Raw genomic sequence first — 569068 nt, 5'->3', positions numbered from 1 at the left:
CTTAGACAGTCATTCCAACATGCCTTACAAAGTACATCTGAAGATTCAGCAGATGAACAGGGTCTTTTGTACACATTAATACTAAGCACATCAGCTCTATTCAAAAATAGCAAGAGAAGGAATTAGTAGTTACCTTGATGAAGAAACTCTTTCAAAGTTCTTTGCATTAGTTTGACTTCTAGTGTTCCGCAACCACTGTGATCTTGTTAAGGGTTAAAATCATGGGTTTGTAAGCTGTCAAAAATTGAAATTTATAGATAACAATAAGCTATGAAAATATCAGCTGCCATCATTTTGGAAAACAGGGCACATCTCAAACTTGTATTAATGTGCTATGAGGTGCTACTCAAAATATTCAAGACTGTACTTACACCCTAATGACATCTGACAAGCTGCCTGTTGGTTCTTCAGTTGTTTGTTTGTTGATTTTACTGACATTTCTCCAGCACAAGTGGCTGGCATTGTCAAACCTTCTGCTACCATTGCTGGTGTTGGCCTGAAGTCAAGCTCGCTTCAGTAGCTTTTCTGAACAAGCAGGTGTGATAAATCTTCTCTATAGCAAGTACTTCTGTGCTGCCCAATTTTACTATGTGGTCAGTCTCCATAACTCAACATTCATGCCCAAGAGGGGATTCGAAACCAAACCTCGGAGGGAGCGGCTTCGGGAACTGTGGCATAGCGCCTCGACTACCTGCTTCTGGCCGCCCCTGTTGAACCAGGGGAGGGAGGAGGACTAATTTCTTCCTCACCACTGTAGCAGCACCGTCATGTTTATACTGGAGGAACAGAGATGGGGAAGTAGTCTGGAGTACACAACAGTATTCTTATGAGTGGAGCGCTGCCAGCCTGTTACACACCATGCGTTTACTCACAACTAATTTAGCAGAACACGAAATCTAATTTGGAAATTCGAATGCAATGTTTGATACTGTGGTTACATGTTAAGCATGAAGCAATTTTGCTAAGCCCTTCAATGGCAGTTTCCGAGTGTTTTATTCTTCCCGAATTATGGAAAAAAATGGTTGAACATTACTACAGTCAAACATGTCCAATACCTACAGTGGCTAGAAGTATTCCGAATGGGTAAATACACTGCGAGTAATTACAATGGATAAAGACATTGCTAATAAGCCAGGCATAAGTTGCGCTTCGACGTATTTTTGCTATCCGTTTCTGAGTGATAGTCAGACGTTTTGGTTTTTGAGCTATGAAACACCTGTTTCCGCCTACATGAATAACAATTAAACTCAGACCTGCACTTCTGTTTGACAATACTACTCGCACCTCGCACACTATCACTTTGCCAACCTTTATTTGCTGTATAATGCGTGGGAATCCATGTTTCATCTTAGTAAACTACTGGTCGCTTTGATTCTGATGAAATAACAATGCCCTCTCGTCCGCACAAAACAAAATGTTAATTTTGACACCTTCTAAAACGAAAATCCATAGACAGAACATTGCTTCTAAGGGTTTCCTTGCTAGCTTTGTAGCTCACTTCTGTTTGTCAAAAGTTGTGCAGTTTTCAGAAAGTTCGTATTTCTTTCTATTGTTCATAATGCCATAGAAATTGCTGCCTGATAATACATTTATCCATATAGTCGGTCACATATTTATTGTGAGCTTCTTGCTTCTGCTTCTTCTTCTTCTTCTTCTTCTTCTTCTTCTTCTTTTTGGGCACTAGTTTAACCGTAGCCTCGCTGTACCTCATCATGTGATCTAGTTCCTGGCACTGCCGTGTCATCACTTCACCTTTCCAGGCAATAGGTATTATTGCGTTCTCTACAACGAAAACTACAGAATTAGTTTTGGTAGTTGGCCGAGGGAGTCAGGATTGGTCAGAAGCACTTTCATTGCATTTCGCAAGAACAGAAGAATTGGTGCGTCCGAATTTCTTGCAACTTGGGATGTAATAGGTAAGTGCTTTTCATATAACGTACAATTATTATTGCGATTGCACGTTACTCATAAGTTAGAATTTTTCTTATGATCTGTTACTTCAAATATTTGCAAGTCGGCAAATAAGCATGCATCATCCCAATAGCTAGAATGAAAATAAAGTGAAGTGATACGGCGATGACTAATTTGTTACCCCTTATTCCATAATCAGACACAAAAGAAGTGACACATGGAAATTATCAGATGTCGAGTGTCAGTTCTTTGAAATGAACACCCGCAGTGCAGTGAGTTAATATATTTCAACTAGTATTAGTACCCATTGATGCCCAGGTGTGTATTTATTGCATTATTATGTTACTCGCTTATTCTTCCTCTCTCCATTGTCTTCTGCCCCACTCTTTGACCGTTTCACCTGTGTCTGTAGTGAAATTTGGCCTGAAATTCAATTTCACACAGTTCAATTCTTATGACTTCATCTCCTGAATAGTGTATTCTGCAGTAATATAATTTTCCGTTTACATGCAGTGTAATATCAGGAAATTGTTTGCGAAGTGTGTCACAAATAAAGTTAGTACACTGACATCAACAGTTAGTTTCACATAATTGTTCTTTACAGGCTGGATTGAAACATGTCCAACGGTAGAAAAAGACTGTCTGGCAGTGAATATAAGAAAAGACGGGTGCTGAAGGAAGATGACGATAGAAGGAAAAGGATGCACTACAACGATATTTCAAGCCAAGGAGAGTACGACCTAGCAGCGGCGAGGGTGGAAAAATAGATTCTGAAAGTACAGAAACTAGTGGAGGTACTGCAGCTACATCTTTATCTTCAGGACATGAGCAGAAAGTTGACGAACACAGTACTGCGACCACCGCATACAGTAGCAATGCTGATGGTGGACCATCCACAACATGTTCAACAGACCTCATCTGGACTCAAGACCTGCTTTGTGACGAAAGCTCCGAGATTGAAACATCTGGCAGAACTGAAATTAGGCGACCCGATTCGGAAAATACCGGAGGAACATCAGCCGAGGTACTCACCACCAGGGAAGGGATTCTAGGTGAGCCTAAACTGGAATACATAATTGACTCAGATCCCAGAAGATGGCCGGAAATTATTACCTACTGCCAAACGACTTTGGTCATGTGAGGTCCCCCTGAGCGCATTAAGGAAGCTGAAGAATGTCCTAAAAATGTGGACAACCTGCGTTTCAGCCCTGTGCACTACAGCTATTCTTTGAAGAATTTAGAAGAAGCAGACAGACATTGGTTGGTGTACTCAAAGAGCAAGGATGCTGTGTTCTGCTTTTGTTGCAAACTTTTTTCGTCATGTACAGTAAAAATTGCAAAGAATGGTATAAGCGACTGGCTGCACCTTATTTCATATCTTGAAAGTCACGGGAAGTCTACCAAGCATTTGAATTCACATAAAAAGTGGAGCATGTTTTCCGAGGGACTGAAAAAGTCATGAACTGTCGACACCCATCATCAAAGGCTTCTGAATACTGAAAGCGTACATTGGAAAAATATTCTTGAGCGCTTAATAGCAATAATTCATTTCCTGGGTCGACAATGTCTGTCTCTGAGAGGAAGTACAGATACACTCTTTCAGCCTGACAATGGAAACTTCTTGAATTATTCCCAAAGTTTGATGCTGTGATGGAGCACCTGCACAGAACAAGGGTCATCATTATCTTGGAACCGAGCGAGGTGGCGCAGTGGTTAGCACACTGGACTCGCATTTGGGAGGACGACGGTTCAATCCCGTCTCTGGCCATCCTGATTTAGGTTTTCCGTGATTTCCCTAAATCGTTTCAGGCAAATGCCGGGATGGTTCCTTTGAAAGGGCACGGCCGATTTCCTTCCCAATCCTTCCCTAACCCGAGCTTGCGCTCCGTCCCTAATGACCTCGTTGTCGACGGGACGTTAAACACTAACCACCACCACCACCACCATTATCTTGGAAAAGAAACACAGAATGAAATAATTCATCTTATTGGATCATCTATAACCAACAACATTCTATTAATGATGAAATCTGCAAATTATTACAGTATAATTCTGGACTGCACACCAGATATTTCAAAAGCTGAGCAGATGACAGTTGTGGTACGTTTCATCCAGGAGACAAGACTTGACGGGGTACACGATGTCCGAATTCGGGAGCATTTCCTGGGATTTCTTCCAGTGCCCGATTCTTCAAGCTCCACTTTGACGCAGGTCATACTCAAGTTCTTGGAAGATAAAAAAAGTCCTATTGTGTAATATGAGAGGGCAAGGATATGGCAATGGAGCAAACATGAAAGGAAAGAAGTCTGGTCTCCAGAAAAGAATTTCAGATATGAACAAGAGAGCATTTTATGTACTATGTAGCAGTCACTCATTGAATCTTGTTGTAAACAATGCCCCTATGTCTTCTGAATATGCTGTTTCCATGTTTTTGATAGTGAAAAGCTTGTATGACATCCCAACATCGAATGGAGGACGAGAAGAAGTCTTGAAGAATATCTGCCTAACCTGTTGCAGAAGCCACTGAGCGATACTAGATAGGAAAGTCGCATCAATGCACTTACTCCCCTGAGGTTTCAAATTGGAGGCGTTTATGATGCACTGGTTCAGATATCAGAAGAATTCGATGGCATTACCGCTCACGAAGCAATGTCACTTGTGAATCAAATAAAAAATTACACCTTTCTCACTTCTCTGGTAATCTGGTACGACCCTCCAGACCGTTGACGTAAACGTTTCTGAGGCCGTGGAAGTGCTTGAGAAAACAAAAGCATATTTTGAGACCTGCAGAACAGAAGAAAAGTTTGTGTCTTTCTAGACGGATTCCAAAGAATTGGCTACAGAATTAGAGCTAGAAGATCTAACGTTACCACAGGTAAGTGTTTCCCGGCAACAAAGTAAGAAGCCAATACACTTTACCTATGAAGGAAGGGATGAGACAATAGATGACCCAACAAAACGTTACAAGATTGAATTCTACTGTTATCTTTTAGATATAGTAACCACATTTTTGGATGAGAGATTCAATCAACTGAAATCTCATTGTGATTATTTTGATTTTCTCTATGACATCAGCGAGCTGAAGAATGCACCTCCTGACAGCCTGGACACAAAGTGTAATCTCACAGCGATTTTGCAAGATCATGAGTCAAGCGACATTGGTGCACTGGAGTTGAGGGAAGAACTAAAAGTGCTTTCAACATTGTTGAAACCTGGAATAGGTCCAAAAGAGACTCTGAAGTTTATAGGAAGACATAATTTTCGCCCTAATGTTAACATTGCTCTGAGAATTCTCTTAACACTCCCAGTGAGAGTTGCGAGTGGAGTTTCTCAAAACTGAAATTGATAAAGACATACCTCCGATCAACGATGAGCCAAACTTGTTTGAATGATCTTGGCAACAATATCAATTGAGCATGAGCTTGCAGATGACTTAAATTACACAGATGGTGTGAAAGAGTTTGCACAAGCAAAAGCCAGGAAGGTTTGATTTGTCTCGTGTTTTTTTTTAAATTTTTATATTATGGTCAGTGTCTTGGTTATTTACTGTGTTGTTTCTTATTTTGTTTAACATTAAATAGTTATTGTAAATATATTTTGTTTTCCATTGAATTCATTATCTGTTCACAACCATTGATAAGATTTCACACACATTTGAACATTTTTGTAAACTCCCAAGGTTTATTAAAATTAGCTAGATTTCTTCAATCAGGTTTGACTCCATTTTTGAGCTGGTGCCAAGCAACTGTTTTGTACAAATCTGTAGAGAATGTCACCCATCAATCGCAATTTTTGTTTTTATTTTCCAGATTACATCAATTTCGGGCACAGTGTGGCTATTCTCAATGCTTTGAGTTATGTTTACATCTATACTGTCGTGCTGAACCTAACTCTCAACAAGACGGTTTAGATGTAAGCACATATCAAAAGCTTTGAGACTGGCCATTCAGTGACCGAAACCTAGATAGATCTGAAAAGTAAAAACAAAAATTGTGATTGATTGCTGACATTTCCTACAGATTTGTTTAAATAAAATTCCACAAACGTTTTGTATAAAAAAAATTTAGCAGCTTGCACTGGGTGGCACTTGGACTTGCGCTGGCCCTGCTTCGAGGTGTGGCATAAATTTCCTGATCACCAGTCTGTGTGCCAATTTAGAAAAATGTAAGTTAATGAAGATGAGTAGGAAAAACAATCCTGTAATATTGGAATACTTTATAAGTGGTGTGCTGCTTGACATAGTCACATCGATTAAATGTCTTGGCGTAATATTGCAAAGTGATATGAAATGGAACCAGCATGTAAGGATGATAGTAGGAAAGGTGAATGGTCAACATCAGTTTATTGGAAGAGTTTTGGTAAAGTGTTGCTCATCTACAAAGACTATCACATATAGAATGCTTCTGCAACCTATTCTTGAGTACTGCTTGAATGTTTGGGATGCTCACTAGGTCTGATCAAAGGAAAACATTGAAGCAATTCAGAGACACGCTGCTAGATTTGTTATCGGTAGCTCTGATGAACACACGTATTACAGAGATACTTTGTGAAGTTAAGTGGGAAACCCTGGAGGGTAGATGGCATTCTAAGAGGAATTGTGGTTTGTTTTTCCCTTGATCCATTTGTGAGTGGAAAAGGAAAAGAAATGATTAGCCGCAGTACACGGTACCATCTGCCATACACCATACCGTTGCTTGCAGAGTAAGTTTGTATGTATGTATGTATGTAGCTGTGGATGTAGAATGTGTTGAATTAAATTCCAAACACTCTCTGCAGTGACTCATGACGTAAAGGCATGTGACATTGTTGATGGTGATCTGTCCTGTGGATGGGGATGTTAATCTCCGTAGCCCCTCAGTGCTATTCAGGAGCAGCACACTATGTGCCAGCAACAAGTTTCACCCTCTCCATGTGCTCATCATCATCCAATGGAAACATGACACCACACTACACACATCCATTACAGACACCTACATTTATCAGATACACTTAAACATACAATTCTCACAGTTCACGAAGGAAATGTATCATTTTGTGCAAAGGACAGAAAATTGGGTGGCTGAACCTGTCCTTCAGGGCCTCCCAGCCATCAGTGCTGTACAACTTTACTTTTTAACTTATTCAAATAAACACACACTTGTGGCCTAGAAATATTATTCTTTTTCCTTTTTTTCACTATGAAGGCTTCCTTTGGCTTTCATTGATCTGTAGAAAGATATCATACAAAAAAGTCTTCCACTTTATCCTGCCATTTTCGCTTCACCAAACAAAATGCAAGCTTCAGCCACTTTGAGTGTATCTGGCTAAGTTTAGGTCTGTCTCAAAATATTGAAACTTACGAAATTTACTTCAGAAAAGACACTAACTACACAAAACAAGTCATAGAGACAGCTGGCTTCTCGGTACATTAAGTGACTGCACAAAATTCAGTATATTGTTATCCCGAATAAAATCTGCCCCAGACCAAGACCTCAACAAAAACAGTTTAATTAAAGAGCAAAGAAATGCAATGGTAGCTTGCACTGAATACTGTCCAGTTGCTGGTCAAACAAAAACATTAGGAAAACTTTAATGTAAATTCCAGACTTGGATGCAAATCTAACCTATGATTGCAGTGGTGGCTCATAGATATCACACCAGTACAACTTCATTTCCTCATATGCTCTCATCTCGTCAAATGATGTCCTCATCTCCTCATCAAAAGCAGGTATATCTAACTTAATATAGATGGTTACCGTATACTGAATATTAAAAAAACCCGCATCAAGTTTTTATTAAACAAAATCATTTGAAGCTATAATTGTTTATTAGTTGCAACTAATACAGCGAAAATCTCCATTTTACAGAGGCGCCAAACTGGATTATCTTATTGCTTCTTTTGTATTTTCGAGTCACATTGCAGGAATTCTGTCTTCAGGTTCAATACACAGGTATGTTTTTATGGATTCCTTAGCCACGATATTATGTTTGTACACACCCCAGCTTTCTGTGCCACAGAAAATTATGCCATAAGTAAATAACTTGTTAGATTTGTTTTATAAGCAAACTTGAATGTTTGGTTACAGTTTCGTGTAAAAGGCCTTTTTCTGATTTGGTGCATCTGTCCACACTGCTCTGTACTGTGCCAGGTTGATTCAGCACCTCCTCATTAATTTCTTGATCTGTATAATGTTCAGCATTCTGTTGTAGCACCACCTTTCAAAGGAGGATAGGTTGCGGAAGATTGGAAAAGCCATTATCTTTGAGACCTATGCACTAGTCAGTCTTACCATTTTCAATGTATTTAGGGAACATGGTGAACACTGACATAGTTCACCACCAAAAGTTGATGATAAATAGTTAGGACCAGTTTCAGTCCTTACACCATCATCAGGTATCAAAAGACATTTACAACAGCTTACATGGTGGTATAAAACCTATGGCATCAATTCCCACGAAACATATCTTGAGTGAGTGTTGCCATGTAGTGAAGTATATTACACTGACAATTTTGTTCGCCCTATATAACCAGCCTGGTCCTAACATTCTGTATAGAAGCACTCAGGTGTAACAGTTCTGATACTCAATGTAGCACTTCTGCTACTAAATGTAACTGGGTTTTATCTTTTGATGCTGTCAACTGTCAGGATGAGCATTCTAAAGCATTCTGTCAGGGTGAAAATATTAAATAAATTAACGTTTCTCTCTTAACAACATGTGGGCAGGGTGGGTTCTTCCTTGGCTCGGGTATGAGATAGAATGAAGCAGCATTTTTACATAAGATAACTTTTATTGAAAGTTTCGTACAACTGTATCTTACTGGATGTTCTGGTTTTTGTTGGTAAAACAGCTGCTTACTTTGAAAGAAACACCAAAGATAAAAGAGGAAGAGGAGATTAGTGTTTAACGTCCTGTTGACAACGAGGCTATTAGAGATGAAGCACAAGCTCAGATTAGGGAAGGATGGGGAAGGAAATAGGCCACGCCCTTTGAAAGGAACCATCGTGCTTCCAAATGCGAGGCCAGTGTGCTAACCACTGCGCCACCTTACTCGGTCCAAAGATAAAAGACAATTAAAGATTCACTTAAGTATCATATTTAAGATAAGTGAAAAAGGAGATGAATGGAAACTGCGGTTTCTGGCTAAGCTTGCAAATTTTATTTACCAGTGTTATGAGCATTATGGGAGTTCAAAAATGTACTGAAAAAATTCAGAAAATAGTAATTTTCAATAATATTCTTGGAAGTGGCAGTTTGCAGCCAACACCTTGGAGTAAGAGCAATGAGTGTACCAATCCAGGGATTAATTCCGTCAGGAGAACTAAAGGAGCCACGGGAATTCATGGCTGTCCCCTGTATGGACCATGCCTGCTTCTAGAGGCTGGTGTTACCAGATTTTTGTAGTCCTTGACAGTTTTTTGAAGTTGGTCAGTTTGTTCCAGAATCAGAAGCATCTGCCAAAAGCACTGTGAACAAATTAGAAAATGACTACCTCCAAAAAGTAGGGAAATGTAAGATTTTTTTGTGTGATATAAGATCTCAAGTTATGGCCTCAGTTTTTCAACATGGCTTGGAGAGGCATAAAATAAGATGTATGAAAATTTTTCCGTATTTCCCATAAGATAATCCCAGTGAAAAAAGTTATGATGGAGTTAAGCGGATTGTACCAAACTTACTGCCATAGAAGAGCACACACATTCAGCTGATTACAAAATGCCTTTTGAGGAACTCTATAACAATTTATGATGAGGCTATTGGTTTTTTGTCTTGGGAATTGATCTCTTATGAAACACCATTTACCACCTTCTTAGAGGAGAAATTGGCCTTTAGAACCATGGAATAACAAAAGGCATGATGCAAAACCAATGTCTTGAAAAATTCATATGGGGACCTCATTGTTGAGGTGGCTAAAGAAAGATCTAAGCATTACACAACATAAATATATTTCCTCCTAATGCATACCATTTGATTGAATCAAAGCATAACATTATTTATTTAAGACCTCAACATCAGTGAATAATGTTACACAATGAGCTGCAAGAAACGGAAGCATGGTCTGACACACGGTGGCAGTTGAATAAATGGTGGCATTTGATTGTGATTTAGGAATAATGAGGGATTAACTTCTTTGCTTAATGTTTATCAAACTATAGAAAGCCATGCAAAAGTACAGCTGAGAAGTGGCACTCGTGTTTTGTTTCTGCATGTTATCTTAATCGTAAGCACTAAAACAATTTTATTCTCAATTTTGTTTTGCATTTTGTGTGTGTCATCAAAATTATACACATCTGTGGCACATTAAAAGTGAGGCCAATGGTAAGTATTACATGGACGGGGTGGGGAGGGAGGAAGGGGGAAAGGGGGGGGGGGGGATGGGATCAAATAAGCACATAGACTTACCTAGGCGATGACTGGATCTATGAATGTTCGTTTTCGCATACACATTAACTTATCACTATTTGAAAACCGGAAACTAGTATAGAGTAAAATGTCAGCATGAAACTCCTTACAGTAATTAAAAAAAAAATTTTGTTTCAATAAATTCGAGAACCTTGTACTGTCATAGAAAATGATAAACTTTTACTCAAAGTAATGAAATAATGATTGAGGCTGATTAAAGAGGACAAACCTCTTATGGATTTTCTTGATCTATGAAAATCTAACAATGTGATAATGAAAATGGGAAAGGACAAAGAAATGAGATGAAAAGGACACTTTATCCTTTAATTAAATAAGTACAAATATATGCTAAAAAGTGAACAAAAGGTAAATAAAATCATCGTTAAACCTAGTAATCACATAGTGAAAATGAATTGACGTAAGATGTGTGTGCTCTGTTATGTGGAGAAATGAAACTGAATTCAGTCTCATGAGAGGTTAATTTTAGTAATGACAATAATTTATCAAAACTTGGATGTTACAGAAGGACTGTAATTAGTTAAGTAAGTTATTTTACATGACACCTTTCATGTTAGTGGGGGGATCTATGATGTAATATGCTGTTCCACCTCTTCCTCTCAATGGGATGAAAGATGTTCATGTAAAAACACTGTTTAGGTAGTTAGCACATAGAGAATTTTCCACTGTGCACGTGCTGATTTGACCAATGTGCAGAGTTGGAGCGAGACACGTGAGCACAGAACATCACCAAGGCGTGACACCGATTGGGTGACTTCATATGCTGTGAAGAGATCTCTTAGGCTTTGGCAACATGGCTTGGCAGTGTTTTGAAATGCTGACTAAAATTATAGTGCCCAGAAACAGTTGAAAGAAGCTGCTCTTTTCTGGTAAATATGAGATCTGTCCACCAAATACTGTAATTGTTATATAAGAGCAACAGAATACTGAAGTGTTCTTTAAAAAGCAGTTACATCATTTTGTAGCAAATTGGCATAGATGCGAGATATCTTACAGTCCTCGATCCTCTGCAGATGAACAAGAAGTCACACACTACTAGGAGTGGCACTACATAGCAGATCCACAGCTTCAAGACACTATGAGAAGGTGACCATAAGAAAATAATCAAGGTATCCGTTCCCATGAAAAGCATCAGGGTGACCGATCATTAGTGAAGTTGTAGAAACAGTTACAACCCATAGCTGAGCCGTTTTGACACTTCAGTTCCTTTACCTTTCATCTGCTCTGTGACACCTTTTCCTTCATTTTGCTATCTTTTTTCTCTCTCCACCATAGGCAGATCTCTCTCAACCTTGAGGTTCAGGGACCTCTCCCCCTCCACCTCCCATTTCCAACCAAACCTGTTTTCCTTGCTGAAGAAGCAAAATATGGATAAAATGCTAAAAGTATTATTTTATTTGCCAAGTATTTCTATAAACAGTACTGTCCAGCCTTTCTGTAACTTCAATAGAAAACCCCATCATAATAGAGTGACTTATTTTTTAATTTTGGATCATTTCTAGTCTATACTCACATTACACTACTTACTATACTTTATTATTTCTGTTTACCACATGTACATTAAATACATTCAAACTGTAACATTTCACTTTCATGTATCTATGACAGTAATATTTCAAATTCTTTGCATAGTGCTTCTCCAGCAGAACCTGCTTTTCTGCTGATATCAAAGGCTGCTTTGTTATTTCCCAGTGAGAAAAGTACTCTTGAGAAGTCCAGCTGTACTGCTGTAATTACAGACTGTAAGTTTGGTTAAGGAACTTAAAAAAATAATGTAGTCATTTCAAAAACAAACAAATAAACACACACACACAGAATATTCTTTCTGCATTTGATTACTCTAAGCTCTAATTAAAATGTTGCAGAAAAAGGATATCAGAGGGCAATGGTACTCCAAAGTCTCTACAAGCACACAAGAGTAGAGCAGCTTGAACTGGTCTGTGCAAGGTTAGAAGCAGCTCCACAACACGTGGAAATTCTCCCAGTGACAGATACACCAACAGCGCTTTATTCTGTAACATTTAAGCATACGACATAATATAGTGAGGTTGATGCAATCACTTGAGGTTACTGCACTTACTCAACAATGAATAAATATACTCTCTTCACTTCATCAAACAAACACTGCACACATTAAATGCTAAGGCATCCAGAAGGAGAAGTTGTAAGAACACTTTAGTCATTTTCAAATTTAAAACAAACAATAAACAATGAGGACTCAAAAATGAGATCGACAGTTAATGCAAAATGGCTAAGCAGGCATGGCTAGAGGACAAATGTAAGGATGTAGAGGCTTATCTCACTAGGGGTAAGATAGATACAGCCTACAGGAAAATTAAAGAGACCTTTGGAGAAAAGAGAGCCACTAGTATGAATATCAAGAGCTCAGATGGAAACCCAGTTCTAAGTAAAGAGGGGAAAGCCGAAAGGTGGAAGGAGTATATAGAAGGTCTATACAAGGGTGATGTACTTGAGGACAATATTATGGAAACGGAAGAGGATGTAGATGAAGATGAAATGGGAGATACAATACTGTGTGAAGAGTTTGACAGAGCACTGAAAGACCTGAGTCGAAACAAGGCCTCGGGAGTAGACAACATTCCATTAGAACTACTGACAGCTTTGAGAGAGCCAGTCCTGACAAAACTCTACCATCTGGTGAGCAAGATGTACGAGACAGGCGTAATACCCTCCGACTTCAAGAAGAATATAATAATTCCAATCCCAAAGAAAGATGTGAAAATTACCGAACTATCAGTTTAATAAGTCACAGCTGCAAAATACTAACGTGAATTATTTACAGACGAATGGAAAAACCGGTAGAAGCCGACCTCGGGGAAGATCAGTTTGGATTTCGTAGAAATGTTGGAACACGTGAGGCAATACTGACCTTACCACTTATCTTAAAAGAAAGATTAAGGAAAGGCAAACCTACGTTTCTAGCATTTGTAGACTTAGAGAAAGCTTTTGACAATGTTGACTGGAATACTCTCTTTCAAATTCTAAAGGTGGCAGGGGTAAAATACAGGGAGCGAAAGGCTATTTACAATTATAAGAGTTGAGGGGCATGAAAGGGAAGCAGTAGTTGGGACGGGAGTGAGACAGGGTTGTAGCTTCTCCCCGATGTTATTCAATTTGTATATTGGGCAAGCAGCAAAAGGAAACAAAATAAAAATTTGGAGTAGGTATTAAAATCCAGGGAGAAGAAATAAAAACTTTGAGGTTCACCGATGACATTGTAATTCTGTCAGAGAAAGCAAAGGACTTGGAAGAGCAGTTGAACGGAATGGACAGTGTCTTGAAAGGAGGGTATAAGATGAACATGAACAAAAGGAAAACGAGGATAATGGAATGTAGTCGAATTAAGTCGGGTGATGCTGAGGGAATTAGATTAGGAAATGAGGCACTTAAAGTAGTAAAGGAGTTTTGCTATTTGGGGAGCAAAATAACTGATGATGGTCGAAGTAGAGAGGATATAAAATGTAGACTGGCGATGGTGAGGAAAGCGTTTCTGAAGAAGAGAAATTTGTTAACATCCAGTATTGATTTAAGTGTCAGGAAGTCATTTCTGAAAGTATTTGTATGGAGTGTAGCCATGTATGGGTGTGAAACATGGACGATAAATAGTTTGGACAAGAAGAGAATAGAAGCTTTCGAAATGTGGTGCTACAGAAGAATGTTGAAGATTAGGTGGGTAGATCACGTAACTAAAGAGGAGGTATTGAATAGGATTGGGGAGAAGAGAAGTTTGTGGCACAACTTGACTAGAAGAAGGGATCGGTTGGTAGGACATGGCCTGAGGCATCAAGGGATCACAAATTTAGCATTGGAGGGCAGCGTGGAGGGTAAAAATCGTAGAGGGAGACCAAGGGATGAATACACTAAGCAGATTCAGAAGGATGTAGGTTGCCGTAGGTACTGGGAGATGAAGGAGCTTGCACAGGATAGGTTGGCATGGAGAGCTGCATCAAACCAGTATCAGGACTGAAGACCACAACAACAACAATAATAATGTATGAAGCATGAATTTTTACACTGTCACTTTATTTCAAGGAAAATGTCATCCACCAATCTCCTAACTACATTTTACGACAACATCAAGTGAAATTATGAAGATCGTATGCCATACCGAGCTGAAGTCACTCACTGATGACTGGATTCTGCAGAGCTATCAAATTGTGTGGATGTTGATTGCTGATCTAAATACGTCCACATATTTTCTATGGGATTAATAATATCAGGTAATTTAATAATGTAGTGTTATCTAAATTAGAAACGTATTTGTGTGGCCCTTTGAACAATGCCATTTGTAAGGTTCCTTATATTGTTATGTAACAATACGAAGCAGGGTAGCACCTGTCAGTAGCTCTGTTTAAGACACACACAGCTGTAGCTGGTGAGTTTGCTTTCATGTAAGGTATGTGCTTGCCTGTGAATTCTTCATCTGCATAAGTTGTGTTGAAAAATGATATGGCAGAGGCTGCAATATTAATGGTGTATTATGTTAAATGCTGGAATGGGAAAGTTTGTGCTGTTAAGTGCTACCCGTTAATAAATCAGCATGAAGTGCCAACTTGAAAGGTAAAATGATGCGTAGCAATGATTTCATAGTTTGTGTAAGTGGTGCGAATGATGTGGGAAGCAATGGAGCTGGTGACTGCATTGAAGCTCTGAAGAATTTCCTTGAAGAAAATAAGCAGAAAAATATGACTGCCATTACTGTCCCGCATCGGTATGATCTGATCAACAACGTGTGTGTAAATAAGAAAACAAATATTACAATTAAGGCACTATATTCAAACTATGGAAATTGTTCAATTTTAGATTAGGAAAGTTGGATAGAAGTCAACACACTAACGACAGATTTCATTTGATTTATGCAGGTTAACGTTATTTGTGTGAAAAATTAAATCAAATAACAAAACAAAGGATCAAACTGAAAAGCCTTATATATAAAAACAGTTCGTTCACAAGAGAAAGAAGTCCTACAGAAACTTTTTTGGAGTAAAACAGCCTTCACCATGTATAGGTGGAGGCGAAGTACTTGACAACTACATCATAAATGACAGTAAACTCAAAATAATATCACAAAGTGTCAAATATATTACCAACAAAATAGAACAAATTGACGAATTTTTAAGTGTTAGTAATCCTCATATTTATCTTGTGAATGAATCAGAGTGCAAAACTAAGGAAGTGAGTAACATTAATTTAAGTAATTATAAAACAGCCACTGTCTATTGTAGGAAGCAGCAAAGAGGTGGGGGTGTTGGTATTTATGTCAAAATTAATGTCCAGTGCAAAAAAATTGGTTGGGCAGATAAACGTGCATGTGAGATGTGTTTTGAAATAGTAGCAATAAGAATAAAGCTTAGAAACAGCTGTTTAATAATAGCTAGTCTGTACAGATCTCCTAACAGTAACATGAAAAAATTTTTCTGTCCTTTAGAGGAACTAGTTGACAAACTCTCACCTCATAAAAAACAGACTGTAATAGTAGGGGATGTGAACATAGACTCCTTAACTAATAGTATAAATTATCTTAAATATATTGATATGTTACAGTCCTATAATTAAACCCATGTGAATTCAACACCAACAAGAATTACATCTGACTCTCAGATATGTATTGATCATGTTATTACAAACTTAAGAAAGGAAGACCTTGTAGTTAGAACTGTTGAGAATCACATTTCGGATCATAGTGCTTTAGTCTTAGAGCTTCTAACAGAAAAAGAAATAGTATCTGACAGGGGTCTATTTACCTATAAAAGAAAGCTTGACTATCGTACATTAAAGGAAACCCTGGCACACATAAATTGGCATCAGTTAGGCCTATATTAAATAGAAGATATCAATGAAAAGTAGAACAAATTTTATACAACATTAACCCATTGTCTTAATCGAGTGTGCCCAGTGGCCAAAATACTAAAGAAAACTGACAGTTCCAGGAATCTTAAATTTCCCTCAACATGACAAAATTAAAGGAAGATATGAAGGACTTATATATTCTTTTCAGACACACCAAACTGCAGTACTTCCAATCTAAATACAAAGCCTGTAGAAAAACCTACAGGGAAGCACTTACAATATTAAAAGCACAGATGTATGCTGAACAGATGAGGCAATCTAGTAATGTTATGAAAACGGTGTGGAGTATAGAAAATAAGGAAAGAGGAGGGAGTGACAATGCAGTGTGCAATAACATAAGTGACAATGAAAAATTGCTGAGTGACCCAAAGGAGGTATGTGAGAGATAGAGCAGTTTAGTAAGATGAAATGTCGGGTGGCTAGGGCCTCCCGTCGGGTAGACCGTTCGCCTGGTGCAGGTCTTTCGATTTGACACCACTTCGGCGACCTGCGCGTCGATAGGGATGAAATGATGATGATTAGGACAACACAACACCCAGTCCCTGAGCGGAGAAAATCTCCGACCCAGCCGGGAATCGAACCCGGGCCCTTAGGATTGACAGTCCGTCACGCTGACCACTCAGCTACCGGGGGCGTACGTTTAGTAAGATGAGTAGGGAGGATGTGATCGACCCACCACAGGTGCTAAATCCCAGTAATGGCAGTAATTCATTCTTCCTGATATGTGTTACAGAGTTGGAAATTTCCAACTTAAAAGCAAATACATTCAGTGGCTGAGATAACATCTCAGTGAAATTTCTGAAAGAATGCAGTAATGAATTAATAAAGCCACTACAACATTTAATAAACAGCTCTTTCAGTCAGAGGTCATTTCCTGACCTGTTAAAAGTCACTGAAATAAGACCGGTGCATAAAAGGGGAAAACTACAGATACACAAAACTATATGCCTATTTCATTGACATCACTACTTAGTAAGTTGTTGGAAAGGTTACTTCTTGAAACTTCCTGGCAGATTAAAACTGTGTGCCCGACCAAGACTCGACCTTGGGACCTCTGCCTTTCGCGGGCAAGTGCTCTACCAACTGAGCTACCGAAGCACGACTCACGCCCGGTCCTCACAGCTTTACTTCTGCCAGTATCTCGTCTCCTACCTTCCAAACTTTACAGAAGCTCTTCTGCGAACCTTGCACACTCCGCTGCAGAGTGAATATCTCATTCTGGAAACATCCCCCAGGCTGTGGCTAAGCCATGTCTCTGCAGTATCCTTTCTTTCAGGAGTGCTAGTTCTGCAAGGTTCGCAGGAGAGCTTCTGTAAAGTTTGGAAGGTAGGAGACAAGATACTGGCAGAAGTAAAGCTATGAGGACCGGGCGTGAGTCGTGCATCAGTAGCTCAGTTGGTAGAGCACTTGCCCGCGAAAGGCAAAGGTCCCGAGTTCGAGTCTCGGATGGGCACACAGTTTTAATCTGCCAGGAAGTTTCATATCAGCACACAGTCTGTTGCAGAGTGAAAAATCTCATTCTGAGGTTACTTCTTGATCAACTAGAATCATTTTTCTGTAAGTACAATGTATTAAAAAACTGTCAGCATGGTTTCAGGAAGGGCCAGTCTACAATAACAGCTGTAGCTACATTTTTGCAAGTTGTATTGAATAAACTTGATGAAAGAAACAAAGTTATTGGCACTTTTATAGACCTATAAAAGGCTTTTGACTCTGTAAATAATTCTGTTATTCTACATAAATCAGAAACTTACGCAGTCAGAAGAGTAGCATTAGATCTGCTAAGATCATACCTTGCTGACAGGAGACAATGTGTAAAGTTGTATTATACAACTGGGAGACATACACAAACAGTAAAATGATCTTATAGAATTCTTAACTGTGGAATTGCTCAGGGAAGCATTATCAGACCTTTTTTGTTTATTGTGTACACCAATGATATAATAATTCCACGAAATTCAAACATAGCAAATTATGCTGATGCCGCCTCCTTCATAAGTTGGGGCTCTACAAAACAGTTACCAGTGCAAAATAATGCAGAGAACATTAGCCTAATCACAGAAAATCTCACTAAAAACAAATTGGCACAAAATAAGGACAAGACAATTCTGGAGGAGTTTCTGCTTAATTATAAATCAAGGCAAGTGGATACAGAACCAGAGCTATCAGTTGAAACAATTGATAAACATAAATTGTAAAAGAAAATATTAAGCATAGTGTAATCAATAGTGAAATCTATAATTGTAATACAACAAGAAGAGAGTGTTACCACATAAAATTTAGAATAAAAGAGCAACAGATGATAGTCCATTTTCTGCTGGAAGACACTTTTATAACAGATTGCCAAATAATATAAAATTGTTAAAAGGAAACATATTTAAGACAAAATCAAAGCAACTGTTAATTGTTAATGCTTGTACTCCATCAAAGATTTCTAATGTTATTGTGTAGAATTTATCTTTACTTCTAAACATTTTTAATGTTCTCGTGTTTGTAAATGGACTATGTCCACAACTATTAAGTTATTATGGCCAAATAAAGCATTTATTTATTTATTATTATTTATTTATACATTTGATTTAACACATTGATCACTATTAGTGATAACATGAACCAATAGTGGCTAGTTCCATACTCTAACCTGATGACAAGGTTCCTTTCTGACCTGGACTATAGTAACTAAATAAAATGTGTTTACCTACTGTGACTAAAAGTATAGAACAATGAGACCATATGTTGTGGATCTTACAATGGGAAATGTCACAAAGGACTTCGAATATCACACCATCTTCGGACTGAGCCCATCCACTACAGCAGCAAAAGAAAATATGTGGCGGGTTTACAAGCAAATGCTTCACAGCACCTAAACAATTCATCAAGATTTGTGTTGGACAGAATTTTGTGAATTATATAGACAATGAACTTTTGTTGTGAGTAAAGTACTTTTAATTGTGCTACAGAATAACTCAAACTGTAAAGGATGATTCTGTAGGAGAGAACATCATAAAAACCAAAAATACTCAAATTAGATTAGCTGCAGAATTTGATTCAAATGGGATAATAGGGAGGGTACGAGACAGGTAAAATGAGAGATATGACCTTTGTCATTTAAGTTTTTACGAATGTCCACTAGATAGGTGGGATTACTGAGATGCAACATTACTAATATTTTAAAATTTGTCGCTTGTTATTCTTAAAACAATGACATATAATAACTTGGCCAAGAAATTTGTTTATGAGAAGCATTTAAAGAGATAGTATTGTGAAAAAATGACACTTCAAAGCATGAATTTTATGATTTTTGTGAAAGTTAAATCAACAATAACCCCTCAAAATGCTTCATACATTTTTTGTTAATCAATTGCCTTGAGATAAGACTATTTGAAATCGGTTTGCAGGATTTAATCATGGTCATGGGATGAATTTCATGACAGTCAACCAAAACTAGTTGTTCCAAACATCAACATTGTGTTCTACATGACTGAAAAGGATCGGCATGTGATTTGCAGTCAGACAGAGGCAGCCTTCGGCACATTGAAGACTGCAGAACATTTGATATCTGTGTAAACATTTTTCTGTAAGAAAAAAACTGTTTCTAATCGGCTCCATATAATTTATCCAAAGCTCTAAATCAGGCTCATGTCAATTGGTGTAAGGAAATGTTCAAAAAAATTCACAACTGTTAACAGAAGTTGAAACTTGGATACATTCAAATGGGCAGCAGTATAATCAACTCTTTCGGAGTTCCAAGATGAACCAACATAAAAAAAAGTGGTTTGTTCATGAAGCACATCCAACAAAACGATCACTTGTATCTGTAGTTTCACTACAAAGCTGTCAAACAGCACATCAGATTAATCTCTATTTGTCCATATTAACCCAATTTGTCATGAAAGCTCTTCTTTACATGTAGATTTTACAAGGTGTTTATTTAGAGAAACATTAAAATGATTTGTAACAAAAACATGTTTTTCTCTCATTATTTTTCTAAAACTTAAAAATCAGAGAAAAATATAAGAAAAGAAAAGAAAATACAAAGTAATAAGGGACTGAAACACACAAAAAATAAGACATTACTACTACAATGTAGTTGGAGAAAAGTACATGCTTTGGAATGAGTCCTCACTAATGAATGCTGTGGAATGAGTCTCCATTCATGAAATGAGTATTCATTTACGGAATTCTTAAGAATTGGGTAATAGTATGTACATGGCTGGATTAGTTGAACAATGGATCAAGTCAGTGTGTGTTACCAGAATGGACTGTTTACCTTCCTCTATTTATCCTAAGATAAACTTTGAGATTTGAGTGCTTGAGTGAATTCATGCAAGATGTGCACTGTTTCTCAAATGACAAATCCCTCAAGAGGTATATCTCACCATTGTTACAGCTGTAGCGTGTAGTATTAAGACAGTGAGAGAAATATTTTGAATCTTGGGTGCCTACAGGAGTAAGAGAGAGATGGTCACAGAGCCTAATCGATCATGGCACCAGACAAGAATATAATGTAATTTAGATGAATGACAAAATATCTTTAGGGCTAGAGGAAACAAAATGTATTTCATCTTCAACAGAAATTAACTAAATCATAGTCATAGTTCAGAAGGTAGAATAACTAAGCTTGCTGTATATAAAATATAGCATAAAAGGAATTGTAACTACCACTAATGGAACAAAAACATGGTCTTCATTGATGTACAGATTAACATGGAAAAAATTACAGACACTGGAACAGTAATACATAACTTTGATTCGAAAAAGTAAGTTTAACTACCGGAAGGGTCACTGCAACGAAGATATGAGCAATACAACTGAACCAGACCAAGAGGCAAAATTTCTAGAATGTCAGAGAAAAGTAATTCCTCTCCCTTTCTACATTGGTAAGACCGGTTGTGCAAAAGATGGAGAGAGGGGACTGAGAAGGATTTTTAGAAGAACGATAAAAGAAAGGAGACCGCGACAACTCGTGCATGGATCATTTTAAGATATCACAATCATTTCTTTCTACAATATGTGATACTGATAGATAATGACAGCCAATGATAAATGAATTGCAGGTGCAGGTGCAGGTGCAGGTGCAGGTGCACAATCCCAGCAAGGACAAGAGGCTTCTGTGGAGTAGCAATGTCAATGAAATTTATAAGTGCAGAATTAAGTGAATGAGGACAAGAGACTGGACTTCTTGGAACTAATCAAAAAGCTGGAGAAAGCAACTGCTAAAACAGGCACTTGTATATGCTAACACATATGCAATATCATTCCAACCACAATAATTCATTAGATGCATTTGTTCATATTTTACAGTTTCACAACAAATTAGTCTAAATGAGGGTTTAATTTGTCACATGTTAAAGTCATGGATGCACAGAAAACATTTTCCACAAAGACAGTCTTTGCATTTGTTTTCTATGCATTCTGCCCTTATGGGCCAAATTCTAGAGCCATAGTTAAAATGGTAATGTTCATTGAAGTGGTTAATCATGGTATATGATTTGAAATAAGATGTGCATAAATAACACATTTCCAGTGATAAGCAATTATATCTATGCTATTGCATTCATAAATAAATTAGTTATGATCATTTTCTGCAAACAGTTGGAAACCCAACTACTGAGACAATCACAGTCAAAAAGTGCTCAAAAAAGCTTTAGGACAAACTCATGACCTGCCCAGTCCTCCCTGCCCCAATTACAACTTCTTTCTTGATACTCTTTTTAGAAAATGAAATTGCTATCTACAGCTATCTGCATAATGGAGTTACAGTAAACTTGAATTCTCTGTGTAGTTCAGCAGAGCATGCTGTGTCTTCAGTCATGAGAAGGACATAATAACTTCTATACACTGTACACTGTTTAGTTTCCCAACATGCCTCAAAAGGTCATTTCAAGCTTAGATCATGTGTGCATAATTAATCATTAAATTCATCATGGGAAGTTGCTCACCAAATTGGTGAACACTGCAATGACATAATTCGAACCAATACAGTGAGACACAAAATTTTGAGGATTTGCCTCTTGTTCACTAGCAGTCAACAACACCAGCTGAAGACTGTATGCTATAAAGTGTGGCTTGTATATATTGTGAGGAAAATGCAACAGAACAGCATGCTGCCTTTTTGGAGGCAAAGGCGGCTCAGAGAGTTGCAACTGTCTCCACATGATCAATTTGAGCTTTAGGCATCCATATGAACAACAGTAGAAACAATCCAACACCAGGTTGTGAAAAGCAGGTGTGCTTGGTAATGCCTGGAATGGAATCTGGATCATTAACTGGAAGCTGCCTTCACCCACAGGTGCAAGATCTGTCAGATTCGTAATGATCAATGCAGATTAATGTGGTGGTGGCGAGAACGAATGCATGTCTCAGGGCACGCAGTCCTACTAGTTTGGCAGAGAGGTGGATCAATCATGTTTTGGGCTGGTATCATGTACAGGTGTTACATGCCTCTTGTCACTATAAAAGGTAATATTAGGGCTGAGCAATATCAGGATAAGATCCTCCGACCTAATGTCCAGCCCTACAATAAACATTCTAGGAACATGAAACTTCCTGGCAGATTAAAACTGTGTGCCCGACCGAGACTCGAACTCGGGACCCTTGCCTTTCGCGGGCAAGTGCTCTACCATCTGAGCTACCGAAGCACGACTCACGCCCGGTACTCACAGCTTTACTTCTGCCAGTATCTCGTCTCCTACCTTCCAAACTTTACAGAAGCTCTCCTGCGAACCTAGCAGAACTAGCACTCCTGAAAGAAAGGATATAGCGGAGACATGGCTTAGCCACAGCCTGGGGGATGTTTCCAGAATGAGATTTTCACTCTGCAGCGGAGTGTGCGCTGATATGAAACTTCCTGGCAGATTAAAACTGTGTGCCCGACCGAGACTCGAACTCGGGACCCTTGCCTTTCGCGGGCAAGTGCTCTACCATCTGAGCTACCGAAGCATGACTCACGCCCGGTACTCACAGCTTTACTTCTGCCAGTATCTCGTCTCCTACCTTCCAAACTTTACAGAAGCTCTCCTGCGAACCTTCTGTAAAGTTTGGAAGGTAGGAGACGAGATACTGGCAGAAGTAAAGCTGAGTGTACCGGGCGTGAGTCGTGCTTCGGTAGCTCAGATGGTAGAGCACTTGCCCGCGAAAGGCAAGGGTCCCGAGTTCGAGTCTCGGTCGGGCACACAGTTTTAATCTGCCAGGAAGTTTCATATCAGCGCACACTCCGCTGCAGAGTGAAAATCTCATTCTGGATTCTAGGAACAAGTTCATCTTTCAAGACAGTAATGTATGAGCACACTATTCCCATCATGTAATCACTTTTGTCCAGTACCAGCAGAAATCAACTGAATAGAATGCTGATATTAACTCAAATGAGCATGATTGGGGCCAACTGAAACCTGCAGCGAATCCTTGTAGGATAGGAACTGTCTTCACACATTGGACGACCTAGGTAGGGCTGCTGTTGCAGAGTGGGATGAGCTCGAGCAGCAATGTCTTGGTTGCCTTGTGGACAGCATGCCACATATAATTCAAGTGTGTTAGAATAGACAAAGTGGAGTAGCATGGTGGTCAATGTTATCAACCAGCAGACTTCGATTTTACAGATGTGCAAAGGTGTACACTTCCAAACAGAATCCCTTTATTCTGGATATTTTTGTTTCTACTTCACAATAATTTTTTTCAGTTTCATAAGAGTTGTTCTTTCATTTTTGTTCCCCCTGAATCAAAGCTAATGCATGTCCAAAGATATGCAGGTGGTGCAAAAATTTTTAAATAATTTAGTTTAGAGAATTTATCAGAACTGCTTTACACATGTCCCCCTCTTTCTTCATAACCAAAGTCTCAGCATAAAATTTTTTTATCAACAAAATCACTGACACATTTCCACATTCCTATTTAATTCAAAGTAACCTAGTCAATTCCATGGTATCCATCATTCTCACCCCCACAGCAGTGAGCAGTATCAGGGTAGGATCCTCCAACTTACTGTCCAGCCCTTACGTCTGTCATAACAATAGATCTTAAACCAATGTTCTGTGGGTATGAAACCTTATTTTAGATCTTCCTGATTCTTCTACAACTACCTTTGTATCTCCTGTAGGCATTCCACTTAATTCTTTTCTTAATCCCTATGGAGCAAAATTCTGTGGAGAGGGGAAATGGACGACAAGAGAAGCTAAAATTGGTATACATTATTTGACAAAATGTATGCAGACACTCTTGTGTAATTCATAATTCACCACTAGATGTCACAAAACGTGGACCCACCAGCATAAAAGTAGATGGGGCACATTGTGTTGCCAGTAGGAAAACAGTAACACAAGAATGGATCATTCGCAAGAGCTCGGTGACTTTGAACATGGCCTAGGCACTGGATGTAACCCAAATAACAAATCCAGCAGGGACATTTCAAGCCTTCTAAAGCTGTTCAAATCAAGTGTTGGTGATGTGACTGTGAAGAGGGTATGCGAAGGAATAACCACAGCTAAACCAAGAACTGGTAGACCTCATGTACCAACAGACAAGTATCATCGAGCATTGTTGGGGGTGGTTGTAAAAAATCACATGGAATCGGTGGAACAAATCACTCATGATTTTTCAAATGTTACCTGCAGTCTAACTAGCACAATGACTGCATGTAGGGAACTAAAAGGAATGGGGCAGAATAATCAAGCAGCTCCTCATAAGCCACACATTTCTGTAGTCAGTGGCAACCAAAGCTTATGGTGATGTAAGAACAACAACACTGGATAGCATATGACTGGGAATGAGTAATGAATCACGCTGTACTCTGTGACAATCAGATGTAAGGGTTTGGATTTGACAAACACCTATAGAACATTCTCTACCACCATGTGTAGAGTCAATGTGATGTACGGAGGTGATGTTACAGTATGGGCGTATTTTGCAAGGTTAGGTTGGGGTCCCTCTATTTCACTTAAGAAAATGATAAATGTGGAAAGATATGAACATTTTATTGCATTGTGTACTGTGTACAGCAGAGGAAGAGTTCAGGGGCAATGAGTGGTTTTATTAGCGTTACAATGCATCATCATAAAGCAGCATCTACAAGGCAAACGTCTGTGGACAGTAAAATTGCTGAAATCAACTTGCCTGCCCTGTGTCCTGACCTGATCCCAATGGGACACCTTTAGGAAGAGTTACAATATCGACTTCACTCAAGAATCTAACACCTAACGTTACTAACTTCCCTGGTCTTTGGTGAAGCAGGAGCTGCCATTCCTCCACAGACAATAAGACATCATCGAAAGTGTCCCCAGCAGATTTATAACCATCATAAAGGCAGGTATGATTGGTTGGTTGATTTGGGGGAAGGGACCCAACAGCGAGATCATCAGTCAGATCAGATTATGGAAGGATGGGGAAGGAACTTGGCTGCGCACTTTCAAAGGAACCATCCAACCATCCTGGCATTTGCCTGAAGTGATTTCGAGAAATCAAAACCTAAATCAGGATGGCCAGAAGTGGATTTGAACTATCACCCTCCCGAATTAACGTCCATGTGCTGACCATTGCTTCAGCTTGCTTGGTTCACAGAGGACAGAACCACCCTATACTAATGTCCACTAGAAGGTATCCACATACTTTTGATCTGCACTTTGGCTACATGCATGAGGCACGCAAAACACATCTTTGCTTACACATAAAAGATCATCATCAATCAGTCAAATATATTTTAGCTGTCTGCAAAATGTAAAGAAAAGTAGCCAGTGTTATTACACCACTTATTAAACATCATGTTTCACACGATACACATTCATTACTACCCTGTATCAATAATATAAAATTTCTGATTCATTTTTAAAGCTATAGAAATCAGAGTCTCTGCACTATTAATGGAAAGTATGCTTAACATACAGCTTTTGAAGCAGAATGAACGTGGAATTTATGTTTGCTGTTTGTAGTTTTCTGGGTAATTTTCATAAAAAAACTTTCTTTCAGAAAGTTTATCCTACTTGAAGTAGACTAAGCCTCTTTACCAAAACAACTAATGGCATTAATGCAACAAATATGAACAAAATATTGTTAAATCCCAGCTTTATGAACACAGAGGTTCCTCCATCTGTATGTGAAAGGAAAGATGGGAGAGCAGTATAGATGTGGAATAAAGCACAAAGTAAACTGACATGCATTAAGTTGTTGAAATAGGGCCTTCAAAAAGTAACAGTATTAAGAAAAGGAAAGTTGCCACTTACCAAATAGTACAGATGCTGAGTCGCAGATAGGCACAACAAAAGACTGTCACAAATAAATAAAGCTTTTGGCCATTATGGCCTTCATCAACAACTGACACACACACACACACACACACACACACACACACACACAGACACAGACAGCTCATACACATGACTGCAGCCTCAGGCAACTGAAATCACACTGGGGGTATGGAGGGGACTGCGGCAGGGAGGGGGAGGGATAGTAAGGCACGGGTGGCGGACAATGAAGTGCTGCAGATTAAACAGAGGTTGGTGGGGAAGGGGAGGGGATGGATAGCGGAAAAGGAGAGAAGTAAACAGACTGAGTGTGATGGTGTAATGATGGCTGTGTAGTGCTGGAATGGGAACAGGGAAGGGGCTGGATGGGTGAGGACAATGACTAAGGTAGGTTGAGGCCAGGAGGGTTATGGAAACGTAGACATATTGCAGACAAAGTTCCCACCTGCGCAATTCAGGAAAGCTGGTGTTGGTGGGACAGATCCACATGGCACAGGCTGTGAGGCAGTCACTGAAATGAAGGATGTCACATTTGGCAGTGTGTTCAGCAACAGGGTGACCACTTGTTTCTTGGCCACAGTTTTTCGATTGCCGTTCATGTGGAGAGACAGCTTGTTGCTTGTCATGCCTACATAGAAAACAGCACAGTGGTTGCAGCTTAGGTTGTAGATCACGAGACAGGTTTCACATGCAGCCCTGTTTTTGGTAGTTAGTGACCAGACTGGAGTAGGTGGGGGTTGGAGGATGTATAGCTACTACAGGGGTATGAGCGAAGATAGCTCCTCAAACTGGTGGCACTAATGTGCATTTTGTGCAACTGTTTCAGCGTGATGATCGGCCTCATCTTAACATGTCTGTTAGGCACGTTAACATGGGGCTGGGCAAGGCGTTGATGGCAGAGGGCATGGGTCACATCTCAGTGATGCCAGTTGGATCGATCAGTACCTCAATAGGTGTGGGAAGGGGAGGCTGGCAAAGCCTATAGGTGACAGTGTAGGGGGTGGTTGTGGGATAACTCATGGAAAAATTCCTGTAGTAGTTGGTGTTAGAGCTGCACTTTTCTTAGATTGAAGTCAGCTGATACGTATACCTGCTTAAAGGAAGTCCCTCTAAGGGCTCACCTTCAGAGGATATAACGTTTCCAAGTAGAGAAGGAATTAGCATATTTCATCAAAATATAAGAGGTATTAGAGATAAAGTTTGTGAATTGCTTATAGATGTTCACTCTGAAATTATTCGTATATCAGAGCACCACTTAAATAATTTGACAATTCAGAGGCTTCCTTTACCAGGACGCAAATTAGCTGGCTGTGTTTCAAGGAGTTCCTTGTGGGATGGGGCAGGGGTTATGTACGTAAAAAACAGTATTCCATTTGAGTCCATAGACGTATCACAGCACTGCACTGAACAGATATCTGAATGTTGTGCAGGAGCAGTTGAATTTAGTGAAACTAAACTTCTAATTGTTGCTGTTTATAGGCCCTCTAACTCTGACTTCAGAGCATTTCTGCTCAAGCTAGAGTGTTTTCTTGATTCCATTTCTAGGAATTACCAGAAATTAGTTATATGTGGTGACTTCAATATAAATTTTGTATATGATGGTGCAAGAAAAAGGATGTTGGTAGATCTCATAAATTCATATCATCTGATGCAACCTGCCCCCTCCCCCCCAGACAAGGGTGCAGGGGAACAGTAGCAAAGCCACAGACAATATTTTTATTCATTCTTCATTACTAGATGGGCATTCTGTTAGTAAAAGAGTGAATTGCCTTTCAGACCATAATGCTGAAATTTTAACACTAAATGGCTTTAGTACTCATTTACTTACAAACTACAAACATCACATATCCCATCAAAGGCAGGGCTACCTGTGAAACCAGTCATGTGATCTACAAGCTAAGCTGCAACCACTGTGCTGCATTCTGAGTGGGCATGACAATCAATAAGCTATCTCTCCGTATGAATGGCCGCAAACAAATTGTGGCCACGAAATAAGTGGACCATCCTGATGCTGAACGCACTGCCAAACATGACATCCTTCATTTCAATGACTGCTTCACAGCCTGTGCCATGTGGATCCTTCCCTCCAACACCAGCTTTTCTGAATTGCACAAATGGGAATTCTCCCTACAATACATCCTACATTCCCGTAACCATCCTGGCCTCAACCTTCGTTAGTCACTGTCCTCAGTCATCCAGCATCTTCCCTGTTCCCATTCCAGCACTATACAGCCATCATTCCATCACACTCAGTCTTTTTACTTCTCTCATTTTCCATTACTTCCCCCCCCCCCCCCTTACACCCCCCCTCCCCGCCCCACTCTTCTTTCTCAAGAATAAATCATCTGGACTCCTTATTGCACTTGAGGAAGTAGCTATTGTAGAATAATACCTTCTGTGCTGAAGTCCAAAGATGATCTGCCCACTTGCGGAAAATCTCCTGCATCTCCTGCTGTGGTAATATGGCTTTGGCCAACCATACAGCTTGCTCCCACATACTGTATGAGAGCAGGTAACGGCAAGCATCCAGGCCTTTACCAATGAGGCACAGTAATTGTATGCCTTCACCAATATTTCCATTGGCAATTAGATTAGTGGCCACTAGTTTTATAGTGCTTTGTGCTGCTCCTGTTGACTGTATTGTAGAAACAAGGCAGGCCCTAAAGAATTAAAATGTTATCATTCTTTCATCCTCTGATTAGTGAGTCATAAAAGAATTACTCATAAATGAAGATATACATAATAAACTTCTGACAATGGATAACTTTAATTTTATAATGAGCGTTATTTTCATAGGTCTGAACCTGATAAATATAGATGATGAGAGCCTTCTCCATTAAGTTCTGGTATTGTCCATTTGTCAATAATAAGAATGTAAAATACATGAATAACTCCGTATAATATCTACAAACTCTATTTCAAAGCATAAAAGAGGGAAAATGGTTGAGAGGAAAACACATGCTATAAAGTGGAAACAAAAAAAAAATATGGAAAAATTATAAACTAGAAAGCTCATTACTTGAAAAAATAAAAACAAGATCACTGGCACATAACCATAACAGGAGTTTTAGTTTAAAAAATATTACTTGCAATCCAAGGTCTCAGAAGTTGCACAGAAATATGCACAGGACTCATTGGTATGTTACCAAAGGAAGGAGTTATAGTGAGTGTGGAAATTTCATCATGGTTAGATTACAGATTAGATTTATTATTCATTCCACGGACCCACAAAAGAGGGGATCCTCCTGCATGTGGAACATGTCTGATAAACACATTACAAAAATGTAATTAGAAAAACTCGAGTTTCATTAATTTTAATGATCCTCAGGCAGTCAATAAACAATAAAATTATGTACGTCAATTAAAATTAAACTTATAATATTTACAGGTTTAATACTTACATCTGCTTTCATTAAATCCATAATTCACACAGTAGCTAGTTACTTGGCTATTACAACCAAGTATTGTCAAAAATTAAAGTAATTATTCATTTCAATTATCCTCAGTTAAGGACAGTCAAATTATGTACAAGATTTAAAATTAAATTTCCACTATTTACAGACTTAAGACTTACATTTGCTTTCCATACATCCATCATTCACACAGTACGTAGTTACTTGGCTGTTACAACCAAGTATTGTCAAAAATTAAAATATAATAAATTTTCATTAAAATGGTTTACTGCACTTGTTGAGAAATTCAAGGATGGAATAGAAGGAGTTGGCCACCAAAAATTCTTTTAAATTATGCTGAAATTGTGCCTTGTCTGAAACTAAACTCTTAATGGTTGCTAGTAACTTATTGAAAATAAATACTGGACTCCTTTCTGGGCGGGAGTAAGTGATTTTAAATCTTTATGTATATTGTTCTTATTCCTAGTATTGATACTGTGTAATAAGCAGTTAGTTGGAAAAAGAGATGTATTATTTACAACAAACAGCACACTGTTATAGGAAACGATCAGAATGTTATTATGGAAAACAGTTAGCACGTCATTAAAGAAAACTGCATATATCCTAGAAATTTCTGGAGCAGATTATTTAAATGGCTATTCAGAACATTTATGTAATAATAATATGAAAGTTTTACTTACTTTATTGCATCTGTGTAGTAGTTCACATTATCAAGATCAGTTTCAAGTAACAACTGTACTGCCCTATCCATTTCTCCCAGGAGAATCAGCTGTTCTATTACTTTCTTTGTATGAATATAGTCACCTCTTTTGCTCTCATGCAATGTTACTCTTTCCAACTGTAGTTTCTGTCAGAATAATCACACATTCATATTACATAAAAACTAAAATCTCAAGCATAAATTTCTGTTACACATACAAAAATGTGTCTTATTTTTCAGTTTCTCACCTGGTATGTGTACGGTTCACATAAAACATCATAATATGAATCAAGGGGCTGTATATGAGGATATCTATTGATGCGTTTAGTATCCATAGATGTTGGCGAGCCTGAACCAGCAGTCATATCACCAGAAGCATGTTGCTCCACGTCTCCAGTTTTACTTGAAGGAGAAGAACAATTTTACAAATATTAACACAGCCCTACTGTCACAGACTGCAGATTTCATAGTTAAGTCTAGTGACTTGCAGACCATAAGTTATTATTTATGCCAAATTCTGAAAGATTTATTAGAGTATACAGTGCTCAATATTTTAATGTAGTCTGTCAGTTCAGATTAAGTTTGTGCAATGACTGAGATTTGTTTGTAAAGAATATAATTTTAATTTTCAGCTGAGTAGTAAGATTTATGCGATAGCATAATTTGTATCTATATCAAATTTTTCCCACTTGTGTATACTGTTGACAGAATAAAATGTGCTGTTATTTTTAAATTAATGAAGCATCTAGTAAAAAGTTAATCATTTACTTAGTATTTTATATGAACTTGTAATGCATATCTTTCAAACCCTTCTGCCAACAAACCCATATTTAGTGGTAATGAAATTTCTACTTTTCAAAGAAGCCCATCTGTAACAGAAAACTTGCTCCAACCCTGATGGCCTCAATATATACTCTTAACATCCTATGATAAAACAGTCATGTCAATTAAATATCTTACAATGAGGGCTCAGAGCAATATTAGTAAATGACCACATGAAACAATTAGTAGAAGATTAAATACCAGATTGAGGGAATTTTGTTAACGTGTATCTTACATGTGTCAGTAATGGGTAATTGTGAGTCTCTCATAACCTCAGCTTTTCTACTCAGTGAAGGGAAATAGATCAGAGTGCTCTATGCAACTCTGAAATCAGACAAGTCTATATGCGGTCCTAACTTCCTCATGCATTACCATCTTTCCTGTCAGCAGCAGAAAGCATTAAGGGATTTGTGAAATTGAAAGTACTCAATATTAGTTATGTTTGGAATTTTACATCATCTAAGTTAACACAGTCCACAATAAATGGAATATTTATTCCAAGATCAATTTTGTAATAGTTCTTCTCTGCTGCAAATTATCCTTGTTGCTCAGAGTACAGACTGTGATCTTTCATTCAATTATTTGTACTACATGCTTACAACAGAGTAGTAGCTATACCAAGCACCAGTACTGGCATGTTTTGTAAATGGTCATAGTTTTATAGAAAAAAAGGAACCAGGAAAGGATTGACGATTAGAGTGTAAAGTGCTAATGACAATGAGGTTATTAAAGATGAGCTAAAGTTCAAATAAGAAAAGAATGATGAAGGACATCAGCCATTACCTTGCTTTAATTAATTCAGGGAAACAACATCAACAGAAATTTGGCTGGCTGAATGGGTTTATGAACCCTGCTGCTCCCAGGTGCTTGTTTGAGTGCCATAACTAGTGTACCATATTTTTTGGTGATTTCAATGAAACACTTGGAGTGATATAACAACTCACCGCAACAAATTTATACACTTGGGTTCTTAGCATAAATAACTGAATTCAATTTGAAAGAAAGACAGATTATGGAAAAAGGAACATTCATGGGGGGAGGGGAAGGGGAGGGAATATCTTCACTGTAGTCTATTAAAACTGACCTTAGGTGAAAGCAGTCAAAAAGCAAAGTAGTCTCTTCTGGTCAGTGAATGGAAGAAATTACTGATTATGATACAGTCCAAACACACTTTTAAGCAAAGGCTTACATCAACACCATCATGTTATCCAACTATATTCTGAGAAAAAAAAACACACACACACACACACACACACACAGTAAATATAAAAATTATGTTATACTTCAAGGGAAAATTTTATTACCCATAAGCATTTGAACCCGATATCATAAGGGACTTTGGTTATACTTGGAGAGCTATCACTTATTTTTCTATTGGATCCTTCACAATTTGAACAGGAAAGATGGTGGGTTCAGGTACTGCAGTACCTTCTTATGGCTGAACAATTGCTTGCAGAGTTATTTGTAAATTTTCTTCTCAATGCAGTCACTCTTTTGATGCACAAACAGAGTCTGCAATTACAGCATCACAAATACAATAATACTAATGCAGATATATTAATAGAGTTCAATGCCTCCTCCTCCTCCTGTATTCTCCCCTTGTCCATGAAGTGTCATAACCTCCTCCTGAGCATTCACAACTACAGGGAGTATTAACTCACTTCAGGATACTTTTAAAAAGAAAGAAGGCTATATGAAACTAAGATCAACACATTTATTGCAGATACCTTTTGTATCTCCCATTCCATATTTTCTGTTACCTTCTGGATCTCTATGCCATTTATTTATTTACTTTCTCTGATTTTCCACTTGTGAAAACAACTCTTTCATCTCAAGCATACGAGCCACAAACCTCTACCAAAAAGCAGATGATGCCCTGGAAGGGAAAGGGGGGGAGGGAAGGAATTTTTTACACCTAATATAATTTAGTCACATTATCCTCATATATAAAACAGAAAATTCAGTTTACATGGTTAAGGACCTATGGGTCTAGTTCTAATTGTTGCCATCATCTCTATAAATATTACTTCACAACCTGCAACCATAACTTTATCCACAATTTATGCTGAATCCAGTTTCAGCAGATGCTGGATTTAAGAACTAATCAATTTATGCATCTCCACTCACTTTGTTTCACATGCTCAAGCTGTATCATTTTAATCATCCTGGCCAACCATTACTTTTCTTAATCAGCATTTAAATGGTCTGGATGACAAATGTAGCTCACCACTTGAAAAATCTTCAACTTAATAGCAGCAACATTAACCATTTTCTCAAATTATTAAAAACTGTTAACTATTCAAATTTGATTTGCTCCCCTTCACTGCTACAGGGGCTTGCGGGTATTTTTTTAAAATCTGATTCTTCATGTAAACGACCACCAACAGAAATTTTTTGTCTAGTACTTATTAACTGCACACCAAAGATGGAAGGACACAATAATCACAACAGTCATTTTGTAATAACTATTTTATGTCAGGAAATATAAAATATGACACTTTCATAGATACAAGTTGCCTCCCTTTTATGTCTATCTCTTATAAATCCTCAGAAATGAAATACTTGCAGCCAAGGACTATATTTTAGGTACCTATCAGTATATTTGCTTTCTGCAGCCGTGTAGGATCTGAACTCTGTATTTTTTGTAATGTCTTAATTTCTTCTGTGGTTTATTTGTTCTTTCTGCAGAAACTATGCCCATTTTCTTGAGGTTAATGACTTCTTTTCTGGAGATATCTGTGCATTTGTGACCACATTAAACACATCAACAAATTACTAGGTTTTCCATGTTCTGGGTGTGCTTTTCTCTCTCATCTGTATACTCAGTTAATGAAAAGCTGTTCCAGTTGATGACATACATTTTATTTAAGTCCATAACTGGTTTCTGGTTCCATGTCTAGGATGTTTTCAAGTGGATCTGAAAACTGTCTGTTGTAAACCACTGTCATATGATTTGACATTGTTTCACAACTTCACAATTTTCAGATACACCTGAAAAGGCCTAAATGTAAAAGCCAGAACCAGCTGTGAACATTAATTAAATCTATAACTTCAACAAATAATACCATTTTAAATTCAATACCAGCCATTTTATTAATTTTAATAATTCTGGCCCTACAGCACATTCTTCCATGCCCGACTTATTTATTTATTGACTTGGAACATAAAGACCATATGGCCCCTACCCAAACCAACCAGGCATTATTTACCTTTTATCATTACATCCATTTTGACATAGCTGTTGCTAAGAGTTTTATTTAAAATATTAATCTAGAAGACACAGTACAACAGATACAGGTACAACATGTGCAGTACAACCACAACAGCCATAACAGAAAAAAGATTATTCTCAGAAACAAAAAATCATTATTTGGCACAATCCCTATGTCATTTCTTTATTAAAACCACCAATCTCATCTAAACAACAGACCATCTTTAGGTAATTTCTCTCCTCCTCCTCCTCCTCTTCTTCTTCTTCTTCATTATCTATTTCCAGTTTCTCAGGTCAGGTTGTGAAACAAACACCTCTGTCTCTCCATAACATCTCTTTCGGTTTTCCTCCCATCTTCTCAGTGAACTCCCTCACTATATCTGCCCATTTCTTTCTGTGTCTTCTTTATGGTTACTTTTGAATTAACCTTTCATAAAATATTTTTTGTGGCACTCTCTCCTCTCCACTTATCATATGTGCACACCCCTTCAGCTTTTCCTTAAGTTTCGAGATTCCGGTCCTTATTCTGATCTTCTCATTTCTGACTCTATCCTCTCTTGTCTTCCACTCAATATCTCTGGAAAAATTTCATCTCTACTTTCTACATTCTTCTCTTTTCCCTTTTTGTTGTTTGTTTCATGTACCAGCTGCATATGCTAGAACAGATTCATAATAAGATGAATATAGAATATTTTATCTTCTGCCAAGACATCAACGTTCCACAAAATATTTCTTATGCTCTAGTAGAAGCTGTTTGCTTGTTGTACTCTTTTCCCAAGTTCATTGGCTAACCTGCCACCATTTATGATCACACTTCCTAAGCACTTGCAAGGTTGTCCTTAATACCAGAGGGTGGCCTGTTGTTTAACCAAAACTGGAGTTTTAATAAGGAAGTGACATAATAATTTTTTAACCAAATCATGACTGTTCTGAAAAAGAATAGTTTTCCTATGGTCAAGGGGTAGAGTCTTTGACTAATATTCAAAACTACCTGGGTCCTGGATTCATGAAAGAGGGTGGAAGAGCAAACAAGAGTTTCAGAGCAACATCTTGGCCTTGGGGTGGGAAACTGCCCGTAAAAGTTAGAAGAATCAACAATAACCAACAACACGAGGATACAGATGGAAATGGAAACCACTGCATTAAAGACAAACAATGTGTATCCACAGGGCATGTGGCCTGTAATTGAAAATGTGATGATGATGATGATGATGATGATGATGATGACAATGATGATGATGATGATGATGATGACACAAGCTTCAAGATAAGTTTCCCATTTGGATTTCTGGGAGGAGGTTGCCAAGGAGGCGAAAAAGATTGAATAAACCAACTAAAGTGCAACATTCTATGAACTGCAGTTTGGAATGCTGGAATGGGGTAGGGAGACTATAAAACCTTAAAAGGGAAATGCAAAGACTCAGTCTTGATATAGTGGGGATCATTGAAGTGAAATGGAAGGAAGATAGTAATTTATGGTCAGATAAATAAACGATAATATCAACAACATCAGAAAACTGTAAACAGGATTAGGATTCATGATGAATAGGAAGGTAGAGCAGACAATGAGTTACTGTGAACAGTTTAATGATGGGAATAACCCATTCAGAATTGGCAGCAAACCAATACCAACAACAGTTTCCATGTACATGCTGATGACACAAGCAGAAGATGAAAACACAGACAAAGTGTAGAAGGTTACTGAAGGATAATTCAGTAAGTAAAGGGAGATAATAATTTAATTTTAGTATTCCCAGCAGCACACATTGGAATGGAGGTAGACGAACTGGCGTGGTTATGTGGTTATTGTGGCAGAATAGAGTGGACAACTACCATGGGGGCAACTGTGATGCATAATATTATGGACAGACTCGCTGATGGAAGTGTTTCTCTGCCAGTGACAGTAAGCCAAACGGGGCAGTTCTAACGTTAAGTTCAACCACCTCACCTGGTGCCTCGTGTCATGGGCCATTTCCATGTGCTCAGTTGTCAGGCACCTGCACCTGTCATGTGCTGTGCACATCTCCATGTGATTTCAGACTTTCTGCGGGCCCGTAGATTTGATTACACGATTAGTTCTCATTTTCTCTCGTGGGCCCACTCACCAGCTTGTTGTTGAGCTACTGTTGGCCCATCCATGCCTTGTGATGACAGTGTTGTTCACTAGCATTGTCATGCCTGTGCAGATACTACAGTGGTAATGAAGGCCATTCTTATGTGTGTGTGTGATGCTTCTGTACCCCCCCCCCCCCCCCCCCCCACCCTTTTCCATTTTCAAGGTTTGTATTCCTTACTATGGTCATACAACTAGCTGTCTGAGAATACCTTGAGCTGGGCAGAAAATTTTGAGGCACATGTTTCTCTTAAACCACTGGTAGTAACTAAATTTTGTTGCCCTGCCCAATTCACTTCTCCAAGCATGACAAGGTAAAGGCAAAGTTGCAGCATTGGCAAGATCAGTGTGTCATTTTGCCTATTGCATCGAGTCACTGGGCCACCCTTTTGGTGGCGAGTCAAAGGCCTGACAGCAATATATAATTCTGTGGCCAGAGGAGTTGTTGGCGAAGGGGGGTGGGGGCACTATTTTTCATGCACTGACTTTCGTGACGCGTAATAGCAGTTGCCTTTGGACACACCTTCTCCGATTTTCTCGGTACTCAACACTCTCTTTAGGTTACCAGTGTAATCACTTGCCTTTTGGAATCTCATCTGCACCGGAACTTATCAACAATTTTTCGAATACTCAATTCAGGGCATTCCATGTTCCATAAACTATGTTGATGGCATCTGGTTTATGATCTCTATACGAGAGGAGCATTAACTAAATCTACAAATGGTTTTTGAATACCTTCTTGAGTCTGGCCTTCATTAAAAGGTGGAGAAATGCAGTTTTTCTCACCAAAGCTGCATGTTTTGGAACATGTACTTGGCAAAGATGGCCTCATTTTTTTGGCAACTGAGAACCCGAAGGAGCCTCAGTCTTTTTTCTCTTAACCAGGTTCACCAAAAGGACATTCAGTTTGTCTAGTCTCCAGATTGTCAACAGGCTTCTTTCAGTTCCTCAAGCAGTTTTTTTGCTCTGCTCCCTGTTTGGTTTCTTTTACACTGGGTAAACCTTTAACCCTGGCTTGTGATGCACTCCAGTATGACATTGCTGCAGTTCTTTCCTACTGACTTGGGATGGCACCCAACAGCTCATTGCTTATGCATTAAAGACACTTCCCAAGGCACAGTGTAATTCTTCACAGGTGGAAAAGCAGGCAATAGCTATCGTTTTCAGAATTAAAAAGTTTCAAATTTTCTTGTATGGGGCAAGATTCCTCATCATCGACCCCAAGCTGGTGGTTTCCTTATTTGGTCCTCATTCTCAGCTCCCAGATAGGACTCACCACCAATACCACCAATTGCAGAGGTAAGCCCTCTTTCTCAGTAATTATTGCTGTGAGATTCATTACTTATGGCTGCCAGTGGAGCCCAATCCAGAGTTTGATTAGCAGTAGGTTCACACATTTGCGATGGGCAATACCTGGCCTCATTCCTACACACACACACACACACACACACACACACACACACACACACACACATCAAAGCCATCATCAACCTGCTGGCACCCAAGAACCTGAAGGAGCCTAGTCTTTTTCCTCTTAACCAGGATCACCAAAAGGGCACTCTTGGAACAGAATGGATGTCAATTTCATGGATCCATTTTTGGACAGCACACGGTTGTTGGTGGATGATGCCTTATTAAAATTTCTCATACATAGCCAAGCTGTCTTCCATGTTGTTGACAGCGACTATTCACGCATTTTCAGTCACTTTTTCCACCAAGTGAGCCCCCAGGACCCTCGTGTCTGATAACATTCTGCAATTTGTGTTGCAAGAGAATTTGAAGACTTTGGCATTCACAGAGTATCCAGCATCTGATTACAACCCCATATCACCCAGCTTCTAACTGGGGGATGGGGGCACATTTATTTAAAACCTAAATGAAGATGTCTGTGCCTATATCTTCCTGTGACGATGCACTGTTGAGTTTTCTGGCTACGTATGAAGTGATGCCAGTCAATGGGTGCAGTCCAGTGGAATGTTTGCATGGGCACCAGCCACAGAGTCTTCTGGATTTTTTGCAAGCCGAGTTGCAAGACGTGACTCATTATGGCCTGCCATGTTTTGTCATCGGGATAGCCGTTTGGACTCGGTCTTTCCGATGGCAGAATGGATGACTGCCTTGTGTCATAGTGGCTCACAGAAGTCACCACCTATTTGTGATGGGTGTCTGTGAGAAGCAGGATCTGTCATACAAATCAGTTGTGCCTACACCCTGTTGGGTCATCATTGCTATGGTCTTCCATGTCAGCCAGGCAGTAGGGTTGGTTGTGACATAGTTCCAGGTGTGGGCTCCCACTTGGTATGCTCCTCCTCAATGTGGGAGGGCCCCTTTCGCACTCTCCCTTTGCCTGTGGCACTGGGCCCTAGAGACACTTGCTCCTGCACCTAACAGTTCGAATCCCATGGACTTTGACTTGCTCTCCCCCTCCCCCTCCCCCCCACCCACTGTCCTCCTCCTCCTCCTCCTCCCCCCCCCTCAGCTCCTCTCCCTGTCCAACTGGTGACTGTGGCCTCACCTACACCACTGCTGGTGGACCAAACATTGCCTCCTCCTCTGTTTCTCTCCGACCCTCAGTGGAGCCAACAGCATCGGCATTATCTCCATCACTGACTGGTCTGCTGCCTGGCTCTCCAGCACTCCCTCTGGTTCTGTGCCAGAGGTTGCAACCCGATCCTGGCATTTTCAGCCATACTTGACCTTGTCACGGGGGAGGGATTCAGTGTTCTGTAAGCCAGGGGCGCACTTCTGATACTGAGCTCAACCAATGTGGCCTCCCTTGTGCCTTGTGCCATTTCCATGTGTTAAGTTGTCACCTGTCCAAGCCTGCCATATGTTGTGTCTATTCTGATACACATCTCTATACAGTTTCAAACTTTCTGGTACCCCACAGATTGACTCACATTGCAAGTTTTCATTTTCTCTTGCAGGGTTCTCTTCCTAAGCTTGTTGTCAAGCCACTGTCAACCACTACAGTGCCTTGTGCTGATGGTGTTGTTTGGCAGCATTGTCACGTCTGAGCATGTACTAAACTAGTAATCTTGGAAATGTGATAACAGGGGAAGCTACATAAAGTTATGCTACTTGGCACTGACAAATAATATGAAAGTTACTTTCGTCCTTATGTTGTACACACCAGTATATTATGGGCAATGTTTAAATTCTACGTATTAAGTTCGTTTGTCCAGTTCATGTTTCTGATATTATGTAAAGAGGGATGGACATCACATATGTATCCACATGGATAAAGGAATTGAGAAACTCCTTGCATTTGGTGATGAATAGTAACAATCAAAACTGATAGCAATAATAAAAAATTTCATAGCAACTGATGATGGAACAATACAACTTTTTGATAAATATCTGCAAACTGTGGGACACCCACTACTGAAAACATCTTAAAAATTGTGAGAAATGACTCGCCAGCTAGACTCACCAGTTATGGCTTGCTTACACAATTAACAAATTACTTAAACATAATTTTTGTTTACTGCAGTTGATTATGCCATAAGATCATAAATTTCTTTATTTCATACTTGTTTTTGAAAAGTACAAGGATCCAAAACGAAAAATGATGAAGTTCCACATTGGGGCTCCTGTGCAATTATGAACACTACTATGAGATACTTAACTAAATCTACAGTTTTAAAGAAAAGTGTAGTCATTACATGAATGCAAAATTAGGGCACATAACAGGTATCATCAATGCTAATACATTTTCCAGCAGCCCATATTTAACTTTGGGAAGAGTATGCCTCAATGCTAACATAAACTGGACTTACCCATGCTTCATCTCAACTTTGGTCACTTGGAGATAATAAAGCGCTACAGTCCAAAAGTCAACTTCTGCAAGATCTCCAAACAACTGAGCTACCATCAAGCAACGTTCAGCTGTTCCAAGAGGACAGCGCTTCATATATTCTAGCCTTTGCATATCCACCATACTCAGTTGTTCAAAAACATCTGGATACAGAAACATGACAAATGCTTAGTGCTAAATTGATTTACTCACTATAACATACAGACAACATTAATCCTATCTGAAAGTCCTGTGTGGAATACAAGTACTGGAAAAAACATGTAAACTCTGCTCCACATGTCCTGCCACACCTATTGGTACCAACTGACTGCCATGCCATCTTCTGCCAAAGGAAACATTGGATGCAATATGGAGGGGCATGGGATCAGCACACTGCTCTCCCAGGCATAGTCAGTTTTCGTGGTCTGGAACCACTACTACTCAATCAGATAGCTCCTCAATTGGCATCATGAAGATGAGTGCACCCAGTTCCAGTCTCGCCAAAGAAGAAAAATCTCTGGCAGTACTAGGAATTGAACATGGGTCCTCCACAAAGCAGTCAGCAATGCTGACCACTCAACTACAGAGGTGAACTACAAATAAATGAAGGAGTAGAGGTAATCAATGCTAACCACTCAACTACGGAGGTGAACTACAAATAAATGAAGGAGTAGAGGTAATCACTCTCAGTGTGTTGAGTGGTGGATGGGCAAATAAACAAGATAGGAAATGTTGCAAGGCTTTCAGACAATGTCCTTTTCAACAGATTGACCACATACACACACACACACACACACACACACACACACACACACACACACAGAGCGTGTCAAAGGAGTGCAAGTTGGGTTTCACATGACTGATGTTTTCGCACTCCATGGTGGTTGGCATGGTGGATGTAACTCTGTTCGAAGTACTTCATTACATTTGAGTTTGGAATATGTTTTATGATGCTACAACAAATGGATTTTAAGAATGCTGAACATTTGTTTTGTAGATTACTTCTGCTATGCCTTTGTTGTAGATCAGGGGCAGTTAAGAATTCGATTCATGATCCCTGTCCTATCATTAGTGACATTGCACTCAGCATGACTGCACATTTGTCCTACTGCTACAGCACACTGACTGAATGTGAAAAGGGGGAAAACTGCAAATGTGCCACATTTAAATAGCAATACAATTGCACTGCATACAGCTTGGTTTTATATTTCACATGTCTCAACAACACAGATTACAAACAAAACATTTTTTCAGTATTATTTAATTATTGTTGGTGCACTGAAGACATTATACAATTTTTATCTGGTTAAATTGTCTGCATACAAAGAGTTGCAGACAATTTCACATTTCTTTGCAAACAGGTTGCCACGTAATTGTGACACATATCATTTCACAATTGAAAAAAGGTATTTCACATACATATGTTGATCAAAATATTGTAACACTTTTGCAACTTCATTATGGAGATGTAGAAATTCTACCTGATGAAGACAAAGTAGAAATCCTGGACAGTTTTAACATAAAAGGATTTGTATACGGGAATTACATTACAAATCAATCAGTTACACCAGCCCATGTACAGGGGCGCTTTCAACTGGAATCGTAAACAGGCTCAAAAGCAGCTGTAAGATTGGTAGGGTCTTCAAAACATTTAGAAAACTATCCTTGTAACTCTATCAAGGGAACAATGAATTCTTCAAACCTCGCACTTTCTTTAATGTCACTACCCGTAGGGAACTGGACTGTGTTTTTCAGAATTTGTCTCTTCCACAATGTTGGTTTCTTTTTACATGCATCCCCATCAAATCAGAAAAAAGGTGTTTTTCACATTACGATGTTTTACTGTGGCAGTGTGCAATCAAGTTCACTTAAAACATGAGGTCTGCAGTCCATTCTGAATGTTTTAATTTTCGTTTTTGCACAACTTTTTTCTTGGTGATTTCAACAACAGCAGGTTTTAAATAGAAAAATCATTCCTGGCAGGTTCCTTGATTTAACCAATGCACTTTACAGTTCTCATAGCCGTCTTCAATCAGCTGCGTGAAGTTAATTACCTGAGAAATTGTTAAACAGTTTCAGTAACCATTGTTTAACACTGGTCCCAACGTTAAACAATGGCTACTGAAACTGTTTAACAATTGCATGGAAACAGGTCAGATTCCCACAATCTGGAGGAAGGCTAAAGTTATTGCCATTTTAAAACCAGGCAAAAATGCTGATGACCCCAGAAATTTCCGACCCGTATCACTTCTCTGCCATATCTTTAAAATCTTTGAAAGAATACTCCAGGATCGCCTCTCCAGTGCCATAGAACCCTACCTAATCCCCCAACAAGCAGGTTTCCGCCCAGGGAAAAGCACTACATCTCAGGTAATTAACCTCACGCAGCTGATTGAAGACGGCTATGAGAACCGGAAAATAACCGGTGTCGCCTTTATAGACTTGACAGCCGCATATGACACCGTCAACTTACGTCTGCTAATGAAGAAGCTGTATGCCATTACCAGGGACTTTAAATTCACATCCACAGTTAGAAGTCTGTTAGAGAACTGTAGGTTCTCTGTGGAATTCCAAGGGATGCATAGCAGGTGGCGGGCCCAGAAAAATGGTCTCCCTCAGGGCAGCGTACTGGCACCCTTACTTTTCAACATATACACCAACGATCAACCACTGCCAGCTGGTACGGAAAACTATATCTACGCCGATGACCGTGCTATGGCCGTACAGGGTGACTCCTTTGAGGATGTTGAGACAAAGCTCACGGATGCGCTAGACATGCTCTGTCAGTACTACGCCGACAATCAACTCAAGCCGAACCCTAGCAAAACACAAGTTTGCACCTTCCATCTCCGTAACAAGCAGGCATTCCGTAAGCTGCGTGTCTTCTGGAAGGACACACTCCTCGAACACTGCGTTAACCCCAAATACCTAGGAGTAACCCTAGACAGGGCTCTGATGTATACACAGCACTGTATTAACACCAAAATGAAGGTGAGCGGCAGAAATAATATTCTTCGGAAAATAACGAACTCCTCCTGGGGCGCAAAGCCAGAGGTAGTGAGGACCACAGCACTAGCAGTTTGCTTCCCAGCAGGCGAACATGCAAGCAGTGTCTGGTACAACTCTACCCATGCTAAACAGGTCGACATTGCTCTGAATGAGACCTGCAGGCTCATCACTGAATGTCTGAAACCGACGCCAACAGACAAGCTCTACCATCTTGCTGGGATTGCACCTCCTGCAGTGCGAAGAGAAGCGGCAGCCTATAGTGAAAGAGCGAGGGCTGAGATGGCAGAGAGCCACCCCATCCACAAAACTCAGCCAGCCACCAAACGCTTGAAATCTAGACGCAGTTTTCTCAGAGCAACCGAAGATTTTAGCGACCAACCTGGATCTAGGGTGGAGAGATGGAAGCAGTCGGGAGAAGGGCACTGGATGGAACCAAAGGAAGAATTGGCACCAGGTTACGACGAGGATTGGGTGGTCTGGAGATCACTAGACAGGCTACGCACCAACACTGCACGGTCAAGAGATAACCTTCTGAAGTGGGGATATTCTACTACATCTAATCTCTGCGACTGTGGAGAGGTGCAGACGACCCAGCACATGTATACCTGCCCTGAATGTCCTTCACACTGCACTTTAGAGGATCTGATGTTGGCAACCCCAAATGCTGTCGACGTAGCCCGCTTATGGGCCAAATGCCTATAACATTTTGTTTCTGTGCACACATATTTGTATATATATTTTCATATGCCTGTAATTAATTTTTTTTCTGTGTGCTATTCATTTTTTTATATTCCTGTATCCATGGTGCTTCTGACACAAAAAAAAGTAACACAAAGTTTCCTTACTCTTCATTCAATGCCACAGAAAAATGTTACAAACGACAGCAGAATAATGTATATGATTTCATAAGTTTTACTATTCGTACCATCAATTTCTTCATGTGCTCCATGCCTGCAAATGTAGCACAAAGTGCTTCTAGATGTACAGAGCAATGATACCTGTCTATAGTGATTTATTGCTCTTTCATTGTCAAGCAAATCTTTAGATTCTTTCTGCATGGTACTGTAAAGTCCTTTGAAAGCAAATTTGCAGAGCCCCTTCATTATACGACTGGATAAAAGATGTTGAGGATTCACTCTCTTCTGTCATTCCCATTAAGTTTTAAAGGCTTGTGGTGATAGATCACTAGACATCCTCTTTTGTGCAAATAGCCACTGGACCTGTGAACATCCTTCACACCACACAAATAAACAACAAAAGGTAAACAGCACAGACACTACAATTCTGGAGAACTGGAGACTTGTGCTGGTCAAAAAATGCCACACACCACAATACTAAATGAAATGTCATACTGTACTGGGTGCTTCCAAGAAGAACTGAACGACACTGGGACAGGCCGAGCTTCAGCCCACACAGCCATCTCAGGTGTGGTTTTCGCACGCCATGGGGGCCATGTTGTAGATTGTGGACCTGTGCTTTCTTCAAATCATTGCTCATAGTTTTTGTTCAAGGGATCTACAGTAAATGATTCCCATCCCCCCCCCCCCTCCCCACTCCCTCATCCTATGGTTCTCACTATTGGTTTGTGTTTGCTTTAAACCAGACTTCCAAATAATTTTTCCATGGGTTTGCTTTCCTCTGATATTTTTTTCCTTAAATCCTCAGGTTTTGATGACATTTCTGGGCTCTTAATCTCCTGAATTATCAGCTTTAAATTTTCTGTCCATATTGGTGTTACCATATTGAATACACGTCAAGTCCACTTTATTGCTTTATTGCGACATATATATAAAAAAAAAGAAGTTGATGCATGCAACTACCACTGACTATACAATTCAAAAACCACAAAAATATCGTATCAAGATTAAGAAATAAAAATATAGCAAATAATATTAAAAAACCACAAACCTTCCAAACATGAAGAATGTTTCACAATTCTTTTTTGGGGTACCAACATAAGGAAAATCTATCAGGAGAACCAAAATCCAAACAACATAACATTATTTAGCTATGAAATTATTAGAGAAATTTGACTTTCATAGGACATTAATATCTTAAATTTAGAACAGGTGACCATTATAAATTATCACTCCATCTCATGTACCACTTCAGACAAACACTTAATCATGCTAGTTAGTTTAGTTTCACTCTTCTATACATACTTTGAAAACTGACTAAAGAAAATAAAAATCTAAAACAGTAAATTATGTCTCAACATACCTTTTTTGTATATGCCTGCAATTACCTCTCAAATTAAACAATGCATTACAAACTAGTGAATTCAGTGAAGATACATGTTACTTTTTCTACAGATGCTTCTTGTACTGATTACTTAATTTCCAAATTACTCTACCCATAACGATATTAAAGTAAAAAATTATCATCATAGCATACTTGCTAATTCCTGTTCTTTAAAGCCATCCTCTGAGGTGAAATCGAAATTGTATTCTTTCCAGAACTGAGAAGCAAGCAGCAGCTTCAGATTGTATGCCACCCGTATTGGAAGCAGAGAGAGGCAATACACGCACTCTGCAAAATCAGATCATAGTGTGATGTAACACAACAGACTATCAAGCAAAGGATGTATGATGGACTTAGTACAGATTAGTGAATTATTGCAACATTGTTAATATTTGAAGCCATTATGTCTCAGTTTACTTCAATTATGTTTAACTACATCTACATCCATAATCTGCAACCACTGTGAAATTCGTAGCCAATAGTACCTGTTACCAGTGCTTCTGACCAACACACTGAAGTAAGGAGCATGGGAAGCATGACTGTTTAAACACTTCTGTGTCTGCTGTAATCATTCTAATCTTGTCCTTGTGATTCCTAGAAGAGGTGAGCATCGAGGAGTTGTAACATATTCCTAGATTCATTACTTAATGTAGGTTCTTGAAACTTTGTAAGCAGGCACTCTCAGAATAGTTTTAGTCTATCTTCAAATGTCTGCCAGTTCAGTCCTTTCAGCATCTCTGTGCCACTTTCCCATGGGTCAAACAAACTTGAGATTTCTGTGCTACCCTTCTCAGTATACATTCAATATCATCTGCTTGTCCTATCTGGTATGAATCTCACACACTTGAGCAGTATTCTGGGATAGGTCACACAAGTGTTTTGTAAGGAATCTCCTTTATAGACTGACTCCATTTCATTAGTATTCTGTCAGTGAACCAAAGTATGTCACTTGCTTTACTTATGACTGTGCCTAAGTGATTGGTCTGTTTCATAAACCTACAAACTGTTACACCCAGGTACTCGTATGAGTTGACTGATTCCAACTGTGACTCATTGATGTTGCAGACATGGGATATTACATATTTTTCCATTTTGTTAAGAGCACAATGTTGCATTTCTGAATATGTAAAGCAGGTTGTCAATCTTAGCACTATGGTGAAATATTATCAAAATCCCAATTAACATTTGTGCAGCTTTTTCAGGCAGTACTTTATTATAGACAACTGCACCACCTGAAAAAAGTCTGGCGTTACTATTAATATTGTTGTAAGGTCATTATCTCTTCGTATATTTCGTCCACGACTGCATCTTCTTCTTTGGATGTTGGCATGTATATTTGTACTATCACAGTGTCCTTTGGTTTAGTTTCAAGTCTGAGTAGTATTGTTCGAGAGCTATATTGCACATATCCCTTGATACGTGAGCCATAGTTTTCCCTCAAAATTATTTGAACTCCTCCCATTCCTGATCGATCTTCGTCAGTTCCGGTGTGAATGACTCTGTATTCTCCAGACCAGAAATCACATGGTTGGGGCCATCTCATCTCTGATATGCCTAGGATATCGATTTCCAGCCATTCCATTTCAAGTTTTACATTTTCTGGCTTGCTACGCTGAAGCAGTGTTCTTGCATTCCAAGTGGCTATGTTCAAAACAGGGATTCTTTTCCTTCACGTTGTCTGTATCTTTTGCAGTCCCCACCCCGAGATCCGATTGGGGGACTATTTTATCTCCAGAAAATTTTACAGAAGATACTGACATGGTTTACTGCTAATGCTTGAGATAACTGTAGTTCTTTAATGTGGTGGTTTCCCATTGCCTTCCAAATCCTATGCCAAAATATATGAAGAAATAAGTAATGCGATGAGAAATGTTAAGGGGGACGAAAACCTGATTGCCATGGGGGACTGGAACACGACTGTGGGTGAAGAACAGGAGGAAGGAACTGTTGGCAAATATGGACTTGGAAGAAGAAATGAAAGAGGAGATCGACTAATTGAGTTCTGCTCGAGGCACCAATTAGTTGTTGCAAACACACTTTTTCAACATCACAAATGAACAAGATACTCATGGAAGGCCCCACGAGACCTGAGGAGACAACAGATTGATCACATTCTAGTGAAAGCACGTTTTAGGAACCATATAAAAGATTGCAGGAGCTATCCATCTGCAGCCACAGGCAGTGATCATAACCTGGTTCTGATGAAAAGTTCACCGAGATTCAAACGTTTGAAGAAGAAGCCAGTAAAATTTAAATGGGAACTAGAAAAAAGGAAAACTGAGGGACTGGCAAAGTGCTATGCTCATGAAACAACCTAGCTACAAATTTTCAACATGGTGAAGTAAATGAAGACTGGGATCAAATTAAATCTGGTATATATAAAGCAGCAGAAAAGATAGTTGGAAGAACTGAACTCAAAAACAAGAGGAATTGGATTACAGCAGATATTACTGATCTTATAGAAAACAGGAGATTATACAAAAATGCAACTGATAAACAAGGAAAAGCTGAATACAGAAGACTACAGAATTTAGTTAATAGAGAAGCTAGGAAAGCAAAAGAAAATTTTCTTGAAGAAATGTGCAGGGAAGTGGAAGAAAATATGCAAAACGGAAGAACTGATTTAGCCTACAGAACAGCAAATCAGCTTTTTAACAAATGTAAAACAACACTCTTGGGCACAATAGAAAATAAAAAGGGGAAAATGCTGTTTGAGGAAGACATGGTGAAGAGATGGAAAGAATATATAGAGGAGTTGTATGCCAGAACATCTCTTTTGGAGGAAGTAATAGGAAGAGAAGAACAAGTAGATGAACATGACAAGGGAGATGACATTCTGCAAGAAGAATTCGACAGAGCTCTAAAAGAACTACAGGACAACAAAGCAACAGGTATTGATGACATCCATGCAGAACTAATAAAGAATGCTGGCGACAGCATGAAAATGATGCTGCTTAAACTTATTAGGTCCATCTATAACACAGGAGAAATACCAACAGACTTCCAGAAATGTATCATTGTTCCTATACCAAAGAAGGCAGCAGCTACAAAATTTGAACAGTACCGAACTCTAAGCCTAATATCACACGCATAAAAAATTCTCACAAAAATAGTTCTGAAGAGAATTGAAGAGAAGGTGGAAGATATTCTGAGTGAAGATCAGTTTGATTTCAGAAGGGGATTGGAAAAAAGAGAAGCGACTCTGGCACTGAGACTAGTTATCGAAAAGCAATTACAGAAAAATAAACCAACTTATACTGTCTTAGTAGACATGGAGAGGGCATTTGATAATATTATCTGGCAAGAGATGTTCAGACTGCTGAGGAAAAGTGGAATAAAGTACAAAGACATCTGTGTGATACTCAGTTTCTGTAAGAATGAGGTGGCAGTGATTAGGAACTGTCACCAAGAACAAGAAGCAAATATTAGAAAAGGAGTATGACAAGGATGTGTTCTCTTTCCTCTTATTTTCAATGCTTACATCCAGGAAGCTATAGACCAAGTTCGAGAAACTACTGAGGTGGGGATCAAAATTAATGGGCAGAAGATAGACATGCTACGTTATGCAGATTATATTGCTATAGTCACGGAGACAAAAGAAGATCTAGAGGAAGTCCTCAGAACAATGGAAAAAATTCTATGGAATCAGTATGGAATGAGAATAAACAAGAAAAAGACTAAAGTGATGGTATGCAGTACAGGAGCAGAATATGAACCTCTGAGAATGAGAATTGGAAGAGAGGAGCTGGAAGTGATAGAGGAATTTACTTACCTGGGAAGCAAAATCACAGGGGATGGTAGAAGCCAGAAAGAAACTGTGAGCAGAATACAAAAGGCTAAAATTGAGTTTAATCGGAGAAGGAACTTACTCACCAGCAACAACATCAATCTGAAAATAAGGAATCATATCATGAAAGGTTTGGTTTGGAGTGTGGCCCTATACAGATGTGAAACTTGGACAATTGGAAGAGAGGAGAGAAGACGGCTAGAGGCCCTGGAGATTGGTGCTATAGAAGGATAATGAAGATCAGCTGGAGAGACAAAGCAACAAATGAAGAGGTGCTTAGAAGAGTACAGGAAACCAGATGTCTGTGAGGCACATCCAAACAAGAGGAGACAAACTTGTATGGCACATCCTACAACACAACAACATCATTGGAACAATAGAAGAAGGAGCTATTGAGGAAAGGAATCGGCGGGGGCGACCAAGGATATCATACATGGAACAGATCATGAATGACGTTGGATGTAACACATACGTGGAAATGAAGAGGAAAGCAGACAGAAGAGAAGAATGGCACTCTACTGCAAACCAACCTCAGGGTTGAAAAAAAAAAGAAAGAAAGAAAGGTCATTATATACAACATGAACACCAAGGATACCAACACAATTCCCTGAGGCACACCTGAAATTATTTCTACTTCTATTACTTAGATTAGATTAGTACTTGTTTCGTAGATCATGAATATGACACTTCGTAATGATGTGGAACGTGTCAGATTAATAAAAGGTGTCTACACAAGATACTACAGTACACAAAATATTACATGACACTTAATACTTTTAATTGTTGTTTATTTTTTTCCCCATAGTAACTGTTTCACTTTTTGTGCTCCTGTACAGAAAATTCATTTCCTTACTATATAATTTAAATATGTTGTCCTCTGCATATTTATAGCAAGACAGTGATATTCATTCTTTACTCTCTGGACTTTCAATTGTCTTCCTCTCCACAGATACGTGGCATTCCCAATGATCAGTTCTGATTCATCAAGTCATTAATCTAAGCACTTCCCAGTAAATATCTGTGTCATGTACTTAGTGGCCATTTTAAAGAAATGTAGCTCAACATCATATTACTATGACAAAAAAGAAAACAAACATATTTGGACTGTTATTAAATGCATGATGATCAAGCAATGAATGCAGTGCTCAGATTAAAACACAAGGAACAGAAAATCTTTTCTTCCATTATTTATTTATCCCAACTTATCTCCCTCACTTTATGTTCACAGAACACTCTGCTAAACAAATCAATGTTCTCGTGCTCAGAAAGAAATATTTTATTTTAGTCAAAGTCAAGTGCAAAAATAACATTCATTCATATATTCCCCTTATATACTCTACTTCTCCAAGGCATGAGACATTCAAGATAAGATACTGTATCCTAACAGATCTTCAGTCCAGTCACAAATTTTGCTTGATGTTCCATACAATCGTACTTTTGATAACAAGTGTAGGTGTGGGTGGTGCTGTGTCAAATGCTTTCCGGAAATCTAGAGATGCCATATCTACCTTACTGCCTTGATCCGTTCCTTTCAGGATGTCATGTAGGAAACTGCAAGTTAGGATTGAAATTTTGTAATTCATGCTGGCTTGCATTCTACTTGAGGTAACTCATTATGTTTGAGCTTATAATATGTTCCAAGATTCTACAACAAATCCATGTCAAAGATATTGGCCAATAGCTTTGTGGTGCATTCCTGCTATCCTTCTTATAGACTGTGTGACCTTTGATTTCCTCCAATTACTAAGCATGGTTATTTGTTCAAGGGATCTAAGATAGATTATGGTTAAAAGAAGAGCTAACTCACCTGCTAATAGGTACAGAATGTGACAGGGATTCACTGGGCTATGGAGCTTGGTTCAAACTTCTCAATTTCAGCTGTTTCTCAACCCTACTTACACTAATACCTGTATTATTCATGTTTGTGTGGTGTGATAAATATATTGGATACTACTTTGCTAAGTAACATCTGAAAATGGAGTTCAGAATTTCTGCTTTTGCTTTGCTACCCTCCTGCTTCACTATTCCTGTCTTGTCCTTGAGTCTCTAGACAATTAACTTTGGTACAGGCATTATCCTTTACACATACAACCAGCATTGCTTTGGGTTTTGTGGCATCTTTCTATAAGATTCTACTGCGGCAGTCATTGAAAGCATTAGACATTTCCCTCTTGACAGTCAAACATGTTTCATTCAGCATAGCTGTGTCTATGGCCCTACGGTTTGTCCCACACAAACAATCAATCACTTCGTAGAGTACATGTGTGTGGGGAAAATTGCAGAGATTGGTCACTGATCATACGGAAATCCCAGGCAATTTGATGAATCACACATACGATTTGTGCATGTAACATGGTTGCCTGTCTGGTTAGCAGTGATGTATGGCAATATGGCTTCTCGGTTGCAACTTGTTTGTCTAGTTATTAAGCATGGTTGTGTAGTTTGGTATTGTTTTGCTTTGCCCATGTTGAGAAAGAACTTAACTTTAGAATTTTAGTTATTCAGGGACCATGGAGCACTTCAAGAACAGAAGATGAACACTCAGATTTTGCAGTGATTAGCATTTTGAAGCTTGTGTTGTAGAAGTAGAATTTAGGGGAAGTTCATAGCAACAATCATGATACAATGGGCACCACCTGATGATTTTGAATTATTTATGAAACAATATTATTGATGTTTTTAACTTCTAAACACAATGACATACCATAATAACAAGTGGATATTTTAACACAAAAGTTCAGTGCAAATCTATATTACACACTCAAGTATCTTTAGTAGCTTGTAACTTCATGTAATCTAACACTCCCTCATATATATCTTGTGTGTGTGTGTGTGTGTGTGTGTGTGTGTGTGTGTGTGTGTTTTAGGAGGTGAGTAAATTTGAACTGTCTGTTTGCAATTGCATAGTTGTGATTTATCACTTACTTTCATTTTTCTATTATTTTCATGCATCTATATTTGGGTCTTCTGTATTGACATCTGCTTACATATTTAACAAGCCACTGTACGGTGTTTGTTAGAGCGGACCTTGTACCACAACCAGTCATTTCCTTTCGTGTTCCATTCACAGATAGAGCGAGGGAAAAGCAATTGTCTATATGCCTCTGTATAAGCCCTAATTTCTTGTATCTCACCTTCGTGGTCCCTACGCGAAATGAGTGTGGTGGCAGTGGGATAGTTCTGCTGTCACCTTCAAATGCTGGTTTTTCAAACTTTCTCAGTAGTGTTCTTCAAAATGAATGCCTTGTTTCCTCCAGGGATTCCCACTTGAGCTCCTGAGGCATATCCATAACACTTGCGCAGTAACAAATCTAGCAGCTCACATCTGAATTGCTTTGATATCTTCTTCTACTCCAACCTGGTGCAGATCACAAACATTCAAGCAGTACTCAAGAATAGGCTCAGTAGTGTCCTATATATAGTCTCCTTTACAGATGAACTACACTTTCGCAAAATTGTCCCAATAAATAGAAGCCAACAATTTGCCTACCTAACACAATCTCACATGCTTGTTCCATTTCATATCGCTTTTCAACGTTATGCCCAGATATTTAAATGGTGTGACTATGTCAAGCAGGACACTACTAATGCCGTATCTGAACATCAAGGGTTTGTTTTTCCTACTCATCCACATTAAATTACATTTTTCTACATCAAGAGCCAGCTGTCATTCACCACATCAACTAAAAATTTTGTCTCGGTCGTCTTGTATCAACATACAGTCACTTATTTACAACACATTCCTGTACACCACAGCATCATCAGCAAACAACCGAAGCTTGCTCCCTGCCCTGTCTGTCAGATCTTTTATCAACATAGAAAATAGCAACAGTCCTATCACTCTTCCCTGGGCACTCCTGAGTTATCCCTGTCTCCAATGAACAACCACCATTGAGAACAATATACTGGGTTCTATTATTTAAGAAGTCTTTGAGCCAGTCACATATCTGTGAGCCTATTCTGTATGCAAGTGTCTGGATTCTCCCTCATACAGTTTATAACAAGGGTTATGGTAATCAGGAGTGCTGCTATTTACAATATTTCTATACAAACATCTGCACTGCAAAACAAACAGTAAATACTAGCAGCTAAAACGTAAAACCAATTAATGAAAAAGCAACCAAAGACTGACAAGTGCTAAAGAACAGTATTAAACACTGGAAAGATGTACACAATCCATTTGGTGTCAGTGAAAAATTTAATAAAGTCTGTACTACAAAGTAAGCAACATTTCCCAAGAAAAGCATTTCAAAACAAGTTTAATAAATTGAAATTCCCATTTCTTTTAATTTGCATTTTGCAAGTATCTGTGGGAAAAGCGAGATCAACTGCAACAGTCATTGAACTTACAAGTTTACCTTCCATAGCAGAACTTCTTAATACAGTGGGGTTCATAGTTCTGGTTGAAACTGCTTGACAAATCACTCGTGTGTGGCGGGGTCGAGCTGGGTGACCAACTGCAGTGATATTGTATGTGACCCATCAGTGTGATCCACTGCTCATGTGTAGGGCCCTTTAAAGTGACTGGATATCATGGAGGATGATTCCCAATATGAGCTGTTCTACCAGGAACATATTTATCAAGTTAACATGAATAATAGCCAGCTACACTGTTACATAAATTGTTTATGTTTTATATTATTTACGATGAGCCTATTTCAGCATATTGCAATCGTCAGGTACTCTGTAAACACATAAGTAAGAGATGGTCTTAATATAATGGCCTTGTAGCTATGATACGAAAAGCTACAATACATCATTGGGTGTTTTTATCTTACATGCAACATCATTGCTGTCATATCTTGTGTTTTTTAGAATTATTACTTTCTCCTAGGTGTGTACTGGAGATGTATCGAATTTTACTTGGTTTCCATGTATGTTACTTTTCTGACAGCTTGGATGACAACAGATCAGTGATATTACATGTATACATAGATACCATTATAAATAAGTGATGTGTGAAATTAAATTATTTTTATTATAAAAAAACAGGACATGACGAACATTGTTACATGTAAGGTAAAAACACCCAATGATATATTATATCGTTTCAGATCACTGCTTCAAGACCATTATATTATGACCATCGCTTACTTATGTATTTACAGAGCACCTAACGATGGCAATATCCAGAAATGGGTTCATCGTGAATGATATAAAACAGACATTTTACATAGCAGTGTAGCTGGCTATTATTCATATTCATATTGATTATGTCATTAAAAGACATATTTTGCACTGCAGGCCCCAATGAACAGAAGTTTGTTAAAAAGTTGTTGGTCAATTAGTCTTTTAAACCTGAGGCTCAGTTGTTCTTCATGCTCCTCACCACAACTAAATGTTTCGAGTTACTTATTAAGATATGACACTGGTGACTGTTTACCTCGTTTTCTGAACACACAAATCCTCCTTCCAGTTGCCCTTTGTAATTTGGTAATCATTGTTACTACATCAGCCTCACGATCACTGCTACCACTTTCTATGTCGACATCCTTAAAAAGAGATCAGTTTGATTTGTTACCATTAGATTCTTTATAGTTCCATCATGAGTGGGATTCCAAAATGTTTGTTCTAGGTAGTTCTCAGAGAAAGAATTTAGTAATGTTTAGTAAGATGTCTTTTCATGCCAAACACTTATAAAACTGCAATTTTCCCAATTGATTGTTCAATGATTTAAGTCATCTCCAATGATGACAGTATTATTAGAGAACTTATGTAATAGTGAAGTGAGGTCTTCTCTAAGGTTTACTGCTACATCTTGAGGCGAGTGTGGTGGTTGATACAAGGGTCTGACTAAGTTCATGTTCACCATTGACACTGAGTCTTTACCAACCAATCTCACATGCAGCTTCAATTTCTATCCCTGTGGATTTCTAACTCTCCATTTACCATTAGCCTATCCTTTCAATACACAATCTTCAATGTGCAGTGCACATCTGAACCATTTAGGGGGACCCTATAGTACTCAACTCCATGGCACAAGTTTCACAATTTATAGTCTAGTTTGTCACACAGCCTTTGAACACTCTGATTCAAGCCTTTCACTCACCTCAAAACTCACGGGACCACAATCAGTTCTGGGGACAATGTTACATATTACAAACTTTGTTGAACATCTGTGAGCATGTCTGGCCTTCCAAACTGCCTCTACCAGTTGTTTGAATGATCCAAGTATGACCCAGAGCCCAGACAACATGCATAGTTCATTCGAGAGATAAGAACAATTCCATCTTTTGCAACTCAATGTTTATTTTGTTTTTAACCTAAAAGATTTTGCCTATTCATACTAGTTATCATGACTGGTCTCTCACACAAAGGAAATTATTTAGTAATACATATGTTGTTAAGAGATCTGTACACTGAAATTGTCTGTTTACCATTTTATGGTCATGATTTATCACTTACTTTCACTTTTCTATAATTTTCAAGTGTCCATATTTTGATCTTTATAGGCCCTGGAAGCATTTCATACAGGTTCCCAACTGATATTATATATTATTTATACATTTCATCATACACAATTGTTGCTAAAATAATCACATAGGTTTCTGTGGCCAGAGCCAGTTGACATGAAAGTTTTTGAGTCTGGTACCATGTCACAACGTAAAAAAAGAAAAGAAACTACTGGAGAAACCATCATTTCACCCATGGTTACAGTGGCTTTCTTCTGAGTATACTGGTCAAATTAAACATTAAAACAATAGATCCTCATGAAGACCACTGTAACTATGGCCGAAATGTTCGTTTCTAAAATACAGTTTTTTAGAAGAGCGTGCTGAAAAGTAACGCCTCTGAATTTTTTATGTGAAAATTCTTACAGCTTTTTAAATAAAACAAATGTTATTAACAATCTGCATCTTTATTCTTCAAGTCTACATATTTGCAGCCCTCTGTCACTAGAAGCTTCCAAATTGTACTGTATAACATGGCAGTGTGTAACGTAACTATGTTGAAGCGTAAGGAACAACATGTTTTAATCACATTTTAAATCTGAATAGTGTGTGTGTGTGTGTGTGTGTGTGTGTGTGTGTGTGTGTGTGTGTGTGTGTGGAGGGGGGGCTGGGTTTTGAGTTTCTTCTTATTTATTACTTCTTAATTTTTAAATAACTTTTTTGTAATTGCATCTCATATGAACAATGCTACATCAAGAGGGCAAGGTCATGTGAAACGTGCAACAGGAAAAATTATGTCTTAGAAGTTTTCTGAGTATAGTACCCCATCTTAATGTACGATTGTGTACTGAAAAGTAATGTATCTGAATTTTTTACATGAAAACTCTTAAACCTTTTTAAATAAACAAATGCTATTAATATTTTACATCTTTCTTCTTCATGTCTACAAATTTATTTCTCAACATAGTCACTCTGGTGACGAACACATTTTTTTCAATGAGAGACCAGTTTGTTGATACCATCACTTTTGCTTCTCCTTCCCCACTCCAATACCCCACTCCACTACCACTCTGTATAGCTTCCATACCACTTCAGTCAAGCCCATAGCAAGTGAGCTAGGTTGTATGCAGTATGTAACATGGAAGGTTATGTGTAGTGCACAGTATAAATTTGATATACTACAAAATTGAAAACTTGTACTGTGTGCATCTGTTGATTACAGAAGACACAATGGCCACATGAAACAAACAAAAAAATGAAAGTACGTGATAAAGAGATACACAATTGAAATTTGCTGTGAGGAAAAACTATAGATCTCCTAATATATGTGTATAATTAAATAATTTTGTTTCTATTACCAACAACTGATGATACCTGGTTCAAAGAGGTGACACACATTCAGTTAAAAACAAGATAAACATTCAGTTGTAAAAGATGGGATTATTCTTATGTTCACAGCAAACTCAGTTAAGCTGGTTTACATGTTAGCTGTACGAAAAATACATTGGACAATCTTTTTTTTTATAATAAAAAATAACACCTAACTGACACCAAATGTCTATTAGAGTTAAACATCATTTGTGACAAAATCGCTGGCACTAAAGGAGGGAATAAGTTGCAACATTAAGCACATGTAGGTGCTAATTGGCTGCCTTGAGCTGGTAGGAGGTAAGGTGAATTTGCTTGTGGGGGCCTGGGGCTCAGGGCACCATGTGGCCACCACGTAAGGAAAATCCTGGGATGGGGAATTTGGACACTGCATTGATTGTTTAAGAGGGCTGGCTATGCTTCAAGCAATGGGCTAGTGTCAGTCAAACTGAAAGATGGTTTCTTAGAGCACTTGACACTCAGTCAAGTATTAATGAAAATCTTAACCCATCTGCAATCTCAGAAAAATGAGGTGTATCCAATGACACAACAATATTTTCAATAACTACAGAAGTTCATATTTCACAGTGAATAAACATTTTCACAATGAATCTCTAAATTAACAACTTTTACATTCATGTTTTTTCAACGCACAATATCTCAGATGATAGCACCGCACTATAGCTATCATCTCTGAAAACTACATACTCGTATCTATTTTATTTCTGGATTTATTACATTTTATATATCTTTTCATTATCCAAATGTTTGTCAGGATATTTCATCCTTCCCAAATACGCAGCAAATTAATACTGCATGAATACCTCATATTTTGGCATACTTGTGTATTTATTTAATGAAAAGTTCACTATTTGTCCAGTGGCTATTTAAATATTAATTAAAACTGATAAAACAAAATCACTGTACTTTAAGAAGTGGTCAGTCCCACGTGTTAGCTGATACCACACTAGTAAAAGTGTGCCAAAAGATGCTTCTGACAAGCATGCCTAAATAATTGCTTAATAATATTTAACAACAATCTATTATAGTGAGTGCACTTGTGAAAAAATACAGGCTTTTTTTATTTATGGTTAAACCTCTATATTTATTGGGAATGGTCTGAGTGTGACCACATTTTTGTAACATTTCTTTATTCAAATATTGTTGTACTATATTAGTTTAGTCCAGAAGCGATCAAGATGATCAAATAATGTTTGTAGAACTTAAAAACGATGTATTTTTGGTGGGGACAGGCTTCAGCCAATGGAAAAGCATATCATAGCAGAACACTAAGAAAGTTAACTGGAGACTGGGAATTTTTCAAATCAAGATCTAGGGGAAGTGTTTCTAGACACTTCATTACATTTGTGCTTGAAAGATGCCGACCTACCTGTGGTAACAAGCAGTTCGATTGTGGAGGTGTTTGATTCTCGGCGGTGAACAGCCGCTGCCTTACATTAACTTCTGAAGGGACTTTATAATTGAAGTGATCTGGATATGCTTCAGAGTAGGACTGTAACCTTTTCCACTCGTATTACAGTACTGAGGATAGACAGATTATGAGTTGTTATTCTTTGTGATAATTTGTAAATTATGATGTTAAACTTCGAACTGTTTTGAGCTGGTGAATATTTTGTGTATTGTGATTATGAAATGGACTTAGTTTTCAAGTACATTTGATGACCATTTAGTTTGGTATTTTGCTACCATTCTCACAATGCTCTCAATGTAACTTTACTGCATTTGATAATGGTATCATCTGTCTCTATTTCAACTATATATAATAAGAGATATCCTTCCTTGAATAAACATTATTCAACATAATTCTATGTCATCTACACCAATTATAGACATTAGAACAGAACCCTTGCCATTAAATTATTCATTAATTTTTATTTTGTATTTCAGTGTATTTTATTAACTCACAATTCTAACCAATGCATAGACTATTTTACTGCAAGATCACAGCTACAGGTTATTATTTACAGCTAATTAGCTGGGGAGCATGAAAGCAGATGTACATGGCTCAACCTTATGACTACATCAAGCTATTCTTATTAAACAGAGCCGTGCATTGCCCAAGTACCTGAAGTACGAGTAGCCACAGGCAAAGGCGCAACTGGTTTGCTTATTTGGAATGCTGTTTAGAAGAGCAGCTACACTAGCAGTAACCATTAGGTACTATCTCAAAGCTTACTGGTAAGGTCTGCATCACAATCCCATAACATCTGCTCATGCTCCTTCTCAGCTCTCTCTGTTTTACTGTTAGATTTCCACTCTCATTGTGTGCCCCTTCTAATGGAATGAAGTCTGAGTCTAAGCACATTTCTGTTTTTGCTTAATCTTTGTTCTGTTATAAGTTTTGGAGGTTAGTGACACATTAGTTTCCTGTTTTACTTATAATCTAGAAGAATACATACATAAATACATTACATACCTTCAAATTCATAATCAATAAGAGGCGATGAACTAGATGTCAATGTCATGTCCATTACACGCAAACATCCATCTTGTGTAGCTAATACAGGCTTGTCAGATGCTGCCCAGTCAATGTCAACAATTTTTACCATGTCTTTTGGGCATTTTAATTGTGAAATACGCTCATAGTGCTAAAAATAAATAAATAAATCAAAATCTACTAAACTATTAATTTATGAATTTCTATTACTGTAATGTGTAAAAAGTGGTGGGTGATCAGCAAGTAGCTATATTTAAAGATAATTTGTTGTGTAAATACAAAATTCCTCATTCCAAATCATTGCAATTTGTTATGCAAATGATTCATGGAACATAAAGCTAACTAACAATAACTTTAATTTATATAAAAAGACCTAATATCATCACACTTTTAAACAGGACAATTTTCGAAAAGACAGAATATTGGAGCACACTGTTTGGTTAATATGAATGCCAATTGTTGTAGGTGTACTGGGGAAAGAAAGGCGAGACATCTACAACAATGCAAAAATTATATTGAAAGGGATGATACACATATTACAAAACACACAAAACTCAATGCTGACTGCTTCACAACCTGCACCACCTGGATCCTTCCTACCAACACTTTCCTGTTGTGTCATATATCTCTCATGTTTCTTTTCATTTATGTTGCTTTATGCTTTCCTCTTGGAACTTCATGTTGTATATTTGAGTTTTTTCCTTTTCTATACCTGTCTCATTAAAATCCTTCTGCATCTACTGCCACGTCATCTACTAAGCATGTAAAATATTGAAATGACCGATGGTCACAGAAATCTACATATTTACACCGATCTGACTGTACACAAAGGACAGCTTTATGATCTGTATCTAATTGCTTGAACCAGTGTATTACATTATCTTCCATGTTTGTGAACAGTTGCAGCAAACAGGTGTAATTGTTCGTGTGGCGCGCAAATTATTCTCGGGACTAAGACCTGGCTGAACCCTGAGATAGGAAGGTCTGAAATATTTAGTGAGGGTTGGAACATGTATTGGAAAGACAGATTACACACCGTAGGAGGTGGTGTCTTCATTGCAGGTGACAAAAATATTGCGTCTCTTGAGGTCGAAGTAGAGTGTGATTGTGAAGTTATCTGGGACACGTTTAACAGGGCTAGGAGAAATAAAGTTAATTGTTGGGTGTTACTACCGGCCACCAGGTTCCACCGTGACAGTTTTAGAATCATTCAAAGGGAGTCTACACTCTGTATCACAGAAGTACCTGGATCATGCAATATTAGTCGGAGGCGACTTCAACCTGCCTAGTATAGACTGGGATGTCTATGGATTCATTACAGGTGGTACAGACAAGCCGTCATGTGAATTACTTTTGAAAACATTATTCGAAAACTGTCTTGAGCAGCTAAATTGACAGCCAATGCATAATGGAAATATTTTAGATCTGGCAGCCACGAACAGACCAGACCTCATCGACGGTGTCAGTGTTGAGACAGGGATTAGTGATCATGATGTTGTCATTACGACTATGGTTACAAAAGTTAAAAAGTCAGTCAAGAAGGCTAGAAGTGTGTTATTGCTAGAAAGAGCAGATAAGCAGTTGTTAGCGTCCCACTTAGTAAATGAATCAACTTCATTTACTTCCGATACGATGGACATGGAAGAATTATGGGCAAATTTTAAACACATTGTAAATCACGCATTGGAGAAGTATGTGCCGAAAAAGTGGGTTACAGATGGAAAACACCCACTATGGTTTAACAGCGCAATTCGGAGAATGCTCAGGAAGCAAAGACAGTTGCACTCACGGTACAAGAAAGATTGGGAGAATGAGGACAGGCAAAAGTTATAGAGATTCGTGCTGCTGTAAAAAGAGCGATGCGCGAAGCATACAACCACTACCACCATCATACCTTAGCAAAAGATCTTGCTGAAAACCCAAGGAAATTCTGGTCTTACGTAAAATTGGTAAGCGGGTCGAAGGCTTCCATCCAGTCACTCACTGATCAGTCTGGCCTGGCAACGGAAGACAGCAAAACGAAAGCTGAAATTTTAAATTTAGCATTTGAGAAATCTTTCACACAGGAGGATCGTACAAACGTACCGCCGTTTGAGTCTCATACAGATTCTCGTATGGACAACATAATGATAGACATCCCTGGAGTTGTGAAGCAGCTGAATGGGTTGAAAATAAATAAATCGCAAGGTCCTGATGGGATTCCAATTCGGTTTTACAGAGAGTACTCTACTGCATTGGCTCCTTACTTAGCTTGCATTTATTGCGAATCTCTTGGCCAACATAAAGTCCCGAGCAACTGGAAAAAAGCGCAGGTGATGCCTGTATATAAGAAGGGTAGAAGGACAGATCCTCAAAATTACAGACCAATATCCTTAACATCGGTTTGTTGCAGGATTCTCAAACATATTCTCAGTTTGAATATAATGAATTTCCTTGAGACAGAGAAGTTGCTGTCCATGCATCAGCACGGCTTTAGAAAGCATCGCTCCTGCAAAACGCAACTTGCCCTTTTTTCTCACATGATATCTTGCAAACCGTGGATGAAGGGTATCAGATGGATGCCATATTCCTTGACTTCCGGAAAGCGTTTGACTCGGTGCCCCACTGCAGACTCCCAACTAAGGTATGAGCATATGGGATTGGTTCCCAAATACGTGAGTGGTTTGAAGACTTCTTAAGTAATAGAACCCAGTACGTTGTCCTCGATGGTGAGTGTTCATTGGAGCTGAGGGTATTATCTGGAGTGCCCCAGGGAAGTGTGGTAGGGCCGTTGTTGTTTTCTATCTACATAAATGATCTTGTGGATAGGGTGGGTAGCAATGTGCAGCTCTTTGCTGATGATGCTATGGTGTACGGGAAGGTGTCATTGTTGAATGACTGTAGGAGGATACAAGATGTCTTGGACAGGATTTGTGATTGGTGTAAAGAATGGCAGCTAACTCTAAATATAGATAAAAGTAAATTAATGCAATTAATGCAGATGAATCGGAAAAAGAATCGCGTAATGTTTGAATACTCCATTAGTAGTGTAGCGCTTGACAAAGTCATGTCGATTAAATATTTAGGCGTAACACTGCAGAGCGATATGAAGTGGGACAAGCATGTAATGGCAGTTGTGAGGAAGGCGGATAGTCATCTTCGGTTCATTGGTAGAATTTTGGGAAGATGTGGTTCATCTGTCAAGTAGACTGCTTATAAAACACTAATACAACCTATTCTTGAGTACTGCTCGAGCGTTTGGGATCCCTATCAGGACAGATTGAGGGAGGACATAGAAGCAATTCAGAGGCGGGCTGCTAGATTTGTTACTGGTAGGTTTGATCATCATGCAAGTGTTACGGAAATGCTTCAGGAACTCGGGTGGGAGTCTCTGGAGGAAAGGAGGCATTCTTTTCATCAATCGCTACTGAGGAAATTTAGAGAACCAGCATTTGAGGCTGAATGCAGCACAATTTTACTGCCGCCAACTTATATTTCGCGGAAAGACCACAAAGATAAGATAAGAGAGATTAGGGCTTGTACAGAGGCATATAGGCAGTCATTTTTCCCTCGTTCTGTTTGGGAGTGGAACAGGGGGAGAAGATGCTAGCTGTGGTATGAGGTATCTTCCGCTACGCACCGTATGGTGGATTGCGGAGTATGTATGCAGATGTAGATGAGATATGTGGGGAGGAGGGTAATGGAGATGGTTAATACTCCCCCCCCCCCCCCCCCCCCTCTCTCTCTCTCTCTCTCTCTCTCTCTCTCTCTCTCACACACACACACACACACACACACACACACACACTGTAGAACACAATATCGCAATTCAACATAATCAAAACTGGAAGTCTAATAACATTTCATAAGTTTCTTTGTTGTCCATATAACAATCAGTTTTCAGACATTGTCATAGATTCTAGTTTACATACACAAAGTTTTAGTTAACATATACAAGTGCACACATTGATATAAATAGTGAAGGTCAGAAATAATAATTTTTTTGTTGCAAAAACAAACTTATGCTATATATGCTTGTTTAAAGTAGCTGTCTTGACGTTAGATGGAAGTCTGTTATAAAATTATAAAAGATGGTTCCTACTGTATGTGCACTACAGTCTGCAGCCTTCTATCCAAGAAGGTGCCTGTTATCTAGTCTTCTTCATTTAGCTTCTTCAATGTTTCATATGTAAAAATTGCTACTGCTGTTACAATAAATCTTCTTTTTCTAAAACCATGCTGTAATTGTTAAATAGATTATGTTTGATGAAATATGCCTCAAATTGAGGTAATATTACTTTCTCTAATAATTTTCCAAGCTCTGAAAATAATGATATTGCCCTATAATTTTTCATGTCAGTTTTTATTCCCTTCTTATACACCAGTAGAATTTCAGCAATTTTCAAAAGATCAGGGAATTCTCCATGACAGAGCGTGAGCCTGATATTTATTAAATGTGTCAGAGGCTTAACTAATTCTCCTCTGCATTCCTGTAACAGCTTAGATGAAATGTCATCCCAGCCAGAAGACATTTTAGCTTGAAGTTTTGAAACGGTTGCTAGGAGATCCCTCTCAGTAATGCAATGAATGAAAAAAGATTGGATAGTCTTTGTAACATTTAAATTCGGTGTTTCATTTTTGCCAATTTTATTAAACATCTGTATGAATTTCTCACACACTTCTTTTGGGTCATTTGTTATACTGTCATTTTCTTTTAATGTTATGCTGGAGTGTTCAAGAGAATGCTGTTTCCCACATTTTTTATACATTATTTTCTGGGCTGTTGTACTAACACAGGTTGAGTTGCTTATTTTATAGGCATATTACTGAACTTTAAGGGTAGTCATTGAATCTCTGTATTTTCTTCTGAGCAGTTTGTATTTTGTTAAATAGTACTGTAACTTAGTATCTCTAAAGAGTGTGTAACAGTCTTTCATGTTCTCTCTCAGTTCAATAATGTCTGGAGGGAAATTCTCAGCTTTGTGATTAATAGCTTTGTTTCCTAGTTTTACTAAAGGACATGTTTCATTTAAAGCAAATCGATGGCTATGAACGTCTTGTTTCAGGGGTCCAAAAATATGGAAATCATATGGGGGGAGATCACAAGACTGTATGGAGGATGCATAACGACTTTCCACTGAGACTTCTACAGTGTACTCAAAAGAACCTCGGCAACATGCGGTTGGGCCCATATGTTGCTAAAATTGTTTCGAGTATGCTGCAGAAGTTTTGCTGGGAAACCCTTAAACATTGTCTATACAGTCCCAATTTCCCTTCATGAGATTTTCATATTTTGGAGTCCTGAAGAAAGACATTCATGACTGTCAATTTTCTTCAGATGAAGAGGTGCATGCCCAGCAACAATTCTGGTTCTGTAGGCAACCGCAAAAGTTTTCCCATTAAAGTATTGACTGTCTTGTCTCACGGTGTGATAAATGTATTCATAGTTATGGCAATTACTTTTGAAATAATAAACAGTTTATTTCGTTTTTCCCATCTATTTTATTTACATTTGACAGTCCCCTATAATATAGTCATAACTGTGCACAATACACTTACAGAAAAAAACTGCAGTACCAAGAAAGAGCCATAAGACAAATGGAAGTTGGTAGGTGTGTTTCTACATCTGAAAGATGATGTCTATTCAGATTTTGTGGCAGTCACATAAGATTGGTGCTAGTAGTGCCACCATAAGGATGCAAATCGGGTTTGCCGGTTGTACAGGGCTATTACAAATGATTGAAGCGATTTCATAAATTCACTGTAGCTCCATTCATCGACATATGGTCACGACACACTACAGATACGTAGAAAAACTCAAAGTTTTGTTCGGCTGAAGCCGCACTTCAGGTTTCTGCCGCCAGAGCGCTCGAGAGCGCAGCGAGACAAAATGGCGACAGGAGCCGAGAAAGCGTATGTCGTGCTTGAAATGCACTCACATCAGTCAGTCATAACAGTGCAATGACACTTCAGGACAAAGTTCAACAAAGATCCGCCAACTGCTAACTCTATTTGGCAATGGTATGCGCAGTTTAAAGCTTCTGGATGCCTCTGTAAAGGGAAATCAACGGGTCGGCCTGCAGTGACCGAAGAAACGGTTGAACACGTGCGGGCAAGTTCCACACGTAGCCCGCGGAAATCGACGAATAAAGCAAGCAGGGAGCTAAATGTACCACAGCCGACGGTTTGGAAAATCTTACGGAAAAGGCTAAAGCAGAAGCCTTACCGTTTACAATTGCTACAAGCCTTGACACCCGATAACAAAGTCAAACGCTTTGAATTTTCGGCGGAGTTGCAACAGCTCATGGAAGAGGATGCGTTCAGTGCAAAACTTGTTTTCAGTGATGAAGCAACATTTTTTCTTAATGGTGAAGTGAACAGACACAATGTGCGTATCTGGGCGGTAGAGAATCCTCACGCATTCGTGCAGCAAATACGCAATTCACCAAAAGTTAACGTGTTTTGTGCAATCTCACGGTTTAAAGTTTATGGCCCCTTTTTCTTCTGCGAAAAAAAAACGTTACAGGACACGTGTATCTGGACATGCTGGAAAATTGGCTCATGCCACAACTGGAGACCGACAGCGCTGACTTCATCTTTCAACAGGATGGTGCTCCACCACACTTCCATCATGATGTTCGGCATTTCTTAAACAGGAGATTGGAAAACCGATGGATCGGTCGTGGTGGAGATCATGATCAGCAATTCATGTAATGGCCTCCACGCTCTCCTGACTTAACACCATGCAATTTCTTTCTGGGGGGTTATGTGAAAGATTCAGTGTTTAAACCTCCTCTACCAAGAAACGTGCCAGAACTGCGAGCTCGCATCAACGATGCTTTCGAACTCATTGATGGGGACATGCTGCGCCGAGTGTGGGAGGAACTTGATTATTGGCTTGATGTCTGCCGAATCACTAAAGGGGCACATATCGAACATTTGTGAATGCCTAAAAAAACTTTTTGAGTTTTTGTATGTGTGTGCAAAGCATTGTGAAAATATCTCAAATAATAAAGTTATTGTGGAGCTGTGAAATCGCTTCAATCATTTGTAATAACCCTGTAACAGTCGTGAACATTAGTTATCTTTGAGATTGGACTTACTGAGTTGATGTTAGTCAGGAATGCCATTACGGCACAAAGACGCCACCTAAACCTCACTAAGTTTGAACAGTGTCATGTGATAGGCCTATAAGAAGCTGTATGTTCCTTCTGTGATACTGCACAAAGACTTAGGAGGAATGTAGCCACTGTAGATGATCACTGGCAGTATTGGTCACGGGGATGTACAGTCACAAGAAGAATGGGCTCCAGATGGCCACATGGCAATACCAAGAGGGAAGACCATAGTGTTCAACATATGGCTGTGGTGCATTATACTGCATCTGCAGCAGCAATTTGAGCAACTGTGGGCACAACAGTGACATACTGAACTATTACAAATCAGTTACTCTGTGATCTCAGAATGTTAACCACTTAAATATGTTACCTACACAAATGTAGACCAAAAATTTCACTACTCTAATTATTTTTTTGTGTCATGATTTTCTTCCATCAGTGTGTGTGTGTGTTTCTGATAGGAGGAATAATGATAAAAATAATAATAATAATAATAATAATAATAAAAGCAGAACCTGGAAAAACAGTGAAAAATTAAGTTTCAGTATAAGTAAAAATGTGTTGGATAAACACATTCATGAACACTTTTATGAACTGATTTTCATGTGTGTTCTTCTCTGCACACATTCTGTTGACCTATCTGGCTTAACTGCTTAGTAAACTCTACATAAATGCTGCATGATGCAATACATTGGACAACTATTGCACAATATAAGAATCTGTGCACTCTCAGTCCGCTCTGAAGTCTGCTACTTACTGGTTTATCGGGCTTTCAATGGAGACACTGAGACACTCTGGCACAGAAGGTATTACAATAAGTTTCCTAGTCACACTCAGTGACATCTTCAACACAGAGAGGTGAAATTTTTATTTTGGCAGGGTTGGTGGGGGTGAGGGATGTAAATGCTATCATTTAAGTGCCACAATCTTTTTAAAAACTAAAAGACAATGGAAGAATGTTGCACCTGCTGATTTTTGTCAGTTGTGAGTTTCCAAGTTTTGTGGAGTCTCACATCTTCTTTCAAATACTTTTAATATAATTCCAATAAAAGCCAGTGCATAAGAATTCATTAGAGAATGAAACACAGCCTGTCTATGTCTGACTGCATATTACACTCTTGATACCACACATTACTTTCACACACATGGCAATTCTGCATAACACATCATCACAACATGCTGGTCCTCTGTTGTGCTGCAGAAAAGTGATTTTTTGTGTGTGTGTGTGTGTGTGTGTGTGTGTGTGTGTGTGTGTGTGTGTGTGTGTGTGTGTTTACTGTAACACAAGGTGTGATTCCTCTTAGCACCCATTTTTATATTGAAATAAGAACTGCAATATTGGAAAAGGCAATAAGGGCAAATAAGGCAGTGCACTGTGCACTGTCCTTATCAATGAATGATGACTGATACTTTTTCACTGTTAAATATTTGATGAGCACTACTAAGACATAGCTTTTCATTACTCACACTGTTAAAAGCATCTACATCTGCATCTACATCCATATTCTGCAAGCCACCTGACGGTGTGTGGCGGAGGGGCCTTCGAGTACCTCTATCGGTTCTCCCTTCTATTCCAGTCTCGTATTGTTCGTGGAAAGAAAGATTGTCGGTATGCCTCTATGTGGGCTCTAATCTCTCTAATTTATCCTCATGGTCTCTTCACGAGATATATGTAGGAGGGAGCAATATACTGCTTGACTCCTCAGTGAAGGTATGTTCTCGAAACTTCAACAAAAGCCCGTAGCGAGCTACTGAGCGTCTCTCCTACAGTCTTCCACTGGAGTTTATCTATTGTCTCCGTAATTATTTCGCGATTACTAAATGATCCTGTAATGAAGCGCGCTGTTCTCCATTGGATCTTCTCTATCTCTTCTATCAGCCCTATCTGGTACGGATCCCACACTGGTGAGCAATATTCAAGCTGTGAGCAAACAAATGTACTTTAAACTACTTTCTTTGTTTTCGGATTGCATTTCCTTAGGATTCTTCCAATGAATCTCAGTCTGGCATCTGTTTTACCGACGATCAACTTTATATGATCATTCCATTTTAAATCTCTTCTAATGCCTACTCCCAGACAATTTATGGAATTAACTGCTTCGGTCCTATGACACTTCCCCTGCGGCACACCTGAAATCACTCTTACTTCGGAAGACTTCTCTCCATTGAGAATGACATGCTGCATTCACACGACAACTTCAGTTTCAGTTGACCTGTAAGGAATACCCTATACCAATTACCACTACAACTCTTCTTTAAGCTGCAGTCACATCTGTACACCTTGCGCCTAGACATCACATTGCCTGTACTTGCCCCACAAGCAAGTAGAGGCAAGTATGCAGTGCATGCTTCTTTCTTAACAAGTGTGCATGAGTTATTCCATTCACACGTATACAGCAGCATTCAGACTACACCAGTGATCAAGCTTCAGTTGTAGGTTAAACACATCTGTAAGAATGGCTGGTGAGCAGCAGGTTTCTTTTGTCAGAGTCAGCCAGGCATACTGGTGATGTGCACCAGTGAGGCTGCAGCATAAACATGTCCCCTACAGGCAGGATGAGGATCACCTAACATTACTTATAAGGCTAATTATACATATTTTATTTATCTTGAAAAACATGTAATGATAATGATGATCGTAAATATGAGAAAACTTCATAGTGAGGAAAAAAGTAACTTGTAAACTTGTTCATTATGAATGCATATTTTTGCTTAACTTGAAGAGCTTGCGAAACGGAGAATTACAAAGTGTGTGAAATGTCAGAATAGTCTGTTGCTTTGATAAATTCAGTTCTATAGATAAGCAAGATGCATTGACAGTGGCTCATAGGGGGAGAGGTTTTTGCAGTATATGGATATGCAAACATAAAAGAAGTGGCTGGTTGCTAATGAAGAAATGTCATACAGTAAATGTCAGGTTACCGATTCCATTTGCAAATAAAAAAGTACTTTATGGATGCATATTTATGCTACAGAATGGAGGTGGCTGTGCTACTAAGGTTTCTAATTATTTCAGAAGTATATTCTCAAATGTAAATAAGGTGATGACCTTTTGTGAAAATTTGATGTGCTGAGTACAGCAGGGTAAGGGTCTCATCATTTACAGTGTCTACATCATCAGTTATTTTAAGCTTGTGTTTTAGACCTAGATAGTCCTGAGAATTGTAACTTGTTTTTCATTACACCTTTTCCAAAATAAAACCTGGACCTACTGCTACCCAAAATATGGGGCCCCATTTCCTTTCTCTTGTCTCTCTACTACATCGCACCACTGATTACTAAGGAAAATATAAAACACAAAGATGCCATACCAACGATGATGAGGTTAGCTCCAACACTCGCAATTCTTGCTACTAGGGGCAATTACCCTAGTTCAAAGTGGAGCAGCAAATGGAGAGAACTGCAGACAGGTGCATGACAGGTGCACTTGTCTTTCACTCTGGGATGGGGAGACTCTTCTGCCTGCACAAGGTGGCCCATGTGCACAAACCAGAGCTGTGCATGCCTTTGTCTCAGTGCATGCACCACCTTGCCTCTTTGTGCAATGACCACATGCACCCACTGCACACAGAAATTTACACAGATGTAAATGAACCTTTAAGAAGACAGGGTGGCACGGTTGGTAACAATGAGCTGCTGGAAGTAGTATATTGGTGATCTGTGGGTGAAGAGAGCCTTCACTACAAATTATTTGTCACCTCATTTGTACAAAACAAATCAAACAATAATCTCATTTAACGGACACAATAACTTACAGTTCACAAATTATACAATGGTGAGTCCAGGATGAAACAATAATAATATCATGAAAAGGACAGATTGCTAGTCATCTTATAGAGGAGACAATGAGTCGCAGACAGGCACGAAGAAAACCTGCTATACATTTGAGCTTTAGGCCAAAAGTCTTCTTCCAAAATGGAAAACACACACACACACACACACACACACACACACACACACACACACACACACACACACACACACACGCGCGCGATCACTGTCTCTGGCCACTATGGGTCTAACCACAGCAGCAGGAGACAGTGGTCATGTGTGTTTGAGTTTGTGCTTGTGTGAATGTGTGTGTTTTATATTTCAAATGAAGGCCTTTTGGACAAAAGCTAAGAAATGCAGCAGCTTCTTGTCGTGCCTATCTGTGACTCAATGTCTCCTCTATATGGTGGGTAGCAATCTATCCTTTTCATGATTTTGTGGTTAGTTCACAAATTATGATTTATACAGGGAGTATCATAATCAGTAGTGAAAAATTACACAATAATAAAAGCAAACACTTTCTATTAAATGTGGGTCCACAAACGAGCTGTCTGAAAGATAACAGTGAATGCCTGGTTATACGCTGCCACTGATGTCAGTATGAAACATTGTCCCCAGTTCATACAAATGCATTTCAAATATAAACTTTTCATTTAAGTCCCCAGATTATTGGGCTCATATTTTGCCTGTGCCCTACTTTAACAATAAATACCATACTATTTCAGTAAGTTATGTGTTACAATGTACTGTACACTCATACCAGTTTAATGATGTGTTTCCATCCTGTCAGTGCATTTGGAGGCAATAATCTACTTGTCTGTACTACTGTGAATTATGAATTATTTCAAACACCCCTGGATCATCTCATAAAACTTGAAAAACCAGTACACAGTACAGTTCACTGCTCCGGTTCTTCAAACATATTAGCAGGAGTCCTGGATGCTTCCTTCCAAGATGACACCTAACAGAAAAACCTAGAGTATTAAGGCCAGGTGATCTTGGAGGCCAACTTACAGGCCCTGGTCGACTTGACCAATTTTGAGTGTTAGATGTCATCTTACATCATTAGCAAAATGTATTGGCACCACATCATCCAGGTACCATACTTCCCAACCATGGGTCACAGTCAAAATTTGAGCCCAGTTAGATGGGAACTTACTTAAATAGTTTAAATTTTAGAAACAAGTGTTCTAAGTATGGCAAAATATCACACTGTGTTCAGAGGTGGTTGTACCCAAACATTCGCAGTTATCTTTGCAAATGGCTCATTTGCAAAGCCATGTTTATTAGAATGTTTCTGTTTCTATTATCGTATAACCAGTTGCCACTGTTAATGATGATACGCTATATTTTCCTTGCTTGTGTAGTGTTTGTATCAGTGTATTTCTGTAATAAATCTAATCGAACAAAGTATGAAATAAAACTGAAATCACAAAAAATATGTTTTACTCATAATTCATCTATTTTCTTGATTTTTATATTTATCACATATATGTTGAATATAATTCCTCATTACCTTTTTTAAGTCAACAATGTCCACTCCATCAGCATATAGAATAAGTAGCTTCAAATTCCCTTTTCCTGGTGCAAATCGCATCTTCTTAATTCCACCACGTCCTGTATGAATATTTTTGGATGTTCGTGCTTTCAGATCCCAAATGTTCAGCATACCTTCCATGTCCCCTTGTACTATTTGTTCATTCTTGAATGCAATGCAAGTTACTGCTCCAACACCTGCCTGCATTTATTTTAAACAATTAATGCATGAACTCTCTTTAATTCACATTTAACACTAAGAACAATTTTTACTGTTAATGTAAATTCCTATGCATCAGAACAAAATGTAACAAAAAGACATGTAACATTGTAGTGGTGCAGATATTGTTCTAGCAACTCACTCAAGGAATAATTAAAGGCCAAGATTTAGATGCTCAATATGAAAATAGAAAGAAGACTAACATTTTCTTAAAAATTTAATAATTAATCAGTTACTTTAGAAATGCAAAGAGCATACAACACAACAAGACAAGAAACCTGCCTTTAGTTTCTGTAAATTGCATCCAAGACATACAAAGACAAAAACAGATGGAGTTAGCTTTGAACCATACGTAAATACATCTATTTGACCTCGTGACGCACGACCACTTCCCATGCACACGCATTACCACAACAGAACTTCAGCTGGCAATCAAGCGAAGTTTTAACACTATTGCAGGGACTGAAATATTTGTTATCCCAATGCCCACACATTTTCCATCAGAAGCATCAAGCCTACTACACATCCCAAACTAACTTGGTTTATGGAATCTCTTCTATAATGTGGATCTCACAAATAATTGTGTCCACACTGGAACAGAGAAAGATTCCAGTCACACCCCATCTTACAAGTCTAGTTCCTTAAGTTACTCCCCATTAGAGAACCTCTGATTTGTTAAAAAAAAAAAAAAAAAAAGAGACAGAAATTTTGGCTGGAATATACCAACTAACTGCATCAGTCTCAAAACAGCTTCAGAAAAGAAAGGGGTCTTTTGATTAGCAAGAAACATTGAACACTGACATCTCAGATAGGTTTATCCACAAAGGCCCATACTTGGCAGGGGTTTACATCTTGCAAATATGTTCTCCTGTCTAAGCCACTGGTGTCAATTTAGCAATCACTAAATTTGACAAAATACTGCTGAGTTAGAATCTGTATTGCAGCAATGTCTTCAACACAGAAAAATGCTACGTACATGCAAGCAACAAAATAGCATCTCCAAACCTGGTAGACTAGTTTATGTAGCAGTAAATCTAAACTCTGGAGATCCCAACTGCACACAAATTAGCAGACCTACAGGAGTTTCTTTTTTACAAACTATATTAAAACACAAACTGTGCTGCTAAACAGCAACCTCTAGTTAACAAGAATGCTTCCTTACTGATCAATGCTCATGGCACAATAAAACAAAATTTCTTTTCCCCAAGACACTTGTTTCCTGAAATATCCACATGCTTTCCGGAAATGAAATATCAAACAGAAATGACATTTTCATTACAAATCTGCAAATTTTGTAGTCAGATGCAAAATAACTGATCACCCTTTTGTTCTGATCTCAAAGCAGAATGGTCACACTCTCTCCCTCAGAACATGCCAGTCAGACATGTAATGGCCATTATACAAAAACTCTAGTTTGTTAGGCCACAAGGACAGAACAGTGTACTATTGATTTAAACACAACACATACACACAAAATAAAAACACAATGAAGTTTTGGAACCGGCAGGGGACACTCATCATGATATTCCAAAGCATTGACATGTTTTGAAGATAATTTTCTTCAAATTATGAAACACTTGTTAAGATGACATTGGTGTTTTGATGTCCATATTAAAGAGGGGATTATTTCTTGGACATTAAGCACGTGTAACAAAACAGCAGTAGATATGACACAGTTGCTCTGCAAATTACTTACCATTCAAACCCAAACCTCTCAAACCTATCTCAAGACAACGTAATAACTTACATAACTGTATGTATACTAGCAGTGGCATGCCTCTTTAACCTGCCAGAACTGTTTTCCTGTTGTCAATACCTTTCTATTAATATTGTTGTAACACATTCTCAGTATCTGTATGGAAGGAAGATTAGAGTTTAACTTCCTGTAATGACAAAGTCTGAGAGATGGAGCACAAGCTCGGATAGGTGAAGGAAATCAACCATGCCCTTTCAAAGAAACCATTCTGGCAGTTGCCTTAAGTAACTTAGGAAAATCGTGGAAAATTTACATCTGGATGATCAGTTGAGGATTTAAACTCTCGTCTCCCCAAATATAGCTCCAAATGCGCTAATACAATGGCAATAATCAATTTTTGATGATATAATGTGATTGTATGAAAAAGAAAATCTACTTAGTAAGTGGTGGCAGGAGAAAAACACACACACACACACACACACACACACACACACACACACACACACACACACACACACAAATCATCCCCAACAATCAGTCTTTCCTTCTCATCCCATCCGGCAAGTCTCTCCTGACCTGCAGTTCTGGGTGACTTCTGATCTGTATCCCTTTTCCCAAACCTCTCCAGTCCTTTTCCCTTCACCCCTCTTGTGTAATAAGGAAGAGTAGGAGATGTCTTGACTGCACAGCTTTTCAGTGTTACTGAGGAAAATATGCTGCAGTGGCTCTTCACTAAAGGCCACTGAACTACTGTAAAAACATTTGTGTGATCCATTAGAATTGATCAGTACCCATCCACCTTCAATTCTTTACAGAAATGAACTGCCACATGTCAAACAGCTTCACATATCTGATTACTCTACAAATGAGTTAGTGTGTTAAATATTGGATGATAAGCACGTAAAATCTTTATGGTTCAAGATGCAAACCCTAATTATCAAACAATGGAAGATCCAGGATGGAAAGTAACAATATTATCAAAAGGATAGTTGCTACTCATGATATAGCAGAGATGCTGAGTTGCAGACAGGCACAACAAAAAGACTGTCACAAAATAAGCTTTCAACCAACAAGGTCTTTGTCAAAAATGGATGACACACACACACACACACACACACACACACACACACACACACACACACACACACACACCATGACCACAGTCTGTGGCACCTGAAGCCACACTATGAGCAGCAGCAGATCATGATGGGAGAGGCAACTGAGTGGGGGTAAGGAAGAGTCTGGGGTGAGGAGGGGTAGGTACAGCAGGGTAGGGGTGGAGGATGATGAGTGCTGCCGGGGAACGTGCAGGGACCAGGTGGAGAGAGGGTATGGCAGCTTGGTGCAGTCAAGTTTAGATGGAGAGGTGGGGAGGGGATAGCAGAAAAGGAGAGAAGTAGAAACTGCGTGGGTTGAATAGAAGGCTGTGTAGTGCTGGAATGGGAACAGGGAAAGGGCTGATGGGTGAGGACAATGACGAGTGAAGGTTGAGGCCAGGAGAGTTATGGGATCGCAGGATACATTGCAGGGAGGGTTCCCACCTGCGCAATTCAGAAAAGCTGGTGTTGGTGGGAAGGATCCACATGGCACAGGCTGTGAAGCAGTCATTGAAATAAAGACTGTGTTAGGCAGTGTGCTCAGCAACAGGGTGGTCCAATTGTTTCTCGGCCACAGTTTGTTGGTGACCATTCATGCAGACAGAGAGCTTGTTGGTTGTCATGCCCACATACAATGCACCGTGGTGGTTGCAGCTTCGCTTGTAGATCACGTGACTGGTTTCAAATGTAGCTCTGTCTTTGATGGGGTAGGAGCTGTTTGTGACCGGACTGGAGTAGGTGGTGGTGGTGGGAGGATGTATGGGGCAGGTCTTGCATCTAGGCCTATTACACATCCTATGCCAACCTACTCATGGGCCAACTAGAGAAATCCTTCCTAAACACCCAGAATCCTAAACCCCTCACCTGGTTTAGATTCACTGATGACATTTTTGCGATCTGGATCAAGGGTGAGGACACCCTATCCACATTCCTCAACAGCTGCTCACCCGTTCGCTTCATCTGCTCCTACTCAACCCAACAAGCCACCTTTCTAGATGTTTACCTCCACCTCAAAGATGACTACATTGCTACCTCTGTCCACATTGAACCTACTAACCACCAGCAATACCTCCACTTCGACAGCTGCCACCCACTCCATACCAAGAAGTCCCTCCATATAGCCTAGCCACATGTGGTCGTTGCATCTACAGTGACAAGGGATCTCTCTCAAAATATACTGAGGGTCTCACTGAGGCCTTTACAGACCGTAATTATCCTCCCAACCTTGTACAAAAATAAATCTCCCACGCCTTATCTTACAAGTCACCCACCACCTTTTAACGGCTCACAGTCCGCCCACAGAGGAGTTTTCCCTTTTAACTTAGTACCATCCAGGACTGGAGAAACTGAATTACATTCTCTGGCAGGGTTTCAACTACAGGGTGTCTACGTGGACAAGGAAAAAAAATTCCCGGATTTTTCCCGGATTTCCCGGTTAAAAATAAATTTTCTCCAGGGCGAAAATACACTTTTTCCGTGTTAAGTCACCGTATACTATTCTTTGGTACTATAAAACTCATCAATCCTTTGAATGTTTATAGTTTTATATACCGACGTAGAATTTCCCGCCACTTTAGAAAACGAAACTCAGGCGGGGGAAAAAAACACGTTTTGAAACATCTTTGAGGTGCAGCAATATGTACGCTGCATATTTTCGTATTACGAAGGTATAAATTCGAATTCCACCAAATACCGCATGTTACTTTCTGAAGCATTGAAATCGAGATTTCGATGGGCTTCTGTAAGCTACTCATAACTCATGTCATGTGATGTCGCCAGCTGATGACAGCATAGGACACGTGATATAGTCAGCCAATAGCAAGATCACTCTTCAGTAGTGCGAAAACACAAATAAGAAAAGTTAATGGTTTAAATTGATATACATAGCATTCACATACAATATTGGTCTCGAAGATTAATGAGCTGGAAGAGAAGCTAAGCTTCCACATATAATGTTGATCTTTTCTGCGCGTGATACACTTTAAGATACATTATACAAATGTGCCAGTAAAATTTTTAATAACGACGTAAATGTCTGATCTTCTGGGCTCGAAATTCTTCTAAATGGCCGCCCCCAAAGAGTTGATTTTTAAATGAGGGTCAAACGCTTTGTTATTTAAGAAATTCATAGTACATTCTTGCACATAGTACATTCTTGCGTAAAAGGAAATTTGCTTTTAATGAATGTAACGTTCTTCAAACCATCATTCGCAATATTTTCCCACTACCCGTTAGAAATAAGTTCGTTTCAGCAGTTGCAAGAGAGCGCCAGATAACAGGCATCACCGCGCGATGACGCAGGAAGGCCATATGTTTGTACATGTAAAACATTAAAAGATCTTACATTATGTCGTAAAAGAAACAAGACATCAAAGTATACTTCAAGAGCATCGAAATTTCGTAAAATGCGTAATTCGTCTTAAAGTGCACATTCGTGTGTCTAGATACGGATGTAAATTTTTTTGGAGTACCAGTATTGTATTATCTCATGTTTGGTTCTTTATTATGGCATAATGTCACACGTGCACTTGAAATCAGTGAACAGTTGAAACCAGCCAACAGTGTGAAATTCAACAGTTCATTTCAAATAAACTGACTGCCTCAGCAGGAAAGATTAATGAAAGCCAAATCTCATTAGCAAACCGACAAAGATAACTTCATTGTTCTGCAAGGAGATTAATGCTTGACTGTCAGGAATGTGGAAATAATATCTGAAACTAATAACATATTTTAGCCTTCAGTAATTATGCGAACGTATTTTAATTCATTTGATATCTCCCGGTCACAAAAATCCGTTTTATCATTTAACGTGAGAGCAATAAACGAAGAGGAAACAACAAAAATACTGAACATAAACACAGGTCACGTGGAGACGACCTATCTCCCCACCTCACCTCCGACTGCTCTGCGCATCAGGCCCGGATTTACTACCTGTATATTTCCGAACCGGGGCAATATTAGGTAGTGGCGCCCAGCCACACTTCTGTAACCAGAAGCGGGAGAAAGTACTACTCATGTGCGACTCAACTACGCATGCACAAGAGCCCGCCCGCAACTGCTCAAAGGAATCTCATTTAAACAGTTGTCACGTCACTCTCACCGGAGGCAATTTGTTGTTATGAAGCACTGCATAGTCTTCCAAAAGCCTTTCACACATTTTGCTGTTGGCAGTTGCTTGTATGAGCACTGTGTTTTGTTGTTGTATATGGCGCATTTCCTTTGCAACTTACGTCTTTTTTACGTTTTTTTTTTTTTCCCTCTCTCATTCATGTTTCGTTGCTGCAATGTTATTCTGCAGTAGCGGGGTACAGTAATATCCTTTGTTAGAGTATTGGTTCTTACCACTCAAAACCAAAAAAATTTAACTTAAAACTAAAACAATGAAAAATTCCCGGAATTGTAAAAAATTCCCGGGTTTTTCCCCGGATGAAAAATTTCCCGGGTTTTTCTCGGATCTCCCGGTTGTCCTGGGTCGTATACACCCTGAACTACCTCTTGTCGTGTCCTGAAATGAGAAATCTCCTGCCCACTTTCCTTCCCACCCCTCCCACAATGATATTCCACCATCCGCCGAACCTACACAATGTACTCGTCTGTCCCTACACAACCTCATGGCTCATATCCCTGTAATATGACCTAGATGCAAGACCTGTCCCATACATCCTCCCACCACCATCTACTCCAGTTCAGTCACAAACATCACCTATCCATCAAAGGCAGGACCACATGTGAAACCAGCCATCTGATCTACAAACTAAGCACAACCACCATGCTGCATTCTATGTATGCATGACAAGCAACAAGCTGTCTGTCCACATGAATGACCACCAACAAACTGTGGCCAAGAAATAACTGGACCACCCTGCTGCTGAGCATGCCAACCAACATGACATAGTTCATTTCAATGATTGCTTCACAGCCTGTGCCATATGGATCCTTCCCACCAACACCAGCATTTCTGAATAGCGGAGGTGGGAACCCTCCCTGCAATATACCCTACGTTCCCATAACCTTCCTGGTCTTCACCTTCATTAGTCATTGTCCTCACCCATCAGTCCCCTACCTGTTCCCATTCCGGCACTACACAGCCCTCTATTCCACCTACGCACTTTTTACTTCTCTCCTTTTCCACTACCCCCCCCCCCCCCCCCCACCATCTCTGCCCCGCTCTCCGTCTAAGCTCCTGACTGCACCTACTTGCCCTAACCTCTCTCCACTTTGTCCCTGCATGCTCCCCAGCAGCACTCACTGTCCACCACTCATACTCTGCCATCCCCAACCCTCCCTGCCCCAGCCTCCTCCTTACCCCCACACAGTTGCCTCTCCTATCATGCACTGCTGCTGCTGCTCATAGTGTGGCTTCAGCTGCCACATACTGTGGTCATGTGTATGTGTGAGTTGCGTTTGCTTGAGTGTTTGTGTTCACGTGCACGCTCTGATAGACAAAGTTGATGGATGTCCTCCAGTGGCATATCGTGCCAAGCTTCGTCCAGCTGGCGCATTAGAGCTTCAAAATCTCATGCTCATTGGAGGACCCTCCCTGTAATGCTCCAAACATTCTCAGTTTGGGACAGATCTAGCAAACTTGATGGCCAAAATGGAGTTTGGTAAGCATGAAGACAAGCCGTAGAAACCCTCACGACCATTGTCATGTTGAAATGTAAGCTCAGGATGGCTTGGCAGGAAGAGCAAAAAAACAGGGCGTAGCATATCATTGACATACTGCTACACTGTAAGGATGCCACAGAAGACAACCAAAGAGGTCCTGCTATAAAAAGAAATGGCATCCCAGATCATCATTCCTGGATGTCAGGTGATATGGTTGGCAACATTCAGGTTGGTATACGACTGCTGCCTGAATCATCTCCAGGCAAGTCTTTGGCCTGAAATCTCATTGACTGGAGTACAATTGGATTCAGTGATGAGTCCTGTCTTTGAACTGAGTCCGAACAACTAGCGATGAAATGTCTGGATATGACCCAGACAACAGTGGAATACCAACGCGACTGTCGCTCACCATATGGCACGGAGACCAGGACGGAGGGTCTGTGGTGTCATTTCACTTCATAGCAGGACCCCTTTAGTTGCATTAAAAAAAAGTGTGTGAATTCCTAAGGGACCAAGCTGCTGAGGTGATTGATCCCTAGATTTACACTCTACTTAAACTAACTTATGCTAAGAACAACACACACACCCATGCCTGAGGGACTCGAACCTTCAGCAGGAGGGGCCACGCAATCCATGATATGGCGCGTCTAGTTGCACGGCCACTCCGCGGGGCTAGTTGTCATCCATGGAACTATTACAGCACAGTGGTACATCAACAATATTCTATGCCTTGATTTGTTGCCCTTCATGGAAAATCAACCAGGGCTTATAGTTCAGCAATAATGCCCATCCCAAAATGCGTAGAATTTCTAGTGCTTGTCTTCATGCTTGCCAAACCCTACCTTAGCCAGCAAGTTGCCGGATCTCTCCCCAATTGAGAATGTTTGGAGCATTATGGGCAGAGCCGTACAACCAGCTCACGATTTTGATGATCTAACTCCAACTGGACAGAATTTGGCATGACATCTCTCAGCAGGACATCCAACAACTCATCACTCTATGCCAACCCAAATAACTGCTTACATAAGGGCCAGAGGTGGGCCAATACGTTTCTAACTTTCTAAATCTGTGAAGCTCTTTCTCCTGAATAAATCATCTATTTTTGCTGAAACTGTAATCACTTGTTGTCTGTATATGTACATCACATCTACCAATTTCCATGCCATTCAAATTATTTCTTTGTGGTGAATCTTTTTCTTAACAGAGTGCACAGAACATTTCAACAACATATGCCATTAATAAGGGAGCAGAAGGGAAGGACAACAGTCAGGCATTTTCTTTACAATAGTTGAAAATTGCCACAAGTAATATCATACAGATCAGAATAAGCATCCCATGTATTTCAACTAACCAGCATTTGACTTCCCTACCAGTGAACAATTAAGCAGGTAATTTCTCTGCTGCTTACTCTACATAATTCTGAAAAACAGCATATATACTAAGATAAAATACAGCAGCCATTACAGTAACAGTTCTCTTGTTGCAGTGACAAATTAGCAGCAGTTAATCAACTTAAAATAATCAATGCTTAGAGCATGTACAAGTACCTCGGGGGGTATTTTAATTCCATCTCTGACACCATTGCCTTCCACAGAAAAATGGTACAGCTGGCTGTCAGAATCACTGAAGACAAAATGTTCTCTTGCTACCAGTTGTTTGTCGGAAGTTTCGCCACGATCTATAAAATGTTATAACCAGTTTGTGATCTGTTCTTTTTGGAAATATTTCTTTTCTGAAGTGGTGATTCACATAAATGACTATCAGGTACAACAAAATATATGCTGTGATTGATTACCTGGACCACTTGCTAAATTTGTAGGTTCAGTTTGCTCTTTTTCTTCTATATGTGCTAATTTCTTTTTTAATGACTTCAGGTTGTGAACAGGTGACCACTCCTGAAAAACAAGTCATACATTTATTTAGTAATAGACACTCAGTGATTGTAGCTCACTATAGGAAATAAGTGTGTCAACTTTTATGTGCCTTTATTTAAAATGTCAATCTACTTGCATCAACAGGAAATCTATGATGGACGACACCACACAACCACTAATTAGACAAGCATCAAAATGTAATTTGCAGAAAATATAAACTTGAAATAGCTACGCAGAAAAAGGAATTGCTCAGCAGAAGTCCTGGTGTACTACTGCATGACAAAACCAACCATACTCACCAAAGCAGTTACAGTTGGAAATTTCTTTGGCATTGTGCGAAGCATGCATAGATTTCTTAAGTCCCACAGCTCAAATGGACCATCTTTCAGAATCACAATGAAGTACTGCCTGCACAGACATAAAACATAGTGTAAACATAAAATGACAAATGATAAAATAGTAGTATTGTATTAATGCAAACTTACTTTAGTGGAGATACTTTAACAATGTCTATTGGTGTTTCTGTACTTCCTTTATCATTCCGAAGTGAAATGGAGTTTCCTGTCAGTGTGTCTGTAAGGAAAAGCTCATTGCGTACAGTATTGGATGACCCACTTGGAGTGGTGTATGCGTGTGTCAAAAAGCTTGTTAAGTTTGTCCATTCTATACCCCTGAAAAATAAATAAATAAATACATACATACATTAATAATGGAATGTGAGCTACAGTAAAAATCAGGTTTTGCAGGTTTAAGCTGAAGACATAAAGGAACAATGTACATACATGTGTAAATTACATAATGACAGATATTCAAAATATACAGGGTTATTACAAATGATTGAAGCGATTTCACAGCTCCACAATAACTTTATTATTTGAGATATTTTCACAATGCTTTGCACACATACAAAAACTCAAAAAGTTTTTTTAGGCATTCACAAATGTTCGATATGTGCCCCTTTAGTGATTTGGCAGACATCAAGCCAATAATCAAGTTCCTCCCACACTCGGCGCAGCATGTCCCCATCAATGAGTTCGAAAGCATCGTTGATGCGAGCTCACAGTTCTAGCACGTTTCTTGGTAGAGGAGGTTTAAACACTGAATCTTTCACATAACCCCCCAGAAAGAAATCGCATGGGGTTAAGTCAGGAGAGCGTGGAGGCCATTACATGAATTGCTGATCATGATCTCCACCGCGACCGATCCATCGGTTTTCCAATCTCCTGTTTAAGAAATGCCGAACATCATGATGGAAGTGCGGTGGAGCACCATCCTGTTGAAAGATGAAGTCAGCGCTGTCGGTCTCCAGTTGTGGCATGAGCCAATTTACCAGCATGTCCAGATACAAGTGTCCTGTAATGTTTTTTTTTTGCAGAAGAAAAAGGGGCCGTAAACTTTAAACCGTGAGATTGCACAAAACACGTTAACTTTTGGTGAATTGCGAATTTGCTGCACGAATGCGTGAGGATTCTCTACCACCCAGATTCGCACATTGTGTCTGTTCACTTCACCATTAAGAAAAAATGTTGCTTCATCACTGAAAACAAGTTTTGCACTGAACGCATCCTCTTCCATGAGCTGTTGCAACTCCGCCGAAAATTCAAAGCGTTTGACTTTGTTATCGGGTGTCAGGGCTTGTAGCAATTGTAAACGGTAAGGCTTCTGCTTTAGCCTTTTCCGTAAGATTTTCCAAACCGTCGGCTGTGGTACGTTTAGCTCCCTGCTTGCTTTATTTGTCGACTTCCGCGGGCTACGCGTGAAACTTGCCCGCACGTGTTCAACCGTTTCTTCGGTCACTGCAGGCCGACCCGTTGATTTCCCTTTACAGAGGCATCCAGAAGCTTTAAACTGCGCATACCAATGCCGAATGGAGTTAGCAGTTGGTGGATCTTTGTTGAACTTTGTCCTGAAGTGTCGTTGCACTGTTATGACTGACTGATGTGAGTGCATTTCAAGCACGACATACGCTTTCTCGGCTACTGTTGCCATTTTGTCTCACTGCCCTCTCGAGCACTTTGGCAGCAGAAACCTGAAGTGCAGCTTCAGCCAAACAAAACTTTATGAGTTTTTCTACGTATCTGTAGTGTGTCGTGACCATATGTCAATGAATGGAGCTACAGTGAATTTATGAAATCGCTTCAATCATTTGTAATAGCCCTGTACTTGGATCATTGATCAAGAAAACATTTATTACCTCTATTTGAAAGTATACTTCTTATACAGATTTTTTATTAAACTCTCTGAGAAGAAACAATGTTCTGTTGTTCATTTTAGTGCAACAAATAATATTTTCTGTAATTGATACTAACAAAGAGATAGATGGGCAGGCCAGTACTTACCTCTGCTCAGTACAGCCGATAGATACACATAACAGAACAGAAAATTTACATTCCTAGCTTTCGGAACTTTGTTCCTTCATCAGGGAGGAGAGAGGGGAAAAAAGGGAAGCAGGGAAAGTGGATTCACTTACTCACAACCCGGGTTATGAAGCAACAAGGAAAAGTAAACAGGGAGGCTAGCAAGAATGGAGGCATGGTTGTCAGAGGGAAGCCAAAGATATTCTACTGTTAAGTACTGTGCCAGCTTCAAACCAAAGAGGATGCATACAGAAGTAAAGAGGTATATAGTGTAAAGATAAACACAACTCTGTAGGATGAAAAGATGTGTGAATGGCTAAGGAGAAGAGGGGAAAAGGAGAAGACTGAAGAGTAAATGGGAGTGCGGTTGGTTAACTTAGGTCCAGTCCAGGGGGATGGCGGGATGAAAGGATGTGTTGGATTGCAAGTTCCCATCTCCGCAGTTCTGAGGGACTGGTGTTGGGTGGGAGAAGCCATATGACATGTACATTGTAGCAGGTTCCTAAGTCCCTAGAATTATGCTGGACGGCATGCTGCGCTACTGGGTATTGGACATCTCCTAGGCAGACAGTTTGTCTGTGCCAGTTCATGCGCTCAGCCAGTTCAGTTGTTGTGATATCGATGTAAAAGGCTGTGCAGTGCAGGCATGTCAGCTGATAAATGACATGTGTTGTTTCACATGTGGCCCTGCCTTGAGTTGTGTATGTTTTACCACTAGCGGGGCTGGAGTAGGTGGTTGTGGGGGGGGGGGGATGCATGGGGCACGTTTTGCAGCGGGGTCGGTTACAGGGGTAGGAACCGCTGAGTAGAGAAGGTGGTCTGGGAATATTGTAGGGTTTGAATAGGATGTTACGGAGGTTAGGGGGGGCGGCGAAAGGCAACTCTGGGTGGTGTGGGGAGAATATTGTCAAGGGATGATCTCATTTCAGGGCTTGACTTGAGAAAGTCATATCCCTGGCGGAGTAATTTGTTGATGTATTCGAGGCCAGGATAATATTGGGTGACAAGGAGGATGCTTCTGTGTGGTCTGGGGGTAGGAACATTGTTGTTGGACGGGGAGGAATGTATTGCTCGGGAGATCTGTTTGTGGACAAGGTCTGCAGGATAGTTGCGGGAGAGGAAAGCACTGGTCAGGTTATTGGTGTAATTGTTGAGGGATTTGCCACTGGAGCAGATACGTTTGCCACGAATACCTAGGCTGTAGGGAAGGGAGTGTTTTATGTGGAATGGATGGCAGCTATCAAAGTGAAGGTACTGTTGTTTGTTTGTGGGTTTGATGTGGACAGAGGTGTGGATGTGAGCTTCAACAAGATGAAGGTCAACATCTAGGAAGGTGGCTTGGGTTTTGGAGAAGGACCAGGTGAAATTCAGATTCGAAAAGGTGTTGAGGTTATGGAGGAAATTAAGGAGTGTTTCTTCACCATGAGTCCAGACCACAAAGAAGTCGTCTATAAACCTATACCAGGCCAGGGGAAGCAGCTGTTGGGTTTCCAGGAAAGCCTCCTCCATGCGGCCCATGAAGAGGTTGGCATAGGACGGAGCCATCCTGGTTCCCATGGCCATTCCCCTGCTTTGTTTTTAGGTCTGGCCTTCAAAAGTGAAGTAATTATGGGTGATGATGAAGTTCATAAGTGTCATACGGAATGAGGTTTTTGGAAGATCTTCAGGTGGGCGTTGGGAGAGGTAGTGTTCTACTGTCATCCTCCCGGCGGATAAAGGCTCCACAACTGTGGTACTTGACCGTGTGGAGTACGTGGCAGAAGGACTGCGTCAACTCTCCGACACCTCAACCTACATAGCTGTTACCCAGGATCCCATTCCCTCCAGCCAGACGGAGCTGCAGAAAATCCTAAAAATCCAAGGTCCCTCACACGGCCTCACAATGGCTTCCATACACCAACTCACTCCACCTGAGCCACGTACCCCTACCTTCTACCTATTACCCAAAATCCACAAAGAGAAACATCCTGTCCATCCAATTGTGGCAGGCTTCAAAGCCCCAACAGAACGTATCTCAGCTCTGGTAGACCATCACCTCCATCCTATCACCTGCAGACTCCCATCCTACATCAAAGACACAAACCACTTCCTAGAACGCCTCAAATCCATTCCCACTCCCCTCCCACCTTAAACCATTCTTGTTACCATAGATGCTACATCCCTTTATACAAACATCCCACATACCCACAGTCTCTCTGCCCTTGAACACTACCTCTCCCAGCGCCCACCTGAAGATCTTCCAAAAACCTCGTTCCTTATCACACTTATCAACTTCATCCTCACCCATAATTACTTCACTTTTGAAGGCTAGACCTACAAACAAAGCATGGGAATGGCCATGGGAACCAGGATGGCTCCGCCCTATGTCCTATGCCAACCTCTTCATGGGCTGCATGGAGGAGGCTTTCCTGGAGACCCAACAGCTGCTTCCCCTGGCCTGGTATAGGTTTATAGATGACTTCTTTGTGGTCTGGACACACGGTGAAGAAACACTCCTTAATTTCCTCCATAACCTCAACTTCTTTTCGAATCTGAATTTCACCTGGTCCTTCTCCAAAACCCAAGCCACCTTCCTAGATGTTGACCTTCATCTTGTTGAAGCTCACATCCACACCTTTGTCCACATCAAACCCACAAACAAACAACAGTACCTTTACTTTGATAGCTGCCATCCATTCCACATAAAACACTCCCTTCCCTACAGCCTAGGTATTCATGGCAAACGTATCTGCTCCAGTGGCAAATCCCTCAACAATTACACCAATAACCTGACCAGTGCTTTCCTCTCCCGCAACTATCCTGCAGACCTTGTCCACAAACAGATCTCCCAAGCAATACATTCCTCCCCGTCCAACAACAATGTTCCTACCCCCAGGCCACACAGAAGCATCCCCCTGTCACCCAATATTATACTGGCCTCGAATACATCAACAAATTACTCCGCCAGGGATATGACTTTCTCAAGTCAAGCCCTGAAATGAGATCATCCCTTGACAATATTCTCCGCACACCACCCAGAGTTGCCTTTCGCCGCCCCCCTAACCTCCGTAACATCCTATTCAAACCCTACAATATTCCCAGACCACCTTCTCTACCCAGCAGTTCCTACCCCTGTAACTGACCCCGCTGCAAAACCTGCCTCATGCATCCCCCCACAACGACATACTACAGCCCCGTTACTGGTAAAACATACACAATTCAAGGTAGGGCCACATGTGAAACAACACATGTCATTTATCAGCTGATATGCCTGCACTGCACAGCCTTTTACATCGGTATGACAACAACTAAACTGGCTGAGCGCATGAACTGGCACAGACAAACTGTCTGCCTAGGAGATGTCCAATACCCATTAGCGGAGCATGCCGTCCAGCATAATTCTAGGGACTTAGGAACCTGCTACAATGTACATGCCATTTGGCTTCTCCCACCCAGCACCAGTCCCTCGGAACTGCGGAGACGGGAACTTGCAGTCCAACACATCCTTTCATCCCGCCATCCCCTTGGACTGAACCTACGTTAACCAACCTCACTTCCATTTACCCTTCAGTCTTCTCCTTTTTCCCTCTCCTCCTTAGCCATTCACGCATCTTTTCATCCTACATAGTTGTGTTTATCTTTATACTATATACCCCTTTACTTCTGTATGCATCCTCTTTGGTTTGAAGCTGGCACAGTACTTAACAGTAGAATATCTTTGGCTTCCCTCTGACAACCATGCCTCCATTCTTGCTACCCTCCCTGTTTACCTTTCCCTGTTGCTTCATAACCTGGGTTGTGAGTAACTGAATCCACTTTAACTTCTTCCCTTTTTTCCCCTCTTTCCTCCCTGATGAAGGAACAGAGTTCCGAAAGCTAGGAATGTAAATTTTCTGTTCTGTTATGTGTATCTATCGGCTGTACTGAGCTGAGGTAAGTACTGGCCAGCCCCTCTATCTCTTTGTTAGTATTTGTTTCACATCTTTATATGAGATTTTCCATTAATCATTTTCTGTAATTGGATAGATAAAAAAATCTACTCACCAGGCAGCAGCAGGCGAACACACATATAAATATATTGAAATCTGCAAGCATTCGGAGACAGTGTGCCCTTCTTCTGGCAGGAAGGTTGAAGGGGAAGAATGAAGGGTGAAGGAATTGGACTGATGAGGTGTAGGACGTGGGGAGTGCTTGGGAAGTCACCCAGAACCCTGAGTCGTGGGAGACTTACCAGACAGGATGAGACGAAAAGACTGGTACTTTAGGACTGCACCCAATGATATTTGAAAATCTGAGAGTATAAAGACTGTGGAAGATAGGATAATACCCAAGACAGAGATCACCAACAAAACATTGCGTTTATCTTGAATATGAAAGCTGTATGGGAGGGAATATTTGACTTGGAAAGGATGGAAACAATCAAAATGTAAGTACAGTTATTTGTTAGTAGGCTTAATGAAAAGAGAAGAGTGTAGCTGAACCTCAGTGAGGATGAGGTCAATGTCAAGGAAAGTGGTGTGGTATATGGGATAGGACCATATGAAATTTAATTGGGAGAATGTATTTAGAGATTCCAAGAACTTACACAGGTCAGCTTCACCATGAGTCCATATGGCAAAGATGTCATCAATATATCTAAATCAAACCAGGGAATGAAGGCTTATGGATCACAGTAAAGCCACCTCCAAGTGACCCATGGAAAGGGTTGCATAGAAAGAAACCATCCTGGATCCCTTGGCTTTGCCCTTGACCTGTTTTTATGTCTGACCCTCAAAGGTAAAGTAGTAGTTGGTGGTTAGTATAAAGTTTATAAAAGTGAGCAAAAGGGGAACATAGGTTTGGAATCAGGTGGGTGCTGCTTGAGAAAATTTTCACTAGCAGACAGACCAAGTACATGGTGGATGTTGGTATAGAGGGAGGTGGCATCAACTGTGACAAGCAAGGTGTGTGGTGGGGGTGGGGCATGCACAGATTTCAGTCAAACTAGGAAATTGTTGGTGTTTTTCATATTGGAGGGAAGTCTTTGGACTGTAGGGTGCATGTGTTGATCAACTAAGGAAGATATAAGTTCAGTGTGTGATTTGAAACCAGCAGAGGATGTATACTGGCAACACAAAATATGCAATTGCAGAATATGCTTTACAACATGACAGCCATGATCTTGGTGCCCATTTCACCACATGTGCCATCTGGATTTTCCCCCAGACATCAGTTGGTCGTGCGGTAGCGTTCTCGCTTCCCACACCCGGGTTCCTGGGTTCGATTCCCAGCGGGGTCAGGGATTTTCTCTGCCTCGTGATGACTGGGTGTTGTGTGATGTCCTTAGGTTAGTTAGATCTAAGTTCTAGGGGACTGATGACCATAGCTGTTAAGTCCCATAGTGCTCAGAGCCATTTGAACATCAGTTTCTCAGAACTCCACATGTGGGAACTGGCGTTACAACAGGACCTTGATTCTTGCCAACCCCCCTGGTAATTTACATTAATTTCTTTGGTCTTAGCATTTGTTCACAGTAACTATTCCTTTCTTCACTACCTTTTAGTTCTCACAACTTTCATTTTTTCACGTATCTATTTTTTGCTGCCCCTCCCATTTCTATCACATACATTGCACTTAGCTTTCCATTCTTATTAACTCATACATGATGTTTCATCAATAATCTCTGTTTTGCATATTATCCTATCTTCCACCTTTAAGCTCTCAGGTTTTCAAATCCTGGCTGGTGTAGTCCCCAACAATCAGTCTTTCCTTCTCATCCTGTCTGGTAAGTCTCCTCTGACCTGTGGTTCCAGGTGAGCTTTCCGAACTCTCCCCATTTCCTACAGCTCACCAATCCTTTTCCTTCATTCCTCTTCCTTCCCCTTCAAACCTTGTGCCAGAAGAAGGAGGCACTGGCTCCAAAAGCTTGCAAATTTCAATATCTTTATTTGTGCGTTCTCCTGCCACCGCCTGGTGAGTAGACTTTTTATCTACAAATATACATTATATTTTCAAAAATTTACTATTTTCATTGATAATTATATTTTTTGATAAATAATAAGCACAAAAAATGTAACTGAGTACAATAATTCATGGCTGATGTCCAATAAACTATTCCTTCCAGCACATATTTCATTATGTCTTTAATGTTAATACTAATGTGTGTTTGCAGAGGTCGATTGCTTTATCTAGAGACAAACTCACTTGAGCTATTTTGCTGCAATGTTCCATAAACTATTGTGGTTTCCATTATTCATGTAAATCCATAATGTTTTAAAGCAGAAAAGATATCTTACGCACAGCACAACTTTCTCATCATTCACAATATGGGTTAATTCACTTCAGTGATACTATCATCGCAGGAATGATGGTTCAGAGCATCTAATAACTTATAAGCATCCGACAGCTTACATGAAACAATGGAACTCCAGGTAGGAATATCAACGATGTAGGAAAAAGAGAGATTGCTACATAGCGTAAAGAAGACATGTTAAGTTGCAGATATCCACAATTTAAAGACACGTCACGGGAAAGATCCCAGTATAAATCGACGACTGACAACTTATTGCCATGAGGTCACTTCGACGGGCGGACAAACAGGTGAAAGTTGCACTACTAGAACATGACGGCCCATTCAACTAAAACTCGCTGAATCCGGTCCTTGACGTGATCGTACACTCTTGCGACCACATCATTCTATCGGACAGTGCATGTGTGTCTCCAGTGGTTGGGCGAGTACTGGCAGTCCCAACTCTCTTGCTCGACACATGACGACCCAGAAATACTAGAGGCCGTTCCAAAGATGGTACCACAGTACGCGCTATCGATAAGCGCTGCTGTTGCAACTCACGGACAGACAAGGCGAGCAAACATAGTGGCGCCAGTGAACACACTAAGAAAACGAGACGCCACTATCACAATTACAAGATGCGAAGCTATGAACGGCATCAACACAAGCCCCACACGGCTCACCAAGCGTAACAAAGATGGTCGGGAAGCTTAAATGGAAATTATATGAATGCGTTTTGTCTGTTCTTTCGGGTATGTCAGAAGAACAGACACTCTGCATTCATGTGATTGATTCGTGTTGGTGGGCAACGAATTCACCTTCTTCAGTGCGGATACACAATTACGTCCGGCCTGCTGCAGGAATTTCCCAATATCGAACATGGAGGATGAGCATTTCAGAAAAGCTGATGGTGGAGGGGAGGACCCAGATGGCTCAGGTCTGGATCCTCCCCTCCACCACCAGCTTTTCTGAACTGTGCAGATGGTAGTTATCCTTACAACACTTTCTCCACTCCCGTAATTAACCCAGCCTCAGCCTAAGGTAACAAACTGTATACATACCCTCCACCCAACAGTTTCTACCCCCTCTGCCCTATCATCTCTTTCCCATTCTAGTCTCCAAGCTCTGTTTGCCACCCACTGCCAACCACCCACACATCTTTCCCTTCCTCTCCTTTTTCGCTCCTTTTTTCCACACCTACCTGATCCACAACCTCCAGACACTACGCCTGCTGGCATTCTAGTCCCTAGACAGTGTTCTTCTCAGCCCCCCATCTGTACACTACTATCCCTTCCCCTTCCCCTTGCCATTGCCCTTCCCCTCCCCACCCCTTCCATTCCCAGCCCCTCCAGCTAAGCTGCTTGCATCCCAAGTGATAGATGTATCCCGGGCTGACCTGCAGGAGTTGGTGGTCATGTGTGCATGAGGTATAGTTGCTTTTGTTTATGAATGGTGTGTGTTTCTCTTTTGCTGATGAAGACTGTGGCCAAAAGCTTTATGTAAGTGTTTTTAATTGCACCTGTCTGCAACTTAATGTGTCTTCTGTACAGTAAGTAGCAATCTATCTTTTCCAACATAGTCAGCAGCTTGCATGACAAAGACACAGATGGCAATGCAACATCATTATTTGCATACTGAAAGGGAAATACTAGCAATAATATGTACACTTCGGTTAACTGTACGGCTTAAAGGGTTGAAGTTTTACCTATTGACATGTCATTTACAGTAATGAGTCCTTTCTCTTAGAAGATGCCATTATCAAACACCGGAAAAGGCCAACATGCAAATATGATTGGAGATCTGACACCTCTGTGGCACTTTTTTTTTCATCAAGGGCAGCCAGATCACTTACCTAAAAAAGTTAACTCAGCCCTCCACATTCATTACTCACTCTGCAATGTTCCTTGGCATAATGACTTCCAGCTTGAAGTCGTGATTTCCCTAGTGCTTTGACCCTGCACGCATCACTACCGCACCACAGTCATTGTGGCATGAAATGAAGAGCCTTGCTCATCAACACAAATACTGGCCAGGAATACATAGAGGGAGGGGGCAAACATTTTGCCATTTCTTGCCACGATTGCAACAGCAGCAAGTGATTTCTCTGTGGGCTCTCCAGCAGTTTTGGGTCCCTTGAACTGCCTGCATCTCTATTTTTCTGGCCCCCTAATTAAGGCACTGTGGTGAAAGTATTCTCTACATTTTCTTACATGGTCTCCATGCAGTCCAATGCAGTCAATTCAAGGCTGCAACAAGGCTGTAGCCATTCCCAAGACTTCAGTTAGCTGTGTATGAAAGGCTACCCTCAACATCTATGGTGGTTTGCTTCTAATATTATCCCCCCATTGCTCACGTGTAGAAAATATCACTTTCCAAGAATCTAATTTTTTATAGTTCTTCTTCACGTCTGTGGCTCAATGATTTTAACTGACTGAATTATTTGAACTGTATAATTTTGTAGGTGTCCATGGCCAGCGTTAGCTGATATGAAAGTTTACTGGGTATGGTACCAAGCCATATTGTGAAACATTATTACTGATGATCCAATGTTTCAGCCAAGGCGACAGTGGCTGAAATGTTGGTTCATCAGTAGCGATGCAAGGGATACCAAATTTGTCATAAAAGTCCATAAATTACTCACCTGATAGTATTTTTCAGTTCAGGTATTTCGTTCATTCCAAGCAAGTAATAATTCGCGATGTCATCATCCAGACATGACGTGACAGTAATCTGAATCCGTTTTAACAGACTAATAGTTTCATTCAAGGGATAAAATTTTATTGATTACAAAATAAAAGTTCTTGAAGTTTATTTAGAATAGGAAATGTTTAATTAGTAATTGCATGAGGTAATTTATCTGTTTAATATAAAGGTGTTTTGATTTTTGTATGCTTGTAAAAAGTGTGAATTTATGTGCGGCATTTACTCTTAAACGAGTTACCACTTAGAGTGCTAAAAGTGCGCATGTACAGTTCGCTGACCTGTGAGGTGAATTTCATTTTGTGATTTTGAGCCAAATAGAGACAAATCCAGTTTCATTTAGACTTTACGTGAGATAGACACATCACATTATTACAAAAAGTCATTTAGCCCATCAGGGAAAATTGAAGCCTGTGCGCTCGATTTGAAACACGTTACACGCTAGTGCATGATTAAGCTCTCCATTAAATTGTGTATAATAATTGCAAACGTGCTTGGACTTAATACACGAAGTTTGAAATTACTTTTTGAGACAAATACTGATTTTTGATAAAAATGAACTGAAAATTTATTCAAAATATCAAGGTTCTGTTTTAATTAGGACAAACATCACCTTGTTGATCACATTGCTTAGCAACACTGTAATGCAAATCAATTCATTCATCAGAACGATTTGTGACATAATAAGTCCCATTACACATACAAACTCTTACATGGAATTTGCTGATTGAATGAGAGTATAAGAGTGTTCTTTTCCAGAAATGCCAATAAACCAGTGGTTTCAAAAGTTAAATTACCAATTGTTGTGTAACTACATTGATATTGCATTTCACTGATGAACACTATTCTTATTGATAAATGAACATTAATTGCAAGTAGATTTTCAATACTCACCAACACTGCCAAGCAGCAGTTCACATCACAACCAGTAATAAATGCCAATACAACTGAACGGGCATTTCATAATTAAAACAGAGCAATCAACTTCCAATTCTAGGATAAACTGTGCCAGGTGGAATTCTTAAAATCTTGTGGAAGTGTAATAAGGTTTATCTGAACACTTCTATCGTACATCATTATTTCACATCAACTGGACAGATTATTAGTCAGAAACGAATTCACCCACAACAGCTTGTCCCACGCCACTACTAAACTCTTCACAAGCGATCTCAAGAAGCCGGGATCAAGAAACAAGAAAAGAAGATACATCAGTACACTCTTACAAGATGATGTGGTACCATACTTTCATGTCAACGTATTTGAATTGTATTTCTACTTTTTGGTTCTGTTACCTTGGGAGCCAACTGTGGATGCAAGGTTGCTCTGACGCAGGGTACTGAAACAGGATTGGCCCATGGGAGAATTACTAGTAACTTTAAACACATTAGTGGCATGGAGCTGAAAACTATGTGCTGGCAAGCACCACTCCATCCAGAACCACAAAAATGCACCATATTTCTGTTTAAAGGACAGTTCCATCAGTTTAAGATATTGTCATTTGGTCTAAATACTTTGGTTCTTCAGTCAGTAATCAGTGAGCTGCATGTAGCTTGTTAAGTCACTTTGTGCAGCACTCTAGGTCATCATACAAGATGACACTGTTCAGAACAGCCAGTTAGAAATGGGAGCCAGTAGTTCCAGAGCAGTCAGTGCATTTCAAAGTTGACAATTGAGTGGTGTTTTCTTTGTCACATATAGTGCCGCACACAGACATAAGTTCTGTCATGGTCTGCACAGTGACATGACTAAAAGCTGTGGTGACTATCGATAAGTGAAAAGTGTGTTTTATCTATGAACAACTTTCCTTGAATCAATCTGATGCCAGCTTTCTCAGGTGCTGTAACATTTTCTGCCATATTGTGTCTAGTTATACAGTGTTTAATAAATGTATTTCCATCGAAACGTGTGTTGTTAGGGATGGATGTTACTTTAACTGCACCTATAACCACAGGCCTATAGACAGGGTCTTTGCCTATCGATAAGGAATCTATACAAACATCAGTTCTTTGGACAGCTGTATCTTTTCACCAACTGCTTAGCAACTGTATCGCTATTACTACTGTATTTGAAGTACTAAAATGAGCAGTGATTACCTTAGTACATATAGTTAAAGATGAAATATTTGTTTCAGGTTTCCAAAATAACAAAGTTTTGGCCAAACACTTCTTACAAAAAGAAAACAGAATATGTAAGCACGATATATATTTAATGAAGAATGTGCATCATACGAATAGGTCACTTAATTTAATTTGTGGAGGAAATGAGTGTCTATTGAAGGAATACAAGAAGAGAGATTACGAATGGGTCTGTCTCTATTCACATAGCAACACATTACTTCAGTTACCATCTTTTACTTGTGTAATTGTCATAAATGGCCAAATTTTGTTATCTGTAGTGAACAGTTTAATAATTGTGCAACTTTGTTCTGCTTCAGCTATTTTTTGTACACAGAATTTTGAGCTACAGTCTGATCACGTGGAATCAAGCTAAGACTACATAGCCTTATTTAAATGGTTTGAAACTGTTTCACAATCAATTAATATTTCTTTACAGATCTCATTTTCTGGTATTGCTCAACTTTCTTTGTGATTTCATTTACTTTTCCAGTGCTCAGTTCTCTGTTGAATACATTAAGGTGCATTTTTAAATCAATATTTTCACACAGGAAACTCTGTAATCATTTTTGTGCTTCATGTCCCAATACCATATCATGTTCAACAAAAGATCACAAATCGTTTTTAGCACAGAGATCTGCATTCATCACCTTTTGTAGGGAAACAAATTTCAAAATCTGTTCATTTTCTTTTGCATATTCACTCAGATTCAAGAACATAACTTTTTCTTGACTCCACTATGCTTAGGTAATGGCAGATCAGAATAATACTTCAAGGAACATGTAATTAAAATTTAATCTACCAAACAATACAAACAAACTTTCATTCCAAACTTCCAAGTCCAGTTTGATTTTTTTCTATAAATTGTAATAACTCTAACACTTACATGTGAATTCTCTCTTCTACAGAGCTATAAAGGCTAAAAAAGTTGCATTTTAATTTGATCATTATTCAACACCTCTAATTTATTGAATCAGAAACATGGAGCAAAAATGATAATAAGAATATTACAATGCAGTCCACAGATACCAAAAGATTGCTGACACTTGCTGTAGTTTCTGTCCATGCATAAAGGCTGTTAGTGGTACCCACTTTAGTGCCCACACATGCATGGACGAGACAGGAACTGAAATTGAGGGTAGCAAAGTGAAAGTAGAAACAATGAACTCTAGTTTTAAATTTTCCTTTACAAATGAAAATCAAAGCATATTGAACCAATTTAATTCTCACACCACACAAAAATGAATGATATAGTTATTAGTGTCAGTTGTGTTGAGCAACAACTGAAATCGCTAAAACTGAACAAAGCTTCAGCACCCAATAGAATCCCTGTCAGATTCTGCATCAAATCTGTGTCCGAGTTAACCCATCTTTTAACCACAATTTACCATACATCCTTGAACAATAAACCATTCCCATAAGTTAAAAAGAATGGATAGGTCACACAGTCTATAAGAATGGTAGCAGAAATGATTCACAAAACTACTACCCAACTTCTTTGACATCCATTTTTTGTAGAGACTTAGAACACATTCTTAAGCTCAAAGATAAAGAGTTATCTCTAACAGAATGACTTCTTCCATGCCAACCAGCATGGATTCGGAAAACATCAATTATGTGAATCTCAATTCTCACTTTTTCCACATGACATCCTGAAAGCTACAGATCAAGGCTGTCGGGTAAATGCAGTATATCTAGATTTCTGAAAAGCATTTGACACAGTATCACACCTACACTCATTATAAAATGTATGATCATACGTGTATGTGGTATCCAGCAAAATTTGTGATTGAACTGTGGATTTTTTTGTAGGAAGGAGAGTCATCAACAGAAGCAGAAGTAACTTGGGGTGTGCCACAGGGAAGCGTATTGGGACAATTAATGTTCATGTTATATATTAATGACATTGCAGACAATATCAACAGTAACCTCACACTTTTTGCAGCTGATACAGTTATTTATACTGATGTAATGTCTAACAAAGCTGCTGACAGGATTTTGAAGAGCTGCAAAGAGTGGCAATTTGCTTTAAATTTTCAGAAATGTAAAAATCACATAGGTTCATGTAGGTAAAGCAGGCAGAAGACTTCATTCAATGGTAGAATACTAGGGAAATGCAATCAGTCTACAAAGCACATTCCTTACAAAATACTAGTGCACCCATCCTACACTACAGCTCAAGTGTGTGGGACCCATACCAAATAGGACTAACATGGGATATGAATGTATACGGAAAAGAGCATCATGAGTAGTCACAGGTTTGTTTGACTTATGAGAGAATGTCATTGAGCTGCTGAAAGAACTTAACTGGAAGATAGACACAAACTATCCCAAGGATGTCTACTAACAAAGCGTCAAGAACCAGCTTTAAATGACAAACCTAGGAATATAACACAACCCCCTAAAATTCGCTCCTGTAGAAGACTGCGACTAGAAGATCAGATTAATTATAGCATGCACAGAGGCATTTAAACCGTCACTCTTCCTACAATCCATACATTAATGGAATAAGAAGAAGCCTTAATAAAAGGTACAATAGCAAAATACCGTCTCTCACAGTGGTTTGCAGAGTTTGGATGTATTTGTAATTGTAGTATCAATATTCACTGGAGTATAGAACCAGAGCTGGGGGAAGGTCTATTGCACAAACTTATTTCCTATGTAGGTAAAACACTCCTTATTTGAATACCTAACAATGCAATTAATACATTAGTGATACGGACATTTTAGATTGTGGCAGTGCTTGAAGTGTCATTTTTAACAGTGCCTTTTTTACTTTAAAAATATATGTAGGATGGTAAGAGCAATTTCTTGACTCTGTGGGCTTCATCAAAAACTAAAGGACAAATCACTACCAGAAAGTACAAAATACAATGTGTCGATAATGCCTTGCTATCATTTAAAAAAAAATTATCACTACAAAACTATTAGAGAAAGACAACCATGGTTTGTCATAAAACATTTACAGCTTTCAAAGATTTTTTTTTCATTTTTTTCCTTTGTTGTAGATTTGTCTTGGAGTGCATCAAAATGGCGACACACTAGGAGATGGCACAACGCATCATCTGGTACGTAGAATTCTAATCTGTGACACTGGAACTGCGGAATTAACAACACTAGTATGGGAGAGTATCACAGGCAAAAATAAGCATAATGCAGTGGTTAAAAAGTTTTAGAGAGACAGACAGTTCAAAGACATTCTTGAAAGTGGACATCACTCTGTGTCCCAAGCATGTGTTAACAAAGTGCAGGCTGCATTTTAATGTAGTTCCAAGAAGTCAATTCATTGTACATCCCAAAAATTGCAGGAAGCACTATCAACTATCCATACAACGTTACGTAAGTGGTTCTGGGTTTCTGCGTAGAAAGTGCATATGGTCCAAGCACTGAAATTAAATAAATGTCTATTGTACACATCCACGTATCCCATGCTGGCAACCACAGATGCTGACAACGACTACTTGATTAAATGCCCATTTTCATATGAAGCAATGTTCCGTATTTCTGGAGATATGAATCACCATGACATTATAATCTGGTGCTGCAAATATCCAAGCTACAAGTGAACACATCCATGATAGCCCAGAGCTTAATGTCTGTTAAGGCCTAATGCACGATAGGGTAACAAGCCCATTTTTCTTCAAAGTGAAAACCACAATGGGAAATGTTACCTGGACATGCTTGAACAGTTCCTGCTACCACAAATCACAGAGCTGCAGCCATTGTTCATCTTCCAGCACCATGGTGCACTGCCACATTTGAGTTTGAGTGTGCAGGATGTGCCGAGTGACACAATTTACAAGAGGTGGAAGGGTTGTGATGGTTCCATCACTCTTCCGATTTTATGCCATTAGACATCTTTTCATTGGGTTCTGTCAAGAATCGCATGTACACAGCACCAGTCAATGACAATGCTACCTTTCATGCACAAATCAATGAAGCAATAAAAAATGTTGACGCTCTAATGCTGACCCACACTTGGCCAGAACGCTAATATCACCTTTATGTTCTACGAATGATTGCAGCATATATTCAAATTCTGGCATAATAGATAAAAAATTAGAAAATTCTTATTAAATGTTTTACAACAAAACATAATTGTCTACCTCTAAAAATTCCCAAGTTATGATTGTATGAAATGATAGTAGGACTTTGTAGACACACTGTATGTCCAGTCACTCCTATACAGGTCACCACCCACTTGGAGGCTTAACAGGAGTTATTTATTGGCAAATTATTGATAATTTAAAATTTTCTTACATGTTCAGTATTATTGGCTGTACTCTGTACACTTTCTCATGAATTACATGCCTGAGTCAGCCTGTATTTCAGGCTAGAAGTGGTTAGGTCAAATTAAGGTTATTGATAGACCACACTTTGGGTAGCAGCATCTGCAGCAACCAATACAGTGCAGTGTCACATGTGGTGCTGGAGAATGCAAGCAGAGTGGGAGCTGGAGAGGCAATGATCTGTGTTCTCCCAGAATTCAATGTGATAGTACACAATCCTCCTCCTTGTCCTTTCCCTACTTTTACAGATTTCGGTCCACCTCGCATCAGCTGCAATGGCCCCCTCCTGTCTTTTGGTGGCATGTCCACCATCCTTGTGTGTGCCCCTCATGTACTGATTGATGAATTATAGCTTTACAGTGCTTTAACTAGGGATAGATACATATCACAGCTATTCATAGTGGTAAAATCTTGATTGACTTGTGTATCAATAAAAAGATCACAATCCAATGTTTGGGACAGGACTACTTTGTCAGTTCACTCTTGACTTCATGAGGGTGACAGAAGTCAATGAGACTGTCATTGATAACTCCCATGCTGTTGCCTACTGAGACAGTCAACAGACTGTAAGAATTTGAGATGGATTCTGTGGTGGATTTGTCAACTTCCTCACTTGAGGGATTTGTACATTCTGAATCCAACAAAGACACATGCTAACCTGGCTATGAGAATGGGTTCAGCTCCTCTCTTTTCAAGGAACTTGTCCAATGTTAGAACAACTCAGTTACACTACACTGTTTCACCCACTGTTATGGACTTGGTTATCTCCATAACCAAAACTGTCATTCATATTACAGTACCCATGATTTATTTTTGTCCTTTTTTGTGAGCAATTGTCATGGAAATAAAGGGTATTTTACACACATACTACAATGAACTTTCATTCCACACTATACAATTTCTTCAAACAAATTTCAGGCTTGCAGCCAATTGTCGTTTAACACATTGCGCGATATTGTATCTGGGCACCTGCCAAGTCACCTTCCGATAAGCCATCAGAGACTGACAAACACGTACTCCATTTCACATTATACAGCACGCTACGAGTATTCCAAGCAGGCGTCAAAATTCAAGTTAACAGACGGATAACACTTCCCGGTGGCAGCACTGTCGCTGGCGAAACCATGGAACTCAACTGTCTTCTGTGTTCCAGATGCTGAGGCCATTGGTGCACTCTGTCACTTTCGATTAGAATAAATTGTGGAGATGATGGGTTCAACACACTATCCACCTGGTAACCACTATCACAGTTCATCAGATTTTCCACCAGGTGTATTTCCATGGATTGTTCAATAATGGAGTCTCAAAAAGATGTTGCGGTGCTCATAATCAAATTTCTGTCATACTCCATTGAATGTCCATTGGAAATACAGTGTTCAACAAATAGTGGATTTGCTCGGTTGTGAAAGTGAAATGTTCTTGCTCAGTGCACAATTCTTTCACAGTGCATATGGTGTGTCCTACGTAAGCCATACCACAATGTGCAGGTATTTTGAAAATCCCAGCCTTCCACAATAACAAATTTTCCTTCACAGATCCTAAAACGTCTGCAATCTTTGACAGTGGACATAAAATCACTTTTACTTGAAATTTACAGTGGTTTCTTGATATTTTAAACGAAATGTTGCCCACAAAAGGAAGAAAATCTAAAGACTTTATTGGTATGTTCTCCTCTTTATCCACTTCCTGATTTTTAATTTTAACTGACAGTGCCCTCTTAATCTGCTGGGTGGAACATCCATTTCTTCTAAACACTGCCTTTAACTGGGCAAGCTCTTTAGGCAAACTATCTAGATCTGAGACAGTGTGAGCTCTGTGTACAAGTGTTTTAACCATGCTCACAGTTTGCAACGGGTGATTTTTCTTCTTCTTCCGTGTCCGGATGCACCAATTATATCTTCCCTTCCCAGTAATTAGCAACGTAGATTGCTTTGTCATTGACTTTCAAAATATCATCTTTAGAGCATGTTATAGACATGTCTGGGCAGATCAGTAGGTGGTCCAAGTCCTGTATTGCTCCGCATTCACACCTATCGCTATCACTGTAACCCCATTTAAATAGGTTTGATTTGCGTGGGTGATGAGAAATTTGTCCTTGCAAATAGAAATCAGTGTGAGTGGGTTTACAATAAAATGAATGCTCCAGAGACCCATTATTCTTTCATCTACCCAAAACATCCAAGAAAGCCAGACAATTATCTTTCTCTATTTCCAGGGAGAACCGAATGTTGTCGTGAATACAGATGAGGTTGTGAAGAAACTCTATCAGTTTATCTTTTCCATGACGTCACTATGAAAGTATCGCCCACATACCTCCAAAATAAGTTGGTTTAAGGGCAGCTGATCCAAGTGCTCTCTACTCAAAATCCTCCATAAAATTGTTGAACACCATGAGAGACAACGGGTTGCCCCTGAAGGTGCCGTCAGTCTGTTCAAAATATTCTTGGTTGAACATAAAATAGGTTGAGGCTAGAACATTCTGAAACAAAGCAATGATGTCTGCTTTTTGCCAATTAGTGTCACACAATCTGCAAGAGGCACCTTTGTAAAAAGTGATCCCACATCAGAGCTGACCAAATGGCCAGAACTACTCAGACGAAGAGTCCCCCAGTGTATAGATACACTCAGCTGAGTTACGGTTGTGATATAAGCACTTTCCCAGCAGTGGGGTCAGCAAAGAAGAGAGATGTTTGGCTAAATCATACATATCATATGTATAATATGCAAGCATTCCAATGTTGCTCACTATTGGACATAATGGAACACTTTCCTTATGAATTTTTGGGAGGCCATACAGTAATGGTGGTACACAACCATTTGGTCTTGACCTCTTATTGATCTCTTGAGGCAAGAAGGAGGAATTCAGTAGTGCATGTGTTTTCATTGCACTTGTCCTCTAGGGCCATAATGAGTCAGTATCTTCTCTTAGATTTCGTAGTGCAGTTCTATCTGCAGTCGTTAAGTTACTACACTGAGGAGGAACTTTCAAAAGAGCGTAGCAAGTTTCCTTTCTTATTTCTTCTGCAGCGTCTAAAGGATGGTGAGGTACAACTTCTTTAACATCACTCACAAAACTAATTACAGGTGGTGCTCTAGGTGTAGCAGCAAAATTGAGCACCTTGCTTAATACAGTCAGCATCGCATCGCCCAAATGTTTCACCATGAAACTGACAATGTAACATTGTGCAGTTACCAGTTGGGGCAATGACTGCTGTGGCAACAGATGATCAAATTTTGACATCTGCTGGAAACTTGCATCTTTTGGATCCAACTGAACTTAGCCAAAGTCACTCCACCAATTCAATCCCATAATACAGGAGAGACAGATGTGTTGCAACCTTTATATACAACTGCCACAATTCTGAAATCACATCCAGTCTTTGTTTTGTATAGCAAATCCTCTCTCTAACTATAGCATGACTAGCTTTCTCAGTTATCTTCTGTGGAGTGGCAGTCTTTATAAAATACATCACTCTGGCAAATTTTAGTATTATGCCATGATTCCAACATCTGAATAAAAAGCTTACAGAACTTAACAGTTTTGCTCTCTTACCACATCGCTTGATGAAACTTCGAATATGCGAGGTCGTCTCCTCCCCAAAAAGGTCTCTGACATGAATTTTAAAATTTTACCAGAGAATTGAATCTTCAAACAAATTTCAGGCTTGCAGCCAATCATTGTTTAACTCATTGTATGATATTTTATAGGGCACCAGTCACCTTCAGGAGAGCCACCAAAGACTGATGAAGGCATTCTCTGTTCCATCCCATATTCCAGGCATGTGTCAGAATTCAAGTTGACAGTTGCAGCACTCCTCTCTTCTGTATCATGGGGCTGGGTTAATTGACTGACTTCAGCCAAGTTCAACTGGCAAAATTTGATCATGTGTTGCCACAGCAGTCACCACAAGAGGTAACTGCATGACATTCCATTGTCAGTTTCACGGAGAAAAATTTGTACAATGCAATGCTGACTGTATTACACAAGGGACTACTTTTGCTCCCACACCTAGAGCACCACTTGTAATTAGTTTTGTGAGTGGTGATGAAGAAGTTGTACAACACCTCCCTTGGATGCTGCACAAGAAATATGAAGGGAAATTTGCTGTGCTCTCCTAAAAGCTGCTCCTCAATGTAGTAACGACTGCAGAAAGGGTTGCACTACAAAATCAATGAGAGGACACTGATGTTGTGGTACTGAAGGCTGACAAAGGTAATGCAACCATTTTGTTACCTCATAATGTGTATGAAAAGTTGTATGGTCTGCTAAGCAACACTACCTATAGGACACTTGATTACGAACCTACGGGGAGTGTGCAACGGAAAACTTCTGCACTATTGCATGCCTTTTCCTTACCTTGAGTGATCATCGAGAGGTTAAGAGCACATGGTTGTGTACCACTATGACTGTATGGCCTTCCAAAAATTTACACGAAAAGTGTTCCATTATGACCAGTAGTGAGCAATATAGGAGCACCTACATATGATTTAGCCAAACATCTCACTTTCTTGCTGAGACTGTTGGTGGGAAAATGCCAACATCACATCCACAGCCCATCTGGCTTTATCAATATACTGGGGGCTTACCATCTAAGCAGTTCTCACAATTTGGTTAGCATGTATATGGTATCACTTGTTACAAGGCCCCCTCGCGCAGATTCTTTGACACTAATTGGCAAAAAGTTTCAGGCAGCATCATTGCTTTGATATGGCATGTTCTGGCCTCAACCTATTTTATGTTCAACCAAGATTATTTTGAACAGACTGACGGCATTGCCAGTGGCAGCCCACTGTCTCTCACTGTCGTCAACCATTTTATGGAGGATTCTGGGTAGAGAGCGCTTGAATCAGCTGCCCTTAAACCAACTTTATTTTGGAGGTATGTGGACGATACTTTCATAGTGGCCTCGCAGAAAAGATAAACTGATAGAGTTTCTTCACAACCTCATCTGCATTCACAACATTCGCTTCTCCGTGGAAATAGAGAAAGATGGTTGTCTGCCTTTCTTGGCTGTTTTGGTTACATGAAAGAATAATGGCTCTTTGGAGCATTCATTTTATTGTAAACCCACTCACACTGATTTCTATTTGCAAAAACAAAGTTGTCATCACCTGTCACAAACTATGATCATGCTTAAAACACTCATACACAGAGATCACACTGTCTCAGATCTAGATAGTTTGCCTAAAGAGCTTGTTTAGTTAAAGACAGTGTTTAGAAGAAATGGATGTTCCACCCAGCAGATTAATGGGGCACTCTCAGTTAAAATTAAGACTCAGAAGTGGATAAAGAGGAAAATATGCCACCAAAATCTTTCACTTTTCTTCTTTTTGTGCGCAACATTTTGTTTGAAATAGCAAGAATTCTTTCAAATGAAAGTGATTTCCATCCACCATCTAAGACTGCAGACCTTTTAGGATCTGTGAAGGACAACTTGTTATTGCGAAAGGCTGGAATTTTCAAAATACCTGGTCACTGTGGTATAGCTTACATAGAACACACCAGATGCACTGCGAAAGAATGGTGCACTAAGCAAGAACATTTCACTTTCACAACCAACCAAATCCACTATTGCCAACCACTGTATTTCCACTGGGCATTCAATGGAGTACGATAGATTGATTCTGAGCGCAGCAACATCTTTTTGGTACTCCATTATTAAACAATCTATGGAAATACACCTGGTGGAAAATCTGATGAACCATGGTAGCAGCTACCAGTTGGATAGTGCACGGAACCCTTCATCTCCACAATTTGTTCTAATCAAAGACAACAGAGTGCGGCAATGGCTATGGCGAATAGTAAAACAGTGGACAGCTGAGCTCCGTGGTTCCACCAGCAAGGATGCTGCCACCAGGAAGGGTGATCCATCTGTCGATTTGAATTTTGATGCATGTGCAGAATACTCACTGCATGCTATATAATGTGGACTGTAGTACATCTTCGTTAGTCTTCGATGGCTCACCAGAAGGTGACTGGCAGGTGCCCAGTCAAAATACCATGTTATGAATTAAATGACAACCAACTGCCAGCCCAAAATATGTTTGAACCTTCAATTTGCCATGAAAATTTTAAAATTCATAATATGTAATATATTGACAGAGCACTGTTACGTTCTTAGTCACAACAAAGTCAAAAGCATCGGGTTGGATGTTCCCTCACTGTAAATGTACTCGGTAACCAATTAGAGAGTACAAACCACTAAATAACTGTGTACAGTCTGCTCTTCCTCTAGAGCAGTTATCAAGATAGCATTGCTACAATTCAAAAATCAAACTTTTAGCATTAATGAGATACAAATATTTGAAATTGTAAGATAGAGTTGAATTCCACAGTCTTGTTGCTTTATGTTCAGTATTTTCTAACTGTACTCTAACATCAAATATTTCATGCATTACAGCATATTAGTCTCAAATCTTATATTTTATTTCTTCTTAATAGTGAATTTGTCACTAGAAGTGTTCTCAATAAATCACACTCTGACATCATTATACTACACTGTGCAGCAGAATTAAAGGATCACTTTTTCAAAACCCAATAACTGTCTCCCATCGAAATGCATCAGTTTGAAATTTGGCTCAGAGGTGCCTACAACTTTTCATTGCAATGGTGCAAAAGTGAGGTGCCCTGTGATGTCACTCTTCAAATCAGCAACGCTTTAAACAGTGAGGTGTCAACTCAGGCAAAAAGAAGGCCATTGCTCAAAAAGTCATGAGAGCTTAAGGTGGGTTAATAACATAACATTGGCACCAAATTTCACCAAAATTCTGCCCTAAGCCACTATGGACATGCCACATGATGTGAAGGTTGTCAGATTAGATTAGATTAGATTAATACCAGTTCCATGGATCATGAATACGATATTTCGTAATGATGTGGAACGAGTCGAATTTTCCAATACATGACATAATTAGGTTAATTTAACAACATACTTAAGTTAATATAACAACTTTGTTTTTTGTTTTTTGTTTTTCTTTATTTTTTATTTTTATTTTTATTTTTTTTATTTTTTTAATATTTTTGTTTTGTTTTTTTTTCTTTTTTTTTCTTAATTTACATCTAAAAATTCCTCTATGGAGTAGAAGGAGTTGTCATTCAGAAATTCTTTTAATTTCTTCTTAAATACTTGTTGGTTATCTGTCAGACTTTTGATACTATTTGGTAAGTGACCAAAGACTTTAGTGCCAGTATAATTCACCCCTTTCTGTGCCAAAGTTAGATTTAATCTTGAATAGTGAAGATCGTCCTTTCTCCTAGTATTGTAGTTATGCACACTGCTATTACTTTTGAATTGGGTTTGGTTGTTAATAACAAATTTCATAAGAGAGTATATATACTGAGAAGCTACTGTGAATATCCCTAGATCCTTAAATAAATGTCTGCAGGATGATCTTGGATGGACTCCAGCTATTATTCTGATTACACGCTTTTGTGCAATAAATACTTTATTCCTCAGTGATGAATTACCCCAAAATATGATGCCATATGAAAGCAATGAGTGAAAATAGGCGTAGTAAGCTAATTTACTAAGATGTTTATCACCAAAATTTGCAATGACCCTTATTGCATAAGTAGCTGAACTCAAACGTTTCAGCAGATCATCAATGTGTTTCTTCCAATTTAATCTCTCATCAATGGACATACCTAAAAATTTGGAATATTCTACCTTAGCTATATGCTTCTGATTAAGGTCTATATTTATTAATGGCGTCATACCATTCACTGTACGGAACTGTATGTACTGTGTCTTATCAAAATTCAGTGAGAGTCCGTTTACAAGGAACCACTTAGTAATTTTCTGAAAGACAGTATTGACAATTTCATCAGTTAATTCTTGTTTCTCAGGTGTGATTACTATACTTGTATCATCAGCAAAGAGAACTAACTTTGTCTCTTCATGAATATAGAATGGTAAGTCATTAATATATGATAAGAACAACAAAGGACCCAAGACTGACCCTTGTGGAACCCCATTCTTGATAGTTCCCCAGTTTGAGGAATGTGCTGATCTTTGCATGTTACGAGAACTACTTATTTCAACTTTCTGCACTCTTCCAGTTAGGTACGAATTAAACCATTTGTGCACTGTCCCACTCATGCCACAGTCCCTCTTACCCAGATTTCACCCGTTACATATGTACCTGCAGAAATTTCAACACCAAATCAGTGTGGTGGCTGCTCTAGCACCTGAGGGTTAGGCAACACCTTCAGCACTTGTTGGTTGGGTTTGTTTACCTTCAGGTGCTAGAATAGTTGCCAGGATAATTTGGTGTTGAAGTTTCTGAGAGGTACATTTGTAACATTCTCAACAAAGTTGCAAAATTGGGAGGCTTAGAGGGACCCTTTGCTGTTTTATTCATGCACATGTTAACGTTGCACTTCTGTCTGATCACATCACTGGAGGGCAGAAAACAGGAAGGCTGAAAAAGCGTAAGTACCCTTTCCTGCCTCAGGTTACATTCAAATTTTGTTGAACAGTTCTGAATTGTTCTTAGTGGTTCCAACCTACAAATGAGAGCAAAAACTGCAGTCGCGCTACACTCAAAAGGGGTGCAATCACGCTCAATAGGGATGCGGGCCCACAGTGTCCTTACAGAAAGGTTTAAAAATCTGAGGTTGTTAGCAATGTTGAAAGTTGTCAAGAACATCTTGTTGTTCACTGGACTGCAAACTGTCATTTTCAATTGTGAAATATGTTGGAGTCAACAAACCAGGAAAAGAAAAGGTATCACTGACACACTTTATGGCACCTCCTGAGGCCTTTTTGTGTTGATTCTGAGCGGCAGTGCATCTGAAATGTTTTCCTTGTCTACCCAAAACCATGTGATTTCAACACTGTGTATTGCAGTTCTGACTTCCATCACAGAGATGTCAAAATAAGGGGAGAAATCTAGATAAGAGGGGCTGTGACAACCTTCTCATTATGTGACATGTCCACAGTGGTGTTGGGCATAATCGTGGTGAAATTTGGTGCCAACAGGATGTCATTACCCACATTACAGCTCATATGAATTTCTGAGCTGTGCCCACCCCTCCTCCCTCCTATCTCTATCTCTATCTCTCTCTCTCTCTCTCTCTCTCTCTCTCTCTCTCTCTCTCTCTCTCTCTTTCTCTCTCCTTCCCCCTCTCTCCTTCCATGTGTCACACCTTGCTGTTTGAAGTGTCCCCAATCCTGAGGGTGACATCACAGGGTGCCAAACTATTGCACCATTACAGAGGAAGGTTGTACGCACCTTTGAGGTAAATTTCAAATTTATGCATTACAATGGGAGACAATTAGTAGGCTCCAAAAATGTGATCCTTTAATTTTTTTGTACAGTTTACATATTCTATCTGTACCACATTCACAGCACTTGAATTTAATCTGTCTTAATGAGGAAACAATAACTAAAAGAACAATTAGTAACAATAAATGCTCACCTGACAGGACAAGTATGTAAAGCAAGTTCTTTGTCCACAGTCCCTGTTGCAGCGTTCAGCACTTGTACCAGTCCTCCAGCAGTACCCACAGCAAGTAAAGGCTGATATTTCTGCCAGTTTCTTGTAGTCAGTGGAGGACACATGCGGAGAGATGTCACAGGAGAGGCAAGTGAAGGCAACAGACCAACAGCAACAATTCGCAATGGTGGAGCTGCTGCTACAGAGTCCTATGAAATCGAATTAGAATGGAGTGTAGTAAACTTTAATTAAATGACTATAAAAGTTTCATTACTATTATTTCACTGACATATGAATTATCATATTTTAAGCCTGTTAAATTTATTAAATAATGAAATAGGCACTTGCAGAAAAGAAGTACACTGATGTTTCATTTCTCAATGAATGAAATTTCACATTAAATTTTGTTTTCTTTTGAATCTACAAGTTTAGTTAAGTTTTATTATAAGGCAACAACAGATAATGTCATTAAAAATAACACAAACACTGTGTTTCCAAACTTGATAACTACATGGGTAAGCCAAACTACAAATCCAAAGGTGCTGGATTTGATCTCTAGTTGGTACTAGGATTTTTTCAGAGAATTTATATATTTTTATCTGTCTTAAGGCTTGCAGATATGGATTCGACGTCAAACTATGAGTCCTGCTGTAATGGGATGAGTTAAATGATTTTTCAGGCCAGACAAAGACAGGAGAATAACAAGTTTCAATAGGATCCTTAAGGCTTGTAGATATGGATTCAACATCAAACTGTGAGTCCTCCTGTAATGTGATGAGTTAAATGATTTTTCAGGTCACACAAGGACAGGAGAATAACAAGTTTCAATAGGACCACTCTTCGCAAAAACACTTTGGTGTTAAAACCCATCGTCAATTTGATAACAGCTTTGTTAACTAACATTGGTAACAATGTTTTTTGTTGTTTATACCATGAATAAAGCTGATTAGTAAACAGAACACTGTTAAACACATTAATGGAACTGTCTGGACATGAAGAACATGTGGGGTGGACAGTTATGGCGAGACAGGGAAGAGGGGCCTTCTCTTTCTAATGTACAAGATATTCACTAAAATTATTACCAATGCATAGAAAGAAAAAAAATTAATGACAACAAGGCAAAGAAACAAGTTGGCTTTAGCAGTGGAAATAACGCAACAGTCCATTTGCATGTCACGAAAAAAATCATAAAATACAGATTTTGAGAAAGCTTTTGACTTTGTTGCAGCCAAACCTGTACCAATAACTCTCGAGACACAGGGAACTGGTTGATTTACATCAGTAAAGTGAAGAATGTATAAAACAACCTACATCGCAATGGTTATTTTATTTAAAATGACCAGTTTCAGTCTAGTCTTCAGAATAGCACTGTGAAGAATAGAAATCAAGCTACTTACATAAAGAAGTCAGTGACTTAAAATAAAATAATTTATACTTATTAAAATCAATGAGTTGTTACCCACCAACTAAAGTTGACAATGTCCAGAACAGTCAGTAGACCTCAGTCACAAACTGCTGCTGTTAGCAAGACAGCATTGCATTATACGGATCTGGTGAGGGCGTGTTTGTGCTGTATGATGTCAGTGTCAGCCAATGAGGAACGCTCTATATAAATTACATATCATTTGAAAATGCAGTTTATCTAAAAGTGAATAATTATAAAAAGTAGTGACTATAGGGCAGAACAGATGGTTAAATATAGTGAGCAACTGCAAAAAGATTATTTAAAAATTATATCTTTTATTCCCTGTAGTACCATCTGATGGAAATAACTTATTTAACCAGTGTAATATATTCGTAGCATCAGTTATTTAATGAATAGAATGTGTGTATAGAATAAACAAATGGATTTATGTAAAATAATTATCCTTTATGATAATTAAACAGTAATTACTTTGTATTCTGGATAACACGAAATTTAGAAGAACATTGGTGCACCCTTCTGGCCTGAACTTATCTTTGACATCTGCTGGTCATCTTACTATGATGTCTCCATGGCAATGCCATACATAGACAGCAAGCTGCGGCCAGAAGAGAGTGCCAACGTTCTTCTAAATTTGGTATTATTCAGTGCACAGTGTAATTATTGTGTAATTATCATAGATGATAATTACTTTACATAAATCCATTTGTTTATCATATATACACAGTCTACTGACCAAATAGCTGATGCTATGGATATATTATACTGGTTGCATGAATTATTTTCGCCACATGGTACTACAAGAAACAAGAGGTATCATTTTTAAATAATCTTATTACAGTTACTTACAATTTTTAACAATCTGTTCTACCCTATAGGCACTACTTTTTTTATAATTATTCACTTTTAAATAAACTGTACCTTCATAATTCATGTAAATCGTTCCTCACAGGCTGATGTTGACGTCATACAATACAAACACACCCTGACCAGATCTATATAACTCAATGCTGCCTAGCCAACAGCAGCAGTTTCAGCAACTACAGTCTACCAACTGTTGTGGACATCATCAACTTAAGCTCATGGCTGACAAAACTTTGATTTTAGTAAGTATAAATTATGTTTTTTCTAAATCACTGACTTCTTTATGAAACTAGCATGATTTCTATCCTTCACAGTGCTATTCTGAAGATGGCCTACGACTAGATCAAAACCGGTCACTTTAAATAATAATCATCATGATCTAGAATGTTTTTCACTAATTTTATTTTAATATTTGTTTCAAATACAGATAAACAAATGGAAGAAATTTATACAGAACTTTCAAAAGTAGATCTGAAAATGAACTATAAAAAAGACTGAATGGTATACAGAGGGAACACTGTAAAGAAAATTCTACAAATGAACCAAGAGGTTACGAAGGTTAGGTTCATCCCTATGAAATCCCCAAACCACCATCCCTACCCTCTGGCTCCTACCCTTGTAACTGCCCCTGGTGTAAAACCTGCCCCATGCACCATTCCACCACCACCTACTCCAGTCCTGTAACCCAGAATGTGTACACGATTCAAGGCAGAGCCACATGTGAAAGCACCCATGTGATTTACCAACTGACCTGCCTACACTGTGAAGCTTTCTATGTGGGAATGACCAAAAACAAACTCTATCCTGTGCAAGCTTCTTCATCTCCCAGTACCTACTGCAGCCTACATCCTTCTGAATCTGTTTAGTGTATTCATCTCTTGGTCTCCCTCTATGATTTTTACACTCCACACTGCCCTCCAATACTAAATTGGTGATCCCTTGATGCCTCAGAACATGTCCTACCAAACAATCCCTTCTTCTAGTCAAGTTGTGCAACAAACTCCTCTTCTCCCCAATCCTATTCAGTACCTCCTCATTAGTTATGTGATCTACCCATCTGATCTTCAGCATTCTTCTGTAGCACCACATTTCGAAAGCTTCTATTCTCTTCTTGTCCAAACTATTTATCGTCCAAGTTTCACTTCCATACATGGCTACACTCCATACAAATACTATCAAAAACGACTTCCAGACACTTAAATCTATACTTGATGTTAACAAATTTCTCTTCTTCAGAAACATTTTCCTTGCCATTGCCAGTCTACATTTTATATCCTCTCTACTTCAACCATCATCAGTTATATTGCTCCCCAAATAGCAAAACTCCTTTACTACTTTAAGTGTCTCATTTCCTAATCTAACTCCCTCAGCATTGACTACATTCCATTATCCTCGTTTTGCTTTTGTTGATGTTCGTCTTATATCCTCCCTTCAAGACACTGTCCATTCCGTTCAACTGCTCTTCCAAGTCCTTTGCTGTCTCTGACAGAATTACAATGTCATCGGTGAACCTCAAAGTTTTTATTTTTTCTCCATGGATTTTAATACCCACTCCAAATTTTTCTTTTGTTTCCTTTACTGCTTGCTCAATATACAGATTGAATAACATCGGGGAGAGGCTACAACCCTTTCTTGCTCCCTTCAGAACCACTGCTTCCCTTTCATGTCCCTCGGCTCTTATAACTTCCATCTGGTTTCTGTACAAATTGTAAATAGCCTTTCGCTCCCTGTATTTTACCCCTGCCACCTTCAGAATTTGAAAGAGAGTATTCCAGTCAACATTGTCAAAAGCGTTCTCCAAGTCTAGAAATGCTAGAAACGTAGTTTTGATTTTTCTTAATCTAGGTTCTAAGATAAGTCGCAGGGTCAGTATTGCCTCACGTGTTCCCATATTTCAACGGAATCCAAACTGATCTTCCCTGAGGTCGGCTTCTACCAGTTTTTCCATTCGTCTGTAAAGAATTCGCATTAGTATTTTGCAGCCGTGACTTATTAAACTGATAGTTCGGTAATTTGCACATCTGTCAACGCCTGCTTTCTTTGGGATTGGAATTATTAAATTCTTCTTGAAGTCTGAGGGTATTTCGCCTGTCTTATACATTTTGCTCACCAGAGGGTAGAGTTTTGTCAGGACTGGTTCTCCCAAGGCTGTCAGTAGTTCTAATGGAATGTCATCTACTCCCGGGGCCTTGTTTGACTTAGGTCTTTCAGTGCTCTGTCACGCTCTTCATGCTATATTATCTCCCATTTCATCTTCATCTACATCCTCTTCCATTTCCATAATATTGTCCTCAAGTACATCATCCTTGTACAGACACTCTATATACTCCTTCCACCTTTCTGCTTTCCCTTCTTTGCTTAGAACTGGGTTTCCATCTGAGCTGTTGGTATTCATACAACTGGTTCTCTTTTCTCCAAAGGTCTCTTTAATTTTCCTGTAGGCTGTATCTATCTTACCCCTAGTGAGATACGCCTCTACATCCTTGTATTTTTCCTCTAGCCATGCCTGCTTAGCCATTTTGCACTTCCTGCCGATCTTATTTTTGAGACGTTGGTATTCCTTTTTGCCTGCTTCATTTACTGTATTTTTATATTTTCTCTTTTTATCAATTAAATTCAATATCTCTTCTGTCACCCAAGGAGTTCTACTAGCCCCCATCTTTTTACCTACTTCATCCTCTGCTGCCTTCATTATTTCATTCCTCAAAGCTACCCATTCTTCTTCTACTCTATTTCTTTCCCCCATTCCCGTCAATTGTTTCCTTATGCTCTCCCTGAAACTCTGTACAACCTCTGGTTTGGTCAGTTTGTCCAGGTCCCATCTCCTTAAATTCCCACCTTTTTGCAATTTCTTCAGTTTTAATCTACAGTTCATAACCAATAGATTGTGGTCAGAGTCCACATCTGCCCCTGGTTCCTAAATCTCTGTCTTACCATTATATAATCTATCTGAAACCTGTCTGTATCTCCAGGCTTCTTCCATGTATACAACCTTCTTTTATGATTCTTGAACCAAGTGTTAGTTATGATTAAGTTGTGCTCTGTTGAAGATCATAATTCATGGTGAAGAAATCTGGTGGAGGTATTTTGCCAGCAGTGGACGTCATATGGCTGTTGATGAATACTAATGCACTGTGTACTTTATATTTTGAGGCTTTTCTGAAGAACAAGTGTGTCTGTAGTTTGTCTTCTGCCGGACACAAGTAAGAATTAAATTGGATGCTGCCCATCCACAAGAAGATGCACATTACTTCTCAGAAAACAACATAAGATCTTGTATCTAATGGCTTAAGGGTAGAATAATAACAATAAACACCCAGAAGACACAAAGCAAAATTTCATAGCCCCATGAAGCAAAATGAGTGACTCTGTCACATGCAGACTGAGTTGGTGCACTCTCAAGGAGCAAAACCAATCTCTTTAACAGCTTCCCATAATGCTTCATCTTGACAGCCTCCTATAATGTCATCAAGAGATTTCAGTAGTACACTCCAGTGATGGTTTGCCACCCACGAGTATAATCTGCTAGCAATGCACAATGGTAGTCTCAAAAAACATGTGGCATCGCCTTGCCAGATGATGTTTCAGTCTTTGCCTTTTTTGGCAAAGCTGCATCCACATTTCCACTGCTTTCTTTGCTCTTTTGTCTTGATGTCGCAGTGATACACCCAGCACTCACCCGTAGTGATTAGACAATAGTAGAAGTCACATGGATTTGCCTAATACAGCTGCAGCAGTTCCACTACTACCTCAGTTCAGTAGGCTTTTTAAATGAGTGTTATCAGGAAACCAGTGGGTGGCAGCCTATGACATGTTCAAAATGTCATGTAAGATGTTAAAAAATGATCCATCATTGATTTTTCTGCTATTACCTCAATTGTGATTCACTGGTCTTTGAGCATGGGGGCTTTCACAAAGGATTGGTCTGCCACTTGATTCCTCATCATTCAGACTTGTTTCAACTCTTTCAGTGAGATGAAACAAGCCTGTGTCATGTGAGGGTGCACTGTTATCATACATTTCTACTAACTCAGAATGAATTTTTCCTGTGTTACTCTTCAAATGTTGGAAATGAATTACGACACGATACTTGACTTTATCAATGGGCTGCATTGTTTTGGTTTGGGTCCTCTTATGGCATGCTTCGGTACAGTGGCTACAGACATTTACCTCCAAACAAACAAAAAACTACATAACTTTACTTTTCTAGGCAATAGTTAAAGCTGTACAACCATCCCCTCGTATTCTGTTAAGGAAAACCATTGGAAGCTGTTGTTCCCTTGTGTGTTGCATATTGAAAACATAGTTCATTTTACTGTCATCTTGGTGTCTCTTCTCGCTTGTGCTGGGAATTTCTTTTACTGATCACAGCAAATCAACAATCTAATGGTCAGAAAAAATACGAGTATTAATAGTGCTGATCAAATTCTTTGTTCTATGTGACACTCATATTTTGTTTGACTATGTCCAACACATCGGTAAATCTCACAATCAACATCTTGTCAGCAGACTTCCCACCTTAAAGCTTGCATGGTATCTACTGCAGCCTTCCTTTAACATAACTAAGGGTTTCACCTGTGAACGGGTTGAATTCCCATTACCCCCATTTGGTGCATTCACATTAATGTTGCCCAAGACAGCAAGGTGAAAGGGCATTAGGTCTTCTGCAACTTTTTCAAAAATATAATAATAATAAAACGGACATAGTATCGTATGCAATGTGAATTTTGATGAGGTTACTTCTCATAATCTGAATCCATTTGATTTCTCAAAAGCTGAATGCATCTGTATTCAATATGCTTTTTAATATCCCAAAAAGTTATCATGTATTTCAACAATGAAATGTCTTGACACCCATCAGCAGAGGTCGTGGTTTTTTCACAAACTGTATAGTACAATATTCTACGTAGGCTACAAATGAATTTCAACACATCTTAGAAATCTAGCTACACACACTGTATAGTAGTTCTTCCCAATATTTGGTATATTTCTTGCATGTTCCCAACTGTTCAACAAGATACTGTTTTTATCGCAGTATCTTCAGAAATGCAGCAATGGCAGGAACGGCAACAACAACCACAATGTGATAACAATAACTATTATTATAAATCTTGTTAAATTGGTAATGAGATGGTAACCTGGAAGGTCTCCAGTTTGTGAATCTTCTGGCAGTAGGTATGTGATACTTTGTGCAAGGAAGTGAAATACCTTTCTTGACTTTCACTGGCATCATTCATTTGTTCTTTCAGCTTCTGATATAATTCACTGAAGTTTCAACAGAAATTCTTAGCTTTCTGGTCCTGATGATATCTACTTAGGCTAGGTCTTTAAACGTGAATTCATTCAACTTGAATGCCTATGGACATTTACCTTAAATTAATTCACATCACTTACTTACATTAAGCGCTATGAGTTGGAACAGCAGTGCATTTTATCAATTTTGGACCTACAATTGTATCCAGAGTTATTTTCAGCTAAGAATAATTTATTTTTATCATACATTTTTGTAAATATCATGTATAATATCATTTTGGTTAACAGCCAACACAAGAAATCACATGAAAGGATTTAGGTAGATGTTGTGGAAACCAGAGTACTTGAAGTTCAATCTACAAGTTCCGAAATATCACGCACAATTTTAAATGAAGCTATTTGTTACTAAATGTGCAATGCGTATATACATTTACATGATGTTCTGTACTGGTTTTCTCTGAAAGTATTCTCATTTCAAAAAGAAGGTAAGTGATTTCCTTTCTCCATCATTAGTACAGCTCAAATGGGGAACTGAGGACAAAACTGGCATTAACATCTTTCTGAATCCTTTAAAGAAGTTGAAATTATTCAAAAAAACAAACTCAAACAAAAAAATTTGTATTAAGAAAACTATAAAGGGCAAGTCAAAAAGGACTTTCAAGAAGTCTCTGAATCTCACACCAATGGAAAGAGCAAGCAGTGCTACTTCTCTAGGAAAACAGAGTTCAGCGCCCTCTGTCAACGTTGATTTAACCAGCCGCGCACCGTTGGTCGGCCCTAGTTTGGTCGCAGACTTGGAGAGCATCAGTACTGAGTAACATGAAGATGTTACTTAGCCTGCGTTCTGTGAGTAGTAATAAAGAGTAAAATACTTGTATGTAGGAGGCACAAGTAGCATAGGAATCAAATTAAGTTATGTTTATTTTATTTACAGAAATAAAGTTTTCTATTAATTAGAAAGTGTTTTGTTCAGATGATTTGGTAGTCCTGCCACCGGCCATCGCAACTTCCCACCTTTTACGTCCATAGCTATACTCTGCAAACCACTGTGAGGTGCACGGCAGAGGGTATGCCCCACTGTACCAGTTATTAGGGTTTCTTCCTATTCCATTCAAGTATGGAGTGCAGGAAGAATGATTGACTGTATCTGTGCGTGCAGTAATTATTCTAATTTTATATTCACAATCCCTATGTGAGTGACATATAGGAGGTTGTAGTACATTCCTAGAGTAATATTTAAAGCCGGTTCTTGAAAAACTTTGTTAATAGACTTTCTCAGGATAGTTTACGTCTATCTTTAAGAGTCTTCCAATTCAGCTCCTTCAATATCTTTGTGACACTCTCCTACGAACTAAACAAACCTGAAACCATTCTTGCTGTCCTCCTCTGAATATGTTCAACACATGAATTGGTCACATGAGTGATTTGTAAGAAATCTCCTTTGTTGATTAATTGCTTTTCCCCAGTATTCTACCAACATCTGCTTTACCCATGACTGAACCTATGTGATCATTCCATTCCATATCCCTACAAAGTGTTATAACCATGTATTTGTATGAGCTGGGTAATTCCATCAGTGACTCATTGATTTTATAGTCATAGGATACTACATTTTTTTGTTTTGTGAAGTGCAAAATTTTTCATATCTGAACATTTAAAACAAGTTGCCAATCTTCGCAACACTTTGAAATCTTATCAAGATGTGATTGAATATGTATGCAGCTTCTTTCAGATAGTACTTAATTACAGATAACTGAACCATCTGCAAATAGCCTGGTCATTAATGTACAACATGAACAGCAAGAGTCCCAACACATTCCCTGGTGCACAACCGAAGTTACTTCTACATCTGACAATGACTCTCCATCCAAGATAACATGTTGCATTCTTCCCTACATGTTGCATCCTCCCTATCAAAAAGTCCTCAACCCAGACACAAATTTCACTTGATACCCCATATGATCATACTTTTGACAATAAGCATAGGTGTGGTACTGAGTAAAATGCTTTCCAGAAATCGAGAAATACAGTGTCTAACTGACTGCCTTGATCCAAAGCTTTCAGTATGTAATGTGAGAAAAGTGCAAGTTGGGTTCCATATGATCGACATTTTCGAAATACATGCTGGTTGGCTTTGAGGAGATCATTCTGTTCAAGATATCTCATTATGTTTGAACTCAGAATATGTTCTACAATTCTACAACAAATCTGTCAAGGATATTAGACGGCAGTTTTGTGGATCACTTCTACTACCGTTCTTGCAGACAGGTGTGACCCATGCCTTTTTCCAAGAAATGGGCACAGTTTTTGTTTGTGGGACTTACAATAGATTACAGTTAGAAGAGGAGCTAACTCAGCCACAAATTCAGTATAGAATCTGACAAGGACTCCATCGGTCCATGGAGCTTCGTTCAACTTTAATGTTTTCAGCTGTTTCTTATTTCAATTGTTTTTTCAGTGGTACAAGAAGTAAATTAAGACAGTTCTCCTGGATTTTCCTTTTTAAAGGAACATTTGAAAATGGAGTTGAGCATTTCAGCTTTTGCTTCACTGCCCTCAATCACCAGGAACTGGACACTTACTTTGGTGCAATTAACAACCTTTACATATGACCAGAATTTCTTTGAGTTTTGAGAAATATCATTTGATAAGTTTCTGCTATGGTAGTCATTGAAGGCATCACACTTTACTCTCTTTCATTTCATAATATTCTGCTATGGTAGTCATTGAAGGCATCACACTTTGCTCTCTTGACAGCCAAATGTGTTTCATTCATTATCTTCATCTATAGCCCTACACTTTTCTTTTACATCAATTATGCAGCAATCTCTGGTTCTTTAGAAGTTTCTTTACAGTGACTGTATATCACAGAGGTTTCCTCCCATTATGAACTGTTCTGCTGGGTACATCCAGTGTGTGGTCAACTATTCTTTTAAATTTGAGCCAGAGTTCTTCTACATGCTCCTGACCTGTGCTGAAAATTTCAAGTTCCTGATTGAGATATGACACTACTGATTCTTTATCTAGTTTACTGAACATATACATCTTTCTGCTTGTTTTATTTGTCCTTTGTACTTTGGAAATCATTGTTACACAACCACATCATGGTCACCAACACCAGTTTCGACGTGGACATCCTCAAATAGGTCTGGTCTATTTGCTGCCATTAGATCAAATATATTTCCATCACAAAAGAGGTTCCTAGACATCTGCTCTAGGCAGTTTTCAGAGAAAGCATTTTGTAAAGTTTTACAGGATGTCTTATCGTGCCCACCATTAACAAAACTGTAATTTTTTCCAGTTAATTGTTGGATGATTCAAGTCTCCACTGATGATTTTTTCTCTAAAGTTTTCTGTTACATCATGAGATGAGTGTGATGGGTGATAGAAGGATCCAATTATCATTTTATGCCCATCATCAATACTGAAGAATCTTGCCCAAACAATCTCACATGCAGCTTCAATTTCTACCTCAGTGGATTTGAGTTTCTTGTCTACTGTGACAAATACACCACCTCCATTTCCAATTTGCCTACTCTTTCAATATACACTTAAATTTTCCTAAAAAACCTCACTGTTATCTATTTCAGGTTTCAACCAGCTTTCTGTGCCTAGTATTACGTGAGCTTCACTGCTTTTCAGGAGCTCTCCAAACTCGCATTTTGTTGCAAATCTGTTGGCAGTTTAGCATCAGGATTTTAATACTCTCACCTATGGGTGGCATTTCTTTTGGTCTTGTACCGATACTTCTGGGTTTCCTACAGCTATTGTTATCTTTGGAAGGAGGTTCTCTAAAAAAAAAAAAACCTTGTGTGCACCCCACACACAGTCGGCTACCTAAGTAGCAGCCTCTGATGTGCAATGCACACCTGACCCTTTAAGGGGGCCCCTACAGTTCTCAACCTCAGGGTACAAGTCCAGGAAGTCGTAGCCTAGCATGCAACAGAACTTTCGAAGTCTCTGGTTCAGTCCTTATACTCGACGGAGAACTGGGGACGATGCTGCAAATTGTGAGCTTCGTTGAAACTCCATGCGCAAAGCCGATCTTCTCAGCCTTCTCTGCCAGTCCCTGGAATGACCCAAGAGTGACCTCAAACCCGAGATGACAGGCATTGTTTGTTCCAATGTGCACCACTCTATGTAGCTGCTTGCACCCTGTTCTCTCAATGGCTTCTCTAATAGCCTCTCCAACATGTGAATGAGGCCCCCAAGCATACTTACTGAGTGCACCTGGTGACCTTTCCCATCCTTTGCTGCCATTTCCCAAAAGGGTACCATCATTACCCGTATGTCTGAACTATTGATGATTATTAGGCCCCTGCCGGCCGATGTGGCTGAGCGGTTCTAGGCGCTTCAGTCTGGAACCGCGCGACCGCTGCGGTCGCAGGTTCGAATCCTGCCTCGGGCATGGATGTGTGTGATGTCCTTAGGTTAGTTACGTTTAAGTAGTTCTAAGTTCTAGGGGACTGATGACCTCAGATGTTAAGTCCCATAGAGCTCAGAGCCATTCGAACCATTTTTTAATAGGCCCCTAACCTTTTCCGTTTATCTCCTCCTGACACTGGACAAAACAAGTTCCTCCAAAAAGAGGTGAAGTGAATTCCACTGGCTCAGTTTCAGTTAAAGACAGCACTTCAAACTTGTTGGTTAGGGGGACCTGTACAACACCCTGAGTTCCCCCTGCTCCCCGTCCATCCTGAAGAGAACACCTAGATCTACCACTGACACACCACTCATGGCCAAGTGGATGAGTAATAGCAGACATTGTACTTTCTGCAGAGGAGACAGGATCCACATGAGAGGATATACGTGAAGTACGTCTGGTACAGGTATCACAGGTACACTACTCTCAGGAGCTCTTCAAACACACCAATTCACAGCAGCTGCCAGTAATCTGACTGTAGTCAGGGCGATTTTCAGCTGCTTACAAATGTCAACCAATTCCTCCTATGTTCAAGAACAGCATTCACAGTGGGACTGCATTTTGGGTGGTGCAATGTATTTATAAGGCAGCGAACAAATAACTTTAAATTAAGCCCACTGATTATCTTTTAACCTGTTGAGCTAAAACGTTGCTAATTCCCTATAAGAATTGAAGCAAATACATAAAACGAGATTTTTTTTTTATTAATTCAACACAAAAACCTGGGGTAAAAACTACTACTTTCCTAAAACGTTTTGAGGTTAATTATAGTTCTAAGCAAAGTTGAAAACAGAATTAATTTATGATAAATGCAGATAATATGTTGGGCTACTCCTCTTTAAGGGAAACCTAGATGTAACATAATAAGTTAGAAAATCTGCTACAGTAACTAAATCACAAACAGTAATTTGCTACAAACTGCTCATAGATTATGCAAAGGACAATGGTAGCTTACAAAAATTCCTTTTATGTGTCATCACTGACAGCACAGTAGTCAAAACAACATCTGGTGACAAGGATTCCAGAAGCAATGACACCTTCATTCTACACCACTCCATCACAGCTCATCACTTATATTTCTCTCCTTCCTTTCAGAGGTGTGTTACTGCTAAATGGGTTCTTTTTTTGCAGAATAGCCACAACACTTTCATTAACTGTGTATATTTACTTTGTTGCAGTGCTCCTCTCATTAAAATGGCCTCTAACCCACCTCCTACGACACCAGTGCCTACACCACCAGCTGTTGCTGGCTTTGATCTAATGCACTTTATTCAGTTTCAGAAAAATCAAATGTCACAGTTGATGATGGCAGTCCAGCAGCTCATTAATGTACAAGCTGCTGCTGCATCAACCCCACAACAGCCAGCCACATCCATGGCACCACTTCCATGCATTCCATTGTTCCGAACTTTCAATCACCAGCAAGAGGAGTGGAACGAGTACTTAGCTCAGGTCAATGCTCATCACACTACATATCAAGTGCAAGGTACTGTGAAACTTCCTTATTTCTTATCAACGGATGACACTGGAGTTTACTGCCTCACTCAGCAGCTTGTTACAACTTCTTTTGACTGCGGAAAAAGCCAGAACAGACATACTATCAGTGAGTCACTGAACTTCAGGGTTTGACATGACAGTGTTGTTTTCAATGTAGCTGTGGACAGTACTATAGTGACACAATGACTGGTGATGCAATTACTTGCAATGTGCCAGACAGCAGGATTCGTGAACAAATTCACAAACATTCTGATTCTACTTTGAAACAAGTGTTACAAACTACTGAACATCAGGACACCATGGAAAACTTTTAGGTAACTCCTGTTTGCAGTGTAATGCAAAGTGGCAAACAGGAATGTCACACTGTATTATGATATAGTATTTTAAGTTTAATAATTTCTTTCCTACTTTACATATCTTGAAACTGAAGAAATAAATGTTTACATTATAAAACATTCGAAATATCTTTGAACAGTACCTCATTCCTATGCAGGTTGCAAACAAATTCTATTGACAAATTTTTTGTCAGTGATTAGGAATTTACTTAGAGATATGAAGACAGGGACATAACGTCCTCAGTCGTTTATTATAATTGATTAAATTCATCTCGCTACTGTGACTGTAGATATACACACAACAGGGTGTCATTTAGGCACAAATCACACATGAAAATTATCACTGAGAATAAATTTTAATTCCCCTCTTATTCCTTCAGTGTCAGGATCACCTTGGTATATTATTTGTGCAACAATAAGGCTGGATGTTATAATCTTGTATTCTGGCCAACTTGGTCAGCGGGTGTGATACTACTGGATTACTATTTCTGGGAGTCACGTGAAGAATCTAGATTAACACATTTGCATGGCTGCATTTGCTATGTTTGTTTCAGCAATTGCTGAAGTTTAATGCCGAAAGTGATAAACAAGCATGTAAGATAGTCCATGACCCATCACCATACAGTAGATTGTATTTCTGAAAGCCAACATTTAGACTACTTAACTTGATGAATATATAATTGGTTCCATCTGCCACAGTTCCAGAGTCACTACTGATCTAGCTTTGTAATAAACAACTAAAAAACACAAGTTCCTGGTATAAAATTACTCACCATGTTGTTCTAACAAACCCTGAAGATCATTAAATTCCAGTGCTACATTACAAACTGTAATGTTATTTCTCGTCATTGTAATAAGCTTCTGGCTATTATTGACAACATTTTGGAATCAGTTGGTATTACAATAATTTACCATGACATAAAGAAGAAAGAAGAAACTATACACTGTATCCATAGCTCAATACACTACAAAATCTGTGCTACCATAAATAAGAAAATTTGCACAGCTGTATTTAATAACAGGTTCTTGTTACTGTCAAAGAAAATTTGCTGGAATTGATTTTTCCCATTTTATTCTAACACATATTGTTCAAACAATATTGTTTCATAATATGCACTTCAAAGTAGACTCATAATTCAGTAGTAAATGGATAGAAACATACATTTAAAAGAGGCCCAACAAGTTCCTCTAGTGTCTCCTGACGAGGAGAGAGTTTGGATCTTTTCATTTGTTCTCCTGGGCTGGTATTCAATGGAAATGCAATTTCTCCTGCAGCTACTTGCATTTCCAGTAACACCACTTTGCCAGTGCTGATGAACAGTGCTTAGAAAAACCAAAATATATTTATTATGTGACAGAAAGGGAAAACAAATGTTTAGAGTGGCAAAAAAATATACTCCAATCTGCTATCAACTTACCAACTCTTCTTTCACAAACTGGGCTTATCGCCATACCAAGAATTTTTGATCCTTTCGAATGCCTTATGACTTCACTTTGACAACGCTGTTCATAAAACATTTCTAAGAATGGATCAGACGCCAAAGCTCCAGTATCTGAAATAAATAACATTTTTCAATATAATAACACTGGCATGTTGCTTGATGAATTTAACAGCAATAATTATAGTGATACAGTATCAGCTTAAATATGTAATGGAAGCAAGCACAATGAAATACTGTGTGAGTGCAATACTCAGCAAAGTGGGAAACTACGCTATAGTCAGGCATGTAGAAATCTGAACTTCATGCTTAACTCCTTCAAGCACAGATATTTTACACAGTACAGGTAGCAGTGTAAACATTTTTCATATTCTGATGTGCTTGTATTCTAACAGAAGAATACTATTCCTTGCAAACATACTTAAAGCACTGGTTTTCAGATAAATGTCCTCAGAGAATTTTCAACATCTGTAGTTTAATAAATAACCTAGAGAGAGGGAGTCTTTTTCTTGAGTGATCAACAGTAAAGTTCAGTTTTTAATTCATTTAGTAACACATTGTGTTCTATTATGAAGGAAGGTCTGCCACGAGGAGTGGCCGTGCGGTTTGAGGCGTCATGTCACGGACTGCGCGGCCCCTCCTGCCGGAGGTTCGAGTCCTCCCTCGTGTGTGTGTGTGTGTGTGTGTGTGTGTGTGTGTTTTGTCCTTAGCAAAAGTTAGTTTAAGTAGTCTGTAAGACTAGGGACCAATGACCTAAGCAGTTTGGTCCTTTAGGAATTCACACACATTTGAACATTTTGAAGGAAGGTCTTCAGGGATGGAGAACAAGTCAAATTACCCATCACAACACACTGCTCCCATTACTTTTACTAAGAATCAATTACAACTAGTTCTAATCCACTCACGTTGATAATTGTGAGAATTACTTACACATACATACACATCAAGTGTGTCTTAAAAGCTGCCGTGTGCATTACTCTACTGTTTCAACAGGTATTTGCCACTTCTTTTTACAGTGTTTGATGGTGTCAGCCTAAACAAAAACTGATCATCACATGTTTCACACACTGATCAGCATTAATGGAAAACATCAGTTTATTTTGCATTACAATCAAAATTATTTTTAAGGAAATTTACCTACACATTCAATGGCTCAATCCCAAATTAGTCCAGTGTGATATTCAGTTTAAAGCTTTTTATTAACAGGGCCAGTAAAACACAAAGAATAAACAGTGCTCCAGCAGTATTACATACATCCCCCTCAGCACCAGCTGCCACACAAGTCAGTCTGACAAAAGTCTTGAATATGATAACTGTAGCATGCTGTATTAGTAATGTGGCTATGTGGCTTGCTTTTGATAGCTCAATAACAATAGAACTCTGAAGTTTGTTAAACATTCGTTCACTATGTCTCCCTTGTCCCGATTGCCCTTTCTAGTGTGGGAGTCCTCGTCACACTGCTTATATGCTACCAACACACAATGGCACTACTCAGCTGCTGCTGGAATGCTGGTTATGCTCCTCATTGTGCTGACTGTTAATACTTACTGTTAAACTGTATATGGAACTAGCTTACTTTAGGGTCACTCTACTGAATGGACACACAAAATTCCAGGCTCTCCTAAAAGTTGCCACACAAATTTTCTCTGCTGTTTTGGCAGACATTTCAGATTTAATGTAATGCCCAGTATCAATAGAAAAAGATGGTTTCTTCCTTGTTACAGTGGTCCATAATTAATCTAGTGTAATATTCAGTTCAGCTTATGTCCTCTAGCAGCTGGAGTACAGGTGCATTTTGTGATCCCTTTTGCTACATACTGTTAAACCAAATATCACACTAGATTAATGTGGGGCCACTCTACTGAATTAGCCCATAATGTTGCACATTAAAAACCATTTTGTTTGAAACAAAAACAGGCTACTGTGTTCTGTTGGCAATGGCTGTCACATACAGCCCTTGCTGATAAATATTTGTTTGTGCTTTCTTTCTCCCTACACATACACTAGTAAAGTTAAAGCTATTTAATGTGAAAATAAATGCTCAGCATAATTTATGTCCCTGAATGCAAATATTCTGATACATTATGCGAGTGATCAAGAAGGTACTCTTTTACTTTAGTTTTGAATACGTGGTGATTCCTAATGTCCTACCAGATATCTGACAGCAGTCTGTTACGCTATTTGTACCATAGGCTATTTGTACGATGTATAATAATGATTATAGAATCCTCTAGGGTTTCCATCCGGGTGGCTGTGTTGAAATTTCGCAACATTTTGATGAGTGTCACACTTGTTGAAACATCATTGAATTTTAAGGTAGCCGCCTGGAGCAAAGCACAAGAAGATTTCATCAGCAGTATATGCCAGGAAAGTCCACATTCACATACAATAATTATGTGGAATTAATCATCTTACAGTCTATTTAATGTGATTTGTATTAAAAGACGGCTGCATGTCAACTGATTATAGGTTAGTAACTATGGCAATGAAATATACTTAGTTTAATAATATAAATACATAGAGAAGTTTTTTGCACTATTTTGATAACTGCGTCTACAATGGCGCAGTTCCCCAACTAAACATAAACATATTATGGATATTCCAACAACAGTACATATTGTTTAACTCTCAATATGAGAGTTAAACAAGAATTGGCAAAAAAGGGATCATATAGTGAATGTAGTTGACAGTAATGAGCTACAATATTGCAAATATCAAGACACAAGAGAAATGGAAAAAGAGCCAAAGACAAGCTGATGCATGACCCATGCTCAGGTGTCTCAAATGCTAGAGCATTTTCCTTACATTGCACTTGAGTTTTAGTTGAGTATATAATTTTAACTAAAATGTTTGCAGCAAAACTTCCCTTTTCCTCATAGTTCAACAGACAACAGAACATGGATGGAGGAAGAAACATACAATGAGAGTATGAGGAAACACACACTATTGGAGAAAGTGAGATTGGAGGCATTGGGCAGATGGAGTACATTTCAAAAAAAGCCTCTGGAAGTTCAGTAATCTGTGTTACAGTCTGATAGTGTAACGGTCAACATATGTTAGGTTTGTCCAGCCTTTATGTCTTCATCTGTCACCAAATTCATTCATGAAAACAAAAGGTATCATTGTTTGTAACATTCACCGCACTCACCAATGCTGCTAATGCTACCAGGAGCAGCATCCAGTGGAGATGCAGCACACGAGACTTGACGGCGTCTAAATTTCACGCTGACGCTTCCAGATTCATGCAGACAATATAGTATATCTCTCTGACGAGCTGATATAACCTGGGAGCCAGCAAGTATCATTTGCATCATTTTATCACAATGCCATAAAATTCAATTCATTCTTCTAATAATAGCAAATGTAAAACAATAAATAAAATAAATATAAAACAGCATAAGACAAAAAAGCATGATAGACGTACACAGAATATTGTTAGAGGCTTTCACTAAAATGTCTCATTAAAAAAATATCTAGTGTCTTTGGGGCAACACACTGTACACAGAAGAAAACAAGGAAACATCAGGTAATGAACAGATGCTTTTAAAAATGGCTAGCCCAGTTTCTTTAATCCAATTATTCTATGTCACTGAAGAAAATATACGAGAAGTGAAAACAAAATGTGTAGAGAACCAGAGAAAATAACAGATGTGTGAAGTATTAAATGACTAACAAATAGCAAAGTGAGTGAATGCTGCAGGAAGAAAAAGATTGAGTTACAGATTCAGTCTCTGCACAAAGTGAGATTAAATAAAAAACTTTGGTATGAACCTCATTCAGAGGACTGGAGAAAAAAAGAGAAGAATCAAATCTGCCCCCCACCCTTCATCTGCCCCCTATACAGATGCCAATTTATACAATAATTACACTTACCAGCACATGATGCTCTTTTCAGCTGGTAATTCACACTGAAAAAATTTCAAGATTTCAATGTGTTACACAACACAAAGCAGCACTAGTGGCGCAATGATAAGCAGAAAGTCTAATTTTAAAGATGGGCTTAGATTTTACACTGTTGAAAACATGTATGGCACGGCCAGTCTAAATGTGATGAAAAATATTGACTACAACATGCAGCATAATGTTGGAATACAATATCACACACTTTCTGAAACTACTTTAACATTTTTAAACAATGGAAAATACAGGATGGAATGTAACAATATTATGAGAAGGAAAGTTGCTACTCATCATATAGCGGCGATGCCGAGTCGCAGATAGGCACAACATAAAGGCTCTCACATATATAGACACACACACACACACACACACACACACACACACACACACACACACACACACAAAACTGCAGTCTCAGGCAACTGAAACCACACAGCCCTGGCAGTGTGGTTTCAGTTGCCCGAGACTGCTGTTGTGTTTTGTTGTACCTGTCTGCAACTAAGCATCTCCGCAATATGGAGAGTAGCAACTTTCCTTCTCATAATATTATTTTAACATTTTGTCACTGCACTTCTTATACTGAAAGGCAAACTCATTCATAATTAGACCCGCATGTATACGACATAAATAGTCCAATATCAGAATGATACACTCTACCAACAAGCCTCTCATACCGCTTATAAAATGAACATCAACACTGATATTTCTTTCCATTGGCCATTCAATATGAGGTTATAAAATTATTTCTTACAAGAGAAATGCCAAAACAAATGGTGTGAACACTGTGCCTCAAGCAAGTAAATTACTTTGTCCATGGCAATTGGGGGAAAAAATGTGGTATGCACTGATTTTAAGCTCCTAAATAATCAATAATGTCTAAGCTAACATTTTAATTTCTTTAAAGTGGCCACATTTTCAGTCAACACTTACAGAAATAAAATAAATATTAAGAAAATAGAGTACCCTTCATTTCAAGGGTGAAGCACGGTTTCCTAATAGTTATTCATTTATCAGTGTTGTTAGGATTTGCAGAAATTATGTATGTGTACCCATACACTTAAATGCAAAACAAGATACTTTTAACTGACATAAATGTGGGCTGCATCTTATAAAATGCAGTATGCAATGTGTGATGAAACTAAATTCACATTTAATCATTTTAACAACATGTGGATTATAATTGGCCAAGAAAATAAATGAAGTCTTCAAACATTACACACTATGTGATCAAAAGTTTCCAGACAGCACACAGAATGTATTGCACATGACATTAGGATATGCATCCAAGGGAATCCAAGTGGATTATAATTGGTCAAGAAAATAAATGAAGTCTTCAAACATTACACACTATGTGACCAAAAGTTTCCAGACAGCACACTGAATGTATTGCACATGACATTAGGATATGCATTCAAGGGAATCCAAGTGCAGAGAAAATGTGTAACACACAAAAAATAAGAAATTCTTATGTTTACTGAGTGCTAATCTCTCAACAATTGATACAAGCACATAAAACTGAATAATATCAGCATTCTAGCTTTTAAAACCAAGTTCATTCTTCAAGGAACGAAAGAGTAAATAGTTGGGGGGAGGGCGGCTTTGAGACATGTAGATGTAGAACTGCTGTGTTCGGATGCAGGCTGAGTTGGCATCCCTTGGCTCCCAGCTTCAGGCAATGTTGGCTTCGGTCACACAGCTTGAGGCTGTTGCCAACGGGCATCACTGTGGGGGTCTGGATGGGGGTTTGTCGGGGACGGCCAGCTCGTCCCACGCATCCCCCGATCGGACTACGACTGTGGTTGCCCGGGATACTGCCCGCAATGAGGCTGATCCCTCAGCTGTGGTAGAGTGAGAGGTCGTCTCAAGGTGTGGCAGGGGGCGAAAGACATTCCGGAGGGCTGAACGGAAGGCCTCTCCAAATTGTCTGATGAACCGGTTTCAGGCTCTGTCTCAGGCTGATACTGATCTTCGGCCTGACAAGGCTGCTTGTCCTGTTCCAGAGGTTGCCCCTCAGTCTGCAAGATCCAGGCGGTCGCAGAGGGTGGACTTACTGGTAGTTGGGAGCTCCAACGTTGGGCGCGTAATGGGGCCCCTTAGGGATATGGCAGCAAGAGAGGGGAAGAAAACCAATGTGCGCCCCGTGTGCATACCGGGGAGAGCCATTCCAGATGTGGAAAGGGTCCTTCCGGATGCCATGAAGGGTACAGGGTGCACACATCTGCAGGTGGTCGCTCATGTCGGCACCAATAACGTGTGTCGCTATGGATCGGAGGAAATCCTCTCTGGCTTCTGGCGGCTATCTGATTTGGTGAAGACTGCCAGTCTCGCTAACGGGATGAAAGCAGAGCTCACCATCTGCAGCATCGTCGACAGGACTGACTGCAGACCTTTGGTACAGAGCCGAGTGGAGGGTCTGAATCAGAGGTTGAGACAGTTCTGCAACGGTGTGGGCTGCAGATTCCTCTACTTGTGCCATAGGGTGGTGGGGTTTCGGGTTCCGCTGGATAGGTCAGGAGTCCACTACATGCAACAAGCGGCTACACGGGTAGCAGGGGTTGTGTGGTGTGGGCTGGGCGGTTTTTTAGATTAGATGGCCTTGGGCAAGTACAGAAAGGGCAACAGCCTCAACGGGTGTGGGGCAAAGTCAGGACATGTGGGGACCAAGCAGCAATCAGTATTGTAATTGTAAACTGTCGAAGTTGCATTGGTAAAGTACCGGAACTTCAAGCGGTGATAGAAAGCACCGAAGCTGAAATCGATATAGGTACAGAAAGCTGGCTGAAGCCAGAGATAAATTCTGCCGAAATTTTTACAAAGGTACAGATGGTGTTTAGAAAGGACAGATTGCATGCAACCGGTGGTAGCGTGTTTGTCGCTGTTAGTAGTAGTTTATCCTGTAGTGAAGTAGAAGTGGATAGTTCCTGTGAATTATTATGGGTGGAGGTTACACTCAACAACCGAGCTAGGTTAATAATTGGCTCCTTTTACCGACCTCCCGACTCAGCAGCATTAGTGGCAGAACAACTGAGAGAAAATTTGGAATACATTTCACATAAATTTTCTCAGCATGTTATAGTCTTAGGTGGAGATTTCAATTTACCAGATATAGACTGGGACACTCAGATGTTTAGGACGGGTGGTAGGGACAGAGCATCGAGTGACATTATACTGAGTGCACTATCCGAAAATTACCTCAAGCAATTAAACAGAGAACCGACTCGTGGAGATAACATCTTGGACCTACTGATAACAAACAGACCCGAACTTTTCGACTCTGTATGTGCAGAACAGGGAATCAGTGATCATAAGGCCGTTGCAGCATCCCTGAATATGGAAGTTAATAGGAATATAAAAAAAGGGAGGAAGGTTTATCTGTTTAGCAAGAGTAATAGAAGGCAGATTTCAGACTACCTAACAGATCAAAACAAAAATTTCTGTTCCGACACTGACAATGTTGAGTGTTTATGGAAAAAGGTCAAGGCAATCGTAAAATGCGTTTTAGAAAGGTACGTGCCGAGTAAAACTGTGAGGGACGGGAAAAACCCACCGTGGTACAACAACAAAGTTAGGAAACTACTGCGAAAGCAAAGAGATCTTCACTCCAAGTTTAAACACAGCCAAAACCTCTCAGACAAACAGAAGCTAAACGATGTCAAAGTTAGCGTAAGGAGGGCTATGCGAGAAGCGTTCAGTGAATTCGAAAGTAAAATTCTATCTACCGACTTGACAGAAAATCCTAGGAAGTTCTGGTCTTATGTTAAATCAGTAAGTGGCTCGAAACAGCATATCCAGACACTCCGGGATGATGATGGCATTGAAACAGAGGATGACACGCGTTAAGCTGAAATACTAAACACCTTTTTCCAAAGCTGTTTCACAGGGGAAGACCGCACTGCAGTTCCTTCTCTAAATCCTCGCACAAACGAAATAAGTGTCCAAGGAATAGAAAAGCAACTGCAATCATTCAACAGAGGAAAGTCCACTGGACCTGACGGGATACCAATTCGATTCTACACAGAGTACGCGAAACAACTTGCCCCCCTTCTAACAGCCGTGTACCTCAAGTCTCTAGAGGAACTGAAGGTTCCAAATGATTGGAAAAGAGCACAGGGACTACCCAGTCTTCAAGAAGGGTCTTCGAGCAGATGCGCAAAACTATAGACCTATATATCTGATGTCGATCTGTTGTAGAATTTTAGAACATGTTTTTTGCTCGAGTATCATGTCGTTTTTGGAAACCCAGAATCTACTCTGTAAGAATCAACATGGATTCCGGAAACAGTCTTGACTTCCGGAAGGCGTTCGATACAGTTCCGCACTGTCGCCTGATAAACAAAGTAAGAGACTATGGAATATCAGACCAGCTGTGTGGCTGGATTGAAGAGTTTTTAGCAAACAGAACACAGTATGTTGTTATCAATGGACAGATGTCTACAGACGTTAAAGTAACCTCTGGCGTGCCACAGGGGGGTGTTATGGGACCGTTGCTTTTCACAATATTTATAAATGACCTGGTAGATAGTGTCGGAAGTTCCATGGGGCTTTTCGCGGATGATGCTGCAGTATACAGAGAAGTTGCAGCATTAGAAAATTGTAGCGAAATGCAGGAAGATCTGCAGCGGATAGGCAGGGAGTGGCAACTGACCCTTAACATAGACAAATGTAATGTATTGCGAATACACATAGAAAGAAGGATCCTTTATTGTATGATTATATGATAGCGGAACAAACACTGGTAGCAGTTACTTCTGTAAAATATCTGGGAGTATGCGTGCGGGACGATTTGAAGTGGAATGATCATATAAAATTAATTGTTGGTAAGGCAGGTATCAGGTTGAGATTCATTGGGAGAGTCCTTAGAAAATGTAGTCCATCAACAAAGGAGGTGGCTTACAAAACACTCGTTCGACCTATACTTGAGTATTGCTCATCAGTGTGGGATCCGTACCAGATCGGGTTGACGCAGGAGATAGAGAAGATCCAAAGAAGAGCGGCACGTTTCGTCACAGGGTTATTTGGTAATTGTGATAGCGTTACGGAGATGTTTAACAAACTCAAGTGGCAGACTCTGCAAGAGAGGCGCTCTGCATCGCGGTGTAGCTTGCTCGCCAGGTTTCGAGAGGGTGCGTTTCTGGATGAGGTATCGAATATATTGCTTCCCCCTACTTATACCTCCCGAGGAGATCACGAATGTAAAATTAGAGAGATTAGAGCGCGCACGGAGGCTTTCACACAGTCGTTCTTCCCGCAAACCATACGTGACTGGAACAGGAGAGGGAGGTAATGACAGTGGCACATAAAGTGCCCTCTGCCACACACCGTTGGGTGGCTTGCGGAGTATAAATGTAGAAAAAAAGAGGTATCTATCTCATATGAGGGGGACGCAAGGCAAAGAGGAAGAAAGACCATGGAAAAAAAAAATACAATCTGGGCTCCACAAGTTCAGCAATTCACCAGAAAAATTTTAAAGGTGCTCTACACACTTGTTGTGAGGTGAAAATTTAGGAAAATACAAAATTCAATCAATGTGCTGATAAGCCGAAATTAATTGACAGTACAAAAACACACCAGACATCTTCACAAGTTTTTGCACAAGACTTCTATCGCAATTCAGCTACAGAAGCCAGAATCAGAATAATGCTCCAAAGAGGCACTGACACAATTTTGCTGTAGTGCTGCTACTAGAGACCACTGACCATGCAAACAAATACATGACACTGAGTTGAATGATACAAGCAATATCACCATTTCTCTGTAAAGTCATAAAAGATCACAGTACATGGTGTGACACTCACAGTCTTGTGTGGGCATGGCAGATGTCTGAAAAAGTGTCTTTTATAGAACCAACACCAGAGCAGTATGACATGTTGACCATGGCCGTAAAAAGATGTTCCAAAATATCTGTCCCTCATGGCTGTCGAAGATCTTACATCCCTGGTTTCACATCACATCAGGCAGCCTTATTTACAGAATATAGCACCTTATTTAGAGACACACTTTCAGTGAAACAACTATAGAAACAAAAAAATCCATTTCTTCTATAAGAGAATCAAAAAGTGAAAAATGGATTAAAACAACAGAAAACCTGGGTCTGAAAAAAGACAATCATAAGCCCTGAAGACTTCTGTGATGCCTCGGCAATGATCCGACTAAGACCACTACATACCAAAACATCACCCACTAAGCAAATGGAACACAAACTACTAACTGAGCAAATCAAGCACTATGGACTAGCAACAAAGGAATGGATTCTCCAACTCTTCAATAAATGTGTTGACAGATGTCAAATTCCAAAGATATGGCTGAAGAGCTGATAATTGCTATACTGAAACCGGGTAAAGAAGGAAATAGTCCAAAGAATTTTAAACCAATCGCACTACTGTGTTGCCTTTAATAACTGCTAGAGAGAATGATTTTAAACTGTCTCTCACATGTTATTGATCCCTTGCTTATACCTCAGCATGCTGGATTCCACCCTTCAAAAAGCTGCACAGGACAATTACTCAGTCTTACACAGTTCATATAAGATGGATTTGAAGCCCGTACGGTGACAGAAGAGGTATTTGCGGACTTTTTAGCAGCATATGACACTGTCAACCACCAAATATTATTAGACAAGGTCTACAACCTAACCAAGGATTTCAGCCTCACCAGGCTCATCACCAATCTTCTGCAGAACCAGTGGTTCTTCATTGACCTCCAAGGACAGTGCAGCTGATGGAGGCTACAGAAAAATGACCCTCCTAAGAGAAGTGTGTTGGCTTCAGTTCTGTTAAATATACACTAATGACCAACCCATAGTCCCATAGCTTCTTGCACACTGATGACCTCACCCTGCAATCCAAAGCACAACTTCAGTTCAATGGAAATTACCCTAAATATTGCTCTTTAAGATCTATCAAAATATTACATAATAAACCAACCTAAACCAAACCCATCAAAGACACAAGTGTGTGCTTTCCATCTGAGAAATAGGGAAACCATCCACAAGTTAGAGATAGAATGGTCAGCGTTCAAATTAGAACACTGTGACACTCCAAAATATCTACACTCCTGGAAATGGAAAAAAGAACACATTGACACCGGTGTGTCAGACCCACCATATTTGCTCCGGACACTGCGAGAGGGCTGTACAACCAATGATCACACGCACGGCACAGCGGACACGCCAGGAACCGCGGTGTTGGCCGTCGAATGGCGCTAGCTGCACAGCATTTGTGCACCGCCGCCGTCAGTGTCAGCCAGTTTGCCGTGGCATACGGAGCTCCATCGCAGTCTTTAACACTGGTAGCATGCCGCGACAGCGTGGACGTGAACCGTATGTGCAGTTGACGGACTTTGAGCGAGGGCGTATAGTGGGCATGCGGGAGGCCGGGTGGACGTACCGCCGAATTGCTCAACACGTGGGGCGTGAGGTCTCCACAGTACATCGATGTTGTCGCCAGTGGTCAGCGGAAGGTGCACGTGCCCGTCGACCTGGGACCGGACCGCAGCGACGCACGGATGCACGCCAAGACCGTAGGATCCTACGCAGTGCCGTAGGGGACCGCACCGCCACTTCCCAGCAAATTAGGGACACTGTTGCTCCTGGGGTATCGGCGAGGACCATTCGCAACCGTCTCCATGAAGCTGGGCTACGGTCCCGCACACCGTTAGGCCGTCTTCCGCTCACGCCCCAACATCGTGCAGCCCGCCTCCAGTGGTGTCGCGACAGGCGTGAATGGAGGGACGAATGGAGACGTGTCGTCTTCAGCGATGAGAGTCGCTTCTGCCTTGGTGCCAATGATGGTCGTATGCGTGTTTGGCGCCGTGCAGGTGAGCGCCACAATCAGGACTGCATACGACCGAGGCACACAGGGCCAACACCCGGCATCATGGTGTGGGGAGCGATCTCCTACACTGGCCGTACACCACTGGTGATCGTCGAGGGGACACTGAATAGTGCACGGTACATCCAAACCGTCATCGAACCCATCGTTCTACCATTCCTAGACCGGCAAGGGAACTTGCTGTTCCAACAGGACAATGCACGTCCGCATGTATCCCGTGCCACCCAACGTGCTCTAGAAGGTGTAAGTCAACTACCCTGGCCAGCAAGATCTCCGGATCTGTCCCCCATTGAGCATGTTTGGGACTGGATGAAGCGTCGTCTCACGCGGTCTGCACGTCCAGCACGAACGCTGGTCCAACTGAGGCGCCAGGTGGAAATGGCATGGCAAGCCGTTCCACAGGACTACATCCAGCATCTCTACGATCGTCTCCATGGGAGAATAGCAGCCTGCATTGCTGCGAAAGGTAGATATACACTGTACTAGTGCCGACATTGTGCATGCTCTGTTGCCTGTGTCTATGTGCCTGTGGTTCTGTCAGTGTGATCATGTGATGTATCTGACCCCAGGAATGTGTCAATAAAGTTTCCCCTTCCTGGGACAATGAATTCACGGTGTTCTTATTTCAATTTCCAGGAGTGTAGGAATAACACTTGGCAGATCTCTAACGTTCAAAAAACACTGCATGAATTTCAAATCAAAAGTCTCCACCAGGAACAACCTTCTGAGAAAACAGGCCAGATCACAGTGGGGCAGCCAAACTGAAACCAACTGAACTTCTGCAATGTCATTATGCTACTCCGCAGCAGAGTATGCCTGTCCTGTTTAGCATAAGTCAACACGTGCCAAACAGGTAGATATTGCCCTGAATAACACATGCAGAGTTACAACAGGCTGCCAGTCGAATGGCTCTACCACCTTGCAGGAATTGCACCACTACCTGTTCGAAGAGAAATAGCAGCAAACAGGGAAAGAACGAAACTGGAACACGAAAAAAAGCATCTCAAGCACGGGCAACAAGCCTACCTACAAGAACTTAGGTCAAGGAAAAGTTTCCTCAGAACATCGGAGAAACTAACAATCACTGATGAAGAAGCCAGGCTGCAACTACAGAGGGCTGAGACATCCCAACTTCCTGACTGGAAAAGAGTTTCAGAATCTTTCCCCTCCTGGTCGTGATGAGAATTGGCCAATCTGGAAATCCTATAATAGGCTGAGATCAGATCCTGGACTAACCTGGCAAAATGGGGATACATTGAAGAAAACAAAACCCAATGTGACTGCAGGGAAGAACATGCTGTTCAACATAAGCTTCAGTGTTGATCATGTCCAGCCAACTGCACGAAAGAAGACCTTAACCAAGCAACGGAAAATGCTCTGAAAGTGGCCAAGTTTTGGTCAAAAATTATATAAATTGCACTGATCTGTCAATAATTGTGTAAACTGTGTTTTATGTATGCTCCTGACATGAGAATATTAATGGGTGAGACCTCTGGAATAAGTAGCAAAGAAGAGATTTGTATATCATGGTCACCTACATTATTTATAATACATCAAAGATAATGTATTACAGAAAATAAACAAAAAATGTTAAAGACACCTGAGTTTGAAAGTAGAAGTTCTTAAAATCACAGTGTTGTGTGTATATAAACTTCCTCTTTCTCAAAGACAGTAGTAACAGAAGAATAGTATTTACATATCAGTAAGCAAATCAAGAACTGAAGTAGGCAGGCAAACACACACACACACACACACACACACAATCTAAAAATGTAGCAGAATATCTATCTGATTGTCTAAATTCTTCATCCAGAAAAAAGGTGGCAGAAGATAAGAAAAAAATGACAATGTGCATAGATGCTGAAGGAAGAGAAACACTTAAGGAAAGGATTCAGGAGTAATGATCTATTATTATTAGTCAAGCTTCAATCTCCAGTGTAATAGTAGTAGTAATAATAATAATAATAATAATAATAATAACAATAAAAGCAAATACAAGGACTTCATTCTTCGTTTGTTTGAGAATGAGAGCACTTAGTTACTTCCAGCAAGGATTACACATAATTTCAATCCTCAACAAAACTTTTTCTCACTGAAACTGCCACAAAATGATGAAAGGAAAAAATTATCACTTAGCACATTTTTGCTGGTCATGAAGACAAAATTAGCATCAGGCATGACATTTTAATTTATTGCTTCTTTACTGCTAAATCTATTCGCAATACAGTTTGCAGACAGTATCTATATATATAGATACTATCACTGAATGTACCTGTAACATTATATCACTGTATAACATCATAAACATTTAAAAGTGTGAAAGACCAGCTTTTCCTTAAAATAGAGTGCAAATTACATAGTTTATATTCATCCAGTGTTTCCTAATAAGAGCTATTCGGATTTCCAACAAACTATAAGCATAATTTCAAAACTTTCCTTCACTTTTTCTCACCTATCCACTTAAATGCAGATAACATTAAATGCATTAACTAATCATTTGTAAAGTAATCAGACTTTGAAGCTGTTTTATATCGGGTCGTTATAATTAAACTGACAGTATTCCAAGTGCTGCAACACAGGCTGTATACATTGCAGGATGCTGAAAGACCATAAGTACGTTCATTAATCTGTACTCTCACAGAATATGCTGAAAAAAGATATTCCACTTCCTGCCACCAGATGAAAATATGGCACTGTTAACTGTCAGAATGCAGTGTGGGTGCAGACTAGTCTGCAAATATTCATTTCACATACAACTTGAAATGCCATATCTGCACACAGTAACCACTCCTGGAAATGTGATTATGGCTAAATTCCAAAACGCATCACATGGACAATAAAGTCATTCCTTTCCTGATGTTAAGACTTTTACCATTGTGACCCAATCAGCCTGAATTCAGAACTACTGATTATTATAATAATGGTCACCTACCAACTGCATGACTTTATGTCACATTTATATTGTTGAAATTAAAACTTTCTCGAAAATTTTGGAATCCCTGGAACCAACATCTTGCCACCAAAAATGTCAGTAAGAGCCAAAAATGGTCGAGATTCTCAATTACTGGAATGGATCAACTGTCTATATACATAATTAAGCTTGTAAGAATCCTCAGTGCGGTAGTTCTACTAGTGCCTGGTCAATTGTTATCAACAAGTGTCACTTGCACTCTTTTTCCACTCAAACATGGCTATTTGCCACACAAGAGTTTTTTGATAAATATGAGTTCGAAAAGAGGCTAATTCTATAATATATTCAATGTAATATTTAACAGGAATTCGTTGATTTGCTGGAGCCTGGTGCCTTGTTCACTTTGAGTGGTTCACATATGTTAATACACTTTTAAACGCAGAATTTAATATTTTGGGTTTCAGTCTGCTGTTATGTCTCCATACACAACTCGTGTACAAGAGACAGAATAGAAGATTTTGATCCTTTCATGGACTTTAGGAAGAAAGGATGATGTGGAAGAGAATGGAAGAACAAAAGGCAAAAAGTTACATACATAAGGTCAAGTACATCTTGCATAGCCAGTTGCCATTTCCAGGGTTTAGAAGCAGTGGAGATGGGAGAGGGTGATGTAAAAGACCTCCCATAGCACATTACCATTACTTTTATACAGTTCTACAGTTCATCTTTAGCAACGCTACTGAAATGGATTCCCTGCTGTCACTCAGCTGTTACCTGTTCCCTTTCATCTCCAGGTCACATTTTTAATACCTGTGCATCTCATTCATACCATTTCTCTTTCCAGTAATCCATATTCAAACATTGAAGGCCTTTTTCAAAAATTTAAAAAGCTAAAAATTCATCTGCATTCTTAAGCTACACGCATGCACACAAGTGAAAGTTCTCTCTCTCTCTCTCTCTCTCTCTCTCTCTCTCTCTCTCTCTCTTTTCCATGAAAACTTACCTGCACCAGAGGAGAAGCTGTTTTCTCCAGGGGGATAATGCCCACTGTCTGATTAATGTGCAGGTCTAGCATAAGAATTTCTCGTGCATATAATAGTAGCAAATGGTGTCGTAATGACTGATGGTACTGCAGCTGCAAGCATTCACTTACTGTCATATAATCATCGGGCCTGCATGAAGATAAATATGAATTTTTACTTGTCACATATTTTATTTGAGGGAATCAAGGAAAACAAGTGTAATATGTATGCTATACAATTTTAATGTTAGCAAAGAAAGTAGTAACAGTTGTTAGCAGGGTGTGTGTGTGTGTGTGTGTGTGTGTGTGTGTGTGTGTGTGTGTGTGTGTTATTAAAATAAAAGATACACATACATCCAATAGTCATACACTAAACCTAGACATATATCTCAATTTCCATCAGAATTTTGAGTATTAATACTTTCACTGAATGTAGAGCACTTTAGAAGTTACAACAAGGTAAAGTTTTATAAATATGATAATTGAGTACTTAATTAATAATAGACATGCTTAAAAAGATACAAGACCCACTGAGATGTCATTGAATAGCTCACTGAATAGTATGCCATAAGACAGGACAGTAATAAGTAACAGGTAATAGTTTTAGAAACAGACATTTTCTTAGATATGGCCTAATTAATGAACCTAATTAGATTAGGTATGTAAAGCCTTAGTAACAGGTAAACTGTAGTGAATAACATTGTTTTGGGATCACGAGCAGCAGGATAAATTCTCAAAATTACTACCAATGAAACTTCTATGGTTGAATATTTTGAAATAAAAGTTGTTTGGCTCTCTATCTGCATTGTCTTAGGGGATGCTGTCAACAGTACCAGTGCACTTTTCTTAAATAAAGTAATAAATAGTTCCTGATGTATAAATCAGATTAAACAACATTAGGTAGAATATAAGCAATATAAGCACATAGGCACAGTAATACACATGTTCACAAACAACAATTTCTAAAGTTCAATAATAAAAATAATAAATTTTGGTTTGTCACACACTGAATGTAGACAGGTCATTAATCTCATTAGCGAAATTAAGTGGATTTAAACATTTCAAGCCCCTAATATAATCACAGAAGAAACTGAGTAGCACCGTGGTGTAGTGGTTATGATACTAACCTGTTGCGCGAGTTCAAAACTCACCTTGACTGTACAATTTTAATTTCTATATTCAGTTCAAGTACATTCTAGAAGTAGCCACAAATAGCAAGAATCATTGTACTGGAATGTTCTGTAGCCATATATACACTGTATGTGTTCTGGCTGGTGGCAGTTTGCTCCATGCTCTTGTATGTGCAAGTGCTGAATAAACTTTCGTTAAGTGAAGTTAGTGTTCATCATTCATCTAATTACACCTTCTTCTATGTGAAATTATTCTGGTGGAGGCACTGGGTATTGGAACATGTGATGATGCACACTATCGACGACACAGTTGCTCCCAACAGGCCACGACAGAGCCGCCATTTACGTGGCGAGAAACACGAGTTCGAGCCATATTCAACAGATCACAATCTATCAGAGACAGAAGAAGAAGAGGACGTTGCAATGACAGCAACTGTGTGCCACCACATGAGACATCCTTCCGGGTTCTCTGGTGACGATGTCCAAGATCCTAACAAGTGGCTGAAGGTATATGAGCGTATAGCCTAATTTAACAAATGGGATGACACCGTGTGTTTGGCTAACGAATTTTTCTACTTGGACGGCATTGCCAGGCAATGGTGTGAGAACAATGAGGTGAAGTTCACAAGCTAGGAAGAATTCCAGGCAGACACACAATGACGGAAGTGCAAGACTTAAGATAAATTAAAGTGCAGGGTACAGTGTCCTACATTCAGACGTCTTGGAGCTGTGTAAAATAATGAATGAAGGAGGAAGATAAGGTTGCACATCTCATGAATGGTGTTGTTGAGGACATGTATCAAGCCCTACTCCTGAAGGAGGTTTCGAAAGCAGACGACTTCATAAAATGATGCATGTATATCGAGACAACGCATCAAAAAAGAATTACATGCAAGAAGTTTGAACGGCTTCCAAATGTCGTATCAATGTCTGTGATGGAGGAAGCAACTGATTTCACAAACGTTCTTCATCAGATAGTGAGAGAGGAAGTTCAGAAGGCACTTGGATTGCATGGCGAGCAAAAAACCGACACGCTCCAAGAGCTCATAAGGGAGGAAGTGGAACAGACATTGAACCCAATCTCTTGCCCTTCATTTCCCTTTAAAATGGTGAAAAATTCAGACCCAGGTGGAGTTACATTTCTACAATACTGGATGAGGAATCTGTTTGGGTACCAAGGAAGACTGGCATCTGGAGGACCCTGGACAACCAACCAATATGTTTCCACTGTGGGCGACCGGGACATGTGGTGCGCTATTGTCGAGAAAGGTGTCGGATATTTGATGTTGATGACGCACGTGCCAGAATACAGCAGACCAATCTTAGCCAACGCCAACTTTGGGATGATGAAGATGAACAAGAAGATGTGGGTGCAGGACAACATAGGTCACCATCGCCACAAGCTAGCCGCTGGAGACGATGCTCCCCAACACACCGATCAACCTCTCCATCGCCGTTTAGAAGCTCCAACCGATCACCTAGCCGCCACAATCGGGTAAACTAAAGGGTGCAACCTTCCTTGGAGATGAGGCTGCCGAAGAGAAAAATCCTCCACCGTCGATCACTACAAAAATGATACGAAACAACGTCGATATCCTCATGGATGACCGACCAGCCCAAGCTCTTGTGGACTCTGGAGCATCATATTCAGTCATTTTGGAGAAGTACCATCGCCAGTTGCAGAAAACCATATTCGTCAATAATAAAACGTCTGTGCTGAAGGAGACTAATGGGAAGTACGTAAAACCTACACGAAGATGTTTCATTCGTGTGGGTATAAGTGTCCATACACAGCCCTTAGAATTCATCATCTTAGAAGAATGTAGTCATGACGCCATCCTCGGATGGGACTTTTTGAAAGCTTCTCAGGCAATTGTAGAGTGTGGTCGCTCGAAGATTATGCTAGACGAGATGAGATACTGTGGGCAGGAAGATGCGCATCTGAGTGTGTGGAGACTATATGTGCTGGATGAAGTGATCATTCCTGCAGTCAGCACTAGAAAGGTAACTGTCGTGTGCCATGCCATGTATCAACCCATGGATCTCGTAGTGGAATGCAAGAGAAGCACACCACTGAAGAATAACTTGGTCATCCCAGCCTCTGTCATCTCATTTAAGAACTGATTCAGTGAATTGTGGACAGTTAACTGTCACCCAGAACCGCAGATCCTTACAAGACTCATGTGCGTAGAAAACACTGAGACATTAATTGAAGAACTGCTGAGTGTCATAGAAACCTCCCATGCCAAATCTGAGGGCGAAATTAGCCCTACCACTACCAGACAAGATCTACTAGCTCGACTATCACCAGATCTCACTAAGGAACAACAGAAGAAGGTACTTGCCATTCTTCAAGAGTTCTCTGAATGCTACAATCCACAGGTGAAGAGCAAATTAGACAAATCGACGGTGAAGCACCAGATTAGCACTGGAGACCATTAACCAATAAGCCAGAGAGCATACCGTGTGTCAGCAATGTAACGTCAAATAATATGCAACGAGGTAGAGAAAATGATGAAGAATGACATCATTCATCCTTGGTGTTGATTACAGGAGGCTTAATAAGATAACTAAAAAGGACGTTTACCCTCTTCCACGAAATGACAATATACTAGATTGTCTGAAGAGGGTTAAGTTTTTCTCAACTATGGACATGTACTTGGGATTCTGGCAAATCGAAGTAGATGAGGCTGATCGTGAGAAAACTGCATTCATCACCCTTGAGGGCCTGTATGAGTTTCAGGTAATGCCGTTTGGTTTATGAAATGCACCAGCAACTTTTGAACAGATGATGGATAATCTTCTAAGGCACCTGAAGTGGACGATGTGTCTTTGTTATTTAGATGACTTTATAGTGTTCTATGAGACATTGATGAACATATAAAAAGACTGATGGCGGTTCTTAAGTGTCTCCAACAAGGTGGATGAAACTCCAAGAAATTGTCTCTTTGGAGCAAAATAAATCAAAATACTTGGACACCTTGTGTCAAACGAAGGTGTGCGGCCAGACCCAGAAATGGTGAGATCTATAACAGAATTTCCTATTCCTAAAAGTATTAGAGATGTGAGAAGCTTCCTCGGATTATGTTCTTATTACTGTCTTTTTATCAAAAACTTTTTTATGAAAGCCAGGCCACTCCAAGGGTTGTTAAAAGCTGATGCTAAATTTATCTGGGGTGGTGCTCAACAAGTCCATGCAAGGGTGTCCATGCAAATTCCATTGAACGACTGGTAAAATACATCAGAGCAGACCACTGCGCATTTTCCTAAGTCTCCCTGAGCTACAATGTGAAATATTTCTAAGTGTTGTGCCTGTCATCATGAAAAAACTTTTATGAGAAAAGATGGCCACCAAGTGAGATCACAGGTATTTTCTTCGGCCGCTAAAAGAACTTATTTAAGAGGAAATAGTGTCAAATTTAAATTTCCTTTGTTTTGTGTACTTGCTGTAGTGTCCGTTCTTGTCACACAACTGATTATTAGCATCCCAGCAGAGCTTGTTCTTGAAAAAACTTGTTCTTTAGCTGAAGTCCCGATAATTGCAACATAACCTGAAATTTTGAGTGACATAAACACAAAAAATTCTCTAAGTTTTCTTGATAGTGCAAAATTCATTTAAAAAAGACAGCTACTAGTTTCATCAGTGTCTATTGCCATAATAAAAGTGTAATTAAACATTTCCAAATTGTATTTTACTACCACATTTTGTATTGTTTACTAGTTAGATAGACGCGATCTAGGCCTAAATTTTCAAGTTAATAACATTTAAAAACCTGACCAAACACGCTAGATAACGCAACTTCTCTATAAGCAAAGTAATTACAAATTCATTCTTGTGTCATTGTACCTCTAAATCAGTACAAAAAACAACAACCACCACACAAGACCTTTGTGTCATTTTTGGTTTCCACACAGCCAATCTCGTGTCCTTGACAAATTTGAAACATTCTTTAAACTTAATTATTCTTTCAAAACTGACCACGAGTCAGAAATGTGGTAACTGTTATAGGGTAGTGAGTAGAGGGATTTGTTGCCAATCTTGTAGGAAATATTTTCACTGGGTGTGTGGGGGGGGGGGGGGGGGATCAGCAGGAGGGGGGGGGGGGGATGCATGGGGAGAACAGAAGAGGTTCTCTCCTGTAACTGCAAAGTCTGCAATAGGAACATTTTGATTGGGGAACATGAAAGGAAAATCAAGTGGAGAAGAGCCTCAGGTTGAGTGAGGAGCAGAAAATGTGCAGCACACTTCAACTGAGGCCAAGAAGCCTGGGAATGTACAAAGTCTTAGGAAGAAGAAAGTGCTGCTGCTAGGTAGTAGCAATGGGCGAGGTGTAGGTCCTCAGTTACAGGAAAGTTTAGGGGTAGCATACCAGGCCACCAGTATCTTCAAGCCAAATGCAGGGCTAAGTCATGTGATAGAGGACCTAAGATCTTTACGTAAGGACTTTACAAAAGAGGACCACATAGTGATAGTGGGTGGGGCGGGATACAGTTTGGACATAGGTGGTGACCTGGACAAGATAGCTTCCCTAACTCATGGCACCAACGTACGCTTTGTTGAGCTGTTCCAGCGTCATGATCGAGCACACCTTGATGTAACTGTGAGGCAAATCAATGTGGGGTTAGGGATGGCTCTGAGGATAGCCAAATTTTCTCATGTTTCTCTGGTGCCTGTCGGGACTATCATCAGATGGGGTTTCACTAGGCATGGCCTACACCTAAACAGGACTGGGAAGGGAAGATTGGTACAGCTGATTCATGAAATTACAGGAGGTGGATCTCAGGCCACACAGTCAAATATCTGTTGTCGTAGGTCATAAAAGTAGGTCTTTTTTTAGGATAAATCTAGACAGCAGGTTCCCCTGCCTAAGGAGTATCTCCAGCAGTTTAAAAAATACTGAAACAATCACTCACAAGATTGATTTTAACACTTCAAATATCACACATACCAGATGTCATGAAGAAAAACAAACCATTGAAAAGAGTAACATGGGGCATTTCGCAGACTTAACAATCCTCTATCAAAACATGCAGTCAAAAAAAAAAAAATAATAATAATAATAATAATAATAATAATACAACTATTAGAAGTTGAGCTCCGATCTTTGAACTGCACAGTAGTTTGTATTACTGAGCACTGGTGTAGACACACAGAAATCCAACATGTAGTATTATCATTGTATGAAAGGGCAAACTCTTACTGCAGAACTGCTTCAAGGGATGGAGGATCATGCATTTATATCAGAAAAGGAACACAGTTCAAATCAAGACATGACCTCAGTACAGTAAGTGAAGACAAGCACTTTGAAATATCAGCTGTTGAGTTAACAGGGCTTGATATCACCAATAAATTAATCATTTTGTGTGTGTATAGATCTCCCAGTGGTAGCGTGGACACTTCTTTCAATACATTAACAGAAGTTCTAGATAAAGTCTCAAGTACAAAGATCAACATAATTCTGTGAGGGGACATTAATATCAACACTAAAACCATAAATGAATCCAGCAGCACCTTCATAAACAACCTTCAAAGTTTTGGCATGTCTCTATTGGTCAATAGTGCAACAAGGGTAACTACAATGACTGCATCATTAATTGACCATGTGGCCACAAATATGGACAGGGAAAAATGTGATGTTGCTGTGAAAGATCTCTGACTATCAGACCATCTCTGTCAAATAACAACAGTAAAGTCAGGCATCGAACCATTCCCTAAACTACAAGCTTACAAACAACCCTAAACAGAAATCAAAATAAAAGACTTTTCAAAAGAACTAAAAAAACAAAGCTGAGATGAAGTGTATAAGGAAACCAATGTGAATATGAAATTCTCTGAATTCTCCACATTGTTTAAATTTACTTTGAAAAGGCATTTCAAAAAGTATGCATGTCTGTATCAACATCTCACAAAAACAGATGGATAAATGACAATGTTAAATTAAATGTAGATGACACCTCTATAGACTGTGTAACAAATGCAGAATTTCTAGGAATGAATATTGATTCACAGTTGAAGTGGTGTGAAGACACAAAGATACTTGCAAACAGAATGTCATCAGCATGTTATGCCCTTAGAATCCTATGATCAGTGTGTAACATGCAGTGTCTTTTAGTTATATATTATTCACGTGTACACTCAGTTCTTAGCTATGGCATCTTTTTTTGGGAACAAATGCACAAAATATGAACACAATTTTCAAACTCCTGAAGAGAGACATAAGAATAACAGCCAAAAATACTAGTGGAGCTCATTGTAAAGATCTGTTCAAAACACTGGTGATTTTAACTGCTTCATGCGAATACATTTACCAGTCAGTTGTACACATCAAAAATAACATTGGTAATTACTGCACAAACAGCTCTGTCCATGACCAAGCAACAAGAGATAGACTCAACTCATATTTACCAAGAAAAAATAAAACATAAAACTCAAAACAGCATTTTCTACCAAGGAAAAAAATTGTACAATAAATTACCAAAACAGATTAAAGAAATTGCAAAAATACACTTATTTAAAAAGGCAGCTAAAAAGTACCTGTTATGCAATACATTTTATACATTGAAGGGTTACTTAGATAAAAGAGTAGGGGTTTGATAAAAAATGTTATACAAATAAATAAATAATAATAATGATTATAAACCATCCAACATTCCACATAAAACCTTCACTTTAAGTTTTTTTCCTTCTTTTTTCCTTTCTAGAAATACTTACCCCCAAGCTAGGCATATCACAATACTAACACCTCTTCCTCTTTCTGAGCTCCCAACATCTCACTCATCATGGAGGGATGCTAACTCAGTTTTTCAGGATAGCAAATGGGAAGTTGCGATACAGAAAATGGCCCAGAGATCACCAGTGTGTGTGTGTGTGTGTGTGTGTGTGTGTGTGTGGTGGTCAGTGTTTAACGTCCCGTCGACAACGAGGTCATTAGAGACGGAGCGCAAGCTCGGGTTAGGGAAGGATTGGGAAGGAAATCGGCCGTGCCCTTTCAAAGGAACCATCCCGGCATTTGCCTGAAACGATTTAGGGAAATCACGGAAAACCTAAATCAGGATGGCCGGAGACGGGATTGAACCGTCGTCCTCCCAAATGCGAGTCCAGTGTGCTAACCACTGCGCCACCTCACTCGGTGTGTGTGTGTGTGTGTGTGTGTGTGTGTGTGTGTGTGTGTGTTCGCGTGTGTGTGCGTGTGTGTGTAGTGAGTGAAGTTGTATGAAACAATGTATTTATAGAGTGTGCAGTGACTGATAGTGAGATATGAGTGAACAATGTGACATTACATTATTTAATAAGTTATTTGTAAAAAAAGTATTGTATACCATGAGTAAATCTAATTATTGTCTCTAACTAGAAGTCTGTAAATATTTGTGTATACAAATTACATCAAACATTGTATACAAATTAGCTTATTTTAAATTGGTCTAAACTTGTAAATATTTTGACGTGTCCTGTATCCTTGTAAAATGAGATCTACGGATGAATAAAGTTACTACTACTACTACTACTACTACTACTACTACTACTACTATTCCTGAAAGCATATGGCACCATCACTGCCCAGATCAGAACAGATCCTGCCACTCCAATCCCATCCAAACAAGTGCAAATGAGGAAGAGGGCTGCCTCCTTTTTACAAGTTTGGTCCACATATCATGCTAATCCCAAAAAATTATGCCGCTTAACAAGTGATCACCAGCCTCACTTACAATCTTAAAACTAAATGCATCATCAGAAGCACACAAAAAATCTGGATAAAACAGCATATTACATTGACTCTACATTAAGTAGTTTGCCCCCAAATTAAATTTGAATAAATACATATTTTAACTGCAGTGTCAGTTTCAGTATTTGCTCTCTGTGCCTTGGATAATAATTTCTTGCAGGAAATTGTCTTCTGCTGCAATCAGAATTTTCACTGCTGTAATCAGAAGTCAAGTATCTCTAACAATATTTAAATTAAGGGCAAAACAAAGCAAAATACTGGATAATGAACTATAACTGACAAATTTCTAGTTCTTATAATCCAATTATTGTTGTGTGTGAACTTTTGCCAACACATGCTACCATGTTCATCATTTAAATGCCTTGGTTTATCAATTAATCTAACTTAAATTAAGGATCCAATTAAACTGCCTCTCACTGGTTAGTTACACATGCAATCAAACATGTATCTAGCTTAATCTACACATATTGATGATCACTATAAACTGTATGGTTTGTGCTGCATGTGCAAAAACATGTACAATGCTGTAAACTTTTTGTGAGCACTTCCAGACTAAGTAGACATCATGTCCAGACAGGGTGCAGAGTTTGATAGTTACAAATGCTCCCAGCCTCACCATACAGGTTAAGCACATCTCTCCTGAACACAGTCTTCTTCGATCCCATCATAATGTCATACTGCATTATCACAGCATGCTCCTTACTCAGTGGCATACCACATTACTCCAAATCAGCACACCAATTCACAGAGGTTAGACAAACACAGGTAGCACGTCTTGTGGCAATACTGTGTTTGCTGTCCCACCTTGAAAATGTGTGGCATTCAGTTTTGTAAGTGTCACATGCAAAACAGATGACAAAAACCCACAAACAGCTTCCTGCTCTTAACTGTTGTATGGTTTTGGTTATCGTGACCATTGTTCACTGGCTAGGCAGATGTAGGTCTAGAGGAAGGTGTGAAAAAACTGTGTGTGTGTGTGTGTGTGTGTGTGTGTGTGTGTGTGTGTGTAAAAGGTGCGGGAGAGGCAAAGACAAAAATGAGAGAGGAAATGTGAAAAATATGGTCCCAGTACAAGCTAGCAGAACAGACCATACATAAACATGGTCACTGTCTTCTCTGGGAACTGCAGTCCAAAACTAGAGGCATGGGGCAGGGAGGGAAAGGAAAAGGAATACCAGGGCACGTGTCGGGGAGGTGGTGTAGTGCTGCTCATGGGAGTGTGCAGTGTCATGCTGTGAACAGGCTGTTGGCCTGCTAGTACTGGGAGCCTGTACTGGTGGTGGCAGATGGGGAAGGAGAGAAGTAGAGAAGAGGAAAGGATTGCATGGGTGTGTTGGTGGGGGGATAGAGGCATGTGTGAGATTGGAGAGCGAGCGCGGAAAAGGATGGAGGCAAGTGGAGGACAGAGAATAGTGAAGGCTCAGCTAGGAGTGTTATGGAAATGAAGGGTATGTCACAATGAGAATTCCCAACATAGTAACTGAGGAAAGCTGGTGTTGTTGGAAAGAAGGCAAATGGTATGTGCTGTGAATCTGTCATTGAAATCAGGCATATCATGTTTCAAGGGATGCTCACGAACTGGGAGGTCCAGCTGTCTCTTGGCCACATTTTGGAGGTTGCCATTCATGAAGAGACAGCCTGTTAGTGGTCAAACATATGTACAAAGCCACACAATAGTTGCCACTAAGTTGGCAAACCATACAGTTGCTTTCAAATGTCATCCTGCTTTTGCCGAGGTAGGAAATGTCTGTGACAGGATTGGAGTAGATGGTAAAAGGAGGGTGAAGGGAACACGACTTGCATCTAGATATACTACAGAGATATGAGCCTTGGGGCAAAGGGGTGGGAGCAATAGTGGAACAAGGATGGACAATAATGTTGCTTCTTTGGGTAGGTGGTGGCATACAACTGTGGGAGGGGTAGGGAGCATAATGGGAAGGATATTTCTCATTTCTGGACACAACAAAAGGTAGTCGAAACCTTGGCAGAGAACTTTGTTCAATTGCTCCAGTCCAGGGTGACACTGAGTAACAAAGGGATGGAAGCAGGCAATCAGTGGGTGTGTGGAGGACAGTGGTGACAGGGAAGACAAGGTGCAAAAGATCTGTTTTTGAAGAAAATGGGGTGGGTAACTTTGGTCTGTGAAGGCTTCAGCAAGATTCGCAGCATATTTAGAGAATGAATGCTTATCACTGCAGATGCAACAACTGCAGGTGAACGGACTGTTTAGAAGGGAGTTTTTGGTGTGGAATGAGTGGCAGCTGTTGTAATGGAGGTATTGTTAGCAGTTGGTAGGTTTGGTGTGGATGGAGATACTGATGAAGCCATCAGTGAGGTGGAGGTTGATATTGAGGAAGATGGCTACTTTCTACTCACTATGACCAACTACATCCTCACCCATAACCACTTCTTCTTTAATGGCATCATCTACAAGTGGAACTTTACGATCTGGACCACAGGTGAGGAGACACTATCTGCATTCCTCCAGAACCACTACACATCTTGTCTCCCATTCACTTCACCTGGTTCCTCTTAGCTCAACAATCCACCTTCCTTGATGACAACTCCCACCTCTCAGATGGCTGTCAATAGATATGTTACATGGGAAAACCATTAAGACAACATTTAACTGAAAAATGAGTAAGATGGAAATGAAGACACATTATTTAAAAATTGAAGGGCCCGATACCGAAGTGATACAAGCAGCACAAGTAAGAAGTTCACAGATGCGCTGTATGTGTTACCTCTGTTCATATGAAAGTACTACAGTTGCAACTCTGTTCTCTGTTGCTCTCCGTTCACACTACACATGTTCTATTTGGCATCCGTAGTTTGTACTGAAATGCAAAGTGACTAAGCACACTGCTAACTTTGTGTAGAAGTATTCTTAACAAATTTTCATTTCATTGTCAGTATGGATAAAGGTTAGTTGTAAAATATTAAGTGAAATGCTTTTAACACCTAACGTTTCAGACACCAGCAGTATCTGCAGACTGCTAGTGGTACTAGGTATATGTACATTTGAACTACTACAAGAAGCTACAACCACAACCTCAGGTCAGTTAGCCAAAGAGGTAGTTACTGTCACAACATTTAACTTTTCTTAATAACGCTATTGATACAACTTATTATGCAGCACCTGCATAAACTTAAATCAGGCATGCAACATCTAATCATCTAATTCACATGCACTCAGTCACATATTTCAAGGACTTTTTTGTTAGGAAAATACAGACATAACAGATGAGAAGGAAATATACAAACATTTACTACCATTCCCTTATGTGTGCTTCAACTACAGCTAAACACATATTAACACTGACCCCAGTAATAGTAAACTGCCTGTTTAAAACCTGTCCCTCCTGTTGACAGAATTCATAATGTACTGCACCTGATGATGTTGATATTTCAACCACCAATGTTTCAGTTCTTTACAGAAACTAAAGAAGCCGAGGAAGAACATGTATGTAGGACTCCAGAAGACATAAATATGAAGTAGCAAAGCTGAATGTGAAATGCTAGAAAATCCTGCATGGATATGACCAAAAAAAATATCTGCAAGGCAAATGAAGCCTTCAACCAAAAATGTAGATATAAGTGTAATGACAAAGATTCTGAAAAACAAGAGCAGGAAATATTTGCAGATTTTTGGACACTAAGTCCTTAGATATTTCAGATAATTTTTCTGGCAGGCTTGTTGAACTCAAGAAGTTCAAATGGCTCTGAGCACTATGGGACTTAACAGCTGTGGTCATCAGTCCCCTAGAACTTAGAACTACTTAAACCTAACTAACCTAAGGACATCACACACATCCATGCCCGAGGCAGGATTCGAACCTGCGACCGTAGCAATCACGCGGTTCCGGACTGCGCGCCTAGAACCGCGAGACCACCGCGGCCGGCGAACTCAAGGAGTGATAACACAGAGGAGGGAATACAATATGCACAGTAAGGAAACACAGCACAACAATAAAACTTAATGGCATTAGAACCTGCGAAGAGTTCTTGTGAAAGACAATAGATATCTTCAAGGCCCATTTCAGTCAAGCATTAACCATAAATCCTGCAGTGGGATATCATCTATAGACCAGTGTGAGACACATGCCTCCATACAAATTACCATAAAGCAAACTGCAAACTGTTGAACAGCATATCATATCAGGTCATTTTCCACACATATTTCACATTACAGCAAGCTTCAAAATTCAAACAGAAACTATCTCCAGGCAGCTTCAGCATTGCCATCATCTACAAACTTTACAGAGAATTGTCTGAAAAAAGAGATGAAGAATCTGTGAAAGGATTACCATACTGATAAACCTTCAACACATGATTTAATCTGAGTTTTCACCATCCTAGTTCTGACACTTGTGACTAATGTGACAAGTATAATTATCAGTTGCAGTGCTCCCAGAATGAATTTTTCACTCTTCAGCAGTTTGTGCACTGCTTCAGTTACATGCCGATCACATATGTTAAAGGGAGTTATACGATTTGAAATTATTTAAGCTACCCTTAAGCTGAAACTTCCTGGCAGATTAAAACTGTGTGCCGGACCAAGACTCGAACTCGGAAAGGTAGGAGACAAGGTACTGGCAGAAGTAAAGCTGTGAGGATGGGGCATGAGTCGTGCTTGGGTAGCTCAGTCGGTAGAGCACTTGCTCGCGAAGGGCAAAGGTCCCGAGTTCGAGTCTTGGTCCGGCACACAGTTTTAATCTGCCAGGAAGTTTCATATCAGCGCACACTCCGCTGTAGAGTGAAAATTTCATTCTACCCTTAAGCTACCCATACACCAGTCATTCTTTCAAGACCAGAAGCATGCAGGGTGTACCAGCAAGAAGGGTATCAGGATTTTACAGAGCATAAAAACAAGGCAGAAGAGGAAATGTATATCATCTATATACCAGTGTGAGAGACATGCCACCATACAAATTACCATAAAGCAAACTGCAAACTGTTGAACAGCATATCATCTTTGGTGAAAAAGCTTACTGAGAAGAATGCTGAAGCAGCAGTTGAAGAGTATGAAGAGTGTTTAAGGGGTGTTCATGACATACTGGACCGTGAACAAGATTGAGCTATGCTTACTACAATAAATTCATACTAAAGTAGTTTATTAACATGTCACTTATGAAATGTGGTAGTCTGGAAACTCAACTTTTTCTGACCTTGTCAAGTAATATTTCTTGTTGTAACAATCATCATTGCACTTATATTAATTTTACACTGAATGATATTCACTCAAAACAATAAAAGTGCCTTTAGGCTCTTGTACAACTTTTAGCAATTGTTGCAGATTCACTTCTTTCATTCGCGAGAGAAATTTACAGGTATCATAATACCATACTGCAAAACTTGGTTGTCACTGAATTAGAAATAATTTTATTATATCCCTTTGAATTTGAAGTTTTTTGTCTCTCAAGTAAGAAAATTCACGAAATAATTCATTACTGGACAAAGAGTAAGAATAATTTACTGCTAAAGCAGTAAAAGCAGCTAAAGACGACACTGTTCCATAAATGAAAGCGAATGTGCTGAAAGTTGCAGATGGGAAATATGTCCAGCCAACAAGAATGATATCAATTACAAAACACAGCCCTTCAGAACGAGATTTTCACTCTGCAACGGAGTGTGCGCTGATATGAAACTTCAAATGACTCACGCCCCGTCCTCACAGCTTTACTTCTGCCAGTACCTGGTCTCCTACCTTCCAAACTTCACAGAAGCTCTCCTCCAAACCTTGCAGAACTAGCACTCCTGAAAGAAAGGATATTGCGGAGACATGGATTTGCCATAGCCTTGGGGTTGTTTCCAGAATGAGATTTTCACTCTGCAGCGGGGTGTGCGCTGATATGAAACTTCCTGGCAGATTAAAACTGTGTGCCGGACCAAGACTCGAACTCGGGACCTTTGCCTTTCGCAGGCAAGTGCTCTAGCAGCTGAGCTACCCAAGCATAACTCACGCCCCGTCCTCACAGCTTAACTTCTGCCAGTGCCTCGTCTCCTACCTACCAAACTTTACAGGGGTGTGAGTCATGCTTGGGTAGCTCAGTTGGTAGAGCACTTGCCCGCGAAAGGCAAAGATCCCGAGTTCGAGTCTCGGTCCGGCACACGGTTTTAATCTGCCGGAAAGTTTCACAGCCCTTCAGATTTGTCAATTTTTTTTTTCCAGAATATAGTCATTATGTTATTCTCAGATGGAGCTTCTTGCAAGCATCCAAACAGGCATAGACTGCAGAAGATACTGCAGAAGATCAGTGCTCCAGATCAATGAAGCTATTTCAACAAGCACACAACACAAACATTGCTGTGGACAGTTGTCTGTCATCGAAGACATTGTTATCCCACTGTTATCAACAAGACAAATTCCAGTCATCAGGCAAGGCGCTCTGTTGAACTGTGACTGCAAAAAGCTACTCATGCTCACAAAAGGAATTTACATGTCAGCGATGATCATAAGCAATGTAGATGGTTAAAGAGAACTTTGGATCACTAACTGACAATAGCACCCACAACTCACATGTAAAGATGTGTGCTTAGGACAGCAGAACCAGTCCACTACAGGTAACTTAGTGTCACTGATGAAGAATTGTGCTCCACTACTCACAATGACAATGCAAAGGAGGAAGCTACTATCAGAGTGCCAGTAGTATCCAGAATGGAGACAACACAAACCAAGTGGCACATGGTAAAACACTCTACCAACATTGGGGATCATCCATAAGCACTCGTGTAAGTTGTCACCAGTTGAATGACACATTACCTAGTAGGAAATGGAGAACATGCTACAAGATGATATCACTGAACCTTCAGAGAGTCCTTGCTCCCCTCCTGCAGTTTTGTGAAGAAGGATGGTACACGATGTTTCCCTGTTGACTACCGATGACTGAACAAAAAACACAAAAAGGCCTACACACTCATGACACCCTACACTGCTTGAAAGGAGTAAGGTATTTCTCAACAATTGGTGTGAAGACAGGCCACCGGCAAGTTGAGGTCGACCAGGCTGACTCAGAAAAGATTGCCTGCATAACTCCTTGTGGCCTCTATAAGCTCGAAGTTGTGACAGTTGGACTGTGTAACACTCTAGCCAACTTCAAACACATGACAGACAACACTGCTTAAATGGATGACATGTCTTTGTCATCTGAATAATGATGTTTTTTTTGAAGACTTCTGAAGAACATCTAAGCCACACAACAACTATGCTGAAGTGTGTTCAGACTGCAGGCCTCGAGCAATATCTGAAAAATGCCTCTTCGTCAACCTAGAATATAAAATCTTGGGCACCTAGTAAACAGTGATAAGAGTCCATCATAATCCAGAGAAAATGTGTTCATACAGTCGTGATTCATAAATAGGTTCTGTATCAAGGCACAACCTTTGCAAGAACTACTGAAGGGAGACACTAAATGTTCCTCGAATAAAATGCAAAAAAGATCTTTTCTTGTTCTTAAGGAGGCACTAAAATATTATCCAGTCCTATATTCTGAATACAAATACTCTGTGTCTGACATATTTCTGTGGTGGGGTCAGTGTTGTCGGGGTGCAGCCAGCCACACTTCACTATGTGCTGCACATATCTAAATAACAGGCAACACAGCAAGCACGTGGTGCTTGAGAAGGAACCACTACTGGATGGCAGCTGACCCCTACCACTCGACTTGCTGAAATGTCAATCACAAAGTAATTTTATCGGAGTATAGCACTGTATGATGAGAACACCACAATGGAACTTCACACCAACACTAGCAGTTATGAAATACATGTTTTTCTGGTACAAATTCAGGATACAGCTGAAAAGCTGATTGTTATGCTTGCAGATTATACTTCCAAGTCTGAGAGGTATTATTCACCAGCTGAGAAAGAATGCCAAGCATTTGTTTGGGCCATCAACAAGCTCTGGTCATATTTATTTGGCAAATCATTCAACATTGTGATGAATCACCATTCTCTATGATGGCTGACTAACCTGAAGGATCCATCAGGTGAACTGTTGAGATGTGCACTGAGGCTTCAGGAATATTATGCAGGGTGTATACGCGGACAAGGAAAAAAAAATCCCGGATTTCCCGGTTAAAAATACACTTTCTCCCGGGTGAAAACACGCTTTTTCCGTGTTAAGTGACAGTATATTTTTCCTTATCAATCCTTCGAATGGTTATGATTTCACACACGGGCGTAGAATTTCGCAGCACTTTAGAAAACGAAACTCAGAGAAAAAGACACGTTTTGAAAATGTCTTTGATGTGCAGCAACATGTACGTTGTGTATTTTTGTATTATGAAAGTATATGTTGGAATTCCACCAAACACATGTTATCTTCCGAGTCATTGAAATCGAGATTGCGATGCGCTTTTGTAAGCCAGTCATAGCTCATGTCACGTGATCTCGCCAGCAGATGACAGCATAGGAGATGTGTTACTACAAGAAAAGAAAAGCTTTCACATATAATATTGGTCCCTGAGGTTAATAAGCTCCAATTGAAGCTAAGCTTTCGCATATAATGTTGATCATTTTTGCCCGTGTTACACTAAGACATAACACACAAATGTGCCAGTAAAATTTTTAGTAATGACATAAATGTCTGTTCTTCAGGGTTCGAAATTCTTCTGAACAGCTCATCATCAAAGAGTTGATTTTTAAATGAGAGTCAAACGCTCTGTGATTTTAGAAATTCATGGTACATATTCGCACATAGTTCAACTTACGCAAAAGGATATTTTCAAACCACTATTCGCAATATTTTCCCGCGACCTGTTAGAAATAGGTTCGTTCCAGCAGTTGCCAGAGAGCGCAGATAACAGGCGACACCGCGCTTATGCAGCTATCCTGACATAGGAAGCCCGAATGTACGTGCGTGTAAAACATTGAAAGATCATACGTTATGTCCTAAAAGAAATAAGACATCAGAGGATACTCCAAGAGCATCGGAATTTCGTTAACCATACAAAAATGTGAGCATTTAAAGTGCACACTTAAAGTGCACATTCGTATGTCCAGATTCCTCGACCTGATATTAAGCTTTTCAGTGTGGATTCGGGATGTAAATTTTCTTGGAGCACCAGTACTGTTTTATATCATGTTTGGTTCTTTATTATGGCATAATGGCATACGTGCTAGGAGATGAAAACAGACACTTGGAATGCAGTGAACAGTTGAAACTAGCCAGTACTGTGGAATTAAACATTTCGTTTCAAATACATTAACTGCCTCTGCGGAAAATGGTAATAAAAGTCAAATTTCTTTAGCAAACAGACAATAATAACTTCATTGTTCCGCAAGGCGATTAATGCTTGACTGTCAGAAAGGTGGAAATAAAATAAAATCTGAAACTAATGACATAGTTTAGCCTTCCGTAATAATGTGAATGTATTTAATTCGCTTCATATCTCCCGGCCACAGATATCCGTTTTGTTTTCATTTGACGTGGGAGTAAATGAAGGGGAAATAGCAAAATCACTAAATGTAAACACAGGTCAAGTGAAGACTACCCACTATAACTCAGACTGTTCTGCGCATCAGCCCCGGATCTAAGATATTTGCAAACTGGATCAATACTAAAAAAAAATCGAACTTTCAACAGTACGTTCATGTTGTAGCGCACATCTTTCTGAAAAGTCTGAAACATAAAACATGTGTGTTAGAGGAAATGTAAGGCATATTATTTGGTCTTAATTGTGCCAAAGTGTAGTGCCAAGCGTCTTCATAAAGCATTCTTCCACCGCACGTCACTGTAAAGAAAGTACACATATCTTCAACCCTTAGCTCCTAGCATTTTTTTCCTCTCTAATCTTGCTACAGCTTTACATGACATGCTTTCCTTTCTGCAAAAGAATCTATTACCTCATCAAAGTTCATCAAACGTTTTGCTACATGAAAAATCGAAATGTCATTATCTAATACTGAAAAAGCTGTTAACACAAATAATACCCAAGACTGGTGTGGTTTCTCAATCTGATTATGTCTATTTTGTCACTGTCTGCTAGATAAAACAAAATAGGCCTTTCTAATATTGCAGCAATTTTGTAACACACACCAAATAAACGAGACTGTTTTGGCACAAATGGCCATTTTTATAACACGACAGAATATAATTCATGAAGTACCAATATCAAATGCCTGTTAGGCCTACTACAAGCAAAAAGCTTTGTGTTAGGCAATAGTTTCACATTTCATTCATACGCACCAGTTTCTCAAGCATGAGATCGAAAAGTAGTATTACGAAATTTTTATATAAATTTGGAATCGTCTTATTCTTCCATAATTCGTGTGATGTCCCCGGTTCTTCTCCTTCCTCGTTATAACAATCTTGTCATCACCAATTCTGTAGCTATTCCTGCCATTGTCAAAATTTGTTCGCTGATAAACTTCACTAACCCTGCCAGAATCACAGGTTTAGTTATCCCGCAATTGTTTTCTGGTTAGGCGTTATTACGTGTTCGTCACACGTTTTCCGCGTTACTTCCAGAATAGTACTGAAGCGGCTGCTAGCCGGGGACTGTACAACTGGTCCTTACTAGTGCAGCGATCTGGCCAAAAATTTTCTGTCAAAATTTCATTTTCTTGGATACACCGAGAAGATAATACGTTATCTTTCTCACCTGTTAGTCGTTTATTTCCACTCTGGTAGTCTGAATCTATGGATTTCGCTAGTAACTAGAACAACGCTGATCATTCGCAAATCCAATCAAGAACATAATCAAACAGCGATTGGCATTCATCCGTTCGAGCTGAGCTCGTATAGCCCCGTTCCCCTTTGTCTGCGGAAAGTTTATTTCTAGATGCGACGACGATTCTCCTGACAGACATAACGTATACTATGCACACATTCAAAAATGATTCATTCAGAAATCAACTTCAAATGTGTTCAAAAACCAAGAGGGAAGCGTTTCAAAACCATATGAATAATCGATAAACAAACGTGCGCTGGATGCGAGACGCTTTGTGAAACAAGGTTTTTTTTTCCTCAAGAATACAAATTTGGTGCCCCCTTTTCCCGGTAGCATCTAGCTGCTTGCTGTGACTGATTGCACAGCCAACAGCCACATTCCTGTAGCCAGAAGCGGGAGAATCTACTACTCAAACGCGACTCGACTGCGCATGCGCAGGAGCCCACTTGTAACTGCTAAAACGAATCTAAATGTAAACAGTTGTGACTTCACGCTCATCGGAGGCAATTCGTTGTTATGAAGCATTGCATAGTCTTCCTAGAGCTTTTGACACATTTTGCTGTTGGTGGACGCTTGCATGAGCACTGTGTGTCGTCGTTATATATGCGCATTTCCTTTGCTATTTAAGTTATTTCCGTTTTTTTCTCTCTTTTATGTTTTATTGTTGAAGTATTATTCTGCAGTACCGGGATACAGTAATATCCTTTGTTAGAGTATCGGTTCTTACCATTCAAAATTACAAAAATTGAACTGAAAACTAAAACACTGAAAAATTCCCGGAATTCTAAAAAAATCCCGGGTTTTTCCCGGTTTTCTCCCGGATGAAAAAATTCCCGGGTTTTTCCCGGATCTCCCAGTTGTCCCGTGTCGTATACACAAAAGATGCCAACTGCTTTTCAAGCAATACTGTGGCAGAATGCAGCAGCATGAACAAAAAATGAGTCATCACTACATTAAATGATATTGATTCTGAGCAAAGAAAAGATCCAGCATTGCCGAAAACCAAAGAATGAAGAACTGGCCACAGGAAAATTCCAATTAATAAACAGAACATGATGGTTTGCAATCCCAGTTCATCTACAGCCAAGCTATCCTGAAGTTTTCTCATAACTGTCAAACACCTTGTCACATGGGATTCACGAGGACTACAGACAGAATCAGATGCAGGTATCGCTGAAGTGATCTCTACTGATCCATGGGACACTATGTGAGCCACTGTAAGAAATGCCAGCGACAGAAGGACATGTCACACTTACATCTAGGGAATATGGTACTAATTCCACCACACCGGAATTGCCTATCTGTGGAGTTTCCTAAAGTCAACAATTGGGAAACAATGTATAACAATCTGCACTGACTACTTGATCCGCTACGCTGTCAACAAAGCTGTACCAACTGCTGAAGCTCCTGAAATTGCAAGGTTCCTTGTAGAAGACACCATTTTGATGCACTGAGCACCCCCTGAGTGATGATCTCTGATCGTGCAAAAGTTTTCCACTCAAACAAGTATCAAAGATAATCTCATGACAACCTATGACCCACACGTAATGGTCTCACAAAACACTTCAATAAAATGTTGGTAGATATGGTATCAATGAAAGTTGAGGTCGAACAGACAGGTACTGGGATACAATACTGCCTATTATGACATTAGCATACAACAAAGCGAACAAGACATTATAGGCTTCAAACCCATTCTTTCCGCTCCACAGTCGTGAGGACAAAACAACAATGAATGTACTGCTCCCATTTCAACTGGACGATACTCAGAGTGACTATGTGAAACACCTAATCACCAGGACTAAAGAAGCAAGACAGCTGGCTCACATGCAGACCCTGGACACCAAAGAGATTCACCAAGAGGGCTCTAAAACCGAGCACCAGCGAGTAGAATACAGCTTGGGAGACTTGGTTTGGATTTTTACGTCTGTGTGGAAAGTGAGACTATAAGAAAAATTACTAAAGTGCTACTTTGGGCTGCACTGTATCCTTTGTCTCTTGTCATATGTCAACTAAAAAGTCAAGAATTAGGACTTTTCATCAAGAAGACGAAAACACAGAGACATCATCCATGTCCTCTATATGAAACCCAACTACACTCCTGAGGTGCAGATAAGCAATGGATGCTTCTCTTTCAAGGAAACTGCAGTCTCACTTGACGATTGTGAACCTCCAGCGGTGAAGGGGCCTTGTCAATGCTCATCATAATGAAGATGATGTGACAACATGACCAGAACACAAGAATCTTCCTGTGCTGCCACACAGAGGACCATTGACAACTGACAAGAAATAAATCCAGAGTGCTCTAGTCTGCTCTAAACAGAACTCCTGAAACAGCAGGTCACTGCTTTTCAAAGAGTAACAATAATGCTACAAGCTGTGAAACATGCAGTGCTGTGTAGTGGATAGTGTTGAGGGCAGGCGTGCTGCAGCTTGCAAATACAATCCTGACCACTAGTAATTATTTGTAATTTAGTATTTATCTTTTCCAGAAAAATTCGCAAAATTTCTTATGTTTGTATAACTCTCAGCACTCTACATCCAGGAGCTCAGTTCTGTTCTGTTCTGGATGTATATTGGAGTTTGTAATAAACGAGCTTTCAGTGCTATGTGTTGTACTTCACTGATGAGCCTGCTTGGATCTGATTTTGGTTATGATGTGACCATACTAAATTACACAGAAACAAAATCTTGCCTACTGCAGGTACATACACTACTTAGCGATGCAATGGGGCTCTAAAATTAGTTTTCGTTTCAACTTACTTCCACACCTAAATAATACACATTTTAGATGTATTTGTAAAATCAATGCTGACGTGTTCTTGCACATAAATATTTCTGTATTGTACAGGAGATACATATCAAATATCATGATGCAAAATGATCCAGTAACAAACACAAAAAATTACACATACACAATTTCTCTAACAATAACAATCACTTTCTCAATAAGCAGCCCATTATTTTATTCTGTGAAGAATATCCAAGTTATCACTGCTGGTACACTAGAACAAATCTGATACCACTTTGCAAGAGGAATTATCTTACAGTGTCCCACAGCTATTTACAGAAAATATACATCCCTAAATTAAATGGATTGTACTTCACAGGTGCATTTATTTTGGAGTGTCTTACCATCATAGTCTTTCATCCAGCTCTAAAATAACCTAAACCATTTCTGCTGCTCCACAGCCTCATAGCAAAATTTGTTCCCACAAAATGCATTACCATCCATTTCAGCTCTCAAAAAAAATCATAGCAAAAACAAGTACAGAAACAGTGGTCATGAGCCTGGGTGATTTATAATCAAGTGCCTCCACAAGTAATGACCAGTCTTATACACTTGTTTAACTAGTATAAGAGTCGCAACAGTCAGCGACAGACTATCTACGAGGGTCACTCCAAAGAAATGCACTTTTTTTTTTAATCCATCTTTTATTCTATATATTTTACAGTTTTACAGTGTGTAGATACATCCTTTAGGAACAATATTTTCATTTCTCCACATAATTTCCGTCCCTCTCAACTGCCTTATCCCACTTGGAACCAGCGCCTGTATACCCGCATGGTAAAATTCTGGACCAACCTGTTGGAGCCACTGTTTGGCAGCGCGCACAAAAGAGTCATCATCTTCAAACCTTGTTTCACGAAGAGAGTCTTTCAGTTTGCCAAAGAGATGATAGTCACATGGAGCCAGGTCAGGACTGTAAGGCGGGTGTTTCAGTATTGTCCATCCGAGTTTTCTGATCGCTTCCATGGTTTTTTGACTGACATGTGGCCATACATTGTCGTGCAACAGCAAAACATCATGCTTTTGCCGATGTGGTTGAACACAACTCAGTCGAGCTTGAAGTTTCTTCAGTGTCGTCACATACGCATCAGAATTTAAGGTGGTTCCACTTGGCGTGATGTCCACAAGCAAGAGTCCTTTGGAATCGAAAAACACCATAGCCATAACTTTTCCAGCAGAAGGTGTGGTTTTAAATTTTTTTTCTAGGGTGAATTTACATGATGCCGCTCCATTGATTGCCTCTTTGTCTCTGGTGAAAAATGATGGAGCCATGTTTCATCCCGTCACAATTCTTCCACGAAATTCATCTCCACAATTCTCGTACGGTTCCAAAAGTTCGCTGCATACCATTTTTCTTGTTTCTTTGTGAGCCACTGTCAACATCCTGAGAACCCACCTGGCACAACCCTTTTTTAACACCAACACTTTCAGTATTCTGCAAACACTTCCTTCCCCTATCCCAACATAGCGTGAAAATTCGTTCATTATGATGTGTCTGTCAGCAGTCACCAATTCGTGAACTCTCTGCACATTGTCCGGAGCGTGTGCAGTACGAGGCCTGCCGCTGTGAGGACAATCCTCAATATCGCCGTGCCCGCTTTCATCACGTAACCTGCTTGCCCACCGACTAACTGTGCTGTGATCGACAGCAGCATCTCCATACACCTTTTTCAACCTCTTGTAGATGTTTCCCACTGTCTCATTTTCACAACACAGGTTTTAATGAAATAAAGCTTTGAGCCATCCAAGAATTTCCCTTAGTTCAGTCCAACTGGTAGATAACTTCCCTTAAATCCAAGTTAAAGTCCCAGCTTAGTAAGAAATTTGAAATGTCATAAACTTTCTTTAAACTAATGATGGGGAGGTCATTCCATCACTTTCCAGTATCTCTCCATGTCAGCATTTGAGAAATAAACATATGTAAAATAGCTCTCCAACAGGAAACTTGTATGTCAAACATTTGCTAAAATGTAAGCCTCTTCAGTGGCCCCAACTATCCTTCCCACTTATCTTTACTTTGATCATTTTCTACAAAGACTCACTGGAATTTATGACTACTCTACACTGCCACAAATTGCATACATTCTCTTCACACTCTCTGAATGAAATGTTCTTTCCCCTACCTGTTTAATCACATTTTGCTTCAAATTACTTATTTCTTGTTTAACACTATAGTTCATTATAGAATTAACTTTCACTGTAGTATACCTACCACATGGTGTGCTTTGTTTTCTACTATCTGGTTTTATTCTTAATTATTAAACTCTAATCTGTTACATACACATCATTAACTATTAGCCTTTTATTTAGATGCAGAGATTGAACTAATACAACACCAATTTCATGACTGAGGCACAATCTACAATAAATAAAATTGTGGAACTATTCTATGTTTAATTTTCTCCAAAGATGAGATTCTAATAGGCTGACATTTCTGGATACTTCATATGCCTCCCTTATATAAAGTTGAGTCTCTCTTTTAGTTCAATATTACATACTGCCTCCTCCCAATACCAACCCAACCCAACCTTTTTGGTTTATGGAAAGTAACTTTTACTTATCTGAACTTAAGAGGGAAAAAATTGGAAATTAGTGGTAAGTTCTTATGGGACCAAACTGCTGAGGTTAACTGTTCCTAAGCTTACGCACTACTTAATCTAACTTAAACTAACTTATGCTAAGGACTTGTTCTTCCAATGGGGGAGTAATCATGCGCACCATGACAAGGCACCTCAGACCGCGCAGTGCTTACGAGGGAAAAAATAACTAATTTAAATTATTAGAGGAACACAACAGTGATGAAAAATTACAAAAGGAAAAATTAGTTACAAAGGAAGTATTTTTAAAAATGGATACTGACTAACCGTGGCTTGTTTTCACCAACAACAAGCTCCTTCATAAGTTTCCTCAGTCTGTCTCGGGTACGTTGTTTCTCTTCAACCCCAGATGATGATACATTTGATGAGCTACTCTTGCTTGTATTTGTGGACTGTGCTGATCGAGGACTTGAAATGTAGAACTTTCGGCCATTTGACGATGGAATTTTGTCAAGTGTGAAGTCATCAACAAATAATATACAATCAGAGCAGGCAACTGAAATTTTTGTAAAGTGACACAAATAGATTAATCATATTGCTTTCATATCTCAAACCATCTGTATTAATCAGTACTTCTGAGTATACGAAATAAATGAAACAATTTGAACTATGATAATTAAGTAGCTATGTCACATGAAAAAAATTGACATACGTTATATACACTAACCTAAACAGGCAGTTTCAATCAGGAACATTACACTCATAACAACAACTTTATGGCCTTCAGCCTGTTATGAATAATCCCCCCCCCCCCCCAATGAGAAATGCATTGTTGCTGCCAGCTGTGTCAGATTTTTTTTTTTCCTACCTTTTGTTAAAAAAATGTATAAAAACACAAACACGACAACAGAGGAAATCCTAATATTTTGGCAAGTACAAAGGAATAAGTATTTAGATATAGCAATCACAGAATCTAATTTCAAAGCAGTTGGTATGTTCATGACTTTAACAATAACAGGATATTTGAGTGATTTCTGGGAATCATCTTAAAGTGTTAATCATGGCATTTTATGCTCATAACAAGTTTTTTTCCTCATGAATTTCAGTGTTTAAAAACAATTTGAAAATGAAATTAAAATAATTTGAAAGCCCATTAAAACAATCCATTTGAGTCATGTGATGCCTGAGCTAGCAAGCTACTCCTACTGTTGTGAAGTCCATTCACAATGATTTCTTGTTTTGGAATTTATGTTTCAGAAAACAGGTTACAAATGGTATGTAATACCACATTGTACAAATACATTTATAAAAACTCCTGAAAAATTGTTTCTGAGTGTTCCAAAGAATGAGAAGATGATTAAAATGTGGTTGCAACTCACTCGTACACATCCAAATGAGATAGTGGTCATTACTTGTGTTTTTTTCTGTGAGTATTATTTTGATGTAAGGAAACACACCATATGTGCATGTTGTCACATGCTGGATTTGTAACACAATGTTTACAAGATAGATCCGCAATTTGGATCAAATTTTTTTCAGTAATATAGTTATGTAAGAGCTTTAAATTCTATATCATATTACACTTTTTAATATCTATTTCCATTTATTAGCTTCATTTTACATCTGATACATTTGAGATGAATGACAATGATGGTGTTAAGAAACTGTATTTCAAACCCAAAATACCTCTTATTCTGAAGAAATCGTTTAACGATTTCTGACCACATTATTCTTCCCAAATAAGCTATTGAATACAATAATTTGGCCCTTCCAACAGTTTCAATTGAACCTGTTATAAAACTATATGATTCTGACAAAGAGAAAAATTGAGCACTGCATGGAAGTTACGAGGAAATGTAATAAGACTAGCACATTACAATGCAATGAAAGGTGATCCTTCTTAAGCACTCTTAAATCATTGTTTTTCAGCAGCAGTTAAGTATTCATTAGAACAACAGATGTTTTAAAGCGCTACTGCATATTTTATAGACATAATTTTCTTGTTATTAACTCTTGAAGAGATATAACATTTCATCGGTGTTCAGGCCGCAGCAAAAATTCGACAGTTCACGAGGCCTATGATGGACGATCTAGGGCTTAGAATGCCTGGAGTGTACAAGATACCATGCCAGTGTGGTTGTTACTATGTCAGCCAAACAGTACGCACTGTGGAGCAACACCGGACAGAACACGAAAGGTGCTTACACCTACGCTATCCAGAAAAATCAACCATGGCAGAACACACTTAGAAAATGGGCACCAAATTCTACTCAACGAAACATCTGTCGTTATGAGGATGAAGGGATTTTGGGATAGTGTCATAAAAGAAGCTATTGAAATAAAAACCTCTGAAAACACCATCAACAAGGACAGCGGTTTGCAGCTCAGCGCAGCCTGGGACCCGGCCATAGCAATGTTAAAACAGGCGAGACGGATGCGGGATGAAAACATTACCATATATGGCGAGGAAGAGAGCACCAGTGACGTCACAGCCAGTAGTGTGGCTATATAACAACGCAGCCACAGCGACACAGCAGTCATTCTTACCACTTGACAATGACTGAGGAGAGCTCGGTCGAAAGCTCATGGGATTTTAACCACCTGACGCGGCTGGAAGCCCAAGAAAATTTTATTAATTCATATTGCCGTGAAACCATGCATTCATACATAATTTTCATGTGGTTTAAATTAATGACCTGGAGGAACAGAAAAACTATAATGTGTAAAGCTGTTGAGGGAAAACAATGATACTCTGCAACTTCCTATGAGTGCCATTACATGGGATGAAATTTGAAAACATGAGTAGTTTTGGCAATAACAATAGCAATTAACAGTCATAATTATCTTCTGAATGAAAAAGTTTCCACTGTGTTTTATTGTGCATGCTTTCACAAGATGTCCTCAAAAATTTTTGCAGCATGGTCCAAGCAAATAATCATTGCAGATTCCCTCAGTTATAAGACAATTCTGCAACTTACTGCTGTGTCACACCATTTCTGCCCAGTCACCATGCAATGCAGTTTTCATGTTTCCTATTTCTGGAACGTAAAAATACGGGTTGTTTTTGAAGAACAAAGAGACCATAAATGAATCAACTTGAGGAAGTTTACCACTAAAAGTCTTCACAAAATTCCTTCCCGTTGTTACATAAAAGCTGTAAATGCATTTTCTATCCTAAATAACTAAACTGTTTGCATAAAAAGTGTGGAAAACACTAGTAACTTTGGCTAACACTCCTGTGAGAGATATATAGCTTAATCTTACTCCTAGCCTGTGACGTCACTATAGCTTCAGCCAATAACAGATCATGTTCCATCACGTAACCAAATCATGAAATTTAAGGATTTTTAAGCTTCAGTTACATAAAAATAACATATTTTCTGAGAGTATTGTCCAAAAATGCTATCTGAAAGTTATAATAATTCAGAATCTTTGACAATGAAAGCTACTCATGCAGGTGAAATATCAGGATATTCATACGGAAACGTCAGCTGAAGATACCAAGATGAAAGCCTGCATATATACATCAACTGGCAGTTAGTTCCACATCAAAACTGCCCTTTGCTGCTTCCTCTAGTACTATTCAAGTTATTTCCTGGTGCATTAATTCGTATCCCATTACACTGTCCTCCTCCTCTTCCTCCCACTCCTACTCTTTCTTTATAGTTTTACATACATTCCTTTCCTCACCGGTTCTAGAAGAACCTCCTATCAAGTTCACTAAATTTCCAGCATTCTTCTGTAATATCACATTTCAAATATTTTGTTCTTTTCCACTTTTGCAGCAGTTGATTATTCACTTTCATACAATTTAGGCTCCAATTCGTACTCACAATTTCTTTCCCCTACTAATGATTGTGTATAGTACCATTAGACTTCTTTTTACAAGGAATGATCTCTCTGTCCATGTTAGTCTGTCTCTTGTGTTCTCCTTGTTTTACTTCCCAGCTGACATAATTCCATCACTTCACTGACTTGTTGCTAATCTCATATCTGCTGCTCCTCAATACTTCCATTTTTCTTTGATTTATTCTCCATACACATTCTGTGGACGGTACACTGTTCATCCCATTCATCAGGTACTGCAATATATTTAGCAAATCTCATCACTGATATCATTTCCTCCTAAATTTTGAACTTTCTTCTAAAGCTTTCTTTTATATCTTTCATTGCTTCAACATACAGATGGAACAGAGGAAGAGAGAAACTTCATCCCTGTCTTGCACCCTTTCGAACTGAAAGTCTTTTATCTCGCTCTTTTATCTTCCTCTTATTCCCTCTTGGTTCTTGTATAATGTACATAGTATAGGTAGAAATGTACAAAGTATTTTGAAAAGATTATTTGTAATTTATGCCTATCTAACCTTCATGTGCCTGTACACTGTCAACTATGAATAAGACAACACAACATTCATATAACAGCATAACACAAATTAAGGAAGGACAATTTCATACTTGGTTAGTATAGTCTAGTATTTCATGCTCTCAATACACTTCAAATACTGTATTTTATCCACATATTACATAACTGAATATTGTAGAAATAAATTGTAATTTAAAATGCAACACTTTAAGCAAAAGCAGATGTTTAGTTTTTAACAGCAAACTCACATGCCACCTTCATTGCATTAAACGGATCAAATGAGAAGCTCACGAGATTTTCTGTATATGTCTTCTTCCACAGCTTTGTCTTGTTTCTTATGTCCCATATAATAAGAGAATAAGGGGGATGAAGAGCAGCTAACATGGTGTTCCCATGGTCATAAGCTGATACCCATGACATATCTGAAAACATGTGCAATAAAATTATTTAAGAGTAAAACTGACTTAATGAAAGCTGATGCTCATGACACTGGAAAACATTAGTTCACTGTTGGTAATTATTTTTAAAGCTACTAGACAAATTGTATCATTGTTTAATACACAAATTAGCACTTGATTAGAAAAGAAAAATTTAATAACTGAACAACCATAAAAAGCAGATGCCTAGAAAGGTATTCAAATTTTCTGAAATACAATACATTTAACAAGCTCACAGCACAAAATATTAGTCACCCATTTAAAAGTGCACATTGGTTGTTTTGGAACTGGTAACTGTTGGCCATGATGTATGATGTATGTCATGGCAGTGAAATGTTTAGTATATTCGTCAGTTGTATAGAATCAGTGTAGTAAGATGCCTTAATGTGGAGACATGACACTGCCACACCACCTGAATTAGCAAAATGCATTAAATCACCCAAACGACATGGGGAATCACATCGGCTCTCTGCCACTTGAATTTAATGAAAAGATTTGGTGTACTGGCCAGCCTGGATGTGGTTTTTAGGTGGTTTTCCACGTCCACCTACGTAAATATCATGCTGGTTGCTGTGTCTTGTATAAGATACACGATGCACAACACTTTGTAAAATGACGTCACATTTGACAGAGAAAGTATACTAGATGCAGATTGAATGGGTGCATGGATTCCTCCTTATGGAGGGGGGCAGGGGGAGAGAGGAGCTGCCAGTAGCTTTTAAATGCCTTTGGGAGTGGTGACCTGATCATAATATTAGCCTATCTCTAGGTATGGTTGTTTCTCAATACCACAAGAGAAGCACCATCCCAGTGCTGACTTGATATTGGATGGGTACAGGACACTGGGCAGGAAGGAAGGATCAGAGTGTGTCAAGAAGGAGCTGTCATGGTCAGATGTGCCTATGACTACACTGTGAGTGAAGTTGACCACCTTGTCAGTGACAACTGAAGTCAAAACCAAACATGGATTGCTACTGTCTGTGAATGTAGATCGAGTTCAGTCGGTTTCCAAGTGAACATTGTGAAGGGACTGTATGCAATGGACATGGAGAGTGAATATCTCAAAAATAACCATTCTTCACAGCAGCACACAAAGTTGCATGTGTTCAAGGTATCAACCAACAAGGCAATTGATCAGTGGCTAACAGTATGAAAATAGTGTGGTCTGCCAAACTGCAAACTGCCTAATCTTAATCTCATAGAAAATTTCTGTGACTGTTCGGAACAATGAGTGAAACGCAGCAGACAGCCCCACAGTTTTATAGATCTACGGGATCTAATCATGAATGAGTGGAGGAGTGGTCTCAGTTGGATATAGCATATCTGAACAAACTGTGGACACTTCTTCACCTGACTAAGGCCATTATCAAGACTGAAGTTAGTGTTACACAGTATTCATGAATGAATGACTTCAGTTAGATAAGACATACCTCAAGGAACTGTGGGCTTGCCTTCTCCTCATAGTAGAAAACACTCTTAAGTTCTTTGTATCTAGTGTAGAAGTTATGGCTGGTTTGACCTTTAAATAGTGACTGGGACAGTCACTGAACGTAATTTCACATACGCAGGATTCTGAGAAATTGCCTTTATTTCTTTGTGTCAAAATCTGTAACACAATTCTACGCTTCTGTTGAAAACAAGTCTTACTTTGTATGGTTTGAAGATGTTGTAATTTTTGGGGCTATATTATCTCAAAAGTGGTGGGCCCTTTCATTGTAGAGACCTAATGACCTGCCCCCCCCCCTCCTCCCCCCCCCTCTGCCCCTGCCCCACCCCATCACCATCACCATTTTCCAACTTCTACCAAGCCTCTTTTACTTCCTCTGAAGAAGGAACATATTACACTGAAAGCTGCAAGTTTTATTTCCTACTGTAAGTGTTGCTATTGGTAGTACTAGAAGCTGCATCACCTAAAGGTTAGTACTGGTCATCACATTGTATATTCTTCAGGGAGGAATTGTAGGGAGAGTGGGAATGGTTTATTTTGGAGGTTAGAAAAGATGGGGAGGAGGGAGTAGGGACCCTATGTTTATGGGAATGAATGGATGCAAAGATTAAGCTTCAAATGTTATCTTCCATTTCTTCTTGCAACAGGTGGCTCAATCTCAACCTACAGTATGAATAAATTACCCCTTCTCACCAAATTTAAAGCTTCCCCACTAATTCTCTTTCTTATATGAAGAAGGAACATGTTTTACTGAAAGCTAGAACTATTGTTTCCTATTGTGGCTGCCAGCATATTGGAAGTTGCATCATCTGCTCTGTGCTGACCAGCCTTTCTCCCTTCTGGCAGTTGGTAATTGGTATTGGCTTCATTTCAGTCTTGGAAAGACTAACTCAGAGTAGACTAACTCAGAGTATTACTTATAGTAACTCACTATGTTACACATACAATGGAAGTGACGAAAGTCATGGGATAGCAATATGCATGTATGCAGATGGCAGTAGTATCACACACTCTAGTTATAAAAAGGCAGTACATTGGAAGTGCTGCCATTTTTTCCTCAGGTGATTCATGTGAAAAGGTTTCCGACATGCTTACGGCCCCAAGATGGGAATCAACAAACTCTGAACGTGGAATGGCAGTTGGAGCTTGATGCATGGGACATTCCATTTCAGAAATCATTAGGAAATTCAATATTCTGAGATCCATAGTGTCAAGTGCATGCCGAGAATTGCAAAATTCAGGCATTACTTCTCACCACAAACAAGAGAGTGGTCGATGGCCTTCACGTAACGACCAAGAGCAGCGGTGTTTATATAGAATTGTCAGTGTTAAGAGACAAGCAACACTGCATCAAATAATTGCAGAAATCAATGTGGAATATATAATGAACATATCCATTAGGATGGTGTGGTGAAATTTGGTGTTAATAGAGTATGGCAGCAGATGACTGACGTGCCTTCACTAACAGCGCAACAATGCCTGCAGTGCTCCCCCTGGGCTCATTACCTTATTGGCTGGACTCTGGGTGACTGGAAAACCATGATCTGGTCAGATAAGAACTGATTTCAGTTAGTAAGGGCTAACACTAGGTTTGGGTGTGCTGCAGGCCCCAGGAAGCCATGGACTCAGTTGTCAACAAGTCACTGTGCAAGCTGGTGGTGGCTCCATAATGGTTTGGGCTGTGTTTACATGGAATGGACTGGGTCCTCTGGTCCAACTGAACCAATCATAGATTGTAAATGGTTAAGTTTGGCTAGTTGGAGCCTATCTGAAGCCATTCACAGACTTCATGTTCCCAAACAACAATCAAATTTTTAAAGATGAACCACAATTGTTCACTGCAGGTTTGAAGAATTGAAGAACATCCTGGACAGTTCAAGCGAATGGTTTGGCCTCCCAGATCATAAGACATGGATCCCATTGAAATTTATGAAATAATTGTGAGGTCAATTTACACACAAAACGCTGCATCGGTAACACTTTCGCAATTACAGATGGCTATAGAGGCAGCATAGCTCAATATTTCTGCAGGAGACTTCCATGCACATTGAGTTGCTGCACTGCACCAGGCAAAAGGAGGTCCGACATGATTTAGGAGGTATCCCATAACTTTTGTCACCTCAGCCTATCTGAAGCCATTCACAGACTTCATGTTCCCAAACAACAATCAAATTTTTAAAGATAAGCCACAATTGTTCACTGCAGGTTTGAAGAATTGAAGAACATCCTGGACAGTTCAAGCGAATGGTTTGGCCTCCCAGATCATACGACATGGATCCCATTGAAATTTATGAAATAATTGTGAGGTCAATTTACACACAAAACGCTGCATCGGTAACACTTTCGCAATTACAGATGGCTATAGAGGCAGCCTAGCTCGATATTTCTGCAGGAGACTTCCATGCACATTGAGTTGCTGCACTGCACCAGGCAAAAGGAGGTCCGACATGATATTAGGAGGTATCCCATAACTTTTGTCACCTCAGTGTATTCTATTCACAGAGGTGCCAACACCACACAGGCCATTCACTGATGTTGCTCTTAATATCTATAAGGACTCAGAGGATATTGTTTTCCTGTGTAGGCTCTAGTTTTGTTTTTAAAAAAACACTTTATTTCATAATTAGTAATTAGCTAATTTCATCCCCTTCAGTATTATCAAGCTAACAGATGGTAAAAACAATATAAAAATTATACCAGCTTCAAGAAGAAACTAGAAATAAAAATAAAAAATACATGGAAAAAACTTAAATGCCTCCATTAGTATGGGGAAAGCAACATGTGATGGCTTCCAAATAAGAGTTTCATACAAGTGGAGTAGCTACGAGTATAGCAATCGCTTTACTTTCACAAGATGCTCTCGTCATTCAAACTTTCAACTTTCTCCTGTAATATTTGAACTCTGAGGGATGCCTGCTGTCAGCATGTCAGCCACAAATTCTTTCTAATAAACTATTTTAGAAGGTAGCCTCTAAAATTGTTGTTTATTAGTAGGATCAACATCGCTGCTCTCGATACGGTCTCATCCCATGGTCTGCTGCATTTCCAGTCCATTTACAACTGTCTTTAGTACGAGCAGACATCAGGATACCAGACACTGTTGGCTGCCACACAAGTCCAGCCAGCTCCACTATTCCACCTGCTATAATCTCTCAGTGGTGTTGCGTAACTGGAACAATACTGGACACAAGGTATGTCTCCCATTCAAGAATTATTACAGTGTCGGTGAACCAATGGAAGCTGCCTATGGAATCTTCTATTTTTAAATTCAAGGTTAAATCTAATAAATTGTGAAGGTGGAGGAGAAAGGCTGATAAACTGGAAGGAAGTAAGAACCTTAAACAGTGAGTACGAGCTTCCTTCGAGGCAGAACAACATATGCCTTATGACCAACGGCATAAAATGAACAAAAATTGGTGTCCCCAGAAGGTATAGAAGTGGGCAGAGTAAACAATTAAAACTTCAACTGCCGGCCACGTAAACCTTCCCATTTCTTAGAATTTCACCTATTAATTTAGGAGTAAAGGAGACCAATCACCAAATACCAGAAGCAGTGAGCTGTCGAGAGGCACACACAAAATAAAACTTTGTTTGGTATTGGAAAAAATCGTTTGAAAAGCTAGAGTACACACACACACACACACACACACACACACACACACACACACACACAGTGTGCTGGTTGGCTCACAATGCCGGGATTGCAGTTTGGCAGGTGGATCGGACTGAGGGTTTGTGTCAGGTGGAGTGGGTAGAGCAGGAGAGAGGTGTGAGCAGGATGAGTGGCTGGGAATGGGTTGTCAGTGGCTCAGAGGTAGGCAGTAGGTGGGTAAGCTAGGAATGCGGAAGGAAATTGTGGCACATGCGTGGGCTAGGCTTTTGACACAGGTGTACCGGAGCAATTGAGGTGTGGCAAACAATGAAGATGATGTGGAGGCAAAGAATGAGAAGGGATGACAGGACAGAGGAAAGGGAAACTGCTGGGTAGAAGGTACGAGGACAGTAGGTTAGCAGAGATTGAGGCCAAGAGGGTTCCGAGAGCAAGAGACGTGTTGTACGAACAAGAAAGCTGGTGCTGGAGAAAAGGATCAAGATCACGTGTTGAATTCTAGCATGTTGTGCCCAGTGAGGGCCACTGAGTGGTTAACTTCGTTCTTGGACACAGTTTGATGGTGGACAATCATTCTGGTGGACAGCTGGTTGGTGATCACGCGAACATAAAACACTGTGCAGTGATTGAAGCAGAGCTGGTATTTGCTTTCACAGATGGCCCTGCCTCTGATAAGAGAGGATAAACCTGTGGCAGGACTGGAGTATGAAATGCAGGGTTGGGTGGATTGGGCAGGTCTTGCATTTGGATCTTCAATAAGGATATGACCCACGTGACAAGGGGGTTGGGAGTGGGAGTGGCATAGGGATGGACAAGGATGATGTGTAGGTTGAGTGGATAACAGAATACTACTTTGGAAGGCATAGGAAGCATCTTAACAGGATGCCCCTCATTTCCGAACATAACAATTTATAATCAAAGCCCTGGATACGGATACGGTTCCGCTAGTCCAGTACATGCTGATACTGGATGATGATGATTTTTTTTTTTTTTGGGGGGGGGGGGGGGGCACTCCTTTGTTGCTGCATCTTAGAGGTCGTGGGAGGATCAGAGGTTGTAGATGCATATATAATGGATGTTAGCAAATGTAATCTACTCTGTTATTTAGGTTTTGTGGTTGGGATTACTGTTAGTAGAGACTTGTCAAGATGAAGGTGATGAATTATACGAGACCAGCAAAAGTTTTGTGGCATGTACATGGGTGTAATTGATCTGAGATTATTTAAAAGGCTGCATGCCCCAAAAATATACCTTTGTGTCTTCAATGCAGTAGATTCCATTGCCTCCATTATCCTTAGACTCTTGATAATTGCTGGTTCATGAAGTTACGTGGATAATTTCTCACACAAAGGAGAAAAATGGTAACCTCGACCACAGATCAATATTACTAACAGAATGATAGTCTTTGGCTACCATAGTATATGAATTTTTTCATTCACATTCTTAGTAGTGGCTGGGACAGAACTCATGACTTTCATGTTAGACAACACTAACTAAAAGAAAGAGATCACCAAATATTTGTGTAGTTCACATACTAGGACTAGTCTTACTTTGGATAATCTGTTAGTCCCCTCTATAAAGATCAACACGGATTCCACAAGCAGAGTTCTTGCAAAACTCAGCTCGCTCTGTTCATCCATGTGATTCAGAGCACTGAAGACATCAGTGCCCAAATTGATGCTATGTTCCCCAACTTCAGGAAGACATTCAATACAGTGCCACACTGTCGTTTAGTGAACAAAATGTAAGCTTACTGAAATTGGACCAGATTTATTACCTTGCACGTTGAACTCAATATATTGCTCTTAAGGGAACAAAACTGACACGTGTAAAAATTGTGTCAAGGAAGAGGCGTAATGTACATATGATCTTGTGGATAAATTTGCAAGATATATGAGGCTGTTTTCCAACAAAGCAGTTGCTCCCTACATACCATTGAGAAATGAAATACGAATAGGAGCAAAAATAGTGGTATCACAAGTAACTTCCACCACATACAATAAGGTGGCTTGCAGAATATATACATATATAGCAGTAGCTACAATAAAAGTCATGCTCCAACCACATTGTGATCTCCCAAATTTCTTTCAGTAGCACATTATGACACCCTTCCCCTGTTTTAACAAAAAGAAATTTGTGCTCATAGTTCAAACTGATATTGCACAAAAACATTACATGTCTAACAAGCAATGTATTGTCATAAATTGAGGATGAAATTACTTTTACATTGCTATGCTTAAGGCCATTGGGAGCCATCATGCGCACTCCACGATAGGAAATCGGAGACAAAATGCAGAGAGCAGGCAAAAGCGGTAGTGTTTAGGTTACCCGAGCTAACTACTAATACCAGAGCCCTGAAAATTGCAGATGTTCTGGGCAGCTGTCCCAGTGGAGAAGTTTCACTTCAGAAAATTAAATGGTAACTCCATCTGCCACCTAGATGCTGTTGTAAGGCATCATAGTAGAAGATGACCATGAAAAGGCATGTCTTACCAGAGGCAACAAGTTTGATAGTTGCTTTTTCTAATGTTTAGAATTAGCCTTCAGTGTAGTAGATAGTTTGATCACTAATAACTAATGTTAATCAGACCCCTGAATTCCTAGAGTCTCCTGCTGCAAAAATCCTGTGGAGTCCCAAAATCTGTATCTCTCGCAGGTGCCCTCTGGGAGTGTTTGGCACTGATCCAAGTCACCACTGCCTTCACTGGGAATTTGTCTTTCTGCATCTGCTCCTTGCTGCTCGGAAATTGTAGACTGACCTAAAGCACCCCTGTCTTCCCTCTATCCTGTGTTAGCACACAACAGTATATTCATGTTCAAGAAGCATGACATCAAACAACTGTAAGAAGTTCAGTTAGCTTTTTAAGATGGTATCAGCGTCTAGAGGCACTGAAATGTTGTGTAATATCATATTTGAGATCCAGGACGTTAAAGGATATGGCATGGAGCTAATAGTTATTCTTTCACAAAATTTGATTTATTTATCATTCCACATACAATTTCACACATAGTTCCACATTTCCACACAAAAATCTCAACACATTAAACATATAACTCTTTTCACTGTCTATCTGCAACTACACACATTGCAACGAGCTTTACAGGTGCATCAAACACAGTCTGATGCAGTTAGCGCTTACACACAATATTATATAACAAGCTGTTATCCTCAAAACTTCTAGAACTTTCAATAAGTCAACACCATGGCAGTGCGATATTTGTTTTTAGATAGTTCATCAAATTTAGTTTATTCAGGACATGTATTTATTTGAAGATTTTTAGTAATAACAACTGATGATAAAGGTTAAAACATTTGCAGCCATTAAAACTGGAAACTTCCTGTAATGTTACAACATCATCTGCATACTGATACAAAAAACCTAAAAATATAAATGGTGACATATGTTTTATCTGAGTTGAAACAGTCTTTTAAAATTATTAACAAATAATTTCATTTTCTTTAAACAGGATATGCTGTTGAATTTTTGTAAACCAATGTTTCAAGCCCAAATCTTACCAGAATGTAAGTGGTATCACATACTTCACTAGTTGGGGAAAAAAAGTTCAATTAGGCCACGTTTTATTACAGAATGGAGCAGGCATTGGGAATCAACTTGATATCCTTAGTCAAAGTTAGCAAATCGTTCCTCTATGTAGAATGCTACACTAAGAATTGGATTTATAATCAAAGGAGAGATGCAATAGGTCTACTGAGATAATGTTTGCAATTATGTTTTTGAAAACTGCAAAACACATCAATAATTCACCAAATTAATTCAAGCACAGATAATGTGTAGAACAGTGTACTAGCAATAATCATTAAATGAATTAAATGCACTGAAATTAAAAGAATGGATTGATGGGGAAGAAATCAAAGAAGATACAGTGACACAAAATCATAGTGGTGCGAACTGTTTACACGCTGAACCTGTAATGTAATGAATATACCAATGACAACTGAAAATTTGTGCCTGACCAATGCTCACACCTGGGTTTCCTATTTACTGTGAGCAGATGCCATAAGAATCAGTATGATTCCACCTACGATTTCCGAACACTACCACCAGACTCCATCATGAATAGTCAGAACAGAAATACTCATATCAATTTTAAGTTCTGTTGGCAGAACATGTCACAAAAATTCTATTCATATGTGGTACTAATAATAAGCAATACAGAATACACATTGCTTATTGAACAACTGAACCTTACAGCTCTCCTAGAATTCTCCTCCCAAAACCAAGACCTTGATGCATCTATGGTCCAATATCTCTCACAAGTTTGAAAATGACAGTGATATGCAATGTACAGCCCATTGTGCTGTGTAGGGTGGCTTGGAGGGTGTAAATGTAGAAACAAACAACCAGGTACAGCCAACCAGCCGACAACAGTACTTTACATACTAACCTAGGATTGGTTTGCTGCCATCCTGTAATATAGCAGATGGAATTCCAGCAGCAACATCCCACACAATAATATGCCCTGTTGTATCTGAAGAAATCAAATTAAGAGTCACTTGCTCAGTAAGGTGTCTATTGTGAGACACATTCTCCCACAAGACCTGTATAAGGGAAGAATGAAAAAGAAGTTTAAACAGCATTTTCTATTGCAAAACAAAAAAAGGTCTAAACTTTATTACACACTAAATATAAGTTTCATTTTAAATTAAATTTTTACCTTATTCACCATTGCTTTATGTTTATCGAGACGCTGTATTGGCTGGACATTTTTTGTGTCAATAATAACAACAGTGTAGTTTGAGCCATATGCCAACAGACCATGACTGCCCCTGAAAATCAGTGGACAAAATATGATTCAGTACTAACAATGAAAAACTGATGGTTAAATGAAACAAACACTGGAAAATTGAAAACAGGTTCATATAAATAAAAACCACCTCTGAGTGTGCAATTGCCATTTCTAGGAGGAGGAGGAGGAGGAGGAGGAGGAGGAGGACGGGTTGGACATAAGTGGCAAAAAAATAACTAGTGGAATAGAGTATATGATTTTCCTACAAGTTCTGAACAAATCAACTATTTCTCAAAAGGAAAGGAACTGGCAGGGTAGCAGGGCAAACTAAAATAGTATGTTGTGCTCTCTGAATTATACATTACAAGATAGTGGTTCACAGTCAGCTGGGGTTTGGAGGAGACAAATCAGTGCATGCATGATGAATAATGAATGATAATGACAGAAAGAAAGAAACTAGAACTGTTACACGGAGGGAAACAGATTGTCTTAAGAAAAGGACTGAGGTGGTCATGGAGATGAAAAAAGAAAAGGGGGAGGGTGGTTGTGGGGGGACAGAAGAGGATCAGGTAGTGGCAAAAATATCTTATACTTAGGACAGGAAACTGGCTGGAGAACACAACATAAATCTTACCAAAACATTAATGAAATCAGAAACATACTGGTAGATAATGCAACTGGCACTACTATGAACCAACCATTTTACTAACAGAACTAATTTCATCATTTATTTATTTGTCAGTGTTTAAAAGCTCATTAAATCAAAGTTGTCCTCAATGCAAAGGTTATCTTTAAGACCTCAGTGGTTACTAGCAATAGTCCCATACTTTTTCTGTTCATTATCACTCCTTTCATTTTTGGTATTGCTTTGTAGGTGTCGAGTGCTCCTGAAGAGTTAGCACTCAAGTTATTAGTTCCTAGATACTACAACAATAGTTGGGGTGGTTATAAAAAGTATACAAATTGGATATAACAAAGTCCAAGTACTTAGGTGATCCTATTGAGATGAATCATTTAATCGTCAAGCTGTCGCCTCAGTTTCTGTAGCATCTGTGGTCATGTGGTTGCTTCTGTTAACCATTTATCACATTCTTTAGAGGAACAAAAAACATTGCCTTAACAAGCTTGACACTGGAAAAAAATTATCTTTGTTTTGATTTTTACATATATAAAGATATATTTGCATGTATTTTAATGTTTGAATTTTTTTGTTTGATAGTTAGAAAATATAATAAAAGTATCTTACTCTTTTATTTATCAAGAAATTTCTAACTCGCATAATAATCTCACATCTAACAATTAAAGCAACCGCTCAAGAGTAAATAAAAGTATTGGTTCATAAATTACCTTACCATGTAAGAAATTAAATATGGTACCTTGGAGGGCCAAATGAAACTAAATTATTGACATTTATAGAGGCGCTGGACAAGTTAAATAAATAACAAGGGGATTATAACCATGATGACAACTCATCATCTGATAATGGCAACAGAAACTGTTACAAATCTTGCTTCCAACCAAAAAACAAAATGAAATATTGCACAGTTAGAAAACAAAGTAATAATAATAATAATAATAATAATAATAATTATTATTATTATTATTATTATTATTATTATTATTATTATTATTATTATTATTATAAATATTATTATTATTAGCACCAGTAATTAAATGAGAAACAGAAATAAAATCTTTAATTCTAATGATGAGAGTAGAGTGTGTAGAAATAGACTGTTGGGTATTTAACTTTGCCAAAAATTTCTATGATTGAGTTCCTGAAAGAATACAAACTTTAAAGGTATGTCCTGGACCAACGAATGTAAAATAAACATAGTAATTTTTATGGTACTTGGATTTTACAGAAAATTTATACAAGTTGTGAAGACCACAGCTATACTGTTCACTGGAAATTTGTGCCATGTTGGTACTCAATCCCAGGTTTCCCACTTTTTACATGAGTAGTTGCCTTATCCACTTCGGCTATCCGAGCATGTCTCACAGACAGATCCAAACTTCTGCTTCCCATAGTGGTCACATAATTATGTGATTCAGGCACAGGGAGAGACTTGTTTACTTTTCTTTCAGACTTCCTTGGCTTTGGCATGAAATACATCAGTACAGTGTCTGCATTTGACAGTGTCTGTAAAATTCGATGCAATGGTCCTTTGGAGATGCATTACGGACACTGGCAAATACAGATGCTGCATTAATGTAATTTACAAAATTACAGGCTATGAACAATCACCAATTATTAAATTTATTGAAGCAAAAATCCAAGTCGATTTGGGATCACTAGAAGAGGTTAAAATTTTAAGTCATCCGAGAATGAATCAGAATTTTAAGTTAACCACAGATGCATTGGAATATGGTTTGGCTGTAAATTGTTCCAAGGAGAATTGGTTCTAAAGAACTGACAGCACCAAGTTATATAGCCTTCACTAGTGGGAAGTCTAAGCAAACATGAGTTAAATCCATTCAGCTACTGATAAGGTACTACTATCTACTGTCTGGAGTTTACAGAAGTTTCAAACATTAGTGTGGAGTTCAAGGATAGTAATATATACTGACCATAATATTTTAGCATTTTTAATGTAAATACATTGCTACACAGCTGATTCATGAGATGGGTTCTGTTTATCCAAGAATTTAAACTGGTAATCAATTATATTAAGGTTCACTCAATGCAGAGCCTGATGCATGATCCAGATTACTGTCAGGCAAGAAATTTAATGTTAAGACTTCGTCAACTATCAAATATTTTTCCAGAATTCAGGTATTTATACACTTCACATATTCCAGAATACACAACTGTTATGAACACAAGATGTTTCAAGAACCTTCCAGAAATGGGAAATGCTAAATAACAGATAGCCGCTGGTGGTCGAGTTTGAAGTGGCGACCTCAGCAGGTCAACCACCAATGCCAACCCCTATGCTACACTGCATGCACTACCACTCGTGGTAGTTATTAGTTGAAGGCATATTTCTGAACAAGTCTCTTGTTATTGTGATCTTCATCCAAAGACTGATTTGATGCAACACTCCATGCTACTCTATCCCATGCAAAACTCTTCATATTCAAATAGCTGCAACTAACATCCTTCTGAATCTGCTTACTATATTCATCTCTTGGTCTCCCTCTATACAGTTTTTATCCCAACACTTCCCTCCAATACTAAAGTGATGATTGCTTGATATCTCAGAATGTGTCCTATCAACTGATCAATACACCCATGTAACCTTAAGCATTCTTCTGAACTGCTTATCATCTACATATCACTTCTGTACACGGCTACACTATAGACAAATAGCTTCAGAAGAGATTTCTAAAGAGTGAAATGTATTGTTAAGGCTTTTGTGGCCACTTGTTTACAAATTGTCTGTTGGCTTCTGTCTCGGTTCCTTCAGCCAACGTTTGATTAACGATTTACCTAATCAGAATGAGATTTTCACTCTGCAGCGGAGTGTGCGCTGATATGACACTTCCTGACATATTAAAACAGTGTGCCGGACCGAGACTCGAAATGGGGACCTTTGCCTTTCGCGGGTAAGTGCTCTACCATCTGAGCTACCCAAGCACAACTCACGCCTCATCCTCACAGCTTTACTCCTGCCAGTATCTCATCTCCTACCTTCCAAACTTTACTGAAGCTCTCCTACCCTTTCAATTTACCTAATGTTTTTCCACAACGAGGGGCTGGCACTGTCAAAACTTCACCTCCATACCAGCAATGGAGTGTGATGCTTTGACAGTGCCAGCCACTCATACTGGTGAAAGGTCAGATAAATCATCAAACAAAAGTCGCAAACCTGAGACAGAAGCCAACAGGCAATTTGTCACTTAAATTTATATTTGATGTTTACAAATTACTCTTCTTCTGAAACACTTTTCTTGACATTACAAGTACACAGTCTATATCCTCTCCACTTTGGCCATCATAAGTTATTTTACTGCCTAAACAGCAAAATTCACCTACCAATTTTAGTGTCTCACTTCTTAATCTAAATCCCTCAGCATCACCCGACTGAATTCAACTACTTTCCATTACATTCACTTTGCTTTTGTTAACTTTCATCTTATGTCCTCCTTTCACGACATTGTCCATTCCATTCAACTGCACTACCAATTCCTTTTCTGTCTCTGAAGGATTACAATGCCATCAGCAAACCTCATCTTGGAGTATCATATCTTCCATCTTGTCTTCATTTATTTCCTCTTCCATGTCTATTGTACTGACTTCAAGTTCATTTCCCTGGTACAACCCCTATACACACTCCAATTTCCGAGTTTTCCCTTCATTGCTTAATACTGGTTTTTCATCTGAACACTTGTTATTCATACAACTGCTCCTCTTTTCTCCAAAGCCCTCTTTAATTTTCCTGTAGGCAGTATCTACCTTTCCCTTGTTATGCACACTTCTATACACTTACATTTGTCATCTAGTCACTCTCACTCACCTATTTTGCACTTCCTATCAATCTCGTTTCTTAAATGTTCATATTCCCTTTCGCCTGCTTAATTTGCTGCATTTTTATATCTTTTGCTTTCATCAATTAAATTCAGTACCTTTTTTGACATCCAAGGATTTCTAATACGTCTTGTCTTTTATCTGTGTCATCTTCTGCAGCCTTCACTATTTCATCTCTCAAAGTTACGTATGCATCTTCTACTATATACGTTTCCCCCGTTTCAAGAAATCATTTCCTAATGTTCCCTTTGAAACTCTCAAAAACCTTTGGTTCTTTCAACTTATCCAGGACCAATCTCCTTAATTTCCTATCTTTTTTACAGTTTTAATCTACAGTTCATAACCAATAAATTATGCTCAGTGTAAACATCTGCCCCTGGAAATGCCACACTTTAAAATCTGGTTCTGAATTCTCTGTCTTATCTTTATATAATCAATCTGAAACCTTCCAGTGTCTCTAGGTCTCTTCCATGCATACAACCATCTTTCATGATCCCTCAACTAAGTGTCAGCGATGACCATCATCAACTGGAAGAAAAATTATAACATCTGTTGGTTTAAAAATGCATATTTGTCGCAGAAGACACTTTTATATACGAAACGTAAAAATGACAAACTGTGGCATGCAACATTATGCTGAAAAACTTTGGTAAGTTACACACACACTGCTAACAGAACTTCTGGAGATTTATTATTTTGTGCAAATGAACAACAAAATTTTCGTTTATACAGATGTAATTGTTTGTTCAAAATCTTAAATCTCATAAGTTCTTCATCAATTGTTTCTGACAGTTAGAGAAAACATTGCATTTGAATATGTGCGTGTTTTAATATATCTATTTTTTAAATATATGGGAGAGGTCAGGGGCCGGGAAGTGGTCAGGGGGAGGGGAGTGGTCAGGGGGAGGGGAGTGGTCAGGGGGAGGGGAGTGGTCAGGGGGAGGGGAGTGGTCAGGGGGAGGGGAGTGGTCAGGGGGAGGGGAGTGGTCAGGGGGAGGGGAGTGGTCAGGGGGAGGGGAGTTGTCAGGGGGAGGGGAGTGGTCAGGGGGAGGGGAGTGGTCAGGGGGAGGGGAGTGGTCAGGGGGAGGGGAGTGGTCAGGGGGAGGGGGGGGAAGGAGTTTACATAATCTGACTCTTACAAATATCGAGACACAAAGGAATTAATGCCATGTAACTTCTAGTGAACATTGATTTGCACCAATGGGGAATGATGATAATTTGTGCTGGACCTGGATTCGAACCCACATCTCCTGCTCACTTGGCAGACACTCTGACCACTAAGCCATCTGGACACAGAGGACATAACTGTACAGACTACCCTATCATGCCTCACATCAGACCCGGAGTCTCAACTTATCCACGACACTACTGACATTACTCACGAACGAAAGACACCACATATATAATAAAGGTGATGCTGGTCGATGATCCCTTCAGTGTAGATGCACACCATGCTCAAACTCTTACAGGAATCGGTGAAATGCCACACAGGATCATGAGGACAAGATTAGAATAATTACAGCACATAAAGAGTCATTCAGACAATCGTTCTTCCTGTGCTCCATACATGAATGGAACAGGAAGAAACCCTAATAACAGGGTACAATGGGACAAACCCTCTGCCACGTATTTCACAGTGGTTTGCAGAGTGTGGTTTTTTTTTTTTTTTTTTTTTTGGGGGGGGGGGGGGGGGGGGGGGGGGAGGGTGTTTAGGGCACTCGACTACTGAGGTCATTAGCGCCCAGTCACAAATGTAAGTGCGCATATAATCTGGTAAAACTCAAGGGGGAGGAACACCAGAAAGTTCTTACAAAGACGCAGATAAAATAAAAGAGTTAGATGTCTTTGGACAAGCAGCTGCTCGAGCGTCGGCAGCTAAAATTTCCTGTAAAGTAGATGGCAGAGACAGGACAACACGAGATTGATTAAAACGGGGACACGGCAATAAAACATGGCGCACTGTCAATGCATGACCACAAGGGCACTGCGGGCGGGGTCACCAGATAGCAGGTAGCAGGTAGCAGTGGCTAAACCGGCAATGCCCAATCCGCAACCTGGCCAAAAGGACCTCCTCTCACCGAGGTGGTTGAGAGGAGGTTTTCCAAGCTGTTGGGAATGGTTTTATGGCCCGGAGCTTATTTTCTTGAAGTGACGACCAAGTATCCCACCATAATGACACAAGCCTCTTACAAACAACCCCACTAATGTCAGACGATGGGACACAAAGGGAGGCTGGCCGAGGCAGGAGGACTGCAGCCTTGGCCACAGCATCAGCAGCCTCATTCCCAGGCACTCCTACATGGCCTGGAACCCACATAAAGCTAACAGGAGAGCCATCATCAGCAAAAGAACAGAGGGATTGCCGGATCCGTTGCACCAAGGGATGGACCAGATATGGAGCTCCAACGCTCTGAAGAGCACTGAGTGAATCAGAGCAGAGTACATACGGAGAATGGCGGTGGCGGCGGACATACTGAACGGCCTGATTGAGAGCAAAAAGCTCGGCCATAAAGCTGGAACACTGGTCGAGGAGCCGGTATTTAAAGGTGACATCCCCGACGACAAAGGCAAAGCCGACACCATCATCAGTTTTGGAGCCATCAGTGTAAATAAAGGTGTTACTGGCAAGTCGCGCACGAAGTTCAACAAACCGTGAGCAATACACTGCATCCGGAGTACCCTCCTTCGGGAGCGAGCTGAGGTCAAGATGAATGTGAACCGGAGCCTGGAGCCAAAGTGGTGTCAGGCTCTCACCCTCTCTGAAGGTGGTAGGGAGGGCAAAATCCAATTGTCGAAGCAGGCGACGAAAGCGGACCCCAGGGGGCAGCAGGGCAGACATATACAACCCATACTGACAGTCAAGAGAATCAGCGAAGAAGGACTGATAAGAGGGGTGGTCGATCATTGACAACAGCCGGCAGGCATACCAACAAAGCAGTATGTCGCGCTGGTAGTTCAATGGTAATTCGGCAGCTTCAGCATAAAGACTCTCGACGGGACTAGTATAGAATGCTCCGGTCGCAAGACGTAACCCCCGATGATGGATGGAGTTGAGATGGCATAAGGGGGATGGCCGAGCAGACGAGGCTCCCATAATCCAGCTTTCATCGGACTATGGACCGATATAAGCGCAGTAGGACAGTGCGATCCGCTCCTGCAGAGTGTGGATGTTGATTTAAATGTAGATAATGGGCAGGGGCACTATTTAAATAAGGTGTGGGTAGGTTGAGAATCTGGGTCTGACAGGAGGTGTACTAGGATAGTCCATGTAGTTGCGATGACCACTGTGTCTGGATAGCTTAGTGGTCAGAGCACCTGCCTAGTGAGCAAGAGGACCAAGTTCGAATCCCAGTCCAGCACAAATTTTCAGCTTTCCCCATTGCTGTAAATTAATGCCCAATAGCAGTTACATGTTATTAATTCCTTTGTGTCTTGATTCACAATGGCTGCAGGATTAAATTGGTCTCTATTCTTCAGGACATGTCTTTTTTGTTGTCACTTCCTTTTGTCTCTCACACTTCTCTTTGAGCTGTGAAGTAGGATATTTCAGTTACAACTCCCCTTAGGATTTAATGTAACCTATATTTTCTGCATTTGTCCTAATATATGACAGAATGAGTTTATGTTGGGTAACAGGAACAGGATGTTGTGTGAAATTGTTCTAAATACCATATCTGAAAAATACCCTAAGCAGTTAATCAGATAACTGACTCATGAAGGTAACATCTTAAACCTCCTGGTTACAAACAGGCCAGAACCTTTTGATACAGTTAATGCAGAACAAGGAATAAGAGATCAAAAGGTTGGTATAGTATCACTGAATGTGGCAGTAAATAGGAATTGGTCCAAATTCAAGAGTATTGTAGGATGCACCTTAAGACAATTAAGTGCCGAGCAAGTTGTGAGTGACAGGAAAGACCTTGTCTGCTAGCGTACAAGGAACTATCATCAATCACAGGCTCAGTGTTTTCTAATAACTTGCATTTGTGCTTGTAACAAGTTTCATAGTGGAATCCTTGTCTGAAAGATGACAGGGATCTTTTTAATTATTATTTTCATTCTTTGTAGCTTGTAATTTTTGAAATGTAGCTTAAGACCACCTGCAGTGCCACAGTCACCTAGTTTTGAATATAATAATGTAAGTACCCGTACTTGCATTTGCCTCTCTGCCAGTGAACAGTGAGCTAGTGTTAGTGACACACTCAATGTTTTCTACTAGGAGGTAATTGTGTTTTCAACAAGTTCGGTACAGTAAACCCTTTTCTAAAAAAACAACATGGCTTGTTTTTAGCTATTGTTTCCATTTTAATTTTAGTAGTAGGATGGATAGGGAGTGTGCATGCTGTGTGTGTGGATTAAAGAGGAGCTGGTTGCAGTTCACAAATAACTGAAGATACTTTTAGCCACAGGCAGCTGCCTAGAGGCTGCTCCCTCAGGGTGAAGCAGCAGCAGACAAATAGGCGCATTGCATGTGACACCTCACCTATGAGTTCTGCCGCTAAGGTGCCTCCAAGTGAGCCACAGAGAGGGTGCAATCACACTCACTGCAGAGTGAGTGGCACATTGTAACACACAAACATCGCTTGAAGGAGGGTAAGTGTGGGGACTGGCCATCTGAACTTGACCATTTGCCTCACGAGTGGACAAGCAGCCACTCCTTCACCAAGGTACCGGAAGGCACATGGGTGGAAGGGTTCGTTAATTACTGGGAGCTGTAATGTTAGGAGCATTATGGAGCATAACTTTCCATAACTGGAAAGAAGTCCATTTTGTATTCTGTGTGTGTGTGCGCGCTAGGGACCTCATGCAAGATGTAGAGTAAGTCCAGAATGTGTCTATTAAGGATGCAGGATGCAGTCATCTTCAAGTTATGGTTCATGTCAGCATGAATGATGCCTGTCATCTGGATTCTGAGGCCATCTTCGGTTTTTATGGGCAGCTGGTAGAAATAGTGAAGCCTGCTGGTCTCGCTCGCAGGATGCATGTAGAGCTTACAATATGCAGTATCGTACACAAAATTGATTGAGGTCCTTTGATTTGAAGCCAAGCATGGGGTCTCAACCAGAGGCTCTGGCAATTCTGCGATGATCTTGGCTGCAGATTTGCAATGAAAAATTGTAGGATTCCCCTTGATCGGTCAGTAGTGTATGACACAACTGTAGGATTCCTCTTGATAGGTCCAGGGTACACTATACAGAGGAAGCAATTACTCATATATCAGGGTATTTGTGGAGTGCACATAATTTTATTATTACTTTTTTTATTATTTGGGAGAAGGGGCAGTTCTGAGGTCCTCTGATCGATGCTCACATGTCAATACACAGAAAATGAAATCATATCAAATATTAACTAAAAACACTTCAAGTGTCAAGATTTTAACAGCAAATTGCAGCAGCATTTTTAATAAAGTCCCTGAATTTACTGCCCTCCAGCAAAGCAACCATGCTCAAATTATACTCAGAACCAAGAGATGACTGAAGTAGAAAGATCTAAAATACTTAATGGGACATGGAACATATATCAAAAAGACAGGTTTGCCACCACAGGAATATGCAATCATCAAAAATATTTTGTGTATCAAAATCAAAACTGAGTCTGATTGCAAAATTATCTGGACACAAGTAACCGGACTAGATGAACTCAAGTTAATCACTGGTTGTTTCTACTGGCACCTGATTTTGCCATAACACTTCTAGAATCATTCAAAGAATGCTTATGCTCATTAGCACGGAAGTACCCCGATCATCCATTATTACTTGGAGGTGACGTTAACCTACCAAGTATAGAATGGGATGTCTATTGATTCAAAGCTAGTGATACAGACTTGTGAAGCAGTTCTGAGCACATTATTCAAAAACTGTCTTGAGCAGCTAGTTCAACAACCCTTACACAATGGAAATATTTTAGACCTTGCAGCTACAAACAGGCCTGATCTTATTAACAGAGTCAGTATAGGGGCTGAGAATGGTTACCATGACATCACAGCGACAGTGGTTACTGAAATTAATAAACCCATCAAGAAGACATGTAGTAGTTAGCATCCTACTTACACAATGAATGGACATCATTTTGTTCCAGTATGATGGATGTAGAGGAGTTATGAGCAAAGCTTAAACTGGAATGAGATTTTCACTCTGCAGCGGAGTGTGCGCTGATATGAAATTTCCTGGCAGATTAAAACTGTGTGCCCGACCGAGACTCGAACTCGGGACCTTTGCCTTTCGCAGGCAAGTGCTCTACCATCTGAGCTCGAGAGCTTCTGGAAAGTTTGGAAGGTAGGAGACGAGATACTGGCAGAAGTAAAGCTGTGAGCACTGGGCGTGAGTCGTGCTTCGGTAGCTCAGATGGTAGAGCACTTGCCCGCGAAAGGCAAAGGTCCCGAGTTCGAGTCTCGGTCGGGCACACAGTTTTAATCTGCCAGGAAGTTTCAAAGCTTAAACTGATTGTAAATCGCACTGTGAAAAAGGCTGTGCCGAGAAAGTGGATCAAGGACAAGACAGACCCACCGTGGTTTAGTAACAAAATTCAGAAAATGCTCTCAGTTCAAAAAAGAATACAAAAATGTCAACAGGTACAAGTTAGCAGAAATTCATTTTTCTACAAAAAGATCAATGCATACAGTATACAACAGTTTTCACCATCGTACCTTGGTAATAGAGCTTGCTGAGAACCCAAGAAAATTCTGGTCCTATGGAAATTCACTAAGTGGGTTGAAGAACTCTATTTACTCATTCACATACCAGTCTGGGGTGATAAAATTTTAAGTTTCAAATTTCATATTTAAATAATCATTCGTGCAGGAGGATCATATAGACATAACACTTTGTAATTGTCACACAGATTTCCTTATAGAGGACATAAAAATAGTCGTCCTGATATTAAGAAGTAACTGAAAGAGTAAAACAAAAATAAGTCACTACGTCTGGATCAAACCCCAATTCAGTTTAACAGAGAGTGCTCTTCAACATTAGCCCCTTCCTTAGCCTGTCTTGATCATGAATCTCTCGCCCAGCAGAAAGTACCAAGCAACCGGAAAAAAGTGTAGATAACATATGTCAGCAACTCTTGAGCATATTCTAAATTCAAACACAATAAATCTCCTAGAGACAGAAAAGCTCTTGCCCACAAATCAGTATGGATTTAGAAAGCATTGTTTGTGCGAAACTTAATTTGCCATTTTCTTGCACAATATCCTGTGAAACATGGATGAAGAGCAACAGTAGATTTCATATTTTTAGATTTCTGGAAAACATAACACAGTGCCACACTGCAGATCATTAACAAAAATCCAAGCATACAGCATAAATTCTCAGATTGTGATTGGCTTGAAGACTTCTTAAGTAACAGAACCTAGTACATTGCCCTGGATAGTGAGTGTTCATCACAGACAATCTTGTCAGGAGTGCCCCAGGAAAGTATAGAAGGGCTGTTCTTATTCTCTACATACATAATCAGTCAGAAGAATATGGTGAGGAGCAATCTGTGAACGTTTACAGGTGACAATTTAGTGTCCAGGAAAGTGTCATTGCCGCATGACTGTAGGAGGATACAAAATGAATTAGACAGAATTTCTATTTGGTGTGATGACATGTTGATTAAGTTTTTAGGCATAATGTTGCAAAGTGATATGAAATAGAATGAGCACTTAAGATTGGTAGCAGGGAAGTCAAATGGAGACTTTATTTTCTGCGAGTATTCTGCGCAAGTGTAGTTCATGACACTGCATGTAGAACACTAATGCGACCCATTCTTGAGCACTGATCCAAGTGTTTGGGATCCCCACCATGTAAGATTAAAGTAAGACACTGAAGCAAATTAAAGGTGTGCAGTTAGGTTTCTTACCAATACTCATGAGTATTAAGAAAATGCTTCATTAACTTGAATGGAAATTTCTGGAGGGAATAAAATGTTCTTTTCATGAAACACTATTGAGAACATTTAGAGAACTTTCATTTGTTGTTGACTTCAGAATTGCGCTACTTTGCCAACACACATTTTGCATAAGATCTGTTAAGTCACGATAGGAGAAACTGAGGCTTGCAAGGAGGTATGGAAAGGAAATGACTATTAGTGGTACAAGGTAACTTGCACTGTTGACCGTACGTTGGCTTGAGGAGTAAGTATGTATGTATGTATGTCTGTAAGTATGTAGATGTAGATGTGCCATGGTTTGACAGTGATGTTAGAAAGCTACTCTAAAAGCAAAGAGAGCTTCACTGCAGATTCAAACATAGCCAAAGCCTCAAAGACAAACAAAAACTGAAGAAATCTAAAATATGTATAATGTGAGCTCTGAGTGAAGCATTCAGTGATTTCAAAATTGAAATTCTGTCTACCACTCTGACAGAAAAGCCTAAGAAATTTTGGTCTTATGTTAAATCAATAAACAGATCAGAGTCACTTTGGGATGATAATGGCAGTGAAACACAGTATTACAGAAACAATCCTGAAATACTAAATTCTTTTTTCCTAATTTTTTTTTTTCATTGAGGAAGATCATATTGCTGAATCCCCTCTAAATTGTTGTACAAATGTGAAAATGATGTATTCATATAAGTGTGAGTGTGTGAGTGTGTGTGTGTGTGTGTGTGTGTGTGTGTGAGAGAGAGAGAGAGAGAGAGAGAGAGAGAGAGAGAGAGAGAGAGAGAGAGAGAAATCAACAGAGGACAACGAATGGAGCTAACAGGGTATGATGGTGTATGATTCTACGCAGATATGAGATAAAACTTGCACCTCATCTAGCAGCAGGAGTAAATGGTTCCCAGTGATTGGAAAAATGTGCAGGTCATTCCATTTTCAAGAAGCACTGTCAAACACACGCATAAAATTATAAGCCCATATCAGTGACATCAGTATGTTGCAATATTTTAGAACAAGTTCTAGCTCGCACGTTATGGAATTTCTGGAGAAAGAAACACTCTTCTTCAGGAACTAACATGGGATCCACAAACAACAAGTGTGTAAAACCCAGCTCACTCTGTTTGTACATGAGGCTCAGAAGGCAGTAGACACCAACATTCCAGGTTTATGCCATATTCCTCAACTGACAAAGCATATGACACAATTCTACACAATTGCCAAATGAAGACATATGAGTGAATGGAATATCAGACAAGTTTCATGGTTGGACTAAAGAGCTCCTAGAAAACACAAAACAGCACATCATTCTTACTGGAGAGAAATCTTTGTACACACAAGTAACTTTGGGTATACCCCAAGGGGGCATTAAAGGATCATTCCATTTTGCACAATATATGAACGATTAGTGGAAAATTCCATAAGCCCCATAATGCATTTTGCGGGTGATACTTTCATATACAGAGAAGTCGTAATGCTATAAAACTGTAACTATATGCAGGAGAGCCACAGAGGATCAAAACATGGTGCTGGAATGCAGTCGACTCTCAATATAAACAAACATAATGTATTGCACATAAATGGGCAGAAATATCCAATATTGAATGATTACACAATAGCAGAACAACCACTGGAAGGAACCATATCCAGTAAATATCTGAGAGTACACATATAGAGTGATTTTACAGTGGAACGACTGCATAAAACTAATCACACAGAGGCAGATGTCAGACAGATTCATTAGAAGAATCCTCAGGAAATTTAGTCCACTCACACAGGAGATAGCTCACAAAACCTGTGTCTGACCAATAACTGTTTATTGATTGTCAGTTTGGGATCTGCACCACACAGGATTGATATACAAAATAGAGGAGATCCAAAGAAGAGTAGTACATTCTGTCGCAGATACACTTAGTAAATGTGAAACCATCACAGAGATGCTCATCCATCGTTAATGGCAGACACAAAAAGAGAGGTTTTGTGCAACTTGGTGTCCTTTACTGTTTAATTTGCAAGGGCATACATTCATAGGAGAGTCAACCTATATATTGCTACCTCCTACGTGTATCTCACAAAAATACTATGAGGGTAACACTGGAGCTCATAGGGAGGCTTGCCAGCAATCATTCTTCTCACAACTGGAACGGGAAAGCGTAGGAAATTGCTGTAACACACACTGACAGCAAGATAGTGCTGGATTCATTAAGAAATTCAAAGAAGAAATATAATGCAAAATCAGAAGATTCCAAATGTACAGTTGGCACATAGACTTTGAATCTATTTAAAGCTCACACAGGGGTGAGGAACAAGGCACTAGCTGATAACCTAGCTAAGAAAGGATCCTGACCACAGAAAAATCAATAAGCTACTGCAAAATATCTACCCACTCAATAAAATTAAAATTAAAATTTAGAAAAAAATGGGAAATTGAGTGAGCAATGAACTAAAAAATAGGAGAAATACAAAACTGTATTTTCCTACAATCCATCAATAATTAACAATTAAGTTACCACTATGACCAAACTTTACCGCTATTTTTACTGGTCTGTTATACATATTTCAGACTTATTATATACATTTTAAATTAACTTAAGAAGTGTTGTGCATATGTAATGGTTAAGACCAAACTCTACCAACTGCTATTAATTTGCAGTTTAACAAAAAAGAGGGACAAACTCAGGACCAAGAAGATAGTGTCGGAAGTTCCATGCGGTTTTTCGCGGATAATGCTGTAGTATACAGAGAAGTTGAAGCATTAGAAAATTGCAGCGAAATGCAGGAAGATCTGCAGTGGATAGGCACTTGGTGCAGGGAGTGGCAACTGACCCTTAACATAGACAAAAGTAATGTATTGTGAATACATAGAGAGAAGTATCCTGTATTATATGATTATATGATAGCGGAACAAACACTGGTAGCAGTTACTTCTGTAAAATATCTGGGAGTATGCGTGCGGAATGATTTGAAGTGGAATGATCATATAAAATTAATTGTTGGTAAGGCAGGTACCAGATTGAGATTCATTGGGAGAGTCCTTAGAAAATGTAGTCCATTAACAAAGGAGATGGCTTACAAGACACTCGTTCAACCTATACTTGAGTATTGCTCATCAGTGTGGGATCCGTACCAGGTCGGGTTGATAGAGAAGATCCAAAGAAGAGCGGCACGTCTCGTCACAGGGTTATCTGGTAAGCGTGATAATGTTACGGAGATGTTTAGCAAACTCAAGTGGCAGACTCTGCAAGAGAGGTGCTCTGCATCGCGGTGTAGCTTGCTGTCCAGCTTTCGAGAGGATGCGTTTCTGGATGATGTATCGAATATATTGTTTCCCCCTACTTATACCTCCCGAGGAGATCACGAATGTAAAATCAGAGAGATTCAAGCGTGCACAGAGTCTTTCCGGCAGTCGTTCTTCCCGCGAACCATACGCGTCTGGAACAGGAAACGGAGGTAATGACAGTGGCACGTAAAGTGCCCTCCGCTACACACCGTTGGGTGGCTTGCAGAGTATAAATGTAGATGTAGATGTAGAATTAAATAACTGAAAGGACGACGATGGTTTGTTAATAAATCATGCTTAAATCTTAAATTCACAATTTTTTTACAATTGTTTTAATTTAATAAGGCTGTTGCACATATGACGATATGTCATCCTCAAATATAAGTACATGCAATTCTTACAAAGCCTGAATATATTCAATAAGGATAATGGATTCCTAAACATAGCTCATACAATTATTGAGACATTTATAGGCCTAATATTGGATTTCAGAAGAAAATCCACATATTTCAATCCTCATTTAAAATGTCAATATCTTGATATATTATTTCTCTAAAGCCAGACAGACACAACTATAACTTGAATTTTTAAAAGACTGTGCTTCTGTAGTAAAAATAACTTAAAGAGTAAAAAGCAATGAAATTGATTTGAGAATTACTGAATTACCAATGAATTGCACCCTGGTTTTGCTGATTTGCTGCACCTGTGATTACACGAGCTGAAACTCTTGGTATCTGAATTGGTGCTGTTTTCTGATGTTCTGATTCTTCAACAGAGGGATTTCTTTCAATCAGGACGTCTCTACGTTCCTGGACTTCTTCCACATCACCCATTTCAAAGTCCTTACTTTTTGTTAGCTGTATGGTGGAATTTGAAATTACATTTGCTGGGGGTACACTGAAAATAAGAAAAGCAAGACAAATTAAGACTTCTACTTAAACAAGTTCAGAAAAATTCAGTAACATAGAAAATAAGACTTCACAGTCCAAATGTAAAAAGAACTAAATGTTGAAAGTAATACCAATTATTAAAAACTAGTGTATCAAGCTGGACAAGCAATCTGTTCCTTAAACACATTTAAATTTATGCGAAATAATAAAGTTAAATAATAAAGAAACAATGCTTGCAATAAACATTGAAGAGGCCTGCACTTAAAAAAAAAAAAAAAAAAAAAAAAAAAAAAAAAAAAAAAAAAAAAAAAAAAAAAAAAAGGGTCTCTCCCTTTCTTTTAACTTATTGTGTGGTGACGCTTATCAGTGACCCACAGTCTCCAACAGGAGGCTTTTTTAAAAAAATCTGACTGTCAGTTAACAAGAGAAGAATCCTGAATAACTACTTTTCTCGAACAGATTTTAGTCCAAAACATCCTTAATTGCACAAATTTAACTACTAAAGACTTTTTTTTGTCTTAGGGAGGAACACTGTAATGAAAGTAGCTCACAATCATGAATCAAATTTTTTGCCACATCTACAAGAGAGTAATACTGTGTCAGTAAACTTTTTTTCTGGAATAATATCTACATAAATAAATATAATCATATTTTTTTAGTATTTCAGGAAGTTACAAGAGTTGTGCATAACAAATTTCATGGTAAACTAGTGTTTGTGATTCACAGTTAATGTGGCAAATGTTATAGCTAACATATTGTGTCACATGTAGTTTTCCCTTTGAACAGAACTGCTTACGGTCTGTATTTATTGTACATTAATGCTATTTTCATGATTTTTAGTGATTATAACCTCAAGTAAGTATCAGACAACTAGCAACTTTTTATCCCAGTTTTTTCAGTTCCCTTAACAGATATCTCATTTTGTGTAGAACTGCTTCACGTTTAGCTTAATAGCTCCAGAAATTAAAGGAGACTCAGCAAAACTATTTTAAAACTTCTGTTACTGTTCAATAAAACACTGCTCCAGCCACAATTCAGCCCCATTGTTAACACTGTTTTCTAAGATAAGACAAGTTAGCCATTGTTCGCTGAAAATTGTCCTCATTACTGTGAAGCGATTGGTCACTGCTGCCAGCGGATGTGTTGGGAAGACTTCAGAGTTTGTGTACCAAAAATCCTATCCTCTCCTGCAGATCCTGTCTCCCCTACACGAAGAACAAGATCTAATATGATTCGTCCATCTGACCTGGGATACAGAGAAAGACACTGAGCAGGTGGCACAGCCAAGGGGAGAGAGAAAGTCATGGATAGCAGAGACTGAAGGGTAACGAGAGCAGCATCTGTCAATAGCCTGCATGCTGCTCATTGAGACAGAACAAATTAAAACACTGTGGAGGGAGGCCTGAGACACAAAATGGAAGGCTCTGTGAATGGCTAGTAGCTCTGCTGTGAACACACTACATGATCCTGGTAATAAAAGCCATTCTAAGCAGCAGGAGATGTGAAAGCATATCCCCCCTTACTGACTGTCTTAGAATTATCAGTGTTGGAAATAGCAGCATCCTGGAACTCTTCAAGGATTGCATGTACAAGACACTGGAGAACCATAGATGTGACAGAGACCTTAGGACCCTGCATTGGCCGATCCTAATCCATGGTCTAGGCACAATCCAATGGGGGGCGTGGGAGAAAGTATACGGGATGCGTTCCAGTGAGGGGATATGGAGATCCCAACGGAGGGAAGTGAGATGCATGCCAACCAGCAATCCCACCCGTGGGCGGTTGTCAGGAGGGAGACATCCCACATTTGCAAAGAGGACAGGGTACATGGGATGGTCAGGGAATTGGCGAATGGCAATTGCATAAGAAAGCAGGAACTGGTTCATTCGTACTTGTAGAGGAGGAATGCCTGCTTCTGTGAGAAGACTGTCAACGGGACTAATGCGAAAGGCACCAATAGCCAGATGCACTCCACAATGGAGAACAGGGTCAAGTAGTTGAGAGTGGAAGGAGCTGCTGAGCCAGAAACCTGACTATCATAACCTGGTCTGGACAAGGCCAGAGCACTGTAAAGATTGAGGAGAGTGGTACAGTCTGCACCCCAAGATGTGTGGGCCAGGATGCAAAGGGCATTAAGCTTCCGCATGCATGTAGTCTTTAGGTTGCGAATACGAGGCAGCCTTTTCAGATTTTTACTAAAAATAAGGCCTAAGAAACGACACTGTGCTACAACATCGAGGAGCTGGTCGCCTAAATAAAGTTCTGGATCAGGGTGGACGGTGGGTCAATGACAAAAATGCATACCCCACGTTTTGGAGGGAGAAAACTGGATGTCATGGGAAATGATCCATGCAGAGGCACGTCGGATGGAACCTTGGAGCCAGCATTCAACAGATGCTACTGAGTGGGAGCTGCACCAGATGCAAAAAATCATCGATCTAAAACATACAACACTGGGGTAACCACAGACCCAACAGAGGTGACAAACCCACTGATGGCTATGAGGAAGAATCTGACACTTAGCACAGAACTCTATGTGATACCGTTCTCCTGAATCCGAGTGGTGCTGAGTGAAGTGCCAATCGAACCTGGAAGAGCCAGTGAGATAAAGACTCGCAGATAAAAATCAGAAGGGGACCATGGAAGCCCAAGTCATAGGGGGTAACTAAAATGTGATGACGCCAAGCCATGTCATATGCCTAATGTAGGTCAACGAAGACTGCGATAAGGTGCCAGCAGTTAGTAAAAGCCTGTTGGATGGCTGTTTCCAATCTGAATAAATTGCCAGTTGGAGATCATCCTGCCCGGAAGCCACAATGATAAGGGGACAAAAGGCTCAGAGATTTGAGGTTCCAACATAATCTGAAGCTAACCATCATTTCGAGCACTTTACAAAGTACATTCGTCAGGCCAATCAGGCAGTAGCTTCCCAGGCTTAAGAATAGGAATAACTATACTGTCTCGCCATTGCGATGCCGAATGTGGTTGAAGACCCTGAGGAGACGTTGCCTCTGGGGAACGTCCAAGTGTTTGATCATCTGGTTGTGGACAGAATGCAAGACTGGAGCAGTGAAGAGTTGATTATAGGGCTCAGCATGGTGTGGGTTGAAACAGAGGTGGGTCTGTTCAACTTGGCATTTCTGGTGAAGAAAGATAGCAAGATACAAATAGGACGCTGATGCCATTGCAAAGTGTGCCACGAGGTGCTCTGCAAGGACCAATGGATCAGCACACAGAGCACCTCGGAGGTTAAGACCTTGGATTGTTGACTGCTGCTGGTGGCCCAGAAGGCTACGGATCTTGGACCAAACTTACGATGAAGAGGCATATATCTCCCAGGAAGAAACATAGCACTCCAAGAATTCTTTTTTACTCTGTTTAATAAGGTAAAGAGCTTTAGCAAGGAGACACTTAAAAACAAGGAGGCTGGTCTGTGAAGGATGTCCTTTAAATCACTGTAGCACCCGTTGGCAGTCCTGGACAGTGACTGCTACATCCTTGGTCCACCATGATACTGTTGACGAAGACAGGGGCCTGTGGATAGGGGGATAGCAAATCCAGCAGCATGAAGAATAGTGGCAGAGATGCCTTGCATGACCGCATCAATGGAATCTGAGAGGGAGGTGTCAAAGTGCACAGCAGATATGTATAAAGTACAACTGACCCCACGAAATGCCCAAATTGGGGACCAGTCTGCCTGGCACCAGCATAGAAATGATAGAATCACCGGAAAGTGGCCACTGTCACAAAGGTCATCATGCGATGGCGAGTGTAGGGAATCCATGAGACCAGGGGAGGAGATTGTGAGATCAATAGCAGTAAAGGTGCCATGAGCATTACTGAAGTGAGTAGTGGGACCATCGTTGAGGAGACACAAATCGAGGTCCATAATAAGCTGGTCAATTCGGAGACCCCTACCCACGGAAGTGGCACTCCCCCACAGTGGGTAGTGGGCACTGAAGTCCCAATGGAGGAGAAACGGGGGCGGGAGTTGCTGGATTATGATAGACAGTTCAACATAAGGAACTGGCCTATCTGGAGGGAGATTAACATTGCAAATGGTGATTGCTGGAGTGGTTTACAATCTAACTACTATTGCTTCCAGGTTGGTATGTAGGGGTATCTAGTCACTAATGACACTGATGTGAACAAAAGTGTAGATCCCACCAGATGCTACCCCAACAGAATGCCCAATAACCACAAAATGTTGGAGAGTGGTCATCACGGAAGTACATTTCTTGAAGAGCAAGACAGAGTGCAGGATAGGAGGAGACAAGACACTGTATTTCTGATATGTGACAGTAGTATCCATTGCGTTTCCACTGGATGATCTTGTGGTGAGTGTCCAGGTTACACATAAAGAAGCCGAAAGGAGATCATGTCACTAGGTCACTGGTCGTCACCGACAAGGATGAGGTGACATCCATAAATAAGATGTCAGACTCAGGTTGCAAGGGGGGAGATGGCACATCTGGGGCCACTGGATTGGGGGGGGGGGGGTCGCTTGTCTTTGGACTTATGTTTCTTCTTCTTCTCTTTCAGAGGTGGAGGAGGGCAGGGCACAAGGGAGGGCAGGCATCTGCAAGATATGGGACCGAAAGAGAATAGATGACCTTGGGGCACAAAGATAGTGCATCTGGTGGCCGAGTGGTTAGAGGCTTTCAGCCTGAGAGATGCCAGGGAGGAGTCCCAGGGGGCAGCATGATCACTGGCAGGTGCCTTCTTTGCCCAGGGAGGGGGAGGGGCTCCCTGGTTGAAGGTCGTGGGCTTTCCAGGGAAAGGGGACAGGATTGGGGTAAGGAAGAGGTAGGAGAGAGAAAGGATGTAACATAGGCAAAAGTTGATGACAGTGACACTGGATGGAGTCTCTCATACTTTTGGTGAGCCTGAGCATAAGACAGGCGATCCAGGGACTTGTACTCTTGGATCTTCTATTCTCTCTCGTAAGCCGGGCAAACCAGTGAGTGAGGGGAGCGTTGGTCATGACAATTGATACACACGCAGGTGGTGGAACACAGGGGGCTTCCCTCATGGAGCGGGTGTCCAAGCACATAACCTTGACCTTCTCTAGGAGGGTATCCCTCTCAAAAGCCAGACTGAAGGTGCCAGTATCTGTGAATGGTCTTTGCAACCTTTCTGCAAACATCGAACAAAATGAACGCTGCACTGCTCCAGGTCAGCCCGGCGATCCTCATCAGTTGACAGGACAAGGCCCCTATGAAAAATCAGTCCCTGGACCATATTCAGAGATTGGTGAGAAGTAATAGACACTGGGACATTGCCAAGACGATCACAGGCACAAAGAGCTGCGGACTGGGCAGCAGAAGAAGCTTTGATCTACAGGAAGCCTGACCGCTTCTTACTAAGAGCCTCCACCAAACTTGTCCTCAATATCCTCCACAAAAAACAATAGCTTTGTGGCGGTGAATTTGTCCCCATCCATCCTAGTACAGATGAGATGGCGCGGAAAGTGTTCATCCCAAGACAGTGAGCCTGGCCCTCCTCCCATGGTGTAGGCAGGGAAGGGAAGGTTGCCGGGTCATATGAAGCAGCATTCAATGTTCCTTCCCTATTCGAAGAGACGGTCGTTTGAGAACAGCCAGATTTTTGCAGCCTGGTATGCTTAATGCGCCAAGCATCCACACTGACACCACCCACACTGATCAGGAGCTCTCCCAATGGTTGCCACCCAGCCACAGCAAGGACCAACTAGCATGGTGACCGTTGCCAGGTGTTCCGATGCTCTAAGAAGACAAGCAACCACTCCTTGGAATACATGGAGAGGAAACAGCTCAGGTATCAGTAGTGTGATCCCTGTGTTGTCAGAAGACTCAGCCAGATGGGTAAATAACAGCCCCACCACACAGTGGCTACACATGCTGTTGTACTAGCAGGATGGAAGGAGTCTACAATGGGGAAGGGAGAGGAGAAGGAAGGGTGCTGAAGAATCCACACCATGGATGCTAGGAAGGGAGTTCTTCCCCAAATGGCTCATACTAAAAAACAGAAAATTTAGAAGCGGGGGTCAAACCCCAAACGCGGACCTAAATTCCAAAAGGAATGAAAGAACAGGCAGAAGGAACAAAATTGCAAGCAATGCAGGGAACTAGGTGGATAGTCAGGTCATTATAAATCAGAACACTGAGAGAGGGGAGGGAGGGGGCATCGGGGAAGGAGTGAGGATAGGGAGGGAGAGCAGGGTGAAGAAAATGCAGCCCGGGAAGAACAAATTGGCTGCAATAGCTCGGGGCCCCGTGTGCGCCACACACGAACTCGTGAAAGGACCATGACCCCCCCCTTGGAGGTGCACCTCTTCTTCTGGGTAACTTGTGACAACATGTAGTTTTTCTTGACTCCCTTGGTACTTCATCATTTCTTCTTCTTTTCGTTCCTGTGGTGTGGTCCATTCTAGTGCTCTAGCAAACACCTCTGTGTTGCATTACATTTCTGTGGTGTAGGTCCTTCTTGTGCTCCTATGCTCATCACCTTCCCATTTTTTCAGGGTAATTGGTACTGGTTTTTCTCTCTCATGTGTCCGTGTCAGTTCCTTTCACTTCATTTTTACATTCCTTATATTTTTTTCTCTAGTGGTATTTCCTATTCACGTACTCCTACACACACTGCATTTTACACCCTATGGACAACATGCCTACTCAAGTTGCACTCATTGTTCTGTGTATTATTCATGTTTTTGAACCTTTCAGCTATTCTTGTCCTCAGTGACCTCAGTACTTCCCCATCTAGCTCTGATCCCTGGCATCTGCTCCCTCCTTTTGCCTGGTGTTTCTTTTCCAGTGACCACTGCCCCACTGGCTTTGTGGATGTCACATTGTCATGTTCCCAGTGGCCACATTGGTCAAGTGCCACCAGCATTTCGCCGATCCATGCTGTCTGTTGGCACTATCGTGTTCCCAGTGTGGTTACACTGGTATTGTCTGGTCTCCCACTACCACCACTTCACAGTCTGCTCCTGTGGCTTCCGTCATCTGTTTCCGGCAGTGTATGTGCACTTCACCAACTGGCTCCAGTCAGTCACTGCGCTTGCTCCCATGGGCCATTGGCTAGTCATCTCCGACTTTTCAATAGCTCCTTCTGGGACTGCTCCACCAGCTGGTCATGTCGGTCTGCACCTCCAGTGCCACAGTCATCCTGTATATTTTTTGTTTCAGGATTGCTCTATGCCACCTTTTTCACTGCCAGGCCTGGGCTGTCCAACACCACTGTGAATGGTACGTCTCAACCTCAGGTCACAGGTTCCGGGGTGACAGGGTCACAGCCACTGAGATATACCCTCATCCTCAAATATCCTCTGCATCGTCCCAAGGGAGGAAGCACCCCTACCCAGTGGGCACTTGTTGTCATAGCAATCTCTCTCTTTGGTTGGTTTCACCTTTCCCAGCTGAGAGATGGATTGCAGGATGTTTTGGCTAGTGTCAAGATGGCTCCTCCATCTTTTTCTGAAGGGGAGGGGAGGTATAGTAGCTGGTCGTTTGTGGGCCACTCTTGTTACCAGCACAATGTCCACAATCAGCAGGTAGTATGTTTCAGGGTCACAGATGAGCTTCCTTCAGTGACTGTTTACAAACCTCGCTAGTACCCTGCATGTTGTGGACACTGTACTGATTACAGTCTATTGACAGATTGTACTAGCAGACACCTCCAGGGTCACCAGCACCACTCCTAGGCAGTGCATATAGTGGCAGTAGCAAAGGCAATGCTGCAATCGAGGGAACTAGCTTGCAGCCGTGCGTCACGTGTCTGTCAAGAGCCCAAAGATACTTCTCCACTTGCTGTGTATTTAACTTGCATCACAACCTCCAGCAGGTATCTCTTTGCTCAGATCCAGGCCACACACCAGCCCTGTTCTGCAGCCCATCCATTAGAGCATTTCACTGAGTCTACACCACAATGTGATGCTGCTGCAGCAGCTACCAGGAGAGACACTCCACATCGTGCAGCCAGCAGTCTTTGTTGGAGCCTCCTGCTTCCTCCACCACTCGCCTTCCCAGGGCTCCATGCCACTGTACTGGTATTTCCACTGTGAAATGTTGACTTTGTACTTGTGTTCGTGTGATCATTTGACCAATTTCACTACACTCTTTGATTCTGTTACTCATATCGAATCCAGGATGATCATTTTATCTGTTACTCAAACTGTGTCTTATGTGGAACCTAACTTCTGTTGTGATGCTGTAATAAAAGTTTACTTAAATGCAATCATGTGCATTCCATCTACAACTAAGAACGCAGAAAGGATCACTGACTATGTATGCCTGTGGGCATCATTCTTCATGCTGAAGAGGCTACTCCATCAGCCATTGAGGGAACAGGGAGTGACCAACTGCAGATTGTCACACAAGTTTGAGACAAGTGATGCCTGTCATCTAAGCTCTGAGTTCATAGTTTGGTCGTTCCAGCGAGTGGCAGAGCTTTGCTCACGAGTTTCAACGAAGCTCACAATCTGCAACATTGACCCCAGAACCGATCATTGCTCCCTGGTTACGAGTCAAGTGGAAGGCTTGAACCAGAGACTTTTAAGGTTCTGTGACAAGCTAGGCTGCAACTTCCTAGACTTGCACCACAGGTTTGGGAACCGTGGGGTCCTCATAAATGGGTTTGGTGTCCGCTATAAATCAGAATCTGCTACACAGGTAGCTGATGGTGTGTGTGTCCAAACAAGGGTTTTATAATCGCAAAGAATTCACAATAAAATGCCAGAATTTGAAATACTCCCAAAACTCGGTGGAGTTCACATTACAATAGATACAGTAAGCTGGTTAAAACCTGAAATTGATAGTGATGAGATTTTTAGCGAAAATTTAACTTTTTATTAAAAGAAGAGGCTAATAGTAAATTTACCAACCATGATAAATGTTGAAGCTGCATGCAAGATTTTTTGGGCAACAACTCAGTACCAATGGCGGGCATAAACTTACAATCGGATCCTTCTATCAATCACCAGATGTAACTGAAAACTTCAGAGAAAATAAGTTCCCCAATTGTACTGTCATCATCCGAGAAGACTTCAATCATCCAATGACCAATTGCGGAAATTAAAGCTTGAAGTAGTGGCATGACAAGATGTCCTGCAAAACATTATTAAATGCCTTCTTTGAAAACTTGTCCCTTCACTGATTGGTGAAACATGGCTGATTTTGTGCCAGTCTGGAATGTTTACAGTCATTGTCAACCTTACCCACATAACAGCACTGTGGACTGTAGCAATAAGTACCCATTTTGAATATAGTGCTGATTCGTACGTGGTGTTGTGGATTGTTATTGTTAATATTATTTACTGGTCTGTGCGAAGATGCTGTATCTGGTCTTTATCACAGCTCACCACAAACTCCATTTACTCTGATGACTCCTTAACCCATTACACATTCATTTCTTGTGGGGCTTTCCCAGCAGCCAATGTGTTATACATCAATTGGAAGCTTCACTCCCAGCACATTCCCCAAAGGAGCCAAGTGTGTGATTAGCAGAGCGATGATGAATGAAACAATTTTGGTTGTGAAGAGGGCAATGAATGAAGCCTTCAAAGGCTACCGTAGCAGAATCCTACTGAATTATCTCTTACAAAATCAAAAAGAAATTCTAGTCTTACATGTAAAGAGTTAGTGGTGTGTCCAGAAATTCATGGATGAGACAAGAACGGAAACTGAGGATTTCAGAGCAAAAGTAGAAATGCTGCTGAACTACATTTTCAAATGTTCCTCTACAAAGGAAAATCTAAGAATACTCCCCCAATTTAACTCTCATACCATTGGAAAGATGAGTGAGACACATTTTTGAATAAATATTGTTGACAAACAGCTGAAATCGCCAAAACTGAACAAAGTTCCAGGGTCCGATGGAATCCCTATCAGATTCTATATCAAATTTACAGCTGAGTTAGTCCCTTCTTTTAACCATAATCTGTAGCAGATCCCACTGACAAAAAAATCATGCCAAGTAGTTGGAATAAAGTACCAGTCACACCTGCCTACAAGGAGGGTAGCAGAAGCAATTCACAAAACTACCATCCAATTCTTGTAGAATCTTAGAACATCTTCTGAGGGTAAGCATAATGGGGTATCTTGTACCAAACGATCTCCTCCGTGCCAACCATTATGAATTCCGATCATGAGAAACCCAACTCTCACTTTTCTCGCATGACGTCCTGAAAGACAGGGATCAGGGCAGTCAGGCAGATGCGTATTTCTTGATTTCTGAAAAGCATTTGACTTATTATTACACCTATGCTAATAGTCAAAAGTATAATTGTATGGGGTATAGAGTGAAATTTGTGACTGGAGTGAAGATTACTTAGTAGGAAGAACGTGTAATGTTGCCTCATATGGAGAGTCTTCAACAGATGTGCAGTAACTTCAGATAGGCTCAGGGAAGTGTGTTGGAAACCTTGCTGTTCATGTTGTATATTAATGCCTTTGCAGATAATATTAACAGTAATTCCTGAATTTTCACAGATGATGTGGTTATCTGTAACACACTACTGTCTGCAAAGTGCTGCACAAATATTCACTTAGATCTTGATAGTATCTCAAAGTGGTGCAAAGATTTAAAAGTAGAGAAATGAAAACGGCACACTTCACAAAATGAAAAATATGTAGTTTCCTAGACCTATATTCTCAATGAGTCACAATGGATGTAGCAATGTGTAGGGATATGAAATGGAACAGTCAAATATGGCCAATCATAGGTTAAGCCAGGTGTCAGACTTTAGCTTATTACGAAAAGCAATCAGTCTACAAAGGAGGTTGCTTATAAAACACTCATGTGACAACCACAGAATAATGTTCAGGTGTGTGGGACCTGTAGCAAACAGACTAACAGGAGATGTTTATTGTATACAGAGAAGGGTAGCATGAACAGTCATAGATATATCTGATATAAAGCACACCAGTGGCAAGATGCAATCAATACCTTCACTGTGCAATAACAATGGTGAAGTCACTGATGACAGTGCCACTAAAGCAGAGTTATTAAACACGGTTTTCCGAAACTCCTTCACCAAAGAAGACGAAGTAAATATTACTGAATTCCAATCAAGAACAACTGTCAAGATGAGAAACATAGAAGTAGATATCCTCAGTGTAACAAAGCAGCTTAAATCACTTAATAAAGGCAAGGTCTCCGGTCCAGATTGTATACCACTCAGGTTCCTCTCAGAGTATGCTGATAAAATAGCGCCATATTTAGCAATTATATACAACCACTCGCTCACAGAAAGATCTTTACCCAAAGACTGGATCCTGCTCAAGTCACACCAATACCCAAAAAGGGAAGTAGGAGTAATCCGCTGAATTTCAGGCCTATATCACTAACGTCGATTTGCAGTAGGGTTTTAGAACATATTCTGTATTCAAACATTATGAAGTACCTCGAAGAAAACGATTTATTGACATATAGTCAGCACGGATTCAGAAAATATCATTTTTGTGATACACAACTAGTTCTTTATACTCGTGAAGTAATAAGTGCTATCGACAGGGGATGTCAAATTGATTCCATATTTTTAGATTTCCAGAAGGCTTTCGACACCGTTCCGCACAAGCGTCTTCTAACCAAACTGTGTGCCTACGGAGTATCGCCTCAGTTGTGCGGCTGGATTCGTGATTTCCTGTCAGAAATGTCACAGTTCATAGTAATAGACGGACAGTCATAAAGTAAAACAGAAGTAATATCCGGCTTTCCCCAAGGAAGCGTTATAGGTCCTCTATTGTTCCTGATCTATATTAATGACATAGGAGACAATCTGAGTAAATGTCTTGGATTGTTTGCAGATGGTGCTGTCATTTACAGTCTTGTAAAGTCATCAGATGATCAAAATTACTTGCAAAATGATTTAGATAAGATATCTGTATGGTGTGAAAAGTGGCAGTTGACCCTGAATAAAGAAAAGTGTGAAGTTATTCATATGAGTACTAAAAGAAATCAGCTAAATTTTGATTACACGATAAGTCACACAAATCTGAGGGCTGTAAATTCAACTAAATACTTAGGGATTACTATTACAAATAACCTAAATTTGAACGATCACATAGATAATATTGTGGGTAGAGCAAACTAAAGACTGTGATTCATTGGCAGAACACTTAGAAGGTGCAACAAGTCTACCAAAGAGACTGCTTACACTGCGCTTGTCCGGCCTATTCTGGAATATTGCTGTGCAGTGTGGGATCTGCATCAGGTGGAACTGACGGATGACATCAAAAACGTACAAAGAAGGGCAGCTTATTTTGTATTATCGTGAAATAGGGGAGGGAGATAGTGTCACAGACATGATATGTGAATTGGAGTGGCAACCATTAAAACAAAGGCATTTTTCGTTGCGATGGGATCTTCTCATGAAATTTCAATCACCAGTTTTCTCCTCCGATTGTGAAAACATTCTGTTACCACCCACCTACATAGGGAGAAATGATGATCACAAAAAAATAAGAGAAATCAGGGCTCACATAGAAAAATTTAACTGCTTATTTTTCCCGTGTGCCATTCGAGAGTGGAACGGTAGAGAGACAGCATGAAGGTGGTTCATTGAACCCTCTGCCAGGAACTTTATTGTGAGTAGCAGAGTAATCACATAGATGTAGATTTGATCCATATGAGAGCATCCCAGAAATGCTAAAGGAGCTGAAATGGAGGACACGTGAAGATAGAGGCAAATTATCCTGAGAAAGGCTATGTACAAAATAGCTAGAAGCACTGCTTCCAACATATTGTTCCCATAGGGATTGTGAGGACACCGTTAGACTAACTACAGTGCAGCCCATGTGTGAATGAAATGGAAAGAAGGTCTAATAACTGGTACAATGGGAAGTACTCTCTACAATGCACCTCACAGTTTACAGAGTACAGATATAAGTGTAATGATCACTATGTCATATTTAATGTAAAAATGTATGGTCAACCATGAAACAGGACTGTTACAGGCACTCAAACAGGAATTAATGAAGCAAAACTATAATGCTGTAAATGATATCTGTCGACAATTGAGGCCAATACTTAGTGACTAGAAAATTAAGAATAAAATCTCATATCACCATATTTCCATAAATGCTGAGTGTCCATATCAGATGCCAGTCAGGTATCCTAATTCCATCTGCATCTTCCATGTGTGTAGGGTGGAATCCTGCCCCAGCAGCCATTAGTTATGAGAGATTCACAAGCACCACAGAAAGCTCAGAAAAAGCAACTACTCGGAGGACTGCAAACAATATGTATTGGGATGGGATAGATAGTGCAAAAGCCAGTATCAGAAATTTCTCAACAGCACAGACCCTGCAACTGCAGATGACTTGATGCATAGCCTAGATGATGCACAGTGAGAAAAATGGATGGAAACCATTGAATTACTTGATTTCAAAGCACTTTCCAGGAAGACCTGGGCACTCCAAAAACTATCTGAAGCCAATGAAATAAATCATAACACCACAGGTGTTTCTGCAAATAGGATTGCAGCCCATATACAGTGACACCCAGAATGTCGAGAGAAAGAGCTCATTCAAGAACAATACAACATTAACTTTGTGCATCAATGACAAACAGTGCCCCTTTAGACTGGTATTCCTCTAAATATTCCACTGTCAGAGTCACAGAAGCACTTAAGATTATAAAGGCAGGCAAGGCAACCGGACCCAACAGAATACGTATGAAATTCCTTCTACAATAAGGGACCTACACCACAAGATGGGTTTCACATTTATATATACAAATGTGATGGCAATGGGTGGGGGGTGGGGGCAATGTGTGTGAAAGGGTGAAGGATTCAAAGATCACAAATATCATCACATTGATTAAGCCAGAAAAAACCAAGTGACCAACTAAAGAGCTATTGAGCAATTTCATTGCTCAGCACCACATACATGCTGCTCATACAACAGATTGAGCCCAAAAATATTGGAACCAATCTCAGATGAACAAATAAGATTTCCACCTGCTAGAGACTGCATAGACCAGGTACTCTCTCATACAGAGGCAAGCTGTCAAGAAAATCAAAAATCATCAATTGCTTTCATAGAATTTCAATGGAGATTATGATGCTGTTTATAACAACAAAAACAATCAATTTTGACAGAATAATTAAAATGAATAGATATTAAATCTACTCACCAAGCAGTGGCAGAACACACACATAAAAGAAGGTTGAAATTAGGCAAGCTTTTGGAGCCAGTGGCTCCTACTTCAGGCAGAAGGGTTGAAGGGGAAGGAAGAGAGGTGAAGATAAAGGACTGGAGAGGTCTAGGAAAAGGGGTAGATTTCGGGATAATCACCCAGAAGTGCTGGTCAGGGAGACTTACTGCACGGAATGAGAAGGAAAGAATACAAAGGATGTTGTAGAACAAATTTGGATAATACTGTGCAGCCGTGTTATCTGTCTCATTGATAATACATTCACCGAAAAAGCTTTCAAAATAATTACCAGTTAATGATTAGCTCAACCAAAATACGCAACAGGCTGCCCCACTTTTCTTCAGTCATTATAGTGAAGACATGCCAAACACAAGGTCCAGGAGGTTCATCTATACGGTTGACTGGGCTATAGCTGAACGACATGAATCATTCGAGGTCACCGAAGATGGCTTGAGGTCTGACTTAAGGCAGCTGAGTGTCTACTTTCATAAATAGAGACTGTAGCTGAACACAACTAAGATGGAAGTACCATGCATTCATTTCTGTAACTGCTCAACAAAATAGAGCTTAATGTCAACTTCAAAGGAAAACATCCCAACCATAAGAACTACCCTAAATATCTAGGAGTCACACTGGATAGGACTCACTCTCACAAGGAGCATCTGACAGAGATCACAGGCGAATAAGGACAAGGACTAAACTGTGCAGCACCCCTTGGGCTCCAACGCAAATATGCTTCAGACATCAGCAGTTGGGTTCGTCCATTTGGTGGCAGAATACTGGATTAACACCTCATTTATGTACAAGACTGACATGGTACTAAATGACACTAAGCTCACTATCAGCAGCAGAGTAAATTCCATACCTACTGCACTGCTGCCCTTCTTAAGCCATATACCACCAGCAAAGATACGGTATATAAATGCCATCCATAGAGAGTATCATAAATTAACAACAACCCTAAACTAGCTGTACGTAATGACATAGCTGATCTGGTTTGCAGAAGACTGACAACAAGATGACCACTATTAGTCACTGCTAAAGAACTGATAAACTCAGACTTTGAAGTTCACAATGCCTGAAAACAACACTGACAAGACCAGTGCCCACCATAATGTCAAAGTTTCATGATCACAGATAAGCCTCCCGATTTCAACCAATCACACAATGTATGTATGACATTAAACTGAATAAGCACTGAGCACAACAAAAGTGCCAAAGTCAGGGGAAGGTACCATTTCCACAATGTGACTGCAGAGCCGCAAAGCAAGCAACCTGACACATTGTGATAAAATGTCCAAATGAAGCCTACATGGGACCCTTCACCAATTTCCTTGCAGCAACAGATGGCATGATTGAGTACATCCAATGCTTGGATATTAATTTGAAACTAAGTTTAGCATATAATATGTACATGTGCATATTATCTATATTACTTTTATCATTGTATGAGTATACATGTTTCATGATATTTGCCATACAATTAATTAATTAACTGCTTCTTAACAATAATAGAATTCCTGGATGAAGCAATAAGTAAAATAAAAGAAAAGTCACCACTAACCTAAAGCAGATCGATGCATGGAGCACAGAAAACAGCATTCACACTAGTTTTCAGCACTAGCTCTTTTTCTAACAGTAGTACACATATCCACAGAGACAACCACCCACACACACATTTCTGTGGTCATGGCAAGACTAATTATTGACACTCAATTATTGAAACCAGATGCTTGAGCTGATAGAGGTGGGAGAGGGTTGGGAATGATGCATAGAGATGGCAGGGGGAAAGAGGCAGGCCTTTGGAAGAATAAAAGAGTACAGAAAGTACAATGAAAAGAGGTATAGGAAGAAGGAGAGGGACTGAGGTGGAAGGGGAAAAGAGGATGGGGGGAGGGAGGGGAGGGGGGCTAAGGAGAGAAAGATTAGGAGGATGAGGGAGGGAAAGGGAAGAGAAAGTGAAGGAAGAGAGGTTTCAAAAGGGAGAAGAAGAGAAGGAGATTGCTCACATGATTTGGGAGGAGGGAGGGGGGGGGGGGGGGGGGGGATAGTGGGAGAGCACAGTGGATGATCTGAACGGAGGAGGAGTGGTGTGGACATAATAGAGAAGGAAAAAGGCAAGACAGGTTAGCTGAGGTTTAGGCCAGTGGGACTGTGAGAGTGCAGGACGTGCTGGAGAGACATTTTCCATCTGCATAGTTCAGAGAAGCTACTGCTGGAAGATAGTATCCAAATCATTCATATAGTGAAGCAGTTGTTTAAGTCATTTCTCTTGTGATGTGCAGCATGTTCAGCAACCGGATGGTCAAGTTTGTGGTTTGCAACAGTTTGGCGGTAGACATTCATGCAAGTGAACAGTTGGTTACTTGTTATGCCAACACAGAATGCTGTGCAGTAATTGCAGCGTAGCTGATAAATAAAATGGCGGCAGAACACACACATAAAAAAAGGATATAATTGGGCAAGCTTTCAAAGCCAGTGGCTCCTCCTTCAGGCAGAACGGCTTAAGGGGAAGGAAGAAGGGTGAAGGAAAGGGACTGCAGGCCTCAGAAAAGGAGTAGATTTAAAAAAAGTCACCCAGAACCACGGGTCGGGGACGACTTACCAGAAGGGATGAGAACGAAAGATATTCCTTCTTAACCCGTCCAGTAGGTCTCCTATAACCTGTGGTTCTGGATGACTTTCCCAAAATCTATCCCTTTTCCTAGACCTCCAGTCATTTTCCTTCCCCTTCAATCTTTCTGCTTGAAGGAGGAGTCACTGGCTCCAAAAGCTTGCCTCATTATAACCTTCTTTTATGTGTGTGTTCTGCCGCCTCTTTGCGAGTAGATTTTTTATCTAGTCAATTAAATTATTTTATCAAAAATTGATTGTTTTCACTGTGATATATAAAATGGCTGCTTTTACATGTGACCTTGCCTTTTATGGAAATGCCAGTGACGGCACTGCAGTAGAATGTGGTACATGGGTGTATTGGACAGGGCTTGCATCTGGGCCGACCCCAATGGAGTGACCTATGGGGTGCAAGATTGGTAGTAGGGTTGGAATAGGTGTGGGCAACAACATTCTGTAGGTTGGGTGGCCAGCGTAACACCACTTTGGGGGACGTGGATAGGATATCCCTCGCCTCAGGACACAATGATAGGTAATCTAAGAATTGGTAGAGGATGTGGTTTTTTTTTCAAGGCTAGATGATACTGGGTGCCTTTCTCTTTATTTATGCATTAACTGCTTCTTAAAAGTTTGTCAACTATTTTAACAGACATTGACAGAATTACTTGCATCACATGCTACTAACAGTCCACCAAGGAAGTTACTTCACCCACAGTCATCTTCTTACTAATTGCTGGAATTAGTTTGTGCCAAGTGTAGCTTAATGAACATTAAAATGGTCAGTGGTCAAGTAGCACTTAACAAATTGCTTGGCTTCCACATACAACACAATTCAACCCACCTTTCTGTGGTACATGGTCCAGCTGACAGTTTTGACAACTGTATTCATATATATTGGAATCTCATTGCAGTAGCATGCTGACAAGTGGGAACTTACACAATTTTTTAGAGATACTACAAATCATCTGTAAAATGACGTGAATGACAACTTAGGATTTTCAGACCATTTGAGACTTTTTCAGTAATTATTCTTACATAACAAAGGGTGAACTGAACCTACAATGCTAGATGTCAGCTTCGTACCATTATGTAATGTTAACATTGCACGCCACATCATGCTTTCGCAAACAGAAAGAACATTTCAATGACTATAACTCTTTTGCATCTATATTAGCTTGAGGAATATAAGTTGTAGTGACAGAATGATCCATAGCATGGCTCAAAGTCTTGGTTTGGTTGCGTTAAGGGGAAGTAGTATCATAGACTCTGCAGTTAATACAGGGATCCCTAGGTATTATCCATTATTTTCGGGCCGACCTATGTATTTCTATCATTGAAATTGTTACGTTTTGCCAAAAAACGACTGCAATAACATAGCTTCATTTGCGTTAGTGTTAAGGGCGGGCATACATGATAAAGCCTCTCGAAAGCACCACATAGAATAATGTGTAAGGCGCAGGGAATTCTGTTGTGGAAATTCTGTTACAAACAGTGTCTGAAAAACGTGTTAAAGTGGAGAAACCATAATAATCTGGACGATAATTGTATCTGGACGATAACTGTCTATGAGAACCAAAGTAACGGCATAACTTTATACGACAACAGCAGCGGAACTAAATCACATCATGCGTCTGGGCTACTACAACCAAATGTTACTATCTGAAAATTCATGTCCTGAAAATGACATGCTGTCATACAGTGCAGCACCAATCACTGGCAGAGTGATCGCTAAAATACTTGTAACAAGTAGTTTACAACCAAAGAATTCTACTCACTTTTCTTGAAAACAGTTTTAGGTCATACTATACATTTACTTTTTCGGGCATTTGGTTGTAATCTTGTAGCGGAATATGAGTGTTGAACACAAGTGGTACGTTATTAACTACACTGTACGACCCAAACTGTACACAAACTGAACTGACATGCCTTCCATCTACTCCCAGCCACTATCTCAGCCTGACTGAAAACAAACATGTTTCCGTGCTTGACAAGAACAGATGCACAAGCGTGCTTGCCCAACAACTCTGGAGCATGCGTGTGTAGCATAAGTTTGCGCAAGCATTTGCACTGTACAAACAGCTGATTGCTCGAAATTTAGTTATGCACGATTGCGCAAGTATTCAAGTGTGAGCGTGACTAGGCATGTGTGCCAAGAATACGGAGGTTTCTCCCAACTAGCACTCAAGCTTATTTCAAGGTGGATATTGAGTTTAGGTTCAGTTGAAAATTCAAGATTGAAAAATCAACCTGTTACACAGTTTACATCAAGCTGTAAAAATTTAGCTTGAATTAAAATAATTTTCCCAAGCTTGAAATAAACTGTAATTTCTCTGGGAGGCTGTACAGCAGATGCGCGCGCAGCATAGCTTCCATAGACGTCCACGGGAAGCGCCACAAGCGTTTATAAGCCTTGCAGTTGCACTGACTCTGCTGGGTTTACGGCCATTTTATTTTTGTGACGTGCGTTAATGATTGTTGACTGTTGTGAAGTTTGTTTTATACTGGAAAAGAGTTCGGAAAGTGTGTGGCGTCCCCTGCCTTACTGCTACACCGGGTCTGAAGAAGATATATAGTGTATTACAGGTACGCTGGTGCATTTTTTCTCATATTACAAATGTTAAATATTATTACGTAACGTAAAGAAATATCATATTCTTTTACGTAGAAAAATTGAACCTGGATGAAAGTGAAATGGATTACCAGCTAAGAAAACATATTACAAGTTGTTCAGCAAAAAGAGGTCATTTTAAACTAGCTCTCTAGTACGTGGCACTAATAAATTAAAACTTAATGTTATTTTACCTTTTTAAAATCTCGCCTTTTTATATATATCACCCTATTACATTTGTTTACTTGTAAATACTCGTGTGTGTCACACCATGAATGAATAATCGTGAAGCGTGAAAAGTTTCTTTGTTAATACAAATAGTAACGACATGGTGAACGGGAAAAGTGCATCAAGAACCAGTCACTACATAGGTGTCAGTATTTTTTTATTTACATAGCTTTGACTGGTCTTCAATTGCTCTTAATTTTGTTGTTCCCTAGGTGAAATAATACTGCAAGGCCTACTGGTTCTTCTTACTTTTATTGTTATTTGTAATGTGGCTGAAATCTAATAAAAGGCACTATTAAAATATGACAAGGAGAACATATTTTGTTCTTTTACATTTCAGTTCCACTGAACTGGTAATTTCTTAAATTCATTTCGATTTCATCTTTTATTTCATTTTGATTCAGTTTTACTCACCAAAATATAATTGTGGATAGAATAAACCATCTACATTTTTCTAAACGGTAGTTTCCTTATAAGCTTACAGTATGAGGTGTATATGATTTCAAGTAATTGTTTCTTTATAATTCAGATTAAATGGCCCTGAAACTGTTAGAAATAGTGATGTGTGGCATCTTCTTGAAGTCATCGCAAAATTACCCAAATGTCATCTTTATTTTCAAAATTTCAAACAAAAAGTTATTTCAAGTTATTTTAAAAACCCTTTGGAATGAAGTCACCAGAAGCAGCTGCTTACTCAGTGACGTTTATACTAGTTAATGATTTTTACTACATCAGTGAGTTTGAAGTTATTTTGCTAATCTGGGGCATAAATTATATTTAGGTTCATCAGTTTCAACTTTCTACATTTTTTATGTTTAGGTATGGCAAAGATTTTCTTTTACCTGTTACAGGATCATTATACCAGCAGAAGTCAGCGATATTTGATCCTGCTCTGGTCTGTGTGCTGGGGCCGGAGGGGCTTCAGAATAATTAAATTTTAATATGAAACAATTTTAAACACTTTGAAAATAAAATTTTTTAAACATACATGTCTTGATAATTTTTTTCACATCATTTCCATTCTGATATTTATTTAATTAAATAGGTTCAATAAATTCAGATTAATAATTAATAGCTTAAAACAAGCTGTAAATACCAGGCTGTATTCCACGTGTGTAGATACAGCTGGAGCCAAACTTGATAAGTCAAGCTTGAAATATAGCTTGAACTCTGCCAACTTTGATGTTTGTTTCAAGCTTGAATCCAACTAACAGGCTTGAATATTCCAGCTTTGATCAAGCTTATATACTTCAACTTTACAGCTGGAAACAAGTTTGAAGCCGGCTTACTGTGCTATCTGGGCTGCGTTTATAAGTGATTTGATTAGATATTTATTTCGCACTGTTAAATTACATTGCGTGCCGGCATTGTACTGTACTGCAAGTCGCGTCGAAGAAGATAGTATTACACGGAGAATAGAGAAGGAAGACATCAATCAATGGTAGTACCACATATACACTTGCGTCAATCCGTCTACAGCAGTCTGCCAAGCGGCCAGTACGTGATACTGTTGAGTTAGGTTGGATCTTGTGAAAGCGAAAGTGAATCGTCATCTTTCATAGTGGATTGTAGAATAGTTTTTACATACGGGACGGTCTGTAGTGCAATAAATTGTACCAACAACGATAAGTCTTTCTTCGATTTCGTAAGGACTCTGGGAGGTACTCAACAGTACATTACAAAACATTTTATTTACGATTCTCTTGTAACCAAGAGATATTTACTATGAATACCTTTTTTTAAGAATAAAAATATTCTAGTAAATAGCAGAAGATCCGACCCACAGTCAAACATAACAGTCGCAACACTCACTGCTGTAAAAGTTGTTGCCGTTTGACAGCTGGAGCGACACTAGCGCTCCAAGCGGCGGGTAAGGTGAACGTCAGACGCGTCGTAGGCTCAATGTTTGTTTGCATCCATTTCCTACGTGATTTCCGATTTATTCGAGTTATTTTCTTGCCTCCAAGAGTTTGTGTAGTATCATAAGGCATATACGTATCTAAAAATGATTCTAAAATATGCGCAAGTATGGACAAAAACCATGAATAGAGTGGCAAGCTACAACACATTCGTGAAGAAACACTTGTGACATTGGTCAGAATTGCAGCTTACCACGTTGATATCAAAACAATATAAACACACAGATTCACATGTAATAAGCACAGACACGTACCTCTACATTCAAAAGCGATCGACAGCTCGTGTATCGTTCTGTAAGCTTACTGTGTTTGTCATTGTCGCCTGTTGCCACAAGTACAACCTTCATCTTTATATTATTCTAAGTGGGACAAGCAACTGCCAAATAGCGGGAGACATATGCTGAAAACACTACAATGAGCTGATTACATTACATTTCACGAAAAACCAAATATTTGAATAATTTTCAAACAATCTGTCTGTAGGCACTTTACTTATCCCGTAATAGTTTCACTTCTGCACATTCTGACACTTCACACGCTTTTGTAACACACGAACAGCTGCACTTAATTTAACCACTTCATCGTCAAAGCAGGTCTGTGTTGGTGATTCACACGAATCTGGCACTGATACATGGAGAGTCGAACTGGCTGCTTCTGTGTCATGGGACTGTTTTACAGCTTTAGATTGACTGTCGAATCTTTGTGGCAGTTTCTTCTTCATCGTCAGTTGAGGGGGTTTATTTGGAATGTCAAACAGTGTGGATACTGCATTCCAAACGAGTTTGTTATTGTCTGCGTTCATGAACCGGTTTTGTTCGAAATGTAGCGAACAAAAGCTAATATTATTATACAGGTAAACTGGGTCTTTCTTCATAAGGTCTTCTCGTCTGCTATTAACTAGCCATTTTCTGCTCCTAAAACGAAACATTCATCATTTATACACATATAGTTTGCAAGTGAATCCTGACGATACAGTTTAGTAACATGATGGTATATACCTCCCAGGATCCTTAGGAAACCTAAAAAAAAGACAGCTGTGGTGTCTTCTTCCTGTTGTTGCTGCAATTTATTGCGCTACAAACGCTCCCGATGGTAAAAACCATTGTATAAATCAAAATAAACAATCACTATTCGCTTTCACGATCGCGCCGAACTCACAGTTCAACCTACCGGCCGCTTTGGGCGCTGCTGGCGCTGTAGCAACAAAATAGAGGCGAAGTGTCGCGACTGTTATGTTAGACTGTGATCCCACCTGTTGCAGAAAGGGGTCGTCATCATACTCAGCAACATGATGCTTCCTTCGGTACATTTCCGGTCAATTTAGTGAATATGTAAAGTAGGAAACTTGTGTAGTATGCGATACCTACATAATTTAACATACAGAATTAGACACTGCAACAGTAGCTGGAGGCAGAACCACACAGATGTGACAAAAAACGACAAAAGCAATAAAACTGTTTTTCCTGGCAGAGAAGAAACCAATTCCACAAATGTTGCTGCATATGAACCAAAGATGTCAAGATCTTAAACACATTCGCTTTTGAAGCAAACTTAATTGCATTTTCATAATTAATTTTATTCGATTAGTTAGTGACATATTACATCACATCCATTAATTACATGTATGTAATCTACACCACAGACATAGCTTTCTGCAACAGACTGAAAGCAGAGCTTGTTCAGTCATTCTGAATTAGATGATTTAATGAGAGTGTTGAATATCTCTATCTGAAACAGCAGCCGTCCATTTGTACTTAGGCATTACTCTAAGATCCAACAGCTGCAGTAGGTCTACTACAAAACCCATTTGCAGGAATATTCATAAATATGGTAGTTTGTGACCCCTTCGTTGAATAAGTGGTCAATTTAACATCAATTCACTTTAATGCTCAGCAAGAACAGTTGTTAAACAAAGGGTTTGAACATAATTTGCAATCCTGATTACAAGAGAAAATGCTCACTAGCCTTGTACCTGACTTTAAAATAGTACATGAAAACATACTTGACATTAGGGAAGATGTATGTAAGTTGGCTTTTAAAGCCAGTGACCTTATAGAAAATGTAGTACAAAATAAGACGCCAAATGGAGATCTGTATGTGATGAAGTCAATTAAGAAAAAACTTAGAGGTTACAAAGATTTAATTGTCAGGGCAGACAAAGGTAGTACTGTTGGTGTCATCTATAAAAGAAATTATGTTGCTAAGACAGAAAAGCTTTTTCAAGAGAACAACATAACTCAGTTCATCATTATCTAACTAATGCTTATAGTAAGGATGTTAGGACATCTCTTCTTGAATGAGATAATATTATCAGTCCTGAGAATTTCTACAGAATAAAAGTAATGAACCCAAGAGGACCAGCACTTTGCACATAAATTAAGACTGATAAAGAGAGCTTTCAATTCGCCAGATTGTGAATTGAATAGGAAATCTGGGTGAACCCACAGTGTAGTTTTTTGCTGCAAATAATAAGTAAAGCATTTGTATACAATAAAAATTTTTCTATTTCGAATAAGAAAGAATTAATTAAAAAACTACTTCTCTCGAAACAAAAAATATGTAGACTAACATTACCGTTGACGAGATGATAGGTGTTATCCAAGCAAACCTGTGTTCTAATGGTCAATTAACTACTGATGAGATTAGAGAACTAACTTTACTTCTTAAATTGGTAACATCCTACAATTACTTTTCTTTCAATAATGCCATGTATAAGCAAGTTGACAGGCTGGCTGTGGGCAACTGTCTCGCTGGCTGTCTGGCAGAGGTTTTTGTGAACAGTTGGGTTGGGTTGGGGTCGTTTGGGTAAGGAGAACAGACAGCGAGGTCATTGGTCTCTTCGGGTTAGGGAATGATGGGGAAGGAAGTTGGCCATGCCCTTTCAATCGCCTGGAGTGATTTAGGGAAATCACGGAAAACCTAAATCAGGATGGCCAGACGTGGGATTGAACCGTCGTCCTCCCGAATGCGACTCCAGTGTGCTAACCACTGCGCCACCTTGCTCTGTCTTTGTGAACAGTTCTAGAATGTAAATACTCTCAGCAAGCTTCTGGTCTCTCCAAAAATAATTTTATTTTATCGCCCTTATGACGACTATGTACTCATTTTACTTGATGGCCCTTTGGATAATATATATTTAGTGAAAGATACACAGACAAAGCGCTGAATTATCTGAATGTAAAGCTTCAGCTCGCCAATAATGAAATTATTTCTGACATCTTTCGTTAGCCAATAATGAAATTACTTCTGACATCTTTCGTAAGCCGATCACCAGTGGCTCAATAACCCATGGGCCATCATGTCATCCATATCAGCACAAAATGAGTTCCCACGGAGCCATGATAGACCACCTATATGAACTTCCTTTAATCTCAGCTGCTGTTGACCATGAACTATCCAATTTACAGTTCGTTGCTAGTAGTAATGGATATAACCCAAACATTGTTGGTAAGTTGTACAAACAAAAAGTAGACAACTGAGGTAATTTAAGAGGTGCTAACACTTAAATGCAAAAACACAGTCTGTTCTACTACCGTTCCTGGGTAGCATTTCCCATCAGCTCCCTAGGCTGGTCAGGAAATATAAGGTTAAAACACCTTATACCACTCATGACAAAATCCAGTATCAATTTATACATAATGAGCAGCCATATAAAGACAAATTCTCTTGTTCTTACATTTATAAAATAACATACACTCACTGTCCTATTTCAGACATAGGACAGACTGGCCAGATGTTCAGAACAATATTTTAGGAGATTATGCTCGTAAAAATGAGGCAATTACAAATAATTCTTCGTTAACTGACTAGTTGACAGCTAGCCCACACACAGAACCTGCACTAAAATATCACCGAGTCATGCAGCCAAGAACAAAAAGCTGACTTTGCTAGGGGAACTGGACATTAAGAAACCCTCTAATGTAGCTACAGTTGCTAGTCTTAATGACCAACTGATTAGCAAGAATCAGACATTTTATGATGACAGTTTTTCAAAGAGTATAATTGACACTGGCACAATTCTCCTCATAAGTATGTCAATTTATTTCCATATCCTACATTTTACATATGGAATTTTTTTATGTAACTTGTGTGTTTTGAAGACAAGCTTTTCTGTCCATATTTTTCTTATCCACTTTTAGTGCCAGCAGATGGCGTCTTGATTAGATACCTTATCTCGTCTTTGAATGTTTTTAAACGTGTTTTTTTGTTATCAGCTATTTTAAATATATTTTTCGTTTGGATGGACATCAACTGCCACTGTTTTATTTTATTCTTATTCAATGTACTTTCAAAAACGTAAACGCCACTTGGCGAAATTTCTGTCTTCTGCATCAGCAGTGTCCTGCCTACTAGTCTCAAATAGTGTGTGCACATGTGGTCATGTATTCATGGTCACTACAATTTCCATACAAGTATTTGGGTCAAGCTTGAAAGTGTGAACTTGTCTAAGTGTGGCTACTTGCCTTCGCCAAAGATAAGAATCGGCGCCTCATTCATATTTCCGCTACCAAATTGCAATTTGGCTCTTTGTTGTGAGTCTATGGCAACATCTTTGAAAATTCTTTTACTTTTGCATTTTAGGTTCACACCAAAATTTCGATTCCTTATGAGTAATGTGTTACTCACAGTTTCTATACGTAAGTACCTGTTCATTCTACTACTTTCACATAATTTTTTTTAAAATTGCTACCACCTTTTTATGCTATATAGAACCATACCCCTAATCTGCGTTCATGTGTTCCTCCCACATAGGATTTCTGAAGATGGCTCAAAAAGGTAAAACGCATCAATAAAGCTTACACTCCTTTTACAAACTATATTGATTTTTCCTGCCAACAGTATATTATGGCTGCCGCACACTGACAATAAAATAGGAGGATTTTAGTAAAAAAAACCAAAAAAGGTAACAACAAAACTGCAGCTGCAGAAAGGAAAAATGAAGAACGAAGAGAAATAATGCCTACAAGAACTTCAGTAAGAAAAAATATGGCATCTCAACATCTGGCTGGTGATTCTTTATTCTATAGACAAGGAAGGAGAAAAATCAAAGTTAGATATTAGTGGCAAGAAATATGAACATTGTAATCAAATAGAGACTCAGAAAGTTATCATTAAAGATAAAGAAATAAAGCTCAGAATTACAATACGTGAGTAATAAAAAATGAGAAGTAGAAATGCTTGCAAATGAAACATGCCCAGATATAATGTGTATAAAATCAGAATTATATTAATACCTTCAGCTGCTAACGGGCGTTGATATACATCAATGGGGACAGGTGAAAATGTGTTCCCCTACTGGGACTCGAACCTAGGATCACCTGCTTACATGGCAGATGTTCTATCCATCTGAGCCACCAAGGGCACAGAAGATAGCGCGACTGCAGGGACTATCTCGAACATGCCTCCCGTGAGACCCACATTCTCAACTTGTATGTTCACACACTACATTCGTAGTGTGGCTCAGATGGATAGAGCGTCTGCCATGTAAGCAGGAGATCCCAGGTTCGAGTCCTGGTCGGGGCACAAATTTTCAACGCCCATTAGCAGCTTAAGGTATTAATGTAATTCTAATTTCGTTCTAGACGGCTGCAGGCCATGAATGGTGTCTGTTCATTTGGACATGCCAGAAAGCACAGACACCATATCCTATAAGTATAATGTGTATAAGTGAACATGGAATAAAAGAGAATGAAATGTACAACACTTTTACTGTAAAAGATTATGTTCTTGCAAACTATTCCCACAAATCAGAATATAAGGGTAGAGGAGTAGCAATATATTTTAAACGGGTAAGAATAATGATAGCAGTATGTATGACACATACAAAAATTTACCACAAAGTAAAGAATAAGATTCTGAAATAACATGTATTGTATGCATTGAGTTAAGATTATCCTGTATGAACGGATCACCAAGTGGCAAACTAAATACTTTCCTCAACGAATGTCCAGTCTACTAGAAAAAATCAAAATTAAAGACTATACAACATATGGCTATTTTAATATTGATATGGGAAGAGAGAGAGAAAAAGCACAAATTTGAGGAGCTGCTAATAATTACAAAGTAAAGGCAGCAATACTTAAGTCTACAAAAATATCTTTGGAAACATAGTCAGTTATTAATAATATTGTCACTAACATGGATAGCAATGCATATACAACAAAGGTTCTACAAACAATACTTTCTGATCATTTTGAATAGGCATATGAAAGATATGGAAATCTATACCCACAAAAAGAAGATAAGAATGTAGAAAGAGGTATCAGGCTTTTCAATGAGCAGAAGATCAACATATTTAAAGTAATGTTGAGAAAAAAACAGTGGGCAGATACTCTTGAAGCTCAGGCAACACATGAATAATACAGTGCTTCTTGAAATTAACTCTGAGAAGGGTAACAAAAAATTACAAAAAGAAAACAAATAAAATAGAAAGTATGAAATTGAATAACAAAATCATTACAAAGAAAACAGGAGTTGGCAACATGCTGAATAATAACTAGATAGATACAGTAGAAAACCTAAAACATAAATGTAATAAACAAGAAAGTATCCAGATGACTGTTACCAATAAACCAAATCACTTGTTCCTGAAACTAGTACCTAAACAGGAAGTGACAACTGTTATAAAGTAGCTAAAGGCAAAAACGTCTGCTGGACATGAAGAAGCCTCCAACAACTTAATAAAGCAGGTGACAGCAGAAATAATTACACCACTGATGGATGCTGTCAACTGTTCATTCCATGATGGAGAATTTCCTGATAAACTTAAATTAATTAAATTAGTAACTTCATACAAAATGGGAAAGGAAGATGATCCTAGCAATTAAAGACCAGTGCCCTGCTTCTCCAAAATATTAGAATTGCTCAAAAGGCTAACTGTTCACCTGGAAAAGCAGTAACTCCTGCACACCATGGATATCAGAAAGGGGAAGCAGCGGAAACAATAATTTAATCGCTAACAGGATTTATAGCACAGGCCTTGATCAACAGAATGGTAGTCTCAAGAGTTTTTCTTGATTTATCTAACGCGTTTCACATGACTAATCATGCAGTCCTAATAAAGTAAACAGAAGATTTGTATTCATGTGCCAATAGCAGTGCTAAAACTTTCCATTAATTTTGAAGCACTTCGGTAAAACACTTTCATTTCATTCAGTAATATAGCAAAGTGGCTCATGGAAAACGAGTTAATCAACTATCTGACAAAAACTAAGTATATGGTTTTCTACAATAAACAAAAAGAACATGTAGATGTGTTTGTAGCTGATAAAAAACTGGAATAAGTAACTTGAGTTAAGTTTTTAGATGCAACAATAGACTGTGGGCTAAAATGGAAGTAATGGATAAACACTGTTTCTAATAAGCTAAGCTCAGTGACATTTTAACTAAACAATAGGCTCTGTATGCACATCAACGTCTTTTGTTCACTGTTTCTCATGGACGTTTTGAACCATACATGCAATATGGAATCACAGTATGGGGGAGCTCATCCACCACAGAAACAAAAAGAATTCATACTGCAGAAGAAAGCCATTGGAATTATATCGAAAAATAAGCAAAACGAATCTCGTAGAAACTGTTTCATAGCTCTTAATGTACTGACATTTCCATCACTTTATATATTCAAGACCACTGTGACTGCATTAAGTGATACCACAAAACTGGACATTAATGGGACTCTTCGTCCTCATTACCTAAGGAACACAGAACAATTATGGTACCTTTCATAAAGACTTAATATTTTCGAAAAAGGACCTAATTACCCTGGTATCAAGTTCATACAAGCACTGGCAAGAGACTTACAGAATGTCAAACCTATGAACAAGTTTTCTGCAAATCTAAAAAAGTTTTTAATAGAAGAAGAGTTCTGTTGTGAGGCTGAGTACAGACAGTGAGCAATAGTTCATAGTATAAGTGATAAATTTTATGTATGACATTAAGAGAAAGAAGAATTAAAACTAAGTGTTAGAAAGAAAACTAGAATTAAAACTTCTTGTGTGCAATATAGGACAACATTTTGTCACAAAATTGTATTCTTGTAGATTCTGGTGTGTGTATTGTAAATGATTATGCATTACATAACATTCTGTATAAATTGTGCAAACTATTATATGTATTATATATATTCTAGATTGGAAGGATAATGACATATCCTATGTAATAAGTACATAGCTGTACAAAAGGTAATTTATGAGGCCAATAAATACCACAATCACATCAGCCCCTTGCTGCAAAGTGGTCTATATATGAACCAAACTGTAAAATAAATGCATACTTTCTGAATGATTTTTTTCCTTATAGTAAAACATGTATGTAGTGTCTTTCGAGGTTACTAGTTCACACTGACAAGTAATTTTGAAAAAAGTTTTATTTTCCAAGATACAAGAAAAAAATTGGTTTGGAAAATTTCTGGATCACCACTCACGTAAGGTACAATATCTAGCAGTTCACTGATTATTTTACTACTGTTTAACTACATGACATACTTCACTCGTATTGTCCAGTGACACATAATCTACATCAGTACTGTTTTACTCATATGGTGTGGAACATTTTGAAACAGTTTCTGTCCTTATTCAGACACAAATGAAATTAAAACTTCAGACATTGGACAAATGATCTATCCACCCTTCAGTTGTAGAAAATCGCATAGTTGCGGATTTCACTGTGTAGGTAAGTCCCAACTGATTCAAAATGTCCCATGCTGCCTATGTAAAGGGATACTGATGTAGAATATGTGCTACAGAAAAATATGGTAATGTAATAGTTATTTGATGTAGTATAGTAGTTACTTACCGTAGTGCAGCACTCACAAAAAATAATGAACAGCTTGTTATTGCACTTTACGTGCATGGCGTATCACAAATGTGGCATTCCACTGCTTTTTCAGTAGCGTGCTAGAATCCGGATTGATCCCCAGTGCAAGCTGTCAATCAGCGATCTCCAGTAATATGTATTAGGTTTGCCTAGCAGGGTCACAATCGCATTCTGGAGAAGCTACTTTTCCTCACCTATACAGCGAATCAGCACGTTTGCTACTGTTTGTTTTATTCTATTTTGAATAGCGCAGGTTTCTCGATGTGGTGTAGTGGTGAGGCAAGGCGTATTATGAACGACAAGAGCTGCCTGTCTTGCCCACTCCTCTTTCCAGCGATCACTTAGGCTGAATCCATTTTCATCCAAAATTGTTGCGATGTCTTGGCAGATTTGTAGAAGAGTGTTGTTCTTGATCTTTTTGAGTTCACTAATGAGTGATCTCTCTGGTTGTAGATGGGGAGGAGCTAAATTGATTAGTGGAAGTAGCCATTGGGTTGGGGTGCATGTACCATTGACCCAAAAGTTAAAATGTGTGTCTGAATTCCTAAGGGACCAAACTGGTTAAGTCATCGGCCCCTAGACTTACACACTACTTAAACTAACTTACACTAAGAACAACACACACACCCATGCCCGAGGGAGGACTCGAACTTCCTGTGGGAGGGTCTGCACAATCCATGACATGGCACCTCAAACCACACGGCCAATCAGCGTGGCACTGTTAAGCCAGATCAGTGCATAATACTCTGCTGCTGAATAGACTAGACCTAAAGCTCAAGTCCATATCATGGTGCCTGAAGATTCCCATGAAGAGCTAACAAGTTTCTGCAAGATGTTCTTGTGAGTTCTGAGTTTGCAGCTGTGTTTGACAGATGATTCATGAAGCTCAGAGATTTATCTAGGGTGACACGATTGTTGGACAGTAGTTTATACACAAAGTAATACTGAGTTCTCTGTTGGCTAACTTGTTGTTGAGGTGGAATGTAGAAACTTCTGTCTTTTTGGCTCTCTCCAATAGCAAAAATTTTCCCAATTACTTTCAAGTCCTTCTCCAACATGTCCTCAGTGGTCTCTGTATCCTTACAACTTGCTACCAACGCCCAATCGTCGGCATATCCAATCTTCCTTCGTGTGTTTTCGGGCATATCAGCTATATATAAGGTGAATAACACAGGAGGCAGGACAGATTCCTGTGGGAGGTCATTGTTTACCTTCATTTGAGTGTTAAGTCTATTACCCATGATCAGTTGGAGGCATTTATTAGACAGTATGACACTGGTCAGGTTTATAGTAGTTTTGGAGGAGATCACTTTCATGAGTTTTAGAATTATGCCCTGTCACACGCTGCTGTAAGGTCGATAAACACAGCTTCTATGAATTTTGTTAACCTGAGAACATTATCTGAAAACTCTGACGAAGGTGAAACAAGTCTGTACAGCTGGTATGTGTTTAAGTATATCATGACAGATCCTGTTATAGAGTGGTCTTTCCCTAAAGTTTCTAAATTACGCTAAGGAGGCAGCTGACCTTTAGTTCTATGGAGAATAATTTCGTTATCCTGTTTTAAGATGGCGATGGTCTTAGTTCTCTTGAGTTGGTGGGTAACAATGCTTGTCTGCAGGATATCAGTGAAAAATCTGGCAAGCTTTTCTTGCATTTTTATCGAAATATACAAGAAATTCGGTATGGATGTCGTCGAAACATTTGCTTTCTCTAATTTCATTAGTTGATGAGGTGCTGAAATTTCCTCCCTGCTTAATGGGTCAAGTAGCTGGTTTCTGTGTTGTTGACTGCTTTGACGGTCTTGAGCTCTTTCTTTGTTTTGATTGAATGCTTACAGTCTTGTGCTCCTTTTGAGGATGACACGATGTGATTAGCAACTTTATTTGGCGATACAGACTCACATACGCATTCTAGTGGACTACTATCTATTAACTCCTCAACCCATTTTTCATGTCTCACACTATCGATTTTGTGAAGTAATTCATCTGCTCTCTCTCCTGACCTCCGCTTTGCTGGAATTCCTTGTACAAGTTCTCGCCCTCAACAATCGAATCAGGCATTTACAAAATGTACATGTATTGGAAAGTCAAGTGACATATAAGAAAGAGAAATTATTAGACTCCTTACAAAGCTGTTAGATATCATAATAAGAACAGCCAGCAACAAAAATACGTGCTTCTAATGCATGAAATATGTCGTCATATACTCTTGCTTTCAGTTGAGCAAGTTTAAGTTTTGCACATATTTAAAAGTATTTCTTTGTGAATAAGTTGTAGCTTACATCACTGAATCCGTAAGATTCAGCTATTTTATTTTGTAGTCGTTCATGTCTCTTCATAATTTACTAACGCTTGAAACGCAAAAATATAATAGCTGTTTATTTAATGAAGTAGAAAAATGATTAAAAACAAACATTAACTTTACGGCTTGTTTTCTAACTGCTGGGGTGCTAGTGTCATTCCATCTGTCACGTGGCAACAACTTTCACTGCAGTGAGTGTCGTGAGTGTATACAGCCCAATTCACACTGTCCGTCATGTCACGTCGAAACATTCAAAAATTAACTTCAGATGGTGGCATTAACACAGGCAATCAACAGACTGTCACGTCACGTCCCGCCAACGTATCTTGAGAAGAAAGATTTGACCAAGAAGGTTAGAATATACGCTTAAGTTTTACCCAAAAATTGCACTGCTATCGAATTCCGGTTTCAAACAGCTTTCTGTAGCTAGTATTATGTGAGCATCACAGATTTTCAGGAGTGCTTCAAACTCTGGCACTTTGTTGCTAATGCTTCACCAGTTAAGTACTAGGATTTTAATGCTCTCGGCTGTGAGGGGGTGCGGGGGCATTCTTTTGGATCTTACACTTACGATTCTGGGTTTCCTACAGCTGTCGTTTATGGACAGGATGGAGACTAGCCTAATCTAAAGAATCCTTATGTGTACCCCACACACAATTAGCTACCTAGGTAACAGCCTCTGATATGTAGTGCTCACCTGACCCATTCAGGAAACCTTATGGTTCTCAAACTAATGGTGCAAGTCCTGGAAGTCGCAGTCTAACTTTTCACAGATCTTTGAAGTCTCTGGTTCAGTCCTTCCGCTCGACTCAGAACCTGAGGTCCACGATCGGTTCTGTGAAGAGTGCTGTAAACTGTGACCATTATTGAAACAATGTGCATAAAGCTGGTCTTCTCATCCTCCTCTGGCAGTCGCTGGAAAGAACATTCACTACAGTGCATAATGGATCATGCCTAAAAGCAACATACTTTGCTCACATATATTCTATCATCAGTTATGGCCTCAGAGTCCAGACGGCAAGCATCGATTGTGCCACTGTGCGCCACAACATGCAGTTGGTTGTACCCTGTTCCCTCGATGGTTGCCTGAAGAGCTTTTCAATATGTTGGATGAGGCCCACAGGCTTATACATTGAGTGGACCTGGTGTTCTTTCCTGCCCCTTGCTGCCATTTCCCTAAAGGTTACAATTATTCGCTATATGTTTGAAGTGCCATTTAACAGACCCACTACCCTTTTGCATTTGCCTCCTCTTGATACAGGACAAACCAGGTTGCCCAAAACAGGTAAAGTGAGTCCCATAGGCTAAAAAAAATGGTTCAAATGGCTCTGAGCACTATGGGACTTAACAGCTGAGGTCATCAGTTCTCTAGAACTTAGAGCTACTTAAACCTAACTAACCTAAGGACATCACACACATGCATGCCCAAGGCAGAATTTGAACCTTCGACCATAGCAGTCACGTGGTTCCGGATTGAAGCCTCATTGGCTCAGTTTCAGTTTCACTGAAAGACATTGTGTGAACATGTAGCTTAGGGAAATTGGCGTAAAACCCTCAGTCCTCCCTGTCCCCGCCTGCCCTGCACAGGAGGCCTAGATCTACCAGTGAAGCACCGTTTGCAGTGCAGCGGGCGAATAATGACATATCATTTATGTCCTACTTGAGGTTCCTTTGGTACCAATACCACAGGTAAATGGCTTTAGGCAGTACTTGTAACACACCGATTTGCAACAGTTGCTAATCGTTTGACAGTAGTTAAGGCGATTTCCAGATGATAACAAACGTCAACCTTATTACTTTAAACTAAGCCTACTGACTGTTTTTTAATCTGTTGAATTAAAAAATTACTAATTCCCTATAAGAACTGAAGCAAGTACAGTACACATGCCGAGATTCCCATTAAGGCAGCAGAAAAACCTTTGGTAATACTTACTAGTTTCCTAAAATTTTTTAGGTTAATTATTGTTAATTTGGAAATCGATAATTCAATACTGGGTAGGCTAAATGACTCCATATTTATTTCTGTTTCATATAAAACAAAATCCAATCTCGTTGCATGGTAGTCTATGTACTCATGTACTCATGCATGACAGCAGCATAATATAATAGTTACAGAAAGGGCACAAGAAATCTCAGTAGCAGTAGCTGAAAAGGTAATTATAGCAGTCTGCAAATGTTCAAACAGCAGTAAAGAAACTCTTAATGTAAAAAAGATTAATAATATAAACTTCTATACAAAATGAAAATCTAGAACAACAAAATTTAAAGTACATAATGAAAGCATAGAGTGTGCAGCTAGTACAAAATTTTAGGTACGTATGTTTATCAACAATTAAAATAGGATTAACATACCACAGTACTAGGAAAAAGAATTAGCACAGCATGCTATGCCTTACAAATATTTATGTAGTGCATAATGGATCATGCCCTAAAACAATGGACTTTGTGCACATACATTCTGTCATGAGTTATGGTATAATATTCTGAGGTGCAAATACTCAGAACGTGGAAAATGTGTTCAGACTATAAAAACGAGCCACAAAATGGCCTATTCCATTGAGATATTAAAAAACGGAGTATTCTGATAATTCAAAGCAAATATGTATTTCAACTTTCATACAATAAAATTGAGTTATATTCAGCAAACAGTTCCATACATGATCCTTGAACTAGGTTCAGCGATTTTATGTACCTTGATAGTATGAAGAGGGGAAAGGCCTGAACTACCATGTTTTAGCAAGTAGTTGATATATAACAAACTGCCAAATAAGATCAAAAACATAAAAGAACTCAATATATTTAAAACATATATTAAAATTTGCTAAAACCGTTTTTACTTCTTTAAAGAATTCATGTAACACAAAATTATTACTTATAAATAATCAGTTTCAGCAATTACAATTACGCAAAGAGCATGTAGTACGCTTGTAAGCAACACAATACATTTTAGGTTGTACTTTACTCTGTGCTATCTGAAAACAAGGTGTATTATCAGAAAAGTCTTGTAAATCATTTTCTTACTTGAAGCATGTTCTTTCTGCCTTATTTAATAAATATGTAAACAGCTGTTCATTTAAACTGAGGAAAATGAAATATATCGAAAACTACACTTGAATTAAAAAAAGTTATAATTCCAATTTGTTTGTTTTGGAGGGGGACAGGCAAGGCAGATTACATTCAGCTGTCTTAATCCATGGTATAGGATGTTTCTGGTTTTTATATCCATTTTATATGTGACAACAGCCGTTTGGTTTCAACTTGTGTAATTCACCATCATACGATGTAAGAAGGACCACTGCTTCTGAAGAAGATATTTTTAGAAATATCGAAACCTAGATGAAGTGATAAATAAACCTTTGGTTTACGGCTTATTGGCTAATTTTTTCAACTTCTACAGATAAAAAATCATTATGGACAGTTTACCAAAAAGAGTAAAACAAAATAACAAAAGCTATTTGGTTTGGTGCTGGGGGATTGCCACCATAGTTTCACTCATCGCTGTTCTATACTATAATATGAGTTGTGACAGGTAGCAAGGGAATGTAGGCCTTATGGGATCTGAAGAAGAGTGCAGTCATAATGTTGTGTTGAGCTGATAACAGATGATTTGGCTCAGTCTTCAGGGACGTAGTTATTATTACACTTTTTTATTTACTAAAATAATGTACGGTTCATACAAGAGTGATTTAGAGGTGAACTGTAGAATTCACTATCTCAGTGCTACGAATAAAACTTCCCAGGCATACTATTAATCCCTGTGTAGAGCTCAGAATGGAATTTTGTATTCTAGTAGAAAAGTTGCTGGTAGGCTTCAGGCAGGGAATTGAAAATCTCAACTTAGAAACAAACTGAACTGTAGCTCATTGGCCACTTACATGATGTCCAAGAATATACTGTTTCGAACACGTCCAAAATTGTAGAAATATGATCTGTAACTTGTCAGAACAGAGGTACAGTACTTTGCTTGTCTTCACGATATCATCCGTCAGGGCTGCGTAAATGCTCATGTGTGTTGGTTATCATGTCAGTCAATGTTTGTTTCGAAATCAAAATAGCAAACTCTAGATCTTTGTAGCTCATATTGCCAGGAATCTTAAATCACCTCAGCCACTCATGTGGTGAAATTTCTCTCCTCATACGTTTCTAAACCCATCTTCAAATAATTACGCCAGTTGTCGAGTTCGCTCTGCAAGACGCGAAGTAAATTAATGTGGAAAAATATCTAGAATGTGTTGATCTGTCTTTCTCTTTCTAACATTTTACTTGCTATTTGTTTTTACAATATAAGCTGTGAATTTCTTTCATTTCTGAATAATTAAATTAACTTTGATGTTACAGTACGCGACTGATGTCACTTATTACTGAAATTTGTTTCTACAGCGACAGATGGTGGACGAACAATAGATTCGATCTTGGGCTTTGTGGACATACCCCATCTGCATCTATCTTTAGCATGCACAGATATTTGCGCAGATATCTGCAGAGACAAACTGTTGTGTGTGGACAGGCCTTCATAACGCATTTAAATCGAGCAGTTCACATACGGTTCCGAAAACCGTGGAGGTAAGATTCTTACCTCCATGCCGAAAACAGTAGCAAATATCTGTGCATGCAAAGGATCGCTGCACATGTGGTATTTTTGCACGACCGAAGTTCGGATCTACTGCACGCCCGCCATCTGTTGGGGTTGTTGTTGTTGTTGTGGTCTTCAGTCCTGAGACTGGTTTGATGCAGCTCTCCATGCTACTCTACCCTGTGCGAGCTTCTTCATCTCCCACTACCTACTGCAACCTACATCCTTCTGAATCTGCTTAGTGTATTCATCTCTTGGTCTCCCTCTACGATTTTTACCCTCCACACTGCCCTTCAATGCTAAATTTATCGATCCCTTGATGCCTCAGGACATGTCCTACCAACCGATCCCTTCTTCTAGTCAAGTTGTGCCACAAACTTCTCTTCTCCCCAATCCTACTCAATACCTCCTCCTTAGTTACGTGATCTACCCACCTAATCTTCAACATTCTTCTGTAGCACCACATTTCGAAAGCTTCTATTCTCTTCTTGCCCAAACTATTTATTGTCCATGTTTAACTTCCATACATGGCTCCACTCCATACAAATACTTTCAGAAACGACTTCCTGACACTTAAATCTATACTCGATGTTAACAAATTTCTCTTCTTCAGAAACGCTTTCCTTGCCATTGCCAGTCTACATTTTATATCCTCTCTACTTCGACCATCATCAGTTATTTTGCTCCACAAATAGCAAAACTCCTTTAATACTTTATGTGTCTCATTTTCTAATCTAATTCCCTCAGCATCACCCGACTTAATTCGACTACGTTCCATTATCCTCGTTTTGCTTTTGTTGATGTTCATCTTATATCCTTCTTTCAAGACACTGTCCATTCGTTCAACTGCTCTTCCAAGTCCTTTGCTGTCTCTGACAGAATTACAATGTCATCAGCGAACCTCAAAGTTTTTATTTCTTCTCCCTGGATTTTAATACCTACTCCAAATTTTTCTTTTGTTTCCTTTACTGCTTGCTCAATATACAGATTGAATAACATCGGGGAGAGGCTACAACCCTTTCTTGCTCCCTTCCCAACCACTGCTTCCCTTTCATGTCCCTCGGCTCTTATAACTTCCATCTGGTTTCTGTACAAATTGTAAATAGCCTTTCGCTCCCTGTATTTTACCCCTGCCACCTTCAGAATTTGAAAGAGGGTTTTCCAGTCAAATCTTTTGGGGTAGGAAAAAAATTTCTGTGGCAAGCGACTACACTCTGGTACAGCAACCTCAAAGTCTACTTAATTATTCAGAAACGGAGGAAATTCTCAACATAGAACATAATGCGGGAAAACCAATTTCTGTGTTATATGAAATAAAAAGAAATATGGAATCATTTGCTTTGAGCAACATTACGGATGAGAGTAGAAATCAAGCAGAATACAAGCAACATAGTTACAATACAATTCTGTGTGCAAAAACACAAGAATGCGTAATCAGTAACACAATGCGATAGAACAAGCTTCTATTTACTACGAAACAAAAATGGGAGACTTTATATCACCCAATAAGGAAACGGCATGATAAACGTGCGGCAGTCCAAGTGATGCAGCAACAAACCAGCGTCGTATTACAGTACGTTCTTATGTGAGTTTCACCGCATGCCTGAAACTGGTGGTGTAATTAGTCGACTGATTTGCTGGTTTATGTAATCTACTGATCCACACCGGTCTGAGCACTTATGGAAAGAGTCAAGATACAGTACTCAGAAACATTCTGTGCAGTACAGCTGTTCATTATTAGTAAAGGAAAGGGGACAGATTGTTCAACTCACAACTTTCGATTGAATCTCGCTGTTTCTGAGATCATCGTTTTAGCACGTGTTAATAATTGCAATACCTGAGCATGGTGATCTGCTGGGTCATTACTTTAGCATGAGTAAATGATTGTGACACCTGAGGAAGATGATATACTGCTGTCTACGTCATCACCAGTCAATGAAACGTATCATTTAAGTACCTAGGGGGCCGAGTAAATAGTAATAGTAATGTATCCATCCAAGAATCGTTTAACATTGGTGCAGGATTTATCAGCTTAGTATAGGAAAAAACTTAAATCATATAATTATATTAATGAAAGGCCAGGGCAGGAGATCGTCTGTGATCTTGTTGAAAGGACGATTCTGCATCTGCCTGAAGTGATTTAGGATAACTCTCATCAGCGTTGCTGCACGGGTCATGGGTCTTCTCCTTTCCGAATCTGAAACCAGCGTCTTAACAAATACATAAAATCAGTTGGTTTGTACAAATGAAGGAACTAAGAAACGAAACCTCTCTTACTTCTCAAAAGCAGTGTTGTGTTTGAGATGTAGAGAGAAAAGCGACAATAAGCCATTTAGTAAAACAGCATTTGACGTTTTTGCCATGCTGACATGCTTGTATAGTGCCAGTCTGTTTCAGATATATTCTTCTGAATACCAATATGTGACTGAATCATCACTCTGTAAAACTACCAACGATTCGGCCGCCAGGCAGCATTCATTATGGTGTACTATGACGGACACCTGCTATAATGACGTAAACGTCGGTCGTTTCATAGTGTTATGACGCGATCATACAAAAGTTTTACTGAAACCAATTCCAGCCACAAAATCCTACGCTCTTATATGCCAGTAAATCATGTACACATGCAAGCTGGCTAGCATGAATCATGAGAAAAGTTTTGCAACCGCTCTCGGGTATCTTTGCTCAAAGCCCTCAATTGTTCAGTTGCATCTGGCGTCAAATACGCGTGTGTTGTGGTGAAGTTGTCACTGTTGTGTAAATAGCGTTTGAAGAGGTGTTTGTGGTTTAGTAATCGATCAAGAAGGTGGTTGTTGATGTAGCTGAAATGTGTGAAAAGGGTATATTTTCTTTTGTCTGATATACGTTGTAGTAGTGTATATAGTTTTCCCGTTTTTAATTTGTTTCCTTTTGCAGAAAGTCATCATGTTCATTTTGGCGAGGATACGGAGACGTTTGGGAAGGATAATGAAATCATCGTGAAGTGCACAGGTTCTAATACTGTTACTGCCCAGTTAGGATTTTTGAAGTTAGGTCACAAATACGAAATAAAATTTGATGTGCCATGTAGTGTTTGCGACTTCAGGCCGTCCGAGTACTTAGATGTGTCATGCTTCTCGGACATTCCAAATAAAAATTGTTATCTTATTGCCGCAGTTGTTGAGAGTGAAGCTGTGCATATTGCGGTACACCTAGTAGCTTATAAGGAGAAACTGCTAAAGGAAGAGATTCGCATTACAGAGCCTACCCGCCAGAAAGGATTTACCATTCACCTGTTGGCTAGAGTGCTAGGTGTGTTACGTTTATTTCACCAATACATTAGCCTACAAATTTTTTGTTTGTTTGCTGTGTGATGTCTGCTCGTGTCAGCCGATGTTATTTAGATAAATTTTAACTGTAACACTATAAATATTAAACAGTCCCAGTCGAATCTGAATGTAAGTCTTATAAAATTGCGTTCTTTATTTGTTGTTTGAATCGCTAATCTGAAGAGACTGTCATTTTGAATTATTGAGCTTCAAAAATTTTTTGTATGTATGTGAAAGGAAAATGATGTTTCCACAGTCGTTGCTCCATTAACAAAAAAAAAAAATAAATAAATAAAAAATAAAATTGTGCACTCTTTATGATCTGGGTAATTGAATGTATTTGTTGCCTGCAACGTTTTCATATTTTTTTCATTAATCTGTAATAATCCCTTTACTCATGCTATGAGAGAAATGGTTGCATTTCATTGGTTGTTCCAAAGTTACCCTGTGTTATATATCCTGTTAATGGTCTCCCATCTTCAACCCTTAGACTCATATTATTAAGAAAAAAATCATAGTATATTTACCACTATATGCCTAGCTGTTTCTCAGACATTACATTTGTTCGACAAGTGAGATGTTCCTGGTACAGTGTGACAACTATAATATTCCTTTTAGGGAAGCTCACTATTCACAGGGTCAGTAGATGGTCTGTAGGAAGTATAAGGAACAGAAATTGTGCTATAATGTGGTAGAAGCACCACCCTTCCAAGCCCCCTCCATGAAATCTTAGTAGTTATGACAGAGTAGGACCAGTACCAGTCATGTACGAAGTGGAGGAAGAATGATCACTCAAACACCTCTGTGTGCACTGTAATTAGTCCAGTGTTGTCTCTGTTGTGAATGATATCCAGAAGTATGTTTTTAGCATCTTTACCCGATAATGACCCTTGAAACTGTGTAATTAGGAGTTCATATGATAATTGGTGCCTGTCTTTTAGCATGTCTGATCAGGCTTGTCACAATTTCTGTCGTGTTCCCCTGTGTCAAACAAACGTCTGTTCCTTGTCCTCCATTAGTCCTGTTTGGTGTGGGCCGCAAGCTTGAGCATTAATCTAAGATACGATACACAAGTGTTGAGTAAGCAGTGTCATTCGTAGATTGTCTGCATTTGAGTGGCAATGATCTTGTTATTGATGTGGTAACAGTTTCAGATTGGTTTCTCTGCGTTTCTCATTTTTGTGTGTGTGTGTGTGTGTGTGTGTGTGTGTGTGTGTGTGTGTGTGTGTGAGAGAGAGAGAGAGACTGTCCCACCACCTTTTCTTAACCTTGTGGTGCATGATTTTCACTGTCAGTCATGAGGCATGAAAATGCATACGTGGCACAACACCAGTAGGGAGTGCCCATTACAGTGGAGTATGAGCATCTGCAGCCATTGGACTGATTGGAAACCCCAGAAAAGTGACCCATTAACAGCTGTCCATTGTAGTTGAGGCTGTGTGCCACATGGCTAACATAATAAAGGAAATGTTTGGTCAAAAGTAGTGGGACAGCAAATCTAAGTTCCTATACAAGACGTATGCTTTTGTGTTATTACACTGGCAGGTGTCTGATGTGTTGGCAATTTTAGCAGACTGAAAACTTGCTCGTTATAATGCATTGTGTCCCCCCCCCCCCCCCCAAAGTTTTGCACAATGAAAATTTCAGTGCTGTCGATTGGTGCCTGGTTTACTTACATGGCAGAGTCAGTTGTGGTGTTAGATTCTTGTTCCTATTGGAAGATTACAGAAGTGTCTGATTCCACCCGTGTGCTTTGACCCATGACGTTATCAATATGGTGGAAATGGCTATTCTAAGCGTCTCTAATGGCACCTATGATGTCACTACATACACACGGCAACAAACATGAAAATACTTACAAATAAGACTATGACATCTCCCTTCTAAAATGCAATCAAACTAATGGAACAACTGTGGGAAATGGGGGTTTTAGGGAGAGTACAAGCTGAAAAACACACCACAATAAAAACAAAAAATGATGAACAAAAAAAAATTATAAAATCTACAGGAATCGGACATTTCCCGTGACCTATATAGGTCAACCACAGCTGACGATACCAAAACACCAATGCCTATAGCAAAAACTATGGAAATTGTAATCAGACAGTTCCCTTGAGCACAGTTGGTGATACCAAAACACCAATACCTGCATACAAAACTACGAAAATTGGAATTGGTCATTTCCCTTGACCTACATAGATCAACCATAACTATTGATACGAAAAAACCAACATCTACAACTACAAAAAACAAAACCACAACACCTCAAAAATTCGAAAGTCAAATATCCCTACATAAATTAAAACACATTCAATGCACAATAAATACACAATGCATTACAACTTGCAAAAAATTGACCCCCCCCCCCCCAAAAAAAAAAAAAAAAAAATAAATAAAATAAAATAAATTGGTTACCACCAACAATTTAAAAAAAAAAACACACACACACAAGGGCGCCATCAGGCACAACAAGACGACATCTACAAACACAATCAACTCATAAACTCCGCACCTTAATGACGTCACACACTGCAACACCCTTATGTCATGGTTCAAAGCAGACGAGTGGAATCTGATGCTTGTGTTGACCTCCTATTGGTTACAAATCTTTGAAATTTTCTCTATTATACATCTCAAACAGATTGCATACATTTAAAATATTTTTATTTTTAATTTTTTTAGTGCTTACCAATTGATTTGGTTTAATTCCTGTTGGAAAGTCTTAATGAAGCAACTACTCATCATGATTGTTAATGTTCTTTAGTTGCATTTGGTGCAGGCTATATATAACCCCCTGTTAGGTGCTATTCTGCATCATATGATCACATATTATAATGAACTACTTTGAAATGACTTTTTATTTGATTTATTTCAGGAAAGAACAAAGGAACTCCTTTGCTGCGTAATGGTGTCCGTTGCATAGGTGTTGAATCAATGGATGAAGATTCAGAAGCTTCTGACTGGCAAGGCTTTTGAGAAATTAATTGTAATAAAGCTCCCTCCTTAAAAATGTGCTATTGGTAAGATTATATAAATGTTTGCCTGTATTAATGAACTGATGTAAATATTTCACACATCTATTTTGTGATATCCCCTGTGGGAATATTTTTCACAGGGCTATTCAATTTGTATTTATTTTGAAGTGAAATACAAATTTAGTTTCACTTGTTACGGATTTCCAAGTTTTTTTGGAGTCAAAGTGTTGCCCTTTGTTTTTGTTACCATACATTTAAGTAAGAAGGTTTTCTTGTTAGTTTATAAGATCTTAATAATCACTGACATGCTCGAGTTCACATGTGGCTGTGTTATGGCAAGTCTGTGGGAGATACATGGCCAGAAGCCAGTGCATTAAAGTTTGTGTGTGCAGGATGTAGCTTTCAGGTTATAGAAAGTGTGCAGTATTATTCCATATTATTGGCAGAGTTTAAGAAGCTGCTGCCTGTTCAACAGTCACAGCCAGGGACAATGAGGAGTTGCATGCTTGACTACCTATGCCATTTACTGAAATAATGGAAGTCATTTGTGACTGTTAACAGTGTTTGCCCTGGGCACCAAGGACAATCGTGCACCGCCCTGGCATTTCAGAGTGGTATCGGGGGTCAGTGTCTCTGTAATCAGAGGGAGAGCTACACTTGCAGTGTGGCATCGGAGCCAGAGCCCGCAGTGCGTACGTGTAGGGTCTGAGAGACCATCTTGTGTTTGTATGGTGACTGTCAGGGGGTCGAAGTGTAGGAGTTGTCATTATAGGAAGGTTACGTTTGTGAAACAGGTGAACCAGTGGATTTGTCACATTTAAGGTTAATGCTAGGGTTGTAATCACTCTAATTTACTTGGGCATTCTCTCCCTTGTGCTGAATTGTTTTACTTGTAATTGTTTGTGGCGTACAGCTACAAGAATTCAGTTGGCTTATGATTATAAAGAAGTAGTAGGTTGATAGATCACTCTGCAACTACCTGTTCTGTCTATGTTAATATTGTTATTTTGCCTTGTTTTTTCGTCTCATAAAAATGAGTAAAGGTGAGGCAGTACCAAAATCTGAGACACAAGGCGTCACCAAAGATGAGGCCATAGAATCATTAGTGAATCAAGTAGCTCAGTTGAGGGCAGATGAATTAACTTTACGTTGTAGTTTAGCAGAGAAATGTGATGAAGTAGAGTTGGTGTACAAGGAAATCGATAGGTTGAGGGAGGTGGGAGATCAAAGACACATCTTTGGGTCAAATGTCAAGAGTTTTAATTGTAGCCAAATGGGGTAAGTGCAAAGGCAGTGCTACTAACCATGACGAAGTGATGGGGATAACAGGCATTACCAGGAATTTAATGGGAATGGTAGTAGAGGAGCTATAGATCAGCAACGGGGGTAGTATTAGAGATGGTTCAGGGGGGTAGGCCTGGTCTGTTAAACTTTAGAGGAACCCCAGATCATCGATAGGGTTACTGGTAGAGGTAGTTCAGGGCATAGGACTGGTCTGTTTAACTTTGGAGGGAACCCCAGGGCCACCAACAGGAGTTCCCAGTAAAAGTAAATTCGTAAAAAAATGAATACATAGATGGGATGTGCCATAATGGGTGTAATAAATAGTAGAGAATATAAAGTTTTGTTGGATATGGGGATGCATGTGTCAGTGTCCTTGAAAGAATTAGTATATAGGAGGAGGAGGTGGAACCCACCATGGTACAAGTTGCATGGAATATAGGATAATGATATATGACCAAGGGGACCAGTAATGATGAATTTTTCATTTGAGACTAGAGAATTTAGACAGTGTGCAAAAAGCAGCATGTCCTGGGGTTAGACTTTCTGCATCAACCTTGTACCTTAATTGACCTTCGCCGACGATGTGTAGTGTATCTTAGCGGGAGGGCATTCTGGCCGGGGGAAACTGTTATCAATGTTGATTTGCCATATGGCGCATCTGGTATATAGGACAATCCAGTTAAACCACAAGCAATTACACTAAGGCCTGATTCTCATAATTGCGTGTCAGAAGGCACTGGAAAGCCTCTGTGGATGAATGTGGACTCTCAGTTGCCAGTTAATCTTTATGTATAGTGGAATACATTATGGATAATGAAATACTGGATGCAACCTATTGTTTAGTGAAGTGAAGTATTGTACACCTACAGCATATGGGCGGAGGCAAGGTAGTACCCATCTGTATACATGATTTTGGCACTGAGGAAGTGAAGTTATTGAAAGGTACGTTGTTGCCCATGTAAGTGATTCTGGATGTGGAAGATTACCATACAGAGTGTATAGACCATGGATTAATACAGGAGGCTACTAGAACTACATTTCATGAGAAATTGAAGTATTTAAAGGGAATAGAGAGGACACTGCATGTGTTGTGCAGTTATTCAGAGGTAGAGTGGAAGCACATCCATGTCAGAAAGTGGTGATCAAGCAGAAACCGTGTTTTCAGAGATCAGATTTACAGTGGATATACTCAGTATATGACTATGTGTTAGTGGTAGCCAATTGTTATGAACAAGAGAGGCTCATTGGAGTGAAATGTTTAAACACAACCACAACTGGATTGGCCATACAATGTTTCCTTAATGTCATGTGGGAACCCATTATGGACCATTCATTAAGTCAGTTGCTAGCTGCACAAGTAGGGCAAATTACAGCAGAACAATTGTTGCAACATGTAAGAGAAAGCAGACCTCAAGTAACAACGACCTTAACTGTCACAATTTGTATTGCCAATAGTGACTGATTTTGCTTGCCTTAGCCTTTATGTATTTGAGATGACGAGGCATTCAGGGTGCTGATCCAGGGACAATTCAAGTACCAGTAGATTATAATCCCCGAGCAGCTGACAAAGAGTAGTTTGTTAAGTTCAGGACAGTTTGATAATCATCTAGTAAAGAGGAACAATGAAACTAGTAATAAGTGTATTTGTCTGTCAGTTAAGAGGCAGACATACCTTAGTATAAGACTGGTCAAAGTAAGACCCGTGGGACCAGTTCTTCACCATAGCGGAGGGCAGTGTAGTGCTGCTACCCGGTCTTTCGACATGGAAGCCACTGTTGAGTGTTGCATTAACAGCCTTGTGGCTGCCAGTGTGGTGACACGTTGTTCACAGTACCGGACGTGCCAGTGGATTGCTAACAAGGGAAAGCCCCTATTGCACCCCCACTCAGATGTAGTGGTAAGATGGCCCAGTGGACAGCTGTCAGAACCTGAACAGAGATGAAGCATGAAAACAGGAAGGTATACTAAATTGTGAAAAAAAAGAAGCAAAATAGAAACAGTGAATGGTTGAAGGACAAGAGTGCAATACAGAGCCATCTCAAAGAGTGGCAGTGTTATGGTCAGTATTGGACTGCCATGCAGGTGAGCTGTTTTCAGACTTCCCTTATGTTAGTAATTTATTTATTTATTCTGTTCACTGTATTCAAATTTGTGTCTGTGTCACGATGTAACGCCCATTTGTAACAGCAAGGTGTAAGGAAGGGACCTATAAAGACAGTTGATTCTGTACAACTACTCTGTTAGCAGCCAAAAGGAAATAGCTTCTGAATGGGTACCACAAACATTTGATGACAATGCAACAAGTCAACTGAATCCTCAAGTAGGAGACAAATCTGGCGTGTCACACGCAGCATTAGTGACTGTCTGTGTCTCATTCTGATAGGAATCTCTTATCGACACCCCTAATTTGTGTGACAGGTAACTGAGTGAGACATGCCTCCTTGTCCGATTTAAGTGTTCATATAAATGTGAATGTGATCACTCTCAAGGAAATGATGAAAACATAATAGTTTGCTACGTAAGCTGCAATAAATGAATGTAACAGTTTCAAAATCATGCTGTTTCTGTGTGATCTGTCAAAACATGTTTTTAACTATTTTGAAGTTGCTTTCCATTTTGGAAGTTTTGACTCTTGAATTCCTTTGTTGTACCATAGTTCACATCCGTCTATTTCTTGTTTTCATTTCTGTGAAACATCTGTGTGGTATCTCATCTGCTCTCACTATTCATCACATAACTTGCGATGGTAATGTATTCTTACACATGATTTGATCTACAACCAGTGTATAGTATGACAACTGCCAAGACTACAGAAAGAGAACAAACATTTCAGTGACAGGACGGATAATTCATAATGTGAAAAAATAAATAAATGAAGAGCACAAGAGAGATATGAACACAACTCGCCTGAATGGCAGTCTAACATTGTAACCACTTAACTATGACACTGTTGCTGTTTTAGCCTTCTCGATATTGCTTGTCTTGTCCTTCAACCATTTACTGTTTCCGTTTTGGTTCTTTTTTTCCCCCACAGTTCAGTATACCTTCCTGTTTCCATGCTTGATTGATGTTCCATTTTTGAAGGCTATCCAGTGAGTCGTCTTACCATTAAATCTAAGGGGTTATGCGATGGGGAGTTTCCCTCGTAAGCGAGGAATAGCAGAGGTTAGCAGTAAATGGCACCGCACAGCTGTAACGCATGTACTAAGTGGGACAGTATCACCACACCAGGGCAAGTTTCCTGCTGCCAGGTTTTAGTGAAACAAATGGGCGCTGAAGGCATACGAATAAGTCTGGATTTTAAGGCAGGGATCACTTCTTATCACCAGAAACCAGCAGCACCACCGCGATACCAGTGTGATGCAGGAGAGTGAGGTGACACTTGTTGCCACTGATGTCAATGGCTGTGGCCTCTAAAGGCTGCTGGCCTCAGCTGCATAGGGTGCTGGCTCAGTAGCTCAGGGCTGAAGCTGCCTCTTGTTCATCAACCCAGCCCTTTCCAATGTAATTTAAGCTTCCTGATGTGATGTGACTCTTCTTCAGTTCTGGATTGCTCAAATAAACTAAGTCTCCAGTGCAGTATTTTGGTATAACAGCTACGTGTTCATGTTGAACGGCTTCCTGGAAAAATGACATGATTTGAGCCTTTATGTGCTTCCATACTTCATGTAGTTTGGTGACTAAGTTCCTGCTGTGCTTTTGCTGCTGCCTCTTGCTGGTATTGTGAAGTCAAAAAGCGAGGTCATTTGCCTTCTGTAGACGATTTCAAAAGGGTGAATTGTTTGTTGGTGTGAACATTGGTGTAGTGAGCACTGAACATACGTGGTATGTAGGTGTTCTATGAATCGTGCTTACTAACAACATTTTCACAAGGGTTTAATGAGTTGTTTCCACTCGGCCACATCCTTCTGGATGAGCTGGTGTTGTCCTTAGCTTATCAATCTTCAGTGACCTGTGTACCAGTCAGAAGAAAAATTGCTAATTACAAAAGAAGGTGAACTGTATTTTAAAATCCAGTCTTTAACAAACAAATACATGCACCACAGTCTCAGCACCTTGGTGTGGGATTGGTGTCATTAATAGATATCTTGAAAAATGGTCCAGTATAGTCAGTGTATAATGATTTCCACTTTTTGTTTTTGGTAGGGTCCCCTACAATATCAAGACCTACTCATTCAATGTGTGTACTTGTTTCTGGTAGTACTTGAAGAGGTGCTTTGGTTTGCTCACATCAGTCCGCTTAATGCATGAGTCATTACAAGAAACATTTACATTTACTATTGTAGACTTCAGCTTTCCAGTTAGCTCACCAATAGATTTGTACTATTCGCAAGTTAGTTTCTCTCTTATCACTGTGTGCTGACAATAGACTATCATAACATTCTTATAACACTTGTTATCATAGGGCTTCAGGTTCAGTGATACTGTTTCCTTTAACAGGGGTCTTGTACAATATCCCATCAGCAATGTTGAATTTAGGATCTTGTTTCCAGGACTGACACTGCATGTCAGCCTCCCTGACTGTTTATTAATTCGTCTTCTCCGTTAGTTGTGAAACGTATTTTGACTATTGTGTAATTTCATGGGTCAATGAACTACTGTGAACTGGTACTCACTTAAATTTAAGGCCCATCTAGTTAACCTATGCTAGGGCCCTTCAGGTTGAGCAGCCACTTCAGTGAAATGTGATCAGTCACTACAGTGAATTCTTGGCCACCTAAGAAACATCAATTGTAATTTATGCTATAGACAGTAGTTCCCTTTCTTCCTTTTCTGGTGTTGAGAAATTGCATTCAGCTCTGTTCATAAAATGGGAAGCAAATGAAACTGGATGCTTTTCTCCATTGATTTCCTGTGATAAAATCACCCCAACAGCATCAGTAGCTCGGATGAAGGGTTTTGAGAAATCTGGATGATCCAATATGAAAGTTCTTGTCAAAGTAGTTATCAAAGTTTCCATTGCTAGTGAACATTCAGAACTCCAAGTAAACAGTGCTTTTTTTTTTCTCAGTGGTTGAGTCATTGGTTGTGCTGTGTCAGCGTAACCCCTAAATGTGTTGTCGGTTGAAATTCACAGTGCCTCGGAATGCTTGCAGGTCCTTTATATTCCTTGGTTCTGGATAGTTCTTCGCATCTTCTACCAATTTTAAGTTAGGGTGAACTCCATCTGTGATTATCCTGTGTCCTAAATAGTCTACTTCTAATTAACTGACTGACTGACTGACTGACTAACTAACTAACTAACTAACTAACTCCGCCCAAACAGGCCATGAAGGCCAATGGTACCAACTGGCTGCCATGTCTTTCTCAGCCCACAGGCGTCAGTGGATGCGGATATGGAGGGGCTTGTGGTCAACACACTGCTCTCCCGGCGGTATGTCAGTATATGAAACCAGAGCCACTACTTCTCAGTCAAGTAGCTCCTCAGTTTGCTTCATAAGAGCAGAATGCACTCCGCTTGCCAACAGTGCACAGCAGACCGGATGGTAACCCTCCAAGTTCTAGCCCATCTCGACAATGCTTAACTTCGGTGATCTGAAGGGAACCGGTGTTACCACTGCAGCTAGGTCGTTGGCAAGTAATCTACTTCAGGAACAGCAAAATGACATTTTGACATGTACAGGAAAAGATTACTGCTGCACAGTCTCTCAAATACTGCTTGTAGCCTTTCAGCATTTTGTTGCATATCTGAGCAGAAAATAAAACAAAGGAAAATCTAGGATGGAATGTAAAAATACCAGGGAAAGAAAGTTGCTACTCACCATATAGTGGATATGCTGAGTCACGATAGGCACAACAAAAAGATTCACACAATTATAGCTTTCGGCGATTAAGTCCTTTGTCAGCAGTAGACACTCATAAATGAGCGCGAGCGAGCGCGCGCACACACACACACACACACACACACACACACACACACACACACACACACACTAACGTACGCGCAAACGCAACTGCAGTCACAGAAACTGTGGTTTCAGCTCTCACGTGTGTGTGTGCAACTTTCCTTCTCTGGTATTGTTAGCAGAAAATAACATAGTCAAGGTAAACCAGACATTGAGTGGGTGTTAATCCTCTTGAGGACAGTATCTATCTGTCACTGGAGTGTTGTTGGTGCATTCTGAAGACCAAAAGGAGGACAGTTCTACTTATATACATCTGTAGGTGTAATAAATGTTTAAGCTGTGTCATTTGCATGTACTGTCGGCTGATTGTACCCACTGGTTAGGTCGCAACCAGAAGATTTTGCACAAACCAAGGTAGTTCAAGCAGTGTACAAGATTTGGCTATTGATGAATATCCAGTATAAATATTACAGCATTCCACTTCCTGTAATCAGCACGAAACCTTCAGTTCTCCTCTACACAATTTTTCCTTAAAATAACTATGGGTGATACCCAAGGTGGATCTGATGGCTCTCAAAGTTCAATAAATCCTACTTCCAGCTGTTCATTAATCTTCTTTTTGACTAAGGCTTGCTGACTATATGGAATTCAGTATAGTCATTGAGCTATGGTTACTACTCCTTGTGTATGTATCTGTGTCAAATTCGCAGTTTTGCTGGAAGATTACTCCATTCTTGGAAAACAGAATAGCTAAGTAGCATTGGGAAATTAATAGCTAAGTAGCATTGTGATATTATTTCCTGGTCCTGCAGTGATAAATCATTTACTATAGTAAGCAGTTCTTGTTTGATTGGTTGGAGTTCTTTGTCAGTTAATTTCTTCATGCTGTAAGGTTGATAATATTTTACTACCTGCACTCCTTGCTCCTTAATAGGTAGTTTTATCACATGTTGTGGATCTAGGTTTGATGCTGTTGCAGCAATATGTTCCTTGCAGCACTTCCTCCTTTGCATTGCTCATATTAGCAATGTGTACTGGAACACACAACTTCCCATTTGGTTCTTCTTTAACATCACTAACAGTTATCGCTAAACAGCTGTGCCTCTGGTATAGCAGTCACCTGATGGCTCTATTGACAATTAATTATGTCTCTTGCACTTTGGCATCTTCACATCGATATACAGAGTTTTTCATATTCCTTTGGCGATGCACTTACATTCAGTCAAATGTACCGAAATCAGCTCTAAATGGTGTAACTACATTGATACTCGGTTTGCACATTACCCTGTCTCACTCCCTTCCCAACCACTGCTTCCCTTTCATACCCCTCGACTCTTATAACTGCCATCTGCTTTCTGTACAAATTGTAAATAGCCTTTCGCTCTCTGTATTTTACCCCTGCCACCTTCAGAATTTGAAAGAGAATATTCCAATCAACATTGTCAAAAGCTTTCTCTAAGTCTACAAATGCTAGAAACGTAGGTTTACCTTTCCTTAATCTTTCTTCTATGATAAGTCGTAGGGTCAGTATTGCCTCACGTGTTCCAACATTTCTACGGAATCCAAACTGATCTTCCCCGAGGTTGGTTTTTATCAGTTTTTCCATTTGTCTGTAAAGAATTTGCGTTAGTATTTTGCAGCTATGACTTATTAAACTGATAGTTCGGTAATTTTCACATCTGTCAACACCTGCTTTCTTTGGGATTGGAATTATTATATTCTTCTTGAAGTCTAAGGGAATTTCGCCTGTCTCATACATCTTGCTCACCAGATGGTAGAGTTTTGTCAGGACTGGCTCTCCCAAGGCTGTCAGAAGTTCTAATGGAATGTTGTCTACTCCCGGGGCCTTGTTTCGACATAGGTCTTTCAGTGCTCTGTCAAACTCTTCATGCTATATTATCTCCAATTTCATCTTCATCTACATCCTCTTCCATTTCCATAATATTGTCTTCAAGTACATCGTCCTTGTACAGACTCTCTATATACTCCTTCCACCTTTCTGCTTTCTCTTCTTTTCTTAGAACTCGGTTTCCATCAAAGCTCTTGATATTCATGCAAGTGGTTCTCCTTTCACCAAAGATTTCTTTAATTTTCCTGTAGGCAGTACCTATCTTACCCCTAGTGAGATAAGCCTCTACATCCTTACATTTGTCCTCTAGCCATCCCTGCTTAGCCATTTTGCACTTCCTGTCGTTATCATTCCTTTTTGCCTGCTTCATTTACTGCATTTTTATATTTTCTCCTTTCATCAATTAAATTCAGTATTTCTTCTGTTAACCAAGGGTTTCTACTAGCCCTCATCTTTTTACCTATTTGATCCTCTGCTGCCTTCACTACTTCATCCCTCAAAGCTACCCATTCTTCTTCTACTGTATTTATTTCCCCCATTCCTGTCAATTGCTCCCTTATGCTCTCCCTGAATCTCTGTACAACCTCTGGTTCTTTTAGTTTATCCAGGTCTCATCTCCTTAAATCCCCACCTTTTTGCAGTTTCTTCAGTTTTAATCTACAGTTCATAACTAATAGATTGTGGTCAGAGTCCACATCTGCCCCTGGAAATGTCTTACAATTTAAATCCTGGTTCCTAAATCTCTGTCTTACTGTTATATAATCTATCTGATACCTTTTAGTATCTCCAGGGTTCTTCCATGTATACAACCTTCTTTCATGATTCTTAAACCAAGTGTTAGCTATGATTAAGTTATGCTCTGCGCAAAATTCTACCAGGCGGCTTCCTCTTTCTCTTCTTAGCCCCAGTCCATATTCACCTACTATGTTACCTTCTCTCCCTTTTCCTACTCTTGAATTCCAGTCACCCATGACTATTAAATTTTCGTCTCCCTTCACTACCTGAATAATTTCTTTTATCTCATCGTACATTTTCATCAATTTCTTCGTCATCTGCAGAGCTGGTTGGCATATAAACTTGTACTACTGTAGTAGGTGTGGGCTTCGTGTCTATCTTGGCCACAATAATGTGTTCACTATGCTGTTTTTCATTATAAAAACTAAAACTGTAAGATAAATTCAACAAAGTTGAATTATATAGTGTACTTATATTGTTGTATTTGATGTATATTATTTACATACATCACACATCACATATGGAAAATGTGGGTGGGGGAGGAGTGTACCAATACATAACTCATGGTGTAGTTGCTACACACCACATTTGGAATGTCTGGTTCTAACAGTACTGAATGTGTTCAGCTATTGTCCAGTGCCAGTTTTGATTAATTTGAAAGTGAAACATCTGCGTCCCAAAATTGCATACATAATAATAATATTTTAAACATCCTACTTTTCAGATGGCTGATGCCTAGATGTGAATAAAAAAATGAGGAGTAAAACTTTCTGTGAGCACATTTTCTTAAAAATGTAAAGAACTTTCAACTTTGGAGAAGTAAACCATTGAAAGATATTTATATTATAAGTGAAAGTAAAAGGGATTCTTTCATCAACCCATTTTATGTTTATTTAGTTTTAATTTCCAAGTACAATTAACTTATACAATCTTTATAATAGTGATGGGGCCCCTTCACTGGAAGTTAAGAGTAAGAGGAATGCCTTTCAAAGTGTTACAGAACTATGTTGGTCACAGGTTCAAACCCTGCCTCGAGCATGGATGTGTGTGATGTCCTTAGGTTAGTTAGGTTTAAGCAGTACTAAGCCCCCCCCCCCCTCCCCCCGCCCATGGACTATAGACCTTGCTGTTGGTGGGGAGGCTTGCGTGCCTCAGCGATACAGATAGCTGTACCTTAGGTGCAACCACAACGGAGGGGTATCTGTTGAGAGATCAGACAAACGTATGGTTCCTGAAGAGGGGCAGCAGCCTTTTCAGTAGTTGCAGGAGCAACAGTCTGGATGATTGACTGATCTGGCCTTGTAACACTAACCAAACCGGCCTTGCTGTGCTGGTACTGCGAACGGCTGAAAGCAAGGGGAAACTACGGCCGTAATTTTTCCCGAGGGCATGCAGCTTTACTGTATGGATAAATGATGATGGTGTCCTCTTGGGTAAAATATTCCGGAGGTAAAATAGTCCCCCATTCGGATCTCTGGGCGGGGACTACTCAGGAGGACGTCGTTATCAGGAGAAAGAAAACTGGCGTTCTACGGATCGGAGCGTGGAATGTCAGATCCCTTAATCGGGCAGGTAGGATAGAAAATTTAAAAAGGGAAATGGATAAGTTAAAATTGGATATAGTGGGAATTAGTGAAGTTCGGTGGCAGGAGGAACAAGACTTTTGGTCAGGGGAATACAGGGTTATAAATACAAAATCAAATAGGGGTAATGCAGGAGTAGGTTTAACAATGAATAATAAAAAAAATAGGAGTGTGGGTAAGCTACTACAAACAGCATAGTGAACGCATTATTGTGGCCTAGATAGACACGAAGCCCACGCCTACTACAGTAGTACAAGTTTATATGCCAACTAGCTCTGCAGATGATGAAGAAATTGAAGAAATGTATGATGAAATCAAAGAAATTATTCAGATAGTGAAGGGAGACGAAAATTTAATGGTGATGGATGACTGTAATTCGGTAGTAGGAAAAGGGAGAGAAGGAAACGTAGTACGTGAATATGGATTGGGGGTAAGAAATGAAACAGGAAGCCGCCTGGTAGAATTTGGCACAGAGCACAACCTAATCATAGCTAACACTTGGTTCAAGAATCATAAAAGAAGGTTGTATGTATGGAAGAACCCTGGAGATACTGACAGGTTTCAGATAGATTATATAATGGTAAGACAGAGATTTAGGAACCAGGTTTTAGATTGTAAGACGTTTCCAGGGGCTGATGTGGGTTCTGACCACAATCTATTAGTTATGAACTGTAGATTAAAACTGAAGAAACTGCTAAAAGGTGGGAATTTAGGGAGATGGAACCTGGATAAACTGACTAAACCAGAGGTTGTACAGAGTTTCAGGCAGAGCATAAGGGAACAATTGACAAGAATGGGGGAAAGAAATACAATAGAAGAAGAATGGGCAGCTTTGAGGGATGAAGTAGTGAAGACAGCAGAGGATCAAGTAGGTAAAAAGACGAGAGCTAGTAGAAATCCTTGGGTGACAGAAGAAATATTGAATTTAATTGACGAAAGGAGAAAATATAAAAATTCAATAAATGAAGTGAGCAAAAAGGAATACAAACATCTCAAAAATGAGATCGACAGGAAGTGCAAAATGGCTAAGCAGGCATGGCTAGAGGACAAATGTAAGGATGTAGAATCTTATCTCACTAGGGTTAAGATAGATACTGCCTACAGGAAAATTACATCTACATCTATATTTATACTCTGCAAGCCACCCAACAGTGTGTGGCGGAGGGCACTTTACTTGCCACTGTCATTACCTCCCTTTCCTGTTCCAGTCTCGTATGGTTTGCGGGAAGAACGACCGCCGGAAAGCCTCCATGCACGCTCGAATCTATCTAATTTTACATTCGTAATCTCCTCGGGAGGTATAATTAGGGGGAAGCAATATATTCCATAACTCATCCAGAAACGCACTCTCTCGAAACCTGGACAGCAAGCTACACGGCGATGCAGAGCACCTCTCTTGCAGAGTCTGCCACTTGAGTTTCCTAAACATCTCCGTAATGCTATCACGCTTACCAAATAACCCTGTGACAAAACGCACCACTCTTCTTTCGATCTTCTCTATCTCCTCCGTCAAACCGATCTGGTACGGATCCCACACTGATGAGCAATACTCAAGTATAGGTCGAACGAGTGTTTTGTAAGCCACCTCCTTTGTTGATGGACTAAATTTTCTAAGGACTCTCCCAATGAATCTCAACCTGGTACCCGCCTTACCAACAATTAATTTTATATTATCATTCCACTTCAAATCGTTCCGCACGCACACTCCCAAATATTTTACAGAAGCAACTGCTACCAATGTTTGTTCTGTTATCATATAATCATACAATAAAGGATCCTTCTTTCTATGTATTCGCAATAGATTACATTTGTCCACGTTAAGTGTCAGTTGCCACTCCCTGCACCAAGTGCCTATCCGCTGCAGATCTTCCTGCATTTCGCTGCAATTTTCTAATGCTGCAACTTCTCTGTTTACTACAGCATCATCTGCGAAAATAGACCTTTGGAGAAAGGAGAACCACTTGTATGAATATCAAGAGCTCAGATGGAAACCCAGTTCTAAGCAAAGGAGGGAAAGCAGAAAGGTGGAAGGAGTATATAGAGGGTCTATACAAGGGTGATGTACTTGAGGGCAATGTTATAGAAATGGAAGAGGATGTAGATGAAGATGAAATGGGAGATATAATACTGCGTGAAGAATTTGATAGAGCACTGGAAGAACTAAGTCGAAACAAGGCCCCGGGAGTAGACAACATTCCATTAGAACTACTGACAGCCTTGGGAGAGGCAGTCCTGACAAAACACTACCATCTGGTGAGCAAAATGTATGAGACAGGCGAAATACCCTCAAACTTCAAGAAGATTATAATAATCCCAATCCCAAAGAAAGCAGGCGTTGACAGATGTGAAAATTACCGAACTATCAGTTTAATAAGTCATGGCTGCAAAATACTAAAGCGAATTCTTCACACACGAATGGAAAAACTGGTGGAACCCGACCTTGGGGAAGATCAGTTTGGATTCCGTAGAAATATTGGAACACATGTGGCAATACTGACCCTACGACTTATCTTAGAAGCTAGATTAAGGAAAGGCAAACCTACATTTCTAGCATTTGTAGACTTAGAGAAAGCTTTTGACAATGTTGAGTGGAATACTCTCTTTTAAATTCTGAAGGTGGCAGGGGTAAAATACAGGGAGCGAAAGGCTATTTACAATTTGTACAGAAACCAGATGGCAGTTAATAAGAGTCGAGGGGCATGAAAGGGAAGCAGTGGTTGGGAAGGGAGTGAGACAGGGTTGTAGCCTCTCCCCGATGTTATTCAATCTGTATATTGAGCATGCAGTAAGGGAAACAAAAGAGAAATTTGGAGTTGGAATTAAAATCCATGGAGAAGAAATAAAAACTTTCAGGTTCGCCGATGACATTGTTATTCTGTCAGAGACGGCAAAGGACTTCGAGGAGCAGTTGAACGGAATGGACAGTGTCTTGAAAGGAGGATATAAGATGAACATCAACAAAAGCAAAAGGAGGGTAATGGAATGTAGTCGAATTAAGTCGGGTGATGCTGAGGGAATTAGATTAGGAAATGAGACACTTAAAGCAGTAAAGGAGTTTTGCTATTTGGGGAGCAAAATAACTGATGATGGTCGAAGTAGAGAGGATATAAAATGTAGACTGGCAATGGCAAGGAAAGCGTTTCTGAAGAAAAGAAATTTGTTAACATCGAGTATAGATTTAAGTGTCAGGAAGTCGTTTCTGAAAGTATTAGTATGGAGTGTAGCCATGTATGGAAGTGAAACATGGACAATAAATAGTTGGGACAAGAAGAGAATAGAAGCTTTCGAAATGTGGTGCTACAGAAGAATGTTGAAGATTAGGTGGGTAGATCACGTAACTAAGGAGGAGGTATTGAGTAGGATTGGGGAGAAGAGAAGTTTGTGGCACAACTTGAATAGAAGAAGGGATCGGTTGGTAGGACATGTCCTGAGGCATCAAGGGATCGCCAATTTAGCATTGGAGGGCAGTGTGGAGGGTAAAAATCGTAGAGGGAGACCAAGAGATGAATACACTAAGCAGATTCAGAAGAATGTAGGTTGCAGTAGGTAGTGGGAGATGAAGAAGCTTGCACAGAATAGAGTAGCATGGAGAGCTGCATCAAACCAGTCTCAGGACTGAAGACCACGACAGATACAACAACAACAACAAGTCTAGGGGACTGATGACCTCAGATTTTAAGTCCCATAGTGCTTAGAGCCATTTGAATATTAGATAGGACTGGAATGTGAGTTGTGTGTCCCAGGTGATTCAAATAGCCTGTTGAGAGAGCAACAGGCAGGTATCACGTTTAGTAGCAATGAATTTCAAGCAGTTCAGCCAAAATCTGATAGTAATGTAACCATGGAATTTGCAAGGATTTCGAAGAAAGTCAACTATGTACCATAGTTATAATAAAACTATAAAACACACAGTCTTTAGTGGTAACAATTTTAGCTGGTCTGTCCGTACCAGATGTAAAGAGAACCCTTGATGCACACTACTTTGATGCGGATCACTTGTGTTTATTCAACAATTCGCGGTAACGGCTTACAAGGGGAGTGTTTGACATGTGGGCTACTGATTTTGATCTAGTTTGGCAAAGTCATTCTATACCGAAAATAAGATGTGTTTTGGCTTTTTGCTAGACACTTCGTAGTCTTTGAAAAAGTTGTGCTAAAAGTTGGTGACGGGAAATCGTATTTTCATCGCAGTGCATCAAAAGAGCATCTAAAAACAAATATTTTCTGTTAATAAAATATGGAGTCCAAAGTTAACAGTGTTTGAGTTATGTAACATGCCGTGCTTGGGTACTTGCCTGCTATAAAATTAAACCATCACTGAGGATCACAAACTCAACATGACCACATCAAGAGCTTCTTGGCAAGTGTATATAACTTGATCAAACTGTTTCATATCCCTGTTGGTTGGTGTGTGTGTGTGTTTGGCTTTGCACTACCAGTTTTGAGCACATCGATTTCTGAAAGATCTTGCTTAGTCGGCAATGAATTGCTTAACGGCTTTGGATTATGCACCTAGAAATGACTTTTGTAGAAGTCGGTGAGGCTTATCTATGAAAATGAAACTGATTCCCTTCTGTCTTTTGTCAAATGTACCAATATCACTGAGCAGGTTGTATATGCCCCATGGCAAAAACCCGGGAATTTTTTCATACAGGAGAAATCTGAGAAAACCCAGAAATTTTTTATTGTTTTAGTTTTCAGTGAAATTTTTTTGGTTTTGGATTGTAAGAACTGATACTCTAACAAAGAATTTTGCTCTAGCCTGCTACTGCAGAATAATACTGCAGCAATAAAATAAATGAGAGAATAACACAAATATAAAACTTTAGTTGCAAAGAAAATGCACCATTTACAGCAGCAAAACACAGTGCTCACACAAGTGTCAGCTGACAGCATAATGTTTCAAAGACCATGCAATACTTTGTAACAAAAAAACTGCTTAAGATTCGTCTTTGTCATGGGCTTTGTTTCGATTAGTGTGACGTTACAACTTTTTACATTACTAAGAAGTCAGGGGAAAAATTGCGGATGGTGATTTCAGAAGCATTATTTCAAAGTAAATTCCCTTTTATCCAAGATAAATTATGTTGCGTGTGGGAATGTGCGATGAATTTCTTAAATCACGTTGGGTTAGACTCTCATTCAAAATATAATACTGAGGACTGGCCACTTAGAAAAATTTTGGGCACTGAGGACCAGCCATTTATGCAATTATTTAAGATTTTACCAGCACCTGTGTTTGATGTACTTAAAGGGTAATGTCTGCTGAAAAAGACCAAATGTCAATGTTTTTCATATTTATTTTAGTTCCTTCATAGAATACAAATTATTCAATAATGATGGCAGAAAGAATAATTAGCCTTCAAAAAAGTGCGAAGTTAGTTCTTGAGCAATTTCACACATAATTGTCTTCTCTATGGAAAAGTCAAAGTGCTTGATAGAACATTTCAGCCAGGTAACCCACAAAATGTTCATTGCGCAGCTGTGAAATTTATAATCACATTTGTCAGAAATATTCAGCTGTTGCAGTTTAAGTTGTGCGCTTAGGATCCTGCCTAACCACAACCTCAAAAAATTTTGGCAGTTGATGTCACATGTGCTGTATCTTAACTGTGTATATATTAATTTAAACTATTTACTTTTTCTGTTTGTGTGTTTTTGCTACTTAACAGTGATGTTCCTATTAGCAGACTACATTGTGAGTCCTATGTCTTGTGTATTGGTGTCATGGGCTGGTGAGTTTTGCAGCTCCGAGGGAAAGTATATTGTCATTTAACACGAGAAAATGTGCTTTCCCTAGGGTATAGTGTATTTTCAACTGGGAAAAATTGTATTTTGACCTGATAAAAAGTGTATTTTTAACAGGGAGATCTGGGAAAAACCCAGGAATTTTTCTTTTTTTCTTGTCAGTGTATACACCCTGCAAGTACATCAATATTATCACCTGCAAAATCAGGACGAGAAGGTGAATATTTGGCATACGAACCAGAATTGGAATCATAAGATGTAATATGAGGGAGCATGTATCATTGGATGTTAAAATAACTGTGGTTACATTGGTAAAATGACATTCTAAGTGGAGTTTTAAAGCACTGCAGACCAAGAGAGCCACTTAAAGGTTAATGAGAAAGGACTTACTGAACAGGTGGAAAGCAGACATCCAAAGAGAGGATCCAAAATTGACAAACGCTATCAATAAATGAATGTTCAACAGATCTGTCGAAGCCAGTGAATGTGCGGAGCATGCAGCAGCAGCAACAACAGCAAGAGCAGAAGCAGCAACAATAACAACAAAAGCTCTTCATCAATGGGCCATATCAGTAAGTATGCAATATAAATCAGAGGAGAGTGAGTTTCAGTTCATGGCATCATCATAAGGGGCAAAGAGGCTCAAACCGAGACACAGAATACGCCAATGTCATGTCACCAAATACATTTACAAGAAAGAAGTGAAGCTGCTGCCGATCTCTTTCAATGTCAGACCAAAGCCTTGATTTCAACTGACAACTGAGATTTTTGTCATAAAAACCAACCAAACAGGATGTGAATATAGTGTTGACATAAAACACACATTGACACATCAAGGTGAGAAGAAAATGCTTGTTGCAGTTGTTAGTGTAAATCAGGCTCGTCCAAACTGTGCCCCTTGGACACTAGCACCCGCGATCACCCGAGGCCAGCGCCCTAGGCGAATTCGTGTGTTGCGGTGGTCTGCCCGCCGTGCCTCGCCATGCCACTGTACACGCACTTAATACAAAAGACAGACCACCGCACCAGCAGTGGTCAAAGCATTGATACGACACAAAGACATTAGTCAACAGACGTAAATCTACAGCGGATCGAGATGAATGGTCAACAGCAACAGACAAAAAGCGGAAGAGCACTATTTAAACCCAAGTAGGAAATTAAGTTTTTTTGATTTAGTATGTCATCAGAATCTCATGTATTCAATAAAAGTACTCGATTGAACAGCACTTTAGTATGTTTCGCAAAGATCAGTTCGAAAATTTGTCGCAAGAGGAACACCAGTCAAAGCTTGAAGAACTAAAATAAAATTCCAAGCAGCATTACAGTGAAGTAACTGTCTGGTATTGCATGACTCTTTATTATTTATAAAGATGATAAATAAAACTATATTTTATAATCTGATATGTCACTTAGCAATGTGCCAGTTACTGAATATCAGATTGTCAGCAACAAGGAACATTTCTTTTCAGTTAATTTTATATTTGGGTTGCATTAAACCGCATTGTACAGACACAAGAAAAAGTTTCAGCTGTGTTACTTTTTTCCACTTTCTGAAAAGCCGTCACAAACACTCTCTTGCACAGCAAAGTGTCATTAAGTCATTCTTTATTTTTGTGTTTTGATGTATGGGAAGACATATGAAGTAGTTTGATCTATATTTGTAATTAATTAAAACACAAATATTCCAACAGATAAAAATTTTGTTTGTGACCACATTTCATTGTCCTTGCTAGCATCTATGACTGCTTTTCAGAGGAACTGGGGAAAAACACAGCTAAAACTAAACTTTTTTGTTGGTTTTTTATTTGGGTTTCAATGAATGAAACAATTAATTGTTAAAATTATAAAAATGCTTTAAAAACAGTATTGTACAAAATTAATTGCAAGAGCTTTTTTCCTTTCTTTATTGCCGTGGTAAGAGCAGGAAATAGGTGGGCAAAGTTTGCACGCAAGTTACAAATGCTTGCTGAGAATTGTGGAAGCAGGGAAACCTTTAGCAGCTGGGAATCACATCAAGGATTGCCTCGTCAACTCGGTGGCTTGTATTTGTCCTGTGGACCTATGTATTGTGAAAAAAATAACTGAAAATTTAGTATATGTAGTTGTTTGATTATTGATCATACCTCCAATTATTTTATTCAAAAAGAGCAAAGAAAAGTATTCCAATTATCAGATACACTGAAATGAATATCAAATGGAATAAAAAGTAGTGACCTAGAATCTGTAAAGTAGATGTGGTAGGACACTCCAGGCAGTTAATCATGGATGAGTTGTTGAAGACTCTGATCGTTGAAAGACGGCAGCTGACTGTAGCATGGTTTGTTGTGCACATCTTTTTTACCACTACAGAAACCACCTCCATTCACCTTTAGAAGTCACTAGTGGAGTTAAAATGGCGCAATTTCTTCAGAAGTAAGGAATGACATATCGCTTTTATTTTCGCCTCACAGGTGTGATTTTAGAATGCTGCCCTGCTATCAAAATCTATAAAAGGTGGGATGTAGTTGACAGCTCTTGAGTGCCTTAAAAATGTGATTTGTTGGTAGGTGTAGAGCAAGATTTCCCAAACTGTTCTGTGGAACACTGGTGTACAGCAGGAAGTGAAAAGTGCTCCACAAAAAACTAGTAATAACATGGCATATCATCATCTTCTTATGATACTATTTTTTTAAAATTTTATTATGATTTCTGGGTTATTAATCATGATTTGAAACTGAAGTAGTTATTAATCTTCGAGAAATAAATGAGGGGTTTCATCCAAGTGCCAAGATTCTCAAAGTGTTCTGTTGGAGGAAAAGTTTGGGAATCCCTGGTATAGACACATCAAACAGATGAATTTTACAGCAGAAGCATTCCTGATCTGTTTCGATGAAACTCATAGAAACAGCCGTGTGAAAATAATTAATGTTATTCATAAACAGCCTGACATAAAATTACTTTCAAAGCTTCACAGCTGGTAGGAATTTGAGACTGATGAGCTTTACCTCTATTTTGCACTGTATGGTTGATGGAAATTATTTGGTAGCTGTCCATAAAGTCCTACATTTCAGGGGAATGAAAGATAATTCAAGTTGGACGTAGTTATTCAGTACTCCAATGATACATTTAAAAGTTCATAAAACATGGAGTAAAATATGCCTTTGAATAAATTGTTTACATGATGGAAAGGAAGTGTGGCATCGATAGGTAATATCGATGATGATTAACATAATCTTTGGGACTCGGATCGCTCATCAGAGCCGCCATGTCAGGTCAGTCTCTTATTGTACCTTGTACTGTGTGCATGTGTTTGACCACTGTCGAAATATATGTACGTGCAGATATAAATGAGGACTGTTTATTTCGTATCCTGTTCCCATACTGGTGACCCCGAAGTTTCTGTCTTCCGTGCCGGCTGTTGTAAATCAACATGTTATGCCCACATTGCTCTGGCCACCTCACCCAATGCTTTGTTGGAAGATTTGGAAGCACAACAACGATCGCCGGACCTCTTCATTCCTTCGCCAATGACTGGTTCTACATTAATTCACAGTGATTCGCAACCTCCAGCCATGTTAACCTCAAACTTTGTCGCTCTACAATGGCCGAGTGCTACACCGCTAACACGAACAATGGACTCGGGTTTCGTGTCGCCGGACTGTGCTCGCCAACATATGAAGTGTGAAGTGTATAATATAAAGAACTGTGTACCTACTGATCGATCCTATAATGCTCAAAGCGATCTACGTTCGCACACGTACTTTGACTCTCGATGGGCGACAACAACAGTTACTGTCACGCCGTGTGCAGCACCACCATTATTGCAAAATGCACCCGGCCACTATCAACTGCACCTGTTCCGGTTTTGCCTCATTGGCAAACTAATAAAGAACATTTTAGTGCACACATTTCTCCATGCTCATCCCCCAAACCGGTTGCTCAAGTTTTCGACCACTTTGGTCCAAGTGCATTATTCGGTGTTTCTGCTTCCAAAATTGTGAAAATCAGTATCTACACCTTTTGGAAATTGATAATGGTGATTTCTAAGATAGGATTTATTGTAAACTCTACATATGTTCTTTGACATGAAAATAAAGTTGTATTGAAAAGAAAAGGGTAACGGTCGTTTCACAATCTCAGCAAACGTGAACTCATTTTGACGTCACACACACTATCAATGACCGCATAATCGTCTATCGGTTATCGTTAGTACTTGATACACGCCTCACAAGATTTCATGCGCGCGTGCCGGATATGTACAAAAACACGTCATTCTTGAAATGATTATTATAATTATTGCCATAAAAATGTCACGTGATGATTTATTGAGTGCTCTCTTAAGCCTAGTTCACACGATGACACTAGGTTGCAGGCAACTGCACTACCGGCCACTGTGCATGCGCACCGTGCATTTGCGCAACTCGTCAATGAAACAAAACAAATGGTTCTGAGCACTATGGGACTTAACATTTGAGGTCATCAGTCCCCTAGAACTTAGGACCTACTTAAACCTAACTAACCTAAGGACATCACACACATCCATGCCCGAGGCAGGTTTCGAACCTGCGGCCGTAGCAGTCGCGCGGGTCCCGACTGAAGCACCTAGAATCCCTCGGCCACCATGCCCGGGAAATGAAACAGTTTCGCTGTGTTCCAGCTTTGGCGACAGTAGTTGCAGGAGTTTTGAGGTCATGTGTGTTTGTAGAGTGTAGACAAACTGAAATATGAAGTGGGGAACAGAGAATAATGTTCGCTTTTTGGATATCTATGCTTTGCAAGGGTGTTTGTGGGATTTCATTGATGCTGATTACAAAAATAAGCAACATATTGTTGCTCCTGAGACCGTCACATGCGATCAGAACATAGATAGTTTGACAATATCTGAGCTGCAGGGCAAAATTTATTGAAAAATACAAGCAAATGTAATTCTAGCTGTAGAAATGGTCTTGTCTACAAGACTAAAATCCCATCGTTCGAGTTGACCGACTTTTTCTTTTAAGGAATATTGTTGACAGGAGGGAAAGCTACACAAATCAAGAAGCTACATTCTTTATTCAATATTCATCTATATAAAACATCGCACAGTGCTCCCCTTTCAGATGTGTGTGAATTTGAAATATTGCCACTGTACAGATCTGTCTTCAAGAGAGTAGTTTGCAAACCATTCTCTTCTAAACGTGGCCTGCTTCGAATAATTACTGATGTTAATGTTAATAATTATTGGTGTTAATGAAAAAGCGTCATCACCAACTAAAACCGCATCTTATAGAATGCTGAGTGTTCTCGACTGTAAGGCATGCAATGTGGTATGTAATTTCAGTTCTGGCTACAGCGCTTCATGCATTACAATATCTTTATTCCTTATCGCATAATTAACTCTATCTAGAAGAAACGTAAACAGTTCTGGTGACATTCTAAGATAATTAAAAATGTCCAGAAATTTTAGCAAGGATGCTGAGCAACCGAGCTGACTTCTTTTCTTCATCCTGTCACGAATCGAAACAAGTTTCTTATGCAGCGACTCCATGCAGCAAGCTTTAACTCACAACTCGTGCGACTTGCAACTGCCAAAACTTTCATTTCAGACACGACTCAGGAACTCACAAAACGACGAAACTGAAGTATTTACTGGTCTCGCCGTGTCTACAGTCAAATATGAAACCATTTGCGTGCAACTCATTCCACGCAACAAGTGTCACAACCCAGTGTCATCATGTAAACTAGGCTTTAGGTGTGAGTTGTTATCGTCAATAATTTACAAATTAAGAATACAGTACTCTTGTTTTATAAATTGCGGTATGCTGTTTCAGTGTAATGGAGCACTGAAAATTTGGATCAGTTCTAGTCTCTGATTCCATTCGTCAGCTTTGAGCAATGACTTTTTGGCGCCGATGAAATCGACACCAACATCGATATGCATTCATCTTTGGACTCTAGGCATTATCTTTGGCTGTTCCGCCAACAGGCGTCTAAAGCTAGCGAAATGAGGGATGCTCAACTACCGGACCTACCGATAGATGGCTCTAGCGCGTGCCGGCAAGACGTTATATAATTGACTAATTGAGTGTCCGCCATATCTGAATTTGGCAAACAAACGAAGTGTCAAAACACGGATGAAAATGTTTTTCGTTCTGCGCCCTCATAAGTATTTTATATTGGATGTTCTAGATATCTACACATCAACATAATGAAGTGTTTCTAATCTAGCGAGAAAAAACAGTGACAGTTCTGCTATGAAATTCCTAAATTCGAGTGTGTTTTGAAAGTTTGACAAGCTGACCTATAAATTGTTTACTATTTTATGAGTGCTTTACTTATTTGCCCGTTTTAAAACACTATTTAAGATTCAATGGAGGTCAACAAATTACCTTACTTGCCGAAACTTTTAACTACTGGTATAATTCGGAAAATCAAGTGCGGACAACAGTGAAGACATCTCTTGAAAACAAGTTGACATCGTTTGCTGAGGGGTATCTTTACTGACAACAGAAATTACGACTGAACTATTAAAGTATTACTTACGTATAAACAGAAAAAAATTGTTATTTTTCTTTATCTGAAGTGATGCATTGCCGATCTGCATATATGCTGACACTGTAATTGCAACATGCACTTATGAATTTGGCTCTCCCTTTGATCAGTAATTTAAATGCCATGATTTTATTAACGCCTGTACATGACACGGTGTATTTAAACTGAGTGATATGGTAGAAGCACCAGTATTTAACAGTGCTTCAGTCTTTGATACGAGACAAGAAATACATTTAAATGAGATAAACACAAAGCCCAACATTAAGGCTCCTCTTAAATGCATGACTTGTATTGGACTGATCCATGATGATGTAGGAAGTGAAGGAAGTTGTTGAAAATAACCTTGATCACAGCTGTTAATTTTAAGGTTGGCGTGTCTTAAAACTGTAATTTTCCAGTCTGACACCCAGACAATTTTAAAATTGAATTCAAAACATGTCAGTGAGCAAAATTAATTACACTTTGACTTACAACCACAGAATTAGATTTCTGTGAATCTTGGTTCCAGTCTTTGACATGGTGTCAATCACTGGAATGAGTGGTTGTCAGTATACGGCCCAAGCAAAAAACAAACCTGAAAGTGAAAGCTGCAGAAGCTGGCCAGACAGGCACCCCAATGGCTGCTACAATCTGTGTGAGACAAGGGTGACATTATATTTGAAATTTATTGTAAAAAGTTCCATATTGTCTGAATTTGTCCTATACTGACAGGACAATCTAGTCCAGTCGATTTTCTTATCGCAAAAGTACACTAGCCAATACCAGTGGCACAAAGGTAGTGCCACATTACAAACTGTCTGGTAACAACAGAAGTATTGGTGGACAATGTACAGTAAATAATATGTAATAATCTGAGAAATTCAAAATTGGTTTGAAGAAATAGGACAGTATTGGAAAAGAGAGTAACATTTTGAAAATAACAAATGACGCAAGTAGAGTTCTCAGTTATGAAAGCTCGCTTAAATTTTTTTCCCCCCTCTCTCTTTTCGATTATCAAGGGAAAAATGTGATAACATAAAAGTGCAAGAAAGTTGTGTACAATGTTGGAAATTATGAAAAAGAAAATCTCACTATGCTTCCTCCTCCATGTGAAGAGTATTCCTGTAATAATAGCTAATAGCATACCAAGAACATGAGGGTGTCACAGTGGAGATTTGTTTTCTGGTACAGACACCTGATACAACTATTCCACAACAAAACGTACTTTCAGTAGGTGTGGTACCAGTGCACTCCCATAGGATAACAGAATATTATGTCCTCCAGGAATCACATTGGGTACACCACATACAGCATAAATTGTACAGCAACTACAATGCTTTGTGAGCGAGTAATAATAGTCAGTATCTTTAATTTTAACATAACTCTTTACTCCCATAATTATTAGCTTATACGTGTGCTTGTACTACAGGTTATTGGTAAAGCAAATACTAATTGAATACGTCTTCACACTTTTAATACTTAGCAGAAATTCTGAAAAAAGTAAATTGTTTTATTACTGTATCACCTCTATGGCGAATTAAGAGGTACTGACTGGTTTCTTTGAACATTTAATAGAAGCCTTCTTTTTTACCTGCTATTGATTAAGAGCCATTCCAAGTTCTGTACAAAACAATCTCTCGCATTTTTCACGAGGTTTGTTATTCTGTACACTAATATTTCTTCTTCTAAATGGTAAATAATGATTCAGACAGTGCTGGTATTAAAGGTAATTCATGAAATAAATTATATTTAAGCCAGAAAATTAAAGGTTCCACATGGCACATGAAAAGTACCTTGCTACACACATGTATGTACAGATTCCAAAATGTCTGTGAATTTGAGTTACAAACTTTTTTAAATAGAAATATGAAGATCACAATACTTTGGGTCTGCAATAACTCAAACGTAAAATACTTTAGTTCCCTATGGGAAACTTTGTTCTTTATGTGACTCGTGCAACTGCTTTCACTCTTAATGGAAAACTAAATGGTTTATGTTAAAGTTAACTAGCAAAAAGTGTAACCATTGTTACATAATTTCTGTGAAGTAAGATTCCTTAATGTTATTTCCTTCCTTTGTCATCATAACTCGATAATTTCAGTTCCGTATGGGACATAAGAACTAACAAAATGAAATGCTTTTATTACTATGACCAAACAAAATCTTTTTAACATGTAATACACAGTTCAAATCAGCAAAAAGTGTAACCGTATAATTAAGGTAAATGTTGATGAAAATTAGACATGTAACATGAATACTGAAATTTCCTAGATTTCCACGTGTACCTGTAATCACTGTATTCTGTACTTTATAATGCTAGAAAGATAATTCTATATGATTATTTGCATTCTCTTCCCCCCACCCCCCCCCCCCCCTTTACACAGGAAAATATAATAGAAAGACATCCTAACAAAATAAGGACAAAATTCAGAAAATTAGGTTTTGCCTGACTCAGGTCCCCTTATTCTAGAATGGTTATAAAGTAATAAGAATGCTTATGATCAACTGGAACATTGTGTTCATTATAGGAAGTATTGAAACAAGAATTAACAGAGTAACAATTTTATTGCTCTTATGTTGCAGAGTATCCACAAACATTACTGTTTGAAACGTAGGGCCACTGCATACTTCATTAGATCACACCCATCCTGTGATTAAACTGTTTTCTTAAAGTGAAAAATTCAAGTTAACATAGTTATTGAGGGACATATTTTCTCACACTGAAAGCCATCTGTCAAATAAGTCTCAGCACATTTTTTTTCATTAATTTCACAAAAATCACCCGTTTTTAATGGAAGTACATATTTTGTAACACCAAACATCTTAAAATAAGCTTGTATAATAAACAATTATAATTTTGTTACAATATCTACACAGGATGTAAAGACTTAATTTTACTTCAATGTGATTCATCTTTTGAAGTTCATCATTACACAACAACAAATCTATGGACAAAATAGTTTTAAAAAATCTGTCAAAATGTCGCACCCATCTGCATGGAATGTCCCATTACATAATTTTTCCAATTTGAGCACTATACATGATTAAACAATATGAGTTTATTTAACTTCTGCCTTATACTTGATTTGTTGTTTAAAATTTTCTCAGCAGGCTTTTTTTCCACATGTTTTTAAGCGTATGCAGGAGTATAGGGATGCAATCTTACAAACAAGTTGAGTCTGATATAAGTCCTCAATCCTAATTTCATAACGGTAATCATGACCAAGGGCAGGAAATGGGTAATCTACAAATTTATTTTTAACACAATGCAAAATCTTGGCCTGTATATGTTTGTCACATATCCCCAGCAGTCACAAACATCTGAAACAGTTTCTGAGTATTCTACAACAGAGTACACGCAGTCACTTGTTTTAACCAGTTTTCCCCGTTTAACAAAATTTACAAATGCATTTTTATTGGCCATATTGGGAAAAGCATAGAGAGAATCACATTCTAATGCAGATTTAACTACTGGTGGCTTCAGTACGTGAAGACAGTCTTTGCATGTGATCTGCCATGAAAGGCGCAATGACACATACCCTGCAATATAATTGAGTATGTTTTACTTGTGAAATGAGAACTTAATCTTATCATCAAGAAGTGCACACCACTCCTCTACTTCATTTTCTACAGCACTTTCATCACTTTCTACTACATGCTTTCTTGCATGAAAATCATAAACAGGTGGCAAACAACACACATTAAAATTTGAGCAATTCTCATTCCTTGCAGTGACACTGTTACCCAAGAGCAACTTTCTCATGGCACATTTGAGCTAGTATGCATTTGGATTGTTGTTCCAACCACATCTGGACCGAATGCAGGGGAAAAAAAGCTCTATGTGGTCTTGTGACAGTTTATATGTTAGCAAATACTTCAAAGGAGATTCAACACGAAGCATACTTGTCAGAGCTATGTGCCTTACTGATTGCACATTGAAAATTATCCCAAAAGCAAAAATATTTCTTGCATGGAGCAGCAATGGAACACCAATGATTTTTAAGCTTTTGATGTAATTTTCAGTGTGTCTGAAAATACCAACGTGTTGACTGGGTGTTGTGTGATGTCCTTAGGTTAGTTAAGTTTAAGTAGTTCTAAGTTCTAGGGGACTGATGACCATAATTGTTAAGTTCCATAGTGCTCAGAGCCACTTGAACCATTTTTTTTTTAATTTAATTTTTTTTTTTTTTAATGCCAAGCCAATAAGATTTGTTGTCAAGTCTCAGGGGGCTCTTATACCCTTTACCTAATGGATTTTTGGAGTTCAGAATATCAATAATCCTATCAATATTATACAAAAATTCTACTGTTGCTTCACTTCCTTTAATATTTGGATCACCAACCCTCCACAAACACTCTATACTATCTGCCACACTAAAAAGTCTGTGGAGCTAATGAAACATTCATTTTTCTATTTACATAACTTATATGTTGTCCTGATAGTTTGTTGGCAAATGTCATACCTTCTTCTTGTTGTACCTTGTTCAATTGCTCAACGAAATGCCATCTAATAGCGCCAGTTGGAGATGATGTACCTTGTTCAATTGCTCAACGAAATGCCATCTAATAAAGCCAGTTGGAGACTCAATAGCAGATACTTCTGCTAGAGCATTTCTGGCAAACTTAATCATATGACATGCCCAAGATACAATAAACATTGTAGCTCTTAAAATCACCCTTGGAAAAATTTAAAGTACAGCCAAGTGTGCGTAAAGTGTTTATATTTACCTTGCAGCCATCACATGTAACACGCCAAACCCTAATGCCAGAACTATGCAGCCTGTCTAAAGCGGATTTTATCAGTGTGGCCTGATTATTTGCCTAATTCTTTACAGACGAATGGAAAAACTAGTAGAAGCCAACCTCGGGGAAGATCAGTTTGGATTCCGTAGAAACACTGGAACACGTGAGGCAATACTGACCTTACGACTTATCTTAGAAGAAAGATTAAGGAAAGGCAAACCTACGTTTCTAGCATTTGTAGACTTAGAGAAAGCTTTTGACAATGTTGACTGGAATACTCTCTTTCAAATTCTAAAGGTGGCAGGGGTAAAATACAGGGAGCGAGAAGCTATTTACAATTTGTACAGAAACCAGATGGCAGTTGTAAGAGTCGAGGGACATGAAAGGGAAGCAGTGGTTGGGAAGGGAGTAAGACAGGGTTGTAGCCTCTCCCCGATGTTGTTCAATCTGTATATTGAGCAAGCAGTAAAGGAAACAAAAGAAAAATTCGGAGTAGGTATTAAAATTCATGGAGAAGAAATAAAAACTTTGAGGTTCGCCGATGACATTGTAATTCTGACAGAGACAGCAAAGGACTTGGAAGAGCAGTTGAATGGAATGGACAGTGTCTTGAAGGGAGGATATAAGATGAACATCAACAAAAGCAAAACAAGGATAATGGAATGTAGTCTAATTAAGTCGGGTGATGCTGAGGGAATTAGATTAGGAAATGAGGCACTTAAAGTAGTAAAGGAGTTTTGCTATTTGGGGATCAAAATAACTGATGATGGTCGAAGTAGAGAGGATATAAAATGTAGGCTGGCAATGGCAAGGAAAGCGTTTCTGAAGAAGAGAAATTTGTTAACATCCAGTATTGATTTAAGTGTCAGGAAGTCATTTCTGAAAGTATTCGTATGGAGTGTAGCCATGTATGGAAGTGAAACATGGATGATAAATAGTTTGGACAAGAAGAGAATAGAAGCTTTCGAAATGTGGTGCTACAGAAGAATGCTGAAGATTAGATGGGTAGATCACATAACTAATGAGGAAGTATTGAATAGGATTGGGGAGAAGAGAAGTTTGTGGCACAACTTGACCAGAAGAAGGGATCGGTTGGTAGGACACGTTCTGAGGCATCAAGGGATCACCAATTTAGTATTGGAGGGCAGCGTGGAGGGTAAAAATCGTAGAGGGAGACCAAGAGATGAATACACTAAGCAGATTCAGAAGGATGTAGGTTGCAGTAGGTACTGGGAGATGAAAAAGCTTGCACAGGATAGAGTAGCATGGAGAGCTGCATCAAACCAGTCTCAGGACTGAAGACCACAACAACAACAACACCGTTGATAAAGAAATATGCAATCGGGCATATAAATTTGCCTTTAATAGAGACAAGCATGAAAACCAGAGCCTCAGATGCCTCTATTACTTCTTTTGACTGAGGCACTTCCCCACCAAACTCTAAAAAACCTGTGTATTGCTTAGTTCCTTGGTCCCAAACTACTTGCTTCCTAAGTGCCACACTGTCTACAATTAGACATGAATCGCTGAACTGGTCCCTTACAATTGGGTTCGAATCAATGTACTTAAAAACATCTTTTAAGAAGCCAGTTTCACAGTCGACACTTGCCCCCCTTTTGGGAATCAATGATTTATGGGTCAGAGGCACTAATTTTTGCAGGTATTCATATGCTGCTGGTGAATAAAAGTACACAGTCATCGCAAACATTTTCACATTTGTTGTGTATCTATTACCCTTTGACGAGAGAGAGTTGTCCACTAAATTGCACACTAATTCCACTTGTGTTCCTTTCTGATGATTGAGGAAGTTATGTAACTATTCAGGAAGATGCCCCTTCTCCTTCAATGAACTTATGATGTCATCCATGGAAAACACTTTCTTCTCTCTTCTTCGAAGTTTTTCACGGACATACTTCAGTTTACGTTTTAATTCGTGCACAATGTCTGAGAAAAAATTGCAAGTTTCGGTCGCTTGTCTTCCATTTCTACTTTCGGCTGTATACCACAATCAATTACTTGAGAACCAACTGCACTCTGAAATAAAGAAATAATTTCGTTATATATGATTGAAATAACTCAAGGCTTGATGAAAAAATATTATAAGAAAACTTTGGGGGTGTGAAAACATCCTTATACTAACGATTTCGACACAATTCGTAGCTTCTGCATTGGATAAATGGGACATGCTTTCCACGGAAGAATTCTCATTGACAACATTCTCCACGCAATCAGTTGCTTCTGCAGAGGGCAAATCAAGCACGGATTCCAGGACAGAACGCTAAAAACAAAAATATGGAACTGTATTACAAAATTGCTTAGACCTATGTAGCCTATTTGTGTCCGTACGAAATAAATTCACAAAAGTCAAAACCACACACATAGCAAGGAAATTAATTAGCTACCTCAAATGGAGAAGCACCGAGCGAGGTGGCGCAGTGGTTAGCACACTGGACTCGCATTCGGGAGGTCGACGGTTCAGTCCCGTCTCCTGCCATCCTGATTTAGGTTTTCCGTGATTTCCATAAATCGTTTCAGGCAAATGCCGGGATGGTTCCTTTGAAAGGGCACGGCCGATTTCCTTCCCAATCCTTCCCTACCCCGAGCTTGCGATCCGTCTCTAATGACCTCGTTGTCGACGGGACGTTAAACACTAACCACCACCACCAAATGGAGAAGCATCGTTGTCACTCAAAATCCTAAAATGTCGTCGTGGCTGCTTATTTGGTGGCATCAAATATGTCGGAAAGTCAAAAATTGATGGCACTGCTTCGGATCTGAGACGTTTCTTCCACGTTCCAGGGCTCACTACGTAATCATCTTGTGGGAAAAGGTTTCCGCAAAGAAAACTGCAAGACGTAGGTTTAAAATCTTTCCGCTTCACGGAAGTAATCCACTTCTTTAGCAGCTCTGGGTGCTTTAGAGGAAACCTGTTCAAAAACATCGAATTAGCAAACGCACTAAGTCTGTATTGTTGTCGTATTGTATCGGCAGACTTATCACCTGTGAAATGGTAAGTCACTTTCCTTACTCCATCGCTTCGCACAATTGAAAGCGGAACAAGAAATCACCATTTCGATAATCCTTAATTCCTTATACACCGTACAGACCGAGAGAAACTTCTTGGCAAATTCAAATATGGCGGGCAATACAGACGATAGTAATCAGCTGGTAGAGCCATCTATCGGTTGGTCCGGTAGTTGAGCATCCCTCATTTCGCTAGCTTTAGACGCCTGTGTTCCGCCATGTTCAGTCGGTTCTTTGTGATCGTTGTACGTGTTAAGGTTCATAAATGAACTATTGCTAAATGGGTGTGATTGTTGGTGCAACCAACCCGGTAATCCTCTTCTGTGGTGACCCCGAGTTGTAACGTCTTCCGTTTTCGCCATTTTACTGTGTATGCAACCTCCGCGTCGGTTATTTTCGCGTGTATTACATCGACACAGCATTCGAACAATGACTTCGGTCCAGCTCCTAACGCCGGATTTTGTGATCGACATGCCTTGTGTTGTGGGCGATGTACACCCACCAGGACTACAACACGCTGCCTCTCACTCGATGATTTCGCCGGACGTTTTCGAGCCTGCAACAATAAGCGAGGTTAGGAGTGCGCATGACTCCGGCTATCAAACGCCTTTGTTCCCGCCACATGTGCCCTCCCTCATCAACTGTGCAGTTACCTCTTACGGATCTCTGTGCAGTGCAGGACCAATGCTGATTTCTGCAAATGCTTCGTCGGACAACCCACTACCACCAGGACAACGATTTGCCACGCCGCAATCCATGCAGTATCACGCAGATACCTGCCATGTGGCCGGAACTGCTTCGTTCACAGGTCTACCTCCTCAGCATCCGACCATGCCCGCACCTGCCTCGGTTCAGCATCAGCACATGCCTTCCTACTTCGATACCTTGGCCTGCAACAGAAACAATAACTTGTTATCTGTGCCTGATCTCTACCTCCATCCCACTGCTACGCCTCAGTGTTCTGTGCTGCATCATTCACCTTATCCGCACACCGTTTTGAGTGGAGTGACTATGAACAGCAAACATTCACACATTCTGTTCCACATTCGATATCATTTCCCACACTGTGCTTCTGGACAGCCCACACTCCGCAGCCTCCCTGCAACACAGCTTTCCGCGGACTAACACGCGTTCTCAAACTTTGAACTTTTTCTCACCTGTCGCCCCCGCGCCGGATCCATTCGAGCTTCTGCTACCGTTCTTGGCACATCTCGGTGCCTCATCCGCGTCGGTCTTCCATGACACGTCAATCGGAACAGACCCGCAACGTGTTGAGCTTCCGCAACCGCAATTGACACATTACGGTGTCTCGCCAGCATCAGCCTTCTGCGTCACGACGGATCACGCTCAACCACAACGTGTCACCTTCACGCTGCCACCCGAACAGCCGTCATTGCCACAGCCTTGAGAGGCACACTCTCCTGGAATACTACAGCAACAACCTGGTTCAAAATTCTGGACGAAGTGTTCGACCATTACAAACTCGACGAGTCAACCAGGTTTCTGTGCCTCATCACCCACCTGCATGACCAAGATGACTTGATTGCTGACCTGGCCGACGCCCTGGATTCATCTACCCGGTACACTCTAGCCAAAAAGACAGTTCTACATCGGCTTGCATGCTCAACTGAGGCAGCAATATGGCAAGTGCTCCATGTCGAGGAACTAGGCAACAACAAACCTTCCCAGCTCTGGAGACGGTTACGTGCCCTGGTCAGCGCCGATCTACTGTCTGACACAGCTCTCCTCACCATCTGGTCAGATAAACTATCTCCTCACATCCACTTTGCTCTGGCTCAAAGATCTCCCGAACCTGTGGAGCAAAGAATGACAATTGCTGACAAGCTACACGATGCATCAATGCTCTATTTCGCCAGCCACTGCCTACCTGACAAGTCTCAGGTTCAGGCTCATCGTCCTGCGGCCGGGGCCATACTGTGCTGACCATTCCACTCTCTCCGGGAAGCAGTAAACAAGCAACTGGGACGTCACCGGCTCCGCCCATGATCACGTCCCCTCCTGCAACCGAAACTGCTGCGGCCACCGAACCTCGGCCACCGCCACTGGCAACGAACCTTCCGCAGGAAGTGCAACCACACTATCCGTATTGTTACTTCCACACACGGTTTGGTGAAGCAGCACGGAACTGCAGACTGCCCTGCTACTTCCCAAACGCCAATTGCAGGTAGGTCTGGGTGCCGCCTCCTGCGCACAACATGACAGTGCTCCATTCTGTCTGAGAATGATCGGATAATTTCGGACGATTTTAAATTAAAGACATTTCGTTGGGATAACTTTTCCTAGTGGACACAGGCGCCAATGTTTCACTGCTGCCTGTGTCCTTAGTGTCATCGAACATCTGCCCTCATCATACTTCACTGCAAGCTGTGAATTCAACTAAACTACAATGCTCAGGTTCAACTTCCCACGTCGTCTCACTCTCCACAAACTGCAGACTCGAGTGGACTTTTTTAGTGTGCGAAATTGACGAACCTATACTAGGCACTGACTTCTTGCAACACCACAAACTTTCACCAGACCTAGTGAGAAACACCGTGTTTCATCATCCGTCCAAGACTCACTTCCCCTGTGCTCCGTCGAGCAAAACACCACGTGACACATTGGTCTGGGCTCATCTCGTCCGTACATGCTCATCTCCGTCGACGATGTTACAAGAAACCACGCACAAGTGCCTTGTCGAGCTTGAACACGTCGCTCACCTACGCAAGGAAAACTTCGAGCTCTCACTCCGGCTCCACGAAATACAGCTCCAGCTCTCCGATGCAGCAAAGGAATTACAGACACTACAGCAAGGACAAAGCAAGGTCAGTAAATGCGCCGAATCTGTTTGCAGTCCCAGCAATCGAGCCTCCGTGTGTTTACCTCCTGCTACCCCTAGCAACTGTGCTATCAAGACTGCCATAACATGTACTGACAGTTCCGCAGGGCCACACCCTCCTAACACGGCAGCGTTTGACACTCAGCCAAACACAAGTGTGCATGCATGACGAGCGTCACATGTTCCCGAACTGACAGCTCGTATCCTGCCCCTCGCGGACAGCACCTCAAAATATGCAACTTCAGCTCCTGCACACCGCCGTACCACCACTGCTGACAACACAAACAGTGCACTTGCGCCAAGCGTTTCGCCTGCGACGGTGCTGCCACAGTCCGCGCCCTCGGACAATGGACTGACTATCGGCTCATGAGCTCTACAAAGCTCACCCAACCACGTTGCCACTGCTTATGGCCGGTGGCCATCTTGTCGCATTGACTCCTGGGACACTTTGCTGCCTCGGCTCCCGTCAGATCTGCTGAGTGGCTCTGAACACTACGACCACGCCTCGCGTGCCCCACCCGGTACACATTGTAAACAAACCGCCTCCCGTGCCGCCGGCAACATTTCTGTCGTCACCAACGGCACGGTTCACAAGCTTCGCCTCATGCCAGGTCCCTCGATCACCAGTAAACCACGTCCACTTTGTCTCGAGCACCTCTCCAACCTTAAAAACAGATTTCTCAACTACTAAGCTCTGGCGTCATTGAACCTTCTGCCAGTAGTTGGTCTACACCCATACATATGACACCCAAGAAAGACCGGTCTTGGCACATGTGTGGAGACTACCGTCGACTAAACGCACGAACAATTATGGACGCCTACCCCATACCTAACATTGCCGACTTTACCAGTACCCTTGCAGGTGCAACCACGTCTCTGTCATTGATTGCAAACGGGCCTACCACCAGATCCCCATGGCACCTGAAGACATCGAGAAGACAGCAATCACCACCCCAGTCGGGTTATTTCAGTTTCGATTCATGCCCTTCAGTCTGAAAAACGCAATCCAGACCTGGCAACGCTTCATCAACGAAGTGCTATTCGACCTAAAATTCTGCTTTGAATATCTTGATGACATTCTTGTGTTCAGCTCCTCCATCAAGGACAACATTCGACATGTGCAAACTGTTATGAACACTCTCACGGCAGCAGGCATCGAGACCAAGCAGGACAAATTGCAGCTACATCAAACCGCTGTCACTTTTCTTGGTTTTCGTGTCTCTGCTGACGTCATTTCACCGCCCCCTGAGAAAGTACAAACAATACTAAACCTACCCAGACCTTCGTCATTCAAAGAGCTCCGGCGCTTTCTGGGGACGGTTAATTATTATCGGCGACATCTACCTGTGGCTGCGGAGATTGAGGCACCACTGACGGACGCCTTGGCAGGCACCAACACTTCTGGATCTTGGCCCATTCCATGGACCCCTGCTATGACTGACTCTTTCACAGCTTTCAAAAATCTTCTTGCCAAGGCATGCACCATCGCGCATCCTCATCCCAAAGTGCAGCTTTTCATCATCACAGACACGAGCGATACTGCCATCAGTGCTGTCCTTAGCCAGACAATCGACGGCCAAACTTCGCCTCTGCAGTTCTTCTTGCGCAAGCTCACCAATGCACAACCGAAATATTCCGCATTTGACAGGGAGTTGCTCACGGTCCACGAAGCGATCAAGCATTTTAAGACTGATGTTGAGGGACATTCTTTCTATGTGTTAATGGACCACAAACCCCTGGCTGCGGCCATTACAAACCCGCCAGCTGACCCGCCTCCTTGCTGCTTCAGATACATGGACTTCATATCTCAGTTCACCATCGATATCAGACACATAAAGGGTGCTGACAATATAGTTGCTGATTTCCTTTCATGAGTCAACTCCATCCATTCGCTGTTAGACCTCCCACCGAAGAGAAAACACAAAACTTGATTTCAGACTCTACTTCTTCACTACACTTCATCCGCACCACCTTCACTGGCATTTCTGGTGAGATCTGGTGCAACGACAGTACGGGCACGTTACGCCCCCTCATCCCAACCATGCTCCATCCAGCTGTATCCAATGCATTGCATAATTTACCCCACCCCAGTGTTTGTGCATCCGCCCACCTCATTGCAGAGTGATTTGTGTCGAGAAATGTCAACAAAGACTGCCAGCAATGGGCACACTCCCACGTAACGTGCCAACGCTGCAAAGTACATGAGCACACTTCACCCCCCCCACTCCCCGTGGCGCCTTTTCGGTCCCTCCTGGGCGTTTCCAGCATATTCATATTGACATTGTTGGCTCTCTCTCTCCCCCTCTAAAGGCTTTTGTTATGTGCTCTCGTCTATTGACTGAACAACTCGCTGGGTCGACGCTGTCCCCCTCCCCAATATTATGGCAGAAACTGTTGCTCAAGCTTTCGTCGAATCATGGGTATCGCTTTTCAGATATCCAGTTATCATCACGACTGACCAGGGCAGACAATTTGAGTTGGCCCTGTTCAATGGGATTTGTAACATCTGCGACATCCGTGCATCCATACCACAGCATATCACCCACAAAGTAATGGGCTAGTCGAGCGCTGGCATCGCACTTTCAAGGCGGCTCTTCGATGCCACGACTCTCTATGGACGGAGGCCCTTCCCCTTGTGCTACTCGACATTCGTGCGATCTATAAGGAAGACCCCAAAGGCACAATAGCCGAGTTCATTTACGGCCAGAACATTGTTCTCCCCGCTGAACTTGTGAGCCGTTCCACTTCTCTCCCTAAGTCTGACTTACCTTGCTTCGTGGACCACATCAGACGCCACTTCATCAACCTCCATATCCCTCCACCAGCCAGTCATTCCTGCCCTAGTGTTCACGTCCCGAAATCTCTGGACAATTGAGAGTACGTCATGCTCTGAGATGATACTGTCCGTGCTCCCCTCCAACCTCCATATACCAGCCCATACTGAGTTCTCAGGTGCTCAGCCAACACCTATGACATCCAGATGAAAGATTCAGCTGTTGCAGTCTCTGTCAACAGACTTAAGCCTGCTCATGTTGAGCCTTCTTCTACCCCCCTTCAGGCCATGACCACACCACTCACTGTCGTGGCTCACGACACTCCGACCACTCCCTCCACGTCAGACTTACAGTTCCACTCGTTGATCTCTCCTCCGACCTTGCCCTGTACTCCGATCTCACGTACTCCGTCGAGTGACCAAATGCTCCCCATGTCGAGCTTACCTATGATCACGCCCTCGATGCTGGGCCCTTTCGCCGGTCCCTTCGACCTCTCCACCGTCGCCTGCCTCACCCTGTCGAGGTTTCTCATACCCCTCCCCCCTACCATCTTGAACGTGCCCTCACTCGAGGTGTTTGTGCCTGTCCTCCCCGGACATAATCCACGACATCTCAATAATACTGCGCGATTATGCACTGTTCGTCGTGTGTTTCTCTTCATCCAGTGCTCATGACTCAACCTCTGCCATTCCCTGCCACCTGGTGAAATGTGCCCCTCTCGCCCGACGTCGACCTGGACATGCTTTGTGTGTTCGCCACGCCCTCCTGAGACATCATTGTGGTCAGTCCATTCCACCCGCAACCCGCCGATCCACCTGTCGCTGGCACGCCCAGTACAACGTCCGACTCACTTCAATGACTTCCAGGTTCAGTGGCCAAACCTTCCTTCACGACATCTACCCACACAGCTCCCCGACGACGCTGTCAAGCTGACCTTGGTCCTGCTCCCGCAGACCACCCCTGCTGACTCCATAGCCCCCCTCCCCCCGGCCTCTCATGAGTACTCCGTACTGCGGGGGGGATGGGGGGGGGGAGGGGTCGGCTATGTGGCGCCGATGAAATCGACTCCAACATCGATATGCATTCATCTTTGGACTCTAGGCATTATCTTTGGCTGTTCCGCCATGTTCAGTCAGTTCTTTGTGATCGTTGTGTCTGTGTAAGGTTAATAAATGAACTATTGCTAAATGGGTGTGATTATTGGTGCCACCAACCCACTAATCCTCCTCAGCTTCGTACATAGGGCAGAGCCGCTACATAGAGGCAGTCTTTGAAAGCAACTGATCATATTCATAAACAAACGAATGTAACATACAATAAAATTACACAGTTCATGTGATTAATTATTTAGCCACAAATTATACTGACAAGAATTAAAGGTAACAAAAATAAATAAGAACAGAAAAAGACAAGTTGGCCTCTACATGTCTGAAGTAAATTATTGTCGCAATTTATGCAAATAAGATAAGCACAGAGAACCTTTAAACCCAGTGCAGTATAATGCATGGTGAAGTCATAATATTATGAATCTTCGTTAACTTTTAATACTAATTGTTAAATCTAATGGGACGAGTACACAAGTAACGAAATTTGACAAAAAAGTAGGCTCAAAAATATACTGAAATTGGTAAATGGAACTGACCTATATAGGTTAATTCTAGTTACCGAATCCAATCATTCCACAGTTCATTATTTAGATTGTTTTAACAAGTGTGTGTATTAAAGTGTTACAGGATTTATACATATGGTATTACTATCTTCATTATTATGAGAAAGAGAAAAATTTGAAAGCTGCACATACAATATTTATTAGTTTTTTGTAGTAGTTCTCAGATCAATAAGAAAACTAGAGATCCTACAAAAACATAGTCCACAGATTTAATGCAAAAATGTCCAAAATTATGAACCATCGAAAAGCTGGAATCAGTAACTAGAATTGAGTGATATAGAAGATCAGTTCTAGTTATTCCAATTTCTGTTATACACCACAATAGTTTGAGAGCAATTATAAATGTAGAAATGGTATTACATTTCAGTGCATACAGTTGCAAAAATAATTTACATATGAATCATGGAGCGATTGGAATCTGTAACTGGAATTTACCTGTATAGGTATTTTTTGCAGATATTCGTTTGTCATGTACTGGATTTTCTTTTAGAATTTAATATATCTGTTTTTCCACATTTTACGCTACTGTTTCGTATTTGTTGTCATTCATTTATTTTTTTCGTTTTTCTGTTAGATTTTAGTTTCTCCTCGCCCCAAACCCCCACTTTCCTGCGCCTCTCCTGTTAGGTGCAATACTTAACATACAATTAACGCTATTTTATAACAGTAAGATTTCACCACGTGCTTTACTGTAATGCAATTTAAAGGTTCTCTGTGCTTTTCTAGTCACATAAATTGCGAGAATACTTCTAACCAGACATGAAAATTTGTTTTTAATTCTTGTTGTTAATTATTTTCGTTATCTTTTGTTCGTTTCGATATAATTCGTGACTAAGTAAATAACAGTGTGAATGTGATTGTAATTTTATCATATGCTACCTTCGTTTGTTTACCAGAATAACCCATTGCTCTCAGTGATCTCCATTAGTATAGAGATCACTGATTGCTCTCATAGATCACCTATATGCAGCGTCTTTGCCTTAGGCATGACGTATGATGTCATTGCTCAAAGCCGACGAGTAGAATCGGACACTAGGATTTATCCGAAAATTTACTACAAACACAGCACCACTATCATTAAATGTAATTTAATAACACATCAATGATACAAGCTTTCCAATAGAATATAACTAGGACCGGAGTTAAACATCACATGGTTAAGTGCTAGCGTAATGAATAAAGTCGTGGTTTCTGGAGTCGAAAGTTATTGATTAGCATTTTTTTCATGTTAGCGTTGTTAACAAGTTCTGTTTCTTTTCTTAAGAATGTAATATAAGTATGTTCTGCACTATTGGATGATATATACATTCACTCTGATCTGACAACGAAGGGTGAAATAAATATCTAGCGATTTCTGGGTATGTGGTTATGCAGGAAGCTAAGAAGACAGCTTAAAAAGCGTTGTTAACAAGTTCTGTTTCTTTTCTTGAGAATGTAATATAAGTATGTTCTGCGCTATTGGATGATATATACATTCACTCTGATCTGACAACGAAGGGTGAAGTAAATATCTTGCGATTTCTGAGTATGTGGTTATGCAGGAAGCTGAGAAGACTGCTTAAAAAGCGTTGTTAACAAGTTCTGTTTCTTTTCTTAGGAATGTAATATAAGTATGTTCTGCACTTTTGGATGATATATACATTCACTCTGATCTGACAACGAAGGGTGAAATAAATATCTAGCGATTTCTGAGTATGTGGTTATGCAGGAAGCTAAGAAGACAGCTTAAAATGCTGCAACTGAAACGAGCAACAGTAACATTTACATTCTTTCTTCTCACAAAGATTTGGCTTTTTATTTCCGAATATATGTCGCCTTCCGAGTGTGGGGTTAGGCAGGACAGCTTAAACTGAGGCCAGCTTAAATTGTTGCGAATGAATCGAGGAGCAATAATATTCATATTCTTTCTTATTACGAAGTCGATAGCCGATCATGCGGTCGCCGATATTAAGCTTGACGTCAAAATGACGTCACGTTTTCGGGAATTTGTGTGAAACGAGCATTACCCTACTGAAAATTGCTGTGTACTGCTGTCACCCATGAAATAAAAGTTGGTACAAAAATCCAAGAAGATTTCAACGATTGTAGCTGTGACAACTCAATTGTCGATCGAACTTTATGCAGAAATACCACAAGGGCTTACTGCAGTGATTTTTCACACCAGACGGCAAACTCTTCTAACAACAACAACCCTCTAAGTTTAACTGAATTTTCACTCCACACGTTTTGTAGTGCCATTTGTAAATGCCGATGATTCAGTTATTGTGTTCTACACAGATGTTGTAGCAGTTTGGTTGGGATTTTAACGGATTATCACATCTATACCCGGGCCAGTGAAACATGTCACTTGACAGCTCACATGTAGTTGGCTATACTTCAACTGTGCAGTTTCAATAGCTGCCAATGCACACACCCACGGCTCCGAAGTACATTTTGTAAATGTAAATTACTATCAACGTGTATATGAGCCGTCGCATAATGTCCATGTTCAGCATTTTAGACAGTGAAAACACGTTTGGGGATGCTACAACGAAAGTTTTTATTTTTACATAACTTGCTATTACAAATTGTCAGTTTGAACTTAACTAATCTAAGAGTAGTGTCTAATTCCAAATAATAAACGTACTATCAATAGCGTTCACTTCAAACACACAAAATATACTGTGTGCGATCTATTCTTTGTGTGGTGATTCCCGCACAGCTATCCCCCCTCCTGCGATAAAGTATAGCTCCAGGAATGTATGGGTAGGGCATTTGTATTGCACGCATCAACCGGCCCTGGTGCGAACTACTGGCTTTTATGTTGTGTTTCATGGGTCTGCACGACGTATTGGGGGTTTCAGGGTTTCATTTGCTCCACTTGCCTCTCCTCCTACTGTCTTTACTGCAGTTGTGAGCGTAATTTCCTCTTGTTTTTCCTGAAACAATTCGTTGACTGATGCGAATATTTACACACACTTCATCCTTTATAGGGACATTGCCTGTTGTTTACCATTACATTGTATCTGCATCATATGTTTGTCACGACTAAGAGTCTGTACAGCCCTGCATACAATGGTCACAGAGGGGGACCAACTGCATCTGTACTCAGCATTCCATATGAGCATGTGCTGAGATCTTTGTGCACAAAAACTTATGTTCATCCTTGTCATGTTGCTGGTGATGACTGGAGTTTGGAAATGTTGATTTGTACTTGTTGCAGCAAGTATGGAAAATTAATTGCTGACGGTTCTGATGGTGCCAAAAGAAATTCTGACAGCAAACATATGGTCTCCCCATACGCCATCTCTGCTATTGAAGCTCTTATATCTTTTTTATGTATGGTGTGGAGACCTAACAGTACTAGCAGCTTTGTGGAAGTCCACTTTTCTTCATGACACGTGATAGCAGCTTTCAATGTGCTGTGCCAGCGTTCACCATTCCATTACTCGCTGGATAGTATCTGGTTATATGATGATGGCGGAACCCACACATCTTAGCCAGCTCTAGGAACAGCTGATTCGAGCTGGCGCCCCTGGTCTGTGGTAACATGTGGCGGGCAGCCAAAACATGTGATCCATGATGCTAAAAAAACTTTTTCTACTGTCTCTGCTAAGATGTTAGTGATGGGTATTGCCTCTGCCCACTGAGTATAACGGTCGATTGCTGGCAGCAAGTACCGATACGCTTCTGACTGGCAGCAGTACTACAATATCGTAGTGAAAAGGGAGAAGCAGTCTGTTGTTTCCAGAAACTCTCGCACTTGCTTATAGGTGTGCCTGCCCATACTACTTTGTTGACATGCCACATATGATTTTGCCCACTTGCAGCAACCTTTATTAATGCCAGGCCTACAAACTGTTTGGTCAGCAACATAATGCCCGTGTTTGCTCTAGGATGAGCAAGACCACGAATTCCATCAAAAACAGCTTTGTGTAGTTGCTCTGGTACAAAAGGTCTGAGTTTGCCTTGTGACATATCGCACTGGATCTTTATCTTGGCCCCTGGCTGTACCTGTTTAAATTGCAATCCAGTCAACATGCTGTGTAAATATTCTTTTAGCTGGGCATTGGTCACGTATGCTGTGGCCAGCTGCCTGTAATCTACCACATAGGACATGACTCCGACCCATGAAAAAAAAATCAGCCATTACATTTTTGACCCCTCCTACATGCCTAATATCTGTTCTGAACTGCCCAATAAATTCCAATAAATTCAAGTTGCCGATGTCTTTGGGACCAGTTGTCCCAATTTTTGCTGAAGGCGAAAGTTATAGGTTTGTGGTCCATGTATATGATGAATGGCCTGGTTTCAATATAAGGGTGAAAGAGCCGCACTGCTTCATATGCAGCTAATAGCTTGTGACCAAAAGCACTCCATTTGACTTGGGATGCCATTAGTTTGTGGTAGAAAAAACTCAGGGGCTGCCAACAATAGTCAACATACTGGTGGAGGGCAGCACCAATTGCTTGTGGCTGGCGTCTACAACTACTGCTAAAGGTGCGTCGTGTACAAGATGTGCTAACAAAATTGCTTTCTGCAAGCTGGCCTTTACCTGGTTGAAAGCTCGCTGCATCCTCGGTGTCCACTGCAGTGGCTGTCGACCTGTGGCGTGTTGACCTTGATCTGCTGTCAGTGGTTCTTGTACCTCAGCTGCTCTCGGTAGGTGCCACTGTTAGAAATTTATGATTCCTAGGAATCGTCTTAGCTGATGATAGTCTGTCAGGTGAGGAATTTCCTTTATGATTTAAATCTTGTCTTTCAAAGGTCAGGCGCCAGATGCTGAAACGGCATAGCCAAGGAATTTAAATGCGTCTGACGCAGAGTACACTTTGCTTCATTGACCACTATGCCATAGTTGCATATCCGGTCAAAGACTGCATCTTTGTGCTCTGTGGTAGTTCTGTAGAATACCAATATGTCACCCAGGTACGCAAAGCTAAAATTCAGTCATCTAAGGACTTCCTCCACAAAACATTGCCATGTATGTGCAGCATTTTTTAATTCGAAGGACATTCGTAAAAACTCAAGCAATCCAAATGGAGTTATCACAGAAGTCTTTTGTACGTCTTCATTCGCCACTGCCGGCTGGGGTCGCTGAGCAGTTCTAGGCGCTACAGTCTGGAGCCGCGCAACCACTACGGTCGCAGGCTCGAATGCTGCCTCAGGCATGGATGAGTATGATGTCCTTAGGTTAGTTAGGTTTAAGTAGTTCTAAGTTCTTGGGGACTGATGACCTCAGAAGTTAAGTCCCATAGTGCTCAGAGCCATTTTATTTTGATTTTGAACCATTCGCCACTGGTATTTGGTTATATGCCTTCTTGCAATCGACTGAATAGTGTGGAGCCCACTAGTACATTTGTGAAGTTTTAATATTTGGATCTTTGCATCTGGGTACCGGTCTGGGATTGTAGGTTTGTTCAGGGCCCAGTAATCCCTGCAGGGCCTCCAAGTGTCATCCTTCTTCTTTACTAGGTGTAGTGGGGACGCCCACGGGCTATCTGATCTGTGGATGATACCCGTTTGTAGCATATCTTTGAACTCTGCCTTTGCTGCTGCGAAATGATCGGTAACCAGTCTTCTTGGGGATTGTGAGGTTGGTTGTTCTGGTGTGGTCTTAATGTGTGTCATGCAACACTGCATTTATTTGTTCTCGACTACCCAAAGTGTTCACAGCACTTTGGCCCAGAGGTCCTGTGACGACCTCACCATCTATTTTTATCTGTGCTGGGTTGAGATTTATCTCTGCCCTCTATTGACAAATAAAATCCGCTCACAGGATAGGCTCTGAGACATCCGCCAGGACGAAATTCCACATAAATTTCTTCCTAAATCCGAGATCCACTTCTATTTCACTGTGTCTGTACGCCGCTACGGGCGAATTGTTGCTGCCGTGAGCTGAGTAGGCGTGGTTAACGTTCTTTTTTCTTAGCCTACTGGTAATGTGCTAATGTCAGAGCCCGAATCGTGACAGTGTTAGTAAACTGGCTTAGTTACTCACACATTAGAGTTCTGTTAGGTCATTGACTGTCTTAATATGGCGCTTTTGTTGAGCTTCGCGCCCTTCCGCGCCTATTGCCGACTGCAGCGCCATTTGGGAATGGACACGGGAAAGTACACTTCGTTGCATGCTCCCCAAAACGCCGATGATACCAACATGCTGAATCTTGCCTCTTCTTATAATACAGGGTGCTTTAAAAAGAAATCCCTAATTTTAAGTATAAATTTAATGGGGAAATTAATGAAAAATTACATCATAGAGTACATATCATAAAAGAGAATTCCTTCAAGTTTTATTTAATGTTAGTAGACTTCAACGTCGGATCCATTTGTTGCCCTGCACATGTCAAGACGATATTCCACTTCTTGCCATGTATTCACAAACATTTTGTACTGTCCAAACGGCTGCGACGATTCTTTCCAGTAAATGTTTGATGTTTCTGATTTTTTCACTGTACACAACATCGTTTATGTGGCCTCAAAATAACAAGTCCAGTGGGGTGAAGTCTGGGCTTCATGGTGGCCAGGGTATTGGGCCAGACCTGCCTATCCATCTTCCTGGAAATCAAGTATGAAAAGCCGCACGCACATGGATACTGTAATGAGGTGGGGCGCCATACTGATGCCTGAAATTACGTTATACTGTTATAACTGACTCAGTTTTCACAAGCCAAATAACACAATGCGCTTTCTGTTGCACAGTACACATTGTTGCTGAGTTGCTTTACTCTGCACTGCACGCAATCCTGGACTGAACTGAGGGAACAGAGGAAAAAGACTGCACTGGTGCCATCTCAAGGTCAAGCAGACCTGTCAACTGCAGGGGAGCTAAACTTGGAGAACTGATGAATCAAACACCACACACTAGACTAGTGTATATCACTTTGTACACATTCTAGGTCACATTAAAACTAGGTAGTTTTTCAAACACACTTTATTGTTGATTCTTACTTTCAGTGTATTGTCGATGTATATCTTTTGTATCTTCTACCAGTGCCGCTACCTGTTTCTGCAACGCTTCTGTCTGCTCTTTCAAGTGTTCATAACGCCTGTTGACTTCTGTGTGTCACTTTTTTGTATAGCCACAGTCTCTTGCGTGTTGCCTCCTTCGCGTAATTTAATTGCGCTCGATGCGTTTGTCTTGTCTAACGTTACATATACTTCGTCTGAAATCGGAATTATTGCGTTGATGTCAGTACTGTCGCAAGTAACAACAGCTGCTTGCACCATAACTGTTATTTGTGCCATCCACATGTGTCACTGCGTAGTGTCTGATAACTCCTTTTCACTGACGATTCTCCGTAAATGTCGCCAGAATTCTGCTGGTGTTGTGTTGCCTATCTGCTGGCTGCACAACACCTGCTGCACTTGCTCTACTGACCTACACAACCGATAAATTATCGTTTTCCTTACCCGTGTTTACTGTTGTTTTTGCGGTGGTTTCAACATGACGTCCGCGACTATAGCTGAAGCTCTAGCATCCAAACTGTTTACTGCTATCCCGAATTTTACATCACTGTCAGTCTCTTTGTTCTGGACTAATGCTAGATCTAACATTGGTTTTTCAGGCAAGAACCGCGGAGATTGCACTTTCATTCTAGGCTTGACTCCCAACTTGTATTTTTCAGCCTGTCTGTGTACTGAATCCAGTCGTGGCTCGTGAGTATACATTCTAGGTGTTTACAAATTTTTAGATTCAGATAAATTTGAGAGTGTGAAATTAACAGCATATGCTGTATAACAGGTATGATTATCAACAAGTTTATACAACCACAGCCACTGCCAATAATAATAACAACAGTAATAATAATAATAATAATAAGATGCACAATGTATCTCACAAAAGAAAGAATTGTTTTTGTGAAATTTTGTTGTTTTATACATAATTAAGTACAGTTTAGTGCAATAAGAAATAATGTGTAAGCTTTCACAACTCTCTAATTTGCATTTTTCCACAAGCAAGAGTCTTCGTGCTTTTCCAGTTTTTGAACAAATATACAAGATACCTAACAAATGTATTAGTTCCGGAATATACTTCTGGGCTGAAAATCAGATATTCTTTTGCTGCATCCACACAAAACTTGTAGTCTTTCTTATTTGATTTCGCCACTCTCTGAATCAAAGGATTTGTTCTCGGAGGCCCTAGTTCCTTTGCCGCTAACTTTTCCTCGTAATTTACTTCTTTGTTCCCAGAATGAGATTTTCACTCTGCAGCGAAGATATAAAATTTCCTGGCGGATTGAAGCTGTGTAATGGAACAAGACTCGAACTCAGGACCTTTGTCTTTGGCAGGCAAGTGCTTACCGACTGAGCTACCCAGGCACAACTCAACACCCTTCCTCACAGCTTTACTTTTCTGTTAGCATTTAAAACAAATTCCCACACAGTAAATAACCAAACATAAAGTGCCGTTTTTGGAAATGATTAAACTCGAGTAGTAATGTCTATCAGCATGGTCGCTTGACTAGAATACAAATGAGGCACTGAGATCCATAAGGCCCTAAAGCACACTGCTGTCGATCCCACATTTAAGTGAATATTAGAAAAGCCAGTGATGCAGCTTTTCATGAATTTTCATATATAGGGTGGAGAAAAATTAGGTCACGAAATTTTAGCCCTGGATAGCTAATGCCAGAAGGAACCAAAATTACTAATGTTCTGTAGGTCGACAATGCACAATTTTTAAACCATGGAAACTTGGCTCCACGTGCTCCGATTGGCCGTGGGTTTGCCTTGTTGCTGGATGCTCTGGAGAAAGCATGATTGCAAATTCTTTGTCTGCCAGAGATCATGATGTATCCAAGGCTCAGTGGTAGCACGCCAGCTTTCCACTCTGGGACCTGGGCGCGAGTCCGCTGGGGTCCCGAGACAGCCTTGTAGTTTCATGATAAGACGTACTGGGAACAAACCCATCAACAGCTGTTAGTTTGTATACAGAAAGTCTTTTACAAATTATGTCGTCCCTGAAAAGGGCCTTTTTTGTAGCTAGGACATAGTTTATTTAAAGCAGGTGCTCGAACTGGCGACCCTCTGACGCAACTCAGGCTTGGTAACATCAAATGGTGTTTTGCTGACCTCTTTCAAAGATTCCTGGCATTGCCCTGATGTGACTGGCGGCATGTTGAATGCGATCCGTTAATTTCTCTTTGTTTCTAGGTGGTTCGCATCTGGGTGGGTGAACTAGAACCTTGAAGAATCCCCATGGGAAAAAGTCCAGTGGCGTGAGGTCTGGTGACCACAGGGTCATGTCCTATGAGCACCTCTGCCAGTTACCCAGCCAGCAAAAAGTTCATTTAAATATCTGCGCCCAGCACAAGTGTTATGTGCAGGCACCTCATCATGCTGCAACTACATGCATAGCCATATGTCGAGAGGAACATCTTCCAGCAGGCCGGGTAGAGATTCTTGAAAAAAGTGAAGGTAATTTGTCCCGATAAGTCGAGGAGGTAGGTGGACCAGTCCAATCAGATGGTCACCCACAATGCCTGCCCAAATGTTGAGCAAAAATCGTTTCTGGCGTCCGTGGACGTGTGTGACGTGAGGATTTCCCCTAGGTCAGTAATGAACGTTTCGAGTTTTGTAAAGACCATCCAGATGGAAGCTGCACTCGTCGGTAAACAACACAATGGCGGTGAAGTCGGGATCTCGTGCAACACGTCAGAGAAACCACCAGCAAAACCCTCGTCCGTGTTCACACTCCGCCACAGGATTTAGGTCTTGGACAGGGTGGAAACTAAATGGATGCTGGCCATCATCCCTCAAAACCTCCCAGACTAACCAATAAGTGAGCCCCATGTTGTGTCCAACTGCTCGAGTACTTGCCATAGGTGCTTTCATGAAGAGCTCGAGAACAGTTTCTTCAAATGCAGCATCCCGTCGTGTTCGATGTCTTCCAGCATCACCATGATATCCTGCTAGCGAGCCTGTTTCGCTAAGTCGCTGGTGAATTGCTGTAAACATTTGCGGGTGTGAGTGGCGCCTTGCTGGGTACCATTCCTCGCACAACTGTCGAGCTTCATGTGCGTCACCATAGGCTAGTCCATAAACAAGAACCATATCTCGTTGTTCTTCAAACGAATACTGTGACGGAAGCTTATGTGTGAATGACTCTGACGTAAGATGATTAAAAATAAATTTTTTATAGAAGTGAGAGCTAAAGTAATGACAGCTCAAGCAGTCTTTGGAGTGTACAGTCTTTAGACTTCATCAAAGATTTCTTACATCTTGTAAAAGTTGTTGTTCAGTATATCTGTTAATTAATAAAATGTAATTTCATGATCAATGAGTAAAAACTTGCTTTATTTATAAACTCTACATTATATTTTATAATCGGGTGGGGGGAACGATTCACTCCTGCAGGTATTTTTATATGTTTTTCTCTAGTATGATCACGAATTTTCTTGTACCTTCATATTCCAGTATTTCTGCAACATCCTTAGCGTTAAACCATGGATTATTATTTTTATAAACAATCCTGTTATTATTCTGAAATATATTCAGGATTAGGTGTACTTGGAATTGGTTCCATTTATTGGGCTGATTTTTTATTTTTGTTAATAAAAAGTTTTATATGTAAGTGTATCATAGAATACAAATGAGAAAATTAACACTTCCATATATTCTATCTGTATGTTATCCAGATGATGATGTATCCACAGTCATAGATCAAGTAACCAATGGAATGTGAATTATATACACTGTGTGATCAAAAGTATCTGGACACCTGTCTGAAAATGACTTACAAGTTCGTGGCGCCTTCCATCGGTAATGCTGGAATTCAATATGGTGCTGGCCCACCCTTAGCCTTGAAGACAGATTCCTTTCTTGCAAGCATACATTCAGTCAGGTGCTGGAAGGTTTCTTGGGGAATGGCATCCCATTCTTCACGGAGTGCTGCACTGAGGAGAGGTATCGATGTCGGTCAGTGAGGTCTGGCATGAAGTGGGCGTTCCAAAACATCCCAAAGGTGTTCTACAGGATTCAGATCAGGACTCTATGCAGGCCAGTCCATTATAGGGGTGTTATTGTCATTAACCACTCCGCCACAGGCCGTGCATTATGAACAGGTGTTTTATCGTGTAGGAAGATGCAATCGCCATCTCTGCTCTTCAACAGCGGGAAGCAAGAAGGTGCTTAAAACATCAATGTAGGCCTGTGCCTTGATAGCGCCACGCAAAACAAGGGGTGCAAGCCCCCTCCATGAAAACAGCGACCACACCATAACACCACCGCCTCCAAATTTTTTGTTGCCACTAAACACACTGGCAGAAGACGTTCACTGGGCATTCGCCATACCCACACCCTGACATCGGATTGCCAAATTGTGTACCGTGATTAGTCCTCCACACAAGTTTCCCACTGTTCCATCGTCCAATATTTACGCTCCTTATACGAAGCGCCGTTTGGCATTTACCAGCCTGATGTATGGCTTATGAGCAGCCGCTCGACCGTGAAATCCAAGTTTTCTCACTTCTCGTCTAACTGTCATACTACTTGCAGTGGATCCTGATGCAGTTTGGAATTCCTGTCTGATGGTCTGGATAAATGTCAGCCTATTACACATTACGACCCTCTTCAGCCGTCGGCGGTCTCTGTCAGTCAACAGACGAAGTCGGCCTGTACGCTTTTGTGCTGTACGTGTCCCTTTACGTTTCCACTGCACTACCACATCGGAAAAAGTGGACCTAGGGATGTTTAGGAGTGTGGAAATCTCGCGTACAGACGTATCAGACGTATGAAATAAGTGACACCCAATCACTTGACTATGTTCGAAGTCTGTGAGTTCCGCAGTGCGCCCCATTCTGCTCTCTCACGATGTCTAATGACTACTGAGGTCGCTGATATGGAGTACTTCGCAGTAGGTGTCAGCAGAATGCACCTAATATGAGAAACATATGTTTTTGGGGTGTCCGGATACTTTTGATCACATAATGTATACAATCTAAATGTAGAAGAAATGTTGTTTACGTACACGACAAAAAGAGCTAAAATTTGTAATCTGCTCTATTCCCAAATGTTCACTTAATAAAATTAAACATGATTTATTTTTGTCCACTTCCTTTCAGTATTGTCAAAATTATAATTATTTAAAGAGTTAAAAAAATCTGACTTGGTTTCATTATTTTTTTCAGACCCTACAACAGTAGGAGCTGCATTATGGGTTATTCCACAATGAATAAAAGGTAAAAAACCATTCGTCATCAACATGTTTTTCGCTTCAAATATCTCCTTTCTGGAAATAGATCGTTCTACATATTTCTTACAAAAATTAAATCTCATAAATGAGAGCCTAAAAGTAAACAAATAAAAGCTAGATCAAAACAATTAGGAATAAAAGATATTCTAAACTGAGAAAACATCAATTTATTGATCTTATCAGGAATAACAATAATAATGAACTTAAGATAAAGAATAACATATTCAAATGATTCAAAAAGTTTAAATATTGGGCAATTATATGAATTGTATTTCATAAATGAAACAGATGGAGATGATATCTCCATCTGCAGGCACTTTTGCCAACTTGCAGCAGGGAGCCGAATACCTTGCGATGAGCGTCCAAGGAGAGGACACTGCAGCCATTCTGCCAGCACACAGTGGTACGCCAGGTGGACGCCCTCGCCTCGCTCAACAAGGGACACATTGCAAAGAACCTGACTGACAATGACAAGCATGCCGAGAACTGATGGACACTTGCAGCCGTTAGGACGGAATGTCAAGAATACACGGGCGAAAGTATGTAAATTCTTCTGGCCTGACAGCAGTCATTTACCTGCCTTAAAAAGCAGGAATGCCCTGACAATTCCAGCACTCAAGAAGCACAGGGAGGAGCATACATAATGCGCAGAAAATTAGCACAGGGAGGTGTTTGAAAGAAATAAGATGTATTTCTCGACAGGAAGGATGTTCCTTATAAATCATGGACACCAGCATACTCTGAAACCAAGATCAAATATGAGTCTATCTAGGCCTCATGCAGAGATAGCGGTTACAGAGAAGTGTTGTGTGGCTGCTCTCACAATAGCTTCGGAATGCAGAAAAACATCGTAAGAACATGAAATCGTAAGAAAGATATCCTGAGATAGGAAGTTATGAAATATTTAGTGAGGGTTGTAACGTGTATCGGAAAGAGAGATTAGACACCGGAGGAGGTGGTGTCTTCACTGCAGTTGACAAAAATATTGTATCTACTGAGGTCGAAGTAGAGTGTGATTGTGAAGTTATCTGGACACGTTTAACTGGGCTAGGGGAAACAAAGTTAATTGTGGGGTGTTATTACCGGCCACCAGGTTCCACCGTGACAGTTCTAGAATCATTCAATGGGAGTCTACACTCTGTATCGCAGAAGTACCCGGATCATGCTATATTAGTCTGAGGCGACTTCAACCTACCTAGTGTAGACTGGGGTGTCTATGGATTCATTACAGGTGGTACAGACAAGCCGTCGTGTGAATTACTTTTGAACACATTATCCGAAAATTGTCTTGAGCAGCTAAATCGACAGCCAACGCATAATGGAAATATTTTGGATCTGGTAGCCACGAACAGACCAGACCTCATCGACGGTGTCAGTGCTGAGACAGGAATTAGTGATCATGATGTTGCCATTACGACTATGGTTACGAAAGTTAAAAAGTCGGTCAAGAAGGCTAGGAGAGTATTCTTACTAGAAAGAGCAGATAAGCAGTTGTTAGCATCCCACTTAGTAAATGAATCGACCTCATTTACTTCCGGTACGATGGACGTGGAAGAATTATGGACAAATTTTAAACACATTGTAAATCGCGCATTGGACAAGTATGTGCCGAAAAAGTGGGTTACGGACGGAAAAGACCCACCGTGGTTTAACAGCGCAATTCGGAGAATGCTCAGGAAGAAAAAAGGCAGATGCACTCGCGGTACAAGAAAGATCGGGAGAATGAGGACAGGCAAAAGTTAGTAGAGATTCGTGCTGCTGTAAAAAGAACGATGCGCGAAGCATTCAACCACTCCCACCCTCATACCTTAGCAAAAGATCTTGCTGAAATCCCAAGGAAATTCTGGTCTTACGTAAATTCGGTAAGCGGGTCGAAGGCTTCCATCCAGTCACTCACTGTTCAGTCTGGCCTAGCAACAGAAGACAGTAAAACGAAAGCTGAAATTTTAAATTTAGCGTTTGAAAAATTTTTCTCGCCGGAGGATCGTACAAATATACCGCAGTTTGAGTCTCGTACAGATTCCGGTATGGAGGACATAGTGATAGACATCTCTGGGGTTGTGAAGCAGCTGAATGGGTTGAAAATAAATAAATCGCCAGGTCCTGATGGGATTCCAATTCGTTTTACAGAGAGTACTCTACTGCAATGGCTCCTTACTTAGCTTGTATTTATCGCGAATCTCTTGCCCAACGTAAAGTGCCGAGCGACTGGAAAAAAGCGCAGGTGACGCCTGTATATAAGAAGGGTAGAAGGACGGATCCTCAAAATTACAGACCAATATCCTTAACATCGGTTTGTTGCAGGATTCTCGAACATATTCTCAGTTCGAATATAATGAATTTCCTTGAGACAGAGAAGTTTCTGTCCATGCATCAGCACGGCTTTAGAAAGCATCGCTCCTGCGAAACGCAACTCGCCCTTTCTTCACATGATATCTTGCAAACCATGGATGAAGGGTATCAGACGGATGCCATATTCCTTGACTTCCGGAAAGTGTTTGACTCGGTGCCCCACTGCAGACTCCTAACTAAGGTACGAGCATATGCGATTGGTTCCCAAGTATGTGAGTGGCTCGAAGACTTCTTAAGTAATAGAACCCAGTAAGTTGTCCTCGATGGTGAGTGTTCATCGGAGGTGAGGGTATCATCTGGAGTGCCCCAGGGAAGTGTGGTAGGTCCGCTGTTGTTTTCTATCTACATAAATCACCTTTTGGATAGGGTGGATAGCAATGTGGGGCTGTTTGCTGATGATGCTGTGGTGTACGGGAAGGTGTCGTCGTTGAGTGACTGTAGGAGGATACAAGAAGACTTGGACAGGATTTGTGATTCGTGTAAAGAATGGCAGCCAACTCTAAATATAGATAAATGTAAATTAATGCAATTAGTGCAGATGAATAGGAAAAAGAATCGCGTAATGTTTGAATACTCCATTAGTAGTGTAGCGCTTGACACAGTCACGTAGATTAAATATTTAGGCGTAACATTGCAGAGCGATATGAAGTAGGACAAGCATGTAATGGCAGTTGTGGGGAAGGCGGATAGTCGTCTTTGGTTCATTGGTAGAATTTTGGGAAGATGTGGTTCATCTGTAAAGGATACCGCTTATAAAACACTAATATGACCTATTCTTGAGTAGTGCTCGAGCGTTTGGGATCCCTATCACGTCGGATTGAGGGACTACGTAGAAGCAATTCAGAGGCAGGCTGCTAGATTTGTTACTGGTAGGTTTGATCATCACGCGAGTGTTACAGAAATGCTTCCGGAACTCGGGTGCGAGTCTCTAGAGGAAAGGAGGCGTTCTTTTCGTGAATCGCAACTGAGGAAATTTAGAGAACCAGCATTTGAGGCTGACTGCAGTACAATTTTACTGCTGTCAACTTACATTTCGCGGAAAGACCACAAAGATAAGATAAGAGAGATTAGGGCTCGTACAGAGGCATATAGGCAGTAATTTTTCCCTCGTTCTGTTTGGGAGTGAGACAGGGAGAGAAGATGCTAATTGTGGCACGAGGTACCCTCCGCCACGCACCGTATGGTGGATTGCGGAGTATGTATGTAGATGTAGAATTCAAGAGGCGCACACCAACCTACGGCAGATGGGAAATTTGCATCCTGTGCGGAACGGCCTGACATGAAACGGAGCACTGAAATTGGGCAGTATTGATAATTTTGTCCTCCAGTGACAACGCTGAAGGAATGAATATCTCGAAGAGGAGTTGAGCTGAGAGATGGATGAGGCGGGAAATAGGAGAAGTTGGTGAGGCGGCGCCGGAGCGAAAGGACATGAGGTATCTTCCATCCTCCACTAACATCCGCCTTCCGACACTGTGATATCACAGCTTCGGCCAGGCTACCGACAACGGGCAGGCAACGCGGAGATCGTACCTGGGCCGCGACTGCTGATGGGGGCAGCCGATTCGCGGGGCACTGCTCCGAAGCGACGCGCCTGCCGAAACAGCGCCTGCCCCCGACAACAGTACACACGTCGTATGATAACGGATAATGTTGAGACAATTCTCCCCCCCCCCCTTCGTTTCCCTTAATAACTGGACCATGCCCACACCAGTAAATCGATAATCGATCCTGAGATTCGTAATTTAGTTTTGGTTTGCGTCAACAGCACTGAAGTAAATACACTTCCTTCATGTTTGAATCATCTAAAGAATCATTTTAGCTTCATACATCAACCACTTAATTTCGTACCCTTCGTGTTTGATTTCATTTAATTACTGATATCCACTAGTTGCTGGCTCCCAGTGTGGGGTGATCTCTTTGCTAATTTTCATGGTATGTAGGAGCACAGAGAAGAATTTTTGGAATTCACAAGTTGTTGATTATAAAAAAAGAAAAATTCATTTACTGAATTTGATTGGACATGTATATCAAAGAAATAAAAATTATCTGAATATTTTATCTGAGAATTTAAGGGTAAGCTAGATTCGAATAATATATCAAGGCACGGTCGAGGGAACAGCTCCTCGATATTTTAAGGTCCTTGGACGGCATCGAAGAGTAGTAGAAGCGAAGGATGGCACACGATATCTCAATTAAGACAAAAATTAATGCGTCACAAGGGTTTGTGCAGTGCAATGACAGGCAGAATTGGCGCAGTAACGGACGAAAGAGTGAAGAAGGGAGTAGGCGAGAGCGAAGTAGACAGTTCCGACCAGGGAGAGCAGGGCAGGAATGAAGTACCAAACCACAGACGCCACATGAAGCGCATGTAAGCGTTACACAATAGAAGGAAACCGTGAGATTAGTGGATGTTCACCAGCTCAGGTATTCCATCATGCAGAGGAGCATGAGATCACATAAGTGAATGAACAAAGACAATGAGGTATCGCAGGGTACGCCACAGTAGAAAAGTACCATCACATACGCAATGTGCGGTACTGGCAATCACAAGACGTTGACCAGTACTGTGATGACCCAGGGTTGCCGAAAAAAGCAGACAATCGGTGTCCACTCATTGAAATAACCATGGAAGGAATTAAGACTAGTGCGTGTCTGGACTCTGGGTCGGAACTGACAGCACTTTCGACGCCTTTTTACGCAAAACCGGTAGAAAGTGGTAGTAAATTAGCTGATATACTCGTCAAAGGAATTTCACCAATTTTTGTTTTTGGGGCGAGAAGGAAGAAGGTAGAGAAGCTGGTCATAGTGTCGCTAAGCGATGGAAGAAGTGGCTTCAAGTTGGATGCAGTTGTCATCTGTGGGTTTTCTATTTTATAGTCGGTAATAACATACTCTCGACCAGAGCGATGATCATGAACTGGACTACTAAAACCGTGATCAACTTGTTCGAAAATCCGGTGGCATGGTGTGCAGATGGTACAAAGGGCACAATCACTTTAGTAAAATGTTAGGAGGACGAGGAAATATTCAAGGTTGGCCATTAGAGCTAAAAGGTAATTTATTAGAGGCAACGTGAGTTCCAGGTGAAGCCAGTTTGCTGCCCGCAAATCGTGATTGGAATTCCACGGACACAGCTGATGAAAGAGAATCTGACAGACATGATACGACTGGTCATACTTTAGAGATCCTCGCACATGTACTATTAGGATTTAGAGGACCAGAGGCCATAAATGCCGTGACGACAAGCGCGCTGAGGCAATAAAAACGTTGTAGGTGAAGCCCTCACAGCAACAGAGAAGCTCTTGTGAAGTATAGAAGGCGAAAACGATTGCATAGTGGCAGAGGAGCACTGTGAAGTGCGTCACAGAAGTATTAATGTCGATTCGCCAGCAGTGGAAGACAATGTTGTTTCGTCCACCGTAGCAAAATGTGCAAAAGTAAGACAGTTTTCGGAGGACTGCAGATGTTATCATGTGTTGAAGTGGTGAGATGAATTGATCACGTCTCACTCATAGGGTTACCAGATTTCAGAATGCCAAAAAGAGGACATTTTCCATATTTTAGGATGAAAAAGAGGACACTTTCTATTTCTTAAATTTATTACATAACAAAAAAAAATTAAAAACATTACACACATTCACACACCTACGTATTTTTCATTTCACTGAATCTTTTTTAAAAGTTCCTTTTGTTGACACAAATATTTAAAAAAGTTCTTGCAATTCAAATTTCTAAAATTAAATTTCACCGTTGCAATCCCCTTTATAGTGTCAATAGTGAGTCTATTTCTCTCCTTTGTCCACTGTGCCTCTATTAAGGAGTACAAACTCTCCACGCAAGCATTGTGGGCTGGCAACGCGAAGAAGAATTGTGCAATTTTAATTAACTTGCTAAACTGTTCATCACTGCTACACGACTCAACATACTTGCACCACTTCTTATGGGCCGGTTCTGATTTTCCATCGTATGTGGCGATGAATTTTTTTAAACTGGAAAACTGATCAAAGCACTTTTCATCGTCAATTTTAATACATTTATTCAACAAAAATTTGATTGATTCTTCCACGTAAGACTACGATATATCTGAATAATCGAGCCACTTAAAACAAGAAAATTCACAAAATGGTTCCATCTGCATATTCAGGTACTCCAAACATCCTTCATAGAGGGTACCAACATGGCATTTAAAATCCTTCACCATCAAAGCATAACCATCATTTTCCGTTTGAAATAATCTTTCTTTCACACTTAAAGATACAAAATTTTCATCTTTTCTGTGCTGAAGAACACCACGAAGGGAATACAGTACATTCATGACATCGATAAGGCAGTTTTCTTCTTTTTCTAAGATACTAATATAATTATGAAAAATGTCAACTAAACATTGGATATGCCATAGATATAGCTCATTGATAGGGTCCATAAAAAAATTCTTTAAGACTGTTGGAGGTTTGTTTTGTGACAGAAAGAAGCATTTCAGAGCGGGAAACATCTCTGTAAGTCTCTGAATGGCTGGAAATAGTGACAGCCATCGAGTCTTGCTATGGCTGAGAAGTTGTTGGTACTCTATTTCGACAAAATCACTCAATTTCTTTTGTGATGGTTCAAATGGCTCTGAGCACTATGGGACTTAACTTCTGAGGTCATCAGTCCCCTAGAACTTAGAACTACTTAAACCTAACTAACCTAAGGACATCACACACATCCATGCCCGAGGCAGGATTCGAACCTGCGACCATAGCGGTCGAGCGGTTCCAGACTGTAGCGCCTAGAACAGCTCGACCACTCCGGCCGGCTCTTTAGTGATTCTACACGGACAGTGTATATCGAAAAATGATTATATATTTTCATTATTAATCACTGTAAGTCAATTTCAAGGAAGTTAGTTCCGTGCTGAATGCAGTTATTAAGAACATGAGCAGGACATCCCACTCCAACCAGTACCTCGTTAAGTACCCTCTATAGATTAGCAAATACATTATTTCCATCACCTCTTTTAATGCCACCAAACATTGTGTTGCAATTATCAGCACCAAACGCCACACATTTGTCCTTAATTTTAAACTTGTTAAGTGTATCAGTGAGATATGTTGAAATAGTTTCTGCAGTTTCATTTGGTCTACTTTCTATATTTAGAAGTTTAATTTGCAGTCCTCCGATCCTGTGATCAAAGTAATGAACTATAATGGGGATCATTTTAATATTCCCATGGTTGCTAGCATCTGTCGAGACACCAACAAAAGGAATGGACTCCAGATCTTTCATGATGCATTCTAAAGAATGAAGTACTAGAACTGAATTCACTATTGCTTCACAAGATTTTTGATGATATGGACGAGTTACGGAAAATTTCTCTCAACAGTCCTCTGGTACAGTCCAGATTTGTAACTGCTGTGGTGAAACACAGTATGGTAAGCAAGAGTTCCTTCAGTAGCACTTTCTTTGGTGTCCAGTTCAGCACAGGGTTTTGTAAAAAATTACTCACTTTACCTGACGAATTTGCACCTCTAACACACTTCATATGTTTTTCTGTTTTCATGTGCCCTTCCAGATCGGTGGTGCCGTGATTTGCTATAGATACATAGGTCCCTGGGCAACAAACCATACATCCTGCTTCCCATTGAACCCTTCCAGTAGAGTCAGTGTCGTCGTAACTGCCGTCTGCTTCACGTCTGCTGTGCAGCGAGCTACCTTAATTTAAGTATTAACTGTATTTTTCTCACTTGTCACTTCTTCCGTGTGTATTTGCTTTTAGGAAGCTTTAATTGTCTGGTGCTATTAATAGTGTTCCATAGATTTCGTGTTTGTTTTGAATACAGTCAGAGAGTCCCTTTAGTCAGCCATAGTGCCAGTAGAGTCAGTGTCGTCGTAACTGCCGTCTGCTTCACGTCTGCTGTGCAGCGAGCTACCTTAATTTAAGTATTAACTGTATTTTTCTCACTTGTCACTTCTTCCGTGTGTATTTGCTTTTAGGAAGCTTTAATTGTCTGGTGCTATTAATAGTGTTCTATAGATTTCGTGTTTGTTTTGAATACAGTCAGAGAGAGTCCCTTTAGTCAGCCATAGTGCCAGTAGTGCTAGTGTTTGTTTTCAATACAGTCCAGAGACAGGTAGTGCTATTTTCATTGTTTTCTACAAGAAGTGGCTAGCAACCCCAGTTTAGTGAATAAACAGCCGCCTTTAGTGAATTAGCAGTCTAGTTAAAGGTTGAACAACTCTCTTCAGTAAATTGATTCCTTAGGATGGATAGGATGTGTGACTGCTGTGTACGGACGCAGGAGGAGCTGGCCACTGTTCGCGAACAGCTGAGCGTGTTGATGGCCGCGGTCAGCCGTCTTCAGGCTGCTGCCTCGGAGTGTAGCGGCAGTGGGGAGTCTGGTGCGTCGCAGGGTACACCCCAGGTGTTACATGCTTCACACACTGTCCCTGCTGTCGAGACATCTTCGCCGGTACCGGGTGCGGTTGGGCCACCCTCTCCCCAAGGGGAGTGGCGGGTTCAGCGGCGTTCTCGGCGCACGAGGCGGAGGGTCAATGTGGAGGCTGGCCGTGTGGCATCGCCCGCTCTGCCTGTGAGTGGACATGTGGCTGCTCCTTCAGCAAGGTCCGAGCAGGCACAGGGGGGGAGGGGTTTATTAGTTATTGGGAGCTCCAACGTTAGGCGGGTGATGGAGCCCCTTAGGGAAATAGCTGGAAGGTCGGGGAAGAAGGCCAGTGTTCACTCTGTCTGCTTGCCGGGGGGCCTCATCCGAGATGTGGAGGAGGCCCTACCGGCGGCGATAGAGAACACTGGGTGCACCCGACTGCAAATTGTTGCTCATGTCGGCACCAATGACTCCTGCCGTCTGGGTTCAGAGGTCATCCTCAGTTCGTACAGGCGGTTGGCGGAATTAGTGAAGGCGGAAAGCCTCGCTCGTGGGGTGGAATCAGAGCTAACAATTTGTAGTATCGTTCCCAGAACCGATCGCGGTCCTCTGGTTTGGAGCCGAGTGGAAGGCTTAAACCAGAGACTCAGACGATTCTGCGGAGATCTGGGGTGCAAATTTCTCGACCTCCGCTATCGGGTGGAGAAATGTAGGGTCCCCCTGAATAGGTCAGGCGTGCACTACACGCCGGAAGCGGCTACAAGGGTAGCGGAGTACGTGTGGAGTGCACATGGGGGTTTTTTAGGTTAGAGAATCCCCTCCCTAGGCCCGACAAGACGCCTCCTGAGACGCGACAAGGTAGGAGTAGGCAAAATGCAACAGGGAATAACAATATTAATGTGCTAATAGTAAACTGCAGGAGCGTCTATAGAAAGGTCCCAGAACTGCTCTCATTAATAAACGGTCACAATGCCCATATAGTACTAGGGACAGAAAGTTGGCTGAAACCAGACGTAAACAGTAACGAAATCCTAAACTCAGATTGGAATGTATACCGTAGAGACAGGCTGAACAGTGAAGGGGGAGGCGTGTTTATAGCGATAAGAAGTGCAATAGTATCGAAGGAAATTGACGGAGATCCGAAATGTGAAATGATTTGGGTGAAGGTCACGGTTAAAGCAGGCTCAGACATGGTAATTGGATGTCTCTATAGGCCCCCTGGCTCAACAGCTGTTGTGGCTGAGCACCTGAAGGATAATTTGGAAAATATTTCGAGTAGATTTCCCCACCATGTTATAGTTCTGGGTGGAGATTTTAATTTGCCAGATATAGACTGGGAGACTCAAACGTTCATAACGGGTGGCAGGGACAAAGAATCCTGTGAAATTTTTTTAAGTGCTTTATCTGAAAACTACCTTGAGCAGTTAAACAGAGAACCGACTCGTGGGGATAACATATTAGACCTTCTGGTGACAAACAGACCCGAACTATTTGAAAAAGTTAACGCAGAACAGGGAATCAGCGATCATAAAGCGGTTACGGCATCGATGATTTCAGCCGTAAATAGGAATATTAAAAAGGGTAGGAAGATTTTTCTGTTTAGAAAAAGTGACAAAAAGCAGATTTCAGAGTACCTGTTGGCTCAACACAAAAGTTTTGTCTCAAGTACAGATAGTGTTGAGGATCAGTGGACGAAGTTCAAAACCGTCGTACATTATGCGTTAGATGAGTATGTGCCAAGCAAGATCGTAAGAGATGGGAAAGAGCCACCGTGGTACAACAACCGAGTAAGAAAACTGCTGCGGAAGCAAAGGGAACTTCACAGCAAACATAAACATAGCCAAAGCCTTGCAGGCAAACAAAAATTACGCGAAGCGAAATGTAGTGTGAGGAGGGCTTTGCGAGAGGCGTTCAATGAATTCGAAAGTAAAGTTCTATGTACTGACTTGGCACAAAATCCTAAGAAATTTTGGTCTTATGTCAAAGCAGTAGGTGGATCAAAACAAAATGTCCAGACACTCTGTGACCAAAATGGTACTGAAACAGAGGATGACAGACTAAAGGCCGAAATACTAAATGTCTTTTTCCAAAGTTGTTTCACAGAGGAAGATTGCACTGTAGTTCCTTCTCTAGATTGTCACACAGATGACAAAATGGTAGATATCGAAATAGACGACAGAGGGATAGAGAAACAATTAAAATCGCTCAAAAGAGGAAAGGCCTCTGGACCTGATGGGATACCAGTTCAATTTTACACAGAGTACGCGAAGGAACTTGCCCCCCTTCTTGCAGCGGTGTACCGTAGGTCTCTAGAAGAGCGTAGCGTTCCAAAGGATTGGAAAAGGGCACAGGTCATCCCCGTTTTCAAGAAGGGACGTCGAACAGATGTGCAGAACTATAGACCTATATCTCTAACGTCGATCAGTTGCAGAATTTTGGAACACGTATTGTGTTCGAGTATAATGACTTTTCTGGAGACTAGAAATCTACTCTGTAGGAATCAGCATGGGTTTCGAAAAAGACGGTCATGTGAAACCCAGCTCGCGCTATTCGTCCACGAGACTCAGAGGGCCATAGACACGGGTTCACAGGTAGATGCCGTGTTTCTTGACTTCCGCAAGGCGTTCGATACAGTTCCCCACAGTCGTTTAATGAACAAAGTAAGAGCATATGGACTATCAGACCAATTGTGTGATTGGATTGAGGAGTTCCTAGATAACAGGACGCAGCATGTTATTCTCAATGGAGAGAAGTCTTCCGAAGTAAGAGTGATTTCAGGTGTGCCGCAGGGGAGTGTCATAGGACCGTTGCTATTCACAATATACATAAATGACCTGGTGGATGACATCGGAAGTTCACTGAGGCTTTTTGCAGATGATGCTGTGGTGTACCGAGAGGTTGTAACAATGGAAAATTGTATTGAAATGCAGGAGGATCTGCAGCGAATTGACGCATGGTGCAGGGAATGGCAATTGAATCTCAATGTAGACAAGTGTAATGTGCTGCGAATATACAGAAAGATAGATCCTTTATCATTTAGCTACAAAATAGCAGGTCAGCAACTGGAAGCAGTTAATACCATAAATTATCTGTGAGTACGCATTAGGAGTGATTTAAAATGGAATGATCATATAATGTTGATCGTCGATAAAGCAGATGCCAGACTGAGATTCATTGGAAGAATCCTAAGGAAATGCAATCCGAAAACAAAGGAAGTAGGTTACAGTACGCTTGTTCGCCCACTGCTTGAATACTGCTCAGCAGTGTGGGATCCGTACCAGATAGGGTTGATAGAAGAGATAGAGAAGATCCAACGGAGAGCAGCGCGCTTCGTTGCAGGATCATTTAGTAATCGCGAAAGCGTTACGGAGATGATAGATAAACTCCAGTGGAAGACTCTGCAGGAGAGACGCTCAGTAGCTCGGTACGGGCTTTTATTGAAGTTTCGAGAACATACCTTCACCGAAGAGTCAAGCAGTATATTGCTCCCTCCTACGTATATCTCGCGAAGAGACCATGAGGATAAAACCAGAGAGATTAGAGCCCACACAGAGGCATACCGACAGTCCTTCTTTCCACGAACAATACGAGACTGGAATAGAAGGGAGAACCGATAGAGGTACTGAAGGTACCCTCCGCCACACACCGTCAGGTGGCTTGCGGAGTATGGACGTAGATGTAGATGTAGATGTAGAAAGCTCGGATATTTTTCTTGGAGTTTATCCGTAAATGCACACTTCCTCTTTGGCATGATGAGAAACTATCTTAAACAAAAGTTAAACAAAGAATGATCAAAATGTATTGTTCAGCTGAACCATGAAAAAGTCTTCACTTACAAAACTTAACTATAATTCTGTGCCATAAGCTATATTCTGAAATTCACGAAACTTACCCAATAAATTGAATACGGAAAATAAAGATGCAGCTGGATGATCAACAAGTTCCCTAAAAAAACGTGTGTCACACAACAACAAATAGCACGTAGACAATCACAGCTTCGATTTGACCATAGTTACTACCTATGGTCAAAGCAGCTACCTCGAAGGTAAAAGATACATAATTTGTATGCAATACGAATCGATATTTTCGATTTTGTGAGTGTAACAGATCGAATTTAAGCTAATAACAAATGATGCAATTCAATGACTGCAGTAAAAAGTAGATAATTTGTTGACGATACGACATGAAAACAAAAATCAAACGATCTTCATTCCCAAAACCAAAAAATGCGGACGTTAACATAAATCGCAAAAATGTATGAGGACATGTTCGCGTAAATGCGGACGTCTGGTAACCCTACTCACTCAGAAACAAGGGACATGGTAGGTGGTGCACCATATACAGAAGATCAGCCAGAAGTGTGCGTGAACAACGCAGAGCTTGATCCGATGGGAATACTTAGGAAGAGTATTCAATCTAATCAACGGCTGAGCCTGCAACAGAGACAAGAAGTGGAGAAAACAATCAAGGAATTCAGGGATACAGTCTCGATGCTACCGAGAAGATTTCGGGAAGCGGTCCATAAGTTTAGAGTAACATATGATATGCCGCCGACAAGGAAACCATACTCAGTGGCCTGGAAGCACTGTAAAGTTACCAGGGAAGCGGCTACCAGGGAAGCGATACAGGCCATGGAGGCAGCCGGTGTAATTATCGGGGGCCACATCAGAATATAAGAGTCCGCTTGCGACTGTGCCTAAGAAAAACGGATCTGTCCGTTCTTGCCTCGATTGGCTGTGTTAAATGATAAGATTGCGGCAGATGGAACAAGGCTGGAACCTATCCAGGACGTACTGCGCCAGTTCTCGGGAAAAATTTGGCTGTCAGCCTTTGATATTGCAACCGGTCTTAATTAAGTTGACCTTGATCCATCCTGCCGAAAATACACTGGCTTCCTATTCGAAGTGTAACAGTATGTGTACATCTGGCTGAAGAATTCAAGTTCGGCATTTATGAGGGCCCTGAATGGCATAATCACGCCAGAGATGAGGTAATTTTGTGTTGCCTACATCGATGACATAATTGTCGCATCTACAGCATTTGAAGAATACATGAGCCACATATTCCAGAAGAATGGCGTAACGCTCAGGCCTGACAAAGCGAACCTGTGCGCAAACAGAGCGCTCACCGGAAGGTATCTGTCCAGAAAGGTGCAGATTGGTGGAAATCACAGAAATGAAATGGCCATTCTGCATGTGAGAATGAAGACAATTCTTGGGGCTGATTTCATTTTAAGTGGGTACAGTGTCAACTTCTCGCTGATGTTGAATCCTCTATGTGCGCTGTTGAAGAAGAGCAAATAGCGGAGCTGGTGAAACGAGGAAGAAAATGCATTCGAGAAGGTTAAGATTGCTTTTGATGACAGTATTTGTTTGGCACATCCTGACTTCTCAGCACCTTTCGAACTCTTCACAGACAGAAGGACGGCAACGAAAATCTAGAGCGAGAAAATAATGGGATTACAAAGGCAGTGTTATCACAGTGGGACCATGCATGCATCCAACAATACAGGAGAGAGTTCGCCACAGCACATGACCAACAGCCAGAAATCTGGAGAGTAGAGGACTTTCTGATGTATGGCATTGGTGGAAAGGATATGGGAATTAAAAATACTGCTTTATTGGCACGATCGATCAGAGGGTAGGTTTCTTGTGGAATGCGAAAGAACAAAGGTGGGAAATTTGGCTCCCTGATGGGCTTTTGGAAAATTTAATGGAACTCTGTCAGTATTGGGGCAAAGCGATTCTGCACCACTTTCCATTGTTGCCAGATGTATCCAAGATGGCGGCGATGCCGTCGTCCAAGATGGCGGCATGTAGACTTGAAAACAGCGCATGACATCATCCAAGATGGCGGTTGTGACTCCATCCAAGATGGCGGATTTTGGTGGGAAGATAGGTCAATTCGGCAACCTCCACTACCCTAACCCCCCTCTCCTCCCCTCCCCGAGAAAAATGGGGGATTTTCAAATTCCAACAGGATAATGCATCACACTACCGTCACCTCTACTAATACATAGTTCAATTGGACTACCACGACTAACCTAAGTCATCCGACTGCCACCTCATCCTGGACATTAGAGGGAAATTTGAATTTGGGCTGGAAGATAGATCAATCCAGTGTGGTCACCAAAGGGTCCTGACTTCAACTGACCTAGTACACGGTACTACCACCAGAGGGTGCTGTTATCCCATCTGTGGCATAATCCAAGATGGTGGGGGGGCCGAAATGGCGGGAAACAGTGTAGTCGCCATGAGGTCTGGACCCCAACTGACCTAGTACACAGTACCACCGCCAGAGGGCGCTCTCTTCCACGATCCAAGATGGCCGCCATGACTTCAGCCAATGACACAAGTACCGTTATCCAAGATGGTGGGAAACAGTGTGTTCACCACAAGGTCCGGATCTAGTACACAGTACCACCACCAGAGAGCACTGTCGTCTGTTCCATGATGTAATCCAAGAAGACAGTCCGGGATGCGGGAAATGGCAGGAAAAGGACTCTGCCTGTGCTGGACATAAGTCTTTATTTTGCAAGCAATGTCTGCACCACGAGATCTAGAGTCCAACTGACCTAGTATACAAAACTGCCACCAGAGGGCGCTGCTGTCCATTCCGTCACGTAACCCAAGACAGTGGGGGAAATGGCGGGAAACACTGTGATCGCCACCAGGTATGGACCTAGCACACAATACTGTCACCAGAGCGCGCTGACATCCGTTCTGTGACATAACCCAAAATGACTGTCTGGAGGGGAAAATGGGCTGCTGCAAAGAGGAACGATTGTACTTTATTTATCTTGGAACAATTTATTTAGGGACGGATTTTGAGAAATAGTTTATTTATCACACTGACATAAAAGACTCGTCCTGATGTGCTTGGGGTCACAATACACAGTCTGCAGACCTGCAAATTACTCGTAAATAATCCAACAGATACGCTTGCTAATTGTAGACAGTCGAAATAATGCATTCCACAGCCTACACACATGCAAACTACTACACTGAAATAATTTCAGTACACAGCACACAGACCTGCAAACTGATCCTAAATAATGCAGCACACTGCTGTGTAGACACGCTCAGTACTCGTAAACTGTCCAAATAAGGCATAGTGCAGCATACAGACCTGCTGGCAAAATAATTCAACAGACACACACAGGCACTGGCCGCCGCCCCCTATCCACTGGACCTCGCACGCTCCCAGAAGTCGAAATGCATCGGCACCCCCAGTGAAATTACGCACAGGTCCTGCAAGCATGATATGGTGGCACCCCTTTCATACTCAACACCTGAGAAATTCCTCTTGAAATATGTGATCACCTAGACACCGTTGCTGACGCGACCTCACGCTAGCAAAGACCCATTTGCATAGTCCAGACTGTCAAAGGGCGTGAGTGCATTGACTCCATCTAAAAGACTCCTCAAACACGCTTCCTAATCATCAACTTTCGAAATCATGCACTGCACACAAATTCACAAAATAATACAACAGACACCAAAACAACTACTAAATCCTCAAACCATATTGCATATCTAACACTCACAGCACTTAAAGAGCAGGGAAAAATTGCATTGCACAAACACTCAGTGCATGTGAAAAACTATCATCAACTACTGCTATCAGGGTCAGCCGCCCGAGCCATTGCAGGAGTGCGTGTTATACTGACATCATGTGTGTGTCTATCTGGAAATGCACCAAGTCATCCTTGCAACCGAGTGCGCACGTGAACCTTCTCTCTCCTGCAGACCAGTGAAGACATAATTGCCTAGCGACTCACCCTCACATACACTACAGAAATCGTTACCAAATACCACAGGGTCCTTTGTTCCTCACATTCCTAACAGAACATGCAAGCTGTGTCTAGCCATGCCTGCATACCCAGCGTGGCTCACGCTTTGCTGTGGAGTGTTCGTCCTTCTGTTGATATACCTCTCAGAAACGTAAAACGTTCACACAGCTAAAAGCCAGTGCGCGCTTGGATTAACACTCTTAATCACAAAAGAATTCTCCTTCTTTGGAAACAGATCACTGTCTATGCACAGACGGGGCCGATTCAGAACTATTATGCAAACAGAATTCGAAGCAGTGTCATACAGAAGACAAAAAAAGTCATGAATTTTAGGTATCCTACAGCTACAGTTCTGTAGATTTCCTAATGCCTTAGTGGCGGATGAGTGACGGCATCCCCACCAGATATGGATGGTATGCTTCAACTTGTCTTTGAACACTTGCTTTCTCAGAACTTTCCATACTTACCTTGCCTCCATCTTGTTCAAATCAGTTTGTAGACATACCTACGTCCCATCACAAAGGATGTCTTGTGAATGAATCTAACATTATGATCGGCTCTTATGGAATTTACCTGCCAACTTACTGATGCCACCGGTGTGGAACCACTGTCCACCTTTTTTCTTCTTTCTGCAGACAAGACTTTGAGCAGCAAAAACTATTTCACACAGACTACCATATTTAACTGGCAATTAAACCCAGCAACGTGTCCTACATATCGTCAGATACGAAAAGACTCTTACTCAATCACACTACTCGGCCAACGAGGAAAAGAGCTTGAATATTAAAATGTGAAACAGATCTACAGATATCACCGCATACCCGAAATATCGTCAAATACGGAAAGACTCCTATTTAATTACACTGTCCACCGAGGACAGGAGTTTGAATACTAGAACATGAAACCAATCTCCGTCCCATCAATATATCACTGCATATTCTATCAATCTAGTAAACATGCAATTCGTATCCTGCACCATACAAAGTCAGTCCCTTTACATCATTCATACATATACCGCGAAGACAGACAGCACAGTACGTATACTCGTGGCACTAGATATTTACCACGAGGTCGGGCGGGCATCCACCCACAGCGAGTGACCAGAGAGCCCTCAGTGGATGAGAAGTCACTCTCAGAACGGTTCTACAAATTCGAGCTCTTTTCTCCTCGGCACAAACACGTTACAGTTTCTCCTCTGGACCTGCCTGCTAGCTTGCTCGCTTTTCTACACCCATCGACAGACTCTGGGATTACAAGAACACATCTAATCTCGCATGGCTTGCTAGAATATCATACCATATTCGCGGTACTTCTCGATATCAAGCACACAGCAGTATGCTACCCATCGCTCGCGCAACGTAATTCCGATGATATAGACTGGAAATTATTTCTCTACAAACCCGAAACTTTAGCGCTTATCCCTCCTGCGAAGACCTTTACGTGAGAACTCGAAATAAATAGAGAAAACTGGTATTTCCACTCTCGAATACCGATGTCGGTGATGCAATAGTTTCCAAATCATCCCCCTAATTTACAAACTCAACTAAGGTGTTCCGCATGGCTAGAGAACCAGTAAACGTATCTTCCACTTGCTAGATGCACACACCACAGTCGATATTCTCTCAACTAAATAAAGACGGGAAATGTGCGGAAACAGTCAACCGAACAATTTACATGGGAGCGAATAAAGGTCCAGCACAAACACACCTCCATATTCACTCTTCTCAAGTTTCTGCGCGATCACCAAAGCAATAACACAGTTAAGTCATTTACATTTACACAACTTCTACCGTTAACGGGAAATGTGAATCATTTGTGCACAGATCACCTACACTGCACGCATATACAGAATGATCATCCTAAGAAACCACAATCATATACAGGGTTGTCCATTGATAGTGACCGGGCCAAATATCTCACGAAATAAACATCAAACGAAAAAACTACAAAGAACAAAACTCCTCTAGCTTGAGGGGGAAACCAGATGGCGCTATGGTTGGCCCACTAGATGGCGCTGCAATAGGTCAAACGGATATCAACTGCGTATTTTTAAATAGGAACTACCATTTTTTACTACATATTCGTGTAGTACGTAAAGAAATATGAATGTTTTAGTTGAACCACTTTTTACGCTTTGTGATAGATAGCGCTGTAATAGTCACAAACGTATAAGTACGTGGTATCACTTAACATTCCGCCAGTGCGGACGGTATTTGCTTCGTGATACATTACCTGTGTTAAAATGGACCGTTTACCAATTGCGGAAAGGGTCGATATCGTGTTGATGTATGACTATTGTGATCAAAATGCCCAACGGGCGTGTGCTATGTATGCTGCTCGGTATCCTGTACGACATCATCCAAGTGTCCAGACCGTTCGCCGGATAGTTACGTTATTTAAGGAAACAGGAAGTGTTCAGCCACATGTGAAAACTCAACCACGACCTGCAACAAATGATGATGCCCAAGTAGGTGTTTTAGCTGTTGTCGTGGCTAATCCGCACATCAGTAGCAGACAAATTGCACAAGAATCGGGAATCTCAAAAACGTCGGTGTTGAGAATGCTACATCAACATCGATTGCACCTGTACCATATTTCTATGCGCCAGGAATTGCATGGCGACGACTTTGAACGTCGTGTACAGTTCTGCCACTGGGCACAAGAGAAGTTACGGGACGATGACAGATTTTTTGCACGCGTTCTATTTAGCGACGAAACGTCAGTCACCAACAGCCGTAACGCAAACCGGCATAATATGCACTACTGGGCAACGGAAAATCCACGATGGCTGCGACAAGTGGAACGTCAGTGACCTTGGCGGGTTAATGTATAGTGCGGCATTATGGGAAGAAGGATAATTGGCCCCAATTTTATCGATGGCAATCTAAATGGTGCAATGTATGCTGATTTCCTACGTATTGTTCTACCGATGCTACTACAAGATGTTTCACTGCATGACAGAATGGCGATGTACTTCCAACATGATGGATGTCCGGCACATAGCTCGCGTGCGGTTGAAGTGGTACTGAATAGCATATTTCATGACAGGTGGATTGGTCGTCGAAGCACCATACATACCATGGCCCGCACATTCACCAGATCTGATGTCCCTGAATTTCTTTCTGTGGGCAACGTTGAAGGATATTTGCTATCGTCATCCACCGACAACGCCTGACAACATGCATCAGCGCGTTGTCAATGTATGTGCGAACATTACGGAAGGCGAACTACTCGCTGTTGAGAGGAATGTCGTTACACGTATTGCCAAGTGCATTGAGGTTGACGGACATGATTTTGAGCATTTATTGCATTAATGTGGTATTTACAGGTAATCACGCTGTAACAGCATGCTTTCTCAGAAATGATAAGTTCGCAAAGGTACATGTATCACATTAGAACAATCGAAATAAAATGTTCAAACGTACCTACGTTCTGTATTTTAATTTAAAAAATCTACCTGTTACCAACTGTTCGTCTAAAATTGTGAGCCATATGTTTGTGACTATTGCAGCGCCATCTGTCACAAAGCGAAAAAAGTAGTACAACTAAAACATTCATATTTCTTTACGTACTACACGAATATGTAATAAAAATGGGGGTTCCTATTTTAAAAAACGCAGTTGATATCTGTTTGACCTATGGCAGCGCCATCTAGCGGGCCAATCATAGTGCCATCTGGTTTCCCCCTTCAAGCAAGACAAGTTTCTTTCTTTGTAGTGTTTTCGTTTGACGCTTATTTCGTGAGATATTTGGCCCGGTCACGATCAATGGACCACCCTGTATATTTTATGCCTGTCCTTACAACTAAATGTTATGACTGCGGTCAATTTTACGACATTCGGCAATTAGCGAAATATCGGAAATACACTCTGCTGAGGGCAGTGGCTCTGGAAATAGAAACATCTGTACCGTCGTTATCACTTTAGATACTCTTCTTGCATATTTAGGAACACAAACACATACATTATAAACCTCATACTCAAGGTGAATCTATCACGCATCCCCTACTACTACCAAGTATAATACTTCTTGAATAAATGACTCCAGACGATACAGGAGACGCACGCATATACACAGACATGAGGAACACTGAGCAAGCGCTCTTCAAATGTGGAGCTGATTGGAAACAATCGAGTACAGTGCTATATTACACCTCCCAATCAGTGCAATTGGGCTAGATGTTTGCAGCTGTACTACATTTACAAGGAGTTTTAGAACAGAAGGGTCATGTCATGATCGCATGGATCGAACTGACTTAAAAAAATAGATAGAATATGAGAAAAATAACCGGGAATAGGTAAAATTGACAAATATACAATGAAATGCAGGGAAACAGAGGAAGTACTTGCGTATCTTCTTGTTCGCACAGAACAATTTTTACATGGCGACAAGTATGCGGCAGCAATAGGAATCCAAGAAAACGTCGACATGGAAGAAAATGGAATCAGGGAAGCAGTCAATTTTTTTCCGTCAAGGTAGCATTATACTGTATGTCTATTGAGTTATCAGTGATACATGCGAGTTAACTACTGTATTTGACACTTTCCTGGAAGACAGAGAATCCTCCACCTCTGAACTTACTTGCATCTGCGTTAAAGGATAACAGAGAGTGGACAGGGTGAAAAGATTAAGATGGAGCTGTTACGAGGTATGATTTAATGGTAGACTAATGATGCATTCTGAAGAGGCAGAAGTTGCTACAGGTCAATTTTTCCACTGTTTTGTCTGGAGGCGTCAGTCACATGACATAGCCTGCGTTCGACTCGTATACAGCCACGTGTTCTGTATGTGATTTCTTTGATAGGAAAAATTGAGAGGTAGAATGATACTTTGCAGTGTTTGCTCATATGGTCCAGGCTTCTTGCATACAACTGTACCCTCAACAGTTGTGGCAGATTCGATGGGCATGGTGCACTTTCATGTGAACCGTGAATAACTGGAAAGAACAGATGTCGCAATTTGCAGTAACATTCACTTGTTATCATGTTCCACAAACAAACAATGTTAATTGTTCACCCACCTGAAATGTCTGCATACAGAGCATCAACCTCTTTGAAAATTTAACCGTGTCTCCAGTGCTCAGCATCAAAAGATCTCAATATAAGGGACACAAAAGTATCGCGATCTTGTGGTACAAGTGCAATTTAATCTTATCATTACTTCTATGTAACTTCTGAACCTTAATTTAATTAATGCCATGGTGTCACTCTCTAATTCATTAGGGCTCAAGTACTCATCCAGAAGTATACATCGCCAAAGAAGTACTAAATTGAGAAATGGATAGTTGTCACATTCTAGATCACTACTAGCTTCTTTGAATCGCTTGAAGAACATGGCAAGTTCTTTTAGTGTATGTTCATTTATATTGTAAAGTCTGTTTAACTCTTTTTGTGGGAGTAATTCCCTAACCTCAATCAAAGAATCACACACTAAAACTATCGTGTCTAATAAACTGTTGTGTTGGACTTTGATCTCTTGCTTCAGTGATTTTGTGAGTTACTTTGAGAAACTAACTCTCTTATAATATGCCACTAGTGCTTTACATGAGTTTACTGTCTCTCCTAACGAATTAGCTCTGGCTGCGATGTTAAAAGCTCTAAATTAAAATTATGTTTGAGCAAAGCGCTAAGACCATAGGATGTACAAGGAAGTCTTGTGGTGCCTGTCAGACATGTCACTGTATTAGAACCTTGATCTATTATGAATGGTGCTGATTTCATTAAGTCCCCATAAATTGTTAAGGAGTCGAAACGGCGAACAAGCTCCGGTAAAACGATAACTGCTGTTTTTTCCTTATGAGGAAATGGGTTGGTAAGTAGTACTCCGCTCGCCCTATGCCATAGTTCACTAATTGTGGATACAGTCACAGACTGTATGTTATTTTATGTGTGTCCTCCATCTGCGAGATATCAGTCTTGAAAGAGGATTTTTTATCGGCAGTAACAACAATAAACTGTGGAACCAGCATCTTCTTAACAATGTCTGCAATTACAATTACTCTATTCCTAACTGTACTTGGATACGGTAGTATAGCCTCCACATCAATGTCAAAATGCACTACAGCTCCTGCACTTATGAGTGCTTGGGCTACCTTTTTGAAACTAGAGCCATGAATCTTACTGAATGGTCTAATATCTTCACAGCATGTGAGTGCCACTGAATCATAAATAGCACACTTCTTGCTTGCGGGTACACAATAGTGACGCTGATCTGAGTGCTGTTTTCTTTTTTTGGATCACATACATCTCATGGTGGAAGCAGAATAAACAAGAGTGTAACGTTTTGTGGGCTTTACAGACTTCATACGTTTTCCATCTGCCATGTACAAAACTCTTTCTCTTCCAGACATTTCAAATAATGTAAAGTCTATCATTTAATTTTCGTTCTGCATTTTTTTATGGACTCAGAAACCACAGCTTTGTTAGAGTCGGTCATTTTTGCCCTAGCAGTGCTATACAACACAGCAGGCTAGTGCATTCAACTTCTGTATTATGTCATGATTAGACTTACAGTCCTGCATTATTCAGAAAAGGAGAACGAGTGGATGAGTTGCGAGCGACTGCAGCACCTCCTTCTCAGGTTCGTCACACTCGCCGTACTACAGCAGGAACTGCGATAGCGGGTATAGCACTGAAGTAACAGCGGCGTCTTCGTCTCTAGTGTATGCAACCCGCAATATTAATTTCGTACCTGCTCCGTTTCTGATCTCCGCTGGCCACATGCAACGATCTGTCTGCCCAGATATTTGCGCAAATGTTTGTACTTGCAATAGATCGCCGAAAATGGCGTATTTTCACACTACACAAATTCCAATCTGCTCCTCACCTGTCATCTGTTGATGTAAAAAAAAAAAAAAAAAAGTTTCACTGGCGAACGACTGCTTTCTCGTGCAGTAACTTCAAAGTTTTTTATCATTACTTTCATAAATACATTAATCCTTGTTCCATAGACCATGAATACAACATTTCTTAATGATGTGATATGTGTCACTTTGACATAAGTTTTCTTTACACAAAACAATTATTATTGTTATTAATTATTATTATTATTATTATATTTTTTGCAGTTTCTACTTCATATCATTTATTCAGAAATAGAAGAAATTCTATTATGGACTTTGTTCACAACTTGTGTTGCAAAAACCGAAAGCAAACAAAATGTCACAAACAGAAAAATAGATCAGAATTTTCTGCACAGTGGATGTTTAAGCAAAGCCAATTTTCGCACATAAATTTATCTCACGAGTTGCAGGGCGAACTTGACAACTGGTGTAACTCTTTGCGGATAGGTTTGGAAGTGTATATTCATAATTCCTATTAAAATACGGAAAATTTGAGGAGAGAAATTTCTCCACATGAGCAGCGGAAGATGACATTAAGATTCCTTGTGAAAGGAGCTAGAAGCATGTAGAATATGCAATTGCAATTTCGAAACAAGCATCCAACACGTGTGAGCTATTTATGCTGTACTGAAGGATGATTTCATGAAAGCAAATAAGGTACTATACCACAATTCTGACAAGTTACAGATCATATTTTTACAGTTTCAAATATGTTGGAGAGAGTATATCCTTTGGAATTATATACGTGGCCAATAAGCTAGAGTTCAGTTTGTTTCTAAGTCAAAATTTTCAGTTCCCTGTCTGAAGTGTACCAGCAACTTTTGCACCAGAATATAAAATTCCATTCTGTATTTTAGACAGGGATTAATATTATACCTGGAAAGTTTTACTTGCAATACGGTAATCGTCATTTTTACAGTTCACCTCTAAATCTCTCTTCCTATATTAGGAAGTAAAAAAGTTTGATAAAAACTATGTCCCTGAAGGCACAGTTCCAAGATTTTCCATTATCAGCTTCATACAGTATTCTGGCCGCACTCTTCTTTAGAACAAATAGTGCCTACTTTTTTTGCTACGGTGTCATGGCTCACCAGATTATGGCATAGGACAGTACTGAGTGAAAGTATGCTATCAATCCTTCAGCACTAGATTGAATAGATTTCATTACTTTGCTTAGCTCCTTTCTGTAAACAATTTTCTACGAATTTTTTTAAATTTATGCACAGTTTCCCTGTTTTGCGTTCGGCCAACCACTAGTAATTTCTCTGTAAAAAAAATTATAAACAGCTGCCTTCTTATCCCTATCTCTGTATTCTCTTCGTTTAATTTTCCACAAGCGTGTGTGACTTCTATATATTTCGATAAAATTCGATAATCAACTATCTAGAACACTGTAGCTGTCATTTTGAAATTCGCTCTGCGAAGTGTACACACAGACGAGAAACACCTGACTGAACAAATAACTGACTCAAATACGTTTTGGCGCCAGATTAACAGCGATCTCCTGTCCACAGGATCCAGTGGTCTGCGCAGATTTGATTTGAACTCACAGATTTGAGCAATTTCGCTCAAACCTCCAACTTCAAATTCCCTATTTGCGCTCATATCTGCGCAAATCTGTTATTCCCGCGCAACGAAATGTCTGCGGAGATTTTGTGAGCGCAGACTTTTGCACAGACAGCTCGTTGCGTGATACAGGCCTTACCAAGGTGAATCTAGCACCTGCCTGTAATGTTTAAGAAATAACCGCAGTTTCTTCTGTACTCTTAATTTTGGTTTTATTTTATTTATGGGGGAAGTATTTGAATATTATTTAATTTGTGTTACCGTTATGGTGGTGCCTTTTCACTTGTCATGAATTTCGCGTTCTTTAGATACTCTTTCACTTTTGCAGATACTCTTGTAAACACACACAAGATCTTTATTGTATATATGCCCCATACAAGAAGTTCCGTCTACTTCGAGTATAACTTCGCTGAGTCGGTAAACGGATTAAACCTGGGTGATCTTGTTAGTGTATGTAAAACTATCTTTGGCGTGTATGGGAAATAAGATGAGGAAAATATTTGCGTTGTGCATTAAATATGTGTGTTGATGTCCACATCGGTGTATAAAGTTCGGCGGGTGGTTATTTCTTATCCATACTTGACGATTGTTTGTTTTTAAATGATACGACGTTTGCATTTGTTGCAAAGATTTGTAAAACGAACTGTTGCATGACAGTTGTGACAGATCGTCGTACAAGTGTTTCGACAAGCCATAAACAATGCCGGATACAAGTGTCAAGCAAATATATTTAGGAAAATGCCTCAATGACTTGAAGCCCATGCTTGATTGTGGAAAAGATATTATGGGCAGAAACCCAGAAATGTGAGTAAAAAGTGTTCTTATGTAATACATGCAAACACATTTTTAACTTTGTTGATAATAGTACAGAACCAAGCCCTGTTAGCAGTGTAGAATCCGCCCGTATTGTGTGGTGAATAATCGTAGATTAAGGAGGAACATTAAGTATGTCAATGTAACGTATGATATAGCGCATAGTCTGTACGAAGGGTAATGGGAACAGTGATGAAACAGGAAAGACAGTGTCGCCCAGCTATTGTAATTTAACATGAGCGTGTAATGTCTGTCATTTTCAAAGGCTAATGTTAACTAGGTCTGTGTCTGTAAGAAAATGTAGGGATTTTTGATAATGGTTCTGTAAATTGCTGCAAAGTGGAATTAAAAACTACAACATGTATGACAAAGCTACTACAATTTTTCCTGTTAGGCCCCTATATACAATCTTTAACCCTTTTTACCTCCATTAGGTTCAGCTGGAATAATATGGGTATAAAGAAACAGCATTTTTAAATTTAATAGCTTACAGCTTATTACCATGATACAATATTGTGTGAATTCTTCATAAGTTAACTATGTGACCCAGAATATTTCTGTTCCATTTTAAAGTATGATGCCCCTTTCTTATCACAATTATCCTGAGTTGAACTATACCCAACTGATCCCATGAAAGGGTTAATTTGAGTACATAGTGTACTGTTTAAGTTAAACATACTATAATCTACTATAATGCCACATTTATCTGAACTTTAGGTAAGATTAATTCCATGAAACCCATGACAAAGCACACACAACTAAGTTTCCAAAAAATCTAATGAGAAATCAGTAATGTGAGTTACATGACAAAGATAAAACAGATAATTCTACCTCATGCCATTCAAGTAAATTTGAAATACCTCCCATAAAATCAAGTACAGAAAACACTTCAACTATTTTCCTGAGTAAATACATTCTATGTCGACTACTTTTGGGAAAATATTCTGATGACCATGCCCCTTGCATTTGGATACAAACTTCACTGAATATTGGTATTGCTTCTGTGCATCTTATGCTATTACTTGTTCCCCACATTCCTCTGCTGTATTATCACATTCACGTCAGTAGTGCACTGAAACCCATGACCTCATTATTATTTCTGGATTTGAGTTTATTCTTGTAGTACAACTAAGGCTTTCTTCTTCATCTTCAGTTTTATCATTTCCATCACAAGGCTTAGCAAAGCCAAGTTTCTTCACAACTTAAGCATTGCTCCTTTTGTTTTTCAGGTCTGTATTTTCTTCTTCAAGTTCTTTGCTCATACTGATGTGAACTTTCTTCTTCTGATTTCTTACCGCTTCCTCTTCCTTTAGTCTTTCTTTTACTTCATTGTTTGTATGCACTTCTTCAGTACTGCCTTGTACTCTTCATTGTTTCCTCTTTGAATTGATCAACTCTCTGCTGACTGTGTAGGTGATACAGCCTTAATATTTGCTTCTCTTAGTTTCTTCATGATTGATGGTGGGGTTTGTCAGTATCAGTAGGCCTACCCACAGATGTTGGCCCCCAGCACATTTTTATGCCTACCTAATTGAGTGGGTCTGGTGTATTTCAGTCTTCAGAGTTGTCTGGTGTGTCTCCACTGGTTCTATGATGACCAGTTGCATCTTTATGTATTGGATAGAAACCAGACCTCTTGAAGTCATGAATATGTACTTAGCTGTGAAAGAAACAGCTACAAGCTTCTTCAAAAGACTTGGGAATACAGCCTTATCCATATTCTTTGAGCAGGACTTGTGGCACCATTTATTCAGGACATCTTTCCAATCCTTCTTCATTGGGCAAATTCACTAAAATCCAAAGATTGAAGAGCACGAGATATATTTGTAGGAAGACAGAAGAATAGTGCCATATTCTCTTGCTGTACAGGTGACATTGTAGTTTAGATGACTGCCATGCCCATCAAAGATGACAAGAAACATTTTTTAAGTGTTTTTGACTTGATTGACAGGTACATTGAGCTATCTTTTGAATATGTAATCCTACATCCCACCAGATTCTGTAACACCATATAGTGCACCAGTTAGCCTATTTTGAACCCAAGTCCTGCGCAGGGTTCCAGCACCTGTAAAGATAACAAAGGGAGGATAATACCCAGCATCAGCACTTGCTACAAAGAGAACATTGTACTGTAATATTCCTGTATCCTCTGAATCCCTAAATGGGACTGTGTCACTCTAGCACTTCTTTAAATTTTTTATTTTATTTATTTATTTTTTTGAGGGGGGGGGGGGTACTTCACTTTTTGTAGGATCATTTGCAAGGCCTAGATTGTCAAGGTTGAAAATTTTTTCTGGGTGCCCATTATTTTCAGGAAATGTTTGCTGATAAAGTTAAAAAAATGCATTAACAACAAAATGAGAGAGCCCTTCTGCTCGTCCTTTTGTTAAAAGCTCAGGCTTTCACCTTACTAGTTCATCCTCCATTGTTGGAACCTAACAAGAAAATCATAACTGGGTATGTCATTTTTGAAAGCAATCTTTCTACTCACTGTTTTCACCATGCGTTTTAAATCTTCTCTATCCAATGGGTATCCACATTTTGGCGAGTGGACTGAAATACCAGGAATATGTTTCTCCTCTTGTTTAGAAAATGCTGTAACCCCACCAGCACCTTGATGAACAAGAGGAAATTTCTTCCAATGCCTTAGTGTTTTGTATGGAATGTTGAATTTTTTAGCTACAGCATACACTGACATTCTCTGTTTTATCTCTTCTCTGACTTTCTCAAGATCTCATGTGTGGATGCCATTTTCTTAATATATGTGTGATCTAGAAAGGAAAACTTAAGTTCATTGTCTGCTCCAACACACAGTTATACCCAAATTATGCCTGATTCATAAACTGTGATTTACTAACTAACTGTTAGCGACATATTACTATTTTATTAAAATTATGTTTAAAACATGTTTAAGGTGTACATACTTTAGTTTGGTTACTATATCGCAGATACTTTCTCAACATCACCTCTTGAACTAAAATTCCAGGTCCTCATTGCATTATTAAGAGAAACATACATTAATTTCAAAATGACAGTATCACTGTGGTCAGCACAAATTATTAACACTATATTATAGCCACCTGTGAAATGTACAACGTAGATTAAATCTGAATAGGCTATCTAGGAAGATTGGATTAAGTATTATGGAATAAAATTGTCATTTACCCCCAACTTACCCCATTATATTCAAATTACCCCAACTGCGCCTTTAGATAAGTGGAGGAAATAATTTCTGACCTACAGATACATTCATTTGAGGAAAGAAGTAATAAGGAAGGAACAGGCACATGCTCCACACCTCAATGTTAGTCCACCAAGCTTCTACTTTTGCTATATATTGCAAGCTTTCTTATTCATGAACAATTTTACGGTGTTTTGCGTTTGTGTTCAGTGAAAACCTCAACTGATTACCACATGTAAACCAATTGAAATGGTCACAGATCATGGGTAGGAGCATGTCTGCTGCAGTTCTGCAAGATTTTTGTGAAATAGGAAATTGATTGTGGGTACCAAGTGTGGGGATCAGCAAGACCTGTATGTCTAAAGATCAGAAGCATTACCTATAATTGTATCCTTCTATAACCCAAGAGACTCATCTCCTGATGTAACCAAAAACTTCAGAGAAAGCCTTAGTTCACTTGCATGTAAGTTCCCCTATCATACTGTAATCACCGTTGGAGACTCAAATCATCCATAAATTAATAGGGAAAATTACAGTTTTGTTAGTAGTGGATGTGATAAGACATCCTGTGAAACATTACTAAATGTCCTCTCTGAAAACTACCTAGAAGAGATGGTTCGGAACCCTGCTCGTAATGGAAATATTTTTGATCTACTGGCAACAAATAGACCTGACCTATTTGCAGATGTCCACATTGAAATTTGTATTAGTGACCATCACGTGGTTGCGCAGCAATGATTCCAGAATACAAAGGACGACAAAACAATTACAAGTACAAAGGTATACATGTTCAGTAAACTAGTCAAAAAAATCAGTAGTGTCATACCCCAATGAGGAACTTCAAACTTTCAGCACAGGGCAAGAGTGTATAGAGGAAATATGGCTCAAGTTTAAAAGAATAGTTGACCTTGCACGACATAGGTATATACCCAGTAGAGCAGTTCATAATGGGAGGAATCCTCCATGGTATACAGTCACTATAAAGAAATTTCTAAATAAACAGAGATTACTGTATAATAGGTGTAAGACAAAGTATAGGGCTATAGACAGAGAGATGCTGAATGAAACATGTTTGGCTGTCAAGAGAGGAAAGTGCGATGCCTTCAGTGACTACCGTAGCAGAATATTTTCAAATGATATTTCACAAAACTCGAAGAAACTCTGGTTATATGTAAAGGTTGTTACTGGCACCAACGTCAGTGTCTAGTACCTAGCAATTGAGGGTAGTAAAGCAAAAGTTTAAATGATTAACTCCATTTTGAAATGTTCCTTTAAAAAGGAAAACACAGGAGAATTGCTCCAATTTAATCCTCATACCACTGAAAAGATAATGAAGTAAGTGTTAGTTTCTGCTGCCTCAGCAATATATTCTGGGCTGTGATTGCAACATCCTTCTGTGGCTGAATAAAGCTTTAATTTTATTTTGGCGATGGGGATACTTGGAGGTGGGCATGAACTGCACATGAAGCTACACAATACATCTGCGAAGACTCGGAACAGGGAACAGTGTGCTGTGTACACGAACAGACTAAAAACAACAGGAGACCACTACCATGTGATGGATCTCTTTTCAAATTTCTTACAAGTAAGCAACTGCCCTTTGTCAGCTGTGTGTTGTCTGTAGTTCCCCCCATTGACAACACACGTATAGTTAGAATGCCCCAGTTATGCTGCTTTGTGGCAAACATTATGACTTGTGTACTTGCTTCCTTATGAACCAGCCAGTAGTGTCCACACCACAGACCTAATGCTACATCTTATTTGTGAGTGTGGGCAATATATTTCAATTGAGATTTATTGTCATGACCTTGTTGGCCCCTTGTTGGCCGCTGAAGGGAGTGGAGGGATGTCTTGTACCACACAATAAGCTCCAGAGACCTTATGAACCAGCCAGTAGTGTCCACACCACAGACCTAATGCTACATCTTATTTGTCAGTGTGGGCAATATATTTCAATTGAGATTTATTGTCATGACCTTGTTGGCTGCTGTAAGGGAGTGGAGAGATGTCTTGTACCACACAATAAGCTCCAGAGGCCTCTGTCAGCATCTGATTGGACATTCTGAGATGACACCAAATCTTTCCAACTTCTATTGCTTCACATTCCTGTTGTTAGAAGTCCACAGGTCCCCCCTCCCCTTCTCTTTCACTATTTTACTGGCTAGATTATATTGCCAGTCTCTTTTATCATAGTGCTGAAGGGGGAGTGGTGGGGTACTGCCTGTTGGATGTAGAAGTATCACTTCCACCACTAATTAAGCCCCAGGGTGTGTTGCGGACAAGTAGACCACCCAGTTGTGAGCCGTGCTTCTCACCAAAATGTATTTGCTGAGATTGTTGCTTGACAACATTTTTCATTTGGATGTCCATTCCCAGAATCAGCTTGTGGATATTGAAACGTTATCTTCCATCCTTTTACATACATCCCCTCTCAAACTAAAAATGAAAACACTAAAGAACTGTGAAACTGTGGGCTGTTGTCTATCACTCCCAAACTTTTAGAACAATAATTTCAGTTTTAACTTAGTGTAAATCACTATTTTAGATGAAATATTTTGTGGGGCAGTGTTAATTTCTGAGAAATGGAACTGATCTTGTATTTGGTAAAAGCTCTTGGGTTTCAGTACAGGTGGATACTGCATTGTTTTGAGTATTGTGTTTATCATCTCCCGGGAAGTGTTGAGATTTGTGGATATCCGTATATTTATACTACTGGTACGCTCCCTCCATCTGACTTGGGGTGGCGGGGTCTTCTGTAGTTGATAGGTATGGAGTGGGAATGGGAACGTAGTGGTAGGGGTGACAGACAGGTCAAAGACTGCGCCTGAATCTCTATATGGGCATACCAGATGCACCTTGTGTGCTGGGCAGTATTGCGTAGGCTCTCATTATATTGCTACTGATACAGGATCCCATGCCAGACTGCATCAATAACTTATGTTCATATTGGCTAGGTTCTTCATGTATCTGTGTTTCCATGGATACCTTAACAATATCACCCTAATAGCCAGTTGATCGGCAAGGCAGTTTTGTGTTCTCAAAGTCAAAAGTGGAATCTCCATTTATGGTATGCTCTGTCTCCCAGTCCCATGCACCTGGTGTATTCCTCTTAGTGTTTTGAGTGGCCACATGCACATGGGATGCTGCGTATGCCTGATCTTGTACTTAAATAGTGAAAAAACAGTGTCGAATAATTACAATATGAAGAGCGCACTGAAACTGCCAGCAATATGTGTCTACACACACACACACACACACACACAGTGTACTTATTTGCCACTCAACAACTCCTTCTGTTGTTGATCTTGTATTTATTTTTATTTGAATATATTCCCTAATTATATTCAAAGTGACATAAGCAGAAAACGATACACTGACCATGCAAAAATTGGAAAAAAAAATCAATGAATATATGGATAATGACTTAAACAGTTCCCCCTGCGGGTTCGGGGGTAAGAATAGGCCCGCGGTATTCCTGCCTGTCGTAAGAGGCGACTAAAAGGAGTCTCAAACGTTTCGGCCTTCTGTGATGGTCCCCTCTTGGGTTTGACCTCCTTTTTTCTTCCAAATTTCCGTCGTCAGTGCGTGCCATTTGGGGAAGGACACCTTACGTGGTGTTTTTGTATTGGTCCATCATGCTCCACCATCTTGCATGTTACCTATTGTCGTGGGGGGGGGGACTACGCCCAACATCTTCTGGGTGGTCTCCTCCTCGCCTTGTGCGCACTCTTCTTCTTAGCGCCTACGACAACTGTGGACCCTTTAAACACCTAAAATCCAGCACGGTAGCCAGTCCGTTGTGGTGGGGTCGTCATGTACCCTCTTGGTGGTAGCCCCCTGACCACGCAGGGATCGCACTACAGATGCCTGAGCTGTTTCCTCCCCATGCATGCCAAGGAGTATGTGCCCATCTTGTCTGGGGCACGGGGACTCCGGGCAACGGGATATCGGCCAGGTACCCGTTGCTTTGGCTGGGTGGCGCCCTTGGGGAGAGCCCTCGTTCGGAGTAGGTGGCATCTGGGCGGATGTGGCGCAATGAAGCGCAATAAATCACATCAAGCTGGTGGTCGCACGGCCACCAGCGTCTCTAAGCGAGGTAGAGTCGACTTCGATGCTGCGCAGTATGACCCTCAGACGTTCCCCTCGTTGGCTGCGCCATGGGAGGGACGCCGATCTAGTGCTAAGCGGGAGCCTTACGTACCGCAATACCTTGTCTGCAGCAGGACTGATGGTGACTCCTTTCTTCCGACGAAGCCTATGTTTTTTGTGGAACACCTGGAGGATAAGTTTGGGGAGGTGGCGGGGTTGTCAAAAATGAGGAATGGGTCCATCCTCCTCAAGACGTCCTCCCCAGCCCAGTCACGAGCGTTGCTCTTGTGTGATAAGCTGGGTGACGTCCCTGTTACCGTCACTCCCCACAGTAGCTTAAATATGGTCCAGGGGATTATTTACCATCGTGACCTCTTGTTGCAATCCGATGACGAGCTGAGAGCCGACTTGGAACGACGTGGTGTGCATTTTGTCCGTCGTGTCCATCGAGGACCCAAGACAAACAGGGTGGCCACCGGTGCCTTTATCTTGGCCTTTGAGGGTGATGTCTTGCCCGAGAAGGTCAAGGTGATGGTTTACCGTTGCGACGTCAAGCCATACGTGCCTCCCCCGATGCGGTGCTTCCAGTGCTGGAAGTTTGGGCATATGTCCTCCCGTTGCCCATCCAGCGCTACATGTCGAGATTGCGGACGCCCCTCTCATCCTGATTCTCCATGTGCACCTCCGCCTGTATGTGTTAACTGTGGGGAGCACCACTCTCCATGCTCGCCGGATTGCCCCGTTCTTCATAAGGAGCGGAAGATCATGGAATTTAAGACCCTGGACCGGCTTACTTATCGAGAGGCTAAACAGAAATATGAAAGGTTGTACCCTGCTTCCCTTCGAACATCTTATGCTGCAGCCACGTTATCGTCGCCCGCACGGGCGACGGTTGTCGCTTCATCTGTGTCGCCTTCAGTGGGCCCTCGGGGCCATGTATCTCTGTCTGCCCCCCTCGTGCCTGGGGGCAAGCCTTCCTCTCTTGCCCCCTTAGCAGTTGGGGGCAAACCCTCTTCTGTCGCTCCCCCCAAGCTTACTTCGGGAGTGACATCTGCTCCACAACCGGGAGGCTCGATTCCTCCCCCTCCTTCTCTGGCGGCGTTGCCTCCGCCGGTTCCTCTCTCACGGAAGGGGTCCCTCGGGGCTCTCCCTTCCTCCGTTTCTTCTCCTTCCCAGCCAGATGTCAGCCAGTGGCTGAAGGTTCCGCCACCTGCTGGTCGTAGGGCTTCTGCGTCGTCGTCAGCCTCCGACGCTCCTTCAGAGAAGCTCTCCCAGCCCTCTCACCCTAAGGGCAGACGCGAGAAGAAGGAACGGAATGTGTCCAAGAAGAAGGACGTTCCGGCGGTTTCAGCACCGCCTGCTGTACATAGTCCTGGCTCCGGGGATGAGGTGGAGATCCTCGCCTCTGCCGCGGATCTCGCCCTCACGGAACCCTTGGGGGCCTCTCCTATGGACTCAGCTGACTCTCCCCCAGTGGCGGCGGTTGGCTCTGAAGCGCTGTCTGCCTCTTAGTCGCATTCACGCCCTCCCAGTCCCTTCCTGCTTCCATTCTCCAATGGAACTGCGGCGGTTATTTCCGCCACCTGCCAGAGCTCCGGATGCTTCTGAGTGATTCCCCTGTTCTCTGCATTGCTCTGCAGGAAACTTGGTTTCCTGCACTGCGGACCCCCGCCCTTCGCGGTTATCGGGGATACTATAAGAACCGTGCTGCCTGTCAACGAGCGTCAGGTGGCGTTTGCCTCTTTGTTCACCACTCTGTCTGTAGCTCGCCAGTACACCTTCAGACGCCTTTAGAGGCAGTTGCTGCCAGGGTTGAGCTCTCGCCGGCTTTTACTGTATGCTCTGTTTACATTCCTCCGGATGGGGAGCTCCCCCGCCATGTCTTGGCTGCGCTGCTGGCTCAACTCCCGCCACCATTGCTGCTTCTGGGCGATTTCAATGCCCACAATCCTCTATGGGGTGGGACTGTCTCCGATGATCGCGGTCGGGCCGTGGAGCATGTGTTGGCTCAGCTCGACCTTAGCCTCTTGAACACCGGTGCTCCCACACATTTCAGTGTGGCCCATGGCTCGTTCTCGGCCATCGATCTCTCTATTTGCAGCCCTGGACTTGTCCCATCCCTCCACTGGAGGGTGCATCCTGACCTGTGTGGCAGTGACCATTTTCCCATCTATTTGTCACTGCCACAGTGTCATTCTTCTGGGCGCTTGCCCCGCTGGGCTCTCCACAGGGCTGACTGGCCAGCTTTTACTTCCGCTGTAACCATTGCGTCTCCCCCACAGGGTGACATTGACGAGGTGGTCCGTGTTTTCACCACGTCCATCATTTCGGCGGCCGAGGCTGCCATCCCCCGTTCCTCTGGCCTCCCTCGGCGGAAGGCTGTTCCCTGGTGGTCGCCGGAGATTGCTGAGGCTATTCGCGACCGTAGGCGGGCTCTCCAGCGTCATAGGCGGCACCCGTCTCTGGAGACCCTCATCGCCTTTAAGAGGCTCCGTGCCTTCGCCCGTCGTCTTATTGCACGGCGTAAGCAGGAGTGCTGGGAGAGGTACGTCTCCTCCCTGGGCTCCCGTGTCTCGTCCTCGCACGTGTGGTCCCGGATCCGGCGGATTTATGGCTCCCAGACCCCTATGGGTGTCCCTGGGCTCTCCTTGGACGGCGCTGTCTGCACGGACGCTGCCGCCATTGCTGAACGGCTAGCCGCGCACTTTGCTCAGAGCTCTGCGACTGCATCCTATCCCCCCGCCTTTCGCTCTCTAAAGGAGCGAGCCGAGCGGACGCCGTTCTCATTCCACACGCGTCGTTCTGAAACATACAATGCTCCTTTCAGCGAGAGGGAATTCCTCGCCGCCCTCGCCGATTGCCCTGATACAGCACCAGGCCCAGACAGCATCCACGCGCAGATGCTGAAGCATCTCTCCAGGGACTGCCAGAGACACATTCTCGCGATATTTAATCGCATTTGGAGCGAAGGCGTGTTCCCGTCGCAATGGCGGGAGGGCGTTATTGTCCCCATCTTGAAACCCGGTGCGGACCCACTGGCGGTGGACAGCTATCGTCCCATTACCCTCACCAACGTTTTGTGCAAATTGCTCGAACGTATGGTGGGGCGGCGTTTGTGTTGGGTCCTTGAGTCGCGCGGTCTCCTCGCTCCATCCCAGGGTGGCTTCCGTCGGGGCCGGTCTGCAGTGGACAATTTGGTGCGGCTGGAATCTGCTGTCCGTACGGCTTTTGCCCGACGTCAGCATCTTGTTGCTGTATTTTTCGATCTGCGGAAGGCGTATGACACCACATGGCGGCATCACATCCTCGCCACGTTGCATGGGTGGGGTCTTCGTGGTCGGCTCCCGGCTTTTCTTCAAAACTTTTTATTGCGCCGCTCTTTCCGGGTGCAAGTCGGTGCCACCTCTAGTTCCTCTTATATACAGGAAAATGGGGTCCCGCAGGGCTCGGTGTTGAGCGTCTCCTTATTTTTAGTGGCCATTAATGGTCTGGCAGCAGCAGTGGGGTCGTCGGTGTCTCCTTCTTTGTATGCCGACGACTTCTGCATCTCATTTAGCTCCACGACTACGGGAGTCGCCGAACGCAGGCTGCAAGTCGCCGTTCGCAAGGCAGCATCATGGGCACTGACTCATGGCTTTCAGTTCTCTGCTGCCAAGACTCGAGTAATGCACTTCTGCAGGCGTCGGACGGTCCACCCTCATCCTGACCTTTACCTTGACGGCCACCTGCTTGAAGTGGTGGACACTTGCCGCTTCTTGGGACTCGTGTTTGATGCCCGGCTCACATGGGTTCCTCATGTTACTCGGCTGAAGCAAAAATGCTGGCGGCACCTCAACGCCCTCCGCTGCCTTAGCCACACGTCTTGGGGTGCGGATCGCTGCACGCTGCTGCGATTGTACAGAGCCCTTGTGCAGTCTCGGCTTGATTATGGGAGCCTGGCTTATGGGTCTGCATCACCCTCAGTGTTGCAGTTGTTAGACCCCATACACCACTGTGGGGTCCGGCTTGCAACTGGCGCTTTTCGAACGAGCCCCGTGGATAGTCTACTGGTGGAGGCCGGGGTTCCACCGCTGCGGATTCGCCGTCATCGTCTGCTCGCCGACTATGCTGTCCACGTACATTGCTCGCCAGGCCATCCCAATCGTCGCTTGCTTTTCCCTGCCATGGTCCTCCATCTGCCCGAACGGCGACCTAGGTCTGGGCTTTCCGTCGCTGTCCGCGTCCAGTCCCTGCTGTCAGAACTGGGGTCATTCCCTCTTCTGCCTCCCTTCTGGGTCCGTACACCTACGCCTCCCTGGTGTTTGTCCCGGCCGTCCGTCCATCTGGATTTGGCACAGGGACCTAAGGACTCGGTTCCGCCTGTGGCCCTCCGTCGCCGTTTTCTTGCGCTCCTCGACTCATTTCCGGGCTGTGAGCCTGTCTACACGGATGGTTCCCTGGTTGATGGTCGCGCTGCCTACGCTTTTGCTCACGCTGCCCATGTTGAGCAACGCTCCTTGCCAGCTGGCAGCAGTATTTTTACTGCAGAGCTGGTGGCCATCTTGCGCGCTCTTGAGCACATGCGTTTCTGCTCAGGTAGGTCCGTTGTCATCTGCAGTGACTCCCTGAGCAGCCTTCAGGCCATCGACCGCTGCTATCCCTCCTCTCCTCTGGTGTCCTCCATTCAGGAGGCTGTTTCCGCCATTGCCCGTTCTGGTGGTTCAGTGGTCCTGGTTTGGACGCCCGGTCATGTTGGCATCCCAGGGAACGAACGTGTAGACAGGCTGGCCAAAGGGGCGATAGACGCCCCAGCTTTGGATATCGGCCTTACGGCTCGCGACCAGCAGCTGGTGTTGCGCCGTAAGGTACTTGGGATGTGGGCTGCTGAGTGGCGTGGCATGACAGCCCCGAATAAACTACGGGCTGTCAAGGGGACGACCGATGTGTGGCGTTCCTCCCTGCGGGCTTCTCGCAGGGACTCGGTAATCCTATGTCGGCTGCGCATCGGCCATACCTACCTGACGCACGGCCATCTGTTGCGTCAGGAGGATCCCCCCTTGTGTCGGTGTGGGTCCCGGCTGACGGTCGGCCACATTTTGCTGGAGTGTCCTCGACTGCGCACACTCCGGCAATCTTTTAATCTCCCGGGCACTTTGGCTTTGGTTTTATCCGACGATGCCTCCATGGCTGATACCGTTTTAAATTTTATCCGTGGTAGTCCGTTTTATGGTTCGATTTAGGGAGGTCCTGCGCCTTTCCCTTTCTGTGTCTATTGTCCTTGTGTCTGTTGCTGTTCTGGTGTGCCGTGAGCTGGTTGACTCTTTCCCATTTTTGATCTCGTGGTCAGTCAACCAGTCTCCGGCCATCTTCCTTTCTTCTGTTTCTTTCTGTTTCTTTCTGTCTGGTGTTCCTATGTCCTGTTCTTGTCTGTAGTGTTTGTTGCTGGATTTGTGTGCTTTTAGCGCCTGGGGGGACGTCTCCTCCCCCTTTGGTTTTTATCTGCTTCGCCGATTTCCGGCTCGCCTGATTTTGGAATGGGGGACTGATGACCTTCGCTGTTTAGTCCCCCTTAAACATCCAACAACCACCACCACCACTTAAACAGTGTAGTAATATATATGCATGAGGGTTTGAAGGGGCGAATAGGTGCTATGGAAACACATGGAAATAAGAAGGGCTTCAACATCCAAAATAAGATATGGTAAAAGACTGGAAGAATTAAAAGAATGGAGTAATGCCATGGCCAAAACTGCTATAAAATGGCATTGACATGTTTAAGAAGTGATCTCTGACAAGAAGAAGAAGAAGAAGAAGAAGGATGATGATGATGATTATTATTATTATTATTATTATTTGCAAAAGTGACTGGGACAGTAGCAAGTCAAGCAAACTAGTATTTATCCATAGTATCATTTATGAATAAAGTTCTCAGACAGAGGTGGAACGTAAGTTTACAAGTCTTGGTCTCATAAAAGGGAGAATAGTTTTAATTATAAATCAGGAACAAACAGAGAATCGGAAAAAAATGCATAGACAGTCACTGGGAGATACCAAAGACAAAGTAACACTGTGAGACCCAAAGATTTAGAATTTAACTTTTGAAAACTGTTATTAAATATTTCAGTGACTGCAAATGTGAGAAAAAATTGAATTGAAATTATATTTAGAGAATAGTGAAATGATAAAATTTTGAAAGGTATCTTTCAGGTGTTTTGAGTTATGCTCGAGTAATCACAAGAAATCCATTATAAAATTTTGCTTTTCATTTCAAAAGCTGAATAGATAAAAACTGATGACAAAAATGAATACCATCCTGCAGTGCAGCTTAAAGCAACTGCATGCGGCAGCCGAAGCTAAAGGTCTCTCCCCCACCTCTCTCTCTCCCCACCTCTCTACACCACCCAACCCCACCTCTTATACAAAAATTCTGTATATGGGTTTTTTTAGCCCTTTTCATAGGGTTTCATTTAATTGTGAAAAAGTTGTATGACTACAGGAAAGTAAGATTGACTTAGAGCATAATAACTTTAAGAATTAAGTTAACTGACTATAAATATTTATTTTTTAGCGTGAAAACACCTTTTTGTTGCTGCATTTTCATAAAGTAACTTCCTTACCTGACAAGCCGGCAGACTGCCTACAAGTTCTTCTTGTCTCACTACAATTCAAAATCCATTACTGGCCTAAGTCTAAACATGCTAATGTGGACACCTTGTCCCACCATCCTGTGGGTCCTGGTCACACCTTTGATCATGAAGAATTGCTTTGCTTCCATTCTGATACAAAACACAGGCCCCAGTTGAGGGTTTTCCAATAATGAGCTCACGCATAGCAGCTGCTATTGCCGTCGACCTGGTTCCCAGGTGGTTCGGTTTTTCAACAGGGCTGGGCAGATAAACCATTGCGTCGGGCTCTGGACTCCCTCTGCTCTATTTTTCCTTATGGTATTACCTCTCTGTTTTTGACGGTGCTTTGCTATTGTCCACAGAAAATCTCTCTTCCAGAATAGTCATTCTCACCCTGTTACGGTGTGAAGTTCAACACCTTCCCCACCAGGGCCATTGGGGTCACGCGTTTTTCAGCCAGGGATTGATAGCAAAATTGTCCGTTTTGTCTTGGCTTGTGAACAGTGCGGCTGACAACAGGCAGCTGCCAGGACATCTCTGTTCCCCTGGCCCTCTCCACACCAGCCACGGAAAAGCATTCATATAGACTTTGTGGATCCCTTCTTGAATTCCTATTCGTCTTGGTTGTGGATGTGTTATCCCCAATTCTGTATGTTCTCTGGTGTGCATCGATTTTGGCTGAGGTAACAATTTGTATGCGTTCGAGGGTTTTTTTTTCTTTGAGGGGCGTACCTTAGTATCCAATAATGGGCCTTAGTTTGTATCTCACACCTTCCAATTATTTTGTTCCAGTTACAGCATTCATCGTGTTGTGACTCTGCCATTCCACCCTCAATCAAATGGCAGAATTCTTTGCTGGACAATGCCTTCTCCATTTTCTGAGCACCTATCGCTTCACATCCATGGGGGCAGCAGAGCCCGGATGAGTTACTCCTTAGCCGGGAGCCACACACTCTCCTCCACTTTCTGTGGCCTGCGCCACACCTGTCACGGTCAAGTTCATCCAATCACTTTGTAGCAGGATCGCTGGTGTTGCATGAGGGTTTGGTTGGCAGCCCAAGTGGATATCAGCCACTGTTGCCCACCAAGGATGCTGTCTTTATGATGTGCATACAGCCGACACTCTGTTGGCGCACCACTTTGATCAGTTGTGCCCCTGGAAGCTACCAGTTCATGGGTGTGTGCCCCCTTTGCTTCAAACCAGTCATCGTCTGCTGTGGAGGCACCCCCATCCCATTCGCTGCCTCCTCCACATGTGGTGCCCTGCGGTCCAGCTTCCTGGCAGCAGGTGCTGATCTACCTCCGGCCTCGGGTCCATTGCCACAGCCTGCTGTTCCAGTCGGGCCACCTCCACAGGGCCCATTGCTACCATCACCTCAGCCATCATCATGAGTAGGTCCAGCCCTGTATCCTCCACATGGGATCTGTCTGGTGATGACAACTACTTAGTTTCTCTTAGAATGTTTCAGTATTTGTTTTATTGAAACTTCTTTTGATATATGTTTTTCTTATATTATGTTTATCAGTTTTTAGCAGTGAGACAAATAAGGCTGAGTGATCTGAAAGTCCTAGGTCTAGACAGAATTTATGTAGTATTGAGTAATGGCAGTAAAAAATGTTTTGTATTGAAGTATTCTATAGATTAGAGAAATTGCTTTTAGGAGAGTATTGTAAGGGATGGAGGCTGGGAGGTGGGAAGAGAAGGAACTAGTACTTTAACAGTAAACACGCAATTCTTTAAAGAGTCAAACTCCTATGCACAAAACAACTACATAATTCTACTTACTTTACAAATGAGTTAATGTGCTAATGTGTCATTAAGCATGTAAGTGAGAAAAAGTCTGAAATTATGTTTAAAGTTTGTTGGAACTTGCTAAGAGCCCTATCAAACACTGAATCAGTATAGTCAGGTTACCACATGCTCTGTTTTAAGAAAAAGCTAGTTTTTCATGCTTCTCAATGTTTATGACATTACATCTCCTGAAATGTGTATTGAACAATGCTATAATTTTGCAGATGCTTTCAGTATGTTGTTACATGTGGATACTGTCTGAGAATGTGTTGTGAATAGACTTAGTTGTAAAAAAGTCAGGCCTGATGCTAAGGTTTTACTGCATGAACAGCTAAAATGTAGTAAATGATAAGCTCTTTTCCTTGCGTGATTTTGCGGAGTTTTGCCAGTGAGAAAAAGTTTCATGAAGGTTTGAAATTATTTGTAAAGTTTGTTGGAAATCACTAAGTGCTCTCATTCTCAAATACTGGATGAATATGTGCTAATCTATTTGCACACAGTGAGTTCTGTTGACTCAAGACATATACACAGTTTGTAACTATAATACTTATTTTAATGTATTAAATCTGTAACATATACCTTATGAATTGATTATAACAATATTTTAAATACACTCAGTAATTAGATTAAATATTGACAGTCAAATTGGTAAAAGTTTTTAGCATAATTGGTGGTTCTATTTACATTGGAATGATCATAGTGAATGTAAGTAGTTGAAGTTTTAATGGTGGAACTTCTCACCCATTTAACATTCTTTATTCTTTGTTCTTTCTTCTTTTTGCTTTAAGTACTGAACTTCATTGTAACATTTTGTTATTAGTGTTGTTAGAATGAATTTTCAGTCTTCAGCAGTGTGTGAACTGACATGAAACTGCCAGGAAGACTAGAACTGTGTGCTGGACTGAAAATCAACCTTGGGACTATTGTCTTTCATGAGCAAGTGCTCTGCCAACTAATCTACCTAAGCAAAACCCATGAACTGCCCTCACAGCTTTACTGTCGCCAGTTCCCCATTTACCAATTTGGAAGGTGGGAGGTGAGGAACTGCCAGAAGTAAAGCTGTGAGGACAGATTGTGAGTTATGCTGGGTAGCACAACTGGTAGAGCATTTTCCCATGAATTGCAAAAGGTCCCAAGTTAGAGTCTTGGTTCAGCGCACAGTTCCAACCTGCCAGGAGTTTCATCATCATTGCTGTTGGTTGCCATTTATTAATCTACTGTCTGCTGTATGCCATTTTTGTTTAGTATCTTTCTTCAGTTTTCATTTATTTTGTGTTTTTGATGTGATGTTATCTGGCCCTTATTTTTTCTTTCTTGCCTTGCTGTTACTCCACAATATCCAACTCTATCAACTCTCCTCCATATATCGAAGAGACTCTTTGGCTGCACTTTGTGTAACTTGCATGTTTCATTGTCAGATGTCCAGAAATGCTGTTCCTTCTTATGTTTCTTCTTCTTCCCAAAATTTTATGAGTAAGGCTCAAGTTGTATTTAATGCCATGTGTAAATGGTAAATCTTTCCAGGGTGTATGTCTGTTTCTATCATTATTCATGTTTTCCTTGTGAATGTTAAATGGTGCTATGCCATGTCATCAAAACTTCCAAACTATGGATAGAATGTAAGTCATTTTTTATTTCATTGTGAACATGCATACCAATTTGTCAGTAGTGGATGACCTTGTTTTCCAGATTACGGAAATCTGCTGCGAAAATACTTCTAGAAGCTCAACAATCCCTCAAAGACGGGGATGAGGAGAAGAGTTATGTTTTACATATGAGATACATAGAAACAATGATGTATGTTCTCAAGAGAGAAGAACCCAAGAGTAATAGAAAAGCTGATTCATTAAGAGATGCATTAAAAGAAAGCGTAATAGCTGCTGAAAAACTGTCTCGAAGTCTTGAAAAACGGTAAGTATCTGACCTGTGCAAATGATTGAGGCATAAATTTCCAATTTTATTGTTATAATTTCTTGTTTCATAAATATGGTGATAAAAAATATGTACTGTATGATGTATTACATGAGCACTAGTGGAACCAGAATTGCTTCGAATTGCTTATTTTCCACTGACATGAAGATAAAACTGTTAAGTTTTCTTATGTACATGTTCACTTCTGACATGTCCATACCATGTGTGTTTCACTCCCTCAATAGGGTAGCATAGAGTAGTGGGATTCAAGTTATTGTCTAACAATCCGGATATGGGTGTTCCATGGGTTCCTCAAAAAGGGATGGTTCTGTTGGAATGTGCTGTTTCCTTCCTGTCCGAGCTTGTGGTCGCTGTTTAATGACAGGACATTAACCCTAATTTCCTTTCTTATTTCCTTGTCTCTTACTCCAGAAGATGAAGTATGGGAACTGCAATTTGGGTCATTTTGAATTGTGCAGTAGTGTTAATTTCTGTAACTAATTCATTGAAGGACCTTATTTTGCAATGAATTCAAGTTGAAAGTATCGGGCATGGTTCAAGTACTCAAAAGGTGTCAAGTCAGCTGTAGTGGGTCATAATGATAAAAAAGTGAAACTACTGAGCCTTGCATCTGCATCCACTTACTTGAAGATTAGTTCTTATGTTAAGAATATTTGGGAAAGGAAAATTTCCTGACCAACCACAGAAATAGTTTCAAGCTCAATGAATTTTTTTTATATTATATTTGTACATAATACAAAATAATGTATGTATGCAGACCTAAGAAACAAATGAAAATTTGTATCAAGGCCGAGATTCGAACCTGGGTCTCCTGCTCACTGGGCAAACATGCTAACCACTATGCCACCCTGGCACAATCCCTTTACACAACTGCACCGACTACCCTAGCATGCCTCCCTCCTCAATCCAAATTCTCTTTCACGTCTCAGCTCACTCGGTATTCCCTCCAAAATCGAACAGCATTGCAAAGGCTCTCCAGCTGTGTTGGAATGGCACCTCAGCTTCGAACAAAATGGAGGATCCTGCCTGAAACACAGTCATAGGTGCTTCAATCAAATGCTTCATTCCATAGACCTTTTCAAATCTCAAACATCTGTGATGAATACTCACAGACTGAGGCAACAAATGAAAATTTGAACCAAGGCTGCAATTCGAACGCATGTCTCCTGCTCACTAGGCAAACACACTAACCACTATGCTATCCTGGCATAGTGGCTTTATACAACTACATGGACTACCCTAGCATGCCTCCCACCTCAGTTTAAATTCCCTTTGACAGCTCAGCCCACTTAGTATTCCCCCTAAACTCGAACTCTTTTTCATTAAAGCACCTGTGCCAGGATTTCAAGCAGAACCTCCATTTTGTTTGATGCTGAAGTGCTATTCCAGTACAGTTGGATAGCCTCTGGTATGCTATCGGCATAATTGGTAATTCGGTTGAGGAGGAAGGCGTGCTAGGATAGTTCTTGTAGTTGTGCAAAGCTACTGTGCCAGAAGGCATAGTGGTTAGCACATCCGCGTAGTGAATAGGAGATCAAAGTTTGAATCCCAGCCTTGGTATAACTTTTCATTTGTTGATTCAGTCCGCATATATAGATCATAGATGTCTGAGACTTGAAAAGGCCTCTGGAACCGTATAGCTTATTTGAAAGAATAATGTAATTGGGTATCAACTTCTCCTTCCATACCCCTTTTGCAAGTGATTGGTGAACAGATGAGCTTAAGCTCTTGCGGCACTACTGCTCTTTTCATGCAACAAGTCTATTCTCTCAGGAGTATAGCAAATAAAGGCTTGAGTATGAGCCAGGCAGTCCTGTGGACTCAAACTGGGAATTGACAAGCATCACCAGTGCTTAGTAAGTGTAACCGCCGGGCATATTACAAATATAGGGGTAATGCCATCTGCATGTAGTATATAAGGAAGAATTATGTGATGGGTTTATCATTCTGAAATTATATTTGAATGTTAGTCATTTTTGAGAAGATCATGTTGTGTCTTCTGTAATAGGAGAGATGTTACTAGGATGTCAGAATTTGATAGTGACATTATTGTGGCCTATTGGGACTGAGTTTTATTGTTCCTCAATATTGCTGCTCATGCAGGTTGGGATTTCGTTACTATCATGTAAATATGTAATCAGTGGATTCAAGAGGGCCATACTCAGTGCCATGCAGGATCTCAGTATTCCTGTGGAACTAGCACCTCCTGGGACAAACTTATTGTCCTCAGTTTTGCAGAATCATGCAGCCATGTTATGCACGTGGAGTAAGGAAATGGGCTTCTTTGATACAAGACGCGTATCCTTATAAACAGTGGCTACACTTTATGTCAAACAATACAAAGGTGTAGAACCAAGCATTCGTTATGTGGGAACTGGAACTGGCTGTGTCAGTGGCTCATGATAGCTCACCTGAGCCAGACAAGATTCAGTGTTTCTAAACATGACAGTTTGTGCTCAGAAGAAACCATGCTTGCTGCTTTCAATTAAATTTGGTCTGACGGGCTCTATACCAACTATTGTAGGGAAACAGTGTTAACCTCCTAACGTTTCTGTTCCTACCACAAAACATTTAAAGCCTTACCTATTTTTTACATAATTTTACATTTTTTTGAAAATATATTGCTTGGGCAATCCGTTCCTACATTTATCTCGAAAATCTAAGGAGGTGATGCAGGTGGAAGTAGATGAAAGGTATCTACATCTACACGCACACTCTGCAAATCACATTTAAGTGCCTGGCAGAGGGATCATCAAACCACCTTCACAATTCTCTATTATTCCAACCTCGTATAGCACGCAGGAAGAACAAACACCTATATCTTTTGGTACGAGCTCTGATTTCCCTTATTTTATCGTGGTGATCATTTCTCCCTATGTAGGTCATTGTCAACAAAATATTTTTGCATTTGGAGGAGAAAGTCGGTGACTTGAATTTTGTGAGAAGATTCTGCCACCGCATTATCCTAAGATAACTCAGGCTCTTGAAAATTATCTGCAAATCGCAAACAATAGAAAATCCAGGATGGAATGTAACAATGTTATGAAAAGGAAAGTTGCCACTCACCATATAGTGGAGATGCTGAATAGTAGATAGGCACAACAAAGAGGACTATTATAAATAAAGCTTTCGGTCTGTAATGCCGTCATCAACAATAGGTCACACACACACACACACACACACACACACACACTCTCTCTCTCTCTCTCTCTCTCTCTCTCTCTCTCTCTCCCCCCCCCCCCCCCCCCCCCTCTCTCTCTCTCTCTCTCTCTCTCTCTCTCTCTCTCTCTCTCTCTCTCTCTCTCTCTCTGCAGTGTGTGTGTGTGTGTGTGTGTGTGTGTGTGTGTGTGTGTGTGTGTGTGTGTGTGTGTGTGTCATCTATAGTTGATGAAGGCCTCACAGGACTTAAGCTTTGCTCTCCTGCTGGCCCAAGGTGTTCCTGCCTGTCATAAGAGGTGACTAAAAGGGGTCTCGCACGTTTCGGCCTTTATGTGGTGGTCTGACTTCCATTTTTCAAAATTTTCCCAAAGAGCGCGCCAATTGGGGAAGGGCGCCTTATATGGTGCATTGTGTCCATCATGCATTGACATCTTTAGCCCACTTTCTCGACGTCGGATTGCAGTCCTGCCCATTCTCCATCTCTTGGGCGAGGACACCTTCCTGGGTCCATTTTCCACTATGCACTTTTCAGTGTCACTTTCTGTGCCGACGATGACAATGGATTTCTTTGCACCTGATATCCAGCACAGTAGCCAGTCTGTTGTGGTGGGGCCACCATGTACCATGTTATTTGTAGGTGCCTGACCGCACAGGGATCACTCTCCTGATGCCGTCACCGTTAACTTCCCATGTATGCCAAGGGGTAGATGCCCATCCCCCTGGGTCATTGGGACTCCCGGCAATGGCCATCCTGCCAGGTGGTCTTTGCTGCGGCTGGGTGGTGCCTGTGGGGAGGGCCCCTGGACAGAGTGGGTGGCATCAGGGCAGATGACACGCGATGAAGCGTAGTCCATCATCTCTTGCTGGTGGTGAAACACCAGCAGCATCTAAGCATTCATGAGCTCAATTCAGCACACAGAAGTACGACCCCCAATCATTCCCCTCCCTGGCCACACCATGGGAGGAACGTCAGACTAAGGATGGCAGCGGATCTTGTTCACCCTGGTACCTTGTATGTTCGAGAGCTGATGGGGAATATTTCGTGACTATGAAGCCTCAGTTTTTTGTTGAGCATTTAAGGGACAAGTTTGGGGAGGTGGAGGGATTGTCCAAAATGAGATCTGGGTCAGTTTTGATCAGAACAGCATCCTCTGCCCACTCACGGATGTTACTCGCTTGTGACAAGCTAGGGAAAGTTTGTGTAACCATCATGCCCCATAAGAGCTTAAATATGGTCCAGGGTATCATATTCCACAGGGAACGTCTTCTGCAGTCTGACAATGAGCTGCGCTCCAATTTAGAGCGGCGAGGTGTACATTTCATCCGGTGTGTCCACTGGGGTCTGAGGGATAATCATGTTGCCACCGGTGCCTTCATCTTGACCTTTGAGGGTGATACATTGCCCGAGAAGGTCAAGGTGATGGTCTACCGCTGTGATGTAAACCCCTGTATCCCTCCCCCAATGCTGGATGTTTGGCCATATGTCTTCCTGCTGTACTTCCAGCATAACATGTCGAGATTGCGGACGCCCATTGTATCCCACTACTCCATGTGCCCCACCTCCTATCTGTGTCGACTGCAGAGAGCACCATTCACCTTGCTAGCCAAAATACATGATTCTCCAGAAAGAAAGGAAAATCATTTAGTACAAGACCCTGGACTGACAGATCTACACTGAGGTTAAGAGAAAATTTGGATGCCTGCATCCTGTTACATATGACATCGTCTTACGCTGCCGCTACAACAGTCCTGGCACCATCAGCTCCGCCAACCCCAGTCACCTCTCGTAGCTGGAAGACTACACCTGCGCCCTTGATGGTGGGGGACATTTCCCTCCCTGTTGCTCCCGCACCACCTACTTCGATAGCATCACCCCCCCCCCCCCCCCCAACCATCGAGGAAGTCTGTCCCCACTTCTAAGCTGGAGAAGCGTAAGCCTTCTTCAGCTTCTCTTGCTAGGAAGGGGTTTCTTGCGTCACTCCCGTCCCAGGTTTCTGCTAGTGGGACATATGACACCCGCCAGTGGCTGAAGAGCTCAAAAGCAGCTGGTCATAGGGCTTCACGCTCATCCTCAGTCCCGGAGACTGAGCCAGTGAAGTCCTCCCAGCCAGGGAAACCCAAGGAGTAGCGGGAGAAATCCAAGAAGAAGACCCCTAAGACCAAGGAAATTGTGGTGGCACCCACACCGCTGCTACCTACAAGCTCTGCTTCTGAGGATGGGGTGGAGATTCTTGCGTCTGCTGAGGACCTGGTTCTCGTCACACCCTCAAACACAATGGATATAGACTGCTCAGGCAGTAAGTCGATGGCAGCAGGTGACTCTGAGGCGTTAACTGAATGTTCCATGCCTTCCCAGTCTCGCGATGTCATCCTCCAGTGGAATTGTGGCAGTTTTTTCCACTGCCTGGCTGAGCTACAGCAACTACTAAGCTTTACACCTGCTATCTGCATTGCCCTCCAGGAAACGTGATTCCCAGGGATGTGGACCCCTGCCCTCTGTGGCTGTAAGGGATATTACAGGAACCGTAGTGACTAAACGAGTGTCATTTGGAGTTTGTGTCTGTGTCTTAAACTCAGTTTGTAGTTACACTTTGCCCCTTAAACTCCTCTTGAAGCTGTGGCTGTCAGAATAAGGACAACACAGGAAATAACTGCCTGCAATGTATGTCTTCCTCCAGATGCTGGAGTATCCCTGAATGTATTAGCTGCACTAACTGATCAACTCTGTAAACCTTTCCTACTTTTGGGAGATATTAACACCCATAACCCCTTATGGGGTGGCACCGTGCTTACTGGCCGAGGCAGAAATGAAACTTTACTGTCTCAGTTCGACCTCTGCCTCTTAAATACTGGGGCTGCCACACATTTCAGTGTGGCTCATGGTAGTTACTCGGCCATTGATTTATCAATTTGAAGCCCAGGACTTCTCCCATCTATCCACTGGAGAGCACATGATGACCTGTGTGGTAGTGACCACTTCCCCATCTTCCTGTTACTGCCCCGGCATCGGGCCCACGGACGCCTGCCCAGATGGGCTTTAAACAAGGTGGACTGGGAAACTTTCACCTCTACTGTCACCGTTGAATTTCCCCCACATGGTACCATCAATGTTATGGTTGAGCAGGTGACTACAGTATTTGTTTCTGCGGCAGAAAATGCGATCCCTAGCTCTTTAGGGTGCCCCCGGTGTAAGGCAGTCACTTGGTGGTCACCAGAAGTTGCTGAAGCAATTAAGGAGCGTCGGCGAGCTCTACAGCAGGTTAAGGAGCACCCTTTCCTGGAGCACCCCGTAGCATTTAAACGGCTCCGTGCCTGCGTTTGCCAACGTACCAAATAATGGAAGTAGGAGTGTTGGGAAAGATACGTCTTGACCATTGGGTGCCAAATGTCACCTTCCCAAGTCTGGGCAAAGATCAAATGTCTTTCCGGCTACTAGACCCCAACAGGTGTTCCCGGTGTTACCATAAATGTCGAGTTATCTACCGACCCAAACGCGATTGCCGAGCACTTTGACAAGCACTTTGCTCGAGCCTCGGTATCAGAGAATTACCTCCAGCCTTTCGCACTGTCAAACAGCAGGTGGAAGGGAAGTCCTCTCATGCACTGCATGTCACAGTCCTCTCATGCACTGCATGTCACAGTGTATCCTATAATGCCCCATTTACATAGTGGGAGCTCCTCAGCGCCCTTGCACATTGCCCCGACACAGCTCCTGGGCCTGGTCAGATCCACAGTAAGATGATTAAACATCTCTCATCTGACTACAAGCGACGTATCCTCGTCATCTTCAATTGGATCTGGTGTGATGGCGTCTTTCCATCACAATGGCAGGAGAGCACCATCATTCCGGTGCTCAAACCTGGTAAAAACCCACTTGATGCAAATAGCTATCGGCCCATCAGCCTCACCAACGTTCTTAGTAAGCTGCTGGAACGTATGGTGTGTCAGCGGTTGGGTTGGGTCGGGTCCTGGAGTCATGTGGCCTACTGACTCCATATCAGGGCAGCTTCTGCCATGGTCGCTCTACCACTGATAATTGTGTGTCCCTGAATCTGCCATCCGAACAGCCTTTTCCAGATGCCAGCACCTGGTTGCTGTCTTTTTTGACTTACATAAAGCATATAGCATGACCTGGTGACATCATATCCTTGCCACATTGTATGAGTGGGATCCGCCATGAAGATGTGTGTCATGCATTTCTGTCGGCGTTGTACCATTCATCCGGAACCAGCACTTTACCGTAATGGCGATCCAGTCACTGTAGTGGAGACATATCAATTCTTAGGTATGATTTTCGATGTTCTTTTGTCTTGGCTTCCCCATCTTCATCAGCTTAAATGGAAGTGTTGGCAGCACCTCAATGCACTCCGCTGCCTGAGCAACACCAACTGGGGTGCAGATCGCTCCACGCTGCTGCAGCTCTACAGAGCCCTTGTTCAATACAGCATTGAATATCAGAGTCTGGTTTATGGTTCGGCAGCGCCCTTAGCATTGTGTTCGCTCGACCCATTGCATCATTGCGGAGTTCGACTAGCGACAAGAGATTTTAAAACGGGTCTGGTGACAAGCATACTGGTGGAGGCTGGAGTCCCTCCATTGAAGATCAGATGTGCACAACTGCTCGTTAGTTATGTTGCACACATTCATAGCTCTCCTGAACATCCTAATTACTGTCTTCTTTTCCCAACCATGGCAGTTCACCTCCCATATAGGCGGCCCAGGTCAGGACTAACGATTGTGGTTCATGTGCGATAGCTTCTATCTGAACTGGAGTCCTTCCCTTCACCACCTCTCCTCGAGGTCCATTCATGTACACCTCCGTGGTGTAGCTGTGGCTCGAAGCTTTGCCTGGACGTTTCGCATGGCCATAAGGACTCTGTTAACCCTGTGACTCCCAACTGTCACTTACTCTGTATTCTTGAAGTGTTCCGGGGCTCTGAAGTGGTTTACACCGACGGCTTGATGGCTGATGGTAATGTTGGCAATGTTGGCTTTGCCTTTGTCCACAGAGGCCATATTGAACAGCATTCCTTGCCCAATGGCTGCAGTGTATTCACTGCAGAGCAGGTGCCATATTTTGTGCACTTCAGTATATCCGTTCTTGCTCCGAGGAATCATTTCTTCTGTGTACTGACTCCTTGAGCAGCCTACAAGCTATCGACCAGTGCTACCCTTGCCATCCTTTGGTGGCGTCCATCCAGTAGTCCATCTATGCCCTGGACCGGTCCAGTCAGTCAGTGGTGTTTGTGTGGACCCCAGGACACGTCCGCATCCCAAGCAATGAATTTGCTGACAGGCTGGCCAAACAGGCTATGCGAAAACAGCTTCTGGAGATGGGCATCTCTGAACTGACCTGCATTCTGACTTATACCACAGGGTTTTTCAGCTTTGGGAGATGGAATGGCATAACAGTATGCACAACAAATTGCATGTCATTAAGAAGACTATGAATGTGTGGAAGTCTTCCATGCGAGCCTCTCGCCAATATTCTGATGCACTGTCCTACTTTGACTGCCCAATGATGAAATATTGGGTTACCAGACTCTTTGCCGCTCATTTTATCTGACAACGCTTTATTGGCTGATTTAGTTTTACGTTTTATTGATGAGGGTGGGTTTTATCATTTGATCTAAGTTTTAGCGCATGTCCTTTGTCCCTCTGTGCCCTCCACGCTAGCGCTTTTAGGGTGGAATTTTTAATGTGTTGCAGAGTGGCTGGCTTTTCCTTTTTATTCTCGTGGTCGGCCAGCCACTGTAATCTGCTTTCTTGTTTTACTCTCTTCTGTTTCTAGTGCCTCTCTGTTGTTTTCTTGTCCTCTATTGTTCCTTTTAGTGTTTGTTGCCTTTTCTTCGTCCTTGTGGTTTTTCCTTCCTTCCTGTTTTGTGTTATATGTCTCCTCTGTGTTATTCTCACACTTGTGGCATTGTTTTATTAGGAACAAGGGACCGATGACCTCGTAGTTTGGTCCCATCCCCCCCCCTCTTTTAAACCAACCAACCAACTGTAAGCTTTGTTTGTAACAGTCTTTTTGTTGTGCCTATCTGCAACTCAGAATCTCTGCTATATGGGGAGTGGCAACTTTCCTTTTCATAATATTGTTATCGGCAAGTAGTTGTTACGACATGTTGTTTATTACGAGGATGAAAATTTTTGATTTAAATATACAAATAAGATGGCAGACAAGATAAGTATTAAAAATCTGTTTGTGTATGATAGGTTCTGAAGTGTGGTGTGACGCACCAAGGGATCTGACACCATGGGCAGTAGTATCATGTTTCTCTCTGGACGCTCCTCTCACATGTGTCCTGCTTCTTGGAACAAACTGTGCACACTCATGTCAGATTGCATTTTTTCTGTGTTGGCTCGACGACTTCAGGGAAATGTCTTCCTGTCAACCGAAGAGGGAGGGGTATTTGTCCTAGTTGGCCTTGATTAGGAGAAATGATGCTCCCTTTGTACATTACAATTATTTTTTCTGAGAGGGTTGATATGAATCCCAGTAAGTCCTCTTTCCCTCCAGATTTGCCATACAAAATAAACGAATTCCACACAGAAATATCCAGCAAACGAGTAAAGATTTTTGTGTGATACTTCTTGCTTTGCTTTCTTTGTATTGGATATGATGCCATTCTTTGATCAGCTCGATCTACTCCTCCCATTGTGTTATTGTAGTCAAGCACAAGCTTTGGCTTCATTACTTTCCTTGGCCTTTTTTCAGTCTGCACCATATCCATAGTGTGGATACATGAAAGAAGTACCACGCATTTCTTGTTTTTCCAATGCAATGCTAGAAGTTTTACTCATCCTTCAGCTGCAATTTCCTCTATACAGACTTTTTTTATTTCTGAGAGATCATGGCATCTCTTTCTGGGCAATTTTTAATGTTCTGTAACTATCAGTGGGCTTCAAAACTAGGAAGTCTGTTAACTGTGGGGAATGTGTGAAAGTTATCTGTCATTAGACAGTAACCTTGCTCCTGGAGCTGTTCTACAAGTGTCAATTTCTGACAACATTGGAAAATCCATAAAATGTGCATCCAGTTTTGTCCCTTTCCCCATATAAATAATCTGCTAGCTGATTCACACAGCATGTAGAATTTTATTCCAAATCTTGCCCTTTTAATCTGGATATACTGTACCCAACCCGTTGGCTGTTGTACGAAAGTAGACGTTCATCCACCTTAGTGTCCTTTGAAGACCATAAAAAGTTTTTACTTTATTTTCAAGGTGCTGCTAAACTGGCCAAATTTTGTTCAGCTTAGGATTTGGGTGATTTGCAGCATCATACATTCTGTTATCAGAAAAATTAAGATACTTTGTAATTTGGGAAAACCTTTTGTAGGACATTACGTCACTGAGAAATGGAGGTTGAGAGGCTTGCCTGCTGTGACCAGTACATCTGCATTTCAGATTTTTGAACAACTTTTTGCAAACTGGGTTAGAGCAAGGGAAATTTGAAGTTCTTCACATCATGTCAGCAAAACACTACATCCGGTGGTTGAAACGCTTTGACTGATATATTTTCCTGTTTCCACCAGTATAATTTCCATCAAATCTCTCTCATAAAAGTGTTGAAATATTTCAAGTTCGTCATTGGCAAAAGGAATCATACAGCTGGGATTATAAGTGAATGGAAATCTTGGTGGAGCGCAATCAGTATTTTATCAACAACATACCACACTCTCAGATGAGATCAGTCTGTATCTGTGTCTTCCTCACATTCTTCCTCATTTGATGAAAGTTCAAAATAGTTATCACTAGATTCCGAAACAGGGGTGCCTTCCCACTGCTCTTCCTCACTGTAATAATCACTATTCCTTTTAGAAGACTGCAAGCAGATGGAAGGAAAAGAGAGGAGAGAGAGAAAGAGAAAGAGAGAGAGAGAGAGAGAGAGAGAGAGAGAGAGAGAGGCTGTGAAACAGCATGGTAATGCTGCACAACTTAAAGAGCATAAGCCAGCTACAATACACATCAGCAAAATGTGAAACTGCAAAAAAATTGTAACTAGTGACAATGGAAGGAGCTAAAACGATTATAATCTGGATGCTTATGCTAACTAGTGGCAGTGGAAGGAACTACATCATCTATTATCAGGATGCTGGTGCAGGGATGCTCGAAATTTGGAGGTATGAGTTATCTCGGGATAATATTTCTCAGCAAAACAATCTAACCCAAGTTATATTCGGATAATCAGTTAGGATGTTGTGTGGGGTGTGAATTTGTAAACCATCTTATTGTTTGGGTCCTGGAGACCAGAAAGTTACTTAACCACTCCTAGTATAGTCTAAGGAGAGTCCATTCAGTGCTGGATAGTCATATCTTGCAGGAGACTGCACTAAAGGAAGCCATTCACCACTCTCCCTCTCTCTCTCTCTCTCTCTCTCTCTCTCTCTCTCTCTCTCGCTCTCTCTCTCTCTCTCTCCTTGTTGGAATCTTCTTCAGTATCGAGGATTATAAGAATTATATGGTTGCACTTGGAGCCACAACACTGTTGAGCAACTATGTGATTGAGGAATATGAGTACCCCTTTCCCTTCTTGTCCTATCCTTCCTGAGTTAACACTATTTTTGTTATACAATCGGAGACATACTATCAGATTACATCCTTAAAAAAAAAAAAGCCATTCCCCAAGGAAGTGTACTCTTTTCCAGCCCAGTGATTCATTAATGATTTCATTCATGAATCACTTATTCATAAAGGATTTCTCATTTTCCTGTTCCTCATTCAGTCTGAGCTCAACAGCATATAAACTTTAAATGTCATTTAAGAGATTGGAACAATGGGCTTATTTTAATCATTCACATTATGAAAGGCGCCTTTTAAATTTGTTGAAAGGTAGATGTCAGAAAACTATTAATATCTTGAAATGACTTAGCTACTGTACATGGGAGAGCTGACAGTTGTTGACTTCTGCGGTTTATGTAAAGATGTAAGATATTGACAATGAAGGCATTAGACTGGTGACTAGTGCTTAACCGAACAGGTTCTGTCACAGCTGCGATCATTGACATTCAATGAAAGCACTAACTTACCTTTTGAACAGCCGTTTATTAACATATGAAACACAACAAAACCATTCAGTGTCAGAGCATGAGAATGCGTTCTGACATTAGAAGGAACAGATGCTAAGATTCACCGTCAAGGGTTGAGTAGGTCATTACGCTGGTTAATTAAAATGCTCAGTCTGAATTTTAAAAATAAATGAAATAAAAATAACATAACACAGGAAACAATGTTTTTAATTGTATTTTAAATGAACTTCATGATTTTATTGTACATATACTGATGGTTCCGCAAAGATGAGTACTCTAGGTGGCATCATTATTGTCTGATAGGAGGTCTTCAAGTTCTGTACCTGTAACAAATGTGGTGTCTTATGACATAGAACTGTATGTATAGTGACCCACATAGATCCACAGCCAATCTCCAGGCACACAGTCACAAGATGCGCCACAGAAGTCGGCAAATGCAGCGAGAAGTTTGACATCTTTCAGAGACTGCCACTCACGGATGTGTGCACAGACTCTTGTCCACCCACTCTACCAGATGGCTGACAGCTTTTAGAGATGGGCCCGGCCAGCTCTAACTCAGTCGCGTTTCCCTCCACATATGTGTTATCAGACTGTTGTTGTGAGCCACTCCATGGCTACTGTACCCATTGTATTAAGTCTTTTTCTAGACTTAATAATGTTTGTTTTCTCAGTCATCATGTGGTGGTCTCTTGTTGCATTAGAACACATTTGTGATATGTAGGGTCAGATCTTCATGTGTTTTTCATTGTTTGGTTGCCTTTTGCATTTTGCCATGACATGGAGTCTCTGATTCCAACATTGGTGCAGCAATGTAGAGAGCTCATCATGGTCGTGCAGCGGGTTTTGCTGGCATTACTCTCCAAAAATTCATCTCCTACTCCTTTTCTTCCTCAGTTCCTGCCTTTTGATGAGGTGGCAGGAGATAAGGAGGTGTACGAACACTGCCTACAGCAGCATTTTCACTCCTTCCTTTTTACAGATGTAGAGGTTTGTCATGCACTATTGTTTTCCTGCATTTCTCCCACCTTATATCAGATGTTGCTGCAGTTGGCCCCATTGCAGTAACCCTCATTGTTTTGTTTGATACCTTATGTTCGTTGTTGTCTTCCTCTTATCGCCACCACACACACGTTGTGACCGCTAGGGTTGAATTTTACCAGTGCAAGAAGCAGCCCCATCGTCTTATTGCTCCTGAGCAGTGACCCTCCTTGACCTGAGTCTCAAGTGCAGTTTTGTCACAGACAAGTCAAAATGTGGATTTCATGGTTTGTGATGTTATCATCCACTCCGCTCTGAATACGGAAGTCTGACAATGAGCCCTCCAGTTAGAGGACACCTTCCTCGAAGAAGCTTTGTCAATCGCCCAGTTGTATGAGGTCTCAAAAGCCACTGGTCAGCAACTAGAAGCCTGCGGCAGTGCAAGCTGACCGATCCAGCAGCTCCCACACAGTGCACATACAGTGCTCTAGTCGCTGCTCCCTGTTACCGCCATGTGCATTGTGTTACTCCAAAAATGACAGGTCAGTGTGTCCCCATCATTTCGCCGTCTGTTGCAAGTGACGGAAAAAAGGCCACATTGCAATAGTCCTGCCATTCAGCTGCACAGAATGTAGCATCAGAGACCATGGATATTGGGAAAGTGCCATTGTCAGGGCTGGTTCCTGATTATGATTACAGCAAGCTTTTTATTGTGGTTTTGTTTCTTGTGACAGCTGCATCTGTTGGTAGACACAGGTGCAGCAGTTTCCTTGTTTAATGCCCACACATATTCAGATCTTGATTCTCTCCAGTTGTCGCCAGTAAACAGGCACTTCAGGAGATATGGTAAACAGCAAATCCCCTTGCTTGGCGAATTCATGGCCGGAATTACCTATAAATCAGTGACTTGACCAATGTTCATCTACAGACACTAGTTCAGCAAACCTTTTTGGTTTTGATGCCTTTCAGGCCTTTGGCTTTACGGTCAGAGACTCCATGCAGTTGGCATCTGTCCAGGTTCCCTATCAGTGTTTGAAACCTCTGTGCTCAGAATTTTAGAACATTTTTATGGTAGGCATAAGATGCATCATAGGCTTTCAATCCCACAATCCATGAAGCAGTCAGCTCGTCCTAATTTTTTTCCATGTTAGGCAGAATCCCCTGGCCCTCCACTCCCAAGTCAAGGCAGAGCTGGACCAGCTCGCCTCCCTCAGGGTTTCAGTTCCCAATTCTTCAATTGAATGGGCCACACATCTTGTCATTGTTAAGAAATGCTCTGGTAAATTGTGCTTTTGCGGTGATTTTAAGGCCAATGTGTGTTCAAAGTCTGTTGTTGACATGTGCCTATTGCCACGTTCTAACAAACTGTTTACACACTTAGCAGATGGTCAGTTCTTCTCCAAACTTGATATGTCTGAAGCATATCACCAGTTACTCATGGATGATAAGTTCAAGATATTATGGTCATTAACACACAATTCGGCCTCTATCGGTACCAGTGATTGATATTTGGGGTGACAAGTGCACCAGCAGTTTTTCAGCGCTATTTGGAATGGGTAACATCCAATATTCTGTACTTTTTCAACTACCTTGATGACATTGTTACAGGATGTACTGTGAGGGACCACCTGTACGACATCTGGTGCCTTTGCAAGAACTCCAGGCCGTGGGTCTGCTTTGCAATATGCAAATTTTTCCAACCATTTGCAGAGTTTCTCTGCCTTCACCATGCTGAAGGAATGCCTCCAGGTGACACTGTGTCTGTCTACCTCTGATTCCAACAAACCGTTAGTTTTGGCTACAGCACCTTGCAGCACAGTATGGGGGCAGTCCTCACCCATTGGAATGCAGCTGGCTCAGGGCAGCCACTGTTGTTTGCATCCTAGACTCTCAGTCCAGTATAGGTCCAGTACTCTCAGGTCAAGCTGGAGGCTCCGGCCATTTTGTAGGTGGTCAACAGATTTTATATGTTTTCTTGTGTGGCACCAACTAATTACAGGGCACAACCATCCACCTGGGTCCCTGACACGGCAGCTCACAGGTTGCAGCGGTGGGCCTTGTTCCCCTCCAAACACAACTATGACATTCATTTTCACCCCAAGGGGTGGATACCTTGTCCCAGCTGCCCATTGGTCCAGACCCCAGGTTTGATCGGGAAGAGCTTGTGTGTTTTCATTTGGATGTGCTTCCTGCACCAAATCCTTGGCTTGTTGACAAGTTTACTGGCATTGACTGAGAGCTTGAACATTGGTTGCTGCATGTCCCCAGTGTGCTAGGCAACATATGGCTCCTGGATCATTGTTCTCTCCATGGCCTCCAGCAGCCCAGCCTCAGAAACTCATCCATATTGATTTTGAATTTCTGAATGTTATTTAGCTAATTGTCATTTTTGTGTTCTGCACACATGGACTGGTACTGCTCGGCCACTACCAAGATCATTGTTTAAGCTCTCCCCAAAAATTTTTCTGTGTACTGTCTTCCACTTACCCTCATTTTTGACAGTGGACCCCACTTCCTGTCTCAAGCATTTTATTATTTCTGTGTGCGGTCGGGCATTCACCATGTTCGCTCCCCTCCCTTTCATCCAAGGCCAAGCACACGGTTCACAACTTTAAGACCCAAATCAAAAAGTATCTGCAAGAGTTCCCTGCCAAAGAGGCATTAAACTTTTTTATCATGGCCTACTGGATGACTCTTGTTGGTTCCTGTAGCCCAGTGGAACTTCTCCACAGGCACCAGTGAGGGGCGCCGCTTCATCTCCTCCACCATGGATCTTGGCCGCCATCATGTTCCAACACATTGTGTTTTATGTTGAGTTGGCAGTCTGAGTGCTTGGTTTTGGTTATCACTGCCACTGGATGCTGGTAGTCATCTTGCACCGGGATGGCTGCGGTCTGTGCCCTGTGAATGAGATCAGGAGGTCCAGTATCATCGAAATCAGCTTCGTGTCCGGGTGAGCACCTCTCTTTCCCCCTTGGTCGCAATACCACTTTCAGCGGTATCCTATTTGCTGGGTGCCACTTACCCATGTGCACTGCAGTTTCCTCTTCCAGCTGCAGCAGCACCTCCATCCAAAGAGCTTATGTCTTCACAGTCTCCGGCAGTAGCTCTAGTGGCGCTCCAGCCAGAGTGCCTACCCCTCACTGGTTAGATGTCACAGAAGCAGCCTCAACCTGCAGCCATGTCACCTCCACCTTCCATACTCTGCTGTACATTGCCGTGGACCCCAATGTCGACTTTCCTGTTACCGTTTCTGTCATCTTGTGCTCCGAGGAGAATGGAAAGGGTGGCTAGGCTCTCCTCACGCGGGCTACTTTTGCTTGTATCCCCAAGTATCCAGTGACTGGGAGTTGGTCAATCCTCTTGCCTCCAGGGCCTCCACTGATGCGGGTGCCATCTCCATACTGTGGCCGTTGACAAGTCACCCCATAGCTCAGCAACACTCTGCCCCTCTCCTCCCCAAGGGAGGAGTGTGTAGTAACCCACGTAGATTCACATCTGAGATCTGGTTGCACAGTAGTAAGAGGTGCCACAGAAGACAGCAGACAAAGCTAGAAGTTAGGCAACCGTAAAAGGCCGCCACTCGTGGATGCACATGTAACCTCTCATCCACACATTCTACCAGCCGACCATCAGATTTTAGAGATGGGTTCGGCCACATGTTTATCTGAGAAACATAGAAGTAGCTATCCTCGGTGTAGCAAAGCAGCTTAAATCACTTAATAAAGGCAAAGCCTCTGGTCCAGATTGCATACCAGTCAGGTTCCTTTCAGAGTATGCTGATGCAATAGCTCCATATTTAGCAATTTTATACAACCACTTGCTCACAGAAAGTTCTGTACCTAAAGACTGGAAAATTGCTCAGGTCACATCAATACCCAAAAAGGGAAATAGGAGTAATCCGCTGAATTACAGGCCCATGTCACTAATGTTGATTAGCGGTACGGTTATGGAACATATACTGCGTTCGAACATAATGAATTACCTGAAAGAAAATTATTTATCGACACATAGTCCGTATGGATTCAGAAAACAACGTTCTTGTGAAACACAAGTAGCTTTTTACACTCATGAAGTAATGAGTGCCATCGACAGGGAATGTCAAATTGATTGTCAAATTGATTCCATGTTTTTGGATTCCAGAAGGCTTTCGACACCATTCTCACAAGCATCTTCTAACCAAACTGTGAACCTATGGAATATCACCTCAGTTGTGCGACTGGATTTGTGATTTCCTGTCAGAAAGGTCGCAGTTCATAGTAATAGGTGGAAAGTCATCTAGTAAAACAGAAGCAATATCTGGTATTCCCCAAGGAAGTGTTATAGGCCCTCTATTGTTCCTGATCTATATTAACGACATAGGATACAATCTGAGTAGCCCTATTAGATTGTTTGCAGTTGATGCTGTCATTTACCAACTTGTATCTTGTAAAGTAATCAGATGACCAAAACAAACTACAAAATGATTTAGATAAGATATCTGTATGAAGATGAAATGGGAGATACGATACTGCGTGAAGAGTTTGACAGAGCACTGAAAGACCTTAGTCGAAACAAGGCCCCCGGAGTAGACAATATTCCATTGGAACTACTGACGGCCGTGGGAGAGCCAGTCCTGACAAAACTCTACCATCTGGTGAGCAAGATGTATGAAACAGGCGAAATACCCTCAGACTTCAAGAAGAATATAATAATTCTAATCCCAAAGAAAGCAGGTGTTGACAGATGTGAAAATTACCGAACTATCAGCTTAATAAGTCACAGCTGCAAAATACTAACACGAATTCTTTACAGACGAATGGAAAAACTAGTAGAAGCCAACCTCGGGGAAGATCAGTTTGGATTCCGTAGAAACACTGGAACACGTGAGGCAATACTGACCTTACGACTTAGAAGAAAGATTAAGGAAAGGCAAACCTACGTTTCTAGCATTTGTAGACTTAGAGAAAGCTTTTGACAATGTTGACTGGAATACTCTCTTTCAAATTCTAAAGGTGGCAGGGGTAAAATACAGGGAGCGAAAGGCTATTTACAATTTGTACAGAAACCAGATGGCAGTTATAAGAGTCGAGGGACATGAAAGGGAAGCCGTGGTTGGGAAGGGAGTAAGACAGGGTTGTAGCCTGTCCCCGATGTTGTTCAATCTGTATATTGAACAAGCAGTAAAGGAAACAAAAGAAAAATTCGGAGTAGGTATTAAAATTCATGGAGAAGAAATAAAAACTTTGAGGTTCGCCGATGACATTGTAATTCTGTCAGAGACAGCAAAGGACTTGGAAGAGCAGTTGAATGGAATGGACAGTGTCTTGAAAGGAGGATATAAGATGAACATCAACAAAAGCAAAACAAGGATAATGGAATGTAGTCTAATTAAGTCGGGTGATGCTGAGGGAATTAGATTAGGAAATGAGGCACTTACAGTAGTAAAGGAGTTTTGCTATTTGGGGAGCAAAATAACTGATGATGGTCGAAGTAGAGAGGATATAAAATGTAGGCTGGCAATGGCAAGGAAAGCGTTTCTGAAGAAGAGAAATTTGTTAACATCCAGTATTGATTTAAGTGTCAGGAAGTCATTTCTGAAAGTATTCGTATGGAGTGTAGCCATGTATGGAAGTGAAACATGGACGATAAATAGTTTGGACAAGAAGAGAATAGAAGCTTTTGAAATGTGGTGCTACAGAAGAATGCTGAAGATTAGATGGGTAGATCACATAACTAATGAGGAAGTATTGAATAGGATTGAGGAGAAGAGAAGTTTGTGGCACAACTTGACCAGAAGAAGGGATCGGTTGGTAGGACATGTTCTGAGACATCAAGGGATCACCAATTTAGTATTGGAGGGCAGCGTGGAGGGTAAAAATCGTAGGGGGAGACCAAGAGATGAATACACTAAGCAGATTCAGGAGGATGTAGGTTGCAGTAGGTACTGGGAGATGAAAAAGCTTGCACAGGATAGAGTAGCATGGAGAGCTGCATCAAACCAGTCTCAGGACTGAAGACCACAACAACAACAACAACATCTGTATGGTGCCAAAATTGGCAATTGACCCTGAATAAAGAAAAGTGTGAAGTTATTCACATGAGTACTAAAAGAAATCTGCTGAATTTCAATTACACGAGAAGTCACACAAATCTGAAGGCTGTAAAATCAACTAAATACTTAGGGATTACAATTACAAATAACCTAAATTGGAATGGTCACATAGATAATGTTGTGGGTAGAGCAAACCAAAGACTGTGACTCATTGGCAGAACACCTAGAAGGTGCAACAGATATACTAAAGAGACTCCGTACACCTCACTCGTCCGCCCTATTGTGGAGTATTGCTGTGTGGTGTGGGATCCACATCAGGCGGGACTGTCGGATGACATCAAAAAAGTTCAAAGAGAAGTGGCTCGTTTTATATTATCACAAAATAGGGGAGATAGTGCCCCAGACATGATACATGAATTGGAGTGGCAATAATTAAAACAAAAGAATTTTTCGTTGCAATGGGATCTTCTCATAAAATTTCAATCGCCAGTTTTCTCCTCCGATTGCAAAAACATTCTGTTGGCACCCATCTGCATAGGGAGAAATGATCTTCACAATAAAATAAGAGAAATCAGGGCTCCCACAGAAAAATATAAGTGCTCGTTTTTCCCATGCGCCGGTTGAGAGTGGAATGGTAGAGAGACAACTTGAAGGTGGTTCAGTGAGCCCTCTGCCAGGCACTTTATTGTGAATAACAGAGTAATCATGTAGATGTAGATGCATTTGTGTTATTGGACTGTTACGTGAGCCACTCAGTGGCCAGGGTAAGCATTATAATGAGTCGCTGATAGGCACAACAATAAGACTGTTGGAAAATGAGCTTCCGGCCAGCAAGGCCTTTGTCGAACATAGAAGGCGTGCGTGCGTGTGTGGGCGCGCGCGTCCACACACACACACACACACACACACACACACACACACTCTCTCTCTCTCTCTCTCTCTCTCTCTCTCTCTCTCTCTCTCTCTCTCCAGCTGCCACAGACTGTGGTGTGTGGTGCGTATGCGTGTGTGTATGCGTATGCGTGTGTTCGACAAAGGCCTTGTTGGTTGAAAGCTAACTTTCCGACAGCCTTTATGTTGTGCCCATCTGCGACTCAGCATCTCTGTTATATGGTGAGCAGCAACTATCTAGATTCATGAAGTTTGTTGTATCAGTCATTATATGGTGTTCCCTTGGGGGACTAGAACAGCATGCTATTTGAAAAGCACTTGATAGGATGAGAGCCATCCTAACAGGAAATTTCTATTGTCCTCTGACTTTTGTCAGTGTCCTCCAGTCAATCGTACAAATGTAACTAACATAAAGAATGATTCAGAACAAGTATGTCTCTGTCCGGAGCATCCAGGACAAAGGGAAGGAAATATTTCTCTGTTGGGTGTGAGGGAATGTCGGAATGCGGCATAATGATATTGTGAATGCATCAGCCAAAGACACCTGTAGAGACAACACTGAATAAGATAATTTTGTCCCTTTGTCTGTTCTTATGATGCAGTGAGGAGAAATAATGACTCAATGGAAAGAAAAGTGGTTGCAAGTAATGAACAAAAAGCTGGAACCATTAAAGCTCGTCATTGGACTATGGAGCCCATCTTCCCAACCGTAGAGCTGGAAAGAAGTAATACTCACCAGACTCAGAATAGGGTATTTCCCCATGGCTCACTGGTATCTCTTTAGGCTAGAGGAACCACCAGTGTGCTATGCTTTTAATGTAATGATGCTGCTATGCAATATTTTAACTATCTGCGTTTTACGAGCTAACATTAGGGCAGCTTTTGTATTTCCTGGGAATGTGACATCTTTTTTATCTGATGACAGCACATATGTTGCAGAAGTTTTAAAATTTTATGTGGAGTTGGTCCACCTCCTCAAACAATTAGGTAGGAAATTCTAATGTTAACAAATTGACTACCTGGCCCGTTTCTTATCAAGTGATTTGTCAGTCATTATAATCTGTAGTACAATTTTATCTATCTTTAATTGTTTCTTAGCATTATATCTTTTACTATGAATTGTATTGAATGCGTATAATCACATGTACGAACATACAGTCAAACTTTCTTAACATCGAGATTTTAATCTGATCTTGGGAGTGACCAGACATGAATGCTTCGTACGGTTTGCACTTTTTTTAAAGTCTGATGAAGATAACTTACGTATTCATCCCACTTAAACAAGCACAGTTTAATTATTTTCCCTTCTCATAGCATCATACTCTATTTTATTGCTCATCATCATTCATAACTTTTCTGTCAGTTTTAGTTTCTCATTGATGAAAGAGAGTGGTGTGGAGCAATCCCATCCCCTTACAAATGTTGGTGTTGGTGGGGCATGGCTTTGGCTCTCTCCATTGTCCTGGGCTGAAGGGCAGAGTTCCTTGGCCTTCTGAATATTGTTGCTCTCAAAAGCTGCTGATATGTTCATGGCTTATCATCGCTGAGAGATAGTTGTGGAGAATGACATGCCTTCATTCACAGTTACAAAGGGTGCTGATAACTATGTCACTGAGCACCTGAAAATCACTACCACCATCCCATTATTATTATTATTATTATTATTATTATTATTAGGATTTGAAAGTTATTCTTTATATTAATTACTTACTTAAGGGAAAAACTATAACTGGTGAATACTATGAATGTGTTCTGGACAGTCTGTATAGGAAAAATGAGTAGAGTCCTTGATTGCAAAAGAATCAATTTTTCTTAGGATAATGCAACTGCTCACACAGATGACTTGGCAGTGGGAAAGCTGATGCTTGACATACAATTTGTTGCAACATCTGCCTAATTTACTAGATTTAGTCCCCTGTGACTTCCACTTATTTGTACATCTAAGGCTACTGTGAATGGAAAACATTATAAGTCCAATGAGAAGACTCTGAATGAAGGCTACCCCAAATGCACATAGGCATTGCATCTCTCCCTGAAAACGATAAAATGAATTAAACTAAAAGGAGGAAAATAAAGTTTTGAATCAATATCAAGTATTAAAAGTGTAATGATGATTTGGGTTTTAAGCTGACATGATGTATTGCCAAACTAAGATCCTGCTGTTAGCCTTACCAAGTGGTCACTGCACACATTCTTGGTGACTGTACCAACTGTGTATTGGAGACTCTTACCACAATTTTCCTGTTAATATACTTCACAAAATTGGGGAAAAAGTATTTGCTGTACAGCGTATGTGAGAATGGTAAAACTTATGTTAAACATGTTTGATAGCCCTGTTGCACCATGGCTTCACCAGGGGCAATATACTGTTCCTGTGACACTCAGCAGAATAATGTTATAGAGGAGAAAGCAGTCATCAGCCTGAAGTCAAGCCATAGTTTTTAGAGAAGATGTATTTAGAGTATGAGAGCACTCATTTGAGAAGCTGACACTGCAGGATGTACTGACCAATGTCTCTGAAAGGCAAAGTTGGGGAATCTTTAAGTTCTGACTGGGATCTGGCGGAGCTGACCAAACAAGAAAATCAGAGCACATGAAGTCATCGCCACCCAGTGGTGACACACTGCTACCCCAATCTGCTAAGAGTTCCGGAGTGGAAGTGCTGCTGTTGGAGAAACACTAACAAGCTAGTTCAAATATATACACCCCCCACCCCAAAATCAGATCTTCGTACTTTGATGCTCAGATGTTCTCTAGCAGTATACAGGTGTTTATATGATACTGAACATCACAGTTTACACCACCCATTGACAGTGAGACAAGGACTGCTAAAGTGCCATGTGAAACAACCAGCCACATTCCACGTACTTTGATTCTAGTAACTGTGGGCTTCCACCAGAGCTGGAGTTTGTGTGTAGACAACTTGGTGTTATTACATGACTGGGTCATATGCTGGGTGACTTCCTTCTGCTGGCAATCACCTCCTTGTGGGTCGCATGTTTGAGCCTGGGCTGGGTGCTGCCAGGTTACACTGTTGCTGTTCACTGTACCTTGTGGGCCCTTATTGTTGATCACTACCCAGTGCAGGCATATGTCTTTGCCTTTGAATGTGCTGCGTACTACAATTTAACACCACGTATTCCAGTGTGCCGTAGCTGCGGCCACAGCCTTCCCTCACTGATGGGGTGGCACTTGTGTCAGGACTTGAAGGCAGTATGGGCATGAGGAGTGACAGCTTCCACACTCGTTGCCTGTCAGAACTCCATGCCAGTGCGGGTGTTGGCCTTACCTGCTACTATGACTCCATCCTCATAATTGGCATGAATAAAGCATTATAATCAGGGATGTTTTACTCACACATAGCATTGCAAGTACAGTTGTCACCAACCTGTAGCCCATGTCCAGATGGAAAGATGGTTCTCCATCCTGGGTTGCCATCAGCTGTTTCACTCATCACTGTAGAGTCATATACTGATCCCTACAGTCCTTATAAAAGGTAGTTGGCTTATTTTATTCAATTGTGATTACAATCCACTAAAAGTACATTTGCACTAAGAGACACATCCTGATGCGATAAGCAGTTAGGTGAGAAACAGTATATAATGGGTGGTTATAATTAACATGCAGCTGCTCATAGGTGTCTAGTGTGAGCTGTAATTATTGTATGACTGTGAAACTTGGTATATATGCTAATGCATTAATGCGGAACCAATTTACACTGGAAGAAAATTAGTTGCAACTTTGCTGTTGTACACTGTTTTTATGATGGTACCCTGTTGTTCGACAAGCCATAATGAACAATGTGGCTGTTGAAAAGAGGGACCATACACTATTAGTAAAATTGTTGTTTGTGGATGGCAGCAATTACAGTGCTGCATTGAGAGATGTGAGACTATCGCTAACTGTAAGGTCTGAGTACAGGCCCGATGTCATTAAATGGTTGAAAGAAGATGATAATGAAATTTGAAAACATGAGTGAGCTTTGTGTGACACATGTAAGAGGAAGACATCCGTTCGCAGTGGAAGTTATTGATGAGGTTGCTGTTACTGTAACTTACCACGCAGCATGTGCTCAGGGTAATCCAAGTGCTTGTGCAGTGTCATGAGAATTGTCCATCTCACAGTCAAGAGGACGGGAAGTTTTGCGGTTATTTTACACCTGTACAAGATCCAGACATTTCATTGAGACCTCCTTGTGCAGCATGTGATTCCTGGTTTTGAAGAGTGCAGCTATGGGAACCTCTGTTTTCATGCAATATTGGGCAGCACCTCATGTTGCTCACCTAGTGAAAGATCTGCATAATGCAGCCTTTCATGAACATGTTATCTCCAGAGGTTTTCCAGATACAAGATTACGTGCTCTGAGTCCAATTGTCTTTTGGCTTTGGGGATATTTAAAAAGAGTGTGTTTATCAGGAACACTTTCAGTCCTTACCTGATCTGAAGGCCAGTATACTGGAACACCTTGCTCAGATTCCACCGGAACTGCTGCAAGCAAATGTTGATCACCTCTTTTCATGGACATCTCTGGTGCTCATAGAGAACAAATTGTGTGAGCAGCAATTAATGATAAAATCAACATTGTGCCTTTCTCAGTTTTGCAAAAATGAAGAAAACGCATAACAGTTGCTTAATCAACAATCTTTTGTTGTATTTACAGTTGGTTTCAGAACACTTAGAGTTCCATCATCTGGTGTAAAAAATAAAATCACTTTATCATTTGAGGTCATCACCACCCCAGTGATGTCATCGAAACAAAAATTCCAAGACAAAAGCATACAAGTTAGGACATTTTCTACCATGCTGTGCAATCAGGAACAAAAACAGGAAAACTATGTAATACTAAAACAAGAGGTACTATTACAGTTTTCCTGTTTACATGGCTAGTTGCACAGCATGAGGGAACGGTTTTATCAAATTTATGTCCCCCTTTTTATCGTTTTGACTTGGAATGTTTGGTTGCATGACAACATTGGGGTGAGGATGACCTCAGATGATTAAGTGATTTTATTTTTTACACCGGATGGTGAAACTTTGTTTTCCAAAACTGGTCATGTGTACTATAAAAGATTATTGATTAAACAAATTCTGTTGTGCATTTTCTTCATTTTACAAAATGGACTTATATAGTTGTGGCTGTCCCATAAGAAGAATCCTTTCTCAGTTGTTTGATTTTTTTTTTTTTCTGCCCATGCCCCATTACATATGGAAACATTTCTATACGCTTTTCTTGCATTTACAGCACGAGATTAGCACCTAATGGCCAAAATTGGAATTATTTTTTTTCCCATCCTAAGTTGGCTGTGCATTAATGCATTAGAGTATCCACCAAGTCTTGCTTCCATACAATAATTACAGCCCACACTGGACCTCTGTGAATAGCTGCCTTTAATTATAACCACATTGTCTGTTGCGGGCATTTGCTTATAAAATATTCCATTGGGATATGTCCATCTTGGTGTATTATTCAAGTGAATAAATGAGGGGTGCTTTCATGTAGAAGCTGTATCTCCAGAATTTAGTCTGTTGTATTACTCATTTTAGACTGTTCCAAGTTGTTGGTTAAATCTCTGTCATGTACTCATAGATAATCCACATTTTATCTAGGAGTATGCAGATTATAAAGGCTTAATTTGCACTGATGATTTTTCTGTAATTTTCCAGTTGCTTTGTTTAATAGTATGATTGAATAACATTGGGGATAGGCTACAACCCTGTCTCACCCCCTTCCCAACCACTGCTTCCCTTTCATGCCCCTTGAATCTTATAACTGCCATCTGGTTTCTGTACAAATTGTAAATAGCCTTTCGCTCCTTGTATTTGACCCCTGCCACCTTCAGAATTTGAAAGAAAGTGTTCCAGTCAACACTGTCAAAAGCTTTCTCTAAGTCTACAAATGCTAGAAAGGTAGGTTTGCCTTTACTTAATCTGTCTTTCAACATAAGTCAAGGGTCAGTATTGCCTCATGTGTTTCAACATTTCTATGAAATCCAAACTGATCTTCCCCAAGGTCAGCTTCTACCAGTTTTTCCATTCGTTTGTAAGGAATTTGTCAGTATTTTGCAGCCGTGCCTTATTAAACTGATAGTTCAGTAATTTTCACATATGTCAATGCCTGCTTCCTTTGGGATTGGAATTATTATATTCTTCTTGAAGTCTGAGGGTATTTTGCCTGTCTCATACATCCTGCTCACCAGATGGAAGAGTATTGTCAGGGCTGGCTATCCCAAGGCTATAAGTAGTTCTAATGGAATGCAGTCTACTCCCGGGGCCTTGTTTCAACTTAGGTCTTTCAGTGCTCTGTCAAATTCTTCACGCACTATCATATCTCCCTTTTCATCTTCATCTACGTCCTCTTCCATTTCCATAATATTGCCCTCAGGTACATTACCCTTGTATAGACCTTCCATATACTCCTTCCACCTTTCTGCTTTCCCTTTTTTGCATAGAACTGGTTTTTCGTCTGAGATCTTGATATTCATACAAGTGACTCTCTTTCCTCCAAAGGTCTCTTTTAATTTTCCTGTAGGTAGTATGTGTCTTACCCCTAGTGACATATGCCTCTACATCCTTACGTTTGCCCTCTAGCCTTCCCTGCTTAGCCAATTTGCACTTCCTGTTGATCTCATTTTTGAGACATTTGTATTCCTTTCTGCCTGCTTCATTTACTGGTTTTTTATATTTTCTCCTTTCATCAATTAAATTCAGTATCCCTTCTGTTATCCACGGATTTGTACTAGCCCTCATCATTTTACCTACTTGATCCTCTGCAGCCTTCACTATTTCATCTCTCAGAGCTATCCATTCTTCTTCTGTTGTATTTCTTTCCACTTTTCTTGTCAATTGTTCCCTAATGCTCTTTCTGAAACTCTCTACAACCTCTGGTTCTTTCAGTTTATCCAGATCCTATCTCATTAAATTCCCCCCTTTTTACAGTTTCTTCAGTGTTAATCTACAGTTCATAACCAAAAGATTGTGTTCAGAATCCACATCTGCCCTTGGAAATGTCTTACAATTTAAAACCTGGTTCCTAAATCTCTGGCTTACCATTATATAATCTATCTGAAATCTTCCAGTGTCTCCAGGCCTCTTCCATGTATACAACCTTCTTTCATGACTCTTTAACCAAGTCAAGTCATGGTCTGTGTGAAATTCTTCCACTTGGCTTCCTCATTCATTCCTTACCTCCATTCCATATTCACCTACTACTTTTCCTTCTCTCCATTTTCCTGCTCTCGAATTCCCGTCCTCTGTGACTATTAAATTTTCGTCTCCTTTCACTACCTGAATAATTTCTTTTATCTCATCGTACATTTCTTCAACCTCTTTGTCATTTGCGGAGCTAGTTGGCATATAAACTTGTACTGCTGTGGTAGGCATGGGCTTTCGTGTCTATCTTGGCTATAATAATGCTTTCACTGTGCTGTTCTTAGTAGCTTACCCACGCCCCTATTTTTCATTCATATTAAACCTACTCCAGCATTACCTCTATTTGATTTTGTATTTATAGCCCTGTATGCACCTAGCCAGAAGTCTTGTTCCTCCTGCCACCAAACTTTACTAATTCCCACTATATCTAACTTTAATCTATCCATTTCCCCTTTTAAATGTTCTAACCTACCTTCCTGATTAAGGGACCTGACATTCCACCCTCCGATCCATAGAACGCCAGTTTTGTTTCTCTTGATGAAGATATTCTCCTGAGTAGGCCCCGCCCTGAGATCCAAATGGAGGACTATTTTACCTCCAGAATATTTTACCCAAGAGGGCATCATTGTCATTTAACCATACAGTAAAGCTGCATGTCCTTGGAAAAAATTACGGCTGTAGTTTCTCCTTGCTTTCAGCGGTTCGCAGTACCAGCACAGCAAGGCCATTTTGGTTGGTTTTAAAAGGCCAAATCAGTCAATCATCCAGACTGTTGCCCCTGCAACTACTGAAAAGGTTGCTGCCCCTCTTCAGGAACCTCACATTTGTGTGGCCTCTCAACAGATACCCCTCCATTCTGGTTACACATATGGTATGGTTGTCTGTATTGCTGAGGCAAGCTAGCCTCCCCACCAACGGCAAGGTCCATGATTCATAGACCATATGCAAAGTAATTAATATACAAAGGTGAATCATGTGTAAACAGGAATTTTTGTTTTACGCACATTTTTGTAAATGGAGAGTGTTGTGATCGATGCTCATTTTTGCTTTTGTTTCCGTTGATTGCTCTCCACAACTAGAATGTTTTTGTACTATTTCTTTAGTCAGACTCACAGTGCCAGCCCAAGAGGCGCGGTCATCTGTTGTGCAATGCATCATAATCAAGTTTCTCGAAAATTTTGAAAAGGATTTTTGCACAGTTGGGGACAACACCATGAGAAAAACTCAAAGGTACGCGTGGCACAAACAATTTTTATGAGGATGAGAAACAGTTGAGAATGTAGCTAACTGACACTGCTCGAGGACCAGCATGATTGAGGAGAATATTCGTGTTGTTAGCCACCTTGTTGGAGACAATCGCTGAATAACAGCTCTGAAATTCCTACTGAGGTTGGCGTAAGCTATGGTAGTGCTCAGACGATCATTATTGACAACCTGGGATTTCAGAAAGTGTCCACAAAGTGGATGCCTCATCTTCTCATGACAGAACACAAATTTCATTGTGTCGAGGTACGCAAATGTCTATTGTCACACTATCAAACTGCAGGGGAACATTTTTTAAACTGAATTGTGACCTGTGATGAAACATGGGTGCACTGCTACACCCCAGAACCAGGTGGGGGATGCAGAACCAGCATGGAATGGTGGAAAAAGGACAAACTAGTTCTTGTAAAAGGCAAAACCTGTCTCTCTGTGGACAAGGTTCTTACACCAGTCGTTTTTGGTTTTAAAGGAGCTCTTCTCATCGATTTTCTAAACAAAGGTACTGTGAACACTGCAGGCTGTTGCCAAGGTTTGGACCAAACAAAATGTGCATATCATCTGAAAAGGTGCACATTCCAATCCAGGATGTGATCGTGCTTCATGACAGTGCTCAATTCCCACCACAGCTGCCAAAAAAAAAAAAAAAAAAAAAAAAAAAAAAAAAAAAAAAAAAAAAAAAAAAAAAAAAAAATCCAGCAATTGTTCTGGACCACACTAGAACATCCTCCCTACACAGAGTATTATCATCCTGTGATTTTCATTTGTTTGGACCACTAAAGAAAGCAGTCAGAGGACATAGGCTTGACAGAATGGCACACCTAAAATGCTAGTGTGCAACTGGCTGCTGTCACAGCCACTTGCATTTTATGAAAATGGGATCAAGAAAATGGCTGTCCAGTGGGAAAAATGTGTTTCCCATTCAGGAGACTATGCAGAAAAATTCTTGTTTATGAATTTTTCTGAAGTCTAAATAAAATTTAAAAAATCTGATTTATATTTGATTCAACCTTATATTAAGATGTCAAAATATGTACTTTAATCAAAAGACCAAACCTTATAAAAAGAGTGTGAGATGAGCTGTGTGCTTATATTAACAGGACATCTTACCTATCATGCTTTGGAGACTCACTTTATTTAGATACATTGAGACTGACAAATGTAAAAGGTTAAATACATTTCAGTGCTTACGTTGGTTTATTATTACTTTTTAAAATTAATGAAATTTGGCAGCCACATTCTTGTTTGAGGATAAAGGGATGAAAGATCCTGTATCCAGAGTACTAACAATTCTGCAGCTCTTGTAACTGAATAGTGTTTTGCCGTGATAAATATAAGATCCATGTTACTGGTTAAGCAAAAGGTTTAAATAATAACTAGATTTGCTTTGCTTCATGTACACTCCTGGAAATTGAAATAAGAACACCATGAATTCATTGTCCCAGGAAGGGGAAACTTTATTGACACATTCCTGGGGTCAGATACATCACATGATCACACTGACAGAACCACACGCACATAGACACAGGCAACAGAGCATGCACAATGTCGGCACTAGTACAGTGTATATCCACCTTTCGCAGCAATGCAGGCTGCTATTCTCCCATGGAGACGATCGTAGAGATGCTGGATGTACTCCTGTGGAACGGCTTGCCATGCCATTTCCACCTGGCGCCTTAGTTGGACCAGCGTTTGTGCTGGACGTGCAGACCGCGTGAGATGACGCTTCATCCACTCCCAAACATGCTCAATGGGGGACAGATCCGGAGATCTTGCTGGCCAGGGTAGTTGACTTACACCTTCTAGAGCACGTTGGGTGGCACGGGATACATGCAGACGTGCATTGTCCTGTTGGAACAGCAAGTTCCCTTGCCAGTCTAGGAATGGTAGAACGATGGGTTCGATGACAGTTTGGATGTACCGTGCACTATTCAGTGTCCCCTCGACGATCACCAGTGGTGTACGGCCAGTGTAGGAGATCGCTCCCCACACCATGATGCCGGGTGTTGGTCCTGTGTGCCTCGGTCGTATGCAGTCCTGATTGTGGCGCTCACCTGCACGGCGCCAAACACGCATACGACCATCATTGGCACCAAGGCAGAAGCGACTCTCATCGCTGAAGACGACACGTCTCCATTCGTCCCTCCATTCACGCCTGTCGCGACACCACTGGAGGCGGGCTGCACGATGTTGGGGTGTGAGCGGAAGATGGCCTAACGGTGTGCGGGACCGTAGCCCAGCTTCATGGAGACGGTTGCGAATGGTCCTCGCCGATACCCCAGGAGCAACAGTGTCCCTAATTTGCTGGGAAGTGGCGGTGCGGTCCCCTACGGCACTGCATAGGATCCTACGGTCTTGGCGTGCATCCGTGCGTCGCTGCGGTCCGGTCCCAGGTCGACGGGCACGTGCACCTTCCGCCGACCACTGGCGACAACATCGATGTACTGTGGAGATCTCACGCCCCACGTGTTGAGCAATTCGGCGGTAGGTCCAGCCGGCCTCCCGCTTGCCCACTATACGCCCTCACTCAAAGTCCGTCAACTGCACATACGGTTCACGTCCACGCTGTCGCGGCATGCTACCAGTGTTAAAGACTGCGATGGAGCTCCGTATGCCACGGCAAACTGGCTGACACTGACGGCGGCGGTGCACAAATGCTGCGCAGCTAGCGCCATTCGACGGCCAACACCGCGGTTCCTGGTGTGTCCGCTGTGCCGTGCGTGTGATCATTGCTTGTACAGCCCTCTCGCAGTGTCCAGAGCAAGTATGGTGGGTCTGACACACCGGTGTCAATGTGTTCTTTTTTCCATTTCCAGGAGTGTATTTTCAAAGAATCCCCAGTAGCCCGCAATGAATGAATGGAATTAGACACAGTAAATGTCTAAATGTAACTTTGGAGCATTTTAGGTTACATTATATTTACCGCCTGTAGCTCTTGTTTCTCCTTTGTAAGAGAGAAACATACCTCACAAAGGTTTTTTTTTTTTTTATTATTAGATTAGATTTATAAATAGGATTCAGAGCTGTGTGTTACATACCACTGAGGAGGTTTTGAAACATAATCAGGTGATACACACCTTTTGTTCATAGGTAAAGACATAAGAAATGTCACATTTGATTTTAGTGACTGATGAACTGACAATATAAATTTTAAATGGTGACACAAAACATTTTTGGTTTCTATAATTTGTATCAGTTTTCATCTTTTGCTGTAAATGTTGAACAGTGTGCCATAGTTCAAATTTAAGATTAAGGTATAATTACATGCACATCTTACCAATGGTATTTGTGACATTATTTGCAAATTTTATTATGTCCAAACTAGAGAAAAGAAACACTGTGTGAGAGCAAGTGTGGCTGCAAAGTGGAGCAAGTGCTTATTATCTGATTGTTGGAAATGAAGATCAGAGGGAGTCTCACAGTGGGGTCTGTTTGCTCCTGGATCATGAAAACAAGCAAACTGTGGAGTGGTTAAGACACTGATCTGGCATTTGGGAGGATGAGGTTCAGTTCCCGATTTTCCCTTCCAAATTTGGTTTCCATGGTTTCCCTAAATTGCATAAGGCAGGTGTCTGGATGCTTACTTTGAAATGATCTTGTTCAATCTGTACTTATGCTCATTTTGTCTAATGACATAAAGTGATAGTGAAGCACCAGGCATTAAACAGAAACATAACCTAATCCTAATTATTTAATATGAGTGATCACTTTTTTCTTCCAAACTCATCCCTTCAACCGAAGCATAATTTCTCCAGTAAAACATTAGTACCTTTAACCAACACTGAAGCACATTGGATTACAGTACAGTGGAGAGACTGACAACAGCAGTGCCTTTCAGAAAACTTGTAACATAATTTCTGCAACAGAAAACATGAAAACTGCATTGAACAATGTAAGGAGCAGAGCTCTGCCTGAGCATCACAACTCAAACACGGCATGGAAAAAGATGTGGGCAGAATCTGTCAGGCTTCTACATTGTTATGGTCATTCTCTTTGCCTGATGCACAGTCTAAACCTTTTTTTTTTTAACATGAAATATTGAATGTTGGGAAAATCACAAATGGAGAAGGTTTTTTTGGTATGGATCTACAAAATTATCGAATATACAAACTGCTACCCTGGATCTCCATACTAGAACTGACGTGTGCCAATACCGAACATGGACTGTCCACAGATTGCGCTCGTGGTGGGCAGCAAACTTCAGAGCGCTGCCTGTGGCACCAGTCTGAAACTGTCTCAGAGTGCCAGCTCTGGTTGCATCCATTGGCAAGGATACAACACTCCTCACTGTCATCATGTAGTGTCAGTTGCTGCTACAAAGGTGAGGGAGAGGTGTGAAGGATGCAGCAAGTGATGAGGGAATGGGAGTTAAGTTTGTAGCTGGTGCTGAGCCGCCACTGGTGTGCCAGCATTTCCCTTGCGACCACCGCAGAACGGGAGCTGCGAAACGAGGCGGAAGGCACACTCGCGCATCCAACAATGGAGTGCAATCTTCATGGTGATGACCTCCAATGGTGCTGTGATTTGGTACGGCGGCCTCTTGGTCATGGCGTGGAGTGGACAATCCCCGAAGATATCTGTTGTCCACTCAGTGCTGGCTGAGGCATTGGGTCCTGGTTCATGGGTTCAGGGCCTGGTAGCGGCAATGCAGGACCCCAGGTAGTTGGATGAAGTGCAGCCTGCATTGCCTGGGAAGGCAACAAATCTGTAAACAAAGACTTGGAGGCAGGATCACATAAAATACAAGGGCGAAGTTGATCTCAGTTCCAATGCTGCAAACCTCGTGAACCGTGTACAAGAAACATGGATCTACCTAATGATTTTACAATACTGCCATGCTCCCAGGTTTTCGATCAGCTGTACAATCTGAACAAAATTTGTTGATTTGCTTTATACATTGCCTGAGTGGGTGGAGTAGGCACCGGCAACCGTGGTGGGTGCAGCAATTAAAACACTGTGTGGTGATACAGTGTGTTTGCCTTTAAAGTAGGCTGCTTACATTGCCGCTCAGTGTTATCCCTTTGGGCTATGGCACAAATGTTCCCTGCTTGAAAATTATCAACTGCATATGAATCTTGAAACTCAATAATCTGCAAAACTTGTTGCAGTGTGGAGTCAGAGTATTGTAACATTTGTTCATAGATGCTACTATCTGCCATGTTTTGAGTAATAGCATCATGAATCATCAAGCCACTACAGTATTTTCCACATTAACACTTAAATTTGCACTGTCTTGTGAGTCCCTGCAAATTTGTCACACATTGCCTATTTGGCCTGGGTATTTCTTGAGCCCAAAGACTTTAGATCTGGCAGCTGCCACATTGATCTTATCGTCGTAATATTTGTTCGATGCTTGAATAAGCTCATCATAGCTAACTAGTTGTGGTCTTGTTGTAGGGAATAACTTTACACAAATGCAGTTAATGGAGATACCAACAATGGACAGAAAGAAAGAGCACTTCACAGTATATTGAATTTGGTGAGCAGCCAAGTGTGTTTCAAATTGTGGCAAATATTCTGACTAATCTTCCTTTTTTCTTCAAATTGTTGAAATGGAGGCAGCAATGAAGGTTGTGTTGCTTGTGGCAGTGCAGTGGGTAATGACGATCTGATTCCATATTTTAGTTGCTGCCATCTGTGTTTGGATGAACCCCTTCACGAGTTCCCTAAACTGGTTCATTGACTGCATCCGTAACTGAAGATACTGGTTTAGACTGAGTAGTGGTGCCCCAGGCATTTACATTTGTCGTACTGCTAATTGTAAGGCAGGCAAATGAGAGATTTGGATTGGTGGGTTTGACAGAAAATTTCCACAAGCACCAAAGTTACCGAACAAGCATCCAAGGAATAGCAGAGTAACACAACATATGATGCAGCACAGTGAGTTCAGAATCCTCGTCGCCAGATGGTGTGTGCGGATATTCTGGGTAGAATGGGTCACACACGTCGTATTAAGTTTAGGTGCTTCGAGATAGCTGGAGGAACTGTGACAGTGCAAACACATTAGTGACACACAAATGTACACTTTATTGTGCTGCGATACTTAAGTTGTACAGCAACTCATTGGATGTGCTTCCGGACAGATACAATTAGCAGAGGCCTGTTAAGGTGTGCAGTTTGGATACAGTGTCAACAAGACTGTTCCACCACATTTCAATCACTGTAGTAAACACTTGTCCCTAAGCAAAGGCTATAGGTGACTCCACTTGTAGACTAAGTCTCGCAGGCTGTTCTGCACTACAAGCTGTAGCTGCAAACTGCAACCCTGGAACTTCGTACTAGAACTGTCATATGCCAACACCATGGGAACAGGGCACCTGGTGGTGCCTCACCTTGGCTCGTATGTACTGTGTTACTGGCTGTACACTGAGACCGCTTCTTGGGTTGTCCTCCATGTCAAACATGCTGCTGCCTGTGGCCACCTCTTATCACAATGTGGAAGTCCATCTCATTGGTGGTGGTGTGGAGATTCCTAATTGGACTGCGCTTGTGGTTAGTGGCAAATTTCAAAGTGCCACCCACGGCACCAGTCGGGAAATGTCTGAGTGCCAGTGCCGATTGCATCCATTGGCAAGGACGCAACAGACTATAAGCTGAACAACTTGGGAGCGGGGCACCTGGTGCCGCCTCTCCTTGGCTTGTGTGTACTGCGTTACTGGCTGTACACTGAGACCGCTTCTTGGGTTGTCCTCCATGTCACTGTTGGGATTTCTACCTTCTGACCATCACAACAACGAGTGGACTGAATCACTAAAACTCTCAGCAATAAATGGATGTTAATTTAACGCTGTCTCATCACTGCCTCGGGTGTGTGACAGGTTCTCACCAACACCCCTCCACTCGACCATTCTGAACCCTCATAGGTGGTCACATCCGGTGGTCCTCTATGATACTAAGAGTCTAACTCCACTTACAAGTCATGTACCACACTTTAATTGCATTATCTGTCCTTTTTTTTTTATTTATTTTTTTTTAAGCTAGTGTAGACTGTCATGAATGCTGTACGGCAGTTTACTCAAACCATTCTGCTGCTGAAGTTCATCTTCAGTTATAAACTGGTTTATGATAGCAGTTTTCATGATAGTGGAATGCTGTAGTGCAAAGGCTGCACTCGTACATGGGCCAGTGACTTGCTCAGTAAAGTGCAATTACCCAGACTAAATCTCAGGGCACCATTCAGACCAAGAATACTAGATAAAATTGAAACTTCCTGGCAGATTAAAACTGTGTGCCCGACCGAGACTCGAATTCGGGACCTTTGCCTTTCGCGGGCAAGTGCTCTATCATCTGAGCTACCGAAGCACAATTCACGCCCGGTACTCACAGCCTCACTTCTGCCAGTATCTCGTCTCCTACCTTCCAAACTTTACAGAAGCTCTCCTGCGAACCTAGCAGAACTAGCACTCCTGAAAGAAAGGATACAGTGGAGACAAGGCTTAGCCACAGCCTGGGGGATGTTTCCAGAATGAGATTTTCACTCTGCAGTGGAATGTGCGCTGATATGAAACTTCCTGGCAGATTAAAACTGTGTGCCCGACTGAGACTCGAACTCGGGACCTTTGCCTTTCACGGGCAAGTGCTCTACCATCTGAGCTACCGAAGCACGACTCATGCCCGATACTCACAGCTTTACTTCTGCCAGTATCTCATCTACGACAGGAATGTGGGATCCTTGAGCTTGTTCTGGCCACAGACAGGAGGAGCTGTGTGTGGTGCCCAGTGATGAGGAGGACTAGATTTGTGGGGTTGGATAGAACAGAGGGGGAGGGTAGGAGGAGGAGGAAGAAGAAGAAGAAGAAGAAGAAGAAGAAGAAGACTGTAGCAAGAAGCGTGTGAGTGCAGGATGAATGAAGATGGGGCCGAGGAGAAGATGGGGATGAGTATGGGTCTGGGGTTTGCAGAGATCGAGGCCAAGAGAACTACGGGATTGAAGGGCATTTCCCATCTATGTAATTCATAGTAGATTATCCAGATAGCATGGGTTCTGAAGCAGCCATTGAGATTGACCATGTTGCGCTCAGCAGCATGTTCTGACAGCAGATGGTCAACTCTGCTCTTGGCCTCTGTCTGGCAGTGGGCATTCATTTGGGTTGACAGCTGGTTGGTGGTCATGCCATATAAAATCCTGCTTTTTCCTGGTCTTATTTCATTTCTTCATAGGTTCAGCATGTTAATCTGGAATTGCCAATGTTAATGGTAAATGGCTGGCAGATGCCCTTCCAGTTGCCACCCTTCCCGTATCCCTCCTTCCCCCTGGGACAGAACTTGTGTACCCTATCTGTCTATGTATAGTGTTAACCTATGTGGAAGCATGAGAACATTTCTGAAATGTTTGAGAATTGTGTAACTGAGATGGGATATGGGTACCAGCCTGGCAGTCACCTAGTCAGATGTGGTAACTCTCCTAAAATAGGCCGGCCGAAGTGGCCGTGTGGTTAAAGGCGCTGCAGTCTGGAACCGCAAGACCGCTACGGTCGCAGGTTCGAATCCTGCCTCGGGCATGGATGTTTGTGATGTCCTTAGGTTAGTTAGGTTTAACTAGTTCTAAGTTCTAGGGGACTAATGACCTCAGCAGTTGAGTCCCATAGTGCTCAGAGCCATTTGAACCATCTCCTAAAATAACATCTGAGCTGATCGACACACCAGCCCTTGTTCTATCCAGGGCTGCCATGCCTTCCCAAATCCTGAAGTAACATACTGCATATGTGGCTATAAGAGCAGGTCTTGTTTTGTTTATATGCCTGTTGGTAACTCAGCATCGCAACTGTTCTATGAGATATTACCATTACTCCACATTATTTGTAATCATTAACTGCAGTTCGTAACCAAGTATTATAATATTTGAGTAAAATTTCTGTCATACTCTTGTCGTTTGACAAAGTTGTCTTGTGATGTATTAATGAATGCTATGTTCATTGTCATTGATGTTCTATCCATCAGCCTTAAGACAGTTGAAACGTATGGAATTCGTCAAAATGTTGTACAGTAGCAAAGCAGTTGCTGACAGGATACTTTATAATGCTTTGGGTCATACATCGTTAATCAAATTAGTGTGGTTGCATGTAGTTAGTGTTAAAGCCATTTTCAAATTTAAAAACCTGAGTTGTCATTTTATTGGAAATCGTTTAAAATTTATATCAACGAAAATATTAAATTTATCCTAGCACAGGATATTAACAAAATGTTAACTGTTCTACAGAAGTGAAATATTTTTGTCCTCAATAGGATTTATTTACAGTAAATATTTGATACGAGTTACAAGTTTTCACAATATTTATACATTAGCAACAGACCATTTATCTAATGAGAAAGAAGAAGAGTACCTGGAGTGGAACAGCAAAATAGTCAACACAAACTGAAAATTTATTCTGAATTACACTTCGACGTAAAGAGAAAGGGAAGACAGATCATAGCTAAAATGAACAATACGTAGAGATAGTGGCTCAAAATATAGAATTTTCAAAAAGAGAATACATTACAATTCCTAATATAGTGTAGGAAAACTGCCGACATTCAAAACAGCTTCCAGTCATCTCAGAATGGATAAATACAGGTCCTGTATGGTTTTCAAGGGAATCTTATACCATTCTTCTGTGAAGTAGTGGTAAGTTCAGGGAAACATATTGGAGGCCGATAGCAATCATGCACCTTTCTCTGCAAAGTAGATCACAGTGGCTCGATAATATTTAGATCTGGTGACTGTGGTGGTCATGAGAGATGCGGCAATTCATCCTTGTGCTCAGAAAACCAGTTCTGGATGATGTAAGCTGTGTGAACAGGGCCCTGTCATTTCAGAACACAGCGTCAATTGAGAGCTAACATTGTACCACGTGATAAACCTGATCAGCCAAAATGGTCACATAATCCTTGTAGAGTAACCATGGGGCTTGTGGAATACCGTGAAATGGCAGCCCAAATCATCATCAAACTCCTCAGTATGTACTCATGGGACATAAACTCAGCCAGAAATTGGAAACAGTGTGAATCAAGACTCATCTGACCAAATGACGTTCTTCCTTTGCTCTGTAGTCCAGGTTTTATGGCTTCAGCACCCCATTTCCTGCTACGAGCATTTGCATACCTCATATGTGATTTTGGAATTCCAGCTCACCCTGAGATTCACTCCTTATGAAGCTTCCTTCGTGTTGTTTTGATGCTGCCAGAGTTCACGAGTGCAACACTCAGTTCTCCTGCTGTAATCCTCTTATTTGTTGTCACAGTCCTTTTTAGTCATTGACAACCATGATCACTCAACATACACTTTCGTTGTGTTGTTACTTAGTGGATGATGATTTACTGCATTCCCTGTATTTGGTATAAATCTTTGATACGATGCCTCTTGAAACACCAAACACTTCATCTACTGTGGTTATGCAAGCACGGTGCCATATGAGCTCCAACAATTTTCCCATGTTCGAATTCACTTAACTCTAACACAATGCTCTGACAGCTACATGGAACCCTGTTCTGAACGTGACTGACATGTGCAGAATATCAAGGACATTGCACAGGTGGCATATGCGGTCTTGGCTGGCATCTGTATTTATGTTCAAGCAAGCACTTGTTGTGCTATAAATGCTGTCGTGCACAGTGCTATAAAGACAGACTATGTCCTTCATATACATGCATATGTTGATTACTAATATTAGTTTGGAGGAGTTTTGTCCAACCCCTGTATCTGTTAATGGTACTTTGAATTTTTTTCCTTTGTATTGTGTTCAGAATTTAGAGTGATCCTCCCTCCACTTCCCCCAACAATCTAAATACTTGCTCTTTCTGTCTTCTGTCTTTTCCTTTTTGATTCCCATATTCATCTTCACCGCCCCTATAATTGCTAGCTTGGATATGTTTCTCTTCAGTTTTACATTAGTTTCAAACAATGAAAAATCCAGGATGGAAAGCAACTATGGAAAGGATAGATTGTTCCCCACCACATAGATGAAGTTTTTGGAACATTGTCCATAGGAAAACAGTGATTGCTGAAATTATATTAAAATTATTTCAGTAAAACAGTCTAGATCACATGTAAGTTGTGTATATTGTTGCGGCCACATGTAGTAAGCATTGCTTCACGCAGTGGAGAATGGCAAAACAGAGACACACTGGTGACTGAGGCGTTGCGAAGTAGGAAGGAACAGATAGCCTTGCTGACAGCAGCAGTCTATCAACAGACTGACACAAAGACGCATGCAGACCAAGTGCCGATCAAAGCCTGGAGAGTGCTGAGTATTGGGAAGTGAGGTCAGCTCGCTAAGTTATCCTGCAATATACTGCGGGAGTAATAACAAAAAGCTACCACCGAGGGTAAAAAAGTCCTCCTGCCGGATATAAATAGTGGAGTGCAGGCAGCAACAGATAGAAGCCATTAGGAAGCAGTTTGGATCTGAGGACGGACGTGGTCTGTGTGTGAATGTTCAATCTTCGTAGGTGACGATTCCGGAAGTCTGTTCCAGCTCGCAGAAGTCATCCGTTCGCCACCAGATGTCAACTTCAGCTCTGGAGGTCGGCCCGAGTTCGGTCGGCACCATGGCTGACTAATTACAGCGAGAACTTCTAGCAGGACCGGCCACAGTGCAGTTTTGGTCACAGGCACCGCCAGGGACTGACGCCCGAACTTCACGGCAACCTGGCCTCACGGCGCGTGGTCCGTCCATGACAGGACCTCGCGGACATCGCGACTGATGGCTTCCCAGCTGCCGGTGCAGCAGGCGTCGGCAGCTGATTTCACGGTGACGCAGCTCCGTGGGCATGCCATACTGGGGCACCGAGCGGCGACGAGTTCATCTCAACCAAAGGGCGTCCTGGCTTCAGCGGAGCACTGCTGGCCTGAGGCTCCCAAGTGCGATTAGCGGCGCACGTTGCGCGCATTGTCGGAGAGTCTACACAGCAGCAGTCAGGCGGAGGGATCCGCATGGCTGGGCGGCAACGACGGGGGAGAAATTGTAAAGAAAGTTCAATAAATAATTGTAAAACTCCACACCGTCTCAGTCTTTGGCACAGCCACTGTGTCTGCTGCTAACAAGCAGTGCAGAAGTTATAACAAGTGGTGTCAGGCGCACCCACGCCATGACTTTGATGAGCACTGTGCGGAGCAACCGAGAAACACTGAATAGGGTGAGTCCAGAAACTGCCTTCTCTCTATGTTTTCTGTGTAGCTAGACATGTCGAGGGTAACGTTAAGGGATGTGAGAGTGTCATTTCAAAGGCCTAGCAGTCCTGTAGACATATCACAGTTTTGTGGGAATGATAGTCACATTAACTTAGTACCATCTAAATGCGTAGTGTGTGGATTAACAGGTCACTTTGCTCCTTGCGATAAATTTGTACCAAGCACTTGTGATGTGTGTGGCTTCTAAGGTCATGTAACGGGACAGTGTGGTAAGTCTAGATGGCTTGCCATTAGACATGCTAGGAGTTAACTTGCTTCTGGGTAATACAATTTTATTTTTGTGAGGCGAGGTATACCACACGGAAAATGCCAGAGACATGTGCAACCAGGACAAGTGACGCTGTAGTCGCGTTGACAGAGCAAGTTAAGAAACTGATTGAAGTAAAAAGTTGCAAAAGCAGCACATGCAGAGGATGGAGCAACAATTGTTGCAAAATACTCAATCAGGCTCGGGAAGCGATATTGTAGAATGCAAGGGTACTGTCTTTTCCGGTGTGGCAGATTGTTCAGCGGCTAATTTGATAGCTTCCTTCTCGGGTAAAACATCAGAGGATGTGAATGTTTTCATTGGTTACGTACGTAGTACAACTAGACTGTGTGGCTGGTCAGATGAAATGTGTTTGCAAATGGCGATGTTACGGTTAGTAGGTGACGCAAAGACTTATGTGGCATACCACGAAGGGTTAAAGGATACTACTATGTTCACAGAGTTGGCTGAGGGATTATTGCTAAGGTTAAGGAAACAAAACAGTGCCAGATTTTTTAGAGAAAAATTGGGGAGGATGATGCAAAAAATGGGTGAAACGGTAGAAGAATTTTCAGACAGAATTAGGAGAACGAATGGGTACACGTATGAGTTAACGCAAGATCCAAGTGCAAATGAAGTTCTATTGAAAGAAGCAGAGAATAGAGCTTTAGACGCATTTTTGCGAGGAGTCTCACCAGATTTTTGACGCCGGATACGGATGGAAAGTCCAAGTGACTTAGCAGCAGCATTGCGCGTAGTTACACATTTGGAGGAAGTGGATAGTGCCACTAGAAGTCACAATGACAAGAAAATTTTTTTGTCTTCCAAAGAGTGTTACCGTTGTGGGAAGCGAGGTCATTTTAAGGGACAATGTCGGGAACCACAGTGTTTCAGTTGTCAGAAAATAGGGCATAAGGCACGGCAGTGTAAAGCCAAGAAACGGGTTAATGATACAGCAGGTAAAAAACTGTTAAATGAAAAAGGGAGTGTTCCTGCCGTTGGGAAGCATTCCCAGTAAAAAGAGGTACTCAGAGAGTGCACGAAGAGGCGGATTGTAGTTTGATGGTTTGGATAAAAGATAAGTCTCGAGAGTTTTTGTGGGTACTGGAGCGCACGTATCAGTTGTCAGTGTGGACCTCGTGGGCAGGAAAGGATTGGAAGTTCCGAGATACAGACTGCGCGCAGTAGGTGATAAAAAATTAGATGCACTAGGGACAGCACAGCTCATGTTTAAGATAGGGAACGTGTGGTTCCGGTAGCAAATGGAGGTGTTGTCAACTGTGGGACAGGGATTGTCAGCGATACTTGGGTTGGGCTTTATGATTAAACATCACATCAAAATTGACCTTTCGCAACATACGCTGGAAATCGGTGGGAACTTGTTCTCAATGGGTACAGCCGTTGCAAATGTTTCAGAGTTCAAGGTGCGCCGATAGCTAAGGTGATACCAACTAAACTGCATACAAGTGCATTAAAGGTGATTTCATATGACAAAGTACGAACAGGTACATGGAAGTTGATCTGGGTATCAGTGGATGTCGATGTGCCACAGCAGGGGTTATTCTTGGTAGAGCCACTACTGAGTAATGAGGTTTTCGACGAAAAGCATTGCTTTATTCGTAGGAGTGTATCATGGGTAACAGACATAAACGGGCAGTTTATGGTTCCGGTGAGTTTAGATAACTTCGGGCAGGATGATGTTGATCTGCCGAAGGGATTAGTAATAGCCACAGTAGAGTTAATGGATGAAGAAGACATCGATAGTTCGAGACTAGACTATGATGTAAAGCAAACCGTCAGCACGTCTGCACTTCGTGACAAGGTAAACCATTTGAGAGGAAATGATTGTTCGGGTATGGAAGCATTATTACAAAAGTATAAAACATTGTCTGAAGCACAGGGTACGTTACCTGCTACACCCATGACACAGCATCGTATTCCGACAGGGAATCACACTCCGGTGTATTCTAAGCCATACAGACTACCGAAACAATTACAACCAGTAGTAGAGCAATTAATAGAGCAACAACTGGAAGATGAGATAATCCAGCACAGTAATAGTCCTTGGTCTAGTAGTGTGGTCCTAGTTCCAAAGAAGACACTGGACGGGTCGAAAAAATTTCGCTTTTGTTGCGATTACAGACATTTGAATGAACGGACAGTGGCGGATGTATATCCCATTCCGAATATCACAGAAACGTTAGACAACCTAGCGCAGTGTAAATTTTTCTTCACTATGGATTTGAGAAGCGGTTATCACCAGATTGAAGTATTATAAAAGAATGCTGTTTGGACTAAAAAACACTCCAGCAACATTTAAGAGGTTGTTGGATGGAGTCCTTCATGGGTTGAAACCGAAAAAATGCATGGTGTATCTGGATGACATTATAGTTTTTTCAAGAGATATAGAGCAGCATGTGGAATGGTTAGAGGTGGTATTTAAAAGATTAGAGGCAGCATGGCTAACATTAAGTTTGGACAAATGCCATTTTGTGCAAGCGCAAGTAAATTATCCCGGGGAATGTTATCAGTCAGGATGGGGTACGAACAGATCCTCATCTCACTTCTGCAGTACGAGACTTTCTGGTTCCGCAAATGGTTAAACAACTGCAATCGTACATTGGTCTTGTGAGCTATTATAGAAAATTCGTACAGGGGTTCGCAGAAATAGTGAGGCCACTTACTAAGTTGCTAAGAAAAGGTGTTACCTTCCAGTGGACGTCAGAATGCGAGAAAGCATTTCAAGAGTTTAAACGGATAGTGACATCAGATCCAGTATTGAAGTTTGCAGACTTTTCGAAGGAGTTTATACTACAATGTGATGCATTTAATCTTACTCATGGGGTTGTACTTGGTCAAGACATTGACGGCAAAGAATATAATATCCGATTGTGTTCGTGTCTCGTCAACTTAACAAGGCGGAACAAAATTACTCCATGGCAGAGAAGGAATTGTTAGCAGTAATATATACGGGATTTCGTACTTTCAATTTTATCTGTACGGTAGAAGTTTTGAGGTTGTGATGGATCATTGAGCGCTGAAATGGTTATTAGGTCTGAAAGACCCAGCGAGTAGGCTAGTGAGATGGGCGCTGAAACTCAGTGAGTTCGATTATGAGGTAATACACAAGCCAGGTGTGAAACATGCCAATGCTGACACATTGAGCAGGAAAGTGGCAGTATTACAAGTAACAGGGGTGACGGAAGAGGAATGGAAAAGGGCACAAGCCGTGGATAGTGATTGCCAATTGTTCAGAAAGCAACCGCAGTTCTTAGTACAGGACGGGTTACTTTGCAGGTCGACGAAATGCGGCCCGCGCGTTGTCGTACCAGCAGCATTAAGATCTGAAGTTTTTCAACAGGTGCATGACCATTTTCTTTCAGGACATGGTGGGAGAAGAGCCACGGATATGCGGATAGCGGAGAAGTTTTGGTGGAGAACATGACGTCAAGACGTGGACGAGTATGTCAGGAATTGTGTGCCATGCGCACAGCGTGCAGAGTTGTGCCATCAAAAGATTCAGCTTCAAAGATTACCAGAGGCAGACAGACATTTCCAACAAATCTGAATTGATGTATTAGGCCCATTTAATAGGAGTGCAGCAGGGAATAAGTGTGTGTTAACAGTGATTGACCACTTTTGTAGGTAATTAGACGTGGTCGCATTACCAGATCAGAAAGCAAGTACGGTGGCACAAGCTTTAGTTAATAATTGGCTACTCAGATATGGGATACCTCAGTCCTTAATATTGGATCAAGGTACTAATTTCACGTCTGATCTGATGAAGCAACTGTGTAAGTTACTGAAGGTAAAGAAACTACGGACTAGTCCATTCCATCCGCAAGCAAATGGACGAACAGAGTGAGTTCATCGCATGATCGCTAAGATGTTGAGTCACTACGTAAATTGTCAACACACTGACTGGGATGTCTACTTGTAATTTGTAACCAGTGCATGTAATAGTAAGGTACGTACGTCGACAGGATTGTCGCCGTACGAAGTGGTGTATGGGCGGAAGATGCCATCACCTTTTGACACGCTTTGTCCAAGGCTGAGAGCAGAGGGCGAGCATGTAAGGCAATTTGCGAAAACCATTATGGAACTATGGCAGAGAGTTGTACGAGCTAACACAAAAGCATTGGAACGACAAGAACGGATGGGAGGTACAATGAGGAAGTTACCACAGTACAGAGTAGGCCAATGGGTGCTACTAGATAATCCGTATGTTCGAAAAGAGAGAACCAAGAAGTTCACAAACAAGTTCCAGGGACTGTACCAGGTAGTGGAAATGACATCACCTGTCAGTATAAAATTACAATTGCCTACCAAGATAACGGTGGTTCACGTTAGTAGAGTTAAGCCGTTGCAGGGGTAGTAGATCCGTGTATATGTACTACTTCTTCTGGCAGATAGTGAAAAGAAGCGCCAGAAGCAGACAGTAAACTGGGTATTAAGTATAAGTTGCGTTCAAGGGATGTATAGTTAGCAGTAATTATCATGTGTGTATTATTTTTGTGCACGGACTAGGGTTATTTTATTGGTATTAAGGGGTAGTGATGGGAGTTTTTTCCTTCTCTCTCCATTCTGTAGGTGACGCAGGATGGGGTTCAAGTGGATAGTATGGGGCATAGTCCGCAGGCAGCTGACACAAGCTGGCCAGGTACAGGATATGCCGTTGCGAAGTGGGGTGTTGTTCGGGAAACAAGCGGATGTGGTCCTCACGAGTCACGAATGGACGCTTCGACTGGCACTCAGCATCCTGCAGGCAAGGAACGAGATGCGGCAGCTACAGGAGGTGGTATCGAGTGTGGAAACACTTGCATCTAAGAACGGAATATTACGGGACATGCAAGAAGAGTACGAGGCTTTGGATAGGTCATGTAAGGAGATAAGGGAACAACTGCGCCAAGTCGTGAGCACGATTCTAGGGAGGAGAAAGAGAGTAAAGAGGGGGTTGGTTGAATGCAGGTGGGAAGTTACTGAAAACAATTTTTGGAACAGCAGATAGACGATATTGAAGGTTTGAACAATTCTTTAACAGTTATTCGCGACAGGGAGGAAAGCATAGGGAAGTTAGTGGATATACCACAACAGAGATACGGGGATTAGGTACAGAGTTGTTGAATGTGACGTGCGTGGTGTGTGGTATGACTACAGAGTTATGAGCATATATAGAACAAACACAGAAATGATTGAATACGGATCTGGAATAGGTACAAGCGCGATTGGATATATAAGGAAGCTGGAAATGGCTAAATTGCTGCAGGAACTGGTTAACAGCATTGGTGATGCATCAGTGAGGATGGATGAATGGCAAGAGGCAGTACATCACGCATTGCACGGGCAGGTGAGTGTGACGTTGATGTCACCAGAAAAATTCAGACGAGTCTGAAGCAGGCAGAGGGAGAGTTTCCGGAAGGGGTAGAGCACGTAGTGCCGTTAATTGAAGCGAGTTTGTCACTTTTTTATCGTATGTCTAGGATTAAGGATGTCTAGGATTAAGGTAACAACGGCTCTAGTTAAGATGTATATAGAGATTAGATTTACAGTAACTAGTGTGGGGAGACAGTATCACTGTTACACAGTGCATCCTTATCTGGTCAGATGGGAGCGCATGGGGAAGGGCATACAGTTCAGGACACAGGAGGTTTTATTAATTTCTGAGGAGGGGGATAGTCGTGCTACTGTGTCGAGTTTAGAGTTTAGTAGATGTCTAATGGAGTCAGTTTCCATTTTTCCATCACGGGTTGTTTTCACGGGCAAGAGGTCGTGTCAGATCCAGTTATTTAGGGCAGAAGCAGAAGCTTCAGAGTGTCGGAGAATAATAGTGAAGCCTACACCACATTTTCAGCAGGTTGGGAGATGATATCAGCCAAGTGTTATGACACTGGGAATTGGACAGCAACCATGGAGATGGAATTACGGGACAGTAGTTTGCTAATCAACAGGACAAATTGTGAAATAGTAGTGGATCGTTTCAGCTTCTCAGCGACAGTCACGGGAGTCACCAAGGTTACAGATACTCATCTGATGTTGTACTGGCCAGATGCGTCATTCAGCATCACTGCAGGAGAAAATTTGACGTATATTAACAACACCATGGATGCTACACTATTGCAAACGATAGATAAACTAGTAGATTCGGAGAAAGCTCAAATTTCAATGCAGCAATTATTAAGGCATGTGGAAGAGTACGGTACCAGGCGGAATCGTAGAATAGTGACCATTGGTATTTCAACCAGTACTATTACCGTGTTGATTGTACTTATTGGTGTGGTGTAATTCAGCGTGTTAATCCAAGACTGCTCCATGAGATTCCTGTAGAATGGATTACCAGTAGGGCATGAGTCAGGGCAACCTGGATGTGTATAGGGAAGAAGTAGAATATAGGATAGAACTAGAGTTAACGTATTGGGTAAATTTGGGGACGAATTTAATTTTTAGGAGGAGGCAGTGTTGCGACCACATGTAGTAAGTGTTGCTTCGCAGAGTGGAGAATGGCAAAACAGAGGCACGCCAGCGACCGAGGTGTTGCAAAGTAGGCAGGCACAGATAGCCTTGCTGACAGCAGCAGTCTATCAACAGACTGATACAAGGACGCACACAGACCGAGCGCCGAGTGAAGCCTGGAGAGTGCTGAGTAAGGGGAAGTGAGGCCAGCACGCTAAGTTACGCTGCAATATACTGTGGGAGTAATAACAAAAAGCTACCACCGAGGGTAAAAAACGTCCTCCTGCCGGATATAAATAGTGGAGCGCAGGCAGCAACAGACAGAAGCCATTAGGAAGCAGTACGGATCTGAGGACGGATGTGGTCCATGTCCGAATTTTCAATCTTCGTAGGTGATGATTCCGGAAGTCTGTTCCAGCTCACAGGAGTCATCTGTTCGCTGCCAGATGTCAACTTCAGCGCTGGAGGTCGGCCCGAGTTCTGTCGGCACCATGGCTGACTAACTACAGTGAGAACTTCCAGCAGGACCAGCCACAGCGCGGTCTTGGTCACAGGCACCGCCGGGGACTGACACCTGGACTTCACGGCAACCCGGCCCCACGGCGCGTGGTCCGTCCATGACGGGACCTCACGGACATCGCGACTGACTGGTTCCCAGCCGCCGGTGCAGCAGGCATTGGCAGCTGACCTCACAGCGACACAATTCTGTGGGCGTGCCGTACTGGGGCACTGAGTGACGACGAGTTCATCTCAACCACAGGGCATCCTGGCTTCAGCAGAGCACTGCTGGCCTGAGGCTCCCGAGTGCGATCAGCGGCGCACGTTGCGCGCATTGTCGGAGAGTCTACACAGCAGCAGCCAGGCGGAGGGATCCACAGGCCTGGGCAGCGACAACGGGGGAGAAATTGTAAAGAAAGTTCAATAAATAATTGTAAAACTCCACGCCGTCTCAGTCTTTGGTGCAGCCATTGTGTCTGCTGCTAACAAGTGGTGCAGAAGTTGTAAGAATATTTAGTTTCATGACTTGTTTCGGTCTTTTATCAAACTGTCATCAGACGATTTTTTACTCTGTACACAAGATTATTACATATTGGAAGTGGTTGAGGAATGAATAATGAGTCTGTAAAAAAGAGTATTACATATTGTAAGTGGTTGAGGAGTGAATACAATCTTAGAACTAAAATAACATAAAATAAATTGATGGCATTTCTTTTGTCACAGTAGGGGCTGTTGGCATGGAGCAGGTGGTTCTGGAGGCGTGTGGAACACTGCTGCCAATGAGTAGTGCTCAGTTAAATCTACATCTACATCTACATCCATACTCTACAAGCCACCTGACTGTGTGTGGCGGAGGGTACCTTGAGTACCTCTAGCGGTTCTCCCTGCTATTCCAGTCTCGTATTGTTCGTGGAAAGGATTGTCAGTATGCCTCTGTGTGGGCTCTAATCTCTCTGATTTTATGCTCATGGTCTCTTCGCGAGCTATACATAGGAGGGAGCAATATACTGCTTGACTCCTCGGTGGAGATATGTTCTCAAAACTTGAAAAAAAGCCCGTACCGAGCTACTGAGCGTCTCTCCTGCAGAGTCTTCCACCAGAGTTCATCTATCATCTCCATAACACTTTTGCGATTACTAAATGATCCTGTAACGAAGTGCGCTGCTCTCCATTGGATCTTCCATATCTCTTCTATCTACCCTATCTGGTACAGATCCCACACTACTGAGCAGTGTTCAAGCAGTGGGCGAACAAGCGTACTGTAACCTACTTCCTTTGTTTTCGGATTGCATTTCCTCAGGATTCTTCCAATGAATCTCAGTCTGGCACCTGCCTTACCGACGATAAACTTTATATGATCATTCCATTTTAAATCACTCCTAATGCGTACTCCCAGATAATTTATGGAATTAACTGCCTCCAGTTGCTGACCTGCTATATTGTAGCTAAATTGTAATTTACGTTTATTGTTATGTTATGTATGTGGGTAAAGTGTACTATGAAGGTGGTTTACACTGATCTCTTCCTCATTAACAATTGTAACTGTCTACGTTTCACTGAGAAATGTGTATGATCCTATCAACAACACATGAGGAAGGTTACACCCCTAAGTAGATGTGATTTATTGTATTCTGGTTGGGGGAAGGTGGTGATAGACTGATATAATGTAAACTTTCATTCATGCAAGGTTTGTAAGCCTCAACTGTATTTATTTGGTGATATGAACGTAGGCAAGTCCATGTTAATTGAGAAACTTACTTTGTGGCAACAGTTTGCTTGTAATCTCTCAGGTTTTCTCAGCAGAGTTGATAAATTGTGTGCATCTAGGTGCTCTGCTGAGTTGTTACTTCCATCTGTGCCCAATATTTTGATGACCGACCAGCTTTCTTCAGGTGCTACGAGTTTAGTGATTTTTTTGCATGTCATCCTCGGTCTCAATCTTAACCTCTTGACTGCGTCACCCATTCAGTTTCATGATCTTGAATACTCACTCCTTTGGAACACTGTTGGTAGCTGCTGTAATTCTTTGGCAATGCTCACCTTGTGTGAAAGTTGTCAAGCTCTGTGGATCAGAGTCTTTAGCACTGAATTTCTTTGTGGTTGATGGTACGTGGCATGTCTTACATGGAGCAGTCTATCAGGTCAGTTGAGGAGAGATGCAAGAGCATCAGTGACATGTTTGACTAAAACAATCAAGCAACTCCACTATTGCTAAGCACTGCCTTGAATGTAATCATGAAATAATGTCAGAAAACATAATGAACTGGGACGGCAGTTTCGATTTAAATAACTCTTGTTGCGGCACTCATTTTATTAAAGTATTGCTGGCCACCACATCCACCAGAAGTGAAAAACGCTGAGAGAATTTGTGTTTCATGGAATATCAGTGGGTGTGAGCTCTGAAAAACGAAAGGGCATCAAATGGCATAGTGGGTGTCAGCAGTCTTAACTCAACTATAAATAGCAGCACGAGACCAACCATAGTTCATAGCCTGATTGGAGTCCAGGCAATGAACACACACAACAGCAAAACTTGCAGCACCTGTAGAAGATGAGTGGGTCAGTCGTCAAAATAATGTACGTTGGAAACAACAATTCAGCAGACTACTTGGAAAAGTCACATTAATTTATATGTATGCCATATTGTAGTGAATTTAGTTTTGGAGGTCATGTTAGTCAGATATGCAAGGTTATCTTGTTTGATGAGTTGACCAGAACAAATGGAGACAGAATTCGTAATTACTGAAATGTAGTTAGGGCCATTACCATGAATCTAAAGAGCAAACCCAGTTGAAATATTGTAGATTGTGGGCTTGTCACACAAGATATATACAGGCAATGAAGGCGTAGCCCATGGAGATGACAGTGGCCATGTGTGTACGAGTTGTGATTGTGTGCAAGCTGTCTACTTCTGATGAAGGACTTCTCCAAAAGCTGAATATTTTTAGCATTCTTTTTTGTTGTGGTTGTCTTATTCAAAGCCCCCTTTATCCTTTCCATATTGTTGTTTTAGTTTCAGACATTCATAACTTTTTTAATGCTCTTTTCTTCTTTTAAAAGATACAAGGCTCTACAAGACCAAGAAAAGCAACGTATTGTGCCAAAGGCTGAAGAAAAAGGCTCATCAGATGAATTACAGAAGGAAGTTCCAAAAATTAATGAGCCTAAAAAGAAGGAAGAACCATTTTATAATGGCTTACCAGGTGCCGTATGTTTTTCTGTCCATCCATCCCTTACCTTTCATGACCTTGAAAATGTTTTATTTATGCTATATTTACATTTAATTATTAACAGTAAAACTGGTTGGAAATTCCTTCTTGGAATATATATAATTTAAGGAGTAAAGGGAACAACTTACTGAAGAGCTCATAAGCACATAAACAGGACTGTATAACTATATTGTCACAGCTGACTACATTGTGCTTGATTTCAGTGCAAGAAACAATGTATTCACATGGTACAGTGTGTAGCCATGATGGTGTATGTGAACTACGAGGGTTGACTGAAAAGTAATGCTTCCACCTTCGTAACTCTTCAACAGTTGGCAACATTGGTATGCGGCTGGTACTGGCTTGTTCCATAGCCTCTTCTCTACAGCTCCAGTTGACGAGAGGCCTTAGCACTGAATGGCTGCGTTGTTACAGAGTAAAGTATGGAAACCTGCGCAGATGGTCGATCAGTACGATTTAAGCAACGAGCAGCCATTGAATTCTTGACATCAGAAGGTGTCACCCCAAAGGAGATTCATCAGAGACTGAAAGCAGTTTATGGTGATTGTGTTGATGTGAGTAGTACTGTGCATCGTAGGGTGAGTAAGTCTAAAGATGTTGGGGGGGACATCTGACCTGCATGACAAACAAAGAGATAGACGTCCTGTGACAGCAACCACAGAGTTTCACAAGCAAAATGTTGACAGATTGATTCAGGATGATCGTCGTATCACTCAGAGAGAAATTGAAAGCACAATCGGCATTTCACAAGGACGTGTGGATCACATTATTGCTTTGCTTGGCTATCGGAAGATCTGTGCACGATGGGTACACCGGATGCTGACTCCTGAAGTGAAAGTGCACAGGCTTGAAATTTGCCAGGAACTCCTCTCGTGTTACGAGAATGAAGATGCCCAGTACTCACATCAATAAAATCACCATAAACTGCTTTCATTCTCTGATGAATCTCCTTTGGGGTGACACCTTCTGCTGTCAAGAATTCAATGACTGCACATTGCTTAAATCACATTGACCGACCGTACGCACAGGGTTCCATACATTACACTGTAATAACACAACCGTTCAATGCTAAGGCTTCCCACCAACTGGAGCTGTAGAGAAAAGGCTATGGAACAAGCCAGTACCTGCCACATACCAATGCTGCCAAATGTTGAAGAAGTACGAAGGTGGAGGCGTTACTTTTCAGTCAGCCCTCGTATATACCACTGAGGCTGAAAACATTCTCAGTTTTGTTTACATTCCTGTTGGTGCCTCAGCTCTCTAGTGAGTTGTTACATATACTCCTTAAATTTATATGAACTGTTATGCTGTCATCTTTAACTTGTCTCTGACCAAGTGTGTCCTTAGTCAAAACAGAATTATTTTTTTCTCTCTCATAGTGATTGTCTTACACTCAGATGTTACCCAAAGCCCGTAGTTTTACGGTTAATAAGATATTTAATTAGTAAATGTCTTGCAGATGAACAAACAGGTGCTTAATTAAATACGTAATTAAACTGCTGATGCTGATTATCAACTAATAGTTGTGAAAGTCACCCCAGTCTCAATTGAAACCAATCTCTCACATGTACCTGTCAGTAATACATAATCTCTCTATTCGAGTGCTGATAATATGACACATCACACAATACTGCAGAAGTAAGTCCATAAACATTTTATGAAGAATTCTGTGAAGCTATCCGTGAAGAAAAATTGAAATATTCTTTATAAACTGAAAATAGTGATGCAAATAGCCATCTGTGTAACCAAACTTAAACATGTTAAGTTCCACTAATCACTTATTAACTGTGGAAATAACAGCTTGTGCGTCATCATAGTGATGACCATTTAAGGCACTTTTTAATCAAAAATATATGAGATGCTGTCAGTAAATAATGCAGTAAACAATGCAATATATTTTTTTTTCTCAGGCAATTTTAGTTTAACGACTTTCGATAGGGGGCAGCACCGTACACAGCCTTCACGAATGGCCTCTGTAACGGAGGTACATTCCGAGCAGAGAGCTGCCAGAAGGCAGAAAACCAGAGCATCTCAGATGCTCATAGGCGCTTGCAGAACGTCTCTGCAGACATGGCAGTGAACAAACGCACATTGAGTCGTCGGGTGAGATGTCTTTCATCATTGCAACAAGGTTGCACAAACCTGTCCGATCTTTTGTATGCTGGCTGGCTGCGCAAAGTGACTCCTGCTGTGTCGGAATGTGCAAACAGTGTCATTTGAGGTGACTGACGGATCGCAGTCAAACACCTTGCTGCTCAACGGGACATCTCTGTCGGTTGTGCGATGCATTCGTCCACCATTTGGGGTATTTAGTGGTGTCTGCCCGTTTCGCTCCTCACCACCTAACAGAAGACCATAAAGAGCAATAAAAGACTATATGTGTGGAGTTACTTGCATGCTACAAGGCTGATCGTGACAAGTTTTTGTCAAACATCGTCACAGGTAGTGAAACCTGGGTTCATAACTTGAAACCAGAAATGAAATGGAAATCTATGGAGTGCCGCCATGAAGTCTCACCTCAAAAGAAAAACTTGAAGTTTATTGTGCTACTCTCAGGAAATTGAAGAACTGACTTCAGCGGGGTCTTGTGGGACTCTGGAAGAGTTATTGTGTTTGATGTCCTCCCTAATGGTGCAACGATCATATCTGAAGTGTATTGTACTACTCTCAGGAAATTGAAGAAATGACTCGAGCGTGTTTGTCGCCACAAAAATGCAAATGAACTTCCCTTTCTCTGTGACGATGCAGGGCCTCGCACAAGTCTGCACCTGTGAGGGGAGCTCACAAAACCTCATCGGACTGTTCTTCCTCATCCTCCCTACAGCCCGGATCTCGCACCTTCCATCTGTTTAGCCCAATGAAGGATGCACTGTGCAGGAAGCGGTACATGTGTGATGAGAAGTTATTGACAAAACAGGATATCGGGTACTTATTGAACGCGCACTCATAATAATCTTATATTGTATTGTTACAGCAGAGAAGCACCGTAACAAACGTGTATGAAAATCACCGTGTGTAGAATTTTGCAGTTTGTGGGGGGTCTTGGTACTCAGTTGAGCTGGGAACATGGGATAAATAGTTTTTGGTTTAGGCTGTACCAGCAGCTATTTGTATAGTCATTTGAACATGTCATACTGTAGCTAAATTACAGTATATTAAGCAAGTTTTGAATGACAAACCAGAGTTGACACCCAGGAAAAGTGTGGGAATCAATTATTTAAAGGCTTAACTGTAAACAGTACAGGATTAAAAATCCATTTCACAATTATATTTATTGGAGTAAATCTATCCTTCTTCCCTCAACATTTTCATCATTTAATAGAAATAATTTTATTGTATTTATTGTCTTTGTATATTTTTTAGAATTGATTTTTTGTATTATAACAGACTAGTAATGTAAGTGGCTTACGAAATATTAAATTAAATTCGTTAATGTATGAGGCTAATCCAGAAAGTAAGGTTACAAGAATTTTTTGAACTAAAAAAAAAAATAATAATAATAATAATTTTAATAAAATTTACATGCATTGTAGTATAGGTCTTATGTTACTTTTCCACATAATCACCATTTACCTCAATACATTTTGTCATACATGGGATGAGTTTTTTCATTCCTGTGTGATAGGCATCTCCTGCCACCTTTTTCAACCAGTTCTTCATTTCGATTTTCACCTCGTCATCGCCGGAAAAGTGTTTTCCATGAAGGTGTTCCTTCAATTTAGTGAACAGATGATAGCCACCAGGTGCAAGATTGTGGATGTGAGAGTGGTGGCTTAAAACATTCCAACCAAAAGAAGTCGGAAACTCTTGCGTTGTATGAGCGATATACGGATTCGCATTGTCATGAAGAAGACAGACTCCTGCTGTCAGCATCCTGCAACATTTGTTTTGTATGGCTGTGTGAAGTTTCTTTGTGACCTAACAGTATCTTGCAGCGTTTATTGTTTCACCTCAAATCAATGAGCAGAACCCCTTTTCTGTCCTAAAACACTATCACCATGATTTTCCTCACTGTTTACTGATTTTTGAATTTTTTGGCTGAGGGAGAATGAGTATGGCGTAACTGCATTGATTGTCGTTTGCTCTCTGGAGTATGATGATAAGCCAAAGTTCCATCTCCTGTTATTATAGAGTTGAGAAAAGCCTCACCTTTATTCTCAAAACAATCAAGTAATTCGCGAGCGGCACTGACTCTTGTTTGTTTTGTGTGCTTCAGTAAGCATCTTGGACACCCATCGCACACACAACTAGCGATAATTTAGTTGATTAGTTATAATTTCATGAGCAACAGTTTGTGAAATGTTTGGACGAACTGCATGCAGGTCATCAGATGTCGAACGGTGATCAGAGAGATGATGATCTTCAATTTTCTGCACCACATCGTCATTCACAACAGATGGCTTTCCATTTCTGTCATTGTGACTTTCAATCCTTCCAAAATTGAAATTCTGTATCCATTTTGTCACAAGCTGCATTGACATTATGTCCTCGCCATAAACTGAAACAATTTCATGATGCATCGCAGCAGCGTTCATGCCCGTAGCATTTAGGTAGCAAATTACAGCATGCACTTCACATCTGATGGGAGCCGGAGTGAGAATGCTCATTTCTAACAGTCACCACAACACTAATTGATGAGCTATTGATTGTTGGGAATGCTTGAATCTTCCTCTGGCTTCCCACTACATGGCAGTGGTGCCAACTTCCCCCATGGACATTCAGTGCTGTAGCTACATGCCTTGTAACCTTAGTTTCCAGATAACCCTCATAGATTAAATTTGTTACACCTTTTGTATTGGATGCAAATCCTGTATGGAGTCCTTGGTATGTTCCCTCATGAACTACATCTTGTCGTCATTGGATTATTGTTAGTAGTGTTATTCCAAATCCAGTGATGAATTGGTTGATGGTGAGTAGATGAAATTGTTCCTTCTGCAAAAGATTTCAATTGGACTGAAATTAACACACAGCTAATGGCACTGTTTGTATGTGCACTGTTCAGATTTTACATGCAAAAAAAGTAAAAACAGTCGCCCTTAAATAATTTCAGACCGGAGCAAGACTAATGGCACACATTTAGTCCTCCAGTATATTGGACCTTGGTTTAAGATAAGTTTTAACTGTTGGAAAAAAAAATTGTGTTGTTTGGATTTTAAGTGGAGGGGAAAAAAAATTGTCAGGGAGATTTTTGGTGAACGCCACTTCTATACTGAGAGCTTGTACGAATTGGTTCAAACTATGCACAAGGGTAGATAAATGGATAAAGTCAAAACAAAATTTTTTTAACCAATAATATTTCTCCATTGTCGAATAGGGTGGTTTAAAGTTGATCTAAATGTAACACTTGCACTTGCAAAAAACACTTTTGCACACCATTTCTGTGTTTCAGACTTGTGCAAATCGGTCCAAATTTTGTAAGAAGGTAGACAGACTGACTCTCTTTGGAATTCTGAAGGTAGCAAGGGAGCGAAAGGCTATTTACAGCTTGTACTGAAACCGGACAGCAGTTACAAGAGTTGAGGGGCATGAAAGGGAAGCACTGGTAGAGAAGGATTCAGAGAGGATCGTAGCCTGTCCCTGATGTTATTCTATCTGTGCACTGAACAAACAGTAAAGGAAACCAAAGAAAAATTTGCAGTAGGAATTAAAGTTCAGGGAATGATAACATTGTAAGTCTGTCAGAGACAACAATGGACTTGAAAGAGGAGTCGAACAGAATGGACATTGCCTTGAAAGGAGGATAGAAGATAATATCAACAAAAACTGAAAAAGGATAATGGAATGGAATGAAATTAAGTGAGGTAATGCTAAGGGAATTAGATGAGGAAACGAGACACTTAAAGTAGTAGATGAGTTTCACTATTTGGGCAGTAAAATAACTGATGATGGTTGAAGTAGGGAGGACATAGAATGTAGACTGGCAATGGCAAGAAAGCAGATATGAAGAAGAGAAATTTGTTAAAATAGAGTATAGATTTAAGTGTTAGGAAGCCTTTTCTGAAAGTATTTGGTGTGTTGCCATGTATGGAAGTGAAACATGGGCAATAAACAGTTTAGACAAAAAGAGAATACAAGCGTTTGAAATGTGGTGCTGCCAAAGAATGTTGAAGAGTAGATGGATATATCGTGTAACTAATGAGGAGGTTCTGAAAAGAATTTTGGGGACAAGAAATTTGTGGCACAATTTGACCAAAAGAAGGGATCACTTGATAGAACACATTTTGAGACATCAGGGAATCATGAATTTAGTATTGGAGGGAAGTGTGTGGGTTAAAAATCATAGCGGTAGATCAATACATGAACACAGTAAGCAGATTCACTGGGATGTAGGTTGAAGTAGTTATTTGGAGATGAAGAGGCTCGCACAGGATTGAGTAGTATGAAGAGCTGCATCGAGCCAGTCTTAGGACTGAAGACCACAACAGCAGCCAATGGATATACATAATTGATGGTCATCCTGTTGTTTTTGAAAGCTTTATCTGTTGCCATGATATAAGAAATGTGGTATGAAAGAAAATAAAAAAAATTGTACCAGATCAGTTGTCGCTAGAGTCAATTGCCAAGCTATGTCAAAGTTATGGTAGAATAAAAGTTGGAACCAGAATGAAAAATGCTTCTGTCATAGGATCCAAAAAAGGTGAATATGTTCTGGGCAGAGTTAGAGATGTAGAGAAGGGAACTGGCTTTCCGGTTTATTTGGCCACTTCGAAAACATTTGAATCAAAACATCTTGACAAAGTTGCACCATTTATGAGTTAATCCTGGTACCCCAGTGCAGTGAGATTTCTTATCTGCAAGATGTTGGCACACCTGTGACTTGCAATTTACAGACTAAAGTCCCTGATCCTGTGTCCAAAATCCAGAAGATTCACCAGCCTTAGAAAACAAAATATATAATGTGTGGCTGAAGAGCATATATGAAATATCTAAAAACCTTTTTCTGGGAGGGGACACTAAAACATTTTTTGTGATTTCTGAATGGTGGTACATTCTTTTCCTAAGGGGACCATTTCTTCCCCAAACCCACCCCTTGTTACTTGTATGGTGAGGGGTGTAAGAACAAATAGACACAGATTAATGTGCTGCTAGAGAGTGGGTTAGGTTGGGGTTGATTTGGGGGAAGAGACCAAACAGTAAGGTCATCAGTCTCATCGGATAAGGAAAAGATGAGGAAGGGAGTAGGCAGTGCCCTGTCAAAGGAACCATCCTGGCATTTGCCTAAAGCGATTTAAGGAAATCATGGAAAACCTAAATGAGGATGGCTGGACGCGGAATTGGACCATTGTCCTCCCAAATGCGGGTCCAGTGTGCTAACCACTGTGCCACCTCGCTCGGTAGAGAGTGGGATGCTTCTAGAATCCAAAGTATCCAGGAGTGGGGGTTGATTGCATCCTAAACTTTAATGACATATTGTGTCATACTGCAGACATGACAGATGTCATGTTGGATGACATGGTGGAATGTGTCACATTATACTACATGACATCATGTACAATGTGACTTTACTTGTCACATGGATACTAATACTAACATAACATGGATACTAATACTAACAAGTAAAAAAACACAAATATGTCAAGATGTTTTGATTTAAATGTCTTTGAAGTTACCAGATAAGTCAAAAAGTTAGTTCCCTTCTTTTACATCCCTAACTCTGCCCAGGACATATTCACCTTTTTTTGTGCTATGATAAGAGCATTTTTCGTTCTTGTTTAATATTGACTGTTATTCAGTGAGCACATTTTGCAAGTGTAATTAGACGTTTATGTACTCATCTGTTTATAGCTTATTTTTGGCAATAAATGGGCAGTTGTACAACTTTCATCTGATATACTCCATGCTCAATCCACAGAAGTTGTTTTTCATGGTTTCTCTTAATTACTACTGATGTCATACTGCAATTGTTTTATGGAAAGCATGATGTATTCCTTCCATGTATCATATTCAGAATATTCTACATCTATATACATACTCCATAAGCCACCATATTATACATGGCTGAGGGTATCTTGTACAACTCTTAGTTCTTCCCTTTCATGTTCAACTCAGAAAAGGAGTGAGGGAAAAATGACTGTATACCTCTGTAAGAGCCCTATTTTCTTTTTTCTAGTCTCCGCAGTTCTTGCGTGAGATGTATGTCTGTGGCAGTAGAATTGCTCTGCAGTCAGTCACAATTGCCATTTCTCTAATTTATCTCAAGTGTGTTTCATGAAAAGAACATCATCTTCCATCCATGGATTCCCATATGAGATCACAGAGAATTTCTATAAGAATGAAAAGAACATCATCTTCCATCAATGAATTCCCATATGAGATCACAGAGAATTTCTATAATACTTGCATGTTGCTTGAACCTTCTGGTAACAAATTTAGCAGCACATATCTGAACTGCTTCGATGTCTTCCTTTAACCTGACTTGGTGGTGATATCAAACATTTGAGACTTGGGAATGTGTCACACAGTGTTCTGTATGCAATCTCCTTTATAGATGAGCTACACTTCCCAGAATTCTCCCAACAACTTAAAGCTGATTATTTGCCTTCCCTACTACCAACCTTACATGCTTGGCCATTTCATTTTGCTTTCCACTGTGACACTTAGATATTTAATTGCCATAACTGTCTCAAGCAACGCACTACTAATACTGTTTCTACCACTCTTGTGCATTAATTTATCTGTTCAAATAACGGGAAGTTCAGATTGGAATATCAACAGTATTAGCCATATTATCAATAATATTATGAAAAGGATATCCTTTTCACAATATTGCTAATTTTTATATTTAGAGCTAGCTGCCATTCATCGCACCCAGCAGAAATCCTGTCTGAGTTCTCTTGTATCCTGAATTCAGACATAAACATTCAGAACCTGAAGCATTAACAGAAGGTATAAGTAGCATTGCTGGTGAATTAAATAAAAATTTAGTCTCTACAGGGAATCATATAACACTCTTGGCAAATGCCATTCCGAGATTGATAACTGAAATACTCCTCTGTGATACAGATAAGGGGGAGATTGAGTCAATAATTAAACCACTGAAGACTAAGGACTCTTATCAATATGATGGAGTGCCTAGCAGAATATTAAAGTACTGTGCTGCATATGTTAGCCCTGTATTTAGCCATATTTGTAATTTTTCTTTTATGAATGGTCAGTTTCCTCAATGATTAAAGTACTCAGAAGTAAAGCCGCTTTATAAAAAGGGAGAAAGAGATAATGTAGACAATTTCAGACCTATTTCTGTGTCATCAATGTTTGCTTAACTTATTGAAAAGGCTGTGTATGTAAGGATAACTGATCATTTTATATCACACAAATTGCTATCAAATATACAGTTCATCTTTAAAAATTGACTGAAAATGCTATATTCTCTTTTCTCTGCGAGGTACTGCATGTGATAAACAAAAAGTTTCAAATGCTAGGCGTATTTTTTGATTTAACTAAGGTGTTTGATTGTGTCAATCACAAAATATTACTCCAGAAGTTGGACCATTATGGAATACAGAGAGTAGCTCACAATTGGTTCACCTCTTACTTTAGCGACAGACAGCAAAACGTCATTATTCATAGTGTTGAGAATGGCTGTGATGTGGGGTCTGAGTGGGGTACAGTAAAATAGTAAAATGGGGAGGGTGTCTGCCCCAGGGATCAGTGTTGGGGCCACTCCTGTTTCTTATTTATATAAATGATATGCCCTCTAGTATTTCGGGTAACTTGAAATAATGTCACGTAGAAGAAGGTGTAATTAGATGAATGACGAACACTAACTTTGCTTAATGAAGGTTTATTCAGCACTTACACATACAAGAGCGCGGAGCGAACTGCCTCTGGCCAGAACACATACGGTATATATACAGCTACAGAACATGCCAGTACGATGATTCTTGGCATTTGTGGATACTTCTAAAATGTGCTCGAACCAAATATAGAAATTAAAATTGTGCAGTCCAGGTGAGTTTTGAACTCACGACCCTTCATGCAACAGTGTAGTATCATAACCACTACACCACGGTGCTACTCAGCTTCTTCTGTGACATTGCTCCTTCCTTAAGAGAACAGCGTCTCCTAGTCCGGGAACAAGTCATCGGTCCTGCGTACTCCAACTCCTGGTGACTGATTCTCGCCCTGGCAATGATTTTCTTAGAACTTCTTTTGTCGCTACGCTCTTCGTCACCTTTCTGCTTGTTGCCTGTAGCTGGAGTTTTGAATTTACCCTGGCTTACAGGATCCTTATAGGGCTTCATTCAAAGGATGTGGACTGTATCTCCGATGTTTCGTCATCTAATGTCAGTGTCAAAATCTTCAACTTTATAAGTAACATCAGACAACTGTCTTACGACCTTATAAGGTCCAAAGTAGCGCCTGAGGAGGTTCTCAGTGAGACCAACCTTCCGAACAGGAGTGAAGATCCAGATGAGGCCACCCAGGTGGTAGACAACAGGGCGGTGGCTCGTATCATATGTTCTGCGATTGATTTCTTGAGCCTGCAGCATGCAGAGTTGAGCTAACTGCCAAGCTTCCTCAGCTCTGGTTAACACCTGGCTGATGTAGTCGTCATCCACGTCATCAGGATGTAACGGAAACACAGTATCCATCATCGTAGTCGCCTCATGGCCATGCACCAGGAAAAATGGCGTAAATCCTGTGGTGTCTTGTTTGGCGGTGTTGTAGGCAAACATCACAAAAGGTAGCACCTCATCCCAGTTGCTCTGCTCAACATTGACGAACATTGATAGCATGTCGTCCAAGGTCTTATTAAGACTTTCAGTAAGCCCGTTAGTTTGTGGATGGTAGACAGTCGTCATGTGATGAGTAATGTTGCATCAACGGCTTATCTCTGTCACAAGATTCGATTGAAAAACTTTCCTCGATCCGTAATTAACGACCTTGGGGCACCATGTTTCAATACAATGTCTTCCATGATGAATTTGGCTACCTCGGATGCTTTGGCTCTTTTCACAGCTTTCGTAATGGCATACCATGTCAGATAATCAGTGCAAACAATAATCCATCTATTGTCACTAGAAGATGTTGGAAATCATCTGAGGAGGTCAATCCCAACATGCTGGAAAGGCATTTCATCTATTGGGATTGGTATGAGTCGGCCAGGCGGTTTCTGAGGAACTGCCTTTCTCCTCTGGCACTCTCGACAGTGCTATGCATGGTGACGGACACTTCTAAATAAACCTGACCAGAAAAATCTCTAGCGGATCCTATCGTATGTCTTAATAAATCCTAAATGTCCGGCCTCAGGTATGTCATGGAATTTCTGTAGACCATCTAAGCGCATGTGTTTAGGAATCACTGGTAGCCACCTCTTTCTAAACAGATCAAAGTTTTTCTTGCAAAGTAATCCATTAACTATCTTAAATTGTCCTTCCACATCCTTTGACTGATATAAGGCAAGCATAATTTGAGATATCTTGGCATCCTTCTTCTGCTCAGCAGAGAGATCCTGGAGTGCAGCGAGACAGTCACTATCTTCATCAAAGTCTTGATGGTCTTGCACAGGGTTTCTTGAGAGACAGTCGGCATCTTGGTGTTTTCTTCCACTTTTGTACACTATGGTAATATGATACTTTTGAAGACATAGTGCCCACCTGGTGAGTCGTCCTGTTGGATCCTTAAGACCTGTCAGCCAACAAAGTGAGTGATGGTCTGTAACAACTTTGAATGGCCTTCCATAGAGATACTGTCGAAATCTGCACATGGCCCAGATCACAGCAAGATATCCTCTTTTGTAGTTGAGTAGTTTCTCTCAGCTTTTCTAAGTGTCTTAGAAGCATAGGCTATAACCTTCTCTTTTCCATTCGAAATTTGCGCCAGAATAGCACCAATCCCATACCCGCTGCCATCTGTGTGTAGTTCTTTAGGTGCTCTCTCATCATATAGACCAAGTACAGGGTCAGTCGTCATCTTTTTGCAGCACATTGAAAGAATCTTGTTGAGCAGCACCCCAGACAAATTTAGGATCAGCTTTTAACATCTCTTGGAATGGCCTGGGTTTGATAGAAAAGTCTTTGATAAAATGACTGTAATAAGAACATAATCTGAGGAAGCTTCTCACATCTCTAATACTTTTAGGAAAAGGAAGTTCCATTATAGATCTCACCTTTTCTGGGTCTGGCCGCACACCTTCGTTTGACGCAAGGTGTCCAAATATTTTGATTTCTTTTGCTCCAAAGAGACACTTAAAGTTCCAGTCCACCTTGTTGGAGACACTTAAGAACGACCCTCAGTCTTTTTATATGTTCATCAAATGTCTCTGAGAACTCCATAATCTCATCTAAATAACAAAGACACATTGTTTACTTCAGTTGCCTTGGAAGATTATCCATCATCCGTTCAAAAGTTGCTCATGCATTACACCAACCAAATGACATTACTTTAAACTCATACAGGCCCACAGGGGTGATGAATGCTGTTTTCTCACGATCAGCCACATCTACTTCAATTTGCCAGTATCCCAAGAACATGTCCATGGTTGAGAAAAACTTAGCTCCCTTCAGACAATCTAGTGTATCATCAATTCATAGAAGAGGGTAAATGCACTTTTTAGTTACCTTATTAAGCTTCCTGTAATCAACACAATAAGTGCCAACTGCCATCTTTCTTCTTGACGAGAACCACTGGTGACGACCGTGGGCTCTGTGAAGGCTGAATGATGTCGTTCTTCATCATTTTCTCTACTTTGTCGCAAATTATTCGACATTCTGTTGCTGACACACGGCATGCTCTCTGGCTTACTGGTTGATGGTCTCCAGTGCTAATCCGGTGCTTCACTGCCGATTTGTCTAAGTGGCTCTTCACATGTGGATTGAAGCATTCAGAGAACTCTTGAAGAATGACAAGTAGCTTCTTCTGTTGTTCCTTAGTGTGATCTGGTGATAGTCGGGCTAGAAGATCGTGTCTCGTAGTGGTAGCACTAATTTTGCCCACAGATTTGGCATAGAAGGTTTCTATGATGCTCAGCTGTTCTTCAATTAATGGCTTAGCAATTACTATGCACATGTGTCTTGGAAGGATCTGCAATTCTCTGTGACAGTTAACTATCCACACTTCACCAAATTCATTCTTAAATGAGATGACAGAGGCTGGGATGACAAAGTTATTCTTCAGTGGTTTCTCTTACATTCCACTACAAGATCCATGGGTTGATGCATGGCACGACATGTGACAATTACCTTTCTAGCGCTGACTGCAGGAATGATCACTTCATTCAGCACACAGTCTCCACACACTTGGATTCGCATCTTCCTGTCCCTTATCTTCGAGTGACCACAATCTATAATTGCCTGAGGAGCTTTCAAAAAGTTCCATCTGAGAATGACATCACGACTACACTCTTGTAACATGATGAATTCTAAGGGCTGTGTATGGCCACTTATACCCACAAGAAAGGTACATCTTCGTGTAGGTTTTACATATTTCCCATTAGCCACCTTCAGCAGAGATGTTTTGTTGTCGATGAATATGGTTTTCTGCAACTGGCGACGGTACTTCTCCGAAATGACTGAATATGTTGCTCCAGAGTCCACAAGAGCTTGGGCTGGTCGGCCATCCAGGAGGATATCTATGTAGTTTCCTATCATTTTTGTAGTGATCGATGGAGGGCGGTAGCCTCACCTCCAAGGAAGGTCACACCCTTTGTTTTCCAGGTTGCAGCAGGTAGGTGATAGGCTGGAGCTTCTAAGCGGTGATGGAGAACTTGATCGGCGTTTTGGGGAGCATCCTCTCCAGCACTAGCTTGCAGCGATGGTGACCTGTGTCGTCCTGCATCCACATCTTCTTGTTCATCTTCGTTGCCCAGGAGTTGGTGTCGGCTAAGATCAGTCTGCTGTCTTCTGGCGCCGGTGTCAACAAATATCCACTACCTTTCTCGACAATAGCACACCACGTGTCCTGGTTGACCGCAGTGGAAACATACTGGTTGGTTATCCTGGGCCCTCCAGACGTCACTCTTCCATGGTGCGCAGACAGGTTCCTCATGCAGCATTGTAGGAACATAGCTCCACCTGGGTCTCGACTTTTTCACCATTTGAAAGGGAAATGAAGGACGGGGTATTGGGTTCAGTGCCTGTTCCACTTCCTCACTTATGACCTCTTGAAGCGTCTCGGTTTTTTGCTCGCTGTGCAATCCAAGTGCCTTCTGGATTTCCGCTCTCACTATCTGATGAACACCGTTTGGAAGCTGTTCAAACTTCTTGCATGTAATTCTTTTTTGATGCATTGTCTCGATATACTGGCACCATTTTATGAAGTCGTCTGCTGTTGAAACCTCCTTTAGGAGTAGGGCTTGATACATGTCCTCAGCAACACCCTTCATGAGATGTGCTACCTTATCTTCCTCCTTCATTCTAGGATCCACTATTTTACACAGCTCCAAGACTTCTTGAATGTAGGATGCAGTAGTTTCTCATGGACGCTGTGCCCTGTACTTTAATTTATCTTCAGCCCTGCACTTTCGTCGTTGTGTGTCGCTGAAATACGTGCGCAGTTCCGCCTGGAATACTTCCCAGCTTGTGAACTTCTCCTCGTTGTTCTCATACCATTGCTTGGCAGTGCCCTCCAAGTAGAGAAATCCGTTAGCGAAACACATGGTATCATCCTATTTGTTAAATTTGGCTATACGGTCATATGTCTTCAGTCACTTGTTTGGATCTTGGCTATCGTCACCAGAGAACCTGGAAGGATGTTTCATGTGGTGGCACACAGTTGCTGTCATCGTAACGTCCTCCTCTTCTTCTGTTTCCAATAGATTGCGATCTGGTGAATATGGCTCGAACTCGGGTTTCTCGCCACATAAACGATGGCTCTGTCGTGGCCTGATGGGAGCCACTGTGTCATCGATAATGTCCGCTATCACAAGTTCCAATACCAGGTGCCTCCACCAGAATAATGTCATGTAGAAGAAAGTGTAATTAGATGGTTGACGAACACTAACTTCACTTAACGAAGGTTTATTCTGCACTTGCACATACAAGAGCACGGAGCAAACTGCCTCCTGCCAGAACACACGTAGTATATATACAGCTACAGGACATTCCAGTACAATGATTCTTGACATTTGTGGATACTTCTAGAATGTACGCGAACTGAATATAGAAATTAAAATTGTACAGTCCAGGTGAGTTTTGAACTCACGACCCTCCATGCCACAGTTTGGTATCATAACCACTACACCACATTGCTACTCAGCTTCTTGTGCGACAGTTTTTCTGTTTCCTGATGACACTAGCTTGGTAGTTAAGGCTGTTGTGTGCAACATTGGCATGGTTTCAAATAAGGCAGTTCATGACAAGTTCATGGCTTGTAGAAAATAAACTAAAACTAAATAACAGTAAGACTCAGTTTTTACAGTTTCTAGCACACAATTCAACAAAACACGATGTTTTAATTTCAAAGAATTGACATATGATTAGTAAAAATGAACAGTTCAGATTTCTAGGTGTTCGGATAGATAATAAACTGTCATGGAAAGCCCACGTTCAGGATCTTCTTCAAAAACTTAATGCTGCCATTTTTACTATTCGAATGATATCTGAAGTAAGTGACCGTTCAACGTGAAAATTAGTATACTTTGCTTATTTTCATTCGCTTATGTCGTGTGGTATTATACATGGTGTACGTAAAGGTTGAGAACACTTTCAATTATTTATTGCGCAAGAACCAAGAATTGTACAGATATCATACACATGTCATTATGAAGAGAAACCCTGAAAGTTTTTTTTCATGTATACTGCCACAGCGTAGTTTGGTAATTTGGTGATAGTCAGCACTAGTCGCAAACATGGTGAGTGTAGGTGCTGAGCGAGCTTGCTGTGTGTTGGAGTTAGACAAAAACAGGTGTGCTACAGCTGTTCAGCAGATGTTTAGAACCAAGTACGGTAAGAGGTCACCAACAAGTAAGGCCACTTACCACTGGCACAACAAATTCGTTACGATGGGTTGGTTGTGCTTTGTCATATCAAAAACTGTACGGGCCATTCTTCTTTGCCAAGAGCACTGTCACTGGATATTCCTACTTCGTCATGTTGCAGCAATGGCTGATGCCTCAAATGCAATTGGACTCTCCGTTCTTCTTTCTTGGGCTCCACCCCATATTCATCGTGAAGTTCGTGGGTACCTGAACAGGGAGCTGCCGCATCGATGGATCGGCCACGGTACAGAAGGGGACAGCTTTTTCGTGAAATGGCCTCCCCAATCATCAGATCTCACTCCGTGTGACTTTTTTCTGTAGGGACACACTAAAGATATGGTGTCTGTACCACCTCTACCACGTGATGTAGCAGACCTCTGGGAGAGAATATGGGAAACGACTACCACAGTCGACAATGCCATGCTGGGACAGGTATGGCAAGAATTCGATTACCATATTGATGTCTTCCGAGTCACTCATGGTTCGCATATCAAATGTTTGTAAAAAAAAACTTTCAGTTTCTCTTCAAAATGCAATATGTATGACATCTGTATAATGTTTAGTTCTTGTGCAATAAATAATTGAAAGTATTCCTGGACTTTATGCACACCCTGTATTTTGGGATAACTCTTCCCATTCTAAAATGATAGTTTTGGCTCACAAACAGGCGGTTCGGGCAATAAGTTATGTAAGTTCACGAACCTCTTGTCGACCCCTGTTCACTAGTCTGGGTACTTTGACATTGGCCTGTCAATATATATATTCCTTACTGTCATTGGACCTCCCAGTATTTTGCCCACATTCCTTTCTTTCTTGCAAGGTTTAACAGTCTTCTTATTTGCTTCATTTGCAGTTCTTGATTGTTATTCCACGAAGGTACATTTTCTGTATGTGCACTTGCACTTGCTGTTTTCTAGATATGATCTGGTAATGGCAGATATCACTGCATTGCCTCAAAATCTACTGTGTTGCTTATCAAAGCTCTGACTTCAGGTAAGTGTGAGCTTAAGTATACCCTACATGAGTCTCAGTCTGTCTTCCCAGGATTCCTGTAGGCCATGGTTTGTTTAGTCCTATTTCAACCTCAAACTTAAGATACATGTGGTCAGCTAAGAATGGCTCCATCACCACATGCCATTGTTTTTAGAGTGGACCCAAAAGTTATGTCATTACTACTTCTTCCCTTCTGGATGGAGCAATACGTAAAATAAGAGAAAGGCAACTGCTCACCTATAGTGGATCAATGCGTGGAGCACAGAGACACATAACAGAAAACAGCATTCACACTAGCTTTTGAGGACTAGCTCTTTTTCTAGCAATAGCGCACACATGCCCACATACTACCTCAATGACACCCAAATGCACACTCCCATATCATGGCAAGAGTAATTATTGCTATACGATTATTGAAAGCAGTTGCCTGAGCTGATGGAAATGGGCAGGGAGTAAGTAGGTATGCAAGAAGGTGGTAGCAGGAAAGAGGCATGTCTTTGGGTAGATGATTCCATAGCCACACATCAAGATGAAAGGAGTACAGAGGTTACAGGGAAAAAAATGGGGGGCGGGGAGGGGGAGAAAGGAAGGGGAGAGAGAATGAAGGTGGGTTGAAAAAGGAAAAAGGGGGGCGGGGGAGGGGGGGATTAGCGGAGCTTCAGGGCAGAGGAATTGTGAGAGTGCAGGATTTGTTGTGTGCCGCATGTTTGACAGTTAGGTGCTAGTCAAGTTTGTGGTTTGACACAGTTTGGCGACGGCTATTCATGTTGGTTACATATCATGCCTACATAGAATGCAGTATAGTAATTGCAGCATAGCTGGCATGTAAAATGACTGCTTTTATACGTCTTCCTTCTCCCTCCCCTCAGTTTCTATGTCTTCATCTTCATCTCCACCCCCTCCCCCCCCCCCCCCCCCCCCACACACACACACATCTATTTATCTATTTCTGCTGTATCCTCTGTACTCTTTTTGTCGTGTTATGTGGCTGTGAAGTCATATGGCCAAAGACCTGCCTCTTTCCTACTACCATCTCCTTGCATGCTTCCGTACCCCCTCCCCACTACCATCAGCTCAAGCACCTGCTTCTCATAATCGGGTATCAGTAATTAGTCTTGCTGTGGCTATGAGAGTGTGCATTTGGTTGCCTGTGGGGTGTGGGGGGGGTGTGTGTCTGTGAATGTGTGTGCGAATGTGTGTGCTATTGATAGAAAAAGAGCTAGTGCTTGAAACCTAGTGTGACTACTGTTTTCTGATACATGTCTCTGTGCTTCATGCATTGATCTGCTTCAGGTGATTTGTTGTCTTTCCCTTATTTCACGTATTAGTTCTTCCCTTCTTCTGGTCTTGAAGGTAGGTTCCCTACCCCTACTCAAGATTTTCAAATTGCTGTCTAGTAGGTAATCGAGTAGGTGCTGACCTCTGCTATTGGTGTCACTGCTTCCCCACACCGTGTTACGGGCATTGGCATCATAACCAACCAGTTGTCGTCCATTCTGCTGTGAACACCTGTGTATCAGTCTTCCCACTTCCTGGGAAGGAGTAGTACTGTCCTGGTACAGAAGCTAAGCTGAGGCTAATGCATTTTCCCCTGTGCTTCGTTCCTCACATTGTTTCATCCTGGTGGTCACTAAGTCCTTCAAACAGAAGTCCACCTCTGGCATAAATGAAATTCCATTTTTAACATAAATACATGTTCTGGATTTATTTAGATTTCTGGTATAAATCAACTTACCTCCAGTTCCTCCATGGTCTGAAATGCTCCCATTTTATACATTGTGGAACAGAATCAGAGGATCACTGTTTCAAAATCCTGTAATTGTCTCCTATTCTGACTAACAAGTTTGAAATTTGATTCAAGCATGTCTACAACCTTCCTCTGTAATGGTACAAAAGCGTGGTGCCAGAGATGCCACCCCCGGGCTCGGCGACGCTTCAAACAGCAAGATGTCAACACATAAAAAGGGCCAGCACTCAGAAGTTCATGTGATGTGTCAAGCGGGTTAATGATGTCACATTGGCATCAAATTTCACCAAAATTCTGCCCAATGCCACCATGGTTGTGTCACACAGTGGGAAGGTTGTCCACATCCCTCTAATCATTTCGCCCTTTTGTTTGACACCTCTGCAATGGAGGTCAGAATGGCAATGCCCAGCATTGAAATCACACAGTTTTCTTATGGATGGCTGAGGAAAATATTTCAGACACACCACTGTTCAGAATCGAAATGGAAAGGCCTCTGGGTATGGTATAAAGGGCGTCAATGAAATTGCCTCTTTCCTTGGGACATTGATTCCCACAGATTTTGCAGTCGAAAGTGACAGTTCACAATGCAACAAGCAACAGGAAGATGTTTTGGGCAACCTTTGTCACTGTTGACACCTTCTGGACAACTCAGCCCTTCTCAACAGACATCATGGGGCTACAACAACATTGAACATGATCTCACCCTTTGAGTGCAGTGTGACCACAATTTATGCTCTGATGTACAGGGTGGAATCACTGAGGACCATTCAAAACCATTTGACAAAATTTGAACATGATCTGAAGCAGCAAAGGGCTCATACTTTTTCAGTTCTCCAGTTTCATGCTCCTCTGTGGTGTTATCACAGAGGTGTGCAGTATTTACATGCGTGAATAAAACAGCAAAGGAATCCTGTTAGACCCTCCCCAGTTTGGCACATCCCTTGGTGGCACCTGCCCACATTATTGAGAATTTTAAAAATGTACCTTTACAGAGAAAATCTGCAAAGTAGCCCGAGGCACCTGCAGGTAGGCAAGCACTTGACACACCTCCAAGGCCAGTTGCTAGTCATTGGGTGCCTAGGAGTATTTCACGGGTTTTCTTTATAAATGTACAGTTTTAAAGTACTTAATAAATTTGGGTAAGTGCCACAGAGGGATTTGCCAAACTGGTGAGGGTCTAATAGGCACGCCTTGCTATTTTATTCACACACATCAATTTGGCATCTGCCCTAGGAGGGCATGAAACTGTAGGACAGAAGGGGCATAAGGACCCTTTGCTGTTTCAGATCATGTTCAGATTTCATCAGATGGGTTTTAATGGTCTCAAATGGTTACTACCTGTGCAACAGAGCAAAACTGTGGTTGCACAACACTCCGAAGGTGTGAAATCATGTTCAGTGGGGATGCAGCCATGTGATGTCTGTCAAGAAGGGTTGAGTCGACCAGGAGGTTGTCAAGAATGTTTTCCTGTTGCTCATCACTCTGCGAACAGTCATTTTTTACTGTGAATTGTGTGGGAATCAACATGTCACAGAGAGGGGTTATTTCAAGTATGTCCTTTATGCTATCCTCTGAGGCCTTTTTGTTTTGATTCTGAGTGGCAGTGTGTCTGAAATGTTTTGCTCGGCCACTCATAAGAAAACCTTGTGATTTTAACACTGGGAATCATAGTTCTGACATCCATTGCGGAGGTCCCAAGAGAAGGACTGAAATGTTAGTAAGAGGGTCTATGATGACCGTCCCATTGAGTGACATTTCCATGGTGGCTTTAGCCAGATTTGTAGTGAAATTTGGTACCAATGTGGCATTATGAACCCTCTTTGCACATAACATGAACTTATAGTTATGGCCTTGTTCTCACATGTGTCGACACCTTGCTGTTTGAAGCATCGTCATGGCCAAGTGTGATGTTGCAGGGTGCCACACTTTTGCACCATTACAGAAGAAGGTTTTAGGCACCTTTGAGCCAAGGTTCAAACTGATTCATTGGAACGGGAGACAGTTATAGTTTTGAAAGACTGATTTTTTAATTCCGTTGCGCAATGTAGATAGGGTTCCTGGATCAGGGGCACATAAATCTCCTGTCTTCCCAGAAGACGACTCAGGGTGGTAGTTGCTTTTTACTGTGCCATAGGTTTATCTGCAACACTTGCAGCATCCAACTTGCTGCCATAGTTACTTCTGATGCGTGTGGTTATCCCGATGGCAACTTGTGAGAACTCTGAGCCCGCCTGATACAAGCTTTCATTTGTTTACCCTCCTGTCCCCTGTCAAGATGTTCTGGTTCTGCACCTGTACTTTCTCAAACAAAGTCTTTGGAGGAGTATCCTGGAGGAATTTGAGTACCCAAATTGATATCTTTGCAGTCTTGAAGAGCTCAGCTGCTGTCTTGACCAGCAGCTTTGCCTCATACCTTAGAGATGTCTTGGGCACCACCTCTCTAATCCAAGGTACTGTTCCCATCCCCTTGCTGACAAAGAGCACCTTTGTCCAGATAGAACCATCTGAGTTTGGGACCTGGACTAGCATCCTCCCCAATCTTCTCAAAGACAGCCATCTGAACAAGTTGCGAGATTATGTTGACCACATGATATCCCTGTTGGAAAACCACCATCCTCAAAACCAAGGCTGTTGTGCTGTAGGCCTGTTTCTCCTATTTTTCTTTTTACTCAGGTTTCTATGGATCCATGTATCCTGGCAAGTGGGAACATTAGACTGCTCCCTTGTTCTCTGTTCCCTGTCTTAGAGGTAGAAGAGGTCTGAGTACCCCCTTCACTCTGAGACGTACTTTTTTGGACGTCTCAGGTTAAAGACCTTTTAGTTCCCTCTATTTATGTTTAGGAAGCCATTCTTTAGTTTTAGTTTTAGTTTTGTTCCATGTTCTCCATTTCAATCCACAAAGAATAGGGGATTTATTCAGTCGACACAGTGAAACCCCTTGCGATGCAAGACTAATTACATAGGGATGTTGCACAGTATTCCAGAGGATGCACCCCTCAACATGGGTCGCATCATACCTTGTGTTGGCTATCCGGGGAACTGGGGAAGGACTTAGGGAGTGAATATAGGAGAGATATAGCATTGTGGGGCACTCTATGTGTGGTTCATCTGCTAAGGTCTGTTCGCCCCTTACAGTGGCCATGCTACAATTGTATAGCTCTCCACTTCACATGAGAATAACTCCCCGCCCACACGGTTAGGTCTTTAACAAGGCTGTGTCCCTCATAGAGGTACAGAGGGCTTACTATTCTCAAAGTTTTGATTCTAAGCTGTAAATTTCATGTGTGATATGAAACCATTCTTGTTTGTCAAAAGCTCCATATGTAGGACTATGATGTAGGAAAACTGTGTAATATCAAAATGTGGCATTGGAAAGTCATGCTGGAGTGCAAATATTTAGGAGTAATGGTAAGAACTCTGAATATTAAAGGCATTGAGTTGTGATAAGGCACATAAACAAGAATGAGAACTTTCTAGCTTTCAGATAAATCCTAGAGTGGCAAGGAATTGGTAGTAGGTGTGGCATAGGGATGGACTGGATATTGCATAATGGGTGTCAGGATAGTACTTTGACACCCACTTCCAACTCCTTGCCACTTGGGTCAAATATCTATGGAAGACCCAGGTGTAAGAATTGTCAGATACATCACACACCATATTTGACTTGAGTGCTGTCACAGGTTTATCCTATCCCCTCAGAGTTGGGGTCACCTGTGAAAGCAGTCATGTCATATACCAACTCTGCTGTAATAAACCTTATGGCCTCATTCACTGCCAACCCTCTGTCCTACACCCAACTCCTCCCTGACCCAAGAGCTTAATTTCACTAATACTGCACTCCCATTCTCTTCCCTGAAGTCTCCTATTACTGTGTTGTGTCTCCTCCTCCCAATCTACTCCTCCTCATTATTGTGACTGTACACTGCACGAATTCACCAATCTTAGTGCCTGTGTCACATTAATATCTTGTGTGCCTGCTGCATCTCCCTCCTGTATTCCTTTCCCATGCACCAACTGCATCTCCTTCCCAGCTGTCAGGCATCCTTCCACAACCCTCCGTCTTGTTCCTGATCATTTCTCCCCTCACCCAAACCCACTGAAAACAACACATCACCCCAGTCAAGCGGCAGGACTGCAGTTCCAGCACTCCAGCATGGTGTATTCAGCCAGCACATTATAGCCATACAGGTGTGTATGAGTTGGGGGGAGGGGAGGCACAAAGTTCTCAATCTTGTTTATGAGACTTTCAAACACTCAGTAAGTTGTTATTTTTACTGCTAAATATTTAATTCCAAGGGACTGATGCTTTGGAGACCATTCTTACTAAATATTTTATCACTGTAAAAATTATTTGATATTCTAATCTGTGCTGAAACAGCTGTTATTGTTAAGGAATTTTAAATCAGTTAAGAACCTGTATTTGTTTATTATGTACTCACAACCAAAAGCCTGGCATCTCACAGAAAAATCATAGATTCACACACAGAGATTGTACAGAAGTAATTGTATACAATCTCTTCTGTAATCCATGTGAGATATTTCTGTTTGTTACGTTGTGATAGGGAAGATTGTAATAGAGCAGATGCAGTTTAGTAGATTCTTGGTAATTTGCTATTGACAAACACAGTAACTTCATTGCCATTCCTTTAATTAATGTGATTGTTTATAGTTCATTTTAGTACTAACTATGTATGGCTCTAGCAAAGTGTTATAACTTCGTACCTTGGGCACTTTACTTTTTTCAGAGTCCAGTATCACTAGTGAGAAGCTCTTTGAACTTCTCATGGACCACAAACTGGAAATAGTAATATTTGATGCTCGTCGTACTACATGTTTTGTGAAGTCCCACATAAAACTCGGAAACTGTATTGCCAATGTTCCAGAAGAAATCATTAACAAGGGGTAAGTGACATGCTAATGCCATTGATGACAGTAGGCTTAAATTAAAGTTATGAAAAACAAATTCATTGAAGCAACAAGTCACACAAAAAAGTTTTTTGTCGACATAGTTATATCCAAGCTGATTGTGGTCCGGACATTCAGGAATTACCTTTAGTAGGCATGTGTCAGTTACCCTTGGTTTAATTACTGTTCGATCAGCTTCTAGTACAAAAATTCAGCCTTTTCCCATAAGGTTAAAATACAATCTTTGAATATTATACAATGTATATTAAGCACAGTTAAGCAAACTGATGAGAGGAATAGTACGTGATTAGTACATCACCACTAAACCTCGTATTCTTTAAAGAATAGACCTGCCATGTAGAAAATAGCTTCAAACTTCTGATTACTTTACAAATGGGCTAAAGTGTTAAAACTGTGATGTTAAGCATGTAATCGAGAAAAAGTTTGGAAAAGGATTGAAATTGTATTTAAAGTTTGTTGGAAGTCATTAAGAGCTCAATGAATATATTGAGATAATTTGCACTCTGTTTTAGGCAAAAGATAGTTTTCCATGCATCACAATGTTTATGATGTCATATGTCATGAACTGTGTGTTGTACAGTGATATAATTTTGCAGTTGTATGTGGATACAGCCTGCAAAATGTGTTGTTGTTGTTGTTGTTGTGGTCTTCAGTCCAGAGACTGGTTTGATGCAACTCTCCTTGCTAATCTATCCTGTGCAAGCTTCTTTATCACCTACTGCAACCTACATCTTTCTGAATCTGCTTAGTATATTCATCTCTTGGTCTCCCTCTACAATTTTTACCCTCCACGCTGCCCTCCAATACTAAATCGGTGATCCCTTGATGCCTCAGAACATGTCCTACCAACCGATCCCTCCTTCTAATCAAGTTGTGCCACAAATTCCTCTTCTCCCCAATGCTATTCAGTACCTTCTCATTAGTTACATGATCTACCCATCTAATCTTCAGCATACTTCTGTAGCACCACATTTTGAAAGGTTCTATTCTCTTCTTGTCTAAACTATTCTTTGTCCTTGTTTCACTTCCATATGTGGTTATACTCTATACAAATACTTTCAGAAACGACTTGCTGACACTTAAATCTATAATCAGTGTTAACAAATTTCTCTTCTTCAAAAACGCTTTCCTTGCCATCCCCAGTCTGCATTTTATATCCTCTCTACTTTGACCATCATCAGTTATTTTGCTCCCCAAATAGCAAAACTCATCTACTACTTTGACTTTGGACACTCTCATCTACTACTTTAAGACTTAGTAATAAAGAATAATAATTTAAAACGTCATGCCTAATGGAGCAGTTTTATTGCCTGAGCAGCAAAAATGCAGTAAGTAATTTTTTTTTTTCTGGGGGTGGGGGGGGCACGTTAGTGAGAAAAAGTTTTCTAAAGGTTTCAAATTGTGTATAAAGTATGTTGCACGTTACTGAATGCACTCATTCACAAATACTGGGTGAATGAATTCTGGCTAATTTGCTTGCAGTGAGTTATGCTGCCTCAAGACATATACACGGTTTCTAGCTATAATATTTCTCTCACTGTGTTACACCTTTTAAAATTTTTGTTACTCTGAGAGCTTTTAGATAGGATAACTACAACTAGGACTCTGAACCATCAACTGGGTTAGTCATTTATTAATATAGATTTTGTTCCCTATACCATATTAAGAAAGACAAGCACAATATATGAATGAAAACTGTCTGTTTGTTTGCGAACAAGTCTTGCACGATTTGTTTCCAGTGTATGCCAGTAGGGGGGACAAAAAGGTGCGTCTACTATCAAAAAATAGGCCCTTCACAAATGAGTGAATAAATTCATCTAAGTGTTATAATAATGTCCTATTGTCCAAAGATTGAGAGTTGAAACACTATAAGTTAATGAATGGACTGAATGATCGACAAGTGCATCTTCTTCCCTTTTCTTCCTTTTCTTACTTTCAAATTCCTGTCTCTTATCAAAGTTAAATTTTCATCGTATAACGTAAACACTTTGTTAGTCTATGAATGTTAATACTAAACTTATATTCTTGATATTGAAGATTGGGTGCATGTCTTCACTGCAAGTATCTCCACCTGTAAGTAAGTCTGGGTTCACTGTAGTTTCAGTATCTTCTTGTCCTGATTAATCAATTCTAGAAAATGATATGGCCAAACAATTAATTACTGTAGAATTGTTGTTTGTTCGCATCACAGAGCTACACAAGTTTCGTGCCTAAATGATGATGGAACACTGACTATCTGCAGATATTGGTTCCAGACCTTATGTACTTTACAGTAATGGAAATCTGAGCACAAGTGTTTGTTTCATACTTTACCATTAAAAGTTGAATAGTATTCTGTAAAGAGTTACAGTGTTTGGATTTATAAATCATGAAAATTACTTCACAATAATAAATATGCAAAATAAAACAGTTGTTATCGCCAAAACATTTAAGACACCTTTTTACAGTAATACTTAATGTACAAAATGTAGCTAATAACTTTTTAGTTACAGATTGGATGTTATTGCTAACATATGTCCCAGGTATTTTTATTAAATTGTACAGTAATTACTAACTGGCCTTAGTGTATAGATTCTATAAATATGACGTTTGAGTTTTGTTTACACTTTCCGTGCATAGTTTTGAAAATAGTATGTTTCACCACATTTTAATTACAGATCACCATAATTATGTCTTAAGTATGCAGACAAAAGTTAAATCAGCTACTCAGCATGGTTACAATATGTGCCCAAGAGTTCTCTTACTTGTGCCCAAGAGTTTTCCTACTTTGTATACATCACAAAGCGATATCAAACAGTTCAGTTGTCCAGGAATCGTGATTTTCATTAAGAGTTGGCCTATTCTGGTAGCTATCTAAATAATTTCTTTTATTTCATACATTCTTTCAATCTTGTCATCTCCTGCTGAGCTATTTGACATATAATCTATTACTCCTGTGGAGGGTGTTGACTTCAAGACTTCTTGGGTACAATAATGTGTTCACTATGGTATCTGTAGCAGCTTACCCTCAGCTTACCCTCATTTTTATTCTCTTATTCATTATGAGACCTACTCCTACACATCCCTATTTGATATTGTGTTAATAATCCTGCACTGTCCTAACCAGAAATCCTCTTAATCCTGCCACTTCCCTTCACCAATTACCACTATATTTAGTGGCCTATATATTTCTGTTTTTAAATTCCCTAGCCAGCCTACTGTAGCCAAAAGACTGCCATCATCACTAAGCCATACAACAGAGCATTATGACATTGGAGAAAATTGGGGAAAATAACAGCTGTAGTTTCCCCTTGCATTGAGCTGTTTGCAGTACCATTAATACCTGTGTGAGAAAAGAGATTACAGGCCTCAATAATTTGATCACTGAACTAAAAAAGGATCATGAACAATCTGATGCATGTATAGGTCCTGTGGAAAATATTGTAAATGTTGAATTGGCTCGGATAAATAATGTTTAAAATACAAGTACTAGCACTACTGTCTCACATATTCGACTGACTGTTCTTGCATTGTTGAAAACATAATTTTGCCACCAAAAAAAAAAGTAGCTTTTTATTTAGATGGCTTGGCAGTAATGGGTTAGATCAATCATCAAGACTGTTTCCCCTGCAACCATTGAAAAGGCTGATGCCCTCTTCAAGTATCATAAGTTGGTCTGGCCCCTCCACAGATACCCCTCCATTGCGGTTGTGCCTCTGGTACAGCTATCTATATCATTGATACACAAAAGCCACCCCGTCTTGACAAGGCCCCTTGTTCAGGAAGATGATGTAAACTAGTTACATAAGATTGGCAGTTATTTAAAAACTAATTGATTTCATTGAATATTTAAGCAGCCATCAGTTTTGTATATTGTGGTCTTTTTATATCTTGAGACACTTCGTGTAGTGGAGTTTGCATCCCTTCCTGCACTAAAGCATTTACTTTCTTTCAGTTTTCCATAGCAGTGTTAATAGATGAATTTTAATGAACAGGATTTAATGCGTGACCCTAATTTACTATGTTCATTACAAATTATATTACGTATTTTAGGCAAAGTGCAGCTACACTGGAAAAGTTGTTACCCCCAAAGTCTAAAGAATTGTGGTCAAAACGTGGAAAAGTTGACTTAATAATTCTCATGGATTGGACGTCAAAACATTCAGCTCTCAACGAGGACAGTAAGTTGAAGATCCTGAAAGACACATTGATAAAGGTATGAAAATGTTAATTTATGCAGTGTCACTTTTTTGCATGAATTCATGATTCAACAAAATTGTAATAGAAATTTTAGCACACTGTCTGCAGGAAAGAAAGTACTTATTTTGCTTTATTTGTACCGAATTTAGAAATTCATTTTAAGACCATTGTGCAACAGTGTAGCTGTGCATATATATCTGTGTTTGTGTGTGTGTGTGTGTGTGTGTGGGGGGGGGGGGGGGGGGGGGAGAGAGAGAGAGAGAGAGAGAGAGAGAGAGAGAGAGAGAGAGAGAGAGAGACATCAAAATAAATTTTCTGACTGATCCAAATTAATATTTGTCATAGGAATATTATAGTGCTCAAAAAATGCACATACCTCTGTCATAGATACGACATTCCATATTCAATTAAAATTAAAGTTACAGTTATCTGTGTTGTTAAAGGGTACAGTGTTACATTGCTTTAAACACAGTGTGGAAGTTACTGTATGCTATGTCACAACTATATGCTCTATAAATTCTGTATCACTGAGTAAACAACTGTAGTGTTTCTAATGGAAAGGTTAAACTGCTTGTTTTGCTAGGGTTTTCATCTTAAGGGGAAGTTTATTTAAATGTTTGCTCATACAGAGTTGAGATATCTTAGCTTTGAAGTTATATTTTGTTTAAATACTGATCATTTACATTCAGCTCCTGTAAATGCCCTGAAAGTCCCTCGATGTCTCAGAACGTGTCCTACCAACCGATCCCTTCTTCTAGTCAAGTTGTGCCTCAAGCTCCTCTTCTCCCCAATTCTATTCAATACCTCCTTATTAGTTATGTGATCTACCCATCTAATCTTCAGCATTCTGCTGTAGCACCACATTTCGAAAGCTTCTATTCTCTTCTTGTCTAAACTATTTATCATCCACATTTCACTTCCGTACATGGCTACACTCCATACAAATACTTTCAGAAACGACTTCCTGACATTTAAATCTATACTCGATGTTAACAAATTTTTCTTCTTCAGAAATGCTTTCCTTGCCGTTGCCAGTCTACATTTTATATCCTCTCTACTTCGACCATCATCAGTTGTTTTGCTCCCCAAATAGCAAAACTCCTTTACTACTTTAAGTGTCTCATTTCCTAATCTAATTCCCTCAGCATCACCTGACTTAATTCGACTACATTCCATTATCCTCGTTTTGCTTTTGTTGATGTTCATCTTATACCCTCCAACTAACCCAGCAGCTTGAAAATTGCAAAGATATAACAACAAATAAACAAAGCATGCATCATCAAAGTAAAATGACAGTACTACCAAAATAAACAAAAATATAACTAAATTGCAGATAATAATTGACTTACCCTCATACAAACTGAAGTGACATGACAGTTGCCTCAAATTTATTATGTAGTTGAGAAAGTTGAAACTTTGCACTTTGTTTGTTTTATATCCTTTTGCCTTTCAAGTTTAAATCATTACATTTATGAAGGACTTAATGGGTACTACTTGTCCACACGTAATTTAATTAACTGCAGGATGTGGCATCGGTCTGTGAGAAAATCTGTGTTTTGTTAGGAGTTGCCTCAACAACTAGAACACTGTCCATTGTTGCACCACTGAACATTGTGCATGACATTGGAGGAACCACCAACCAGACATAATTTTTTCCACAAACAAAAGTCACATCCTGCTATAAAGAAAAATGCTAATCATTAATATTGAAACACCAAAAAAGATAGTAAATAATGAAATTTTACTTACTGTACCTGTAAAATATAGTAGGAAGAATATGTGGTAAAATTTGCAGGCAACTCAGGGGTGTACAGGCTGCGAAATTTAATACTCAGAAATGCCACTTCTGGCAGCAACAATGATTGTAACATGGCTGAGCCCAGAGTCAAACTGAGCTTGCTTGAATGATACAGGTATGTCATTCCATGCTGCTTCAACCCCTATGCCAAAGCTCATCAATCCTAATAGCTGGCGATTTGTGGTATGCCAGTATCCAGCTAAGACAAGAGCAGAGCAGATGTTTTCAGTGGGTGAGAAGTCTGGATAACATGCTGGCCAGGGCAGCAATAGAACACCCTCTGTATTGAGTTAGGCAGGACACCATGTGAGTTAGGCAGGTCACCATGAGTGAGTTGAGGTGTTGCTTTATCATGTTTAAAGATAGTGTCAAAGACTTGTAAAAGATAGAGACCAGCCACCAGTCTTAATGTGTCAGAAATGTAATGATGCTGTCCAAATTAACAGCTGTATGATCGTGTTGAATACCCAATGGCTACACAATCATGTTGTATTCCCAATGGTTCCCTGTACCATCAGGACTTGTTCTGGACCCACATCACATACAGTCGTGGAATATTTGTTCTCCCCAGGTACGTCCTTGATATACGAGGTGTGGCTAGAAAAAAACCGGACTAGTACTGGTGAAACAATAAAACGAATGCAATAAGGCTGAAAGTCGCGTGGCCTGTCACGTGACTCTCGCTCCGCCTACTGCTCGAGTTTCATCTGCCTCCTGCACTCAGTCTGCCCGTGGCGTCTGTTTTAAGTAGTTGACGTTTTGTCTGTGCGTCGGAAAATGTTGAGTGTACAGAAAGAACAGCGTATTAACATCAAATTTTGTTTCAAACTAGGAAAATCTGCAAGTGAAACGTTTGTAATGTTACAACAAGTGTACGGCGATGATTGTTTATCGTGAACACAAGTGTTTGAGTGGTTTAAACGATTTAAAGATGGCCACGAAGACACCAGTGATGACACTCGCACTGGCCGACCATTGTCAGCAAAAACTGATGCAAACATTGAAAAAATTGGTAAACTTGTTCCTTGTCAACTCCTGTTAACTCAGGCACTGCTCTGATTGTTAAACGGCGATCTTGTCGAACAAGTTTACCGATTTTTTCAATGTTTGCATCAGTTTTTGCTGACAATGGTCTGCCAGTGCGAGTGTCATCACTGGTGTCTTCGCGGCCATCTTTAAATCATTTAAACCACTCAAACACTTGTGTTCGCGATAAACAATCATCGCCGTACACTTGTTGTAACATTACAAACGTTTCACTTGCAGATTTTCCTAGTTTGAAACAAAATTTGATGTTAACACGCTGTTCTTTCTGTACACTCAACATTTTCCGACGCACAGACAAAACGTCAACTACTTAAAACAGACGCCACGGGCAGACTGAGTGCAGGAGGCAGATGAAACTCGAGCAGTAGGCGGAGCGAGAGTCACGTGACAGGCTATGCGACTTTCAGCCTTATTGCATTCGTTTTATTGTTTCACCAGTACTAGTCCGGTTTCTTTCTAGCCACACCTCGTACCTCTTTGTATGGACATGTCAATAGAATCTGTGGTTATGGTTGCTCTGCTGACAGTCCACAGTGCTTCATTTTTCTTCACACTTTCAGTACAGATACTTGTAGTGCTGCAAACAGTTCCATTTCCTGATTGAAGGTGTGTGACGTAGCTTCTTATGCAATAAAATTGTCCAGTAGCATCCAACTCAAATACACCACAACATTATTAATAGAAATTTTTTCACAGGTTACATCTCTTTGAAATTATTTGCTGGAGTTTTTGTATATTTGGAGTTTCAGTCTCTCACTTACTCACAGAACTAGTGAGATTGTACATTCTACCATATGGAATGTAGAAAGACCCTGTAAAGTCTGTCTGGTTGAAGGTTATTATATTTAATGGTGTAGCTGTTATTGGCTTCTTTGAATATGTCAAATAAGAGGTTTGAACAGTCTTCGTCAAAGAATCTCTGCTATGTGAAGACGGTGCTGGTCTGCACAGTATTTTTAAACTGACATAATGTTTCTATTTTTTACACAAAAAATGAACTTCAGTAGATCACTGGAATCCACTTGTGTAGTGTAACGCCTAGCATCTATGCTTACTAATTCACATTTGTGGCACAAAAATTATACACAGTCTAAGTTATCCTTCCAAGACTAACTTGAAACTATGTGTCCCTAAATGTGCTGGCCACAACAGCACTACCAAAAATAGTGGGTGGGTGTTACCAATTAATACAGCCCATGTCTGTGGTTCATGTTGCTTAATTTTTGGTGATTAAGAAGGAAAATTGCAAATTTTTATATTTACAACACCTGCTAATCGATTTTAAAAGAATGTTGTTGAACTTTGTTCATCATGCTTGGATTCTATTTATTTGTGAATTGCTTGGAACCCAGTTGTTGTGATTATGTAGTTCTTTCGGTGTGATGACTGCCTACACTTATGCAAATATCTTTGAATAGAAGTTTTCTAACTTAAAGATGCATTCTGTACTGGTATGTTTGAACCCAAAATTTACTAAAATGCATATTTGCACTTTGCCTTAAGAGTGAGGGAGCTGGAAGTATAATGGTGAGGAAATAGGTAACTTAAAACTGAAATATTGCTCTGCACTGGACTTGTCACTCAGCTGTGGAGAGCTTCATTGTTATATTATTCAAACTAGTCTAAAAATAGTGTCACTCTCCTAAGAAGTGGCTCATTATAAAGACATTATGAGCAGCATATCATGAGAAGCTGTATCACATGAATGTTGTAAGGTTTATCAAACATATACAATAAAAAGTCAAACTGAAGATAAAAGAAGAATATATTGAGACAGCACACCTATTCACAGAAATCATTTAGAATAGTCAAGACCATTTATTCATGCATTCATCGGGTTCCATCAATGTTACCGAGAAGGTGAAGCTTTAGGGATGTGTAACGAATCAGGGTATTAACATGAGACAAAGAAATCATTAAATTTAATTTGTATATCTGAACTAAAACTATTTCTCGTCACTAAGGAAAAGTAAACCACAAGAACGCATGAAAAAATCACAAAAACACTCTGTCAGTTTGGAATAATTCATTGTCGATACCAGCACTCTTGGCGGCTGACACGGAAAGCCAACTGTCAGTTGTGCTGTAACAACACTTGTATGTACACATTCGCGCACAAGACACAACTCGATGCTGTCCTGCACTATACTGCGAGAGAATTGAAGCTCTATTGCTGCACCATCCCGATAGCACACCAGGAAGTGTACTCGCCGTCCAGATCTTGTTGTGTGTGTCAACAGTGTTTCTGTGATGGGTGGTGAGATGATGTTGATGCTGGTGCTGGCATTGATACTGGCAAGTGTGGTCATGGGCCATTGGATTGTTGATTATCATGTGAAATGTACACTGGCTTTACCCGGTCTGTTGAGGCTGTAGTAGGCTTGTCATTTACCAATATCTTGAACTTATGTTTGCTTTGTTGCAATACCCTGTGGGGGCCAGTGAAGGTCTGACGGCGCCTGTGAGAAGCATGATTTGAGTGCAGTTCAGTAGCTCCTAATTCACGTGGATAGCAGGGATGCCATGCCTTGAAGCTTGGTGTGGGCATAATTGGGTGACATGCTCCCTTAGTTGGCATATGAAGTCACTGTGATAGAGACCAGGTAACTGCAATGGTTGCGCTTCTGCAACCTCTCGAGCTAGGCGCAGGGTTTTGCACTAAACAAGTTCTGCTGTTGACATATCTAAATCAGGTTTATGTGTCATCCGGAAGCCTAGTAATATCATTTACCAATGCTGTCGTCCAATCTAACTGTTGGTTAATGATTGCTGCATAGAGCGAGTGATGCCAATACTCAATCAGACCATTACTGGCTAGGTAGTAACTGGTGGTCCTATAGTGCGCTGTGCTGCAGAACTTTGTTAGTAGGGAGAACAGGTCTGACTTAAATTGGCGACCGAGGTCGTTCGTCATGTGCAGTGGACAACCAAAGTGAGAAATCCAACTTGATGTGAAGGCAGATGCCAATGTTTCTGAGGATATGTTGTCCACCATGGTTGTTTCAGGCTAGCATGTAAGATGATCAACCATGACAAGGATGTATCGTTGTCCATTGAAAGAAGGTAGTTTTGAAGCTCTTGATTAGATTTCTGTGCCTCAGTGAGTCGGACGAAATCCATAGTGCTTGAGCTGTTCAGAATTCTATAGATGTGAGACAGGCAATCGGTTACCGCATTTTCAATACCCGACTTCCATCTAACACCTGTTTTAATAGCGTTATGAAACTGAGTTGTCATTCTGGTGAGGTGAGCAGTTATTTGTTCTGCTGGAATGCATATGTCAGTGAATTGTGGTCTGTAAAAATTATGAACTTCCTAGCTTCCAGTTGTGGGCGTAAGTATTTTATTGCCTCATATAGTGTGAGGGGTTCCCAATCATAAATGCTCAACTGCTGCTGAGATGACAACAGCTTATGGAAGTAGAAGACTGAAGATTCACACTTGCCCTCATATAACTGCTGTAGAGCGACCCTGATTTTTGTTTGACATCCATCGACCACCAGTGCAAGGGGTGCTTCTAATTCTGGATGAGTCAGGAGTGCTGCATTCTGCTGTGCTACACTTCGCTGCTTCAAAGGCTGAACTCGTGGCATAAGTCCACTGAATGGGTGAAGTGTCCTTGGTTTTCACTGTGGTGAGTGCTGTTGTAAGATGTTCTTGTTATGCCACTGAGTGTGGCACGTGTCGGCAGTAGAAATTCATCATGCTGAGAAAAAGTTGTAACACATGTACTGTGCACGGGGGCATGATCTGCCAAATGGCTTCTACCTTTTCAGGTGGGGGAAGTGAGCCCTAGTATGAAACTTGGTACCCTTAAAAAATCGATCTGTGGTTGTCCAAAAAACACACTTGGCTGTGTTCAGTACCATGCCATATTTGTTTAACTGTTCCAGGACTTGTATCAGGTGTTGCTCATGTTGCTGTACAGTTGACAAGAAGATGAGAATGTCGTCTTCAGTATGCGAAACAGAAGGGTAGCCCTGTAGCAGCACATCAACAGTAAACTGCTGCCATGTTTGTGCGGCATTTCACAAGCCAAATGATATACCGTATTTACTCGAATCTAAGCCGCACTTTTTTTCCGGTTTTTCTAATCCAAAAAACCGCCTGCGTCTTAGAATCGAGTGCAAACCAAGCGGAAGTTCTGAAAAATGTTGGTGGGTGCCACCACAACTAACTTCTGCCGTCGAATATATGTAGCGCTACACAGGCATGCTTTGTAGGCACAAAGATAAATACTGGCACCAAATCCTCTGCGTCAGTAAATAAATTTAAAAAAAGGTGGAAGACGAGCTTTTTTCTCTGCCTCGAGTTTCGACCACTGCATTTTCATACATTATACAATGAAGTAAATATAAATTCCGTATTGTTCATCTTCGAATGTAGCAGCATTTCAAGGTACTACGAAAATCCGACTGGCAAGACTGTTTGGGATGTTTGTCAACATGGCCAACTCTACGTTCTGAATTTTTTCCTACCTGTGAGAAGAGATGGTTGCTAATAGGAACTTATATGAATTGTGAATCACATGCAGTATTTTCTTCACCATAAGAATAATACGAATATAAACATTTTGCCATGTATTGTTACGTGTTTGCTGCTATCTCATTTAAATCCTGTCTGCCTAATAAACTACGAAACTAGAGTGAGACAACAGCAAACGCGGAAGAATATACATGTCATGTCATGTTTATATTCGTATTATTCTTATGCCTAATAGTGATACAGTCAGAAATGAAGCACAGCAATTGACTAGATTTTTAAATCTAAGATGACTCTAATTTCTGTGCAGAATGTAATGTACTAAAGAGGCGCCTGCAAAGATTTTCAAATGGAGAAAAATTTTCGCTAAACTCTCGTTCAGAACATCTTCTATCATATGCAGTGTATTATTTGGTTCTTGTTGATCTTATCAAAGAAAACAGCAGTGTAAGTAACAACAAATAGCAGTCTCTTGCCATTGTTTCGCTAATGAGATGGTTCTTCTCTCCTTTTTTTTTTTTTTTTTTGCCATGCCACGAGCGGCGACATGCTGTAAACACGCACTATCAGAATGCGACAAACAATGCATGACACAGTACAGTAATGCATTTTCAGCTTAAGAGTGACGTAAACACATATAACAAAGAAAACGGCGCTTATCAGATCAAAGAAAAATAAGCAATCAATTCAAATCAGACGAAGCACGTGAAAAAGGAAGGGTACCCGTATAAATACGGGCGGAGCGCCTGACGCATAGCAGTGGCTACCTGGTAAAGTTTAACTGCTAAGATTACGACTCGAACCAAACTACTGTAGCTGTATTGTCATTCATTCGACCTAAATTGTGTCTCATATTACAATGGACCAACTTTGTTTCGATTTGGAGATGCGGCCTAAAACTTTTCTCTCCCCTTGAATTTAGAGTCTCAAATTTCAGTTACGGCTTAGATTCGGGAAAATTTTTTTTCCTTGATTTTGAGTCTCATTTTTCAGGTGCAGCTTAGATTCGAGTGCGGCTTAGATTCGAGTAAATACGGTATACAGACTCTCGAACAATCAAAATAGGGTGGTGATTGTGGTTTTTGGATTGTTTTTCTCCACTACAGGTATCACCGTAGCACTCTCCAGTACACTAAAAATTGTCACAGCGCATAAGACATAGTCTAATTCCACAGTAGAGGAACAGAATACTGATCTGGAACCAGCTGAGCACTTAGGGCACTGTAATACCCACACAAACACCATGGACTATCTTTCTTTGGCTCAAGATACAATGGAGAGAACCATGGACTCTTGGATGTCCATATAATTCTCTCTCTGCATGATGTTAAATTCTGCCTGATCATTAACCAGTCTGGGACTGTACATTGTGGTCAGCAAGAAACTGGCGGGCTCTCTGTGGTCTTGATATGATGTACAGAATCATGACATACCGCTTTCAGTGCTCCTGGGGGTCATGTCAAGGCTGGGAACCATTGTAGTAGACATGCGTACTCCCCAACATTCGCATGCACAACTTTGGGTGAGTGCACCACTGCGCAGCAATGGAAGCCCGAAGTCACTGGGCCGTTCACTGAGGACAGACGGAATAAGGTTTCTGGTCTATGACAACATAGGAGTCTCCAGGAAAAAATATAAAATTGAGCCAGTATCCACTAGATATTCATTGCCCAACTTCCCATCATTGATAAAAAGGAGCTGAAATGGCACTTGGCAGCCAGAGGCAGCACCTACGTCTGAAGCCACCAGCATTTGGGTACGTGCATGGTGATAAGAGCTTGTGTGCCTGGTCACTAAATCATCTGTCATACCAGCAGACTGAGAGCTGTTCTTGTCTGGATGTCGACAAGGTAGTGGAAGAACAACTTCCAGACACCCTGCTGTATCGGTCTCTATTGCTGCTGCTGTTCACCGAGATAGCAGCTTGTTGATCTGCTTAGTGAGGTCCTTGACCTCAGCTACCAGATATCATAGGCCTTGATATGTCACAGGTGGTGAACCATACAGGGTGGAGAACATAGTTGACGGTACTGGATTATTTGACATTGTTGGCACCTTGTTATACATAGCGACTGATGCACCAGTTGATGCAGGAACTGTAGTGGGCACTATCCTGTTGGCCTAGTTGGCCACTGCATTCAAAGGCATCTTTGTATGTGATGCTATTGTGGCTTTCAACCGTGGTGCCAAGCAGCTGCTCCATAACGTTCACAAAAGGTTGTCTGGCTTGGATCCAGTGTGCTTCGCAATTGCCATAAAAGTTGTGAAGGTTTTCAGTCTCATATATCCTCTTGTGTTTACACTTGCTGGAGGCATTCTTCTTGTGACATGGAAATCTGACGTATCAATTCTGATTTTAACTTTTCACACGCATGGGCTCCGGGTGGTGCGATGATCATGTCTTCCACTTTAGCAGTGTAATGATGCTTCAGCTGACACATGACCTTTGTCAATTTAGTGGAGTCTGCCATAATACCCGCATAGAGCAAACTGGCTTCCACCTGCGTGAACCATAGCACTGGGTTGTGTGGCCAGAATTGAGGCAAATGCACTGCTAATTGTGAAACTGACAGAATTCTCACTTCCGATGAATCTTCCATATCAGATCTGGTGTGGTCGCACCTCCTGTGTCACAGGCTAGATCAAATTGGCGTCACCACTGTGATTGTACTGCTAGATTCATCGTCAACTGATTCATTATCTAGCCTGTAGGTGTGTGAAACGACATAACTGTGTATGCGAACCTTCTCTTTACTATGTTCACAACTCTTTACAAGGAAATAACAAGCTCGTGGCTTGATGACACACAATGTTAGTGTAGATAAAATGTATCTGAACTAAGACTGTTTCTTGTTGATAAGAAAAATAACAATACAAGAACACGTATAAAAATCATAAAAACACTCTGACAGCTTGGAATAATCCACCTTTGATACCAGCACCCCTGGCAGCTGACACAGAAAGCCAATTGACAGCTATGCCATAATGATTTTTGTGCATATACATTCATGGACATATGACAACTTGACACCACACTGCACTACTCTGCTAGAGAACTGAAGCTCGGTCACTGCAACTTTTCTACCATCTAAATTTAATCGAGTAAATTGGTAAGAAAGGTACTACTATGAAAAAACCTGCACCCTCCTCAGTTTTTCTTATAGGTTCAATTTAACTGCTATTAGTAGCTTAATATCTACTAGATTACAATGGTATTTTGTGGGGAAAATATTTTTGCATCTATAAATACTGAATCCTATTTACATTACATTATTACATCTCATACAGCTTTATAACAGACACTGTTACTTGGTATGAAAATAACAGAAATTATAAATCCTTGACTCAGGATACTCAGATAATTTGTAGAAAGAGTATTTAATGAGATATTTTTTCAATTTTCTTTTGAACTGATAGGGATTCCCATTTCTTGCTTTATGTTAGACGGGAGCTTGTTGGACAGCTTACCACCAGAGTACATAATTCCATTCTGAACCCTGGACAAGGATAAGTCTACGTGGAAATTATTTTTGTGTCTTGAATTGTGACTGTGTGTATCACAGTACAGTTAAAAACTTACTGCAAAGTAGAAATCAAAATATTGTGAGGAGTCTGTTCGATATCTGGATGTCATCATTTAAACAAGAGGAGGGGGAGAAAGAATATATGATATGAAAATTGCCCTGTGGGCAAGAAAGAGGTTTCTCTTCAATGACTCATACTTGTACATGTGGAGTTGAGCTTATTGCATCTGATGGGAGGCTATTATTGAAATGTTACCACAACTCCTTGAAGTAGTTAGCTTTGGGGTATAGAAGCTTCAGCATGACTTATTTGTACTTATTTTTATCCATAAATACTATTTGTTCATGTGAATGAAAAATAAGTATCTGCTGAGTTCTTGTTTAATTTTTTTTATTTAGTGGGATCCAGATACAAAGTACAAACATGAACCTGTCATACTGGAAGGAGGATACAGTGACTGGTTGGACAGATATCCTATGTATACAACAAACAGCCATGTTGTTGCACCAGTGTCTGCTAATTCCAATGATTTGTTTGAACTATTGGGTAAGGTAACTTATCTCTAGTTTGAAAACATAATATTTTAAAAATCTGCAAATGTGTCTCGTATATTTTTAGTGGCAGTTTGTTAAAATTGTGAACCTGCTAGATGTTTTTACAAAGTTTTTTTAAAAATAATTTCAGCTTAATGTACTGACAAGGACAAATGCTTCTGAGAAAGATTCAACAACTTCCCCCGTAATACTGTAACAATAGCTGATTTCAGTAGGTGATTTCAGTTTGCTAGCAGTGAACTGAAAGGGACATGAATTTAATCCACTTGGAAAGAACAGTGATGCTTCAAGTGATATTGTACGGAATTATTGAATAAAAAGTATTTTGAACAGTTAAGCATTCCATTTGCAATACTAATATCTTAGAACCTCTAGCAGCAAGCATATCAGAACTGCTAGCTGAAGTTAAGACTATTGTGAGGCACACAGAAAGAGTATGTTTTGTGCAGATAATGAAGCGTGGAGAGGATCCACCATGATTAAAAGTTGCTACAAAAGCAAAAGAATCTAACTTGTAGGAAGTCATAATACAAAAGCTGACTGAAGTTAAAATAACCAAAAGGGCAATTATGTGAGCAGCATTTGTTGAATTTTTAAGAAGATTTAAAAAAGCTGGGATATTTTGATTCCTTGTAAAGTCACCTACCAGACCAAAATCATGTATTCAGTCACTTCTAGATCATACTGCCTTTGACACAGAAAATGTTATAGTGAAGGCCAAAATATTAATTTCAGTCTTCTGTCCTTCCATCACAGCTACAGTGCCAGCTTTTATTCATTTCGTTAGTGCAGAAATGACATGATGACAGGAAATCACTATGTGCATCCACCTCTGTAATGCAGTGCATTTCGGCAGTGCACACTGTCCCGGCTTGCGTACACTGTTCAGTTTGTCGACGGGCCTTGAAAGGTCATTTCAAGTTTAGACCACATGCACGCTGCCACTTCACAATAAGAAGAGTTGCCAACATGGGAACTTGCCTGCCATATTAGGGTGCACTGCAGTAACATTATTCAAACATTCAACTACTACTCTGTAACACACACCATTTAACATTTGCCTCATAGTGGTCACCTCTGTTCAACAATGCCAGCTGTTCACTGCAGCCTACAAATTGGGTACTGTAAGGAGAATTCTACAGAAATGCATACTGCCTTTTTGCAAACTGCTGGGAGGTCTGTATTGACCCAAACAATATGCAACTGTCTCCATACAATCAGTTTGAACTTTCGACAATTTAGGAAAGGCAGATTGCTACTTACCATAAAGGAGACACATCAAGTTGCAGACAGGCACAATTAAAAGACACATACATAAAGCTTTTGGCCACACCCTTCATCACCATTCACACACACAAGAAAACATGCCTCACGCACACATGACCTCCAACTGTAGCATCTTGGGTCGCAATGCAGCTATCACGTGGGATGCAAGGAGCAGTCTGGAGGGGCCAGAGAGGGGAGAGGAAGGGTTAGTAGTGTATTGGTGGGAAGAGAGACGAACACTGTCTGGTGGAATGTGCAGGGTCTAGACAGCCAACAGGCACAGCGTCAGGAGGTTGTGGGTCAGGGAGGTGGGGGAAAAAGGAGCAAAAAAGGGGAGGAATGGGCAAAGATGGACAGATGTATTGGCAGAGGGCTGCAAATCAACAGAGTAGGAAATGAGAATGGGGAGGAGATAATAGGGCAGAGGGGATGGAAACTGTTGGGTGGACGGTGTGGGGGTGTTATGTTACTGTAGGTTCAAGCTGGGATAATTATGGGAGCAGAGAATGTGTTGTAAGGATAACACCCATCTGTGCAGTTGAGAAAAGTTGGTGTTGGAGGGAAGGATCCAAATGGCTTGGGTAGTGAAGCTGCCATTGATATCAAGTATGTTATGTTCAGCGGCCTGTTGTGCCACAGGGTGATCTATTTTGCTCTTGCCCACAGTTTGACAGTGGCCTTTGTATGACTACCAACCAGATGTCACCCAGGGTGAACAGCTAGTGCCAAACTGTGACCAAGAGCATCGTAGGCCATCCTGTGGCACAACATGCAACGGAACATAATGCACTTAATTTCAGTGGCTTCATCACTACCCGAGCCAAATGGATCGTTCCCTGCACTCCCAGCTTTTTCTGAACTGCACCGATATGAGTTATCCTGTAATTATCCCGGTCTCAATCTACCTCATTCTGCATCCAACAGTTTCCAACACCTCTGTCCTGTCATCTCCTCCCCATTATCACCTCCCACCCTCTTTATTTGCAGCCCTCTGCCAATGCATCCGCCCGTCTTTCCCCACTCCTCTCCTTTTTTCCCCACTCCCTGCCCCACAACCTCTTGACGCTCTGCCTGTTGGCAGTCTAGTCCCTGCACACTCCACCAGAGAGCGTTCATCTCTCTCCCCACCTGTACACTACTATCTCTTCCCCTTTCCCACTCCCTCCAGATTGCTGCTTGCATCCCATGTGACAGTTGCATTGTGGCCCAAGACGCTGGAGTTGGTGGTCATGTGTGTGTGAGGTGTGCTTGCTTATGTGTGTGTGAATGGTGTGTGTCTCTCTTTTACTGATGAAGGCTGTAGTCGAAAGCTTCATGTAAGTGTCTTTCAGTTGTGTCTGTCTGCAACTTGATATTTCTTCTTTACATTAAGTAGCAATCTGTCTTTTCCTAAATTGTTAGTATTCCTACCCGGAATTTCCATTGTTCAGTTTGTACTTTCGGTATTCATTACAAACAACAGTATTAACACCCCCCCCCCTTTCCAAGCACCATGATGAATGAAAGAGATGAACAGGAGAACACCTGGAATGGATTCTAGGTCAGTGAAGTCATGTCGTCTACACTGGCTGAATGCAGGATTTGTCTGTACCTGCTTGAATCAGTTCTGTTTTGGACAAGTACCTGTTACTGATGTCAGAAACCTCTGTTAAAGGTAATTTGAGGACTGTGATATATTAGAGTATGATCCCCCGAAGTATTTTCCAGCACTACACTCAACATTTTGGTGTGGGTTCATCTTTGTGGATGACAATGATGCACATGCGCACCTCATGAACGATGTTCTCCATGAGACAGGAATCAACTGAAAAGAATGGTTTGTGGCATTTGTTGACATTAACTCCATTAGCATACTTGGGACCAGTTGCAACTTGCATTGCAACATTGCAGGAATCCACCTTGCGCACCAGATGACCTCAGGAAGTCCATTATAAAATAGTGGCAATATCTCACCCACCTTGTGGACAGAATACCAGCAAGGTTACAAGCATTTTACAATGCACAGGGTGAAGCAGTAGAGTATGGGTGAGACAGCAGATTTTGGTGTCGCATATACACAAACCTGTACTCTTTCACACTGACAGTATTTTGGTTATTATTTTGTTTTTAGTTAACAGTAAAGCTATATTTTTAGTTTATGGGCGTATAGATGAATGTTTTGACTTCTTCTGATTGTTCAGCTTAAAACCTCCTGCACATTGTCGATAAATTTACGAGTGACAAGATAGAATAAGGGAAATATGAATAATTTATGTGTGAAATAATAACACTAATAACAGATAATCCATCCTTTTTCCTAAAACAAAAAAACTAATTACAAAATATACTTCAGGTTTCAGTTGCGAAAGAGGGCAGAATAGATTTATAACTTTGGGAATAGGGGAATACTGTTCAGTGATTGTCAGTGAGTTAACATGACATTCTTACACTTCTGTGTGAGCATAACATATTCTTGTATTTAGTTAGCTCCACTGACATGTAAAACAAACCATGATATGGCAAAGGGTCAAAGCTGAAGAAGCATATTGTGTGTACAGAGAGAAATGTCCCAGTAGGATACTTCCATATTCTAGGAACTTTTGTGCTGTTAGCCATATATTAAGGAAGACACATTCTTTTGTATTATGTAGTATTGGAAGGTGATCATCAACCAGGTAATTTGATTAAAAGAAGACTACATACAGGAGGAAGAGTTATAAAAATTCTGAACATACTAACACTTCACTGAAGTCACACATTTATGTTCAGTTCACTCATGGCTTAAACCCTGTGTGCATTGTCACTTCACAGTAAGAAGGAAATCATGACGTAAGATAACAGAAATTTTAATAGTTTATCTATAAAATGATAACAATAATAAAAATTCATCTATCTTTTTCCTGAAAACAAAAATTTTTTTCTTCTGCAGAAGGACTCTGAAAGTTTGTATTAATTATTACTCATTCCACAAAAACATTCCTTTTCCTTGACTAAGCAAATTTCTCTGGTAACAGCTTGTGTAATATTCATTACATTTACACCTGTCCAACAGATAAAGGGGCTAGACAAAAATATAGAAATATCACGAGAAATGCATACTTGAACATAAATGCACATCTAGCCAAGACTGCAGGTTGCACTGTTGTATTTGCCCATGAATGACTCCTGTGCAATGTCCTTAATAAGTTGCAAGTGGAATCATGGTCAGAACAGTGTTTGTGTAGTAGTGAGTGCATTATGTGAGAGCTAAGTGAATTCAAATGTGAAAAAATTTTTGGTGCTCACGTGGTTGGTGCTACTGTAACCAAGGAAGCTGAAGTGTTCGGTGTTTCAGCAGACACCATAGTGAAGATCTATGTCGCATACAGGGAAAGCAGAAAAGTATCGTCTGCTAAGTCACAATGTGGATGAAAGCGTGTGCCAAGTTTTTGTGAGAGTCGTTCATTGAAGAGGATTGTGATGAGAAATAAGAGGACGGCAGCTGCAAAAATCACTGTAGAGCTGAACGCTGCTCTCATGAAGCTTGTCAGCATAAAAGCGACATTAAGGGAGCTTCATGAGCAAACAATTGCAAGGCTAGTTGGAATTCCAAAACCACTCGTGAGTTGTGCAGATGTCATAAAAGAAAAATTGGTGCCAAAGCCGAAAAACGTGGGCTATGGACCATTGGAAGAAATTCATTTGGTCGGATGAGTCTTGTTTCACACTGTTTCAAATTTATTTGACCATTTTGGCTGATCAAGTCCATCCCATGGTACAAAATATTTTAATGAATAGTTGTTTATTCAAGCAACTTTAAAATACAAATTTTTAACAAGCCACTCAAATATTGTGTCTATGTAATTTGAATATGACAGCAGCTGAATCTTACTACAGATTTTTGCATGAGAGGGAAGCAGCAACGACTATTCATGGAGGGTTCTTACGAAACTTATAAAACTTTTCCCTCTCCTTCAGGTTGCCTGGTACAGCAAACATATAAATACTATTTTGAAGAAAAACAGTCTTGGTTGCAGTAATTATTGTTTAATGATGTGTTTCGTCTTAGGACATCATCAGAATTTCTACAAATGAACAAGAAAGGATAAAATAAATAATCACAGGCAGTGCTTGATTTGTGATGGTATGCACCAGTATTCCGTACTGATACCTCTGACAGTAGAAAAATCATAACTGCAGATTTTGAGATGTGGTAAAATAGAAATTAATTTTTTTATCAATACAAATGTTGTTTTCACACTTTTAAAATGCACAGAAAGGTGTTACAATAACATTTTAAGAAGTTCAAATTTCAGAAACACACCTCCAGAAGGTCTCTATACCGGAACCTTATTTTTTAAAAATAAAGTGCTGGTTGCAATTGTGGTCATGTCGTGCATAGCTTGAAATAAAAATATTAAAGAAGCATCTACAAACCATTAGAAAGAAAGGTTATGTTTATTGTTATACTGTAGAATAAGCATGCGTCAAGGCTGTGCTAAACGGGAGGGGTATTACCTATATATATGAAGTAGTAAGAAAACCTTTAAAGAACGAAAATAAAGTACAATAGTAGAGGCAGATTGGATTGGATTAGATTAGGTTAGATTAGAGGCAGAATGAAAAGTGCAAGCCTTACCTTCGATACACACATAACAGAAGGTACAGCAGTGCAGTGATAGGACCACACTTACAGAAATGTGGATATGTGGCTTCATTTAAACACAGTATAGTAAAAATTGATCAATACTGTTGAAGACATCAAGCATGTAAACAGTTAAACATTGGACTAAGTGTTCCATGGAACTTTGTGGCAGAAACTAACATTGATGTCGTGCATGAGTAAATTTGAAATGAAAGTTTTAATTAAATGCATGTGTCCACCTTAGCAGGTATTATGTTCTGTTTCCTTCAGCTTACCATTCACTATCACTTGTGCTCCAAGGACGAACTTCAGACCTAAAATACCAAATACTGCATTAATAGTAGGAATAAACAAGATGTCAACTTCGGAGATTAATGTACTTATTCAGTTTTTTCACCATACTCCTGCAAAACTCTGTTTTTAAAGTAGACCATATTCATTGATCAAAGGGATTATGGTCCCTCATGTTGACAGTTGTTGATTTGACTATAAGAAAAAAATACACAATTTGTGCAAGTAAATACCCCACCTTATTTTAGCAAGTATGGCTCTTCTCTTCACCTACCTTTAAACTGACTTATCCAGCAACTTGTAAGGGAACTACAGTTTAACATAGACTATGAATCACAGTCCATTATATCATTTTTGAACACGCACAAGTTATTTTGGAGGTGAGAGGAGCAATGAGTGTCAGAAAACTCCTTGAACCTACTGGCATTTGGCCCCAGACTTTTGGATTTCTGGTCTGATACTTCCTTGCTGAGTCGCTAAGCCACATTGTTACAAGGGATGTACCACAAGGAAGGGGCACAGTCAAAAAAGTTTATATAATTGTTAAATTTTCTGCAGAATTTGTGTTTGGAACCATGTGGTTTCTGTTCATCGTATTGAAGTGAGAAGTCGTGAAAATTCAGTATTTAGCACATTATATATGAAAATTTTCATTTCCCTTCATTCCATTATTAACTTAATTACCACCTGTGTTTCTGTGCTGTGCTGTACTGTGTAAACAAAATACACCATGTAACTAACAACTAGAGGGTTTAACTTCCATGCACTACCGTCTGTTCTGATTGCAGCGTATTTCCTTTGCTTTCTTCTGTAAATGAAAACATTTCATATTAATTATTTTCTTAATTGTGTGCTACACAAAGCAAGAGATTTCAAAATAAATCCTTTCTCAAGCTGGACCACGTAATTCTGACAGGATGCACAGTCCCAGCATTGCATTTCGGCAGGTGAACTGTGTGCTGTGGTTAAGGGTTTGGGAGTGTGAGTTGCATAGGGGTGGACTAGGATGTTGTGTAGGTTGGATGGGTGACAGAATACCACTTTAGAATGGATGAGTAAGATCTTGGGTAGGATGTCCTTCATTTCAGGGCATGATGGTAGCCAATCAAAGCCATGGCGAAGGATATGGTTCAGTTGTTCCAGTCCAGGATGATATTGGGTGCTGAGGAGGGTGCTCCTTTGTACCCGAGAGGGGTGTGGTGCGATGATGGGGTATGTGAAGTGGCATCAACAGTAGTGAATAGGGATGCGGGAGGTGAAAGGGGGAGAATGGTGGAGAGTTGTTGAAGGAAGTGGTTAGTATATTTGATGCAAGAGGCTAGGTTTCAGGCAATTGGTTGGAGGTACTGATCTACAAGGGCGGAAATTCTTTCAGTAGGAGCTCAATAACCAGTACCAGTGGAGTGTCGAGGATTACTGGGTTTATAGATTTTGGAGAGCATTATTAATGTTGGTGGACGGGGTGCCAGCTCTCTGTACATTAACATCCTGATGCCCATGGCCTTTCTACTATTGAACACCACCTCTCCCAACGTCCTTCAGACTCCAAACATACCAACTCATTGCTCCTACACCTTACTAAGTGTATCGTAACTTACAAGTACTTCTCCTTTGAGGGGAGGGTATATAAACAAATCCTTTGCACAGCTATGGGCACCTGCATGGCACTCTCCTAGCCTCCCAAAACCATAAACCACTTGTCTAGTTCAGATTCATTGTGTTATCTTGATGAACTGGATTGAGTGCCAGGACTTCCTTCCACCTCACCTGGTTCCCCCTCACCCCAGTGTGCCATCTTCCTGGATGTTGAAATCTCACAGATGGCTCCATCTGCACCTATGTCCATATTAAACACATTAACCACCAACAATAGCTGCATTTTGACGGGTGTCATTCCTTTCACATCAAAAAGTTCTCCCATACAGCCAGACCACCCGTGGACACTGTATCTGCAGTAACAACCCCCCCCCCCCCCCTCTCAGTATGCAGAAGAACTTATGAGGGTCTTCATAGGTCGGCACTATCCCCCAAACTTAGTTCACAAACAGATTTCATGGGCTATATTCTCACACATCCCTAATCCCCCCCCCCCCATGAATCAGCTACAAAGAAGTGCCCCTTTTGCCACCCAGTATCACTTAATTGTAAATTTCCGTTCGTCTTTCCTTTCACCCCCTCCCAATTCACGACTTCATGCTGCCTTCATTGTGCCCCACTCCACACCGGCTCCCACACTCACGCATCACGTGCCTAGCTGATGCACCTGCCACCTCTCCCTCCCATATTTCTAACCTGCAACTGCACCTACACATCCTGTACCCAGTCTGTTCTAACTGCTGAACTGCAATTATTTTGGAAGCTAGTAGGTTTTCTTTCTCCTCTGTGTGTTGATGACTCAACACTTCGGCTGTAAGTGAATGGTCTCCTTTACTTCTAAATTATTTACGTTCTATCAGAACTTATCCATAATATTTATAAAACAAGAAATTTGATAGAGAATACCATTTGCTACTTGATTTCATAGTTGGTGTTGTATTATTCAGTGGTGGATGGTTTTTACAAGGGTGTTGGATATGTCCTAGTATTAGTAAAAAAATCATATATACAATAATCCAACAATGGAAAATCCAGGATGGAATTCAACAATATTATGAGAAGGAAAGTAGCTACTCACCATATAGCAGAGATGCTGAGTCTCCATAATGAGATGTTGAGTTCAGAAAGAGGATAAGACAATAGTGTTAGCTACTGCAAAATGTGAAAGTGTGTTGTGAAATTTACAGGGGTGTGTTGTTATTAATTACTTGTGTTACACTTTTTACCAAGATCCTACTCTATATTATCTAAGTAATCCTTCACCACATATTTATTTTTTAATAGTCTTTTTAAATAAGTTTGCTTTTGTGATCTCTCTTAACAATTATCATTTGAAAACATAAAGTCTGTCATCCATAAAAATTTATTTCCTTGGTAGAAAATGCTAGTTGAGGTTCCTGTTTAGTAATTCTTTGTAAATATAAGTATGTCTGCTTGTGTCTGTATGTGTGGATGGATATGTGCATGTGTGCGAGTGTATACCTGTCCTTTTTTCCCCCTAAGGTAAGTCTTTCCGCTCCCGGGATTGGAATGACTCCTTACCCTCTCCCTTAAAACCCACTTCCTTTCGTCTTCCCCTCTCCTTCCCTCTTTCCTGATGAGGCAACAGTTTGTTGCGAAAGCTTGAATTTTGTGTGTATGTTTGTGTTTGTTTGTGTGTCTATCGACCTGCCAGCGCTTTCGTTCAGTAAGTCACCTCATCTTTGTTTTTATATATAAATATAAGTAAGAGTTTACACTGTTCCATTGTCATGGGCATAGCTGGTTTTGCAGTAATTATCAAGGTTATTTATTAAGTGTATAACTGATTGTAAATGTACTTGCATAACGAATTTAGAATCTTCAATATTTTGAGCAGATTGTTAAACCAGAGTGATTACTATTTGTGGTTATTATTATGCTTGTGGTCCTGAAGAAACTATGTTCATATTTTATTCATTTGTTGCCGGCCACTGTGGTCGAGCAGTTCTAGGCGCATCAGTCTGGAACCACGTGGCTGCTATGGTCGCAAGTTCGAATCTTGCCTCGGACATGGATGTGTGTGATGTCCTTAGGTTAGTTAGGTTTACGTAGTTCCAAGTGTAGTGGACTGATGACCTCAGATATTAAGTCCCATAGTGCTTAGAGCCATTTGAACCACATTTATTCATTTGTTCCCCAGGAAAGAATTCCATAGCTACGAACTGAGTGTACACATGAGCAGTATGTAACTAAAAGGCTCTAAGAGCATAGTATGCTGGTGATATTCTCTTTGCAAGCATTTTGAGTGTTCATACCACTTAAACTGAGAATCGGTATTCTTTTCTAAAAACATTGTGTTTGCTACCTAATATACAGGGTGTTACAAAAAGGTATGGCCAAACTTTCGGGAAACATTCCTCACACACAAATAAAGAAAAGACGTTATGTGGACATGTGTCCGGAAACGCTTGATTTCCATGTTAGAGCTCATTTTAGTTTCGTCCACCTGCGCTCAATGGAGCACGTTATCATGATTTCATACAGGATACTCTACCTGTGCTGCTAGAACATGTGCCTTTACAAGTACGACACAACATGTGGTTCATGTGCGATGGAGCTCCTGCACATTTCAGTCGAAGTGTTCGTACGCTTCTCAACAACGGTTTCGGTGACCGATGGATTGGTAGAGGCGGACCAATTCCATGGCCTCCACGCTCTCCTGACCTCAACCCTCTTGACTTTCATTTATGGGGGCATTTGAAAGCTCTTGTCTACGCAACCCCGGTACCAAATGTAGAGACTCTTCGTGCTCGTATTGTGGACAGCTGTGATACAATACGCCATTCTCCAGGGCTGCATCAGCGTATCAGGGATTCCATGCGACGGAGGGTGGATGCATGTATCCTCGCTAACGGAGGACATTTTGAACATTTCCTGTAACAAAGTGTTTGAAGTCACGCTGGTACGTTCTGTTGCTGTGTGTTTCCATTCCATGATTAATGTGATTTGAAGAGAAGTAATAAAATGAGCTCTAACATGGAAAGTAAGCGTTTCCGGACACATGTCCACATAACATATTTTCTTTCTTTGTGTGTGAGGAATGTTTCCTGAAAGTTTGGCTGTACCTTTTTGTAACACCCTGTAGAGGTACTGTCTTTTTTTCCACTTTTCAAAGTAAAATTAATGAATCTATTTTCTTCATGTTCAGTTTAACTTTACTGCATACAGACAAATTATAGTCTTCCCTTAGGGTTTCATTTTCTTTCTCTGCAGGTAGCTCCCTTGTTTTTTATCTTACTAAAATATTGGTGTCATCAGTAAAGAGATTTTTTTCCATGACTAACAATATTGGGTAATTTAGTGAAGTATATCAGGAACAGTAATGTAGGAACTCCTGTATTGATGTAGTTTGGATCTGATAAGTGCTTCACTCACAGTTTAGCCTTATTTGAGGTTTTTGTTATCTCCACTTTTTGTACCCTAATTGCTATGTATGATCAGAATCAGCCATTAGCTGCATCTCTTATTCCAGATGACACTAGCTTACGTAGTACAATCATGTACCGGGTGATAAAAAAGTCAGTATAAATTTGAAAACTGAATAAATCACGGAATAATGTAGAGAGGTACAAATTGACACACATGCTTGGAATGACATGGGGTTTTATTAGAACAAAAAAAACACAAATGTTCAAAAAATGTCCGACAGATGGCGCTTCATCTGATCATAATAGCAATAATTAGCGTAACAAAATAAGACAAAGCAAAGATGATGTTCTTTACAGGAAATGCTCAATATGTCCACCATCATTCCTCAACAATAGCTGTAGTCGAGGAATAATGTTGTGAACAGCACTGTAAAGCATGTCCAGAGTTATGGTGAGGCATTGGCGTCGGTGTTGTCTTTCAGCATCCCTAGAGATGTCGGTTGATCACGATACACTTGCGACTTCAGGTAACCCCAAAGCCAATAATCGCACGGACTGAGGTTTGGGGACCTGGGAGGCCAAGCATGACGAAACTTGTGGCTGAGCACATGATCACCACCAAACGACGCACGCAAGTGATCTTTCACGCGTCTAGCAATATGGGGTGGTTTTTTTTTTTTTCTAATAAAACCCCGTGTCATTCCAAGCATGTGTGTCAATTTTTACCTCTCTGTCTACATTATTCCGTGGTTTACTAAGTTTTCAAATTTATACTGACTTTTTGATCACCCGGTACCTCAGACAGTTCTAAGAATATGCTCTGCGACACACTCATCCTTGTTATGAGCATCGAGTACTACTTTTGTTAATTCTACTACAGCTGATTTTGTACTCCTACATCTTCATGCCAAAACTATGATGCATTTGAAAAGTTGTGTGACAATAACACGCTTTATACTCCTCGTCATGGTAGATAAAAATTGGTATTTCTCTGATATTATTTGCTGACAATACACTTCTATACAATGAAACCACTATATTAGAATGAAATTTTCACTCCGCAGTGGAATGTACACTGGTATGAAACTTCCTGGCAGATTTAAACTGTGTGCTGGACCGCGACTCGAACTCAGGATCTGAGTTCAAGTCTCTGTCCTGTACACAGTTTTAATCTACAAGTAAGTTTCAAGCCACATTATTATTTCCCTGTGATTGACATTTGATGCAGGGACTGTCAGTTGTCTGCCACAATCAGAAAGTTTATGTAATAGATGAAAAGGCTAGGTTTGAACAATCACTAATCAATCACCAGTTGAGGTGGCGCAGTGGTTAGCATACAGGACTCGCATTCAGGAGGATGACTGTTCAAACCCGTGTCCTGCCATCCTTATTTAGGTTTTCTGTAATTTCTGTAAATTGCTTTAGGCAAATGCCAGGATTGTTCCTTTGGAAGATCACGGCCAATTTCCTTCCCTCATCTGATGGGACCGATGACCTTGCTGTGTGGTCCCTCCTCCCAAATCAACCAACCAACTAATCAGTCTGTGGGCTCACAAGGAGAAGAAAGGGTGGGAAGAACTTCAAGAAATCATCTATATGGTAGTGTAGGTTATGGTCCAAGGTATCACATCCTGGATCCATTCCTGAAATTGGACTCTCATTTGCAAGTAATCAATGAAAAAATTTTCCAAGATGCTCTAGGGGCTTAAATATGTAGTATTATGCAGAATGATGGCTGTAGTCTAATGGTGAAGATATATTCCTAATGTGCAGAAGGTTGTGAGTTCGAATGTTGTCACATGCCATGAATTTTTTTATTTTAAATGCTTATCAAAATTATTTTGATAATTATTTTTATTCATTTAATTGGTTTAAATGTAATTTTTTATTTCTAATATTTCACAGTATCATAGTATTGACCCTTCTCTTTGCTCGTATTTTTTCTTCCTATCATTCTTTATTCATTTGGAATATTTGTGCAAAAAAAGGATAAGATAATAAATCAATCATATAGGCCATGCAATTGCATCAGTAATTTATTTTTCATTACAAGCTGTACATTTTTTGTGGTAATCGCCATACAAACATTTAAAACGTAAATTCTTGTTGCACTGTGGGCAAAATAAAGCAGATGAAGATTTAAACGAGAGAAGGGATTATAAATAAAACGAATTTTAAGCAGACTGAGGAATAGAAGTAATGAATGCAATAACATGGATGAAAATTTATTTATCTATCGTCCGTCTTCCTGTGTCAGGCTTCCTAGGTACTTGAAACTCTCTACTCTCCTCAATTTCCATTCTCTGGCCAGGTCTGTATGGAACATAGGCCTCTCCATCGTCTTCTGTCTTGCCACCATCTCTCCGTCTTCACCTTGGTCTGGTCTTCCCCTTTCTTCTGGAGGCATTCCTCTGAAAGCTGTCTGTCTCTCGGTCTTCCTCTTGGTCTCTTTCCTTCCAGTTTCATCTCGTGTATCCTCCCGAGTATCCTCTTCTCATCCATTCTCTTAACGTGTCCATACCATCTCAGCTTTGATTTCTCTATCTCCTCCTGTATGGTTCCACCTTCATTAACTCTCTGATCCTATCATTTCTTAACCTGTCTATGTTTATCACTCCAATACTGTTTCTCAAGAATTTCATCTCCATAGCTTTTCTCTGTTCCTTTCATAAACCAGGTTTTTTATGAATATGTCAGGATCAGGACATAGTACGACTGGTATAAAACCTTTTTACTGAATTGGGGTACATCCTTGCTCCATATCAGGCTTCTGACACTCTTCCAAAATGCTTCTGCTTTTCTCCCCGCTCATTTATTTCTCTGTCGCCCATCTTCCTGTGTCAGGCTTCCAAGGTACTTGAAACTCTCTACTCTCCTCAATCATTCCCCACCAATTATTATTGCCATTGATCCTCTCTCCTCCTTTCTTGTTGTGATAATCATCTCACTCTTACATATACTAAATTTCATCCCATATTCTTGTAGTGTTCATTCCCATATGTCCACCTGCTCTTGTACTTCCTCCTCCTCATTCCCCCAAATCATCAGATCATCTGCAAACACCATAGCTTTCATATTCCTTTCACAAATTACTTGTGCTACTGTACTCATTACATCATCCATCACTACAATGAAGAGTAATGGTGAAAGTGCACTTCCCTGCCTCAAGCCATTCTTCTGTTTAATCCAAGCTGATCTCTCTCCTTCCACTTTCACACAGCTCACACTTCCATGGTACATTTCCCTTATCCTCCAAATAATCTGTTTTGCTACTCCTCTGTTCTCCAGGGCTTTCCACACTTTGCTTCTAAGTACACTATCATACTCTTTTTTTCAGTGTCCAGGAAGGTCATTAGTAGACCTATTCCATATTCATAGTGCTGTTCCTGCAGTTGTCTTACAGCAAAAATTAGATCCACTGTGGACCTTCCTGTTCTGAAGCCATGTTGCTCTTCTCTCATTCTTCCTTCTAATTTTCCCCGAATTTGTCCTTCCAAAATTTTCTCAAAAATCTTTGCACAATGGCTCATCAATGTTATCCCCTTGCACTCTTTTCTATTTCCCTTGTTAAAGATCAGACAATTATTCTCTTCTTCTGGTCGTCTGGGATCATCTTCTGTCTCCACACAATTTTCATTACTCAATATAGCCATTGTATCCCTACCTCTCCTGCTGCTCTCATCATCTCTACACTTAGCTGGTGACTTCCCTCCCTTCATCTTGCCCAATGCCTCTTCCACTTCTCCCCATGTAAGTTCTAATCAAAGTTAATCACTCTAAAGTTAATCACTAAAAATAATTAAAATCATATGGACAAAGATTCCAAGTGAAAGAAAAAGTGATAAGAAGAAAAAATGAAAGCAAATGAAAAATTTAAATGATGACAGAAATGATGCAACAAAGAAATAAAAAATATTATAATCAGTCAATCAAATAAAAATAATAATCGAAGTCATAAAGACTTAATAATAAAAAAACATCAAACCACTTGTTGAGATTTGAACCCACAACTTTCTGTATGCCAGGAATATGTCTTAACCACTAAGCTCAGCAATCGTTCTGTGTAATACTACTACTATTAAGTCTCTAAAGCATTACAGGAAATTATTTTTCATAAATTGCATTAAACATTTCAAACTATCAATCCCACCCCTGGGCATCTCTCCCTGTCAGTATGTCAAATACATTGGGTAACCATGCAGAATGATTTAACATGGAATGTCCACATAAATTCAATTGCAGGGAAGCCAGGAAACAGACTGATTCTCATTGGCAGAAAACTAAGGAAGTGTAAGTATCCACAAAAAAGATGTTTACAAAACTTTTGTCAGGCTGAATCTAAAATTGTTAGTGTGGGACCCTTACCCTTGAATTAATCGAATAATAAATTTTTAAGACAAGTTGTGTGATTTGTTATGATTTCGTTCACTCAAGTTGAGAGCCTTATTGAAATGTCCTACATATTACACAGGGAGAATCTACACGACAGATGTGGTGTCCAGTTCAATGAGTGAACATTACAAGATTGAGCAACCAACATTTTATTTTTCTCCCATGTACATTTCCCATAGTAACCAGATCAGTAATATTCCTTTATAGAACAAGATAAAGGCAGAAGAAAAGGAATAATATTGGTAAACTACATCAAACTCTCACCAAACCAGCCTTTACTAGTTTGGCCTCTCAACAATTCAGCTTGCATTCGAAATGACACACAAGAATGAACCATCAGGTGCAACAGTGTCGTTAGTGAATTACAATGTTAAAGAATGCTACACACATTTGAAATTGTGGGAATCTTTACAGTTCAGTATCATGTCTTCTAAAAGGAAACATGTTATGCTAGAGCTCAAGCAGAAATTCAGAATTTTAGGGAAGGTGAAAGCCACTGCTGCTGAGTACAGTGTTGGACAAGCAACTATTTATGATGTCAAAAAGTAAGACTATTTTATTCAACATTATGCAACCCAAATGGATAGTGAGCTGGGAAAACAGAAGGTTATGGGAAAAAGTTAGAATGAGGAACTGGACGTAGATGTTTGTAGATGGTTCATACAACAGTGCAGTAAGGGAAGTCCAGATAGTGGTCCCATAATAAAAGAAAAAGGAGCTGCATTTAACAAACAACTTGGTGGTAGTAACTTGTTTGCAGCAAGTGAGGGTTGGCTATTGGAAAAAATTACGTGGCGTTCAGTATCTGACAGCCGCCGGGGAAAGTCACTCAGCTGATGGACAATATGCAGACGAGTTTGTAAACAAGTTAAGGAAGGTAATAGAGAAGGAAGATATAACTGCTGATGCCTTATACAGTGCTGATGAAAGTGCACTCTTTTACGAGATCCTTCCTTCAGAAACATTAGTTGCCAAGCATGAGAAGGAGACTTGTGGGTACAAGCAAGAGAAACAGTGCGTAACATAAATGGAATGTTGTAACGCAAATGCAAGTCATAAGCTACTGCTCACGGTGATTGGGAAATACCAACATCCACTTTGTTTTCGACAGAGTGACATAAATACACTACTAGTGCAACATTGCACTCAGAAGAAAGCGTGGCTGTACAGAAAAATATTCTCTCGGTGGTTCCATGAAACATTTGTACCAGCAGTGAGAAAAGATCTGAAGAAGAAGAAGAAGAAGAAGAAGAAGCAGCTTCGACTGTAAGCTGTTCTTATTACTGAAGTGCTCCCAATCATTCTTCCAATGTGGCCCTGAAGCCCAGGGGTTTACAAGCACTTTTTCTTCCATGTATTGTGACAGCCCTGATTCAGCTCATGGACCAGGGAATTTTGGAATCAATTAAATGTCATTATCGACATGCACACCTGGCCTCCTTGCTGAATGAATGTGAAAATGACTCTTCCAAGACAACGCTGAAGGTGTCGAAGCAATGAACTTACTTGATGTTCTCCAAGAAGCTGAAGCGTGGGATAAAGTGGAAAGCACTATGATGATAAAAGGCTGGAGAAAAGTGTTGCCATCCATTGAAGCAGAGTTAGATCCAGAACTGAGTGACAGCGATGAGCCACCCAATTCAGAGTCATCAGTTGCTGATACCTTGTACACTGACATGTTCCACAAGCTTCCAGGAGGAGAAGAAATTGATGATGAAGATGTTGCTAAGTGGTTGAAAGAGGAAACCTGTGATACAGACCAAACTTTTACAGATGAAAAAATAATCAAAAGCAAAAGCAAGCAGGAAAGTGTTCAAAGTGATGAAAAAGGGGACAGAGAAGGAGTGAGCATGAAGATTTCTCACACTACAGACATCTTCCTGGAGTACATTATGCCGCAACCAGATACTTGCAGTACCAATGTAATGATAATAAACTAGTTGTGTGACAAAGCGTGCTGCCATCGCATATTGTCATTCGGACAATTAAAAATTTGGAACATGTTTCATAATGTGTGATACTACTGTATAATTATGTACGCACTCATTGACAAAGTTGCCTTTGGAAATGAATATATCATTGAATTTAATAAAGTATATCCTCCTATATTTTTAAAATTGTCTGTTCGGATTTAGTGAAGCACATCCTCTATGTTTTTAGAATTATATCTTTGGATTTAATAAAGTACATCCCCCACATTTTTTAAAATAAATTTCGGACACTCTCAATAATCCAGCACTTCCACTAATCCAACACCCATATGTGAAATGAATGACCTGATTACCTAGAGTCTAACGTGTGTGTCACAAATTATACTATGCCTCGAAGGATATAGATAAAGAATGTAAGTTGAAAGATGTTTCCAGGTGAACTGGAATGAGTTTCTGTATTGTTCTTTTTACTCAACACAAGCAGTCATCTACTTTTCTTTACACAATGAAAGACAACATGTTACTGGCATTATCAGGGTAATTTCATTGCAAGTGTGTGTGCCTTGTAAAGCATAGAGCACTATTTGATTTTCATTTATAGAAGTGTAAAGGCAAGCCTCCAGGGAAAATGTATCCTGGATGGAGACATATGTGATGGCATGTAGTTGCCGGCTAAAATACTTAAAAACTGTGATATTTTCTCATTTAGCTATAATTTATCCCAATTTTCCTTTCAGATAAAATAAATAAAAATTGGAAACATTCTGTGATTGCTGCAGTGGTGTGGGGAATTCCTTCTTAATCTCCTTCCGAAGAGAAGAATTTAAACTATCACTTTTTAGTAGTTTATATATTTGTATTGCAACATTTTATATGTTGATTATTTTGTTATCTACTTTCCTTTTCACTGAGTTGTAGTATTCGTTCTATTGGCCAGCTTGGTACTTGTAAAACAAGTTTTTCTTTTTTATGTGTTATTTTGTCTTTATTTCAGATACAATAGAATACCCTGATATAAATGACTCAGTCACAAATACTGCACCATCACTGCCAAAAGTGGATCGTTCATCCAAACCAGCACATGTTGCTATAGCTGGACCAACTAACAGTAATAGTACAGCCCCAAGTGACGCTGATGCTGGTGGTGGCAGTGTTGTTTCGGATGCTCCATCAGTGCAACATGATAATGTGAGTTTTACACCACACAACAAGCCAGCCTTTGATCGTTCATCTAAGGCAGCAGCTCTTCAATTGTATGAGGAAAGAAGTCGTGCTTTAGCCAGCCTTCTAGAAAAGCGAGAGACATTGGCAAATAGCACACTGAATTTGGAAAAAAACCGGCTTAAAGCAGAAGAAGAGTGGGAGCAAATTAGACTACGTAAAGAGAAGGAAGCAGAAGAGGAGCTGAGAATGCAGCTTCAGCAGAAGGAGGAAGAACTGCTAAAAAATATAAGGAACTTAGAAAAGGAACGAAAGGAGAAGGCAAGTTATTTAAATCAAGTTGCAGCTGTACTAGAAAATACATGTGTGATGGTATGTTAAAGAAAAACTAATGTGAATTTTGGTTTTCTGGAAAGAATTTCTTTTGTTTGTCTACATAATTGTTAGATAGATAGATAGATAGATATTCAGCAAACACAGGCCCTGCAGACCAGGCGTTGCTTCCACAAACTGCCTCCATTCCTTGCTGTTTTGTGTTTTGTGCCTCTCCAGGTGTCTTCAATTCCCAGGGCTGCTAGGTCCTTCGCCAGGTTGTCCATCCAGCGCTGCCTTGGTCGTCCAATGGGGCATTTGGTGTTTGGTTTCCCCACTAGTGCTATCTTCGCCTTTCTTCCATCTGGCATACGGGCTACATGGCCCATCCATTGTATTCCTTTGCTCTTTATCTTCTGTAGGATAGTTGGTTGTCGCATCAGAAGGTGGATTTCCTTGTTTTTCCTCCTCCTCCATTCTCCATTATCTAAAACTGGTCCCCATATCTTCCTCATTACTCTTCTTTCAAATGTTAATAGTTTTTCCCTTTCTCGCTTAGTCATGCTCCATGTTTCTGAACCGTACATTACTGCTGAGCATATCACTGTGTCGTAGATTTTCATCTTAGTGTTCACTGAGATAGATTTAGAGCCAAGCATTTCTCTGAGGGAATGCATGCATTTCGTTCCTACTGCTATTCTTTCCTTGATGTCCATTTTTATGTTGTTGTCCGTGGTGAACCAAGATCCCAAGTATTTGAACTGGTCTACTCTCTTGAACCTCTTGCCATCTATCTCAAGAAATTATACCTGCTCTTGTCTTATTCCTAATTGCGTGAACTCTGTTTTGTCTCGATTGACTTTGAGCCATACCTTCTGTGCATAATTGTCCATTTTCAGGTACATTTCTTTCAACTCGTGCTTCAATTCACGTAATAGTACTACGTCATCTGCATATGCGAGACAATTGAAGTTACCGTCCATCTCCATTCCAGCCCACTCCTTTTGGCTCCACTTTTTTATTACTTTCTCTAAGACGACATTGAACAGAACACATGAGAGACCATCCCCTTGTCTAAGGCCTGTCTCAATCTCAAATGTTTCTGATGTGGCTCCTCGGAAATGTACAGCTGCCTTTGACCCTTCCACACAAGCTTGCACCATTCTCACTAGCTTCTCAGGGATTCTGAAGTCCCGCATTGCATTGTGTAGGCTATTCCTGTGGATGCTGTCATATGCACATTGAAAATCGATGAACAGGCTGTAGATATCTTCATCATATTTCCAATGTTTTTCGAACAATTGTCTTAGTGTGAAAATGTGATGTATTGTCGATCAGTTTGGTCAAAAGCCAGCTTGGTACTCGTGTATGTTGTTCTCTATGAATGGTTGCAATTTTCTGAGGATAATGATGGACAGCTCCTTATACGTTACATTCAACAAGCTGATTCCTCTGTAGTTACCACATTCCATTCTGCTTCCCTTCTTGTATATTGGGGCATATTATAGCCAATTTCCATTCTTCTGGCAGTGTCTCCTTCTCCCATATCAACTGGATCAGTTTATATATCTCTAAGTGTAAGCTCTCACCTCCCTCCTTGAATAATTCTGATGTTGTTCCGTCCTCACCTGGGGCTTCGTTGTTTCTTAGTCTTTGATTATGATTTTCACGTCTTCTTCGCTAACTTCCCATTCTTCTTCATCTTTCCTTTCCTCCGTAGTGTTTGCAGGTAATATCCCACCTTGGTCTGGGCGATTCCACAGTTCGGAGAAGTATTCTTTCCATCTTTCTACAATTCTTTCCTTCTCGTTTATCAACATTACTATTACTCTTTCCAAGATAGTCCACACTAGAAATTATACACTTATGACCGTGCTCTTTACAAACCCCAAAGCACTTCTGTATAGTCATTAGATCTCTCAGCACTCTAATTTCATCTATGTTTGTAAAATAGTGACCCTGTAAGCTTTTTGTGTTTGGGGACAGAAAAAGCCATGTGATGCCATGTCTGCTGGATACAGAGGCTGAGACTTCATCGTTGTTGTTGTTGTTGTTGTTGTGGTCTTCAGTCCAGAGACTGGTTTGATGCAGTCCTCCATGCTACTCTGTCCTGCACACGCTTTTTCATCTCCAAGGAACTACTGCAACCTACATCCTTCTGAATCTGCGTAGTGTATTCATGTCTTGGTCTCCCTTTATGAGTTTTGCCCTCCATGGTGCCTCCAGTACTAAATTGGTGATCGCTTGAGGCCTCAGAACATGTCCTACCAAGCGATCACTTCTTCTAGTCAAGTTGTGCCATAAATTTCTCTTCTCCCCAGTTCTGTTCAGTACCTCCTCATTAGTTACGTGATCTACCCATTCAGCATTCTTCTATAGCACCACTTTTTAAAAACTTCTATTCTCTTCTTGTCTAAACTAGTTATCGTCCATGTTTCACTGCCATACATGGCTACACTCCATACAAATACTTTCAGAAACGTCTTGCTGACACTTAAATCTATACTTGATGTTAACAAATTTCTCTTCTTCAGAAACGCTTTCCTTGCCATTGCCAGTCTACATTTTATATCCTCTCTACTTCGACCATCATCAGTTATTTTACTCCCTAAATAGCAAAACTCCTTTACTACTTTAAGTGTCTCATTTCCTAATCTAATTCCCTCAGCATCACCTGATTTAATTTGACTACATTCCATTAGCCTTTTTTTCTTTTGGTGATGTTCATCATATACCCTCCTTTCAAGACACTGTCCATTCCGTTCAACTGCTCATCCAGCACCTTCGCTGTCTCTAACAGAATTATAATGTTGTCGACAAACCTCAAAGCTTTTATTTCTTCTGCATGGGTTTTAATTCCTACTCCAAACTTTTCTTTTGTTCCCTTTACTGCATGCTCAATGCCCATATTGAATAACCTCGGGGATAGGCCACAACCCTGTCTCACTCCCTTCCCAACCACTGCTTCCCTTTCATGCCCCTTGACTGTCGTAACTGCCATTTGGTTTCTGTACAAATTGTAAATAGCCTTTTGCTCCCTGTATTTGACCCCTGGCACCTTCAAAATTTGAGAGTATTCCAGTCAACATTGACAAAAGCCTTCTTACAGTCTACAAATGCCAGAAACGTAGATTTGCCTTTCCTTAATCTATCTTCTAACATACGTCGAGGGTCAGTATTGCCTCATGTTTTTCAACATTTCTATGGAATCCAAATGATCCTCCCGAAGGTCAGCTTCTACAATTATTTCAATCGTCTGTAATGAATTCGTGTTAGTATTTTGCAGCCGTGATTTATTAAACTGATAGTTCGGTAATTTTCACACTTGTCAACACCTGCTTTCTTTGGGATTGGAATTATTACATTCTTCTTGAAGTCCAAGGGTACTTCACCTGTCTCGTACATCTTGCTCACCAGGGGAAGAGTATTGACAGGGCTGGCTGTCCCATGGCTATCAGTAGTTCTAATGGAATGTTGTCTACTCCCGGGGCCTTGTTTCAACTTAGGTCTTTCAGTGCTCTGTCAAATTCTTCATGCAGTATCATATCTCCCATTTCATCTTCATCTACATCCTCTTCCATTTCCATAATATTGCCCTCAAGTACATTACCCTCGTATAGATCCTCTATATACATATTCCACCTTTCTGCTTTCCCTTATTTGCTTAGAACTGGTTTTCCATCTGAGCTCTTTATCTTCACACAAGTAGTTCTCTTTTCTGCCAATGGCCTTGCCACAGTGGTAACACCAGTTCCCGTCAGATCACCGAAGTTAAGCACTGTCGGGCTGGGCTAGCTCTTGGATGGGTGAACATCCGGTCTGCCGAGCGCTGTTGGCAAGTGGGGTGCACTCAGCCCTTGTGAGGCAAACTGAGGCGCTACTTGATTAGGAAGTAGTGGCTCCGGATTCGGAAACTGACATACGGCCGGGAGAGCGGTGTGCTAACCACATGCCCCTCCATATCTGCATCCAGTGACGCCTTTTGGCTGATGATGACACAGCGGCTGGTCGGTACCTTTGGGCCTTCATGGCCTGTTCGGGAGTAGTTGAGTTTGGTTTTAGTTCTCTTTTCTCCAAAGGTCTCTTTAATTTTCCTGTAGGCAGTATCAATCTTATCCTTAGTGACATATACCTGTACGTCCCTACATTTGTCCTCTAGCCATCTCCGCTTAGCCATTTTGCGCTTCCTGTCGATCTCATTTTTGAGACATTTGTGTTCCTTTTTGGCTTCTTTATTTACTGCGTTTTTATATTTTCTCCTTTCATCTTCTGTTACCCATGGATTTCTACTAGCCCTCGTCTTTTTACCTACTTGATTCTCTGCTGCCTTCACTATTTCATCTCTCAAAGCTACCCATTCTTCTTCTATTGTATTTCTTTCCCCTTTTCTTGTCAATTGTTCCATAACGCTCTCTCTCTGAAACTCTCTACAACCTCTGGTTCTTTCAGTTTATCCATGGTCAATCTCCTTTCTGCAGTGTCTTCAGTTTTAATCTACTGTTCATAACCAGTAGATAGTGGTCAGAGCCCACATCTGGCCCTGGAAATGTGTTGCAATTTAAAACCTAGTTCCTAAATCTCTCTCGTACCATTATATAATCAATCTCAAACCTCCCAGTGTCTCCAGGTCTCTTCTACGTATACAGCCTATGAGTAACTTATGCTCTGTGCAAAATTCTACCTGGCAGCTTGCTCTTTCTTTCCTTACCCCCATTCCATATTCACCTAGTACTTTTCCTTCTCTTCCTTTTCCTACTATTGAATTCCAGTCCCCCATGACTATTAAATTTTCATCTCCTTTCACTATCTGAATAATTTCTTTTATCTCATCATATGTTTCTTCAATCTCTTTGTCATCTGCAAAGCTAGTTAGCACATAAAGTTTTGCTACTGGTTAGGCATGGGCTTCGTGTCTATCTTGGCTACAATAATACGTTCACTATGCTGTTTGTAGTAGCTTACCCATGCTCCCATTTTTTTAATTCAATATTAAACCTACTCCTGCATCACCTATATCAGATTTTGTATTTATAACCCTATATTCACCTGACCAGAAATATTGTTCCTCCTGAAACCGAACTTCACTAATTCCCACTACATCTAACTTTAACCTATTCATTTCCCATTTAAATTTTCTTACCTGCCTGCCCGACCATTACACTATTGTTTTTGTCCAAAACCAAGCACAGAAGTGTGCACAGCTGCATTATCATGTTGCAGAAGCTGTGGATTGTTTCATCATCTTCTGGGCTATCGCCCCCAACCCCCCCTCCCCCTCATGACTTCACATAAACTAAACTTCTTGGAAGTAGCGCTTGTTACTGAATGTTAAACCCTGTAACAAGAACTCATGTTGCACTACACTGTTAAAATAAAAGAACACAAGGAGTGTAACCTGTATGTTTGACTGCACTTGTCAAATTTTAATTGGTTGTGGCAATCCATAATGCTCCCATTGGTATGATCAAGCATTAGTTTCAACATAATATCTGTAAACCCACTTTTCATCACCTATTATGACATGATTCAGCACTATTGTTGATTTTTATCTAGAGACTCCTGAATAACTTGCATTCATTGTTGTTTTTGTTCGAAATTCAACTATTTTTGAACTAATTTTGGTATCACACATTTCGTATTCAAAACATCTGAAAAATTTTGGTGGCGTGAGTGGAGTGTGGCAAAATCATCAGCAAATTTTCTGATTGTGATTCGGCGATTGTTCGTGATAATTTCTTTCACTTTTTTCCATGATTTCATTGGTTGGCAATATTTTGTTGTGTCCAGAGTATTAGTCATTTTCAACATCTTGAAGGCCTTCTTCGAACTGTTTGTACCACATGTAAACCATTGTTTTACTTGTAGTAGACTCACCAAAAGCAATGTTCAATATTTCTAAAGCTTTGTTCATTGTTTGTGTTCTTACAACAAAACTTAATAAAAGTTTTCTCATCAACTTTTATACAGAATAAATTATTGCTGTTACTATCAAAACATATGTCAATTTTGACATCTGACAACAGACTAAATATCAAGCATGGTTAACACTGTAGAGGTATGTATCAGCAATGTTTAATAGAACAAAAACAAAATAATCGCATGAATGAGAGTAATACAGCATGCAACAAAAAAAAAAAAAAAAAAAAAAAAAAAAATCCATTACTTTTTAAACATAACACATACTTTGTTGTTGTGAACTGATAAGCTCTTCAGTCTTTTCTTTCTTTGTTTTTCAATGGTGTCAGTTGTGTAGTACTTACTAACTAAACAATGGCATGAGGGAAGGCAACCACATAATGCTTAAACTAGGCTCTAAACTGCAGATAGCCGGCCGCGGTGGTCTCGCGGTTCTAGGCACTCAGTCCGGAACCGCGCGATTGCTACGGTCGCAGGTTCGAATCCTGCCTCGGGCATGGATGTGTGTGCTGTCCTTAGGTTAGTTAGGTTTAAGTAGTTCTAAGTTCTAGGGGACTGATGACCACAGATGTTAAGTCCCATAGTGCTCAGAGCCATTTTTTTAAACTGCAGATAGATAGCAAAGTGGAAATGTTGGACACGCTATCTCAGCTTTCAAACTTGCTACTCTCTCCCCCTAATGCTGCAGAATAGGCCGAAGTAGTGGCAGCTGTTAAAACTGAGGTATGAGTGGTGATCAGTTGGTCAGTACATTTTATATGTGCATACTACCTGCCCTCACTTATCAGTAGTGTTGTTATGATGCTTGAAAGTAAGTAAGTAAGTAAGTAAGTAAGTAAGTAAGTTATTGTACGTGCAATAATGGCAGCTACTCTCATTTTTGTGCTTGTTCAGGTAAGCATAGCCCATGGAGCACATAATGTCAATATTTATTTTCTGTTTCTGGGGTGAGAGGTGTTGGGGTGGCGGGGTGGGGATTTGAGCTGCAAGTAGTATGATATTTTGCACTCATTGCCTCATCTTGACTCAGTTTTGATTTGTTTCATTTATGTGTTATGATTATTTGTAGAAATCTAGAATGACAGCTTGCATGAACTAAATGACACATACTTTACAGGAATTGGAAAACCAATCACTACGCAATGAATTAGAATTGTACAAAAGTAAAGAGCAGGAGGAATTAAATCTGGCAAAAGACAAGAAGCTTGCAGATCTTGAAAAGGAAGTCAATGAAAGAATTAATCTTACAGAAAAAGAAATGAAAAAGATCACCCAACAACGGGAACAAAAAGAACAGGAAAGGTTTGTGGAATCTTTCTTACTCTTTCATATCTTTTTTAAATGTCTGTGCTTCAGAAGTATGTAGCAGATTAGATGGAGAAAAGACCTTGGTGGCACAATTTGGATGAAAGGACACATTCTGGAGCACTAAAAAAAATAATTTGGTGATAGAGGTAATGAGGATACTAAAAATTGTAGGAAGAAATCAAGGCTTTGAACGCACAACAAAAGTTGCAGTAGCTAGATAGAAATGCGAGAGACCTGCATAGGATGCACTAGAATGAACAGATCGCCATCTGCCTCGATAATAAGACTGAAGACTACTGCAAGGAACAACCAAAGGACAGCTGGCAGTGATAAATGTTTAGCCTGGATACTGTGAAAGAATTCCCACAGACTTTCTTTCAGACTTACCCCATTAATTGTGTGAACATAAATATAAATGGTTAAAAGAAGATAACACGTGTCAGGAATACCACATTAATATTTTAACACTCTCAAGATGATAAAAATGAGAAAGCAATTAACCGAAACATTAATACAGTGGATATAAAGTTATTGCTTTTATGATTTAAAGTGATTTGAAGTACAACAAAAGCATTAAGTATGTGGCTGCAGAAAATAAACAATAAAATAAAATAAATTTGACTGTAGTTAACATGGTTTGAAACTTCCAAAAGAAGAATAAAAAGTTTCAATTAAATTTCTAGATATAATGTTAAACTATGAGCTAAAATGGAAACAATAGATTAATACTTTTTCCAATAAATTAAGCTCAGCAGTATTTATAATGGAACGACTGTGTGCATATAACAATCTGTACACTGTAAATCGCAGAATCACAGTACAGATGAATTTATAATCATAGATATGAAAAGTATAATTGCTTTAAAAATGTCCATTTGAATTATGTTGAAAAAGTGTCAAAAACAATTGTTTATTAATTTTAAGGATTTCAATATTGTATTCTTTCAGTCACTTTACGGGGTGTTTCGCAATTCCTGTTACATACTCCTAGGGGTTATGGAGGGAACTTAGGAGATAAAGTTTTGATAAGAAACCCATGCCCAGAAATGTATTGTTTGGATGTAGGCTAAAATAAGATTAAAGATAGGATGACTTTCAAATCTCCCACTTAAAGATACGCACACAGTGGAGACAATGAGCTTTAACATGCATGCTCTACAAGAACTCATGGCAAAGGGCAATGTTTCAGGTGTTTCTTGCCAGCTTCTCATCTAGATGATGAAGGATGTTCTCTTCAAAGTTGAGTGTGCAGCATGTTTGTGAAGCACCACAGTCAGCCTTCGTAGTTGTGAACGTACCAGTTTCTCCCAGCCTTTGTTATAGGTAGACAAAAATGGTATATTACGTCATAATTACAACAGGGACTCACAATGGTGCCCTCTTCTCAGTTTGTGTGTGTACTGGAAAGCAAGAGATTTGCAAGTGATCTGATCTTCAAACTTACCCAGATGTGCATTTCCAGTCATGTGTTCCTTGTCAAAACTTCATCTACTAACATCCAAACCTCCAGATATCAAGACACTCAGATCAGTATCAAACATTGTGTGTTGATAGAGTATCAACCAAAACACCAATTTAGTTTGTGCTGTGTGCTGTTGTCCATTAGGACAAGTATAAATGGTAATTAAAAGTAACACCAGAACTATGTAGTATAGAAAAAGCATATCAATGAGGTGCAACTTTGGAGACCTGTGGTAGGTGAGTTGGTAGGGCGTCAGATTGTCGTGCTGAAGGTCCTGAGTTTGAAACCCACTAACTGCAATTTTTCTTTTTACCAGTTAACGTGTGAACTTGTTATAGGGGAGAACATTTTTCTGACATGTAAAAAGATGTTTCAGAGTTTGTAGCAATGTTCTTTTGATAGTCTGCTTTCACTTCATTAGTTGAAAGTAGCAAACTTGTAGAGTACATTTGTATAGATGGGTGTGTTATCTATATAAATGTATGATACAGGTTTGCCACTTTCAGCTAACGAAGCTAAAGCAGACTGCCAAAAGAACATTGCTACAAACTCCAAAACGTCCTTTTGCATTTCAGAAAACTGTTCTCACAAATAACAATTTTACACATCAACTGTTAAAAAAAATTGCCATCAATGGGTTTCAAACTCCAGATCTTTAGTATGATGATCTGATGCTCTACCAACTCACCTACCATATATTTCCACATTTGCGGTTCTCAGATAGTTTCTTTATACTCTGTTGTTCTGGTGTTAATTTTAATTATCATTTAAGCATCTTTTACTGGACAAAAACGCACAGCACGAACTAAATCAGTGTTTCGATTGATACTTTATCGACACACAACATTTTGTGCCGATCTGAGTGTCTGAAATCTGGAGGTGTGGATGTAATCCCCTCTCCAATCCCTACAAGTCTGTAAGAGGAATTGGGAAATGTATAAATTCGAACTGTTTGTAAGAGCACTACAAGACCTCACAAACGTAGAGACCAGTGACACAACTCATCCCCATAACGTGAAAACATATAACTAGGCCTATTTTAAATATTTCATAGATAGGTTAAATGTTTTTGAAAATGAAGCTCAATACTCTATCAAATTAATATAACCACTGCCAAGAAACATACGAAATGTCAGGGCTGAGATGACTTCCCCTGCAATTCTGAAAAAGTGTGTTATAGAGAAAGAATCCTCTAGTGTGATGAAGTGTAGCAACAAACACTAAACAAAAGTGAGCAGTAAATAGACCATTTTTTTGTTTCCCTTCTAGTGTACAATTAAAAATAACAGTAGATGTCATTGTATTGTATTTTCAAATCCTGACATAGTTCTGTCATCTGAGCTTAAATATTCTACATGTTTTATATGTTTCTTTTATAATGAGTACCCTCTGCTGAAGACATCACCTTTTTGTTACTATCCAAACATAAATACTGGGTCAATAAGCAGAAATAGCTAAACACTGACGAAGTAAGTTCTTATCCCTATCCGGCCATCCAGATTTAGGTTTCCAGGTTTTCCATCAGTCACTTAAAGTTCAAGGTGAGGGTGGTTCATTTGAAAGTGAATTGACAGTTACCTTCCCCTATCCGAGCTTGTACGTTGTCTCTAATACTTAGTGTGTGGCTGACATAATATTACCAGTATAAGGAAAAGATAGATTGCTATTCACTGTAAAGATGACACATTGAGTTGCAGACAGACAGAATGAAAAGACACTTGCACATTAGCTCTCGGCCAAAGCCTTCATCAGAAAAGAAAACACGCACACATTCATTCACACAATCAGGCACGCCTCACACACACATGATGGCCATCTCTGTAGGCTCAGACCAGAATGCAGTTGTCACATAGAACAGAAGCAGCAATATGAAGTGGGAAGGGATAGCAGGGTACAGGTAGGGGCAGAGAAGAGCACAATCTGGCAGAGCATTCGGGGAATGGAGTGCCAACAGGCACAGTGTGGGGTGTGGGGAGGCTATGGTGCAGGGAGGTTGGGGAGAGTGGAGGGAAATGAGGAGTGAAAAAGGAGAGGAGTGGGGGGGGGGGGGGGGTTAGGTGGGAAAGATGGGCAGGTATGTTGGCAGAGGACACCACACGAAGAAAATTGGAGATGAGAATAGGGTGGAGGTGTAGGACATATGGCGTGGAAACTGTTGGATTGGATGAAGTGTTTTGGACAGTAGGTTACCGTAGGTTGAGGTCAGGGTAATTTAGAGAGCAGAGAATGTGCTGTAAGGATAACTCCCATCTGTGCAGTTCAGGGAAGCTGGTGATAGAGCTTGTGTAGTGAAGCACCCATTGGAATCGAGCATGTTATGTTCAGCTGTATGTTGTGCCATAAGGTGGTCTCCTTTGTCTTGATCCCTGTGGCAAGAAGTTGGGATTGCGAATGGAATAAGGATGGACTAGGATGTTGTGGTAGTTGGGTGGGTGACAGAACACTAATTTCGGAGGGATGGATCTTGGGAGACTGTTCATTGTTTCAGGGCATGTTGATAGGTAATTAAAGCCCTGACAAAGGTTGTGGTTACAGTGTTCCAGACTAGGGTACTGCTGGGGGACAAAGGCGGCACTCTTTTGTAGCTGGTTCTTGTGGATGATGGGAGGATTGGGGGTGCGAAGGGAATTGGCACGGAGCCCTGTTTGCACATTAGGTCTGGGGGATAGTGCCCCTGCGAAGTCCTTGGTGAGACCCTCAGCCTACTGGGCAAGGGAATTCTTGTTATGCAGATCCACCACCCTCGGCTGGCCAGGCTGTATGGGAGGGGTCTCAACTGTTGTAACTAACACTCCATCAAACCCAAAGTTGAAACTTTCGCATAACACTATTGCTAACCCTTCTACCAAAACCCTCAGCCCTACAGCAGTTTCAGTCTTATCCAAAGGCCTCACCTTCAGGCAGCCCTTCACCCAAATTTATCGCTGCTGGCTTTGTCAAAGAGCTGCGATGGAAACACTTCTTTGCCATCAATTGCTCCAACCAAAGCCAACCTAATCTCAACATTGAATTCTGCGTCTCTCAGTTCAACCCCCCCCCCCCTCCTTCTCACCTAACCACCGACTCATCATCTTCCAGGAATCCCGTACCTCCAACTTGGCTTCATCATCATTCCCTAGGTCCCTTCCTAAGAACACCACCCTTGCAGCAGAAGAAAGGACAGCAGTATACAACCTCAAAACAAATCCTGCCGGAGTCATCCTACCTGCAGGCAAAGGTTCCACCACCGTTGTTATGAATCGTAGTAATTACCTGGCTGAAGACCCCAGCCATTTATCTGACTCCTCCACCTATAAATCCTGCCAGAGTGATCCCATCCCAGAAGTTCACTGTAACCTCCAGTACTTGCTTAAAGTCTCAGGCCCTTCCCAGAACCTCTCCACAGAATCCATTTCTCTCCTCTACCTGCTCCCCAAAATCCACAAACCCAACAATCGTAGGTGCTCCATTGCAGTTGGCTGAGTCCATCCCAATGCCACTCCTAGTCCCAGCCTCTTCCCACAGGGATCATATCCCTGTGGAAGACACATGTGCAAGACTTGCCCAATTGACCCACCCAGCACTTCCAATTCCAGTCCTGTAACAGGCTCATCTACCCCATCAGAGGTCGGGCCTGTTTTGAAAGCAGCCATGTCATATACCACCTCTGCTGCAATCATTGCACAGCTTTTTATATTGGTAATACTACCAACCAACTTTCCACAAAGATGAACGACCTTTGCCAAACTTTGGCAAAGAGCAAAGGAGACAACCCTGTGGTATAACATGCAGCTGAACATCACATGCTTGATTTCAGTTACTGCTTCCCCCTCCCCCTCAAGCCATCTGGATCATCTTGTCCTCCAGCAGCCTTTTTGAACTGCAAAGATGGGAGTTATCCTTACAACACATTCTGTGCTCTCAAAATTATCCTGGTCTCAACCTACAGTTACCTACTGTCCCCATACCCTCGGTCCTATCACTTAATTCCTAATATCATCACCAACCACCTTTGTGCACCACCCTCTGCCAATTTGCATGTCCATCTTTCCCGTTCCCCAGTCCTACCCTTTTTTGCTCTTTGTTTCCCTCCCCGTCCCCACCTCCCTGTCCCACAGCCTCCCGGCAACTGGCAGTCTAGTCTCTACACACTTTGCCAGACAATGCTCTTCCATCTCCCCTCCCCCCCCCCCTGCCCCCCCTCCTTCCCCCACCCAAATCCTGCTATGCCTACCTATTCCCACCAATTCAGAATGCTGCTTCCATTCTATGTGACAATTACTCTCCAATCTGAGCTACCGGAGATGGCAGTCATGTGTGGATGAGGTGTGTTTGCTTATGTGAACGAATGTGTGTGTGTGTTTCCTTTTCTGATGAAGGCTTTGACCGAAAGCTAGTGTGTGCCTGTCAGCAATTAAACATGTCATCTTTATGGTGAGCAGCAATCTAGCTTTTCATTATGTTGTTGATATTCCAACGAGGAATTTCCACATATTATTATGATTGCAGGAAATGAGAATGTTCAATAGACATAATATTACATCATGCTAGTTATGATGATTTTCTGTGATGTTAAATGTGTGTTTATGATTCTGCAAACATCTGTGACGATGTTTCTACTGTAATGGCTAGATGGCAGTAGTGACATCATTGGAAAAATTCATCATTCCTAAAAATTTTGTCATTGTTACTCGCTTTGTCGGCATTATCTGAAATTTGAGTTTTCTCTGTTCCATGTGTTTTGTTTGCTTTTGTTTTCGAAATGTGGAATGATGAGGGGAAACATCTGGATTAAGTTATTTCTTTGATGAGTTTTCAAATGATGAAAAGTAAATATATGATGAAAATTCAGATTATATGTCATTGGAAAATAGTGGTGAGTCTAGATTTGCTTGAACTGGAGTTGCTTCTTATGCTTATTGTGTTGTTTTATGGATGATTCTCATGCAGCCATTTCAGGAAATGAATCCGAGCATACTTTGTCTTCTACATGTACAGGTGTTCAAAGTAGAAAAAGTTCTAAAAGTGACTATGATGGTAACGAGACTGAGGCAGACAAAATTCCTGATATAGCTGTGTATACAATGCTTCATGGATTAAACAGAATCAAGCACTTGATGAATCAAATGAGCCTTTACATTTATTCTTTTACAGTCTATTAATAATAGTCATGAAGGAACAAACTGATTGTTACGTATGGCAAAAACCTGCAAAGCTGAGGTCTGGGAATAAGCCTCTGCCTTGGTTCTAGATTAAAACAATGGAAAATTAACAACAGCAGAAATGAAAAGTCCTTTGCTGTTTTGCTGCATATGGAAACAAAGTGAGAGGCAGAAGAGTAAGAGTCATTGGAGAGGCATGTTGTCAGTTGTAATTTTTGCCCCAGGGTTTTGCTAAGTGGTAGATGTTTAAACATATCATCTGTGTTTCATTTAAATAATAATAGAAATGCAAAAAACGAAGGTGGACAAAGATTTGACGCATTTTTTGAAGTTTAACCTCATATCAGTTCAATGAGAGAAAAATTATGAAAACTTTTATTACCCAGAAAAAACTTTTGGCACTCAGTGAAGGCATTTGTCCCTTCAGTGGAAGAGTAGACTTCCAAGATTTGTATATGATACATTTTAAAAGTAAGTTTCGTCATTGTTTTTGAAAGAGCAGATAGTAAACCACGTGTTACATACAAATGTTGTATGAATTTACACTCAGTGCCGCTTTAACAGTGGAAGGCGAGTCAACAGAGCAGGAATGATACATGTGCAGAGCACTGAAGAAGAGAGAGTAGCAACAGACTGCTGTCCCTGAGGTTATTAGAGTACATGTCATGATGACAGGCAGACGTGTACCAACTATGTTATCATCAGTGGAAGTGTGTGCTGTTATCCTGTGTGAATGGGCATGTGGGACCAGATGTTCTGTCATCCATAAATGTCAATGGACCATGTATGGTAAAGAGGTAATGTCTCATCAAATTGTTGGTTGCTGGTACTGCATGTTCAGAGAAGGAAAGCAGAGAGTGGAGAATGAAGATTGCAGTGGATGTCCCTCCACAGCCACAAATGAAAATAACATTGACAGAGTGCAGGACATGGTGTTAGCGAACAGGCCCATGACGGTGCCAGATATGGAATCTACACTGCATGTTGTGTGTGCTCAGAGCGAAATGAGTTTCTGTTCAGAATCATCACAGGCATTGAGACGTGGGTGCACCCACTTCACTCATCATCCCAATATTCCTTCCTTAGTGTCTCTTGCCCTGGCCCGAATCCCAAGTAGTTATAGACTTTGAGGCTCATCAGAGTGAGCTCAGACTCATCAGAGTGAGCTCAGACTCATCACACTGAGCTGAGTGTGTGAAACTTTGCCTATTCTTCAGCTAGTTAAATGAGTTTTCCAGAAAATACTCTTTCATATAAATGGGATAAATTTATTGATCAACACAATAGAAAGATATTCTGAATAGTACACATACTCATGTGTGGGAGAGAATTTGGCCTGCCAAAGTTAATAGAAAACTTGACTTTGATATATGTGTATGTACAATTTTAACAGGTTTGCATGCTGTTGTGGAAAATACCATTTTGTCTGTTTGAAGATTTGAAAATGAGTTCAGGTAACCCAAAACTAGTCATCAATTACATAAAAAAACTGATTCTTGAAACTTTAGCTGTTTCTACATAAAACTGAGAATTTGAGTCAGGCCAGAGACCATGTTTGGATAGCCTGTTGGTAAGACAACACTTTCCATATGGCATGCTCCACAGCTTGTGGCGATATAAAACTTCACTAACCTTGAATAAATTCGTGCTTTCAAAAAATTATACAAAACAGAGAATTTTAAGGCAGCAAGGTATTCCACTCAAATGAAATGCATGCAACACAACTGTTTTAAGAACATGTACACTTCAGTGATATTAAAACCATTTCTGCACCAGGCCAAGAATGTTTCTTGTTGCCCTTGTATTTTAATTTGGCTGGTGTTGATTTAACATGGACCAGAGCATTGCAGGTTTAATCAAAAAGAATAAAAATTTTGCTTCTTTAGTGTGTGCCGCCCCCCCCCCCCTCCCCCGCCTCCCTGCCCCACACCCCAACTCTGCCATACACATAACTACATATGTATTTACATCCAGATTTGCACTTTTGTGGCTCTTGTGTGTCAGAGTTCTGTCATTGGCTTTTTCTTTCTTGTCTGACTGGAATGTGGCAATATATAATGTTGGTCAGTAGATCAGTTGAGTCTGTTTGAGTCCATAACAATTCTTCTCGGGTTTTTCTAAGTGGAACAGCAACTTTTTGTTCTTAGGAAGTAGATTATGTGGAAGAAACTTGTCATACTTTGATAAAATCAATATAAATCATAAAACAGAATATTTCTTGCCTGTGGTTCACTCAGTGTGGCCTTGGAAGCAATCCTTATCATGAACAGCATTTTGAGTGAAGTGTGATGAATCATTAATAAAATTTGCTTTATTATACTTTACAAATACAACCTAGATGTACAAATGAGATCACAGTGTAATGTAACTTCTAAATTGACATGCTAGTTCTCTGAGGATATCCCACAGTTGCACTGTTTGTGTATCATTTGCTGCGACAGGTATTGCTGCTCCTATACTGTTGTTAAAAATGTTTGTTCAACCTCTTTTCATCACTGTAGCCAATTTACATTAGTATGAAAATGAAAACACTTGTAGACCACCTTGATATTGGTGAAATTTGCTATGAAATCGAGAGAGATTCCACGAAAACACCCAGAAACTTGTCAATGGGAAATCCTGGGCGAAATAAAAACAATGGAATGAGTAAAGATAACTATCTAGCATATTGATAAGGTGTTCGGCAATGTTACAGTATGTGTACAATAAGTTTAAGTCGTCATTCAGTCAGATCTCAATGTTGAGAAAATGCAACTGTGCAGTTTTGTGTACTTGGAAGTGCAATGAAAATTACAAAGTTGAACTACACTGCTTACCTTATTTTCATTTGCCTCAACACTTTTCACAACTTCTACTTAGCACTGAATGGTCAGTTTCACTTTTTGAACTTTCAGAAACTCGCAGTGTGTTGCAAAAAACTTGGGAGGAGGAATACATGGGCCACACGCAGTCTTATGATTGAATTTGTTCCATAACATGTGGAAGTACATTTGTTGAACATAACCTAAAAGATGATGATGATGATGATAGTGCTTTTTGAGTTGGGATATGATCTGCTTAAGCTCTCATATAACTGCATGTAACTAGAAGTTGTAGGAATTATCCAATTTAATTATTCAATTTTGATAGAAAAACTTAATGTGCATACTACTTTTTACAAAACTGGTGCCATTGTTCTTAATATGAACAAAGGAAAGAGCACTTTGGTGTCATTTAAGGTTAGATAGCCCTTTCCTGGAATATATGTGTGAAACAAAGGTCATTGATAACACTGGGTTAAGGTAATCATTCTGGAAGTAGAATGAGAAAACAAATAAAAGATATTCCTCAGGAGTTATTCTCAAGTCAAAGGACAGATCATGAAAAAAAAAAGTCAAAAGCTGGTGAGTCAGGTGGCTGTGGAAAATGTTTTAATTGAAGCTTTTGGTGTTTATTAGTGGAGTCCACATCAAGAGAATTTGGTTTGTGATGTCAACCAAGTAAATATGATACTACATTTCACAATTTTGATGATGCAGGTGACATAACAGCAAGTTCTGAGTTTTTGTCCCACAAATTGAGTCCTACAGATACCATAAGCCAACAAAATCTGTTTCCAAACTCCAGAGGCTTGTACTAAATATCTGACACACAGTTGACTGTTTTTATCCATTTTCTGTTTGCATTCTCTCACTCATGACTTTTCCTTTTTCTCTCCTCCTTTCTGTCTGTCTCATGATAATGACAGATGATTGAGTTTAGGTGGGGATATATATCAGAGCACCTTTCCTTTCCTGTAACCCATATTCGCCAGTGGCCCATATTACTTTTGTGCTTTGGAGGAAATCATTCTTCTTTACGGCTGGGAGTCTCAAGTCTTACACTCATGGTCATGGATACTGTTCTTTTCTGTTGCTATGTACAACCACTCTGTGATCACTAAATGGAATCTGACCTTTTGAGCAAGTATCTCATTTTTAAAACTATCCAAAGTACCAAGAAAATCCTCAGTGACCATAGTGACCAAAAAAGACATACACCCAGGATAAAATTGACAATTGCAAATATCAAAACAAAAAGGGAAAGTTATTATACTCACTAATCTAGTAAATCTAACTTCACTTCAGAAAGGAGTGATGCACATATTTTAAAGCTTATCGAGAAGACTGGAAGCACAGTGTGCAGCAATAGAGAGGAAAGAGAAAGATAAACATATTAATGAATAATGGAGGAGATGTAAAGTTAACTTATTGACCTAAGTGTGATCCTCAAGTGGGCTGTAATGAAACAGAGGAAAGCACATTAGCAGTGACCATTGACATGTTATATTTGGCAGGCAGCAGAAATATGATTAAAGCAGGTAAAAATTATTTCATCTTGATTACTGCTATATTACTGTAGATGAGTTTTTTGAACAGCAGTAAGCTGACATTTTTAAATGCACAAGCTCTTTGAAATTTGAGGACAATAAAATTAGCTTTTAGGATTTTTGTATTTTTGTGTTCTGTGCGTTTTATGTACTGTACTTTGGTTTATTTATTTATTTGAATAACTCTTTTGGAGTGTATGATAAATGAACTCTATTTTTGATTCTTTGTGTTTAATTTTTGTGCACCCAGACTTCGTGCTTCAAGAGCGTCATTCCTTTTCTTTCTGGATCCACTTCCCTCCTTTTCAGACTTCTTTCATTCCTAAAGTTCTGCCTTTTGTGTTGCTTCTCTAAAAATATTCTGTTTTCTGTTATGTCCACTATAATTCATTTCGTATCTTTGTAAATTATAGAGAACTGTGTGGATTTATATTTGTAGATGTTTAGTAAGTTGAGATCTGCTCGATTAGTCTGTTATTATCCATTCAGTGTGTGTGTCCATAAAACTGTAGTCTTCTTTTACTCATTACATCAGTTAGCTTTTCCTTTTTCAAATAGAGCTCTCTGTTTTAACTTAATTTGTATTCAACTTTACTATCACTTTTAGGTCCCAGTATTTCCCTTAGAATTCTTCTTTCAACCCATTCCAGTTTTTGAAGATCCCCAGATCTTGTTATTTTAAGTGTTTCTGTTGCTTATAGTGTTTCAGGCCTTATTACTGTTTGATAGAGTCGTAGTTTTGTGTTTCAGATTAAAGATTTTTTGTTATAAATGTTGTTTGCCATATGAAATCCCATTTCCATTTTGTGCAATCTGTTTTGTATTTTCTCTATTTTCTGTTGTGATCTCTTCTTTTGTATTCCTCATTATCCATTCTCCTAGTTACTTCAAACAGCTTGTTTTAGATAGTGTGTTGTTATGAATTTTAGGATTTTGGGGAGCATCATCGATCTTTGCCATGAACTGATTTTTTTTTTTTTCCAAATGATATTTTCAGTCCTATTTTGTCCGCTTATTTCTGTAGTCCTGGGATTTGTTCTTTGGCACTATCCAGTGAGTCAGTAAATAACCCTGTATCATCTGCAAAAGCTAGACAATCTATGGTGATTTTATTTGGATTTCTTCCTAGTTGAACTCCTGTAGTATTGATGGGATTCCTCCATCTTCTCATTACCATCTCTAATGCCCAGTTGAAAAGCAGAGCTGACAAACTGTTTCCTTGTCTCACTTCTGACTTCAAGTGAAGACTTTGATGGTTACCTCATAAATTTTACTTTTGGTTTTGTGTTTGTTAAACTTCATTTAATTATTTCAGTTATTTTAGTATCAATTTCAGATGCATTTATAACTTTGATTAGTGCATTTCTATCAGTTGAGTCATAGTCCATTTTAAAACCTGTGGAAATTATCACATATTTCAAATTTTTGATTTTCCTCATTTCTGTTATGTTCTTTAGATTTAGTGTTTGCTCTGCACAATATCTCCCCACTCCAAATTCTGCTTGAAAGATTCTCCTGGTTGTAGGTTGGCTATTCCTTCATCTCTGTTCAAAATTGCCATGGACAAGATCTTATAATTCATTGGAAAGAGAGAGATTCCTCTGTAATTGTTAGGTTCTGTTTTTTTAATTTATTATTATTATTATTATTATTATTATTCTGGATGTCATAATATCAATGTCCATTCTGATGGTAGCTGTTTTTTGTCAAAATTTCATTATTGATTTTGGTTAGACAGAATAATTTTCCTATTTTCCCATAATTGAGCAACTATATTGTATTCTTCTGATGCTGTATATTTTTCAGTCGTTTCTCTGATGTGCTCTATTGTTGGTGGCTTTGAGTGTGGTTGTATTTGGATTATGTTATGAAAATCAAATTATTCTTCTGGTGGATCGTAGCTGGTGGATTTCATTTGTGTAGTTCTTCGAATGGTTCACAAGTATCCTGCAGTTCTCAGTGTTGTTATATGCCGTCACCTGTGTTTTTTGATATGCAAATTGTAAACTATGTGGAGTTTAAATCTGTAGAATTTTTGAATGTTTTATAAAAATCACTTGTATTCTGCTTAAAATATTACTCATCTGACATTAGTTGATCTTTCATATGTTGTGGTCTTTTATATGTTGTACTCTGATGTTTTCGAGACCTATTGATTCAGGTTTCTGGCTTCTATAAAATTTTGCACTGTTATCATTATTTACTTTGCATTCAAGATATTCAAAGCTCTTTATAATTAACTCATCACAAGCATCATTCCACTATGCACGTTTCCAGTTCTTTTTAAGAGGAACAGTTTCTTCTGCAGACTGAATAGTGTCATTTTCAAGTGTTTTCCAAGTATAATTTTTTTTACAAATGAATTTTGATATAATTTTCTACAGATAACTTTCGGGTGTCGAACTATTTGGGGCAGTATTGGTTCCCCCCCCCCCCCCCCCCTTTCTAAATATTGGTCTGATCTTGAATTTAGTGACAGATAGGTGGGTAGATTTGTGGTCTGAATCTAAGCTGGCATTCTTAGCAAATTTTAAATTGAGTATCTCCACTGCAAAATGTTTGCTTATAGCAATGTGATCAAGTTGTTTTTCACCACAGATTGGATTTGATATCCATGTAGTTTGTTTTCTAGGGAGTGCTTTGAAGTAGATTTTAGTACTGTGTTATGCTGTCTGCACAGTCTTTTAAGAGCCTTATCTGTTTGGCATTGGTTCTTTTATTTGCAAGAAATTTTCCTATTATGGCTATGTGCTGATGTTCTTTGCCATTTGTACATTGACATCCCCAAGTAATATAACAGTTTTTCTCATTTGTTGCTGCATTTAATATGTTTTTATTTACAGTGAAAGCTTTTCCAAATAGAGGTTCATTTTTCATAACTCTTTTTCCTGGTTTTCTTGTAAATATCCTGAATCCTTCTGAACTGAAACCATGTTCATTAGTAAATCTTGTTTCGTACAGTAATTTTACCATTATATTTTTTTACCGTAAAAGTTTATTAAAATTTTAAGATTTCTTGTTTTTAAAAGTGAACTTCTCGTGTTTTAGGCACCCAAAATCTGAATGTCCCTAAATCTCATTTCCTTGAAAATGGGAGATTGGTTACTCCCAGGAGTAAAATCTCTTACAAAGTGCATGTTGATTGTTGACTGCTTGTTGATGATACTACTCAAGGTTGTTAGTTTCAAGGAAAACATTTCCAGCCACATCTCTGGTGAACATACAGTGAATGACCACTTTACCACTTGTTGCATGTCAGATACGGTGTGGATTTTTTTCTGGAGTTGCTTTCCACCCAGTTATGCCATTTGAAGATCCATTCTTTTCATCTTCACTACCCTTGAATTCTTCACTGTAATCCTGACATGAAGCCCTCACAAGGTACTATCACCTGGAACTGGTGAGCCAAGGTTTTTTTATGATGATGTTCCTCCCTCCATCCTCCTCAATTGCATGAGGTGGCTACAGCTTGGGATCAGCATAGCGGAGTTTGTATTTTGACTCACTAATGACATTTTTTTATTTTATTGACAAGTGGTCAACAGACAGTAAATATCTTTGATTTTTTTATGTAGACATTTTTAAAATTTATTGAAATGTATGTAACAGTTAAGGAAATACATTGTTATAACTTTTATTGGGGTTGTGGGGCATAAAAAAACATAGCTAACTAGGAAAATATGCATGCATTGGGATTGGAGTCAGAGATTTGCTAGTGCTGATGGTTTGAGTCACAAAACTGATTCACCATTTTGCTGTTATGGTGTCAAATTTGTTGTAATTTTTAAGTCATCTGCATAATAGTATATTTTTTCAAATTCATTTTATTATTATTGCACAGAAAAGTCGCTGAAAAGAAACAGAGAGAACTCAAAGAACAAGAGAAGTTGAGGATAGAACAGGTAGCGAAAAGAAAAGAAAAGGAACATGAAACACAAGAGAAGGAAAAACCAGTCCCTGGAAAAGGTAATTATGCATTTCACACATTTTTAAATTTAAATTGTAGTAGTTAGCTAAAAAAATGCTTTTTTTGTCATACTGCACATGAATTTTATTTATACACCCAGACATGTTTCGTCTTTCTAATGAGGCAGTCTCAGTTGGTGTCAGTAAAATGTTAATTCATTATTTGAAGATCCTACAGTTCTCCCTGACGTGAGTCAGTTAGGCACTTAAGACATGGAAAAAATGAGAATGTTGCCTTTTTCACCAAGAAATTGTACTATCATTGTGACACTGACTCATTACACATCATTGTGAAAGGTTGCAATTATGATCCCTGGAACATTTGAATAACGAAGATCTGAAAAAAGCAAAAGAAAAGGAAATCAAATGGAAAATTATTATACTCACTAATCTAGTAAATCTAACTTTGCTTCAGAAAGGAGTGATGTAAATGTATTGCAGCTCATAATTAAAAAGAAATGGCAGTAGTTTCCAACAAATAATGCAAGGAACATGATAAGTTAAATAAAAATATTCAGAAAAATTTTCAAGATGCCAAAAGATGATAATGAATTCTTGATTATAAAAACAAATTAACAATGCAAAAAATAAACTTATTTTGAGAAAGACGTCAAATTTTTCTGTTAAGATGACATATGGCATGATAAGTAAAAATGGAAACATAGTTGTATGAGCAAAATGAGAAACTGGTTGTAAAAATGGATATAACTAAGCGGAGCAGTTGAAATGAATTTTTGCCTTACCTGGGCTTCAGAAGTATTGTATAAGCTTTTGACTCTGAACAAAAGTTTTTGCAAGGAGCTCTTGAGCAAAAGGGTACCAATTCAGTCTATGTTTTTATACTGAAGGACATAATATCAGTGCTGCAGTCTCCTTTAGACTTCTTAAGGACACTAAGGAATTTAGAAGTGAGAAAAGGCTCAGCCAACGAGGCTCCATGTCAGCAAAGTTATTGTAAGCATCTGTAGAGGAAGTTTTCTGATTCTTAAATGGGAACCAAAGAAGAATGTGTGTTTATGGAACACATCTGAGCCTTCTTCATATTGATGATAATATTGTGTTGTTGGTCTCTACCACAAATGAGTTTCAGGGACAAATGGGGGAAAAAAACAAGAAATTTCAAAGTGAGCCCAAAATTCAACTCTAGCTACACGATAATCATGTACAGTGAATACATTCAAAAGGAGAAGTTACAAATTAACAATGAAGACATAATTAATAACCACAAAAAAGATCTTGAAATGTGTTTAATGTAAGCGTTATCAAAACTAAGCTTCCCATGACCCTCAAAAGGTAAATTAATAATGAATGTGTGTTAACAGTTTTGGGTTTAGTACAAAACCATCTTTTGTTGCTTTCTCAGCAAGCAGTGTTGTGATGTTGGTTGAGAACTAGTTGGAGGGATGGAATAACAAACAAGTGGATCAGAGAACAGACTGTATAAATTGCGGCTGTAATGAAAATTAAATGGAGCCAGATATGACATGCGGGCATGTAAATGGATGATAGACAGGCAAAGTTTATAGGCTTATAAATGGATGATAAACAAACAAGGAACGTTCTTTCCTGGATGATTTACAAATGGCAAAGAAACCAGAATTTCCCAAATCATCAAGTGTCACTGTCATCTTCACAATTATTAATTCCACCTGCCTGATCACATCAGCTGTTATGAGTAGGTAGATATATTGTCCTTCAAGAGATGCAGCATATCTTTTGTCTTCTGAATGATACCCAAACAACTGCAACCATTCTGTGGACAATAATTGCTACAACATCCCATTGTTTTATTTTAAATGAGATTAGCTTAATGTGGTTTCTTTATCAAGAGTAGATTTGTGGCATGCATTTATGCTTTTCTTCTCTGTATCTATTGTGGATGGTGAATGGCAGCTGTGATTTAAATTGGCAATTTATGTGTATACAGTATGCAACCATTCTCTCTTTATGAATTTTAACATGATTTATTTGGGTACCATTGACCAGTTTTCAAGCCACTGCAGGCTCATCATGGGAAAGAGCTGTTACAGGCGCATTATGTGCAGTTAGATGTGGTTGTGGTCCTGATGGGGGAAAAAAAAAAAAAACATTTTATGAAATTAAGATTGCCATGTTTTAGGGTGCTTACATGGCACTGCTACACAGCATCCGTGACAAATTAATTTTGTTATGCTAGACATCATAAAAAGTTTTCATTAACTAAATTTCTGTTATTTCCGCCAACAGCATGGCCATAGCATCTAGCTACACATGGTCTGGATAATGTTTCTGTTACACCTTCATCTAAAGATGAGCCTGCAGTGGTGTGAAAACTAGTTAATGGTACTAAAAATAAATTGTATTGAAACTCAAAAAAGCAACATTTCTTCATATTGTACCCGCCTAAATCACTGAGTTAATGAAGACCAACCAGCAGAAGCTATTTTATGTTTTCTTCTTTTCTTGAATTATAGCATTTTTGAGCTTTTCGGTTGTTTGTTTGTTCGTTCCGTAGACAGATTCATTTCTTCCTTAATCTGGTCCAACTGTATTATAGGTGCAAATATTGGTTCTTTATAAGCCAAATTCAGTATTTGCACAATCTGATTCATTCAACAAGGGTGATGTACCAGAGAAGACACACTTGGATCAATTATTTCTTCACACAAAATATCGAGTGGAAATATTCCTGTGAAACATACAAGCGTTGAACAGTCTCATGGATGTAATGACGTCTTCTAACTGCAACATATCTCTGAGAGTTGTTTCTGTACACATCTCAAAGTCACTATTAATGATGCTGTGTTGTAAAGCAAACATTTTTGAAAATAAAGAGCTGTTGCAGAAGCAAAATATGTCACTCATTAAACAGTGACTGTAATCCTAAGGCCACAAAGACAGACATGAACACATTCTGTTGTTGCAGTTTTGGATAGTTAATACATCACAGATTTGCCGCAATTTATTTTTATTACTCTTATAAGGGGCAGTCAAACAAAAATGAGACAGATAGAAAAAAGTAAGTAAATGGTTTATTATTCCGCAAGGAATTGGCATAATGGGCAATACATTCATCCCCCTGTCTTCATGGGAAAATGTTTGCAATTGCCTACGGAACCATGATTGTACCCACGCATGCATCTCTCCATCTGAAGCAAATCGGTGGCCACAAATGTCTTCTTTAGGGCCCAAAAAATATGGAACTTGCATTGGGGGAGATCCGGGCTGTATGGAGGATGTGTAACGGCTTCCCAGTGAAACTTTTGCAGTGGGCCCAATTATTGCCAACCTTGTTGTGACTACAATATAGAAGTTTTGCTGGGCAGGCCTTATACATCCTCTACAAAGTCCCAATCTCTTCACATTGGATTTCCACATGTTTGGAGTTCTGAAGGAAGATATTCATGGCTGTTGATTTACTTCAGACAAAGAGTTTTACGCCTGGTTACAACCATGGTTCCAAAGGCAACCACAAACATATTTCCATGAAGGCATTGACTGTTTTGTCTCACAGTGATATAAATGTATTAACAGGTATGGCAGTTACTTTTGAAATAATAAACCTTGTACTTATGTTTTCCATCTATCTTGTTTTCATTTTACTACCCCTTATACATGTTTTCCATATTTCTTAAGAACCTCGGATAAGTGGTTTTCATCCAAAGACATGTGAAAGATAGAACGGTATACAAATCATGACAATTCAAAATCAAGCAGTATAGATTGTAAAGAGGGGGGGGGGGGGAAGAAAAAAAAAAAACATACAAATTACATGAAGACAGAAAGATTGGCCAGGTCTTACCTTCAAGATGTGGAATTCGAAGTAAAAAAATCTATCCAGTTTAGATCCCTTTCATAGTATACAAAACAACCTGCATAGCAAACAGAAGCAATCTCTTCTGCTAGAAGAAAAAATATGTCAATGACATTGTCCTTCATCCACTGCACATCATTTTGAATCTGGAGCATGCTTTTTTGACCTGCTTCAACTGCACTCTGTAATGTTTGTATATATTTTTCATTCCACTCTCCCCCTTCCCTCCCTGTCCCCTTTTTTACCTTTGTCATTGGGTGAAGATTAAAATTTCTTACAAGAATCTATGGTGGGTGGACAACATGCAATATTGCTGTATATTTGTTGTCATGTGTTGTATCTCATTAACTTAAAAATATCTGTAATGCCATATTGACAGATTCTTGATATTCAGTATATGAGCAACATACAGTACTTCACAGTGAAAATTATTACGACGACATTGCCCTTTTCATCACAATGAACATTGCAAAATGTTAAGTTTACTTTACCATCTGCTGATACATACCTGTAAGTGCTGTCTTATCATTGGGATGTCTGTTAAACAGAACTGCACAAATAAGCATTTCAGTGACAGTATTCTTATATTTACCAATGCAAAATATTTATTACTTGGTATTCTGTTACCAAAAGTAAGAACATTTGTTATAACCATAAATTCCTAGTTTGACACACAGAAATAAATATGTAATGAACACTAGAGAACAGTTATTCTGAAACTGGAGGTAGACTGCAAAGATATTATTTGGTTTTGTGCTTTTCCTCTGTTTGCAAGAAGTGATAATATGCAGCAGCTTACAATAATTAAAGAGTGAAGTGTATTAGAAATAAAACGATATCTTTAATTATTTACTGGACATATCTACCCTTGCAAAATAGTCATATATGATTTAATATTTGGCATCGCACATTCAGTGTACATTCTTCCAAACTCAGTGTCACTGCAACTAATTGATATGCAGAAGTGTAAACAGATGTAGGACTTATGATGCTGACACATGCCATTGTTACACAGCCACTGAGGCTCATATATGAGGGGGGACCCAAAAGTAACCGGAATCGTAATGCTGCACGTCGTGTACTTGTAGTAGCAGGTTGCGCCACCAGAGGGTTGTAGTAGGAGCTCTGCTGAGTGTGGTTTCTTTGACAGTTCTTTGAGTGTGCTTACAGTGCAGACGTGACACGTGGAAATGGCTAGTTTTTATAAACAATGTGCAGCAAGGAAGTTTTGTTTCCTGCTCGGCGTGAACACAGCAGAAACTGTTGCGATGATTCAGACAGCCTACAAATACCATGCTCTTAGTAAAATGCAGGGGTATGAATGGTTTTCTCGGTTTAAAAAGGGAGAAATGGTGATTGAAGATCAGCCCTGTTCCAGTCGACCTTCAACTGCTTGAAGCGAAGACAACATTGACAAAATCCGTGATCTCATCAGTGAAGATCGACGCAGGACAATCGACCAACTCAAGAACTTGTCTGGGTTGTCCTGGAGCTCAATTCAGCGCATCTTGACCATCGATTTGGGGATGCGAAGAGTGGCAACAAAATTCGTGCTGAAGCTTCTTACTGGAGATCAAAGGGATCGTTGCATTCAAGCCTGTCTCGAAGTGAAGGATGCGTACAAAGATGATCCACATTTTTTCAAACAAATCATTACAGGTGATGAGTCATGGTGCTATCGGTACGATCCAGAAAGTAAACAACAGTCATCACAATGGAAGTCACCTGGCTAACCTCGACCAAAAAAAACTCTACAAGTGAAATCGAATGTGAAAACGATGTTGATCTGTTTTTTTTGCTATCAAAGAGATCGTACACTCTGAATTTGCCCCTGAAAACCGGACAGTAAACCAACAATTCTATTTGGAGGTTATGAAATTTGTTTTGCAGAAGTTTGTCGCGAAAACATCTGGCTTTGTGGGATTCTGGCATGTGGTTCCTGCATCATGACAACGTTCCCGCATACACAGCTCTGAGCATTCGCCAGTTTTTGGCCTCAACGAAGACTTGACCCACGCACCCTATTCGCCAGATTTAGCACCCTCGGACTTCTTCCCATTCCCGAGGATGAAAAGAGACTTGAGAGGGAAGCATTTTGTGGATGTGGAAGACGTAAAGCGCAATGTCATGAAAGTGCTAGCAAGTATCAAAGAGGACTAATTTAAAAGGTGTTTCGAACACTGGAATGAACGTTTGGACAAGTGTATTAATGCTAATGGAGAGTACTTCGTAGGAGATTAAGGTTGTATTTGAAAACAATAAAGTATATGCTTTCTAGAAAGAAATTCTGGTTATTTTTGGGTCCCACCTCATATTTGCCTTACTTAGACGAAGTAGTAAGCTACCCACAGTGTTGCAGAAACAAAGATATATTTTGCTGTATTTGTAGAACAAAAACATTCAGAGGGAAAACCTCATAAATTGTTGTTGTTTGCTTTTTTATTATAATTTCATGTGAAATATTCTCTAGACCTGCAAGGGACTTTGGAATCTTAGTAAATATGTTGATTAATTAAAGTAACTATGTTGATTAATTTTAACAGTTCTGTGAAAAATATAAATGTTGTCAATTTCCATTTTTCCACTAGGTGTTTATTACACCCACCTCAGACATGATGGTCCTTCAACTTCTAGCCCAATGAAACGATCCCATTCATCTCCAGACTTAGCTAAGGTAAGTAAATACAGGAATTAGCTCCATACTGAAATCTTTGTGTTGGAGCATGCTTTAATGTTGTATTAAATTGGTTTTATAAACTTTTCTTAGCTGGATGAACCTGATCGGAGCGCCAAAACACCCCAAGTCGACAGGACAAGCAAACCTGGAATTGTTTCTCGACCAAATGAGATGTTCTACACCCCTCACCAGAAGAAATTGTACTCTGTTTATGGTGTTGTGGTAAGTTGTGGCTCATTAACTATCAGTGAAAATTTTGCTTGAGGCTTAATCCATTCAGACCTGAATTTTTTTTTTCTGGAGAGAAGAAAATATTTGTTTTTTGGTAATGCTCTTAGATGATTTTTTAATGATTTTACTTGCAAGATTTGTACAAAAATGTGTATCAGTTTTCACGACATACTTTGTACACTTGGCTTCATTTTACATACATCTACATATATCGACTAAAATAACTAATTATGGAATATTCTCTGTTGCGATCAATAGTAAAATGATCATCTAATAATTACCAAGCAAAATAACAATAACAGTATTCAATTATACTGTGGAATACAGCGAACCAAGCTGGTGGTCACGAGCAGCAATGCACGCTGCTATGTTGACTTGCTGATATTTTCAAAGTGATGCCCAACAGTTGGCAGTACTTACACATGATAAAAAGGTTGAACATTCAGAAATGTGTACCTCAGGTTTCCATTGGGAAAAATACTTATGTTGCAGCTAAGACACAGTAAAAGATAATGTACACAGTTGTAGTCAGAGGATCTGAAAGTGTTACACCTGAAGGAATACTACTTGTCTTTAGTATATTTATCTGCCTATTCCATGGGTCATAACAGCAATCTCTGTCTATAATGTGGAATGAGTCATTTTTTACAATAGTAATACAGTTTCTCATTGAAAAATGTTGATCAATCACAAAGAGTGGTCATTTAGATTGATGAAATGGAGACAGGCTGCACCATTTCCTTTTGGCTGCTTCAGCAGCATGCTGCATTGCTGTAGGGATTCAAATGTCTACCAGGCCTGCAGAAATGTACCTGCAAACAAACAAAAGATTAATTATGCAATCTTATTTCTTTGAGATAGTAAATTCTCTGTCTCATGCCGTAGTGCTCCTGGATCCCCTCCCCCCACCCACCAACTACACACACACATTGTTAATATTATTAAACATTCAGAAGTTATCTGTATAGTGGGAGGAGTTGTAAATTGAATTCCTACTCAACCCAACTTGCCAGCTTCCTCAATGTTGATCTTCACCAAACCAGTACCTCTGTTCATACCAAACCTACCATCTACCAGCAATACCTCCACTTCGACAGCTGCCACCCATTCAACTCCAAAAGTCCCTTCCATACAGTCTAGCCACCCATCACCGTCGCATCTGTAGTGACAAGTGGTCCCTTTCAAAGTATACAGAGGGTCTCATTGAGGCCTTCACAGACCATAATTACCGTACCAACCTTCTACAGATCAGATCTCCTGTGCTTTCTGTCTTCAGTCACTCACCACCTCCCAAAATCCCACTGTCTAGCCACAGAGGACCATTCCCTCTGTGACTCATCACAGCCTATGACTGGAGCAACTAAATCACATTCTCCAGTAGGGTTTCAACTACCTCTTGACGTGCCTTGGAATGAGGAATTTCCTACCCACTATCCTTCCCACCCCTCCCGATAGTGGTATTCTGCTGACCATCGAACCTATACAGTATCCTTGTACATCTCTATACAACCCCCGCTCCCAACCCCTAGCAGGTATTGAGATAAGTGATTGCTAAATAGAAAAGTGACTGCAATCTCTTAGTAGAGGAAAAACATTTGGACTAAATGAGATACCTGTAAGATTCTCCAGATATTATCTGAAAGAACATGCTCCCCCTCTAGTAGCAGCTTATTGTAGGTCACTGGAACAACAAAGGATTCCTAGTGACTGTAAAAAAAATGCAGGTCATTTCAATTTTCAAGAAGAATCGTGGGACAGATGCACCTAACTATAAGCCTATATCGCTGATGTCAGTCTGTTGTAGAATTATGGCACTTGTTTTCTGCTAACATATTACGACGTTCTTGGAGACCAAATAAGTCAATATGGACTCCACAAACAATGTAATGTTCTTATGAAACTCAGCTCACTCTGTCCCTCCACGAGATCCAGAATGCCATAGATATCAGCACTCAGCCTCATGCTATGTGCCTTGACTTCAGGAAGACATTTGATTCAGTTCCACACTGTCATTCCTGTCAGTCGTAACAGAACAAAATTGACAAGTATGAAGATAATTTTAGGAGCACCCCAAGGAACTGTAAAATGACCTTTTCTGTTTCATTATATATAGAAGATCTATTGAATGCTGTCAGAAGCTCTCTGAGGCTGTTTGTAGATGATGCAGTTGTCTGTAAGTAGGTAACAGTGTGAGGAGATTGTTGTGAACTGTAGGAAGACCTCCAGAGGATTAATGAATGGCGGAGGAATGGCTGTTGTCGCTAAACATAAATAAATGCAACATATTTCAGATACATAGGAGAAGTTACCAGCTACTGTACAATTACACATTATTGGTGACAGATTGCTAGAAACAGTAGGAATAACCATTCGGAGAGACAAAAAGTAGTACGATCACATAAAACAAATAGTAGGAAGAGGAGAATCTTAAAGGCATGGCATTTACTCATGAAAGTGGTTGCTTACAAAATACCTGTTCAACTGATTCTTGAGTATTGTTTATCAGTCTGGGACAGTTACCAAGTACGGTTAATAGAAGAAATAGACATGGACTAATCAAGAGTGGCAGGCTTTGTGATGTGTCTTTTACCTGTTGCGAGAGGGTTATGGGATTGCTCAACAAGCTCCAGCAGGTGATGCTACAGGAGAGACATTGTGCATTATCATGAGATTTACTATTGAAATTGAGAGAGTATGTGCCATGAAGAGATCGGCAACTTCTTACTTCCTCCACATATATCTCACAAAACGACCACAGTGACAGAATTTGAGAAATTAGAGCTAATGCAGAAGTTTATCAATAGTAATTCTTCCCATGTATCATTTACCAATGGAAAGGATATTAGATAGTTGCACTACAAGTACCCTCCACCTCACACTGTAAAGTGGTTTGTGGCATAGAACTGTTTCTGCTTCATTGGTAGCAAATAACTCATTAGTTATAATGTCGTGTCATGTGACTAGGGCCTCCCGTCGGGTAGACTGTTCTCTAAGTGCAAGTCTTTCAATTTGACGCCACTTCGGCTACTTGCGCGTCGATAGGTATGAAATGATGATGATTAGGACAACACAACACCCAGTCCCTGAGCGGAGAAAATCTCCGACCCAGCTGGGAATCGAACCCGGGCCTTAAGGACTGACATTCTGTCGTGCTGACCACTCAGCTACCGGGAGCGGACATTAGTTACAGTAATGAGTCTGGACCCAATACTGATCCCTGTGCCATACCAAATCTGATTATTCCCTATTCTGAAGTAACTGTTTCATTGTATACACATATCTGTGTCCTCTTAGGTACATATAATGGACCTGCAGTGTAGGAAAAGACAGATTGCTACTTACCATAAGTTGCAGACAGGCACAGTTAAAAGATGCTTACATACAGCTTTTGGCCACAGCCCTCATCAGTAAAAAACACACACACACACATATATGCGCGCGCGCGTGACTGCCAACTCCAGAATCTTGGCCCAGAATGCAACATCACATGGGATGCAAGCAGCAATCTGGAGGGGGTAGGGAAGGGAAGGGGAAGGGGAAGGAATACTAGTGTATGGATGGGGAGAGAGATGAATGCTATCTGGTGGAGTGTGCAGGGACTAGACTGCCAACAGGTGCAACATCAGGAGGTTGTGGGGCAGGCAGTGGGGAAAAGAGGAGCAAAAAAAGATAGGAGCGGAGAAAGACAGGCGGATGTGTTCGCAGAGAGCGAAAGCTGCAAATAAACGGGGTAGAGATGAAAATGGGAAGGAGATGATAGGACAGAGGGGTGGAAACTGTTGGGTGAAGGAGTGGGAGCGATATGTTACTGTAGGTTGATGCCAGGATACTTACAGAAGTGGAGAATTCATTGTCAGGATAACTCCCATCTGCACATTTCAGAAAAGCTGATGGTGGAGGGAAGGATCCAGATGGCTCAGGTAGTGAAGCTGCCATTGAAATCCAGTGTGTTGTGTTCAGCTGCATGCTGTGCCACAGGGTGGTTCACCTTGCTCTTGGCCTCAGTTCGGCAGTGGCCATTCATCCTGGCACACTTCTGGTTGGTAGTCATACCAATATAAAAAGCCATGCAATGGTTGCAACAGAGCTGGTAAATGACATGGCTGCTTTCACAGGTGGCCCAGCCCCTGATGGTGTAGGATAAACCTTTGACAGGACTGGAACAGGAAGTACTGGGTAGGTGGATTGGGTAGGTTTTGCACAGGGATATGATCCTTCTGGCAAGGGGTTGGGATTGGCAGTGACATAGAGATGTACTAGGATGTTTCGGAGGTTGGGTGGACGATGGAACTCTACTTTAGGAGGGGTGGGAAGTATCTTTGGTAGGATGCCCCTCATTGCAGGGCACGGTGATAGGTAATCAAAGTCCTGCTGAAGGATGTGGTTCAGTTGTTCGAGTCCGGTGTGGCACTGGGTGATGAAAGGAACACTTGTCTTTGGCTGGTGAGTGGTGGGAGGATAGGGATGTGAGGGGAAATGGCATGGGAGATTTGTTTGTGGACTAGGTCTGGGGGATAGCGCCAGTCTATGAAAACCTTGGTGAGATCCTCAGCATACTGAGCAAGGGAGTTTCTGTCGCTGCAGGTGAGGGAATTTTTGGTGTGAAAGGCCTGACAGCTGTCAAAATGCAGGTACTGCTGGTGGTTGGTTGGTTTAATGTAGGGGGGGGGGGGGGGGTGAATGGAGCCATCAGAGAGGAGGTCAACATCTAGGAAGGTGGCACGTGAAGCGGATGGCAGAGAAGATGTTGAGGTCGTGAAGGAATGAAGAGAGGATGTCTTGGTCCCGAGTCCAGATCATGAAGATATTATCAGTGAACTTGAATCAGACTAGGGGTTTGGTATTTTGAGAGGCTGGGAACATCTCCTCTAGATGGCCCATCAAAAGGTTGGCATGGGAGTGTGCCATGCGGGTGCCAGTGGCTGTGCTGCGGATTTGTTTGTGTACTTTCCCTTCAAATGAGAAGTAGTTGTGGGTTGGGATAAAGTTAGTGAGATGTATGAGGAATGAGGTAGTGGGTATGGAGTCTGCAGGATGTAGGGAAAGGTAGTGTTTGATAGTGGTAAGATGGTGGGCATGAGGGATGTTGGTGTATAGTGAGGTGGAATCAACAGTGTTGAGTAGGGATCCAGGATGTAAAGGGCTGGGGATGGTAGAGAGTCAGTGAAGGAAGAGGTTGGTGTCTTTGTTTTGGGAGGCTAGACTACGGGGTATTGGTTGGAGGTGTGGTCAGTGAGGGCTGAAATTCTTTCAGTGGGTGCACAATAACCAGCCACATTGGGGCGTCCAGGATTGTTAGGTTTGTGGATTTTGTAGGAGGTCAGTGTGTGGGTTGTCATAGGGGTGAGGAGGGAAATGGATCCAAGGGAGATGTTCTAGGAAAGGCCTAAGGTTTTAAGCAGGGATTGGAGTTTGTGTTGGACTTCTGGGATGGGATCACTGTGGCAGAGTTTGTAGGTGGAAGGCTCAGATAATTGGCAGAGGCCTTCTGCCAGATAGTCACTGCGATTCATAGCAGCAGTGGTGGAACCTTTGTCTGCAGGTAGGATGATTAGGTCAAGATTTGTTTTGAGGTTGTATATGGCTGTTTTCTACTGGAAGGTTGTTGTTCTGGGGAAGGGACTTGGGGAAGGACAGTGAGGCTAAGTTGGAGGTAAGGATTTTCTGGAAGGTGACCAGCAGGTGGTAAGGTGGGAGGGGGGGAGGATCATGGTTGGATGGTCGTATGAACTGGAAGAGGCAGGGTTCAGTGTTGGAATGAGGGTAGTATTGGTTGCAAGGGTTGTCAACAAAGAAGTGCTTTAATTGCAGGGATCGGGCGAAGAAGGATAGATCTTGACAAGTCCACCATGGTTAAATTTGGGTGTAGGGCTGAAGGTGATGCCTTTTGATCTGAAACTTCTGTGGAGCTGAGGGTTTTGGTGGGAAGTGTAACAACAATGTTACGGGAATGTTTTGGCTCTTGGTTTGGTGGAGGGTTGGTAGGGAGTTTGGGGGATGTGACAAGTTTAAAAGGACAGCTAAGCAGTGTTTAGCTGATATGAAGGCTGGTCAAAGAAGAATACTGTGGGTATGATAGGGGTTAGACAGAGGTGCCCTGAGGCAGCAGTAGGATGTCAGCAGGTTGGATAACTTATGGAGGTGGTGTCTGGAATGCTCCTCCAGGTGTTGGGGAGCAAAGGATTCAGTTTCAGAGATGTGATGTCTGGAGTAGGGATTGCAGAGTAGTAGTATCTTGCGAAGGGAGCAGAGGTGGTTCTGGAACACCTGTGCCATGGAAATGTGTTTTTTCCGTACTAGGTTTGTGAGAGCCAGGGATTGGCAGAATCTGAAAAGGTGTAGGTCATTGTGAAAGGAGGGATGGTATCCAGAGAAAGGAATCTTTGCTGTTAGGCCATTGGGGGGGGGGGGGGGGGGGGAGGAGATTCCATGGTTTGAGAAACAGGATGTGGCACTGGGTTTTAGCCAGGGAAAGGGATGTGCTTCTGAACTGGTGCAGAAACATGGAGCAAGGGTCCATTGTGGCAGGAATGGCATAACGGAAATGGGAATGACACAGAAATGGGCAAAATAGGGGTTCATGCTTGTGAGAGGAGCTGAATAAGAGGAAAGACACATAAAGATGTGTAAAAATACACAGAGACACGCAGAAACATGCACAGATACACAATAATATGCACAGATATGTAAAAATATGCACAAATACATAAAAATAAGCAAAAACATGTGAAACCACATAAAACAGGCACAAATATGTTAAAAATGTACAGAAATGTGGGTGAAAAGGAACATTGATTGTGTGTGTGTGTGTGTGTGTGTGTGTGTGTGTGTGTGTGGGTGGGTGGGTGGTTTTTTTTGCAATAAGTGAAGAGAGAGGGAAGGGGGTGGGTTAGGTTGGGGATCAAAAGTTCAAGTGACACAGGCAGGTGTGGAAAACAAAATGCAAAAGTATGTCAGGATGAGAGATGAAGTGGAATCAATAGGAATAAATGTAATTATAACTATTGGAGGAGAGAATCTGGGGCATTTGATGCTGCGTCAACAATCTGCGCAGTCACAAATTGTGTGTTGCACGTGGATGATCTTGAATACAGTGTGGCTCGGAAGTAGATGCGCATTGTAAAATGATGAATAAACAAGGGAAAGAAGAATAGAATGGAAACTGAAAACACTAATACTATAGACAGGGGTACCAGAGGAATACTTCACAGGGTTGTGGGATGGAAGAAAGCTGTTCTGCAAAAATAAAACAATGGGAACTCCAGGTAGGAATGTCAACAATGTAAGAAAAGACTGATTGCTACTTGCCATAAAGAAGACATGCCAAGTTGCAGTCAGGCACAATTAAAAGATGCTCACATACAGCTTTTGGCCACAGCCTTTGTCTGTCTGTGTGTGTGTGTGTGTGTGTGTGTGTGTGAGAGACACACACACACACACACACACACACACACAAGCAAGCACATCTGTGTAGCTGGATAGGTAACACATCTACTCACCAAACAGTTTTAGGACAAAACAAATGTAAAGATTAAGTGAATGTGCAAGCTTTTGGATCCAATGACTCTTTCTTCTGGCAGAAGGGTTGAAGGGGGAGAGGGAGGAACAGGGATGAAGGAAATGTACTGGTAAGGTTCAGGAAGTGGGGAGAGTTCAGAAAAGTTGCCCAGAACCCAGGGTTGAGAACCTCAAATGTTGGTGCAGTCCCCAAGAACCAGTCTTCTTTTCTCATCCCATCCATTAAGTGTTCCTGACCCAAGGTTCTGGACAACTTCTCCTAATGCTCCTTGTTTTTCTAAACATTACTTATCCTTTTTCTTGAGCCTTCTTCCTTCCCCTTCAACCCTTCAGCTAGAAAAAAAAGCCGCTGGCTCTGAAAGCTTGCACATATACTTAACCATTATATACATTTTCTCCTGCCACTGCGTGGTAGATACTTTAATCCATCCAGTTGCATTATATTTTTAAAAATTGATTATTTTTGTTGATATATTAGCTCTCTTAGATACATAGGATGACAACAAGTTGCCACCAAGAACTATGACACATTAATATTTGAGCATATCGAAGAGGATACTGTGAAGTGCCCAATTGCACAACTGCAAAAGTTTTAGCAATATTTGGATGGTAGCAGTTATGAATAATGTAGCTTTTATATTTGAATCCAGAGTATGATTTTCTTGTGTTGAAGTGAAGTATGTCTTTAAATGCAGTGGAAGCTGTACTTACTTATCCTAATCTTCAATCATCTACCGTAATCCCTTTTATGAAGTTATCAGCTGCAGAGATAAAGTACTGGATATCTCTCTGTTTTCACTTTTTTTATACAATGAAGAATCCTTTTTTGTCTTCCATTAAATTAAATTAATTCTTAATGTTTAATAATGAAATAAAAACGGCATAAGGCTATCCCTTTATCACTAGTTACATTAATAACAAATTAAGACAAAGGCAATTTAGTTAATTACAGTAATAATATATAAACCTGATTACCTTATTAACTGTACCTATTATTAAATTATATAAATTTGAATTAAGGTTTTCATGTATCAGGTTGCAATCATAACTGCATATACAAATATGCACTTTTTTTAGGTGACAGCCATAGAGTAAAAATAGCTGTTACATATTAATATTGCAAGTAAAAGAAAATAATTAACTCCTGAAATAAAATACAATTAACAATTTTGAAATAAGAGGTTTCAAATATAGGTACATGTAAACCCTAAGTTCTAACATTGACTATCTAAATGAAGGATGGTATTAAATCCCAGTATCTCACATCTTATAATTGTAAACACTTTACTATGTATGTTACTTTGCCATGTGTAATATATTAAGCTGTTTGCAACTGAATATTACCACTAGTTTCTGTAAGACTGGAATATGGATTATTTGTATCCTACTACATTCTTTATTAATTGTAATAGGTACTTTTGCAAATACTGTCTGTTTCATGGGTTAAGCTCTACACACTGTATAGCAGTTGGACAAAGCTTCTTAAGTAGGAGCTCTCATTATAGAAACCCTACAAGTGCCTCTCGTTCATGTGTGTGAGCCACGTGAGTAAAGCAGTTGTGTTTAAGGTGGACAGCCTTGTTGCTGCAGTAGTCTTCTGTGGTGCTTCAGAAATGGTGCTCTTAGTTAGGTACCGAATAAGTTTCTCTGCGTACAATATTTTATTTTTTGCACTCAAGAAAGTAAGTTTAGTTTAAGGCTCCTTAAATCTGAGAGTTCATTTATTTTCAGTGAATTCCTCAACTTATTATTTTAGAAGGCCACGTTCCTATAGAGAATCTTTACTGAAATCATTTTTAATCTGTTTCTAAAGCTCCATTTTTTCCATAATCTTTTCATATCACATGCCAAAAAAACTTTTCATCTCTTTGTAACTAATAAATCAAACATCCTGTCTGATCTGTTTTACATGTTCTAATGTTGGTCTACCCTTATTTCTGTCCCTTCTATTAATTCTTTGTTCCTTTTAAAGCTTTCTGCAGAAAAGCACAAGCTATGTTTAAGACTATTTGTGAAAGTGGAATCGTGCTTAAAATGTGCAGAATGTCGGGGAACTGTAGTCCATAATGCAGTTAAAATACTTTTAACTATTTTTTCTGATGCACTTTTTCTAGAAACTTTTTTAATGATATTGGTTGAATTGTTAATAGTTTCTAGGTGACTGAACAAAAAATATATATCTATGGCGTTCTGTCGTGAAGGTAACAGAAATTATTTGCAAAAATTCTCTCCTAATGTGTTCCAGCATATTCAGATATTTTACATTAATACATATTCTTTTTTCTTTTACTGGTGTGAGAAACAGAATACTTTCTCTAAAGCTACTGGCAATAGTGTTGGTGATGTGGAATTATCTTGGAGGACTCCTTTTTAAATTTGGAGTTTTCTGTTATCCTGATAAAATCTAATGGAAGATGTAACACTGACCCATATATTCTCATCGCCCAAGGGCTTTTAGTATTGATTTCCTTGAAACTTGTCTTAAAACGATTTCTCGAAGCCTGTTTAGTTCCAAGCAAAGTGGTGATTCATATCATAATTGCTCCATTGTATTATTTTGTTCCTGACTTGCAATTGGTTAATTATGCTATATCCACTTCAAAAGCCAGGTTCATCCTTTGTTTGAGTGAAATCTGGTCCCCTCCCCCACCCACCCACCCACCCACCCCCCAATGCTAGGTTTAATGAATATCCTGTACACTTTAAACTGCTTTGTAGTTTTTTATACCTTGTCTGTCTCATCAAGAAAAAACCTGGCATTCAATTTGTTGGAGAGAGGAATGTTAGATCCCTTAATCAGGTATGTAGATTAGAGAATGTAAAAAGTGAAATGGATAGGATGAAGCTAGATATATTCGGAATTAGTGAAATGCAATGGCAAGAACAACAGCACTTATGATCAGGTTAGTACAGAGTTATCAACACAAATTCAGATAGGGCTCATGCAGAAATAGACCTAATAACAAATAAGAAAATAGGATTGCAGGTAAACTACTATGGACAATACAGAGAACAAATTATTGTAACCAAGATAGGCATGAAGCCAACACCTGCCACAGTAGTACAAGATTATGTGCCAACTAACTCTACAGATGAATTGATTAAAAGAATGTATGATGAGATTTAAAAAATCTTCAGATAATTGAAAAAGAGAAAAATTTAATTGTTAAGGTTGATTGGAATTCAGTAGGAAGAGAAGGAAAAATATTAGGATAACGTGGGCTGGCAGAAAGGGATGACAGAGGAAGCTGCCTTGTAGAATTTTACACGTAGTATAATTTATTCACTGCTGCCAAATGGTTTAAGAATCATGAAAGATGGTTGTATGAGTGGAAGAGTCATAGGAACACTGAAAGGTATAAGATTGATTATATAATACTAAGACAGAGATTTTGAAACTAAATTTTAAACTGTAAGGCATTTCCAGGGGCATATGTGGACTCTGACCATAATTTATTGGCTGTGAATTGCATATTACAATTGAATCGATAAAATCAGAACCCCCTTATTTTGAGTGCCAAAAATTTTTGAGGAGAAGCAAAAAACGTGATTATCAGAAGGACCAGTAATTGAAAGTTGCTCAGAAAAATCCCACATTTTCTACTACATGGTGTGTTGTTGTAGTTCCGAAAGGTTGCACATTCCTGTTACAGGAATTGATATACTAATAACTGTAACTACTGGACGTAAGGGGTTTCTGCTCAGAAGTGTTGATATGATGGTTTCTACCTCAAATGAATTGCAACAAATAGAATTTTAGTGTGATTTATTAATGCATCAATAACAAAATAGTGTATAATACATTCTATCACCACTCACAACATAAACAAACAGTAATGCATTGTTACATATCTGTTTTCTTCCACTTGAAGTGTTTTGCCAATATATATAAGTTAGTTCCTTTGGTTTGCTTGTTTTCCCTTTATTCTTATCCTTCTCTGTTATTCTAGGCTGCCTACAAGCAAAGACTTTCACTTCAATAAGATTTTGAAGGTGTGCATGTTGTTCATTTTTAGGTGAAAAATATATGAATTTATTATAAATTTCGTCTTGATCTTCATCTGAAACATGTTTACGGCATCTTATGCAGCATCTGAAAAACTACACTGAAGCACCAAAGAAACTGGTTTTTGTGGTGGCGTTCGTAGCGACAAACAATTCGCTGTAGAAACGGCTTACGAAGTCACCACCACACTTTTAATAGCGGGCCGACCGGTCCGCTGGAACAGTGAACAGAAAGATGAAAACCCAAACACTGTGATTAAATAAAAGTCGGGTACTTATCTTTATTGACGAAGATACAGAAACACAATAGTGAACTCCGTGTCTACAGAGATCTGTCTAGTTCGAGTCGGAGCGGCTAGGTCAGCGTCGGCTGACGACAAACAACAACTCAGCTGCGATGAACACACAACTGACTAGCAAGTACACAATTCGGTGGCGAGTATACAACTGAGCGGCGAATACAGAACTGTCCTAGCGCTCGCGACTCCAGCGCTTAAGAAGCCAGAAGCCAGCGGTGGCGCGCGCAGACTTGCGGCGATTTCCTGTCTCGCTGGCGCTGCTTATGCGGACGGCGTCCGGACTCTGATGCTGCCAACCTTTTGGCAGCGGGCTCGGGTGGCATTACTGGCTAGGATATAACACTCCTCCCCCCCAAATCGCCGCACTGTCGTTGAATAATGACGTGGCGAGCGTCGACGGCGGGGGAGGGGTCTGGCCGCAGGCGTAGCAGAAGAGACCGGGGCAGAGACTGTTGTCAGCGGCAGTCCCCGGTCCGCACCCCAGCATTGGCTGCGCGGGGCCTCGAGAAACACCGACTGAAAACCGAGGTCAGGGTGCACGCCTGTGACCACGGGCGCAGCTTCTGGTACTGGACGCGACGGGGCGTCAGGACCCACGAAGAGAGGCAGCGTCTCCTGACGCTGCGTCGACGGCTGCTGAATGGGCGCCGGACAAGGCGCTGCGATGTCAGACTCCTTGGGGGTGCCCAAGGAAAGCGGCTGCAGGACAGGCTGCACAGCCACCGCTTGGGAAGGCGGCCCGGCTGAGGGGTCGACGTCCATCAGCTCCGAAGGCGGTGGCTACTGAAGAGGGACCGCAGGCGCTGGAGTGACCACCTGGGGCGCTCCTGGATGAAGCTGCGCGGGAGGCATCAACGGGACGGGCTGTCGGCATGGTAGCGGCGACGGCTGCTGCTGCTGCCCTGGGGGCGGCAGCGAAGTCGGAAGGCGCGGCTGGAACCCGCCGATGACCAAATCTGTGGACAAAGAACGAGCGGCAGAATCCGGGCGGCCAGCGCGGCGCAACCGGTTCTGATGCCTCCTGTGCACCCCAGTAGCACCTTGAACAGTATAAAAACCGTGACCCTGGACACTTATCACGGTACCACGTTCCCAACGACGGCGACCGTGATAAACTCTGAAAAAAACGGCGTCGTTGCGCTGAAAATGCGTGCGATGCTCAGAAGCGGCGGGTCGATCCGGGGGGTGCAACAACCGTAGTAGGGTGCGATGACGACGGCCGTGGAGAAGCTCCGCAGGCGAAGGGCCGTCGCGTGGCGTGGTCCGGTACGACGACAGGAACGTGATGAGGGCCTGCTGACGAGAGTGCGTAGCACGAAGGCGGTCCATATGATCCTTGAATGTGCGTACAAAACGTTCCGCTGTACCATTTGATTGAGGGTGGAACGGCGGAGTAAGAACATGGCGAATGCCATTGACAGAACAAAAACTTTCAAATTCAGCAGAGGTAAATTGTGGACCATTGTCAGACACTAAAACTTCTGGAAGATCCTCAATACAAAAAATTGAAGTCAACGCCTGTATAGTTTGTGCAGACGTTGTAGACTGCATGGGCACAACAAACGGAAAATTACTAAATGCATCTATCACGACGAGCCAATGAGGATTTCAATATGGACCAGCGAAATCAATATGTACTCGCTGCCAGGGACCGGCAGGGCGTGCCCACTCAAAATAGCGTTGAGGCGGAGCAGCTTGGTGTTCGGCACACGTCGAACAATCTGTAGACATCTGCGTAATCTGCTTATCAATGCCGATCCATGTACAATGACGGCGGGCAAGCTGCTTGGTGCGGACCACTCCCCAATTACCTTGATGCAACAAGTCGAGGACCTTGGATTGGAGCACTTGGGGAACCACTACACGAAGCTGGTCATTCTCGGTGCGTAACAGCAAAACTCCGTGCGAAACAGACAACAGATGACGTTGCGGATAATAGCGACGAACCACAGGATCCGATATGTCCTTTGCCTTGGACGGCCAACCACATTGAACAAAACGTAATAGTAAACTCAGATGAGGATCCGTAGCTGCCTCACGTGCCACCTGACGATAATCAATCGGAAAATCCCGGAGGGATTGATGCTCATCGGCGTCAATCTGATGGCAAGAGTCGTCAGAGGAATCGAAGACATCATCCGCAGCAATCGGCAATCTAGAAAGCGCGTCAGCGTTTGCATGCTGAGCTGTAGGGCGATACAGTATCTCATACTGGTATTGTGATAACAAAAGAGCCCAACGTTGTAGTCTCTGAGCTGTCCGCTGAGGAACTGGTTTAGACGGATGAAACAGTGACGTCAGGGGCTTGTGATCTGTTACTAAATAGAATGGTCGACCATAGAGGTAGTGATGGAATTTTGTGACACCGAACACAATAGCCAACGCTTCCTTGTCCAATTGGCTATAATTACACTGAGCTTTGTTTAGCAATTTAGATGCGAACGCAATAGGACGTTCGGTGTTACCGACTCGGTGGGACAACACAGCACCGAGGCCGAAAGAAGAGGCATCACAAGCTAACACCAGAGGCTTGTTAGGGTCGTAATGGACCAGACAACGATCATTCAATAAAGCCTCTTTAAGCTGCTGAAAGGCTGATTGGCAATCAGCTGACCACACAAACGGAACATTCTTACGGCGGAGACGATGCAACGGTGCAGCAATCTGTGATGCATTAGGTATAAACCTAATATAATACGTCAATTTGCCAAGAACTGCTTGCAATTCATGCAGATTGCGAGGGGCGGGCAAATCACGAATAGCTGCTAAATGTGACTGGGAGGGATGAATGCCTTGAGCATTAATAACATGTCCCAGATACTCCAACTCCGTAAGGAAAAATGAACATTTATCGATGTTGCAACGTAGGCCTGCCTGAGACAACACTTTAAACAAACACTCCAAATTACGGAAATGTTCAGCAGGCGTCCGACCGGACACAACAATATCGTCTAAATAGTTGCAACACGATGGCACATTAGCCAGAAGTTGTGACAAAAAACGCTGAAAAACAGCTGGAGCTGACGCACAACCAAAAGGCAAACGCAGAAAACGGAACAACCCCAACGACGTGTTTATGACAAAATACTGTTGTGATTGCTCGTCGAGGGGTAATTGCAAATATGCTTCACGGAGATCAATTTTGGAAAAGAAACGAGCTTCCCCTAACTTATCCATCAGCTCGTCCGGTCTAGGCAAAGGAAAAGAATCACTGACAGTCTGAGGATTAACTGTCGACTTAAAATCAGCACACAAACGTAACTTGCCAGACGGTTTCTTTATAATAACTAAGGGAGAAGCCCACTGGCTCGCTGAAATGGGTTGAATAACACCGTTGTTTTGCCAACGACGAAGTTCATCTTCTACAGGTGCCCGGAGGGCGTGAGGCACTGGACGAGCACGACAAAATCGAGGCTGAGCATTATCTTTTAACGTAATATGAGCGGCAAAGTTCGCAGCACAACCTAGTTCGTCTTTAAATATGTCACTGTATCGTTTACACAAATCGGTTATGCTGTCTTGAGGAACAACAACAGAATTAATTTGCAACACATTGTCTTGGATAGACAGGCCAAACAAGTCAAAACAGTCTAATCCGAAAATGTTTACACTGTCTGTAGCGCGGAGCACTGTGAATGAAACTGTTTTTGTATTGCCAAGGAATGTGGTAGGCACGCTACATACACCTAACACAGGAATTTGTTCTCCACTATAAGTAGCCAAAGAATGTTTTGCCGCTGAAAGTTTAGGGCGGCCGATAGCTGCATACGTAGCACTATTTATGAGAGTCACAGATGCACCAGTGTCTAATTGAAAATTGAAGGTCTGATCCTGGATGCGTAGCTTCACAAATAGTTTATTACACTGTCTCTGGATCGATGCAGTGGAGGCGGAAGACACAAAATCAGCGCGTTGGGCGGGTGGAACAACAACTCCCGCTTCACTTGCAGTCTGTACATTACTTTTTACATCGTTTGAATTACGCTTGGGTCGCATAGCAGAGGGCTGGGTGGGTGGCTTATTGCGAACAAGTTTATTACCCACACGAACCATGGAAGAGTCTTTAAACGCGACCTTCTGGGCGGGCTGGCTTTGAAGAACATGAATATCCATGGGCTGGGCAGCACTAGAATTGTTCTTGCGTTTACGCAAACAAACAGTCTGGATGTGTCCTTTCCTTTGACAAAAGTGACAAACCGTGTTTCTTAACGGGCAACGTTCACGAGGATGAGCAAGAACACACTTAGGGCAAGACTTAACTTTATCATGTTGCACACACGTCTGACGAATGTGTTTAACATGACGCGGCCGGCTAGTGTTTACAGTCTGACTCTGCCGGTGGGGCCGCGGGCGTGACATAACTTGCTTAGCACAGGCAATTTGAGAAATACATGGCTGATCTAACTCACACTCAGCATAGTCAAAAGTATCTTGGGCTTCAGTGATGTTCATCACAGTCTCTAATGACGGGTCAGGCAACTTTAAGATAGCAGCACGAATACGAGAATCTGCAATGTTTTGAGTAATAGCGTCTCGTAACATGACATCACTGTAGGAAGCTCAACACACACAATTAAATCGGCACTGACGGGTGAGGCCCCGTAAATCTGTTAACCACTGTTTATTAGATTGATGTGGCAGTTTCTTTAATCTGAAGAACTTGAATCTGGCTGCTGCCACATGAACTCGCGACTCGAAATATGCAGCAAGCTTGTTAACAACAACGTCATAGTCTAAAGCTTCTGGCTGGGATTCCGGGAACAACTTGCAAAGTAGTCGATAGACTTCCACGCCTGCAGTGGAAATTAAATAAAGCTGCCGCTCAGTACCTGTGATTTTGTAGACTGTCATGTGCGCCTGCAACTGCGCGAAATATTCTCGCCATTCTTCTCTGGATGCATCAAAAGCACGGAAAGGTGGTGCTGCCTGTGCTTGTTCCTTTTGTGTTGGAGGATTAGCCACTTGTTTGGCGATTGCTTCCACCAGACTTTGTATTTGCTGACTCTGTAACAAGATCAACTGTTGTAAGTCGGCAGACATAGTGAACACAAATTAAACCAGCCCCCAAAATTTTATCGCTATAATTAGTATAACCAGAAACAAGGTGAACCAGCCCTGCACACGAGTTCGGAAGTCCTCGTCGCCAGTTTTGTGGCGGCGTTCGTAGCGACAAACAATTCGCTGTAGAAACGGCTTACGAAGTCACCGCCACACTTTTAATAGCGGGCCGACCGGTCTGCTGGAACAGTGAACAGAAAGATGAAAACCCAAACACTCTGATTAAATAAAAGTCGGTACTTATCTTTATTGACGAAGATACAGAAACACAATAGTGAACTCCGTGTCTACAGAGATCTGTCTAGTTCGAGTCGGAGCGGCTAGGTCAGCGTCGGCTGACGACAAACAACAACTGACTAGCAAGTACACAATTCGGTGGCGAGTATATAACTGAGTGGCAAATACAGAACTGTCCTAGCACTCGTGACTCCAGCGCTTAAGAAGCCAGAAGCCAGCGGTGGCGCGCGCAGACTTGCGGCGATTTCCTGTCTCGCTGGCGCTGCTTATGCGGACGGCGTCCGGACTCTGATGCTGCCAACCTTTTGGCAGCGGGCTCGGGTGGCATTACTGGCTAGGATATAACACTGGTATAGCCACGCGTATTCAAATACAGACATATGTAAGCAGGCAGAATGCGGCGCTGCGGTCGGCAACATCTACAGGGTGTTCCAAAATAATGTGTACTCTTTGAAACTGAACACCTCTTTAATGAAAAGGGTTAGAAATACAATTTTAGTGGTGTTAGGTGCCTCAGGTCCGACTTAAAGTGGTGAATGTTCAAACTGGTGCCTGTCCTTCGTAATACACCATCAACGATGAATTACAACTGAACGACATGCCAACATGATTGTTTCCAACAAAATAGCATCCCAGGCTTGCTCAATTTGCTCTCTAAGATCATCCAGTGTGTGTGGTCTTGCAGTGTAAACTGTGTTCTTGAAAGTAACCCACAGAAAGTATTCTAGAGGAGGTACATGTGGAGATTGAGCGGGATACTCCACACTCTCTCTTTGTCCTATCCATCTGGCAGAGAATGTATGATTGAGAAACACCCTCATATCCAGGTGAAAGTGAGATGGTGCCCCATCCTGTTGAAAGTAATAATCTTCATTTCGAAACACAGTGCTAAGACCAGGAGTTATCATTTCCAACATTTCCAAGTATGAGTCGCCCATTACAGTGTTATCAAAGAATTAAGACCCAATTAACCCTCTAGAAGACAGACCACACCAGACAGTTACTCTTGGTAGTTTAACATGCCTTTCATCAGTTACATATGAATTCTCCCTGGCCCAGTACATGCAATTATGGCGGTTAATTGTTCCATCAAGTTTAAACCTCACTTCATCTGATCAAATAATTCGATACTGGAAACGTTGCTGTTCTTCATACCTGTTAATGAACGACTCACAAAATTTGCTTCACCTAGGATCATCCTTGTTAAGAGCATGGAGAAGTCTTGGAATGTAAGGCTTAAAATTCTGAGATCGCAAAGTTCTATCAACACTGATTCTGCAGATCCCAGTCTCATGAGAGCATTGCCTCACAGATTTCTTCAGGGATCATGTGTATGCCTGGATTACTGCATCAACACTCTCATTGTCTGGTGAACTTCTCTTTCATCCACTATGTCCCTTCTTCAACTTCAAACTTATCTCTGATCCTTGTAATTGTTACTCTTGTCGGTGATGGTGTTCCAAATTCAACTGTCCAACCTCGGCATACCATACTCGTACACCCTGTTTTCCAGTAACATTTCAGCACTCTTTTCCGTCGTTCAAATGAGGACGCCATGTTTGCTGACAATCCTGAAACAAAAGAAAGGATTGTCATGTTTTTCACCACCTTCTAAATTATTACCTATAAAAATTGTATTTCTGTCTCCTTTAATTAAAGAGATATTCTGTTCCAAAGAGTGTATACATTATTTTGGGACACCCTGTATATAAGACAACAAGTGTCTGGCACAGTTATTAGGTCAATTGCTGTTGCTGCTACAATGGCAAGTTATCAAGATTTAATTTAATTTGAAAGTGGTGTTATAGTCAGTGCATGAGCGGTGGAACATAGCTCCTCTGAGGCAGCGATGAATGGGGATTTTCCTGTATGACTATTTCACAAGTGTACCATGAATATATGGAATCCAGTAAAACATCAAATCTCCAACATCGCTACAGCTGGAATAAGATCTTGTAGGGAACACCAACAACTGAAGAGAATTGTTCAGTGTGACAGAAGTGCAACCCTTCTGCAAATTGCTGCAGATTTCAGTGCTGGGCCATCAACAAGTGTCAGCTTACGAACCGTTCATCGAAACATCATCGATGTAGGCTTTTGGAGCCGAAGGCCGACTCTTGTACCCTTTATGACTGAACGACACAAAGCTTTATGCCTCGCCTGGGCCCATCAACACCAACATTGAACTGTTGATGACTGGAAACGTGTTGTGTGGTAGGATGAGTCCTGTTTCAAATTGTATCGAGCAGATGGACATTTATGAGTATAGAGACAGCCTCATGAATCCATGGACCCTGCATGTCAGCAGGAGACTGTTCAAGCTGGTGGAGTCCCTGTAATGGTGTGGGACGTGTGCAGTTGGAGTGCTATGGGACCCCAGATATCTCTAGATACAACTCTGATAGGTGACACATATGTAAGCACCCTGTCTGATCACCTGCATCCATTCACGACCATTATACATACCGATGGACTTCGGCAATTGCAGCATGACAGTGCGACACCCCATATGTCCAGAATTGCTACAAAGTGGCTCCAGGAACACTCTTCTAAATTTAAACACTTCTGCTGGCAACCAAACTCCCCAGACCATGAACGTTATTGAGTATATGTGGGATGCCTTGCAGCATGCTGTTCAGAAGAGATCTCTGCCCCCTCTTACTCTTAGAGAATTATGGACAGTCCTGCAGGATTCATGGTGTCAATTCTGTCCAACACTACTTCAGACATTAGTCGAGTCCATGCCACGTTGTATTGCGGCACTTCCGCGTGATCACAAGGACCCTACATGATATTAGGCAGTTGTACGAGTTTCTTTGGCTCTTCAGTGTACAAAATAGTCAATGTGAGCAGCAATATATTCTAGATTCCTAGCTAGTATAAGATAGAATGTAACTTTAACACACTTTAGATTAATATTTGAAGCTGATTAAATGGAAAAAATATACAAATCACAGTAACAACATTAAACACATGAGTATTAAATTAACTGTATAACTGTCATAATATTGTTACTTGCATTGTAAACCATGAGCGTTTGGAAATACGCCCTTCCCCTTGTAGTTTGTGTATTTTCTGTTTTTTAGTTTCGATTCCTTTATAATATGACATTTATGTTTTCTGTGAACACCTTTTCTTTTCTTTCTTGGGGGTTCTACATTGCTCATATTAGAAATGCTTCATCAACACAGAAGTTATAGTTAAACTGAATGCAATAAAATGTGAGTGTAATATTAGTCGCACTACAGTTATGTAACATTTATATATAATATTGGCTGTCAACTGTTAACCAGTAAGGTACAACAACCTTAGAAAACAAAGTAAACTACTAAGGCAACCAACGAGAAAGCTAAGAGAATGACATTTCCACTCATTAAGTGTAGGTGTTTCTGAACAAAACATTAAAATTTATATGAAGATAGTAACTTTTCTCGAAAGAACAGATACCATTGATGACCTTGCAGCTTCTCTAGAATAAATGGTAATTAACTGAAACCCTCAGCTTCCGACAGGTATTGTTGATATACCTTGATGGGAACAGCTGAAAATGTGTGCCTTGACCGGGACTTGAACCCGGGATCTCCTGCTTACATGGCAGAGGCTCTGTCCATCTAGCCACCGAGGACACAGATGAGTAGCACGACTGCAGGGACTTAACCCGTGCATGCTTCCCGTGAAACCCACATTTCCAACTGTCCACAACCTACATATCTAACATTCCTAATAGATATTTGCCCATCCACTCATTACTCGCAGCAGTAATCCCGGATTCGAGTCCTGGTCGGGGCGCACATTTTCAGCATCCTCATCAATGTATATCAACAACACCTGTTGGCAGCTGAGGATTTCAGTTAATTATCATTAAAATTTATCATCATGTAACATGGAAACTATTAGGTGGACATGAGGTATTTGTGTCACAATCAATGCCACTGCCTTCAAAGATACATAATCCACCAATATCTCATTTTGCAAAAAAATGTGGACGCGAGAACTTTCTGATGTTATTGATTCAATCAAAGAAATTGCAGAAAAGTAGAAATTTATAGAGATGGGACTTGGATAAATTGAAAGGACCAGAGAGTTTGAAAGTTTCAGAGGGAGCATTAGGCAATGTTGGACTGAAAATTGGGAAAGGAATACAATAGAAAATGGATGGATAACTATGAGAGATAAAATAGAGAAGGCAACAGAGGATCACATAGATAAGAAGACAAGGCCTAGTAGGAGTGCTTGGGTAAGATAATGAATTTAATTGACAAAATACAGCACCCGAAGCCGGCGAAAAGAAATACATACATTTAAAAAATGAGATTGACAGAAAACGCAAAATGTTAAGCAGGAATGACTAGAGGACTAACGCAATGCTGTAGAAATGTGCATGACTAGGGAAAAATTAGACATTGCCTATAGAAAAAGAAACGGTTACATGAATATCGAGAGCTCAGGTGATAAAGCCACTGCTAAGCAATGGAAGGTAAGCTAAAAGTAGAAGGAATGTGTAGAAGGCCTTTGTAAGGGAAACAAACTTGAGGGCAATTATATAGGAAGGTAAGAGGAAGTAAATGAAGATGAGATGGGAGATAAGATACTGCGAGAAGAATTTGACAGAGCATTTAAAGACCTTGGTGGTAAAAAGCCTCCTGCAGTACACAACATTCCCTGTGCATTGTTGAAGTCCTCGAAAGAGCCAGCCATGATAAAATTTTTCCACCTGGTATGCAATATATATGGCACAGGAGAAATATCCTCAGACTTTAGAAAGAATGTAATAATTCCAATTTGAAATAAGGCCGGTGCTGACAGGTGTTAATAATGCCGAACCATCAATTTAATAAGTTGTAGCTGCAAAATAGTGGCACGAATTATTTACAGAAGAATGGAAAAACTGCTAGAATTCAACTTTGAGAAAGGTTACTTTGGATTCTGGAAAAATGCAGGAACATGAGAGGCAATACTTCACCCTAAGTCTTAGTGTATAAGATAGATTTACAAAGACAAACTTAGGTGTATAGCATATGTAAATTTAGAGAAAGATTTGGCAGAGTTCACGGGACAACACACTTTGAAATTTTGAATGGAACAGTGATAGATTGCAGGAAGCGAAAGATTATTTACAAATTGTATAGAAACCAGACAGCAGTTACAGGAGCCGAAGAACATGAACAGGAAGCAGCAGTTGAGAAGGGGGAGGGATAGTGTTGTAGCCTACCTCCAATGTTATGCAATCTGTACATTGAGCAGGCAGCAAAGAAAACCAAAGAAAAATTTGTAGAAGGAATTAAAGTTCAGGGAGCACAAATAAAAGCTTTGAAGTTTGCCAATGACATTGTAATTCTGTCAGAGATGGCAAAGGACTTGGAAGAGCAGTTGAACTGAATGGGCAGTGTCTTGAAAATAGGTTATAAGATGAACATCAACACAAGTAACAGAAGGGTAATGGAATGTAGTCAGATAAATCAGGCAGTGCTGAGGGAATTAGATTAGGGAATGAGACACTAGAAGTAGTAGATGAACTGTGCTATTTGTGCAGGAAAATAAAGGCTGATGGCCTAAGCAGAGAGGATACAAAACACAGACTGAAACTTTGTTCGTTGAGAGAAGAGCTCTGACAGCTGGCAGCACAGTTGCCAGTATTCGACACGGATGGGCAGGGTGCGAGTGGCGGGGGAGAGCGGGCTGACAGACCTTCCTGTTCCACCCTTCGGCCTGCGGCAACACTCGGCTCCTTCAGCATTCCTGTAGGGGCAGCATTCTGCTGACCGATGTGTTCCTTCATGGAATATTTTTTCACATGCACTACCTGTGCTTGTCACCTTACACAAACACACACATAAATATTTTCTTTAATGATGTTGCAGCCATTTGACTGCAACAATTTTATTTTATTGTTACACAGTTCAGATTTCTCTGTATTTCATACCAGTCAAATATCTTTCGACATATAAATGGCCTATTGCTGAACTCTGGATCGTATAACAATAAAATAAAAATTATTTCCGTCAAACGGTGGTAACACCATTAAAAAAATTACCATCATGATGCTTCCAGCCAAAACGAACTACACGCAGATTTTCAACATTAACAATGTAAAGCAAATTGTACAAATGTTACAAGTAAAATATCAAATAAGGACGTTACCTGTATTTTTTGTGTGGGAGAATGGAAACCCCAAGATCATTGTCACCTGATTGGTCATCTCTCGTCATGACCACATAGTCTTGGGTACCTTCACTGCTAGTGTCCTCACAGTCTGATAAAGAAATTACAATATTATGAATGGATTCTTCTCTTACACCATCTTCTATGTTTCACCTTGTAATCCCTGTCCACACATGGTTCATGACGTTCTTCCAATTTTCTGGCGTTATTCATGTGACAGCCTCATTTACTAGCCTCTCTGTGCCTTGCTACGTAAAGGTTTTGTTTCGTTCCTCAACGTCTGCTTTTATTTGAACCCAGGTGATTTCAACTGTGTTGTAATGGCATTGGTATGGTGGAAGATGTACAACTTTGTGGGTTTGGTTCTCTGCTAATGTATCAATCACATAGTGTCTTCATTGGCTTGTATCATTTCACTAATTCCAGAAATTTCGCTTTCTGCATATTCTGTTCAAAGTGTATTTATTATCTTTCAACCAGCTGACTATTTCACCGCTCCTTGCAGCAGCCGTTGGTGCCCTGTTTAATTGTACAGAATGGTAAGTGTGTTGTCCATTACAAGAACACTACCAGAACTGACGTTTCATAGCAAATGAGTAACAAACCAGTCTTTGAATGTATCTGCATTCATCTCCTCGTTTTAGTCGACAGTTTTTTACTGAAACATCATCATAGCACAGGGCACAGAACTGTTCATAGAGCAAGCATGAACTGTAATTAATCACCCTCCCTCACCAGTTGGCACACTCGTAGTTTCATGGCGTGTGTCGTCTGTCCGTCTGCAACGGGAACATGCATGATGCACGTTGACCCATGTAGCAACTCGCGTAGGAAATGACATCTCCATGCTACAATGTCCACGTGTTCCATTAATACCTTTGGTCCTGAGAACTTTTTCCAGTGGAATCCAGTTTTTTTTTCAAAACAATTGAGAGACTTGTTGTTCTGCCTGTGTACAAACCACTGTCTGACAGTGATGCCACCAACTTTTCAAGTGTCTGATACTCCTTCTTGCTGTAGTAGGCACATATGTGTTGCCTGATAGCACTTACATCAAAGTTGTCTGTTTCAGTCACACGACACGATCTCTTCCTTGACTTTCCAGGCGTCACGTTAACAGGGCTCGCAGCTAAATTGTCAGCCTCTTTATCATTTGTGACTCTCTTCACTGTTGCTGTAGAGATGTTCAATGCTTCTCTCATTCTGTCAACAACTTTTCTCACTGATATCAAAGGCCTGCCAATGTCCCTTTCCCTTTCAAAGTAAACCCACAATCTGTATATAAATTCATGTGCCTGAGATTTCAGCATAGCTTCTTTCACAAAAGCCCTCTTCTCTGCACTGTAGGCAGCCATTTTCCACTTATACACATGTTTCCACTTATACAAACATCAAAACACTCACAGAAGTAGCGGAATGCACACATATATGCACAAACCTGAACGTAGCATGTGGCGCAATTGACTGAAAGCAGCAGTCGCCCAGCACTACGGCAACACTGGGGCATTGTCACGGTAATGTTAACAAATGCTCACAGTCTGATTGGCTGTCACGGATGCGCACAGCACGTGCACGAAGGCTGCGTCAACTGTCAGACCTCTTCTCTCGCCGTGTGGAGTATAGCAGTAACAAGAAAAGCATTTCTGAAAACGAGGAATTATGTTAATATCTAATATAAATTGAAGTGTTAGGAAGTCATTACTGAAAGTATTTGTCTGCAGTGCAGCCTAGTGTGGAAGTGAAATGTGGATGTTAAGCGTTTCACACGAGTAGAATGTAGAAGCTTTTGAATTCATTCACTCTGTAGTGCTGTATTTGCTCACTGAATAGCCTTTTACATAGCTCATTATCTCTTAAGTATCCGTTGGTGACACATCAGGAGGGTAGCAAGTTGCAAAGCTAGGATTCCATCTGCTTTTATAGCTTACTTTTTCAGTTAGTCTTGCTAGGATGATTAAGATGTGTGCATTCCGTGTGCAGATGCAGGAGGAGCTGGACACAGTTCATGAGTAGCAGAAAGCACTTTTGGCTATCTATGGTCAGTCACCTTCAGGCTTCTGCCTTGGGGTGTAGCAGTGGCGGAGAATCTGGCTCATCACATGCAATACCTCAGGTGCCGCTTTTTTTTTTGCCAATGGACTCTGCTTCCAAGGCACCTCTTAGTGCGCCCGACACAGTGGATGCACCCTCCCAGCAGGGTGAGTGGTGGGTGGTAACGCGTTCGCATTGCTTGAGGTGGAGGGCTAATGTGGGGACTGGCCTTGCTCATTCACCCTGTGAGTGGACGGGTGGCCACTCCTTCAGCAGGGCCTGAGCAGGTACACAGGGATAGGCGATTACTAGTTACTGGGAGCTCCAATGTTAGACACATTATGGAGGCCCTTAGATAGATAATGTTCTGGGCTGGAAAGGAAGCCAGTGTGCACTTGGTATGTCTGCTGGGTGGCCTCTCCGAGATGTGAAGACGACCTTACCTGCAGCTATCAATTGGGCAGGGTGCAGTCATCTGGAAGTTGTGGCTCACCTCAGCACCAACGATCCCTCTTGCACGGGTTCTGAGACTATCCTCAGTTCATACAGGTGGCTGGCAGAGGTGATGAAGACTGCTAGCCTCACATGTGGGATGCAAGCAGAACTCACAGTTTGCTGCATTGTTATCAGAGTTGATCGGGGTCCTTTGGTTTGGAGTCAAGTGGAGAGGCTCAACCAAAGGTTTCATTGACTCTATGACAGTCTTGGCTGCAGATTCTAGACCTCTGTTATCGCATGGAGATTTGTAGGACTCACCTTTGCAGGTCAGAAGTGCACTACACAAAGGAGGCAGCTACATGAGTAGAAGAGTGCACATGAGGGTTCTCATACTAGGCGATAGTTTGAGGTGCTCTAATGAACACTTGCTAGTCAGTTCACTGTAAGGGAAGTCATATGGTATTCAAATTAAAACCACTTCGACTTTCAAAATTTTATCAGTAAATTGTTGGACATATTCACAATAATTTCCCAATTTTACTGCACTTCAGGAAAGTTCTTGCACACAAATTATTCTTGGGATCAAGAGCTGACTGAAACCCAAGGTAGAAAGCCGTGAGATGTTTAGCGTGCCATGGAACGTATATCAGAAAGATAGATTAGAAGCCATAGGAGGGTGAGTGTTCATTGCAGTTGACAAAAATATTGTCTCTATTGAGGTCGAAGTTGCGTATGACAGTGAAGTTATCTGGTCATGTATAACAGATGTAAGTGAAACCAAGTTAATTGTTGGACGTTTTTACCGGCCACCTGATCCCACTGTGACAGTTCTAGTGACATTTAAAGAAAGTCTACAGTCAGTAGCGTGTAAATACCCAGATGATGCCATACTAGTTTGAGGCAACTTTGTGACGTTTGTCTGCTCTATTATCTCGTTGATAGTCCTTGGTGTCGACATATTGCATTGTTATACTTGCTGAAAATTGGAGGGGGGGGGGGAGTTAAACACTGATTACTTTAAATGATGTAGCAGGCAGTTGCATTTCACAGTTCTTTGCTTTCGCTGTTCACAACCTCCCAGTATTACACAGTTATATTGCCAGTTACTTATTGGCCAATTTTGATAAGCCTCATTAATAGGTTGCACGCGAACATTGGCGTACTGCCACAGTAGTTTACTGTTGAGCATCTACAAGCAGTAAAAACCTAACTTGCAGTTCAAAGTACTTGCAGAATAATATGGTATGTATTGAACAGACACTGTCATTGTTTTAACACATGGCCTAATTGTGTTACACTTATTTCACAGTTAAGATGATGCATTGTTGTTGTTCTAACCAGCTCCAATTCCTAGTCTGAAAATTGGGCATGGACTGACTATCTCGGGACCAAAAATCGGGCCTTTATATATCCTCACAATAATAGGTACTGAAAGTATACATTGTTCAATGTTTAATTTACAGAAATTACAATTAAAACATAACTCATTAAATTAACTCAATACATCGAAAAATTGGTTCTTTTTAACATGGCCTTCTACCACGAGGGTTAAGCCGAATTATTTGTTTAAATGATGAAATTAACAGATGATGAAACTGTAATTACATTGGAATTAATTAATGGCTGACTTTGTTAACTTTTTTGAATAGAGCCAAATGGATCCTTTAAGACTACTATTACTACTTCGTCCAAATGTTTATAATTAGTACAGAATTTATACACTAATGGCCATTAAAATTGTTACATCACGAAGATGACATGCTACAGACGCGAAATTTAACCGACAGGAAGATGATGTTGTGATATGCAAATTATTAGCTTTTCAGAGCATTCGCACAAGGTTGGCGCTGGTGGCGACACCTACAACTTGCTGACATGAGGGAAGTTTCCAACCGATTTCTCATACACAAACAGCAGTTGACTGGCATTGCTTGGTGAAACGTTGTTGTGATGCCTCGTGTAAGGAGGAGAAATGCGTACCATCACGTTTCCGACTTTGATAAAGGTCAAATTGTAGGCTATGGCGATTGTGGTTTATCGTATCATGACATTGTTGCTCGCATTGGTCGAGATCCAATGACTGTTAGCAGAATATGGAATCGGTTGGTTCAGGAGCGTAATACGGAACGCCGTGCTGCATCCCAACGGCCCCCTATTACTAGCAGTCAAGATGACAGGCATCTTATCCGCATGGCTGTAACGGATCGTGCAGCTACGTCTCGATCCCTGAGTCAACAGATGGGGACGTTTGCAAGACAACAACCATCTGCACGAACAGTTCGATGACGTTTGCAGCAGCATGGACTATCAGCTTGGAGACCATGGCTGTGATTACCCTTGACACTGCATCACAGACAGGAGCGCATGCGATGGTGTATTCAACGACGAACCTGGGTGCACGAATGTCAAAACGTCATTTTTTCGGATGAATCCAGGTTCTGTTTACAGCATCATGATGGTCACATCCATGTTTGGTGACATCACGGTGAACACACATTGGAAGCATGTATTCGTCATCGCCATACTGTTATATCACCTGGCGTGATGGTATGGGGTGCCATTGGTTACACGTCTCGGTCACCTGTTGTTCGCATTGACGGCACTTTGAACAGTGGACGGTGAGTGTTCATCAGAAACAAGAGTATTGTCAGGAGTGACCCAGGGAAGCGTCATAGGACGGCTGCTGTTCTCTATATACATAAATGATTTGGTGGGCAGCAATCTGCAGTTGTTTACTGATGATGCTTGATGATGCTGTGGTGTATAGTAAGATGCTGAAGTTGAGTGGCTGTAGGAATATACAAGACAACTTAGGCAAAATTTCTAATTGGTGTGATGGATGGCTGCTAGCTCTAAATGTGGAGAAATCTAAGTTAATGCAGATGAGTAAGAAAAACAAACCTTTAATGTTCAGATACAATGTTATTAGTGTCCTGTTTGATGCAGTCAAGTCATTTAAATATATGAGCATAACGTTGCAAAGTAATGTGAAATGGAGCAAGCTTGTGAGAACTATGGTAGGGAATGAGAATGGTTGACCTCGGTTTTATTAGGAGATTTTTAGGAAAGAGTGGTTCACCTGTAAAGGAGACTGCATATTAGACACTGATGCGACCTATTCTTGAGTATTGTGTGAGTGTTCGGGATCTGTGCCAGGTTGGGTTGAAGGACTATATCGAAGAAATTCGGAGGTAGGCTGCTAGATTTGTTACTGGTAGGTTTGAACAACATGTAAGTGTTACAGAGGTGCTTCAGGAACTCAAATGTGAATCCCTGAATCTCCTTTTCGAGGAACACTATTGAGAAAATTTAGAGAACTAGCATTTGAAGCTGACTGCCAAATGATTCTACTGCTGCCAACATACGTTGCGCGTAAGAAGCACACAGTTATTTTTCCCTTGCTCTTTCTGTGAGTGGAACAGGAAAGGAAATGACTAGTAGTGGTACCCTCTGCCATGCACCATATGGTGGCTTGCAGAGTATCTGTGTAGATGTAGATACCTGCCTGCCCCCAAATAAGTTCTCATAATCAATGTCCCTGAATTGATGAGTGTCTTTGTAGCTTCATTTCTATTTTTACTCTGTGTTATTATTTGGTATTCTAAATGGGCTCCTGACCATCACAAGTGAGTGATTTCTTTACTGTTTTATAAAGTTCAGTCAATTTAATTTTTGATTCCATTTGATCCTTGCCAAGTTTGTTTTCTATTTATTTGCTAAGCAATCTGTCTTTCGGATCTGTCAGATATCATTTTAAGAGATAGAATCACATCACTGCCATACTGTGATGTATCCGTTGCAAGTGTCAACTGTAGTGTCAAGCATTCGGATCTGTCAGACATCATATTAAAAGATAGAAAAACACCAGTCCCATACTGTGATGCATTTGTTGCAAGCATCAACTGTGGTTCAAGTATGCTGAAATGTCGCTGACCACAAAAATTTCATGGCCGTATTGTAAAACAGATTTAGTGGATGTGCAATTTCTACTGATTGGGATATAAAATTATTGTTGTAGTTGACTTTTTTCATAAAAGAATGCAGTTGTTTACGTTTAGTGGATACTGTCAAGTTTCTGAATGTGTTCATGAATAGGTATGATATGTTTGCCATTGAGATGTGCTGCAGGAGTTTAACACTGGAAGCAGATAAGCAGCACTCGTCCAAATGAGGATGTAATCTGAGTGACCATGGCAATAGATATCAGCTGTAGGGAGGGATACTAAAACTATCTAGCAAGCAAGTATGGCGAAAGCAGGCATCAGAAGCAGATTAGTAGAAGTGAAAAAAGCTTGCTACTGTTATCAGATATTGATAGAGACTTGAGTGAAACGCCTCTTTACTTTCACATTTGAAGGACAGAAATGACAGAGCTGAAGCAGTATCTGCAGAATTGTGGGAATTTGCAATTTATACTTCATTTGTTAAAGAATTTTTTGCACTGTAGCTAGTATTCCTCGAACTCCTACTTGGTGTGATAGTCCCAGGCTTGGGATCAATTTCTTCTTGTTCGTTTGTCTTTATTTAATTCTGCTTCAGGTCCATGAATTGACCAAATAATCAGCTAGGCTCCTGTGACTCAGTTTTTTCTTTATACTATTTTGAAGCCAATACAAGGAGCTGCAAATCAAAAAGATGGATATTTTGAGGTTGCTTCATCACACATAACACTCATCGCTTTTATGGTTCTGTGGTGAGCTGGTTCAAAAAGTGTATAGGCCTTCCATTCTCCAAAATTTTCACACTGAGAAACACTCTACTTTTTGTCCCGTTTTTATCTACAAATTGCAAGAATGTGAATGTAGGAGCTTGCATCCAAATATTTTAATGTGTCAAAGATCCTGCTTTTTGCTTTTCACAGCTTCTTCTGCAATCTGGTCTTTCAGTGCCTTAGTTGGGGGTTGGTTAGTTAAGTAGACTGCAGTGAAAACTTTTTCTGCCCAGAATTTATTTGGCAAATTCATTTTAAACATCAGGCATATTGCTTTAAAGTAAAGAACATTTTATACATACCTCAGCTGAGCATGAATGGAGTGTGTGTTGGTAAAATAGTAGAAGGAGGCCATTTGAATTTATGTGACAGCAGGGCTGTTGTATTTATGACACCTTTAAAAAGGTAGTTGCTATTGTGTCATTAGCAAATTGAACATACCGAATAGACCAAACATATGGCCAGAATTTTGAAAGAAAATCAGTATTACAATGAAACACTGCAGACTTGTGTCAAAGATAGGTCATCTGCATTCTGAAGCATGAACTACATAAAGGTCTGGTTAGTGGCATTTTGTAAGAGTGAGTATTTAATACTTCATGCATAATTTGTAGTACACTCAGATTTTTGTGAACTGATGATGCAAAGTAGGGCAAATACTTCTTTACTTAATTGATGACTATTCCAGGGAAGTATTTGTGTACATACAACTCGACATAAAGATGAAGGACCATAGTTAATTCATGACTTTAAAAACCTAGTTGAAAGCCAAACTAGAAGAAGAATATGTACTCACATGCACATAATAGCAGAAAATATATATGAAAGATAATTTGATGATTTTTTTTTTTTTTAAGACAGGAAGGGACCCAACATCAGACTATGTATCATAAACGCCAGTACAAAATGGAGTAGCTGAGCATTATAACCTTATGGTAGGAGAAAAAGCAGGATGCCTATTCATTGAAGAAAATTTGCGAAATGCTAGGCAAAAGCAATGTTAGCTGCAGTCCACCTAATTTACCGATCTTCAATTACGGCATTGAAAACCAAGACTCCAAAAGAAACTTGGCCAAACAGGAAGCTGGATTTTGGATAAAATAATTTTAGATGTTGGGCTGCATCATTGTTTTCTATTAAAATGACTAAGTTGCCGACATTTCGACCAACTTGCTCCAGTCCTCTTCAGGACGAATCTTTGACAGGTTAAAATATTTTGGATCAAAGCGTATGTTCACAGTCTGGTAGCCAGCAGATCAAAATGGGACAAAAAAGTATTGGTTGTATCTTGGTAACGTGCTGTGGTGAACCATCACACCCATGTGCATGCACAGATGTGCCAGAAATGAGTTCATTACTATCAGGTATTATCTGTAAATTATCCTGCTGACAATAAAAATTGTGGAAGAAAAAAGGGAGTAAATAAAAGGAGAAATGTGTTGTGAGGTAAAAAGTGAAACTTGCGTGGGTGCGCATGTGCAGTACTTGGAGAGAAGTGACAATGTTAGCTCAGAATAGCAAGAGTTAAATGAAAGCATCAAAACAGTTGAAAGACTGATGGCTTTGAAGAAAACACTGCTGTCACTTAGCCTCCCCTGTTTCTCATCTTAATTAGCAAATGATGACTCTTTCTACCATGGTGCACATCACAGATTTTAAATTCCTTTTTTAACTAGTCTTCCTATATTTCATGGTTGTATCCACAGAACAGTTTCCTTTGTTACTTATTTGGTAATATTGCTGGAATAGAGGTTTGCTCCCATTAATACAATATTGACTGTACCTAACTAAAACATTAATAATCATGAGTTTTGCTGAGAAAATAAATGTTACTTCAATGAATCTTCACTCTGAAGTGGAATGTGTACTACAGAGTGAAAGTTTCACTTGTGGCTAACCCATTCTCTATAATATTCTTTCTGCCACAGGTGCTAGTCCAACAGAGTGTACATTAGAGTTTCCAAGGAGTTTAGAAAGTAGGACAGGGGTACTGCAGAAATGTTACTATGAGGGCACGTTGCAATTCATTGCTAGGTAGCTCAGCTAGGAAGGGTATTACCAGCAAAAGACAAGGTTCTGGGTTCGAACTTTGGTCCAGCAACACAATTTTAATGTGCGAGGGTGTGCTGAAAAGTAATGCCTCCAAATTTTGTATGTGAAAACTCTTAAAACTCTTAAATAAAACAAACGCTATTAACATTCTACATCTGTATTCTTCATGTTTATGTATTTGCACCCTCTGCTGCTAGAAGGCTCCAAATAGCAATGTGTAACATGGCAGTATGTAACGTAATGGTCAGTGTTTGAGAAACAGCATGCTGTAATTGAGTTTTGAATTTGAAGAGTTCGTATACACTTTCTCCTTCGGCATGCCACTGCCAGACTACACACGAGTGCTGCAACATCTGCAACAATCCAACACACCTGGGGGTTCACTGTCATCAGTCGTCCTCCATACAGTCTTGACTTGGCCCCACCCGATTTTCATCTGTTTGCAAAACATAAAGCACACCTCAAGACTTCACTTTGATAGTGATGAAGCAGTGCAATCAGAGGTGAGATTGTGGCTCCATCAACAAAGTCAGACGTTCTATAGTGACAGTATCAACAAACTGGTCTCTCATTGGGAAAAATTTCTTTGTCGCCATGGTGAATATGTAGACATGAAGAATAAAGATGTAGAATCTCAGGAACATTTGTTTTATTTGAAAAGTTTTAAGAGTTCCTCATAAAAAATTTGGAGACATTACTTTCCAGTATGCCCTCGTATAATTTTTTTTTTTCCTGGAAATAAATTAATAGGCAGAGTTAATGAGAGAAATTATATGTATTTTTCTGAGAGAAGAGAGGTATGTAGACTCTAAGTAATTATTTTCTGACATTAAAAAATGTGATTTTATCACTGTTTGTAATTTACCTACTTCATTTGAATTCCATTCTATAAGTTAGCATTTTGATAATTTTCTGAGGATGATGCTTCTGTCTGATAAAAACAACACATAAAAAAAATTTCTTTACAAAGATTATGTGGATATGCACAAACTTTCTTATACTTTCAGTAATAAACGTGAGACTTTTGGTCAATGGTGATAAATTTTGGTTGGGAGTGTTTTTGATTGCTTATAAATGGTCTTAACTTCAGAAAATCTTTTGGCAGAATATTTTCTGTTAATTGAGTGCCCGTGTACTTCATTCCTAACACAATTTTATTTTCATTTTCAGGAACGAGGATTAACCGGATTGAAAAATCTTGGCAATACATGCTACATGAACTCAATTTTACAATGCCTCAGTAATACTTCTCAACTCAAAGAATTTTTTGTGCAGGGGACATATCGTAACTATGTAAACAAACAGTCTGATACAAGAGGCTGCATTGTGGAGGCAGTAGCTGTTGTTATAATGAGTTTGTGGAGTGGTCAATACAGATACTTTGTGTGTGATGACCTGAAGGTATGTTGACTGTTCAGCTTTGTATGTGTGTATGTCTTATTTTCTTCTTCAAAATTGGTAGTTAAAAAGCAGTTCCTGTTAGGATTGCTATTGTGTTTTGTTGCCCTACATAAAATATCTGTTTTAAAAAAATGCCAGAACATCTTTGCAAAATCTTGTATGCAAATACACTGGTGTCCAAAATTAAAGCAAAAAATGGAAGTTTTGCAAGCTTGTGTATATTTTGCCACAAAACAGTATAAACAGGTGATACCAAAGTAGAAACAACATATAGAATACAGAACATAAACAACTGCAATATACATAACAGTAGATGAAAATGTGTCATCCCCCCCCCCCCCCCAACTTAACAGATTTTCACACACACTGCAACAACTGGTTAATGTGCTCACTATAGGGTGTGACCACCTCTGGCAACAATACAGGCTGACAACAACGGAGCATGCTGTGAATAATGTTAGCAATGTGATGTTGAGGCAATAATACCCCTTTTTCCTGCGGAGCTGCTTGCGAGTCTTGGAGAGTGGTTGTGGATGTTGACATGATGCAACCTGTCTCCCTAGTGCATCCCATACTGCTCTATGGAATTCAAATCCAAAGAGTGAGCAGTATCTTCCGTTTTCAAGAAAACGTCAACCACTCATTCCCTATGAGGTCTAGCACTATCGTCCATCAGTATGAAGTCTGGACCCACAGCACCTCGCAACGCCTGTACATGAGGTCCCAAGACCTTGTCACGATACCTGACAGCAGTTAAACCTTTCTGATTCACCCATACAATTTCATGAAGAGGTATTAGAGTGGTCAACGTTATCCCTGGCCACACCATTAGCGATCCTCCTCAGTCGGTCTCTATCCACAATGTTCGGGTCTCAAAATTGTGTTCAACATTCCCTTCAGATGCGAATCTTCCAAGAACCACTCTCCAGACCAAATTGGGACTTATCTGTGAGAAGACAACTGGCCCACTGTTTGACTGTACAGGTGGTATGTTAACGATTCCACTCTAGACATTCCCTTCTATGAAGAAACTTCAGAGGCACACATACTGCAGGTCTCTGAAAATAAACACCACTCTGTCAAAACCATCCCCATGCCACAGTACAACACATCCAGTGGTTGCTGTGAGGTCCGATGCCAGTTGCTGGGCGGGACTAAGGCAGTACCGTCATGCCTTTACAGCCAAATAACAGTCCTCTCTTTCTGATGTTACACATGGTTGGCCTTGCTCTTGTCTTCATGATACTGTTTCAGTCTCTATAAACTGTCGCCACATCCGAGAAACAACAGAACGATTCATATTAAGCCATCAGGCCACATGAGTTTGCGACTGTCCTGCGTCCATTCTTCCTGTGGCCCTCCACTGCAGAGAGTCTGGTAAGCATCTTCTCTATGCATACTGCATTGTCTGTGATTGAGTACGCCGCAATTGTGGATGTGGGACTACCCGACAAACACTACTCCATTTGATAGGTGCCCTGATCTCATCATTGGCATGGTTTTCCTTTGACTGAAATGCAATCTTCCATGCAGAACATAACCATACGGGTACCTGTGAACAGTTAGTATGATTATATCATGAATTAGACACAGGCTGGGGACTTAGCAGTTTGTTGCTTTAATTTTGGACACCAATGTAGTTATCACAGTATACATTCAGTATGCACTGCAACTGCATAGACCTAGAAAAATCATTCAATTTATTTATAATTAGTAAATCTTCCACCGCAAGAACATCTTCAAATCTTCATTACAAAGCAGCAGGGTGTGCCCTTAATTTGGACTCTTTTGTGCATAATTGTTGAAGTTTAACCTACTTCTAAAAAAAAATTACAAAAATCAGTAACTCTTGCATACACTGTATGGGCACTGACAAAGATTTCCTTTGCCAATGTACTGACAGATTCATAAAAATCTGCATTGAATGTTTCCATTAAGCTTGTGGTTTCTGTTTGCAGAGAGCTTCTGTTGGTTGGTTTGAATGCACTCAGTCTGAGTGTAATTTAAACAGTTGAACCCATCTAATGAGTATTAATCTGATAAGCAACTTTCATTATTCACCTACTCATTTCACTTACATGTACGATACCGCTTATATTTCAAGTTACCTGTGATGCTGTAAATATTTATGAGACATTGCACAAACAATAAATATAAAAGCCAGAAGATAAGTCGTCATAAATTTTATGGCCACCTCCATTCATTCATTCATTCATTCATTCGACTGTTCATTCATAATGACACCATCATGAAGCACAAACTGTATAGATATGGAACAAGTCAAACTATACATCAAGAAATGAACCCTCAGTTCCAAACTGCACTAATAACTGATTATTGTTGAACTACTGTAAACTGCTTATGTTGACATTAAACATTGGAAAATTAATGGAATTTGAAAAATGAAACGGCTGTCTCATTTACATTTAATGGCTCACCCCCCCCCCCCCCCACCCCCCACCCCCCCAATGAAGCTTAAAATTTACGTGACCAAATGGCATTCATCAGAGAATAAGGCTATGTTCGCTTGATTGAAATCCAATGCGAGTTTTTGATTCGTGTGTTTAAACATCTAACTTTCAACCTACAGCCCATCACATTAGCACACGTTGACATGTGTTAACACAGTGTGCATCTCTGGATGCAGATAAACATGTATTGCCACACAGTTAGAAAGATGCATAGCACCCTTGTGCTGTTCAGTCGGCTGTGCATTCCTGTTGTCACCAGGTGTAGTTTGTTTGTGTTTCTGTTACTGTTGCTTGGTGGATGTTACAAAAAATGAGTGAAACTGAAGGTGAAAGTAGTGTCATCGAGCTGCTATTTGATGAAGTATAAAAAAGGTCAGTAATTCAGAATATAGTGTTGGAACTATATAAAAATAAAATTTTGAGGTGGCAAGCACGGAAGAATTGGTTTTGATCTTCTGTGAGTGAAACGACTCAAGGTAAAAATATGAGTAAGAGAAACTTTATTGCTAACAAGTAACAAGTAATGGTCGGAATATTCAAGTCTACCTTTATTTATAAAAGTAGTTGGTAAATTTAGCCTGAACGTTATCTGCTGGTGAAGTGGACCATCATTTGTGGATGCCATTTACACTTTTAAGCTTTCTCTCTAAAATGTCTTTGTGTTTCAATCCGTCTCTCATTCCAACATGGTTGTGAAATACTGTAGTCACTTTTACGATGTGACTGAGCCACACTGATATCTAATAGGCTACGTAGTATTCTCCAAGTACTACAAATGATACCAAAAGTACACTCGATGTACATATGTGCTGAAATTAGCCAATATGTAAATAATAGTTTGTTCATAAATCAGCTGCTTTATGCCATAGGATCTCATTAAATTTTCCATCAGCCCAAATACTTCACCACGTGTGATCATGTAAGGAAGTGTAATGTCATGATTTTCTGTTGAAGGTTTTTGTTTTGGGATGTCCTAAGACTTTGCAATGAGTTTTTAATATAGAATGGAACCTGAAAATTCCTGGTCACTGCCTTTTCTATAAGCATGAATGTCCACCCAGCCAAAAGGTAGAATTGTGAGGCACCAACAGCTTTAGGGAAACCATTTTTGTAAGTGAAGAATAAGAATGATGACAAACTGCCTATTGGCTTCTGTCTCAGGTTCTTCGGCCGATGTTCATCTATTGATTTTTTCTGACGTTTCCCCAGCACGAGTGGCTGGCATTGTCAAAGCTTCACCCTCCATTGCCGGTGGTGAACTGGAGGGTGAAGCTTTGACAATGCCAGCCACTCTTGCTGGTGAAACGTCAGTAAAATCATTAGATGAACGTCAGCCTAAGAACCCGAGACAGAAGCCAATAGGCAGTTTGTCAACAAGTGGCCACAAAAGCCTTAACAATTTTTTAATAAGAATGATGTTCTACAGTTTGTATTCTGACATGTTTACCATCAAGAGCTCTGATGCAATGATGAGGAAACATTGAGATATTTCAACCCATGTTTCTTCATCTGGTGTTAGCATCAGAATCTCTTTTAATTCTGACCAGATAACTTTGCATACCTATGAATTATCTCAGATATAATCAGTTTCCCAATTTTATATGAATAGTGTTGCCCCGCCACTAAACAACTGCTTGCAAAATATCTGAAACAGAAACGGACTGCGAGAAACTGCAGTGACTACTGATCTTCATCTGAATTGTCTTGAAATTTTATCATACCTTAGCATCCGTCACCGAGCATTGCGTCGGAACTCAGCCTGACAGTTATTCCATTTTTACTATGAGAGTTTGCTATTTGTCAAGCAGCCAGCAAGAGCAATCAATCCGTGAGTTAAGATAAATGAATAATATGTAGACGCAGCTAATAAACTATGACCGAGCGAGGTGGCGCAGTGCTTAGTATACTGGACTCACATTCGGGAGGATGATGGTTCAAACTCGTGTCCAGCCATCCTGATTTAGGTTTTCCATGATTTCGCTAAATTGCATCAGGAAAATGCCGGGATGGTTCCTTTGAAAGGGCACTTCCTTCCCCATCCTTGCCTAATCCGATGGGACTGATGAGCTCTCTCCCCTCCTGCAAGATCAACCAACCAACCAATAAAGTATGTTTTTAATTTTCTTTTGAATTTATAGTGATTCTAAATTTCGTGTTTTATATCGAGTGAGAACTTCCTGGAGATGTCCCCACCTTTAATCCTAGATGAGAAGGCAAATTTGATGTAGAAATTACTTTTCTTCATTGTGTTATGCCAATAATGAAGTGAAATTGAAAATGATTTTAATTGATATCAACAAAGAGGTACACCAGCCAAAAAAATCAGTCAATTTTTAGGGAACAGCACACTAATAACATGCAGCATCATGTCCAACTGTGATGATTACCTCCATTTGGTGAGAAAGAGTGTTCTCAGGTTGGTTTGTGTTGCCCTTATCCAGTTGAAACCATTGATTGATGATTAAATCCCATAGAGCAAGCAAAATGTAGGGATATTGATTGTTAAGTTTCACTCATTGGTATACATAGAGCCAGACCTTTTCTGTAGAATTAAAATCAGATATGTATCAGGACAATCTGGGTGTGACATGCTGTTCGATTGTTTTTCAAATTGGGATCATATATTTTCAGCCATGAGTACACAGCTGTTGTCATCTTGGAAGCCACACTATACTAATCATGAAGATGTAGAAAAAAGGATAACAATAGATTACTGAGAATGTTGATATAAACATCCTGGTTCATGTTACAGTAACCTGAATCAGTGGACCCAAGCGATTGCACAAAAAACACCCCCCCCCCCCCCCAAAAAAAAAAAAACATCAGGGAATCACCTCTGGCCTGAAGTACACCCTCCACACAATATGAGTTCAATGCCTTATTGGGCCACTATTTCCCTTGATGCCTTGCATTGTCTAGAAATAGGCAAAGTCACAACTCTTCACATCACACTGCACAATTTCAGCCAGTTACTGTCCAATTTCTGTGTTGCGTCTGAAGGCATGCAGCTTTATGTGCAGCTGTTATCAGTGTCCCCTTGCAGGGTACTGAACTCCCGATGTCTGTTGGATCCAACTCCCTTCACTGTTTTCACTCTCAAGTTGGTTGAGACAGACCTGCATTCACTGACAACCATAATCCCTGTCAGCTTTGAAACTGATTGTCATTGACAAAGTGCAGCATTCAGCTCTGGTCCCTCTTGGTCAGAATCTTTTAATAAATGCTATTCTTATCACATATTCAAAGCTGCAAGTGGTATACCATTCCTTGTAGGCACTGTGGGCAGTTCGCATTGAACACCAACAAATCAGGCAACTTCGTTAACATTCTAGTCCTGGGCACAACAAAACATGATAGCTTCTTTCTGCTATTCTCTTTTCAAACTATCTCGCTGTGAAATCCCATACAGTCAACTGCCATATACACACCATCTCACTGCCAAGGCTAACACCTGTGTTGGAAGATCCTGTGACTGCACGGTACCAGCACTACACCATCTACAGTGGTCCCAAGTGACCAACATGCACTTTTAAGGGTATGACTAATATTTTATCTGGTGAGTTTACATTTAAGAATTAAATTTGCTGTGAAATGAGTGCGAGAATTAAAAGATCTTTGAAGAGGCCTCTGCTGATCGTGTAAATCTATACTTTACAAAATACTTTAACTGCTCATGTTCTCTGAATAAATTCGCCGCAGTTACAGTCACCCAGAAGATCATTTTGTAATAATAAGTGTGACTGTACAGAATAAGCTTGCTCCTAGTCTTCAAGGGAAACAGCATGAGATATTGTAATTGCAAAACATACCAAATGATATTTCTCGGTTATTTTAACCATTTGTTGACTTTATTTTAATATAAATCCTTGTGGAATTTTACACTTAGTGTTTTATAAAGTGTATGACTGCTATTGTCCACCTCTGGCATTCCTATTTTATTGAAATTGTGTGCATGTCTCTTCATGAGCTTAATAGTTAAACGGTTTGCTGCTGTAATCTAGTTGTAGGGCTATCCAGCTATCATATGGAATATGTTTGAATCAGTGCTCTGGCCTTTCCTGCAGATAATCATTGGCAAAAGCTAAAATTATAGGCAGATCGAAAGTTACAAATGAAAAATGGTTTGTTTTCTATTTTAGACAATTTTGGGAAAGGAAAATTGAAAATTGTACTGTTCTCCATATAAGTTCTTCTGATTACTACTCAGTAGTCTCCTGAACTTGCACATGTATTGACGAGATTCTAAGCCTATGTGGCTTCTCGTAATGTTTATATAGTGTGGACACATTTGAAAATCAGACAAAAGAATGTAAATGTTATAGTTACACAACTAAAACAGAAAATGCATTACTCTCTTTTACTGTGCCTATTAGTACTTGCCTATCTTTTAAGCAGCTTAAAAGGACCTAGCCAGTTGTCTTGCAAAATGTATGCAAGGTAGTATATTTCATTAACAAGAGCAAATAATCACAAATACAAGAAAAAGAAATTATACATTTTATTTTGAGTTCACCCAGATTTTTGTTAGAAAGTAACTTCGTTTAGACATTTTGGCATTAATTAAATCACAACTGAAGATAATCAGTAATTTTTGGTTTGTGTAAGTTGCCACAGGTTCACAGGAGAGACTATCTAGAGGGTATTTGGGTTCAGTAGGAGGTGCGCTAATGCTTAGTGCAAGTCTGTGTACCAGATCAAGAGACATAGAAAAATACTTGACAGATGTAGCATTACTGCCATTCAGCAACTGGCCTTCAGGCAGCTCAGAGTCATCAGTGAGAGAGGCAGTTGTAACTTTTGTTCCAGGAATGAGAAACTCTATAAACCCAACCTTTCTCGATGTGAGACCTGGATTTGGGATTGTCTGTTGTTCATGGCATGGCATCTGCTCATGTACAGTGCATTAAACAGTGCTATGATACCTCATTGGGCAGTAAAAGTAGTGCCCCCTATGCTGTTTAGCTGGAACGAGATAGTTGCCCAATGTGTGGAAGAAAACCATCCTAATCCCTCTTGTGAAGCCAAGGAAGGTCTCTTCTTGCACATTTAGATATTACAACATTCCCCTTATGAACTGTATAGAAAACAGCCCTTGGAGCAAATGGTAAAATGTTTGCATGTTTCAGTTCCCAGCTCCAGACAGTTGCTTAGCTCTTCCCAATTTAGGTTCAGGAGGAGGTGGTATTTATCTGTGGATCACTTTTTGAATGATATTGGTATTATTCTGTCATTGATAACCTCACCCTTTTGGAAGTGGTTTTCCTACATAAGCATTACGTATTTTTCAATCTTGAGAAACCCTGTAGCACTAAGAGCCATAATATCTTCAGAAAGCTACACCACTGGGACATCACAGGATGTCTTCCCATTTTTTATGGATCTTTCACATTACCGATTCAGATAAGGAGTTGAAATTGTTTGAGACAGGTCTGAACTAGAGAACATGTCCTTCAGGTGAGCATTCTAAACATTACAACCTTTGCTATTGTCATTAATATCATTATGAATCTGATTAGTATACTTTGGACTATTTTGTGGTTTTTGGATCCTCCTCGGAAGTTGCTGATATCCATACAGAGGTTGGAGGTGTGGACAGTGCACTATTTTCATGTTTTCACTATCAAAAACTTCATCCATTTCCACAGTTAGAGCTGCATTTACAAATCTACCAATGTTAGTTCTGAGGAACACCATTGTGAAGTTTTTGGTCCTTGTCTTTGATAAGAAAATCTCTTGGACATCACATCTGAGTGATCTAAAAGCACAGTAAATCAAGACACCTATCTTAAAGGGTGATATCCTGATAGAACAGGCTGGCTCCAATTTTATAAAGCCTTTGTGTGATGCACTTTCATTACAATTGCTGGTTCTAAGGACCAGCAAGAAACACATCTGTAAAGATATTAATGCCATCTACTATGAGGGTGATATGACTAGACACAGATGCAGACTGCAATAGAATCAGAACAAGCCCCATTTGCCAGTCTCTATGCATAGGCTGGTGAGCTTGTGCAGACAGTCAAGCATCATTTCCTTGTGTTCTACCAGGTACATAGGTTCTTGTCTGATACTCAAAATTATTGATTGACATTCTATCTGTTTCATCGGGCCAGCATGCAAATGGCTTTTGTAAATCATCCATATGCCAGAAAGTCATTCAATTTTTGTGTAAAGCAAGACCTAGTGATACTTAGTGTGGACTAGATCCCAATTTTATCCAGGAGTGAAGCTGACTGCCTCCCTGGATTTTTGTGAGTATGACCATTATTACGGCAGAATGTAAGAATCTAGTGCAAGTGAGAGTATAGAGAAAAGGTAAAGTTGCTCATGAAGTGAACTAAGGTTATCACAGACAAGACTTGGATACATATAATGCCATATTGGGGTGTAAGAGAAATGATTGGCACTTTCACAGAGGACAAGGATTCGGGAGAAATATGTTCAAATTTTTAGGTAACTGAAATGAAGCAGGAAAACCAGCCAGGTGATCAGTGCTTTTATAGCTCAAACATAAATAAGTGACAGAAGCCAAGCAAACTTGACAGTAGCCATCTCACACCAAAATAAACCATCTAATATCTATGTTTGGACAAATTGGCTGTCAGGCACATAAAATTGTGTCAACTCTCTTCAGAAAATGCAAATCAGAAACTAGTCTTGTGTATATGAATGACCTTTCATCAGTAACATTACCAGATGCCAAGTTTGTTTTGTTTGCATAAGATACGAACATTGCAATAAATAGCAAATCAAGTGTAGTCTTAGAAATATCAGCTAATAAAATATTTGTGGACATTAATCATTGTTTCCTAGCCAATTCTTTGTCACTAAACTTTGAATAAACATGGTACATGTAGTTCAGAACTTGTAAGGAGTGTCCCACGAGTATATGCCTAACATATGGCGAGAAGCAGATAGAAGAAGTGGACAGTGTTAAATTCTTGGGATTACAGCTTGATAATAAATTCACCTGGCAGGAGCACACCACAGAACTGCTGGAGTGTCTAAACAAATATCTATTTGCAATGCGAATTCTGTCAGACATAGAGGATATAAAAATGAAAAAGCTGGCATACTATGCTTACTTTCACTCCATTATGTCACATGGGATTATTTTTTGGGGTAATTCATCAAGACAAGCTAAAGTTTTCCAGGCACAAAAACATGCAATAAGAGCTATATTTGGTGTGAACTCAAGACATAGAGGATATAAAAATGAAAAACCTGGCATACTATGCTTACTTTCACTCCATTATATCACATGGGATTATTTTTTGGGGTAATACATCAAGACAAGCTAAAGTTTTCCGGGTACAAAAACATGCAATAAGAGCTATATTTGGTGTGAACTCAAGAACATCCTGCAGATGTGTGTTTATGAAATTAGGGATACTAATTACTGCTTTCCAATATGTTTATTCCTTAATGAAATTTGTCATTAAAAATATATCACTTTTTCAAACCAATAGCTCAGTTCATGGAATCAATACTAGGAATAAGAATAGGCTTCACAAGGATTTAAAGTCACTTACTCATTTACAAAAAGGTGTGCATTATTCAGGAACACACATTTTCAATAACTTACCAGAAGCCATAAAAAGCTTAGCAACTGGTGAAATTCAGTTTAAGAGAAGCTGAAAGGATTTATTGGTGGCCAACTCCTTCTACTCCATTGATGAATTTCTTAGTAGAACCAACAAATTTATTTATTTATTGTTGTGTGTGTGTGTGTGTGTGTGTGTGTGTGTGTGTGAAGTACAATCTACATTGTGCTCCATTTCAGTGCAGAAGTGTGTTCATTGCAAATAAGTATTGTAGTAGTTCTATTACATGTTTATTACCTTATAAATTAAAAAAATATATTTTTTAAATTTCAAATTCAGTGCAGTAATGCGATCTTAGAAAATTAGTGTTGTAAAATGATCCTTTCATATAGTATTCATTTTTAAAAAAATAAGATAAAAAGGAGAGGGAGAGGGAGAGGGAGAGAGAGAGAGAGAGAGAGAGAGAGAGAGAGAGAGAGAGAGAGAGGATTATTCTACTTGGGACCTGTGGAATGTTCATTAGTTTACTTGTTTTAGTTGTAAATATTTGTCACGTATTATTGTTTTTCTGACATGTTCTACATTCTGGAGGACCTCCTCACTATGGATAAATTGGAATTAAAGTAAATCTACTCTAACCTAATCATCACACAATGTTCCTTCCATGTAGTGAAGCAGCATCAAGTAAAATTTGACATACAACATGAGACTAAAATCATCTTTCAGCCACCTAAGAAAATGAAATTGATGTTACATCCTGTGAAGAGTAGGTTTGGCTTCAGAGTCCCAGGCGAGTATAATATTCTGTAAGAATGTAGCAGTAGCTACGTAGGAAAGTCTGTTTGAATTGTCTCCCACTGTTGTACTGAATATCAACACATATGAAGTATCGAAATCTAGCCTTACAAATTGGCACCAAAACTTGTTTTAGAAGATACGGACGGATTCTAGCCCACACTTCAAACTACTGAGGCTCTGTCATCAAAGAGGCTGTATAAATTAGAATGTGTGTGAACAACTTTAACAGAGATAACAGGATTCCCACTCATCAATGTGTGTTAATAGGTGCTTGACACTACAGTCTGCATAGGAATGTATCCCATATTACACGAGGTCTTTTCAGAAAATTCTGGAACTTTGTTCACAAGATTTTTCTTCCCTTACCTTTTACTTATTGTGCATGGTCTCCTTCAAAATACTCTCCTCCACAATTGATACACCACTCGCAATGCTGTTTCCACTTCTGGAAGCAGTCTTTGTGTGCCTACTGAATTCCGAAGCACCATCTGCAAGTTTTCTTTTATGTCATCTATTGTTGCAAATCTTTGTCCTTTCAATGGGGTTTTCAACTTTGGAAATAAAAAAAGAAGTTCGTAGGGGCCAGGTCTGGAGTGTATAGAGCAGCACAGTGGTTTCATTTATTGAGCATGAATGTGTAGAAGTGTTATCATGTGCAAGAACTGTGAATTGTCTTGCCACATTTCAGGCTGTTTCCATTTCACATGTCCTCACAGGCATTGCAACATGTCCCAACACTACAATCAATTAACAGTTTGTCCCTGTGGCATGAATTGATGATGAACTAATCCTTAAAGTCCAAGAAAATTATCAGCATGGCTTTGACATTTGACCTGACCTGAAGAACATTTTTGTCTTGGAGAACCTTTTCAGACCCATTGTGATGATTGAACCTTAGTCTCAACATCATAACCATAGAGACACGTCTCATCAATAGTTATGATACTCTTTAGGAACATGTCATTCTCATTTGCTCAATCCAAAAGCTCTTCACAAATTGTGAGGTGAAAGTCTTTCTGGTATTGACTCATGAGCCATGGGGCAAATTTGGTAGCAGCACAATGCATTCCAAGATGCTGTGTCAGAATTTCATGACATGATCAAACTGAAAGGTTACATTCTTCTGCAGTCTCTCAGACAGTCAGTCTTCAAATGGTACACACAATTCCATTGACATTCCTCTCATGAGCGTCATTGGCAGACATCTGAGGGCGTCCTGAATAAGGGTCATCTTTAACTTTCATCCAGCCTTTTTTAAACCATGTGAACCATTCGTAACACTGAGTACGGCGTTAAGCACTCGTCACTGTAGGCTTTCTCCATCACTTGGCGTGTCACTGTAAATGTTTTCTTGAGTTTCATGCAACATTTAATGCAGACACATTGCTCCTCTAACTCTGCCATCTCAAAATTCAAAAACTGTGTGACACAATGCTGTACTCCATACAGCACTGAACCATAAGTGAGTTTCGCTCCAACATGCCATTGGTGCAAAATTACGAATGTTCTGGAATTTTTTGAACAGACTTCGTACATCATGATGTCTGTTCAAAAAACCACAGTGGGACCAAAAGTGACATTTCATCATTCACTTCAATGGAATATCTGGTCACAGTGGGCACTTCCACGCCAGTGCATTTGAGAACATTTAATACAACAAATATGTTGTGAAAGACTTGTTGTTAAACTGAGCAGTTCTTCTCCCCTGATGCTATTATTAGGATGGCCATCTCTAAAAATTCAACAGATAAATCAGGTATTCACATCTTCATTATTGCCTAGTAATGTTAATTTTGTTGTATGGTTATCCATATTACTCTTAACTTCGGTAAGTATTAAGTAATATAAATTCAGTGATTTTCTTCCATTGAGCATGTTCAAGGAAAAAAATCCATTTGTATATCAGTGTTACATAACAACAATTGCAAACGCCTTCAGAACTCTCCAACCATATCATAAGTTAATTTTTTGTCAGCGTTGAAATTAAAGCACTGAATGGATTCAGTTTCATACAACCATACTGCCAAGGGCATTACTATATAGTAGCTATGTATTTTGCCACTGAGAAGTTGTATTTCACCTTAAACATGTTTATTATAATTACTTGAAATAATTCGTGTATCTTGTCAGAGTTTAGATATTTACTAATTTTTGCTGCATGCCTTGTCAGTAGTTTTTCTTGCTTTTGAACTTCCACATAAAAAGTTTCACACATCTTACTCTGGTGGTTCAACCTTCAGACAGTAAATGTGTAGCAGGACATTGTAATATAAATGCACAAGGAGGTATTTTGTATCAGGGGATGTCAATAGAGATTAAAACTTGTTATAATTTTGAATCTTGGTATCTGTATCTCTGAATTTGTTAATTATTTTTTGAAAATTATAGAAAACTCTATAATTATGGGGTAGCTTTCCAGTACTGTTAGTTCTGTTTCTTCTGTTTTAGGCAGTGGTTGGACGTTTCCGAGAGCAGTTTCGAACATCTCAACAACAAGATTCAAATGAATTCCTCACTGTACTTATGGATTGGCTACATGAAGATTTAAAGAAGCTGGTAATATTTCTATCTGTTATACTGTTTCTGTTGACAACCAGTTTTTAATGTTTATTTCTGTTACACTGTCTGTAGTTAGTAATTTTGTACTCCTTCATTTAATTCTTACACACCAGCTTCTCTACAGCATGTACTTACTTTCTGACTGCAACAGGCCATCAGCTTACTTTCATTGTTCATTTCTGTCTTGCTGACAATCCTCTCTGCCACTTCTAACTTCTCTGGTGCTGTATGTCATCAGTTCATTTTCTTGTCTTCTTGTTTTTCATCATATCCTAATACAAAATTTTCACTGACTATCTTAATTAACTAATCAATTATCTTTCTTTTATCCCTTTCCTTTGTTTTCACTGATAGATGATTACTACTGTCCACAAGCTATTCGAGCATTGTTGGAGATTTGGAGAAAGTCATTGTCATACAATGTTTCTATGCCTCCCCCCCCCCCCCCTTTCATATTTTTCTTAGTTTTGAGTAATCACTTAATGATTGAAGTGGATGACTGACCATTGAGTTAATATGATACGGTGCATTGTCCCACTGGAGTTACACTATTTTTTCCACTAGTCTCAGTGCCTTAGTAAAGCAAATCATTGTCGAAGCTCCTATCAAAATGTAGCAGTGCTGCAAAACATGATGGTTCCAGTACTTGTATGGACAGGCAATCCAGGCACAATTTTTACATGTGCAACCATCACTTCCATGCAAAACATGAGCAAAATGGTCCTCATTAGGCTTCTGCATAAATGACGCTCCAAAACAACTACAAAATGCACACTTTGTCATTCAGTATAATTTTCAGCTGTTGTTCCCTAGAACTCCAGCTGTGTTGGCAGGCAAAAAGAAAAAAAGTTGTATGCCATACTAATTTGTGCCCTCAGCCACTATTACTTATTAACAGAGAATAGCTGTTAACAGTTCCATTCTAAAATCGTATGTTACTGCAGTTTACATATAGGCATTATCATCATTTATGTAGAAACTGCTAGCAAACCGTGAGATGACCATTGCAACGATACCATCACACATATTGGTAATACAGTCGGTGGACAAAAATATGGACATACCAAAAATGTAACATGTTACCATGCTAAATACACTGTAAGAAAGCCTTTGGAACCCACAACAGCTCCAGACATTTGGGAGGGGATAAATATAGGGAATCTTACACAATTCTTCCTGCAAAATAGTGGCAAGTTCAGATAATAATGATGGAGGCGGACAGCGAACATACACCCTTCTTTCCAAAGTAGACCACAAAGGCTCAATAATGTTGAGATCTGGTGACGTTGGTCACCTGGGGAGATGTGCCAGTTTATACTCTTGCTCACAGAACCAGTCCTGGGTGATGCGATCTGTGTGAACAGGGACCTGTCATCTTGAAACGTACCATCACCATTAGGAAACAAATACAGTAAACCCCGTTATTTTGATATCTGATACACCGATAACTCGGTTAATCAATGCCAGACATTTGGTTCTTGCTGAAGTTGTCAACAAATCTACTGCTTAAATTGAATTTTGGTCAATTCGTACTACAAACTAAAATTTTGTGCCCATATTATTATTCCATATCTTATTCTTTGTCCAGACTCAATAAGCAAGTACATATGTAGTGCTGTCCACTACAGTATTTTATGTTATGAATTTCACTTAATTTTTCTCAATAATCCACTGCATCCTTTTGTAACAATGACCTGATCACTCGCTGCTCAGTGTCACTACCACAGTGTAACAGTGTAAGACGCAAGAGCGTGGGAAGCACAGGATCTGTCGGCAGACCGTATACAGTGCGCGAGATGCAACAATCCTGAGTGCTCTTTGTTTCTCTTCATGAACAGTGAATTAGTTTTTCAGAACACTTTCAAATCTCGAAGTCTACTCTCTCTCTCTCATCAGTAATAAGTTCAAGACGGAAAAGAGAGAGAAATCTGGCTAACATTTGTGACAATCTCTTCCATCTCATACAGCATTTGGCAGGAAAACATTTCCATGACAACGCATTGGTGCAGAATGAAGTGACTTTTGAGGCTCTGGATGTTGGTAGCAGGCTCCTATGAAATGGGTAGACAGTTGGTGTTGCACTGCTATGATAAATGGCTCAGCAACATCCTCCCCACTCACGAACACGTAAAATTTTATACATAATCATTATGTACATAGTATCGCACATAATAACATTTTACGTTTTAGCGGTATACATTTCTCACATAGGTTTATATATACATCTTCCATTTCAATAACAACTTTTTGTTTTCTCTAGAACAATCTTTAGCTGAGTATCTCTTTATTCTATTCTCACTTTATTTTGATATCAAGACCTGAGTGTTTATTCGTGATTTAGTAAGATTGGCTAGTATTTAGGAATCATGAGGACTCTTTCCTTATTTCTAATCGTAAACTTTAGGTGTTTATGACACTTGATTAATCTATTTTCTAGTCTTATTCTTTGTGCTACCTTTTCATTAGTATGTACTAGTTCTATTATTTTTTGTAGTTTGGAGGAACTCTGGGAAAAAGGAAAGCATTCTTTTTGACACTTATTTATTTACATGAAATGTAATAATGCTAGTTTTGTATAGAATTCACACTTTCTAGGATAATTCCTATAAAATGTGTGACTTCTGTCACAATACTGTCCCCTTCTGCTAGGATCAGTACGTATACCTTACTTGAGTGTTGACCTTTTGAGTGCTCTTCCTCTTTCCATTCTGGTAGGTACGCCCCTTTATAAAACATTCCTATTTTTTAGGCCACAGGTCATCCTATCTCCACGTAGGTACGCCTGCCCTGTATACTCATTAAATTCCGGGTAGGCCCCCTTTATCTTTTCTGAGTAGGCCTCACTGTTCATTAGCCTAGTGTACACTTCTATGTATAACCTAATCAAGTATTTTCTGGTTAAGATATAAATCTGTCTCAAACTTCACTTTCACTTCTTAATACATCATCTATTCCCTAGAGTCCTCTTCTTCTCAACTTCTATACTCTTAGCAGATACTATGTCTACCTATAATACAAGTCCCACTATCCTACTATCCATCACTTTATCAGAGTATTTATTATAATGACTTTTCTTAAATGACTATCATGATCAATGCCACTCTTGCTTACATTCTCCTCCTTTGCTCACGCCTCTTCCTTGCCTATCCCATGCTCATTACTGCTTTATAGTTATTCCACAGACTCACATGCTCTTTTCTCTCTTTGCACGTGAGTTCATTGCCATTATTCTTTCTTTATATACCCCTCTTTGTATATATAAAATTAAAAAAATTATGTAGAACCATCATAAAAATGATGTGTGCATATCTCCAGATGTACACATATCTTTCCCCCTACAACACTTGCAGTTTCTCACATCATGACAGGTTTGTTGTCTGTAATTTCAAAGTTTGTGTATAAGGGTATTCTTGTGTGTATGCGGATGTGTGTTCATGTAGTCTGATTCTTCAGCCTTCTTATCTAAAGATAAGATATAGGTTATTAGAAACCATGGAAACAAGGAAGGACTTCAGCGATAGAAGTTAGTGAATATGGAAAGAGGGAAAAAATAGATAGGTCCCCAAATGAGAAGTAAGAAAGTAAAAAAATAGATGTGGTTGCTAATATCAAAGAAGAGAAAGAAGATAGCCTCAAAGACATGAAACCCTTCCCACCCCTCTTCCCCAGGATCCCCTCTTCATAGGTACTTGAGTGAGACGCCAGAGGTGGTTTGGTGTTAAATCGTCTCCTACAGAATGGACATCCCCACCTTCACCCTTGAGGTCCCAAAGGAAATCTTAGCAACCCTATGGAAACAGCAAGTTATGAAGAATCAGACACACATGTTTGTGACGGTTGTTTGAAAGGTGTGATGTATGTTTTGTGTTAGCCATGATTTATGTGTTCTCGTAAACCATGCTTTTATCTATGTAACCAACCCTTTCAAAATTGATACAAACCCTTCCATCTATACCACATCTCACAAAAGGTATAAAGTATTCCATACAAAATAAAAAATCTATACACTACAGTATATTAGTTGTTCAACTAGTCACATTATTGTATTTTCTACAAACATAATATTCCACTTATTTTATTTTCATGTCAATACCAATTTCCATCTTATTCTGTGATTCACCTGGATAGTTTTCTACTTGATTGTTATATCCGGTTTTCTAAGTACTAAAATTATTGGAAAGATTTTAGGAATAGATGACAGAATAGTTTAAGATTTTAAAGGAATTCGGTGCAGGAAAATTATTTTGGAAGAAACACCAAAAACAACTCGAGATCCGACGGTCATCACTCTGCCTGTTAACACAGAATGTTAACATTCCTGGGGGATATATGACTTCGCCCGGGTCCTATGGATCTAATATTACCTTTTCTCGTGCACTGGCAGACCAGTATTTCTCTTTAAATTTCTTTCGGAAGTTTCCCCAAGAAGAAAAATTCTCGATATTTTACGGTTCCCCATTCTGAGACCTCTCCTAGTAGGTACCCCACAGCAAATTCGATCTTTTTAGTATCTTCCCAATTCTTTGGCAAAGCTTGATTGAATCCTTCCACAAAATGGGTCGGATGTACGTAACTGTCTGGCTTAAATTTAGGAAATTGCCTGGATAATCTGGAATTAGCCCCCCATTGTAGATCAGTCATTACTTCACTAGTTAATACTACATTATGTGAATTTGCCCCTTTGTCTACTTTATTCTGGATAAGTTTGAATTCTCTCCACAGGTCGTCTATAACTTTCTTGGTATCACTAAGTTCAGAAGATAAAATAGGAGGTACGTTTACGGATGTTACTTTCTCAGAAACTTTCCGATCTATAAGTTCTGCCACCTGTTCCTCCAAATTATTTATATTTATGATATCAGAGTTCGCTAATTCCTCTTTGAAGTTCCTTTCCACATTACCCACTCTTGTATTTACACCTGTAATTTGTGATTGGATAATTGGCATCAAGTTATCTTGCTTATCGACACTCTCTCTCAAAGTACTCAACCCTTGCTTTACAGAATTGAATTTAACATTGTACACATTTTCAAAGGATCCTAACTTTTCACTAATCTCTGATTCCACACTATTTCATTTGTCTTCAATATTCAATTCTAGCCTTTTTGTTAAATCCTGAAGTTTATCATTCTGTTTCAGACTAAAGTCAGTGAACAGTTGATTTACATTAATGTTCAAGGAATTAGTTAATTCATTCTTTAAGTCTAATTTCAAATCCTCTACTTTACTATTTAAGGTGTCAAATTCATTCTTTAAAGCCTCCATGCCTTCGCATATATTAATAAATTCTTTGCGCTGTGAGTCAACTTTGGCACTTAACAAAACTATATTGATTGCTTGATTATTTAAGGTTTCACTCTGGTTATTTAGAACTTCGCTCTGAGCATTTAAACTAGAATGTACTAAACCTAGCTCTGTACTTAGAGTTGCATTTGAGCATTTGAAGCTTCACTCTGGGCATCTAATTTGGAATTTAAAGTTTTGATCAGATTTACTAACTCAGACCAGTCAGGTCCTTTTTGCTAACTTTCATAGCCTTGGTTTGCTGTATGTTATCCATACGCCTGTAGGCTGTAAACCTTGTAAGCATTTAATGCTAATTGTAATTATAATAAATACACAGTAAAGATTCACTCCACAGTATTCGGTACACTTGTTATTACAGTAATTAAGTTTTGTTTCACACTCAACTAGCATAGAGTTCTCGCTGCATAAATGAGTGGATGTGTAAGCAGGTCAGCACCGGTGAACAGCAACTTGTGCCAGTGGTCTCGGATGTTGGTTTCTGCGTCTGCGTCCCCGTGATCCGTGGGAGAGCTGTATACTCCCCGCCGCACTGAATCTTCTTATTCGGACTGTTCTAGGCATATTTCTTCTTGGTCTAACACATTGAGATTTTCTGTTTAGTATGCTCGGTTGCTTTGGCAACATATGATAACTTTTCCTCTCGTTTTTGTCTCGAAATTCCTGTTTCCTTCCGTCCTTTCACACAGGTCACCATGTTCTAACGGTTTGGACAACTTAAAGTGTTGAAGTATGCATGCAAACTTCCACTTCTTTAATGAGATGACTTATTTGAGATGTTCGGCCGACCTTCCGTGCTGGTTAGCCTGCCGCTGCAAACTCTTTTTCTCTTCTTCTCCGAAGTGTGTTACTAGTTACAGGAATTTCTCAAGACTTTTGCTGCTTATAAAAATAAGTAGATGTACAAAGTTTCATTTGATTCTACCAACGATGTATATTTGAACTTCAGACATTTTACAAAATCCCACTCTTCACATAAATAAATACAGGTTAGTGTCACAACGTCAGAAATAAAGTTAATTTACATATAAGAGAAGGTTGGCTTAATAACCATGTTCATTCTCAACATGGATCCAAATATATATCTTCCCTTCAACAACGCTAAGACAAAAGTTTTTTTCACGTTACTATAACAATGGTCAAAACACAATTAGAACAGAGTAGCATAAACACTCTGTGGTTCTTCTGTCCACTTTCACTAAACTTCCATGGATTGATCGGCAAGTACTTGTTGGTGCAGTTCGGCCGCTGCATCTCCATTCTGCTCGCAACTCATTTCCAACCTGCACACACAAACATGTGACATGCTGTAGGTAGGATTCCACTTTCTCACACTCATATCTAAAATATTGTGTGTTCGAGATGGTAGAAGGCCGAGTGGTTCTAGAATTTATGCAGAAGTTCTTGAATCACTACAACCTGTCAGCATTTGCTTAGCTTTCTTCAAAAGGTTCTTATTCAAAGCCATGGTCAAGTCTTCATAGACCAAGTTTTTTCTCGTTAATGGTGTATGATAGTCACTCATGAAGCCAAGTCATTTGTAGCCATACTTCAAGTGTATGAGAGCCTGAAATCAGCTGTCATTGTCTTCAAGACTGACACAAGCAAGAGAATGATTCTGAACTATTGCACTAGTGAGAGGCTTTAAAGCAGAAGAATGTGAAGAAGATGAAGAAGTCCAGAGCGCTAGATGGAAGACGTCCATCACCCAGCAAGTTTATCAATTGAAGGCCAAAAACTCATGGACACTGTCCAGGAGGGTCTCTAAATGCATGGAATTAATGAAGAAATTACTTCTCTCACAAAGGAATTTTGACTGGCTTTCATTGATTGATTTTAATTGTTTGTTTGACAAAACACTGAGTATTTTTTGGCAGATAAAATGTCATTGTGCATACCCAGTGCTGTCATTTTTATTTTGGGAACTTTAATGTTATGTTGTTTTATGTTTCTTGTCCTAACTGGCGCATTGACTTGCCTGATAAGTTCATGTGTATGGGAGCAGGAACAAAAATATGCAGTTAATTTGAAGCTCAAATCAATTTGTTAATAAACACAGAAACCCTTTAGCTAAAAATGGCTCTTATTTTCACAGTTTTTCTATTTACTTACTCTTCAGATCATAAATCCTGTAAAGGGGACAATAACTTGCTGTTCATTCAAAATTAGAGTTAATAACACATTCAGAAATACTGAAGTCCTTACATGTTTTTGTCAGCTTACCTATTCACTTAACCTTCACATCTCAAAATTTGTCAGGGAAAAAAATGCTAAAACAGTCTCTGGAAATTGGAGAATTTAGCTTTGAGCAGCTTGTGGCAACACTGAGAACAATTCAATTAATAGCTTTGTATATATTCTGTTGTTTTCAATCAAAATGATTGGAAGAGGTATCAGATATATTGCTTCCCCCTACTTATACCTCCCGAGGAGATCACGAATGTAAAATTAGAGAGATTCGAGTGTGCATGGAGGCTTTCCGGCAGTCGTTCTTCCCGTGAACCGTACGCGACTGGAACAGGAAAGGGAGGTAATGACAGTGGCACGTAAAGTGCCCTCCACCACACACCGTTTGGTGGCTTGCGGAGTATAAATGTAGATTAATAGATTCAGTTTTTTATAATGGTTAATAAATATATTCAGTGTTCCTATATGGAGCCATTGTTACTGCAGGCATTCAGCAACGAAACTTTTCTTCAATTTTTCAACTCAAAAGTTCAGGAAGGTGCTGGAACTGTGAAATTGTTAAGACACAGGAGTTTGGTAAACTCATCGTGGTGCTCTTTGCACCATGTACGTACACAGTGAGCTGTGTGTCATTGAGTTGTACTGTCACTAGATGCCATTGTGCTGAGGAAAAACAAACTGCATGTGGGAGTGGACGTGATCTCAAAAGATGGATGCGTTCTTGTGTTGATTCATTGTACCTTTCAGAATGACGATATCACCCAGGGAATACAACAAAAGCATTCCCTAGAACATAACACTCTAATGATTGTTGCAGGATGTTTGCTTTGAGACATTTACACCATACACTCCAACAATCATCTGTCCGATGGAGCATAAAATGTGATTCTTATGCAAAGGCCACCTTTCACAACCCAGTGGACGTGCAGCTAGAGCGTTGGTATGCAAATTGCAGCCATTTTTGCCAAAGAATAGCAGATAATATGGGTGGCATGAACCAGACACATGCTGCAGTGTTCCATACACAGCAACATTCACTGAATGGTTATTGAGGAGAAGACACTGTTGTAAGCACTTGGATCATCTGGGTGGTCAGTTGCTTGACAATTACAGTTCTGTTTCCCCGTACACATCTTCACAGCCATCGTTCATCCGCCATCTATTGCCTGTGGTGTACCACAGTTGCCTTAGCGCTGGTTTTGGATTACGCCATTTTGCCATCCACACTATACTTTAACCACTGCGGTACATGAACATTTTACAAACTTGGCCATTTCTGAAATACTTCCATCCTTGCCAGTCATAAACTCTTTTGGACTTAGATAAATTGTTGCATTTCCACATTACGACAACAACTGCACTGTTTTCCACATCCCCCAACACACTTCATATACCATCCACTGCTAGTGGTGCCACCTGCCATCTGTGAGTGGTTATTGTATATAGATGTCGAACATAGGTGGTTATCACATTAATGTGACTGGACTGTGTAATACCATCACACTATATAGTTGCATTTGCAAGTGTACTTGTATTCACTGATGGAATTCTGATTTGTAACCAATGAGAAAATAATTTAGTCATAAGATTTTGTTTGGACAGTGTAGTCATGTAAATTCAGTTATGAATCGCTTCCATTAAAACTTTTTTTTTTTTAATGCATCTGAAGAGAGAAAAATTTCTCCACTTTGGTGCAAATGTAACAAATCGTTAATAGAAACTGTTTTGGGAAAAGATTATATTGCCACTCATCATCATACCAATGTAGGAGGAACAGGCCTGGCCTCTTCAGAAACATTTTCTTTCCAGGTGTTAATAGGTTGTGGGCCAGCTAGCTGGGCACAGACAGTACTGTATGCCACAACACCAAAAATCCTGTCCTCCTTTCAGTGACAGGGGTCCCACAAGTCTCACTCTGCTGTCTCCACCAACAGTGTAAATGAGGGACTTAATCCTCTGAGTGGCAAGCGGACTGCGCTGTTATTCCCAGAATTGTGCACCTCAGCCATTCCGCAACTCCTGGGGAAACAAACTACAAGGTTCCCACGAATCCCGTTGTCGAAACTGACATAACTTCAGACAACACCTGCACTTTTTATGAAATACAGCACTCAGAATCAAGTTCGGTAATCAGGGTAAAAAAAAAAAGTTATGAGAATAGTATGACGCGCGTATCTCCTGTCATAACAAGGAGCAGATAGTGTTAGCTTATTAATGGAAGGAGACAAGCTGGACTGCTTGTAACCTTTCAGATGAAGTGTTGAGTTGCAGACAGACACAGTGAAAAGACTGTTACACTAACAGCTCTTGTCCACCTCCGGCAGCTGAGACTGGTCATGTGTGCCTGAGATGTGCTTCCTTGTGTGAATATGGGTTTGTTTACTTTTTGAAGAAGGCTTTTGCTGAAAGCTAAATATATAAGTCTTTTTGTTGTCTGTCTGCTAGTCAGTGTGAGTGAGTGGTAATCTACCTTGTTGATGTTCCAACGTGGAGTTTCCATTGTTTAATAGAAACTTTTATCTTTCAATCACCGTATGACTTACCCTTAAAAAAATCTTAAACATAACAATGGTTGTCTCTTTTGTATTGCCCCTACATGTTAATGCACATGAATCTATTTTAAATTGAGGGAATAAAAGCTTTTTGTGAATGATTTTAATATATTTCTCTGTGTCATTCTGTTAATGGTGTGAATATTTAGTTTGCATTGAACGGTATCCTGAGTATTTTAAGGCTCCAGTAGACAAATGTCACACATATTCTTCAAACAAGAACACAGGCATTTGAGGAGCAGTTTTTCAAAAAGTCAGTAAATGCTCAGTTGTTCAAAATTTAGATTTTTTAAATTTACAAATCAAGCTTTTTATGATGCATGGCCTGTTGAAATGGTTTCGTTGAAATCCAGTATTTTATGTTGTTATAGGGTGTTGAGACCTAAGAGTTTTTGCAAAACTTGATGCTTGCTCTCTGCCAGTTAAAGCAAAAGCCAATAAACACAAACTGTACTTTGCTCCTGAGAGACTTGAATGGAGACTGGCAGTGTAGGACATAAGTTTCAATGGTAATGTCAGAGAGTTTTCTGCAATAAAAAACTGTAGGCAAGCACTTGCTGCCAAAACTAACAATGTAAATAAATTAGTGGTTTACACAACAACATTAACTCCTGATTATTACCTAGTTCGAGCCAGATTTATCAGGGAGAATGTACAACACAAATGAAACATAAAGAAAAAATGTTATTGAAATAAAGTACAGCATAAGTAAGAAAAATGGCCAGACAGTACTTGTATGTGGCACGACCTTTTGAGCAACATCAGGGGTGTCCAAAGGCAGACTCTCAAAAGGAACAGATCTGGAGAAAAATAATCAATTAATAACAAACCACAGGTTTCATTCTGTGCAAAAAAGTTCTGTGCAATAATGAAGAAGGAAAATCCAAATGTGGTTAAAGTATTTATGCATATACAACAGAATTGGACAACACCAAAGCTCATCGTAGGTGAAGTATTATATTCAAGACACGTTTGGCTAAACGATTTGTACATTCTGATTCATTCCCAAGTACAGACAAAGGACAGAATTGGTTTTATACTTGGTCTAAAACAGAAAGACCGAAAGGATGCGGCCAAGTAGCCCCTGTGCCGTTGGACTTTGTCAGCAGTCTTAAGGCATCCAAACCAGGAAATGGTCTAATGAAATGCATTTATTTTGAGACCAGTCAAATTGAAAAAAAACGGTATTCTCCCATAAGTCCAACCCCTCGTCCAAGTCGTGGGAGATGGGCAACGGCACAAAGTAGGGGATTGCCTTTAGGGGCGATGTACAGCGGGGACTTTGTGTGCCCCAGGACCGCTACGGTAGCTGAGAAGGCCCTATGGGAACCCTGAAACGTGACGGCTAACGGGGCTCTGGTGAAGCTGTGATAGGCCTAGCAAGCCAGTAGTGGATAAATCAACTGCTTTCAAAAAGGGAACATGCCTCGGATCACGGAACGGATTTAAAGGAAACCGACCAAGCAATGGAAAAGGATTACGAGATGGTTTACGGCTGGGCACCTTAAACGTAAGGACTCTAACTGGGAAGTTAGAAGAAATTGTAGAAATGATGGAAAGGAGGAAATTGGACATCTTGGGACTTGCTGAGACTAGGTGGAGAGGAGTTGGTGAAAAACCACTAAGTAAAGGATGTAAACTGTACTGGATAGGGAATGAGAGGGGAAGAAATGGAGTGGCAATAGTGGTCAGAGAGGGTCTGCAGGAGGAGGTGGAAGGTATCAATGATCGAATGATAAAAGCCAGAGTACGGGTGAAAGGAAAAAGCATTGAAATCATCCAAGCATATGCCCCACAGGTGGGGTGTACAAAAAAGGAGAAGGAGGAATTTGAAGATGACATGCAAAAGCAGCTAAATGGAGGAAATCAGATTATAATAGGGGACCTCAATGCACATGTTGGCACAGACAGGAAAGGATTCGAGGAGATAATGGGACCAGAGGGCTGGGGGAACCGAAATAGAGAAGGAAAATTGTTGCTGGAATTCTGCAAGAGGAATGGGCTGGCGATCGCAAATTCGTGGTACAAGAAGAGGAGTAGTCACAAAATAACTTGGTACAGTGGGGACTGGTCCCAAACTTCAGTAGTAGACTATGTACTAGTGGATAGGCAGATGATGAGCAGCCTCACAGATGTTAAGGTCATACCATCTGAGGCCTTAGACAGCGACCATCGGCTGTTGGTAGCCACCCTGAGAGAGAAAAAAGATAGGAGGGCAACAGATATACAGGAGAAAAGGTTGAAGACATGGATGCTGAAAGAGGATGAACGGAGGACCCAGTACCAGACACTGATCAGGAAGAAGCTGCCAAAGGAAGATCAGAGAACAGTGGAAGAAGAATGGGGCGATTTTAAGAGGGCTCTAGTTGAGGCAGCTGAGACTGTGTGCGGAAGAACTAGCACAAAGAGGAGAAGTAGGGAAACCCCATGGTGGAACAACATATGTAAAGAGGCAGTACTTCGAAAGAACAAAGCCTTCAGAGAATGGTTCCAGACCCGAACAGAGGAAGCTAGGGTAAAATATAAGGAAAGCAAGAAAGCGGCACAGACCATAGTAAGGGCGGAGAAGAAGAAGTGGATGGAAAAATGGACAAGAATGTTAGAAGAGGACAGTGAAGGGAACAAAAAAGTACTTTACACCATGGTAAGAAATAAGAGGAACGACAGAAGCGAGTGCCTGAGGATCGTGGATAATAATGGAAGAGTTGTGGAGGAAATGCATGAGCTCAAAAAGATTTGGAAGGAGTACTTTGAAGATCTGTTGAATGCTGCCAAGCAGGTAACTAACAGCGATGGAGAGCCTAAGGCAGCAGACGATTATAATAGTGGGGAAATTGATGATCTAACTTGGAATGAAGTGGAAGAAGCCATAAAGAGGATGAAAGGGGGCAAGGCACCAGGTTGGGACGAAGTAACAGTGGATATGATACGAGCAGCAGGAGAAGTAGGAACCCAGTGGCTATACAGAGTGCTGAGGGTGGTGTGGAAGGAGAACAGAATTCCTGAGGATTGGAAGAAAGGAATTATAGTCCCGATCTTCAAGAAAGGGGATAAAAGGAGATGTGAGAACTACAGAGGAATCACCCTGCTATGCCACTGTGGAAAAATCTATGAAAAGATGCTGGAGAAGAGAATAAGAAGCAGTATTGAAAGTAGACTGCAAGAGGAGCAGTACGGTTTCAGACCGGGAAGATCAACAACGGACCTCATATTTGCGGTAAGGCAACTGCAGGAAAGGCACTATGAGTACGGGAAGGACTTAATCATGGCCTTTTTGGATATTGAGAAGGCGTATGACAGTATCTGTAGGGACAAGCTCTGGGATGTGCTGAACGCAAAAGGGATAGATGAAGAGATTACACGAAAAGTCAGAAAAATGTATGAGGGAAGTGAGAGTTGTGTGAAAGTGGGGAGGGAACGTACTGCATGGTTCAAGCTGGAAAATGGGCTGCGACAGGGAAGTGCACTTTCGCCTTTATTGTTTATTATTGTTATGGATGAAATCCTACAGCAAGTATCAGATGCAATTGGAGATCATAAAATGAAAGCAGTGCTTTTTGCCGATGACCTGATGTTATGGGGAAATTGCGTGAAGGAGGTGCAAGAGCAGTTAGATGCATGGGAGGCAACGGCAGCACAATATGGAATGCATTTCTCTGCAAAGAAAAGTGAAATAATCGTCACAACAAGGAAGAAGAATAGGCCAAATGTGGATATAACTTGTGGAGGGGAAAAACTACAAGTGGTAGAGAACTTCAAGTACCTGGGAAGCGTGATTGAAAGTAAGGGGGGAAACGCAATGGAAATAAATGAAAGGTGCAGAAAAGCAGGGCAGTTCTACAAATGCATTAGGGGGCTTATTTGGAGCAAGGAGGTGCCACAGAAATCCAAGGGAATTATATACCGAACCTACTTTGTCCCCATATTGACATACGGAAGTGAGACATGGGTAATGCACAAAAGCGACAAAAGTAGAATACAGGCTAGTGAAATGAAGTTCCAGAGGAGCAGGTTGGGTGTAACAAGACGAGACAGATTGCGAAATTTGTATGTGAGGGAAAGACTAAAGGAGGAACCAGTACAGGACAGGATAGAAAAATCAAGACTGCAGTGGTATGGACACATGAAGAGAATGGATGAGGGAAGAATTCCAAAGAGGATGTTTGATCTGCAACTGGAGGGGAAGAGGCCCAGAGGAAGACCAAGAGATAGATGGGTGAAGGGAGTGAAGGAATGTGTGATGAGAAGAGGAGAGAACTGGACGAAGGTGGAAGAGGGGGAATGGTGGAAAGACAGAACACGATGGAGAGGCTTGTGTTCCCGACAGACCCAGCCAGTGGCTGGAAACTGTCCAAGATGATGATGATGATGGTATGTGGTCACAGTTCGTCGTATGGTTTTCTGTCCAGCTTTCTGCAAGGTAAAAGATGCACTGGAAGACCTGCAAAATGATGGCCAGGTGTAGCTGCAACAGGCTGAGGGAAAGCCTAATGCATGACAGAAGAAGAAGAAGAATGCAGAAAATTTAATTAGCTGATACGTTATTTCTCTATTCGCAGTCACAGCAATAATTCTGACAGTGTGTTTGGTAGATTGGATAAAGACTACCAATAAAAGGAAGATATTCTTTCACCGATTGAATACTGTAAAGTGATGGAACAAGATGGCATTATCAAGATATTAAGTAAAGATTGGGAAGCAAATGCTCTCAAGTCCAATCCATTAAAAGCTGTGTGACCTAAGGAGCTTTTCAGAATGATTGCTCAGTGAGTGAAAGCTTTTGAAAAGTCTGAGAAGAATGTATTGTTTTGTCCTTTAGAGGTTGAGGTACGGAAATCCAGAAACAACAGCCTAGAAGAGAGGAAAGCAGCCTTATTGGAAAAGAATATCACAGTCAGCAAGGAAAAGAAAAAGAATGTCTTAAAACTTATCAGGCATTTTAATGTACCAGAAAGAGCAGAAGAGTTTTATAAGGACATTGTTGAAAGTGATCAATAGAGTTCCGGTTTAGTAATGCTGTAGCAGTATTTTGTGTTGTATTTCAGCAGTGTTTGTTATTTTACACTTTTGTTTATCAAACATTTGTAGAAATGTATAATATTAAAGTCTTATGTTGTTGCGCATTATTGTATTTCTGTCCAAAATGAACTATAAAGAAGCTGTCTTTGTAATTAATGTTAAATATTAAAAAATGGAAAAAATCAATTTGAATGTTTATACCAACAAAACTTCCAACTTTCATCTTTTCATTTATTGACTTTTGGAAAAACTTGGAAATTTTCTCCCTCTATTCTGAAATCAACAATAAGAATAAAAGTCAAACACACAGTTGGAATCAAGCATAAAAAGTCTGTGTTAATTGTTAAATTATCTCGTTTATTAGTAGATATTTTAAAAAGTGTTTCCACAAAAATGTTCTTTGTTGTGTTTATTGAGTTTTGAAAAAATGCTCCACATTTCTTTCAACTGTAATAAAATTATCATTCTCCAAAAACATAAATTTATTGCACTACTTTGAAACACTCATCAGCAGAATTGTACACAAGGTGCAATAATACATGGCAAAGTCAACTTAAAATATCCTGTGAGAACAGTATAGGAACACCGTTGATCGTTGCCTCGATATATTTTGAGGTAGTCACTAATTCCATTCCAGATTACATCCTGTTTCAAGGTTCTTTATATAGCTGAAATCTTTGATCTGTTTTTGTGTTGCCATGGTATGAAAATAGTGACACTCAGCACATTTTGCAATTTAGGAAGAGATGTACAAGAAGAAAAGAATGTGGACCTCAAAGTGTTCATTGTTTACTGTAATGAGAGAATTAATAGTCTTCTTTTATACATTTGTTGTTTATGATATGTTTGCATATTACTTTGATGTGTCTTTTCTTTCAGAAAGATGATTCCCGAATAAATGAGAGCCAAAGTGTCTTGAATGAGGCGAGCAAGCATTTTATAGAGTTTAAGAGGAAAAACAAGTCGTTCATTGTTGATCTGTTTTATGGACAGCAAAAATCAACTGTCAAGTGCCTCAGATGTGACAAAGAATCAGTAACATATGAGACATTTTCCAATTTGACACTTCCATTGCCACATAATAACAACTGCTCGCTTGATGTAAGTAATAATGTTTTGAAGCTTGATGGTGATACAAATTTGAACAAAAATAAATACATTAACAAGACTCTGTATGTGTTATTTAAGGCTCACCTAGTAGTAGTATGTTATTAGCAGCAGCAGCAGGGGTGGTAGTAGTAGTAGTAGTAGTAGTAGTAGTATTGGAAAAAGCAACTTGAAATAAAAACTTACTTAAAAATTTAATATACATCCGAGAAATTGGTTGTATTTCGTTTTGATAGTAATATAGTAGCAAGTAAATAAAGTAAAATATTCATTATTTTGTGTTATTTATACACTCCTGGAAATTGAAATAAGAACACCGTGAATTCATTGTCCCAGGAAGGGGAAACTTTATTGACACATTCCTGGGGTCAGATACATCACATGATCACACTGACAGAACCACAGGCACATAGACACAGGCAACAGAGCATGCACAATGTCGGCACTAGTACAGTGTATATCCACCTTTCGCAGCAATGCAGGCTGCTATTCTCCCATGGAGACGATCGTAGAGATGCTGGATGTAGTCCTGTGGAACGGCTTGCCATGCCATTTCCACCTGGCGCCTCAGTTGGACCAGCGTTCGTGCTGGACGTGCAGACCGCGTGAGACGACGCTTCATCCAGTCCCAAACATGCTCAGTGGAGGACAGATCCGGAGATCTTGCTGGCCAGGGTAGTTGACTTACACCTTCTAGAGCACGTTGGGTGGCACGGGATACATGCGGACGTGCATTGTCCTGTTGGAACAGCAAGTTCCCTTGCCGGTCTAGGAATGGTAGAACGATGGGTTCGATGACGGTTTGGATGTACCGTGCACTATTCAGCGTCCCCTCGACGATCACCAGTGGTGTACGGCCAGTGTAGGAGATCGCTCCCCACACCATGATGCCGGGTGTTGGCCCTGTGTGCCTCGGTCGTACGCAGTCCTGATTGTGGCGCTCACCTGCACGGCGCCAAACACGCATACGACCATCATTGGCACCAAGGCAGAAGCGACTCTCATCGCTGAAGACGACACGTCTCCATTCGTCCCTCCATTCACGCCTGTCGCGACACCACTGGAGGCGGGCTGCACGATGTTGGGGTGTGAGCGGAAGACGGCCTAACGGTGTGCGGGACCGTAGCCCAGCTTCATGGAGACGATTGCGAATGGTCCTCGCCGATAGCCCAGGAGCAACAGTGTCCCTAATTTGCTGGGAAGTGGCGGTGCGGTCCCCTACGGCACTGCGTAGGATCCTACGGCCTTGGCGTGCATCCGTGCGTCGCTGCGGTCCGGTCCCAGGTCGACGGGCACGTGCACCTTCCGCCGACCACTGGTGACAACATCGATGTACTGTGGAGACCTCACGCCCCACGTGTTGAGCAATTCGGCGGTACGTCCACCCAGCCTCCCGCATGCCCACTATACGCCCTCGCTCAAAGTCCGTCAACTGCACATACGGTTCACGTCCACGCTGTCACGGCATGCTACCAGTGTTAAAGACTGCGATGGAGCTCCGTATGCCACGGCAAACTGGCTGACACTGACGGCGGCGGTGCACAAATGCTGCGCAGCTAGCGCCATTCGACGGCCAACACCGCGGTTCCTGGTGTGTCCGCTGTGCCGTGCGTGTGATCATTGCTTGTACAGCCCTCTCGCAGTGTCCGGAGCAAGTATGGTGGGTCTGACACACCGGTGTCAATGTGTTCTTTTTTCCATTTCCAGGAGTGTATAACTGTGCTATATAAATGGCTTATAACATTAACAGTGTCTAAATGTCTCGGCAGTGGTACTCAAAACATTGTCTCCACAATTCTGTTGGTATTAAACAACTGTTTTATGTATGTCAACTTATATTTTGGACAAAACTGCAACTATATGAAAATCTATTGCAACACCCAAACGTTAACTAATACGTAAAAAGAAAAGACACAGTATTTTGTGTAGCACACTGGCAGTATTTATATTTTGTAGGGTAACAATTATTTTCTGTGACCTGTAACCTGTAGTTCTGTTTAAGTGCTGTAATATATACAGTTACATGTAACTAATGTAACTAACAAATATTATAGAATAAAAATAATTAATATTTGTTATGGAAGTATTACAGCACCTTAATTCCAAGAAAGAAACTGTATGCTGTTGTTCATTCTGAACATTTCATTTGTTTATGTAAATGACTGAGGCTGTTGATAAAAAATTTTAAAAGCCTTGTAATACATTATCAGTCCTGTTGGTTCTCAGTAACAGCTCCTATGTGTTCTAGGACTGCCTGAAACTGTACTTAGCAGGTGAACGAATCACTGGCTGGACGTGTCCTGCTTGCAAGGAGAAACGTGATGCCGTGAAAAAATTTGACATTTTGTATCTACCTCCAGTCTTAATTATACATTTTAAAAGGTATGCCTCATGAAAATTATTCTAATAGTTTTATAAATATTCATATTTTACCCAAAATTCCATGTTTGTGGTTCATTTTTAAGATGGCTACATTTTCTTATGGTTCCCTTATTTAATATTCATGACAAATGTCATGATGTGGAATAGGCCAATAGAAAAAAAGCCACACACTGTTCACACATGTGAGCACATGCACGCACATATGCGCCCACACACACACACACACACGCGTGCGTGCGCACATATACACACACACACACACACACACACACACACACAGAGAGAGAGAGAGAGAGAGAGAGAGAGAGAGAGAGAGAGAGAGAGAGAGTGAGTGAGTTTTCAATAGAAGTAAGTAGTCAGTCACAAACTGAATTGGCAACAAATCGTTTTTGCGCATGTATTGAACAAGTTGTTCAGGAAAAACAACGTAAATCTGTGTTTGAAAATGTTGTTACCGCCTGTCTGTCTGTCCATTTATGCCGTTATGTAGATTAGATTTTTAAAGAGTTTTATAATTTATGTTCAAAGTTAGATTACTAGATTATAGTACAGATCACTTTTTCCTTCCAATCTCTGTTTTACTTTCTGACTTGAGATTTGTTGTCAATAAGCCATCCCCAACTGCATGAACAGATGCCTACAAAATATACTATTTTGGAAACAGCATAATTCTAAATACTTTATTTTTCACAATAAATGCTCTTTCCTTTAGTGAGAAGTTGTTCGAAAATGTTACTTTTGTGGTCTTTAAGTCCAAAGTTGATCTGATCCAGCTCTTCACTAGTCTGTCATGTGCAAGCCTCTTCATCTCCACATAACTACTGCAACCTATATCCAATAATGGGAAGTCCAGGATTTAATATATATTAGCAGTCATTTTCATTGTGCCTGTGTGCAACTCAGTACCATCTCTGTGTGATGAGTAACAACCAATATCCATCAGAACCTGCTTACCATATTCATCCCTTGGTCTCCCTCTACCATTTGTATCCCCATCCTTCCCTCTGTTACCAAACTGACAGTTCCATGGTGCCTCAGAATGTATTCTATCAACTGACCACTTCTTTTAATCAATTTGTGCCACAAATTTATTTTCTCCTCAACTTTATTCAGAAACTGTTCATTAATTATATTATCTGTGCATGTAATCTTCATCATTCTCCTGTAGCACCATATTCCAAAATCTCCTATTATTTTCTTTTAATCTGAACTGTTTATCGTCCACTTCTCATTTTTGTACAAGACTACACTTCAGACAATTACCTTCTGAAAAGATATCCTAACATTTAAATTTATATTCAGTGTTAACCAATTTCTCTTTATCAGAAATATTTTTCGTACTGTTGCAAGACAGCATTTTATATCCTGTCTTCTTCAGCCATTCTCACTCATTTTGCTGCCCAAATATCAAAACTCATCTACTGCTTTCATTGTCTTCATTTCCTAATCTAATTTCCCAAATTATTGGCTGATTTGAATCAGGTACATTCCGTTACTATTGTTTTAATTTTATTGATGTTCACCTTGTAACCTCTTTTCAAGAAACGATCCATTCCTTTCAAGTCTTCCATTGACAGAATTAAAATTCAGAATTTTTATTTCTTCTCCCTGAGCTCTAATTCCTTTTCCAAATTTATCCTTCGTTTCCTTTACTACTTGCTCAATGTATTGAAAATCATTGCAGATAGGCAACAACTGTGTCTCATTCCCTTCTCAACCATTCCTTTACTTTCCTACCCCTCGACTCTTATAACTGCCGTTTGGTTTCTGTACAAGTTGTAATTAAGTTTTCACTCCCCATATTTTACCCCTGCTACCTTCATAATTTCAAAGTCAGATTTCCAGTCAACAGTGTCAAAAGCTTTCTCTAAGTCTACAAATCCTGTAAACATAGATTTGCCTTTCGTTAGCCTATCATCTAAAATCAGTTATAGAATCATTCCCTTCTCAACCATTCCTTTACTTTCCTACCCCTCGACTCTTATAACTGCCGTTTGGTTTCTGTACAAGTTGTAATTAAGTTTTCACTCCCCATATTTTACCCCTGCTACCTTCATAATTTCAAAGTCAGATTTCCAGTCAACAGTGTCAAAAGCTTTCTCTAAGTCTACAAATCCTGTAAACATAGATTTGCCTTTCGTTAGCCTATCATCTAAAATCAGTTATAGAATCAGTATTGCCTCACGTGTTCCCAAACTGATCTTCCCCAAGGTTGGCTTCTACCAGTTTCTCCATTGTTCTGTAAATAATTCATGTCAGTATTTTGACAGCCATGACTCATCAAACTGATTGTTCAGTAGTACTCACATGCCTTCTTTGAAACTGGAATTATTACACCCTTCTTCAAGTCTGAGAGTATTTCACCTGTGACATAAACATTGCAACCAGGTGGAAAAGTTTTTTCATGGCTGGCTCTTCCAAGTATCTAAATAAATCTTAGAGAATGTTGTCTATTCCAGGAACCTTGTTTAGACTTAGGTCTTTCAGTGTTCTGTCAACACCTACTCGCAGTATCATATCTCCAATCTTACCTTCACCTGTTTCCTCTTATCTTTGTCAATATTTCCCTCCAGTTTGTTTCCCTTACATATAACCTCTATTCATAGTGTCCCAAGAGAAATGATCAATAGTCAGGGATATGACAGTAATGATCATTCAAATAAAAAAAAAGCTAGCTAAAATGGACTCTGCTTTCCATATTTTGGGGGTAGAATGGACCAAAACAAGAAAAAATTCTGTAGTAAACATGGGATCTGAAATGCATACTTTAAGAGCTATGAGCATCTGTTCAGTAGAAGAGATGTATTTCACTGTAGCGAAGATGAGCAAGTGCTCATAACTCTTGAGGTATGCACTTTAGAGCTCATGTTTACAGGATATTTTTAGCTGTTTTGGTCCATACTGCCGCCTAACAAAATACGGAAAGTAAAGAGCTCACATCAGAAGAGAATTGTTTCACAATAATGAAGATGAAGTAGTGCCTGTAGCTCTTCAGGTGTGCATTTTAGAGCCCACATTTGCTAGGCTCTTTTGCTTCAAATGATCATTCCTGTCATATCGACAAATATTTATATGATATCTACGAATTTTAACCACTCCTCCTGGGACATGTATATTTGTTCCACCATTTAGCCTTCCCTTCTTTGCTAAGTGCTAGCTTGCCATGTAAGCTCTTAATATTCATACAGTTATTTGTCTTTTTTCCTAAAGATAGCATCTACCCTTCCCATACTCATCCATGTTTCTACAGCTTGTTTTCTCTCCTAGTCATTCCTGCTTTGAGAATACTGATAAAATGTTTTGAAAGAACTATACCAGGCAAAACACCTTTTGGAAGGCCTCATGACATTTGAGAGAACAGATGCATGAATGCATTGACAAAAGATGCCCAATTATTTCATAAGCCAACAACTTTCAGTGGATAGAACAAGATTGAAGGGATTCGTGCACAACTCCTTCTTGCTTGCTGTAACAAAGAACAGATGATGTCACATGGCACAGATGTGTGCACACTTTCTGCATTGAGGAACAGCATGCAGCAGTGTGGATGTTAAAATGCTGGGCAATTATCTGAATAGAGCAGTTCAATTAAATCAGCAGTTTATATTTGAAACTATAGGTGCCCTATGTTCAGCCAAATACCTGAACTGCTATCTGAAAGTCCTGTGAACTGCAGTTCATATGTCAGCAGAATTTATTCTAAACAAGTGGTCAGTGTTAGTGATGCAGTTGAGTTCCTTGCAAAAATGTAAAATTCATCTTCTTCTTTCGATTTGTGTTAACTGATTACTGATATTAATTGGCTAAAAATTCTATTATATGCTTCATCATATTTACCGGTCCCATGATTCTTGGCATGTTACTACTCTTAAATAGATTCAAAAATAGTAATTTCAGTGACTTAATATAAATTCAAAAAAAATTATGTGTCACCAGATGATGGTTGTGCATATTGTCATCCGCAATATGTATGGCTCAGTGCACTAATACAACTAATGCTTCATACCGAGTTTGGTGTGAAGTTGAGAATGCAGTGTATAAGGGAAATTGATCACCATCAGAAACTTCTAAATGTTTGTGGGGCCTATGTCTGACTGATGTAGACTGCACAATGATGTCATTGTTAGTAGACGAATGACCGAATCATTCTTTGCATAGCTTGTGTGAAAATCCTACAAAGTGCACATAAAATGATTGTACCAAATATCTCGGGAATGTACAGCATAAGACACAATGACTGAGCACGAAAAGTGTTTGGTCATTAACATCTACTAGCAAAGTGCCATTGATACATCTGTTCCACTCGTGATTCCTCCAAATTATACTATGAAAAGGAAAGTTGCTGCTCACCATATAGTGGAGATGCTGAGTTGCAGATAGGCACAAAAAAAAAGACTGTCACAAATAAGCTTTCGGCCAGTATGGCCTTCGTCAAAAATAGATACCTCTCTCTCTCTCTCTCTCTCTCTCTCTCTCTCACACACACACACACACACACACACACACACACGGTTGCGGTCTCTTGGAACTGAAGCCACCTGCGACTCAGCATCCCCGCTGTATGGTGAGTAGCTACTTTCCTTTTCATAATGTTGTAAGGTGTCATTCTGGATTTTCCATTGTTTGAAAATCCTAATCATCATTTACGTAATAATCTTTACAGTGAGCACAGCTGAATGGCATCCGCAGAGCAAGACAGCAAAAGACAAAACTCACAAGAGATAATAAAACATCTGAAGTATAAATGTCAGATTAACAAAATTAGTCCAGTGATTAGATATGAGGTTTTATATGTTGATACTTACTTAATGTAAGAGCACAGGTGCATTATTTACAGAATTAGTTCGTAAACAGTTCAAACATACAAAATGGGATGAAATAAAAAGTAATAATACATTACCCTTTTAAGGCTTGAAGGTATACAAAACACTGAATACCTTCAAGTCTTCGGCCAACATTAGGGTATAAGCCATTGTACAATGGGTTGCCATATTTCCATTTCACAAAGTATTTCAGTACATAAGTTGGTAAGCAGGTTAAGTGTACATATGCCATAAGAAATTCAGATCTTGTTACATACAGTAGAATCAGATGATGATTTTGATTTAATTAATTATGTATTTTATAGGTATTTCAGTAAAATAGAATTCAAATTCAATCTTAGAGTATTTGTATCTTTACAACCAATACACGGATCCATAGATGAGTGATAACTTCAAAAGATTAAAATTTTTCATAAAAGTACAATGATTTACAATTCAGATATTTCACATCAACTTGGTTAGTTAAAGATTTCGCTTGTTATAGCCGATTTCAATGATTTCATGTCATAAATTTGCGAAGGATGAATTTTGAAATGGTCATGCTTCAGACCATTACCATTTTCTAGAAATTTGGCTAGATGCAATGCTAAGTAGACTTGATGTCTTCATAGATTGACGGTCAGCGATGGTCCAAAGAAAGGTTGAAGTTGTACAAAAACAGTGTAGACAAGTTGACTTGTAGTCTTCTGACAAGGGTTGATGCAGAAAAGTTCAAAAGTAATGAATTTATACAAAGAAAAGAAGACTCAAGGTCTTCTGGCGATGGTTGTCAAAGAAAATATCCAAATTGTAAGGAGTTTATACAGATCTAACTCATGGTCATCTAATGTTGAGGAACATCAGAATCTTCTTGTTTAAATGACGTAAACTCAATGTAGGCTCGTTGCATGAAATTTTAATTTCATGCATCAGCGGAAGAGCACTCAGGGGGAAGAGGGCAAGAGAGCAGGCCACCTCCTCAGGTTGATGACTGCAGGCAGCCCCCTACACGTACACTGTCAGCAAAATAGCAGCGTGCAGGAACCATGAACCTCGAAAGCGCAGGCGCGCACTGGTAGGCTCCGGAGTGTTGCAAACTGTTTGCGCAGTACTCGACAGTTTCATGAAACAAAGTCAAATTCCAGCATCAGTGATTGATACAGACTCGTTCATGTTTTACTGCCAGTGTGATGTTCTGAACTTATGTCCTGACCCATTTTCTGGTTTATGCAAAACTTTGATCATTATCCGCTTCACTATGGACTCACTTTATGTACACTGTCTGTAAGTTAGTACTATATGTGCTGCCTGCTGGCTCAACATTTACTAGTGTTCAAAACATGTAATGCTAAACAAACAGCAGTGCTCAAGAGAGCAGAAATGTCTCTTAAACACACATTTATTTCAAAATGACATCACACACACTGCTGAAGTGTCCATATATGGCATGTAAGTAAATTCTTGCTGCCATACAGAAAGGTTTAAATTTAATAATTCACACAACGTGACAATAATCTGATAACAACTGAGCTGTGCCCATCAGCTACCATGCACAGTCAGGTGACTCTTCAGTTCTCATGCTATTAACTTCGTCACATGCATGTTTATTCTGTGACAGTGTTTGTGAAGAGTGCACTACCTGCAAGATCGAAGATTACATTGTCCGAGGGATTCACAATACAGTACCCAATTGGGGCCGAGCAGGTGTGAGTAAACACTACTACTATGCACATTCTTCTGTTTCGTGTCTGTTGGCCTCATATGGAGGTGAGAAAGTTTTCTTTTGCCAAAGTGTTTGTGAATTTCTTCACTTCATGGAGTGTGTGTGCATCACAATTCGTCACACGACTATCTGTGAATAACTTGTACACAGGAACTGTGCATAATATTTGCGCTATAGTCCCAGTATCATGACAATAGTCTTTTGAGATTCTTTTTCATAAGATTGTACTTCCTAATTAATTACAAATGGTCAGTTAACAAGTAATTAGTGATTTTCAGAGACAAGGCATAGGTTAAAGTCAGCTTTATTTTCCAAGTTTGGAATTTATCAGTCAGTCGGACACTTGCAATTGGCCCAAGGTCTAACAAATAAGATAATGTAGATAAAAGGTTGAGACACCAAGCCTCCTAAACCCAAACATGACAGAAAGCAAAGCTAAATGACCAGAGCCTGAAAAACAACAAGGCTGGCCAACACAAATGCCAACAGAACAGTACAGCAGTATAACACAAATTAACCTCACATGACACACTTTCAGCATTACCCAATAACTCATTTTCCACATCATGTTCAGGACATAGCAAAATATTCATACATACATATACTTGTAGCATAAACACAAATACACTTTAGAAAAGCATATTATATAATACACTGTAGTAAACACAGAGATCATAGAATTTAAAATTGGTGTACTAATTAGGTACTTCAGAATTAATTTCACAGAAGTATTCAGTTCATGAAACTTGAAACTACTATATATAGTTTGGTTCGAAAGATCTGTGTCTCAAAGAAAATTATGGAATAGCGACTACCACTAAGTCCATGTTTGCAACGATTATTAGTGTATGTAATGATTGGTTATGAATGTTCGCACTTTAGGCGCAAAAGTCATCGTCATGCAGTTGATTACAGTGATGTTCCACTCACAAGTAACACATGTAATGAGAGGATCCATATCCTCAATGACTAAATTCTAGATTACCATTTACATTACATAAAAGAACACATTAGCCAAATGAGAAGATAAAAATATTAGCTTGAATTCACTTACATTACTAAAATTTATAGTGCAGAAGGCACTAAGTGGTGTGTGGAGGACACAATCCTCAAAACATGAATCAACATTAAATATAGCACAGGTTATCATAAGAACTGACATCATTTTAAGTGAATAGTTTACTGCTTGCAAAAGCATCATTTGCTTTCAGTACTTCGAGCAACAAGCACCATCATTCATGCATTATTTGACAAAAAGTCAAGTCATTTTATATTGAGATACTTACGTATACAAAGTACAAGATAAAAATGTCATAAATTTATAGTCCTTGGCGTTTAAACGAATTCGGGTACACAAAGAGGAAGTGTCCATCGTGTGTAATTTTCATTATTTGGTATGGGCCAGTGTATAATAATTGTCACTGCTTGTTCTATTTCTTTAGAAGGGATGGCTTAGGATGAGATGTAAGTAGCACCATCTCACATAGGTCAAACCACTGGGTTTTTCTCGACTTTGTTTAGCATAATTTCTTTTGGTTTGTGACCTGTGGAAAGATGCGAAAGGTGTTCATTATATCCTCAGACAGGGTCACAAAATCAGCTCACTTTGTCTGCTTATGTGGTGTGTAGTTCCGATAAAATGGTTGACTTCTCTGAAAATTCATTCTGCACAATTACTTTCAGGATGGAAATGTGAAGCCAGAATTTGTTTGATTTTATGCTTATGCAGAAATGAGCACCAAACTCGCCTAGTAAAATTTGATGCATTGTCGAATAATATTGCATCGGGAGTTCCAAAGCGAGGGAAGCAGTCATCCATCAACCTCTTGACTATTGGTGCAGCATCAGTAGACTTCATGACATGTAGACAGACATGTTTTGAAATAAACTGTGAATCACAACTGGGTATTTCACACCTCCCCTTCCTTGAAGGTATGGCCCAGAAATGTCAGTTGAGGCAATTCCTCCAGGTTACTTGTCAGAATCAGATGCAAGGGAATTTTACTTGACAGGTTCGTTGGTTTAGTCTTCTGACATACAGCATGCTCGCAAAAAACGATGCACTCTTCTGTGCAGACTCAGCAAGTAACAGTATGTGGCAATTTTCCATTTACATTTCTCAATCCTACAACAATATCCCCAGGCCATGTATGTACACCATATCAGGTAATTGTGGTTTACACACACACACACACACACACACACACACACACACACAAAACAACAACAACTCATTGTCTGTATTTCTTCTGTGGAAAAACACATCATTATGCAAGGTGTAATTCTGACTCAGTCTTTGATTTGTCTGAATTACCAAAACGATTTAACTTTTGAACACTTAGGATCTGTATCCTGCAGTGCTTTCATGTTTTTACACATCTGTAACTAATATCATCGCTGAACAGTGTCCTTCATAAGCAACACTTATAATCTATCACCTGTTCTACAAGTTCATTAAACTCGGGCGAGCCATAGGGTAACATGGATAATGCACCAGCAATAACGTTTTCACTAGCTTTTATATAAACAATTTCAAAATCATATTCTTGCAAGAACAATACCCGCCACATTAACCTCTGGTAGTGTAGCCTACAGATCAAAGGAAAACTTAAAGCTTTGTGGTTGCAGAACACTGTAACACGCCAACCACAGATAAAGTAATGAAACTTCTTAAGAGACCAGTCCATGGACCTTTCACACACTGTCCACACCCTACTAGCGAACCTGATTGCGGCGGGGCGGGTTAAAAAAAAATCATTCGTCGCACTGTTCAAAATAAACGTCCACCTACCTCAGTACGGCTTCTGCTCAACGTCCCTTCACTCTGCAAGCATAGATGCTTACTAGATGGCGAAAAAGCAGTACTGAAGAAAATGCTGCCTAATATCTATCCTGCAAAGTATGCATAAACTCCAGTAGTATTTCAGTTCCTGCAATCTCACATATATCAAGATTTCGGGTAGTGATATAGTGTATTTTTTCTCACAGTAAATTTTCCAGAAAATTTGTATATAGGCCTTTTTATTGCTTCTAGTACACATGAAAATGAGCTATCAAGTCCGCATTTACCTAACTAACATGTCTATAGTTCTCCGTTCACAGTTCATACAACCAGTTTCACATGCAAAGCAGCCAGAAATTTACTCAAGTCCGACCCGATTGATGGCACGATCTCACAGTCACAGATCCGCTACTATAAATGAGTTTTACATTTGGGCCTTTTCAGTGGGTTTCTTTAAAAGAACTGCTCACCAAATACCCCATAACTGAATACAGAATACACCACACGGAGTTTTCATAAAGGCCGAAAGTTCACACAAGACTAACTTCCCAACAAAATACTCCCGAAACTCCAAACCTTCATCAAACTGTTCATACTACATCAGCATTAGTCACCACACATATTAAACTTGAGGAACTCAATATCATTTTATACATAATGAGAATCATCACATCTAACATGTCCTTCCATGTCCAAATCTGGCGAGCGACTCTCCCGATACTGCCTCACTCACAGCATATCTCACTAGCTGTGCGCGGGAACTACTTAATTCTCGTTGGCTGATCAGTCTGACGGACTAATCAGAATGATCCTTAGAGATCATTCTCATGTCAAAACTCGCCTAAGCCAATCACTGTTCAGAAAGTAATTTATGTCATCCCAAAGTGCCAATACTAACACAATGTTTAATAAAACAAAACGAAATAAAATGAATCTTGAAAATAATTTCGAAAACAATTGCACATTAAACTAATATTCTGGCTGCCTTCTTACAAAAACTATCACCCCTAGACATGTGTCATCAGCAGTGTGTGTAAATTACATCTTTCCCACGTTCCAATTACGTAATGTTGTACATAATATAATATTGAATTTTTTCATATGTCCCACATACACACACTCACTCATTCTCATTTATTCACACAACAACATAATAAACAGATGCTAATTTTTTCTGAATTTTTATACTACGAAATGAAGAATAATTAAAGTTTTGAAAATAAGAATTCAAACTAATTGATTTGATGTGTTGAGAACTCTGTGAATGATTTCAAATGGCATGGCCTGGCACAACTTTAGTTTTGTCAAAAGCTTCCGGGCACTGGGGGATCAGGACCAGGGAGAACTTTTGTTTAACAAAGCCAGTAATTCTTGGTCGCTTTAGAGTTGATTCTGAATGATCCACCTAAAGAATGATGTCATGCCCAGAAACATTTTCGGCTGTTTTTGTGACATTAGCGGTGGACATTTGTCTGTATCTTGCATCTTGTCTGGCTCAGGTTCTACACCTGCCATAGATATGACATGTCCTAAAAACTTGATCTGTTGTTTGCCGAATTTCGATTTCTCTAAGTTCGCAGTCACTCCTGACTCTGAAAACTGTTGCAAAACTTGCCCTTGCCTTAACAGCTTTATGTGCTCCTCCCAGGAAGCTGTGGCTATTAACAAGTCGTCCACTAAACAGTAACTCGGTCTAACAAACCCGACCCGAGAACGGTGTCGAGGGCCGTAATAAATATGCCAGATCTGACATTCAGACCAAACAGTAGCACCTTAAATTGGTACAACCATCCAGTGAAGACAAAAGAAGTATATTTCCTAGATTCCTCTGTCAAGGGGATCTACCAGAACGATGATCAGAGATTGAGCGTCAGTAGGAAGTTCATACCTGAAAACTTTTGCAATGACTCTTTCAGAACTTCCAGACTGGCTTATATGAGCACAATGATTTTGTTTATGTTACATGCATCGAGAACTAAGTGTACCCCACCTCCTGGCTTCACTATGATGAACAACAGATTGCAGTAGGCAGAGCGCATGAGGTCTCAGTAATGTCCCATGTGAGCATCTTGTGTAATTCTTGTGTCACCACCTCCCTCCTGGCCCATGGGGTGGCATAGGTTTGATTACAATAAGTTTGGTGGGGAGCAACATTCATGTGATAGATGTATCCTTTCACAATACCAGGATTCTTAGAAAAAACATATACATATGTCATCAATAAGTGCATAAGTTTGTTCTTTTGCTTTATGTCAAGTCATTCAGATTCCTGAGCCTTGGTGCAAATTACATTTACATCGGGTAGATTATGATTTGCATTGACTGACACTGGTTCTGTATCAGTGTTGGTAAAATGAATGTCTTTCCTCAGTACATTTATATCAATTAATTTGATTGACAGGTCCTGGCATAATTTTCCCTGGCGGTCCTTGTCAATTTCACCTCCTGTCAATTTCACCTCCTTCTCATTAACAAATAGGGTGCATGTTCCACATTGGAAGTTGACACACATTCCTCCATTTTGTGAACTCCATTCCCACCAAACAAGATAAATTTAGACTCTTAACCACTAGGAACGTGCACTCAACAGCTCTGCTCGCAAATTCTATTAAAACCAATACGTGCTTCTCTGCTCTTCACAGTTCCGACTCGACACAATTCTTTACCAGCAGTTTCGGAACCTTAGTTCTTTCCAAAATTCTTTTTAAGAAATGAATGGCCATAACACTCATATTAGCTCTGGTGTCAATCACTATGGTGATTGGAATACCTCTGACTACACCACTCAGTGCTGCTTGTACCTGATCTACCCAGACTTCCCTACATGGCATCATATTAGTACATAGTTCATCACAGATATCTTGATTATCATTATAATGAAGCATGCTTATCAGATTACAAGAACTGTCATCCCCATTAATACCCACGACTACAATCAGAGTGCGATGAGACTACATTTAGTTTGACGCATTGTTTGTTTGTCGAGGCCTCTCATCCATGAACTCCAAAATCTGTAGTGTCCCATTTTGCAAGGTTTGTGATCATCCTTTCGGTGGTCTCGACTCGGAAGCAAGTTGATTCCAGCCGTGGTTTCCATTTGGTGGAATATTATTCTGTGGATAGTTTGGTCTCCACAGGATACCATTCTTCTGCCTGATGACCACTGCTCTGCGTGTGGTCTGTTCCTGCCATTCTGATAACCAGCGTGGAACCTATTATTTAGGTTTCTGTGCTGGAATTTGGTGCCATTATGCACCTCCTGATTTCTCTTTACACTGTTGTGACAGCGTCGTACCGGCCGTTGTTGTTATGGGTGCAGGAATGCACTGTTGGTGTACCACTGTGTCAGTTTGTGTGTCGCGCGTTGCCATAGATTAAATCTAATTCATTGATGATAGACTGAAAACCCTCGGTGTTATCTTCTGGTGCATGATTTAACTTTTCAAATATGTCCACCGATAATTTACCTTTTAGTATCCCGACCACATCATTGGGTGTGATGGGATTATCCCAATATCATGTCTTATTAATGTACTGTTCAAAATATTCTTGAAGGCTCCGTGATTAAGACGGTAAATTTCAGAACTGAAAACTTCCTATTGTAGGCGGGCTTGTAAGTGCAGTGACCAATACTTGGCCGAGAACACTTGCTCAAACTAATCATATGTAGGGTATTGTTTGGCAGCAGCTGTGGCCCACAGTGCGGATTCACCTTGCATATAAGCTACCACGAATTGTATTTTCTAGCGATCTGTCTATGATGTAGGTAACACCTTCTAAAATGTCCTATAAACATAATGGAGTGTGGGAATTTCTTTTCAGGGAAAAAAATCTGAAATTGGTCATGTTTCAGTGACACTTCTTCCAGAAACACCACAGTTAAAGTTGTTGCCACCCACACAGGTTCCAGTGGGGAATTTATGCACAGACTGCAGGGTCCAGTATGTTGCAGTGATGTTACGTCATTTTTCTCTTGCCCACGTCAAATTATGATGCAAAAACGGCAGTGGAGATGTTGCCACATGCAGTGACTCTTGTATATGTCGGATTTCCCCTTTAAGTCATCAACTTCTTGCCACTACCTAGGCAACTTGTTTGTTAAAAATATTTTGTGTCTGACGGAATTCATTGTGAAGAGATTCGCCTGATGTTCCCAGTTCAGACAATACTTCCATTGCATTGTGGCATGTATTTCTTTCTCTACTTTCTGATATATGTCCGTATTACATCTGGATATCCATTCATCAAAAACTGTAATTTTTCACCTTGAGCAGTGAGATTTTCCTCCACTTGTGATCTTGCTCAAGGGAAAGATCATTAAACTGCTTTGTCAAATTTGACATTTTTGTTTGCATTTGAGTATCTTTCAACTCTTTTACATCTTGAGACAACCTTCCAACTTGATCAGAAATCTCATGGTATGCCTCTGTGAGACTTGAGCTCGCAGTTCTGATCTGCACGAGATTCACATTTAATTGACTGTTCAAGTTTGTCACCACAGTATCAAATTTCTTGTGCATATTTTTGAACAAGTCTTGAAATTTCGAATCTAATTCAGTGCTTTGCTCACAAAATTTTAAATTTAATTCATTACTTAAGTATTTTGACACTTTACCAAATTTTACATTACATATCGAAATGTTCATCAGTATCAGTTTGCAAAACCGAATATCCAAACCTGAAAAGAAAGTAAATGACTACACATTCAGCACTGCACCAAGAACACCACGAAGCTTATATTGCCCGTGAGAAGTAACCACAAAAAGTATGTAATACCACAAGTGTGAAACGCCATGAAGTAAAGTTGTGGTGATGGACAGGGAGTAGAACCCAGTACCTAAGTTAATTGTTAACTTAGCACAATCTGATGTCAGATTATAAATATGTTCACCAACAACATGGTATTGAAATTGGAAACAGTGACACAATTGATTTTTGCCTGGCAGGGTTCAAATCTGGCACCTTTTGCTATTGTCTTACTGCCACAAATAGACTTGAAATATGTATTGTTTCTTTACCAGTAGTGAGATGCGCACATGTTCGGCTAGAGGTATCACAACGAATAGTTTTGTGCCACACATATCATCATTGTTTGTCAATAACATGAACAGGTGTCAACTATTGAATTCCCTTTAACTAGCAGTTAGAATCACGCCATGTGTAGGGACCTGGAGGAGTTTGGCATCATGAAGAAACCCCAAAATGATGAGGCAGTATCATCTTGAAGGGTTCAAATCTAGAGAAAAATTGGAATCGGAGCTTGAATCCCAATCTAGTGCCAGTCCTGCGCTCTTTACTTGGCATTACTGGCTGTTAAAAACGGGTACCCCCAGCAGGAATCGAACCCACACCTTAGCCACTACAAGCTAGCCTCAGTCCAACCAACCTCTGAATTTCACATCAAGTTTTCGTCATAATGGGGTACACACCACACAGTATTAGAAGTGACCTCTCAGACAGGAAATCATGAATCCAGTCACACAACTGAGACAATAGTCCATAGGAAAGCAATGCAGCTGGAAACCGCTTATGAGGAATGATATCAAAAACATTTTTGGACCTCTGTGAATACAGAATCAATTGAGAGCCCCTGTGTGCGGTATGTCGTGCAAAAAAATGTCAGCTATATGCGAATTTAGACTTTCTTAGTGAATCTCAATGATGAAGTCTTCTCAGTTTATTAGCCAAGTCATGGCATCGAGTCTTCTCGGGTCATCAGCTGAGTCAAGGCGTCGTCCTGTGGTAACGTTTCAACAAGCTTCCTATTTGTCATCTATAGGTGAAGTGTTGAGTTCATGTCCTGTTAAGTTCTTTATAGCCACTGGACCACAGGCTCCTCTGGTCATGAAGTCGTTTTTCCACAGCCTCTTCAAAGATTGACTCCCAGAACCCGTTCACCCTGCACAGCAGCTTTGTTTGTTCAAAATCAAACATATGATTTTCCTTGAGACAGTGTTCTACCACTGCAGATTTCTCTGTTTGGCCAAGGTGAATGCTCCTTATGTGAGCTGAGTAGCACTGCGATATGCATCGCTGGGTCTGGCCAACATATTGTTTGCGACATGTGCAGCTGATGCTGTAGACTCCTAGTGCCTGTATTCCTAGGTTATCCTTCACTAAGCGTAGCATATTCTTGATTTGGCCAATCAGCGAAAGATAGTTTTAATGTTGCTCTTTTCTAATATGCATGTTATCTGCGACTCACAATAACCATTCTTGCAAAAGGTCTTTCTCAAGTGCTGCAGTTTGGCAGGTAGACTCTCATTGTCGCATATCTCTCGTCTTATGCACACCGAGGTGGTGAGCACAGATTTGCTTTGTTGTGGATTGTTGCAGCTGCTGACTTTAAAGTACAGGTCAGTGTGTGTCTTCTTCCTGTACACAGAATGGCTTGGGGTGCCGTAAGTCTTCTTTATTATGATGAGGAAAGGCAGACATCTGTTTTCTTCCACCTCCATGGTGAATTTAATATTGTCATGTATGCTGTTGAGGTTTTTAAGAAATTCTTGTAGATTTTCTTCACCATGTGGCCAAATCACGAACCTGTCATCCATGTAGCCATAGAACACCCTCAGTTTGCAGTTTTGCTTTGTTTATCATTGTCATTGCTATGATTTGTATCAGCACCATTAGCTCTGTAGCATTGCTGTGAGGCACTTGTCAACTAAGCAGTGCAACTATGCTCCTTAGCCTCATGCTGTGTTCTCCATTATATACCTCCAATCCCACCCTCTGTTGCAATTAGCAGCCAATATTGTGGCTGCTCAGTAGACAATACGCGGGGCATCGAATGACATAAACATCATTGGCGTTTTGTGAACTCGCACTCATGGGGTTCCTTGTGAGATTGATTTTTGGATTGTGACTCCACTGTATCCAAATGCAGTACTTGATCAATCGTAATTGTTCAGGTACAGTAGCCTCTGTGATGCGCTGAGAATCACTGGCAAAAGCTTGCAGTGCTTGCAAATAAGAATGATCAGTTTGAAGACAAGAAACTTCTGGTGTGTCGAAATCCAGATTGTTTCCCCATAGGTAAGTGAAACAGAGCTTCTGCATTACACGCTGTGACATGGGGCGATAAAGAATTTCATGTTAATAACTGGAAAGTACTAGGTAACTAATGTTGCAACTTTTGTGCTGTATGATCAGGTACAGATGAAAAAGAGCAGTTTGCAGTTTGTGATCTGTCACAAGAAAAAATTTTCTATCATAAAAATATTGATGAAATTTTGTGACATCATAAATTATGGCTAAAGCTTCCTGTTACAGCTGACTGTGGTTGACTGTGACCTTGTTAAGTGTCTTAGATGCAAATGCTACAGGAAATTCTGTATTGCCAACCTTGTGAGATAAAACTGCCCTGTTCCACATGAAGAGTTTTCAACTGCAAGAACCACTGGTTTTGTGGATCAAAATGCATAAACAAGAACAAACCAGTAATGCATGTTCCAATTTCTGAAAAGATATTTTGCATTATCCAATCAATTCAAAAGGAGCATTTTTCTACCATAGGTGATGCAAAGAGTGGCTACTTGTGCTCAATTTGAAATGACTTCGATGTAGTATTTCTCTTTTCCGAGAACAGTTTGGAGTTCTCGTACATTTGTGAGATAAGATAATATCCGTATGGCCTCTAAATGCTTGATTGAGGAACAAGCATCGTGGGTGTCAATAACATGTCCCAAGCATTCAGTTTCAGTTTTAAAATCGAACTTTTCGGTAAATTACACTTGAGCTCTGTGTCTGCTCAAATTTTTGAGATGCTGTTCCGGTGTTTGCTTGGATACAATATCATCATCTAAACAATTTGAACAGGACGGAACTTTTGATGTCACACGGTCAAGAAAGCATTGAAATATTGCAGCAGTGAGGGACTTCCTAAGTGAAGGCATGTTAGTCACCATAACTTGTTTAGTTTCCTCATTCAAGGGAAGTTGAAGATGAGTTTTTGGCAAAAAAATTTTTGAAAAGAGTCGTCCGCCTGCTAGACAAACCGCAGATTCATCAATTCCTGTAAACGACGAGGAATCAGTCACTATTTGAGTGTTAACAGTGGCTTTAAAGTCAGCAAAAAGTCTGATCTTCATGTTCGCTTTTTTGTGATCGCAATGGGAGATACCCACTAACTTGCAAAAACTGGTTACAAAATGTCAATTTGTTCTAAACTGTTGAGTTCAGAAGCAACTTCGTCATAAACGGTGTAGGGTACCGGGTGAAGGCTTTAAAACTTAGGTTTTGCATTGTCTTAGAGTGTAATACACACATGAAAATTCTTTGCATGACCCAGTGCGCCATCAAACAAATGTCTGTACGTACCATTGAACACACACACACACACACACACACACACACACACACACACACACATATATATATATATATATATATATTAAAATAAAGGTAATGTTCTGACTCACTCACTCACTCACTCACTCATCATCGCCCAGCCCAAAATTCTAAGGATGCAAAAATGAAATTTGGAGAAAGTGTGGATCTTGTACTGTAGGCATCATTTGAGAAGGAATTTTTTGAAATTCCAATTCTAAGGGGGTGAAGTAGGGGGATGGAGGTGTTTTTTTAGTGTGTCTGTTTAGACAAATTAAGCCTGTGGGGGTGAAAAGATTTTATGAAAGCATTTTTAAAGCTAAATCTTTGAAAATTGATATTTGGCTTCTCGTTTGGAGATGGAAAAAATACTTGTTTCACTGTTTTTGGAAATTCAACCCTTAAGAGGGTGAAATAGGGTCAGGTTGGTTCACTGACTCATCATTGCCCAACCCAAACCACTTGAGGATAGAAACTTGAAGTTTGTAGAGTGTGTGAATCTTATTCAGTAGGAATCATTTAGGAAGAGATTGTCCGAAATTCTACTCCTAAGGAGTTTAAATTGGGTATGAAAGGCTTTTTGAAAGTATGTTGCTCCTAAGGGAATTTTGAAGCTAGAACTACGAAAACTGCTATTTGGTTTCTCAGTCAGAAAGTAAAAGTTTTCCATGGTTGTCTCTGATTTTTTTTATTTTTTGCAGGAGGAGAATGATTATAAAACATACTTAGAACATTTAGCTATACATCAAGCCTACGCAGTGTTGCCTCCGTCAGCTGTGACATATCTGGCCCAACATTCTTTCCATGATGTAAATGCACTTTGATAAAATTCTGGGGATTGACTTTTACACCATCACTTGACCCAGCAAATAAGGTCTTTCTCATTATCAAATGTTTTATCACACAGGTGGGCCTTCAGACAACCAAAGAGGTAAAAATTAGATGGAGCCACGTCTGGACAGTAGAAAGGATGAGGAACAGTTTTCCTGATTTTCTCCTAGGGCTGTATCGGGTTTGGCATTGTCATGGTGTAGTCTGATGAACTGACCCTGATGCTGTGGTCTGTGGGTCTTGATGGCACATCACAGCTTGTTCATTGACAAACAGGAACGGTCCCATCAAATTGTGGAGCCAGGTTCCAAAAAGTCAATGGAAATGACATCACACTGATCCCAGAAGAAGGAGGCCATCACCTTTCGGCCTGCGGTTCATGAAAGTCTTGGTTGCTTCTTCCAAGGGGAACCCAGATGACGCCACTCCATGGATTGCGTTTTGCTCTCAGGTTCGAACAAAAACAACCATGTTTCATCCTGGGTAATGACACCATCAAAACGCTGTTTCCACTCTTCAGTAAAGGTCTTCATGAGACTCTCGCACACATTATTCCTCATCTTTTTCATTTCTCTTGTCAATGATTATGGCACCCAACGTGCACAAATTTTTCTGTACCCTAGTTACTGTACCAGTTATACCACACTACCCAATGACAAACAAGTCAATTTCAGTAAGCTGCCGTGTCATCACACATCTGTCATTTTGGATGATTTGATCAATGGTCTCCTTATTCACATCACTCACTGCCGTTGATGGTCTGCCGCATCATGGATTGTCCAGTAGAGAGAAATCACCTTCTTTAAACCTCTGCAACCACTGCTGGATACTGCTATGATCCACTGTGTCCTCCCCATAAACAGGGCGCAACTTCCTCTGAATCAGTGTGGCAGAGTCATCGCCGGTTTTGAAATGGAACTCCATCACCGACCATTGTTGCAACCTGACATCTACTTCATGGTCCATTATGGCTCACCTGTAAATAAAAGAAAATACTTTTATATACCAACTTATAGCTAAATGTTCCAAGTATGTTCACAAAAAATTTCATTCTCCTGCTGCAAAAAATTAAAAAAAAAAATTAGAGACGACTTTGCAGAACTTTTTGAACACCCTTTGTATCTAAAATATTACTTATAATTTTTTTGAAGGTTCTCTTCGTTGGAGTAGCAGTTTGTCCAAAAGTTAAGTTCTACAGTTCAGTCTTTAATTCCATCACATTACCCATAAGATATTAAATTTTTTCTGACAGGGTGCTAAATACATGTGCACCCATGTATAAGACTCCCATTTTTACTCACATTTAAAAAAAAAACTCCTTGAAGCCATTGTAAAAGTTGTTTATGGTCATAGCATTATTTTCGCACTTTCCACTATTTTTTGAGAAAGGTCTGGTAGAAACATGTTCAGTACTTTCTACTTCTTGTGTTTCATTGTTAGAGCTGTACCTAGTGCAGTTCTATGAAAAGTACTCAAGTGTATGCACTGAATCATGTCAAAATTTAATTGTAATTCATTTGCTTTGAATAATCTGTTGAATTTGTCAAATATTTCATTAACTGCCTTTTCAGCCATGTGACCAGTACTGCTTTCATTCTTGTACTCGTATCATCTGAAAAAAATTACATTTTCTGGCCACACACTTCAAATGCTACTTATTGCTGTGTGATCCACATAGGACTGAAACACACTTTTTTCTGTAAGGCATACAAGATACAAAAACATTGTCTTGTTGTGCATACTGTTCCATAACAGTTTAATCTTTTCATAGGGATATCAAAAGCCTTGATGAGATCACAAAATAATTACAATGGAAATAATTGCTGATTTATTGATTTTTGTTTGTAAACTGCCAAGAAAAATAGAGCCTGTGGAGTTGACAGTTCTCTGTGAAATCCAAACTACTTTAGTGGTTGTGTTCATCTGTCCTGTGTGTTTACATTGAGTTGCGCATGACCTTTTCCTCCTTTCTTTCTCTCTTTCATTTTGCTTTACAACAAAAGAAGAAAGAAAGAAAGCTGGCAACAATGAGATAATTATTCTGTACCATTGTTTTGTATCATTTCTCATCTTTGCTTGCTTGCTTTGCCAATTCTCATTTTGAACATTCTTATTTCAGGTTTTATGTCGACGGTTGGTGTCGGAAAAGACAAAACTATGTTGATTTTCCCATTGACAAACTTGATATGGAACAGTATCTTAATGAATCAAGTTACAACCATTCACACATGACTTTCAGTTTGTATGGTGTCTCAAATCATTATGGAACTATGGAAGGTGGCCATTATACAGCATATTGTAAAAATGATGTAAAAAATAAGTGGTATAAATTTGATGACCATGAAGTAAATGTTATGCCACCATTATCTGTGAAAACTGGTGCTGCATACATTTTGTTTTATGCATCTTTGCACAGTACAGTAAGCTGAACTGATATGTGGCAGAACATATTTATATGGTTGCTAACATTTTACAGAAGTATATTAGCAACTTCTGTTCATTTAAAAACTTATATTTGCACATAATGTACAAAATTTTCAATAACATTGGTTATTGGGATTTTTAAATATATGTACAAAATGCTTTTTAAATGTGTAGCAAATATGGATTGTGATGCATTTGATATAGATGAAAACTTGAGAGAATCAACACCAAAGATTATGGCTGAAGTTGTCGAAGACGCATTGAAGATGCTTCATATACCATCACAATGAATACTGTGTATTTTTAAAATATGGGCCTGGTATGTAAAATGGCTTAAAATTTGGTAAGGCTGAAATCAATTGTATGATAATCTACTGTATATGTTTTCTTGTATTATTTGTGCTATGTATATTATGAAATTATAACATGTATATAGCATTTCCAACAAAGTGCCAGAATATACAGTAATGTTGTTATAATAATGCTTGTACTCATAAGTTAAGTAATACGTATGAATGTTGATCCTCATTTTCACTGTAAGCCCACCTTTGTTGTGGTTTGTTAAATGTGGGATCCACGTTACATTATAAGCATGTATCATGCTGTATGTTGTAGTCAACAGGAGGCCTGCAATGTCAGATGAATGGCTGTGATTATCATTCATAAGAGAGCTGTATGTAATAAAATATCTACAAAAATTACATTTTAAGCAGTTCAGTCATATACTTTTCATAAACTTCCTTTTGTCCAATTATGATTATGAATTCACATTTTAACTGATAAGATGCTATGGTATGAATCTTGTGAATGTATATTTGGAAGGATAGTGATACAGTTCGCACCTGTTCACAGATATAAAAATCTTTCGTGACTTCCTTACAGTGCTGCATATGTATCGAGAGAGTTCCAGTTACACACTATAAGGTCTTCTGCATACTGTCCATAAATAAAAATAAATGTATAACAGTATGGCACTGTATTTACTAATCGTTCATAATACAGTATAATAAGATTTGTCAGATAAGCAGTAACATACAGTTATTTTACTAGCACATTTAATAAAGAAAGTTTTCTAGAAACTATCAAGAAGCTAACGAACCTTATGGTCTGTGATACCAATATGAAGATTTTTGCAGTTGTGTTCCTTAGCTTAATATGTTACAATTCAATATAGTTGTCAGTTTGTTGTTGAATAGCTAGTAATTAACTGATGCAAGTGGTGCCATTTTATTAAATGGTGCAAGTAACTTCCTGTTGTCATCCTTTGTAATGTTGCTTTCTATTCACCACATCTTCCAGGTTTTTTTACTTTTAGCCAAATTGTCTTCAAACATCCTTAGCAATTACATATTTTCCCATTACACTTTCATTCTTCTTCTGATATTTCATTTTACTTCTTTCATTAATTCTTCGACAGAAAAGTTAAACATAAGTTGTGATAGACTGCAAACCTGTCTTTTGTGTGTGTGTGTGTGTGTGTGTGTGTGTGTGTGTGTGTGTGTGTGTGTGTGTGTGTGAGCGCACACACATTTTATCTCCATTTAGTTAAAGGATTGGGACATCATATTTCATCTTACATCGTAAAAAATTTTCCACGTCCACAAATGTTAGGACAGTAAGCTAAGTTTTGTTTGTTGTTCTTTTCATTCACTAGACACATGATTCGAATTGTTTCTTTTAAACTCCTTTTTTTATTTTAAAATCAATCTTATCTTTATTAACTTCTCATGGTTGGGATTCACAGTCATATAATATTTCTTAAAAGACATCATAGTCGCTGTTGACTGTATGAAATATTTATTATTACGATTGCAATTTTTCAAGTAACACTGCAAAAGTTACCTTAAAAAAAAAAAGTGAAGCACAGGGTGTATATACATAAATAAACAAACATTTCATTAAGATAGTAGTGTAATTATAAAAATTGGTGAGAAATGTACATCATCTGTTGACATCATTCAGCTTTCTAAATAGTGCTATGATTGAAAGGGGCAGTAGGATAGGATGGGAATATTTATTTATAACATAATAGAGGATAATACATGTGTTATCTGTTAATAAGCTCTCACATTGACTTAAGTGCTCATAAATGAGATGAAGACAGAGCTCTGATTTATAATTCTTTGTATGCATATACATTCTACGAATATGAATGGCGTAAAACACTCGCCAGCAATCCAGTTCACTGTGCAGCAGCACAAATCAGGATAACACATCACAATGCCTGTGCACAAATATAGGATGCATCCTTCAACCAGGCTCTGATTTAAAAAATAGAGATTTTTAGATAATATTCAGTCCATTTTATGTACAAATGACAGATTGTAAAATGGCTTACGGGCGCAATACCTTTGACATCTGATGGGAGTTTACCACCCTGACATTTTGTATAGACAAGTGTGTAAATGAGGTTCTATTAAAAAAAAAATGGATACTTCAAAATTGTATTAGTAACTGTGTAGTGTCATATCCGCTACCACTTGCAATGTATCTATTCTCTTATTTTATGTATTTTAGGAGCGCCAATTTTTATGTGATGTATCTGACCAGTTTTGTCTTAATCCTGGTGTATTTTCTCAGTAATCGTGGTGTATTTTACTGTAAAGAAAAGTTTATGGACTATAACGAGGGAAGAAAAGCATTCTCCAATGTATTTTATTTTTGTATATTTTGTAAATGAAATGTAACCTCGACATTTCATTGTATCTGAAGAATGTGATTTACTGTATCAATCCAATTCAACAGTGATTCATAGAACTGTACAGTTATTTTGGACACATATTGAAAACATTTTAAGCAATTTCGATGGAATAGTATACATATCTACTTAGTAGTGTTCGCTATAATAGAGCCTGCTTGAAGGATGCATCCTGTATCTGTGCGGAGGCATTGTGATGTGTTGTCCCGATTTGTGGTGCTGCACAGTGAACTGGATTGCTGGTGAGCATTTTACGCCATTGATATTCATAGAATGTATACGCATACAAAGAATTATATATCAGAGCTCTGTCTTCATCTTATTTTCGAGCACTTAAGTCAATGTGAGAGCTTATTAACAGATAACACATGTATTATCCTCTATTATGTTATAAATAAATATTCCCATCCTATCCTACTGCCCCTTTCAATCATAGCACTATTTAGAAAGCTGTATGATGTCGACAGATGAAAAGACTTTACGATATAAAGCTTATAAGTTGTATCCTTGGTGTGCACTATCTTTGCTACATGCACAGGCGGTATCTTTAGTAAATGTATTTTTGCGCCAACAGACTTAGCTCCACATGTTGTCAGTGCACCTGAGCTTGTATATGTGATAGATTATTAGAACAATGGTAACATTGACAATTCAGTACACATTTAACAACATTTTACAATGTAATAAGTGTCGTACTCATCGGAACTTGTGGGACTCTCGCAGTCAAAAGGCTGCATTTTTGATGAGGACATGTACTCATCTCAGATAGTCTTATATTCTGACAGAATGTAAGTTATGTACATTTCTCACAAATTTTTATAATTACGCTACTGTCTTAATAAAATGTTTGTTTAATTATGTATATACACCCTGTGCTTCACTTCTTTTTTTTTTTTTTTTTTTTGTGTTTAGGTAACTTTTGCAATGTTACTTGAAAATGTCCCTAAGGCCAAAATTGCAATCGTAATAATAAATATTTCATACAATCAATGGCGACTATGATGTCTTTTAAGAAATCTTATCTTTGTTTACCTCCCCCCATGAACCATGGACCTTGCTGTTGGTGGGGAGGCTTGCGTGCCTCAGCGATACAGATAGCCGTACCGTAGGTGCAACCACAATGGAGGGGTATCTGTTGAGAGGCCAGACAAACGTGTGGTTCCTGAAGAGGGGCAGCAGCCTTTTCAGTAGTTGCAAGGGCAACAGTCTGGATGATTGACTGATCTGGCCTTGTAACAATAACCAAAACGGCCTTGCTGTGCTGGTACTGCGAACGGCTGAAAGCAAGGGGAAACTAATTTTTCCCGAGGGCATGCAGCTTTACTGTATGATTAAATGATGATGGCGTCCTCTTGGGTAAAATATTCCGGAGGTAAAATAGTCCCCCATTCGGATCTCCGGGCGGGGACTACTCAAGAGGATGTCGTTATCAGGAGAAAGAAAACTGGCGTTCTACGGATCGGAGCGTGGAATGTCAGATCCCTTAATCGGGCAGGTAGGTTAGAAAATTTAAAAAGGGAAATGGATAGGTTGAAGTTAGATATAGTGGGAATTAGTGAAGTTCGGTGGCAGGAGGCAAAAGACTTCTGGTCAGGTGACTACAGGGTTATAAACACAAAATCAAATAGGGGTAATGCAGGAGTAGGTTTAATAATGAATAGGAAAATAGGAATGCGGGTAAGCTACTACAAACAGCATAGTGAACGCATTATTGTGGCCAAGATAGATACGAAGCCCACGCCTACTACAGTAGTACAAGTTTATATGCCAACTAGCTCAGCAGATGACGAAGAAATTGAAGAAATGTATGATGAAATAAAAGAAATTATTCAGATTGTGAAGGGAGATGAAAATTTAATAGTCATGGGTGACTGGAATTCGAGTGTAGGAAAAGGGAGAGAAGGAAACATAGTAGGTGAATATGGACAGAAATGAAAGAGGAAGCCGCCTGGTCGAATTTTGCACAGAGCACAACATAATCATAACTAACACTTGGTTTAAGAATCATGAAAGAAGGTTGTATACATGGAAGAACCGTGGAGATACTAAAAGGTATCAGATAGATTATATAATGGTAAGACAGAGATTTAGGAACCAGGTTTTAAATTGTAAGACATTTCCAGGGGCAGATGTGGACTCTGACCACAATCTATTGGTTATGACCTGTAGATTAAAACTGAAGAAACTGAAAAAAGGTGGGAATTTAAGGAGATGGGACCTGGATAAACTAAAAGAACCAGAGGTTGTACAGAGATTCAGGGAGAGCATAAGGGAGCAATTGACAGGAATGGGGGAAATAAATACAGTAGAAGAAGAATGGGTAGCTTTGAGGGATGAAGTAGTGAAGGCAGCAGAGGATCAAGTAGGTAAAAAGACGAGGGCTAGTAGAAATCCTTGGGTAACAGAAGAAATATTGAATTTAATTGATGAAAGGAGAAAATATAAAAATGCAGTAAGTGAAACAGGCAAAAAGGAATACAAACGTCTCAAAAATGAGATCGACAGGAAGTGCAAAATGGCTAAGCAGGGATGGCTAGAGGACAAATGTAAGGATGTAGAGGCCTATCTCACTAGGGGTAAGATAGATACTGCCTACAGGAAAATTAAAGAGACCTATGGAGATAAGAGAACGACTTGTATGAATATCAAGAGCTCAGATGGAAACCCAGTTCTAAGCAAAGAAGGGAAAGCAGAAAGGTGGAAGGAGTATATAGAGGGTCTATACAAGGGCGATGTACTTGAGGACAATATTATGGAAATGGAAGAGGATGTAGATGAAGATGAAATGGGAGATATGATACTGCGTGAAGAGTTTGACAGAGCACTGAAAGACCTGAGTCGAAACAAGGCCCCGGGAGTAGACAATATTCCATTGGAACTACTGACGGCCGTGGGAGAGCCAGTCCTGACAAAACTCTACCATCTGGTGAGCAAGATGTATGAAACAGGCGAAATACCCTCAGACTTCAAGAAGAATATAATAATTCCAATCCCAAAGAAAGCAGGTGTTGACAGATGTGAAAATTACCGAACTATCAGCTTAATAAGTCACAGCTGCAAAATACTAACACGAATTCTTTACAGACAAATGGAAACACTAGTAGAAGCCAACCTCGGGGAAGATCAGTTTGGATTCCGTAGAAACACTGGAACACGTGAGGCAATACTGACCTTACGACTTATCTTAGAAGAAAGATTAAGGAAAGGCAAACCTACGTTTCTAGCATTTGTAGACTTAGAGAAAGCTTTTGACAATGTTGACTGGAATACTCTCTTTCAAATTCTAAAGGTGGCAGGGGTAAAATACAGGGAGCGAAAGGCTATTTACAATTTGTACAGAAACCAGATGGCAGTTATAAGAGTCGATGGACATGAAAGGGAAGCAGTGGTTGGGAAGGGAGTAAGACAGGGTTGTAGCCTCTCCCCGATGTTGTTCAATCTGTATATTGAGCAAGCAGTAAAGGAAACAAAAGAAAAATTCGGAGTAGGTATTAAAATTCATGGAGAAGAAATAAAAACTTTGAGGTTCGCCGATGACATTGTAATTCTGTCAGAGACAGCAAAGGACTTGGAAGAGCAGTTGAATGGAATGGACAGTGTCCTGAAAGGAGGATATAAGATGAACATCAACAAAAGCAAAACAAGGATAATGGAATGTAGTCTAATTAAGTTGGGTGATGCTGAGGGAATTAGATTAGGAAATGAGGCACTTACAGTAGGAAAGGAGTTTTGCTATTTGGGGAGCAAAATAACTGATGATGGTCGAAGTAGAGAGGATATAAAATGTAGGCTGGCAATGGCAAGGAAAGCGTTTCTGAAGAAGAGAAATTTGTTAACATCCAGTATTGATTTAAGTGTCAGGAAGTCATTTCTGAAAGTATTCGTATGGAGTGTAGCCATGTATGGAAGTGAAACATGGACGATAAATAGTTTGGACAAGAAGAGAATAGAAGCTTTCGAAATGTGGTGCTACAGAAGAATGCTGAAGATTAGATGGGTAGATCACATAACTAATGAGGAAGTATTGAATAGGATTGGGGAGAAGAGAAGTTTGTGGCACAACTTGACCAGAAGAAGGGATCGGTTGGTAGGACATGTTCTGAGGCATCAAGGGATCACCAATTTAGTATTGGAGGGCAGCGTGGAGGGTAAAAATCGTAGAGGGAGACCAAGAGATGAATACACTAAGCAGATTCAGAAGGATGTAGGTTGCAGTAGGTACTGGGAGATGAAAAAGCTTGCACAGGATAGAGTAGCATGGAGAGCTGCATCAAACCAGTCTCAGGACTGAAGACCACATCAACAACAACATCTTTGTTTAGTACCTCTTGCCTCTCCATTATATTCTTCTCCATATTTTTCTCATCAACCTTATCCAAACGTGAGGAATAATTTAAAAATGATGCTAAGATTTAGGTGCTCGTGTCATCATTAGTAGTGTTGTGATTTCATTTTTAATGTGCCATTAAATCCCTAGTTTCATAAATACACTGGCTGGCACAAAAATGCAATTTGCAATAAATGTCGTGCAATTATGTATTATATCAAAGTGTAGCATTTCAGCCCATATTTTTAGACAGGGTATGTCTTTTGTGTTGCATTGTGAGCAAACAATGATGTTTCAATTGTTCATTGCACAGCCAATAATTGTTTTTTTCCCATGCAACCTCAAAAATGCGTCACTGAACTTGAGGCAATAGTGTTTTCCCACTCATGTTGCACTACTGTTGCACCTTGTATTGTTCTCCTTTCAGTCACCTGTGTTTGTAGGATCTTTTTGTCATTATTGTAATCAGCTTTCTGGATTAAACATGCTGTTAAGCCATGAAGATCTTGCAAACACTTGCAGCATGCATTACTTTACAGAAGTGTTGTGAACTATTACCTTCCACTATTGCCAGACCCACACAAAGATGATGGGAAATGAGGCTGTGCAAGGAAAGAAGTATCCGGCCTGAGAAGAGCAGCACTGGCAAGAAATGATCACTTCTTACAACTTCAACTTCTTGGCAACTGCCACACCACCTCCCTTATAGCATGAAATTGAGTCCACAAGTTTGAGAGGTCAGTGTTAGTGAGAGTGTAACCTCCCCCTCACTTATCGACCTTAATGACAGTGAAAAATGAAACCGCGTGTACCTAATGGGAATTTTGGAAAAGCAATCGTCACCGAAGTTAACCTGTCGGTAAAGAGGGAGGAAAGGGTTACATCTAAATGAAAGGAAAAATGCAAGTGAAACTGGTGGAAATTAATTTTGAAATAGGGATAAAGTTAATAAAGAAAGTAAATGTGCGGCCGTTACGTTAACAATCAACTAGCGGTAATTAGATATTTGAGATTTCGGGGAAATTACAGTCGCCAGTCCTATGGACAATTACTATAATAACTGAAAAAGAAAGGTTATTACACATATAATTAGCACTAGAAGCGTGGCAACTGAAGGTTGACACATGTAGTGTGAAAACTGAAAGTTTGTCAGAAGTAATAAATTTTGCTACACTTAATTTAGCAAAAGAATTAATGAAACCGGAAAATCGAAAGTTAATTTAGTGACTGAAGTTAATAGTGAGCTTTCTTTCTGAAAAACATCGAAATACAGTTAGTCTTGGACTACCTCAACAATCATTTCAAAAGCTACTTGAATCTACGCAGTTTAGAAAGAAGAAATTTAACTTTGAACTTGAATTAAACGATTCTGAACAATTAACAATAGTAAAATTTAGTACGTACCAAGCTGAGCTGCAGTCACAGGTAAGCTAAAATACGGTAACAAAACTCGCACTCTTGTATAATCTAACTATTGTAGCCAGCTATGAATACTAAAATTGAACTTTGAAATTAAAGCAGTGAAATAGAATTATGCTGGCGTTTGAATTTCAACGACACTCGGGTTCATTTCGGAAAAGGAAGGGACCCTGCTTGGCAATGCAATTGGGACAATGAGCAACAAAGGTTCATGCTGTAATTTTGCGAGGCAAATGGAACAATTTGAAAAGCTGAGGTCTGCCATACAGTTCTGAAACTTTACGTGCTTTTAGTCTTCCTTGTTGGTTGATTGAAGGTTTGAAGCCGTCGATCGAGGAGGTGGTGACAGTCACTCATTGTCGGCCGTCGCTGTTGCAGAAGCTGGATGTTGGCGCGCCTTCTTCTCGACACGGTCACCAGACGAAACGGGCTCTTGATGTGCGCCAGCTAATGCTTCCCGTCCGCGACACCATGTCAGAAACTATCATCGCGAGTCGAGCGCAATTACATGCTGCCAAACCCCGAAAGCGCGGCAACTCGCGGGAGCGTCACACAACACACCTGCTCCACTCGCTACTCCAGCCAGACTCTTTCATGCTCTGCCCGCGCTCCACGCGGCCGAGTTAACACTACCAAAGATCCTACACACTTTGAGTCTTCACACGACCTATCGATGTAATCGTTCGATAGCAGTTTTCCGTAGGCAAGACCCAGCGTAAAAATACAAATAATATTTACGAAACAAACCAATTATACCTCGACATAAATGCATAAATATATATATACAAATAGTAAAACAATTACAATATGTAAAGACACAGAAATGTCATATATTCAGGTAACAAAAATAAGGAAAACAAATTATAGTACAATAGATGGAAATAGGAGGATATGCATTTCCGGCGTTACAAGAGAACTGTTTGAAGAAGACTGGAGGAAGCCAATCTTCAGTCCTGAAGAGCTGCTACAGGCCCATAATCCATCAGAGCGCATATTACAACTCAACCATGTTTCACAAGGGATTCCCCCCTGCGGGTCCGAGGATTAGAATAGGCGCGCAGTATTCCTGCCTATCGTAAGAGGCAACTAAAAGAAGTGTCACGTGTTTCGGCCTTTATGTGATGGTCCCCTGTAGGGTTTGACCTCCATACTTCCAAATTTTTTCGAAGAGCGAGACAATTGGGGAAAGGCGTCTTACATGGTGCATCGTTTCCATAGTGCATTGAGATCTTTAGCCCCCTTTCTCATTGTTGCATTGCAGTCTAGCTCATTCTCCATCTTTTGGGCAAGGATATATTCCTGGGTGCCGTTTCCTCCATCCACTATGCTGTGTCACTTTCTGTGCCAACAACAACCACGAACTTCTTTGCACCTAATTTCCAGCATGGACGCCAGTCCGTTGTGGTGGGGCCGCCATGTACCCTGTTGGTTGTAGCCCCCTGCAACACAGGCATTGCTCTGTTGATGACTGCGCTTTTAACTCCCCATGTATGCCAAGGAGTAGATGCCTATCTCCCTGGGGCATCGGGGCTCCCGGCAATGGCCATCCTGCCAGGTGGCCCTTGCTGCGGCTGGGCGGCGCCTGTGGGAGGTCTCTTGGTCAGAGTGGGTGGCATCAGGGCGGAAGACCCACAATGAAGTGTGGTACATCATCTCTTGCTGGTAGCCAGCCACCAGCAGTCTGTAAGCATTCTATGGCTCACTTAAATGCGCAGAAATATGACTCCTAATTGTTCCCCTCCCTGGCCACACCTTGGGAGGAGTGAAAGGCTAAGGATGGTAGCGAGACTTATTCGCCCCGGTACCTAGATTGTATGAGAGCTGATGGGAAGTCTTTTATGGCGATGAAGCCTTAGTTCTTTGTAGAGCATTTAGAGGACAAGTCTGGGGAGGTGGAGGGCTCGTCCAAAGTGCGCTCTGGGTCAGTGTTTATAAAAACAGCATCCTCTGCCCAGTCGCGGGCATTACTCACTTGTGACAAGTTGGGGGATGTTTCAGTTACCATCACGCCCCGTAAGAGTTTAAATATTGTCTGGGTATTATATTTCAGAGGGACCTTCTTTTGCATTGATACACTGCCTGAGAAGGTTAAGGTGATGGTCTATCGCTATAATGTTAAGTGCTATATCCCTCCCCCAATGCGGTGCTTTAAGTGCTGGAAGTTTGGCCATATGTCTTCCCGTTGTACTTCCGGCCCCACCTGTCAAGACTGTGGATATCCATCGCATCCCAATACTCCATGTGCCCTGCCTCCCATTTGTGTCAACTTGCAGAGAGCATCATTCACCTTGCTCGCCGGACTGCAGGATTTTGCAGAAAGAGAGGAAAATTGTGGAATATAAGACCCTGGACTGACTGACCTACACTGATGCTAAGAGAAAATGTGAGCGCCTGCATCCTATGCCTATGACCTCCTCATACGCCTCCACTACGAGAACAGTTGTAGCCCCATCCGTTGCACCAATTCCAGCCAGCACTCAGAGCTATAAGACTACACCTGCCCCCTTGATGATGGGGGGCACTCCCTATCTGTTGCTCCTGCACCACCTACTTCAGGAGCAACACCCCCCCTCCCCCCCCACCAACCATCAGGGACATCAATCCCCACTTCCCAGCCAAAGAAGCTTAAGTCTTCTTCGACTCCTCTCGCCAGGAAAGGGTCC

At 40.4% G+C, this 569068-nt stretch overlaps 3 protein-coding genes and 1 long non-coding RNA gene across 5 annotated transcripts; 2 read left to right on the top strand and 2 right to left on the bottom strand.

Moving 5' to 3' along the window:
- Positions 1-11822: 11822 nt before the first annotated feature.
- Positions 11823-214396, bottom strand: LOC124713568 (WD repeat-containing protein 11-like). 2 transcript variants are annotated; one of them, XM_047242956.1, is made up of 24 exons: positions 214145-214394; positions 195397-195627; positions 179051-179162; positions 178781-178934; positions 169128-169301; positions 164844-165072; positions 139644-139812; positions 127149-127284; positions 123980-124114; positions 123724-123884; positions 108749-108975; positions 82106-82291; positions 81920-82028; positions 81542-81641; positions 81294-81424; positions 72106-72327; positions 59701-59872; positions 45870-46004; positions 40450-40630; positions 30773-30926; positions 30505-30671; positions 28804-29071; positions 12185-12320; positions 11823-12050 (listed from the first exon to the last, which is right to left on the bottom strand). In XM_047242956.1, exons 2-24 carry the CDS (start codon positions 195561-195563, stop codon positions 11908-11910), a joined length of 3768 nt encoding a protein of 1255 aa, XP_047098912.1. In that variant the 5' UTR covers positions 195564-195627; positions 214145-214394; the 3' UTR covers positions 11823-11907. The 2 variants fall into 2 exon arrangements, with proteins under 2 accessions (XP_047098912.1, XP_047098913.1); XM_047242957.1 differs by lacking the exon at positions 45870-46004 and having other exon boundaries at positions 214145-214396.
- A 21102-nt stretch (positions 214397-235498) lies between these two features.
- Positions 235499-239301, top strand: LOC124793056 (UPF0687 protein C20orf27 homolog). Its single transcript, XM_047257991.1, has 3 exons — positions 235499-235658; positions 235735-236109; positions 239002-239301. The coding sequence occupies exons 1-3, from the start codon at positions 235646-235648 to the stop codon at positions 239100-239102; spliced, it is 489 nt and encodes a 162-aa protein (XP_047113947.1). The 5' UTR covers positions 235499-235645; the 3' UTR covers positions 239103-239301.
- Positions 239302-314982: 75681 nt separating this feature from the next.
- Positions 314983-558662, top strand: LOC124789507 (ubiquitin carboxyl-terminal hydrolase 8). Its single transcript, XM_047256895.1, has 16 exons — positions 314983-315579; positions 332945-333166; positions 384114-384256; positions 407688-407844; positions 411901-412063; positions 423298-423445; positions 441916-442403; positions 449428-449612; positions 464411-464535; positions 470917-471002; positions 471096-471227; positions 504918-505148; positions 518410-518517; positions 534462-534683; positions 536938-537071; positions 557657-558662. Exons 1-16 carry the CDS (start codon positions 315476-315478, stop codon positions 557964-557966), a joined length of 2958 nt encoding a protein of 985 aa, XP_047112851.1. The 5' UTR covers positions 314983-315475; the 3' UTR covers positions 557967-558662.
- LOC124789516 lies at positions 525012-541433 on the bottom strand. Its single transcript, XR_007016128.1, has 3 exons — positions 541422-541433; positions 529296-529363; positions 525012-525107 (listed from the first exon to the last, which is right to left on the bottom strand). It is a non-coding gene; the product is annotated as an uncharacterized LOC124789516 (long non-coding RNA).
- Positions 558663-569068: the final 10406 nt, after the last annotated feature.

This window comes from Schistocerca piceifrons, chromosome 1 (genome assembly GCF_021461385.2).
Source record: "Schistocerca piceifrons isolate TAMUIC-IGC-003096 chromosome 1, iqSchPice1.1, whole genome shotgun sequence".
Taxonomy (NCBI): Eukaryota; Metazoa; Arthropoda; class Insecta; order Orthoptera; family Acrididae; genus Schistocerca; species Schistocerca piceifrons.
The sequence above is the reverse complement of the archived record's forward strand: the minus strand, read 5'-3'. Positions and strand labels throughout refer to the sequence as shown.

Excerpts from the sequence above, each read along its gene's own strand:
- LOC124789507 (XM_047256895.1), top strand. The coding sequence starts at position 315,476 with ATGCCGGATACAAGTGTCAAGCAAATATATTTAGGAAAATGCCTCAAT. Across the intron at positions 384,257-407,687 it reads ATTTTATAATGGCTTACCAG|AGTCCAGTATCACTAGTGAG; the intron begins GTGCCGTATGTT and ends TACTTTTTTCAG. Across the intron at positions 449,613-464,410 it reads GAACAAAAAGAACAGGAAAG|AAAAGTCGCTGAAAAGAAAC; the intron begins GTTTGTGGAATC and ends ATTATTGCACAG.
- LOC124713568 (XM_047242956.1), bottom strand. The coding sequence starts at position 195,563 with ATGGGTGATGTGGAAGAAGTCCAGGAACGTAGAGACGTCCTGATTGAA. Across the intron at positions 179,163-195,396 it reads AACCAGGGTGCAATTCATTG|GGGCAGTCATGGTCTGTTGG; the intron begins GTAATTCAGTAA and ends ACTGATTTTCAG. Across the intron at positions 59,873-72,105 it reads ACATTGTTGACTTAAAAAAG|CACTATGAGCGTATTTCACA; the intron begins GTAATGAGGAAT and ends ATTTATTTTTAG.
- LOC124793056 (XM_047257991.1), top strand. Across the intron at positions 236,110-239,001 it reads CCTGTTGGCTAGAGTGCTAG|GAAAGAACAAAGGAACTCCT; the intron begins GTGTGTTACGTT and ends GATTTATTTCAG.